Here is a 536911-nt window from a genome sequence, read left to right on the forward strand (position 1 = left end):
TACAGAAGGAATCCGTTCTCACGCACTTCTAATCCTTTGACCGCAACTCCTCGGCAAACAAGGCTTGACGCAGCAACAGACTGGGAGCAACCTGGCCCTCACCAAGAGGGATGGAACAATGATTTGAGGACTTGCAGAGAAGGCCACAAGGCGACCAAACCATATGGCCAAAATGATTGGAAACGATAAATGAGTCCACGTAAAGATCCACTGCGGGAGAAGGAGTCTGGGGAAAATGTAACTGTCCATGTGCCATGTACCCCAGAATGGTAGCCCTGCAGACGAAGTTTGCTGCTATGACGAGGATTACAGTATACTGTAGATGTCGCTCGTTGCCCGCTTCCGGCATAGATACAAGAACACCTTGGAACGGGTTGGAAGGGCGCGGGCGCGGGCGCGGGCGTCGCTATCGTTTGACGTATCGTCGTGTAAGCGGGGAGATTGCCAGCAAACCAGAAAAGCGATTGCCAAACGCAACTATAAGGGGGCCCGGGGAGGGCGGGATGAGGTAAGGCTTGTTGTCTAGGCACCCGTCCTTCAAGGGCTCTCCCTGGCGACATGACACTTGTCAGTTTTCCCATGGGGATTCCAGGTTCAAGTGAGTTGATAAGGCGAACGAACGTCGATCCGATTGACACCGATTTGCTGACCGGCGGTTGGATTCCTTTTCGCACCAATCCGATGTGAGTGAGGCAGGTATGATAATTATTCGATATTAATATCAACACAAGTGTGTAGACATTCGGTGAGGTTGCCGACATCGTGTTTTATTGGGGGTAAGGGGGGACACGTTCCCGGATCCCGACGGGTGTGTAGATGGATCAATCAAACATGACAGGATGGATGGCTGGCCAGGCCCGTCACAAGAAGCAGCAAGGCCAAGTAACAAAGGAAAACCCCCCACGAGCTGACAGAAGGATTCTCGAAGCCAATGATGGGAATCATTGCAGGGGTGTCATTCTCAGCTCCGGTTTTATTGCTTTCGTGCTCGCAGGACTCCTAACTCCGATTTGTTCTTCATGTTGGCGCCTGGCGCTGGAACGCAACGATTAATTGATACAACCTGCTGCCTGCCCGCTGCATAGCATTGCAATTTTCTTGTTTACGTGTAACTCCATACTTGCAGACTTTGACCAAACCCAAACGACGAGTCGAAATGAGAGGAATGCGAGACGGCAGCGACGGCCGCCTGCCTCTGCCCGCCTAGCCGCCCTCCCTCTTTGTTTTGTGGTGTGATCGTGATGTTGGTATGATGGCGTATCTGGCATCCCCTATCATGCATTGAGTTTCCCACTTTCACTCTGTCCTTATCGATATTTCTCGTTTCTCACCTTCCTCCCCCACGCTGGCCACGGACACATTCCCGAATGCAGCAGACGGAGACTTAAGATCGGACCGGTCGACAAGACCGACACACCACGTCCAGGATGAGGAGGTGATAGTCACAGATAAAGACTCGTAAGGGGGAAGGAAAGAGAAGACAGGATAGAACCTTGATTTGGGACATGCCAGCACGCTGGCACGCCTACACGCCTTCTAGAGCTGCCCCCTTGCAAGGGCCCCCAGTGCAAACCTTAGGTAACTGCCCCTGCCTGTGCCTGGCGCCTCCACATTGTCTCGTTACTATTGTGGGGGAACATGGAGTCGCTCCACTCTGCGAGTCTGGGGTCGGGGGAAGCGCGGGAAAGCCGAACTGTGTTTCCAGATCAGCTCTTTTGGCCGTCCCCAACAACAAGGTTGAAACCCCATTCCTTTTATTTGCGAATGGCTAACGGATATTCCTGGGAGGCATTGTGATATTGAAACCTGTCTAGGGGCTATGTCGACCAACGAACAACAGCACATGCGGTCTCCAAGCGGTGACTGGATGTTGGGTGATATGCGCAAGAAACGTGATGGGTGATGTGGGTGGACGCCCTGATAGTAGCATTGGGAAACTAGCAAACTAACTGGACCTCAATTCAACCCTTCTGTGGCCTCAGCTGGCGCGTTTGGTCGCTAGTTACTGATCAACGATTCCGAGACCAGCATTACGAGTTCCTTGGTAGCACCGACGGAATCTAACAGAGCCCATCTACAACTAACACACCACTTAGGCTAAACTTGTGTCATCTCGCCTCCGTCCAAAGCATAGGCGGCACAGAAGGCGGAGGCCCAGGTACGTAACGTAGGGTATGGGATCGCACAGTATGAGCTTGTTCCTGTCAATTTGGTTGCGATTTGACGATTTTGTCCCAAGGCTAGCAGAGTTACTGCAGAGCATAAGCATACCATACACCAGACATTTTGATGCACACACTTTCCCACTCGACGAGTCTAGCCTGGATTCCTCCGCGCGATCCCAGGCGTGCCACGACCCGATTACTGCCCCCAGCGTCCCTTTTCCCTCCCTCCGACCATAGACAGCCCGAGTCTGGACAGTACGAAGAGGAATCCTGACCCCCAAACCTGGGGCCAAAGGGAAAAGAATGGGATGTGGAATGCCATGCCGATGACTGCATTGTGTTTGTGCGTCCAGCCATGTCAGTCATTGCCATCCATGAATGTACCGTCGCCTCAAGCCGTTGCACGGTTGGTACTTTCGTCCTCCCTCCAGGGCCTTATCATGCCTTACATATTACGTGTACGGAGAAATCCAACGCTGGGTCTCGATGGATGATGGTTCAAATACTTAAATACCGACTCACTTCCGCATCTCGCAGGCGCGCTCCCCAAGTTCGCTTTCCAAAGCAAAGAGGATGAATGATATTTGCTCCCCACACATCTCGCCCTGTTAAAAGTAGCACGTATTTCCCCAGACTTACTGGTTACACACACCCATCTTTGCGACACCCTGACATTGTCGCCTACGCTTGCCCATCATACACACACCCAACGGACTCTGCACGTTTTTGGGTCATTCTGCTCTTGAGAACCAAAAACACACCCAGACACAATCGGCTTTCTGTACCACCTCAGCCAAGCCGGTTTGGTTTTATCAACTTGGGTACATACATATCCCCAGTACAATTGTCAAGTACCAACCGCGTTGCTGTCCGGTGTCTCCAACCAAGTACTGGTCGCCACAAACATTTCCGGATTCCCAAGCACTAGCAAGTAGTAGCAGCGAGAAGTGACTTACACACACCCACCGCTCTTTCCACGCGCATACACGCAGATACATTCACTCATAAAGACCGAGACACGTCGTCCGCCCAGAAAGTTGTCTGTCTTGCCCATACCAAGACCAGAAATTTTATTTCGACCTCGCTTGGTCCATTCGCGAAAAACTGCATTTGATTCTCTTCCACACATCCACAACTTGACCATCCCCCCATCATCTCAACACCAAAAGGGTAGCTCAATACCACCACTCCTCATATCGCCTCAAGGCTGTTGCCATCATCCATCAATATCATATCTTATTGCACTTGCAATACACTCTTTCATCGGACTCGTTGGACTTTTAGGAGAAACCAGAAACAGTGAGTACAACCCTGTTGGATCTCACCAACTGACCTAGTAGCCACCGTTTCTATACAAGCACCTATCATGGCCAAGCCCCCGTAATTCCATAGCACAAACCTCACCAATATAGAAGCTCACATTTTGCAACAGAACCAGCATTATGCCTAGCCAAATCGCAGCGCCAGTTCCCGTCACGCCCCAGCGCAAGTCTATACGCTTGGTCACGTCAGATGAGCTGTTCGCCAGCTTGAATGCTACGTTGGCCTCGAGTGACAACAAGCCTGCAACACCCGTCCGCACGATCAAGGAGCGAGACTGGGACGTCCCTGCACCTCCCCCTCCCAGCCCTGTCAGCTTCCATACAGACCACTGGCGACACTCGATCCGCCATTGATCGATTGCGCGGTCCTCTTTTTACGGAGTCCCACTCGAGTCGCTTGGAGGCTTCATCACTTCATCAGCATTGTCAGCATGCCTTTGTATTGGTAGCGAGTTTCGCTCAAGGTCTTTTCTTTTTTTTTTTTTTCTCTTCAGGCGTTTTATGGTGCGCAATAACACATATTTTGGAGGGGCCAGGATTTTCGGTCTACACACACAAAGCTAGGCGTCGGTGTTCTTGTCATGGACGATAAGAATGAAAAGGGATAATGGAAATGGTATTAATGGGGGTATCCACGGGCAGAACATAGCGTCTGGGGGCGGGTAGGCGCAAGTCCTTTACCCCATTATTTGACTGTATGATGATGATTATTGTACGAAAGCTGCCTTTGGAAGCAAGTGATATTAGCAAAAAGCCCAAGGGGCGTAATGTGATAACAACCTCTAGAAGTTTGCTCGTGGTTTTTGGTGACAGATCTTGTACATGATGCTATACAGGGGAGAGGTGGTTCTTCATTTTGGGTTGCTCGGCAGCAACAACTAGCCGTGGACCGTGTCGCTGAAACGACGATAGTGAGAGGGCCCGCATACGATGCTGTCCTGTTTCCTACTGACTACTGACATCAAACTACAGACAGACTTTTTCCTTCAACATTCACGACATACATTCCTTTTAATCCTCGGAAGCGTGGGGGAACACAGTCTTTTGAACCTCAGCACCCGGCAGACGAACGTCAAGGTACGTGCCATTGCATGAGAAGAAAACCCACTGCTCATATTGGCTGGTCTGGCGGACATATGTGCAAGCCCATCTACATACAGCAGTCCCGTTCTTTAATCCATTTTGCTGCAGGATCCTGCATAAAGGTCTAGGCGAAAAAGGAGCCTCAAAAAAACTCCCAATTTGGATGGGTCGAGCTGTCCACAAGTCTTGGCAACAGGCAAGTCGCGACTTTTGCACCAAATTACCGGGCCGGGCCTTGGTGGTTTGGCTGTCTGATTGGCTGATTGGCTTCGGGCCTCCCACTTTACGCGTCCCTGTCACGCCCACGGGCCCGCTTTACGCGTCTCCGGGTCTTGCATCGCGACTTATACACGCTCCTTATTCCTGCCGTGTTGCAACCCCACTCACTTGTTCAGCTCCTACTTTACTTTGATTGTTCCAGACCATTGTCATTGGCGCCTCTAAGCTTCCTTTTCTCCCATCATACCTTCTGTGTTGGATATCTTGACAAACTTCTTGTCTCGCAACTGTCTGTCTACTTCAGATCTATACACATACCACTTGCACCTTCTCGTACCGTACTGAGCTACACACTACACACATACCACAATGCCTGCCGATGTAAAGCGCCAACCGGCGTCCACCAGATCCAGGGCCACGCCTGCCTTGAAGTCGACCACTGCCAACATCAGCAACTTCACCCGCACCACCAAGAATGCCGGAAGCAACGACGTCAAGAAGAACATCACAGCCGCAGTCAAGCCTGCAGTCAAACTAGCGGCGCTCACACCCAACTCGCGTAAACGCAAAGTCGTCGCTCCCACGGACGATGACGATTCTTCAGCCGACGAGAGAACCCCAACCAAGAAGGTCTCGCTCACCCCAGCACCATTGAAGTCGGTGGAGACGCCGCAAAAGCGTGGACGCGGTCGTCCTACTAAGAAGGCACGCGCTACACCTGCTTCACCCAAATCTAGACCTACACCACTCAAGCGCGCCAGAAGCCCGAGCGTCTCCGATTCGGACACTGCTTCATCCATCAACACGGACAAGCTCTTCAAGAGACTTCGTCTAGAGTCTTCGCCTTTGCGCGCCTCGTCACCCCTCACTGCGGATACCTCTGCCACCGAGTCCGACTTTGAGCCATCATCTTCAGATCGCCGTCTCCCGAGCGAGATCCTCAGCTTAATCAACCTGTACAGCTCTTTTCTGAAGACTCTCACCTTCCACTTCGCGCACAATGGCACCAATGTCCCCGTCGATCTGCGCAGCTTGTGTCCCAACGTCGCCCGGGCATGGGGCAAGAAGGCGGTTACGGAAAACGACATTCGCATCTGTCTCGGTGTTCAGAACTTGACGACCAGCCTCTTGACACTCTCTGATTACGGACGCGGCAAAATCTGTCTAGAAGTTGATGCCAACAAACTTCCCGGCGGCCATTTGAACGAGAAGCTACTCAACCACGACTACCACAACAAGATGCAGCAGCTTTGGTGCCGCTTCTCCGCCAATGGGGACCGGGACACCGTCCGCTTCACCAACAGCCTGCCCAAGGCCCCAATCACCATCTGCGGCTCGGTCGCCAAGGCCGCGCCCGTCCTGGCCAAGGGACAAAAGCGACTCGAGGAGCTGAAGCAGGGGATCGCACTCAAGCGGCAGGAGAAGGAAGCCAAACCCGCCGTCGCCGCTGCGGCCGCCAACGCCCTCACCAATCCGGACGGGACCAAGATGAGCCTGCTGGACCGCATCCGCCACAAGCAGCTGGCCAAGGCGTCGCTGCCGGCCGACCTGTCGCCTGCGGAGCTGGCCCGCCGCGCCGCCCTGCACCGCGTTGCCGAGGTCACGTCGCTGCTCGGCATGTTGAGCCGCGCGAGCGCCGGCGGGGCCCAGGGCCGCATCTCCTTCCCTATGCCGGCCGTGCTCGAGAAGCTGAAAGACTCGTTCCGCATGGGCATCTCGCGCGAGGAGGGCGCCGTCTGCATCCGCATCCTGGCGCAGGAGGTCGCGCCCGAGTGGATCCGCGTCGTCACCATCGGGGAGCGCGAGAACGTTGTCATGGAGGCCAGCCGCCAGCTGAGCAAGGTCGAGGCAGAGAAGCGGGTGCAGACTATCATTGCGAAGCTGTAAAAAGGGGTAGCTTGCGGGCTGTACTGTACCATATGGGACGAAGTCGACAGGATGGGCGAGTGGATGGATGAAAGGAGAACTTGGAGGAAGAGATGTACTGATTGGGGGCTTGGAATTTACTGTTGGCTGTTTTTGAAAGCCGGTTCTTATTGTGGCATTCGCGAGGCGCCTGGATACCATGGGGACTACCCTCTGTTTGATTAGCATCGCGGACGACATTCCCAACACGATTGGACGAGTCATATGTTGAAGACCCGTATTTGAACATACATAATAATGATCACACACAATTCACTTAGTATTTGCACGCAATATGCCAGTGACGCCATGTCTATTTTCTCTGAAAGACTAGAACGTAGTAGACCCGGGAAGCACTTCACGTTCCCAAAATCTACATCATAACAAATGTAGCAGAAAAGCTACGCCAGAAGTCCTGAGGACCCATCATTCTGGTGGTCTCCGCTGCAGGACTGATTTTTTTGTCTTTGCCCTCCTCTATTGAGCTTGCGTGTTTCCTCTCGCACACTCTCTAGCAGCGCCTTTCATACATTTCCTATCTAATTAGGTGGCAGGCTTAAGCCTTCTTCTTGAACAGAGGCTCGCCGATGTTGGAGCCGCGGAGCTTGACCTTGAGGACGCGCTCCATGGCGCCCAAGACCTTCTGGTCCGGGGCGGCGGTGCCGCGCTCGAATTCGGCGACGATGGTCGGCGTGGTGTTGCAGCGCGTCGCGAGGTCCTTCTGGGTCATCTTGGGCTCCTGCGCCTGCCGCGCCTGGGAGATGACGGTGCCGACATCCTTGCCGATCGTCGTGGGCTTGATGATGTCGTCGCTGCGATCCACCTTGGTCAGGCGCTGGCCTTCAACACCGGGCTTGGTGGCCTGCATGATGATTGGAATAAATTAGCAAGGGAACTCTCTCTATGTATCGCCATACCACGGTTTCGACCAAGGCGAAAATCGGCCTAGGAGGGGTTTTGGGAAAGGCCTATGCGGCATAGGGCAGTCTGTGGTTGAGGGCGATGATCATTTGCAGACGTCGCTGACCCGACCATCGATGGATAGCCCACACCCCACATTTTGCCCCTCCTGCGGGCGTCATACACCACCATACGTGCGATGCAAGAGGCTGTCGTGGGCCGGGTTCTTGGATGTGCAAACTTACAGCATTGCCAGCACCGAACTTCTTCTCGGTGTTGATGGAGCCGCCAGCTCGTCGGGCAGCGTTCAGGGCGGCGTTGCCACGGACCACGGTCTCGCGCTGGCTGGCACCGGAGTTCGCCCTGCTACCAATCTTGGTGACTTGATCCCAGTCAGACATGTTGGCGGTGTGTGTATGGGTGTGTGTGTGTGAAGGTGGACAGGTGATTATCGCTGTTTGGGTCTTCGAGGGTCGATTTGTATCGGGGATTTGTTGTTGTCGCGTGATGAGGTTGGTGGTGATGATGGTATGTAAAAGTAGATGACAACTTTCTTTGGGCTGGACGGAAGTGGAAGTCGATGGAATTGGCGCCTTTATGACGGTGTGAAGTGGGCTGGGTCGCTGGCTGCTGGAAGGGGTCCAGGTCAGGTCCCAAGTGCATGTCCCTCTTTTTGCTTGGCTTGCCTTCGCCGGGCTGACTCAATCAATCCTCGAGTCTTTCGGCCTAAAAGCGACAAGTGAGGGTGCAAGGCTGCTTATTGCCGACGGGACTAATGTGAGGCTAAGCAACCACAGAGGGTGTGGCGTATTTCAATCAGTCAGATTGGAAACAGCCGATGCGACCAGAGGCGACACATGCATTCGCCGCGTTTAACGGAACGCCAGACCTGTTGAGCTTTCTTAATTCTGTTATTCGTGATTTCTACCTGCATGCGGCCATGGAATGATTTGATGACAACGTCTGGATCTACTTCTTCTTATTTGCTTGGTAGGGTAGTCAAGGACAGAGTCAAGAGTCTTGGCGGCGGATGGACATCCTGTCGGGTATGCCGTGGCATACCCTTTTTCTGAAATGCGTCGCCGCATCGGGCATATACATGGGATATGAGGGTCTGCAAGATTTCCTCCTTCTTTCAATACTTGCGCTTAAGAGGTATCGTGGAGCGATACTGGAGTTTCTGGCTCGTTACATCAGCCAAGCACTATTGCTCAAGCTGGGTGTGACCGTACTGGTTGCGTATCTGGTTATCCAAGGTGCAAGGGCTTTCCTTGGCATCAAGCAGCAACCCTCTGGATGGGACGGGCCAACCACGCCTCTGCTGATTCCATGCCGGACTACGCATTCTCGCTTCTTCCCAAAGAAGCATTCTTTTGCTAATTCGTACCTCATGATCGGGTTTCCTGTGGGCTGGGAAGGTGTCGCTGGCGGCATGATCTCAACAGGCTCCCAGAAAAGGGGCTGGTATCAAGTTGATGCAGCAGACTATCTCGAAAGGGGAAATGGCCATCTCGGTCTACGAGGGAAGCTAGACGTCTACTTGACCTCTCAAGTAAGAAAGAGCCCCATATACCTACCTACCAAAGGTCCTGGCTAACAAAGCAGGGTATCAAACCAGCAGACTATCCGTATGCCTATCTAGTCACCGCCGCCAAGTTCATGGGGTATCAGTTCAACCCTGTCTCTTTTTGGTATCTGTACTCGGCAGAGAAAGATCTGACGGCAATGGTCCTTGAAGTCAATAACACATTTGGCGAAAGACACATGTATTTCGTGACTGCCGATGATGCCTCCAACTCGTTGGAGGATGCCATTGCTGCATCAGAGGCCTCCAGTGAATATGACACTGGAAAGGGAGGTATTCCGCGGGCTAATCTCAAGCTGCAGCAGAGAGCCATCCCCAAAGATTTCCATGTCTCCCCTTTCAACTCGAGGAAGGGCGCTTACTCTCTGATCGCACATGACCCTTTTTGTCCGTTCCTGGAAGGGAGTGGGAAAGTCAACAACACCATCACCTTGAACTCGTCGAAAGAGCACGCCAAAATGGTGGCCCGGGTCTTCTCGGAAGGAGACCCGATAAATCCCACAGTAATGACTAGCTGGCAAAAGGTCAAGTTCCTGGCATCATGGTGGTGGGTTGGCTTTGTGACTTTCCCACGTATTGTGAAAGAAGCCGGCGTCCTCTTCTTTCAACGGAAGCTACATGTCTGGTATCGCCCAGAGCCTCGGAAGCAGAGTATGGCGCGCAAAGCAGATGAAACCGAGACCGGGCTTGAGGAGTTATTCAGAAAGTACTTGCGATACCTTGTACAGCAATGTCCCGCCCCTATGACTGTCCATTATGTTCCCAGCGGCATAGCAGATGCGGGTGCTGAAACAATTACCAACACCGACGACCCTGAAACTTCCGGAGGTCAACAACAGACCATGGAGTTCAAGGTCCTGACGCCCCTATTTTATACGAGATTCGTCTACTATGCCCACGATCTCGAGGCCCTATTCTGCGAACTGAACGATAACTGTACCATCTGGGTGTCCCGGCCCGACTTGCTCCCTAAGCTCCTGTTCAAGAAGCCGTCTCCGCCTTTGGACCTGCAGAACGTGTTCGAATATGGCCAATTCAAGCTGATCCAGCGCTTGCGGCAAAGACCCGAAAGGATCGAACAGCCAATGACCTCGGCGCAGACTCCCAGCCAGCCAGCCACTCATTCGAAACAAGATATTCGAGACTTCAGACCATCGGCCATGGATGGGTTTGTCATGTCTGCATTGGAGCCACGGGCAAGGCGGCAGTACCGTTCACTGGTGCTCAAGCGATTCGTCGCGGATAGACTAGCCCTCGGAGACGTGTCATTACTATGGTTGGAGCTATTGGTTTTGAAAGCATGCATGGCTTGGGTAGTGACTAGGTGAGAGGCATACTGCGCAAGTACGGATATTGCACGCCTCAATCGGTTTCATCGACATGAATACTTGCAAACAACAGCCCTACCTAGGAGCTTAAGTATCTCGAGCATCATCATCGAAACGGATGGTGGTTCACTCCTCAATTGTCTGTGTGGCAAGAAGATAGTCGGGCTCCTACACTTGACGTTTTCTTCTGCCCGGGTCAAACTGTATGCAACCACTGGTGCAAGCCTTATGAGTGACTTAGTATATAACAATAATGGATTTGGCAACATGGACTTCAGAGAAATTATCGACCTCCATTTCATTCTCGATGACCCCTGGTATTATGACTTGATATCGATATCGGCTTTGGTGGTTTGTTCTCCCGCGTCTAGACAAGCAAGTGTGCAAACATATAATAACGGCATATCACGACATGTCAATCTTTCAGCTGCGCCAGACTTTGAATGCCTACTTAACCATATCACACCTAAACTCCAATATCTATGAAGACACAGAAGCATTCCTTAACTACCAAAATAGACCCTTTTTCTCTTGACCGGGTCGGTACAGCTTAGCGGTAGTATTTTTATGTGTAGTACACCTAAAGGCAAGAGGGTTTAACTCTCTTTGCGGTCACTTCTTTAAGTCTGTCAGTGGTTCCTTTTTTTAATACCAACTATACTCCCGTCCAATGCTAAAACACCTTTCTCAACCTCATAGACGCCAACCTCCTCCCTTCTACGACAAAGGTTGGCTAAGAGTGGAAAGCCACAGTCTTGGCCAGGTGTTTTAGAATTGCATAACACTGGACCTCCTAAAATGAGAGTTATGTGATCTACATTTCTGGGCCCTCACCTACTAGCTTCTAGTACCTACTGTAGATAGATATAGATATAGATGTGCTGGGCACAGAGAGAAAGTATATACATAGGGGATGAAGGATCGTCAACCTTACGTACACTATTATATGACAGAGCGCGCCAAGCACCTACACAAACCATTGAATATGTGACTCGCGCTTTTGAGGCACTATGCTTACCCCCTAAAACGATTCTTGGGTGTAAAACATGTGCTCGTTGTTTTTGTCGCCAGAATAAACTAACAAGGTAGGATAATCGCTGGTATTTTCCATTATACAATATTTCTATCTCATAGCAGTAGTATGCTTTTGTCTAAAGTTCATCACGCTCATGTCCCTCATCGGGTATCGGCTTCTCGGGCCGGCCGCTGTCTTTGTGCAGGTCCACGCCGATCTTGCCTCGCCACTTCTCCCACGTGGCCCAGAAATCCTTCTCCATACCGCTCTCTAGTTGGTCGGGCAAGACCACCACGTATTCGACAAAGAGCTTGCCGAACTCGGTCTCATGGTAGACCGAATCTCCGTCCTCGTGCCAGAGCGGCATGCCCTCTCCCTCCACGGTGTCCACCTGCCCTGGTTGCACGACCTGGCCGCGCTTGCGCCCGAGCCGCACGATATGACCATCCAGATGCGTGACGTTTCGGGTCCAATCACCCATCCAAGCTTCCCGTAATGATAGTACTTCGCGCCAGAACAGATCGTTGCCTCGTCGCCGGAAGAAGACGCCATCCACATGTTCGGGGTTATCGAGTTCCAGGTCGGGTTCTTTCTCCGTCAGGGTGACCACGAGATCGCCGGCCACATAGTCGGGGCTGGCATCGGCCTCGTTTTCGTAGACAATCTTGGAGTCGCGGGCGGCACCGCGTTCGATTTTGATAGAGACGGTCGTGGGCTTGCGCAGGACGCGGTTGCCGCTGCAGACGGGGCACTTGTGCTTGATGGTCTTGCCGCGGCCGCCGCAGGCGTCGCACTGGGTCTGGATCTGCTGGAACATGCCGGGGGCGAGCTGATGCTTAATGATGCGGATGCCGTGGCCGCCGCAGTGGGGGCAGACATCTACGACGCCGTCCTGGGAGCCGCTGCCATCACACTCCTCGCAGATCTGCTGCTTGTCCCACTGGAACTCGGTGTCGCGGCCGTTGTAGAAATCACGCAGGGACACGCCGACCTTAACTTCGACGCTGTGCCCGCGCGGCTGGCCCCGCTGGTAATGGCCGCCGCCGCCGAAGAAGCGGCTGAACAGGTCGAAGGGGTCGTGGTGGTGGCCGCCGCCCTGCTGCCGCTGCTTCAGGCCCTCGTGGCCGTACTGGTCGTAGATCTTGCGCGACTCGGCATCGATGAGAGCCTCGTAGGCCTCAGATACCTCGACAAACTTGTCATGGGCGGTATCGTCATTACTAAGAAGAAACAAGCGCAAGGTCAGTTGGCGCGCACGGCCAAGACAGGATAAACGGGTTCGCTGCATGCATGTAGACTTACGGGTTCTTGTCGGGGTGGTACTTCTTGCTGAGTTGGCGATAGGCAGACTTGATCTGCTTGTCGTTGGCTTGTTTGTTAATGCCGAGAATCTTGTAGTAGTCCTCGGCGCAGAGAGCCAGCTGCACGAAGGCGAACAGGAGCAGCCAGGCTGCCCCATGCAATAACATGATGGTTGGCGGCACTGGGCCACGAGCTGTGGATGTAAGTAAGAAAGAAAGCAATAGCCGAGCTGTCGCAATACGAGTGCAGCAATAAAACCAAGTTGGAAGGTCGATTGCTTGGTGCCTCTTCCCTGGGGGCAGAAGTAGAAATGCAATGGGAAGAAGTTCTTTGTCTGTTTGAACGAGCGTGGTTATGGATTCGCTTTCAACAACAGCTGGAACGTTGACGAGTGCCACCGTGTTACTTCGATCCAAAGTACGTACAGAAGCTACAAGTGTTCATTCAATGGACCCCGGACTTGACAGCTACGCTACGAATTGGGAAATTTACTGATAAGATAACCTGGGTGGAAGGTGGTCCCTTGCGTGCTGCTCTTGGCATGCATCGGATGCAGCACCGGGACTTCCATAACAAAACGTTGTACCTTTTGGTGAGTCTACATCTCGTCGTGAGTATTGGCGATGCATTCTCTCCCGCATTTGTTCAACATAGAATGACTGTTTGATGCCTATATTCCTATATCCAGCCTGGTTCCCACGTCTTATAAAGTGGGCTGAGTTGAAGTGGACTAAGCTGCATCTTCGATAAGTCGGGGTCCACTGTTAATGCTTGCCCGTTGCTATTGCTGTTGCTGCCTCCAAACTGATAGGTATTGAGACGTCACAACCTTGACAACTACACAATCGACGCCTACCTCAGTATCAATATGAGCAAAAGATACGCGTTCGTCCCCATGGACGATGAAGAGGTAGGGCCTCAGAAGGTTGCTGCCAAGAAGAAAAGCAGACATCACCGTGATGACCGGGACAAACGGCGAGACCACGACCAAGAACGACACTCCCGTCCTTCAAGACACGACCGCAGCCGATCCCCGAGGAATTCCCGCACCAGCAAATCCAAGAGCATACGGCGGCGCGATAATGATGCAGACGCGGATGATCGTTGGGGTGACGAAGAGCCTGCGTCTGACGACGGAGCCGCGGGCGAAGAACCCGAGTTCCAGGAGTCTGCATCGAAGCGAGTCAAGATAAGCCACGATGATCGCGATGATGACGACGCCGACCTCTCCGACACTGCTCGCGATCGAAAAGAGGCAGAAGAATTCGCAAAGCGTCTCAAGGCCAAAGATGACGGCAAATCAAAGGTTGTCGAGGACAGGACATCCAAAGCCATGGAAGAACGCCGTCGCATCGCAGAGGATGCCGCAGCCAGGCAAGCCGCCATGCCTGATCTTCGTGAGCGTTCGCGCCAGGATTACTTGAAGAAGCGCGAGGCAGAGCGACTTGCGCTTTTGCGCAAGCAGGTCGCGGACGAGCAGGCCGAGCTGCGGAGTGGCGCACGACTTTCCGACAAAGAGAGAGCCGAGTTTGCGAAGAACCTGGAAGTTCTCAGCCTGGCAGAGCAGAGGTTGAAGATCGACGACCACCGCGATGGCTATTACATGCCCGAGGACTACATCACGGAGAAGGGCAAGATCGACCGTAAAAAAAGAGGAGGCCCTCTACAAGCGCTATGTCGACAAGGACGAGTACGGCCAGGAGAAGTTTGTGACCGAGCACGAGGAATGGGAGCGGGAACAAACCCAGAAGGCCAAGTCGCAGATCAACCGCGCCGAGAGGCAATACGAAGGCGATTACTCGCTCGTTATGGACGAAGAGCAGTATATCAACTGGAGCCTGGATTCAACTATGGCCGGGGAGGGCAAGCAGTTGACCAAGGAACAACAGTTCCTAGATGCTCAGATCGATGCAGCAGAGAAGAAGGCGCTTTCTATCCAGGAGACCCGGAAAAGCCTGCCCATAGCTGCTTACCGTGATGAGTTTATCGCCGCCATCAACGAGTATCAGATTCTTGTCATTGTTGGTGAGACGGGAAGTGGAAAGACGACACAATTGCCGCAATACTTACACGAGGCTGGTTTCACTAAAGATGGCAAGAAGGTGGGCTGCACACAGCCACGTCGTGTGGCAGCCATGAGTGTTGCTGCCCGTGTCGCCGAAGAGATGGGTTCCAAAGTTGGTAACGAGGTCGGGTACTCGATCCGTTTTGAGGACAACACAAGCGACAAGACTATTCTGAAGTACATGACGGATGGTATGTTACTTCGTGAGTTCATGACAGAGCCGGATTTGGCAGGCTATTCCGCACTGATGATCGACGAGGCCCACGAGCGTACCGTACACACGGACATTCTCCTGGCATTGGTGAAGGATCTCTCACGAGAGCGACCAGATCTCAAGCTCCTCATCTCCTCGGCCACCATGAACGCAGAGAAATTCGCTAAATACTTTGATGATGCTCCCATTTTCAACATTCCCGGAAGACGATACCCGGTAGATATCTACTACACCCCGGCGCCCGAGGCGAATTACCTGGCTGCGGCTATTACGACTGTTTTCCAAATCCACACCACCCAGGGCAAAGGTGACATCCTTGTGTTCCTCACTGGCCAGGACGAGATCGATGCGGCCGAACAAGAACTGACAGAAACGGCCCGGAAACTTGGTAATCGCGTCAAAGAACTCGTCGTGTGTCCCATCTATGCAAACCTTCCTTCCGAACTGCAGGCTAAAATCTTTGAACCTACCCCTGATGGCGCGCGCAAAGTGGTCTTGGCCACCAATATCGCTGAGACCAGTTTGACCATTGATGGCATTGTGTATGTGATCGATCCCGGTTACGTGAAGGAGAACGTATTCAACCCGACTACAGGCATGTCTAACCTAGTTGTCGTGCCGTGCTCGCGAGCTTCGGCGAACCAGCGCAGTGGTCGCGCCGGCCGTGTTGGTCCAGGCAAGTGTTTCCGCCTCTACACCAAATACGCATACATGAACGAAATGGACGAGTCAACCACTCCTGAAATCCAACGGACAAACCTGAACAGCATTGTGCTACTCTTGAAATCCCTTGGCATCAATCAGCTATTGGAGTTTGAGTTCATGGATCCGCCACCAACAGAATCTTTGATCGGGGCCTTGAATCAGCTATTCGCCCTTCAAGCGCTCAACCACAAGGGTGAGCTCACGAAAGTTGGGCGCCAGATGGCAGAGTTTCCTACGGAACCAATGTTGGCAAAGGCTGTCTTAGCCGCCGACAAATTCGGTTGTGTGGAAGAGGTATTGTCTGTTGTGGCGATGCTAAGCGAGGCCTCGGCACTGTTTTTCAGGCCCAAGGACAAGAAAATCCACGCCGACAGCGCCCGGAATCGGTTTACTGTCAAGGAAGGCGGCGACCATCTTACCCTGCTCAACATTTGGAACCAATGGGTCGACAGTGACTTCTCGCCCATCTGGTCTCGCGAGAACTTCTTGCAGCAGCGGTCACTAACCCGAGCCCGTGACGTTCGTGACCAGTTGTCGAAGCTCTGTGAGCGAGTCGAAGTTGCTCCCTCAACTTGCGGTGCCGCCAATATTGATCCCATCAAGAAGGCGCTCACGGCTGGCTTCTTCCCCAACGCGGCACGATTGCAGCGAAGCGGGGATGCTTATCGGACCGTCAAAAACAACACGACCGTTTTCATCCATCCCAGCTCCGTCCTCATGGGGTCGGATCCACCCGAGAAAATGGTCATTTATTTCGAATTGGTCCAGACCACCAAGGAATACATGCGATCATGTCTGCCCATCAAGCCACAATGGTTGAACGAAGTGGCGCCTCACTTCCACAAGAAGAAGGACGTCGAGGAGTTGGAACAACGCAAGATGCCCAAGCAACGGCAATGAAGCATAGTAGTGTAGTGTCGAGGAGGATTTTCTATAGAGACTGAAATTGTCCTATACCGAGCTTTCGTCTTGAGACCAGCTGACTGTCGCGAGATTACTACTTCCTAATCAAGACTTATCCGGAACCCCATCGCGAAATTCTGCACGAGATATGCTGTTGCCTAGTTTCCACGCCGCACCCTTGCGGTGCAGACTAGTACATGTTTGGCTAACTGACCGCTTCAAAGACGGGATTAAGTCCCGTTCACGGACAACACATCATGGGTTGGGTTTGTGGGGATTACTGGATTGAGGTTAAAGAAGCAATACAAATCGACCGCTCACGCCATTGACGTCCGAGATCGATTCTTATTAATAACCTGTGCCCGTCCTCTTCCTCTGGTTCATGCGGCAGCTCATCGTTTGTGACTTACACCACCGATAACTCGAGACAACACTATATAAACCTCGGAAGCTTTTCCCTATCTACATTCAGCCAACACACAATGAGAACCACAACCCTGGCTTCGACCGCCCTCGCGGCGCGTTCCATCCTCGCCTTGCAGCCCGTCGCCCGCGCCTCGGGCAGCGGCGACAACAGCGGCTACATCCAGAAGGTGTGCAACCCGCCGGCGCCCAAGGGCGGCTTCGCCTCGGGCCAGGTGCCCCCTGCATCTCCATCGACAGCATCGCGCTCGCATGCCAGCCCAACGGCACGTCCCCGCTGGCGCTCGAGGCCCACGCCCAGTGCATGTGCGGCGGCTCCTACTTCGCCGACTACCTGGGCTGCCAGAAGTGCCTGCTGCTGCACGGCGCCCGCTCCGAGCGCGACGACGCCTACTGGGGCTCGGTCCTGGCCGTCGCCTCGACCGCCCTCTGCTCGGGCACCCCGACCGCGGCCTTCCCCAAGATCTTCGAGTCGGCCGGCGCCGCCGTCGTCGGGCCCACGACCGGCGGCACGGCGTCGAGCGACGCCAAGAGCGGCGAGACGGCCGTCAGCCTCTACTACACGGCCAAGGGCGCCCAGGGGCCCGGGCCCATCACGGGGAGCGCGACGGGCGCTACGGCTACGGGCGCGGCGAAGCCCAAGGAGACGGGCGGCTCGGGATCCACGACGGCGGCGGGAGGAGCGGCCAAGACGACAGCAAGTGGTGGCGGATCGGGTGCGGCCAACACGGAAGGCGGCGACTCGACCTCGACGACCACCACCGGCCCCTCCACTACGTCCTCGGGTAACGGGGCGGCACCCACCGGCGTGGCGGGTGCTAAGGGTCTGCTGATGGCGATGGCGGGCGGTGCGCTGGTGGCTGCTATGTAATACAGAGATGATGGTGATGGTCGCACTTGGTGCATAATTATTTTCATGAGACATATGAGACGAGGATAGCGATATGATATACTTACGCGTCCATTAATGAAGCTAGTCCAACGAGGTTATAAGAGAGTACCATGCCATGCAGTACAAGCACCGTTACCATGTCACTCACTATAGAACCTGGTCGTTGCTTTCAAAGTTGGTTGACTTTCGTGGTATTTTATTCTCTCGTAAGCGAGCTAACTGCGTTTTTCGCAGTCCTCCCACCTTTTGCCAACTCCTTCACCCATCAACGCCGCTTCTTGGGAGGAAGCATGTTCGAACCTCCAGTAACCCTCTAATTCCATAGGTATATATCAAACGAGAAATTGTTGGTTTTGGTTTACTCGGGCATGTGCTGGAAGGGCTTCTCCAGGTGCTCCTGGCAGAAAGGCAGCTTGGAGACGGACCAGATCTCGGTGTCCTAAATAGTTGCAAGTATTAGCCATTGCTGCGGGCAGGAGGCTCGTGAAGGAAGAGGAATAACAACTTACGGGCTTGAGCTTCTTCTTGTCCTCGACGCTGAGGGTGCCGCCCTTGAGGGCGATGATCGGGGGGCGCGGCCTCGGGGTCGTGGGCGATGGGGCTGCCGCACTCGGGGCAGAAGACGCGGTGGACGGCCTGGCCGGAGCTGCCCTTGCCGGCGAAGGACTTGGTGGTGCCCTCGATCTTGAGCTTGTCCTTGGGCACGACGACGACGAGCGAGTAGGTGCTGCCGGACTGGCGCTGGCAGTCGTCGCAGTGGTCGTAGCCCACGATCAGGGGCTCGGCGTCGACCGTGTACTTGACGGCGCCGCAGAGGCAGTGTCCGGAGAGACCCATGGTGTGTGGTTTGTTTGGTTTTGTTTGGGGGTGACAGATGGGATGAGGGAGTGGGTGGTTGTGAGATGTAACAAGACCAAAGAGATGAGTTGTGACGAGGATATTGGGATATTATATATAGCCAGTCGTACGTTCGAAGGAGGAGAAGGCGAAGAAGAAGAAGAAGAGGGCTGCTGCACGTTTATCTTGCGCTCGGGATGTAGCATCTGCATCTGCCACTTAAACAGCAGCTATCCAGCTGTCGTAGGTGGCAGGTGGGGGAGAGAAGGGCCTCGCTCGCCCTGTTATGACATCTGTTCGGCCCCAAACATGCATATCAGCCCCCGGTTTCTGCCCGGTAAGTGGATGGCGGCAACTCAATGAAACGCTATATTTGGAGTATTTGGAATTTGGCCTGGCCCAGCCCGGCCCGTTTCTTTCTCTTTCCTTCTTGTCTTGGATCCTTGGGGGCCCAAGACAGAACAGCGTGGCATGCAGCAGTCGCAGAATGGAAATGGAGCTGTCGGCATCTCTACCACTAGACGCATGCCTTCGGCGGCTGAGATCACGCCTCCCTGCTCCCCCCTCGTCGAGCAGTGCGAGGTCCCTCAATGACGATGGTGGGGGCGCTGATAGCGGGGTAGCAGTGGTTGGCAGTGGCTACTAATAGCAGTGACGCCAATAATAGCCCCGAACAAGCTACGTAAGACGGCAGCTTTGAAACAACTTGACAGCTCAAGCTTCCCTCTCTTCTGGTTCCATGGGCCGGGTCCCTCGTCCCATCAGCATTCTAACCGATTGCTAGCAGGTCTATCCGGCAGGTTTGCCGGGCTTCAATTGGAGGGGCTCTTCGATCAGGGTCTTCTTGCCAAGGAGTCCTGGGGGATCTTTGGCTTATCCATCCTGATGCGACTGCAGGAATTATTTGTCATTGAATCCTACATACATGATATTCGTAAGCCCGGTCTCCCGCCTGCCCAGCCGACTGGCCAACCGACTGGCCAGCCGAACCGTTCGAAGGTTCGATCTCTGTCTCTAGGACGCTTTGAGTTTAGCACATCCGAACAAGTGGTGGGTAGCGCTGCGAAACATGCAGGTGCATGCGGATTGCCTAACCTCATCCTGCCCATGCTGTGGGAGGGAGGAGCCGGACTCCGTATACTCCATTCTGCGTCACCGTGGGCTGCATGCAGAGTATTTGGAATTGCGGTGCCCGCGGCACTCGTCAGCTTACCTACATGAAGGCTGGCAATCCTGCTGGGTCGTCGAATATGATATGTTGAGGAGGGTTGGCATATCAACTCGGGAAAAGAGTCGGTGAGCCATCGCAGAGGTAGAGTGCGCCAACTTCAACCCCAAATCATAGCATAATGAATGCTTGGCAAGAATATCTCCTCGCTAGGCTCGTCTAACTACTCAATTTTCGACTGTCCAAGACCCGGGAGCTCGAGAGCCACATGTTATAGTGCCTTTTACACATCGCAAGAGCTCCGCGAAGCGTGAACCCTCGGCTTCTTGGCAATGAGTCTGCGACGAGAATAGAATGCAGCATTTATCGCGTCTTGTGCGATGGTACTACCTTCAGTGGCACAAGAAAGCTTCATCCTGGCCGTCCCGGCCGGCTCATATGATCATGGAATCATACTGCGACAAAACCCAACAAGCACCCCCTTTTGGGTTGTTTTGAGACAGCAAGCGTGGTTCCGACAGCAAGTGCAGTCATATCGTCGTCGTTAAACGTTGACTCGCTCGCCAGTCTCACCCATCCCATTTCTCATGGAAACCAAGGGAGCGAGCTATAGTTGCGCTTCAGATCGCGTCCGTATTCTTCGCCCGGCCCTTGGCTTTCGCCTTGTGCTCATGGGGCTTCTTCCAAATGCGAACCACGAACTGGCTGTCTAGATGACCTCGTACTGTACTCCAGTAACGACCTTCTGGACTGGTACTAATGAGTGCGCCGCATAACAGATCAATGGTTGAAGAGATGCTTGACTTACACTGATCCTTTTACCATTTCACGACGATTAAGGCTTGCTTATACGTGAGTTTCGGCGATAATGTCATACACATATTGGATCACGTCACGGGGTCCGCAAACCCGATAACGGAGCCGAATGCCAAGATCGGGCCAAAACTTGAGGGGCTGCCGTCCAACTTAACCATTCAACAACGGCGTGAGGGCTGCGAGCTTTCCACAGCCTACCTTGACACGTAAGGATATTTGATAGCAGATAGAAGATCCGATCCTTCAGCGGGCCTAAGGATACTGCTAGCTATCATAGGGAAGTGGGGCCGGAAGGAAGCCGGTGAACTATGTGAAATCGGCTACGCCTTGTAGGAGACAAGCAAAGACATATATTTTGAACCATCTTGAGCAGAGAGGCCACAAAGATTATTCACTTGAGATACCGCCGGGGCCAAGTTCGGACATAAGACCAAATACAACAGCCATCATGACAGGAGATGCAAAGCTCTGTTCTGCTGCTGAGCCTGAGCTGGTCCAAGGCATGGCTCACCAGAACCCCTCAGAGGAGACTGACCAGGGCAAAGAGACCACGAGACTGGCCACGAGGTTGCAGCACCTGTCCCTATCGGCGCAGACCATCCACGCCGATGATTTTCTGAACTCGCACCAGGCCGTCGCACCGCCTATGCATGTGTCGACTACTTTCCGCTACAGCGATAACCCAGAAGAGCTCTCCCCGTGGCACAATCCCAATGTACGCACATGATAAAGATATGCCGAACGCCAATCAGTGCTAACACCAGTTCCATAGCCTGCCAATGTCCACGACTCGCACGTGTACTCGCGCGAGAGCGCCCCTAACTCGGCTCGCATGGAGGCCATCTTGACTTCGATCCTGCGGGGGCCGGCGCTGACGTACTCGTCTGGGCTCGCGGCCTTTCACGCCATGCTGGTGTACCTGAACCCGAAACGCATCGCCATCGGGGGCGGTTACCACGGCTGCCACGGCGTCATTGCGCTCCTCGCCAAGCTCACCGGGCTCAAGCAGGTGGACCTGGACTGCGACGACTCGGAGCTGGGGCCGGGAGACGTGCTGCACGTCGAGACGCCGCTCAACCCCTTCGGCACGTCGCGCAACCTGGCCTTCTACGCCGAGAAGGCCCGCCGCGTCGGCGCCTACCTGACAGTCGACGCCACCTTCGCCCCGCCGCCGCTGCAGGACCCCTTCGCCTTCGGCGCCGACCTCGTCATGCACTCGGGCACCAAGTACTTCGGCGGCCACAGCGACATGCTCTGCGGCGTAGTCGCCGTGGCGCCGCGGCACGCCGCCAAGATGTCGCAGCCGCTCAAGGAGGAGCGCCTGGTGCTCGGCTCCAACCTCGGCAACTTCGAGGGCTGGCTCGGGATCCGCAGCCTGCGCACGCTCGAGGTGCGCGTCCAGAAGCAGGCGCGCGACGCCGAGCGGCTGGTGGCGTGGCTCGCGGCCGAGGCCGGCAAGAAGGAAAGCGTCGTCAGCAAGGTCGTGGCCGAGGTCACGCACTCGAGTCTGCAGACCGAGGATCTCGAGGGCGGCGACGCCAGCTGGCTGCGCAGGCAGATGCCCAACGGGTTCAACCCGGTCTTCGCCTTCCTCACCCACGACGAGGTCCAGGCCAAGACCCTGCCCAGCAAGCTGCAGCTGTTTCACCACGCCACCAGCCTCGGCGGCGTCGAGAGCTTGATCGAGTGGCGGCACATGTCGGACTCGATGTGCAGCACGCGGCTGCTGCGCGTCAGTGTCGGGCTCGAGGGGTGGGAGGACTTGAAGGCCGATCTGGAGCAGGCGTTTGAGGAACTGGCCAAGGGCAAATAGAGATGAGATGAGCGATGACTTCAAGTGTAGAAGAACATATTTCCCAGTGTAGTAACATAACAACCGGCTGGCTCACAAAAGATTGCACACTGGAGCAAGGGGTTATGTCTCATTTTCCCACACAGGCTGTGAACAGTGCAACCTATGCACTTATTGCTGGGAAACGCTAGACGGAGTGGACATTATGTTTAATGCGAATGGTATAAAGGTATGCACATGTCTAGAATTCCCAGGCCACAGGATGCCGATATCCTATTACTACAACATTGTTGTTAAATGTGAAAAACTCCCATATCTATGATTTCTATGCTCTCACTCAGGCCCGGTCGCCGGTCTGTCAACGCGGTTGAGTCGTGTAGTAGTAGTGAACCCTTGACGCCAAACCAAATCACCATTCATCAGTGTATGTACCAAGAGAACTAACTTCACAATATCCAAACTTCGCCACGCCTATATGAAGTGGCGCCGAGGTATATATGTATATATGCTCTTCAGCTATGGCCGGTCTTCTTCAGCAGTTCCGTCACGCTGACGACCTGGTATCCTCGCGCCTTCATCTCCTTGAGCACGGTGCGCAGCATGGGCGGGGTCCAGGGGCGGCGGTCGTGGCAGATGATGATGGCGCCGGGGCGCAGCATGCTCAGGATGTGGCGGGCGTTGACGGCCGGGTAGGGGATCTGGGGGTCGTGCGGGTAGATGCTGCCGAGGACCAGGCGGTAGCCCAGCCGGTCGACGAGCCGCCGCATCCGGTCGCTGAAGAAGCCCGAGCCGGGCCGGAAGTACTGCGGCGGCGGCGTGCTGCTGCCGGCCTCGACGTACGCGGCGCGGATCTTGTCCCGCACCGTCTCGATCTGCGACGTCAGCTCCGCGTCGCTCAGCGCCCGCGACGGCTCGTCGTGCATCGCGTGGTTGCCCAGCTCGTGCCCGCCGCGCACGGCGTCGGCGAGGATCTCCTCGCGGCCCGAGACCTGGCCGCCGATGGTGAAGAAGGTGGCGTGGGCGTCGTAGGCCTTGAGGACGCTGAGGATCTCGGCCGTGTGCTCCGAGGGCGCGTCGTCGATGGTCAGCCCCACGATCTTGTTGTGCTTGGGGTCGGCCACGTCCACCTCCCACAGCACGTCGGGCCAGCGCCGCGCGAAGTACCGGATCAGCAGCCGCGGCGGCTTGTAGATGACGTAGAAGGGCACGACCAGCACCAGCAGGATCACCACCAGCGCCACCAGCGTCGTCATCCTGCGCCGCCGCGCCCGTCGCCGCAGTTTCGGCGGCAGGCGGAAGACTGCGGGGAGGCGCACCATCTAGCGCGGGCTCGGCGGACTAGGCAGGCCGGATAGGGAACGGAGTCGGTCGGGAATCGAAGCGAGGCGTAAAGGGGGGAGGAGGAGAGAGGGCGGGGGACTAGGGTTGGTCACATTCGCATCGCTCAGCGCCAAGGGCGTTACTCCCCGTCTTTGGCTTGTCCTGGTCGTTTCCTTTCTCTCTCTTTCTCTCTTCTTCGCTGGGGTGTGCGCCCTTGGTGGAAATGGAAACGATCGGAATAGTCGGCTGGCTGCCGTTTGTGCCGGTGCGAAAGGAGGGTGTCGTAGTAGCTGTGGTTCGCTGCCGCCTGCTACATAACCATAACGCAACTATGCAGAAAAAGTTTGTCCTCGTTTCTGGTCTTGGCGTTTGGCGTTTGATAGCTACGAAGGTTTGAATGCGTGATGGATGTTCCCACTTGCTGTCCCCCTGACCATCAATGCATGAAAGAGGCTGAGAGAGGCTCTGGTTGCCGGAGGGTAGAGGGGAGCTAAAATTAGGCTATTGGGCGTAACAGCGTCGCAGCGAGCAAGCACTGACTGCTCGGCAGCACCTACGCAAATCGCCTTTTTTAGTGGGTGAGGGACACACCAACGGGCGGGACAGCGCCGTTTCCTGGACACAATCCTTACCCGCGACGCGTCAGAGCTAAATTGGACCATCCCATCTCGTCATGTTAAAGATAGAATATAAATCGACGTTTTATCCGCATTCGATCTGTTTATCATGCGAGCCGGGGATACGACAAACATATTGATCAAGGTATCGTATTAAGTGTCGGGGCAGCTTCAGTGCGCAGTGCGGCGTGCGCTGGTCCACGGTTTCTGCATGCACCCCCTCTCGATCTGCTGACCGAAGGTTCGAAGTGAAGATGCAGCGATGCAGCACGGCAGCAGACCGCTATATTCCCCTTTTACATAATTCGCTCGGTGCAATGCACTGCAATAGGTAAGAGCCTCGTGGCCTGCCGCTGCCACCCCTGGGCCCCCCGTTTACCGTCAATTGCGGCTAAAGTTGGACAGGCCAGCCACACAGCTAACCACATGCACTACACCATGGCGTTCGCTGGGAAATATTGCGTGCGCGTACTGGAGCGAGGCGCCTTGCTTTAGCCCGATTTTGTGCACGTAATGCCCGATGAGGCACCGTAGAGATCATACGGCGGATATCCAACAGCCGAAGAAGCCAAAATGGCTCACGGATTTGGGTTGGCGAAACGATGCCCATAGATCAGATCGGATCGTCAACGTCATCATCATGGCACGACGCGGCGGACGGACGGTCCGCGCAAACTGCGGGGGGGGAGGCCATCCGCACAACTGACCCTCTTCCGAGCTCGGCGCAAACTCGGTGCAAATCATAAAATAACGAGGCGGGGATGAATTGCCGCAGCATGTATGTAGCAACTTTCCAAAGTACAACAATCCTTTTGATCGTATATATTCGGCATTTGACCGAGACGTAAGCTGTAAGCCAGCAACCTTGTCTAGAACGGTGGTACTTTTGAGGTTCGGCTATTTGTTTGTGTGGAGATCATACTCCCATCATACTCCACCTTGTTATTGGTGAACATGGCTCCTCAAGGCGTCGCAATCATCGGGGGAGGTATCTTCGTGAAAGAAGAGCATCTGGTATGTGGTAGCTTAGCGCAGAACGAACATGGGCATTGTCGCTAACTAGTTGTTCTAGCCTGCCGTATTGGCTTGTCCTCAACTCTCTCTGAAGGCCATCTGGAGTCGATCTATCAAATCGGCCCAGGAGACCGCAAAACTTATCCCCGGAGATGCCTCCACCTCAGTGGACCTCTATTCCTCGGACTCTGGGGAAGGCAAGTCCTTCGATGATGTCCTGAAACGCCCCGATATCACCGGGCTGATCATGGCCCTGCCCATCACGGAGCAGCCGGCGTACATCGAGAAGGCTCTGGCAGCCGGCAAGCACGTTCTCGCCGAGAAGCCCATTGCCAAAGACGTCGAGACTGCCAAGCAACTTATCGCAAAGGCCCAGAAGATAGCGGCAGAGACCAAGGCGACCCTCTCAATAGCCGAGAACTTCCGCTTCGTCCAGGGTTATTCCTACGGCGCGGAGCAGGTCAAGCAGCTTGGCAAAGTGACCGGCTTCGTCGTGAGGATTAGCTGGAGCATGCAGACTGACAACAAATATCTCAACACGGCATGGCGTGCCAAGCCTGAGTATCAGGGAGGCATGCTCCTCGATGCTGGTGTTCATTTCACGTCGGCGCTCAGGAAATTGCTGGGCCCGGAGAATGCAGTTGACAGCGTGATTGCGCAGACATCTCTGATTCAGAGCTACCTGCCTCCGGTCGACTCGATCAATGCGATTCTCAAGACAAAGTCCAACGTTGTCGGCTCCTTCATCTTCTCGGTGGGGACAACGCTGAGCGCGTTCGACTTCCTGATCGCCTGCGAGAATGGTAGTGTTCAAGCTGAGGGAAGCAGAGTTGTGACTACTCGGGGCGCCGGGCAGAACGCAACTAAGGAGGAGAAAACGTTCGAGAAGTCGAATGGCGTGAAAGAGGAGGTCAGCGCTTGGGCCGAGTCCATGGCGTCTGGTACCCCGAACCCACAGCAGGCACCGGAGATGGCGCTTGCAGATCTAGAACTGCTCGAGGGCATGTTGACGAGTGGAGACAAGGATGGTGCGCGCCAGAAACTGGAGTTGCAGCATCACGTCTAAGAAGCTCCTCCAGAACAGAAAGTTGAATTCAATGGATATCGGTGGCACAATGCCTAGAGTTTGCTGGTTTCACCCGTGGTGACGAGAAGTTTTTGAAGTCCTTGTCGTAGTTCGTCATTCATCCCGTTGGCGTTTGGCCGTAAAGTAGCCCGATCCACAAAGACATGGACGAATTCGCCGACGGCCTTGACTCCATCCACGTTCTTCTCGAAGAGGCCAACTTCGTAAGTCACGCTGGACTTGCCCAGCTTGTTCACGCGCAGACACAGCTCGGCAACCTTGGGGAAAGATATGGCTGAGAAGTAGTCGCAGTGCGTGTGTGCCATCAGTGGGTGCTGCGCTGACGTTGGCGGTTGCAGTCCACAATGCTCCATAAGATAGGTATTGATGACTGAGTCAAACCTTCAGGGGTGTGTTTGTTAGTGCCCGGCGACGGCCACTGGGTTGCTGGGAAAGCTAGCAGCCTTACAGGAAATTGTAAACCGAGTTGTTCATGTGATCGTACATGTCGTTGTCGGCCCTGTCATTCTGTGTGAGCAACATGATGTATGCGGTTCCTGCCTGGATGGGGCTTCTCTACCATCGTGTTCGGTATTCTAGCAGGTAGGGGTAATCCTCCCTTGTCCGCTGCTTGAGTTGATTTGAGGTTGACATTTTGGTGGAGGGTGATTTTACATAAAACCGAGAATCACTTTGCTCGCGTGGATAGAATGGATTTCAGATGTATTGAGGGTGTCAAGCGAATAACCCAAGTTGAATGGCTATCGCTCGAATGAGCCGAGGCATGTTATTTGTTGGAGAGATGTTGGAAGCTTCAGATGGCAACAGCTGCCAGTCGCTATGGACTTCCGTCGCTTAGTGTACCAGGTACCGTTTAAGGCTTCATTCTGCCGTAAGCGCCCGCCAAAAATGAGAGAGCCTCAAGTATCAATATCTGTGACTCTTAGCAGTGGATTCCGTTGTATTCATGGAATCAGCAGCATCAGCCCTTATTCGGACACTAACAATTCCAACCAGTCGCCTCAGTCAAATTCTGCGTCTAAGAATGGCATCACTTGGGACGGATGCGCCCCCGGTGCCAGGGCCTGCTGCTGCTGGTCCGCCACCAGCTGTCGATGCGGCTCCGGATGCGGCCTCAGTCGTGAAGAAGAAGAAAAACAAACCCAGGATGACAGGCAAGCAAATGGAGCTTCTAGGTCCTATGTTGGACTGCGAAGTGTGGCCACGTCCCTATTATATTGAAGATGGCCTGCGCCGTTTGGCTCCCTATAATTACACCTACAACACCTGGTGCAAGGAACGATGGAGGGGACGACAGCTTCTAGAAGTCTTTGACAGTGAGTTTCGGGATCGTCCACTGGCGTATTACAAAGCTGCTATGGAGTCCGGGAAGATTCTCGTAAACGGAAAGCCTGCGATGCCAGACCACGTTTTGAAGAACGGTGACCTGGTTTCCCACAAAATACACCGTCATGAACCGCCCGTCACAGGAGAACCAATCGGTATCATCTACGAAGATGATGATATGATCGTCATCAACAAACCTTCGGGTATTCCCGTCCACCCAGCAGGAAGATACAATTTTAATTCGGTTGTTGAGATCATGAAGGAAGATCGCGGCCGGGATTGGCTTGCGTATCCTTGCAATCGACTGGACAGGCTCACCAGCGGCATCATGTTCGTGGCCAAAAGTGCCACCGACGCTGAACGCCTAGGCGCTCAGATTCGGGAAAGAAGCGTCCGCAAAGAGTATATCGCCAGAGTTATTGGTGACTTTCCTGACGGTGAGGTCGTCTGCGATCAGCCGATTCTTCAGATATCGCCCAAGCTGGGTCTCAACCGCGTGAGGGCAAGTGGAAAGGAGGCGCGAACTGTGTTCAAGAAGCTTGCATACTACCCACCGGAGGTGTCGTCTCCTGACGCCACAGTCGATGCAAACCAGCCTCCTTCGGGCACCGAAGGCGACGGGGGCAAGCCATGGTTGAACAAAGAAGGTTATTCGATTGTGCGATGCCTCCCGGTGACTGGAAGAACTCACCAGCTTCGAGTTCATCTTCAGCACCTGGGCCACCCCATTCAGAACGACCCAATTTACGCAAACCAGCGTGTATGGGGTATCAGTCTGGGCCGCGACGACCCCGACGCCAAAGAGAACACAGACGACGACATATTAACTCGTCTAAATCGCATGGGCAAGGAAGAGGTCGCCGATGCAGTAGCCTACCACGACGAAATGGTAGATGAGTACAACAGAAGGAAGGCCGAGAAAATGTCCGGTGAACTTTGCGAGGTTTGTGATACTCCTCTATACACCGACCCTGGCGAACAGGAGCTTTGTCTATGGCTTCACAGCCTTCGGTATGAAGATGCAGGAGGCGCTTGGAAGTATGTCAGCCCGCTTCCCAAATGGGCTCTACCACCGGCAGGAACAAGCGGCCCGACGGAGGTTGGGAGCATCGATGCCCTCGTCGAGGCAGTGAAAGATGACCCCCAGATGGTTTGAGAAATCATCCTCGATGTTTACAGACAAGGATGGCAGCTATGGTTCGCCATTGGGCCGCTCTCTCCTCCGTGACTCTTGGCCAACCCGGATCTTGGATTTACCAGATAAGCTCGGCCAATGAGGACAAAGACAGATACCGCAAGCATTTCCAATAGGACATATAGCCCAATCTGCCGCTGGAAAGCATTGTCAGCGGGCATACACCTTCTACCACTCTACTACAACTTATTACCAACGTGACCGATTATCAGCCAACTAAATCTGGGCCAAGCACGGATGGAATCTGGCGCACGGTATAAAGTTTTTCGATGCAGATTTCGAAGGCGCGAAGAACAAGTTCGGGCGTGCCGCTGGTGGCTTTGCCACTCACGACAAGTTTGCGGGCACCAAAGTTTATTGCCGTAGTCCACAACGGCGACGTTGGCCAAGACGCCACGTGCAGTTTCAAGAATTGACGCTGCAGCGAAGTCATGCTGACGATAACCAAATCCATCGATCATCCAAAGGTGTAACTCGCGTCAGTATGGTACTTGGGAGGACTGGACCTCTGATGGCGTTTGTTGGCCAAAAACGTGTTCGTCCAGGGATGCTGCCTTTCCGTCTGCGGGACATGCGTCAGCCGAGTACACCGTCTTTTGTTTTCCTCTCGCAAGCGATGTCGTACAGCGTCGACGGCTTATTGTGAGACATGCATCTGTCAGATATACCTCTCAGGAGCGTTCTTGGAGGTCTAGCTAGCACTTGCATTTGCATGCTCAAGGCCGATTTGAATGCAGATATGGCCAGATAGAAGAAAATCACGCGGCATTGGACCTTGGGATAGCAGAAAATAATGCACATGAACTCGAAAGGCTACAGTGTTGAACGTTTCCACAGCTCCGCAGAACAGCAGACCAGCAGACCCAAAAAGCCGGCCATTGACTGTGTGCCGCGGGCGACAAGGTGACGGATCGTGAAACGTGGCTAACATGTTTCTCTTGACGAAGCTCGAGCGTAGGAGTTACAGTGAGGGCGGCGGCCATCTCATCAGACTTCACGACGAGTGACGCAGTAGAGCAGGCAGCGGGGGTCTCTGGGCTCCCTTAGCAGTGCTCCGTACGTGTACGTGCAACGTCCTTGATGAGAGCATCCGCCTGTGATCATTCGCAGCTCACGGATCAGGGGTCTCTCCCGTCGATTCTTGGTGTGGGGTTACCAGCAAGGCACGTCCAAACGCCGACTCCACTAATAAGTACGTGTGTTGCAGCTACGCTGTGAGCAGCAGCAGCAGAAACAACTGGTGGTGGTGTTGTCGAAACGTAGCAGGACCCTCGCTAGACCGACGCCCTGGGCAGTATTTCTCTCAAGTCACTCCCACTCCCACTCCCACAGATCTCACGTCTCCGTCGGCCGGGATGGTTGAGCTGCAGACATAATATCATATTTTTTTCCCTCCCACCCCGGCACTTCCCAGCCCCGCCACCCCTCGGAGGAACCAGCAGCAGCCAGAAAGAGAGGCAGCGAGGCAGAGACAGGAGTGGAGACAATCGGGGGCCCCAAACCTGGCCTAAGAACACTAGCGTGAACTCTATTTGCGCAGCCTACCCAAGCCCACCAAGCCCACCAAGCCTACCCCAAGGCACTGGAAAAGCAAGGCACCCCTGCCTACGAGCCAAGCTGCTTTAAGCTAAGGAGAAGTGGGAAAGAACTCTCTGTTCTGCACAGGTCGAGCCAGTCAAGGTCTGCATGGCGGGCGGATGGAGAAGGAGAAAACTCGGCGGTATCTTGTACCAGACACGCCTGCCAACAGTACAACTGCACCTGCTCACCTTTGCCCGGCGATACGGCTCGGCAGAGGGCAGCCAGGTGTAGCATCGATGCCCGTGCCAGACAAAGAGGAGAACGGTGGCAGTGAGAGAGCCAGTTATGCCATGAGAGAGGGCCCTGGGTACGTGTAGGGTGCTGCTTGCTTGCTTGCATGAGCTTGTCTCCCCCAGGCCCTCTCCCTCGATCCCACTCCTGGCACTGGCATATCGGATTCACCACAGCAGCCCAAGTACCTCAGTCGCAGAATGTTTGGATCGATACCTAATGGAGTTCTGCCTATGATAAGAACGGTTACTTCCATGGATAATCGATGCAGCCATGCTCGTCAGTCCAAAGAGGCGACCTGCTCGACAACCACTAACCCACCCCCCAAGTACCGTAGGGGTATGGGTACGTGTACTGGGGGACGAGGGCCTTTCACTTGCTCTCGAAGTGCCCTCTCCCATAGCACCATCCACGGCTCCACACCAGGGCGACTATCCATCATGACCCCCTCCCATCGCCTGCGAATGGCATAGCCTGGCATGTGGCAGCAAGTCTCTTCATGCAGCCGTGCTTTCTTTAGCCTACCAGCCTAGATGGTGTAGTGTGGGTACAGTCTTCCGTCGCGAGTGCCATCAACCCTGTACAGACCCAGCGTCACTAACACACACCCTGGCCTGCCTTGATGACACCCCATCTACGTGAGATATACATTTATAAATGTCCTGCCATGACGCCAGTCCAGCAACCCTTGGCCCTCCTTGTCCACACCTCATCATCAACATCTACGATTCTGTAAACAGGTATGGCTGATGCTACTTCGTACAACTCCAGGAGTTCTTCACCACTCTCCCCCGACAAGATGACCAAGTCAGACTCCTCCAAGTCTACCAAGCGCAAGGGTAAGCATGGCCTCGTCGACCACAACTCCCCACTGGCCTATCATCCTCCTAACACGACTTCATCAGGCACTAGGAGTGTCTCTACCTTGACACCTGCTCAGCTCGCCCGGAAACGAGCCAACGACCGGGAAGCACAGCGTGCCATCCGCGCACGCACGAAGGAGCACATCGAGAACCTCGAACGGGAGATCGAGGAGCTGCGGAGCTCACACAGCCGCGATGAGACCGTCCGGAACCTGCTGAGGCGGAACAAGGCTCTCGAGGACGAACTGCATCGCACAAGGGAAAGCATGGGAATCACCAGCGGTGGCCCACGCAGCATGTATCCATCAGGTATGATGGTTTCGAAGGGTGTTTACGCGACTCGGTCTCACCATGACGCAGCGTACCATAGCCCAAGCTCACGATCTTCGCCCATGGCGCAGGGCTCCTCCGACTACCCCAGTGTCCATGACATCCCCCCGTACGACAGCATGGGCAGCTCTGGCGAACCGTGGTCGTCCACCGTCTCCTGCACCGTTCCTTCTACCGTCTCCAGTCCTTCCTCTTCCGGCGCCACCGACGAACTCGGAAGCGCCTACTTCCCCACCAGCGCTCCGACTTCTCTCCTCGACAGGTCCGGCATTCCGTCCAGCATGAACTCGCCGACGGCTTCTTGCCTGAACGGCAAGATGGGCTACGATGATATGAAATCAGGTGAGTTTGCACCCTTTGGCTTTCTGCGATGATGTGAGGGACTGAAGGTCTAATTAAAGTCAGATCTCGGCTGCACCCAAATCAATGTCCTCCCCATGCCGCCGGCGTACCACCAGCCTCCGCCGTGGAACATGTACCCCATGTACTACCAAGGCTCCCCGGCTCTGTAGAGAGCTCCCGGCACGACAGTTTGCATCACTGGGAAATCCCAGTTTCTGTTGCACCACCTACCACCCACAGCGATGCACTCTTGAGCGGCTACATCCAGGATTGTCGGCGCCTGGTCAACCTAGCCGGCGGTCAACCACACCCAGAAATCATTTACGGACCCACCTGTCCCAACGTTCGTCCCCTTGTCGAAGCTCACTGGAGCGTCGAATCGAACATGGGACTTGGCCGGAACCCTCCTCATCCTTCTCCCCCGAATCCATTAGTCGATCTACTGAGTGCCTTCCTCGACAAGAATGGCCTGCTACGGGTGCTCGAGCGAGTGGGCTCCTTCGTGTTGTGCCAAAGGATGGTAGCATGGCTGATATACCCAGCCCAGGAAACCCACGCCAGACTAGGGTTTCTTGCGCCGCGCCCAAGCCAGCAGAACATTGCACACAGCCAGTGGATCGACTTCTTGTTTTGGGGACCGCTGAGAGACGTTGTGCTACACAGACAGGAGTACGCCACGGAGGAATTCATTCAGCTTTATTGTACAAACTTGCGTTTACTGAATTGGCACGGGGGAGTAGCCCAGGCGTTTATCACGGATCATTCCAACGGCGCACTGTATCTTACGGACGCATTCGTCCATCACGCCTTGGAAATCAGGAATTGGGCATTAGGCGAGGCTTTTGCCAGGCGTTACCCGGAACTCAGAGAAATGGTGGCGATGGAGCCCAGGGACTTTTAGGTCCTCTAGACGGCATTGGCGCAAAAGGGGATTCAGTCATGTTTTGGTGTTATTGTTTTGTTTTCTTCTCTCTCCCCTTTTGGTTGTTTTTTCTTCTCTTTTTTATGGCTTTACACATTAGGCGGAACGGGCAGCGTTGCAACTGGCCCTTGGAATCGGGAGGCGCTAGCCCACGGGCATTTTGATACCACGGGGTATTACGGCGTTGCGGATGATGTTTTATTGACTCTCATATCAAAAAGTGGGATGGCTGCGACAACTATCCATCACCAAACCAGGGGGTGTTACGGGACCATGATACTCAAAAGAGATAACTTTGCTTGGCATCTATTTTCCTTTCTCGACGCTGTTTTGATACAAGTCTTTTTCAATATAGATAGAAAGCCATGAATGTAATAAACCTGATTTCACACATGATCTCTTCTTCTCGATTTGGGTGAAGTAAGCCAGCTTTGTCCACGAAGGCGGGGATTACTTTGTTTGGTCGCCGATTGGCAGCCCACAGCAAATGCTTAGTTGCAACAGACCACAGAGCCCGTTGACAAGAGATGTCCCCATAAGGCGACGACAACGACTCGTAGAATCTGGAGAAGCTGTGTAGCTAGCCCTCGGAAGCAAACGCATGATCCGTGCCAACAGCAAGCTGAGTCATGGATGGCATTTCCAGCAATGTCTGCTGCCCAGGAAGTCACCAAGCTCCCCAGAAGCCAGTCAAGTGCAATTGGAAAGTGGGAATGCCGTTGGACCTCAAACGAGCGCCCGGTCTGGCCACGTACATGAGAGAGGAGACATGAGAGATTGCGTTCATTTTGCTGGCCAGAGACACAGAAACGGAGCCACTGCCGCGGACGAATCTTGATCTCGACCGGGAGCACACCTACCCGTTTCAGCCAATGCGAGATGGTCAAGGTAGCGGAAACGGAATTCTCCATTCATGATCAAATTATTACATATGGAGTCTGGACAATGGAGAATGGACATGTCTCCAGTTCACGTTCACCAGGAGGCCCGCTTCTGCGAGGAAAACAACACTTAGAGGTATGGATCGTATTAGTTAGTGGTGGGCCAACCAGCGACCTCCCCCTGGTAGTCTCATTAGCTAAGAGGTGCAACCCAGGAAAACAATGGGCTGGCTGGCTATGATATGATACTACGACTATGTGCGTACGTGCTACGGGCAGGCTGCTGATGGTATACGACTGCCCTATCTTACGCGCTAGAGGTGCAACGGCCACAACCGGCCGAGACGGACCAGACATGGCTGAAAGGCCCCGTTCGAGATCCATTATCGGCTCGAATCTCCCTCCCCCAGCGCGCTGTCTGTTCACAAGCTTACACTCGAGCCCAGCGCTTGCGGACTGGGGAGCAACTGCCGCAAGCAATGGTCCGACGGTCTTTGGAAGACGAGACCCGTCCGTCGGGCTGTCTATAGACTTATTAGCTAATCGCGTCGGATGTGGCTTGTATCACGTTGCAGCCTGCATGCGAGAAAAGCAGCTGCCAAGAAGGACTCGACCGTCAGCGAAAGGGCCCGGTGGTTGGCTAGACAGACGCTCTGCTTTGCCTACTGCACTACCTTACGACAGCTATTCCTCTACATAGCATAGCATCCCATTACTATTACATACACAACCATGGTGGGTTCTCGGTCTGCCTTGCCTACCCGCTTTCCATCATGCCGCCCACCTTTCTTCACTTAGGCAATAAACGAGGAGGGGGAAGACGGCGCACATACACGCGCGCACGCACGCACACACACACACACCCGCATATGACGACCGGCTCTCGCTAAGCAGCAATGCCGAGTGCCAATGCATCGCACCAGAAGGGATCGTCGTAGAAAGTTCAGAGAGGCAGACAGACCCAGCTCGCCAGCTTCGTATACATAGTTCGTAGGCCTGGAGGGCGGATAAACCACGGCCATGCACGGAGTGACACGACGACCCCTTGCGTGTTCCAGGGGACCCGGGTATTTGCGCGGACACGGCTCAGGCTGGTGGTTGACTAAACCGGCTATACCTTGCCGTAGATCATCGATGGCCTTGGAAGATCTACCACTAGCGAGCCATTACGCTGCCATATGCATGCAGAAAGATTGGTAGAGCCCCACAGCGAGCCACGGGCAAGGTACAAGGGGAAGCGAGAGACGAGCCCTACTGGCAGCTGGGAAGTCGTCGCACTCGCTCTGCCTCGCCCAGATTGAAAACAATTTACGGCCCTCGCAACGGGTCCCCGCCGACTGAAAACACCCTGCCCTGTCCTGGGCCCGATGCCCGCCCTGCAACTGCAACGCAACGCCCTGCAAAGCCCTGCAGGGCGGTGAATCTCCATGAGACGACCGACTCTTTCGATTCTCGCACGAGAGAGATATGGGGGCACCGAAATATCGGAGCTATTGCGGTCAAGGCTAGCCAAGCATGCCACTGCCACCCCAACGAAGCTCCTCCACCCCTCCTCCCTCATACATTCGACCAACTAGCAGCGTTGTCTTGCGTGGAAAACAAGACCGGAAGCCTAGAGCTAAGGCGAGACTACCGCGGCCAAGGGCGCATGGGATCGAGAATCAATTGCAATCGAACAGAAGACTCGGAAAGAACAGCGAGAGAAGAAGATGAGAAAGACGTTTGTGGAGATGCACCCTCGCTACCGTCCGTACCCAGACGAGACCCTGCCCCAACTAACAATTTAGGCGAGCTGCCACTTGGAAGCACTGCTGCAGCAGCGCTACCAGGATCAACGACGCAACGGCTGCGTACCGACTTGAGCAGCAGCACCCCCCCCACACCCCTCTCTTTCGTCAATGCGCCGTCGGTCCATCTGGAGATACCACAGTGGCAGCAGATGGACGGATGGAGTTGTACGAGGGCATGTGGTTTGAAACAGGGTGCTATGCCCTTGGCTGAACTTTAAAGTCGCTGGTCTTTGTGTCGTGATGCCCACGCACACTCTTCTCCTCGACCACGATACAGCTCGACACTCGACACTCGACACTCGACACTCTCGACACTCTTACGCCTCGTACGTCATTCTGCCAGGCGTCGACCTGGTTTCGATGCCCGCCTGTCCCCTTCTCTGCAACATTCTCCTCAACAGAGTTCGCGCCGTCTTCGCTTGAGAAGGTCCTTCCCCGCGTTCGAGAAGAAATCCCGCACCCTCCTTCGAGCCTCGTGCAGCAGTCCTGGGCGAGCCAGTCTGTGCACGTTGTGTCTGCCACAACACGTGGCTTGGCTTGGTCGGAGCCGGTAGCCATGTCGAGAGCCTGACACCACGCCTGCAGTCCAATGGCCGAGTTAGACGCAACGGAAACCCAATGAGACTCCCCTTTGACTTGGATATCGAACCTGCCCCGCAGCGAGTGCCTGCTTACTACGTAGAGGAGATACAAACCTACGGCTTTTTCACACTGTCGAAATTTCCGCATTGAGTAGTTGAGAGTTACCCGTGGTTACATTAGGGCGAGAGAATGCCCATGCAAAAACGCAGGGCCCAGGGGTCACGATCTCCAGGTGGTACCACGACGTTTGGGACCCCCTGAGAAACATCAGCCTCCTTTTTCAACTAGCAACGGGGATACAGAGCCGACAAACAGAAGACACACACACACCCACACCACATAGGCGGGGAGACGGCATTGCTTTGTTTTTGTTTTTGCTTTTATGCTTTAGTCGTCGGTGACGGGCTCAAAATAGTACGGATGTCAGCTTCCCGGGTGGCTGGACGCGAGACGGGGCTCCCGTCAACGCCCAAACAAGCCACAGCAAACGCCATCCCCCCTACTGACTAGAGCTAACAGGCATGTTCGCCAATCCGGCGGCGCGGATATGAAAGCACAACATTGTGGCAGGTGGCGTTCGGGATCGTCCCGATGAGCTACCGGCTTTCTCTCCGACGCTCGTCGGGAGCTTCTCGTAGTTGTGGCATGGGGTGAACAGTACATCAATCCCACCATATCGGTTAAAGGGACATCACTGCGCACATGCTACGTATGTCTGCAGGCTGGTCTTAAATTCCTGCGCGCTCTTGTACTTCACCATCGGTTTCTACATAAGCGTCCTCCGAGATACACGCCTCGTATGACAGTCGACCAGACGGAAACATCTCCGGTCCCCAAGGCCCGCGCTCATTCACAAGTAGAGCCTCTACACTACCACCCTTGCTTAATCTGGATATTTGATTTTCCCTGGGGCCCAGGGCTCAGAGGACGGGAGACCAAAGCAGATATGCTTCTTTTCCTACCTTCCTGTTTGAGAAAGCGTATAGACCCGCTCCCCCGTCCAATTTCAGCATCCCGAAAACGCATCTAGGGTTAAGACACAGCGTATCCAAGGCCATTCATCAATTTGATGTTTGAGAGCATTGCGCAGGTAATGGGCTGACCCTTCTAGTGTCTAGCTGTGGCTTTACTCGAAATGGAATATGCAAGCCAATTATGATACAGAAAAACAAATACCAGCTGTCGAACGAAGACGCCGAAGAAAAAGCAACGGAAGCGACATGAACGGCGTTCTTTCGCTAACGCTTGTGTTGCGGAGTCGGCTGCATCCCGCTTTCGGGTCTGATTCTCTACATAGCACATGATCACGATCTCAGCAAATGACGGCACCACGCCATCGCCCACAGCATATGCGTCTTGTTATTTGTTGCAGTATACAGCCTGGCGACCGACAGCGGGGACTCCTTAATAAACTTGCAACCAGCGCGCAGTGCAAACCTGAAGTGTGAAAACTTAAATACGGTCTGTGTATTTTCATCGCGTACAGATAACGACAAAATAGCATCACATTAGGAACAAAACCACGTGCGACGGGCAGATCCATATACGGATTGGGCACGGTCCCGCGTCTGATGTCCTAACAGGGCAATCCGTTAGTATACGCCTCATGCCGGGATTACGCACAGCGGTTGCAACCAAGACAAGGGGAAGGGAAATTAGTCAGGTAGGCCTGTCGACTTCCGAGCAGGGGATCGGTGGGAAAGAGCAAGGATATCAGAAAGAACCCTGTCTCTTTTCCTACCTGGATACACGTCTCTCTTCTCCGCAAGGCCGAATTCCCCTCCCACCTGTCTGCCCCTGACGAGCGAGAGCCAACAGCGTGCCACAGTGGTCTAACGGAACGAGGAGAAAGATGCACAGTGACGCATCGCCAAACCTTAAAACCCCGAAGACGGCTTACTGTACCCTGTGACGGTCATCATCGGCGTGGGCTTCTCTCGTGTTACCTACTGTTGAACGACGATGTCTCGGTCCCGTTATCTGTGATCGGATCGGGGTGAGTGACAGCATGGTATGTTTGGGGATATGCGTAATCTTTCGTTGTCGATCGTCGAGCCACCATCAAGGTGGACATTTCCCCAACATATACCCACTGCCTTGGCCTGATAACAACATGCCTTGGTTTTTTGAAGGATGTCCTGCCAAAAAGAAAACCCAATCACTGAACGTTACCCAATCTACACTAACTGGCACATCCTTTCTTTCACGAGCCACTCTGCGTTGCCGCCGAAGTCGCAACCAGCGGCAATGTCGGCGATGGAAATTATACGACGTACGCGCAACTCGTCGCACTTCCGCCGCTAGTAGTGCGTTTTCCGACTGCAGCATAGCTGTAGCATAGCTGAGCTGCATGCTGCTTTCTTTTTCTTCTTTGCCCCCTTCTAGGGCAGCATCTAGAGGATTTGTGATGCCGATCGATGGCTGGTCGCCTCCCGCGTCGCCCAATCGTTATCAGAAGCTTCTATCGATGATTCTAAAACCCTTCCAAAGCAGTGACTAAAGAAGCTAACGCTCTCTAGACCGGAACTAGAAACTTTCTAGAAGTCTTCTAGCGCCAATATATCTCTCTTGGTGGTGTGCCGGGCCGCGTGGAAATCCGAGCCGCCGAGTCATGAACGGCGCCGCTGGTCCTGCAAGCGGTGGCGGTGACGGTGGTGGTGGTGTGGGTGTCACCCCGTACGGCCAATCGGCTCCGTCATCGTAAGGAGGGCCGGCCTGGGCGAGCTACTTTTCTTTGGCAGATAGGCTTCCGACAGGATACGATGTGATTGCCATCAGTATGCCTAATGCTTGCTATCGACGTGCTTCTACGGCTAGAATCTAGCTTCTACCACTAGGGATCGGCCCATCCATTTCCATCTCATCCTTGGATGGCGGAAGCGACTGATGATGGAGTGATCGCTATTGCCCAAAGTTCAAGATCACAGGCGGCGCGCGAACCACGTGCGTGACATCGCATCAAGGTTTGCGCCGCTGCGAAAGCGTTGCAAAAGTGCTGATATGTCTCCCAAAGTACATGTACGAGTCCTCTCATGGAGCAGTACATACTTGGGATTCTCAATAGCTGCTGCTCGAGGGCCCTTGTTGCGGCGCGAGCGTCGTGCTTGAGACACGGCAATAAGCACACTAGAAGAATTTCCTATGATACGCATGGCCTGTGCTATATTATCGAGTTCAAAGTTGACTATCAACGGGGTTATTTTTCACAACAGACTGCTTCTTTTCACTCTGATAGCGCGACTGCGGTGTGGGCATAGGAGCGCCTTCTACTAGCTCATCGCTTTCCCCTCGCCACCTCGTGGCGAGCTACCACATCATGCGTGGCCTTCCCGCGCTCTGTGATATCACCATGGTCTGATTCCTATCTCAAATTCATCACATCATATCACCATAAACCACTGCTACTCAGTATCATGACTGCAATTATCATGCTGAAGCGGCGAATGGACCATACCACTCTGCCATACCATCGCTGTGTCAACCTTGCTGATGCCACATAACTGCTTCCAAGGCATAGTGAAGTCTCTAATCCCAACCTCGAAAGCTTACCTTGCCTTCTGCTGCACGCATCGCTACGGCCTTGGAGGCTTCATGGGACGATGATGCTGTAGGGGTTTTCTGTAACTTTCTACTTGTTCGGCTAGCTGATAATCCCATGCGGCGCGAATCATTCAGGAGCCACCGGGACCTGTTGCTGAGCTGGCTCTTTGAGATATCGTCTTGCATCTCATGACGAGCAAAGCTTGGCGGTGTGCCTATGCGCAACAGCCTGGGATGAACTCTCTCCGACTTTCCAGAGGTGTCTGCTTTGAGCCTATTCACCTCGTCGTCGGCTGTTAGACCGGCTTGCGAGTTGAGTACTGCGCCGCGCGCACGACCGATGGTAAACAAGGCTTGTGCATCAGACTCTACTATCTTGCCAGCGCTCCCATGCATTCTGGGGGGCACCAGGTGATCGTGCTCCCCAAGACCTCTGGGGTTTCAAATGTGAACGCTAGCCATGGTTGGTATGCGTACGGAAACACGGTACGACAACGAGCAGGCTGCAATCATAAGTTTTGGTTTATATTGACCAAGGAGAGGGGGTAGAGAGAGGGGTATCTCCAAATCCTCCCCAACTCACAGGCTCACCCCAGCTCAGAGCGTCACTCTGGTCGTCTGGAATGGCCATTGGCGCGCACACCCTGTACCCCTCAGGCGAATTTGACTTCATCGCATGAAACTCTGTTCCAACGGTGACATCGTTTGGTCAATATGAGAGAGTTCATACGAACAAATAACAGAGCAGAGTTCTCATCCCGGAACCTACTCCGCATTCCAGAACGAGCGAAGAAGAAAACTAAGTGTCGGGACGAGATCAAGGGTCCAAAGCTTGGGTCTTTAGGTTCACAACTCACCCGATTATCTCAATCATCTGACGTACATGTTTGGACTTGCTATCGTTTTCCTGCGTACTATATCGTGGTAGTAAGCTGTCAGGCGCGCAGACAGACATGCACACACGTAGGCTATCTGGGACGACTGCCATTGCGATATTGATAGATTTCCAGGCTGCCCCATAGGTGATAGGGTTCTCTTCTGTATCATGGGCCGATCTAGATTGATGTCTTCGATGATTTGCCCCAGGGATCTGAGGACGGCTAAGGTGCCAGTCGTTCCTGGGCCCGCAATCTCTATACGTTGGGTCTCGTTCGTGGTGGACCACCAGCAAACCTCTTTTGAATTGCTGAAGACGCCCACGGCCGTGCTCCTGCAGAGGGATTATCAAGAGGCAACGAGTCATAGGTAGTACGATGTTGCTGCTGCCTCCTGTCTGATTGGGTAGCCGGATTCTTCTTCTCGTCGGGGCGACTGACGCCCATACCAACCTATGCCTGTATCCCAGCATATTTGTCGGTACATCGACGATGATATGATAGGGGTCGTAAACCATGTTCTACCCTGCCTCATCTTCCTGATCGAAAACGACATCGCCGACGCCGCAATTAACGCGGAAGCTCTTAGTGCTTCCGTCTCAGCTTGGTCTTTGTTGCCCGATGACCCCCATCACGCGGGCATGATTTCCTCATGCCCGACTGCGAGCTTCACATAGATGGACGGGCCAGATAGAGGTCGCTGTTCCAGAACTTACTCGAGCACTCCAGGCTCGAAAGCCCCGGGGCAGCGAGAGTGATGCCGATTATCACATGTCTGCAAAGAGGAAGGAGAAGAATGAGGAAGCTGGTAGGTAGTGTGCGCGAATTTCTTCTGTTCGGGGCGGGGAATGCCTTCGTTTCTTTCTGCCATGTCTCTCCCCTGCCCTGTCTTCTCGGTGTCGTTTCGAAACCAAAGCACTTGAACAATGAAGCGAAGTAAGACGGCGCGCGTCAGCAAACGGACGTCAAGCGGCCCAACAACACACGGGCCAGCATGGGAAGAAATACCGCAAAACCTAAGTCATGGGGGTTTCTTCTTGTCGCCTTCCCAGTCAAGGAGACGATGTCGGAGACAAAACAGTACACCTGCATACACATGCATACACCTGCCTACCTACTTACTCAAGCATCTGTTGACCTGCCCAAACCAGATAAGGTAAGCTCTACGTAGTACAAGGAAGAGACCTACCTACCTACCTACACACCTACCTGCGGGCGAGGGTTTTGCTGCTGGCGTGTGGTGGACCTTACGCGCACGTATGTCGCCAACTGCCACAGAAATGCTTATCTTATTACTGTGATGCCACTCACCCCTGGCTCTGTGGAATGACAACGAGCCAAGCCCCTCTGCCGGATGCAAGAAGGGAATGGAAGAAAATGACGCGTCCCAAGCCCCGGATCAAGGGGAACTGGCATGATCCGTGACCCGGCCACCTCTCCTCGGGACTTTTTGTCCGCCGAAGAGGCTATCTATCGGGTTGGGTTTGGTTTGTTTTGGGCTTGGCTGCTGCTTCCCATGTCCCACCACTGACACCAGCAATACGGCCGGCCGGCCACTCGATGATAATGTTGTTGTTGTTGTTCTCCACGCAAGCCTGCCTAGCAATGTATGTTCGCGGCACAATATGTTTCCGACGGTGCCTCTGTCGGCCGAAAGTGCCCACGGGGCAAGACCCTGCCATGGCCCCGAGAGAGTGCGTTTCCCGTGGCACGGATCAGCATGCTTGTACGTACAGGGCAGGCAAGGTGGGCAATAACGAAAAGAAAAGTGGCTGCGGAGTATCATCAATAGTAAACAAAGGGCGACCATCCACCCCGTCAACGTCCCGACCCCCCACACTAGAGTGAAGAAGGAGAGGGAGAGAGACAAAAAACTCTGCTTCCTCAAATGGTAAAGACTGGAAACGAGAGCTACGCTTCGTGCTCATGGATGAGGGGGGTACGTTGTTGCAGCCAGCTCACCACTCACTGGCACTATCACCATTACTGCTGCTGCTATTACTACTGCAGCCACTGCTACCAATGTTGCTGCCGCCACTGGCACTGTTACTGCTCATCTCCCCCTGTGAGATGCTTGCTTAGCCTCTTCTGGTCACTTGCGCAGCCGGCCGGCCCCGGTCCTTCCGCGGGACCTGGCGCGATGTCATGCTATGCTATACATACATACCCTGACGACGTGTGATAGCCTCAAGGGGGTTGACACTTATGTATGATCATAATGAATTGAGTTTACTGTCGTAGATGCTAGCTTACTAGGATACTCTGCATGAAAATCATCTTTGGAGTGCGGAAAGGGGTAAGGGGGCTGTACAAAGCCCCTCCTGCGCAAAGGGATGCTCGATGCATGTGTCCAAAGCTACGAAGGGGGGAGAGATATGGGGTCGCTGGATTGTTCCTGATTAAGGAGGGACGACGCGGCAGTAGATTTGGCGATGTGCCATATACGGTGGAAGCCCCCCTAGGATGACTGACTGGAGGGTGATGACAGGCGGTTAGCAGCTGTATAGGAAGGAGCTTCTCGTGTGATTTGACTCGTGGTTGAACGACGTGGCTCACGAAGAGGTGGCTCTTTCCCTTCGCAAGGTAGGCTTGAGTTAAGTTTCTCGGCTTGTAGGCACATCCCGTGGCTCTGTAACTTTCTAGATGGATGGCCTTGTCAATCGCTATCTATTGGTGTCTTACGGTATAACGGCAGGATCACAGCGGGAAAACACCGTCCAAGATGAGTTGTAAACGAGCACCTGTCAAGGCGAACTCGCTTTGCAACACTAAACCATCTCGTCATTCATGTTTCCCGCTCTCATGAGACTGAGCGCTGGGACTTGCCCCTATCCCGCAGCGCTCGAATGTTGACATAGCAAGTGGTTCGAGCCTCTTAGACACGAAGAAACATCGTTTCCTTCTGTCAGTGCCTTGTGTGTTACAGTGGCAGACAGATGCAAACGTTCACATACGATGAAATTGTGTGGCATACACCGATACCTCCCCCCTTGCCTCATCCACCTGTATTGCTGCAAGGTTCCTGTGACAGAAAGCAGAGCACATCCGTTCTGAGTATGTAGTTGATCTTATTATTGCACTGTAGAACTCCATGGGTATCACCAACACCAGCCGATCCTTTTAATCACCTGTTCTTTATAAAGAAATTCTTATCAAACGGCACAGGCCTCTCCTGGGGCGGCGTAGGCGCGGGATACTCCTGATCGGCGCACTCGGCCTCACAACCAACCTGTTTGCCGATGGGTGCGGAGAAACGGAAGTCGGCCATGCCGCGAACCCAGCGGTCGTCGGCAATCTTGGTGTTCTGCTGGTTGCCTGAATGCCCGTCATATATGTTAGGAAACCCATATGCTTCTCAGGGGAAAGGATGACTTGCCCTTGGCGTTGCCAATGTTCCGGCTGCAAACCCGCGCAACGTATCCGTACACATCGAGCTTCTTGGTCGATTCCCAGACCCTGTGACACTTGTTGTCGTTGCCTTGCCACTTGCAGCCACTGTTGGTCTGTTGATGATCACCAGGGGCGAGGCATATACTGGTCGACTTGGCCTGCTTGTTGCGGGTGAAGCTGACTTGCCTGCCCTCAACCACAAAGTCGGTTTCCAAAGCACTCCAGTCCAGCCCCTGACCGGGTTCCGCGTGTGCGCGAGGCAATCCGGAGTCCCAGCACTAACAGTCGTGTTGACCCAATCGGTGTAGCTGACTTGCGTCTCGGCAAGCCAATACTCGGTCCTATCGTTTCCGTCAGATCCCCTTCATTTCTTCAAAGCCCTACCCGGCATTGTACTCACCGGCACTGGAACTTGGCCTCCCCTTCGCCCCACGCATCCAAGCATGGCGCGTCCAGTCCTTGGACCGTCGGCACTTGCGCCCCCTCTGCGTACTGATACCGAGACTTGACGTCAAGGACGAAACTGGGATCCTTGTCGCAGTCCGGTATCTCGTCTGGAAACTTCACGATGCCGCCGGCCTGCTGCCTCGTCTCCATCTGCTCGCCTGAGTGGCGCTTGTACAGTTCCGTAATCGAGTTTCGCACCGCATGCTTGGGTGTGATCTCTTTGGACGAGTGATCTAGAGAGGGACGCCCCGCCGCCAAAGGTAGAAGGGCAATCAATATGGAATGAGGACGTCGCATCTCGCCGTCCAAGATACATGTGGCAGGAGCGGGCGTGCTTCGGAGGTTTGTGATTAGACTGGATGACCAATGTAGAGAGAATAGTAACAACCTTCCATGATTGAATGACGATGTTAGTTATGTACATTGGTTTAAGTCCAAACGCGCCGTCTTAGCCGTCCTGCGATGTCGTGCCACCAGTTAGGTGATAGTGGCTGTGTAAAGGATGCCGGGCCCGAACGGGGGCGACTAGCGATACGGGAACCGAGTAGACCTATATATAAACCATAGTCGCACAGAAAACATGGTGCCCTCACGTAATCCGGAGCAGCAATCGGTTCCGGGGTATTCGGTGGTCATGATACAACTGGCTATCGATGGAATCCTCAACGTTAGAGCAATTAGTTATGGCTAGTTCACAGTAACACCATGTCAGCATTTACGGAGACAGCCCGAGTCCTGGAGTTTCTGCCTGTCAGATTGTGCGGCACAGCAACTTACACGGCACAGCAAAACCCTTGGCCTTGCTAACCTTGCCGGCCCCCAAATCATCTTCTCCAACAAAACATTCGATAAGGAGCGCCAAGTTCCCGCATTCGATTCTAATTATAGCCGATGTGCCACAAGGAAAGCATGGGCGGGTTTCCAGTAGACGCCCTGCTTGTATAAGTGAAGACCACGCGAACCGCCTTCGTCCGCCCGGCCATCTCTCGTGTTATACATAGTTTACATTCCTACAAGCGCCGCTTCTCATACTCGAGAATCTCCGGGATCGACGCCTCGAGCGACGCGGCCCGCGGTTGCCACCCAAGTCCATCCCGCAGCCGCACCGCGCGTCCCCGCGAGTTCCAGCCCCAGCTGACGGCCTCGAACCCGGCCACGGCGAGCGCCTGGTCCTTGTCGAGGCGGCGGTCCTCGGGCCTGGCAGGCAAGAGCCCCATGTCGAACGCCTCGGCCGCCATGGCCCGCGCCAGCTCGCCCCAGACGTGCTCGCCGCTCTCGACGAGGTAGTAGCCCCGAGCCCCCCACAGCTCCCGGGCGTCTTCTCCGCCGCCGCCGCCGAGCGAGACGACCGCCTGCTCGACCAGCAGCCGGAACGCCTCGCTGAGGTCCGCGACGTGGACGTGGTTCCAGCGCGCCCGCCCCGCGCCGACGACGGGCGCGTAGCCCCCCGGAGCACGAGGCGGGCGAGCTCGTAGGCCTGGCGGCCGCGCGTGGCGACGGGGCCGCGGCCGGTGCCGTAGATGGTGGGCGGGCAGACGATGGCGGTTCTGATGGCGTTTGACGCCCCCGCCTCGAGGACGACCTTGTCGACGTTGCGGTGGAAGGCGCCGTCGGGCAGCGAGGTCAGCTCGGCGACGCCGGCGTCGTCGTCGGCAAACTCCTTGTCGTCGTGCTCGCCCAGCCTTCCCGCCTCCGAGTCGCGGTACGTGAGGATGCCGGTGCCCCCCGTGTGCAGCCAGAAGCCCGGGCGCGAGCCGGAGTGGCCCTCGGCCAGGCCCGCGGCGATGGCCCGGGCTGCGGCTTCGTGGTCGGAGGCCTCGGCGGTGTCTGGGGTAATGCCCCGATCAGCTCACCGGAAGAAATAAGCAACCTACGCCCATGATGTGTACACTTACGAAGCACAATATCGGCCTTGGCAGCCTGCTCCCGGAGAAGCTCGGAATCATCCAGGTCCCCAAGGACGATGTCGGCGTCTGGGTACTGGGCCTTGACCTTGTCGGCTTTCTCTTGCGTCCGGATAAGCAGACTAAACTCAAATTCCGGGTGCGCTTGACTCAAGACGGACAAGGCATCGCCGCCGATGTAGCCCGTAGCGCCGGTGCTTCGCGGGAGCGGGTGTTATTTAGTATTAGTCCTTGCTAGTGGGAAGCACCTGTATCTACTCACAGGAATATCTTGACCGCCATTTTTGGTACGTCGTAAGTCGATTGGGTTTCAGATGCATCTAAAGTCTTGTAGGATATGCATAGACTCTGGATTCACATGATATATACATGCAGAGCATGCCCCATGTTCATGACGACATCGAACCCGAACGGATCAATAGCTAAAGCACTCGGAAGAACACTTACCCGCCAGCCAGCAAGCATGGCAATAGACCACGACGCATACATGGGATTAGAGCCTGGAGCATAGTTTGTTTGACCTCTTAATACTATTTCATTACTATGGAGCTAAAGATACCGGCTCAGCTTTTCCGAGAGCCATTAACGTCCCCTTGTTTCTCCATGTCACGCGCGACCTAGATGTCCGTATATAAACTGCTACATAGACCAGCAAGAACAACGTGTCGCGAAATATTGCTCGACAACCAATTTTGTACGCCGTCGCTAAATCAACCCATATGATTATAGACAAGAGACGGAAAACCCTCCCCTTCCGTCATAGCATCACGCACCTCCGTCGTATCCTCGGGTTTCTCTCTCTCTTCCTCTCATCCTTCGATCTTTCACCCCCGTCACGCTGGTTGCCGCTCCAAGCTCTATATGATGTATACAAAAAAAGAAGATTCGTTACGTCTGTCGTTATGAGGGGGAACGATGAGATGTCGAAGAGCTGGCGCTGGCTCGTCTAATTGCCTCCACCACCTCCGCTGAGCTCCCTAGCAAGTCGAGACGTTGATCAGACGACGGGTCGACCCGGCTGATGCTGTGCTGGTGAACATGGCCGTAACTAGTAGGCCTTTCGTCTCCGCTATCACCGCTCTGTCCAGGGGAGGGGAACTGACTGTTCATGTCGTCGGTCGCTCCGAGGGAAGAGCCGGAAAGGCGCTTGTTATGCGAATTGGTTCGATCGAATGGAAGCCGCGCCGAAGTAGTCCCCGAAGCCCCGTCGGGGAATGTGGGCGAGGGTCCAGCTTCCGCAGGTGGCACTAGATTAACCAGAGGATTCTTGATGAAGTCCACACCGGAGTTGCGCTTCGAGCTTTTCCTAGGCACGTCTGGTAGAGGTTCCAGCTCGACTCCGCGAGCGGTTCTCCTTGATGTTTGTCGACTAGTCTTTACAGTCTTCGCAGAGTTTAGCCGACTGGGCACCTTAAATGACTCGCCCGCATCAAGATCCGGCAAAAGAGGTGGGCCTTCTGCGAGCTTTGTTGTCCCGATGTCCCGTTCCTCTTCGTCGTCGGCCTGTGACTCCTCACCCTCATCGTCCAGGAGATCTCTCTTCTTGCCTCTTTTAACTCGCGGGGATGAATCTTCATCGTCGCTCTCAATAGGGCCGTTGCGTAGCACACCCATAGCAACAGGAATGCCTTCCGGGGACCCTCGTCAGCAAATTCGCCACCGCGTGCCTTCATTGCTGGCGGCATCCTGGCGCTTCGGACCACTTCGAATCCTTTACCCTTCTCCTTGGTCTTTCCGCCGAAAAGGCCCTTCAACCAGCCCGTCGCGGTGGAAACAGGACTCGTCGGATCTGCAGGCCCAGTTCCCAGCTTCCTTCCTGGCCCGTCTGAGTTCAGGGCCGGTCCTCGTACCCCGTAGTAGAAGTCGACTTCCCGAGTTGAATAATCCGCCCTAGGGGCAAAGACCGGCGTATAGGCTTGTGGCGGCGCTGGCGTTTGCCCTCTTGTTGGCGAGTTATCCGCATCCGGGAGATCCGGGAACGAGGCCCCGGCCTTGCTCATGCGTTTGTCTGCGAGATCTATGCTCCCAACGGATTGGCGACTGCGGTGATAAGGGGGTGTTCCTCCTATATCCTCGCTGTTTTGGCGCCGGGCCCGTGGCGCACGATAGTATGGATCGGCGGTTGGCTGCGGACGAGTTGCTTGCCCAGGCGACGGCAGAAAGGAAAAGGTACTAACTTCTCCTGGCGTGCCCGGGGGAAAGCTACTACCCCCCATTGGTAGCGAGTAAGCATCGATGCTGCGACCGTCTAGGACGCTGGAGCTCCGCTGTTGCTGATGCAACATTATGCCCATACTACCCGCAGACTCGCTCCGCACACGGCCATAGCCCCTCTTGGAAGCTGGCACAGTATCCAGCATTGCCGTCGTACTCAGCTGACTTTGGCGAGAGGTAGCCCCGCGCCTTGAGATACGCCTTTGAAGCTGACGAGCTCCAAAGATCCTGGATAAACCTCCTCTCGTCTGGCCCCGCGAATCATCTCCCCCAGCACCACACATGCGGGCTACAACTTCGATGATGGTCTGCAAAGCATTGAGGAAGAAGCCAAAAACGAGGACTGCGCCGTGAATCAAGAGAATCACATATCCGATCCACCCTTTGGGCCCTTCGAGCACACCCATAGTAGGCGAAAAGGCGACCATGAGAATAACGGTGACGAATCGCAATGCTGAGAACCCGGTGTGATAGGCGTTCATCGATGTTGGCGAATGGAATGGGCGGAATGCGTGCAGGGTCAGCATCTGGACAACCTCGCAAGCCGCGAGTATGACAAGCTGGGCGATGCCAGACGCTTGGACCGCCCCAAGTGCGATACCCCTGAGGAAAGTCAGAAGCACCGGGATCAGCGCAAAGGCAGCCGCTTCGTCCGAATAAGTATTGTACAGTGGCCCGTAGAGCAAGACGGTGGCCAGATCGTCGAACAAATGCGATCGAGGTCTTGTCGAGGCGATCAAATATATGAGCCAGGCCGCAAAGCCCACAATGAGGGCTATAGTCACCACAGCCAAAGCCACGAGGTAAACCGAAGATCGCGATGCGACAACCAGTTGAAAGAGGGACAAAGTGACTATAGGCAGCAAAAAGTAGCTGAAGACCAGTCGGATTACATTACCCATGGAGAAGGGCATGTTCTTGGCACGCAGGTCCTCTTCGGGGTTCTGCCGAACAAGACGGAGAACCCAGCGGAAAAAGAAGCCGAGCTGGATGGCGGAGAGGAGAATCGCGAATATTACCAGCAGCCAAACCATCATCCCAGCCCAAATGTCTTCGACCTGGCTCATCCCTACCAAGCGGGTGACGTTCTCCAGCCCATAAACACTGCTGCTGCCGTCATAAACACTGGTTATGTTCTGTGTGACATACACGCCATCCACTATATTCTTCCACGGTTCGGCTCCGGATACAAAGCTTTGGTTGAACATAAGAGCAGACCATGCTCCATTGCTGACCACTGGTTGGTAGTAGCCCGGGTAACTCAGGGATAAACCACCCGTCAGTACAATAAATTGGATGTACTGGAGGCAGTCACCGAATCCCGGGGTCACTAGTCTAAGTAAGTCGGGATGTCTGCCGTAATTCGTCGTCCAGTGGAATACGTCGCTTGTTCCCCAGGGACTGAACACGCCGGCAAAAACGGTTGCCACACCAACTAGGAGCAAAACGAAGACCGGGAGGAATCGAAGGAACCAGGAAATCCCCCAAGACTGGGAGTGACGACGCTGGATATGCAACCGATGGACGTGGCTCTGGCGTCTCCATTCCATATTATCAGGGTTGGTGCAAACGACGTGAAGGCGTAAGGCGACGAGAAATCATTCGACAGTTCGAGATACGGTAGTCCCTGGTAACCACTAAAGTAAAGTCAGCCTCTCGGGTACAACATGTATAGGGGATATGACCCAAGGAATCTTGCCCCTGTCTATTCTTCGACATACGTGATATTATTGAAGACTGGACCCAGGGGACACTGTCCATCCCTGGTACTATTGCAGAAATTGGACAATGTCTTATAAGGTTCGTAGCTCAAGACGTCGACTTTGCTGAAGAGGGTGGTGGCCTTTCCAGCGGGTCCATCTGGTTGGTTTTGGATCTTGCCGTTCAGAACGCTCGTGTTTCCCTTCCACTGGTTGGTGTCGTTCCAGGGAGGCAGGGTGGTGTTACCGACCGTGCCGGTCACGTTGCCATAGACTCTGACTCGGAGGTTGTGCAACGGATTCTCGAGGTCGAAAACGGCATCGAGATAAAGAGGAACCCATTGGAGTTGGGCATGGTCGGCGTTATTGCTAGCGATGTAGTTGCTCGGCAGGCAATTGTCGAATGGGAGCAGAACGGCCGATGCAGGTTGGACGGAGAGCAACGCGAGCAGCAACAGGAGGGCGAAGTGGCAGGCGGCCGGCAAGGAGGTTCGATATCGTATGGGCATATGCCGCTGGGGTCCATATCGATGCATGGTGGCATGGCGGTTGCTCTCGGTCGCGTCGTGTGCCCAAGCTAGGGCATCGTCGTTTCCGGGCGGCCTCGTACTCATAGCGACCGGCAGGTAATTATTCTCTGGTTCGTCATCATCACAACAGCGGCCTTCTCTAGAGTGACAGCGAGGACTGGGACCTCGCATATTCTCTTCGCCCAAAAGCCGTAGGACAAGAATTTCGGATCTTTTCCCAGATACCAACAACGGGAAATAGGAATGCTGAGACGTCTACAGCCGCATCGTGTTGAATACCCAATACACGTTTGTTCGACGGAGCTGCCAGAATACCAATTAACCTAACGGGGCGGCGAGTCTGAAACAGCTTGGGTCGGCTTGATCCGGGGTAAAAGGAGCAGAATATTAAGCGGGAGAATGCGGGTAGGGCAGCCCGGCGAGTAAGTAGTAAGTAAATAGGGCCAGTAAATGTAAATAGTATGACAAAGGGAAGTCGAAGAAGTTCGGATCTGCACAGCCCAAAGAATGATCTCAACAAGAATGATGCTAAGATAAGAAAGGGTGAAAAGTAATCGCGGTACGGGCTGTCAGTCGTACCAGTAGGAATTGGACCGGGCAACGAACGGGCTGGGCAGTGCGCGCTGCGCTCGCTGGCTTGGGATGCGCTGGGTTGCGTTGCGTTGCGGCGTGGAGACTGGGGGGGCAGTGTTCCTTACAATGGGGACCTGGAGGGGAGAGGGACGAGGGAAGCGAAGCGAAGAAGCGGGCCACACAGACAGACCAGACAGGCTCTGGCCCAGAAGAAGAAATATATATATATCGAATGCAAATGCTGCCCGGGAGACCCTTATTCATCAATCTGTCGCGTGCGTCCTGCCTGACTAGCAAACGTAGGGCCGGGACGTGTTATTTTGATTGATGCTTTTTGTATTTTGAATTCTTGCCCTTCCCTTCTGTCTGGGCCAAGCCGCACCTTAAGGGATGGTTTTGACGTGAAGCTAAAGCAGGTGCAGTTCACTTGTCGACGCGACCCTCTAGGCTGTATGAGCTAAAGTAGAGGCAGCCGGCATGAGCCAGGAGAAGGTTTGCAGCGAGCGGTAGGGCGAGATCAGACGAAACGAACGATTGATGAAGAAGAAGAGAGAAGATGGGACGTTTCTGGTTGGCAACAAACGAGAGACTCAGTCAAACATTGACCAGACATGCAAAAAAAAATAGGCAGGCTCGAGGCCGCTGCTATTTGCTATGCCGCAGCACAGCGCTGTACTAAGATCGTAGCAGACGACTTGTCTCAACTCAAGCCGAGAGGCCATTTATGCGCTAATGCGCCATGGTTTAAACGGCCAGCTGGAACGGTTGGCTCCCCAGACGTGCCCTCATGCGTGGTGTGTGGTATCAACTGTGAACGGCCGAAGCGGGCCAATGGGCACACGCGGTACAAAGACGACGCCTGTCCGGCACACTTTGTGGTGATTTCTTCATTCCCCCATCGCCCATTCATTCTCCTTGCCTCTCCCTCGTCGCCGTAGCATCTCCAAGTCTGGTTGACCATCGGGTAGCTTACCGTGGTTTTGGACTGTTGCTCTCAATTTGAGCGGACCCTATAATACGTTTGGTAATTCACATTCCCACTCCTGACGTCAGTTGGCGCTTCCATATTGGATCTTGAAACTTGATTCACCATCTTTCACTGGAAGAGACTGTGAAGGGGGGTAATGTACGCGTGGTGTTCCGTTCGAAGGAGTACTGCGAGTGAGATTGACGGCGACAGCGACAAGGCCCTTGTGGTGCTTCCATGGGCTTTTCGTGTATTAGACCTAGGGGGAGGTTGCTGACTGATAGCCAGATATCAGCCATCAGTTAACCCGCCAACGTACCGAGTACTCGGCCATACTACGTATGCCCACTTGGGAGAATGGACTCGAGTTTCACAAAGTGTATAGGCGAGCAGGCGAGAGTTGTCTTTTGATCTGCCGGCGCTGCAGCTGAGTATTTGATATGTTTCATCGCCGTGGAACCCTGATGTACGGATGCATGTATGTATGTGTTATGTGTAAACACATTCGTCCAACCACTTGGCAGCAGCCAGCTCAGAAGCCATGCTCCACTTCCCACTTAGGGTATCTCGAGATGCTCTTTGAGAGGTCAACCAACAACTCGTGGCTCGCCGGTGTTTTCGTCGTACGGGGCACACACACAGCGGGCCGCGTGCACTCAGATCCCATCTGAGACAGCACAAGGCAGATAAGACAAGAGAGTCCTTGTTCTTCTCTTCTCTCTAGCAGACATCCTACGCCCCAAGTGCTTGTTGTGTGGTCGGAATATCGTATTTCTTTCATCGGCCTGCTTGACAGTTGCTATCTTAAGTACCCGGGCGTTGCATCATTGGGGAAGAAGCCAGTCCAGTCAGCGCTAAGTGCTGGCGTGGACTGGGCCCGTGTAACCACAGCTTGACAGCGCGCTGTCAGCCTTCAGTCGCCAACAGCCAGCCTGTGGCTTCGTAAAAGCTAGACGATTGAACGATGCCGAGTGCTAATCAGTTAACAATGTTCATAAGAAGTTCATAAGATCAGCTCGTATAGCTTTATGGAAACCCACCCCCTCCCCGGACAAAATGCTCAACGTAGCATGTTCTGGTAGAAATCCGTACTTAACCCAGCCAGTCATAACGCGATGCAGCTGTTGTGCCGCAGACTGTGGAATAATTCCCGGAGCATTTCACGCCAACACCAATACGAGCAGGAAAGCTGTGGCGCATCGAGATCGACGTCCAGGTTCGGGCTGGGGCAACTTGGGAAGCACAAAACACTTGAATGTGGTAAGGTGACATGCGAGTTCTTGGGAGTAGAGCTTCGCTTGCTTATCAGAGCAACATATTGACAAGCGACGTGAAACAAAATACAGCACAGCACCCTTCTCTTCCCCAGCAGTCCAGCACGCAATCGTAGAAGCCCTCACTGCTCTGTCTGTTGCTCCGCAGACGAACTAACGAACTAATATGATTACCAATCGTACCACAAACCAAGACACAAAGTGATACCAATGAACAAGTAGAAAAGTCACACGGTGCGACCCTTCTAACCCCGGTGCACCAAGGCCGTCCTTCCCACGCTCGACATTACCCTGAATATACTAGGATGTGCTGTCGAGACGAGAAGAATTGATGGAGGGAAATCAGATCCCACCCTTAGTGCCGTTAAACATATATATATGTAAATAGAATCTGGCCAGCACGGTTCGTATTCGATGCTTCCTAATAACGGCCTATGTGGGCCTGTGGGATTGACAACGAATATAGTGTCCGACAGATTGACAGCTATACGGGATCCACGGAATGCGTTTCCTGGGAGCTCTGTCCTCCGCCCGGACCTCGCTCGACTTCTTCCACGACGACTTCTGGATACCGAGTCCACGGTAAGTGTTCTCGACTCTTCGAGAGAAACTCCCATATGGGGCGAGTCTACGTTTGGGTCAATGTACTTACATGTTCGTGAGGGGTGGGCAGTGCCTTTGACTCATGCTTTTATCCCTTTAAGTGACTTATCCCTCATTGCAATTGAGTCTAAGCTACAGAGCCCTCCAAGTACACGAAGATATGTAGCACTCTCAAGTGTATTGATTTAGTGTGGCCCAGATGATAGAGCACAGTGGCACCACACTATGTAAGCTACGAATATGCTAGCTTTCAGCTGTATCAAGCTCATATACAAGCAAATCAGACCCCTTCATCGAATCAAACCTTGTGTAATATAACATGAATGCTGGCCTCGCCAGAACCCTAGCACGAGTGCTATAACTGCCACTTATGGGGTCTCGGTGCCTTTTCCCTTCAATGATGTCGTCAATTGACTCTCAATGCGAGTTCGTCCGCCGGTGACCTGCTCATTCCACTTCGATAGCAGATGATCGAGTCGTTGTTCAACCCTGTGACCTTCGCCCGTACCCATATCCAGTGCCGACGCAACACCGCCATCGTCGACATACCCATCAAATCGAGCAACTAGGACTACGCTACTTCGTAGCAGCTGAACTTCCACTGATAGTTGGAATGATAGATTGTAGGTCGCATCATTGTCCTGAATGCTCTCGAATGGCATGTAACAGCTCTTCACCCGTTTGAGTCCTCTTCGCGGTGCCTTACTGCTTCCTTCGGCTGCTACGGATTTCTGATATCTCAAAAGATAGGCACGGGGGTCTCCAGTTGGAATAGACGTTATGATAGGCTCCGGGCCCTCAACTGCTGGTTGATCTTGAGTTGTCAATAGGGCTCTTGCGTTGTGTGACCCAAAACCTTTACAATCTTGCCTCTGGAACACAGAACCTACGGGAGCATCGGAGACCCGTGTGGCGCGAAAGTTCAATGCTTCAATTTCGCCTGCTGCGCAATCTTCTCTCGGAATATTTGCACCCCCTTGAAGTTATCAAGTGGCTGTGTGACAATTCATCGGCTACAGTATGCCCCTGGCCATGACGGTTAGAAACAAAGCGGTCAAGATTTGTCTGCCTGTTGGAGATATCCAACAAAGGGTTTGATTTGCTTGGATCGTCCTGATATCTTGAACGATAAGATGAAGCCCGCTCTTGCTGATCTCTCTGTACAGACGAAGGTGGTGTCCAGGGTGGTTGCGCCCGGCGGCGCAAAACAGTATCGTGTGTCTGGGGCTTCGGGGCAGTTTGATGGGCCGATACTAATGGGCTCGACATTGGACTGGCATATGGCTGCTTGAAAGGCCTTGTTGGTGAACTGAGTTGACCCAATGGCAAGTTGAGGTCTCTTGGTGCTGCACTATAATGATGCAGAATATCTGGCTCAGGGGTAAGACAAAGACTGGCGTCCTCTTCGATCTCTCCATACCCAGAGAGACCATCTTTGCGACCGTTCTTGTTCATTCTGGCAATCGACCAAGGATCCAGAGGTCTGTCTGGGTCCATTGAGGACACATCGTTGCGGGCTATATCACCAACCAAGCTATGTTTCTGGGTTGGAAGTGGATGCCTCGTCTGGGTTTTGCGTTTCTTGCGCCCGTCAGTATGTTCGCTGAGATCTGTCGACATGTCTCCTGTCCAGCCGCGACCAGAAAGTGGAAGCTCGGCCCCAGAGGTACCGGAGCGCTCGCCTGGAGCCGATTGTTCTTCTCGACTGCGTAATGTGCTTGCAGTAATGAAGCTGGGTAGCGCGGGTGTGCCTGGCTTATTCCCCTTGTGATTTGGTTCATCATCGTCGATCTGTCCTCCCGTGCTGCAATTTAAGGCATCGTGGGTTGTATCTTGGACTGAAGTTGCCGGCCCAGGAACTCCTGTTATCGATGTTCTTTCAGGGAGCTGTCTACCGCTGATTGTTCTCGCTGAAGTTTCCAGATCAAGCGAGGGTTGGGCGTTTACTTCCTGGCCATTTCCGGTAAGTAAACCTGGTGGACCAACTTCCATTTCGGTAGAGCGAACTTTCTCTGGTACGTCGTTCGTGGGTGTCTTGAGAGGCCTCGCCGCCGCCTGCCCATAAACCTCGGCACAGAACATTGCAAACTGGCTAACCAAAGAGTCTTCATCCGAAAAAAGGACTTCGTCTTTTGACGGCTCAATATTGGCATCATAACTGCCTGGTGGGCATGTGATGTTGAGGCATATGAAGACATCCTCAATGGATGTTCCTTGATTGGCCATACCCAAGGAGCTGCTCACATATTGCTAATATGTTGATAGTAGCTTCTTCATAGTACCTCTGGTGGCCTTCAAGGGACGGCGGTCGACTGAGAAGTAGCGACCTTTTGGCAGAAGGTGTACTTGCGGGTCAGACTTGACTACAATTGCCTCGAGCCTGAACGAAGGCTGCGCCGAGCTAGCCTGATGCGTGGGCGTGTCATTGATGTAGCTTTTCTCCATGCATTGAGACAAGGCTGCCGCGCCATAGACCTGAAGTACTGCTTCTTGAAGTCCAGCAGTTGGTCTTGGGGCATACGACCAATTGAGGCGAGGCTGCTTCAGAACCTTGAATTGAAATCGCAGCTGCGGTCTTGCCATGGCATACGATCGGATGAGTTTTTTGAGGCCATCCAGAGAATTCGACGCTTCTTTGATGGCCACTTGCTCCCGAACAGGCGTCTCGTTGTACAGCCCAGTGACAATGACGGTAGTTCCAATAGGGGCGGATGCAGGATGGTGTGTCAATACGCCGCCGGTCTTTGGGTGAAGCTGGAGGGAAGCCGCTACAGGATCGGAAGAGGTTTTTGTGATGACACAAACCTTGGCTATGGCATTGGCGCTGGCCAGGGCTTCTCCACGGAAGCCAAGCGAAGTGTTTGCTCGAACACTCAGCTCTTCGAAGGTCTTCAACTTGCTTGTGTGACCACGACGGCCCAAGGAGTCGTAATCGTCCGGATAGATTCCGACGCCATTATCGTGAACCTCTATCTTGTCTACTGTGTTGGATGAGATAAGGATCTCAACTGATCTTGCCTGGGCATCGATAGCGTTGTCCAAGAGTTCTTTGACCAGGTTGACCGGGGATGCGATATTGAGGTGACCAGCCAGCCGCTTGGCCACCGAGTCCGGTAGGGCGGCAATGGGCATGATTGCCACACGGTCCGAGTACCGTGTTACGAAGGTGCAACGAAGTGATATGGACCGGAACAGAGGCACAGAGACACAAAAGGGACTAGAATGGGGTATAACTGGTATTTTCGGGGGTGTCTCTACATGTTGAGACAACTTCAAGATTCTGTCATAACAGGGAGAATACTTTTTCTTCATCAAGTTGAAAGACCTTACCCATCTTTGCAGCATGGGGAGGAAGGCACTTACAAGAAGTGGTGTGCGCTTTCCCTTCGAGGTATATTTTAGTAGAAGGCTAAAGGTAGGTCACCTGTAAGTGGGCTGTACCAAAACGTACTTGCCCAGCTGAGCTGTGCTAAGTCGTGAAACAAACAAACCCCTGCCAATCAGCAACCTTGCAGGGGCTTTCGTCATCTCTGGGGCAGCTACGATTGGGAAATGCCCCTCCCTCAGTTGATTGCTCAATGCATGGCCCGGCCAGACTGACCTGAACCTTCACCTCACTCTTCCGTTTGCGACACAGCCAGAAAAGAAACACGTCGTCTTATTGTCTCTTGTGAATCCGAGACCATTTGATTTCTCCTCCAGTGCATTCGTTCATTCTCTTACCCATCTTGTATCGTCTCCCGACATTAAACTACAACCTCGAAACCATGGCGAGCTCTCTGAAGGGACCGACCCCGCAGCAACACGATGGCAGCGCCCTGCGCATCGGTATCGTCCACGCCCGCTGGAATTCCACCATCATTGAGCCCCTCCTCAAGGGCACCAAGGACAAGCTGTTGGCCTGTGGAGTGAAGGAGGCCAATATTGTGGTCGAGTCGGTCCCGGGCTCTTGGGAGCTGCCTATTGCCGTCAAGTCGTGAGTGCAATTGAGTGCGACAGGATTCGCCGATTCCTAGGGGGAGAGACTCGTCTCCCGCTGGGAAGTCCAGACTTGGCTGAGTGACTGAGCTAACCTGACCGACAATACCACTTCAGCCTCTTCTCCGCTTCCCAAGTCCAAGCCAGCTCGGCCGGCGGCGGTTCCGCCGGCGATCTCCTTGCCTCCTCGACGACAGACCTGACGGCCCTCTCCTCCGCAGCTACGGCTTCGGCCCCCTTTGACGCTATCATCGCCATCGGCGTCCTGATCAAGGGCGAGACGATGCACTTCGAGTACATCTCCGACGCCGTATCCCACGGCCTGATGCGCACGCAGCTCGACCTCGGCATCCCCGTCATCTTCGGCGTCCTGACGGTCCTCAGCGACGACCAGGCCAAGGCGCGCGCCGGCTTGCTCTCGGGCAGCCACAACCACGGTGAGGACTGGGGCCTGGCCGCCGTTGAGCTCGGCGTCAAGCGAGGTGCCTGGGCTCAGGGCAAGATGAATTAAAAAGAAAAAGGAAAAAAGACATCTGTAATCTGAATACAATACTAGATATTTGATCATGGCACATGTAGGCCGCGAGTCAATATTGGAATATAACAATCAAAACGGGATTACCGGCGTTCGAATAATATGAGACTTGGCCAAGCCAACTGTGCTGTTTGAGATGGCCCCAATCAGGATCATAATCGAGTCGATGATACTCAGCATTGAATATGCAACACAGACACTAGTACGAAGTAAACATTATGCAGATATAGCATTGTAAAAGATCATGGAGACGGCTCTGCTTTGCCTCGTCGTTTGAGTCATCAATTGGTGGTTCGAGTCTAAGCAGGCTATCTCACGGTAAAACGTCTTTGCTAGGTGTGTCCTTGACAGTGGACTGCCCAGCCAAGTGATCCCAAGGTTTACCATTAGGGTCACACGCATCACGGTGCAATCATCAGGGACTAGACTAGTCAGAAAGGCATATTGAGGGCAGATCTGGTATGTGTTGTATTAAATTAGCTTGTATGTAGGCCGAGCAACTTCTAACACATATGAATCGTGTATCCGCACGACATTGTGGTAAAATCGCTCTTCGCTCCATCCATTCCCATCCATCCATCCATTCATCTCGTAAATGTTTTTCGTGTTTGTATGTGTGGTGGACTTTCTTTCTCCCACCCTCACAACACACAAACGCACAGCTCCTCGCCCACCGCTCTCTCCCCGTCATATTTTTTTGTTGTAGCTTATATCCAGTGTTCGAAAAAGGAGGGGAAAATGAATAATGCCGCCACGCCAGCGCCTGATAATGTTGCTCCTTCCAAGTTGCCCGAGCCAGGAGAGCTCGTGTTATCCTACTTACAATGTACAGACTCACACATCCCAAGTTCGATAATAATCCAAATGTCGTCTAAATTCCTCGAGACATATGGGTTTGGCTCCATCGATATCCAAAAGAAAGAAAAGAAGCCATGCATGACCCAACAAAAATCTAACCAGGACTTTTCCCCTCGTTATGCTTTGCCGAACCAAGATGCATTATTCGAGAGTGTCGCAAAATGACGAAAGGGACTCGTTGTTAATGCCAAGATATAATGACCACAGCAACACACGTTTAGCTGATCAGAGATCCGAGTTCGCTGCCGTAGGACTTCTTCGCCTTCCATATGTTCTTCTTCGCCTCGCGCTTTGCTCTAAGTTCCTCCCAGCCCTTCTCTTCGTCGTCGTCTTCGTCTTCGTTCGCTACTTTGGTCTCGCCAGAGAGCTTGGAGAGGGTGGGAAGAGCGCCAGACATGGTCTGGGTCCTTGACTGCACATCCAAAGGCATCATACTGGAGACCGGCCGGTAACGGCCAGGGAGACCAATGTTGCTTCGCTCAGAGGGGGCAATCGAAGGTGCATAACCAGCGCCCTGGATTCGGATTGATGGTGTGTATCCTGCATTAGGTGGCTGGATCCACGAAGATGAACTTGGCTGGACCATGCTCATGGTTCGCATAGCGGCATCTCCCCTCACAGAGCCCATGTTGTTGTTGTTGGCCATTCCCATTCCGTTGCCCATGCCCATACCCATGCCCAGGCTGCCATTGCCCATTTGAAGCGGATCGCCTAAGAAATTGGGTCGGTTCATATCCGACATGGACCCAATCGACTGATTTGGCATGTGACTCATAGGACGAGGAGGTCCTTGACCGGGCATTTGGCCAGGCATTTGCATATTCATATGCATAGGTGTCTGGCTTGTGTTCTGGCCGGTCATCATCTGCATGAACTGCATCTGCATCTGCATAAACTGCGTCATCTGTTGCGTCATCTGGAGCTGGGCTTGGTCGCCGGGTGTCGTCTGCATTTGCTGGGGATACATCATCTGAGGCGGGATGCCTGCGACTGGGTCGAAACCTCCTGGCATGCCATAGTTCATTGGCATTTGCATGTTCGAGGGAAGCGCGTTCTTCCCATCGATCGCCGGGCTTCCCCGTCTCAAAGCCCTTTGCCTTTCCTCGTTGGCAATAACGCCGACCAATCCGCCAACTGGCGCAGCTCGGTTCTGCTGGGCAGGCGCACCTCCGCCAAGAGCAAATGACTCTCGGGGAGGCTGGTTGATGAGCCCGGCACCCAGGAACGGATCTTGGGGCAGCTTGCGGGCGAAGGCCGGAAGAGGGCCACCGGGTCGAGGACCGTTGTCTCCGGAAACAGAGCCTGGACCGACAGTAAAAGACGGCGCCATAGATGCCCGGAGGTTGGGGTTGGAGCCGACCGTGCTCAATCTGATTGGGGGCCGGTTCTTGTTGGGGAAGCCATGTGCGGCCAAGATGCCGAGCGGAACATCTTCATCCTCGGAGGCGTCAGAGGGAGGCGAGTTTGAGCCGCTTGGACCCGGCGTGAGGTTCAAGGGCAGGTTGGGTGTGCTCATTGACATGGAGAGACTTGGTCGCGAAGCGGCCATACCAGGCTGTTCTCCAGTTACCTTCATCATCTGTTGTCGGTAGACCGTCATATGAGCCTCCTGCTTGCGTCGCTGCTTCGCCATTTCCTTCGTTTTCTCGGCATCATCCTCCTCATCCTCGTAGTTGTCCTCCTCTTCATCGCTGGAGACATCCTTGCTACCAGAAGCGGTCTGTTGCCGGACCTTGTCTCGTTGGTATTTTTCAAACTCAGCAGGAGTCATGACCTTGTTCTGCGGCGGCCCGTTTCCTCTGTTAGACGCGTGACCGTTAGACCTAGAACCACGCCCGAATGAGCTCTCAAACATGTTTTCTTCGCCATCGAGCCTCGCGGGCCTCGTGTATGTTTCCCGAAGGGTGCCCAAGGTGTCTTCGTTCTCCCTGCCATTGGAACGTCCACCCGATGAACGAGCTAAATAACTCGTGGCAGCCAACGAGTCTTTCAACAATGCAACATCCTCATCCTCCTCCGGTGGCGATGGCCTTGATGTCAACGAGGGATTGACGCGATGTCTCGGAACGGGAGGCGGCGTGTTCTCGTCTGCCGGAGGTGATAAGATCCCTCGTGGTGACGCAAGTCCTCTGGGTGAACCGAGAAGGCCATCATTTGAGGTCTGGCTGTTCCAGGATTTGGGTGGGGCCTCTACTGCAGAGATTCGATCAAGATGCAGTGGCGATGGCTGGTTAGAACGATTGCCTGTCAAGTTTCGCGAGCCCAATGGTGTCCGTCCCGGATCCTCTTTCACGGTTGCCACGCTGGCGCGCTTGTTGAAAGCTGAGAGCATGTTGCTCAAATCACCTCCCAAATCGAGTTGAAAATCTCGGTCACCCAGCTGGGGCGGCGTCGCTGTAGTGACGGTTGAGCCAGTTTGTGCTCGCGACCTATTTCCTGGAGTTTGCGGATCATAACCGTCAGGGAGTGAGGGAACAGGTTCGTCTGCAGGAATAGTGGGCAGGCTGTTCTTCTTAGAGCCGCCGAAGGAGAATGTCCTCCCAGCTTGTTTCAGAAACCCACCCCCTGAAGACTTTTGCGGTACGTGCCCAGGGCCGTCATGCACTGACTTCCGTGGTAAACTCCTCCCATCCTCCATTGTGGCTGTGAAATCAGTCGACGATGGGGCCGTCGAGGCATTGCTATGACGTGAGCTGTTGTCAGAAGTTGTTTTGATTGTCGTAGAACTTCCACTGCCGCTTCAATTGATTAGCCCTCTGAACCAGAAAGTCTCAGACACATCCTCGCCGTGCGATCAGGTAAGAATGCGGACCTAGATGGCATGCCCATGTTGCAGACAGCCACTGTCAAGAACAGCACTCCATAATTTTTTATAGTGCCTTCTCCAGTATTGCTGCATGAACTCCACGCCATCTGTGCAGGGAGCAGACAACCCTGATCGCTCGTGGGATTGCTACTTACCGATTCGACTTCATGTTGGCGAAGATGTTATCGTCTGTTGTGACCTCGGACAGCGTCGTTTTCGGAACTCCTCCGGTCGCCTTCATTAATCTTACTCCACCGTCGAACGACTTGCCACCTGCAGCTCCTACTTCGGTACGCTCGAGGACACGGAATGAAGACTCTACCGGCGCATCGTGATCTTCAGTGACTTGCGATTTCCGCCGAAAATTGACTGGGAATCTAGGCATATAGGCGAGAGTACGAGGGCGTCAATGAGATCACTGCACGCCCACAGAGCGTCGATCGGGTACCGAGATAGTGTAAGCAATTGGCGGGCGCGCAAGAGAGTATCGATGTTCCTCTCTATAATTGACAGGGTATCGCGGGCAGCTGCATGATGGGAGAATCTCAAATTAGCTGATGTTCGTAATGTCAAAGCAGACCAATGCGGCGCTCTCTGTGTCTCTCTCCAATCTTTGCTCTGTCGAGGCCGCGTTGTCGGAAACAACCAAACCACCCCCGAAGGCGCGTCAGAGGGAAACGATAGGTTTTAGATCGGGGGTGACAGAAAGCGGTTTGGCAACGCGTGTGGAAACAGAGTACGACTAATGTCTGTTTCATTGGACGGAGCCCGCGCAAGAACATCCTTTGCGAAGCAATCGGGCCAGTGCCAGGAAACTCAAATCAATTTAGGCGAGACATTGACACCGAGACTGGGTGAAGAGGCTTCCTTCCCCAATAACCGGAACTCGCATGGGGCGATTTCACAAGAGCGTCGAGAAACGCGAGTATGCGAAATGGGATCCTTTCGAACTTACATTGCAGCTGAAAAGGGGGCGACGGCTGATCGGGCGACGGAAAGCCAAATGTGAATCCGTAGATATTAAGTATAGGTTGGTTGATTGGAGATGCAGTATTCGAGTATATTCGTCGAGAAAATGGAACGATTTGAAATGGGCGGACGGAACAGTTGGACCACAAACGAACGTGGCCGTGCGAAATTCGACGAGACAAGACAAGCTGGGCCGAGAGTGAGGGATTGTTTGTAAGGGAAAAGCCGACGACTGGGAAGGCGATGCTTTTCTGGCAACGAAGCACGCTGGGAGAGGGAGGGTCACAACCGTAGAGGCTCCAAATAGCCAACAACAAGACTCTGGAGGACAGAGGACGATCTTCTAGAAAGAAAGATGGATAAGGTGGAAAGGGGATGGAAACAGGTCTTGATGACGGCGAGTGAGGCAAGGATGCATGTTATTTTTTTTCTTCTGTCCCTTTCCCTCTGGCACACCCATCCCAGTCTGGGCCGATGGACGCTGCCCAGCTAGCTGAGTTAGGTACTCTATTTTTATTAAGTCGGTGGAGTGGCAGCGAGACGCAGCATCTGCCCAGCCCACTAGTTTTCCATAATATCTTTGTATCTCAAGCAGCACCCACAGCTACACCAAGCATGGTGCTTGTGTGCTTGGCTTTGGCTTCTGCTTCGTCGTTTTTTCCCCCTTCGCTTCGTGTTGTTCCTTTGGGCCTGCCAATGCAAAACCAAGGGTCCATCTGCGCGGTCGGAATGAACCAAACGGCCAGGCTAGTTAGTCTTCGCCTGCCTGCCTGCCACCTGCTTGGACGTGACTTTTCCCGAGCAGCAGCGCCATCCCATTAGATCCGCGGTAGATCATGAATGTATGCGAATCTGTGATGTAGGTGGATGGCTGGGCCTGGGCTTTACGCATTTCCTACCGTAGGTATATCTGCAATCAGCGTGCGTATATGTCGCACTCCGTACCAGATATCCTCCCTAGGCGCGGTAAGCACCTTTTCGTTGGGGCTGGCTCGTGGCGGGCTTAATGTCGAACCATTCCCATGCCTGACTCCTCCTCCTCTCCTCCCGCCTGGGTACCTCACCTGCTCACAAACCCTCACCTGCCATCTGGAGGAGCCAGTCACGACACCGCACCGATTTGCAAGACAAGACAGGCGCCTCCCGTTGCTCTTTGCTCGTTGCTCGTTGCCTGCTGGGTGGAGTGGTGTTGTGAGTGAGGAGACTAGACAGTACATACGGGCCAGGGTTGCTGAGCAGGGGACGCGCAGGGACAGGGAGTGGGTGCGCGGTTGGGGTTCGTGTCTCTGCCCGAGGTACATAACATCTACTCTAGACATCACATCACACATCTCGAGTCTCCAGTCTGGCCTGCTTCCCCTCCTCCCTTACCTGCATTAGTCCAGCGCATTAGGGGTAATGTTTTCTGTGAATTTCTCGAGATACAGCTGCTGGAACATACCGAATCTACGCTGCCAACCTTCCTCATTACCTACAGCGTGAATCCCGCCTCCGCTCTCCCAGGCTACCCTCCCTTCAGCAGGTACCACTGCACCTAAAAAACCCATCCCAGGGGATTCAGAAGGGATCAAGGTGAAATTTGGGTAACATTGGGTCAGACAGTGGCTCCCAGGCACGGGTCACTTGGACCAAGTTTTTTCTCGTACGGAAGTGGTAAGCTGAGCCTTGATTTCCGACCACGCACCTCGACCCCATCGGCCTTTATGCGCTACGCTCTCCGCCATCAGGTCTACGAGGTCTTGGCGCGCAAGCCAGCTTGGGCCATTGACCTGATCTGATCCATCCAGCCAGCAGCTTTGTATGTACATGTAGGTTACTGACGAAGGTTTTCTTTCGATGGCAGAGCGACCGCGGAATGAGAGGGGAGGAAAGAAAGAAAGAACTGCCTTTCCGCCCCGTTTGCCTCTATACATACACGTAGCTTTTCGCCTACATGCTATATAACCGAAACAATCGGCATGCAGTGGGTGAAGTCGGGTGCCAAGGAGCACAAGACTTGGGAATACCGACAGATGCAGTTTCGCTGGCTTGCTCTTGCGGTGTTCATTTCCGGTATTGGAGAGCTATCTCTCCAATTTCCCATCTATTGGCGGGCGGTTGGCGATCCGAGGAGTCTTTGGCGCAACGACTATTGTGCAAATGACCTAGAGTTGTCAACTGCAGTTAGAGATCATGTACGGAGTACTGTAGCCAATAGATAGCCCAGTACTGTAGCACGCCTCTTGGTGGCAGAACGGCTCGGCGATGGCGCCAGAGAGCCACTTTGATATGCAAACTTCCATCTTTGCTCTGCCAACCACCCCTCAATCGGTTTTAGACAGCAGGTGCTTGCGAGCTGTTGTTCTCATTGGACTTGATCGCCACGGGGTATGTAAGCGTCACGAGCGATTCGTAATGTCAGGGGAAGCTTTGTCGTAAGCATACTGTTGCTACTGCTACTACTATCCTGCACGTCTTGTCTTGTCGGAGGCTGCTGCATCTTCTGGAGCCGGGCCTATAGCAGTTCACCCAGCAGCCCAGATAACGAATTAGGTTTGCCCATGGGTGCAACCGTCAGCGGATACTGCAGTGGTACCTGAGACTTCGGATTGATGTGCAAGTGGCTTCTCAACCCCGTGTCTATCATCTTGACTTATTAGTTGCATCGAATAGGCATTTGATAGTGCTGGAAAACGTACGTCTTCTACTACTACTGCTGCTACTCTATTTGCGTATTACCCGTAAATTTCAAGGTTCGGTAGAGAGTCTCACGTTCATTCTCTGATTTATGAACTCACTGCATGCGACAACCAACGGTCAACCCCGTAGATGACTCGCATACTTATTAGGGTTAGCTTTGCTGTTCACTGGGAATTTGTGATCCCGTCTCGGGTCATACCTTATTGGATTCCGCCGCGGTCTCTCTTTGGTGGAAAGTCGTACAGCACCAACAACAACGCTCCGCTGGGTTTCGTGAGGAGACATCAAAAGACTCGGGCATGCATACGCCGCACTCAGTATCGCCAGTTGATATGGGAATCGCGACTTGTCCGCTCCAATGAATCGACCCCATGTAGGCGGTATGCTGACATACCTCAGTATACATGGCGTAAGGTTGTATTAGAGATGCGGGTGGATACAGATATATACATGGCATCCGTAGTCTTGGATCGAGGAGGCTCAAAAGCCTGGCACATTCCGGAGTCCTGCCCGTGGCTTGGCGGGGACTTGAAGGATATTGCAACGGTAAAACCTGATCGATCGTTGTAGTAGGCACCACTATTGTCCGCACCGCTCTTGGCTCCCATATTCAATCCCAATGCAGCTTTCGGAGAGTGATGAAAAGCAGTACCTTGATATACTTGTCCTATTCACAGGGGGATCCCCGGCTGACCGCACCTTGGCCTTGGAAGCTACCGAGAGTCCGAACCCTATGCACAACTCTGTCAAGCACCACATAGGTAATATGCAAGTCGCTCAAACAAACCGTTGCCGCAATAGGAACCAACCAAGCTAACATAAAGTACTTTTTGTGCGACCTGCAGCCACCCGCATATCTTCAGTAGCGGCCTTCCTTGCCTAACACCTCTGGCCGGTTGATTTCTGGCCTGACGAACCATAGCCGCGTGACTAAACTCCCTCGATCGAAACCATGGACAATTTGAAACATACCCATTTTCGTTTTCCTTTGTTTCTTCTTGCTGCATATGTCCATCGCTGCCCGTAACATGGGCCTCAAGAGGCGCAGTAAACCGAGGTGAGTGAGTGGCTCTCCGAGCTGCTGTAAGTGCGGACATAGGGGCCCTTTAACTCATTCCCCCGTTTTTACCGCTAGCTAGGTAGAGTTAAATCCTGCCATGATTCCCTGCACTGTGCACAGGAGATCATTCTCGTATTCTGTCCTAAGTTATCTCGCGCGAATCTAGAATCGTATCAGGAGAGAAGAAGGAAATCCCAAAAGAAAGGCGGGCACGCGTCAACTAGTCCAGTCCAACCAAACACCACATACATATGTATGTATGCATGAAATGTGCTTTGCTTTTCCGACGAGCACGCACCGCATCGGCACTACCTGGCCAAAGACACTTGACTTGAGCCTTGAGACCCATTGCTTGTATGGCTTTCCTCATATTCGCATGCGGGTTGCATCGAATTTCTGGACTTGGTGCCCAAGTGAGGCCTGCCCATACCCGTGAACGATACTACAGCGTTTACGCACTAACTCAGGGGCACGACTTCCGAACAAGGCAAGCTCCCAGAGAGCTTCCCCATCGAGTCATGCCATCCCAAGGTCTGAGCGTGGCCGGGAGCCCGGAGACGAGATCTAAAATTCTACGGTTCCCCCGTCGCCCGTTGTACCTGGCGGGATAAAATAAGCGTCACTTCAACTTTAAACCAGGACACATGCGATTGTTGACTATGCAATCCAGCAGTCATTGGCCATACACTCCCGAGCGACGAGCCAGTCGGAATAACGGATTCATGAATGAATCAGGAACAAGAATAAGCGAACCAGGCGCAACCCTGGCCACTCGCTATGTCAGCACTCTTAACACTCCGACATAGATACAAGCACGCATGTAGGGCTACATCGCCTACTTCCTGGATGCTACCGGGCAGTGACCGGGCAAGCCGGAGATTATCACCCATCAAGCTATGGTCCCTTCTTAGTTGCGGTTCAGCAATACCGAGATGTGTTGCAGTGCTAAATACTTGTGCCGGCCTTTTCTTTTATTCAGTGCAATCCTCCTCAAAGATCGACAGCACTACTATCCACGTGCGCCTCGAGACGGAGAGAAGCTTCAAACGAAGACAGTTCCGCCGCCATATGCCTGCGAGCTTGGGTCTCAACGTACGAACTTTCCGCTGCCAGGGCTTAAATCATGCTTTCATCGCCCTGTGCCTTGTTAATGCCGTTGGGTCCACGGCGGCGATGATGTGCAGACAAGAGCCTTTCCACGCAGATCATACGGACGCATTACACAATTGTACTCCTGGAACTTGCTGCGGCTGAAATCATGACATCAAACTGGGGAGCTACAAGCACGCCGCGCTTCCACTATAACGATCAACATACGCGGCTGTCTTGCAGGCGACGCGTCAAATTGTGGAACAGGACGAGATCATCTGGACCATAGCAGATGTTGCATAATGACTGTAATGGCAGGCTTTTTCGACCCGCCAGATTGGCTACACGCTGATCAGCTCGTACCAAGTTAGTTGCTTGTTTGACTGGACTACGGAGTACCGCCTTGACGTGTTCTGCATCGATGGACAAGTCAGTCTATCTTCAACGCGAAGGCGGCTGATGTCATGGTCAAGCTCCGACGGCAATCAGAGCCAACAAGGAACGGGACGCCGCTGGTAGCCAAGACCGAATATTGAAGGTTCAGTCAGCTCCATGATGACAGATTTTGTAGTTGTTGTTGATTAACATGACAGTTTTGGTGGTTCGTGGTTCACTCCATATCGGCGGCCCAGTATCCAGCCAATGGTCGTCGCTGCTCAGTCATAGGGACTTTTCGCTAGAAAATGCGAAGTGGACGTCAATGCAATTGCGACTTACGGAGCACTACCTACACTACCCCGCGTCTTCTGCCCGCGTCTTTTCCTTATCCTTATCGGCCAAAAAGTGAAAGGATACTGAATTCCATTCACCAAGCAACACATCCTCCTTCCAGCTGAGAAGCAGAGACGGTCTGTCGCTACAATCGTCGCCATGGCCACTCCCGCGCGCATCTCTGTCCTTTGCTCGGGCAATGGGTCCAACCTACAGGCCCTGATTGACGCGTGTGACAGCAAACAAATACCTGGGAAGATCGTGAAAGTCACAGTGAACAAAAAGAACGCCTTTGCCACCACGAGGGCAGAGAAGGCGGGGATCCCGACTGACTACTTCAACCTCATTAAAGATGGCTTCCAGGTCCTAGGAGAGAAGGACGCCGCCAAGATCAAGGAGGCAAGATCGAAATACGACGACGCTCTTGCCCAACGGATCTTGAAGGACAAGCCCGAGCTGGTAGTCTTAGCTGGCTGGATGCACATCTTCTCCGAAGCCTTCTTGCGCCCCTTAAAGAAGGTCGGGATCTCAGTAATCAACCTGCACCCGGGTAAGTCACATCGTGATCTTGTCGCAAGCCGGACTCTAACATTGCTCAGCTCTGCCAGGCAAATACGACGGCGCTGGCGCAATCGAGCGTGCCTACGAAGATTTCAAGGCCGGCAAACTCGAGAACAACACGACCGGTCTGATGATCCACGAAGTGATCGAGCAGGTCGACCGGGGCGACACAATCCTACAGAAACCCGTCAAGATTGAGGAAGGAGATACTCTAGAGGATCTGACCAAGCGAATTCATGGTCACGAGCACGAACTCATTGTCCAAGCGACAGCGCTGAAGTCGCAAGAAATCGTGGATAGCAGGCAATTCCAACCGTGAGCGCAGAACACGGCAGCTCGTATACGATAAAGTACAAACAAATGGGCTCGTTTTGATTGCGAAGATTCCCCGAACGAAGTCGTGAGGGAACGGCGCCAAGGGCGAGCGGGCATAAGAGCTCCATAACCCATCTGCCCGATATCGATTATATATATCCGACAAGAAAATCTCGCAGCAGCGAGGTTGTGACTCCATTCAGCTGCAGCCTCCTCATCTTTACCCCTCTCTTGAAGGAAGGCGTGGGGGCCCAAGCACATTAAAAATGTGCGACGGGCGGCTATGGTTACTATATAGCCATTTGCGTGACATTTGCATGAGTTTCTACAAGTGGCGGGAAGGCTTGCAGGCGACCCTTGGCATCTCGGCTCTCGGTCTTTTGGCAATGGGGGGGATTTGACCGAGAATTCTAATAATATGCCTCACGATTTGACGCTCGGTCAGGCCAATCGAGCCATTTTGATCAACGTCTAGTCCACTGTTGAAACATTGCACGGCGACATCTGCACGACCTTGGCCCACTGGTGGCCGTAAATCGCGGCAGTTAATATCGCAGATCACCGCGTTTCGGTTTCGAACAGCGCTGAGTGCTGCAGCAGGTTGACCCCGCCCGAGTTGTCAGCCCATTGCCTCCAAGCCCCTAGCTAAGCACGGGCAGTCCGGATGTTTCTCTGGCCGTCTAATCCTGCATGTTGTTTCTGGTGTCGTGCAGATGGTCATAAATGAGCTGTCGTCGAGCAGACGGTGGGCGCGGGACTGAGTCGTGTTTGCCTGTGTTTGCTTGGAGGCCTGGCCAGAGCCTGCCTATTGCAGCATCCATACTCACCGACCGGCATGTGGTATACCCTCACACTAGGTGCTACATACACAGCTAGCATGCCTCCTGCTCGATATCAAACACCTGAATGGACAGGCCCTCAATTTTAAGCTCGCCTTGGCTGGACCACCCACGCCGGAATCCCCCACTCGATATGCAGCGTTAGGCAGGGGTCGGTTGCCTTTGGCTAGCTGCTCACGGGGCTAACGAGAGGGATCGAGGCTAGACTTGCGGACTACGTAGCGATCATCCTAAATCTGCCTAAATCTGTGACCTCCAGCCACTCGGAATGGAGGCCTGCTGCAACACTCTCTAACCCTTTGGCTCTGCTTGCACTGATCGTCATGGAGATTGAAACAATCCAGGGTCCTGCACAGAGCTGGGCACTGCGCGAAAAAATGGCGCCGAGTCGAGGATCACGACAGGTGCAGTTGCATTCTTCCCTGCACTGCTAACGTAGCAGCGTAGCTCCAGCTCCCTCCCTCCTTCCAGCAACTGGTGCCGATGTGTGTGATTTGATTTTTGATTAATTCCGTCCTCCAAACCGGACGACAAGCAGAGAAGAGTGGGAACAGCACTGACTGCCGAGTTCTCTTAATTATTGAACGAAGTAATACCCTCAGTTTTCCAAAATTTCCAAGATTTCTCCGAAACTCAAATCTGATCTACTATTGTTCTTTTTTTGAGGACCAAAAGTCGCCGATTCAATTGAGGCACGAAAGTTCTTGGCACGACTGCTGTGCTGAAAGTTGACGCGCAAAACAAGAAAAAAAAGGAAAGAAACGTCGTTCCTGTTCCGACTTACACGTCGAACACGACACGAACACTTCAGACCAATCAATCCGACTGTCTCACCCGGGGCGCAACCATCATCAAGATGTCGTCTTACGAGAACACACCACTGCTGGGTAGTCCTCCCAAGGACCGAGCGACCGCAGCCTTTAGGAAAGGCAACTTTTTGCTCGGCGACGAGGGCCCGCCGCCTCTCTCCCCCACGGCCAAGGCACGCTCGCGCACCTCATCCGCAACAATCGCTCGCAAAACTCCCTGCATTATGGCTCGACGTGGCGCCCCAGCGGCGCAGGATACGACCAACCCGCCGATCTCGAAGCCGGCACCGACTCGGAGTCCGAGCCGACGCGTCGGTCCTTCTCCGAGGAGCGCCGCCTCTCCCACATCCTCAACAGCGACCAGGTGCGCAGCATGCGCCTGATCGGCAGCTCGAACCCGCGCTACAACTGGCGCCGGTACTGGAAGACGGAGGAGCAGCTGGCTGAGATGAAGACAAAGCCGATCCGCGAATACTACGAGCGGACAAACTACCTGATCCAGCAATACATGTACATCGACAGGCTCCTCGACAGCAGCCTGCCTCACGACCTCCTCAACGAGTACAACACCCTCCCTCCCAGCCACTTCCAGGGCCTCGAGGTCCCCGACACCATCAGCGAAGAGCCCAGCAGCACAGATGCCAGCAGCAAGTCCCCGAGCGCCAATGGCCATGTGACACCGTCGGTCATGGGCAGCAGCGACTCGGCGGCAGCCAGTAAAAGGTCAAGCGCACCCCTCGCGATATCTATCGCCAAGGTCGCGCTGCCGATCCGGCACAAGCTGTGGAGGATGAGGAGGGAGAGGTCTGGGATGAAACCCTAGGCCCCAAGCCCGAGATCCCCTGGCTCGAGGACGACGACGATGTCGACTCGGGAGACCGGATCGTCTCCCTTGCCATCTACGTCAACTTTGCCGCCAACGCCATCCTGTTGGCCGGTAAGATTGCCGTCATCATGTCGGTGCCTTCCATGTCCGTCCTGGCCAGTTTGGTCGACGCCGTACTGGACTTCCTGTCGACCGTCATCGTCTGGACGACGACGTGGCTCATCAGCCGCCAAGACCAGTACAAGTACCCCGTAGGCCGTCGGCGGTTGGAGCCCTTGGGCGTGTTGGTGTTCTCTATCATTATGATCACGGCCTTCACCCAGGTCGCCCTCGAGTCGAGCAACCGCCTCATGGGCACCAACCGCGAGGTCATCGAGCTCACCTTGCCGTCCCTCATCATCATGTCCCTCACCGTCGTCATCAAGGGCCTGTGCTGGCTCTGGTGCCGCCTGGTCAACAACTCGAGTGTGCAGGCCCTCGCGGCCGACGCCATGACCGACGTCATCTTCAACATGGGCTCCATCCTCTTCCCCATTGCGGGCTTCTTCGCCCACATCTGGTGGCTCGACGCCCTCGGCGGTCTCGTGCTGTCGCTGGTTGTCATCTTCAACTGGTCGCAGACGTCGCTCGAGCACATCAAGAACCTGTCGGGCTTCAGCGCCACGGCCGACCAGCGCAACGTCCTGCTGTACCTGACGATGCGCTTCGCCAAGACCATCAAGCAGATCCAGGGCCTCCAGGCCTACCACGCCGGCGACAAGCTCAACGTCGAGGTCGACATCGTCCTGGACCACTCCACCCCGCTCAAGGACAGCCACGACCTCAGCGAGTCCCTCAGCTACGTCCTCGAGAGTGTCCCCATCGTCGACCGCGCCTTTGTCCATACCGACTACGCCAGCTGGAACTTGCCTACCCACATGGCGCAGCAGACCACATAATGTTGATATATGTGTATATATACATATACTTTCGCAAGTAGCTAAGCTGGTTCGGCTTCAGTTACTTTCTTTATACGTTAGCAGCATGCCAAGAGCCAAAGGGGAGTTCCCTATGGGTTCGTAGCATTGAGCATTATAGAGCATGTTTGCTTCTTGTACTATGCATAGCAAAAAGGAGGGAGAGAGAAAAAGAAGGAGTAGGAGGACAGCAAAAGCATCGTTGTATGCTTACTACTATTCGAAGGAGGCATTCTGTGTGTGGCGTTTGACCTAATTTGCTAAATTGTTTCCGCTTGTCGCTTTCTTCGTTGCATTGGTCTGCGATGTTGCATTTACCTGAGCGAACCGGCATTTCTTTGTTGTCATTTTCATAGTCTTGGATCGACGAGGTGGAAGGTTGGACAGGAAGGATAGAAAACAGGTTCAGGTAGTCAATAGGATGACGGTGTATCTGGCAAAATGAAATTAAACCATCTACCATATTACGTTCGTCCGTTTTCACTCGTGAATAGATAAAAAGTCACGACGTCCTACAATACTGACTCGTTCCTCTAAAGGTTATAGCCACGTACACAGAAATAAAGTTGGGGATACTGGGATACGGAGGGTCCCTCAGCCTGTTAGTTAGGCTCGGTGAGATGCTTTGCATTAGCTGCATGTTATATAAAGTATTACAACTATCAAGGGAGTCAGTCTCACTAAGATCAAACTACCTGACCCGGGTGATAACTCTCACACCCGTCCCCTAAGCGTTAATTTTCGAAATAAATAAACCTCCCACCCCCAATCTCCCCGTGTCCATGGGCCCCTCTAGTAAGGAATACCGTTGGTCATGAGCTGGAACTGGTCATAAACACCCGTCGACCAGCTGCCGGCACTGCGGCGGACGAGGTCGCGCACAAAGTCGGCCGCCTCGCGCTCGTTCTTCTCGAGGACGAAGCGCTCCTTGAAGTGGACGACACTCTCGGGCTTGAAGCACGGCAGGCCGCTGTCCATCATGAGCAGGACGATCTGGCTGAGCTTCTCGGCGTAGGGGCGGGCGGCCAGGAAGGACTTGACGCAGAGCTCCTCGAACCACTTGAACGACTGGTGGTCCGTGGAGCCGCCCATGACGGCCAGCATCTCGCTCGTGAGCTTGAAGGGCGCCCGCTCGAACTTGACGCCGCCGGGCGCGATGTCGAAGCAGAACCCGAAGTCGATGTGCAGGATGTGGCCCGCCGCGTCGATCATGATGTTGCCGTTGTGCCGGTCCTTGAACTGCAGCAGGAATGAGATGATGGAGTAGGCCGCCATGCTCTTGACGAAGTTGTTTCGCGCCGCCTGGAAGCGCAGGCTGTCCTCGTTGCCGTACTTGCTGACGAAGTAGTCGTAAAGCCCGTTGACGGCCTCACGACCCAGCATGTCACGCGAGACGGAGTTGGGCAGAACATCGATGACACCACAACCAGGAGCGGTAGCCGTGACGCGGTAGGGGAACACGTAGACATCTAGGCCCACGCTGTGGAAGATGCCCCTGAAGGCGGCAATCATCTGTAGTGCCAGAACATCTTGACGGCAGTCATCACCGACCTTGAAAATGGCAGATTGCCAGGTCTCGATGGTGTTCTCGTTCGACATGAGACCAGTATTGCTCACACCTTGAATGACTTCCTCGGTGTCTTCAACATCGTTCGTCTTGGGTTTCTTGATGCGGAAAGTCGCCATGAATGGTGCCTTGGCATGGGATTGCAGGGGCTTTCCAGACTTTCGGTCGATACCGATGACGACGCCGTCGGGGTTACTGGGTAAGTATACACCGACTTCGACCTTGATCGCGCGGAGTTCTTCTTCGATCTTCTGCTTCTTCGCATCCTTCGACGACTTGATCAGCGGCTTCAGCTTGCCTGAGATTCCGGTGACCTCTGCAAAGAAACCGAATTCTTTCTCATAGAATGCCTTATCCTCGGGCGAGAAACTGTCGATCATCTTGTTCATAACCAGGTCAAGGGCCGGCTTGATCTCATCAGGTACAGTTCCATCGTCATCCTTGTATGAGTTGGCCTTCATGTTCCAGATAATCTGATGAGCAAATAGCTGGGAGAACTGTGCAGTCTCAATGATATAACGCTCCACGTAACCAAGGGCATCATATCGAAGTGCTTGCACAATCTGTGGAACATAGAAGAAGGTCACATCTACAGGATGGTCCTCCAATGCCCGCATGGCATACTGAAGGAGGAATGGGTGATTCCGATACGCAGGGAGGAAGTAGGTAACAGATGTGACTGGGTTGGCCGGTGCCCAGTACAGGAGGTACTTGAGCTGGGATCGGATGTCGTTGGGCAAGTCTCCTCCTAGAAGGATTGGAAGCGCTTCAGGCTCATGAATGGCCTTTTCCGTGAAGTTCAAAAGAAGCCAGCGAACCTCGTTTCGTACACTTGCAAATGAATACCGGTTAACCAACTCGATGGCAAGCGAGGGACTCTCCGCCCACGCTGTGCGGACCAATGGCTGCAGTGTCAACTGTACGGTGTGATTAGTTGGCTGCACTTCAGAGATGTGAAGGGAACGAGACTTACTTCAGCTGCCTTTTGGCCATAACTTGTCATGAGATCGGTCTTGGGCACGCGCACGTCGCTGACGGGGTGCACCCAAACATTCAAGCGTGCCTGTTCACTCTCCAACAAGAGATGGAACAGCTGCTCCTTTGATGCCAGCCCCTTATAGGAGCCCACAGAGTGAGCTGCGATGTATCCCACGCCCTTCATGGCCGCCATCACATCTGAGATGAGTTGGATTTCCGTCTTGAGCAGCAGGGTGTTGCTGCCGAACGACCATTTAGGAGAGTGGGTGAACCAGTTGAGGCCAGCAGACAAGATCTTGTCCTTGAGACGCCATTGCGTCAGGTTCGAAATACCCGTGCAAGCCTTCAGAACGCGCAGACTGAACAGAACAATGTTCAAATTGAGTTCCCGTGCCATGGGATGGGACACAGACATCTTCATCGCATCCAAGGTAAGGTCGAGCATGCGTAGGAAGATTCTCTGAGTATCGGGGCTGCCCAGTCGCGTGGCGTTGAAGTGGCTGCTGAAGAACTGAACCAGACGCGCATGGGGCGCAAGAAGATTATGAACCATGTGGCGGCGTTTCCTAAGGGCTTCATTGTCACTAGGAGCAAACTCTTCCCTCAGGAAGAACGGATCCGGGTGCCTATCTGGGTCAGTATATAGCAGGGTGATCAGGTGAGGGAAACGTACATGAGGGCAGGGTTAAAGAGTCCAAGCCGGTTGTGAATGGTAAACTCCCATTGCTGGGCAATCTCCGCGAGCAAACGAGACTCCATTCTAGGGTTCTCATTCATCACACCCAGCCAAAGCGAAACGCCCAGGTTGATCGAATCCTTACTGAATATGGTGAACGGAAGGCTGACTAGGTAGTGTGCTACAGCGCTCTCATCTTTCACGGTGCGGCACAGCAGCGCAGCAGCACGTCGCAAGATGTCGCGGATTTCGCTGACATGGGTATTCTTCCTCGTTGCCAGGCGGGATTCAAGGTGTGCCAATGCGTTGATGGCACTGGCGGTCTCGTGAGGTGGTGCCTTAATAAACGAGGCCCTTCGGCCAAGTGGCATAGCGTTCAGGAGATCCATGCCACGGTCCGGCAATGCTTCGCCATATCTGTACTCCTGCCGAGTTGTGTATTGGGCGATGAAGTCAGAAGTCGTGTTGATTGTGGTGTCACCAACTGGGTTCAGAGACGTCAATCGTTGGTCTGTTGGGGGAATAGACGACCCGATCTGCATGGCAAAGGTACGCCCAAGGGACATGTGACCGAAGGCAAGCTCATCGTCGAACTCCGACAAATACGTCTGCAAAAGGCCCTTAACATCTGCAGGAGCAAGGTTCATCGCACTATGCACCCAAGCCTTTGCCTTTGTGTCCAGTCTGTTCAGGGTGTACTTGCGGAACGTGTAGTCGTCCGACAGCTCAACCGTGACATTGCCAAGCTTGGACGTAAATATAGAGCGCGGTTCGTAGAGGTCAGTTTCGGCTTCTAGACAACTGGTCCACATCAGAGACATCAGTTCCAAGAGTGCGAAAAGCGAGGATCGCTGGCAGAGAGCTGACGGGACTTCGCGAACGATCTTATCGGCACAAGCAAATGCAGCTTGCTGAACTCGCTGAATGCGGTGGCAGCACCCACAAAATACAACGGCCAATTGCGAAGCCGCATATTGCGCAGAAAACGTTGACAGCTTGCCCTCGATAGTTTTGCTAAGATATTTCTCCATGATCGCAGTTGTGACTCCCTCCATGACGCTGCTGACCTCTGTCCTGTGCATACTTGGCTCGAGGAAGTAAGAGAGTGCTTTTGTGCAGTCGCCTGATTCAGCACGTAGACTCTCAACCAGATAGGCAGCCTGGAGGAAGATGACTTTCCTATAGCTCAACCCTTTAATCTCAGCTGCTTTGGTTGGAATCAGCTCCGTCAATGCCTTCTTCTGTCTGGCCTCCCTTTCGGACGTGTTGGCCCTCCGCAGGACCGTGTTGAGCTCGATGTCGCTCTCGTTTTGTTCACCTCGTTGCTCTGCCACCAATGGGGGCGAGTGAATCGCCAAGAGGCGTAGCTCGTTGATGTACTTCTTGCCCCGATCAGAGGCTGGGTTGAAGCCATGAACGACAATGTTGAACCACGCATCACGAATCATGGAGTGGCCGTCGTCATCAGTGTTTTGGACAGCCGCAAAGTCGTTTGTGGACAGCAGGATAGAGAGCGGCTGAAGTAGCTGGGCTATTTCGCGAGCAGAAAACTCGATATCAGATTCCTTCGTGCGGCTAGAGTGCTGCACATCACCCTTGGAAACGAGCTCTTCCAACATGGACGTCAGATAGATATCGAATAGCGGTGAGCCTAACTTGACGTTGGCGGATATGTGATTGCGTGCTTTCATCACCGCAACGAGGATTGAATCCATTTCGTCATCGAGGGCAGAACGACATATCTTCGAATAAAGTCTGAGCAGGGAGCGAAACTCGAGCTGGCCGCCGCTAAGTGACAACATGGCGGCTCCCATGATTATCTGCGAGTCTACCGACTGGTTTATCTTTGTCAACTTTTGAAGGAGCATCGCCTGAGCGAGAGCGATGATCTTCTCATCATTGCACTTGCTTGCTATCCCGCAAATGGCTTGAACAATGTTAGCGTACACAGCAGACGTGTCTTCACCCTCCTGCAACGCAAGTGAGATCGAGCTCCCGTTCGATTGCCGGCCCCCTTGATAAATGCCGTTGGAGATTGTTGCAGAGTCGGGGCTCAGCTCGTTGGAGAACCCACTGGCGACGGCTTGATCAGAAGTAGGGCTCAGGACGTTCCCAAGAGTATAGAGCGTGGTAATGACGGCATCGTGAGAAAGCATCTGTAGAACAAAGGCAAGGCAGGTGGACGCCGTAGCTACAATGTCGCCTTGAGGCACTGTCTGGACGATGAAACGGGGAAGAAGCCTGCTGACTTTTGAGGCGTAGCTCGAGTCCAACCGGCATATGACAGCCATGCATTTGAGAACCGTGGAGGCCAAGGTGTTATCGAGCATCTGGATGGGGTCGAGGAGGGACTCTTCTAGCCAACCCATTAGGATTTCTGGATCTGCGGCATCCTCATTAAGCATGCTGCAATTCAAGAAACTGATCATAGCCGAGGCTTTGACGGCATAGGCAAGCTTCTGCTGAGACATAGACCCCATGGAAACAAAATCGGCACCTTGCTCAAGCCTCTCCATTTCTTCACTGGCAATGGTGGCATAAGTCTCGAGGGAGCGAAAATCCGCATCGGGGCTCGTGTTTCCTGCTCTAAGCAAGCCATCTTTAGACATGAACAGGTCAAGGATGTGAGCACTCCTCAACACTTTCGCCTCGGTGCTTAGCAGAGATGTGGCAGAAACCAAAAGCCACATAAAGCTACGCTGCAGCAGATCGGCACTCAGCGGCCGGCCTTTCGCCGCGTAGTGCTTCAAGTACCTCTTCCATTCCTTGGCACTACGGTCCGAGGCGTGAGCATTTCGGATGCTGGAAAAGGCCCCCTCGACAGCGGTCAAAAAGTCATCAGTCAGCAGATCACGCACTCGCTGAATCAAGGCCAATCTCCCGCCAGTCCTCCAGAAGTCGGTCTGGGCTGAGGCAGCATCAAGGAAGCCTATGAGCGCGATAGCAATAGTAGCTGTTCGAATAGCATCGTCGACGTTTTGCTCCCCATCTTCGTCTGGCTCTGCTGGGACAACACTGTTGACGGCCGATTTCATGGCGGCAAGGAACGCCCATACATTATCGGAGACGGACTCATGCAAATCGTCATATTTTCCCCCGAGAGAAAGCAGAGCTGCTGTCAAATGCGATGATAGGGCTTCTATGGGCGAAGGCTCGACTCGGCGGAAGAAGGGCGAAGGTTGGAAGGATTGCGAATGCGACTCGAGCATATACGGGATCAGCTGGGACACGAGCTTCTGGGCGCTTTGGCTGGTATGAACCAAGGGGGCGGCTTTGCATAAGGCGATGAGCACCTCGAATTCTCGAATGGTCTAGAAGTACAGTTAGAATCAATGCAAACTCAGAAGACTCGGCAAGGCAGGTAGGTAGGTACCATAGGAACTCGGGAGAGCGAGTGGCCGCGAGAGCCGCCGTTGACCTCCCTACCACGAGCATGGCCATTTGTTGCTCTGCAAAGACGATCGAGATCGGACTTGTCGAAAGAAGTGGCAGAACTGGTGGCAGAGAGAAGCGCGATCTTCTGCAACGCCTGTTGGCGAATGTCGCGAATCATCTTGGAAGGACCGCAGTAAATAGGGGTCCAGGGACGACGAGAAAGACGACGGAAAAGACAGTTTGAACAAAAGAACAATTGTGATTATTATTAAGGGGAAATTACGATAAGATGGATTCGAATTTGCCTGTGTTGCAGCTGTACTCTTGCGACAGAACAGCGCACAGCAGGACTGGAAGTTGTGGTTGCGAACAGGAGCCGAGAATCAGCAAACCAGCGAATATTATTCAAGGTGAGGCGATGATGCACTGCTGCAGGTGCGGTCTGCAATGTGCTTGGGCGCTACTGGCCAGATCCAGCACTTGAGATCCATCGGGGTGGTTAGGGGGTTTAGGGGGATCCCTGGAGTTGAGGTACGTATTCGAGTATGAGTACGTACGAAGATGCTTAGTCATTCTCCTCCCTCCAGCCAAACAGGCTGACAGGGTAGCTGAAGCTCCAAGCTCTTTAGCTTGGGGGGGAACGGGGGAGCTGGCCTGATAGACTGATAGAGGGACAAGGCTGCAATTAGCTTGACGCGGCAACCACTGACTGACCGCATTGCATTGCAACGGGCATCAACTCCAGGCCATCAACCCAGCTGCATCATCATCATCACCACCACCACGAACCCGCCCAAATCCCACATTGTTGCACTCGTCAACAAACGACGTCGATTCCCACGTTTACGGGTCTCCAGCCACCACCTTCATCTCCGTTTCTTCCGCAGACCCCCGAGAACCCAAGTCATTCAAGATGGCTATGTTCAGTCAGAACCCGGTCCTCGATGGCCCCAACTACTCGTTTGCGGAGGCGCCACAAGTCCGCGCTGATGGCTTCCGGGAACACCGTTTCAACCCGTACGTCCAAATGCTGCATGAACCGCTGCTTCTTATTGAGGGGGGTACAACGACGTTGCCTGGGGCTAACATGATCCTTGTTGCACAGCTATACCGATAACGGTGGTACCACTGTGGCTATTGCTGGCGACGGTTTCGCCATGATGGCCGGCGACACCCGATCAACGTCCGGCTACTCCATCAACACGCGCTTCGCCCCCAAGGTGTTCAAGATCGGCGGCTCGACGTCGTCGCAGGAGGACGCCAACATCCTGCTGTCCGTGGTCGGCTTCGCGGCCGACGGCGAGGCCCTCAAGGAGCGCCTCGACGCCATCTGCAAGATGTACCGCTACCGCCACGGCAAGCCCATGACGGTCAACGCCTGCGCCAAGCGCCTCTCCACCATCCTCTACCAGAAGCGCTTCTTCCCGTACTACGTCTACGCCATCCTCGGCGGCCTCGACGAGGAGAACAAGGGCGCCGTCTACAGCTACGACCCCGTCGGCAGCTATGAGCGCGAGCAGTGCCGCGCCGGCGGTGCCGCCGCCAGTCTCATCATGCCCTTCCTCGACAACCAGGTCAACTTCAAGAACCAGTACATCCCCGGCAGCGGTGTCGGACACGCTCTGCAGGAGCGGGAGCGCACCCCGCTGCCGAGAAGCGACGTGGAGGTGTTAGTGAAGGATGCGTTTGACTCGGCAGTCGAGCGTCATATCGAAGTCGGTGATGCGCTACAAGTCATGATCATCACGAAGGACGGTATCGAGGAGAAGATCCTGCCCCTGAAGAAGGATTAAATGGGCTGAAGTTACGTGAGATGTGAACTTGTATATTACGTTAGAAGAGGCGTTAACTGCATGATGATTCTCTTCAAAGACTTGACGGATGACTCCGAGTCTATGTCAATGCAAAGATCACTGGCGACTGTGGATCGTCTCAAGTACCGCATTCTCTCTCCATTTTGTGTGTTCGTAATGCTTGTGTATTCTAGCAACTGGGAAATTCTGAAACATTAGGAGTATTTCTTGCTCCTGAAGACAGGTAGGTGAATGCCACTGAAGAGCAGCAGATTACACCACCTGTACAAGCCTGGCTCAAATTGGTTATATCAAGGTAAGCGTATGTATGTACTGATATATCATTGAGGTGGTTATCGGTGATGGCTCTCATGCCATTATCATATTCAATAGTCGATACGGAACCCGTGGACCGGCCTGGTAGCTAAGTAGTACCATGCTCGCAGGACAGAGATACGTAAGCTCTTCAATGAGTACGCAATATGACCCGGATTGAAAGAAGCAAGAGGGTATTGAGCGGTGATGTCATTAGAGAAACTTAGTCCCAGCCATTTGTGTCACTCCATATGAAATAGACGACCGATTACTGCATCGCGAAGTCAGAACGTTGTATGCTTTAAGAATACCCGTAGTGCCAAGCGGTCTAGAGCCCAAGATATTCGCATCTGGTGATATATATGACTGTAAGCACGAAGCAATTACTACGCATGCCCGCCGAGGATGGTACAAAGTCTGTATTTAAGGAGGTACGAGATGGTGGTAGCGAGTCGATGGATAGGGGCGGATAGACAAGCACACCCACGCAGACTCGTTCAGACAGGGAGTTGACTAGAGTTGTCTTACTTCATTGATCTCTATCTTCACTGAGTTCAACCGAGCTCCATCATTATAGACATCTATAGGATGAGCTACTTAGGGCTTTTGACATGGCTGGCTCAATGTTGGAGGCAAGCTCAATTTCTACCGAACCTGCACGTTGTTTTCAAATATCAGACCTTCGGTAGGACATCGTGTCTGCTCTAGCCAGGTTGTAAGACTCTGCTTGCAATGGTAATGAGTTCGCGTTCGTCAATGGGGTATATTAAATCGTATTATGTACACCACATTGTAGTATGGGAGTGGCTGATACGATTATCATACATCTGGCAGTCCAACCACGCCGTTGCGCTCATCGATCTTTTCGTTCATCCGCTTTTCGTACTTCACCTCCCATTCGCGTAGCTGGCCGAGTTCTCGCACCTTGCAGTTGTACTCATGCCGCTTGAGGAAAGCCTCGCGGAGTCACTTGGGTGGCAGCATCCAAAGTAATGGAATACAATACTACGACAGTTAAATATTCCTTGTCGTGTGGTTAGAACACCGTTGGAGCCACCATTCTATCTGGATCTAACCACTATTCCTTCTTGTCCTTATGATATCCGAGCTTTTAGTCGGGAAGGTGGTGCCTCTAATAGGAGGTCGTCGTTAGATTCCCAGTAGCCGTTGAGTCACATTCTGTTATGGAGTTAATTCCTTCTCACGTGGGTGATGGTAGCAAGCTTGGTCTGGCAAATGCAGTGGGTTATCATGTTTAACCATGATGCGGTGACGACAATTATGTTATTCATTTCGATGTACCGAGACTGATAGTTGTGGTTTCTACATATGTGCTATCACCGACTAAAGTTACCCATGGCTACAGCGTTGGTCGCCTGGCTACTTATTGCCAAAGCATGCAAGGAAAGGGGTGTCAGATAAGAAGCAACAATAGCGAACTGTGAGATTCGTGCCACTCTGGGAGGCTTCTGCACGTGGTCGAAAGCATTACATTGTAGAACAGCAAGGCCAATTGCTTCATATTGATCCAGGGTGCCTGGTGAGATTTCCGCGGCGAAGTGAGGCAGTCACTCTGTTAGTCGGATCTACCACTGCCAGCAAAAGCACCGGTAGATGAAGGAGATTGGCTAAAGAACAAGGTACTTGCTATTCGGGGGGAATCTTGCAAGGAACCCAACCGCGTTTGCCGCATATCTATGCCAAACCCTCGACCAGCCACTCCAACATCCCTCCATGGGAAGGGTGAGCTGGGTATGGGTTTGGCACCGTTCGGTTCTTCAATATCCCTGGGGTGGCCCATTAGGTAACGAGCAACGCCGTCGACTACTCTGAGGGGTTATACTACCCCCATCGAGCGGTGTAGCCGTCGACTTCCCCTCCCCGTCGACAGCCCACGTCTTGCAAACTCTTTCCAGCCCGCATAACGTGGTGTGAGAATTGGTGTGTACGCGCGTGCCGTCTTTACCCGCCGCTTCCATAACACAAGCAACTTCACAGTAAGTCAGATGAAGCATCCATCCTTGTTTGGCCGACATAGTGGTTGATAGCAAGCACCGTAATCTCGGTGGTAATCTTGAGAAGACCGGCTTCGTATCCAATGCGGACATTTTGCGCAATAAGCGAGGTTGTTATACCTCAGAACAGGCGATGGCGTACTCACAGGCCTATCGTTGTTTCTGTCAGCCATTGCTAATCTACGTAATGGCCCAATGGCCGACGATGATGGGGCAAACGAAGCACTCCTGCCGCCTGTACCCTAAGGAAGACACATGGAAGTTTTGCCCCTCCATTCATTTCTCTTGCATAAAGGAATGTCGGGCCACAGGAGAGCTTGCTCCACGAAGCTTGTCTCACTACTGTGAACGGCGGGGAGATAGGGCCGCCTAAAGGGCCTAGATCGCAGCTGAGCGGTGGGCGGAAGACAGAGAACCCGGGGCACGTCTTACCAGGCGTCATTTTAGAGGCAGCCCTTCAACACTTGCCGTTGTGGCGCTTGACTTGGGGGCTGTTTGAACCGGCAAACGTTGCGACTTGCTATCATCACTCTTGAGATGCAGAACTAGCCGGGTGGTCGCTAACTGCGTAGGGTGGTGGCCCGGGGTGTGAGTGGTTTTCCAGGAACCGCATGTGTAAGCTCGCCGTGGATCCAGAGCCAGTAGATAGCTTAGAAGATGGCCTGGACTCGGAAGTATTTCAACCTTGGTTGCATACACACCTAGTTAGCTGACCCTCCCTATACCAGCAGCCCTATTACCTACGCGGCACTGCTCCTAAGTCACCACGAGATCGTGATTCGTGATTCGTAACGTGCTGGAAACCGGCCAGTTTACATGTGCATATTAATGTCTCAGTGCCGGAGCTGTGTTAGTGCACGTAAGGGGAGGAGTCAAGTGACGTATAGTGCTCCCCTAACTCGGCAAAAACTATCGAGCTGGCATCTCTCGAGAGTATGCAATTGCCATACTATCCCACTGAATTGGGAAACGGTTAGCTGCCCGCGCTGGCGGTGTGCTAGCTTCTAATCCGGTTCGGAGGATCGTGATCTCCTAAGTAGTGGTAGCATACGCTGTCGTAGCTCGCTTTTTCGGTAGCATATCCGAGTTTCTCAGACTATGGTGTTGTAAAATAACATCTACCATCTCGTAGTATGTTACAAATTTGGGTCGAACGGGTGATCGCGTGTTTGTGACCCTTTCTGGGAGCTGGTAGGCTTTTGCTGCGCGCGAAGACGATACTGTAAGTTTGAACGAACAAGCTACCCATTCTAAATGTAGCGGTTTCGCAACAGGCCCGCCCTGAATGGATTGCTAAGTGTTATTCCTCCATGATCAACGGCCGATCTTGAAGACGTGTGAACAGCCGGCCACGGATACCGAGTGTTGCAATATCCGAAGGGGCATGGATAATCCAGAATATTCTTCTGGCTGGCCCACGAAACGGCACACTGCTTACGGTCTTCGGCTACCCCTTCTGCTTGTGGTCTTCGGTACAGACATCTAACATGTGGCATGCAAACCCATGGTGATCCTCATGAAGTAAGGATTGACGCTGGAGATGCCAAAAATATAATTGCCCATAGGGGTTGTGCTTGGTTCATCGGCCAATGGAGATCATTACGGTTATGAGTGATTGCAAGAATGGTGACCGGAAATTTTCTTCGGGGCCAACCGAAATTGAGTTTTCGACGATTGGCTTTCTATGGCACATGATTGGACTTTCGGATTTCTGAGAATCTGCACAGCTATCAACTATTGCCATCGTGGCCTTGTGCAAGCGCCGAAAGACTTGCCATTCCTAGTGAAGTAGGCGGATCTTAATGGCAAGCTAGAGTAGGATTGACCCAGACTCCTGGATTCATCAGCAACTGGCGTGTTCTACTAGAAAGCGTTGGTGAGAGTAGTTCTGCAGTTCCACTTCCTGACTGCAGACTGCTGCACATATCTTAAGCTCTCTTGTTAGATTTGGTGCTTAGGCTAGGCAGGATAAGACACAATAGTACCAGAGACACCGCTCAAGATACTTTGTGTTCAAAGTGACTTGGTCAAAGGTCGGGCTCAGATGTCTTCATGATCTCCCAGAACACAGCAGTATTTTGTGTCAAGATGTCCCACAGCGGAGTGATTAGTGTACTTAGCCGCTTGGCCTAGGACCGCCGGAGCGGATACAGATCGTACCATGGAGGCAACGGCCAGGAAGTGGCTGATGACCTGACTCCAGCGCTCGCGCTTTCAAACGCTAAGTTTAAGGTCGAGGTGACGGCATCTGCGGGTTGGGCCCCCATCCAAAACAACATGTAGTTTGTCGTAGATGTTGACCAGACAGCGTCAACGCCACTACCTAGGGTATATGCGCCAAACGGTGCATACCCAATGAATTTGAAGTATTTTCGAGAATGGCCGGGCTTACGTGAGTATCAGTTCAGGTACAGCTCGCTCGGGGTGGTCGAGGGCGACCGCCGTTCTGGACTTTGAGCCTTTCAACGAGGGTGGCAGGCGGGCAGAAGAGGCGGGGGCGCAACTCCAGCCACGCTCCTATGCGCACTAAACGAACATGGAATCGCCGGAAGTGCGTTGCAAAGTGCAGACTGTACATTGTTTGGGCAGTAGTAAAGGAACATGCGATATCCCACAGATTGTACGTACCACTTGGTGCTGGGGGGTAATTCTCAACAACAGAATTGCTCGTGGGCCGGCAGCCCAGCAGCCCAGCAGAAACAAGCATGCACTCGCCACATTGAATACAAGCATCAGGCATGGTGCTGGAATGGTGGTCATATGGAAACAAGAACGAACCATGCTGCCATGCTGCCTACTGCTAGGCTGTCAGCTGTCGACCAAAAGCCGGTTGCCGCTCGGCGCCCAGCAGAAATCAGTCGGTAGATCAGAAGGTAGACGGCTTGACGGTGTCCTAAATTCGTTGATTGACAGGGGCTACGGTATGCCGGCATGGACTTCGTATCGAAAGGTAGCCAGTTAGCGGGGCGCCCTGCCGGGTTTCTGACTTCGTTTGTGTGCCCTGTGGAAGATCGGCATGAGATAGATACTGCTTTGGGAAGCATTCCAACACATAAAGGTGGCGAACATGTATGTTGGCTCGTTGGATCCGCGAACGCCAGATGCCGCAGGTGCGGGCTAGAGTGGTTGAGGCTGAGTGACATGACTAGCTAGCAGCCCGGCGCGGGGGGAAATCCAATGAACAGAGGATGAGGAAAAACCGGCCGAGGCCGATGTTCAAACGGAGCCCGGCCCATACCAAAAAGGTGATCGACATTGATCTTGACCAAATCAGTCCGTGTAGATTGGCCACCCGCCATAGCGCGACCGCCCGCTGCAGGTGCTCAAGGTGGCAGGGCGCATTTTTCGCCTTCTTCCACACCGAGGCAACTGGCAACGTGCAATGCCGAAGGTGGAAAGGGTCTGAGGGTGAGTAGCATGGTCGTAGCATGCCGGTTACTTCTCATGATAATGGATATTGGGTGGAAATAGGGTTTCCAGTATCATTTCCGATACTTGATCTCAAGTGAAAGCACTTGCTCGAAAGCTGGTCAACTTGGCACTTGGCGTGTCCTTGCTAACGGAGAATTGTCAAAAACACTAGCCCGGAGAGAAACCTCCGTGCCGATCTTCACATCTCACTAGTGCATAAAAATCATGTAGTGTAGAATTTGTTCAATTCAACTCTTGTACTTCGTTGAACAGCCCGACAGCTGAACGACACCCATACATAAACTAGGCCACCAAGTTGGGGAGACTGTTTAGTTGATAGCAGGAATAAAAAAACCCCATGCCCGACGTTCAACACATACCATTTTCGGTCGGTACAGGTATGATGTACGTCAAGACGCATTGCATTCTCTCTGCAGATTGAGTGCTGAGACAGCGACATAGCAGATACAAGACATACTGTGCTAACCACCACCTACTACTGATCATCCAGGTACCAACTTTTGGAGACTAGACGCTCGTCTAGTGGAAGTGTAGGTCACGCCACGCCACAGTTGTAGTCGGATTTGGCTGGATGGGATGCGGGATTGCACAATCTCTATCTCTGATACTGGAATTCAATGCGCCCTTCCCACTTCCCTGTGGCCCGAAATGCCATCAGCCACAAAACAGGCTAGTTCCCAAGCCAAGCCATGATGCGGTCCAGCCTAGGTCCAGCCCAGTTTGAGCTTCATGGTTGACTGACTCGCTGCCCTCACTGACTAGAAAAAGTCAGAACCAAGAAGCCACCAGAAAAAGAAGTGAAAAGCAATTTCTCGGTGGCGAGGTAATGAATCAGTCCGGGTATTCGGGGATAGCCAACTTGGTAAAAGTGGTTTTGGGGGCTTACACCGTCGCTATCTCCACGAATTACTGGCCGTGGCTGGCTAGGCTGGTCCCGAGAGAGCTTGAAGTCCCCTAATAAGGGACAAACTACTCTGTACCCTACGTACGCTGACTCGTCACTGGCCACTGCCCCCACGTTGAACAGCAACGTTAGTGGCAAGTGGGATGCCTTCTTCTAGCTGTGCAATGCTAAGAATGGGTGATCAGAGTGCTCGGTTCCAAGATATCAAGATATCGTAAAATGAAGATTGGCAACACCGACGTGAACAGTGGCCAGGCTTCCTGGCTCGGTGACCAGTGCCAGTCGCATATTTTTTTCTCCGTCAATGGTTTTGAGTGGTCTCCACCTCATAAAAGGTTGCTTGTTGGGATAATGCAGCCTTCTCCAATTATTGCAAAGAGCGACGAATAGTTACGACATGTTGGCCGGCCAAGGGTCCGGCTGCTACATAGGCCACAGGCATGATGATGACAGTGTGATACTGCCGGCCATGTACGTATCGGTGGTGTACGTACCGTCCTGTACGGGCAGCTGCATGGGTTCTGTCTGCCCAGGTGGTAAAAAGCAGGGAGCTTTCCCAGTCTTGCAGCGCGAACAAGGTGAGCTGTGGTGCAGTTGACGCCACTGTCCACCGTCTTGCGTCCTCCGTCCTCCGTCCACCGCCCCAAGGTTTTCTCCCTCTCATTTAGCCGAACTACCGTCGACATCATAGTTGCCCACCTTGACACGGTCCGCTGCACGACAAGGGCAGGGATCTGACACCATTCCATCGTCGCTCTTTTGTGTGGAGATGGGAAACCACCGTCTTTCCTATTTCCAAATTCCCAGGCCACACAACAATCCCATTGCGGCTGATACCGAAAGTTGGCCTCTCCATTTCATCATTCTTAGTAATGGCCTAGGTATTGCATGTTACCGTTACTGTGTCCATGGGTTTTGCGCCACCCTGCGACTAGGAATGGCTTTCTTGATGGATGGGGACAGAGATCAAGAATCGTAAGACAGAGAAAAACCACTTTGGTCATTTGGACCGAGGGGAAATGTGCTGGGGTGTCGGCGAAGACATGCACTGGCAGGGTCAGATCAGATGTCTATGTGCGAGGTCTGGACCGGTCCGCCAGTTCTCTCCATCTGCCTTTCTCTGTCTCTTTCTTCCTCTCCCTGTCTCCGTGCAAAACCAAGCAATTGATAACAGACCACGGCGAATCCGTGGCGGGCTTGAGTGGCCGAGGTGACGGACACAGCCATCTCTTCTTTCAGCAACTTATTTCCAACGGCTGGTCTAGATTAGACGACAAGCGTCTTCCCTCGGCGGGCGGGCGCTCCCAAGGAACCCAAAGAGCATGGCGCAAGGTCAAACTCAACAACACAAAGTAAAGTAGCCCAACGGCGGGTTATCTGCGTACCTATAACACTCCCTCGCTACCGTGCAAGGTAGCGACAGATGACAACTGCCATATATTTCTTTTCTCGTCCTACCTAATGACGAATTCGGGCTCCAGTCCCATGCCCAGTGGGCGGAGGCAGACAGTGCGGGTTCGTGACTAGCCTCAACAGATATTACAGCTTTGCCCTGTTTCACTCGCATATCTGACGCCAAGTGAGATTGACATTATTCCCCCGGTCGCTGGCCGAGTCCAGAACGTTTGCGGCTAAGTGCTTCCTGCACCTTGGAGGGTACCTGTTCAGAGGTACTTGCTTACTCTACATATTGGGTCTCCTTCGTGGGACCTTCTGGGACCCCCTAGAGAAACCCCCTTCCCAGGATAGGCCGGTGGCGAAAAGAAGGAAAACACATCCCCGGTCTTCACGAATGCCATCCATACTCCGCCAAAACAGACAGATTCCCTTTTCTCGTCGTCCCCAATCATGTCCCCGTGGTATGGTGTCTGTGGACGCCCAATCGGCTACGTTGGCTGCCGAGCAAGGGGTTTGGATATCCTTCCCATTGTCCCTTTTCCATGATTGTCATCATATTGGGCACATCTTGTACGAGTACCCTGGCAAGGCGGAAGGTGGGCGGGCCCGGACTGGCAGCTGGACAGACTTACATACTCAACCTGTTCCCACAATCGCATGGCTCTTCTTCCATCGTCTCATCTCCTGGAGACCCAGCTAACTATGTACATACATGTCTCCATAACCCATGTATGTACGTGCTTTACATGTGCCCGTAGCCCGAGACGGCTTTAAGACCCCCAACCTACCACTCCCGTTTATTAGCCACCCGCACCGTCGCGAGTCGTCATCTTCCCTGCATGTATAAGTGACACTTCATATCGAGAGGGACTACGAGAAGGGCAAAGATTGCCGTTACACTCTATCGAACATCCCTGCTCCTCTTGCCATCTGCAACCGACAGCCCCAGAAGACCCTAATTTAGCCACACCACTCACCTCCCATCTTCTATCAATATTTTTTATTTTTCGGTTTTGCGATACAGACTCCCGGGTCTGCCTGCTACTAGAGCTCCAAGCGACTCTCAAGGACCCCCGTCCTCTGGCTTTCTTTGGTCTGTCACCATTGCAGTGTTCCTGCAGCCCGCACATCCCACCTGCACTCAGCCTCACCAGACCCGACGATCCTGTCGTCTTGACGACCTATCAGTACTCTTGTCACTCATCAGCACCCGTAATCGTTCGACTCTGATCCCATTCTTCTCGGTATCTTGGCGACTCCTTAAGTCGTTATATCCTCTGGGATTCGGTTCACTTACCCTGGTGAAAGGTCACCTCTGCCCGTGGATTGGACAACGACAAAATCAGGATCACCCGCATTCAGTCCCTTCAGAGCTTCGCTTAGAGGTACAGTATATGTTCCTGTCTGATACTGCGCCAAATCGCTTGCTGTGGCTCAGTTTTCTGTGTCGCTGTGGAGGGTTACCTGACATTAGTCTAGCTCCCGTCTTGTTGTGTTGGACTCTCGTCAGTTCCGGCTCCCGATAGAGAGACCGCAGCGCAAAAGCGCTACCCTTTCTTAAAAGAATAGAGCCTCCCAGCACGATACTGCTGTTATAATCGCATTGCGCCGGCGCTGCTTCCCAATCGCTTACGCATCACTCTCGTTTCCACTGCTTCGCACCGTCCCTTTCGTCTGCCATTACACAGCTCCAATGGGTGATGCTCTACCCACTGTAAGCTCGTCCAACGACCTCACTCATCCCGAGGCTCTCGGCGGCACTTATCAGGGTTCACTACCGATCGACGACCAGGGAAACCCGAATGGGTCCCATTTAGGATACCATCCCCAGCAACATTTCGATCCTTCCCACAATGCTTTCTCGGCCCAGTTCGATATGACGACACAGCCGCAAGTCAATGGGCGGGCAGGCCCATACAATATGGGTGCTATGGCGAACGCGTTGCCGCAGAACAACTATCGGACGACTTACACCCAAGGCGCACAGCCACGTTACAACACTGGCGGTCCGCCTCCCGGTGTTGCTCATCCCATGCCCCAGATGGCCCAGTATGGTGGCCATTCGGCCGTCAACCCTATCGTTGGACAACAATATTACATGCCTCATCATGCCCAAGTTCAGCAGTACTATAGCCATCAACTCGCGCCTTCCCCGCAGGCTTCAAACATGTCAAACATGTCGCATAGGCACAATATGGCGTATTACCCGAATCAAGTTATGATGAATCCAGCGCCACAGCAACTTTCAGGGGGCTACTACTATAACCAACCGGGAGCGTACGCTGGTCAGAACCAGGCTGTTCCTGGGCAAATGATGCCTGGACAGTTCATGACTTCCGCTCCCCGCGGGGCTTCCCCTTCTGGACCTCAGGACCAACCAGGGCCAATGCCGATTCTGGGCAACACAGATGGTCGGTGACACAGAGCTATTCTTTCACCTCATTAAGATATATGACTGACACTCTCCAGAAGCGTCACGCAATCGTTCCAATGTCGTCCGTGGCCCACCCCGTAAACCACGGCAAAGCGGTCAGTATATATCCCAATAATTCGCAATGGCATACTCATTTCTTCGCAGGAAATGCTATCTGGGTTGGAAATTTGCCGCCACAGACTGATTTGATGAGCTTGGTTCACCATGTGTGTCAAGAAGCAAGCGGCCTCGAGTCGTTGTTTCTGATATCTAAGAGTAACTGCGCCTTTGCAAACTTCAAGGATGAACAGAGCTGTATTACGGCACAACAGAAGCTTCACGACTCCAAGTTCCAATCAGTACGACTGGTCAGCAGATTGCGCAAGAGCACTGTTGAGGGCACTGCCGGCCAAACAGCACCTACAGGTCCTGCTGCTACTTCTCCACGTGTGCAGGTTGCCCCTGTCGAAGCCCCAGATGTCGAGGTCTCAGATGACCAACCGGAGCCCAGCACCGAGTCGTACACCACATCCGAGAAAATACCCGAGGAGCATAAGGAAGGACAGGCTGTCGATGGTGCGGCACAAAAAGACAAGTTTTTTATACTGAAGAGTTTGACAGTCGAAGATCTGGAATTAAGTGTGCGGAACGGAGTTTGGGCCACACAGTCACACAACGAAGAGGCGCTTAATGGTGCTTATAAGGTTTGGAAAACGATCTGTTACGCTTTCTGACCTCATGCTGACTACTATGCTACAGTCGGTTGATAATGTTTACTTGGTTTTCTCTGCCAATAAATCCGGGGAGTATTTTGGCTATGCCAAGATGACATCGCCTATAAACAACGACCCGGCCGCTGCCATCGAGTTTGCGCCCAAGGCTCAAACGGCCACAGACTCTGACTTACCGAAAGCCATCCCGACCGAAGCGACCGAGAACTGCCCCCGAGGAAACATCATTGACGACTCGGCCAGGGGAACAATCTTTTGGGAAATCGAGAGAGATGAAGCCGATACTCCGCCGGAAACCAAGTCCGAGGTGGACGACTCGGCGAGTGTACACGACGGTCAGGATAGCGAGGGAGGCTCCAAGGCATGGGGAAAGCCTTTCAAACTTGAGTGGCTGTCATCGTCGAGGTTACCGTTCTACCGCACCCGTGGGCTACGGAATCCCTGTAATTCCAATCGGGAGGTCAAGATTGCACGGGACGGAACGGAACTGGAGCCGTCAGTAGGTCGAAGACTTATTGGCCTGTTCAACCGTGTCCAGTCTCCTGTGCCGCCGCCCATGGCAATGGGGATGCGCCATGGGATGCCTCAGGGGATGCCCCAGGGGATGCCCCAAGGGATGACGATGGGGATGACGATGGCCCCCGGTTACCCACCCCCGATGCGAGCTCCATATGCCCATTAATGGGGAACGGAACGGCGGAAAATCACGGATGATGCGATCAAACGGTGTGACGTATTACGATTGACATGGTATCCCCAGCGCGAGCGAGCCTCGGTTGTTATGCAGGACATAGCGAACCCAACTTAACTGTATACAGAAATCATAGTACGCCGGCGAGACGCTGTCGTAATTCCACTTATCGGCGTGAGAGTCTTACCTTACCTACCCCCAGCCGCGATTATATCGGATAATCAAAAGAGAGATTCAAGAGTTCAAGATCACCCACTCACTCACTGTCCGTCTTTGGGCTCCCCACAACCCCTGTCGGTCCGGATAGCCTTGAATGTGGCGACGGTCAGGCGAGCTAGCATCGATACCCAATCTGCCAAACTTCCGGTAACTTCGTCAGGATTGCCTGCCGGCCACCTGCCCAGCACAGGCAGTTGGAGGCCTGTACCATGTAAAGTGATGGCGCTTATGCTTTCCCTGCCTGGCTGAATCAATATGCGCCCCACAGCCAAATTTGACCTACATTTGTGTGTACAAGACAGAACACCAGATGCGCCCTCTGCATGCGCGTGCGGGGGGCTGTCACGATGGCGGCAGCACCACGTCATCGATCCGTGGGTTGCGGACGCTGCTTGCTAGCTTGCTTCCGAATCCTCGAGGACCGGCAGGTCGCATCGCATAATGCCGAATCCTCGGGGAAACTGCGTACAGGTCACGCAATGTTAACAACCTCAAAAGGACTCAGGTGTCCAGAAGTATAGTTACTCGCAGAGCGAGCAAGCAGCGCGCAACGCACGCCCGGTAAAAAGGAAGTTGATGTGTGGGCTGGTTGTACCGGGGAGCTGCATGCGCCAATCAATTATGGGGCCTGTGATCCCTTTGTCTTTGCGTGCAATTCACGATCGGAGAATTGATGGGATTCCATCCGCCAAAGCAGACGGCGAGATAGATATTGGGAGGGGGGAAAAAGCAAAAAGAGCATGTAGGTAACACATGATGACGTCCGCCAAGACTGAAACGGACAGCAGGAATCGAGCAAACAAACCCCTGACTATCGGATTTTGGAATCCCATCCACCGTCTTCCATCTCTATGTTACCGTCGGGCAGCAGTTGGAGAGACAATCCGACATCATCTGGAGGCGTGCTTGATAGGCCAGCGGGTAGCTAGTAGGTACAAGCATGGGCGGGCTACTGCATGACATGTCGTCTGAATTGTTACTGTAATATCATCGAGGACGGCTATGATCTCATATCATGGCCAAAATACCAACCTCATCCCATCTTTCCCCAGCCCCATGCATTGTGTTAGTAGTACCTGATGCTGGAATCAGGCGATTGTGCAGTACGCCGTGCTGCAAGTACACAGAACAGGGCACGCATCTAGGCATTCCACATATTGGCATGCGATCAGATTTGTGTTCGCGCATGTCGCCATAAACCCACGATGCAAATCAGTATCGAGAAAGATAGCCATGTGAAGAGCTGAGTATCTCGTCTAAGCATGTGCAGTCTGTACGGAGTACGGAATAAGATCTAGCTAGATGCATGGCGAACACTCTTTACCTAGCGTACCTCGATTATTGAATAGCCAGTATGCGGGTACTGAGCTTGAGCACGGGCCTTTCGGCAGCGAACCCCATGATTCCAATGCGCCTCGGTATCTGCATAGAACTTTGCCGTCTTGGTAATAATTCTGGATGATTCCAGGGGTTGCCAGCAACTTCGAGCAACCTCCATCTGCCGGCATCGTCAGGCTCATTGTCGTCGCCTGATTGCAAATCTCCAATCTGCAAACGTGACAAACAGGCAACGACCAGTATGTTGTAGAAGAATCCATAGCGTATTTAGTAATTGATAGACGGTTCCAGATGATCCACGATGGAAGCTTCTCACATCTACCTGACAATTGAGGAAGTCGCCTTTGAACGTAATTTCCGTGTATAAATAAAGCAGCGAACTCCGTGATAGCTTCACTTTCTTTTTTCTCTCCATCATCAGAACACACACAACCAACAATAGCACATTCAAATCATATGCGACCTGCAGCAAAATCAATCAAGTCAACAATTCCTCGCAACATCTCCAACATCACCAAAATCGTCTCTACTTCCAATCCACACACCACACGCAGCAACATGTCTCTGTTCGGCCCCCGCTTCTACTCGGCCCCCGAGCCCAACTTCTCGGGTCTCTTCCGCCTGATCGACGACTTTGACAAGTACTCGTCGCAGAACGGCCCCGAGGGCTCTGCCTCGCGCCACGGCCGCCACCACATCCCGACCTTCACGCCCAAGTTCGACCTGCGGGAGACGGACGCAGCCTACGAGCTGCACGGCGAGCTGCCCGGCATCGAGAAGCAGAACGTGCACATCGAGTTCACCGACCCGCAGACCATCGTGATCCGCGGCAAGGTCGAGCGCACCCACACCGAAGGCAACCCCCCGCCGGCCTGCTCGAGGGTAACAACAACAACATGAGCGGCGCCATCACCGAGAGCGGTGAGAAGAATGGCTCTACCGACATCGAGGCTCGCCGCAACTCCCACCAGCCCACCGTCGAGGATGAGCCTGAGCCTGGCAGCCCTGGCAGCAGCGCCCAGCCCACCCCGGCCACCACCGTCGCCCAAACAGTCAAGTCGGAGCAGCAGCAGCCGCAGAAGCCGTCCGGCCCCAAGACCAAGTACTGGGTCTCGGAGCGCAGCATCGGCGAGTTCTCGCGCACCTTCAACTTCCCTACCCGCGTCGAGACGGACGAGGTCAAGGCCTCTCTTGACAACGGAGTCTTGGCCGTCACCGTTCCCAAGGCCAAGAAGCACGAGAGCCGCCGCATCACTATCATCTAAACTGGATCTGAGAGGAGCTATTCGTCATCAACCACCGCCACCACATCGTCATTGTACACTGTTTCTTCACCGCGCTCCTTTCACCCCGGTTTTCATCACGACCACTTCACCGAGTCTACCTGTAGTGAAAGATGAGCCTTCCATCTTTCCATTGGGTACACTCCTCACGACACGACGCACACGCTTCCCAAGTCATTCTATAGCTTGATGAGTCTTTTTCGTTGGCGTTTGAATTTCCTTCATAATCATCATTTGCACAAGGAGTTACATGGGGAGGAATTCGGTCTTTCTCAGCAGTGGCCCTGCTTTAATTCAAAGAACATTTGATCTTGTACAGTAGAAGTTAAATAAAAACAAATCATCAAAACACAGGTTTACTAGTTCTTTCTATGTGAATCCCGTGAAAATGAACTCCCATTGTTGTCGGATGCCGAAGTGAATGTACATCTAAACCACGAACTTACTCCGTTGGTGTAAGACCTCACAACAAACAGCACAGCTCAGCAAAGGTGCTTTATGGATGTAGCCTACTAGATTGGCCTTGATCTATCAAATGACTGGTAGAGGTATGCTTGTAGACCATCATAACATTATTCGAAAGTGACTTTATGTTTTCAATCTCGAGATGGTAGGCTCTCAATACTAACTCAGGGGCTAATTGTACGTTGCACTCGCGACACGACTTTTGAATTGTGTGACCAGGCTTTCGAACAAAGTCATCATTTCATTTTTCGTCTCTTTTTCACGATATTTGACGTACTGTTTATTATGAAAAGAAAAGAAGGGAAGGTCTAAGATGGACTTCCGCCGTCGTCCCAACAGGTCTTAGAGCTAGGGGGCAACCTTCCATTCTGACTGGACAGGGCAATTACTTGGAGGAGCGAATGGTCAGGTACCTACCTAAATAGATCCGTTGATCATGATGACTGCATTTTCCTATCAATCAGTCCCGAGCTACCTTGGCATCACTTTACTTACCTAAGCCCACGTGCGAGAAGATCCCAATGGTGAGGCAATGAACAACTCGTCGCTCATTCTCCTCCTGGCCCCCTATCCACCATCTGTATTCTTGTTATTTCATTTCTCCAATCGAGGTTAGATGCCATGGACCCTCGTGTTATCGTTTTGCGTGAATCGAGTTTCGCTCCCTCGTTCTCCTCGAACGGCTCCCGTATTTCATCAACCCCCACCCAGCCCGCCACGCCTGCATACTCGCTCAACGGCTGGATTGTATCCTCTTCTTTCTCGTGCTCGGAATTTCTGTCTCCCTTCTCTTCCTCTTCTTCTTCCTCTGCTTGAAAATTTGTCAACGCGGCCAGGCGGTCAACGCGGATAACCGTCATCGGACCGCTGCACCGCGCGATAGGGCTGGGCACCGGCTGGAAGCACTGCCCAGAGACCGCCACGCGCGCATCGCGAGCCTCCATATCCTTCTTTTCGCGCAATCTACAGTCTCTCTCAGACCCAATGACAAAGCTGGGTCTGGTCTGGTCGCTGGAAATATCACTGTGGGGTATCAACAACACGGGAGACGACGACCAAGGATGTATTTCCACCACGTCGTCTTCTTCCTGCTCCTCTTCCCTCGGCAGGAAGTGCGAATGCACAGACAGGGAATCCGTTATGTCTTCATCTATCACCACCCCTTCTAGACAGTGTATGACCACGGGTGGCTCTGCGGGCTCGACTCGTCTATGTGGAACATCATCTCGTTGCGGCAGAAGGGCAGGATGTAGGCACAGTCGCGTGGGCTCTGCCACCACGCCGTCCAGAGTATCTTCCAGGGCGGGGTGTAAGTGTAGAGACGGTCGCGCCTCATAAACGGCCTGTCTCTCCTGTGGAAACGCCATGGTCGAGCTGAGATCAAGTGGTATGGCTATTTTCTCTTCCCGGTGATGAGTAACAGGGCAAGTCACAGGCAATCCTCTTTCTATTTTAAGTATGGAACGAAGAAGTTTATAGAGCCCTGGTGAATAGCCTTGATGAGAATGCGCTCGAAGACTCTAAGCCGCATCTTATTAGGCCTACCTACCTCGACTTATATATGATACGTAACTCTTCAGATGCTTGTCTTATATAAGACTATTATTTCACAAAGATTTCACACGAAGAATGCGGACAAAGACGATATTGTGCCTCAGAAAAACTGATACAAGTCCATTGAGCTATATGACGCTTTGTCTTATGATGATGTTGCTGCCTCTCAAGGCGTTGATGCTACACTACTCGTCCGACGCAGCCATCGCAGCAACAATGTCTAAATCATGCCACCCTTAACACCATGCTTTCGCAGACTGCCTATCGTGGCCAACTCGTCAACTCGCTTTTAATCGTTTGCTCGTATTAAGGAGTTGGGGTATCGCGTGGCACCGTTAGTACGGTCCGACATATGCAGTCCATTAAAAAAATCAAATACCAACACTCCCTGCCGGATCTGGAGCAACGTCTCCTTCACATCTCTCTCACGCATCTTCTCCGTGTCTACTTCCACACATCACATGTTCTTAGATCATGTAGGCAAAGGCGGCGACAGCCAGAGCGGCGACACCGTTGCCAATGTAAGAGACAGCGGACAGGGACATGCCGGCGCTCTTGCCAGCATCCTTGGAGGGCTGGGGCGTCTGGGAGGCAGACGAGGAACCGGAGCCGCCGGTGGAGGTGGGGCTGGGGCCTGCGCTGCTGCTCTTAGCAGTACCAGAACCGCCGGCCTCCTTCTTGGAGGGGTCCTTGGTGCCGCAGTTCTTCTGGATGGTGTTGGTGCAGTTGTCCTGGCCAGTCTTGCTGCCGACGTTGGCGAGGTTGCACACCCGGTAGGCCTCGTTGCAAGTGAACTAAAGAGGGGGAAGTAGAGTTAGTATGCGTTACGGAGCAGCGGTCAGACTTGAGAAGGACATACCGAGTCGATGGTGCCGGTGTATTGAGAGAGCTTGGGGTCTGAGCCATCAGCGCACTCGCAGACGTAGTTCAGAGTTGTCTGTAGAGGGAATTAGTTTGGTAGTCCGCATTGGGAGGATTCATCGCTACATACGAAGTCGCAGGTGCTCGTTGAAGAAGGGGCGCAAACTTGATCGCAGGTGTTCTGCTGAGCCTGGCACCAGCCGTCTGCACAAGGTAGGTTAGCTTTGCCTGTCTGGTCTAGGGTCGCAAGCCACATCTAGCGGGACAAAAACATACTGCGCGTGCCAACCTCGATCTGGTTGACGTCGATCATGGAGGTCCAGTTGGAGGTGGTCGCAGAGACGACAGTCAGCGCGGACAGCGCGACGAGGGCAACGTTTTGGGAGAACATGGTTGCGGTGGTGGGTTTTGGTCTGCAGATAAGAGTAGAAATTATGTTAGTCGCAAATTGTCCGGGCCAGCCAGAGCTGAGGATGTTTTCTTGGAGGCGTGTGTTTGGGGTACTGACTGTTTGAGGATTGGTTGATGATTAATATTAATATGTTGGGCCGGCCGTCTGCACTTCGCTGGGAAGGAGTAATTGACTTTTGGAGGTGGATTGGGATTGGTGGTGATCAGGATCTCAGATACAATCACTAAAATGCTAACGAGTAACCGGAAGAGAATTTGGAAGGGGGAGGGCAGGATGGATGTATAAAAAAGAGAGGGCACAACAGACTCTCACACACAAACCCGTGCCTAGGCGAAGGCGAGGACGAGCGAGGACGAGGATGAGACCTGAGATGGGGAAAATGCTGGACTGATCCCGGTCAACGATCGTGACAGCAACCTCTGGATCCCTGCAACAATACGGCCTAAATCGAGCTAGCGACACAAGGGTGCCCCCCATGTCCAGCCCATGTCCTGCCCATGTCCCATGACAGAAGTGGCTGGAGAGAGCAGAGAAAAGGCTAGCGCGCCAAGCAATACGAGCTTCCTGGCAGAGACATATCAACGCAACGAGCCAATCGAACCTCGTCGTTTGCTGCAAAGCAGCGCAGGGGGAGAGCTTCTCTTCTCCAAACTCCAGACACACCTACATACTGCTACAGCCAGCGGCCAGCCTGCCAGTGTCAGGTACATACATAGCAACCACACAACCAACCACCACGCATCATCATCATCATTGATGATTCTTTCCAAGGTTCCCCGTCTGTGGCGCTCAACCCCCTAGCTTTTGGAAACAAACGGCACGTTTGGACCGACTGCTAAAGTCCGGGCAACGCTTGCGACCAATAGCGTGCGCATGGTGCTTTCCAGAGGCAGAGCGGTGCCGACATTCCCATCTTCCCACCCGAAAGGATTGCCATCATCCCATAAAAACAGCACACACCCCAACACCGTTGATCATTGCTTGTTTCGAGAAGGACGGCCGACTGGGATTTCTCTATCTCCATCGTGGCGTGGTAGCACCATTGATTACATAACTACCTTCAGACAGCCAGAGCATTGTGTAACGTTGGGGCTTTCGGCGGTCGCGGGAGGTCATGCGGACGACCTGCACTACCATGTACAACAACCTGCTGAAAGCACTCGGCACACTCAAATCGCGAATGCCAAGTTTCCCGCCTCGCCATGTCGCATGAGCGAGAGGGAAAGAGAGAAAGAGAGCCGATAGGGCCGGACCAATTGCATCCCATGCTTTCCCAACCTTCGTGTTGGGGTTAAGGTTGGTGCCTCTGCCCGCTCACCACCCATCAACCTTGAAATGTACAAGTAGGCCGACTTTGGAGGTCCCGTCGGGTCGAGAAAGTTTACCTGGAGTTATCTGTCTCATCAGGGTAACAACTGCCTCGGTCTCGCTCGTAGCAAATGCCACATCAATTTCCCTGGGGGTCCACGCCTCATTTCAACGGTCGGCTGGACCGGCAAGACTCTGGGAGATATTATCACGATCCCACTGCAAAGAATGGCGGGGACATCGGCCAGTCGGGCTTGATGTTTTGGGCGTGCAGGCTTGTGATAAGTGATGGTACCTCACCAGCCACACTCCACCGAAAACCCACCCCAGAAACTCCACCCGTCGCTAGTGCCTCTAGTGCCTGATCTGCAAAACTACTGCTTTGGGTTGTTCAGTCCGGCGGTAAAAGTCATTGGTCATGGCCAGTCGAGTCTTGCAAACCAGCACCCCATGTTCCTTCATCTCTCAACCTGCGACTCTTTCTCACGCATCTGAAACAAGTCGCCGGCCCTTTGGCCTTTTGCCTATGCGCGCGCCCTTGTTTGCGTCGTTTTCTCCCTCAGATCTGTCACTTGGGTTTTTCGGTCGGCCCTGTTGAGGATCACCAAGTTAATGGGCGCGTCGGGGAGCGGGATAAATGGCATCATGGATCATGCCTAGCTCCCAACTCGAAAGCCTCTGCCGAACGCCAGCGTGCGAACGGGCCAGTTGAAGATAGCCCAAGTGGACCGTTCGGCCAGAGTTCTGACGTCTTGCAAGTCCAAAAGAAGAAGGCGAAGAAGAAGAAAAGAAAACTCCGGGATGCCACGGGCTTCCGACCTAGCTTGAACGCCAATCGATACGGCCTTGTTTGAGCCAACTGCCACCCCCAGCCCCTGGCTAGAGCAGGTTGTCGAACTCATCTCGGCGATGTCTTGACTGCCCAATCGATATGTCCTTCCTATACTCCGTAAATAGAAAAATAAAATACAGTTTGCTACCAATTTATGCTATCTTTTGGTCAATCTATTGAAGACTAAGAATCTTGATGTCTGCAGCACGTGGGGTTGTGGCCCGCGGGTGTATCCAGGTCAACCTTAGCTCGCCTTGTAGGCCACCAATGATGCTGCATGCTTGTCGCTTGTCTATCTCGATGTCTCTCTCCCGGAGGCATGCATTACTAATCTCGGCTAGCAAACTTATACGACTGTTGGCAACCTCCTCCTCTGCGCCCCTTTGGAAAACTCAAGCTGAACACGAACGGTTTTTGCTTTTCAGGCGGATTTGTTGCAGATGAGAGGTATCCGCCAGAGACTCCACGACTCGCCCCCGTTTACACTCGTAAACAGAGCATCCGAGCATAGCAATACCATTCATGTCGGATTCCAAGTGGTGCCAAGCCCCTATTGAGATGGTTCCCGCCATGCTGTGGAACTGATAGGCATTGATCAGTATGGGGTAGGTTCGGTGGGAAGCAGCGCCGAAGAATGGCTAATGGGCAGCAAATGGTGGAACGATATTTCTGTGTGTATTTCTTCCATCGAACATGGTGTCGGGCGCCACATTTCGTACAGCCGACCAGCACGACAGCGGAGTTCTATTATTGATAGCCCACCTGCCTGCTCTATGGCCGTACGGGCAAGGCGATTGGCGAGTCGGGCGGTGTCGGCCACTCCCTGATTGTATCGATATTTGGGCCTCACTCCGGCTCCCAGGCCTCGACTAAATATCCCGTTACGAGCTTGGTGGAATATCCTCCTGGCCAATTTATCCAGCATACATTATGTCGGCTTGTGCTGGGTGCACTTGGCCCTCGGAGAGAGAGTCGCCGCGCACCATGTGGTGTCCGGCCAATTGTGGAGCGCTTCCCTCCTGTCCAATGTCACTGCTTCATGTTAATTGGCCTCTTCGCCCACAAGGAAAGGGCGAAAGGGAGGGGCAGTTGACTGACAGCCGCCTTTCCAGCGCATCGTGGAAGGGTTCTGAGTAGAACTTTCTTGACCCTGCTATTTCCATATGGCTTGGCCGCTGTTAACGTCCGGTCTAGGGCGTCCGTGAAGCACTGAGAACCCCTGATTGGAGGATTCTGTTGACCGATTCTCCGTCCAGACCCGTCCGCTCGGCGCAGCCTCACAATTCCAGAGTCGTTTAAGAACAGCTTTGCGCCGTCCGCATCTTGGAGTCAAGACCTCTACCGCGATATCGAACAAGTATCCTACCAGCTTGCGCAGTCATGTTGCTCTTCAACACTCTTTTGGCGCTTTGCGCACCGGCCGTGTCATTGGCGCTGACTTACAAGGGGGTGGACTGGTCGTCGGTCGCTGTCGAGGAAAAGTCGGGCATCCAGTACAAGACGAGCAGTGGCGCTGCACAGCCGCTCGAGAAGATACTGGCCGCCAACGGTGTCAACATTGTCCGGCAGCGAGTCTGGGTCAATCCCAGCGACGGCAACTACAACCTCAACTACAACCTGGCCTTGGCAAAGCGCGCGCGGGCCGCAGGTATGGAGGTCTATATCGATCTGCACTTCAGCGACACGTGGGCCGATCCCGCCAACCAGAGGATCCCTGCTGGCTGGCCGACCAATGCCGACGATCTCGCCTGGAGGGTCTACAATTATACGCTGGACGTGAGCAACCAGTTCGCGTCGGCGGGTATCGCCCCCAAGATCATGTCCATCGGCAACGAGATCACGGCTGGGACGCTCTTCCCGACCGGAAGCACGTCCAACTTCTACAACCTGGCCCGGATCCTCCACTCGGCATCGGCGGGAATCAAGGACAGCCGATTGTCAACCAAGCCTCGCATCATGATCCACTTGGACAACGGTTGGAAGTGGGATACCCAGAAATGGTGGTACGAGAGTGTGCTGAAGCAGGGCCCCCTCACAACTGCCGATTTTGACATGATGGGTGTCTCCTATTACCCCTTCTAGTAAGTTTGATTGCTGGGAGAGCCTCAAGGGACTTTGTGTCTCGGGCTTCGCGCCAGCGGGCCTTCGAGTTTCCCTCATCGAGAGTTACCACGCTAACAATGCCATTCCAGCAACTCGGCTGCCACGTTGTCAAGTCTCAAGTCCAGCTTGGCTAACATGGCCAACACGTGGGGCAAGGAGATTGTTGTCGCGGAAACCAACTGGCCGACATCGTGCCCTTCTCCAAAGTACGCCTTCCCTAGCGACCTGAAGAGCATTCCCTTCTCCGCCGACGGCCAGAAGACCTTCATCAAGCAGGTCGCCGCCGCAGTCTCGGGGGTCAAGAATGGAGTCGGTCTTTTCTACTGGGAGCCGGCTTGGGTGGACAATGCCGGCCTGGGGTCCTCGTGCGCTTCCAACACCATGTTTGCCTGGCCAGGGACGGCCCTCTCGAGCCTGTCTGTCTTCTCGACTATCTAGTCGGTAGCAGCAGCATCGATCACTGCAGTGATAACGTGGCAATATCAACGCCCCATCGCAATTTAAGAATACCGCAAACAGCTTGTGCCACCCTTCCTAGCGTGATCTTTGTCCCTGCCTCGAATGTGCGCCTTTGTCCAAAACCCCTACAGTCGGATGGGCGCCATGGCGGCCAATTGTCTTACCCGCCAAAGAGGGATGCCGTCACTAAAGTAACTTGTGAAATTCCAGTAGCCAAGATTTGCCGCTTTCTCCAGGACAATGGAGTGGCCCTCTTTCTTTGCCATAGCCCATTAGCAGGAAGTTGCCTTTGACTTGCGCGATGTGTGCGGTATCAATGGCTCCTCAGCCTCCCCCTCCCCTGTAATGACTTCTAATTATGCAACCCTTTTCAACTACGCGATCAGTCGCCAGGCAAAGAGCGCCGACTCATCTTTGCTAGAAACCTCCTTGATGTTTCCTCTCTTCCACGCGACCAGACACTTGCTCACGGTAGTAGAAACCTCTTACCCCTGACGATGCCCGGCATCGGTAGCCTGGTCAGGCCAACCATGAACATACGACCCGCAACCGTCGCATCGACCTCGGCGAGCGACATGTCCACGTCGCCGGGGCCGACGCCGGAGACGACACCACCACCGCTGCGGGTGCTGCTGGCTTCGGCTTCGGAATCTTTCGTCATGGGCGTAGACACGTGCGGTTTTACTTCGGGGAGCACATGTAAGAGAAGAACCCGTCCTAACTGTCCCCCATCGTCACAGTGTCCGCGAGTACCCGCTAACCCCGCCAACACGACAATACAGTAACATGCTCCGCGGGCTATTGCACGAATATAGGAGATCACCGCGGCTGCTGCACGGGTGCCCCGACGGCCTGCAGCTCGAGTATCTGGACAACGTGTCGGGGGTTTACCGAGGGCGTCGGGTACTGTGGTGCGCATACCCTGTGCTGGTAAGTTTGACCTGCCCCCAGGTGAATTTGGGACTGGGCATTCATGGCGCGGACACCAGATAGACTGACTGATCTATTTGTGCGCGACCTGTTGTAGTAGCGCAGCCGCATTACCGGCATGCGTAACATATTATTTCACCACGGACCGCAACCCGGGCGTCACTTTCACCAACGTCGGATGCGGCACGAGCGCCATGTACGGCCAGATGTACCCATTCCCTCCCGAGCTGATGCCGACGACCTCAGCCGACGACCACGCCTCCGCGACGGAGTTGGCGGTGAACCCCATCGACACGTCGGGAAGCAGCGCCGACAAGTCCCAGACAAGCCCCACGGGCGCCATCGTCGGCGCCATCGCCGGCGGCGTCCTGTTCCTCGCGCTGGCGCTCGCGGCGTTCTTCCTCCTGACGAAGCGACGGCGCCGACTGCAGGAGCAGCAGCAGATCACGAAAGAGCTCATCTCGGGCCCGACGGGCCACCACGCCCCCATCGCCCCCACCGCCGCGCCCGAGAAGAAGGGCAGCAGCCTGCGCACGCGGCTCCGCCTCTCCACGATCCCCGAGCAGCACAGCCCGCTGCCCAAGTCGCCGCTGCTCTCGCGCTACAAGTCGTCGCGGCGCAGCTACGGGCCCGACTGGCCGCTGGGGTCCGCGGACCCGCTCGAGTCGCACCCCGTGCTGCCCGGCATCGCCTCGGTCGCCACTCCCGACGACACCGCCGTGGACCTCGAGAAGCGGCTCAGCGAGCCTCGCGGAACCCCTGTCCCGCCGCAGCTGCAGATCCCGGCGATCCCGGCGACGCGCCTCTCGCCCGCGCCGCCCCCCAAGTCGCCTAGCAACGCCTCGCCGCGACAGCTGCAGGTCACGCCGAGCGCCTCTTCTGCGGACATCGGGCTGCTCCAGTCGCCCCGGCTCAGTTTCGCGCCGCCTGCATCGCCCATCGACGCGGCTTTCAACGCCGAGGTCGCCAGGCGCGTGAGCCTTATCGACGGTGCCGGGGCTGCTTCCGTCACCACTATCACGGGCAACAACAACAGCAACAGGAACAGCTCGAACCCGCGGCGAGAGAGCAAAAATATCCGAATCTCGACGAAGCCGCCGCCTAGAAACAGCGTTTACCAGCAGCGACAAGACCAATCGGTGTCGCCCCTCTCGAGGAGTCCCGAGCGGAGAGGCAGTGGCAGTGGCAGCAGCAGTACAGGTGTGGTGGCGGACCCGAAGCGACTCAGTCTCGTTTCGGAGCCGAGCATTCGCGACTCTCGATTCTACGGGGCGGCGGACGACCTGGTGAGCCCCGTCTCGCCCGAAGACGAGGAAGGGCTGGATGGGGAGCGCGGAGGTGGAGGAACGGATTCGGGGCAGGTGAGTCCTGCTACCATCAGTCCGATGGAGAGCAGGCGGGGAAGCTTGGACGAATGATGATGCTGTTTCAGGTTGATGCTATTATCAGCACACATTGGGGCGGTGTTGGGACTTGTACGATGAACGGGATGTTGTGTTACGCTTGGGAACCATGTACAAACAGAGACAGGCAAGGCGAACGATACCTGGGGTCGGCGTTCGGGGAGTCTTAATTGCGAACAAAACCAAACAAAAGCCAACGCGTACGTCCTTGGCAATTTGAGTTACTTTAATCAAGATTATTTCAACCAAGCTTACAAGATTCTATGAGAACGAATGCGTATCCTACATGACCAGGAGATCGAGGTGAGCAACCTAATTGATATGGTGCACCAAAAGGTACGCCCCTTTCAAGCCCCTACAGCAGCAGGCATGGCCGCCGCGTGCTGGACATCGTTCACCAAGGCGTTGACCTTGCCACCCAAACCTCCGTTGCTGGACTCCCTAGCCTCTCCCTCCCCCGTATGCTCCCGGTTCCAGTCGAGCACCTGCTGGCAAACCCCCTCCAGCGTCGTGTAGACGCCCCGGTACCCCAGCCCACCCTCGGCGACCGGCTTCTGCGCCGCCGCGTCGGTCGCCGGCGTGTGCGTCGCCACGGAGAAGGTGGCGGGCTGCAGCAGGGCGATCTGGCCGCGGGGCCGGACCCAGCCGAACAGGCCAGGGAGCTGGCGGGCCAGCGTGTCGCATAACTCGATGACGTAGGCCAGGAGCAGCATGGGCACGGGCTGCAGCATCTGGACCTCGGAGGGCGTGACGGCGAGGGTCATGCAGACGTTGTAGATGTCGCGGAACGCGGGCGGCGGGTTCGGGTCCGTGATGCAGAAGGGCCGGCCCGCGCAGCCGGGCATGTCGTTGCCCTGCTCGTCGCCGTGGTCGAGCAGCGCCGCCTCGAACAGGAGGTGGCCGATGGAGACGTGGGTCGCGTGCACGAGGTTCTGGATGATGTTGGGCGTCCAGCTGGGGCACGACGTGCCGGAGCGCAGGCACAGCCCCACGAGCTGGTCGCCGACGCTGCTGCCGTAGATGCCGTTGGCGGGGCGGATGGCGCCGGTGCGGAACGTGGGGGTGTTGGCGCCGCAGACGAGGCGCTCGGCGACGGCCTTGGCGTGCGCGTAGTTGCCAAAGTACTCGTCGTGCGGCCGCAGCGGCTGGTCGAAGTCGGCCTCGTCCAGCGCCTGAACGTAGTTCCGCGGCCACCGCTGCCAGGGCCACATCGAGAGGTACCCCACGGGCCGGATCCCCGTCGACGCCGACGACGTCGCGACCAAGACCGAGGCGCCCGCGCGCCGCGCCGCCTCCAGCACGTGGCGCGTCCCGCCGACGTTGACGCGCGCGACGCGGTCGTACGTGGCCTCGGCGCGCTCGTTGGGCACGATCATGGCCGCCGTGTGGAAGACGGTCAAGCCGCTCTTAGAGTCACCACGAGGCCACGGCTTGGCGAAGGCGGCGTCGACGGACGCGGCGTCGGTGATGTCGGCCTGGACGAAGTCGACGCGGCTCGCGGGGCCCGAGAGCATGTCCGGGCGGGCCGGGGCGCGGAAGTCGACGTTGCGGATGGACTCGGGGGCTGGCCGCGCTCCAGCAGGTGCAGGATGAGCTGGCCGCCGACGCCGCCCGAGCCGCCGACCACGACATAGCGGCGGCCCGGACGGGCGGGCGGCAGGTGCGCGGCCCAGCACAGGGGCTCCCGCTCGAGGCGCGCATACGTGGCGCGGATCTCCTGCTCGGTCCAGCGGTGCGGCGAGAGGGCCAGCACCTCGGGCGGCGTTGCGGTCAGGGCGCGGTTCAGCTTCCAGAGGTACAGCACGGCCAAGACGAGAACGACGGACGCCGCGGACGCCAGGAGGTGGGCTTTTAACCACTCCATTCTCGGGGCGTTTTTCAATTGTTCACCACCGACGTGCTGCTTGCGATGGAAGTGGGATTGGGACACAGCCTGTTTGGTTACGTTCCAGCGATGGTGCAGTCAATCTGTTTATCAGTTGGAGACCCTTTTGAACAGGTTACCACAACCCCTCCCCCTTTGCCAGTTGCATGTCGAACATGAGTTTTTAACACGATCCTCTCACGGACTAGAAGCGGTCGGACACGATGACGAACCTAGCGTCGGGCCACTGGTCATAGCACTTATGGAGCTCGCCGGCCACTAGCAAGATCGAGTATAGTCAGCACGACTCGCCCAATCTTACATCCGAAGAGCTTGCCTCTCTTTTCTTCTCTTGCGAAAAACAGACTTTGCTTACTGCTACTTACGCCGTATTGAGACTGGCTTAGCTAACCCAATCCAGATGCGCTCGTCACTTAAACCCTGGCCAGCCCCTATCCTATTACTCGGCGTAGCCCATGGAACAGCTTCTTGCATCAGTTTAACAAATAACAAGGTCACCCCTGGCTAGCCAATCAGGACACAGCCACTTGCTGAATAGGGAAACACAGGTTCTTTGATAATGGCACACAAGACACCTAACAAGGGCCTTGTTGCGTTACAGCCCGAGCGGTATATTCAAACCCTCTTTGTCCAAGCTGAGACAACATGACCACACGCATTACTATAAACAGTGATTTGCTACCAATCCAAGAGACCAGCATTGCTCAGCCAACCTTATTCACCGATTAACCAGCTTCATAACACCGAGCCATTGGTCGAGAAAGCAGGATGCAAAGCGAAGTTGAAGACCATTCCCCTGGGAAGGGTACGCCTGATCTGCCAGTACCAAAGCCATTGAGCTATGGCGTGGAAATTGAAGGCCTTGTCCACTATATCATCGAGGATGAGAAGGATCCCCTGGGCCACATTGAGGGTCTTCCGGAACCTATACGAGTACCTGATAGCTCAGATCCCGATATCGACGATGGCTTCATTATAGACTACGTTGGAGACCATTGTCGCGAGATGATGCTGAAAACATTGAAAGACCACAATTTTCCTGTTGAGGGAATGAAAATTACATGTGGGAAACCTAGGTCTACCGAGGACTATGTCGCCCATGAACGCATCAAAGACGCGAGTAATTGGGTCATAAAAACGGATAGTAGCGTACATGGGCCGGACAACACCGAATGCAAATTCATCGATTTTGAGCTCAACACTTCTGTCGAGTCCGATTCGCCCGAGTCGCTTAAGGTGCTACAATTCGCCCTAAACTGTCTTCTTCAAAGATATCGTCTACTGGTCAATGATAGTTGCGGCTTGCACGTCCACGTCGGCAACGAAGCCGCGATGTTCTCGCTGAACAACCTGAAACGCATCTCTGCCCTCTGTTGGTCGGCCGAGAATCTAGTCCATACAATACATCCAACATGGAGACAGCTGAACAACTTCTGCATACCGCTGCGGACAGCCTCCAAGCTAGGCAGAGGAGTTAAAAACCCCTTTTTAGCGCATAATGACAGCCACAACCCGCAAACCAGCCGCTACACTGGCGGAGATGTTCGGTTTGGAGAACGTGACACCCTGTGGAGAGAAACACACTCGCACGATGACACTGTTCGAAGCTACCTCAAGTCGAGAGAGTTGAAGAATGACTTCGCGCCTTGGCTGGACGACGAGGCACCCTTCGATATCCAGGAAAACTCGGCGAAGTATAAGGCCTTCGCAGATAGATTTGAGGGGCCAAAACAAGATAAGCCTCCCATCCCCTCCTATGCTTTCACGATCCCTGATGAGCTGTCAGGGTCTTCGCCGGTTTCTTCCGCCCCGAGTTCGCGGCCTGACAGTCCAGAGACTTCTCGCAACGGTGACCAGGAGTCCCTGGAGCCACAAGTCATGCTTACACAGCAGCAGCTCGCAAGCAGGGTCGCCCCTTTGCCAAAAGACCGGAATTTCAAGCCGTTGGCTACGAGGCGGTTCACCACCCGCCCTCGTTGTATGGGGTCCGAAGTCACCGATGAAGACACCGAGAAATGGCGCCAGATGCTCACCCATGGCGAAAACTACGTAGACATGACCATGCGGAAGCCCGCCCACCTTCTCGACGGCGTCGTCCGCCTCTTGGAAGCCGAGACCTCTTGTGAGATTGCGGCCTTGTTGGTAACGGATCGGTTGTATTCGAAAACCAACTACTACTTTGGCATGTATGACTGCGCCGTAGGGAATTTACTCGAACGGCATACCGTCGAATTCCGTCAAGCCGAGTCGAGCCTAGACCCGGCCTGGGTCACGACGTGGGTTAAGATCTGCATAGGAATGATCAAGTTTGCTATCAACGCCCCGGCCGACGTCTTCATGCAGGTCGTCACCAACTGCGACCTCGCGGAGAGAGACCGGGGCTCTTATGACGTCGTCGATCTGCTTGGCGACATGGGTTTATTTGCCGAAGCCAACGCTGTCGCTGAGAGGATGTGGCAGAACCGTGAGGAATGGTGCCTAGTTTATAACGACGATGAAGGAAACCCTGACGATGAAGGAGGAGGCTCCGATGAAGACCATCCTTCCAATCCGGGAAACAGCGGTGGCGGTGACGGTGGCGGTAGTGGGGGGTGATGGTTCTGACCCGGGTGATGACTCCGGCTCACCAGGTGGCAACAACCCTGAACCGGAAGACAACAATGATAACTCCGGTCCCGATAATAATAACACAAATGACACCGAGCCACGGGATCCCAAGCAGGAGAGTGAAAACCCCGAGGACGAGGAGCCCAGCCAAGAGAACCCCGAGACAGGCGTTGATCAGCCAGATGAAACCGAAACAGAGAAACCTGAACCGATTCCTGACCCAGCTTCTGCACCAGCTCCTGATCCGGCTCCTGACCCGGTTCAGGAAGGGAATACTGAAGGTGGTAAGCTAGGCGTACCCGAAACTGGTGAGCCTCCTGATGTCCCAGACCCTGGAAGCGAAGATAACAGTGACTCTAGTGAGAAAAGCATCGATGAGATTGACAAAATCGATGGTCTTCATGAGATCGACGGTGATTCTGACGATACCGCAAAGGCAAACGCCACCGCCTCCACCGACCCCCAAGAGCCATCCACTCCCACAGAGCCGCCAAGAATCCCATCGACAGTATTTCCCATTCAACCCCCGGTTCGCCCGGCGTCGGTGACAGGAGGCGATGTGGGATTTGGGCTCCATAAAAACCCAAGTTTCTTCCAGCCGAGGCCGAACAGTAGAGGCCCCAGCCAGCCAGATGAGGGCAAGCAAGGGGGAAATACCGGGGAAGAAGAGGGAACCCAACCCCCTAACAATGATGGAAGCGGTAAGGCGAACCCAACGGGAAATGTGCAAGGTGAGTTAGATTAGACGGGAAGATAGAGAACCACGGAATAGGTAAGTGACGCTTGAGTGTACGTGTACTTTCTTAAAGTGATTTACCCCGACTTGTGAGTATATAGTAAGTGTTAGAGTTTATCACGCAATGGTAGGCCGTAGACGGCCGGGGGAACGGAATATCCTCTTGTTGTCCGGCTAACTTGGGCGGCACCCTCGAAAGTGTTACTGAAACATCAATATTCGTTTGTTGGGTTCACTGTAAGCGGAAATGTCAAGACTTTCATCCACTGATCTCCCTCACCCAACCCACGTTCGTTACGTTCCAAGCCGGGAGGTGCCGGCGTTCATCCAATCCTCTGGTGACGCAACAAGCAGGCAATATCACAACATCGCGCCAATTTCCTGGGCTGCATTTCGGTCCGTTGTCCAGAGAGCCAACACAGGACACAGGGGTTCCAATAAAAAAGTCAAAGTGGTTGCCAAGTCGCCAAGACCCTCTCTCGGCTGTTCTGGCGGCATCGGCCAAGGGGCTATGAATTGCGTGCTTAAGTCGATGGGTCTCGCCCAGCGCCAGCCAAGGCTGTGGCCCAAAACAATATCAGGACATGGCGGTGCAACCTCATCAGCCCAGACCTCGTGTCTCATCCGGATAGCGGGTATTGAAGCAGAGAGTGAAGAGCGACAATACAGTATGTAGGTTATAGTTAAAAGTTTGATGTTCCCATGTTCCTGTCTTGTGTGTCTACTCCGGTTCGTGAAACATCGATAGAAGACTTTTTCTCCAGGCTACACAGCTCTTTGACATAATAAAGGCTTGCGAGGAAAGACAGGATGGTTGAACCCAAGTCAACCGAGATGGACACGCATTCTATCCCTGACGACGAGGATGAGCTCCCAAATCGAGTGGTGGACTGGTCCCCTGAGGAGGAGAAAAAGGCCAAACGAAAGTGAGTATATCGCCCTTGTGCGATGTCTTGAACTTGATAAACTTACCAGGTGTTTCCAGACTCGACTCACTTATCATGCCTATTCTCACTCTCGGGTTCTTTTGCTTGCGTAAGTCGGCTGATTACTGCTCTCCATTCCCAAACATGCCTCCAGTGTCACCCTATATGCAAAACTATACTCTTTCTAATATTTTCATATTACCCCTGAAACAGAACTCGATCGTGGCAACATGGCCAACGCCATAACCGACCGTTTCATGGAAGACGTGGGTATCGACCAGGACCAGTTCAACGTGGGCCAGCAGATGCTGTCCCTTGGCATCGTGCTGACAGAGATACCATCCAACATGATCCTGTACCGAGTGGGCCCGGGCCGGTGGCTCACGCTGCAGCTCTTCCTCTTCGGCCTGGTCAGCACGCTCCAGTCCTTCCAGCGGGGCTACGGCGCCTTCATCGCGACGCGGCTGCTGCTGGGCGTGACCGAGTCGGGCTTCATCCCGGGCGGGCTCTACACGCTGTCGACGTGGTACACGCGGTCCGAGACGGCCAAGCGCGTCATGGTCTTCTACTTCGGCAACCAGATCGGCCAGGCCTCGGCCAAGCTGCTGGCCTACGGCATCCTGCACATGCGCGGCGTCGGCGGCCAGCCCGGCTGGTTCTGGCTGTTCGCGCTTATGGGCTCCTTCACCGTCCTCAGCGGCTTCGTCTTCGGCTTCTGTCTGCCCGACTCCTTCCAGAACCCCCACAGCACCTTCCTGCCCAAGGTCGCCTGGTTCACGCCGCGCGAGCTGCACATCCTCCAGACGAGGGTGTTACTTGACGACCCCATGAAGGGCAAGAAGAAGTCACGCATCGGGAAGGATGCCTTCAAGCGCGCGGTGAGTTCCTAAGGATAGATTTTAAACCCATGCTTTCTGGACATTTAAGTGTATGTGAGACTAACATTACGCAGTTCACTGACTGGAGATGCTGGGCCCATTTCCTTATCACTCTCTGCAACAACGGCCCACAGCGTGCCTTTGATACCTACGCCCCGTCCATCGTCACGAGTTTTGGCTTCGGAAATCTCGTCAGCAATGCCATGGCGGCTGTCGGTCTGTTTCTACAGGTTCCGGTATCCTTCGCCTTTAGTTGGGTTTCTGATCACTTGTAAGTCGATCTCTGAAGGCCTTCCTTCCCCTTTTCCATACAGGCACATGACTATTCTATCCGTTGCCCCTCTTTCTCCTTGATTGGATAGCCTGCTAACAAAGCGTCCTGGGACCTGCAATTTATAGTAATCTGCGAGGCGAAACAGTGATGCTTGGCTTCTTCTGCCACCTTCTTGGCTATGTCTTCAACCGGGCCTTCACCGATGTCAACCTCCGTGGCGTGCGTTACTTCGGCGTAGTTTGGACGCAGGTGTTCGGCACCTTTTCCCACCCCCTGAATATCGCATGGTTGTCTCTTGCTTGCAAAGACTCAGAGCAAAGGGCACTAGCAATGGCTGGGTAAGTGTGACCGAACCCTTTTTTGTGCTCTTTCTCTTCTTCTCTTTCCCCCGTCAGGATTCGAAAGGGGCGCAACCTGTCAAAATACAATTCGCTAACCCCAATATGCACCCAATGACAGTGTCATCATGGGTGCCAATATCGCGGGCATCTACGGCGCGCAGATATTCCGCAAAGACGACAGACCGCTGTACCGACGTGGCTTCAGCGTGGCCATCGCCGTACTCTGCGTCGGCTTCGTCATCGCCCTGGGTCGATGGCTTGACGACAAGCGGACGCAACGCCAAAGGAAAAAGGAAAAGCATCAACTAGAGGCCACTTCGACAAGTTCTGCAGACTCGAACACCGAGGTTGGGGCCAAAGAGGGCTCTCCAGTGGAGCTTAAGTCGAGTGCTATTGACCCCTTACAATAAGGTCTTCACTCCAGACAGGCTCGTTCGGCGGGCTATGTCGCCATACAGTAAGTAGCTTGACGCCCCAGCGGCTGTGACGAAGCAGCTGACAAGATTGTGGAGCACACTATGACTCTTGAGTTAAGGGTCAGTTGTGCATAAGTAGAATATTGTAGGAGCATCAGGTTTGGCAGAGTTCTTTGCGATCTTATATTTGACAAATACCATCATCTGCAGGTAACCGAGAGTCTTTCCACTTGACTTGTGCCTGCCTTTAGCCTAATATTAGATGAATATCTTCTAGATCGTGATTTTCCCAGCTCGTTTTCTCGACGTATCCAACACCTCTGCGGTACGCGATTCCATTAAGCCACTCAATCCAAAGAACGCCATATGACTCGTCATACTGTGGGTTCCAAACTATCCCGTGATAGCCTCTCTCCTGCTTAACCATTTTCTGTAGACAGATAGCGACAAGCTCTACAGTACGATTATTATCCAGATGAGTGGCCTGAAAGGCGGCCATATGCTCATCAGATGGTAGTTGGAGATATCCGCAGCACCCGTGGGTTTTTCCCACTACAGATACTTGAGCTGTGAAAGTGTCCCAGACACTTTCGGGTTCCGAAAGCTTCTCGGCATTAAACCACCCACGTTTTGTGTCGCAAGATATAAAGGGGTGTTGAGGTGGTATCTTCGATTTCGAATCTTCACTGATGTCTTGTGTGGCGAATGGGCGCCAAAATAGTCTCTCAGGCAGACTCGGGTGCTTGTATACATAATCTCCAAGCACATAGAACGGTTTGCGTTCATAGTCTGGACGGATATGCTTCGATTTATCGAATTGTTCCTTTACCCATCCCTTTGCGAGCAAGCCTTCCATAAACTTTCCATCATGGTCCAAGAAGGTGGAATGAATTGTATGCTTTATGCTTGAAGTGGGCGTCTCCTGGCTGTACCATTGTGTGATGCATTCCGTGATGAATAGATTCAATGGCCCATCTAACTCTTCGCCGTACTCTGTGTGGGCGAAAATGGGCCCCTTCCAACCTAGCCACGACCAAGACGGTAATTGGGATCCCTGGAGAATTGCATGGTCCTTTCCTGAATGAATACGTCTTTGAAGTGGCAGAGCGTTCGCTGCACTCCACATCAATGCGGAATCGAAACATGTTTCTGCAAGACCATAGATAAAGCCGCCCTCGAAGGAGCGGCTTATTATCGAAAGCAAGCCGCTTATACCAGCTAAGGCGTCTTCTGGAAAGCTGAGATTCCTCTCGTTGTACTCCATAGTAAGTTCAATGAGTTCATCAAAATCAGGCTTTCCTAAGAGCATTTGAGGAAACCTCTTCATTCTGGTGTTATTATGGGAGACGTAGTCAACACCATACATATCCTCGTGGCACGTTGTAGATGAGCAGCTCCAATGAAACTGGTTGTTGCCAATGATAAGTCGTCTTTTAGAGAGCAAATACTCTTGGAACGTCCAGGCCCGAGCGAAATAGGGACTGCAACCATTATCATGAAAGAGTCGAGGAACCCGTCTGATGACTACCTGGTTGCTTTTCCCTAGTGGGAATTTCAGTACTGAAAGCTCCCGAGGATCGGATGTTCCCTTCAACCCTGGTATCCCATGGTCGGCATCTCCATCGATAGAAACTATGGTAAGTTTGGCGGAGGAATAAATGGCACCCATTAGTTGCAGCTGTGCTCTCGTCTGTTCCCCGTTGTCTTGGACGATGCATAAAGCATCAGCCCATAGATATCGTTCCCCCATAATGCGGGCTAGCCCGATAGCGTGTTTTAGTGTTGGCGAGACACGATCGGCGAACTGAGGTTTCAGCAAAGCTCCTGGCTCTTGAAGTTCGCCTAGAATGCTAAGCTCACTTTGCAGGCATGCCGTATTGCCCCATCTATAGCTCAGTGCGACATAGCCATAGTTTTGGACGCCATCCCCAGCAATTATGCAGTTGTTGGTGACATCGATGAGCCAGGCTGGCGAGGTCTCGGCAAGCTTGAGAGGATTTTCGCAGAGGTGTTGGTGCTCTGTGAGGCATTCACACATCCATTCTTTGAGCAGATCTGTATCAACCCAATTTGGATCCAGGATACGTCCGAGCCCAGGCGTTCGTGGTATGGGCGACGCATCGACCAAGAGTAACGGATTGTCTAACATCTTGCTCCAAAGGCTGTCATGGAGCACTCCTGGTGTCGAGACGGTGGGCCCCAAGGAAATGTAATCGCGTGCGCGATAGTTGTGAATTGATAGTTTGGTATGTGGAAGTGGTGTCCCAGAAATGGCAAATTGCGACACAATAAACTGTAACAAAGAGTCATGACCTAGACAAGGATTTTTGAGAATGTCGTCCACTTCTCCGAGATCGGTAGTAGAAAGATAGTCGTGGACATCGTCGTGGCTAAGCGCTGCCCTGATGCCCAGACAAACACTGCATTCCAGTTCAGAGCTAGATAGCTCGGACTGAGCTGGGGGCTGTGGATTTCCATTTCAATCTTGAGCGTGCCAAAAAAGTAAGAAAATAAAACCAATACTAAGAAGTTGTATCGAATAATACAAAAGGGTAGAATCGAAGCGCGGAGGTTGACTCAAGTCGCTGTTCGGACTTGTTGTGAAAATGACCTGGTGCGGAGGCTGCAAAAGCACAAGAACTTTTGAGAAGCAAGGTGATCAACTCGTACGGGGAACCTCCTTGCTGCGCTGGCCGTCACGGTCTCTGGAAAGCGAAGGCTCTCGCGATTCTTATGTGATGGACAAGTACCCGAATGGAACTTGCAGGTGGAATTGTGCTGGACCTAGGTCGGGGAGTAGGATTACTACAGAGCCATTTCAATTATTGGAAGAAATAATAGCAGAAAGAGGGGTAAAACAAATACGAGGCGAGAAGGGGACGGATTGAACGCTGCAGACCACAGCTATCAGCCCCTATGAGGTCCCAAAGGAGAGGTGGTGCCAAAAAGGGCAACCCGCCTATTGCCTATTGTTTACCATCTGTAAGCAGTCGTTGATTGAGGTTTTGTGGAACTGGCTGGGCTTGGCATTAGGTAGTGTTGTTCAGTGGCAAGATATTCTCGATAGGACTACAGTCGCACTTTCGTCAATTGCCGTCTTCGTCGTAGAACGCCGAATAAGTTTCAATCAAGAGTCGAGAGGATTCCCTTGGCCACGAGGATGAGCGAAGCGGATGCGTTGCAGTAGTCAATGAGACGTAGCGAAGTGTCAGGAAGACTATTAGGACGGCGGCGAGGAAGATGTTGCATAATTTATATCAAACCGTTGGTTGGGTTGAATTCTTCAGTGATGATGCTTGAGCTTGCGGACGACTTTCTTGCAGTAGCACCTCACGTGCAGCTTGAGGTAATGCATCTCAATCTCGAAGTGGCCGGCTCTCTGGAGTTTTGGCAGATCCGAAACGGAGACGTAGCGGTCGAGCTTGCATCCCTCCTCGCAAGGGCGTGCCATCGTGGAGGTCGAATAATGGAAGGCCGACGACAAGGGTTGGCAGGCGATGCGGAAGCAGCGGCGGTAGTGGAAGCAGTGGTCGTAAGCAAGTACTGACTGGCCGAGGGAACGATAGAACAGCTTTAGTTTTATTGACAAGGTCAACTGAAATGATTTGGAAAGAGCATGATTCTCGTTTTCTTGTTCGGCAAGTTTTGTGTCTCCAAGGTGGTTTCGTGGTTTCCAAGTTTCCAAATGCTCGCTCTCCTGAGCGTCGTGCTGGAATTACAAGGTTTCTTATGTGAGTATGCATCGTGACATCGGAGACAGCTTACAGCAGCTGTCAATGACGAGCCCTAAATTTAGAGTTGAGTTGACAGCAGAGCTGATGCGGTAGAAACAGGGTGACACTCCAAAACATAAGCTTAACTTTGACCCTGCATGTCTCATTGGAAGCTCCTCTCCCTCCCCTTGAGCATATATCATGAGATCTTCAAAGGCTAACATAATCGATAAAGCAAAGTCACACGCGCAGAATAGCGCGTCAACCCTCGCCAGATGATTCGCAGCTGGCCCGCAAGCAGAAACCACTGGCATCGGCTGCCGCACTTGATCTTTTTTCTATTCTTGGTCACCAGTGCTGATTATCGAGACAAACCTCCTGCCTCCTGTCATCCGGCCAACAGAAAGTTGCTTTCCAGCAGGTGCTACTAGTCTGTGGACGATATTGAACAACAAGTCCCCAACACAAGTCAAATGCCGTCGGTGGTTGAGCTCGAATACGCCGGCTTTAGTCAGACAATGCAGGAGAATGTATGAGACGGGCTCTTTCGTTTCCCGAAACTGGCAATTTCGTTGACTGGGCGCCGTCGCATTCGGACCCGGGTGGAAGCTGACCCATCTGCCATCTTAGGCGTGCAGGGAAGTGGACAGGCTAGCATATAAATTCCGAACCAGGGCTCCGTTATGGGATCCATACCCAACAATAAATATGTTGATGGCCCTAAGGATCGTTCCCGAGGGAAGGAGTGGGACTGTCGCCTTTGAAATGCATGTGATGGAAGAAGATGCTATCCTCCCTTGATTATGTTAATAATATATTGCCCGTGTCGCGAATCCGAAGTAGAGTAGATAGAGTAAATGTTCCAGGTTCTGCCGTCACGATTGCACAAACCGCACCCCGCATGATCCATCCGTAAGGTTCAGTGATCCAATCCACCGGGACGCACCGCTCGCTTCACACCCGCTAGCCTGTCATAGCCTGTCATAGCCTGTCACGCAGCCTGTCACACAAGATGGGTCACGGAACCACCACCACCAACAGCCCCTTCCCAGGCTTCACCAAGATATCCGACCAAATCTACATCCACCATCCCGACCAACACGACAAGAACGCCGATCACGATGAGCTGCACCCCGACAAGGTCATCATCTTCGGCTGGGGCGACGGCCGTCCCCGCAACGTCTCCAAGTACATCGAGGGCTACCGGGCGCTGTACCCGCGGGCCACCGTCGTCGCCGTGCTAGCCACGACCTTCAAAGCGGCCTACCAGCCGCTGCACGAGCGCACCGAGGGCATGATGCCCGTCGTCGACGCCGCCTTCCCCGCGAGGCAGCAGCGGCCGCCGCGCGTGCTGCTCCACGCCATGTCCAACGCCGGCGGCATCAACCTGGCCTCCACCCTCAACGCCCACCTGGCGCGCCACGGCACCCCGCTCCCGCACCGCGTCATGGTGCTGGACTCGGTGCCCGGCGGCGTCGTCTTCCACCGGCAGGTGGGGCGCTGGTCGCGGGCCATGGCCATCGGGATGCGCCGGTCGCTGCCGCGCTGGGTGCCGCAGGCGGTGCTGCAGGCTGCGTTCTGGGTGTTCCTGTGGGCGCACAAGTTCTGGGAGTTCGTGCTGCGGCGACACCACGCCGGCGCCTGGAGCCGCGAGGCTGTCAACCGCCACGAGATGGTCCCCGTGCCACCCAGGGACGACAGCAGGACGGCCGAGGATCAGCATGCGCCGAGGCGGCTGTACTTGTACTCCAAGGAAGATGATATCATCGGGTGGGAAGACATCGAGGAACACGCTGAGCACGCTAGTAAGCTGGGTTACCATGCCGACACTGAGATGTTTGAGGGGTCTGGCCATGTCGATCATATGAGACACCACCCGCAGAAATACTGGGAGAGTATAGCAAGGACTTGGAGGAGGGCTCATGGTGCTGCTTGATCGGGCCGAATTGCTTGAACTTTCCTTTTAGACACCTGTGGACAGCTTTGAGATAACCCATAGTGATAGCAAGGGCATGAGTCTTACTGCTCAACATGACATAAACATCCCAATAGTCGTCCGTGTTTGGTAGTGGTCCCCGTAGCCTGTCATATAGTTCATAAGGCACGGCAGCAAGTAGTCAGATTGCCCAGTATCGTCGAAACGCATAATACCTACCCCCCATGCGTACAACTCGTAACCGTATAAATCATCATCCCAAACGCATCCACATCAACCAGCCAGCGATCAACCCTATCCCGCCTCCGCGCCATCCCCACCTCATCGAGCCCCGGTGGCACCGCCCAGAGCTCGTCGATCCGCAGCCCACCGTCCTCGGACCACTGCGCCAAGTCGGCGTCGTACCGCGCCTCCCACTCCCGCCGAGTGCCCGCCGTCCACAGCGCCCCGCACGCGGGCGCCGGAAGCCCGCGCAGCTCGGTTCCCAGGAACGTCGGCAGCCCCTCGTGCCGCGAGAGCACGTTGTCGAAGAGATAGAGCACGTACAGCGTCCGTCGCTTCGCCTCGGCGACGAGCCAGGCCTCCCAGCGGGGACGGTCCGCCGCGGCGCGGCCGACGAGGCCTTGGCGCGACGCGGTGCCGGCTAGGTCTTGCAGGCTCATCATGGCCTGACGGAGGACGGACAGAGATAGCTTCTCGCCTTCGCCGTCGCATTGGTACAGGTGGAAGAACAGGATCATGGTGTAGATGATGTGCGCTTGGAACGTCGCTAAAAGGTCGATGTCGGCAACGGCAGGCAGCGTCGCTTGCTCGCCGATCTTGGCCATTTCCTTCTGCAGAATCTCGGCGGCGAGACTGTTATCGCTGCTGGGGTGCGACTTGTCGCACATGCGGGCGATTCTCAAGCAATTCACAAGTGCTGGACTGGGCACTGGCACCTGCAGCTGCGATGCATGAACGAAAGGGGGTGGTTTTGTTCCACTGATCACGCCGTTGGCATACGATTTGAGCACCCGATAGATCAGATTGGATATCCGGGGGTGGTAGTCCTTGGTGACCTGCCCCGGAACGGGGACATAGGGATGGAGCCATCTCGTGGTAATGTCATCGGCGTTGATCGGGCAGACAAGGTCCAGACAGCTGAAGTCGAGCTGGTCGCGTGCCTCTTCCCTGTCACCCTCATTGCCCCCAACAGCAGGCGTAGCGGCAGCGTCTAAGGGGAGCGCAGCTGGGGCGATCTGGTCATCATCAATTGTGCGGCGGGCACGGCGCTGCGATGACCGGGAAGCCGGGGTTGGGGCATCGACGGGGTAGGTGCAAGTGAGACCACGAAGTGTGCACCGGGAGCAGCCCGCCGCATTGTTGTCGCATTTGGCTTTGGCGCTTGAACACTGGTAGCAAGCCTTTTGCCTAGTGACAGAATATCTCATATTGCAGATGGCATGCTAAATTGTGTTGATACCAGTGGAAAAGTTACCTGTGCTTGCTTCGGCTCTTGGATTGGCAGGAGATACCTGGAGATTCCCCTAAACCCCGCCACTAATGACAGCCACGACCAGGCAAAACACACACATGCACTCATGACTGTACACAAAGAGAAACACTAGAGATGATGTTATAATTATGCAGCTCCCTCGCATGTCGCTTGCTGCCCTCATACCTCTCAATCAATTGGGATCAATCAATGTACGAAGTTATTCATCTTCCACGAATCCACCCGATACTTCAGAGCCGACCTGCCCCCAAGCCTTTGGCCCGAGAAAGTCCCATTAAACCCGACATACTTCCCGGTACCCGGCGGCAAATCCTTAACCGCCGTCCCCCACGTCGTGCTCTCGTTCCTCCCGAGGGTAAGCACGAGCTCCTTGCCCTCGAGGAAGAAGCTGTGGTCAATCCAGTTCTTCGTGTACGGTTCGCCGTTCAGCGTGGCGGACTGGATGTAGATGGCCCCGTAGTTGGGGTCGAAGTTCACGTTGCGTATCGTCGCCGTTTTCCCCGTCGTCGGGTGCGTCAGGTTGACCGACTCGAAAAAGGGGGCGTGATGAGGTACACGTTCTGTCCGGGATTGGGGAACAGCCCCATCATCGAGAATGCCACGAACGAGCCCATGGCGCCAGAATCGTCATTTCCGGGTAGACCTCCCGGCGTCGGGTTGAACTGACGCGGGATGTAGAAATGAGACCGAGCCGCACTCTTTCCTGGTCGGCCAGCGTAATGGTATTGAAAAACGGTCAGGAACGAGGGTTCCTAAGTTAAGAGTCATGTCAGTTTGTCACTAAAGCTAATTTTTAAGAAGTACAGTTCGGTAAGAACAATATGGCGGCGGTGCTTGCTTACGTTTCCAATGTTGGTGATATTCTGGTCATGCAGATAATCCAACCGCCTGACGAACTCATTAGGTCCCCCGTAGATGGTTATCAGATCTCCTTGGTTTTGCGGGACGAAGCTAGCAGGAAATTGGTTAAAAGAGATGTCACAGCTTCAAGCGTTTTCAGGACAGTCGACTTACAATCCGTACTCCCAAGTGCTGTCCTCGAACGTCTCTCGCCCGGTGTTCTGCAAAGAGCAAGCTACACCGGAAGTGTCGATGTTGGAACAAGTCAATGGATCCTGCGAGGCCCACGTCTGATTGAGATACTTGGCTTGGAAGAAACCCTTGAAGCCAGTATTAGGCCCGGATGGAAGGAAGCTGGTCTGTTCAGGATAGAATACGTTCTTCCAATTCTCGCTGGAAGCAAGATATTTCTCTTGGTCGGCCGTGTTGTTCATAGCCTGTAACGAATTAGCAATCTGGCGTAAATTCGGGGTAGAAAGTCATAGAAAATCATAACAGTTCTTACATTTGCCATCAGGGAGATGCAAAAGTCATTGTATGAATACTCGAGAGTACGGGAAATTGATCTCGTCATGGTACCAAATCCTTTGTAGTCCAAGTCCTGCACTGCGGGAAGAAGTCAGCTTCTAGTCAGGATGAACCGCACGTCTAGGCACTGTAGAGTCTGAGAGGTTCGAGAAGCACCTGCACGAGCTTACCTGGGATATATCCAAGCGCTTTCCAGCTGTCAAGTCCACCTCGGCCATGGGTTGCCCAGTCGTAAGGTTCCACTTCGGCATCCTTTACTACCGCCTGATAGCCTACGTTCCAGTCGATACCGTCCGAGATGCCCTTTAAGTACGCATCTACGAGAACGTTGTCTGCGTTGGAGCCACCCTATGTTACACAGTAAGTATTGGTACCTCATATATAGCGAATGCGAACCTACCTGAGTGTATCCCCTGCACAGGGACATCTTGCAATCGGGCAGCCACCCCTCGTGTCTGTATGTATCGATCAACGAGCGAATCATCTGGGCTACAGCGACAGGATCGAGGATGACCAAGAATGGAATCTGAGATCGGAAGCTGTCCCATAGGCTGCAGTACATTGTTAGTCAACCTCTTGGCATGGTATCGCATTCCCACTAACCAGTAGAAAGAGTCGAAGTAGGGCTCAGAACTCTTATACATGGGATTCTCCCCTGTGTAGTTCTGCGGGTTCACCATGGTGCGGTAGATGCCGCTATAGAAATTGGTGATAAGATCTTGTTGAACGCCGCCACCAGTTGATACGGTGATTGGGCTCAGCTTCGCTCTCCATGCATCCTTAGCGGCCTTGGTTACAGTGTCAAAATTGAAGTCCGGGATCTCGGCTTCGGCATTGGCGCAGGCTTGCTCAGTGCTGATGAAGCTGACTCCCGTTCGTGCAAGAATAGGGCTGCTCGCATCGCGGAATCGAACAAATGCTCCTCCTGGCAGCGGATAGCCGTTGATGGACCGCGATATCGTGAGATCTTTCGCTTCCGTGGTTGCACGGCTGTTGACGAAGATGCCGTTGTCCTGGATGGCCGGGCCGGAGAAGTCGGTGCAGAAATAGGCCTGGTACGTTCCAATTCCAAAACTGGGGTTGAATCTGGCGCCACCGGAGATTCGCCCGGTCTGCGCATCTACGGAGACGGTGCCATTGTCCTGCCTGGTGTTGGAAAGGTCAGACAGGTCCTGCATCACGAAAGGGTATGTTCCATTTGCGCCTGTCCCGTTTGGGAGGGTGAAGCGGAAGAGAGCGGTATGCTGAGTTGTCGTCATTTCGGCTTGGACACCCATGTCCAGGAGAATGGAAAAATACCCAGGCTGGGCTTTGACATTCTCAGGCTTGAAGGCGCCGTGCTTGACCCTCGTCTTCTGAGGAAAGTCGCAGCGGTTTATGTCATCGCCTGGGCAAGACGGATAGACGAAGAAAGGGAAGTTGCCGAGACTTGGCTGGCCACCTGTTCCCGAGTCGTGCAGCACCTATCAAATCTCAGTGTTAGTATGACTCTTCCGAGAAATCTACCACATATTTCAGGAGTTATTATAAGCAACTCTACGAGGAGCTGCGCACTCATCCCTCCAATAATACACTTAAATAACGAAGAACTGGGCTTGAAAGTCGCCTACCGAAAAGCCTTGCACCGGGCTGTCGTCGAGGGTGAAGCCACCCTGGTTGGAGCTGGAGTTGGTATCGGCCACGGCCTTAGCCATGCCGTATGGCAGCGATGCACCGGGAAAGACATTGCCCCCATTGATACTGCCGATGAGGACATCGACGTACTGGAGGGGATCAAAGCCATCGGCTCTGGCGGCGTTGGTATCTCCCAAGGCACCAACGGCCAAACACACCAGCACAGGGGCCCAGCGAGTCGCCATAGTAAACTCAATAACCTTGCTCTTCCTCAAGTGAACGAGACTGGTTGACTGCTTGGTTCGAGATCTCCTAAGGACCCTTCAACGATGGCCCAAACCGCTCCTGCTCAAAGTCACGGAGCAACGAGGTGATGGGAAAATAAGTACTCGGTAGTTGGCTGTAGCACGCCTGTCTTTGCGGCAGAACCCCTGGGCAGCGGCTTCCTCGTCGCGAGTCCTTTGTTGACAGTTGACTAGAAGAACCAGCGAACGCCCGAACTCTATATGCAGATCTGCAGTAGTCAAGATTGACGAAGCCCATTTCCAACTCAGGTGACGGGAACCTCCAGTCGGATGCGCGTGGGAGGAGCGTGGTACGACCCGAGAGGGGGGTCGCCTGCACCAGGAAATTAGGGAATGAGACATTGCTGCCCGCGAGAGGCGGAAGCTCGGCCTGGACACATGCGCCAACCTCCTGTCTGGCATGACGGCGACGGTGGGAGTGGCAGGGTCATGCAGAACTAGGAACCGATGGTGGGAGATAGCGTGACTGCGACGCCGTTATGCAGCTGCCGCTGGGCTTTCGATCGGAGTGGCAGCTCCCTCGCATCGCTATCATCAGTCAAGCACCATGGCGATCCTGTGCATCAAATCTCCAGTGCATCCGACACTAATATAGAGGAGGGGTAGCATTGGTTCCCTTTTGAAATGCAGCTACCCTTGACTCGATATTGAAAGCTTCCCTTGTTTTCAATACTCGATTAGGAAGGAGCTTCGGGTTGGGGTAGCATTGAAGTATTGGGTGCTCGATCTTGCTTTTTCTCATCTCTTTTGAATTTGGTCTTTACTCGCCGATCAATACGGGGGAAAGTGGCATATACATGGGATATCAGTGAAGTGGGAGTGGGAAACGCGCTACCGCGACGGACAAACATCCAGGGGTCGATACACCAGAACCGCAGAGACGCGCAAAAGTCAAATATATAACGTAGAAATTCGATGGTGCGTCCTATATATTTGGCGCGTCCTTGGCTTCCACTTACCTCGTATCTTGAGTTCAAGTCTCCATGCGCTTCAGGGTCGTTTGGAAACGCCGCGGAACGATGGTGTCTGTCGCCTCGAATGGTTTATCATCCTTCACCATATCCGCGATCGCCTTGCCCAGCAACAAAATCTGGGTCATGCCGGCGCCGTTGAACGCTGCAATGACCCATTGGTTCTCGCGCTGCGGTACTTTGCCGATATGCGGCATCCCGTCTTTCGTGGATGCCATTACTGCAGGCGGACCCTGGTTAGTAAGCCCATATGATCTACCAACCCCATGAAATGCTAGGGTGGCAGGCTCGGGAAGAATATGGTCAAACTTACTTCCGGTCCAGACCTTATCCAGCTTCGTTCCGCTGTTCTCCCAGCCCCGGAAGACCCGCTGCATGTATCCCTCGAAATAGGCCGCCTCCAGCACGGGGCCTATGAGTGCCGAGTCGTCAATGTTATCTTGCCAGAGCTCCCCGGGCTGCTGAAAAAGCCATCGGCCACCGCCCACGACAATGCCACCGTCGGGCCTTGGATTCAGGTAGTCTACAGTCGGTGATGCCGGATACTTCAGGCCGTATTCGATGTTGTACGTATGGCTAAGATGAGGGAACACTGGATCGGCACCCTTCGGGAGTGTGAGATGGGAAGCTGTGCCCCTGTACGGATTGATGACGCCTGTACATCGTCAGCACAGCCAGGCCTTCATTTTGGCACATAAGCTCTCGCAGATTTATACAACGTACCTCGATATTGAGGCAACAGCCCAGCTGTATACGCATTCGTAGCAAAGACGGCCTTCTTTGCCCGGATCGATCCCCGCTCAGTATGAATGATCGTGCCCGACCTACCCTCTTCCAAGGCTTCAACGGACAACACCGGCGTTTCAGTCTGCAGGTTGAGATGCGGGTTCCTCTCCATCGCCTTCTCCAGCAGCTGCGTAACGAGCTTGTACGGCCACAGCGAGCAAGCCGGCCCACTGAAGGCCGCCTTGGCGCCCCTGACCGACGTGACGCGCTCCGCGAACTTCTCACCGACGAAGTCGTGCTCTCGGGTCCACTTGTACCCCTTTCGCAGGCACTCGCTCCACTTGGCCTCCATCGCCTGGGCCTCGTCGGCGTGGAGGAAGACGTCGTAGCTCCGCCGCAGCTCGAACTCGCAGTCGAGCTGCTCCGTCTCCACGAGCTCCTTGAGCGCGTCGATCTGCGCCCGGACCAGGGCCGCGAAGTCGTCGGCGGCTTCCAGGCCGTGCTCCTGGATGATGGACATGATGGACGCCGTCTTCAGCTTCACGTGGCCGCCGTTCCGGCCCGTGGCCCCCGAGCAGACCTGGCGCGCTTCCAACAGCACGATAGACGGCGGGCCTTCGGTGGTCTCCACGTCTGAGGTGGAGAGGTGGTAGGCCACGGAAACGCCAGAGAACCCGGCCCCGATGATCGCGATGTCGCAGGTTGCGGGGAGCTGCTCGGTGGAGCGGTGCGAGTCTAGACGATGCGGCTCCGAGCGCCAGTACGACAGTGTCGGGCTTGCTACAGGTAGCAAGTGGTTTTCATGGGGTTTGGCAGCCATGCTTCTTCTCTTTGCGCAACGGTGATTCCTGAAACGGACGGGTGTCTATTATGCGTACGAGGACTAAGTAGGTACCGTATTCGAAACTTTGCTGGTTGCTGGTGAAGACTTTTTGCTGGCCATTATCTCACACGCATGGCAGGCCTCATATAACTATCCTGTAATCAAGTCCTTCCCAACGGACCCTAAACCGAAGGCTGCTTCTTGTGCAGCTTGCTTACTTACCATGCGATTGGTCAATATGTCCAAATCGTCGTCATCGCTACTACTCACTATAAGTGCTTGGCTGACAAAAAAGCGTCGCGTACATGATTACTACTCAAATAAACGTATGCGCATCTTCTTGGAGAGAGGCGAGCAGGTGGGTAGGTAGGGAGACATGCTCATCTCATAAAGAAAGGGATCATTGCGCTATCTGGGCTGGCGACGACTTTCTGTATCACGACGGATGGACTCGACACCCCCGCACTCTTTTCCCGGCGGGTGGTCAATCGGAGCTGACGCCGCAGGTGACGCCAGGCGACGACGTCCCATGAAGCAGTTGACTCATTCTCACAGACACGCAATCACCCAAGAATCGTAATGTTTCTCGGCCCGGATGAGATTGCATCTGCAGGTATTATCTGTCCATCCATTTACCGCTGAACCCACCCCCGCCAATGCCCCGCCGACTTGGACCAGAAAATAAGTGGCAGTACTAGAGCTACTGGCAACTGCAAGTATGTAAGCAAGCACACATATGTATATGACTGCTCGTCGCGGGCCTTCGTCAGTTATTTCCTCAGTGCGGGTGCGGCCGCTTCCACAGCTGTCAGTCCCCGGAAATGCGAAATCACCGCCAGCCTAGGTCGTAAAAGTGGCTCCGAATTTCGGATCGGTGAGAGTTCCGACCGCTTTGGAGCAGGCAGAAGGCAGGTGATAACCAGTAGCAGCGGCCAAGCCCAGCAAAAGCCGAGGGCAGGGAAGAAAACAACAAATGCCACCAATTGGCTGCGTCTCGCACATAAACGAGAAACAAGCTTTATGCAGAAGGCGTCGAACGAATGAGACGCTGGCGATTTGGTTATCTGCAGATGTTTATCTAGTACGACTCCAAGTTCGTCAACAGACTGACTGACAAAGACAGAAACAGTCAGCGATCTATGATTAGATCTGATGCTTGCGATAAGGGAAGAGAGCAAACACTTGAGATTCTCTCTGGGCATGGAGTTGCCATTACGCGAGTACGGATAGAGCAGGTCCAGTCAGTAAGTGCCTAGTAGGCTAGAACATCGGTGCCTTCAGAATAAACACATCGGCTTTGCTGGTTGATTAATATGTTCTGCATGCATCCAGTGGCTTTCCCATTGGGCCTTCAGACACTATTACTCGATGGAAACTGCGTGGAGTCGTATCGCCTCAGTCTCTCGAGTTTCTATCGAGCAATCGTTTGGCGATAAGATACCGCATTGGGCCAAAGGCCATGCAATGCAGGATGGATCCCCTTTGTTAGTCCTTCCGATGCAGGTGTGAGGCGCGCTATCGAAAGACAAAATACCGAAACACCGGTAGAAGGACTAGAACAGACAAACAAGCAATCCCGGGGCAGTGACCGTTGCATCGTATCGCGATCCCTGGTCTTCACGTTTTTCTGGTCTCTCAATTCGAGTCAAGTAGTTGGAAACATACCAGAGTCAAAGTCGGCGAAGACCGAATCCACAGACCCGATAAGAATGTTAACCAGCGCAACGGTCTAGCTCTCTGTCCACTAGCCAATCATAGCGCCTCGATAGGCGTGAGACTACTGAAAGCAGCAGATTCAGGGTCCGAGACTTTGCCTTATCTCTCGCGCCCAGCTGCACAACAGAAGAGCCTAAGAGCCCACACACCACAGCATTGCCTTCTCAGGCCTTCCCGCCCTTTGTAGATAACCTCGCCTGGCTCCATTATGCGACCCCACCACTAAAAAAAAGATGTGGTCTGGCTGGGCTTTGTGCTTATCGCCTTGCCGAGGGGCGGCGGCGGGCAGCGGGCGGCGTCGGAAGTCGCTCTCGCTCGTGCAAGAGCGGTGGACACCCAGACATGCGACGTTTGAGTCCATGGCGCTCCCCTTCGTCTTACCTTGGGACTCTCTCGGCAAGCGACCCTGCCTATCTCACCCAAGTTGATTCTTGAATACCTTCCTTTTCCCCCTCTCCCTCTCTCCTCCTCCTCGTCTCGTAGACTCTTGCCTCATACCACGCTATCGTGACTTGTCCTTTCTTCCTCCATGTCATTCCTGAGACCACGATAACACCACTGCCTTTCCTTACAAGCCCTGCCTTCTTTGTCCTCCACTCCTGCTATTCTTTGTTCTAGCCGCAGGAACGGGACGCATAGCCAATCTCTTATCTCCAGCAGCCACCATCACCGCTGCGCGATAAGCCATTGCTGCTTGGATTTCCCGTTGTCGTATCCGTCGCTACACTTGTCCACATTCAGTTCCCGCTGCTGTACCCCGGGTTTTCTTATCGAGGCCCCAGTCACCCACACTACACCACACCGTTGTAACTATCATCCCACATAGAAACACTACCATGGGGTCCATTGCATATACTGTTCCCGAGGTGGCGGAGCCCCCTCACGGTCCTCGTTTCTACCCGGGCCGTCCTGACCCTCCCGGACGAGAGCCTCGTGCTGACCCCGGCCTCCATCTCCATCTCTCCGGAGTCCGGCAAGATCGTGGCCATCGTCCCGGCCGTCCTGCCCCAGTCGTCATTCCCTTCATCGGCCACCTACCTCAACTACGGTTCCAAGCTCCTGATTCCCGGCCTGGTCGACGCCCACGTGCATCTTAACGAGCCGGGCCGGACCGAGTGGGAAGGTTTCAACACCGGCACGCGCGCCGCCGCTTCCGGTGGCGTCACGACCGTGATTGACATGCCGCTCAACGCGATCCCGCCCACCACCACCGTGGCTGGCTTCAAGGAGAAGCTCGCCGCCAGCCAGGGGCAGTGCTGGGTCGATGTTGGCTTCTACGGCGGTGTCATTCCCGGCAACGCTGACGAGCTTCTACCACTGGTAGAGGCCGGAGTGCGTGGATTCAAAGGCTTCTTGATCGAGTCTGGTGTATGTGAATAATCAAGGCGAGAAAAAAAGAGGAATATCTTACTAATCCGCGCGCACAGGTTGACGAGTTCCCCGCCATTTCGTCCAACGACATCGCACTCGCCATGAAGACGCTAAACGGCACGCCCACCACGCTCATGTTCCACGCCGAGATGATCCCGCCCATCGCCGACTCGGTCGGCGACGCTGTGCAGGCGTCGGAGCCGCCGGCCGCGCCGCACGGCGACCTGGCGACGTACCAGACGTTCCTGGAGTCGCGGCCGCCCGTGTTCGAGACGTGCGCCATCGACGAGATCGTGTCGCTGGCGCCGCTGGCGCCCCAGCTGCATCTGCACATCGTGCACCTGTCGGCGACGCAGGCCATCCCCATCCTGCAGGCCGCGCGCCGCGCCGGCGTCAACATCACGGCCGAGACGTGTTTCCACTACCTGGGCCTCGCCGCCGAGGAGGTCGCCAAGGGCGACTGCCGCTACAAATGCTGCCCGCCCATCCGCGAGCAACTGAACCAGGATGGCCTCTGGACCGAGCTCCAGGCCGGGCCGGATTCCGTCATCCGCACCGTCGTCTCGGACCACTCGCCCTGCACCCCCGAGCTCAAGCTCCTGCCGTCGCACCTCCAGACCGCCGTCGAGCCCGCAGACATGCACCACGTCGACTCGGGCGTCGACATGACGGCCGACGACCAAACAACCGCGAAGGCGGCGCAGGCGCAGGGCGACTTCTTCGCGGCCTGGGGCGGCATCTCCTCGGTGGGCCTGGGCCTGCCGATCCTGCACAGCGCGGCGCTCCGGCGCGCCGAGCAGTCGCTGCCGGCGCCCGACGTGGTCGACATCGTGCGGCTCTGCAGCGCGGCGACGGCCAAGCAGGTCGGGCTGGCGCACCGCAAGGGCGCGCTGCGGGTGGGCCACGACGCCGACGTGTGCGTCTTCGACGAGGCCGAGGAGTGGGTGCTGCAGAGCCACGGCATGCACTGGAAGAACCGCTGCTCGCCCTGGGAGGGCCACGCGTTCCGCGGCCGCGTCAAGGAGACGTGGCTGCGCGGGCGCAAGGTCTACGAGCACGGCGCCGGCAACCTCGGGTTCGTCGGGGGAAGCCGGTGGGCGAGGCTATTGTGGAGCGGCGGACGTCTTAGAAGAAGAAGAAGAGAGAGCTATCTGTTTTTCTTTTTCTCTATTTTTGTCCCGACCGATGACCACGATCACACCATCTTGGGTGACGACGGGCAAAGCGTGTGTCAGGCGCGGGGTAAAAGAAGACGCTGCACCGCACCGAAGAGAGGGTTCACTGTAACGTAGATTACCGGTGTGGCGGGAGACGTTTTCCTTTTTCCTATTTTGAGAAATCATGGCGGCGGGGGGATATTGCATGAAGCTACGAAATGCACGAGGAGTTCTTCTGGTTTCAGTCGTTCGAGCGAGCTGGGCATTGTTAGAGGCGTTTTACTCGGGCTTGTTTGGTCTTCATCAAGTAGTTGCGAGCATTTACGAATGAATTGAAGAAATTGAATTAGGTATATTGATGTGTTGCATCTGTGTCTCCCAACATCACTGGCTAATCACTGGCCAACAGAGATTACAGATACAATGCCACGGTCTGACGGTGCGAAAAGGCGTGAAGTAAAGAAATGGTGATTTATCAGAATGAAGCTCCCCCAAATGTTACCAGTAATATTGAGGATAGTGGGGGTACGGGATGACATAGCCTGCGCAATTGGTTGCAGGGACGGAATACGGACCAAAATCTGTTGATGATACTCGTCGATTCACATGCTGCTGCTGCTGTGATGCATGCATACGTCGCACTCGATAACCGGCTGGGCATTTCAGGTGGGTGATGTCGAAGCGAGACGTAGCACTTGGGCAATACCAGGACAGCGAGGCCAGCCTAGTATTATGAAGCATCATAAAAAAGACCCTCCTGTTTATGTCTCCATCTGATACGAGCATCCAGAAGATGCCGGAGAAACACACAAGTCATGTCCCGTAGGTCATTTTCCATTTCTGTGTCGTGCCTCTAACCGAGCTCTTAGCCCCGACCACTCACGAGATTCCCCAGAGGGTAGAGGGTTAAGCGAGCTACATGCTTTTCTTGCTTAGGGCGGTCGGGACATGCCCACTAATAGCCACGTACCCAGCGCCCCCATCAAATACCACAGTCGTATCAGATTTTCTAGAATAGAGGCGCCAGAAGAGAGAGGCTCGTCGACCACATTGGCTAAACGAGATCCGATAGAGCGATAGCCTGGAGCCAAGAGCCCTGAAGCGTCACGGTCCGCTGTTGCGCCTGGCTGGGCATTCGCTGTCGTCAATCGCGGACCCGGGTCTCTCGTCCGCATGAACAAACGGAGATTCAACTGAAACGCGGTTACAGGCGCAGAGGAATGAATGAATGACTCGAGTCAGCAGCGGCATCCAGACATCAGATGGTAGAGGATAGTGCATGCAAGGCAAGCAAGCGAGCTGTCTCCTGCCAGGGCCTTTTGCTTCACATGCATCGCATCGCCGTGATGCTCGGTAACCTGGAGGGAGCATGGATTCACCGCTGCTCGAGAACCGGTTCTGAACCGGAGTCGCTTAACCCAAGCAAGCTGCCCCCCGTAAGGCAGACCGAGACTGACAGGCTGGTGGGACATGGTGAGCACGTGGCCCTATATGCGCCGTTACGTCTGGACTGTCCTCAATAGCAAGGTATCCGTTGCCATGCTAAGTGTGGTTAAGAAGATGAATCCAGTCCGTCAGAAGGGAACGAACGAGCATGGCTCCAATGTGTGTGTCTCTCCAGTCGCTCAACTTCATCGCCATGTTTGCCAGGAGTTCGGAATCAAGTGTGATTCAAGTACCTAATCGGTCTTCAAGATATACGGCTCATTCTAGGATCTCCAATCGACAACGGCAGGGCCGAGATGTTGGCTCCTCCCTCACAGTCTCCTTTCAGCCTTCGAAGCCCGATAAAAACAGAAATGCCCCATCCCGCCGCCAGCTATCCCCCCCCAAAGCCGTTAGCTAGCGTCTTTTGCGCAGGCCCTCCCCTCGCTCAGAACTCGCTAACCGACGCGACACTTACTGGATTAGGCCTGGTATTCAGGGCCCCGACTAATGAATTGAGGGTCGACACCCCTTCCCCCGCAGACCTAACTTCCTTGTGCAGAAAGTAATGTTGTTGATATGAGAATTCTGCACAGAGCAGACCACAGCAGATGAGGAAGCGCACTTGGCCCATCAGCGTGCAGCCAATATTGATTGCATTTCCTACGATGCAGCTGATAGGTTTTTTGTAACTGTATGTAGCGCAATGGATGAGTACCAGCATACACAAGAGTTGAGGTCATCAATGTCGTCGTCGGTTAGCCCACCGGAAACCCCAGCTTGTCGGATGCACTTCTGGGATGGGATTGCGTACAGACGGCTAGCGAGCTATATGAAACGGAGGAATAATGAGCGCCCGCCCAGTAGAACCCTTCTAGACCATGTCACACTCGTTTACGTGAGCAATGCCCTATAAAATGAGACCTATCGTTTGTAGCGCAATCATCCTGGGACCCTGCAGCCTCGCTTGCGCACGGAACGTTTCGTTTCCGAGGCCAGGGTCTTGCATTCTTCTCTTGACCTCTCTTCAGCAGCAGCTAATTAGTTTGCTAGCCAGTGCCAGTCTGCCAAAGGCACTCGATGATGTCTGGTAGCGCTTTCCGGCCCAGCTGAATTTAACATTCCGCCTGGCCCAATTAGCTGCGTATATTGCCTCTTTTCGTGTTCGCTAACCCTTTGACATCTCCAAGTCGCAAGCCGCCTGTCTGAAGTGTCTTCGCTTACGTGGGATCTGTTTTACCCGCGGTCAGTAGCAGACGCTGCCGTTTGCCAGCAAAGGATGGAATTCGCGACAGACATGGGGTGAGGAGGGGCGGCAGGACTGCATCTATATGGATTGGATGATGAGAATAGATTATCTCATCTTTGGGGTTTAGTCCTTGGGGGTCTGGAGTGCAGCCGAGGCAAGGGACAGAACAGATCCCAATGCCCTTCACACGCAAAGCCCCTCACTCATAAAAATCTAGCATGTATCCCTCTTGGGGGTCATTCATCTACATGCTCTATTGATCTCACTTTCGGGACTGTCACGTCGGTTCAGTCGCCGACCACTATCAAACAAACACTCTTTGGTGCCTCGCTTGGAGACACTCGGCAAGCAGCCGAGGAGGGGCCAACCAGGCTATTTCTCCCGCCAGTCGCCAGTCTCTAGGGGGCAACCCACTTCAACGGCGCCGCCCACTCTTACACTCGATAAACCCCAGCAAGGTACGTGGTATCGAGATCCATACATAAGTCCGCAAGACTATTCCCTTCATCTACCCGGCCCTGCACATGTATGGGTCTCGTCGACCGTAATAGTCTCCCTTTTTCCCGAACCCTAGAACACTGGACATGGTATATGCGTCTATAGAAGGATAGGAATCCACACGTGCGGACGCATATGACCCCGAAGGTCCCAGGCTCGCCTAGTTATTGTCCTGGCTATTTATCCTATTATTTCATCTTCATGTAAAGACGAAACAGGCTCCGGAAGTATGAGGTGATCGCAAGTTTGGAGAACCATTAGCCGGTCATCATCGCGCTTTTCCTATATGGAGACCATCCGTAGGACCTGCTAGACGTCTAAGAATCCTCGCACCGGCCCTATTAAACATACCGGACCAGGCATTGGCGCCAATGACCACCACAACTGCCGGATCGAGCCCGCAACGGCACGGAGTCACGGACGACGTTGACGTCGAGAAGATCGAGCGCGCGAGCTCCGTCTCGACCACGATGGATGCCCCAACACCCGAAGGCCAGCCGCGGCGGTCGTCGCTAGGCGTGGCGAACCACCTCTCTCTGGACGATGTCGAGCCCATGGACGTACAAATCCGAAACCTCACAGTTACCGTCGATACCTCGCCGTCGATTATGGACCCCGGTACCTACCCCGAGTTGTTTGGCGGCCTACTTGGTAAATCCACAGGCTCAGCACCTACAACGAAAACACTTCTACACTCCGTCGATGCTTCCTTCCAGCCAGGGAGCCTGACCGCCATACTCGGAGGCAGTGGTTCTGGAAAGACGACACTGCTCAACACCGTGGCCGAGCGCATGTTCAGCTCGCGGCTCTCCCAGACGGGGCGTATCACCTTCAACGACGCGGTCGGCGTACACTCGGCCCGGCATGCGTACGTGATGCAGCAGGACGTGCTGCTCCCGACGCTGACGGTGCGGGAAACCCTCCGCTACTCGGCTAACCTGCGCCTGCCGCCGCCGACGACCGAGGAGGAGCGGATGCGGATCGTGGAGGAGGTGATCCTGGAGCTGGGCCTGAAGGACTGCGCCGACACGCGCATCGGCAACAGCCAGCACCGGGGCTGCAGCGGCGGCGAGAAGCGCCGGACCAGCATCGGCGTGCAGCTGCTCGCGAACCCCTCGATCCTGTTCCTGGACGAGCCCACGACGGGGCTGGACGCCACCAGCGCCTATCAGCTGGTGCGCACCCTGAAGACCCTGGCGAAGAAGGGCCGCACCATCATCACCACCATCCACCAGCCGCGCTCCGAGATCTGGGACCTGTTCGACAACCTCGTCATCCTGTCGCGCGGCAGCCCCGTCTTCTCGGGCCCCATGCACGAGTGCGTGCCCTGGTTCGCCCAGATGGGCTTCGACCTGCCCCCGTTCGTCAACCCGGCCGAATTTACCGTCGACATTGCAGCCGTCGACAACCGGACCCCAGAGCTTGAGGAGGAGTCGACGGCGCGGATCACAAGGCTAAAGGAGGCGTGGGCGGGAGAGGTCTCGAATAAGTTCAAATCAGAAGCCACCACCACAGAAGATTCGGTATCGAATTCCAAACGGCCGAAACCGCAGCAGCACGCCAGCTTCCTGCGCCAAGTACGAGTCCTCACCGACAGGACGCTGAAAGTCACTCTCCGCGACCCCATGGGTATCACCGGGTCCCTCCTCGAAGCCATTCTCATGGCCATCATCACCGGCTATATCTTCTACGACCTACCGCGGGACCAACCGGGCATCCGGTCCCGGCAGGGCGCCCTGTACACGTCGGTCGGGCTGCAGGGCTACCTGTTCCTCATGTTCGAGACGTACCGGCTGACGCTTGACGTGCCGACGTTCGACCGCGAGCACAGCGAGGGCTGCGTCACGGCCCTGCCTTTCATCTTGTCCCGCCGCATCGCCCGCTTCTTCACCGAGGACGTCCCCGTGCCCTTCCTGTACAGCGTCATCTACTACTTCATGGTCGGCTTCGACCGCGAGGTCGGCAAGTTCTTCACCTTCTTTTCCATCGTGCTCCTCAACCACTATATCGCCGTGACGCTGGCCATGACCTCGGTTGCCGCCTCTCGGAACTTTCCGGGCGCCAGTCTGATCGGAAATCTGACCTACACGCTGCAGAGCATGGCGTGCGGCTACTTTGTACAGAGCAATACGATACCGGTGTACGTGCGGTGGCTCAAGTACGTCACCTACACTGTAAGTACCAAGCCTCATCCATCATGGCAATAGTGCATCTGTGCACATAAGCAGGACTCTGTAGTATGGAAACTGACACTCTTGAATTAGTATTACGCTTTCGGTGCACTTTGCGCCAACGAATTCCAGGGCAACTTTTACGACTGTCCACTTGAAGAAGGGGAGAACAACCCTGCTTGTCTACAATACACGGGACAATACGTCATGGACAACCTCGGATTCCCACGAAACTGGCTGGCACGGCCCATCATCGTCATGCTGGGCTTCGTCGGGCTCTTCTGCGTCACGTGCTGGATCGGGCTCGCGCTGCTAAAGGTCGAGATGACGATCGCGCGGGCGCGGCCCTCGGACACGGACCTGTCGGCGGGCAAGGAGAAGATGAACGCCCGGTCGATCCAGGAGGTCCGCGCCATCGACGTCGGCCTGGACGGCTTCGCGCTGGGCCTGGACAAGCGGACCGTGTGGGGCCGCCGGCTCCCCACCAAGACCATCCTCAACCCCGTCACGGCCACCTTCCAGGCCGGCACCCTCAACATCGTCATGGGGCCCTCGGGCTCCGGCAAGACGAGCCTGCTGAACGCCATGGCGCAGCGCCTCCAGAGCTCCGCCGGCACCCGCTACCGCCCCGCGGGCCGCCTCACGTTCAACGGCGCGCTGCCGTCCGAGGCCGTGATCCGGTCCGTGGTGTCGTACGTGTGCCAGGACGACGACGCGCTGCTGCCGTCGCTGACGGTGCGGGAGACGCTGCGGTTCGCCGCGGGCCTGCGGCTGCCGTCGTTTATGAGCAAGAAGGAAAAGCACGACCGCGCCGAGGAGGTGCTGCTCAAGATGGGCCTCAAGGATTGCGCCGACAACCTGGTGGGCAGCGACCTGGTCAAGGGCATCTCGGGCGGCGAGAAGCGCCGCGTCAGCATCGCGGTGCAGATCCTCACGGACCCGCGCGTGCTGCTACTCGACGAGCCGACGTCCGGGCTCGACGCCTTCACCGCCAGCAGCATCCTCGAGGTGCTCCACGGCCTGGCCCGCGAGGGTCGCACTCTGATCCTCACCATCCACCAGGCCCGCTCCGACCTCTTCAAGCACTTCGGCAACGTGCTCCTTCTCGCCCGCGGCGGCTCGCCGGCGTACGCGGGGCCCGCCGGCGAGATGCTGGACTACTTCGGTGGGCTGGGGTACCAGTGCCCGCACCACACGAATCCGGCGGACTACGCGCTGGATTTGATTACGATCGACCTGCAAGAGGGACAGCGGGAGGCAGAAAGTCGCGAGAAGGTCAAGAAGCTCATCCAGAGCTGGGAAGATGCCAGTGCGAACGCTCAATCTGTGCCCCGGCTGGCGAATATAGCCGAGGCGGATGAACAGAAAGGTGAAAAGGCGGCCATGGCGGGCAGCGAGAACCCCGAGAGCCAAAAAGCAGAAAATGCGACGATAGAAAACGAAACGGCCACAGCAATTGTCGCTGCCCCAGCCCGCAAGTCCTTCCACAAGGAGACCCTCTCGACGCCCGCCGAGCTCGGCGCCCTGGCCCACAAGCGCGCCAGCTTCGCGGCGGCCTTCCCGATCCTGCTGCACCGGGCCTTCATCAACTTCCGGCGGCAGCCGCCGCTGCTACTGGCGCGGACGATGCAGGTGATCGGCTTGGCGGTGATTTTGGCGCTGTTCTTCGCGCCGCTGCACCACGACTACCCGAGCATCCAGAACCGGGTCGGGTTCGTGCAGGAGGTCGGCGCCTTCTACTTCGTGGGCATGCTGCAGAACGTCGCCGCCTACCCCGCCGAGCGCGAGGTCTTCTACCGCGAGGACGACGACGCCGTCTACGGCGTCGAGGCCTTCCTGGCCACCTACACCGTCCTCGAGGTCCCGCTCGAGATCGTCTCCAGCCTCGTCTTTGGCGTGCTGGCCGACCTGGCCGTCGGGTTCCCGCGCACCGTCGAGATGTACTTCGTGTGCGTGTTCGCGGCCTTCGCCATCGTCAACTGCGGCGAGTCGCTGGGCATCGTGTTCAACACGCTGTTCAACCACACGGGCTTCGCCGTGCAGATCATCAGCGTGTTGCTGAGCGTCGCGCAGATCATGGCGGGCATCATGTCCATCGACATGCCGGCCCTCTTCCAGGCCTTCAACTACCTGAGCCCCATCCGTTACGCGACGCGCGCCCTGGCCGTGTACAGTTTGAAGGGCGTCGAGTTCACGTGCGACGAGACGCAGCGGCAGCCCGGCTCGGGGCGGTGCAACATCTCCACCGGCGACGAGGTGCTGGATCTGTACAAGCTCAACGTCGACGGGGTCGTAAACATTGCGTGTCTCGCTGGGGTTGTGGTGGCGTATCGCCTCGTTGCATGGGCGCTGTTGCGGGTAGAGCGGACAAGGTGGAAGAGCGTGGTAGAGAAGCGAAGGGCAGCCATCAAGGCTTGATAAGATGCATTTATTCATTCATTTATTTATCCATTGTTGGGCGTACCGGTTGGCAAGCGAATTGTTTTACGAGGGATTGCATGAGGAACGAAAGAAGAGAATGGTTAGCCATCTCGTGTGACAGGCATATTTGGCGCAGCTGTTTGTATATCTTTATGACCAATGGTCTTATATGGCCTTTTAAATAGCTTAATCATCTTGCATCCATTTGTAGCTGGTTCATGATTGGCAATTTCACTCTTCAACCGTATTCTTCGTAACATGATGGATTGAAAACCTTTATTGGGGGTATAATATTGTGTTATTTCCTTTCGTAATCCTCATGAGCTAAGCTTTTCCGCAAAGCTTTATATACGTTGTACATTCATTATAATATTTCTTTACAGACCAATCGACTTGAGGATAGCCTCGCCGACGCCCTTGGCGCTGGCGGGGTTCTGGCCGGTGATGAGCTTGCCGCCGTCGACGCTGAGGACGAGGGGTCCCCAGGCGGCGTCAGCCTTCTTGTAGTTGCCGCCGACCTGCTTGATCTTGTCCTCGAGCATGAAGGGCATCCACTTGGTCATCTGGGCCTGGTCCTCCTCCTCGTTGGAGAAGCCGGTGGCCTCCTTGCCCTTGAGCAGCGGGGTGCCGTCGGGCAGGGTGACGTTGGTGAAGACGGCGGGGCCGTGGCAGACGGCGGCGACGGGCTTGCCGGCCGCGACGAACTCCTGGATCAGCGCGATGCTGTCGGCGTCGGTCGCCAGGTCGAACATGGGGCCGTGGCCGCCCGGGTAGAACAGGGCGTCGAACTCGGCGGCGCGGCCCTTGAAGGTCGACAGCTTCTGCGTGTTCTTCCACACGTCCGACTTGTTGTTGAGGAACTGCACCGACTCGTCGTCGCCCTCGAAGGCCTTGACCGAGGCCGGGTCGAGGGGCGCCTCGCCGCCCTTGGGGGAGGCCATGACGATCTCGGTCTTGGCGGCCAGGACGTTGTAGGGGTGGGCAAGCTCAGGCTGTTGGTGGCACACGCGCATGGTCAGTACATTTGTATGTTTCGTGATGGCGGGGGATGAGGGGGAGGGGAATGGCTTCAAAGCTTCAAGGCCTGAAGTGCTCGGAATGTGAACGTACCAGGTACCATCCCGTGGGAGCGTTGGCGGCCTCGATGCGGCCGAAAGAGGTGAGAACGACGAGAACCTTGGGAGCCATTGTAAATGTAGTTGTTGAGTATGTTATGTTGGTGATTGTTGGAGTAGATGGGTTTGGGTATATGAAGATAGATCGAAGCAGGAACAACAGCAAACAAGTGGGAAGCGGGGGCCTCTATATACTTCACCGTTTACCTCTCTTCTCCTGTTTTTGATGCTACCTTGCATTTACTCAATGCAATATTTCTTCGCTCCAAAACTGGTAGATGACAGCCGCATGCTTGGCAGTGATGTGCCAGCTACGCCATATCGCCGATGATCTTTCTCTCGCATGACAAAACAGGCTGCGCATAGACAGCATAGGCCACAAGAAACAACATCGCTACGGCAGGTCCCGCAGTAGTAAGTATACTTGCTTACGTGGTTGGTGTATGGTATAAAGTGAAAGATCCAGACTCCAGGCGCCAGGCTTGCAGGTGGAAAGAGCTCCCACCCTACCGCGCAAAACAACCCTCCAAAACAGCCACCAGTAAGATCGTCCAATTGGTCGACCCCGCTAGACGTCATCTAGAAGCTTGAGGTCCGCAGTCGTCCGCACCACCCGACGTTACCTAAGCTTGCATCACTAACGCCGAAACATGACTCGTGCAAACCCGGAAGCGAATTGGCAATCAATTGCATAGACGAGGGTATCATCCGTCAAAAGCTTAACACCGAGCAGCTGAGCACCAGAAGAAAGACGCCATGGTTTCGCTCGCTCACGAAATGGGCACGTCTCATCCAACGTAGCAGAAAGAGCAAGACGGCTCTGGGGCTGCTTGACCGTCGGTCTTGCCGAAGAACTCAGACTACCTCACCGCAGGAGTGCAAGTCTGGTTTAGTACATGTCTGCCAATTGATATGGAGACTTATCTGGGAGGAGAATGAGAAGGAAAACTTTCGGGGATCCTGCGAAGTTCAATTGATAATAGGAGAAACAACGATGCTGGCTATCCACAATCCACGAGTATTGGAATGGTAAATGATGTGTCTCCTGCTCATTTGCCTTTTTCAACCCGCATTTCCTAGCTGCTATATAGCAGATGCTACAGCTAAAAGAATCTGGGTACAAGAGCCTCCCAGCATGTATATTCCCTCCCCTTTCCCACCAGCCCAGCTCAGGGGCGTTTCCGCCTTGCTTCTAGGTGCGCCGTTTAGCGACCAGTTCAGAGAACCAACCGCAGAACGTGCGAAAGAGCTCCTCAGAAGTTCTCCGATTGTGCCTAGCCTGCCGGACAAGCATCTCGTCTGACTGGGCCGGGTCTGCCTGGTCGGCTGTGTCTGCTCTCTCACGAGGAAGGTCTCTCTTGTCACAAGCCGGGCACTCTTCCAATTTCAAGTGCCATAAGCCGTCTCTCTCACAGTATGTTTGGTGCACCGCGCAGCCTCCATTACGGAGTCTGCAGGCCTTGCCCGGAAACCTACGCCCGGGGCAGTGATGCTTGCGACGTGGCATGATTGTTCACGGGGTTTTCTAGAATTGCTCGAACGTATGGTTGGTATGTGTTGCTCGATGGTATAGTGCGGATATAGCCTCCTACTCTGGTCCCTTTCCTCTCACACATTTATACTCTCAGCAGCACACTTGAGAAACTCATGCCATCAATTCTATATGATGACTATTTCCTATTCCATCAGGGGTACCGACGTGGCAGTGAGGATTTCTTTGCTATGCCGGCGCGCCACGCTCCTAAGTATGAGTTGGCTATCGAGGCAGAGCAGGTTTCATTCGTTGAGCGAACAGGAATGGGAGATTTGAATATCAAAATGTCTCACTAGAGTTGCAGCTCTTTGCGGCAACCCAGCGGATCGTAGCATAACGCAGCTTGAGTCATCATCGCGATAATGAAATATTCGACAGCAAACCAGAATGGTAGTTGGCCAACACAGGGGGGATCCGCTGCTAAGCAGGAGCAGAATGAACCAAGTGTAGTTCTCGGCACTATACTTCGGCTGGACCTCAACGTGTAGCCGATCGACTGCGTGGTAATATATCGTGAGGAAAAGGTACTCGATACCGTTTCCGTGAATGTTGCAGGTCTTTCCAGCCAAAGTGAGGTCGGCAGGTGGTTCCTATAGGCTACATCCAAATTGAGCTATGGCGAGAACCTCATTGGGTTGACACTGATTTCCTGCTGTTGGTATCCCAACTTAAGAAAGCCAGCTGGGGTATGCTGAATTGGAGTATCTGCACATCCCTGATGGCTGGTCCCGGTGACCATGCTAATCTCAGCCCATAAGTGCTTCAGGAAGCCACAAGGCGCCAAAAAAGATAGCAATCATAAGACACACAGTGTCAGTACCTCTGGCATTACCTTCATATGCCCCATATTCCCTATGAACCGGCCGCCTATGCAACCCTTCACCTAGATGATGTAGGTCGAGGATGGCGGATATGCATGTGGACCGGAGAACACAATCAACCAGGACTTGGCGCTATATTGGACCAGTGATCCTAAGTGGAGTGGTGCTTGATAAATCGGGTATTGCCTCGAAGGAGGGCACTTGATAGTACGATGTTAGAATAACTTCTTTATCAAGTCGTGGGCACAACACGCTTCCGCAGCTCCTGGTTCTGCTCGGCATTTCGGGTCTCATCTTCCTCGGTGGGCGGTATCAAGACCGGCTCATACCCCTCCTTAGGCTCGTCTTCACCCACAACCCAGGTCTTGACGATCGACCTAACCTCCTTCTTCATGTTCTGCTTCTTGTCGCCCTGCTCCATGCGCCATTGGTATGCGATATACACGGCGACCTCGCAGACGGCGACCACGATGCTGCCGCCCAGCGTGAGGAACAACCGCGCAGAGGTGCTCCACCACTTGCCGGCGATCCACAGCGCTGCGGCGCATCCGGCGATGCTGATGAGGAAGTTGATTATGAGCGTGACCTGCTGCTGGATCTCCGCCTGGGATATGGTCTCCTCGCCCAGGTCCGAGGCCTGATGTGGCCGGTTGGCGGCCGCGAAGGATTCCACCAGACTTAGCGGCGGTGCGTTCGGGAACCGCTGGGCGAAGGTCTCGCGAATCGGTCCGTTCTTCAGCATGCGTTCGTAGGATCGTTCCTCTTCGTCGCGGCGCAATCGTTCCATCAGGGCCCTGTATTGGGGAGTCTGAAAAGCAAGGGTGATGTTAGCGTTTGTGATTCACGGCAGATGAACTGAAGTGGTGTTTGCAGGGCGGATGGGTATTACGCACTGGCTCTGGTTTCGGGGGAGGTGGTGGGATATAGACGTTGGCGCCCCGAAGAAGCCCTTCCAGACTGTATTGTGATTGGCCCTGGCTTTGCAGCTGCTTCCATAAATCGATGATTTGGCCATGAGATATGGGCTTTCCAACGGTTGCTTCGGCGAGTGAAGGCTCACTAGAGACAGCTGTAGTGGCTGCCTGTTCGGGTGCTTCTTGGGGAGTACTGTCGCGGATCGTCTGGGCGCCCTCGGATTCCTGGAGTATCTCTACTGCCTCCACAATGGAGGATGTCATCGTAAGGAGCACCATTTTAGCGATGTGGCCCCAAATTCAGTGATAGAGCAATCGCCATAGGACCTCAAATATGTTGGCTGATTGATCTCGAAGCTTGAATTGGATGGTACCTGCAGCTTCAGCCGCATACCTGATGACAGCACCAAGAAGAAGAAGCCCCCTGCCATTTGGCCTGGCAGGCTGGCCAGGGTAAGCTTTAGCCACAAGTCGGGGCAATTGGCCCCGCCATTGGAGGTCCCACACCCGTCGTACCGGCGGAACCAAGCGAATCATTCAGTGGCCAGGGCCTCTAGGCCTAGAATGAGGGACCCATGAATTTTTTCGATATCATATGCTGCCCGCCGTTGCGACACGATGATTTAGTTGTAATACGATCCTACCCTTCCGCCACCGTACCGCCCGAGTCAACGTCCGACTTCGAACTGTTCCCGCCAATGCTGCCAGAAGAGGAACACATTTACATTTTCTAGGACCAAACCCTTTGCCTTTGCCGGCAAGCCCAATACCCGCCATGCAGCTGCGTCATGGAGCTTCGCTGCTCCTCAAAAGCCGCGCCGCCAGCCGGCCCTCCGTCTTCACACCCTGTTCCGGCTGCTTCAGAGCCGCCTCGTTAGATCTGAGGTTACGGAGGCAACGGGTCGCCGCCTACCACCACACCCCGCGACGGGACTCGGCATGGGCCGCCGCCGTGCAGGTCGCCGGGAACATGGTGACCAACGCCGTGACGAAGGCCACCAAGGGCGAGATGGCCATTGACCCTTTGCGGCTCGTCGCCAAGGAGATGAAGTTCCTGACCGGCAACATCCGGTCATTACTAGGATCCGGACATCCCTCGCTGGACCGGGCCGCCAAATACTACACCCAGGCCGAGGGCAAGCACATGCGCCCCATGATCGTCCTCCTCATGTCGAGAGCCACCGCCCTGTGCCCCAAGACGTCCGAGACTCAATCCGCCACCGAGATCCAAATCAACTCTGCCTTGTCGCCGCTCAACGTCCTGAACGACACCAACCCTTCGAACCCCCTCACGACCGGCTTCTCTTCGCTACCAGAGTCCACCGAGAGCGACATCCTGCCGGCCCAGAGGCGGCTCGCCGAGATCACCGAGCTGATCCACACGGCGTCGCTGCTACATGACGACGTCATTGACCACTCGGTCGCACGCCGGGGGTCACCCTCGGCGAACCTCGAATTCGGTAACAAGATGGCGGTGCTGGCGGGCGACTTCCTGCTGGGCCGGGCATCAGTGGCGCTGGCGCGGTTGCGCAACCCGGAGGTGGTGGAGCTGCTGGCGACGGTGATTGCGAACCTGGTGGAGGGGGAGTTCATGCAGCTCAAGAATACGAAGCGCGACGAGCGCAACCCCAAGTGGTCGCAGGACGCCCTGACGTACTACCTAGAGAAGACGTACCTCAAGACGGCGAGCCTTATCTCCAAGTCGTGCCGTGCCGCCGCCCTGCTGGGCCGCGGCGACGCCACCACCGTCGAGGCCGCCTACGCCTACGGCAAGAACCTCGGCCTGGCCTTCCAGCTCGTCGACGACCTGCTCGACTACACCCGCAGCGAGAAGGAGCTCGGCAAGCCGGCCGGCGCCGACCTGGAGCTGGGGCTGGCCACGGCGCCGCTGCTGTTCGCGTGGAAGACGAACCCGGAGCTCGGGGCGTTGGTGGGGAGGAAGTTCGAGCAGGAAGGCGATGTGACACGGGTAAGCTACTACTGCTTTTTCCCCTCCCTCCTTCGTGTGGAGGGGCGCGCGATCACGTATCGGAACTAACAATTTTCCCTCTTTCCCTGCTATCTAGGCACGCGACATTGTCCAGAAATCGGACGGAATTGAGCAGACTCGTGCGCTCGCCGAGGACTACTGCACACAGGCCATCGCGGCGCTGGATACGTTCCCTGACAGCGAAGCCAAGAACGGACTGATTGAGATGGCCATGAAGACGCTACAGCGCAAGAAGTAAAAATAAAAACCTCTGTATTACTACTACTACTACTACTACTATCACCAGCATTACAGCCTGTACTATTACCTAAGACACCAGCGTCTGGAACTTCCGTCTTCCTGGTTAGAGAGGGGGCATGTTTGTTGTGTAAATCATAGGAAGGGAAGAAAAAAGTCGCGCCCTTTCCGCACATTGATGTGGGATGTTCTGGATACGACTTGACATCTTATGAATGGAGCCAATAAAGGAGGCGAGGAGCAGGCGCATTGGCAGACGGACAGGGTAATTCTGTACCACTCTATTCATGTACCACAAAACGAACGGCTTATGAGAGCGAGAGGCACAGGGAAGACAAAAAGAAGCATATGCATATACATATAGACTGTTCTAGTAGGACACGCCAGACACATCTTGCTCAATTTACGACATTGAAAGAAGAAGATTAAAATTTCTTAGGTTGCTATGTTCCTCAATACATGAAAATCTGCTCTCTGTGGTACACCAGATCCTATCCCTTCTAGTTGCATAAATGTGGGAATGGGTGATGAGTATATGGTGTACTGACACAAGCGGCGTGGAAACTACAATACCGACCAAGCTCTCTCCGAATATCAATAGTCTTGGCAGTAGAGTGATAATAAGGGGCTCTGTTGTATTACGGGTTAGTCGGATGTGCTTCGAATAGCGGTTTTGGTGCGAGTCACTCCTTCGACATTGACCTCAGGGGTAAGCGGGGAGAAAGAAACTCACCAGAGCAGTGACTTGGCAGCATAACTTCACACCAGGGCACTTGTCTAATTGGTCATCACCTGGATTGTTGAGTTCTGATATTAGCCATTTTCCTCTTTTTTCATCCAGATGTTCACTCACAGACAAGCCCGTTCACATCGTTGGGGTTCAGCTGGTACCCGTACACGCCCGCCAGGAAGACGATGAGCGGCTGGTCGCCCGCCAGCGCGCCGCGGCAGCACTGCAGCTCGCCCCCGTTGACGGCGGCGCACTGGGGCGAGGGCCGTGGCGTCCAGAGGAGCTTGGGCGGGGGCGTGTTTCCGAGGTTTCCCAGCAGGGTCTTGGTCGCGTCCGTGAGGCCCGAAAGCAGGCCGGGCTCGGGGTGGGGGTGCGGAGTGGCTTGGGCTAGGTAGGGGAGAATGGAGGCGATCAGGGGGAAGATGGTGGTGGGATACATCTTGAGAGTCTCTGGTAGTGGTTGGGTAGGTATAGATGGTTAGGGATTCTTTGACCTTGTAATATGAAGGGGGGGGTCGAAGGAAGAGGATGTCGTCCGTTGCAAATGTTCTCTCGTGATATCCTGAGTGAGTCCGTGGTATATATCGTATTCACTCGGGAGGCCTACAACCAACAATCCAGCTGGGAATAAACTAGCCATTACAACTTTTCTTCTTCATTGCAATAAACATCTATGGATTTCGGCGAGCTGCCAACCTGCTACGGGCGTGTCAGTTTGGTCCGTCGGCTATTCGGCCGACGCTAGAAGGGCGCCAAATCCTATGGCGCCCCCTTCTAGTTCGTCAGAGTCGTGAATGACGACGTCGGATTTCCAAGCGAGGTCGCCGTTTCCTGCGCCTGATTGGCAGGTACACAGCAGATGTGAACGAAAAAAGAAAACACCACCGTTACCTATTGTATTCGTTCGATAGACTCCATGATGATATGATACAACTTCCCGCGCTGGCCAGGCACTGTCTCAGCTCCGCGCCGGCACCCGTGGGAAGTAGAGCCGACTTAGTCTTTTTTGGAGTTCGTGGCGGTACCAATATTCGGCAACAATTATCATCCCACCACCTTCTTCGGGTTACGTGGTTATTGTGTGAAATACGAGAGGTGAGTATCCAGCTCATGTTCACATGCTCATCTCAGCTCTTATCATGTCAAGTGATGATTTGTTGATCTCAGGCATAAATGATTATTCCACCAGGGACGGAGGACGTTGAGGGAGCCAATCGGGCCATGATTGGTAGCTCCGAAAACTTCATGATGCGACAAGTCACATACCAATGCCATGCCCATCTTCATAACACGGACAGAGCATCATGTATTCGTGGTATGGCCGTCCCCTGGCGGCAAGGACACGGGAAATTCGACCAGTTCTCAGCACGCAGCCGCCTTCATCATCGACATTGGCTGGGCGATTCAATTCTCCGCTGCAAAACAGCGTACGTGCAGACGGGCAGGCATGTATGTCTTGCGGCAGGTTGACTGACCAGCCAATACAGCCTGACTGACTGCCAGGCCGGTGCGGCTGGAGTAGCAATCTCTCGGCCGCTTGTGCTGAGACCCGAACCGTTGATGCTGTATGCATTGATGGGACTGGTGCCTAAATGCCGTACTGTATGTACTTGAAGATCCCCCCACTGGAGCGGTACTAGCGAGACTTTGTGGTTTGCCTTATCACGATGGGATGAATTGGCAGGCAGCCTTCGTCTGAACCTAACCTTTCTTTTCTGTCAAAAATAGACGGACAGAGTGGCCTAGATCATTCAAGCTCGCCCTCGGCTCAGTGTCAAGATGTTGAAGACCGAGTGCGTAAATTGCCCGTCAAATAGTTCAAGAGAATTTTCTTTTCCTTCTTCTCCCGATTACTAATCCGCCGAAGAGTAGTGTTCTCGACTTGTACATCCAGCATACGACGTGTGGAAAGGGTTCTTTGACTCAGGGTGAGATTTCTAGAGACAGTAATCACCCGCCATCTACATGTATCCCTGTTGTAGATCAGTTCGTCAATCATTCCCCTGGATCCTCGGGTCGCGAACGACCTCCCCGGAGACGAGTCCGACTTTGATATCTCGTGCATCTACAGTGCTGATATTCAGCCACGGGGCGCCGAGGCTTGCCGGTTTTGGTATGCTGGTTTTTCAGGGGAGGCTTTTTGCTTTCCGCCGTGGCTGGATGATGTTAGGATCGATCGCCTCGGCAGACGGGACAAGATCCGCCATGCAATGCAAGTCAGTCCAAGGGACGAGGCTCGCACTAGCCATTGATACCGATTCATGCTTTCACGCTAAGATCAGGTACTCGCTCGGCCGATTCTTTCTCCAAGCAAGCCACTGCCAACGTCTGTGTGAGCACACAAGGACCAGTGTCCGTCCGCTGAACATTTGGACATGTCAATCTGATATGTGACCAGGCCTCGATATGTCCGGCATGGCTGACAATCATGCATAGAGTTCAGTAGATCTCTGCAGGCACTCTATCGAAGCCTCCCCACCGTTCGTGTAGCTGAAGTCGGGATGACGATGCTCTCATTACAGCAAGCGGGCCGCTCTCAACCCCAAAGCCCACATAACGAACGCCCTAAGGAAATTTCAAAGTATTTCACGGGCACCTTCATTACAATACGGGAGTCATGGCCAGAAGGACGAAAATGGCGGACTTATCCGTTTCTCGACATATATGCATCGTACTTTCCATCTGTCGTGAAGCAGTCTGGGGCCCGTGACCAGCGTGAAGTCCACTGACCTTCCTGTCACGTCATTGTGTAGTGTACACGATAACCGCCCACCTCACCAACACTGTTATATGCAGCAAGCGAAATGCCCCAGCACATCACTGCATATTCACGTATAGCCTATCAAGCATGCCAGAAGCAGCCTTTACGTGGATACACCCGTTCACCACCTAGGAACTAATGAAGCCGATCTTATTCCGCATCGATAAACATATGATCAGTCAGATCATCAGCATCACACTCGGCCGTTCCCTAACATAACGCCCTTAGCCATCCGGCCGTTCGTAGTAGCACATCATCCAGTCCTGAACCATTGCGGCCACTGACTATCATTATAAGGGCTCGACTACCTCGTTGCTAGACGAAACGACAGCCTATTATATTTACATCGGTTCCTGTTTCTATGATCTGTTACCTGGAGCCTGAATTACCTGGGATCGCCTCTGTTCCGTGCTTTCATTACTTTCGAGCCCGTTATTACCGCCATTGAATTCGTCAAACAACTTGTTACTGGCGTATTCACACCCCCTTATTGCATTCACTCTTCACAAAGGAGTATTTATTCTTGCTCTTCTCTTGCTCTCGGCTCAGTTTTCTCGTCACCATCAACCACTCACTCTCAGCTCTCTTCCACACAAATTTAGGACAGGAATAGTAACGGGTAGCCATGCTTTCCTTAGCACTAGTTGCGGTGGCCATACCTCTCATTGTCTTGGCCAACCTTGTGCGTCGCCTCTTCTCCAAAGCTTCGCTGCCGCCGAGCCTGCCATGGGTCGGGACAGGCCCCCACAGCGGCCCGCTAGGTCGTGCCCGGGCGAACCTAAAGAGCTTCTTCAGCCTTAAGAGCATGCTTGATGAGGGCTACTACAAGGTATTTTACCACTGCTACCAGCTCGTCTGGGTTCTTACACTTCCTTTCCTTCCAAGACCAAACTCACTGACAACTCATTGCTAGTATTCGAGAAACCACAAAGCCTACGTATTGCCCTATTTCCTCAACGGATTCCAGGTTGTGCTCCCTCGGTCTCAGCTAGACTGGCTGCTTGCGCAGCCGGATTCAGTGCTGAACCAAGAAGAAGTCAACCGTCAGTTCCTCGAGTCTGACTACACCTTTCCCCATCCCAGCTTCGTCAAGGACCCCGTTCATCCCGAGATCATCCGCCATGAGCTCACCAAGAAGCTCAACACCTTCTCCGATGACGTCGTCGACGAGATGGAACAGGCTCTCGTTGACAGCTGGGGCACCAACACCGATGATTGGGTCGAGGTGAACGTGTACCAGACCCTGCTGCACATCGTCGCGCGATTGTCGACCCGTGTCTTTGTCGGCCTGCCCCTGTGTCGTGACGCCGACTTCTTGGAGGCGTGTCAGTCCTTTAACCGGAACGTCGCGCTTTCGGCGGCTTTCTTAAACCTCCTCCCTGGCTTTCTCAAACCGTAAGTGGCACATGCTCTCTCATATGAACCATGAACCGTGAAACATAAATGAATCGACCCAACGTTAATCGGATTAACTGCGTCATAGGCTGTTTGCGCCACTCGTGGCCGGTGCCGACTACCTTCGCTATAAGAAGTGCTCTAGGTACATCCTACCGACTATAAAAGAGCGGTTGGAGATCCTGAAGAACAAGGAGAAGCTGCCAGTGTTTGACACCAGCCCCCCCTGTGAGTTGTTGCCATCAACCCCATATTTGCATCACTCAACCCCGGCCGTCATTCACTAACACGGGGACCGACTCTATAGAGTGACTACATCCAATGGGCCATCGACCACGCGGTGCAGAAGGGCGGCCTCGAGTCTAGAGAGCTCGAGTCGCGCGTCATCGCGACCCGCTTCGCCATCCTCTGCTTCGCCGCCATTCAGTCCTCGGTTATCACGCTGACCAACGCCGTGTTCGACATCGCCTCGTCGCCCGCCTGCGCCGACTCGCTCGACACCATGCGCCACGAGGTCCTGGCCGAGACTTCCGCGGCCACTGCCACTCCGTTGTGGTCGAGAGCCATGATGACCCGCCTGACCCACGTGGACTCGGCCCTGCGCGAGAGCCTCCGCTTGAACGGCTTCATCGAACGGGGCATCATGAAGATGGTCGTGGCGCCCGGGGGCCTTACGCTGCCGGACGGCTCGCACGTGCCGCGGGGCACCAAGGTCGGCATCTCGGGCTGGAGCGTGCACCACGACAACGACATCTACACCGAGGCGACGACGTACGATGCGTTCCGGTTCGCGAAAGGATCCGCCTCTTCTGGCAGTGGAGGTAAGCCGCAGGCTTTGATCAACACGAGTGACAACTTCATGGGGTTTAGCCATGGGTCGCATGCTTGGTGAGTTGTCCATTCATCATTCTTAACCTATGTAACACTGGAGCGACATATGGTCTTGTGTGTTCTCGTGGCTAATCAGATCTGCAGCCCCGGGAGATTCTTCGCAGCGAACCAGATGAAGATTGCTTTGGGCCATATCGCGCTTCGGTACGAGATCGAGCCGATTCCTGTACGGCCGACCAATAGATGGTTCTTTGGGCATATTGCGCCGCCCCTTGGAGAGACGCTGAGGGTGAGGCGGAGAAGGTCATGATTGGGAGCTACTATTGCCGCAGGTGACTAGATAGTAACGGCATTGAATCTGGACCATAGCATCGGAACCCATTAGATTAGAAAGATAAGTACGATCTGGCCCACGAAGAGTGTCACCAATATATCATTATACGCCCTAATTCTACTAGTTGCAAAGGGGTTGGGAGTTTGTTTTCATCCGTTCCATTACAGCCAACGAGTTTCGACTTGTAAGTACAATCACGGAGACTCGCATTGAAGACTCAAGGCTACTCCAAAGCCGATGAAATAAGACGCGCTCAATCTCGTTGGTCACGTCGCACAATTTTGTTGGTTTCGGCGCCAAGGCTACCCCCCTTTACCATCACGCTGGGCGAGCCAAGGGAGATGCAGCGAAACGGGACTCAACTCATGACAGTAAGGTTATGCCAACACACGAAGAGGGAAACGACTATGCATTTAGTCTTAAGGCTGATTGAATTTCAACACAGTTGAGTTGTGTTGATATTGCCAGTCAAGTGAAGTCGGTGAGGGGCTATAGTTAACTGAGAGAGCCCTAGAGATATGCTATCTTCGAGATACGCGCATGGCCGGGCAGGTGAATGCAATCAAAGTGGTCGCTTCGCTTCGCAAATGAGTCCATGGCTCCCGCTGCCCGCTGCAGTAGCCTCTAGATCCGATTAGTTCACTTACCCTCAGGAATCCAATACCCTGGACAGAGCGTTCCGAGGGGTCGGGACGCAGGGGCAAGAGGCCCAGGCAGTACGCATGAGTGTATAGGAGAAGATGCGTTATCACGCAATGCACTCATGCAAGTCTACTGCCGAGTCTTCTTGCTAATGAGTCTATCTACCAGGGGGTCGTGCCTCCTTACATGAACCTCCTTTCCTCGGGAGATTCGACAAAGTAGCCAACAGTCAACCAACAGCTGGATCAAACGCATAAAATGCAGACGAGTCTTCACCTTCGAGGCACGAATATCTCGGATCCTTCACTCTATTCAAGGCTCATTGCTTCAGTCACTCGTTCACATATTCCCACTTTTGTCGCTCACTTAAGTCAATCGTTACCTTCAGGTTACGCATCACATTCATTTATATAAGCAACTCATCAGACCATCACAATGCGCGCTTCGCTTCTGTTCGCTACCGCCGCTGCCTTCTTGGCCCAGGTCCAAGCCCAGGCCAAGGCCCCGAGCAAGGCCGTCGCCAGCTTCTACCACAACGAGGGCAGCTGCGACGACGCCGACCTTGGCGCCGAGGTCACCATGTTCGACAGCGGCAACGCCACGGTGCGCGCCGACGCCAGGGCCTTCTACACCATCTCGTACGCCAAGTCCGATCCCGCCTGCACCGTCGAGTACGTTGTAGACTGGACCCGCATGAAGTGGAACTCGAACCAGAAGCGTGACGAGGCTGTTAGCAGTCTCGCCAACGTCGCCGTCGACATGAAGGATCTCCACGTCATCACGTGGGGGAAACAACAACCACCACCACTGAGCCTGTCCATCCCATTGCCCGTCGCCAAGGAGGAGGCGCCAAAGTCATCGTCAAGACCTGCACGAGCGTCGCGTACAAAGATGAGGGCATTCTGGCTATCCAGGGCATCGAGGTCACTGGGTGTTAAGGGTTCTTTCTCTTTCTTACTTGAGCATCTCTGGGCTGATATTGTTGGAGTGGGGAGTAGGAGGAGTAGTAATGGGGTCTTGGTCTCTTCTAATGATTCGTTTTGGAAGCTGAAGGCTGGAATCACGGCAAGGGGGAAGTCAGTTGATGCCTGGTTGGAGACAGCCACGGAGATATGGTTCTGTTACCGAGATTCCACGTAGTAATTAATAATGTGATTTACTTGAGATGAATCGACCGTATTGGCTTTTAACAGGCTGGGTTTCTTACAGTGCATGTATCTGGGTATTCCATGGGTTACAGTGTCCTCCACAGCAGGTACGTTGGCGTCGGTCTTGTGTAGCGGCGAAACCCATGTAAAGTAAGGCCACTGTCGTAGGTGATGCAGGGCCAGAACTGGGGTTACCGCGGGGTTTAGACTCCATAACATGTCCTGCAGTGGGTGTGGCAGGGAACAATTTAGCGGGGGTTAGCCGCCTGCAGGTTCACTTAACGCGTGACGCACCAATGCTGGGCTGAAATTGGTGGAACCGTGATCTTTCAAGCCTCGTTCATCAAGTTACGCTCTCGTAAACTGGCTGCTCTTCCGCGGGAGCAGGAAACAAGACATTGGTGTTTCATTGTCTCGTCACTAACGCGGTGTCATGGCCTCTCTAGCTCGCCGCTGGTACACCCGGGATAACAATGCCTTACCTACCGTGTGCCCTTATTGCGATCGCTAGAGAGCCTGGTTGACGCATGGCTTCTCAGCAGTGCCTCTTCTCTGGAAAGCTGCGCCTTGCACTTCCCGCGCATAAGCAACTGCAGTGCGACGCCAGAAGAGTACATGCTTGGTATTTTTGATAGGGGAGCCTTGGACGACACCCAGGCAGCCTGCCTTACTATTGGCTTCTCAGTGACGTCCGACTTCTCTGCCGAGCCTCTGTTCTTGCGCCCTTCACTATGCCACGTAGGACGGTGGCTTACTCCCTGCATGAAGCTGCAAGCTTTTCTGTCAGCCAGACTGAGAGTTCGACCACCTTCCCGAGTGTGGCAATGTTACGACCAAACCCAGCTCATCCAGCCTACGACGCTTGGGTAGTTATCCCTTTGCCGAATCTGGAATGCATCGGTTGAAACAACCTCGTCCTCTGCCTTGACATCTTGTCCGAATCGCGACGCAATGTCGGATCCAAACCACTATACAGTGGGTTGGATATGCGCAGTCGAGACTGAATTTGTTGCCGCGCAGGAGTTACTCGACGAAGAACACCCTGGATTGATTTCGCAAGACTCAAACGACAACAACATCTACGCGCTCGGTCGAATTGGGCAGCATAACATCGTCGTCGCCTGCTTATACCAGGGGAGCTATGGTCTTGTTAGTGCAGCAAATGTCGCGAGAGACATGTTACGAACCTTTACAAATGTGAGGTTTGGGCTGATGGTAGGAATCGGCGGTGGTGTTCCGACGAAGCAGGACATCCGTCTTGGCGACATTGTGGTTAGTTCGCTCGGCAACGAGAACGGCGCCGTATTCCAGTACGATTTTGGCCAGACCGTCCAGAACAGGGCTTTCCGACCGACAGGACACCTGGATGCCCCGCCATTGCTTCTCCAGGCGGCTGTGCAGAACCTGAAAGTCGAACATCGAAGACGTGGCAATCAGATTGCCAAAGCAGTCGACGCCGCACTGAAGAGAAACCCCCGATTGCAAGATGAATATCAACGGCCAGACCCTACCACTGATAGACTCTACAAGAGCACATTCATCCATACTGGGCCATCTCACCAGACTTGTGCCTCTATCTGTGGCAATGATGAGTCAACCCTCATCGTTCGAGATGCGCGGAAAGAGTACGATGACAATCCCAAGGTTCATTACGGGCTTATTGCATCGGCAAATCAGCTAATGAAGGATGCTACAATACGAGATCGCCTGGCCGAAGAGAAGGGCGTGCTGTGTTTCGAGATGGAGGCGGCAGGACTGATGAACCAATTCAAGTGTCTTGTCGTCCGAGGCATATGCGACTATTCCGACTCGCATAAGAACGACGCCTGGCAAGGGTACGCAGCCACGGCGGCAGCGGCGTACACGAAACAGCTTCTGAATAAAATTCCACCAACCAAGGTAGCAGACCAGAGGAAGCTTAGCGAGCTTCTTACGGATGGTTAGTACAGCTCAGTTCGTTATACTTTCACGAAGGAGGCCTTGGAATATAATGAAAACTACATTATTCCACCCACAGCCGACTCTTCATATAGATTAATGAGTCTAATGTTCCATTAGTTTCTACTACAGTTTCCATGACAAATGAGAATGTCATGCATAACAAGTCCGTTCTGGATCGGAAGGAGGATCGGGAGATTCTCGACTGGCTTACCCCTCTCGACTACGGGTCGCAACATTCCGACTACCTCAGGAGGCGACAATCTGGTACAGGACAATGGCTTCTGGATTCTGACGAATATCAAACGTGGCTTGGTACTCGACAACAGACTTTGTTCTGTCCAGGCATGCCCGGAGCAGGAAAGACGATTCTCGCCTCTACCGTGATCAACGATCTTGAACACAGATTCCGGGACGACAATAGATTGGCTATTGCCTATGTGTACTGCAATTATAAGCGGAAGGATGAGCAGAAGATTGAAGACTTGATGGCAAGCCTCCTAAAACAGTTCGCTCAGGTCGGATCCTTTCCATCCGCCGCTATTAAAAAAGCTCCACGGTCAACATGCCCACAAGCGAACAAGACCTACGCTTGATGGAATATCGAAAGCACTTCGCTCCATTATACCCGAGTACTTGAGGGTGTTTGTTGTGGTTGACGCCCTGGACGAATGTCAAATGTCAGACAATTGCCGAGCCCGGTTCCTATCTACGCTGCTCGATTTGCAGGCCCAAAGCAAGATCAATATCCTTGCGACGTCGAGATCAATCCCTGATATCGACGAGAAGTTCAAAGACAGTCCTCGCCTCGAAGTACGTGCTAGTGACATCGATATCCGCAGATACGTGAAAGGGCATATTTCGGAGCTTAGAGCAATTGATACCGAGAATGGCGACTTTGAAGATGAAATCGTTTCAAGAATTACTGAAGCTGTGGATGGAATGTAAGTGCTAAGAATGATATTGAAGAACCCGCTAACTCTAGTAGGTTTCTACTGGCTCAACTATACCTTGAGTCACTCAAAGAGAAAGATACAAGAAAGGCCATCCGGAAAGCTTTGGATGGAATGACTTCCAAAACTCCCAGCGACGCTCTTTACAGTACTGCCTATGAAGGCGCAATGCATCGCATTGAAAGCCAGCTGCCAGGCCAGGTGCGCCGTGCAAAGCAAGTCCTGGCATGGATTATCTGCGCTAAGCGACCGCTCCATAAACTCGAGTTGCAACATGCACTGGCAGTCAAGCTTGATGAGCCGGCGCTTGATCCAGAGAACTGCCCCCAAATCGGCCATCTGGTATCCATATGTGCGGGACTGGTCACAGTGGATGAGCAGAGCGGGATCATCCGGTTAGTGCACTACACAACCCAAGACTATTTTGATTCAACAAAAGCACGGTGGTTTCCGGATGCCGAGCTAGAGATCACGGCTATTTGCACGAATTACCTATCGTTTGATAGTTTTGCCGCCGGCCATTGCGAGACGGATGAAGATGTCGAAAAGCGGCTCGCAGGGCATCACCTATATGATTATGCCGCTCACTACTGGGGTCTCCATGCCCGTGCCGCCAACGCAAACGACCTAGTGCTGTCATTTTTATCGAAATCAGAACAGGTCGACACAGTATGTCAGGTACTATTCGCAGATATATACGGCTACCGGTACAAGAGAATGCGCTACGGCCATGAAGGATACAGCCAAAGGTTCCAGCGGGGATCGGCATTGCATTTGGCAGCATATTTCGGTTTAGAACGGGCGGTGCAAATATTAGGAGATTGCCACAATGTTAACGTGAAAGATAGTTCCGGGGAAAGCTCTCTACACCTAGCCTCTGCTAGAGGACATCTCGAGGTAGTCAAGCTGTTGGTCGAGAAACATGCAGATGTTAAGGCCCTGGATAATGGCGGTTGGACGCCGCTGCATAAAGCCTCCCGAAATGGCCGTCTCGAGGTAGCTAAGTTGTTAATCGAGGAGGGAGCGAATATTGATACCGTTACTAAAGACGGACAGACGCCGCTGTACAATGCCTGTGTACATGGCTCTCTCAAGGTAGTAAAGTTACTAATTGAGAAAGGCGCAAATCTCCAGGTCGCGAATAAACTCGGATGGACGCCGCTACACACGACCTTTATGTATGGCCATCTCGAGGTGGTCAAGTTACTAATTAAGAAGGGCGCAGATGTCCTAGTAGCAGACAACACAGGGGAAATGCCGTTGCACAAGGCCTCCAAAAATGGCAATCTCGGGGTGACGAAGCTGCTGATCGAGAAGGGCGCAGATGTCCAGGCCACAGACAACAAAGGGGAAACGCCATTGCACAAGGCCTCCAGAAATTGCCATATTGAGGCGGCGAAGCTGCTGATCGAGAAGGGCGCAGATTTCCAGGCCACTAACAACAGCGGATGCACACCATTATATATAGCTTCTGCTCACGGCTATCTTGATATGGCGAAGCTGCTGATCGAGAAGGGCGCAGATTTCCAGGCCGTTAACAATGACGGATGGACACTATTATATATGGCTTGTCATTACGGCTATCTCGATATGGTGAAGCTGCTGATCGAGAAGGGCGCAGACTGCGGATGCACACTATTAAATGTGGCTTCTGCTCAGGGCCATCTCGATATAGCGAAGCTGCTGATCGAGAAGGGCGCAGACTGTCAGGCCGCCTATAACGGATGTACACCATTGGATTTAGCTTCTTATCAAGGCAACCTCGATATAGCGAAGCTGCTGATCGAGAAGGGCGCAGACTGTCAGGCCGCCTATAACGGATGTACACCATTGGATATAGCTTCTTATCAAGGCAACCTCGATATAGCGAAGCTGCTAATCAACAATGGCGCGGATACCAATGCCACAATCAATTCCCCATGGTCACCTCTTTATACAGCTTCACTCAACGGCAACCTCGAAGTAGTCAAGCTACTGCTCCAGCACGGGGCCGACAGCACAGTACCCGCTCGAAGCGGGGAATCGCCGCTGAATGCTTCATTACGTCTCGGACTTATTGATATCTCCCGGGCACTTCTCAATAAGGTTGACGTGAGCACCGAAAGCTGTCGAGAGGACAGTTTCAGACGCTCGCTCCTTTTCTATGCAGTACAAGCGGGTCTGGAAGCCTTCAATCTCATACACTATGCAGAATTGGATATAAACAAGAGGGACCACTATGGCTCTACGTTGCTATCCGTAGCGGTCCGCTATGGTCACGAGGAGTTGGCGAATCAACTCCTCTCGATCCCAGATGTCGATTGTACCTTGAAGGACAACTTTGGCCGAAGCGCGCTCTGGTGGGCTCGTAAGCAGGGCTATGTTGGTATCGCAGAACGCATACTTGAACATGCCAGGGACGGAAACCAGAGTATTGCTGCAAACGAGGTGGGATTAGGCGAGCCTGCGATCTTCGATAACTATCATTCTTATTGCGATGTGTGTTTCGCTACTCGACCGGAAAACTATTATCATTGCACAGATTGTTGTGGTGGCGATCTAGTAATCTGTCTGGAGTGCAAACAGCTTGGGGCGCATTGTCTAGTTGAAACACATACCTTGTTATACCGGAAGAGGAATTGGAAATGATTTGCGGTTGCTCGAACATTACGACGTAACTCAAATCCTTAGCAACATGAAGCCGGTAAAATCGAATCTAACGCATCTGACGCTGGACTGCGGCATCTCGCACCTGTCTCCGCAACACGGGTGGACGTGCGAAACGGTGGCGAACCTCGAAGTGGTGTTGAGCGCGTCTCTGACGTACAAAACGGCGACGCTCGGCACCACGGCCGAGGAGTTCGTGCGACTCAGCGTGGTCGTTGAATACGACGAGCACGCTTCGGTCCTCCTGTCATTTGCGCACGTCGGCGTTATGTCAATGGCTGTCATCGCCGCCACTCTGCTCTACACAAGGGCCGCAGAGGACCCGCCGGTCTACCGAAACATGATGAATATCCTGTACCTCGAGGCCGCGGCGGGCTTAGATAGCACGTCTGTCCTGTCGGTTGAGACGGGCGCCATGGTGCCCAAGGGGGTGGGCTCTCTCTACCACACCCACACCCTCATCCAGACCGAGGTCGTGCTCCACGCCGTGCACACCGCCTGGGAGGCCGCGCCCGCCATCACCAAATGTCACCGGGACCATTTGGGCTATTTCCTTCGCCTCGCTTCCGCCTTCCTTCTATGTGCACCATGTGGACGCATACACGCTCGTCCTCATAAATCGCGACGGCGCCGCGCTACTCGTGTTGATATTGGACATCCGATGGAGCGACGCGGCTGACGACGAGGTAGTTGTCTCCACTACCAAGTCCGTCAAGGACAAGGTGAGTATAATACATTATTATCCACCGAGCTGGAATCATTCCGTAATGTTCAAGACTGACCTCCTTATCACCCCTTGGACCGAAACGAAGACAGGAGCTCTGGGGGCATACGACCCCTTCACCTACCTCAACTATGCAGACCCCGATCAAGCTCCAACAGCCACCTACGGTGAAGAGTCTGCGATGGTTGAGGTCGACCCGTGACCGTGTGGATCCCATTGGGATGTTCACGAAGCAAGTGCCCGGGGGTCACAAGATCGCCAATGCATGACACGAATGGATCGCTGCCGACGTCTAGTACTACCCATGGTATAGATTCAATTGAAACCATAAGTCTTTTACACATACAATTAAATGGGTTACAGGAATAGCTATAACTATACGAATGAAAGAGCAATTACTCAAGGCGAGGAAGCCATTGTCATGACTACTATTGCGATTCCTGCCTCAGATCCACAATCCTGGGGCTCTGCCCTGGCTGGACTGCTGCGTCGCTCTTTTGATTCTCGCAAATATCCACCGTTTATCGAGTAGCGGAATGTGGCGAAACGGAAATCAGTCTAGGAGGAGACGTTATTTCGTTTCGGCTTGGTTGTGACCTTCTATTCATTGAGAGTTCTAACATGCCCCTGGTCGTTGCGACATGCGTCTCCCCGTAATACCTACCGCCCTAGCGGCGTTACTTCCACAATGCCTTGCGTATCCTCTTCAGGCCTTTTTTACATTATATGGCGTTTCGAATGATGCCACACTTTCGGTCGGGCTTGGACTTTTGTCCCCTGGCCTCCCGCCGTGGTGGCAGTACTTCATTGCAGTGTAGACAACAACCTAACGTGACCTCTTATATATAAGCGCAGGCTGGCTTGAAACTATCAAAACATTTCGGGCATGAACGAGTCGCTGGACACATCGAACGTGAAGGTAGATCAATTTCAGTATTGAACAACAACCGCTCAGGCTGGCCGACGGTACTATGACTTCGCCACCGTTCCTCCTTCCGATCCGAGTATAGAACAAAGACGACGAGACATAGAGATGATTGATGCATCCATTAGTGTACACTAGCCGAAATCACACATAAACGTACGCCTGGGAAACTAGGAGAAGGTCTCGTGCCACGTTTTTGCTTCGAACAACACTTTATATCCCAGAAAAGAGAACACGACTACTTTATTCATATTTCTCGGATGACTTGACCATTAATGACCCTACCAGCATAGGAACTTGTGAGTACCTAATTATAGAGTCTCCAATCTCTTATAGACTCCTGTCACATCTTGGGTGACAAGTCGCGTAGAATATGGCCCGTACCGACGAGGGTGAGCCTGCGGCTTGTATTCCCCAGCAGAGAGGCTCGCACAACAAAGTCCTTGTGGCGATGGCTGGACATCAGCTGAACCGGGAAACATGAGGTTGGGGTGGGCTGAGTGTGTTCTCGACGCTCGCGAAGTTCAGCTCCGTCTTATGAGGACGCTGTGTTGCATGGCAATGTGCAACGCTACGCCAGCGTGGCTCTCTACGTGAGACATGTCTTTTGGTGGTCAGATATACCAACTTCAATATCGCTTTCAAGGCCATGAATAAAATCCTTCCCTGCACTAATCTAATTATAGCATCAGGGAACTTCTGCCCTCATTGTATAAGAGGGTCAGCTCATGCATTTGCCATTGCTAGACATGGCCGTGTAAAAGCTTACGCCGGATGAAGCAGGCCTTCAGTATAAATGAACGAACATCAGCCAACTATCGCGTCAAAGGTAAAGATATCAAGCAGTCCAACAGCACCCCTCCAACATGAATGCCCCCTCGAAGTCGCCGATTGGACTATCCGTTGCGTACCAGCAGATCGAAGATGGGCAACCCCCACGTCGAAGGCGCAGATTCTACCAAGGCTGGAATCTGGAGATCTTTGCAGCCTTTGTCAGTTTCGGTTGCATAGCCGCCATCGTCAGCGTCCTTTACCGAATGCAAGGTCAACCACTAGAGAGATGGACATTCCCGACGAACTTGAACTCTACCATAGCCGCCTTCGTTACAGTCGCCAAGTCGACCTCCATGCTGATTGTAGCATCTTGCCTAAGTCAGCGGAAGTGGTTGCACTTTAAGGAGAAGCCATCACCACTACATGACCTGGACGTTTTCGATGAAGCTAGTCGTGGTCCGTTGGGCTCATTGAAACTCATTTGGCGCCTGCGTTCGCCAATCAACTTGGCCATCTTCGGCGCCCTCATCACTATTCTGGCTCTCACGGTAGACGCCTTTGCTCAACAGATCGTCAAAATCGAAATTCAAGAACAGCTCTCGCCCGAAAACCCGGGATCCTTTTGGATGACAAACATATACAATGGAGGAGCTGTCGTCCAGAATGAAGCTTCTTTCCCCACGCAGGTCGAGCGTATGTTTGATCTCATCTCTTTTACACTAAATAGTCTCCTTTCTAACAGTTCAAAAACAGCTTCCACAGTCGACGTCGCAATGGAACGTGCGATTTTCCGCGGCATATTTGATACTACTTCGACGATGGCTTTCACATGTTCGACCAACTGTACCTGGGAGAATCGTGACTTCATCAGCCTCGGTGTTCAAAGTGATTGCGTCAACGTGACATCTGATACTCTGGATACCAAACAATATATCGAAGATCCAGTCGAAACCGGATCCTACCCTAACGTATCATCCTGGTTCGGCTCCAGCGTTGTTATGACCACCCCAAGCAACTTAAAGGTGCATTACAATTATTCAGATGAACGATATACACTAGTCGAGGTTGTAGGAAAGCCGTTGTACTATCACAGCTACAAGTTGCCGGGCGGAATGGAGCCACTCCAAACTAATATAGAAGGACCCTACTCACCCAGGTTCGCGCTTATTGGTATCCTGCGCACGATCAACATGGCACCGATATCTTTAAGACCAGTGAATGCTGAAGACGAACCGAAATACGCGCCAACTTATCAGCAACTAGGCACGAACGTCACAGAGATATTTGAATGCAGCCTCAAATTCGTTGCACACAGATACTCCGGCATAAAATCCGTTGGAAGAGATCTCATTGTTGGCAAAACTGATATCATCCCCCTGAACACGGGAGAATACCACGGGCCCGATGTCTTCCTTCAACATGAAACATATTTTGCGACCTTCAACACCTCAGGTAATGAGTCCTTTCATATTTCTCTTCCCGACTTAGGCGCCCTTGACTTGCTTTTTACCGGGCCCCATTTCAGTGGTGGTACTTTCAATGGCTACAGAGCGCCACCTGCTTCTGGGCTAGGCATTCTACTTAAGGACGCCAACATTACAGCTACATTTGAGCAGGTAGCTCGCAGCATGACGCACCAACTTCACTCGGAATTCAACACAGGCAGCCAAAAGCAGGAAGGCAAGAGGCGCGAGCAGTTCATAATCGTGCGCGTGGTCTGGATCTGGCTCTCAGCACCCGTATTAGTTCATGTGGTCGCGGTGCTGTTTTTGCTGCGCACCATCTTACACTCAAGCAAAAGTGGCACTGAGCTATGGAAATCATCGGCCGTGGCTCTCTTATACCATGAGATTGTCACAGGTCATAGGGCGGATCGAGAGCAAACATTCCACACTCCTGTGCAGGATGTCAAGCAGCTAGCGGAATTAGCGACTCGTGTGACGTTATATAAAAAGTAGAGCCCGTACATAGCGCGGACAGGGTTTCATTTTAAGAACTAGGCTTCGCAATCTTGGTATACTACGATTGTTATATTCTTAGTTTTGAAAACCAAAGAACTGTGCAGTTCTCTCATTTGTTACCTTGGGGGTAGGAACAGAGACCAAAAGCAGAAATGATTGTGATTACACTGTCTCCAGTCCCTTGGTACACAAGTTGCATCGAATGATAGTACTAGCACCACTACAAAAACTGTGCAGGACCTTTCTTATAATTTAAAAATGAGGAAAATTCTCTCTGGTAGAACATGTTCTAAAAAGAATGAAAAATAAATGGCAAAACATACAACACCGAGGATTCCCAGATCGTCACCGACTCTAGTACTAATTCGGCTCTCTGCTGCTTATATATGGGAGAGCGGACGGGATCCCTAGTATTCAGCAGGATGTGGTCGTATGTGAAAGAAGTGTTTCCTGAACTTCTATATATCACACAAGCAAACTGCTGTCTGCCGGACCGGGATCGTGGTGGTGTATTTCGGCAGTTGCGATGATTTGATTTTTACCCCTTTTCTGGGTCACCAAGATCATTAGCAATCTTATTCCACTTGCCAGCGCTTCATATGGAGCTTTGTTACATTGATTACTTGACTGGACCGGTGTAGCCTAGCGGTGTATTAATATAATTATTCTTAAAGGTAAGACGGTTCAATTCCTCCGCGATCAACACATACAGCAGTAACAAGGGCAAGGCCACTGAGTCCGATGAGCGACAACTCAATGTTTCAGAGGTATCTTTGGCCAAGAGTTACGCATGCTTTTTTTTAGGTATATTCAGAGCTGATAGTACAGTACAACCAGAGATCTCTTCCTCCAACACGAATCCACCACCTGTCAAGTTTTTCAAGTCTCTTTAAGCGGGCGCGCAGCGTCTGGCTGCACCCGTTTGGCTGTCCCGGTCAAGAAATGGCACAGAGTAGCAGCTCTAAGTTTACGATACAATAGCTTCCTTACATACTGTGTTCTGTCTATCTCCTGGTTGACTGCAGCCACCTGACGTTCGCTGTGGGAGCGCCGTTGCGGTCAGCCACGCCAGAACTATGACCCTCCGAGCTTGATATGGATATCGTAGGTTTGGAAGTGGGTGATATATTGACGAACCTCCCACTTTTCTGGCCACTGTCGCTTTTATGGTAATGACTTTTCGCCCAGTATCCCGGACGCGGAGCCGATGCCTCGTATCCCCTCGCATGGTGATGAACCACTACAGGACTCCGGCCTCTATGGCTATAATCAGGACTCTTGTAAGTAGCTGAGCCTGAACCTGAGCTTGAGCTTTCAGAAGCTGAGCTTGAACCGCGGGTGCTTTCTTCAGAATCCTCTTGAGGGTTGCTTGGGTATTTGGGGTTGTCAGATGAGGTCCAGAACCATGAAGATATAACTAAAACAGCATTGCGCAGTCTTCGCCTGTGCAGCACCAACAGCGCAGAGAGCGGAATCGTCGGAAGAAGGTGAAATAGGGAACCTCCGTTGTTTGATAGAGTACGCAGGCTGTTTCGCTCATCGTACATCTTTCGATCCTCCCTTTCGAAAAGCCTCTTCCAGAGAGTCCGGTCAAAGTTGGGGGGTGCTTCTAGCTGCATTCCTTTAGCCTTTTCGCAGGCAGCCAAAGTCCAGTTATGCTTCACGACGAGTCAGATATCTGAGTAGCTGGTTGGTGCGAAGAATTGATTAGTAGATGCGTGTACTCACAGTCTCGCATGTCTCGAAGAAATCCTTGCGAGCGGTCCACTCGGCAATCAATTCGGCCTTGCGTCCGTCGGTGGCTGCCGAGATAGTAGGCCACATGGATATAGCAGTGATAAAGAGAGCCAACACCGTGGCCGTCCCCAGAATTATCTCTCCTCTGCGGCCACAGGACTTCCCGAGAGCACCGCATGCTCTGGTTAACCTGCCTGGCTGAGTGGCGACAGTGGCGGGGGCAGGGCCACCACTGGCAATTGGCTGTTGGGCTGGGGCTGACGGAGTCGAGGATTGGTCCAGGTGCGGTGGTGATCGGGGGGTATCTTGCAATTCGTGTGATTCTGTCTGCCTGGGGCTTTCTGTCACCATGGTGGTCTTTGATGCCAGAGAATCACTTTCGGGGCATATGTCAAGTGTGGAAAGAAGGAATGATGGATGCATTTTTGGTAAGAATATCGAGTTGAATCAATTAGTAGGCTATCGGCATCTACAAAATTGTTGATCCGCGTACTCCTACTGGTTGCCGAAGTGCAGAGTACAGAGGCTCTGCCAGTCGTCAGGCTCTCAGGCAGACTGGAGCCACAGTGCCCAGTCTGGACAGCGGGCAGTGCATGCGAATAAGCAAACATATATGTACTGGATGGCTATCGCCAGCAGCGCCACCCGTATCACAAGGGTGCTCTACAGGGTTGGAACTGAGCCTATCTGCTTCCTTCCTCTTATTATGATGGATGGTGATTGCGAGCCAGCCAGATTATCCTTTGAAGATAAGACAAGGCAAGACTATGACGATGAGAAAACTATTCTTTATTAAGAGGGCTTCATAAGCTCGATACGTTAATTAAGAAGACAACCCCGCCATCTCCCCGAGAAGCCCTCTGTCTTATACATGGCGTTGGCCCGCCGTTTAACCCACTCAGCGCAGCTGATTTCCTCATAACGCTTCTTCTCGCCCTCAGCGACGCAGCTGTCCAACACGCCGCAGCTCTCATTCCAGTTGAACCCGACAAAGAAGGGCATGCTGACGCGTTCGCGCCCGCTCCAGTTTTGGGCCCGATGCACCGTGCTAATGTAGCGATCATTGGTAATGCGCTGGAGATAGTCCGCAATATTGACGACCTTAGTGAAGAGTTGGTCAGTTTTAGTGTGTGTGAGTGTGTGTGTGTTGAGATGATTCCGAACGGACTTACCAATGTGCCCTCGATGGGCTTCGCATTGATCCATTGCCCTTGTCGGTTGAGGACCTGCAGACCCCCGTTGTCGTCTTGCCACAGGATGGTGAACAGTTGGAAGTCGGTATGCGATCCGATGGAGACCTCCTGCTCCGACTGGGCCCGCCCCACCGCTGCGTCGCCCGCAGGCTTGGGGATGGGCGGATAGTAGTTCATGGCCAATACGGCGTCCGGATATGTCACCTTGTCGTCGAAGAAGTGCTCATCCAGCTCCAGGGCCAACGCGAAAGCTCGGATCAGGGCGCGCGCCAGCCCCAGGCAGGCGCGCCAGTACTCGACCACAGCGGCTCTGAACTGCGGCAGGTTCGCCGTGGCTTCCCAAGGGAAGTCCTCAGGCGCCAGGTGGGCGGCGGCCTCGGGCGGGATTTGGGTCACGTCCGCGACGGCCGGGTCGAAGCGCGGGTCGTAAGCCCACGAGAAGCTCTCGCGCACGTCGACGGACTCGAAGGGGTTGATACGCTGCGAGGCCGCGGGCTTGTAGCCGTTGAAGCGGCGCGACTGGTCAATGCTGGCCCGCATCTTCACATCTACGGGCTGGCGGAAGAAGTCGAGCACCGCCGCATGCGCCGCCGCCGTGGTCGGCGCGGGGATCCGGTGCCCCGAAATGTAGAAGAAGCCCGTGTTGGTCGCCGCATCGCGGATCTGGCGAGCTACCGCCTGCCGGTCGGTGAGCGAGGACTCGGTGCAGAGGCTCGATACGTCGATGACGGGGATCTCGGACGGTTCGGCATCGCGGAGCGGGGTTTGCAGCACGGTGCGGGCTACAGGCCCGTTTCCAGACGAGATCAGGAGCTGGGTGGTAGGGACATCGCCTGTAGCCATGTTTGACGTGCTCGACTAGATGACTGTTGGGGGTTGTATACTACAATCGTGCCCGGGTTACGTAGAAAAGACACCTAAGTGATGCTCGTGATACACAGAGCATGCCTTCATCAGTCTGCAGATTTCGCACCGATTCAGAGCTCTGATTCATTCACTTGCTCCGTCAAACCATGACAGCGAGATGCAGTGCAACTGCACCGCGTTATTGCCGATTCGATTGAGTCAAGCCAGGCGTCGGACCAAGCCGACGGCAAGTCTATCCCGCCTTTATCAGGGCTATGGATCCCCTACAGCACAACCCCGCCTGCCCGCTTGTCCCCCAGATTACACTAACGCCCACTAACGCCCACTAATGCCGACCAAATCTCTAGCGAAGACCCTTCTGGTCTTGAATCCACGACTTCTGTAACAGCAGCCGTTTGACATTCCATCCCATCCAACTGCTGCACGTTGCTGCTCTTCTTGCCGTGTTCGGTCCGCAATTCCAAGACTCGTACCAGCACCACCCAGACGCACATCCCGCAAACAAACCCCAAGCTGGCCTTGAACCCCTTAGCGAACTCAGGGGCATCGGTGACTGGGTACAGGAATTGCTGCATCACGGCCGACACGGCACCTCCCCACGAGTTCATGATAGCGAGCGTCAGGGCGCGCACCTGGCTGTCCCCCGCCGTCAGTAGGTTGGCCCAGCTGTAGAAGATGGGCGACAGCGGGCCGTCGAGTCCTGCGAACATGTACGCGACGACGCGCAGGCCAAGCGGGATCTGCCACACAACGAGACAGATTGTGCCGAACAGCAGGATCGCAATGTTGAGAACCACAGCAGCCATACGCCGGCCCGTTGCGTCCACATAGACGTTGAGCAGCAACACCATGACAATGTTCCAGCCGTTGATCGCGGTCGGGATGTTGTTCACCTCGTACAGGCTCCAGCTGTGCTCGGGGTCGTTCTTCAGGTACAGCTGCATCACCGTGTTGGCGACCTTGCCGACTGTTGTATTCCAAAACCTGTCGGACGGAAACGCGTAAGCACTGCTCAAGTCGAGAAATGAGATCACTTACATCCACAAGATTGTCAGGACGTAAAGCTGCCATGATTTCACACTCCTCAGGAACAGGTCCCATGTGAAGTTCGACGTCTCCTCCCGGCCATCCTCCACTAGCCGTTCTATGCAGCGAGCCTTGTCCTCGGCGCTCAGATAAAAGGCCTTGGTGCTGTAGGGTGTGTCTGGGAAGAAGATGACGCCGTAAGCGGCGATGACAATCGTGATGATGCCATCAATTATAAAGACCCTAGTGGAATGAGTTATCGTACGTGCTCATTATGAGGTCTAACCAAGGGCGTAGAAGATTTGCTTACCACCTCCACGCTGATATTCCATTCTTACCGTCCAGGCTGGCCAAAACTGCGCTTTGGAGGTAGCCTGATATCATAGTGCCAACGTATGCGGCGCAGGCAAATATAGCGGTGCGCTTCCCCAGCTCCGTTCTTTTATACCAAGACCCAAGGACATATTGGATTCCGACGAAGCACGAGCCCTCGAGGAAGCCAATAATGAACCTGATAGGGTATAGCTAACGACAGACATCCCTTAGCACCAGGTTATTTGACTAGCAGCACCGCGTCATCGACCTACCTGGTTTACATTAGTGATCGCATACGTCCCAATAGTCAGTATGCCCCAGACGAGCTCCAGCCCCGGCAGCAGGACGCGCGGCGGGATCCAGGTCAGCAGCAGGTTGGCCGGGATGGGCCCAAGGATCTGGCCGACGGCGAAGCACGTCTGCGCGAGGTTGAACTCGGTACCCAACATGGCCAGGTCCTCGCGCATGCCGCTGACGTAGGCGTTGCTCAGGTTCGACTGGTCGAGCCATTTGGTGAAGTACGCCAGGCAGCCGTACGTTAGGATGAAGAAGTCGATCTTGAACAACAGCTTCTTCTCGGTGCTCGGGGTGCCCCGGGGGTGCCAGAGGAAGAAGTCGGGCTTGTCTTGGCCATACGAGGAGGCGAAGATGTTCTTGGCGTTGTAGAACAGTGAGAGAGACATGTTGTGACAATGCCGAAAGTGCGTCCGGTGGACTACTCCCAGTGGCAGTCACACGATGGGTTTTGTGGATATCTCACGGCCAGCCAGGAGGACAACCAATAGTCATTTAGCTGGTGCGCGGAAGATCAACAAGAATATTGTAGATCGAACAACTGTATGTCTACTATGGGAGCTGGGAGATATTACTATGTGCAGGTCCACTTCAGTAAGGGCCTCCAATGTGTTCGTCCAGATCCTGGGCTCTCTCGCCATACGGGCAGCCCAGTCAATCAACAAATCCCTGGCCCAGTATTCTATTGCCGGAGGGTATCTGTTACATCCCCCCTCTCGTGGGTATGCCTATCGAGGCCAAGGATGTTAATCAGATAGGGGAATCCCGTCGGCCATCATTGCGACGCTAACAGTACCCGGCTATCTCGTGTAGTGTCCCCCGAGGGGCGGGGATTGCGGGGAACCCTCCGGCATTGGGAGGCTCTCCATCCAGAATAACATCGTGCAGTATATTGACGTGCGAAACAGGACCCAGAGCAATAATAAATGAAGATTGAAAATCCTGACTTCATAAGAAGACATGAAAATCTGAATAGCAATGGCAACTGTTCTCGATCCAGTCTCGTCAGCCCAACCTCCGGCCATGCCCGGCCATGTAAGTCAAACAACGAGCATAGCTACCAATCTCAAATGCATACAGGGACAATTGACTAAGAAAAGACATACACTAGGATAAAGAATATGTTTACTTCCATTCCGGATCCGAAGCGACGTATCGCGAGGTCTCAAACAAAACCCTCCTCGTCCTTCACCTCGATTCCAACCGTGGATCTGGCAGATCTAGACAGCGGGTCCCTCGAGGCGCGACAACGCATCGCCCGCGAGATCAGGGACGCGTGCCGCCAATGTGGCTTCTTCTATGTCAAGAACCACGGCGTGCCCGAAGACTTGACCCAGAAGACCTTTGTACTGCTCCGGCGCTTCTTCGCCCTCGACGACGTTGTCAAGATGGAGGCTCACGTGCAGAAGAACCCGGCTATCCGGGGGTATGAGCCCATGTTGGAGACGAACTTGGACCCGCGAACGAAAGGAGGTCGGTTCCTCTGCCAGAACCCCCTTTCTTCAAGCACCCATCTAACCCATATGCTCTGCAGATATTAAGGAAGCCTTCACCATGGGCGACTGCTATCTAGAGCCCGAACAAGACTACACAGGCAAGACGGGGCAGCCAGGCCCGCCACCGCACGTTACGCGGCCGCAGAATATTTGGCCTTCCGCGGCCCCCCTGGTGGCGCGAGGGGCTGTACGCCTACTACGCACACGTCTTGCCCTTGGCTTTGAAGCTCGTGCGCGTCTTCGCCCTGGGGTTCGGCCTGGACGAGAATGCCTTCGAGTCCATGTTCCGCTTTCCCATTACCGGCATGCGGCTGTTGCACTACCCCCCGACGCCTACGTCATCTACTGAGGAACATGTGGGACTAGGTGCCCACTCCGACTTCTCTTGTAAGATCTCTCGCATGGGTATTTTCAATTTTGTCCCTCTCGTGGTGAATTCATGCCGGGGGTTGAATATAAGTCTCACCTGGCACTTGTGAACTGACCGAGCGATTGACACAGGGCTCACCCTAGTCCTCCAAGACGAAGTCCCCGCCCTCGAGGTGCTGAATCAAGCCGGCCACTGGGTTGACGCCCCGCCCGCGCCCGGCACCTTCGTGTGCAACGTGGGTCAGTACCTGGAGCGGCAGAGCAATGGCCAATACCCGGCGACGGTGCACCGCGTGCGGAACAAAACGGGGCGGGAGCGGTACTCCTTGCCGTTCTTTTTGACCCCGGGGCCTGAGGTCGATCTCGAAGTGCTGCCGTGCTGTTATGACAATGGTGATGCTGGTGATAATAGCCAGAAGAACCCGAGGAATTATGATAATATCAACGTGGGGGACTTGTATATCCGCCGCGTCTTGCCGGCGCGCACGAAACATCCTACCAGTATCAAATATCGGGATGTACCGCAGGAGGAGTGGAGCTACGATATGCTTCTTTCATGATGCTCTAGTCAGATCGCGAACGGCGAGGATCAATTCACGAGCAATAGCAAAGGGAGTGCGCATAAGTACGATATTCAATGATTACGAATTCCAGTCGGATCCAAGTGAAAGAGCGATGACATGTAGCATAGTTTAAACACTAGTAGCGACCCCTTTCTTCGACTAGCCTAATCTCAACATATCGCTCCATCACAACCGCACTTGTCCACTTGCCGACAATGTCCTAGCCGCACTGAGGCGCGGATTCGTGTATTTGACCGTAGCCGAGACGCTGGGGTTCGAGTTGCCCGTGACGCTGTAGGTAGCGAGCACGAACTTGTTAGCCGGGATGGTAGTCGGCACGTCGACAGGCTTGAGGGTGCCGCCGCCATTGCCGGCCGAGACCTGGAACGAAGCGCCCGTGTAGTCGACGTCGTCGAAGTTGCTGACGTTGACGGCGAGGAGACGGCCGCCGTTACCCGAGGTCGACCCCAGCGAAACCCACCCGTCGGCCAAGCGCGCGTCGTTGGTGACGGGGCGGCCGGCGCGGCGGCCCGGCAGCACGCCCGAGCGGTACGCGTTCTTCTGGGCCTCGGCCGAGGTCTTGGAGATGTCCGAGACGATGTAGTTACGCAGGTAGGTGTCGCCCTGGGTGCCGGAGCCGTTCGGCTTGCCGTCGAGGCCCTGGCCGGCCTTGCCGTAGTTGTCGATGAGGGTGTTGTTGCCCGTGTGCATGGGCCCGTTGCGGTTGGCGACGTACCAGCCCTGGTTGCCGAAGAAGATGTTGTTGAGCTGGATATAGCTGTTGGACCCCTCGTCGTTGTACAGGCCCCAGTACCCGGAGTCGTAGACGTAGTTGTTGGTCACGTACGTCGACGGGCTCGTCGACAGCGTGTATACCCCACCCAGGTCCGTGTGGCTCTGCCCATAGCTGTGTACCAGGTTGCCGTCGATGACGTTGTTCTTGAGCGTCGTCGGTGTAGTGTATTTGGGCTGGTACTTGTACAGGCCCCGGTTCACGTACTCCTGGCTGCCGCCGGCGTCGTTGGAGCCCCACCCGTAGCCGTGGCAGATGCCTGAGTAGGGCGTGGTGTAGATGTCATTGTGCGACACGGTCGAGTACTGGGGGTAAGACAGGAAGATGGGCACCGTGGAGCTGAAAAGGGCCGAGTTGTTGGTGAAGATGTTGCCCGAGATGTTGATGCGCGTGACGGTCTGACGCTCGTTGGACGGGTGGTGCGCCTCGGCTTGGATGCCACCCACGCTGATGCTGTTGCCCATGACCTGCGTGAAGTACCCGTCGGTAATGGAAACATCGCTGGCACCAAGACCGACCTTGGACAAATGGGCGTTGGGATCGTTGCCGACTCCGATGCCGCCGTTTCCGATCTCGGTGAAGCTGCACCCTGTCAAGTTCACCTTGGTCGCGGCACTAATCTGGAAGGCGCTGGGCATCTGCCACCAAAAGGGGCGAGTCGCTTCGTGTTCAGGGTAGGTCTTGTCTTCGCCAATGTAGCCGCCCGTTTGTTGGTCAGCGAATCCAAATTTGCCTGGCCGGAGCCAAGTTGAATGGGAGAAGGTGAGCCCCTGAAACGTGATATCGTGCGCTGGATCGCTGTAGGAGCCGCCGATTGAGACTAAGACCTCCTGCACCCCAAGATACGTGTCCAGCTTGCTCAAGTCCTCCCCGCCGAGGGGCTTGTAGTAGACCTTACCCGCCTGGGAATCCAAGTAGAACTGGCCGCCCTCCACCAAGAGGGCCAGCGCGTTCTGCACCCAAACCCCGAAGTCGGCAAAGGGGCTGGAGACAGTATCCCAGCCGATGATCTGGTTCGACCAGCTGTTCTGCTTCATGACGAGCTCGCGGTTGCCGACGGAGACGATGGGGGCGTAGCGATCAGTGAAGGACGAGATGAAGCGGACCTCGGCGCCGGCGAGGCCCTGGGTGTTCATGAGCCAGTCGTAGCTGCCCGAGGTCCACTTCATCGACGTCTTGGTGTAGCTGAAGTCCTTGCGGTTGGCAATCTTGCGGCGCGCATAGTTGGCCGCCTTGCCGCCCACGAACAGATTGCGAGACTGCGTCCCCGCGGGGACCGAGGCCGAGTAGATGCCGTTGTTCCCCGCGGTCCAGCCCGTCACCTTCAGGCCGCCCGAGATGATGGATCCTTTCTCGCCGAGCCAGTTGACCTTGTGGCCATCCTTGCCCGAGTCGGCGCTCGTGAAGTTGAGGGGTCCAGTCAGAGTGTAGGTCCCGGCCGCGACGTGCACGGTGATGTCTTCGCTCAGGGACTTGCCAAGCTCCGCACGAACGGCCTCCTTGGCCTTGGCGACGGTCTTGAAGGCTTGGCTGGCTGAGGTCCCTCCATTGCTGTCAGAGCCGTCCGGGGACAGGTAGAGGTCCGTGGCAAGTGCGATGCTGGCCAGGAGAGACCCGGTAAGAATGGTGAACTTCATCTTGATTGATCCAAGGTCCAGTCAACGTCTTAGCCTATGATTGGCGAACTTGCATAAAGCATGTAAGTCTACACACAGCGGCTTGCTTAGATTTATAGATGACCACTTGGGCTATGCCAGATCGCTTGTGGAAAGATGTAGCCCGTCGTGGGCGCATTGCCTCCGGAGCGATGCGGCGGGGCCCTGTTGAACTTTCCGGTATGCCATCCTTTCCGCAGTAGCGGGAGGAACATCATCATACCAACCCATCCCCGCACGGAGCGAGATCTTGACTACGGTTATAAGGCAATCGGCCCAATAAGAAACCACCAATCCGGAGAATTCCCCGAAGAAGCTCTCGTTGCAGCGATGTAACATAAGAGACAGTAGGGGGCACACCATGCGCGGCACGTAATTGTGTCTGGGAGATGAGTAGCGCATCACCCGACTTGAATGCGCGAGTTGATTTGAGCGGCAGCAACCCCACCGGTCCTGCGGGTAATATGGGCGGGAGAGATCGATCCTAAGCGAAGCGGCTCGCGATTGGAGGTTTCGATGCTTTCGTCAAATGGGAGGCCAAAAACTAGCAACCTAAGCCCAGGGTTCAAGAGAGGCGACTTGCATGGGTATGACAGTGCTCGCGCTCGTCCCTTGCTGTCCAACTGAAGCATATCCGTGTTGCGACAGCAATCCATACGAAGAAGGCCGTGGCGACCTCGAGGTCTTGGGACGATGAGGTGGTTTGGCTTCAACAGGAAGCTGCGATGCTCGAATGAACAAGCAGTTGGGCAGCAGAAATATAAACCCCGCACGCACGGGAGTTACTGAATCATGTCGCCATCTGAACTTTTGAAACTCTGCTTCCTGAAGACGCTCGGCGAGATGCGTGAGGGAACTTGGGGGTCAAAGGTCCTGACTTCTTCATTCACACTTTCATCGTCTACTCTTAACAATCCCCGCAAGCACAAATGGCATCAAACGATGTTCGAAGACTACCACTGGGAGATTTACTTGCCAGTTATCGAAAATATAAAGACGACACCAACACAGTGTCAGCATGGCTCGCCGAGAACGCCCTCAAATGCGGCTTCGACATCAAGCATGGTGTAAAGCCTGTCCCTCAGCCCGCTGTCACCGCCAAGGTAGGGGGAGGTGGTCGATTGAAGGGGAAGGATCGCAAGAAAGCCAAAGAGGCGGCGGCCGAGTTTTCTTCAGTCTCTTCCCTTCCAACTGGACCTCAGTACATCATATCGGTCTCTCAATTCTTACCCATGGCCCAAGCCATCGCCACACACAAGCCCAAGATCAAAGTGCCCCTGGTGCTCAATCGGCTCTTTCATCGTGTCATCAAGGCTCGACGCTCCTTTGCTAAGTGGTATGCCGAGGTGGGCAAGACTGAACACGCAACCAGCAATGAGCGACACACACATTTTATCGATGTTCTCCAGGCAACTTGGGAGGTTCTTGTTCCCATTGAGCAAGCACGCAAGGCCACTGAACCAGACAGGAAAGACGTTAAGAGCGAAAGTGGTTTCCTGGGATCCTTAGAGAATCGGTTCGCGACTCTCCATGTCGAAAACCCAAATGACACTTCATCTAGCCATCATACCACACCCAAACCCTCGTCCGCCGACGACGAAGACTACAGATTGCCCACCAACATCAAGGTCAAAGTTCAGAGAGATGATGATGAAGTTGAGAACGACTTCTTCCTCGCTATATATACTTTCCTGAACGAGCTTAGCAGCGCCAGGCAGTGGATCCGCCATACTTGGGAAGGTATCGCCGTGGGTGATACCCGAATTCCTCAAGCAGCTTTACAAAGCAACTTGGCGATCCAGTTGGTGCGCCGAGCAGAGTTCGGTCTCGAGAACTCCATCGAGCGTCCCAAGAGATTTCCCATCTCGGTGTATCCGTCATGGACCCTCCCTTTGATCTTCTTGTATCACAAAGCTGGCTTTTTAGACCCTGCAAAGATCCGCGAGCTTCCCTCGTCAAGCCGATTAGAGAACATCACTAAGCCAGGCTTCATGGTCGCTGGTAATGGTGAGATCTGGGGTAAATGGGGTGACTTCTGTTTTGCCCAATTGTTTCGATTATTCCACCCTCTTGCTTACTCTTTTGATTCCACACCGGGGCAAGCTGCACTGGAGCTGGTTCTTGATGACTTCACTGATGCGGAGGGCAATAACTTGTTGGTGACCTTTCTTCGAATCCTGGCGGTTGCTACTAGCGCCAATATAGGCGTGGCAGAGGATGAAGTGACACGAGGCATCCGTGTGATGGCTTCCCAGACTACCGCTGTACCAATCTGGGCAGTATTCGGGTTCCAATGCCTTTTAGACATCAACACCGCTCTATGGGGACATAAGTATACATCACCAGGCTGCGTCCTAGTGGAACTCAAACGGCATGTCATCATGGCCGTCAAGGATCTTACACAGACGGACGTGTGGAGCATCAAGCCACCGCTCGGGTTTGCGCCCTCTTACACCAAGGACTTGACTTGGATAATTCGCTTGGCTGAGGATCAGGCACTGAAAGGTGGATTGACCGACGAGGCCCGTAAAGGGTCAATGGGCCTTCTTCCTGCCCTTCAAGAGGACCCCGATTTTTTCTGAGATACAACCCTATCCGATGTGGGCTCATACTCTACAATCTGCGATTCCAGATCTACAGTCGAGTGTTGGCCATAGACCATGGGTTGGTTACATTCTTGCCCATGATCCATCTCTACAAGATGTGCCAGCTCGTGTACCCGGACATGCCAGCCTGGCCCGACATGGAGTTTTTGCTTCTGCACCAGAATGTGAATCGTCTCTTCTTCGGCGGCTTGCCGACCTCTTTAAGAGAGTCAACATCCAAATACAGCCTGGCAATAGGGATGGCGGCGCAAATTCTCCCCACAATGAGGAGTACAGTCAAACCGATATTCCCGAGATACCACAAAATGAAGTACGCCGAGAATGAGTGTCCGATAGGCATCATTCTCGATAGTTCCCTTAAGAGGGTGTGTCGAGGATGATGATATGGTGCTATTGGAGCTCTTACGATGGCTGAACGACCCTCAGAGATTAGACTCTATTGACTCTCTTATTGATCGAATATCGGGAGATGATGGCCCGGAGGAATTGGGTCTGTCATCAAAACTCGCAAACTCGAAGAAGGAGATACACGAGAATACAACCTTCCCTCATGCTGGCATCGCTGAGACCGCCAACTTTTTGGATCTCTTCCTTGAGAGTGAACGCGATGTTCTTGGCTTTGACTGGATCGGGTTCATGTGCACTGTCAACGAAATGGCCACGCTCGTGCTGCCCATTTTGTGCTAGCACTATCCCCCGACAGCTTAGCAGATGCGCGGTTCTCCGAGTCTGTGTGGGAGCCAATGCTCGACGTCGAGATTGTTGTTGAGAAACAAGCTAGACGCCGGGAATGCGACCCAGTATCGCTCTCTGAGATTGTGCCGCTCGCGCTGAAAGAGATCTACGATGCGCTGCAGGCCAAGGGCATGTCTAGCTCGGTCAAGCATAAAAGGGACGTCAAAACCCCGGATGGAAAGAAGCAAGAGGCCGTTTGGTACACGATGGACCGCGGCATCGCAGACTTGATCCGCCGCCACGGGCCCTCTAATATGTCGTTCCTCGCGACTTCGGAACAGTCTTTTCAGGGCCGCTTCTATAAGAATTGGCCGCCAGAGAAGCTCGAACGCAGCTTTGTCATTTTGAAGTCCCGCGCGGCAAACGACCGGGCCAAGGAAGAAGAGGGGCGAGACAAGGAATGGGATGAGTATGAACCCCCAGAGAGCGGAGGACCAGCATGGTTCCTAGGTCCCTTATGAGCTTGACGGGGAGAGACTCATGCGCGAGATCTTCTGCAACTTTGGACAAAGTGTTGGGAAGAATCTGGCCAAATCCAGCCCGGATTCAATGTGAGAGCATTTACGGAAGATGTTGGACGTCTTCAGCGAGATCTGCAGGATCACCTCTGCTCCCGAACTCTGAAAGCGATACCGCAACCAGCTGGGGGAGGTGAGGTGGGAAATGTCGAATGAATGTATTATGATTTTGGCACCGGCTAGCTTTGTTTCATTCACTTGTCAAGGTCAGGAAGTGATAGAGGATGCGTAAAGCTTGATTTGGGCGATACGGATGCTTCAAGACTATCGATTACTACTATTTAGGGCGTAGGACTACTTCCGTATAAGTCGAGATCTGAAAAACTTATTCCAATTGATTCAGCCCCATGCTTTCGGGCGGGTAAGCGGGAGGACGAGAGGGTTTTCCGTCCATTTGATCTTTGACAAAAGAGGCCACATCCTTGTGACTTCATGGGGACACCCACGATTACCGACCCGTTTCTCGGCATGAGTCCAGTCTTATTGCTTTCAATCCAGAATGAAACACCGTACCATGCGACTGGAATTGAACGAGCCTGGCGGTGTACAGTTCGCCTTTCCGACGCGGCGCTTCCTTCTCCCTCTTCCCCAGTCCCTGGCTATCTTGCGATTTGCCTCGGCGCGTTCTGAGACGAGAACACGAACATATGGTACTCGGTATAACATCGTAAACCGCCATCTTCATGGAACTTATCATCAAGTTGTTGTGTGGCATTGGCTTCTTGGGCCTCTCGGCTTCTGTGTTCCATGGGGCGGTGTCTTTGAGTTCCAGGAAGGCAAACACCGAGAGCACATGTACTTGGTACATAGTCACGGCAGAAGGTGAGAAGTTCCGTCTGGCCTCTGCTCGTTCGTGGCACATGAACCCGTCTCGTTTTTCGGAGCCTTCGAGGAAAGATACTCGGCGGACCTACGAAAGGGTGTGGGTGGTCCTTGGCGGCTTATTATTGTGTCGCTGGATATATATATCTGCCTCTCAAGTTGCTCCTAGCTCGGTCGGTTGTTGTCGTCTGCCATCCATGCTGTGTCGCGGGGTCATCCTTTCGGGAGCATCAACGAAAACATCTCGGTGATGGCTATGGGAACTCTTGGGGGCTTTTGGTCGTATCGTACGGTGGCGGCTTCGAGTTCACCCCTGGTGCCAACATCTGGCGCGCTGCCGCCGGGTAGCTCAGCAAGCCCATCGTCCGGTCGAGAAGTAGCCTCAAGTTCGCGTATGTTGCCCAACGAAGCTGAGCCGGGCAGGTCGGTGGCCTTCACATTGACGATGGTGTCAGCCGCCCCCTGGAGGATTTCCATCTGCTTTTGGCTGGGATCCCGCAAACCTCCCTCATTGTCTCCCCACGTTAACGGTCGGGGCTCTATTGATCGCATGGGACTGTGTTCATTATCTTTGGCCCCCGGCATCTCGCTTGATGAGTCGCTCTGCATGGCCTCGTCGTTCAAGGCCGCCCGCTTCTTCTTGCGATGGATATGCCGGCGGATGAAGAAAGCTCCGACACAAATCATGGCGACAAAGGCGACGGATCCCACTACACTGCCGACGATATGACCGGTGGTTATGTCTAGCGATGGGTATGCGTGTTAATAATGCAAGCGGAAGAGGGTGAGAGGAGAATGACGGATACTGACAGTGTCGTACATTGGGGTCACGGATGTCTCGCCGGGTTATGTACATATCTGGTTGTCTCGCTGCTGCGGCCTCGGCAGTTGGTGTCGATTGCTTTCCTCTCAAACCCAGACACGCAAGTATAAAGACGTTCGAAAAACTGGAGGAACAAACAAATACGAGATTCACATGGCAAGAGCGGCGGGTACTGACATCATGAACCAAAACGCGAGAGTCGGTGGCTTCTTATCTCTATTTCTCCTTTCTCGCCATGAGGCCGCCGCCCCATTGATCGCAGGCTAGAATGATGGCATTTAAGATTTGGTATTCTAGCTGCAGCCGGTTTCTGGGTGATCTTTGTCGGTTCCGGGCCTAGCGAAACCGCCGGTACGGGAGAGATCAACTCTAAAACACGCGCTATCTCAAGCCCGACGTGCGGACGTTGCCTACACAGCCACGCCGCAAGCCAGCAAAACAGCACCCAGACGGCAAGAATTGGGATGAGAGCTCGGGGGGCCTTGGTTTACTTCGAGATGGCGTCCTGGGAAATCGGGTCAGTAGCTGGATTCGGCAAATCAAGATCATCAAGATCGGCCCATGGAAAATATGCTTTAGCGGGCAGACCTAGACGACAAGCTCGGCATTGGCATTGGGAGCCGCCAACCGCTTTGGTGTTCACTGTCACGACTTTCCCTCGACGACCCAATGGACTTGTCCCTCTACCTCAATGGGCAAACGCAATTTCCTCTTTTCGACAGTTGAAGTTGAACAGAGTTTGGATCTAGTCGCAAGAGGCCGTGAGCCCTTCGGATGCCAATTGCTGCCCCAACAGTTGCCAGAGACACTCCACCCTTCAACGTCATGGTTCCCGAGGTTCCGAGTTGCTGGGCTGCTTTTCAGACATGGGAATTGGGGCCGTCCCCAGCTTCAAGGGGAGTCGAGATTCATCTGATGAACATCAGACCGCTGGTCGGTCCAAACTCCAGAGCCCTTCACCGTCGACCCGGGTTTCTCGAGATGACGTAGTGGGGTTTGGTGCATAAGGGGGACGCTGCTCTAGAAGGAAAAGCACAGGCTGTATGCGCTGCATATCTTTCTTTCACCGATTGATCCCCCCAGCAAGCCATCTAACTTACATCCCTCTAGCCACTAGCTGCCCGTCTAGCATCTACGCTACAGCCCATTTGCAGCCCACCATCTGTGCTTTCATGTCTGTCTTGCTTGCTTCCTGCCTGCTTTCATGGGCTCGGCGGCAAGTAACGAAGCACAGGCACAAGCACAAGCACAAGCACAGCACGGGCATGGGCATGGGCTGCTGCATGCTGGCGGGGCCCAGACAAACAAACGAACCATAGACCAAAGCACGAGAGAGAGCCAAGAGCTCAACACAAAACGTGGGGGCTGCCACAAACGTCTTCCTCCTCCTCCCAAAGGTTGGCTTCGAAGGAAGGCGAGAAGCAAATGCAGATCCGGGTTTCTTTGATTGGCTGGCTATTTCGTCCGTTCAGGGTCCCCTCGACAAATCCAGCCGTTCATCGTTCATGCAACCACTTTCCGCTTGCCGAAGTCTTGTTTTCAGGCAGATGATGGTTTGTTTGTTTGTTTGTTTCTGTCCGTCGTATCCCGGGCATAAACGTTGAAAGAATCAATAAAGCAAAAGCCAAGGCAAGCAGGCAAGCTGCTTGAGGGATGAATAAACCAATGTGAAGGGAAATGCGCGATAAAGCTATGTTCCTTGCATCGGCAGGGGGGTTCAGTCTTTGTGAGCGCTTGTCCTGCCTGTGCAGCTTGTGATAGTGGAGGGGCAGGGTGGCATATGGGGGAACTATTTCGACCAGCCATCGTGTCGCTGCATGGCTCTACCTGACTTTTCGCTGGCGCTAGAGCACTGCAAGCCCACATATTCTGCATATCAGGTCGGGAAAAGTATCGTCGGATTGCCCGTACCACTCCCACCGCTCTTCTCATTCGGCGACGAGCCTTTCCCCATTCACCTAGATTTGCTACGAATCTTTCATGCAATGCAGATGGATGGGTAGCCGGGCAAGTGCTGAGCAGAGGGCGCGGGCACGCTGAGAAAATTTTATACTCGTACGTGAGGAAGTGAGGCCAACGAGTAAGAAGCTGCCACATCCGGAGCTGCCATCACCACAGCCCTCGCCAACATCCCATCACCCCTCATCCACAGCTTCACAGCTTCACACCTCAAAATCCCCAGGCGTCACTCTGACGGGGCAGCCAAACCTACCGCCACTCTGCCGCGAGAGCCAACTGGCAGTCAGTTAGATTCAATACAAAAACATTCACTCAGGCCCTGTCACGCACTGTCAAGGTCCAGCCAAGCCCGTCACTTCGCCCAGCTTCCCCTCCATTGGAAAGTCATCCCTCACTAGGTCGCGTTGGTTCCTCTAAAAAAAGTCCCCCTCCACTGCACGGTCCCTCATTTTATCACTACAGCGACCCAGTTATCGGGGGCAGGGAAGCATTTTTTTTCTGCTTTGCATTGCTCGCCCGGGATAGAGCTACCTAAAAGTAATAAACTGGAAGGTAGTCGATTGCCTTCGCTTCACAAACAGCTCGAGGTCTTCTTCACCTACTTTTCCCTCTCACCTCTTTCCGACATTACCCCAATCCCCCCAGAATCGCCGAAGGAAGGGATTTGTCTTAGATCCCTCGTCTTTTCATCGTTGCATCATCTTCCTGTTTGAAGTTGCTGCTGCTTCCTCTCTTTTTTTACCCCTCCAACGCAATTTCCAGTAGTTGCACCCCACACAGCAGTGCCATACAATGGGTAACGTGCTCTCCAGTTTCGCCAAGGGTGGCCTGACCGAGCAGGAGAAGGCCGCTCTTCTGAAGGGCATCACCGAACGCGACGAGGCCATCAATGCCCGCAAGAAGGCCCTGACCGCCAAGGAGGACGAGTGCGAGACTCTTTCCGAGCAGATTGAGTCTTTACAAAAGAAGATCGAGACTCTCGAGTCCGAGAGCAAAGCCCAGATTGAGAAGCTTCAGTCCGAGCTGAACAACACGAGCTCCAGCACCGACGAGCAGACCCGGGATGCCGAGGAGGCCGCCACTTCCCGCGCCCAGGAGCTGGTCACCACCAAGGCCCAGATCGCCGAGCTCGAGGAGAAGCTGAGCACCCTTGAGTCGGCCAAGCAGACCGCCACCGCCGAGCTCGAGGCCACCAAGCAGGAACTCGCTGATGCCAAGGAGCAGCGTCTTTCGCTCGAGGCTTCTCTGAACGAGGAGCTCAACACCGTGAACCAGAAGTTCGCCGCTTCCGAGGAGAAGTACCAGACCCTCCAGCAGGAGAACAGCAAACTCGCCGACCAGCTCGCATCCTTAACGGCTACTTTGGAGGAGCAGAAGAAGAGCGTCGCCGAGTCTCAAGAGAAGATTGCCTCCCTGCAGGGAGCCACCGATGAGACATCCAAGCAATCCGAGGAGGCTTTGGCTTCGGCCAAGAAGGACCTCGCCGAGGCCCAGGAGAAGCTCAACAGCTTGCAAGAGGCACACGACCAGCTGAAGTCCGACTCCGACGCTGCCCAGAAGGCAGTCGAGGAGTGGCAGCATAAGCACGAGGCTCTCGCCAGTGACGTCGAGGCTGCCAAGAAGGAGGCCGCTGACGCCAACGACAAGACCAAGACTCTGGAGGAGGACCTCGAGAAGCTCCGCGCCGACCTGGCCAAGTACCAGAAAGACCTTGAGTCGTCCGAGGCCGCCCACGAGACCGCCAAGGCCGAGCTCGAGAAGGTCAAGGCCGAGGCTGCCGAGTCTCAAAGCAAGTCTGCCGCTACTGAGGGCGAGACCGAGACCCTGCGAAAGCAGCTCGAGGATCTCCAGAAGCGCTCCGAGGAGTCTCAAAGCGAAGTAGCTAAGGCCAAGGAGGAGTTAGCCTCCGCCGAGGCTGACCACGATGCGGAACTCGAGAAGTTCAAGACTGCCGCTAGGAGCAAGATCGAGTCTACTCAAGAGGAGCTGGAGACCCTGCAAGAATCTCTTGATGCCAAGACTGCCGAGCTTCAGAAGCTGGTAGACGAGGCCAAGAGCGAGGCTGCCGAGACCAAGGAGAAGTTGGCAGCAGCTGAGACGGTAAGCACACGTGACTTCTATCTATACTTAGCATTTACTAACTTTGTTTCTAGGAGAAGGAGTCCATTCAGGCTAAGATTGCCGAGCTTGAGTCGGAGGCTTCTAAGGTTACTGATCTCGAGGCTCAGCTCTCCAAGCTTCAGTCCGAGACCTCGAACCAGGGCGAGGCCCAGTCTGCCCTCAACAGCAAACTGCAGGAATCCGAGTCGGCTCTGGAGAAGCTCGAGGCCGAGAAGAAGGCTATCGAGTCCAAGATTTCCGAGCTCGAGTCGGAGAGCTCAAGCAAGGACGAGGCCCAGTCTGCTCTCAGCGCCAAGCTCAAGGAGGCGGAATCGACCCTCGAGAAGCTTGAGGCTGAGAAGAAGACTGCTGAGTCCAAGGTTTCCGAGCTCGAATCTGAGGTGGAGGAGAAGAAGGCCCTTCAAGCTAAGGTTTCCGGGCTTGAGTCGGAAGTCGAGGAAAAGAACGCCCTTCAAGCCAAGGTTTCCGGGCTTGAGTCGGAAGTCGAGGAGAAGAACGCCCTTCAAGCCAAGGTTTCCGGGCTTGAGTCGGAAGTTGAGGAGAAGAAAGCGCTTGAGGCCAAGATTGCTGAGCTCGAGTCCAAGGGTGATGCTGCTTCTGAACTGGAGGCTAAGCTGAAGGAGGCCGAGGCCAGCTTGGAGCAGGCCGCTGCTGAGAAGGAGTCCGCTCTTCAGAAGGCCGCCGCCGAGCACAAGGAGGCCCTCGCCCAGGCTGAGTCTGAGAAGGCAGAGGCTGCCGCCAAGGCCCAGGCCGCCGAGAAGGAGGCTGCTGAGCAAAAAGAGGCCGTCGAGAAGCTCGAGGCGGAGAAGAAGGAGGCCGTCGAGAAGGCCTACGCGGAGAAGAAGGATGTCGTCATGAAGGCGGTTGCCAGCCAAAAGGCTGCTGCCGAGTCCAAGTCGGCGCTGGAGAAGGCCGAGGCGGAGAAAAAGGAGGCTCTGGAGAAGATCGAGAGCCTGAACAACGAGCTCAAGGCCCTCAAGGAGATCAAGAGCCAGGCCGCGCCCGCCACAGTTGAGGCTACGGCTTAATGATGACACGACCGACGAACTTAATGACTCTCCTCCTTCCCCCTCATCTTATACCCACTCTCACACTCCCTCACAGTCACTCACTCACATCTACCACCACCACCACCACTACCACCCACGTACGACGAGATGAATACGCATCATGAAAATGTGCATGGAAGAATTGGTCTAAGCAATTGGTTTCTTGGTTTTGCGCTTCGTTTTTTTACTTTTATGATGAGGGAACGGTTCTTGTCAGGTTGTGTTTTTCTGCTGTACTTTTTTACCTTTAATGTTTGTCGTCCTGTCATGGTCTATACCCATCGGAGTAAAGCCGAAAAAGCACATCGTATTTTGCCGATAAATGAGGATCCTCAATTTCCCACTTCACCTACATGATGACTCTGAATCTGCTACCGTTTTGCAATATATATGACCTCGATAATAACGAAGTAGTCTGTTAACGTACCACCTAGAAATTGTTGTAGTCATTACAAGTTCTTCGTGTAAGGTCTCTGCTACCATGGAATCAATCCCGAGCCCGTGTACCCACGTCCTGTAGACACCAGACTGTATATCCCCATCTATCTCACAGTGCTTTTCTGTCTCAAGCCTACTGATCCAGGACAAGCTCCGTTGCCAGCAACGAAGACTTGACGGGGGAAGAGCCCGACTGCCTTGGCCGCCGGATACGATCTAGGCAAGCGTACTGACATATACGAGCGTAGGATCTCCCCAGTGCCTTGTGTACAGTAAAACCTCGACTCGATGGCACCTTTGCTCTGGGGAGAGCAAACGTGGGCGCCGTATCACGTGGCACATGGCGTCCCGAGACATTCTGGCATCATACCGTGGCCGGCTGTGGTCAGCCCTGTATCCCTCTTTGTACGACAGGAATAGGCAGCTACCTAGATCAAATACCGAGACATCCAAATGGTGCAATAAGGGTCGAGGAAGGACTCTAACTGAGCTCCCTAGACCAGCGCGTCATAGCCATAATTAACAAGCTTCCAAGTCGTTTGCCAAACAGCTAAGAAGGGGCTGTTCAGGTGCTACTTATACCAAATACTGCTACGAAGCAACGACTAGGATCTGCCAGGAACGCACGCTACCCAAGTAGCAGATCCAGCCATGATCAACATGTGATTCGAACATCCCAGCAGAGATCTGGTTCAGAAAGGGGGCAGAACATGGCGCTTTCCCAGGTCCCCCTCCCCAAAACCCACCAGCGGCATCGTGCATATGCATATGCGTTGGGCGGGAAGCCCACAGCAGCACGGAAGCGGCATCGAGTTTTTTCTGTCATACGGGTGCACCAAGCAGCGACCAAGCCAAGCCAAGTGCAACAGCTGCAACCGTGCCTCGACATGCTTAAAGGCAGCCAGCCACTGGGGAAAAGTTGGCTGACACGGGCTTGTAAGAGGTGCTAAAGGAAGTCCTTGGTTTCTCGGGGAATGACAACCGAGGGTTGCTAGCGCCTCCTGCAGGCCTGCCAGCCACCACTAACAAAACAGCTTCTGGCGTCTTCAACCCCACTGGAAACCGCCCATTGACCGGCTTGCCCTGCCAACCCACCCCAACCTCCAGACTTTCTTATTTTCCCATCGCATCATTGCGTCGATGCCCTTCGATACGTGGTGAGACTGATAGGACCCTTGCTACCCTTGCTTGGATCCAATCTCACTCATGCCCCCACTGGACCTTTTTTCTTGATCTGACAGCTGGTAGTGGTTGCAAGTGCTGAGGTAGGTTCCGTCCAAGTTCTCCAAGAGCTTGGGCGCGCGCCGTCCGACCCGTATGACGATGATGCCTCACGAATGTCGGTGGCTGGCATCTGGAGTAGGTCACCCTGTTTTCCATGGCCCGTCGTCCAATCTCCATCCACCGTGGTCTTTTAATAGACTCGGATGGACTCGATAAGCCCTTTCTCTTTCCATTTTCGTTTTTTGTACTCCCCAATTGCTTGACAAACCTCATCGTTTTCTCGCATCTCTCCATACACCTACATACAAGCTGTGTTGATCCAAGGGACACCACCATCTTGTCGTGTACGGTAGACTCTGGTGTACATACACGCCTCCCCCCTCCAATTGCTTTTTCGCAGAAACGTGCTGGTTCTGCAGACAGAGCAATCTTTAGGGGCTGCCATTTATTTATTCTTTTGTATCTATTCGACTTGTTCTTGGACATATCACTTTCCGCCAGCATGTTCTTCACAGCACAAAGGGCAGCAGCAGTACTTACTGCTGCTACTGCTCTGCTTACCAGCCAAGCGACAGCTCAGACATGGTCGGCCTGCAATCCTAGCCAGCAAAGTAAGTTGTCACAATATCCTTCCGCGAATGCACCCACAGACCCCGAGTGCTGACAGCTTTGTCTCAGCTTGCAAACCCAACCCGGCGCTGGGCATGAAAATCAACGTGGATTTCACACAGGGTGCAGTCGATGCATTTGTGCCATCCGGCGGCAACCCTACCTACGACTCGCAAGGCGCCAAATTCACTGTGGCGAAATCCGGCGACGCGCCTCAATTGACCTCGATCTTCTACATCATGTTCGGCCGCGTCGAGTTCTACATGAAGGCCGCCCCCGGCGCCGGTATCGTGTCCTCGATGGTGCTGCAGTCCGACAACCTCGACGAGATCGATATGGAGTGGCTGGGCTCGGACGACTACGAGGTGCAGACCAACTACTTCGGCAAGGGCATTACAGGCTCCTACAACCGCGGCCAGTTCAACCCGGCTAAGAACAATCAGGCCGAGTTCATCAAGTACGTGGTGGACTGGGACCCCAACCGCATCGTCTGGACGGTTGGGAGCACCGTCGTGCGTCAGATGAAGTACGACGAGGCGGAACCCGGTCAATATCCCCAGTCACCCATGCAGATCAAGTTCGGCGCCTGGGCCGGCGGCGACCCCATCAACCCCCAGGGCACCGTGGGCTGGGCGCGCGGCCCGACCGACTTCTCCAAGGGCCCCTTCAGCATGTACGTCCGGAGCATCTCGGTCACCGACTACAGCACCGGCAAGGCGTACAAGTACGGCGACACCTCAGGCAAGTGGGAGACCATCATATCCGAGGGTGGCAAGGTGTACGGCAACCAGGGAGGCGCAGGTGCCCTAACCACCAACGCCGTCGCCGCCGCCCCCACGGGCGGCTCGCCCACGGTACCGGCCGGTGGTATCGGTAAGGCCTCGAGCACCCCCGTCTACACTGGCTCCTACGACGTGCCCGATGGCTGGAGAATGACGCCCTCGGGTAAAGTCATACCTAACGGGTCGGCTGCGCTGAGCCCTAACTTTTCCTTCGTTTTCGCTACCGTCCTCGGTGCTGCTACCCTTGCCCTCAACTCTATGGGGTGGTAGTTGGGAGCTCTTTTGCGGCATATAACAATTAAAGCTTTGGGACGACCACGGTGGAACTATTCAGATGCATTTACTAGCGGGATATGGAGTCATGGGGCTTGGGATTGGAATTTACTCGTCAAAAGACTTGGACGAATGGAACGACACGATGCTACGATACGATAGACAGGAAAAAGCATATAGACTACCGCCTCTCAATGGGCAGAGTGTTAAAGTATTGGATGAGCATTGGATCGAAGCGGACAACATTGGAGTGCATCACTAGATAATATAATATGAAGATCTTTCCTGACAGAGACACACTCATGGCTGCCCAACCCTGCAAAGGCTTATACCTCCATGCCGGCGTCGGAATCGTGACTGGCTTGCATATCCCTGGTGGGGTTTCCATCCAATGGCAGACCTCAATTGCGGCGATCGAGGCTCTCGTCCAAGCCATCTTACGCCCTTTACCCCAGGTTTGGTTGTCATCGTCAGCTACGGCCATGGGAATGGGTGATAGCCGGCCAAGCCGGGTGTCCTAGAAAACTGGCTAGGGCCGCTTAGCAGCGGATGCCCCGCCAATCCAGGGATCTCCCTCGAGCCTCGAGCGCTTGCCCGATACCGTTATCGCATTCCGCGTTCAAGTACGGGGTGGGTAAGGTTGGTCTGCCTGCAGTCCCCCGCCACATGCGATTGGGCAGAGACCGGGATGCTCGTTGGACGACGTCGACCCCGCGACCGCCTCGCGCCTTTAGACCAGCGCAGCCAGCCATGGTTTCTGCCCAGTAGGGATTTGGTAATGAATACATGATCGGCTTGCTCTTTTCGCGTCACCCGGAGGTCTCAGGTCTCTCAGGTCGGGTCAGATAAGCTGTGCGTGCATAGAATCGGGTCGGGTACTATTTCCCTGTTTAGAGTTCCAGTCCAGTCCAGTGTTTTTTGCATATCTTGCTCAAGTCGGGGTTCTTATTATTATATCAAGGGAGGGCCCAGCCATGACCCTCGTCCGTTCTCGGGTTCGTCATTCCAGCTGGACACCGCCACTGACACCGCCAATTCCTATATCAACCCTCTCGCCGCCAACAACAACCACATCCATAACATTGGCATCAGCTGTCGTCACCACTGCCTACGCCGCCGCCGCCGCCACACACTCGAGACGATCGTCTACTGCTGCTGCTTCTGTGGGCGGGACCTCGACGACGAGACAGACTGCTGCTGCTACCCGACGGCGTTTCTCGACGCATTCGGGGAATATGAGCCCGAGTAATGTGGGTGGGCACGGCCTGGTCGCCGAGGATGCTCACGTCGGCAAGCAGGCGCCGGAGCCTCTCACGCTCGCGGGGATAAGAGCCCGTCGAGCCAAGGCCGACAAGCTGGATGCGCCGACGGCGTCCTACTCGGACAGTGACATGTTTAAGGCTCCCGTGAGTGATGATGTACCCTCATTGGCAGATATTTCGGGCCGATTAGTCATATATACAAGCTTACATTTCCATTATAGCAATCATCAGACAAGCCCAAGGCAAAACGATGGGACCGTAAGTTGCCTTTCCATATTTCCCTTTTAACTGAAGCGTGGTCTTAATCAGATGGTACAGACCTTTTGAGTACCGAGTCCGCCGCGCGGAGACCCTGCGTGCTCAAGCAGGCCGCCAAGCACCTTAAGAAGCCCGGCCTCGTCTCGCTGGGCGGCGGCCTGCCGTCGGCGGAGAACTTCCCCTTCGAGTCGCTCAGCATGCAGGTGCCGACGCCGGCGGGGCGGTTCAGCCACACCAGCGACCTGAAGCAGGTGACGATCGGCAAGCACGACGTGCGCGACGCCGACGGGGTCCTGGACCTGTCCATCGCACTCAACTACGGGCAGTCGATCGGGTCCGCGCAGCTGCTGCGCTGGGTCACGGAGCACACGGAGCTCGCGCACGCCCCGCCCTACGCCGACTGGCGCTGCGCCCTGACGGTCGGCAGCACGGGCAGCCTCGAGGCGGCGTACCGTATGTTCGGCGACCGCACACGCGGCGACGGCATCCTCACCGAGGAGTACAGCTTCAGCACGGCGCTCGAGACGGCCGCGCCGCTAGGCCTGCGCGTGTTTGGGGTGGCCATGGACGAGCAGGGTCTGTTGCCATCCGCCATGGACGAGCTCTTGTCCAACTGGGACCCGGAGGCCCGCGGTGGCGCCCGCAGACCGCGCGTGTTGTACACGGTACCCTCGGGCCAGAACCCCACGGGCGCGACGCAGAGCGAGCAGAGGCGGCGCGAGGTCTACAAGGTCTGCCAGAAGCACGATGTCTTCATCTTTGAGGACGAGCCGTACTACTTCTTGCAGATGCAGCCGTATCAGCCGGGAGGCAGTAGTGCTAACAACGGGGCTGCGGCAACAACGACGGCACGAGCGCCTCAAGAGATATCGTCATCATCGACGACATCGACATTGAGCATAACCCCCAACGGCGCCTCCCCCGCCAGCCCCGACTCCGACGACGACGTGGAGGCCTTCCTGCGCAGCCTGATCCCCAGCATGCTCAGCATGGACACGGACGGCCGGGTGATGCGGCACGACTCGTTCAGCAAGGTCGTGGTGCCCGGGTCGCGCGTCGGCTGGGTCACGGCCAGCGAGCAGGTCATCGAGCGCTACATCCGCCACGCCGAGTGCTGCAGCCAGGGGCCCTCGGGCTTTTCCCAGGCCGTCCTCTACAAGCTCCTCGACGAGGAGTGGGGCCACGCCAACTACCTGCGCTGGCTCATGCACCTGCGCGACGAGTACAGCGGCCGCCGCGACGCCATCCTGCGCGCCTGCGAGCGGTTCCTGCCGAGCGACGTGGTTTCGTGGACACCGCCGGCGGCGGGCATGTTTGTGAGTTCCGCTTTCCTTTTGTTGACGGAGAAAGATACTAACCATCTACGCCTGTATAGTTGTGGCTCAAGGTCGACCACACGCGCCACCCGCACGCGGCCACCAAGACGCTGCTGCAGCTCGAGGAGGAGATCTTCGACTCGTGCATCGAAAAGGGCGTCCTGGCTTGCCGCGGGTCCTGGTTCCGCGCCGAGCACGACAAGCCCCTCTCCGGGCTGTTCTTCCGCACAACGTACGCGGCCGCCTCCGAGGAGCAGATGGCGGTGGCTATCGAGCGGTTCGGGTCCGCGGTGCGGGGGAGCTTTGGGATTTGATTGGTTGCCCTGAAGGGGATGACATTGGATGGGCAGATATGGGGTTTCTGGAAATGGCCATTAAGGGGGTTTGGATACTGAGTTCGTGCGTGATTGGACATCGTGTGTGGATATATCTATAGCCATAATACGAAAAACATATAGAGCCGGCATTTGGCAACTGGTATCGATCGCGTTCGCTTGCATTGTACTAGAAGCCGGGCGTAGGGGCAGTCCGGGTGGTGTGGAGTTATGCTGGGCTATATTCATCTTGAACCCAATCATAGTGCTTGGTCGCCGCCATCCTCAAGAATTTGACTTTTGTGAAGTCTAAGGGAAATGGCCCCTCGCTGATTGGATGCACCATGCTAAGCCGCAATCAGGATGTATGGCTCGTAAGCAGCTCTTTGCAGTGACGTCTCATGACAGTCGGCGCCACCCAGGTTGACGGGCATTCCTGAGCCGTGATTTAGACTCGGGCAACTGGCCTGACAGGAAACTGTTATCCTTTAACCCAAGTCGAACAATCGGTGGATGAGCCATGCGAAATGTTCGGAGAAACGATGCCTTGGTCTCATCGTCATGGATTGGTTGGGCTATCGTGGTACGGTGATGGGGGTTTCAGGGTTCTTCGAGGCTTCAGTTTCACTCGCGGTCAAATTAAGCTATGTACTTATGCTGTACTATGGTAGCTGGCACGTATTTTCCCCGAAAACCCATTGGTCAAGGGGGCGAGTCTGTGTAGGGTTACTCAAGGAGTGTTGGTGCCCAAGTCAATGGGGCTTTTTTGTCCAAGACATTCTACTACGACGTTGAAAATGCCGAGAATATTCACGGCGGCCCATCTCTTCTAACTCATACTCGCTCACTCGCTCTGGTTCCCTTCCCCACCTCTACGGTACTCTCACAGATAGCTTGTACGTCTTGCCCGCCTCGATCCCCGTGAACCGAGCCTCCGGCAAGACCGAGCCTTCGTGCTCGACCGTGACCTCCCGGACGTCAGAGTCCCGACGGATATCGACGTCGAAGACGGCGCCACGGAATCTACGCTCGACCCGGACGTGATCCCAGTGCGAGGGCAGCTGCGGGCGGATACGCAAGCCGCGGGGATCGCCGCGCAAGCCGCAGAGACCCTCGATGAAGCACCGGTACACCCACGACACGGTGCCCGTGTTAAACAGCTGACTCGACCGCCCCGCCGTGCGCGGCAGCTCCCGCCACCCGCCGCGGTAGTAGTTGGGGATGTAGACGGGCAGCTGGCCGCGCTGGCGGTAGTCGGCCTCGTCGGGGCCGGGGATCATCTGGCGGAGGTAGCGGTAGGCCCTGTCGGCGATCTCCGCCTTCTCATTTTCGTCGCCATCGTCGAGGCTCCGCTCGCCCAGCGCGTACAGACTGTAGATGTAGAAGACGGCCGCGTGGTTGTACACGGACCCGTTCTCGCCCTGGCCCGGGTACTTCTGCGTCACGCGCCCGACGTCCTCGCGCATGGCCGTGTACGGCGGCGCGAACATGACGAGCCCGTACGGCGTGCCCAGCTGCGCCTCGACCTGCTCCATCAGCGAGCGCCGCTGCTCGCGCGTCGCCGCCGCCCCGCCCAGCAGCGCCCACGCCTGCGGGTTGAGCCAGAGCCGGCCCTCCCGGTCGCCCTTCACGCCGAACGTCACCCCGTCGTCCGTGATGCCCCGCGCGAACCACGCGCCGTCCCAGAAGTGCGCGTTGGCCGCCCTGTTCACGTCGGCGGCGCCCTCGCGATACGTCTTTTCCAGGCCCGGGCGGTGCTGCGCGCACACGTCGGCCCACAGGTTCAGCGCGTACCCCGTCGCCACCGTCAGCCAGCCCGACACCCCCTTCCCCTTCCAGCCCGCCATATTCATCGGGTCGCACCAGTCGCCCTGCGCGATGTAGTGCAGCCCCCGCTCGTCGCGCGCGGCGTCCGACAGCAGCCAGTCCATGGCGCGCGAGAAGCGCTCGAAGGCCGTGTACGTGTCGCCGTGGCCGTCGCGGATGGGCTCGTCCAGCAGCGCCCAGTCGCCCGTCTCGGCCAGGTATATTTCGAGGGCCACGGGCAGCCAGACGCAGTGGTCCGTGTGGGGCACCTGGTTGATGTATTTCAGCTCCGCGCCCTCGACCAGGATGATGCCGTCGGGCATGGCCCCTGACTTCTCCTGCTGCGACAGCGCCGTCACAAAGGCCTGCCGCGCCACCGACGGCTTGATGTAACTCATGCCCATGTTGTCCTGCATGTAGTTGCGCGTCTGCGGGTCCGTCGTTAGCCGGTTCACGTCACCGTGGTAGTACGACTGTCGCGGCAGCCAGTGGTTGACGAGATTGTCGAGCTGCGCGTCGGGCGTCGAGAGGCGCAGGCATCCGCTGCCCGCCTCGATATAGGCGGCATACTCGGCCGCCGTCTTGGCGAACCCTTCGGCACTCAAGTACTTTGCCTTCATGGCCCGGATCTCGGCGTCGTCGAGCGCGGGGCCGAACAGGAACCGGTACTCCTTTTGCTCGTCCGCGCCCAGCTCCACGCCGCGGTACTGCACCGCGGCCGCGGGCGTCTCGTACAAGGCGTCGCCCTTCTTGAGCTCCGGCTCTCGTAGCGCGCTGGGGTCGTGCAGGCCTCCCTCGCCCTCGAAGGCCTCCTGCATGGCCTCCCAGGCGTCGGGCGCCGTCTCGCACAGGAAGTACGTCTTGTCCTTGAGCAGCTTGTTCTTGAAGTAGTCGGGCGCCTTCTGGTAGGGCGTGATGCTCGTGCCCACGATGCCGGCCAGGTCCTCGCGGTAGACGGCGCCCTGGTTCATCCACGACATGTAGCCGATGGTGAAGTAGGGATAGACACTGACCCGATGGGGCCTTCCTGACGTGTTGATCACGCGCACGCTCCAGAGCTCGGCGACGTCGTCCGTCGGGATCACCAGCGTCATCTCGACGCGGATCCCGCGGTACTCGGCCTTCCACGTTAGGTCCGCCTTCCCCACCGAGAAGACGTAGCTGTCCAATGGCGCGCGCACGGGCTCGTACGGCGCCGAGAATAGATCGCCCGTCTCTTCATCCTTCACGTAGACGAAACGGCCCGGGTGGTGCGCGTAGTAGGCCTGCTCGGGCTGCATGAATGTCTTGGCCTCGAGATTGGGCGCGTGCGCGTACTTGGCCGGCTCCGGCTGCATGAATTGGGCCACGGCGTAGCCCCGGCACGTCATTTGGATCATCATCCGCTGGTTCCACAGGAAGCCGCCCGCCTTGGGCAGCGCCGTCGGACTGTGCAGCTCGTACCGGCTCCCGTCCTCGGTCGGGCCTAGCAGAGGGGGTGCCATGGTTGTGGCTTTTGATGTTAGTGTTAACGGGGATCCGCTCTCCGGGCGATGTCTTGTCTAGTTTCGATGAGGGTGTTCTTGATGATTAGCAGTGACTGGCCCAGGTCAATTATGCCCTTTATCACGGACAACTTGGATTCTCAGAGGCGGAATGTGTAAGAGTAAGAAAAAAGGGGGATTATGAGAAGCGTGAATTGATCGAATGTGTCGAACCTCTTCTCGTGACTTTCGAAGTCAGACTTCAGGCTAAAGGGCCAACGGCCCGGTTGACCGGCTGGGTCATTCCGCACCTTGGGAGTCGAATTGGCATCACGATCCCTTTTTGGTGGAGCTGCTTGTCAAGACTCACCACGTCGCAGCTTTCTTGAAGGAATCAACTATCATCGTATAAATCCGAAAAGTTACCCCAACTATGGCGACATAGCCACTATCATGTTCCCATATGATTTTCATTCTAGAAAGGAGCAATGGCAGCAAGCTTTCCGTTGCCGAACTGATCTTGCCGCGCATGCCAAGACCACCAAAGGCACTGCCTGCATGCTTGGCACTGCAAACAGGAGGCTCGGGGTCGGGGATCCTCCCCGAGACAAACATTCGGCAGTCTGACACCCAGACTCGGCAAAATCATGTCTCTCTTTAAAATCACGCTGATTAATGCCATTTGCGGGCGTTCTTGTTGAGGTTGATGATGCGTGTGTGTTATGACATGGTGGCTCGAGTTTGACGCTTTACCTGAGACTCATCTTCTTTAAGTTGGCTCAATCGACCTGGCTTTTCCAATCAGCACCAATGACGTTGGGGACAGAAGACCTCCGCAGGAAGCCTTGGGCTTATAGGTTGGGAAATCCTGTCCGCAAATGACCTGGATATCCGAACCAGAAAGCTTTTGACAGAGGGCATTCAGAGGGGTTGCCAAGCACGGGACGCATGTCAAGTGAGGCTTTCGTTAACGTCTAATAAAGTATACGAGACTGCAAGCAAGGCGCAATTACTTCTCGGGTAGGTAGTGAGTAATATAATTATATTCGATGCCACTCTCCTTATCGGGAATGAGTAGAAACTACCTACTCTAGATACATATAGACTTTCAATTTTATTATTATAGTATTATGTTATTAGCTTTCCTAAGAGCTTAGTGTATAAAAATATCATACGTTAATAAATTAGAGAAAAGAAATACTGATGACTTAAACTCTTAAAACGTAGGTATATAAAGGTATACTATCTTACGGTCGCCCACCATTTGCGAAATTTACTATATATGCTTACCCACCACTTATTCCGAGGTGAGTAGGCAGTACTGAGATGTGCAGGGCGCCTGGCAATGCTTACAGCTGCACGTGTCTTATGAACGAGTTGCTACCCTGTCTGATGACGGGCGGGGTCAGCAATATGATTGGGCTGTGCGTAACAGCACGCAGCCGCCAATTGCTGACAACATTTGATCATCAAACATAGACATTCACGACAACAGAAAATCGCACACCTTCTCAAAGTCCTCTGTCCTCCTGCGCATTACTTGCGAGCCTCTCTGCCTCGAAAATCTCTGGAATCTCGGAGGGCCAAGAGCCCAAGCAGCCAAGGCGCTATGGATCCCTTGAGCGTGCTGTCCTTGGTCTGTAACGTTTTCGACCTGGTCGAACGTGGTTACAAGACTGGGAAAATAATCAAGAATATTCACGAAGATGCCAACGGGCAGCAGGATAACCATGTCCGGATTGAACTCCATGTTGCAGACATGGAACAAATTAGGAACGAACTGGTTAATAGTGGTGAGAAGATAGCGCAGACCGATCTGGATCGACGTCTTGAAGAAGTGCTTGAGAGAAGCCACGTGGCTATCAAGGCATTGCGAATCATCCTCGAAGATTGCAAAGCTCGAAAGCCCGGAAGCCTCCGTCATAGTACGAAAGCAGCCTTCAAGTCGATATTCAAGGCGAGCAGCATTCAGGCGCAGTTGGAGAAGCTCAAGGAGTGCAGAGACACTTTGCAAATGATTTTAGTGACGAACACCAGGTGCGTTTTCCAGTTGTCGGAAGGCTAAGTCTCTCGAACCCATGCTTCAGTGCTGCATATATACTGATGAACGTAAAACAGCAAACAGGTCGGAGCAATTGTTCAGATCCTGGAAAAGTCCGGCTCTGACTCTCAACATATACAAAACGATCTCCAAACTATCAAAAATCAGTTTGAGCAAGATTCGGGGAAGGACTTGGTTCTCATTTTTGATAAGTTGAAAATCGCGACTGGCGAGGCCATCTTTCGCTTCAATACCAACAGAATCCTTCGAATCTTGAACGTACGGAACTCTCGGTACGATGAGGTGCTTGATGCCTCACCATTCACATACCAATGGATATATGATGATCATGGACAACCTGAAGGGTCTTCGGGCCAGTTAGAAATGCCCGAGGAAATGATCCGGGCAAAGGACAATATTCAATCGTGGTTAAGCACTGGCAGCGGTATCCTCCACATTGCTGGGAAGCCTGGCGCGGGAAAGTCGACGCTCATGAAGTTTATTACGAAGCACGAACAAACAAGGGCACTTCTCCACAGATGGACGGGCTCTGAATCGTTGGTGGTGGTCAAGTTCTTCTTTTGGAAGCGTGGGGATTGGCGACAGAATACCCTTCGAGGCTTGAAACAGAGTATTGTGGCGCAAATACTCGAAGCTGTCCCTGAACTTTCACGAGATCTGTTTCCCCGCCAATATCAGACCAAGCTCAGCATTGACCTACTGGAGGATCTCGACATTGGTACTGAAGACATGTCAGCAGCCTTTGATAGGTTGCTTGGGTTTCAACGCCACAGAAGCCTCGCTCCTTACAAGATTTGCCTCTTCCTTGATGGTCTGGACGAATTTGAGGAGGCAGCCGAGAACATCAACCACTCGGATCTGGCCAGACAGATGATGGGCTGGATAGAAGCCTCTAACGGTCAGGTCAAAGCCTGTGTTTCGAGCCGACAGCTTCCAGCTTTTGAAAGCATCCACGCTGTACACCGAATCAGGTTGCAGGATATTACATTCAGAGACATGCTGAATCATATCAATGGCACGTTGATGGACGACATATCTTTCCAACATCTTTAAAAAAAAAGCCAACACGGATGTGAATCGATGATGAAACAGCTCGCCAACCGTGCTGATGGTGTTTTCCTCTGGGTTTCTCTGGTCATCAAATCTATTCAACGTGGGCTGAGCAACCACGACCCCCTGGAGAAACTTCAGGCCAGGATACTAGAAACTCCGAGAGCGTTGGAGGGACTCTTTGAACGAATACTCCACGAAATCGACCAAGACCATTACCGCAAGGAGGTTTATATCCTCTTGGCCATCGTCCTTGCCGAGGAGCCAAGGAACGATTACCTCAAACTCAGGACATATGATACCGCTTTTGTCTCTCTGTTTGCAGCCGGTTGCCTTTTCATAGCAATGGACTCTGGGCTGACTCTCAACCAAACCTTTCAGAGGGCCATTGCGGGGCCATACCAGTCTGAAGAATATGATAGCGAGTTCTTAACCGTCGCAGAGACCCAGGTATCAGGTCGCTGCTTAGGTTTGCTTGAAGTTGCAGACTACGGACAATTGGGTAGGACTGTAGAATTTCTGCATAGGTCTATTCCCGAATATCTGGAACGACATACAGAACGGCAATTGACTGCGCTCGGAATCAGCAGAGATCACATTTTAAACGTCATGGCATGGATGGTATCTAGAGATGCCCATAGACTTATGTACACTTCCTTCCCCAACTGTTACAGTTCTTGAGTCTTATAACTAACTACGTTCTCCATTATAGGCATGGCGAATATTTAAGCTTGGAAGAGTGGCCATTTTCACCCCAATACAGCGAATTCTCGGAGCGTATGATGTTTCTAATTCGTTGGACAAAGCTTGCAACTTCCATACGTCACAAGAGGCTTGACGATATCTTTTCACAACTTCTTTGGTCCATCGACCTTGGAACTATGAACAACGCTCCATGCTGGGACTTGCAGCAGATGATATCTATCAAACAGGATAAGCTAGGATCTTTTCCAAGAGCTCTGATGATCGCTTGCCGTTACGGACTGGACCAGTATGTTGAATGGACTCGGGTCCATAATCAACTGGGGTGCGTCAGCCAAGTGTATCACAACCTTCTTCTTCATAACACTCTTGACGGTGTTCTTCGAGGGGTTTCAGGTTGCCAAGAGGTTGTTGAAATTCTCTTGGAGAGCGGCATTGCGTCAAGGCACATATCAGTTAAAGTTGGGGCCTCATCATTCGAAAGTCTATGGCTCTGTCTTCTAGGAGTTTGGGTAGAAGGTACAGATGCGGTCATACTTCGAAGATATGCCGAGTCGCCGCCCCTGCCGTCGAAGGTCTGGCCATTGATTGCAGCCTTCCTCAATCACGGTATACGCCCAGCCTGTTTCCTCGTCTGGATGTTGGACAAAGACAAAGCCAAAAGGGAAGAGCTACATCGCATGTTGCGGGGAGGCAGCAAAGACGATCGCATCAATCTTGGTCATTTTAGACTCGATAATGGGGTACAACGGGAATGGTGTGGATTCAGATGGAGGTCCGAAGCGATACTGTCTACAAGGGCTAAGTGCTTCTTGGCAGACCTCTTGAGCAAACACGAGGAGACCCAAGAGTCCGGATTGGAGCCCTCGATCACTATCACATGTAAGGATGTACTGGAAAGCATCTTTCCTACGGAGATGGAACACTTATCACCGCAGCCCCGTGAGAGATCCCGCGAAAGAAAGTCTCCAGAAAAGACACCCGAGTTTCCCAGGCCTGCTCCTGCTTGTGGCGGACTATCACCTCGTAAGTTCATTCAAACCACCGTAAACTCACTTATACACTACCCTCACCATTTACTCGCGTGCCTATGACATAAGCTGACCTGCAATGAAGGTTTAGTAGTGCTCAGTATTATCATGGTCGTTGGAGCGCTATTTCTTGCACGTCTCCTGTGCTCCTATTGAACCGCCTCTTTGCCTGGAGTAGTTCAAGAAACTGGATGACTGGCTCAGGAAGTAAGGACGGGCACTTATGTGGGTGAGGACTCACCAATGATACTCTTTGCTATACTTGGGCAGAACGATTGGTAATAATTTGTTAAAGAATACACCAAATCAAACCAATCATCACTTCGCAACGTCGGTTTATCTAAAGCAGTCATTTCCCAAAGGACACTCCTGCAAGGAGTTTTCTTCATAGTCTCGTCTCTGGAACATGACGTGTCTGGATTATTCTTGGAGACACTTAAGCTATAAGACCAAACTATAGCCCCTGAGAGAGGTCACCCGAAGCGATCTCTACCATCCATGAATCTTGCCTCAAGCCCATCTCAGTACGCAGGTAGCGCGCACCCGAGGTTCAGAAATTAAATCCCATGTACTAGATAAGAAGAGATCTAACTAGCTGAAGATTACCAGTCCGAAGATTTCCAATCATTTCCCTGCCTCTCTTCATCACTCAATCATGCCGCACTAGTACCGTGACCGACCCCGCGACCTCGTAGTCTATCTCTCATCCACCTGTCATACTTCAGCCACCCTTGGGGTTGTTGCTTCTCCGATGCCCCGGTGTGTTGTTCCGTGTCAGTGAAGAATATCCCTTTCAAGTTTTCTGGTATTCCCTCTTGGGCATCGTATTCGTCTACGACCGACCCAGTCTGTACACCGAACGCTCTCTTGAATGGGGACGATTTTGCCGCATGACCAATTGTAATCGCGGCATCTCTTATGAGTTCCCCCCATACTCCACGATAGCTGCCCTTTTTGCGTCGGCGTCTTACTCCATACAGGAGCCCCAAAGCTGCCAAATATGTAGCCACCGATACGACAGTTGTGGTAACGGCGAACTGAGTCGTCTGGCCAGGCACCTCGAAGTCAAACATATCTATGCCGTAGAGAGTCTGAGTAGACACCCAATAGTCAGTTACGATCCACATCACGATGGCGTATAAGGGATTGTCTCACCGCCATAAACCCCAAAGGGAGGTAAAGCACTGTCATGACGGTAAATACCAGTATATACTCATTAATGTGTGTTCCTTTGGTCGCCTCCCGTACTGATGTGGCGTTGAAGAGCTATATTGTGTCAGTGGCAGTCAAGAAAACGGATCGAACCAACTCCTATTATTATGGTTATGTTGACACTTACTGCTTCACGCAAACTGTAAACCTCCTCTCTTTTCTTCTCTATCCTTTTCAGCAGATCGCCTTGATACTTGTTGGCCACTCCAAGTACTTCTTGCCATCGGGTCTCGATCAATGCATAAGCATCTTTGTGCTTCCAGTTCATACGGCTGCAGGCTCGCAGGCGCAAGCCGTCTAGATCCGCCGTTGCCTCCGTAATCCAATCTGAAGCGATTCGAAGGAGTTCAATGACGAAGAAGTACGTCTCAGATTGTTCGAACTTGCTGTCGGACATCGACTCGAACATCAAACGTGTCCTAGTTGTGGGATCAAATATGTCTTCGAGCTACGAAGGGTTAGCGGGACTGTAACTCTTGTGATAAGCTTTATGGGGTCAAGACTTACCTGTACCTTCAATTCGGCATCTATCGCATTCATAGTTCTCTCCCATTCTGTGTTCCAGAACTCGAAGCAGTCCAAAAGTGCCTCCTGGAAGAGGGCAATTCCCCTATACCACCTGCGTGTCATGACCTCGTCAGGGCTAATATTCTTGTAAATATCTCGGCCATGCACCTCCCAGTCTGCCAGACAGAAGAGTCTAAACACGGGCGGATCTCGATCGATAGTGGTCGTCATCATCAGCCCAGCCCTCTTTTCTGTCAGCTCCAAGAGTCGAACAAACCCCTGGCTCGTCTTCATCGTGCCCGTTCTCTCCAAACCTCCAGTGACACGGGACATTTGTAGCCCAACCGAATCCACGGGCCTTGGATTTGATCGATTGTTGCTGTGAAGCGGGGAGAAAACCCGCATCATATGCTTCAAGTGGCAGAGTGCTAAGCGCGTCACCTGGTCAGAGTCGTTCGGTGAAATCCATTGCGGGTAGGATAGGATCCTATCACGAGATGGATATGGCTCATTCACCCGCTGTGCCACCTTCCAAGAACATACGAAAACAAGGATGAATTCCCACACTTCCTGGAGGTTCACCAATGTAGGGCCTCCCGGGGCTTGGACACCCATGAACTCCATCACCATACCAATTTGTTGGAATTGGAAGATGTTGTGACCATTGAATCGAACCGGCACGGGCTCGAGCCGCCTTGCATACTCGAAATCATCAGCATTGCCGCCTATGATCTTCGCATACGGCCAAAAGCGGGCGACAATTCCCTTGTGCCAATTCTGCATGATATATGCAGCCACGTCCGAGTCCAATTGGTCTGAATCTGAGTAGGGCTGAGCAAACTTGAGTCGTATCGAGTTTCCACCACGCCTCAATGACAAACATGGCTGGAGGTTTCTTTCCCTGCTTTCGAGTTGTTCGCGCATAGTTCGAAGGTCCTCGAGGTATCTTCGCAGTTTGTCTGGCCTTCCCATTACGGCGTAATCCCATCTCTTTTCCAATGTAACCAGTACGCTGATGTGAGTCTCGTAACGCCCTCGCCAGAGAAAATCCCAAGACTGGTCAGCCACATCGAACGTTTCTATTGAAGAGGATCCGGCGCCCATTATGCCAAGTATTATGATCTTGGATAGCTTGTCATCCTCGTCGGTGCTTGTAAACAGGTCCACGGCTTTGTCGATAAACGGGACAGCGTTCCAGGTTGCACAGCTCTCGTCATCTGTCTTCCGTGGCTTGGGGTTCCTGATAACTTCTTTTCCCCCTCGGCCGCTTTTCTCCGTTTCCTTATGCGCCCCTTCTTATCCAAGAGATTCTGACTTGACGCAACCGCTTCGAGAAGCTCAATCTGACGCTTGCCATTGTCATGTATCGCTTGAAGTACCTCGAGCATATCTTGCTCGATGTCTCTTTTCTTTGTCTTTGAGCTGCTGCTAGAAGCTTTATCACGTGCCGGCGATTGACAGTCTGCACCTGATGTCGTTGGGTCGTCTGAGACGTCTTCGGGGCCATCATACATCAGGGCTGGATGGCGGGCCGGCTGAGCAACATATCTTGGCATGGCATAGGTCCATATATTTTGCTGATTGGAGACTCAGGAAGAGGTGCGGGAGGCACGAGAAGATGATTGGAGAAGTTGGAAAAGAGACCTGCCAGACGTGATGGAACAGATATGATCAGCTGGACTTTTGCGGAGATGCACCTACAGGGATGAGGGGTCATGGCTTACTACGAAATGAGGCCTCTGAAAAGAGGCTAGCTGCTGCCCCTGCATGTTGGTCGTATGCATGCCCAAGCCACAAATATGCAGGCTGACAATAGAAGAAGGTCTGCCAACTCGCAACTGATTTTCGACGTTCCAGTCTCAATTACGAGAAGCCTGCAGTGTCAAACCCACGAGGCCCCTCTTCATGAACATCAGAGCAGCTACCCTCCCCAGCGGCCACCGAGATCCACACGGCATCTACATACTGTTGACAGAAGGCGGGAAACAGAAAAGCTCATACCACGGCCCATGATCCGCCGCTTCGATGACCAGGCTGCCAACAGTCGTATATAGCCCATCATTCAGCGGCCCCCGACATATTCCCGTCCCTCCGTCCCCGCCGCCCCCGGGAGGCGCCGCCAGCAGCTGCGCCCGCCCGAGCGGCCGACGGCTGAGGTGGTCGTACAGCGCGGGCAGGGACGAGGCCTCGACGAGCTGCCAGTCCATCGACAGCTCGGGCACGCTCCGGTCGTGCACGCTCGTGTGGCGGCACCAGGAGGACAGGCCGCGCAGCCGGTAGTCGGAGCGCTCGGCCTCGCCCACGATGGCGACGATGCGCGTTGCGTCGTCGTACGCGTGAAGCTTGGGGTTGAGGAGGTACCTCGCCTCTCTATCCCGCGCCTCGGTAAACTCTTGGAACTTCTCCAGGACGGCGCTGTCGACGTGGATGAAGTAGTCCTGCCAGACCTGGCCGAAGCGCTCTTCGCGCGGGGGTGGCCGTTTCGTTTTCTCTTTTGTCTTCTTACCCTCGTCATCTTGTCCATCTTGATCTTCATCTTGATCTTCTTTCTTTTCTTTTGGTGGTGATGTCGGTTTTGGTGATGCAAATCGCTTTTTTCTTTGGTTCGCTAGTTCCGTACACTTTGGTTCCTCTTCTGCCTCCTTCTCTCGGGCCGGTGGTCTTTCCTCGATATGGTTGATCTTTCTCTTCTTTGAGGTGCGTTCGTTGCCGTCAGGTAGATGGGGCTCAGAGTCGAGGTACTCCCGGATCTTCTGCTTGTGATATTGGCGAACTTGTGCTGTAGTATAGCCCTCGATGTTGCTGTCCTTTATGACGACGAACTTAAAAGCATTCCTGATCACCGTATTCTTGGTCTTCTTGGGGGCCTTCTTTTTCTTCTTCTCATCATCAGGGTCGTCGGTCTCTTTCTTGTCAGAGACGGGCCCGGAGTTTTGGAGGGGGTTGATGTTGAATTCAATGGCGCTCTGTAGGTGTTTCAAATATTCTTTGCAGAGTATTTTGTTGCTATAGTCGGTGAGGTAGATTGTAAACCCCCATTTCTTCGATGTACTCTTATTGGCCTTGTTGCGGGCGAGCTCGTCCCAGAGGTGCTTTAGTTCTCCCATGGTGGACTCGGAAACACCTTTTGGGCGCAACTCATAAACAATAATGGGACAAAATTAATGTCACGCACAATGGGGTTATTGTACTTATTGTTTCAGGTTTCTCCGGTAGGACATGAGTTTCACACAGTTAATGTCATTCCCAATGTGCTGGAAAGGATGTCTAGTTAGAGCTGTTGTTGTGATTGGTTGCTACCAATAGTATAAGAAACTCTAATTGGAGTCTACCCAATATATCAAAAGGGTACTGCTCACAGTTACAGAAAACCACAGAATATCTTAACCTCCGAACAGCAGCCAATGTAAATTCCTTGGTTATGAACCCTAAACTTTGAAAGAGCCGCAGCTAAACATCCGCAAACCCCTTACAAGACCCATCGTTTGTGAGTCAAGCGCACCAAGCGTCGCTGTAACTATATCAGGTGCCATATAGAAAGACGGCACGAGGACCAAACGCTGCCAAACTGGGCTTACTGTGATGTATTCATGCTGCTTTTAATGCTAGCTATCCACCTCTGCATTTCAATTGCAATTCAAAGGATCTTGTCACTTACACGCTGAGCCCCTGGCTATTGTTATCGTATCAGAGGCCGTGATTTTAGATGGATAGAAAGGTATAAATAAGCAGGAGATGTAAAGTACCCACCTGTATTTCCAGAAGATTTACTTTTTCCAGGGCAAGTTCTTTGGTGAACGAACGTTGATAGTCGTCATGAAAGTTCGAGTTGGGACAATGAGACCAATTAGGATAGGGGCTGCAAAAAACCACCTTGTCTTTGGGCAGCCTTAAAAACGATACCGCTTAATACCGACCACACGGTAAGCCAGCCGATGGGCATTGATTCGTCCGTAGCCAAGTTCAGCTTTGTTGGAGAACCCCATCTTAGCCGTTCGAGGCAGGTGCATGCATGATGCCAAAATTAATATGCATGGGATCAGCCACCCCGACGTCAACAGCACCCTACCTGATTGCTTGTTCAGCCCAGCTCCTTCTCTTATCAGTCCTCAGGTGTGTGTCCTCCTTATCATGTTGTGACAACCCTTATCCCTGCCGGCAACTCGACCAGGCAAATGACAAAACAACGGCAGTGGTCCGACGTGCCGATCTGCGCATTTGATATTCTTGGCGCGCTAGGCCGCAAGTCTCCAACGCCCAGCCCGCAGCAACCTTAACGGGAGGCTCGGGTCGCCATTGGCTGCCGGGGACGACCCAGCAAGCCAGGTTCAAATGGCAAGTGGCTAGCTGGACCACCACCCTCGGCCTCCCTTGAGAGACTAACGAAAACCATCGACGCCCAAGATTAATACACCGGCAGACTTAGACACGGGACTCGCATTGTGTTCGCATAAGAAACGAGTTCGCGCATCCACAGCATCATTGCTAGTTCCGAACGGCGCGCTCTTGCCTTTGATATCATGAGCTCGCCACTGGAAAGTTCCCTTTTTGTTCCATTAATCATCAGACTTACAACTCGTTCTTGGATCCTAGTCCCCAAAGCTTGACACAGTCGAGGAACAAGAGGGGACCTCTGATCCCATCGATCCATCATGGCCTCCTTCATAGAATCCTCGCTACGCCTACTATTCAGGCGCAAGCCGCGGCAGGGCGAGTTGCGACCAGACGTAGAGAGCGCGGCAACTACAGCAGCACCGGCCCCGGCCCCATCGACAACTTCGGCCCCGTTGTCATCCACCGTAGGAGCCAACTCGTCAGCCCAGCACCTACACACGCGGAGTTTCGGCGGCGGAAACGGGAACGACGGCGGCCATCACCACCAGGGCGTCGTGATCCCCAGCGACGACCCGCTCACCATGTTCCGCCTGATGCTGGGCATCACGGACGCGCCGAGGCTGGGCTTCGCGGAGAAGAACCCCATAGGCACGCGGCCCGCCTCCAACATCGGCATCTACGCGCGCGTGGTGCATTCGGAGCAGAAATCCAAAGACAGCTTCAAGGTCAGCGACCCGGACTGTGCCTTTGTCTCGCTGCAGAAACTGACTCGAATGTGTGTTTCTTTCCGGGACTAGGTCTTCTCGACTGTCATCAACGCCTGCTACTTCCTGCAGATCATCGTCGCCGCTTCCTTGACAGCGATGGGCGCCGCTGGGTCGAGTAGCCACGCTGTCACCGCGTTCGGTGCGATCAACACCATCATAGCGGGTTTCCTCACCTTCCTCAAGGGATCTGGTCTCCCAGCCCGACTCAAGTATTATGGCAATGAGGTTCGTGGCTCCGTGAAATTACCGCCCTGGCAAAGTCCGTTCCAGGGCCGATATCTGCTTCATAAAACTGACCAGTCCGGGTTTTGTGGCTTGTCTCCAGTGGAAGAAGATCCGCGAGTATATCGAGCAGCGCGAACGCGACTTCTCGCGCGAGGGCTGCATGCTGGACGTGCACCAGGTGGTGAGCACCATCGAGAAGATGTACACGCACATCAAGGAGGAGATCGAGGTCAACACCCCTGACGGCTACACGTCCGTCACCAACTCGCGGCGGTTCGAGCAAGACAACGTGGGCAAGATCGGCGGCTTCGACATGTCCAAGCTCGAAGGGATCGCCAGCAAACTGACGGGCCTGGACGGCACTATCAAGAGCCTGAAGGAACGTGTAGAGGTCAGTACTCACTGTTGTGAATCACCTAAGCTTCCGACGGTTAGATGATACTAATGCGACTTTCGTGGTGTGCAGGGTCGCGCTCATGGAGTGACAGAAAACATCCACGAACATGAGAAACAGATTGAGGAAGACATGCGCGGCTTTGAAAAGGCGATTGTGAAAGACGTGGAAGATCATAGAGACAAAGTAGAGCACGAGGTCAGAGAGCGCCAAGCTCAGGTAGTGCAGGTAGTGGACGAGGGTTTGCACGCGCTGGCTCCGAGCCATGAGCATCGTCGCAAGGAAGGCGGCGATGGTGCGCCATAGAGCTGTCTATAGTTATGAGCTGCTTGGGCCTACAGGGCTAGGACGAGAAAGGAGGAGCCCACGAGTCGATATGGGAGTTGCGTACTTTATGAAGCCATTGTACCCATCGCTGTGACCCCTAAGAATCCTAGCAGAGAAGATTCTATGAAATCAGTAACATCCCATCAAAATGTGAAGGTTGGATTACGTTGCGGTTGATCATCAGCGAATACAGAGGTAAAAAATCAAATCGGCGAAAAAAAGGATCATCCAGAAAAGGGGTTGAAGAAGTGACCGCAGGAGTAGTTGGACCCTCTTGCCTTTAAGTACAATGCTAATGATACTACCGCTAGGCTACACCGGCCCGGTCAAAGAAAGAGCAGTCAATTTAGAGATATGAAGCCCCGAGGCAGCTTTCCTGAGTTGAGTTTGGGTGAAGGAGTATTCAAGGTTTGATGGTGCCACGGTTCGTGGGAAGGCAGACCACGGGGCAGTTCCTGTATTCATCGTCCGCTGCAAGTTTTGGAGGGTACTGGTGACAAAGAACAAGACGTGATCGGGAAGATGCAGCTGGTGCAATACCAACGATGCATATTGGTATGCTGCATTGGTTGGCGCCTGTCCGAAGAGCAGCGCTCGTTGTCGGCACTTACCTGGGAATGTCGATCATCAAAATTCCCCTAAAACTATGCACAGGGATCGGGCTTGGGGGAGGCATCCTTAAATGCGCGAAATGTCCAAAACGGAGCGCCCGCCAATGGTGCCTAGGCCAAACAAATCGGAAGTCTGGAATCAGATTCCGTAGACTATTGAGTGCAAACACCAGAGCCGTGCCATGTATCCATGCTGGTTGTTGGACAGGGTGTTCTGGCCATATGAGGTGGACGGACCCACGACCAATTTCATATGTAGTAGTACCAGTGTTGCGCTGTTGTGGGCAGCTGTATTGCCATGCAGTTGTCGCGACTCTTATACATCAATCCAAGTAGGATGAGCATTTTGGGTGTTTCGTGGCGAATATCCAGCTTCACCTCTCCTGCGCCAGCCAGAGCTCTTGTCAATGTGCGACAAGCCCGAAACATCAGGACATGTCGCAGACGTAGACACTGGATGGTTATCCAGCCCGTAAAACACGTAAAGATGCGATGAACCTTCCCTACGCAGGAGCATTTCTCGCAAGCGGGGTTCCGGATGCCCTATGAAAAAGGCGAAAACAGTATATTCCCTCTCCTTAATTATCACGTGGTGAGTACTTCCATTCCCTTCAGCCTCATAAGAATAAAGCAAGTCGTCTCAACTTCTGGGGAATAGCCTGTTGGGACGGAACATAGCTCATATATCGATTATCGTGAGGCTGCGGCGAACCTATCGACTGGTTCATCCATAGACAGGCCTCACTTGTCAAGCCCGTGGGCATGGTTAGCTAATTTGGTAGTGTTAAAATGATCTGTAATTGGCCTGGTCAATAACGTAGTGTGGATGCGTTACAAGCAGGAGTCCGCGAGCTGTGCATTGATAACGAATAGGGTCAATCCATGCATCCAGTTCCAGCCAGCCATGATGGTGGTTGTTGGATGCCGATATCTTGACCACCACCTGACACCTTGCCGCGTCCCAAGAGGTGGGGAGTTGGACATGACATCAAGAGGCGCCACCACCATCGCAGTCACGCTGGGGAGACCGTCAGCTAGCATGTGCAGTTGCGCGGTGCGATTTGGCTACGAGCGATATGGCGGTTTCGGTTTCGCAGAAGTCGCGATTGGGTTGCTGATGTCAAATGGGAGGACCCACGTTGAGCATTGATTGGCTTCCGATTTTAGAAACGTTGTAGTAGCCGACGTTTGGGTTGGGGAAGGCTTGGAGGGGAGCATGGAGGAAGGGAAAAAGAAGATGTGAGATCTGCAGGGTTCCTGGCCTGGTCCGTCCAGGAACGCGTACTGTATAAGTCAGGCGGTGACGGCGCGCAACGGGCGGCGACAACCTCGAGACGTGCACATTTTGCCTCTTGCCCACACTGTGACTGAAACGAACTAACCTTTCGGACGGCGGCACGCAGGCGGGCAGACGATAAGGCATAAGGTCAGTTGATCAGCCATACGTACACCCTTCCTCCATCCATCCCCATCCATCCTATTGATCGTTGACCACTGGCCACGGGGCTATTCTCATCCCCCCTCCTTCCTGTTGTCCGTCGTCTTCTCGAAAGGCCGCGAAGAAAAAAAGGGTGAGTTAGAGTGTTGGTGAGGGCTTGGCAACCACGAAACACCCCCAGTCCTATTGAAGCCTAAGCTTTTACGTGTACTGCTGCACTGTCTGGTAGCGCACTGGCAGTATTGATTTAGGGGGCCACTCTTCCACTTCACCCACTGGAGAGGGAAAGGATTGATGCTGCTTATCGAGGGGCAGGCGCTAACGTCACATCTTCTTTCAAGTATCTCCGCTATCCGCGAGTCGAGCTGTCAACCCTGCCTTTTTCCCCTTCCTTTGCGAAAGAATCAAAGGCGACGACAACGACTTTGATTGCATCAAATAACCCTTCTACGTCAAACGGCCGCCAGTATATTTCTGTATTATACTGTTAGACCCCGGGTGTCGTGTCTTGCCTTGTCGATCAGCCGCAGAATCCAAGTCACCAAATCCCATCCACTCTGCTGGATTCACCGTCATGGCGTCCACAACAGCAGCGCCCGAAACTCTCAACGAGGACATTCCTCAGAATGACAGCGGAAAGCTGAGGACTTTTATCGGCATTTTGAGAAGGTGAGCTTGCTTCCCGCTTTCTGCTTCAACCCTACCGTCCTCCCTACACTGGCGCATCTGCGCATGTCCATCACGAAAGCCTTCACCGCCAAGCACCCTTACGCAGGCCAACAATATTGCGCGGGGCTGCGGAGCCGATGACGGACACGACTTGAAAACCGCCGCCCAACAACATGATACTGCTCATGCACTGCGCCATGTCGCCATGGTGAACGATACAACTCTGTCGGATCTGAGTCTAACGCATCCCGATTTCGCAGATTTATCGGTGTCGCCGATCTGGCAGCTGTCCGATTTTCCCTCCCGTCCCAACTTCTCGAGCCCAGACCGAACCTCGAGTACTGGACATATCTCGACGTCCCCAATGCCTTTGCCGCCATCGGCACCGCCGACGAGCCCGTCGATCGCATGCTGGAGGTGTTGCGCTTCTGGTTCACTAAGGATTTAAAATACGTCAAGGGAAAGCCCTGCAAACCATACAACTCATGTCTCGGCGAGTTCTTCAGATGTACTTGGGATCCCGAGAACAATGCGCCCCCAATCAACTCTCCCTCGGCGAAGGCTGCCGGTAACATAAGCAGCGCATCGTCCGTCAAGTCGGGCAAGGGCGTCATCTCGTCTGCCGCCTCCACAGTCTCCGTTCCTCCCATGTCAGAGAACCCGACTTCGGGCACAACACGCGTTGCCTACCTGACGGAGCAGACTTCGCACCACCCGCCCGTCAGTGCTTTTTACATCAGCTGTCCCGAGAAGGGCGTCCACGCACGAGGATACGATCAGATCTCAGCCAAGTTCACTGGTACCACAATCAAGGTGGCCCCTGGCGAGCACAACCTGGGCATCTTTATCACCCTCGAGAAACGCGACAACGAGACCTACCAGCTTACACACCCTGCGGCGCATCTTGGTGGCATTCTCCGCGGCTCGCTCAGCGTCAGCGTTGGCGAGGCGGCTTTCGTCACATGCCCCAAGACCAAGATCAAGGTGATCCTGCAATATCTCGAGGACGGCTGGCTTGGTCGGGCCCAGAACAAGGTCGAGGGAGTTATCTTCAGGTATGACCCTGAGAAGGATGACAAGACTCGGATCAAGGATGTACCGGATAAGGATGTTTTGGTGAGACTGTCTGGAAATTGGAAAGAGAAGATCGTGTTCACGCATGGCCCCAAGCCAGTGGTACGTACCCTATTCATATTCGCTGGCTCATTTGGCTCCCTAATCACTAACTTTCCTTCCAGGACTCGCACCCGCCGGAGAAGCAGACAGTCATCATTGATTTGAACCCGCTTGAAATTGCGCCCAAGACCCTGCCGCCAATGGATAAGCAGGCGGAGAACGAGTCATTGACCATGTGGGATGGAGTAACCCAAGCCATCCACTCCAAGCAGTTTTCCAAGGCGACGACGGTCAAGCAGGAGCTCGAGGAGAAGCAGCGAGAGAAGGCGAGGGAGCGGGAGAAGAACAACGTGACGTGGCAGCCAGTCTTCTTCAGCCAGGTCACGGATAAGGGCGGCAAGCCCGAGCTGAGCGAGAAGGGCCGACAGCTGCTCGAGAGGATACACAAGGGCGACTGGAGCCTCGAGGGTATCTCGTAGCCAAGTCTCGTTGTTTGAGTTGAGTGGTACGGTAAGCAAAGAACCCACATAGTGCATGGATACTGGACTAGAAGCGCTTTTCAGAACAGACAGAGAACTCACGTAGATGAGGGATTACTTAGAGACGGGTCAGGGTTCTGGATGGCATACACACAGAGACGCACACGCAACACAACGAAGAAACGTAACCTACCTACCACCTCCATCGAGCCGCACGCACACAAACAGACACACCCAAGGCATGGCGATCCTTTCGTTTTATTTGGCATTGCTTCTCTTTTCTCTTTTGGGGTCTCGATTGAGAGGGACTTCTGGTCATTTGCATCTGATTTACTGTGGCTGGCCGGTAGCTGGTAACAGGTTGAGCTGGTTGGGCGGCGTTTGATGTAATTTTTCGTCAGGCATATAGAGATAGGGGTACGTGGTCCATAGTTGGTCAGAGCCCGAAACACAAGGACACTGTTTGTTGGATATAATCACTCAAACCACAGCTCTGTCACTGTCTGTGTGTGTGTGTGGCGGTGGTGGTGGTGGTGCCCGGTGTCCCGAGGGGAAGAGAAGGAGAGAGAAGTAAAGGGGGTTATCAAGTCATTATGAGATATCGAGACTCGCCCTTGGCCGTAGGTAATAATATTACTTATCCTCGAAATTGTATATATATTTACTTAACTGTACTGGAAGACGTGTGGTTCCTCTTGGTGTGAATGCTACGTTGTGGGCTCCCCCTATTCTTGTCAATGAGTATGGGTTCATACTCTCGTCCGTACTCATAGGCCCATAACTAATATCAAGGATATTCCAGTGGCCAGAAGGTACATATACCTAGTATCGGGGCTTTATACGGCTGTCCTGGGCTTTGAATGATAGAAAGATCAAAACGTATGTTCCCCTATCTTATGGTACTTCAGTAAGTTCATAAGCAGTGGAGATGCAAATGATGTTGAATTATCACCTTGCTATCGGGATACACTTCTATACCTTGCCATTAAGAGTCGGGGTCAAGTTGACGTGGGAGTGTTGCTTGTCTCAATCTGCATCTTATCTCAACCACTCTTGGCAATAGCAAGAGGAAGATGGTGTGGCAAGGCGAAACAATGTTTCGCCACCTTCCTACCCGAGCAGGTGAAATAACAATAGCTATATCTACAGTAAGGGAGACGCTTTCAAACCCCAGTGACGAATGGTATGGTGGGTTTACATTTCTGTGCTTTCGAATTATATTGTGAGCCAGTGCTGTATCAGGGCGGAAAAGACTGAGCAAAAAAAGGGGGATATATGCTCTCACCTTGAGATCTCTTCAAGACGGAGCACGAGGTGGATATGCTTGCATATTTGCATGTCTAAAGATAGTTATATGGTATCTTCGCCACAGTCGATGATTCCATATATCGAAGCCGTCTGGGACTATAATTCGCTAGCAGATGAGTGAGTAAGAACCTTGGGGCGGCAATGCAAACCGATATAGGCGGTCAAAGTCTAGCTCAAAGCCAGGACAGTGGTTATACATATTGATTTTGCACATGAGTATATTCATCATCATGTAACTCAGATACGGAGTGCAACGCAAGATAAGCTACCTCATTATCGCATCACGGATTACCTCAGGTTTGGAGGCCAAATGTAAAAGGGGTCAAGGGCCATGTGAAAAGGAGCACCATGTTACCCATTCGAAAAGGAACAAGTACTTGCATTGGAAGCAAACCGCAAGCGCGCTCTCGAGTGTGTTGTCACAGGTTGACAGAGGCTCCTGGAATACGCAAGCTACCCGTGTTTAGTCGAATAGGGGTAACTTGTACATTCCTGGTCTCACAAAAAGATTTAACGAGCAGGAGTTGCCTTCAGCTTCAATACCACTAACGAACTACTCAAGCTCTTCCTATCACTCGCAACATCATAGATCCATTTATTGTACCGGTCTTTTGGTAGCCATAGTCGTCTAAGTTGCATATTTATATCGATGACTCTTTATTAACCAGCTCCTTTGCTTTGTTGGCAGAAACGTGAATTTTATACAAGGCCATAGACACCCTCGTGTACATTATAAGCAAATGGTAAGTATGGCGGTCATCAAAAGTTTCCAAACTGCTGCTATCGAAGATCATGCTCAGAATACTCCCATTCTCTTTCAAGAGATCGAGCTGGAGTTAATGTGTAATTCCTCAATAGCAGTATGTACCTATCTCAAACGCTTCGTGTTATAGAGGAGCTTGTAAAAATGAAGCTTATTGGGAGATGAAGATAAGAAAGGGGATGATAAGCCAGTAAAAGATACTCACCCTCTTGACTTAGTAGGAAGGGTTGTACTATACTTAATCAAACGTCACTAAATAACTAAACACAATCAACTTAAGAGCCTATATACCTTATCCATAGAGACAAGTGAGCCATGTGAGATAGGACGAACAGCAATTTCAGGCAATTCCAGCACCTGCCGGTTTACCCCTTTCCAGAGCTATCTGCTCTGTCAGGCCGTCAACAGTCTTGAGACTTACACTGCATAGTCTCGGCGGAGCTCCAATTTCGTCTTGCTGGGCTATGCGCCCCTCCCAAGGCTGCGCTGGGAAACCAAGCAAACTAATGACAAGGCATCAAGACCAAATATCGATAGTTCGTCCAGCTTGCAAGCTGCGTTCCATATTTTCGTAATTCCAGAGCTCGTTGTCGACCATTCAAGACCGAATCGAGGGCGAAAACGCCTGGGCATCTGTTGAACGGAGTACAGGCTCAAGAATCGCTTCGGCTGTGTCAGACGAAGGCCGGAGGGGACTAGTACCTGGTAAAAGGGGAAGTAGAAGCCAAATTCTCTTCCGACGAAGACACCCCTGCGCAAAGGCCGTGCAGACCCCGCGAGCTTCACGATGAACGGAATTACCCAACATCACTGTCGACGTGGGGAATAGGTATTTCCGCCTGTAAAGGGTGACCACGTATTTCCTCATCGCTACAGGCTCTCCGAAGCCGGAGCCCGCGGAAACGACGCTTCAACAACCCAAGATCTTTTCTCCGACTCCCTAGCAGTGCTCATCGGCCCGTATGTCCAAGATAATCATCGCCTTTCCATGTATTTTCTTGCGCGTTTCTCATGCTCAATGCATGCAGGTTCCAGCGGTTTGTCATCGCCTTGGTCGTCGGCGCTGTCCTCGGCACCGGATATTGTGCTTCCCGTTGCCAACCGAGTACATGCCGCCGTGGGGGAATAGAGTTCGAGTCAGACGCGGGACTGAGACACGAAGGAAAGAAAGCGGCTCCATCAATAGCTCTGCGTTGCTATGATACCACGCACCATACCAGCTGGAAATGAGCCATCGTGAGGTTTTTGTTGCGGTCTGCTGGCGCTGCAACGTGAAGCCTGGTTTGGCATCATGCTATTCCCAGGCAGTCACCTTGCGCACACCGGGAGCTAGAGAATCCTCTAACGAATAGTCTCGCGCCACGAGATTGCGGTATTTCGGTGAGCGGAGCAGCGTGGTGGTGGTGGTCGCCCTCGGTTGTGACGCACCCAGACGTCGGTTGGCCAAGGTTGTATCCCATCTGTAAGTGAAGCCTCGAGTGTCGCTACCAAACAAGGAATGGGTAGCATCTGCTCTGGGGAAGAGGAGTCATGGGAAGACTAGGTAGAGCGCGCTTGTCAAGTATGCAAGCGCTGCAGCCAATGAGAGGAAATTGGGCTTTCCTTTTTGGCCGGTGCCCCGTTTTCCGGTGATGCGGGCTTCCCCCGACGTTCTTCACATCGATCTCGCGAATTTCCACATTCGGGATTTGCTTGGGTGGTGCTTCTGAACCCTGATACGATCATGCAGAAGAAGCAGCTTTCTAGAATACAACGATGTTCCAGCAGTAGAAGAAATGGAGAACGAGATCTATTCAGCTACGTTCACCCCCTTTCCGCAACCAAACACTCGCCGCCCTTGGCATTAAGTAGTCCGTCCACATGAGATATATTTCTGGAAGGTTTGGACCCTTCGATAAATCCTTCTTAGCGTCAACACCATCTTACAGAACGGGAAAAGAAATAATTGGTCGTGGAGAAGCCCCTCCAGACCTTGGGCGTTCCATGTGACGATAATATCCTGTCTGAGAGTGAATTGATGTTACACCCCATCCGCCTGTCACTCGGTATGAACATGCGGCATGATACAGTATGATCCGGAATGACGCTATGTCGTCATGTTCGAGCTGTAACTCTATGTTGTTTGGATAACTACTGGTAAACCACCATCTATGGTGTATATGCAGTGGATGGGCTGCGACGAGTAGTTCATCTCGAAGGACAATAAGCGAGCACCCTGATGAAGCACTGCCATGTGGAGTTGATGAAGGTAAATTGCTCGGGCATCTATAGACGCCCAAGGAAGCAAGTTGGCGCCGACCAAGCTGTGAATGCCGACGGTCATCGCCGCAACGACCCAGAGAAGCATTAGCGCCGACAAACATCAAGATGTCTCACTGGTCGACTGGAACAACGAGCATGAGTAGCATGAGGACGATATCCCTTCCTGATACCCCTCAAGTGTGTTTCAATCTCCTCGTTGCAACGCTCTGTTTCCTGGCATCAAGCGCCATGCTACGCCGTCCCGCCTCTCCCCTCGCCTTAGGGTGAGCGGAGAAAGACTATGCGACTCCGTTACCATCGGGCCCTCTCGGTAAACGGCCTGCCTCCAACCCCAAGCGAAAATACCTAATCGCGCCATTTCGTATGGGGACCGACGATCATCCTCCTACTTTTGGGGGTCGGTGCTAGCTGCCAACTTCATATACGGCGATTTGGCGCCAGCTACCTACACGAGATGGCTGACGACTCCTCGACCTGAAGCACTTCTCCATCGGACCAGGATACCGAATACCGATGCCGATCACTGTCTTGACTCGGCGAAGACACCGATAGGCTACTGGAACCTTGGAAGGAATGCTACTTCGACGGGTCCAACGGTATAGAACATGGGGCCGGGCTGGCATGTATGTAAGACTGTATATGCATGTATGTAAGACTGTATATGCATGTATGTAGCTGACCACCAAGTGGAGGAGGGGTGTGATGATAAAACGTATGTCGCTATGTATGGTATCCTATACCTATTCACTTACATGCCGAAGCGGCACTTGCCTTGACTCGGGTCGTATTCACCGCTGTCTATTTACCTTTAACCGCGACCTATGGCTTTCTTCCATTCCGCGACGGAGATCCAGTGATCTACAGTTGCAGTGACAGGTCGCAGGAACGGAGGATTAGATTGGAAACGGAATAAAAATATCGAACACGAGCTCGATGGCGATAAATGTTCCCTGATAAACGCGGGGATCTGCACTCGAATGCCGGGCGCGCGTGACTCGACGCATTAAACGGTCGGTAAGCGTTGGCATTGACGGAACGTACATGCATTTGCTAACTATAGCACCAAGCAGAATCGCCACTCCGCAAATCCGACAGACTATTCCGTGGCAGCGCTTGGTAATGGCAGCCGTACATAGAGGTGGCATGTAAGGTAATAAGGGTCCAAGGGGTCCTCTGGATCCTTGCTGCAAGCCCTTGAAAATGGAAAGGGGGGGTTCGTAGGCTGTGTTGAAATTGTGTGAGAGTGTCAGTGTGTGTGTGTGTGTCGTGTGCAATGCTGCATATGCGGCGCTACACACCCAGAAACGGGGTCGAAAATAGAAAAATTGACGGAATTCCTGCAATTGCATACGTCAGTCGGGGTCGGGGTGAGCAATTAGGACTTGCGTAATATCTGGGGCGTGTCTGTTTTGCCTGGAGCATCGGGCGTAGCGCGGCGCTGATCTCTGCCACTTGTTCGGTTTTATTTTCCGAATCTAGATATTTGCATTGCGATGGAAATACAATCCTGGCTGGGGTTTTGAACAACCGGAGCCGACGGTCGGTCGGGCTTGGCCCAATAATGGGTTTGCAAGGTGGCAGAGTGCGCGACAAAGAGAGATGATAGGCAGAACATCTTGACTCGTCGAGCGGCCGTCAGGGTCGCAATGCGTACGGGATGGTGTGCCTTCCAGATGGCTTCGAGAAGGCTTCGGCCAGGATTTGGGACCGGACGAAGATTCAATAGATTCATGCTTGGACCCTTCATTGGAGGGGAGGGACCCTGAGATTTTTCGGCGCGGGTCAGTCAATTGGGTTTTAGGCTTGGGTTGTTCCCGGGAGCGGATATGGTGAAGAAAGGGGAAGGGATCGGCGTCCGGAGAGGCTGTGTCGTGGGTGTCGTTGCTTGGTCGTGGCATTATGATGTAATGTCCGGTACAATCCTACCTGCCAGCCGCCGAACACGAACAATTTTGCGTTTCGTAGGCTCACCGTCGCCGTCCAACAATGTCCACTCGAGTGGCAAATCTGGTAACGTGAGAGCATTAATACTGCAGCAACCGGTCACATAAGTGACGGGGTTCAGGCGTCGGTCGGCGTTGGTGGTTGGCGGGCGGCTCAGAGACGCGCCGGCGTGCTGCGATCCGTAGCGCGCGGACCCGCCTGAAACATTAAGGTGACGGAAACCAGAATATCTACCGAAACATCGTACCAGGCGTCGTCAGCAGGGGGCCGGTCACCCCGTCGACCCAGAACCCAGGATAGATGAAACTGAAGGTTTGCCAAGCATAACTCTATATACCGATTCGATAGAGAATGACGAGCTTTGGTCGCGTGTTGCGCCGCGGGGTGAAGGGGAAGGGAGCAGCAGCTCGTGGGTAAGTAAGTAAGTTCGCCCTTGCATTCGGAAGCCACGAGAACTCGGCATGCGAGGTGCATACCCCCGTTGGTCAACAATGCAGCAGCGCCTCTTAGTCAGTGGTTGTCAATACTCAATAAAAATCGCTAAAAGTCTTGTCACGGTATACAGCGTCGCAATTGTGACGCAGATGGGGTCAATAAAGGCACCCAACATGGTATGAACCCGAGATAGTGTCATGTGGGCAGTCAGACAAGCAGATACACGTTCACACTGATACCCGGTGAATCACTAATCGGCGCATGGATAATCGGAAGGCATACTCACCATCCCCCCACAAACAGGCACAATCAGCAATAAGCATCAGCCACAAGGTTGTCGGTCAGTGCAAGCCCTGCCCATGGCCTTGGAAGGGAAGCCCTTTCCTGAAGCCGCCATGCAACCCTACGATGCAAGTATTCAATACTTCGCAAGTAGTAGCCCGACTGAGAATGGATGCCGGAGTGGGCGCCCGACCGACTACTACGCTCTAAGTTTTCGCGGTAACTAGCGCAACGGTCATTGGTCAGCTATGCGGTGCACGGTTGTGCCAGGAGGGGGCAGCGACGACGACGACGACGACAACGACGCCGACATGTACCTATTGCCGGACGTGTGAATATGAACCGGGCTATCGCCGAAGGTTCCAGGGACGATACCCTTGTGCGGCTGTCACTGCCACCTTTTTTCAGGAACAGGAAAGGTCGAGATTGCCCGTGTGTAGCAGTCGAAAAACCACCCCGTAGGGGACCTGCCACGCTGCAGCGCTGAGCCATGGTTCTTCGAAACTGTAGCCTCATCGACAAGACCAGATGTCTCATCAGACTCTCTCGCAAAGTGGGTTTGCCCAGCTTGACAGCCCCTGTGTGTGGGTTGGGTGTTTTACAGCAAAGGAAAAACCAGCTTTCCGGGAAGGCCCTGCACCCGATGTAGACGACGATAAACGTCTGTCATAGATCGTTAATTCTCAGTCAAATCGTACCGACTTGGCGTCCACATGTAAGTGAGTGCTCTCGGCTTTACGATGAATAGGGCGAAGGATGCCGTCGCCGGGGTCTGCACATGCAGCTTATCACGGCCGTTATTGACAATCTCGGGGCATCGAGCATGCTTAGTCCCCCCGATGAGGGGACCAATGGCGATTTCACGACACACTAACGAAGCTGCGAAGTTACCTGCGGTGCGGACGGCGGTCCCATAGATCTTTCAGGGGGCGTGCTTACCATCTCAGGTGGCATTCTGGCGTGGCATAATCGGTGTGATCTCCCCTAAGTTTTCGGCTGAAAAAAGTTGGCAGGTAGTCCCAGTCAGCCTTAAGAGGTTGCATTGAGGAGCCTTGGCGCTCAATGTGTACAGTCGGCGCGACAGGCTGAAAATTTCGACAGTGAGGAGTGCTGTCCTCTCTTGGGGAGTAAGATGCTGTGCTGTGTTGAATCTGTACTGTGCTGACTGGCCGCCGATGTGAATGCGCAACTCGGTAAAGCACATCCATGCGGGTAGAGAAATTGTTCTCAGCCAGAGGAGAGACACAGGTAGGTACTTTTTTACAGGGCGGTATGGCTGGAGCCGTCGCCGCGCACACCCATGGTTGAATCTTCCCCGTGTGGGTTCGGGTGGTATTGGCAGAAGCAATGGCCTTCGCTGGACGGGGGTCTGTGAGCAGGATGTCTGCAACATGTCGACCACCCCGGAAGCAGGTCAGTTTTATCGGCCGATATGTGATACCATTTGTTGCAGTGAGGTGAGCCTGTGGTAGTCAGCAGCAGCCTCAGTCGGCGTGTCCTTATCATTCAGAACGGCCGTATGTAGTTGCAATGTAGAAAAGTCAAGAGCTGCATCGGATCGCACAATCCGCCGTCTGTCTGTACAGAAGCAGATTAGGTCTGCATAATCAGAGAGCCACTTTCTCTTTCCTCTCTAGCAGGCGGCTGGGATCGCACACGTGGACGAGAGAAGCATGAGGGTCCTTTCCCATGTGGCCGGTCTTGGCTGTGGCTGGGGGGTAGGGGGAGGGAGATTGGAGCGCGAGGAGAGGAGAGCTCACCAAGATAGCAAATGGCTGTCATCCGTGGCATGTAGCGCCATTTCGAACGCACATGACCGACGTTAGTGCCGTCAGTTTCAGACGACGATGCCAGTCTCATGGAGTCCTGTTGACAATTCCATTGGGTACGACTGTGTGGTAGGCGTTTGTTTCATGTCGAGCCCGACAAATGCATACTGCAGTTGCCAGCCTGCCACGTAGTGTGACCCCGCCGATTCGTGCAGGCCACAGTACCCAATCGCCAAGCACCACTACGCTGTACGGCACTACAGCCTTCAGCACGCACTGGACACTGAGTGCTTGGGAGCCTGGGAGCCTGGGGGCCTGGGGGCCTGGGTCGAGGCCAACACAGACCTAGCATCTAGGCAGCCAGGCAGCTCAACTCAACAGCGCTGCTGTGTTAGTCGAATTGCCGGTAGTTGCTAGTGCGTGTTCCGTGCTCGGAGATGGATGCTTCTTTTTTCCATCGAGCAAATAGTGCAGACCATATATTCCAACACAATGGGTGTGTCGGCGAACTCCATGCCTAAAGCGCGATGCACTGCATAGATATCTGGGCAGTTGTCGATCATTGCAACTTCTGACTCGCGATACCCATGGCAGCTGCGCGTGCAATTCCAAGAATGACATCATCCGCGCAAAGCAGTGGAGGCCAACCAGAAAACCGCACGGCAAGAGCCGCGATATTCAAAACTTCATCCGCGCAACACCTTCTTCAGCACACCGACAGCAATACATATCTGACGCTATTCCACCTTCATCTCCTCCTTGCAGAGACGATTCAATACCTGTACCTTGCTTACTCAAAAGAAAATTCTGCCCTGTGGAGAGGATATAAGGTACTTTTCAGTGTCAGCCCCATTAGATACAGATAGGGTACGACGGCAGCTGGTTGCGACCAGGGAAGGAGCGGGATCCGGGCTCTGCAAGTTCTTCCGGCTTTTGCGATACCCTTTTCGGCCTCGACGAAGAGTCATCCCGGAACGTGGGTGCCGGTGCTGGATTTACTGACGCGTACAGAAGCGCACCGCATCCATGTCTAGTCGTCCTATTCCCAGGCGAGCTCGCGATGACCAGGGTTGGGTATGGTTTGAGGAGTTCGACTGTCATTATTATTAAAGGATCAATTGTGCTCCTGTCGAAATCCACCCCATACTCTGATGCGATAGGCGAAAAACACGTAGGAGGGCAGATCGTCCAGGCGTATTGCTCCTTAATACCATTCAACGCGATTCCATTTTCGAGATGATTGACAATGCATAAGAGGCCCTTATTCTTTTCTCTCCCAATCAATGCACGGGGGTGAGGTTAGGCGGGTAGGTACGCGACAGCCAGCCAGCCTTGTCCGGCTGGGGGTACATGGGGCGTGCGGCTGTGTCGTTCGTCTCGAAGGCGATGCGACGAAACAACGTTGAAGCTTCACGATACGGGGTATGCTCGTCAAACCGAGTCAGTCTCGCGCATACAGTGACGAGCAGTACCGAAATGACGTACGACGGTAGTGAATGACTGGGAATGTAGCTGTCGTTAAGACAACCCGTCCCTCCGGATCTATTATGGGAACCTTATCCTGACTTGAGTTTCAGACGGTATGACGCAGATTGGCTTTTCTTCTTGGCGTTGTTTACTGGTGATAGGGCTACGCAGTAAATGGCTTGTCTATCTGGAGTAGCACAACTGCTCTCGTCGCATAACCACGCCTACGAGCAGGAGCCTGTGACCTCTCGCAGGCCGAGGCCGGGCGATCGGTAGATCGAACCTGCCTGTAAACATGTATGTATACATATGGCATGATTATGTTAGACCGTCTCCGCTGGAGAGCGAGTGCAAAGGCTTCGTGCGCCCCCGCCGTGTGCAAAAATTAGTGGCAGAGAACTAGGACTACTGCTCTTGTCACTTATGCCGGCAGTGGATGTGGTGCACTCGGCAGTCAATGGGCACTGGGGTGAGATGCATTGACGCTCGACCTGCAAGTGGCCAGTCGCGCATGGAGACCTGGTAGTTGCGTGGCTGTAGCAACACTGATAAGTCCGAGTTAGGGCTCGGTATTCTCACAATAGTCGACCCAATCGGCCCAGAAGGGCTCCAGCATCGGGGGCCGTGGTGGTCCATGAGCTCTCGAGGTGACTCTAACTGACGATCATTTCGGTAGGTTTGCGGAATGCGACGATAATTTCCGTGCTCTCTCGGTCGAAGATATATATATTGAATGTTGTTTTCCCCCTCGCCGCGCCCGCTTGGCCCGTTAGTCCGTCCGCGTCTGCATCTATAATGCACGGGGATTGGTTTGCCCTATATTTTCTGATATAGCCCACCACGGCTCTGGTGTCCGCTAGCACGATGGAATTACTCGGCTGTCAACCGGGTTTGGGGCATTGTTTACTGGCCCCGGTCGGATATTGGGAGGATTTCCATAACGAGTTCATTAATTGTTTTTTTCTGAATGTTTGTCGTCCGACCCCAGAACGATGGTGGACGGGCAAATTCCCGAATTGGTGTTTTGGTTCCTGGCGTGGTTGCAATGAGCTGATTGCCAATTGACTGTTGATTGTTAATCCGACTCGAGGGGTCTGTCGGCTCCGCGGTTCAATTCATTTTGCGACCGCGCCGTGCTTTCCCGCGTCCATGCTGGCTGCCATCTGGGTTGAGTGGCTGATTGATTACTACTACATGTTGGTTGATGATCTTCCTTCGTCACTAGCCACAAAGTCTGGGTTTTTATTGAGTGATTGTGGTTGGATTGGTGTTCCTGCCACAACGTTGCGGTAGATCGCTGGATCTGAATGATCAACGATCACTCACCTGAGATGCAGATAAAAATAACAAAGCCGACATGACTAGAGCCGATCTGTGCATACAGCTTTTTCGGCTCCCAGAATCCATCATATTTTGGTCCAACTTGATCTGGACGACATCTCTTCTCTGCCGCGCAATCTAGATTATGATATTCACATTTTGGTTTGGGATTCGCAGACTGGTAATTTGACAGCATTGCGCCGGGTTCTCTGTGTTTTGGGTCGCTCCGTCTCTCGGCCTGGAGGTACCTCTCCAGAGAAAAATCAAATAAAAACGGTCGTGACTTTCCCTACCACCCTGCCCCTCCTCTTCTTCCGCCCCCTGTATTCGCAGCCCGCAGCCCGCAGCCCGCAGTTCCAATATTTTGTACCAGCTGGCCGCGCCGCCAAGCTACGAAAGTCGCTAGGGTCAACTCCAATTTCGTCGCCAGGTCGAGTCCAAAACGGTCTTATTCATCGCGCTGCATGCTTTCTCCCAGAAAAACACGCTATACCCACGTGCCGGGCTCCCTCTTGAGATTAGACATCGTCCGACAGTTTAACGGCGGTAAGGCTAAGTGGCCACTAAAAAGTCTCATCCAGAGATCCAGACAGCAGGAACCGGCGTCCCCCCACCCAATCAACACGAAGCCAGCTACAATCTTTTCGCGGCAGAATAACAAAGGCTGTTGACGAGGGTCTCGATGATGGAATCGCATGCGGCTCAATCTTAAACCTACCTGGTGACCCGAACCCTAGTCCAGGCCCAGGCTCGTCTCATCCCATATGGAAGAACCTCAGGGAGCCCATCGCTTGTTGCCTACTAGCACCCCGCGTAGCGCCGCATCCATTGCATAGAGTGACTCGACCCGGTAATCGCGGCGATGAATGTTCAGATGGCAGCTTCTGCTTGACTATGACGTAACGAAGAGCGCCGAAAGGTAGCGATCCCCAAAGGCCTGATTCGGCAGACATGGTCGAGGCTGGAGGAGAATTCCGTCGAACGGGGTCAGGCCCGGAGTGCGTTCCCCCGGCGCCAGAGCACAATATCTCACGATAGTGGCAAAACCCCTGCCCGCTCTTGCATTGTCGGTGCTGGGATACGGCAGAGCTTGACCCCAGATTTGCCTAGCCCCCCTTCTCAGCTATGGGCAAGGCATACTTTTTGACATTTCCCTGCTGCCGAGCAAGTCAGTTTTCAGCAAATGACATCTGTAGGTAGCAACCGCGGAAGTGCCATCGGCCTCTTGAAGGAAGATCCTTTCGTCGGCCCGTTTTAATGTGTGCCGTGATGCGACACTGCGAGTCATGGACCTCGTCGCCGGCTAGCAAATACGGCCTCAAGCTCGAGAGGCTGAGCATGGAGGTGGTAGCGAACAGGTGCACGGCGTGCGATAATTTACCATTTGTCCCCTTTGAAAGGGGGAGGCACGCGCTGCACTCCAGATTAGTAGGCGAGCTACTCTCTTAGTAATGGCATGCTCAGACTTTGGTAAAAGTAAAAGGGGTCAACCCGCCGTTTTGTGCCGTGCTAGTCCGAGAGGGTTGGTTAACCGCCCAGCAGGAGGCACGAAAGACAATTCGCAGAACCCGCCCACGCCGTCCAATGATGATGCGATCCAGTTACGGGGCGGAAAACAGACACATACATCACATAACCATCCAAGATCAGATATGACGTATATGCCAACATACGTATGACTTACAATCATGGCAAAATGGCTATTGTGCAAGTCGCGGTGAGAAGAAACACGCTCACTCTTCCCTCCCTGATCGGCTCGATCCGACGTCTCGACTATGCGAGATATCCAGGGAGTCCTAGCTAGCCGCCCCCTTCTTCCCAGGCTGGCCATTTTGACGTCGGGCCCAGGGCATCGTTATGGCTTCAACGCCCGAGTAGGCAGGGATGCGGAGGAGGGGACAAAGGTCATATTCGTCAACAAGCAGGTAAACAACGATTCGTGCGCAGACATGGGACATTTCTGTCCCTTCGCCATGTGTATGTACAGTAATCCCTTCTGTCGACATGGCAATGTCGGCTATGGTGAAATTTCGTCGCTAGCAAGAGTGCATCGAACAGCCTAAGTGCGCCGGATGCCGCCACGAGCATGCATGCCCTGGCGTGACCCAGGCCGGCCATTGGGCGGTGGCGCCCTTGCACTCAAGGTCACCACTTCATCTTGCGGCTAGGCGGCACCGCGTCGGTATAGAGCAACAGCAGCTAGTCTGTTCGTGGTGAATGACTTGACACTTGGCACCGCTCTTTCTCACTTATCGGTGTCGTCGTCGTCTTTCTCTGCTATGCCAGTGCTCCCGGCCAATCTACGTATACTGTGCCGCCACATGCCATGAATGACCAAACCGGCATGTGTGCCAGTATGATGTAGCCACTGGTATGGATATGAACTCCGAGTTGCTACCCCATTCATTCGCATCGGCATAGGAGATAACGAGAACGGGATTCTTGCCTTCGGCGCAATCAAGTGAAAAAAAAACAGTAAGTCGGTCCAGACCAGCCAACAACGGAGGGTGAAAATGAGAAAGCCGATGCCCGATGCCGCACCCACTCTTGCGACCCATAATACCTATCGTTATTCACTGTGTATATGTATGTGTGAGTGTGTTATAATACCATAATAGGCCGGGAGAGAAGCTATATCAAACCGCCTCGATGTTTTTGATCCTACAGTGAATGAGTGTACTACTACCAAGGGCAAACGGCAGCGACTACGCCCTTAGGTTTCCTAGGCCGAGATGCCAAGAAATGTCGCACACACACCATCAACGACGGAGAAAGAGGGGGGCCAGTTCAGCGGAAATGGATGTTGTGTTCTCGGAGGACAGTGGACAGGGGCCCAGTTGAGGGTAAATAAAGAGGGGCATAGTTGTAACATCCATGCCCATGGAAATAGAGGGTCTAGGGTACTAAAGGATTAAGGCAGGACCGGTACGTACCTGCTTGCTGCTGGTCGCTGTTTCCTCCTCTCACTGCACACTCGGTCGGGACCAGAAAGCAGACAAGTAGGTACGTACTCGGGGTTTGTATGTATGTATGTAAGTAGTCCTGTACTTTTCACCTTCTTTGCGCGTTGCGCTTGGAGGCCCTACGTCTTTCATTGCCGGGGCCGACGGCCGGACGGGCGATGAATGGAGGGATGGGATGATGGAATGGAAAGAATTTCATGGATTGGTCAATCGATCAATCTGTCTTGCCTTGTCTGTTTGTATATGCTTGGTGGAAGGTGGCCAGCTTCCAGGCGTGGGATGGGATGGTAGTGGTTAGGTCGAATGCCCACCACCCACCACTTCTGCCACCACTGCCTCAACTGCTGGAAGCAGCAATTGCCTTTAGTACTACTCCCAAGGTGAACAAACAGTATGGGAACTGGAACCCCATGATCCATGCCGTGAACGAACAACGCTTTGCGCCAGCTCATGCGCGCACTTTTTTCTTCTTTTTTTCTTCTTCCTATCTTTCTGTTCTCGTCCCCATGGACGCGTATCAGCTCCTCTTCGGCTGGACTTCACCATGTACAGGAACCCTGTACCTTCTACAACTTTGGTCAACTCGTCTACAAGTACACCCCCACCCTGCATTTTTAGATCCACCCCCTTAGGTTCTCGGCGAAGTACCTGTCTACATGTTACTTTCGTCCCTCCTCTGAGCTTACCTGCCTTATCCTTACATGTCCCCCCCAGTCAGTAGCTGGGCGGATAGATGAGGTCAAGTCGAGTTACTACTGTCGCTGCTGGTATTGTCCACCCAAGATGACAGAAGACCACTCTGCCACTTCTCACACGCACCGCACATCAGCTACTCCATACTACTTACTACCCAACTACCTACGTACATACAAAGAAGAGAGTCTCTGCTCAACTCGACTGGGTAGCTCCCCACCCGGGCGGTATCATCTTATGTGAAGAGCGTACCCACCCTTCAACCCATCGGGGACTCTTAGTGTGCTATATACATTGGCCCTTCATCTAAGCACCCTCTGCCTAACTGCCTACCCTCTACTCATATAATCTTTTTGCTCTTGCGTTTTACCGCTTGTTTCCCAAGAGGGCTCTAATATCTTCCATTCCTCTCTTGACGCAAGCCGACCTGTGCCGTTCTTACTGGCATCACTCTGTCTCTCGCTTGCATCATTAGTCTTGGATACCATATGTCTATGCCGCATCAAACCACAACACCACAATCGTTTTTCCACGACATCGACATCAACAGCTACAACTACAACTACTATTACTACCACCACCTCCACCGTCAAGCTTACTATTGTACAGCCAGCCGCCGTCTCCTCCCTCCCCCACCTACCACCACCACCACCACCTTCGTCCAGCCTGCAGCCTCCAGCAACGACTTAATCACCTACTACCGTTGCCTACCACGGAGGGATTTATTTGAACTTGGTTGAGACCTACCATATCGCAAACTTCCACAGCATCGGCTACTGTCTTGTTAAGACCCTTCGGTTTCGCTGTCCGTAGACAGTGTAATAGCAACCCCCGATGTTTCGACAAAGGTGAGCACTCTTATTTTGACTCTGGAGGGGGGCACAAGCCACAAATACACTGGCGAACTGGCACCACCACCACCCTCTTTGGACTGGCGAAGGTCCGAACCAGCAAGGGCATGGCGCTGTCTGGTTTTGTGGTTTGCGCCGCCCAACTTAAATCGTTGTCGCTTCAACGGCGCGGCCATCGTTTTTCCTAGTAATGGGGAATGTGCATACTGACTCCTTTTTGCGCGGAACACAGAACCAGTTCGCAGAAGCCTGGCGATGACCTGCTCGCCAACTTCCGACAGCAATTTCCTGAGGTGTCAGTGCCGGGCCAGGCTAGCACAGCAGCGCCAGCGCAAACCACAACTGCGCCTTCCTTGCCTGGCGGCATCCATCATGTAGACGGGTATGTTCTTCCAAAATCTCTTCCACTGGCCCAAATCTCTCCTTGCTATGGCGCTCCTCGTCGTCGCGGGTTGTGGTCGTGTTCGCCAATGCCTGTCGCATTTTGTGTGAGGCGGTGCAGGCACCACCCACGATGCGCGCGACGTGGGGTACTTGGGGCTTTCGGCCGACGATGCATGCACTTTGCGATTGAATGCTGCGCTCCAAATCGGCACAAAAGCTCGAGTCGCCAGAGACAAGCACGTTTCGCAACTGCAGAACTAGAACTTGTCGTCTCATATCTAGATGCTGTATCTCAACAGCTTTAGATTTTGCGATGCATTTTGTAGTTTGGGCTGGTGTTTTCCCTCAATCTTCAACCGAAACTAACTTCAAGTCCCGTTTTGTAGCCACGCTTTAGCACATGAAGCCTTCCGAGACCAAGATCCGACGCCGCGGGCGACTGCTGAACAATGGAGATTCACACCGTCGCTGCTGGATCCTAGCTCATTCTCATTCGCTGCCTTCGCGAACCAACCGCCTGGCTATTACACCCCGACACCCGGCGGCACCAACACCATATACCATCCCCAGGCCGGTGACTTGCACACACCTACCCTTGGCCTGGGGATGGGTCTGGGAACTCCCTTGTCCTTGCCCACAAGCGAAGGCGGCATGCACTCTGGTGCCGGGCCCATGATGGACATGAGCCACTTCCACCATGGCATTCAACCGCATCAGTTCCAACCCTACAACCCGTTCATCCAACCAGCGCCAGCGCAGTCCTCGTTTGCACCTTCCTCGTTCGTGCACCAGGACACCGGATACGAGACCATGGACCACGATGGATCTCCTCTCGAATCCGACAACGCTAAGGAGCGTATGGGCTCCTTGGACGCAAACTTCCACTCTCAATCTCCCCCTATGATGGGTTTCCAGCCAAGACATTTTGGCATGCCCATGTCACATGCGCTTCCAGCGTCTGCTGAGAAGTTCCGATTCCACGCCACTCTTAATGCGCCTACCGCCATGATCAAACATGCCGATGAGATCCCCGTTACATACCTTAATAAGGGACAAGCCTACTCGCTATCGGTAGCGGACACCGCCTCGGCCCTTCCCATTGTTCCCGGCACGCGATACAGGACGTTTGTGCGCATCTCGTTCGAAGACGAACAACAACGCCAAAAGCCTGGGGTGTGTTGGAGTCTCTGGAAGGAGGGACGCGGCACTAATGAAGCCCATCAACGCGGCGGCAAACTGCAGGCAGTAGAGTACGTCGAGGCGGGCCAACCGGCAGAAGGAGATGACAAACGCACCAGGGTGGAGCTTGACACGGCTTCTTTCGACGGTTTCTCTGTCGTCTGGACACCGGGCATCAACGGCACTGCCGAGTGCAACGTCGCTGTTCGCTTCAATTTCCTTTCGACCGACTTCAGCCACTCTAAGGGAGTGAAAGGTATTCCCGTCCGTCTTTGCGCCAAGACAGTGATGTTGGGACCCGATGGATCATCGCCAACGTCTGATGCCGATAAGGAAATCTGCTTCTGCAAAGTAAAGCTGTTCCGCGACCACGGTGCGGAGCGGAAGCTTTCGAACGATGTTGCCCATGTCAAGAAGAGCATTGATAAGATGAAGCAGCAGATTGCGCAGGCCGAGAGCGGTATGAAGGATTTCGGTAAGAGGAAGCGTGGCGGTGCATCTCAAACGAAGACACAAGATAGCCAGCGCCCAGGCAAGGCCCCGAAGCACAAGAGGACATGGTCCATGTCATCCGCGAGCTCAGCAGGCGGTGGAGGTGGCGGTCGACCACCACTTGAGGAAGATCTCCACTTCAAGCTTCAGACATTGCAGGATATGTTCACCAGCACCCGGCCGGTCAGTGTTCTCTACCTACGCGGAGAGGAATCAGATGATCCGGATCTGCACCCAGTGACTCTGGCCGGCGAGCCAACAGATCTTACCAAGGTCGAGTCCAAGGATAGCTGGCAGATGAGAAGTGGAAGAAGCTCTGCCGCCGCCTCGCTACTCGTGTCGCCCTCGCCGAGCTCCATGTCACTCCACTCACAGGCTTCTGTCGCCGGCGGTCCTGCACCATGGAACGACTTCCAAGGCACCGGATCTCGATCGCCTGGGAGACGCTTGTCCGACCAGCCTACCAAGGTTGGCAAGGTGGACGAATCTGGAAACCTCAGCGGTTGGATCGAGGCCTTGGGAGTGGACCCGACTTACAAAGCACCCCCGGAGCGACAGGTCAAGCCTGTCGCTTGCTTCTACGTGGCCCGGAACGACGCATCGACAGCCAACCAAAAGAAGCTTCACCGAGCAGTGTATCTATCGAAGAGGACGCTGGAGGACTTCGTTGGCCGGGTCGCCGCGAAGTGGGACTTTGATGCCAACAAGGTGGTTCGCATCGTCCACGTCTTGGGCAGCGGATTGTCAATCGAAGTCGACGACGACGTCATTCGCGAAATGTCCGAGGGGCAAGATATGGTCCTGGAAGTTGCTGAAGTTGAATCCAACGTTCCCCAGCCGAAACGGGAGTGGGAGATGGCGGTCGACAGTGCCGAAGAAGGCGAGACGTTGTCGGCGCACAGCGTATTACGCACGACACAAGGCTACGAACTACGACTTACATTCTAATTCTCGGCGGCGGCGACACGACGACATATAGACATATTTGGGGAAACCTCGCATTACGGCAAGGATATACTTTGCTCGGGTGGGCATATAAAAGGATTGCACACGATGACGCAAGCGGTGGGTGTTTTTTGCTTTGACAGCATCGGGCGTTGAGGGCTTTTTCTAAAGATACCACTCCCTATCATGGGCAGCTTTTTCGATACGCTTCTTTGTTACAGCCAGCTTTCCGGCTATCCTTATTGGGTTACTATTAGAATGAAGTGGTTATTGGATGGAGATGAACGCTGCCGCGACACTCCTTGGAGCACATACCCCCCAGCCTGCATGGGATGAAGGCATTTCGACTGGACGCCCACGCCGACCGACCCCGGAGAGCATGCACGCAAGTTGGGCTCTACTACGAGTAGGATTTGATACATACGGACCCTATGCTGGGTTAGATTATCTACTTCGGTACCAATATTTTACTATATTATTTTAACACCATAACAACTGTTCCAGTATTTTTCTTGCTACGTGATGATGTGACGGCAATGGGTAGCTAGGATGAGGGCGGCATATGATGGGCATGAGAATTGCCCCTGCAGCCCTGTCATTTCTGCAGCCGTCGCCTGGACAGGGCGATTTGATCAGCCCATCCAACATCCGGGGAAATAACGTGGTACTGTAGAAGCATGACGGGCTAACAGCCTAGAAACCTTCGTCCTCGCTACGACAACAATTGGTCAATTGCGTGGGATGCATGGGGTTTGGGCGGCGTGTGTAGGGGAATAACGCTAATTTTACGGGTTTATTACCCGAGCCGCCCAACTGCTGACTCGTTCCAGGTCGCAGGGCCGGAGATGAGAGACAGCGAGCCTTGGGCAGCCAGCAGCACAAGCAAGCAAGGCAATATCAAATATCATCATCAACCCGTCTGCTATGATGGAATGGAAAGGAGCAAGCAGCACGACACAACATCTCCGTGGTAATCTCGGTTCTAAGCTGGCGTCATCATGCCTTCTGATCAGTCAGTTCCCCTTCGGAAATGGCAAGGGACCTCAATCACATCGGTCGCTTTATTACTTGCACATGCCGCTATATGGCTATCAATCAATGGCGGGACCGTGCAGCCGTCAAGATGCATCGCCTAATGTGGTGATGTTCTGGCGGCCTGGTCCGATGGCCCCCGTCCGTCTAACAAGGAGGGGGGGGTAGGTACCGTACAAACACTGTACATAGCTGCCGGCGCGATCCGCGTTCGGAGAAGGCGACGATGGAGATGTCGTTGTGATCGAGATATTTGGAGGGCATCGAGGGTCTTTTTATTTTTCTACCGCTTGATGTGGATGGGGTTTGGGTGTGGGCATGGAGTCTTGCTAATAGACCAGCGCGACCCCTTCAAACGTCCCCAATCAGAGCTGGCTGGAGTGGAAGCCCTCTGTGCGTGCAATCGCCCAAATTGGCATATGTAGAATTATTAGGTTGCCCGGTCCGGTAACAGGGGTCTAGGGGGGTTGTTTGGCTTTGGTTTTGGGGGGGAAAGAGAGTTTACATGCAGTGGAATTGGTTGGATTACCCACGTTACTGTTACCGGTTAGGCGCTCGTTGGCGGGAGAGACCACTAATTCCTTACTAAGAGGCCTAGAAAGAACAACGCAAGCCCCCCGAAGAAAAGGAAAAGTGGCTGACCACCTAAGCAACCTCTGCTATCGACATGACATGGCGTTATTGCAGCAGGGCCAGCGTGCGTGGCAGGCAATCAAGGCTACACGACAGCACCTATCAATCTGACAATACGAAACGGAAGATCAACTGTGGTGTGTCGTGCAAGCCATTCGGCCGTCTTTTCGTTGTGGCGTTGGCGCCACGGCGCTCTCCCCATGAATGAGAACCGCCGTTTTACTGAGCATACATCATACCTCATCAACGCAGCTATTGGGTCGTGCTACCATAATTACAACCTTTCTCATATGTATCGTATCGACAGTCGCACTTTCTCTCTCCCCTTGCGCCCGGAAGTTATCCGTCCGCTTAGAATGCACCCTGGGTATGTAATGCTACGGCTGTTGCTGTTATGTTATCGCATGGAGGACGAGATATAGGTCTACATACGGTACTCACTCAGCTGACCTACCTCATCTCTCCACCCAGCGCCTGCGGGAATCCTGCGAGTGGATGAATGTGGTGATATGAAACTTCAAACATTCGAAATCTCGACTCATCTTAGATACATACATATGGATGTTCTCTATTGGCACCCCACCCTTACCACGTCGACGAAACCGCACTTCTATGATTCCATTTGGATCAGGTAATCAACCAAACGTTATTCTAGTCCGCATACGAAACGGAACAGAGAGCCACAGACAGCACAGGGTTGTTTTTGGAAATCACGCATGAACCGTAAGAAGTCGAAGACGAAAAGAAAAGAATAAGACCACCAACCCGGTCCAACTACGCAAATAAGGGTTGTTTCACACCTTTTGGCCCTGTCGTTGACCAGGGTGGAAAGGCCTAGACGGCTGGGCGGCTTGTAAGTAAACCGCGCAACCCAGAGTGCCGCATCCGCACTCATCTCTCTGCTCTCTGTCTACGGACGCATCGGCACAGAGAGGGGAGGAGAAGGAGAAGACAGTGTGACCCAAGAGGGGGTGAAGAAATAAGGAAACCGACAACTCACCAGCGTCACAGCCCTTGAACTCAATACCCATGTGACCCGATTCGAGGTGGTATTCTCCTTGTCAGATTTGCTTCAAATCGACCGACAATGTTACCACGGCTTCGTTTCTACCCAGAGTCCCTGCAGCGCAATGGTCTATCTGGTTCTAGGTCACACACTAAGAGGCCCTACAAGCAGAAACACATGTTTTCGCTTTGTTATTCTCACACCACAAGTACTGTCTAATCAACCACAACCCCGGTTACCCCGCTGTGCCCAAGGAACATCATCCTCGTCCCATCGCGATATCTCTCGAGCTCTCCCCCTACGAACGTAACTCTCGCAGCGAAGCTCTTCCTCATTCGCGAGACTGGCCCGGTGCCGTCCGGCCGAGAAACGCGCCCAAGAATGGTGCAGGAGGAAGGGACGGGGCACGGGGATTGGTGGACGGCGGGAAATGAGAGACTGGAGATGGCCACAGAAAACAATGGTCAAGCCACAGCTCCTGCACGCACAGCGATCGATCCCATTCCCACGGCTCCTCATTCGCTGGCTCGGGGCCCGACTGCACCGCCTCCCTTCTAGAGCCGTCTGCCGTCCGCGTGTGGCAAAGTGGCTTGCGCGTCTCTGCATTGGTGTTGCTGCCCGCTCTGCTGCCACAACGGACTGGCACAGCACAGATGTGGCTAAACGGCACCGGCACGCTTCTCGACCAGTCGATTCGGGAGGTTTACGTAGCAGCACTACGATGGCACAACTCCAAATCCGTCCTCGAAGGACCAAGTAGAAACGGCTGAAAAATACTTCCGTCTCAGACCTCAAGTCCTCGATACTTCGCGCCCCATGCTCGGGATACTTGGTGTGGCTGAGCACCCCGTCCGCTGTTGCAGTTACAGCTGCTGCTGCAGGATAGGTGAGCTTTTGCCTGCAGGGACTCTAGATGGTCTACCATTGATACGATATTTCCCTCTTCCCCATGAATGGCGAGAGGTGTGTGCGGTGTGACCTACCTAGCTGTCCGTGGATTCTACCACTATGAGCAGCCGCCCGCAGGCTAGATACCATAGTACGGTGCGGTCTATAGTAGTACACCGGTGCACACGATAGCCTGACGCCCACGGCGACTTCTGCGCGACTACTGCTGGTGGCGCGTACCGGTCTTCCCGCCCTCCCTCGGTTTACTCATTTCACTCAGTCTTCTAATCTTCTAGGGGTAGGCGTTGCGAGGTTCTGCCAGCTAGTGCCCGAAGGTGAGGAACCGCGAAGTGGGCAAGCAACAGTCAACAGTCGCTAGGGCGTTCACTAGACGCTCTGCTCAGGCCCATCAGTTCCCAGCGCTATCCCAACGGCGACGTGCTGGGCCGGCGGTAGTGTCCCAAGCCGTCGTCTTTTCGCTCTTGCCGGCGTCAGCCCTCTTCTCCGCCAGCTAACTAACTAACTAGCTAACTAACACAACGGACGATTGACACCGGTGCATGTGCATCTCCAGTTGTTTGGTACATTGCGCACGCTGCGGTATGTGTTCTATTTCCGTCTCTATCAGAAACCCCTTTGTGCGGTGCAGACGCATTGGGTATATGGGAAGCTGCAGCCGAGTGGCCGTTTTTCCCTACTTGGGACTGCCATCGAGTCATGCCATATTGACTCAATGCACAATGATATAAGTGTATTCGAGCTTGACGACCCCATGCGGAGTTCAATCTGGTTTGGGAAGTGCATTTGCCAATGGTTGATGCACACGCATGCAGTGAGTGATAAGGTTTTCAGAATGCTTCAACAGTTCACCAGGAGATGCAATGGATTGGCTGTAGGGGGTTGTTGCTCCAGACACTAAATCACTACTCATGGCTCGGTGAAGGCTGTATTGTATGTGTGCTGTGGTAGTGGCTTTTTGCAGTACGAGGTCCCCTAATTCCATGCGCGCTGGAGAGCGGCACGAAATTAACGGGCAGGCTGGTGCAGTAGCAGCAATTGCAGCAGTCCAGTGGTAGGTCGTCGAAGGGGTCACTGCAATTAGCCCTTGGCGCTGCAGCTAGCTATTGCATAGCAGATAGGCCACTGCTGGAGAGCTGGAGGGAGCGCGACAGGTGCTGCCACTGCTGCTGATTGGGGTCCGTTACAGCGCGTCCGTAGCAGCTTAGGTCCCTTACTGCCTGCATCATGCAAGCGTGACGCGCTGCAGCAGCCGGTCATGGGGGTGTGTAGCGGGCAATCTTGCTTAGTGCCTGCCCGCCCAAAAGCGAAAATCACCGACTAAGGGACCGAAAGTACTGGTACTTGGGCCAAAGCAGTAGCAGGGGTTCTTTTCCCTTATTATGTAGTGTCACTCGCCACAACTACTGCCGTTCCCTAGCATCGCACGCACTCGGGAGGCTTGACCCCTCCGGAGCGTGCGGTCGCGAGATGGGGACCCCCGCGTCTTGGGCCCCGATGTGGAAGACATCGGTGCCGATCAGTCGGCGCACCTCACGCATTGAGCGAGGCGTACAGTCGCTGTTCCCCTTCGCTGGGCTCTGGTGCGCTCTAGGCTCGCTAGGCTTCTAGGTGCTGAGTGCTAGACGATAGGGGGCATATTGCGCTGGCGAGTGAAATCCCCTACACAGCACAGAGCGGCCAGACGAGGCGCAGTCATGCGGCCGCTTGCAGCACGACTGTCGGGCCCGTGGTTTCAAACAGATTCGCCTCCATGATGATACCCAGCAGCACGGCACCGACGACGTCGATATCGACAGACGACACAGTCCGGTCTAGAACGTCCAGAGTGAGGCCTCCTCCTCCCCCTTTGACTGACAGATGCGCTGGCGTCGACAAGGCCTACGTCGACACTGAGTCACCGGGCGGACGGGTTTGGGGGTCGAAACCCAATCACGACCGGAAACGCGGCTGTCTGGTCAGCTGGGCCGGGAATGGTGTTGCGTGCGTGTGTTTGTGCGACGGGGACGGGGGCGGTACGCTTCTCTCTGCTTGGACAACAACACGCGACATTGGGTTTTCCCGGCTGCACGCACTACGCAACTGCGAAACCTTACCTTGACGTTTATTAGATTGTGGCTATTCTCTCTCTCTTTCTCTCGTACGCGAGCCACACATTACACTCGCCACTCTCTGCTTGTCGTTGCTTTGTCCCCGTTCTGTGTTGTGCTCTCGTCCAATGGCAGGCAGTGGGACGACAGCTTTATCAGTCAGTTCAGTACGACGCTCAGGGTCTCGGGTAGGTCACCACCACTCCCCTTCGCCACAGATGCAACGACGGGGCGGCGGCGGGCAGCAGACCCAGTGCCACACTTTTACCACCACGCCCCGGGTAGGGTCGAGGTTGGAGATGGCTGAAAGTACCTCGTCCCGGTCGGGACGTACAGTCTATATTTGGGATGATTTGACGCAATCGCTGGGATGTGCGTTTACTAGCCACACGAGCGCGGGGGATGTTGTACACAGAGTGTCGTCAGAAGCGAGGCTTGAACGTCGGGCAGAGGTGACAAGGTGAGAGGTTGGAAGAGGATCTTTGCTGGATGAGGATATCACGATTCGCCACGGAGGGGAAGACGGAAAGCCACGGAAAGCCACAGTGACTTCCGGGGGACGGCAAACGAGGCGGCGATGGCCAATGAAGGGCCGGAATCCCCGTCGAGATTGCCGGATGCGGCAACCTCGAGGTCATCCGCCACATCTGGCCCATGTAGATCGGTTAGGGGGCAGTCTCGGCTCTCTCTCTCTGTGTCTGAGACGGCCTAGCTAAAACTCTACGGTAAACTTTGGAGACGGAGCGATGCTACACCACTACTGTAGGCAATCGACAGAATTGTGGCTAAGCAAAAAGCCGCCGAAAGCAAGGCTTACCTTCTTCCCCAATGAGAGACGAGCACCGACCCGGACTGCACATCCAGACATCGAAGCTTCGCTTGGAGATAGTACCCATCCATAGATCCTGCACCAGCGAGAGACTGACCACTGGCCGGATAGTCGGCCAGAAAAAGATCGCCGTCCTGTCCGACGTAGATGCCGTCAGGCATGATGGGTAGATGAGTCAAATATTATGCAAGCACGGAATTATGCATCTTGTTCAGCCATTGGGGAGATTGGGGATTGGGGATTGGGGAGAAAAAAGCCACTCTTGCCCACGAGCCACTTGTTGGGAGGGGTGGGAAAAAAGGAAGCGGAAAGAAAGAGGAGGTGGTGATCGGCGCCCACCAGTGACGCAAGAATGGCGGTGCGGCATGTGGGTGTGGTTCAGCGCCGCGGGATCGGCATTCGCGATGCCCGCTTTCGGGTGACTGACGCCTCTTCATGAGGCGTTCGGCATGGTCTAGCCGTGCCTGGTGTGAAGGGAGGGGTGTTTTTTCATCGAATGAAAGGGAGAGAAGTTAGCAGATCTGCCCCGACGAATGACCTGCGCCGAAACACTACAGTACGGCAGATGCCGAACAATAATCTCGCAGTACTATTTTCAGCTCTCTTCGAACTGTCTGCGTACGTACACATCGCCTATGGATCATCGGTCATATGTACGTACAGTCCACGATACGCCTTCGAAGACATGCTCAAGTACCGTTGGGGTGGAGTGGATCTAGATGCGCGTGCTTCTGTGCGTGCTGCGTGTGTGTCTTTGCTGGAGATGGAAACCATTAGTCATGCCGACGTGGATGCGCTCTGTTCGGTGTTTCACTGATATTGGTTTCTCCTCACTCTAATTTTCACCTCTTTCCTTTTCAGTCCTCTGCGTGTGTGCGTGCTGTCAATTGCGTGTCAGTCGTTGCTTTTGTCGGTACCTGGATCTGATATAGACACGCTCTCTCCGCTTCTGCAAGTAAGGCGAAGGAGAATAAAAACCGTGACGTCATGTGGATGACCCGGCGCTTGTGGGAAGTGGGGGGCCGGAGGTGTGTCGGTCGGTGTCAGGGATGTCCAAAGTGGTGAACTGCCAATTCATCAACTCGCTTCTACGGTGTGTACCTACTAGTAATGTCAGCAACACGCAAGGTTCGTCAGAGTTGATTGGGGAGATCGCTGTCGCTGTGGAAAGCCAGTGTACCTTCTGATGGGCCAGTCTGGCCATGCTACGTTGTAGTCGCGAAGGGTGATCTGCTTTTCGACGTTGCAGTCGTAAAATGATGCGAGCGGATCATGCCACCGTAGATCGTATCTGTTTATAGAAACAACTTTTCTTGAACGTCAAGATTGTGTAAGCTCTTGGTAGCAAAAATGGAAAGTGGCATTCCCGCAAACGGTAGGGGCAGACGAGACTCTCCAGGACTAAGATAAGCAAAAGGGGTAATACGACTCCACTACTTCATTATGGCGCTCTTGGTGATATTGAACGTGCAGCTGATAGCTATTGCCTTTAGAGAGGATATAGAGGTCAATGGGTCAATCACGGGTCGTATCACTCGGATGGAATCAATTAATCAAGGTCGTGTACGCAGTGAGCGAATTGTTTAGGGACATTGTGTCTTAGAGCCAGGTGTTGTTAGCCATGCAGTCGTTGGTATGGATCATGAAAGCAGTACACGCCATAGGCCATGGCTAGAATGACACTGAAGTGGCGACCAGTTAACCTGCAGTCTCGCCTATATTCCTGGGTCGTCGGTGTTGGACTGTGAATCGAGCGAGTATTGCATTACTGGTAGTTGGCTTCACCGTGACGCTGGACGTTCATGCCTACTAGTGCACTAGTAAACAGGTGTGCGCCTAGGGATGACAAAACCATCTACTTGGGCAGCTTGCTGCATATCTTCAGTTAGCCTCAACAGAGGGTAGTGGTGTGTTAGCTGCGGCAGCTGCTCCGCACCCAAGCCAGGCCCATGGGGTTCAGACGGAACCTTGGTACCGGCTAAGGGGGCTGTCCCGGAAATAATCTACAAGCTTAGATGTACCGATATGACTTCTAGACCATTCTCATCAGACTCACGACGGATGCGAGCAGGTGGGCTGCAACGCGAAGCACGTCCAGTGGGAGGTCACCAGCTGGCTGGCCCGTTTGCTATGGGCATATGAACCGGGACGATGGTAGGAGTGGATGGTGTGGCGACGTCGCAACGTAGAGGTCTTGCATTGAAATCAAACTGCAAAGACGGAAACATTGGACTCAAGGTTGGTGGTGGCCCCTGAAATTTACGAGCTACCCCTATTTGAGATCGAGGACCCCGTGAAATAGGGGTAGCTCGTAAATTTCAGGGGTATCTCATTCCTTCTTAGAAGGTTGACGGAGATTGAGAATCGATGCTCAATGGGGGATGCCATCCCTAGCTATGTTGTAGTAATGAGTCCACATACGACTCAATCTTCGTGCGTTTCCGAAGTCCATCTCCTTGTGATGCAGGAGGTCCGTTCCATTGGAAATGGACTGGGATCTTGCCGGTTAAGGTATCGATATTGTTAAGCTCCATCAGTGATGTGTGGTTTTCCCCTGTTCCACCAAGGCTTCTGCCAGCATCCTCCTCCTCCTCTGCTGTCAGCAGCAGCCTGTTCTTGGAAAGGATCAGAGGTATCAAGCTGTCCTTCCAGACGGGCTGGATTCGTCGCCGAGACCGACCCTTGACTGTGACAAATGCGAGTAGTGCTGCAGTCACGATGGTAAGACCGGCCGGCAGGGTCAGCCACGGCAGCTGGGCCGAGTTGCACGATACCGTTTGCCACGCACGACCGCTCGCAACATCTGGTTCGAGAGACCGACTGCCAGGTGCTGTTGATGTATTGGCGCCGTAGGTCAGACCGATAGCGCGCCGACACCGAGTAGGCGAAATTGCGAAAGGAATCCTCGGTCAGCTGGATGATAGGCGAACTATCGTTGGGCTCCATGTCTCGGACGGCGTTGTACAGGTTTAGATTCCATGCCATTGTCGAACTAAGCTTGCCGGCGCAATCGGCTCGCTTACCAAACGAGCAGGTGCTATTGAATGAAGTGGGTTCTGCGCATGGCCTCGCTGAAGGATCTGCGGTGTCGATACATGCATGCGTTGGGCCCCCGTTTTCTGGCATCTCACACAGGGACAATGGCGTCGTGCTTGGTGCTGTGGATATGTTGCTCTTCTCCCCGTAAGATAAAATGATTCTGCTGCCCATGGACGAACTGTCGACCCTCGAAATGAGCGTAGTAGTATCAAAACATCGGTGGCAGAGAGCAATGGTAGAGTGCGACACGCCCCCGTCCCCGCCTCCGCCCTCGACCGGATCGCCATCCGGGAACGTACAGCTGCCTGTCGTACAGTTGGTTTGGATGCGGGTTTCGGGTGTAGTGGCGTTGGTCCGACAGGACTAGATCATGAGTTCCATCAAGAGCGAAGATAAGGCCGCCACGAACATGGGGACATTTCCTTTGGCTGCCAAAGGAATCACACGAAGAGCTCCCCAAGGCCCACGGCTGACATTGTCAATCTCTTGGATGTCTTTCAGGGAACGGACTGTGTCGCCGCCAACCCAGTCCCACTTAGACTGGGAGATGACAGAGGTGATTGGGACGAGAAGAAAGACCCGAAATACGGTCGCAAGCAGAGACTGCAGAGTGGTTAGATTGATTAGGAATCTCCATTTAGCTGTAGCCTGGTCGTCGTACCGGGTGATGAGAATGAATACGGCAATAAGAGAGCCGGTAGCTAGGCACAGAGAAAGACCTTCCCATTTCCAGTAGCGAAAAACGTGATGATGGGGCTGGGGCCGTGCCAGCAGCTCGTCGTCAGGGTGAGCATTGATGTGGCCTAGAAATTCGTCAGATCTGCCGGATTGATACATCGAGCTCATAGGGTATTCATTATGCCGTCCGAAGAACTCGGAAGTACTTTGACTGCTGGCCGAAGCTTGAGGGTGAACCTTGAGCATTTCCATCTCGGTAAAGGAAGGTTGTTTGTGTAAGCGGCATTATTAGTGTTGGCCAAAGGTCAGGGGGAGGCATAATATAAACAGTCAATGAAAAGAGATTCATGTCTGGCCTCACTGCTGGGTGGCAAGTAAGCATACATTTAGTGAATGTCCTAGACAGTGGGTAACGACAAGCTAGCATACTTATTTATCTCCGCTAAGTGTCCAAAGCTAGCCTGTTACAATCAAAGGTCTCCGGAGTGGCTGCTCGTGCTATATGTATTATTAGATGCTGCAAGATCCAGGGCTCGGCCAATAGAACCTTTAGATTCTGCGCCATAATACTGCACAATCAGTATCACTGGGGCATTTTATATCGTAATGTAAGCAAGTCATACTAGATAAGCGAATGTGAATGTATAACTATTTGTCTTGCGGAAAGTCCAAATGAATACATGACCCCCATGTTCCAAAATTGACCCTCATTCAGAAGTGAGACGGTAAAGACGAAAGTTATGTCTGTAAGGTCTGATAACAGCACCAATATACTGACCAGAAGCAAAAGAACAGCAAAGAATTGGAAAGCCGACAAAAGCTAAAGGAGTGTGTATAGGAAAGGCAGGGAAAGTGATTATCTCGGATCATCAGCCTCCCTGCGAGGAAACCCAGACTCTCTAGGTGCACTGGAACGGAATGACTGCTCAGGGGTCTGTGGAAGCCGTTCCGACCCGGCCGCATACCTCTCGGCTCCTCGCACGTACGGGTCGGGCGCCGGTACGAACCGTTCCTGCGGTGCCGATGGTGTTGCGTAAGGATCTTGCGCTGGAATGTACCGAGGTCTCTGTTCGGGGTATTGTTCGTAACGCTGCTCCGGATAGTACTGTTGCTGTTGATGCGTGTGCGGCGGCGGCGGCGGTTGCTGATGTTGGTAATACGATGACGACGACGACGGGGACGGGTGTGCCTCTCTGAACCCATACCCGTACGCAGCTTGCGGTTGAAGTCCAGAACCGGGAGGGGCTTGCGGCGGCGACATTTCCACTGGCGGTCTTGGATCGGCCATCTTGAGCCGCGAATTCAAGGCATTTGGAGCCTTGTGGAAGCCGAACCCATCGTAGCGCCAAAGATTCTCGCGGGCCCTTCGGGCGAAGTCGGCGCCGTACACTTGCTTCAGGTAGTTCAAGAACTCCTTGTACGTGTCGGCCACGGTCTCGAACCACTTCTTGCCCAGCACCACGGTCTGGCCGTGATCTGTCTCGTCCAAGAGATCATCATCCGTGCCTAAGGCCTCGAGCTCGGCCAGCGCAAGGGCGGACTGAAACGCGTTTCGGATCTGGCGGCCGTTCCACTGCCCCTCTTTGTTGTTGTCAAAGTAGTCAAGAGCAAACTGGGTGATCTCGGATTCTTTGATCTCGAGTTTCCTATTGTTCTTTTCGTACCGTAATTTGATTCTTTCCCAGTTCTTCTCAAAAATCTGCAGGGTCGCCTCTCGTTTCAAGGGTGGATAATACAGACTGATGTGTATACGCGATGTAAATGCTTCCTGTGACAGAAGTGAGTATCATTCTTGATTCAGACTAGGAAATGCTTTATCGGGGTTTTCACGCCGCCAACAGGCATCCAGCCTAACGCGTCCCGGCCATGCTCTTGGCATAAACCTCTGGACCAGGGAATAGTGCATAGGTAGCAAGAGTCGGAATATGCTTACATCGAAAACACCAACGCGATTTGTGGTTAGGAAGAGAATCCCTGAATAGTACTCCATCATTCGAAGGAAGACTATTTAACATTAGTGAGTCAGGCAGTGAGAATTGTTCAGCCCGATAACGTACCTGCAACGAGACTGTTTCTTACGAAGTCCTCTCTGTTTCTTTCTCCCAAGAACACGTCCGCCTCGTCAATCAAAAAGAATACAGTCCCATCGACTGGCTAGGTTGAAATTTTGCTCGAGGGCTTCCTCTACGTCTCGTGCCGTTGTGCCCAGGTCACCTACATAGTATCAGCATGAAAAAGAACAGAGTACAGGGACGTCCTTACCACTTGTTATCTGAAACAATGGTCTCCGGAAAGCATCGGCAACGCATTCTGCGAGAATCCCCTGTCAATAATGGTTTTTGATTGTTGACTGGGCATTCTTACCAGCGGTCGACGTCTTGCCAACACCCGGTACACCATGCAAGAGCATAATCAAGCCTCTACCTATATTGACCTGTCAGTAAAACACGAATCCACTGTCGGAAAGAAGGTTGTAGTTTGCCTTTTCCGCGGACAACATCTGTTTTGTCCCTGTTTGCCGATGCTGACCTCCTGTCGCGTAGGTGCTGTCTAATCATAGACTTGACCATGTTTCCATGCCCAGGAGGTAGTACAAGTTGATCAAAGCCCTCTCCATCACCAAGGATGGCAACCTCGGACATGCTGGTCAAATCCAATTGATCTAGAAATTTGCATGTCAGAAAGAAGGTTGGATCAAAAGAAAGGAACATTCAGAGATACATACGCCATTTCCGATTGCGGAGAACGAACCCAAATACCCGGAAAGACATGATCAAGAAGTCATCATCTGTCAATGTAGCACGATCGTTGATGTCTTTGAAGGCAGTCGGGATAATGCCAACCGATGGCGCCGCTGGGGTTGCTTCCTTCATCTGCTCAACAAAGTAGTCTTTCATTCTCTCGATCTCGGCGTGTTCATCCACGTGAACCCAATCGTCACTACAGCATTCCGGTATGCATGAGACATTCCGCAGTTTCAGTGCCTTTTGGTAGTGGGGGATCCATTCGTCCTCAGGGCTGTCGCTGCGGAAGTTCGGCTTGTAGTCTGATGCCCTCCTTAGCAGCCATTCATCTGTAGCATTCCTGATAATTGGCGTCCAATTTGGAAAGCGAACAAAGGCTTCGCCAAAGTCGATCACCACCTGGCTATCAATATCGTCTCGTGTTTCCAGAGTTAGCCCGGTATAGTGCATGTGTTTGATGCTGGCCACTTTCAGGAACATTTTGCCCCGCAAGACTAGCTTCTCGCGAAGTCCACGGTCTTTCGAATGTCGTAACGGGTATATCGGAAGTGATCTCACATCCATCTTGCCTTGAAATCGCAAAAACGCCGATACATGAGAAACCGGTCCTATCATGGTGCCATCAAAGTCCACGTGGATATAATGCACAAAAACCGGGGCTTCTTCAAACTTCGCTTCGGTCTCGTCTTTCCAGAACTCTAGGTCTTTGCCATCGCGAGTCTTGGCCTTGTGGGGCTCGGTTGTCACTCTTGTAACTCGATATGCCTGCCTCAAGTTATCACCTATGACAAGGTCTCCGGGATTAAAGAGCAAGGCGAGGTCGGAAAATGCAACTGATACACATCGATCACTTGACAGGTATGCCTGCTTTTTCTTGATGTAGTTGTCAATGAAGGACAAGAGACAGCGCATATCCTGTAAGCCAGATAATGCATGTTTGATCTTAGTATCTGGTTGTGGAGAATCGTCATCTGTGCCGGCTTCGGTTGGAACTGTCGAGTTTCCTTTAGATAAAGAGTTAGCGAGGAGAGAGGCAAAGTTAGCTACTTCAGACGTCAGCCTACCCTCTACAATGTCCTCCTGTTGACTTGCCCAGTTCCGGAACTCTTGTTCGTAGTAGATCAAAGCCACAAACGGCCGAAACAGCAAGACGGACGAAGGTAGAGCCTCTTCGATGATCTCCGAGAATGCTTTGAGGACGGTTGGAGAGTTTATCCGTATTCTTTCGGGTAGTGGGTCTTCGCCTGGTTCGGAAGGACCCGGGTTCGGTTGCTGCTCTGGTACGACTTGATGCATTGCGGCACTGGTCGCTGCACCTCCCTGAGGTTTGATGCTGGGTCTTTGCCGCACCTTTCTGTTAGGCTTCAACTTGATGCGGGGCTCACCAACAAGAACATCGACGGCGTAGAATTTCGTTTTGCGAAATAGCTCTTTATCGCTGCCAGCTTCTTGGAACCCTTCCCATTCAACACAGTTGAGATCTGGAATGCACAGACTAGGGTCGCCGGGCCGGTTCGAGTACCTTTTGGTGGAATCTTCGCGATGCCTGAAACCGGAGATAGGAGGTTTCTTTTCTTGAACCCTCGAACGTGGTCGTGGTCTGGTCCTATCGCCAGTGTCCGTTTCACTGCCTTCCATCTCAGTACTGTCGTCGTCCGAATAAATAAACTCACGTGGACGATCATGTTGCTGGCGAAGGGTGGCTCCGGTGGGATCGAAGTTGTCATTTCGGTGTTGCTGCCTCTGAGCATGTTCGGCCTCACTACCACGTAGTGATTTCAGGTATAGGCGGAATTCGTGGGCAGTGTTCATTGCCTCCTTGAAATGCTCGTCATCGATGGTGATTGTTCCTTTCTCGATGCTTTTTTCCTGATTGGCCGGTGCCGCAGCCAATGCTATGGCGGTCTTGAAGCAGCGGTTCATCTCGTGGCCGTTCCAGTCGATTTGCGTCTCGGGGGAATGCAGTAAATCCCTGGCGTTTCGAGTCAAGACGAGTGTCTCGTATTCACGCTGGAATTTGGTTTCTAGCATGTCCCATACCCTACTGCGTCTGGCGTCGTCAAAATGATCGATGTGAACGGCCAAATCGACGAGAGAATCGATGCGGCCATTTAAAGTACCAATCTTATTGGTTGTCAAGAACAAAAGGCAACCAAACGAAGCCATGGCCTGTTTTAATGCTATTAAATAAGTCAGATTATTGTCGATTGAGGTGAGTGCTGTATTACTTGCCAACAAAGTTCATTCCGTCCCACCTTCCAGCGTCGAAGACTTGGTCGCAATTGTCGATGAATAATATAGCATTCCATTTTTCAGCCCGAGCAAACCAATTAAACATTTCAACTGGGGTCCTATTACCAGTGCGAATGAAATGTCTACCGAGGTCCAGCAGAGGCCGACGAGTTCTCATTGAGATGGATTCTACCAGTGTCAGCTGTGATCTATCAAATACACGGGGAGGTCAAGTGTCTCAGGTTACCAATTGTGTAAGTCTTTCCAGCACCAGGAGGACCTGCAAGGTGTGAGCAACAACAATCATGATGGGCATTTACCATCATACACACCATGAAGAAGAATAGCTGTACCATTGCCCTTCCCTTTTGATAAGTTCGGAGGACCTTGAAAATTGACCAGTTCATTGATCATAGAAAGTTTACGACTGCCGAGGATTGGGTCTGGGTTGTGGCTGGGGAAATCCAGAGGCCTAATGTTGCTGACATGGACCATACCTGAATGAAAGTCAGTCATGACGTGAATAGTGGAAAATGAAGAATATACGAGGACCCACAGAAGAAATAGGTTGTCAGTTCGTAGGCAGCCAAGCATGGCGACATGATCATGAGCTGCTCCATTGTCGGCCTTTTATCTGAGTTCACTTTCTTCTCGATTAAACCCAAAGGAGAGCCTGGAAGGTGATCGCCGGGTGATTGATTCCAATCGAACCTCCAATTGTGTATTATATCTTCTTTTATTAGTGTCCCTTCCGTTTGATAGCCCGAGACAATAATAGGCCCTGACACCTGTGATTTGTTGGTTAGTTATCATTGGTTCGCACGAAACGTCGGAGGCAGACTCACGTGTTTTTGATCCTTGTTCAAGCTTTTGCCATCATGGTACGCATACCGTGGGCCCTCCCAGATGAGTCGGCAGGTATTTCGACCTCTTTCAGCGAACTCCCGCCTCCTAACACCCATGTCTTGTGCATCATGAAACTCGACGGGATGGATGGGCAAGTGTGTGACGAGCTGCTCTCCATCATATCGATCAATGTCGACCGTTCCCTTTGCGATCCGAAACTCATCCGAATTCCAATAAATCTGAAGGATGAAGAATTCGACTACCCAGTACGGTTCATCAAAATCATCAGATGAGTCTGGAAAAACCTTGGTGCATTCCCCTATTAAGCACCCAAGCCATTCGCCATCCCATTTAGTGTATGCTAATGAGTAAGGCTTCATCAACACCCATACGTCATCAAACCTAACCGTGGGCTGCTCCGATTCTGACCTGTTCCTGGCTGCAACATATCGTCGGTTGAACAGTGGCCGCAGAAATTGCAACAAGACTTCGAGGTGCTTCATATTGATGGGATCCTTCTCAGACTCCCTCAGCTGTTCAAGATCATCCATTTGATGCATTAAGCAGGCGTAGGGCTCTTGTATAACCAGTGTCTTTCCTGATAGGATTTGTCTGTAAACGTGCTTGTTAGCAGTGGCCTGTCTCAAATGGAATAAAAGTTTCATTGCTTACCCAGGGTAGTATTTCACTACATCTCTGATGATCTGTGAGAGAGCCGCCGAATGAACTATCATATGGTGGCTGTTGACATTGTTGGTCGATTGTTCCAGCATCCCTGAGGGGTTTTCGGCAGTGCCAGTAGCTGCTCCCGACTCTTTGACGTTGACGACAGTAACGACCTCGATGATTGGGTTAGGTCCTCTTCTGGAGTCATCTATCTGCAGGTGAGATGGGGCATTCTGCGAGTAGCTCAGGATCGGGTGCTCGGAGAGCGCAGTCTCCAGTTCTGTGTTGAAGCATTTTGTCGTGAACTGGATATCCACGGGCTCAGGCTGCTCCATTGTTGACGACACCTCCTTAAAGGGAGATGCCAAAACGTAGCTTTACCCACAAGATGAAGGATATAGGCAACGATTTGAGTTTCTGGTGTATCCCTTCGAAACAGTTGGAGGCTGAGAACGCAGAGTCAACAAAGGGAGGAAAGGGGAAGTGCTGGGGCTTGCTGATAATCAATTGTACACCCAAAAGAGGGGTAAGCGTCTGATGGATGGTCGAAAAGTCAGAAGAATCAAGATAAACCAATCATTAAATGTTCCGTGGCAGCTCTGCTGCAGGAAATCTCTGCAGGCATTTTGGGGGCCAAGATCAGGCTGAGTGCCACCCCAGATGCTTCCCATATCCCAAACATCGACCCCGCCGTATCAATTCCTTTGCTCCTGTCGCTTCAAATGAAAGGCCAAACTACTGGCGTGGCATCGCATTCGATACATTCTTCGCAGGTCGCGCCCCGAACAAATAGTATCGAGCCAAGCTTCCAAAAAGCCTGGGGGGCTTTGGGGATAACTCTGCAGACTACGTATTGGCTCTAGCCATACGACAAGAGTGCTTACGTGAGCGTAAGAAAGCTGATGAGAAGGTCGCAATCTCGATATTTCAATCTCCACGTAGGTCCTTCCCTTACATTACCTTCCAAAGAATTGATCCCCGAATCATTTTTGTTGATTCGGCAGCCCTGGAACTTGACATTGGCCGTTTGGAAATGTCGTCTACTCCAAGAATTGATACGCCAGCGGGTACGGTTAGATTGATGGACAACGAGTCAAAAGGTCTGCTTCTTCCCGAAGGTGTGCAGCCAGGGAGCTCCTCGGTAAGCAGGGCCAAAACGTTCACTGAGGTTATGGTCGAGTTCAAAATAAAATACCCAGTAGAGCCCGAAGCACGAGTCCAGAAAGAATGCAGCATTCGTTCCAAGACGAGCTGGGAAGAGGTGCTGGAGGTATTGGAAGCTTCAGCTGCAGCATACACCAGGAATACGGGGTTGAAAGGGGCATTCAAGAAAACAAAGGAGTTCATCGAGAGTAAGGCAGACACTGTGGAAAGAGTCACGAAAGTTATACCAGATGTCGACTACGCGAAGCCGATTCTCGGGACTTTAACCTTCCTGCTTCAAGTATGTTAATACCCTGACACTTAATTGCTTGACACAAGTTGACCCAAGATGGCAACAGGCATTCCAGCAAACTAGTAAGGTCCGGGAGGAAGTCAAGGCTGGAATTGAGAAGTTGAAGAGGAAATTCGGCCTTGTGGAAGACTACATCGCGATGTACTCCACAAAGGAAAAGGTCGTGGATGCAGTGACGACTCTCCACGTCACGATACTCAAGGCGATCGAAGATGTCATCGGGTACTACACGCGACACATAAGTGGGTATCAATTTTATCCGCCCATGTTAGAATATTAATGTTTTGCTAATATCAAGTTAATAGTCATAAAGGGGTTGAGCGCATTGTGGGATGGGAAGAACTACGAGAAATCCCTCCTTCAATGCTTGGAAAACATCAGCAAGGATGGCAACGAGCTCATCCACGAAGCCAATACTGCTCATAAGCAAGAGACACATGAGATTGCCGGGAATGTCAATAAACGTGAGTATGAAACTCTGGAAATCTTCGATCTAGTCACCTAACACAGGCCCAAGTCGAACACTGGTATAAAAGCGCCAACGACGGTATTTCAAACATAATCAACGAGCACGTACGGCGAGTGGAGGCCAGGCTTGAGCGAGAAGAGTCCAGGCGCGAGAAGGAGAAAGCCAGATATGAGGAAGATAGGCGGTTTTTCCAGCGTCAAATTGAACGGCAACAGGGTGAGGTTCCCATTGAGTCCGCAGCCTACTCACTACTGACGAAATATAGCCGAGAACAAGGAGCTGAAACAGCTCTTCTACCGCGCCACCACACCGGAGCCAGCAGCTCTCCCGGCACCCACTGTCGTCACACAGCACGACATGCTCGATTTCCTCATCTCCACAGACATAGAGACGGCCGATATTGATTACATCTTGTCCCAACGCGAGCTCATCATCCCAGGGGGCCACGATCGCACCGAGCAGATCATGAAGTCTACTCAGCTTCGGGAGTGGCTAGTCCAAGATGACTCGAAAGAGCTTCTTATACACGGCAACTCAGAACCCGAGCCCATCTCGCCCGTTTCCTTCTTCTGTGCCCTGCTGATGCGGAACCTGCGAGGCGTGGAGCAATTCAGATCCATTGCCTTCTTCTGCGGCTGTCATCCGTACGAGGACTTCGGCGGAGCCCGTCCGATGATCATGAGCCTGCTCGCCCAACTGCTGCAGCAACAAAGCTTCGACTTGGGCTTCATCGACCACGAGCTGGCCTACCGGATGGATGACGGGGATATCGGAGCCTTTTGCTTCGTCTTCAGGCAGCTCGTGCATCAGGTGAAGAACACGGAGAGCGTGTTCTGCGTGATCGACGGCATCAACTTCTACGAGGGCTTTGACGAGGAGTCGCTGCAAGAGACTGCTTATGTGCTCTGTTCTCTGCTCGATCTAACCAGGGAGAGGGGAGTCATCTTCAAGATCCTCGTGACCAGCCCATCGATCACCGTGGACACGCGATTGGCCATCGAGGATGAAGACTATCTTGCCCTGCCTCAGCGGGATGCGAATGCGCTCGGGTACAGTGACTTACGGTTCGAAAGACAGTGGCGGGAAGGTTTCGGGGCGGAGAGTGAAGGGTAGAAGTTTATCCAGGCAGGCCACCACTAGTCGACGTTGTAGCAAATTATTGTAGGCATGGAACGGGGGAAGAATTTATGCCGCCAAGTACATGTTACGATAACCTCACAGCTAGCTCTCCAGAAAGAGGGAATGCCTTGGAATAGCTGGATTGAGATCAAGGCCTATCACTTTAGAGCCTGTCGATACAGACACAGATGATGCATGGGTTTCGGAGACGTAGCGGGGCATGCGACATCCGCAATGATGGTCGACTCGGCCGAATGGCATGGGGCAGTTGCATTTTCGTGGAAACTGAGACGAGTTTAGACTTTAGTTTCCACGAGAATGCAACTGGAAAAAAAGATTAGATAATGCCGGAGGTCATATATCGTCTCTGGTATGATGCATATCCCTGTCGACAATTCTCGTGAGTCATGTTCGGGAGATGGTTCCGCGAAAAGTTGGCTGTCGTTGGCCCGGATTCCAAATGATACGCTGTATCGAAGTTCAAGTTGGCAGACGATCGGGACAGACTCTCATTTGAGCAATCTGTTTCTCCTTACCGCCAACATGTTTCTTCCTGGAGACGGTCCACTGCCTGTCGCTGCATGCATATTAACCTGGGTCCTGGTGTGGTATCGGCTGCAACGACTATGTGCCAACGCCCACGGCAGTGTGCACATCTGTGGAGTCCCCTTCTTCAGCACAGAATTTGTTGCATTTCTGGCACGGCCTCGGAGAAATTAGGGCTCCAGCGGCAGTGCGACGGTCTCGTGACCAGGAGCGACGGTCCCGATAAAGCACGGAGACTCGGGCGATAGAAGGCAATACGTGTACGCGAGCTCAGTTAAGCAATTGGAGAAGATCCGGATCTGTGTTGCAATTGCAACCATTCCACAGGTTCTATGCAGCGTGGCAGCTAAATCGAAAGTGAGCTGTCAAAGCAGCGACTGCAATTGGAAATGCAGGCCGATGCATCCCCCCAAGAGACCTATCAAAAGCACGCAGGGTTCGGGCGGCAGCTCAATTGCCAATGGAGATGCTGCCATGGGCCGGGGTTCGGGGCTGAATCCGCAGTTGCAGGGGTTTGCATTGTCCACATCCTTTTTTTCTCCTTCCGTCCACAGGCCTGGCTGGCTGCCAAGATAGGTACGACGACAAACGCACCGCTAAGCGATGGAACCATTACGGCATCTTCTGCGACCTCAATTTACACGCCCGCTACGCTATTCGTGACCCAGTCGGAGACAGCCCCTCATCTGGTCATCGAGGTCTCGAGACAGACATGCCGAGGCAGCTGAGAAAGGAACTCAAACAAAGGGAAACAAGCCAAGGGCGAATGCTTCCGTGTGATGTGATAAGATATCTGCTGAAGGATCGCATCCCTGTGGCTGCAATTTCTGGATATCTGGGGCAAGCCGGGGAATTTGCATGTTGCCATAGCATCGGATTTCTCCCGTCGTCGCATGGAGGATGGAGACATGACGAAGCGAAGATGGCCCGTGACGGGTATCCGGCGAGACACCATGCCCCTTCATAAGCCTGTCGTAAATGCACGTCGATGACTAGCCCCCCTTTGCCTCTCGCTCACTCGCGCGCTGTCCGCTATAAGATCCATCGCGGTGTCCGCCGGGGAGCAGTTTGCTTCAACCACCGCCGTCTTCCGCAGGCTGATCAGTGTATATATCCGTCGAACCAGGTCCTCCCCAGATCTGCCGTATCGACTGTCATTCCTTTACCACTCCGCTCTTCAGCAATCCTATCCCTTCTCCCCCTCCCCCTCTTTCCCACCATGGCTTCCAAGGTCCTGCTGGGCCTGCTCGCCACCGCAGGGGCCGCCCTTGCCGCCAACACGTGCGACACGGTCAAGGACACGACCAGCATCCAGGTCAACAAGCGCTTCTCCATCGACTACACCAACGAGCAGCAGGAGTACTGGTCCGCCGCCTGCACCAACGCGCTCAAGCCCTCGTGCATCCTCTTCCCCAAGAGCCCCGCCGAGGTCCAGGCCGTCGTGTCCATCCTGAACACCAACAACGAGACCTTCGCCGTCAAGTCGGGCGGCCACAACCCCAACAACTACTTCGCCAGCGTCGACGGGGGCCCCCTCATCTCCACCAAGCACCTCAACGAGGTCATCTTCGACAAGGAGACCGAGACCGTGCGCGTCGGGCCCGGCAACCGCTGGGAGGACGTCGCTAAGAAGCTCGACGGGACCGGCTACTCCGCCGTCGGGGGCCGCATCGGCAATGTCGGCGTCGGCGGTTATCTCCTCGGAGGTAAGTAATTATTGATCGAATGATCAGATTTCCACACGACTAAACGATATGTATCATCTTGCTAACTGAGTGACACGACAGGCGGTCTTAGCTTCATGAGCACCGAGTACGGGTGGGCCGCCAACAGCGTGGTCTCGTACGAGCTGGTGCTGGCCAACTCGACCATGATCACGGTCACGGCCGCGAGCCACCCGGACATCTACCGGGCGCTGCAGGGAGCGGCAACGCCTTCGGCATCGTGACGGCGTACGTGCTCAAGACGTACCCGCAGGGCGACGTGTGGGGCGGCCACTACACCTTCAGCGCGACCGACGAGAACAACAAGAAGCTGCTGGCGGCGGTGCGCGACTTCACCGAGTACTACCCGGACGAGAAGGCGGGCGTGATCCTGACGGCCGAGACGACCGTCGGCGGCCTGCTCGACATCTGGATCCTGTTTGTGTACTACAACGGGCCCGAGCCGCCGGCCGGCGTCTTCAGCAACTTCACCGACGTCGGCCCCCTGCTCAAGGACGTCAAGACGCAGAGCTACGCCAAGCTGCTCACGGGCAACAACTGGGCCGTGCTGCGCGGCAGCGTCTACACCATCGGCACCGAGACGACGCCGCTGCCGAGCCAGGAGCACGGCGCCGAGATCATGGGGTCCTACCTCGAGTCGTGGCGCAACGTCAGCTCGGGCGTGCTGCCCGTAACGGGCCTGATCGCGAGCGTGGCGTTCCAGCCCATGCCGAAGCGGCTGGCGGCCAAGGCGCGCTCGATGGGCGGCGACCTGCTCGACCTGGACGACGCCGTCGACCGCATCATCTTCGAGTACGACTACAGCTACTGGATCCCGTCTGACACGGAGAAGGTCGACCGCGCCATGCAGGACACGTACACCGGCCTCGCCACCCGCGTCGCCGGCTTCCAGGGCGAGGGCAAGCTGCCCGCCGACGCTTACTTGCCCCTCTTCATGAACGACGGCTACTTCCGCCAGGACTACTTCGGCCGCCTCCGGCCCGAGAACGCCGCCTTGGCCCGCCGCGTGCGCGACGAGCTGGATCCCCAGGGACTGTGGGCCACCCGCACGGGCGGGTTCAAGATGTGAGCAGGGGAGGAATGGGAAGCGGCTCGGAATACCACTACACAACTAGCATCGAACCACGCAGTAGAAACTTTACATAATACCTAGTCGTAATTTTCAATTGATAGACAATGAGCCAGATGAAGTTTGCATCTACTATCCGCTTCTAGCTCCAATCTAGTCTGCATGTCTTGCAGCACGGCCCGGCAAACTTTGCTCGTCCCATCCTATCGCCTGTTCTTGAGCAGTCTAGCTCAACATTTAGACTTTCAGATGGATGCATGTAGAGATGGCAAGTGTTTAAAATGACTGTAATTGAACTGACTGGGTTGTTTTTGATTCGATTGGCCCAAGAACCTCAAACAGCCCCTTTGTCCGCTTTCGCATTCTTGGCGACTTATTTGCTAGATCTGCTGTGACAACTTCATGGATCGCCTTTGTAACAAATAATTTAGACTTCACATTGAATAATATTTTGATCCATTCAAGCAGGATGGATGGGTTATATTTGTCTTGTTGCTATGTCATCATTGTGCCCCTGAAGCCATATCCAGACACCCGCAAAATGGTCAAACATGACTTACGATGGTGACTGATGGCAAATATTGAAATGGTTAAGGCAACTAAATGCGATCAGTGTCATATGCTGTGATGACTCACAGAGTATCACAAGTTATATAAAGACTTCAGCTGCTGGTCACTATTATCGTGTTCCTACAACATTCAAATCAAGGCTCCAAGTCAGATGCTGGTATAGATAACGGTATTGTTTAGATATATTAGCATGTAGGCTATGATACAATAAACTTAGCTACTTACGTCTATACGTAAAGTCTTTACTATATAGCTCGAGATATTAGTATCACTTCCTTGAATTCCCGTGCTATCCTACACAGCTACTTCAATTTGTAAGGAGCTTCAAAAGATATTGGGCTTTGATAACGTCCACGAGCCGTAAACGAAGCCTCTGTCACGGATCCAAATAGGTGGTTCGTGCGGGTGATCTATGCACCCCCACCAAATATTCAGATTATTATAGATAGGTGCGAGGGAACCTTCCTCCTGCTCTCTAGCGTAACAACGCATGTTATACCACACCCTTACAGCCTCGGGCCTCGCGTGCCTATCTCGTAAGTTGTCTTCTATTTTGAACCCCTTTTCTTAGGTCTTGCCTATGTCCTCCGCAAATTGGCTGTATAAGTGAGTTCATCACTTCGGGAGATCGCATACACTAACTCTAGAAATACCCTCTCACCTGATGACTACACCAATGTCTTCTCCATGTTATCACGCTAACCATCGTATCTCGTATCTAGCTTTCCAGCACATGGAGCATGCACTCTCGACGGGCAGCCGCCGGCATATCCGCCGCCGGTGGATAGTCGCGACATTTTCGGGGTGCTATCCCTCCCCACGCCCTCTTCCAGAGCAGAGCCCTCATGATGAACAGACTGCGCTGTCAGTTGCTACTGCACACCCGCCGCAGCACTCGGTCGCTTGATAGCATAGCAGATCCGCGGCCAAGGTCTCTTACCAACGGGTGCATATGGGTCCAAGGGCCCGACGCCATGAAATAAGAAGGCTACATTGGTCTCGGCCAGGTAGGTTCTAATGGCGAACTATTCCCCTAGTAGTCGCTACATCTATTCTTTACACCATATCCGCAGTCATACCATTATGGGCAAGAATGCATAAATTGCACCAATTCTCATGTTATTCTTGCCTACAGATACCCGAGTTAAGTAAGGGAAGGGACTTAATAATAAGGCTGTAGGAGGAAGCGCCAACATACTCTAGAGACATCTCCCGTTACCTGAGACAGCGCAAGGGAGGCCAGCACCCGCAGCAAACACTTTGGTGTCTTGGAAGACATCTATCATAGCAAAATAATATGCGAAATGCATAAGTCTTGAGGAACATGCTGCGGCCCGTTTTGACGACACACTACTCGGCAATCACATACGACGCAAGAATCAGTCTTCTTCCCCTAGCTACAGCGATGATGTCCGACAATGGAGGATACCTCAACACCAGAACAATCACGACTCGCGACAATCGCTCTTCCATTGAATACCCTCGTAGATACTTTAACATTCAATTTTGTGATTATATTCACTTCTGCTCTTTCTATATAAAAAGATCTCTTTCACCTAACTTCTCGGACTTTCCTTTTTTTCTACATCCATCGACAGCTCATCGCCATAAGAATCCACTCTAATCGGCTATTATTTAGCGAAGGCTCTCCTATAAACGTAAGATCATTGCCTTATATCAATGTATCCAAACATAATACTAACTTCTTTCGAACAGATGGATTCGTTCTACGCAATCGAAGCACACCGCACGAAGCTGCAGAAGACCATGGGATTTAGCGATCTCCAAACCGTCAACACATGGATCGACAGTGCCGGAGTCAAGCCATTCAAAGACGAGTTTATCCGTGACTACCTGGTAAATCATCAGACAGATCCTGATGCGGACTACCAGAAGGTTACAAACCTCCTTGGGGTAAACCAACTCATGAAATTTACCTCGTACGGTAATTCGACCTCCCTGGACAAGACCGGCTGGTCCAAAGAGAAACACTGGGTGCGATTCGTCTCCCAGATGGGGCTGTACGCCAAGGAACACCTCACTGCGTGGAAAGCACCGCGGGAGGATGACATGGAGATGTGGTTTTGGCACGGGTATGAGGTCGTTCGGTTTCTGAAGGCTGAATATGCCAATGACCATGCGATGGAAAATGGAGCTTGAAGGTCATGCTACATTTCATTACACAGCACGAGATCTTGGAACTAGTCAGGGTATTACGGTAGAAATGTGATAGAAGATGATTACAACATCACTTCATCACAGACACCTCACAGCAGAATATGATATTAAGTCAACACCATAGCTAGACTCAATATTAATACCCGATATGGCCAAAAATAACTTCAAACCATGACATCTTATAACTTGTGAGCATCAACCAACTCATGAGCTTCTTTTTCCTACAGCAATACACGCAACACCCATACACCAGACCGGGTGGCCCGCTAAAAAAGTATTGGGTGTGTATGATTCCGCAAATGGGCTCACATGCCAAGAGCCACGATACTACTGCCTGGAAGGCACCTCGAACCGAAGAGATGGAAATCTGGTTTTGGCATAGATATGAAGTGGTCCGGTTTCTCAAGGCCGATTACCACAACGATCGCCAGTTGGAGAGCAACGGTGGAAACTGATGGAGTAAATCATGAATAATAAGGACTTCTGCGCACCAATGTCTCAACGTGAAAGTATCATATCCTTATTCAACTCTACAGTACTCTAAATCCATCATGTCTGACAGCTTAGGATGACTTATTCGCAAAACGCTCCACAAAGATCTTGAAGGCCCGTTTCACCGCGGTCTTCTTCCAGTCCGCGGCACCGCCATGATCACCCCCGCTCTTATCTTTCCGCTTCTTGTTCGCCCGGTCCAATCCATGGACCACCACGCTCGTGACCAGCTCCTCCAGGTACTCGACGAGCAGCCTCTCCAGCAGCCCCTCCCGCAGCTCCTTCACGAGCCGGTCCAGCAGCGCCCCCTGGATCAGGTCGCCCAGCTCGTCCGCAAGCTTCTCCACTTCGGTCATGGTGGGGCCCTTGGCCCCGTGGCCGAACACGCCCTGCAGGATATCTTGGAGGCCCGTGTGGAAGGGCGATTTGTTGTCATTATCCCGGTCCGGCGCCGCGGCCGACGCAGGTCCCGCCGCCGCGGGGGCTCTGGTTGCTGGAGAGGGGCTGAGGTGGTGGTTCCCTGTTCTGCTGGTGCTGGTGCTTTCACGGCGCTGATGGCGGCGCGGACGGCGGCGACGCCTGCTGTGGCTGCTGTGGGGTGGACGTGTTGAGGACGACGCTGACACGGAATCGCTGTGGTTATGTTTGATGGGTGGTTGGACGACGATCGCGGGAATGGTGCGGGGTGAAGGGGGGTTGCGGGTGAGGCGATACGTGGTGTGGCGATGTTGGAACAGGTGCTGGCACTGGTACTGGCGATACCAATGGGGAGGATTGGTGTCCAGTTTGTTGCTGTTGGGGCGGCGGCGGAGATGGCGATTCGCGCTGGATCGTGGGGATAGCAGCAGCACCTCCTCGACGGTGAGCCGAAGCTGATACGACTGACGATGGCGGCGACACAGCGCCATGATTCTGTTGTTGGTGCCGGGTGCTTGAGTGGCGAGTCTTATGAGAGGTTCGATGATGGTGGTGATGATGCTGCTTTTGCTGAGACTCACTACTACTACCAGCAGCTGCGTGTCCTTTCTCGGGGGTTGTCCCCATCGCGGTTTCGTTTGCTCGGATATCGATGTATGGCGATCTCTTCTTTGCCGTTCTGGCAGACTCTCGCGACGCCGAGAGAGAGGTGGTGTCGGATGGGGCACGACGTGGAGGCGCACCGCCGCGCACCTTGGGCAAGACGATGCTGTCATGTGACGACTGCATCGTTGCACTGCGATGTGGCACAAGAGGCGGACGGTTGGATTCGAGGTCGTGACCGGCCACCGTGACGCAATCACGGTCACGCAAGCCCTTTGACTGGGTGGGCTTATTGGAAGAAAGTGTCACAATGGCTGTGGTGGTAGCGGTGGTTGTGCTGTGGTGACCTTGTGGTTTGTTGGAAGGTGGAAGGATGACTGAGACTTACATGCTTTGCTTTGCTTTGTTCTTTCCAGGTTTTTTGTGTTGTTGTGGTATGAAATGTGCAATGCCATTCTGCTTCACGCTGATGGTTTGATAGTTTACTCGCTACTAGTGACATATCTCTCGCTTTCTATTTCTCAATACTTCGAACCTGGGTTACCCCACGAGATGATGTTGACATGAATCCTTTTAACACCCATTAGCTCCACCCGTATCCAATATCTATCAAGGTGAACCAATCAGGCAACCGTCGAGATGTACACAGCGTTAATAACGTATTGTTTAGGAATCTTTACCGAAAGCCCTCAGAATAGCCCGACTCACCACGGGATACGACATGATTCTATCGTGCAGCCCGTACTTAGTGATGTGTTCCCGAAGAACACCAGATGAAGACCGGGATTCGACTGCCCAACCCCCGTCCCCTAGTTCGACGCGAGCATCCGCCTTCTCTTTCTCAAGCTCCGAAAACGTCACAGGTGACGGCCTTGTTGCATTTGCGCCATACCAGTACAGCATATCGCTGTGTACCCAAGGGATGTCGTAATCGTCCTGGGCGTGGATCATGGTCACATCGTACTTTGGCCCATCTCCCGGTATCCTCTGGCACAACCTCAGAAAGTCTGCTAGCCGTTCCTTGGACGGCCATTTGCTTTGGATAAACGAATTGAGCCAAGTCAGCAGCCAAGGAAAGCGCGCCACCGGCCCGAGCAGGGGAACCGTCTTCGCGACGCGGTAGGTCGCCGTGAGCGTCGCCACGTCGGCGAAGGGGGCCACCAGGACGATTCCCGAGAACAGCACCGGACTCTTCTCGTCACGGGTCGCCATGGTCTGCGCCAAAGAGATGCACACGGCCGTGCCGAGCGACTGGCCGAACAAGACGATGCGCGACGATGGGATCCCGGCTTCGTTCACAGCCCAGTCGGCTAGAGTCTGGGCATCTAGTAGCAAACCATCTTCCGAAGGAGAGCCTGTGCTGGTGCCGAACCCGCGGTAGTCAATGGCCACGGTGTGTATCTTGTCGGGCGCCGCGGCCGACATGGCCCGGTAGCTTTGAGGACGCCAGCCCGAGCCCAAGGTGCCGCCCGCACCGTGGAAGTACAGCACAAGCAGGGCCTCCGGGTCGTCCCGTAGCAGCTGAAAACTCCACCGCTGGGTGACATCGGGAGCCAGCGCCGACGACGGCTCTCGGACCAGCTGGTCCTCGTGCTGTTGGTACACGCCCAGCGGGAGGATGTGCCAGGCGTGGAGGGTCTCGCCGTCCGGTGTCTGGAGGTGGAAGGGCGTGGCCTGGTTACGGAGGAAACCCCATTGCTCTGGGATGTTGAGGTCGAGGGAGCCGGTCTGGGTGAGGCTGTGGAGGTAGATGACGTGGTTTTGGAAATAGGGGATGGTGAGCAAGGCGACAAAGGCGGCGTACAGCAGGGTTGGCGCAGCGACGGCATAGGCTACCGACCTGAGGGGCGAATGAAGGAACATGATTCCACACTGGAGATGGGTGAGTTTGGGTCAAACGGATACTCAAGTAGTCAATTATACGCGAGTTCAACAAAAACAGAACAATGGAAGGCTGGTATGAGTATGTAGGAGGTTGTTTATGAACCCGACCAATTGGATCCACTAGAGAAGATACTTCAGGGGGCAAGGGCGCTAAAAACCCGAGTGCACTAGGGACCGGTGCAGGCCCCACAGCACCTGGCTTCGATGCAACGGGCACTAAACCTAGATCCTGCTCACTGTGGCATTTCAAGGAGAGTCTTTATTTACTTAGTGGATTCATCTCGTTGGGTGCAAATGTGCCTTGCCATGGCTATTTTGTCTTTGCCATTGCTTTGACTTGACCATTGCTATTGCTGTTCGTAGATCATCGAGAGTCCCAGCTCTGGCTATTGGTCCTAGAAGAGAGATCCAACGACCGCATGCCACCATTTCATCAACGGGGAATCGTCATACCCCATATGCCGCATATACATTGACCACCGACCATGTGCATTCCTCTCGTCGGTCCATCTCGAATAGCTTCAGCGTCTGCCACTGCCATTGCGCCAGTACGCCTTATTCACCGCCACTGAACACCTGAGGCTTGATATCCTGCAATAGGAGGCCAAAAGAAAAACTTAACCTCCAGTTGCTGCGATGGCTTTTAACGAAAAAATATGTTCCAATGAAGTCTTGTTGTGGACGTATCGAGGGCGGGTGTTTCGAGGTCTCCAACGTTTCTTCGATCATACTCCTTGATTTGCTCAAAGAAGATCTCATACGCGCGATGTCCCCAGGGAACGAAGCATAAAGCGTCATACTCAGGATTTAAGTATATGACGGCCTTCATGGGTCCATCAGCATCCAGTTTCCCCTCTCTTAAACGGGGCATATGATAGCGATAGAACCGCAACGCTTCGAATCTCGCCTCGCGGTTGACACCCAACAGATTACTGTACAAATGCGTGGTGCCTGATAACAAATATTGATAGTACAGTCCGTCGGATCCCTTCCCGCCGGCTGGGTTCTCTAAGTCACCCAAGCACAAGTCACAGTATACCCTTATCTTCCGATACCGCTTCAATGGATGACGCCAAATTTCCAGGCGAATCTCGACAGGAAAGCGGGAAAACTGTGGAAACTCGGCATCGGGCGACAAGTCGCCAGGATGCGACATGCTGTCAACGGCTTGGTGAGTGGGCGATGTCATGTTTGGGTCGGCCCTGGAATACTCCTGAACGACGATGCTGTTCTACCCAGGCGAGACGGAGGTGAGGTGGAGGTTGAATGGATGACCGAAGTGATGTTTGCGAGGGATCTTGAGAACTGGAAGTGTAGATTATATAAATCTCAAGTTTGAAACCTCAGGCGCGAAGTTAGAGGTCCAGATATCTAAGCCAGGCTTCTGTATTAAGTTCTCCTGAGAAGTCAAGGGGTCGGAGGTTCAGGCATAAAAGCCAGATTGTAATAACGTATAATCCCCAGGCACTTATTCACGGCCATGACCTTCCGTTCTTAGCCGGCCTTTGTTGTAGAAGATATCTGGTCTGTTTAAAGGAGAGAAGGTGGGTCAGCTTCGACAATAGGTTAAGTATAAACGTAGGCGTAGCCCTCACCAACATTTGAAAACCAGAACGGAGGTCCAAAGAACCGTGATGCTGCTCGTCGTGCTACACTACACATGCAAGTTCACGAAGGTTGTTGTCTTAGGTGCCTCATTTCTCTCGCCTTTGGCTGATCCGGTGACCAGCTTCATTTACACTTCAGTTTACGGCTCATAGCAAAACAAACATATAGCCAAGGGAACCCACAAAGGGGGGACAAGTCTGGCTGGTAAGCTCGTGATATTGTCTTTGATGGGAGTGATGATGAGCTTTCATATGTTAGATCAGTTCTGAGACAACATAATGCTTTGTCTAGGATGAGGATGTGCAGGTCGACGAAAGGGATGGCCATCCCCAGTTCACAATTTCATGGAAGAATGCCAAATTTACACGTACTCAAGGGCGGCAGCGGCTTATCCAAATCTATATATGCATCGATATAAAACAGCAACGGCAATATAAGCTGAAGCGATGGTTCCCAGTCTGGCATCGGTCTGAGAACCCATGAGCCCGGTATTAGAATAAAAAAGATTGTTTAAAAAAAGACAAAAAGTTGCGGCTGAGGATCGAACTGCATGCCTCTAGGGTGTCCTGAGTGAAAGCCATCACCGCTACCTAGAGGGTTTGCATCGGAATCCAAAGCCACGTTTGAAATCAGGTTGGCGCCTCCTGAAGTCAGATCTTGGAGGGAAAACAGGTTACTTTAGTATTTAAGGGTAGGTCCCTGTCCCTAACTGTGATTGTTGCCGGGCAGGTTTGGGGTTTCGGCGGTGGTGGTTCCCCCGGGGGCACACCTGGAGGCCCGGGGCACGCCTGGAGGCCCGGGGATGCTCGCAGCTCGCAGCAGCTACCTGGTACAGCGGAGGGCAACGAACGCACCACCCGTGCCCGCCATCGCCCTCTGGATATCAGACCTTCTCGCCTTTCGACACAGCTTGGCAATACGCCGTACTAGAGGGGGCCTTACCTGACTCAGCTTCATCGGCAGGGAGGGACACACGGACAGGAGAACGCGGCTCACCATGGGCGTGAGTTTCCCACCCCCTCGAGGAAGGAGACCCTGTGCCGTCTACTCGAAGGTGGAGCGCGTCTGCCGGGAACAACGTTCATCCCCCTCCTCTTGAGAAAAGACGGGCCCCGACCCCATCTTTGCGGCCATCAGCCGGTGCTATAAGGGAGGCAGGCCGACCTCGAGAGAACATCAGTAGCACTAATAACAATTACACCGCTATCTGATGCCACATCGTCTGCTATTGCTATCAAGGCCAATCTAGATCACGAGTGGACGAGATATGCTGGTGCAACTGCAAGAGAGACGCTGCCAACGGCCGGCGGGCCCGGGTCTACAGACAGACACGGTAATACTGATTCGCCCGGGGTAAAAGACCAGACTTCCCTATGAAGCAAAAGTCGTCGTCAGGCTCGTTTGTCATATAGACATGGATAGACCAGGAATGGAACGCGCGCGTGTGTGCGTCAGCATGTACACCCCATAATGCCAAATGCAATCAATTTCCTTCCAATCAGATGCCCCGACCCGGTGGTCACAATTCGGGACCAATTCACACTGCAGGACGCATGTAAGACCAGAGATGATCATTCCCGCAATTGTCGCGCTCTAACACACGCACAGCTGGACAGCTGCTCGCTCACCCCCTTGCCGCGATAGCTTGCGTATATCTTGCGTCGCACCCCGAAGGCGGGAGGAGCCTCACGGCACGGAAATGATTCATAATGATGGGATGTCATACTGGCGCAGGCTTCTTCTTTCTCGCCTTTGCAGGAGAGGGGAATTGGTAGTGCGCTGCAATTCCGCAGTCCTCCGTCACTATGTGCCCAACCCCAGACCCTCTTCCACCACCAAATTTCCTCCTCACTTACACGCGCACTCACCAGCAAAACACCAAAGTCTAGCCAACAAAACATCCCCACGGCCAAGAACATGGGGGAAAACACAGCTCGATGGAAGCGACTTCCGAGAGCTAACAAGATGATCCATCTACTATGCAGCCCATGAACCTATCATTAATCTCCTTTTCACTGCTGCCTAGAGGGAGGTTCCGCCTGGCCGGCGCGCGCGCAGCCCGAGGATGCCGACTAACGGGCCAGCGATGGGCCTACGCGAAACCTTATTCTCGGGACCCCTGCCAAGAAAATGGCCCCCGGGGACCCAGCCAGCTCCGAGAAGGGGGTCTATAATAAGTACGCCCGCACTTCTACTGTTGCACTCCGGGTCTTGGCTTCTACTTCTCTTTTTTCTCTGGCCATTTTTGCCGTCAAATGTGACGCAGTGACATACTTACACCCGATCCTTCGTTCGAGTCACGACTGACAATTCACAATCACGACCTCATTCGGCCGTACACCATGACTGACTCGAATTCCACGAAAGGGCCTCTTCACACCACGCCGGCGCTTCAGACTTTCTCTTGGCTTCGACTTAGGCGGCGCACATGAATGATATCTAGAACATATGTCACGAAAGCAATTGAGCAAGCATTTGTTTGAAAGTGGTGTATTTGCCATTGGTATCATTTGCGTGGTAACGCTATCATCGACATATCTTATGTGGTTGATCCAACAGGATTGATGTTGAGTCCAATCAGGATGACGGGGACCGTTACAATTCAGGTATCGTGCCCCCATCCATCCCGCCTCGCCTCTTCTCGTCTTTTGCTAATCAGGTGTCGTATATGATTAAGACTTATAAGCCATACTGTCGTAATCCATTCATGGCTGCGAACAGCACAATCCAATCGCCCGATTCGGAGCTCGGTAACGTAACTACTCCCCTCACCCTATACATAGTTTCGGGCCAACCGCCGTCTATCCAATCCAGAGGTCGATGTATGCCTCGATAGGAAGAAGAAAAAGATTGAAACAAAAAAGGATAACGCCGCGCTTAATGCTGATCCAAAATGCTAATGCCGTATTACGATGGGAATAGTGAAGATGATTCGAAGCCATGATCATCGTATCGATACACCGTTCAATTGGCTGACCGGTGAACCTGGGTTGCTTTGGTTTCGGGGATTTGTGCTGCTGAAGGAGGATTCCCCGCTGCGACGATCATCCGTGGGAGAGGCCGGGCCCGAATCGCTTCCGATCACGGTCGAGCTGTAGGCAGAGCCGCTGCTCAAGGACCACTCGTCGCTATCGCCGGTATCACGTCTCTCCAACAGGCCCAGGCCGTATCCGTACTCTTCATCGGCCGCCTTCTTCATTTCGCCAACCTCGACGAAGTCATAATCCCAGCGGTGCGCCTTCTCCATCTGCTGGTGGGGCAACCATCGGGTACGGGCAGTGAAGTAAATAGCCGCGGCCGCCAGACTTCCACCGACGAGATCGACGGCATAATGATGGCTCAGGTACATGGTCGCCCACCAGAGCCAGCAGACGTAGAAGATGAAGAAGGGTCGGAATCGCGGGAAGCAGTGGCTCATAAAGAGCGCCTCGAGGGTGGCGTCGGCCGCGTGCAGACTCGGGAATGCACCGAAAGGCACGGGTGCCGTCGAAAAGCTGGTCGTGTACATGTCGACACCGAAAAGCGCATCAATGCGAGCGAGACCGGCGGGCGATCCTGGCATTCCGTAGTGCGCCGGAGCCAGGCCGTACTTGTTCTCATACCAGGGCGGCGTGCAAGGGAACACGATAGCCATGGTCACACCGAAAATGCTCAGCCATCCGAACGACTTGGCGAAGACGGGGAGAGTCTTGGGCGCGGCAAAGAGGAATATTAAGATTGAGCAGACGAGCGGGTTGGCGAAGTGCCCGATGCCGTACGGGATCCACGCGAAAAGATCGAGGACCGGGTGAGTGTGGGCGGACAGGATGTTGGACAGGTTGGCGCCGTACAACACGTTTTCGAGGGCGGGTAACACCTTGACCCAAATGTGCGGTCGAACTTCAGTTGGGATAAATCTGGTGGGGGAGGTTCTGTCAGTTGGTTGCAAGGTGGGCACGGGTGACGCAATTGAGGCTAGTTGGGTTCATTGCCAAATTGCGTTCCTCATCGTCAAAAACAGGGCCGACCGGGGTGTGACATACCGACTGGAGAAAAAGTACAGCAAATACGTCCAAATGGGCCAGGAGGGCAGGAAGAATTGCCTGGTCGCCGGCATGAACAAAAGCAGGGCATAGCCCAGGAAGGCGGCCGTCTTGATCAGTGGCGCGTGCACGCCAATGATGAACAGCGAAGCGGTACACAAGCTGGCGAGGAAGATGTACTGCAGGTCGAACCAACTCCACTTATGCCTCCGGAGCGCACGAACGGATTGCGAAACGGAGAATGACGTCTGCAACGCGGCCACGTTCTCTTGCGCCGGGAAGCGGGCCTTGGCCTTGGAATTGCTTCGTTTCCGACCTTGCCTAATGGCGGCCACGGGGTTGAGGGCGGCGAGGTCCAGAGGGACGGGCCACTTGAAGTGCAGTTTGCTGGGCGACTGCATGGCGAAGGTCTTGCTCGCTCAGTTATGTTGTGTTTCTGTTGTCGCTCGCGACTTTTTTATTTATCGTGGACCGACTCGACCCAGCCTACGTAATCGAACAACCAACCAAAGAGGCGCCGGGTAGCTCAGGTGGCTTGCGGGTGCTGAGCTGTCGGATCGATCGGCAGAATCCTCCGCGGAAGCGAAGGGAAGCAAGAGGTGTTGAAGAGGATCCTCGGGAATAGAGCCTCCAAAAAGAGATACCGTGATGCAGGGCAAGAAATAGAGAGGTTCAAGAAAGCAAGAAGGGTTGCAGATATTGGGAATAGCAAGGCTTTACATATTCAGAATGGAGGTGGATGGGGTGGCACTGGTGGGTTGGCAAAAGAAGCAGCGCAGCAGCAACAGAAGCATGCGCAATGGAACCCAGTATGCCCAGGGCCCCATAAGCGGATCGATTGGATGCTGGGTAGCAGGGATGGGGGTGGGTGGTGGATGGATGTGGATGTGGATGTGGAAGTGGAATAAAAAAATCCCATCATCGAGCAAACCAAACTGAAGACCCCAGCAGCCCAAGAGCCGTCAATGACAACTTGAAGAACGACCCTACCAGCCAAGCAGCCTAACCCGCCCCTCGCTCGCTGCTCGCCCTTGTTGAGTCAGTTGCTTGGCCAGCTTCCAGACAAACAGCTCATTCGCCCTTCCCTATGCACTCATCATTGTTCGTAAATCCAAGACCTGTTAATCTGGCAATCTGGGTAGGTGTTGACCTCCGTCACTGCCTTCCTTCTAGGCATGCAGCGCGACAAACAACCCTATCAGATCCCCCCGTCCCAACTGTGAATCAATTCCTGACCCCTCATCCTCGTGACTATGTACTTACTACATACCTTAATCGTCTCGCCTTCCCGCTGCATGTGCAGAGCTTAAAAGGTAAACCCCGAAGTCCGAGGCAAGGTAAGCCAGCTTCTCCGGTCTCCAGCTTTCTCTGACTGCGAGAGCCTGTCTGTAACCAAATAATCAACACTCTCCGTGCGACCCGTATTTGGATCGTGTTATTCATTATTCATAATCCCCGACGGCAGAGAGCTGGACAGACGTTCCCGCCCAATCCCTTCGACTTGTAACTTGCAGGCGCGCTGACCAGACGCTGACATGGTCTTGGCCCCTCCTTCCACCACCCAAGAACCTTTAAAATCCTTAGCCGCCTCGTCCAGGATCGGGTTTCGGCACCACGAACGGGCTGCGAGGGAAGAACCACTTTGCCCATTGACCGTTGTTTTAGCGAATAGCAGCGGTCGGTACGTACTTCCTCACGCAGCTTGCAGCCAAGCAGCACACCTCAAAGGGATAATCGCGTATCAATCCGATGCTGCTGTGCGACACTGCCACCCACAATTAGGAAAGACGTGAACAGATAGCAGAGTCTGAGACAATCTAGACATCTATGTATCTGCAAGCTGCACACCACTGGAAGCATGTTCGTGAGCCCATCCACCAGGTACCATCTCAGCACCAGACAGTCTTAGCCCCAACTCTTTTGATCTTTTGAGGACACGAGAAGGGTCCTAGCCTGGCAAGAGGCTTGGAGTTCGTCATCGTCAGATCCACCTCAAGCCTGAACATCCAAGCCCGGCAAGCGCTGCCAATGCTGACGAGCTGGCGCCTGCACAAAGTCAACGGGGTTCGGATTCAAGTGGCATACCGATATCCTTCATTGCAGGGATGGAACTAGACGGCTTTTGCATAAAACAGAACCCGAACTTAACGGAACCCGACTCACAAAATCCGGCACTACCTATCACCAGATAACATAGCGGGAGATCTCTGGGCGGTCACCCGCACCTGGATGGCGGGAAACGCTTATCAGCTTACAGCGACTAGTCCGGTCGCAAACAGGCGTGGGCAGAACGACTGAGGTCACAGGTTGAGGGCAGGCATCGTGCATCTTCGCTCAACGTTCAAGGGAGCGAGAGATAAGGAAGAGTTGGGGGAGCAAGCAAGCGAGCAGCGAGCAGCGAGCTCCATGCCAGATAGACTCGAGTGCTTGTGTGTATCTGCCCTACCAAGCTACTACATAACTAAGCTGCATCCATCCTGCACCAATCACCAACCAACGACGACCCTAGGTTTTTTGGCTGGCCGGCTGCATTCCCACCTCGTCTGATCTGCAGACCGGAAATGCACGGGGTTCCCGCAGATTCAAGGAACGACAGAACGGGATTGTATTGCTTGATTGCCAGCTGCTTGATGATCAATTACCGGTTGAAATGGGCGTTGCACCTTGCCGGACTCCACACAGCATGCCATAATCGTTCGAACAGCTCTTCACAAGTCACAGCCTGTTCCGAGGTGCAGGCGGGCTGCAACTCGCCCTTCAAGCTGCTGAAACAAAATGGGCATTACTCGCGAACACTGAATGTCGCGTGCGCTCGCTCGCTGTTGGGCGGCTCCTCTTTCTCTCCAGCTCCCAACTCCAGGATCCATCTGCCAAGAGGCGATGGTTGGGTCGCAAAGTCCGGCTGATCCGGTCAGCCTTGGCATTGAATCGGAACAGAACCATCTATCGGTTGGTTTGTCAGAATTCTTTCCTTGGCCTTCTCTCCATGCGAGCTAACGGGATGATGAGTGCACCCGGGACACCGCATTGTAAGCATGTCCGGAGCTGTACTACGACCTGTTTCCCATTCCACCGTCCGGCGGCCAGCCATGTGAAAAAGCGTGAGTGTGCTTCTAGGCAAGTCTCGGATAGATTCCCCAACTGCCAGCGCGTGCTACACGGGAATTGGTAGTTGGGCGACAGGCTCCTCGCCTTGATACCACCTCCAATGCGGATGGGTGCAGCCCACATAATACCGCCCATCGCAATGCCTGCCAGCCTCGCGACCGGGCAGGAATCGATGGAATCGAGCAATCGGCCATCGGAGTAGCACTATTGATTTGCTTTCCCATTTGTTTTTCCGCCATTGTTGAGCATTACGCTCGGAGGTTCGGCAGGCGATTTAAGATTGAGAATCTTGGCACAATCTCTCTGCCATGTTCATAATACCAACGGCAGTGCTGTTCATTATGCTCTCTCTCCCTATCTAGCTATCGAAGCGGGCCCCTCCCTCTATGGTATCTTTGTATGGATCGCCCTAATGGCTGCCGAGGCCATAGCAGCAACATAGCAGCACGGGCGATGCGGGCTCGGGTAAACCGCCCACCAAGGCGATGGAGCTATCGGAGATGACAGGCCTGCTCAACTAGGGAAATTGATCGTGTGTTGTTCTTTTCCTCGAAACCCGGGGGAGGCCTTTTCGGCCTCTCTTTTCAGGTCCGCGTGAGTGGCCCGCCGCCGTCGCGGCTCTGGTTCGCGGTCGCTGAGTCGCTTGCAGAAATTTTCTGCTTGCCAACCAAAAAAGAAAGCGACTAGTGAATAGTTTGGCCGGTATTCCCATTTACCTTATTCACGTGTGTACAGAGCCATGTACTCACTTGACTCGGGAGCTGATTAGAGTGTGTTTGTGTCGCTGTGTTGTTTTGCTTTTATCAACTCACACAAAACTATCATGGGTTTTACAGCAGCAACCTTGATGAGGTGTTCACATGTGCGACCAGATGTCGCCCCCTAAAGCTACACAACACCATCTGCAGTTCATGCGACAACACTTTTGTGGGCATCCACCTAGAAAGATGGTGAACGTATGGGTCTCAGTCTCAAGCCCACCTCTACTGACACTTCTCCTTTTTCTCGAAGCATTTTCGCATTGTCTTTTAGTATAGAGAGAAATGCGTCTCGGCGCTTCGTGATTGGGTCGGCCGGTCCCCTAGCATTGATGAGGCTCTACCGAACAAGCTCGTGGCATCCCGCCGCCCCAATTCTGCACGCTAAGGCAAATCGTCGACCAGGAATCACCGTCGGGTTTTTTGTTCTATTTGTTCTGTTCGCTGTTCAACCACTCACGATGGTCCATAAAACATGTCTCGTTTAGGGAAGAGGAGGGAGGACCTGCGCTGCAGCGCTAGAACAAGCACACACACACTAGACGACAAACGGCTACCGTACCGGCGTATCACCTTCAACTTTATTGAGCCCAACCTTCGTTGACGTCAGTGGCCTGTTCTCTTTTCCATGCAATCGCCCATCGTGTTTTCAAGCACAGCGCATCGCATTGCAGTCTAACGCGGCTAGTCGTTTGAATAAGAAGAAGGTTGGTCTTATGACAATATTGATGTTTCGTCTTGGCATTAGCAATAGCTTCTTCAACGGGCTTGTTGATGAGTCAACGTTGGCCGGCGCAACGGTGTGAGTGTTTATTCGATGACCGCTTCTCCCACCCCGACTCACCGCCGCGCTGCGCGCATGTGACCTCGAACGGTACCGTCCTGTTTTTGTGGCTTGAGAATGCCGAATGCCCCTCCAAGATCTGTATCAGCCGCATCACCCGATTACGTACTGTCAAGCTGATATGGGCTGAGTTGAAGAGTCGTCCCTGTCCGTCCAAGTTTTAATTTGAAATCAATTGACCATGACCGTCAGGACGTTTGACGTACAGATATTGCCAAAGCATGTCGGACTCCTGGGAATAGTGACTTATGATCCAGTCGAGCACGGATTTTGCGCAAGAAAACTACGATTGCTCATGGACTTTCTTGGGACGGCAGTACGTACTTTGAACCCACATAGATCGTGAGCACCGGAGTGCCGGTCGGTCGGTCGGGATGGATCCACCTTTACCTAAGACCAAGCAGACATCTATCGGAGGAAGATTACTTTACCTCATGGTGACGTACTCGCCAAAAATGTTATATTCGCATCGCTCTTCTCTCGCTATCGCATTTCGAGTTATCATCGCATTGGTGATTTCTCCTCGTCATGAAAAGACCAGTCGGCTGAGTGAGGCCTCACTGCCAGTCTAAGCCGTCGCCACGTAGCATCGGACGACGAGGTTGATTCGTCTCCATGCCAAAACGCCTTGCCGTGGGCATCCCAGGTTACACAGCATTGCGGAAACGCTCATTTTCATGTGACTGATCAAGTGGTTGCATTTAGCGAGGCTTTTTGCACGCCATTGATAAGGAACATAGCACTCTGCCTTGGATGAGGGATTTGCTTGCCCATGTGACCACCACGACAAGTTCAAAAGAGCGAGGTTATTTTTCATAAATCCTAGCTGTTGAGCTTAAGATAATCTGGATTATTAGTATCCATAATTTGAATCTGAATATCGATCACAGAGAATCAATAGTCCAATGGAAGCGCTTGCGGACTCCGAATTTCGACACCTGATCCTCTTGCCGGGAAATCGCAATGATCCTCTGTGCTGCGATCTCCGCACGAGTACGCCCGCTCAGTACTTGCCATACGAAGCGCTTTCCTACGTCTGGGGGACAGTACAGATACTTTCGAGATCGAAGTAGCTGGCAAGCCACTCACAATCACGAAGAGTTTAGAGATCATCCTCTTGCGTCTTCGTTCGTCCTCTCACTCACGAGCATTGTGGGTTGATCAGATGTGCATCGATCAGACCAATGAGACAGAGAAAAGCGCCCAGGTACAGAAAATGCGCTCGATTTACTCCAACTGCACCCGTGCTCTTGTGTGGTTGGGAGAGATTGATGACCAAATACGCCGAGAAGAGGCAGAAAATGCGTTCACTTTTCTCGAGTACGTGGCAGCAAACTTTGTTAATACATCGGAAGGTCTGAGACGGCCGATCCCTCAACGCCCCAAGTTTATGGAATCCATGGAGTCATTCAAGGCTGCTATGAGGGCCCTCAATACGATTGGTGTCAATCAATGTAGCTGGTGGCACCGAGTATGGACTGTACAAGAAGCTATACTGCCCAGTGATCTCATATTCGTCTGGGGACCTTTTTCGTTATCATGGGATGCTATCTGTCCTGCCATCTCAAACAAGGGCTCTATAGAGGCACTCAATTTCATGACCCAGGAAGAGTACACAACCGCTATAGGTATAGGGGGTGTGCATCGTTTGTTAACACATTTGGCCTGGGTAAAATGCGCAAAGAAGGGCCTTACACCAATGAGAAGCTCAATTCTATGGCGGAATCGAGCTGCGACAGATCCACGCGACAGCGTCTACGCTTTGACAGGCTTACATACTGCCAATACTTTGCCAAGAAGCAGCAAATGCGATTACTCGTTGGACATGAACCAAGTATTCGTCAACTTTACGCTCGATCTCATTTACAGCGGCAAGCACGCCAAATCTGGAGATCTGTGCCCCCTCATACTTGATCCTTGGCAAGAGGATACCGAGGGTACCCCGGCACTGCCTCGTTGGACCGTGGACATGCGTTCAAGCCCAGCCTACGACACCAATCCATGGCGATCATATCGCCACTACCGCTTTTACAAAGCTAATAAAGGGCTACCTATTACTGATCGACCAGAATATACTGGTGAAAGCCTACGAGTTCCTGGCGTTCTTGTCGACGCGGTGGAGGTCTTGGGCGATGGATACGTTTGCCGTGGGGACAACGCATCGCTATTCCCAAGCCCTCGAGAAACGATAATATCTTGGTGGAAACTATACAGCCACAAAAAGAACCAGCATCTTCCGTTTGACCTTTCTGATATTCCGCCTACGAGCTGCGGGGTATATGGTGAATTTTGCAGCCTTTTACTGGGGGATCTACTCTACTTTTCTAAGATAGAGCGCTGGTTGCGGACTAATATCGAGGAGATGCGGAAAGTTGTATGCTACCTGCGTACCGGCGAAGGCGACTTGACGCGGGAACAACTTGGCCTCCAACTCAAGAACAGGCGGTTCTTTATCACTAGAGAGGGGCTCATTGGGCTGGGGCACCTGGAGACCACACCAGGCGACGAGGTCTGGGTTCTCAACCATGGCCGTGTGCCATTTACTTTACGCGCAAGAGGAAGCCCGACTACTCCCTCCGAAAAGAAGGGCGAGGACTACATTTTCGTCGGCCATTGTTACGTGCAAGGGATTATGCACGGACTAGCGGCCGACGGGGAACGAGATGTTACGGATCTTGAACAGCGTATACTGTGCTTGTATTAAGTTCAGCCAGTATCTTTTCTCGCATCATTCCATTTATATAGTTTATAATATACCCCGTGTTGCTATCTTTTCGTAATGATGTTGAGAGTCTATTATACTTGCTCGGTGAAGACCAGTTCCGTCCAACAGCGGGCCCTCGATATGAGTTGGGAGATTTAATAAATGTCACTGTGCTTTCTTTATTTCCATTAAAAGTAGTGTATTGTTCGACACATGAGCCCGAATTGGATGCTTCTTGCGCAACAAAGGAGGACAGAGCTTTGAGTTATTCCATGATTACCTACGCATGCGGTCCACTTTGGCTTTCCCCTTTATCCCTGGCGCTTACCCCGTATTGTCTAATCACGGCGAACAGGGGGTGGAATAAAGACAGTTGAACTGTGAAAGGGGGGGCGGCATCGCAGGCTCGGAACGGTTCGGCAGCCAGCTGTCCCTCGCCATTTCAAACTGTCCATAATAGAATTATTACAGATCTCATATCCCGTTGTCGATATAGGTATATCCTATTGTTAGTGATCATCAGCGGTATATCAACTTTTTATTATCAATCTACTCTATCTATATACATTTCTAGCACCGTTGGGACACGCGAGTATCAAGTACCATCAAATATGTCTAATAGAATCGGAAGGAGGGAGTTGAATAATCTAGGGATCGAAACGGATGATGAGGGCCGACCCACCCTAGAAGAACAGTTGCGACGCAATGCCATAAGCCAAACTGCCGGTGTAATACGTCCTAGACCGCCTGCCCCTGGCCCTCCTGCTCCGGCGCCGGGTCTTTTGAATAACCTACCTATAGTTTGGAGGATACCCCTGAGGTATGGGTGGAAACTACAAAGTATTGGGACCATGATACCCTCCTCAACGCAGTACTTGCAGAGCCGTTGATATTCCACTCGATTCGTTTCTCGATTCTGGTGGGGGATGGCCGTTACCAAAGACTCTGGGAGGCTCGCGACAACCGCAGAGCTCCCGTGGAGCGCTTTCCCCTTCTGTGGGCAGCGGTGAACCGATCCCTTCCGTTCTGGGCGGTACAGGCGCTGGTGATTTCATACAGAGCCAACAATCTTTTCCTTAACGCAGCCTGGTCTCGGAGACCGAGAAGGTTCATAGCTCCTCGCGACATTGTCGGTAACCGTCTGCAAAGCACCATGGCCATCCAAGCCTTCGCGGACATCCGACCAGATCTCGTGCGGCTGCTCCTTCGCGCCGGCGCGGCCGCGGCGGCCGCTGGGAGGAGCATCGCAACGCAGATGGATCTGATCTGGGCACAGAACCCAGAACGTACTATGACCCGGCGAAGGCTCGCCGCCTTCGAAGATTGCGTGATCTACGTGGTCGCGAACGGCCACGCACCGGACATAATAGTAAACTCGCCGCAACTCATGGTCCCCTTGGCTAGGAGCATTCTGAACGAGTCGGCAGGCAGAGGACTGGTCCGCCTGTTCGGCGCATGCATGAACGAGGTGGACCAAAGCGGTCAGTTGGTCGGGTGGCTGCTTGACCAGTACGACGTCACGATCCAGCGTATATTCGACCAGCCGCAACCCCGGCGTCAAACCTTGCCTATCATCCAACGCCTGTACCAGTCTCTCTCGTTCCTGGAGGCCAGATACGACCTGAATGATCGAAACACCCTCGGCCATCTGCGCGGCTTGCGACCCGATCGCCACCCATCGACAGCGAGAGCAGCCATTCTTTTCGGGGCGTTGTCACAAGCAGAGCCGGCCAACCAGGTCACCAACTGGCTTTTGAACCTAGCACCTTTGGGGAGAGATCGATGTGCGTCGCTTGGAAACATGCACCCCTTTACGTATCTATTCCATCCCCGGAACGGGAAACGATGGGACCGACGAGTGACGAGGGCTGGATACGAGCGCGATCTCGACATGTTGATCAACTCGGGCCTCATGGCCGTCCAGTCGCCAATCGACAGCAACCCTTCCCCCATAGCTCGAGCGGAGGGTACCCAACCCTTACGTATGGGAGAAGACGCCGTGGCTGTTCTATATTGGCAGAACAGCCTGCGCAACTGGTCGATGCCGCTCTCGTACGCGCTGAACCACTGGCTCGCTGTAGAGTCACCCAACCAAGTCCCGAGGGAGCGGTCGGCCGGCCTGCACGCGGCTTTCTACCTATTGAGCCGCGGCACGAACCCGAGGCAGGTCGATCTGGCAGTCCAGATCGGCATGGCGAATGAATGGAATTTGCGACAGGCTCAGAATAACGTTGGCCCGGGTGTTAACGTTCGACCATTGGCGCTGCCCGCTGCGGCACGGGGAATGACTTCGCTGGACGTCTGTACTGGGCCTGGTGAAGCCATCATGAATTACACTAATAACGGTTGGCGGAGAGTCATGGTACCCTTGTATTTTGTCTCTTATCGAACAAATGTGCTCCCAGTAGCTGGCAACATCATGTTTATTTAGAGATGACCGATATTAGGGGCGGTTGCTTTCCACGTCCTTCTGGGTGAGCCTTTCGTTTTCTATCTGGGAAGGAAACATCCCGTTATGTACACCACCTGTCCTATATTATCTGTAGTTCAAATAGCATATTCTTAATACGTTTTGTAGCCGTTTATCTGGATTTCGTCGTTTCTACCGTAAACCAGTATCGATCGGACCATGGTACTCAAGAGTAGGCGTCGCACGTGTAAGTGATAGAAGGTCTTATTACATATTAAAGCCAGGAAGCCTATATAGCAGACGTTTCCTTTCCATGAGATCGAAGCTTCCTTCCGGACGCCAGGGGCTGAGTAGCTTTCCTTTCCTCTGCCTGTTTCTCATTCTCTCTCTTTGCAAAACTTTCAAAGCACTCAAGATCATATTTAACGTCCTCTTCAATCTGTCTCTTTGACCAGAGCTTCAGCGACAAGTTGATATGAGGTGAGGTAATGGCGAGGCTAAAGTCAAATAGTCGGCCACCACGGTAGTTATCTTCTCGAATGTCCATGTTGTACACCCCCAACTCGTTCAGCTGTTTCAGGTTCGACCTCATGGTGTCCAATTTCTTTCTTCCGCAAGTTGACTTGAACGGGATGTAATCCTTGACTATGGCCCTCAACTTTTCTTGTCCGTGTTCCGCTTGGCGATGCCAGTCATCGATTTTGAACAGCTCGCGTATCTTTTTTCCCACACACTCTAGCAGAAGAGAATAGCCATGGCATCTAACTGCAAGCCTGTGGTCCTTCTTCTCCTGTACCAGGAGCCCGAAGGCCCGGCACTCGGCGTAGAACGGATCCAAATGGTAGCGCACGACTTTGTCTGTCAGAAGTTTTTCACCACCGGGAACAAAGGGTCGTAGATCCTCGAGCTTGAAGAAGTTAAACTGATTCGTGTTAGCAAGCTGCATATAGTTTGTTTCACCCCATGGAGAACTGACAACCTTCAAGGCGAATCGACTCCCGCCTATCTTGATCTGGAAAACTCGACTGTGGGGTATGTTTGCAGAACTGCTATGCCGCTGGCTTTTGTTCTTTATTTCCTCCTCGGTTGGGCCCGGCAGTCGTTCCTCAGCTGTGCTCAGCAGCTTCACAAATTCGATGTCCCTTGGGTCGCCCTGGAATCGAGGCAATTTGGGACCTCTGATATCCGGGATTGGTTCTGCCATTGTAGTTAGGTGTAATCTTGTGATGATCCTGCTGTATCCTGACCCACTGGGTATGATACATCGTATATAGGAAGTCTGGCCGGCTTCCTGCTTACGGAGGGGCGGGGAAACATCTACCGGCAGATGAAGCGGGGAATATTGGCACACTCGACCCATGGGGATGTGACCACAACGCCCAGCACTCTGGGACCTTCCATATTCAGGCTGATTCATGCGACTTTGTACCAACTGCATACTTGGCCTCGCCGCCATTGGGTGCTATCATGCTGTGGCTTCTGAGTCGCGATTTCACTCGACACTTAGTTTCGGTGAAGAAAGGTTGGCTACTGTCCGAAAGTCACGACTGGAATCTCTGCTGAGTATTTAAGATTTGGATGGTTTGCAGCACCAGAGCTTTTCAAATCCGTAATCTGAGGATCAAGACCTCAACAGCTTCCAGGGGGTTCTGAGGCCAACCATTGACACACAAGTCGACTTGTTCAGCCTATATGGCGACCTCCTTTTTGAGTTACCTTCGGCTTCCGAATCCAGCAGCCAGCTCCAGCGAATGCAAATCCGGGAGTAGTACATTAGGATCGCAGCAATACAGACCTGATGAAGTGAAGCCCTGGGAAGATCTAACACTGGAGAACCTTGAAAAGACCTTCAAAGATGTCTTAGAGCACCAGATGGATGAACCCAGGATCCGAAATGCGAGGGAAATATCACCCGAGAGATTGATTTTGTACGAGGAGGGCTCTGTCAGGACACTTGCGGAGCATTGGAACGAGTAGGTGGTACAGCATGCCTTGCGTGGGACACAGCAACTACTCCACCGGAAGTTGCCCGAGGGTCCGTTTGACGATGGCCATATCTACTTCAGGCAGAACCACGGGCAGGGACACATTCCCAACCAAGACGGCCAACACCAAAAGCCTGACTGGTGTGTTTACCAGAAGAAGGATGAGCAGAGCACAAAGCCTTGCCCGAATCTTCTCCCCGGAGATATCAAGCCGGCCAAGAAATGGAAGTCGGAGTGGATCACATCCTCCGACCCGACTATGAGGAGGAAGGCGTATTTGGTGCTCAACCAGATCACGAAGTACATGTACCTTGGGGGTAGGAGATACGGCTTTATTCTAAGCGAAGAAGAACTTGTTGCTGTGCGACTTTCCATGTTCACCCGAGACCCCGAAGAAAATCTGGAACTGGCCAATGATGGCTCGGCGGCGGCGGCGCACATGTTGGATTCGCTCCAGGATCTGGAAGGGGGGCCAGAAGAGGACTTTGCGGATGCGCAGAGACGACAAGGCAGATTCCTCGAGTATTGTGGCATTCCTTGGAGAGCCTGTGGAGACGATAGCTTCACGGTCAACCTGACTCTGTGGTGGCTCACGGTACTTGCCGTACAGGACGCCAGGATCAAATCGGCTGGCAACTACACATCCCTGGGCTCACTGATTCGAGGAAAAAGTCCATCATGGGATTTACCCGTAGCTGAACCTGAGGCCATCCCAGACCTATCACCTAATGGTGATACGCCAGGCGGAATAGACTCCAGAAGTAAACAGGCCGATGATGTGTCCACAGAAACCCCGAAAGTGAAGAGACGCCGTTATCCGAGGAGAAGACCGGAGCTCTTTTCCAAAATCAGTACACTACCAGCCACTCAGGTGGGCACCAAAGCCACGAAGAAGAGAAGCCAGGATCCCGTACAATCGTTCACCTCTACCGTATCATCTCAATCTACCAAACGCCAACGTCGCCGGGCTTCTGCGGCATACTTGAATACCTCATCCTTTGATCAAAGCTCACAAGCTGCTGATGACTACGTTTCATCGTTTCCGGTTTCATCGTTTCCAACAACATAGCTTCTTGCTGGGCGATGCATCGTCGCGCTTCTCGACAACTTTCCTAGAATTCAGGTGTATCTTAACTCTTCCATAGTTACATCCAAAACCCCATACCTGGTCTTTGGAATCCTTACTTGATCTCAAAACCGAAGACATACGGCAGGCTAAGGAAGGTTTTAAAGAATACATTCCTTTACTAGTGAAATATTTCACTAAGAAATCCTTGATCACTACACTAGACAAGATAAGCTAAAGACGGATAGGGACGAATAATGAAGGAAATACAAGGATATAATTTTGTAGCAAATAAACCACTTATAGATATAAAGTGAGATATATGGGCTAAATATCTCTAATACGAAAGGATTGATTGTCAGCTAGTGTGACTAACAAAAGCTCGATGCTCGATACTCACTTATAGAAAGAAATAGTTTAACTAAATGTATAAACTAAGTTAGGCATTTTTCTTTATCTTCTGTAATCGACATGTCATTCTTGTGTTTCAAAACGGGCGGGAGCAGAATAGGGGTAACCCCTTTTTGTTAACGACATCCGCATGCGGTTACAAGTCTTGAACGCCAGTCTTTATCGCCTACTATAGCAGCCCAGGCTACCTCGTCTCTCTCTTATTAGCATTGAGACCGTACCTAGTAAGTGAATAAATCAATATAAGAGGCCACGATATTACCACTGAACATAACAGTTCCGTCCAGCTACCTCTCAAAATACCCCGTTACTACGATGTCCAAACAGCAAGGAATAGCGATGATTAATGTGTCCAAGATCATTTGCAGCTGCTAGGCCCTTCAAGTATCAGGGCCAGCGATTGGTACGAGGTATAAGTAATTAAGGCGGAAACTAGAGAAGCACGGTGCTGCATTACTAGAAGATGGCGGATGAATGACTAAGACACGACACCACGACGAGGATAGCTTGAAGGGTAAAATAAATGGGGGTGGACGATACTTTATCATAGGATACGGGATGTCGCTTTACCTTCAAATGTATATGCTGTTCACATTCAATCACCATGCGTTAAGATATTAGACAGCTGCCAAATGAATTATTGAACTATCCAGCAATAAATAATCTAGACCCCTTGTAACCTAGGAAAACCTCTGACGGTGACAAACCTAGGCGAGAGTGGAATGGGGGTTTGGTGAGATACTAAGCAGTGAAAGCAATTCAACCAGCGACATAGGAATGATGTAAGGGAGTAACCACAATACGACTGGTGAAGGCTGACAACATAATGGATCCGATATCGATAACTTCCGCTACCTGCACAAGGAAATACATCTTGAAATAGACATGAGTCGGGTCCAAAAAGATGAAGAAAGTGGCGGGAAAAGAGTGTGAGAAGGAGAGAAGAAGATGAAGGAATGATGTAAAGAAACCCAGTATCCCCCATGCCTGTGTCGCCGCACAAAACAAACCAGCATGCTTGGCAGGTCTTCCAACAGTCAATACACTGGATACCGACTGCCTTGCACTTTTCTATTCTCGGTCATAGCCCCTAGGGTAAGTTGCACGCTGCTCTTTTGAAAGACGGCGGCGGCATTCTGTGCGATGAGTAGTAAGCGACGCTAGGCGGAGTCTCTTGTGACATCCAGGCAATCCGCACGGGAACTTCTTCCGGGGTTCCACAGCCGGCGACTCCTCCTCAGCTTCAGGGTGTTTCTCTTTCCGGTGCTTCTGTAGAGCCTTGCGGCTGAAGTATCCCTTCTTCTCTCTTTTGTCGCACGAAGGTAGGTTGCAGGGGAACGGAGACCACTCATGGACATCTTTCATGTGCTTGGTGTAATCGGCTTGCTTGATGAAAGGTTTATTCTCTTCTTGGAATTGAAGAGGCTGAGCTCCGAAACTAGCATCCCGATAGTATGTGCATGATTCGAAGTGGCAGACAGGAATGATGTTCGTGATGACTTGACGAGTAGGGAACTTTGCCTCCAATTCTGCATCCGAATAATGATGTTTATGACTCAAATGCTGCTTGAGGTGATCCTTTCTTTGAAAGGCCTTGGAGCAATCAGTCTCTTCGCATGAAAACCCAGGAAGTTTCTGAAAATTGCCAATGTGTCGTTGAAGTGTGTATAAAGTGACGAACTCTTGTGCACATCCACATCTGAAAGGGGATTCGTTGGCAACCCAATGGGCTTTAGTGTGAAAGCGCTGGTGTTGTTGAAAAGAATCGATGCTGACAAAGCTTTTGGAGCAGCGGTCTAATGCACAGCGCAAGTCCTGCAAGGGAGATGGTGAGCTTGACCGGAACACATCCTGGTCATCAGTGGTCGACTGTTGTTTCTCCTGGCCATCAAAAGCAGCCATCTCTGACTGGTCGGATGCCCCACTGTTCTGTTCAAATACATTGGTCCCGATTAGGTAGCCATAGTTTGACGCAGCTGGGGCTTTTGGCAAGGCATCGTTGAGGCTGATACCACCCAAATCGCAAGGAGGGAAAAATACAGACAACGAACTGTAGTATTGTGAGAAAGCACTAGTACCTCATGAGCAAGCTGCCACTCACCAGTCCATGTCGACAAGCGGGTCAGGGGTAGGCCGGAAGGAGGGCTCGGAGCCAATAGACCCCCACTGTGGCTGCAGATAGCTGCATGATGATGATGATGATGATGATGATGAACAAGAATTTATGTGTTGATCAATAGGAACCCACCTTTGCACCCTATGAGTTAGCAACACAAAAAAAAAAAGCCTCACGGATTCCATAGGGTGGATTGGAATGATGAGGGGTCAGCCGCTTGATCCCCAACGGTGGTCATAGGGCCCGGCATCTCTGGTAGGTAGCCTGAGCGTTCGGGAACATATTCGGGTAGAGGCTCATCGAGAGCGCTCGAGAAGTCGAAGAAGGCACTCCAATCTTCCTGGTCTCCGTTCGGCACGTATGACGAGCAGCTTGAGAACTGGCTGTTGTCCATGACGGACGGGCGCGTTCTGCTGCAAAGTGAGTGGGTGGTAAATGTTCGCAGTGACGCAGGGGCGGATGTGCTTTTGGAATCGGTGCGAAGATATGATGTGAAGGAGAAGATGGATGAAGAAAGGAGAGAACACTGTTGAGAAGCATCAAGCGAGAAGACTGAAGCAGGAATGGTAGGGTGCTTGAGATGAGCCTTGCTTGACCAGGACCTGGCCAGGCGCGGTGTCACAATGCAGCAATCGAGAGACATGGCTTTCCTCCTTTGCCTGAATAGGGGGAGGGTTTCCGATTCTCCACTCTTTTTACTGACCTCCTATCCAACCACTTTGTCGACAGCACCAAAAGAATCTGGAAGCAGGCAATGGTTGCCTCGCCCAGTGGTGCCAATGGATCGCCATGCACGCCTACGTGCAGCTGGTGCATAATGTCCTTTCATTACCTGACGTGCAAGGGCTTGCAGCGGTCCACGTAGGCTATCTTGCGAGGACATGGACGGAAGATTGAGAGAATAGTGTTTGGACAGGTCATTCCGTCAATCGTAGAAACTGATCTCTTTCCCGAAGGGCGAAGTAGCTAAAGGAGCTCTACCCAGGAATATATGCAGTATGCAAGTACACCAGAATGGAGTCTTGTTCTAAGCCCCCATATGAGTCCCGCATGCGACAAACGCAGTACAACTCGTCTGCTTCTCAACCATGAAGAATCGGTACGCAATCTCGCTATTGTAACATCCATGCCTCCCATGTACGCCATACATATGTAAAGTACACCAGTGAGATAGGCAATCTAATCGCGCGCAAAATGAATAGTGGGTGGCAAGAATGTTTCCATTTGATATAGCAAGCGTCGGCGGTGATCGCATTTCGCAACTGAAGCTCTCTCTCCTTTTCCCACATGATCCAGAAAAATCGCCCACCGTTTGCTTGGCGCGGGTATATAGGAAGATGCGCCCTTCTCTTTGACTGTCATGCCATGTATGCATGCATGGCCTGTCCCACTTAGGACAGTACATCTTCAAACAACGAAACCATTGGTCCTCATCAATGGCCGGTGGTATACATCATTCCTGGCTCGGTCCGTTGTGATAGAGAGCCGCAGGTACAGCGTTCCGAGATGTGTCCCTTTCGTTTCCTTCCCAGGGGCTGCCCTTGATGAATGTCTTCTGTCTCTTTACACGCTAACCCAAGCAACCGAGAAACACATCATCGCCTGCTGCTGGCGTGACCGGCACTCCAAAGCCCCTTGGACGTCTCCACGACCTTGTTGGCAACCGTACCCGGCCGCAAACTCGCCGGGATTCCACCCGAAGCCGCCCCCGTCCCGCCCATCTCCGTGTCCCCATCGGCCTTGCTCCCGTACCCCGAGTCCGTCATGCTCACGCCGCTGTCCATCTTGTTCTGCGCCGGCTTGGGCTGGTTGGCCGAGCTGAGGGCGGGCGCGCCGCGGCTGGGCTCGTTGCTGCGGGAGCCGTCCATCATCTGGGCCTGCATCTGGCCCTCGCGCAGCTTGTTGATGGCGCGGACCGTGTCGATGGCGGCGTGCAGGGTGCGGCGGGCGTTGAAGTTCTTCTTGACCGTAGGCAGCAGGTTCTGGCCCTTGTCGCCGTCGGGCGACAGGTGGAAGCCCGCGACGAAGGCGTGGCTGAGCGCCTCGTGCGCCGTCATGCGCCGGTTCGGGTCCACCGTCAGGCACCGCCGGATGAAGTCCTTGGCGTGCTCGCTGACCCCGCGCCAGTACTCGGTCGGCTGGAAGCTGTAGTCGGCGTTGAGGATCGCCTGCATCTCCTCGAAGTCGCTGTCCCGGTCGAAGGGGTGTACCCGCACAGCAGGAAGTACGTGATGACGCCCATCGCCCACACATCCACCGGCTTGCCGTGGCCCGTCTTCTTGAAGATCTCGGGCGCCATATAGCCCGGCGTGCCGCACGTCGTCGTCAGCACGTGGAACTGCTCCTCGTCCATGATGCGCGAAAGGCCGAAATCCGCGATCAGCAGCTCCGCGTTGTCCTCGGGCGTGCGGAACAGCAGGTTCTCGGGCTTCAGGTCTCGGTGCACAATACCGTGGTCGTGCAGGTAGGCGACGGCGGAAAGAGTGGCGCGGATCAGGTCGGCTGCGTCGGATTCGTAGTAGGAGCCTTTCCGGCAGATGCGGTCGAAAAGCTCACCGCCTAGCGCCAGATCCGTCACCAGATACAGGTTGTTCATCGTCTCGAAGTAGTCGACTAGTGTTAGGATGTTCTGGTGTCCCATGGACACCTTCTTGAGCACGGCGATTTCGTTACGAACCTGCAGCGGGTGGGGTTTATCGAGTCAGCTTGCTGATGCATACATGGTTGTTGGTCGCGGAATAGCCGTCTACCGCTGGCCATGGGCGTAGGAGGAATCAACGTACCATATGTTCGCGACCGGCCATCAACCGCTTGTTGATGACCTTGGCGGCATAGTATCGCCCGGTATCGATGTGTACGCACTCCTTCACGACCGAGTAGGAACCGGCCCCTAACGTCTTTCCGACCTTGTACCTACAAGGCTGTATCTGGGGGTTCGGTTTGCCGCCGACGCCATTGTTCTGGAGCTCTGGAGTTGTGTTCATTTTGGCGAACCGAACTTGGGATGAAAAAAAGGATCGCGGGTGTGGTCGGTCGAGTCAAGGCTCGAGAAGGTCCTTTTTGGATGCGCGGGCGAATGGGGGGTCCGTCAGCAAAAAGGTGGTGCGGGATGTCGGTGTGATGTAGTAAGTTTCGGAGGTCCCGTCGAAAACGTGCGACGGGTGACAGGGACGGACAAGAGGAGAGGGCCTTGCAGGTTTCGGATGAATTGGGCGCCTCGGCCGACAGTACTCTTTCGAAAAGACCGAATGAATGCGATCAAGGGTATTTCGCTAGACGATACGACGTGGTGCGAAGAAGCTGAGTGCTTTAATCGAATGACCCGAGGGAGGAGATATCCAAAATGAGGGGCGAGGGTCCAGAACCTGACGTAGCACGTAGCACGGGTAAGGCACAATACGCAGTTGCTGCTGAATGATCGCTAATGTGCACTCGGCATTGGTCCGTCGATAGATCCTAGCGATGCGACGGCAGGTTGTACCGAAGTGGTTCTTGTTTTGTTTTTGTTATTTCGAGTAGTATATCAGATGGAAATAGACATCTACGAGATACTATAACGGTCGGGTGCTAACTAAGGAGGACGGAATATTAAGGACCTGCAGATCTCACACGGGGTCTTTTGGCATGTCTTGTAGGTTTGCTCGGGTTTGCTTGGCCAGTAGGGAAAAGAAAACAGCTGCAGCATCGAAACATTTGATCTCCAGTTATGTATGTATCATCCCCTCCCCCCTCATGCGTCTTCATTGAGAAATTTCAGGGACACCCCTCTTTTCCAGTCAGGTCCAAGAAAGAGAGACAGAGACAGAGATAGAGAGCGAAGAGCCGACAGAACCGGCATGGGGCCGCAACAACATCAGCAGCTAGCATGACCCTTTCGAACCCTGGGTGCTCCCCGTTTCAGCCCAATTGCCAGCCAATCTAGGCCTGGCCAGCTGGCCAGCCCGACGTTTCCCCTAGTGGGGCAGGCCAGACCCAGCTAGCGCCCGCCATGGCAATTGGCAGGCAATGGCATTTAGTGGTGGTTTCGTGGGGAAAACGGGTTGATCCATTGAGGGAGATGCTGAGAACTCAGTAGCCAAGGATGTCGTCAATCTTTCATTCTGTTATTTGTTATATATGAACTATACGAATACATAATTGTTGGCCGCTTGTGGTTTTTATCGCCGTACAGGTATACACGCACCGACTGTCCCTGTCGCAATCTGAGCAATGGAGCGAATGCTTGTCTGTGAGCTGACATCTTCAGTCACTATTTGACGCCTTCCTTGAAGCTTTCTTGTTGCTCAACTGCTTCTTATCGCCTAGCCTTTTGGCATTAAACTTTCTCTCGCTATTGAATAGGCTGTAAGTCCTGGTGCGAACTCAAAAGAAAACAGGGAGAAATGATTGTCTTCCTTCCCTAGTTAGGGCAGGGGACATGGCACTCACAGTGCTTCGTGTTTCTTGAGCTTCTTTTCGCTCGTTTCGCCCGGGACGTGCTCGCGGTACAACTTCTTCAATTCCTCAAAGAATTTATTGTGGTTCTCTTCCGCGTTGGCCGACCGGTTTCTATGCGTCTGGGCCTGGAAGCTGATGGTGTCGGACCTGTGGTTGTAGTGATTGGAAGCACGCAGACCCTTGAGCATCAGCTTGGGGAAGTTATTTTTGGCCAGCTTCTCGAGCGACCAGAACGTCGTCGCTTTCGATTCCGTTCTTGAAATTCTGGTATCAGAAGGTCCATCTCAACGGGAACAAAGGAAGAGAGCCACGTACGTATTTACATGCTGTCCTCCGGGGCCGCTCGAGCGAGAGAAGCTGGAGTCACCTTTCGGCACGCTACTCAAGCGGAAGGAGGCATACCAGCTCCTGGCTTCTTCTAAGTCATCCTGGTCAAAGACCGCATCGGAAGCATTCTTTTGATACGGACGATACGACACCCTGCCGGCAAGGCTGAGCGAGAAACCTGGCCGTGGCAGAAGACGTAGAGATCGCTGGAACATGGCTGTTGACGCGCTCTGCAGGTGGAGTACAATTCCCTATCTCTCTAAGCCGGGTCTTATAGGTTCCCCATGTCCCTCAGGCCCTAAAAAGCACAATGATCGTGGGCTGAATACCAATGCTGATCAAACAACGGATAAATGGGAGGAACAGTTTGTTATTGCCTCTATGAGCACACATATGTGATGATGTGATTGATCTATGGTGGTTTGGCATTGGATGGATGTCTATTACCGGCAATAAGGACCTTTGGGTCGGTAGAAGTTCGGCCGAGGCGCTTTTTGGCTGTCAGTGTCAGTCAGGCTGGCTGACAGGCATTCTTATCTCGCCCATGCTCGCTAATCAGTGTCGTCAATTGACAGGGTTCGATTGGCCCAAGGTCAGGTCGGTGACGGATCTGAACCCAGCCCATCCTCGCATGTGAGGAATGTACGGCGCGAGTCTGTAAGAAAATTCCTCGACTGTTCGAATGCAGCCTTACGGTAGTAAACTTTACATCCGTTTGCTTTTCTTTCCACTCCATCACCACTCTCCTCCTCCTCCACCTCCTCTTTATCTCCTCCGGCCGTTTCTTGTCTGAGACCACCGAGATCCCCTTCAATCGCAGGGTGCACCGCTGTTTTCTTCCAGTCGCAAACCCAAGCTAAAGCTTACGTCACGTCACACAGCTCGGAAGCCAGCCGTTGTGCGCACCGTTCGTTCCCCCCACACATCAACTATATTTTCTTCAGTCTCCAGAGCTGTCCCGCATTCCCTTGCCAGCATCAATATCTGTCCATATCTCAGACAGCGAAGGCCAATTTACCTTGCACAAGTCCCTGCATTCTGGAAAACTTTAATCCAGAAGTTCACTGCTTCGGAGAACAGAGAGGGAGACAAACTTCAATAAGGGTCCTTTGCATGACTGGAGTAAATTGATACCTACTACCATCTGCCGGCACGTCTCCATCCACCGCGTTTTTTCACGAGTGCAGTCAGTCAGTAGCGGAACCTGAATCATCGACAATCCCGTGTGATTGTGCTCTCGCAATCAACCAAACCCCATTCCTCCTTGCCACTCCAGTATATCAAATCCATCACCAGCAGCAATACCCACACAAGACACGCACACGACCGCCTGTCAGATACCCGAGCTTCCCAGTAACGGCCAGTGATTTTCTCGGGTTTCTCTCTCCTCTGCGACCTTCCCCTCCCCCAATCCAGCATTTCTACCTGCCAATCCCATTTGATCCAAAAATTCCCAACCCCACCGCGGGGTCCTGACCACCAACCAAACTCTCTCCCGCGCAACTTTCCACTGTCGGAGCTTTGCGCCCAGAGTGACCTTGACCTGCTGCCAGCCAAACAGTGATGATAGCTTCGACCTCCATTCTTCGGATATCACCTGCGCGCCATTGACGCTTGCGCAAGTAGACCCGCTCGGTATCTCCAATTGTTGCGATTGTTCACAAGATTCTCGACCCTGTCTTCGAATTGACTCCATTTTCGACACACCAACCGAGCCCACTTACTACTACTTTGTGCCTTCGACACTGGAGAAAAAAAAACATTGCCATACTATAGCCAGAACCACGCTCTGCCCATTTCCGATTCCCACCTGATTCTCCTGCCTTCTAGACTTGATGACCGAACATCATCAGTTACAGCCCGAGGTGGTTGCTTCTGCTGATTTGGAGCCCTGCTCGCCGAAGCCCATCAATCTCTCTTCGCCTGCCACCGTCCCAGCCCTCCAAAACCAGGTCGACGCCTACTATACCATGTCGCAGCATCCCGCAGCCGACTCTCTGAGTGCGGCTGCGGCTCTGGCTGCACACGGGTCTGTGGCCAACCATATAGACCACATCCAGTCGTTCCAGGCTGTGTCTCCAATCCAACTGAACGGCGACGGGGCGCATGGGGTCGCAGAAGCCACGTCTGGGGGCGAGCAAGAAGACAATGAGCAGAAAGCCTACCAGAGTGGGATGGCAGATACAGATGGAGACGATTATGCGAAGGCATTCGACTCGCCAGCCGCCGAGGTCGCCGATGGTCCTGAAGATGATATATCACAGGGTAACGCATCCACTACTAGCGTCGCCGATGCGAAGGTTCCCACCATCACCGAGCCCTCGTCTGATGCCGTACCCTCTACCGAAATCAAATCTCCCGCCGAACACCCCGCGCAGCCAACCGAGCCCAGTCTACAGGCTTATCTAGAACGTCTCCAAGCTCAAGGCGACCAGTCTCATACAGACTCGCCCAGCCAGACCGATGCCGAGAGCCTCCCCCCAAACCCGTAGAGGCCGATCCCAAATCAGCGCAGAATGCGCCAGGTGCTACTCAACCTGACGATCCCATTGATATTCAAGCACTGGTGGATACTATCACGGCCAGGGCAACTGCGTCGGATGCCAATCAAGCAACCAGCCCAGCCAAGCCAGATGATTCACAAACGGGCGCAAAGTCTCAGCATCTACAAGCACAAGCACCCGCACAAACATCATCTTTGCCTCCCAGACCCCCCGTATCTCAACAGCCAACGTCAGCCTCCTTGCATGCTGAAGAAGCCAAGCGGTTTCCTCATGCTACCAATGTCCCAGGGACCTTTCCCGTGCCACCCTCCACGGGTATGTCATATTCTTACGGTACTGATGTGAACTATCCACCACCTCCCACCATGAATTCCACGGCCAATCCTGCCATGCCCATTACCCCATACAGCAATGCCCCAGGTGTTACCAATAACATACACCCCTCCGAACCGCAGCAGCAGCAGACATACGAGATATTCTTACAAGAAGAGCGCAAGTATGTCTCTGAGGCGAAATGGGATAGATTCCCCGAGGGATCGAGATTGTTCATCGGTAAGCATCCAACTCCCTCTTTTCCCCAAGACCCCTGCTCATCCTGGTTTAGGTAACCTGTCTAGTGAAAGGGTCTCCAAACGCGAAGTCTTCGACATATTCTCGCGCTTCGGTCGCATGGCCCAAATATCACTGAAGCAAGCTTACGGCTTCGTGCAGTATCACGACGTTGCTGAAGGAAAAGCAGCGACGGAGAACCTTCAAGGGGTTGAAGTCGGCGGTCGCAAAATTAGTAAGTGGGCCTATGACCTGAGGTTACGTCTCGATGCTAATCACGATGTTACAGATCTTGAGCCGACTCGTGCCCAGGGAAAGAAGGAGAACGACAGTGATCGGCAACGCGGAAACCGGGGCAAAGGTAACAATGCCAACGATCGCGGACGTGCCGATGGGCGTCGCAGGGATGACTACCGCCCTCGCTCCCCGTCTCCTGCTCGCGCCAACCATTTCAGACAAGGTTCGTTCGGACGAGACCGAACTAGCTGGGGAGATTCTTCCTCGTATGGTGGTCGCAGCCGGGGCCGCTCACGATCGCCAGCAACCTACGGCGGTGGGGGTTACAGACGACGTAGTCCTAGTCCGCACTACCGAGGCCCACCCACAACCGAAGCCGACCTCGACATTCCTCGAAGATATGCCGGCGATGTACCGGACGTCCAATTGCTGCTGCTGCAGGAGGTGGATCGAGATTTCGTCACCTGGGTGCAGCGTTCATTCGTCGATCGTGGCCTGAAGGTTGATGTTATGTTCCTCAACCCTCGGTTCCCCCGCGACCTCGTGATCCAACGTCAAATAGTGGAAGGTGTCCATGGCGTCTCGGAGCTAGACTACCGAGCTCAGTCGATAGCTAAGATCCCGCTCCAGGTCTTCGATAGATCCGGCGGACGTCACAATGCCCGTTTCGATCAGTATCAGGACTTGGACCCCGCCATCGCTGCCGAACTAGTGGCCCGTGCCAAATCTCTTGCTCAGGTCCCATCGCCGGCAAGCTATGGGGGTCCTTATGCTCAAGCACCCTATGCGCCCGCTCCTCACCAGCCCGTTCATGGTTATCCAGGACAGCAACCGCTTGCGCACCCCGGCTTGGCAGGTCTCGGCAACCTCGATAACGCCACTCTGCAAAAAGTCTTGGCTGCCATGCAGCCTACAACACAGAGCGCGATACCTGGTCAGCAACCCATGATGCCCAGCGCCGGAGTCGACGTTAACTCCATACTCGGCGCCTTGGGAGGCAGTGGCGCCGCCCCACCACCCATGCCCCAACATGCTCCGCAGCACCAGCATGCCGCTAGCTATCCGCCCGTGCCGTACGGCAACATCCCCCTCCGCACCCTTCGCATGCAGGCGGCGGCGAAAACGCCCAGCATGTACAAAACATTATGGCCCAGCTGTCTAGGTACCGGCAGTGATAGATGTTTCGTACCTGATCGTTTGCCAACCCAATAGTGTCATTTTTTCACATTCCTAACCTCCAGCACATCTTTTCCAAGTTGGGATTCTGCATAGCTCTCGCCCAACATCTGGTAATAGGCAGGCGGGCAGGCATTGAATGGTTATTCAGAACGACGAGTAGCGTATCGTGGCTTCTAGCGGGTGGATTGAAGGAAGAAGCGACGAAGTCTTCCATCTATTGATTGAGTTGCATTTTCAGGTTGTTTGGCGTTTTGAGCTCTCGACAGAGAAGAGGGGAGCTCGATTCTGTTCTTTCAGGGTTGTGTAAATTCCCATATGAATACCCCGGTCCATTAGATCCAGACCAATAAGTAGATGCATCATTTCAATTTCCAAAAGATATCCTACCATTGACAGGTCGACGTCCCATTGCCCAGTGCCGTCATGTTAATTGATCATCAGGGAGGCGCAAGGGCGCGGAACATCTCAGGCGGGCCAACAACACGCCGTATTACGCCGGCAGACTACGCCGTATTCTGGAATCCGGAATACGGCTATGGCGCGCGTTGATCATCCCGGTTCAGCATGAGTATCCCACTTCAGCAATGGAGGATCAGCCAGAACATGCGATGCCCCGGTCCCGGAAAGGGTCCCCGTTGCGCCATACCATGCGTGACGTGCGATAAAGGAGCAGGCACCCGGTTCCTATACACTGCAAGGGGGACTGTCAAACGTTGCCTCGATGTCATTTACTTCATAGCCCCTCCACGACATCCACATAGGTTCGTCGGTGTGCTTTATTTGAGTGTTCCCCTACTCTATCATTTCGCCGAATTGCCTGCCTCTGGACGTTTCCATGCTAGCTTTCCTTTCATTTCCAACTCGCTTCTTGTTGGATCGTTACCATTGTACTAGTCGCACAGCATGAGACCGACACAGATACTGCACGACGAGCCCCCGGTGGGCAAGTACGGCAAGTGAGTTGTGGTTCAACTTGTCACGCATCTGCAACTAACGACCGAGGACATTGGTTACTGACGAGGGCTGTCGCCAGATACTTGAACAAAGCCACTTGGGGGAATTTAGGTAGGCATGCTGTCTTCCCCTTTTCCAACCACAAATGAATCAGGCCACCACATTTGACGATGTGTGCTGTTTCTTTCGCCCATCCACTCCATTTCTACCAACCCATCCCTATCTCTGAGTACTTACTAGATCCGACCACCCACAGGCGTCGCAACCCCCGAACGCGGCATCATCACCTACGCGCTCTCCTCGAACCGCCAGAACCTCTTCGCGGGCGCCGGGCACGCCGCCGTCTTCAACACCTGGCGCCGCTTCGCCGGCCAGGTCCTGTTCTGGGCGCCGCCGCTGGTCGCGGCTTGGTATGCGATGGAGTGGGCTAACAAGAGGTGAGCGTTTCTTTTCTCCCTGGGGGAGAGAGTTGTCACTGCGTGGAATGAGTGAACTGACCGAGGATGGTTTGCAGAAATGCGTATTTGAACTCTAAAAAGGGACGGGCGGAGGCGCACAAGGAGGAGTGACAGCCTGTTCATGTTCGAAATATACATAGGTATGACGACTCCGTGGCTTCTTGATAACAAACACGATCAACACTCTCGAGTACTTGGCATTGCTATGATTCTCTGCTGGGCAGTGATGAAGAAGCGACTAGCGAATCGATTGGGGAGCTAAATAAGGACGAGGTTGAAGAAGCAACAAGCCCTACAACTCGACGGTTATTGGGGCCCGGACTCTGCCCCAGTGTCTTTTCCCTCCGGCCCCTGCGCGTGACCCCTCAACTTCCTCACGTCTGGACCAACGCTCCCTATTGTCTCCTCTGCCATCTTCGTACTCATCTTCAGAGTACAGATTCACCGCCCCCTTACGCTCCATGGTGAAGTACGGCGCGTCTTCGGCTGCGACGTCGACTCCGCGACGCCGAGCCGCACGGGGCGACCCAATCAGCGTGCTTGTTGGTCCAGACGTAAGGGGTGTCCATATCCTGAAAACCCCCGGTCTTCCCAAAGGCCCCGGTAGCGGATCAGAATGAGAAGACACGCCAAGCTACTATCACACTTGTTAAGTCCATGATGGCTAACGTCAAATGAAAATAATAGTAATAAATATACTACAATAAAATGCTAAAAGCAACAGCTATTTGGGACATATACTTCGTGTGTTACCTATTTCTCTCCTTCTCCCCTTATTTGCCCCCCAAGATGTCCTCGGACGCCTTTTCGCTGGCCATGTAGACCGCGATGACGGGGAACGCGCCCGGGATGCGGGGAACACGCTGGCATCGACGACACGCAGCCCGCTCACGCCACGCACGCGGAACTTGGAGTCGAGGACAGCGCTCTTGTCAGCATCCGCCCCAATGGCGCACGTCGACGTGACGTGGTGACCGAACATCTGGTTGCGGATGAACTCCTCATCGGACTTGCCGGCACTATCATTGCAGCGGCCGTCGGCCTTGTTGATGTCCTTGCAAGGGGGTCCAGTAATGTCGATAGGTCCCGCGCCGCCGGTCGAGTTGTCCGGCACGTTCAAGAAGGCGCGCCGGCCCCAGGCGACGACGTCCTGCAGGGCGCCGAGGTCGGTCTCGGCGCCGTCGGTGAAGTAGCGGAAGTTGATGTCGGGCATGTCGGTGGGGTCGGCGGAGCGCAGCTTGACGGTGCCGGCGCGGTTCTGCGGGTGCATCTTGACGGCGTGCATGCCCCAGGTGTTGGGCGGGTCGACGAGGTTCTGCCCCGGCGTCGCGGGCCAGAAGCCGCGGAACGTGAAGGGCCCCGCGAAGATGAGGGCGTCGCGCTCGCCGTCGGGCGAGTGCGCCGTCTTGAGCATGAAGGCGTTGCTGTTGGGGCCCGCGCGCGTGTAGGGCCCCTTGCCCTGCAGGAACAGCGCGTAGCACGGGTCCGCGGCGTCGCCCTTGAAGGTGCACACGGGGTCGGGGCTCTGGCCCTCGGGCGTCGCGAACGTGAAGTTCTCCTTCGACAGGCCGAAGATGCCGATCTCCTCGTTGTCCTGCATGTTGGTGCCGACGCCCGGCAGGTCGGCGACGACGGGGATGCCCAGCTTGGACAGGTCCGCCGCGGCGCCGATGCCGCTCAGCATCAGCAGCTGCGGCGTGTTGAAGGCCCCGCCGGCCAGGATCACCTCCTTCTTGGCGCAGACCTGCTTGGGCGCGGGCTTCTTGCCGCTGCCGTCGTGGCGCAGGTCGCCCTGGTACGCGCTCTTGCCGTCGAGGTACTCGATGCCGACGGCGCGGGGCGTCTTCTGGCCGGGCCCCGGCGGGCCGGGCTGGAAGAGGACCTTGGACGCGAGGGCGTTGAGCTTGAGGTCCAGCGGGTGGCCCTCGCGCATCGTGTCGAGGATGCGGTTGCGGGCGCTGTAGCGGCCCCAGGTGGCGTTGACGTGGAAGGGCAGGGCGAAGGTACCCGTGGTGGTGTCGCGCTTGGGGTCGAGCGCGTTGACGTCGGCCGTCAGCAGCTCGGGCAGCTTGGCCGGGTCCTGGCCCATCTCCTGGACCATGCCCGTCAGGATGTCGCGGGCCTGGGCCGACGCGAGGTACTGGTTGCCGTCGCCGATGGTGACGTCGAGGTAGCCGTCCTTGCCGTGGCCGGGCGTGCCCGCGGGGAGGTACGTGTTGTGCTCCAGCTTCTCGAACAGCGAGCGCATGTGCGCGGAGCTCCACGTGTCGTCGCCTGTCAGCTCCTTGATGTGGTCCCAGTCGCTGTCACCCGGCAGGTGCACGCCGCCCGCGTTGATAATGGAGGAGCCGCCCAGCGTCGCGCCGCGCGGGTACTGCACGCCCAGGACCACGGAGCCCTCGGGCTCGGTGCCGCCGGGGCCGACGAACATGTCGCCGTTGGGCTTCTTCCAGACCAGGTGGTCGTTCTTCAGCTCCTTCGCCTGGTCGTCGTAATGCTTGACGAAGAAGCTCCTGTAGGAATGCTGTCAGCAGGTCGTATCTTTGGTGAGGTGGTTTACAACGTGCTTGGTGGGTTAGGGCAAAGGGGTACGGACCAGTGGAGGCTTTCTTTGATGCCAGTGCTCTTGAAGAAGGAAGCGACGTTGGTGTCCGGGTCGGCACTCTCATCATCACCAGCCTCAACCAAAAGAGTCTTGTGGCCAGCGCGAGCCAGGTTGGCCGCGAGGGGGCCACCACCGGGGCCGCTACCGACGACGACGTAGTCATACTCTGCCGTTTCCGGGCGGCATGTCTCGCCGGGGCCTGGGGCTCGGGGACCTTGAGGACCTGGAGGGGGAGGAAGAGCTGTTGTCGCGCTTGCGGCTGCCAGAAGCAAGCCACATAGGCTTGGGAAGGATTGGCCTCGCATGATGTGAAAACGAATGTGCTTGGAGAAAACTGGTCAGTCCAATAGTTGCGCGTGGATCAGCCAAAAGCAAATCGGACGAAGACGACAGGCGCATGCAGGCTTCTTAAAGAGCTCTCTAGGTTGCTTCCAGCTGCAGCCATGAAGGGCCTCATGCCCGCGCCGTCGTCTGGGCGTGCCATGGCGGCGGAGATGAGTTCGCCTGGAAAGAGACATGCCGCATCTGCCGACCCAGCATCGTGCATCGTTGGTGCCGGGCTTGGCAATAGCCGGGAAATGAAGACAGCAAGCCCTGGATTCTGCCTTGGAGCTGAATGCACATACGATGCGCTATACAACGTGGAGGGTTGCAGTTGAGCCGAAGTGGTTAAACTCTGTATGCAGGTACGCAATCATGTCCGAGAAGGGGTGCTTCGTCCCGGGCAGTGGGGACGCGAAGGGACGACTTGGCGCGGTTCCCCCAGTTCGCGCAACGATGATTTGATTTTCCCAAGGGAACCACCTGTTCATGGGAATCATGGGAACACGGCTTGCCATCCGGGCCTGGCTCCCGGTCTCCCCAGAACCCTGGTGTAGGCCATGGGCAATAAACATGGCACCCGCTAGCGGACTAGCTGTGACCCAGATGTGGACACCCCTCCGATTTCCCCTCGATACGGATCGCTGCGAGGGCCTTAAAAAGAGGGAGGTCCGCGATGAATGTAACCCTACACACACGGTGTCTGTCTGGGTCTGGCAAGATTTCCGTGTGCCTCTGCAGCGGCCTGTGAAATAACAAGATCATCTTTGGCAATATATGATGTTCTTTTGACCAATTGACGCCGGATGTACAGACTCATTCAAGCAGCTGGCAAAGAAGCCGGCGTCCATTGTGGCTCTCACAATCCACCCAATCCGAGACCATGGTCTCCCCAAGAAGTGGATCGCCATTCAAAGACTGCCGGCAACCGCAGACCCTCCGCGAAACACACTGGCCCATCCCTCTATCGGGCCTGTTCCTCTTCGCCGGACCGGCGCCGCTGGTATCAGGTGCTGGTCCATGAGGTGTTCGTCCTACATTCCTACAATATGCACACATGGTTAGGTAAAACGTGGGCAGGCGATTCAGGCATCTCCTAGCCGCATCCAGGCAGAGGCACCACTTGGGGCTCATGCAGAGGCTTGCGCTCATTCCAATGTGCCGACGGCAGATGGGAGCGGCAGCTTGATGCTAGCAACTCTTTTGCGACTAGTCACGATATGGACCCCGAACCCACGATTTGTGGCTCTTGACTTAGACGAACCGTCCAACCTAATTTCCATCGCAACTTCGTCACACCAGCTATCTTAATTAGTACCCACGAGCTTAGACAACCTTAACCCAACCTCAAACCACCGAGACGGTCAAGGGGCTACATCCCGGCGTTCCCTACGAATGTTGCTATCAAGAAAAACAAGAGGCACGTGGCGAATTTCCCTTCGATCAGCTTTCGTTACCACATTAGATTCCCGAACCAGATTTGATGGCACGTTCTCTAGGCGTCTCTGGTGGTGACCATGCTGCCATTCGCTCAGATCCCTGGGCAATACCGTGGCGCGCGGGGCGACATTGCTACCCTCAACTGACACCAGCCTCCGCCTCAGTTGCAGCCTCCATCATGTGTCACACACAGATCAAGAACGGGAACTGTCCGCCCCAAGATCGAGGCTTTGGCTCACCATCTGCTTAATTTGGACGTAACTAAAGGTATCCCACCACAAGAATCTGCCTCCGTCCATGAAATACAGCAAGAGGACAGATCGCCGCCGAAATGCGCCATGTACCAAAAAGAACATGACCGCTTGAGGAACAACATAAACGCGCTGGTGGCTCTGGTCAAGAGAGGAGCGGGCCCGAGCGATGGCCTCGATTCCAGGGTTGCACCTATACATCCGGTCATGACTACTTGCCTCACTGTAGATACGTCGAGGCAGGTGCAGCTCCGAACTTGGCCCTAGTTCAAGCGTGCGTCTTCTCTAGAACGTTGGGCTCATACCTTGAAATTGAACCGAAGAGTAAAGAAGAAAAGTCTTCTCTAGAACATAAGTCAAGAACCGACTTTATCCCCTTTTGCAGACATGCGAGGCGTATTATGGTAAGAGAAGAATAAAGCCTCTGATCGCGTCATCGTAGCCCTGCTGCGCCGGGACATGCGGTGCTACCCTGCCATATACGTCAGTGTTTGGCACCTCCCGGCTCCCCGACCCCATGCTTAATGCAGACATATGTGGGCGATTCGTCTAGAGGAAATCCTCATAGTTCTGCCTGTTCTCAATTCGGCCGAGGTGCCCAGGCTCAGTGAAGGAGAAATACAATTATGAAGTCATGCCATAGCTCACAGGGAGATGGGTACGCACTACAGCCAATTGAAGCATCCAAATAGCTTGATGAGGGACATCTCCAACAGCCGTCACGGGGCGTATCAATGGGCCTCACAAGGCATTGCTGAGTCTTTCCTGCGTGTCAGACCAGGCAAAACCAACCCAATTGTCCTCAAAACTATGGGTTATCATGCCTGACCAAAGCCCAGCTGGTGCTCTAGGGGAGGCATGATTGGAGAAGGCGAGATTGAGGCCCAATGTTTTCATTAAAAATTGGCCTCACTTGGCGCAGCTGGGCGCGTCGGGCGAAATTCTTATGCTGAGGGCTTTTAGGTAATTGGCTGGTAAACTGCCCGCAGAAATAGGCCTCACACCATTCCACGCGCAATGAATCATAGACACATTGGTGTACACACAATGGCAGGTGGTGCACAATATCACAGTCAGAGACACAATAGGCTAGGCATTATCGTTGAGGCCTAGTTCCTGCATTTTTCATTTTGCCTCGCATGGGTACATGGGAACATGTCCGAAACGCAGAGCCTCATGTTTCCGGGGGTTTTATAGAGCGGTCAACCCCCCGATCGATACATGGAAACGAGTGTTGACGGCAGAGCCTCAATTTTTTGGGTTCCCGAAATCCGCACACGCGAATGTAAGCTATTGCGAAGTTGAGGTGGTAAGATACTCCCTCCCTCTCGAATTCCCACTGGCCCTAAATCATCATGTTGCTCTAACAGATAATTTTCAAGTTTACTGAGTATATTCTCATTGAATATTCAAGATGGGAGGCTCCGGCTAGACCGTCCAATCAGTAATCTTCTAGTTGGTAAAATCTTCTTTCTTGCCCTCGTCAACTACATTCGAAGGAAGATTGGCCCACAGACCATGTCGGTGCACTCCCAGGAAACATTCATATCTACCTCAAGTCCAATACAAGGTATGTTCAGCATTCATTATATTAGACCAAACTAAATACACAAAGCTAATCATTTATTAGTAAGAAAGATCATAACGAAATTATCGACTAATAGCTAGCCGTCCAGCCAGTCTTCAATTCAGGCAGCTGGAAGTTATAATAAGAAAACCGAAATATTGGCTCTTCTATGGTAGAATTCCAAGGAAGAAACGCGATGTCCTCGACACACAGCCGATGAACTCCTTTAAAGAGACTGCGTCCACATTGTGCCCTGTTCAGTCTTGGGCGGCCGACCGGCCGACCGTCTTCCCACCTTACACTTGTCAATGTGGATAATATGTTCATCCTTGTCCCATATGCTCTTCCCGCAGTGGCACAAGAAAGGAGAATTGAGATGCCATTTTGATGACTTGCAGGTATCAAGGTGACGCTTGTGGTTCGACTTGCGAGCACCACAGGCTGTCTTCTTGCACCGACATTGATACCAGCCCTCCTTTTTCTCCCCGGGATCAGGCTTCTCATGGGCCTCGACAATGTGACGGCGAAGATCCTTCCCATAGCGCGTCTGTCGGGGGCAATAAGGGAAAGGGCATGCTTTCATACCAGCCAGAGATCTGTACGCGGGATGTTAAATTCATGTTTCAAGAGTCCACTACGGCATTGACTTACGAGCCTGAGGCTGCGGACGATGTAGTATCAGGAGATCCGGTCGAGCTCTGAGAGATACAGCTATTTCCTGGTACAAGATCAACAACGTTGGGAACGGCAACCCCCGCGGTGAAACCATCGTAGCCACCATTTGCTGGTTGTGCCCACTGATCTTGTAGCAAAGATGGAAATTGAAACTCGTGTGAAATTTGTGAAGATGCAGTATTCGCTGAGAACGTATTGACGAATGGATTGTTGGTGAGGCCATCGACGGATGGGCTGTTGGTAAAAACCCACATCTTCGATGTGGGTAAAGTATTGAGGAACTGAAACACCGAAGTCCATCATCCCCGACTGGTCCGTGGAGCTTCCACTGCTGAACGGGGAAAGGGGGACCCAAATGCCTTCCGAGTCGTCCCAATACCTATATGTTGAGTCGAATGCCGGTTGTTCCATCTTGAAAAGTGACTACTTGAGCTAAAGGGGCTATTTAAAGAACAAGTCGTTTTCAACGATTCAATTATAGTGAAGATTGAGCCTTGCGGGAGGAGCCAGCCTCTTCTTATTCATTCAGAGAATAAACCAAGAGAATAAAAGCATATCCATAGAATCAACAAGATAGGACAGCACGAGATCCAGTAATTAAGTCGATTGAGAGGGTTGAATCATCAGCCCAAACATGTAATGGGACTCAGGCCTCGATTTTACCAAGATAAGGCGCATTTCAAGAACATCTCAGGCGCATAGGCGCATTTCGAGAAGGGACTCAAGGAAAACCCGTGGAAGTTGGAATTTCTTGAGGCTCAGAAGGCGGGCTGATGATGGAAGGGTACCATCCCCTGATAGAGGGATGCTCCCGAATGCGCACCAGTCAGCTGTGCGAGGAACATGATCTATCCAATGACGGTATTCATTCAGTTAATGTTTGCGGCTCTCGCTTGTGTATGGGAAGGCTGTAAGGAAATGGGGCTGAGGGAACAACTAGAGCCGCATCACGCAACGATCTAGCGTACAGATCTATTGTGCTATATTCCCAGTGTCTAAAACTAAGTACTCAATAGGATAAATGCGTCTGCTTTGAACGGCTCTATATATGTAAACATAGATAGGTGCAAACTGTATTAGGCTATCACTAACGGTGGATTTCTGACCCTGTACTGAGCGCGAGAGGTACAGATACAGTTTTATTGATGATGTAAGGCTGTTGTCCTTGTTATGGCAAGGCGAAGTTCAAGCACATTTCAAATGGTCTCAAAACGGTCGTGCTCGCCAAAGTTTCTTGAGGCTCCGGATACAGATATTGCAAATTTCAAATGTCCATCAAGAGGTGGCATCGGCATCAGCGACGGCTACCTCCAGACCTTTTCCTTCCCATCACTGCGAGTTTTCATCCAATTGCTGTTGGAGAAAGAACATAAAATCGGCATATTACGTTGCAGACGTAGACTTGAGGGAGTGTAGAAAGCGGTAAATGTGGCTCCCTAGCAATGAAGCCGGCGCGCTGTTCGGCTTTGATTTCTCAAAGGTGAGTGACAAGTACGGCATTGAAGCTGTGGAGCCGGACGAAAGAGAGTGAAGAGGTTAATTCAGAGGCAAGTCGAGCCAATGCAAGATGAATGGCAGGTAAAATTGTATTGATAGACCGCAACGGAACATTTCCCTGCTATAGTTAGAAACTATTGAGACTCGCACATTGTAGCATTTCATGGAGCGTCCTAAATTGACAATCGGCCATACTGATTCCCAGGTCTCTAGGTGCACTATTCCCATTGAACTCGTCCTGGCCCCCGGGTGGACCAGAGTTCGAATACTAATTGCCTATACAACAAACTCGCAAATAACGGGAGTGAGGATGGGAATGGGGAAGCCCCCGTTCCAGTCCGGAGCCCATGATCCACCATCTTCGTTTCGTTTCTGTTGGGTTGATGTCTTCACATTGAACCGAAAAGAAGAAAAGAATGGCTCACCATCTTCTTGATACGCACGGCTTTGGCATAGACGAGATCCAAGTCGAGTCGCTCTGAACACTTGGTTCTGCGCATAAAAGACAGCTACAATGGAATCGGCGTTGAACTGCACCGGATACCGCAAGAACATGACTGAAGCGGTGACTTTGCTCAAAAGGAAAGATGATCCTGACGCACACGGCCATGGATTCGCGCCCCCGATAAGTGTCGGCCTTAAAGACGCTATTTAAAGCAAGAACGAACTCGAATTCAGTACTAGTCTAGGTAATCCTCAAGGGCGATGCGGACTCTGTGAAGAAATTTATATCAAGTATGTTGTCTACTCGTATGAAGTGAAGAAAGTGATAGACGATAGCGAGGAGTTTTTAAGCTTACGAGCGAGGAGATGCAGGCCTTGTTTGGGTCTTCATTGCATACGGGCAGATGATCTGCGCCCGACACCGCCCTCTAGGGTATCATCAGGCCCCCCTTCCATATGACAATCCTCGATGGCTCGCGAATGCCGCTGAATAAGGGGCTGGGCACATCAAAAGGCAATGCTATTGATGTGCACAGCCATTTGAACAACCCGAAATATGTGTCGGCGGGCTAGGTGCCTCATGCATGACCCTCCAGAGCCATTCGCACCTCGTTCGCATTTTCGCTCATGCAACGGGCAAGGTAATAGTAGCACTGGTAGCACTGAAGGCAGACTCTCGCTGCCAAGCGTAGAACCTGCTGTGCTTTACGACAGTAAGACGTGGCCATATGCGCCGCCCTTGGACACACCGTCAGATGCATGCTGACATTCCAAAAGCCAGTGGCTTGGTTTTGCCGAGTACGCCTGTTCAGCGCTTACAGCGTCATTGGTTGCAGGGACTCGGGCGAACGACTCCAACAAAAGCAAGTCATGTCATACTAATGTTCTCAACACAGCAGATGATAACCAGCCGCGAGCCAGCCGAAAGGACCGAGAGGTCGGTGATCCCTCTCGGGCAGCTCTTGAGGCCAATTAATCCTGAGGCCCATTGAACCCTCGTCGCGGCCAGCTCCAAGAGCCATAGAATTTCCATCATGTGGTGAATAATTGGCCTTGGGCGTCTGAATGATTGAGCCTGACCAGAGTCGTATTCAGGCAAGCCATTGAGGCCCAATGATTGTTCCGAAGCCATGGCCGCACTCGTCACCGGGTCTCGTCGGATCTTTGAGGCCAATAAATGCATCAGGCTATCGGATATGGACCCCAAGTCAGCTTGCGGTATTCGTAAACGAAAAGGGCCTCACGATCAAACAACATCGAATCAAGTGAGCGCACTGGTGCGCGAATAACGTGGCCCGCATATCATTTCTTCGGTTCGAGGCGCGAATTATGAGGCCGGATTCAATATTTGATGCAGCAAGGCATATCCAGTTCGGGCAGTGCAGGTTACCCATGACTCACTCATGGGCTGGTCAGCATTGTCATATGCCAGTTTTCCTTTCAGATGGTATGTAGTATATAAATCCATCTCTGCGCCGAAGAGAGGGACAGAGCCATCCTCAAGTTTATCATGGTCACCACCAGTGACGACTTTACCACCTCAACCTCATCTACTCCCAGTTTCATCTACTACCTCAACCCAACTCGACTTGGCGCGAAACGTTCATAGAACCCACACGACCCCCAAGTACATCCAAACGACGACGCACTTGTTCCTACTGTTTTCACCTACCACATACACGTCTTGTTGTTACATCTCTCTGTCATAGCCTGGGTAGGGGTGATTTATTTCCTGAGCCCAGTAATTGCTGCACTACATGCTTAATTGGTACTTTCCTTCCACAAATTACCGTCGATCTTATGCTTCACAATAATGGCTTTGTTATACCAGATCAAATACACTTTGTTAGCCAGGATATAATAATTATGATTAGAAGAGTGAAAAACATAATTCCTTCACACCTAACTGAAGTATATGAAAGAAGACGAATAAGAAGGAAATCATCAGAACTGAAACCTGCAACCTGAATTGACAGATTCAATTCATCTTTGGACGGCCAACTCGGTTTCTTCCAATCTTGCACCCTTCGATATGCGCGCAGTGCTGGTCCTTGTCTTCACGTGTTTCCCCACACTGACAAGTGAAGAATTCAAGACGCCATGTCTCAGGCTGGCATTTCTCCAGATGCCGGGTCTGGTTCTTTTTACGATAGTGGCATGCAGTGATGCCACAACGACAAAGATACCAGCCGATCTTGGTTTCCCAAGGAGCGGGTTTCTCATGTTTCTCGACAACATGACGCTGAAGATCTTTGAGGGTAGTCTTCACTTGGCCGCAGTGATGACAGGAATGTGCCCCTTCTGGTGGTCTTAAATAGCATTAGGCCACGGCCAATTAACAAGCACAAGGAGAGGGGAACGTACGAAGCCGAGGTACTGTTACTACTGGGCGACGATGACCCGTTAGTTGAGTTGTCCCAGGCTGGCAATTGCAGTTCGTTGGTTGATGCAGTTATGACGGTGTCAGGAACATGGGTTTCTGCGTGTGAGCTCCCGTAGAGACTGTTTGTTGCTGGCAGCGGGTACCAAGCGTGTTGCCCTGTAGGCACAGAGAAACTTGGATCTGTTACCAAGGGTGGTGCACTGAGGAGTGTAGGGTTGATGAAGTTGGTGCTCTGAAGCCTACAGCTATAAAAGTTTGGGACCTGGGGACTCGAGGTAGGCAGCTGGGCGTAATAGGGGAACATAAACTGCTCGTCTGTCCATATCGATTGTCCCCTGAAGCATTCGGCCCCAAGTGAAGAAAATGGAGGCCCTCCTTCATCTTGGCGGTAGGTAGAGTCAGCCGCAAAGTTAGACCACTGTACGTTTGATGCCATGGTATCTGATTACACGTGCCTGAAATCTTGTGTCCAAGGGGTTGAAGGACTAGGGGAGGTTGGATATTTGTATCGGCATGATGACCAGGTCTGTGAACTTGCACAATACATGCAGACAAAAGAGAATCAGCAAAGCTACAACACCATCACAGGACCAGAGCACGGTGCATATCGAGCTGGCTGAGGTCTTGGTAGCACCTACGTGCTTGGCTGTCAAGGCGAAATCTGAGATGAGGCATAATTTGGGAATAGGCCTATCCCCCTCCCTGAACGCAATGAACAGCGACAGAAAGTGGCCTATTTGCCCTCACTGACACCCCATCTCACCACGAAGGTGGTCTGCGGCAGGCAGGCAGGCCTGGAGCGGACTATTCAACAACGAACATTTCCTCAGCCCACTCGCTCCGCCCACTCACAATATGTAGGTTGTAGGGTATGTGTGTATGGCCTGGGTATGGCGAGGCTGCCGACATAATGAAGCGTTTAACCCAGGCATCTAGTCGCGTTTGTTGGGTAGACTGACCCTATCGATCGTTTGGTGAAGCATTGGATCATACGGAAGCGCGTTACTCCTTACCGTCAACTTGGTTAGGCCCCAGCGTCTAGGCGTCTAGGCGTCTGTTGGGAAACTAGTGATGGGACAGAAACGCGCTACACTCCATCTTGTTAGACCAGATACGTACTGTAGAACCTGTGTCGCGTATCAAAACCAATGAGTTCGGAGCGTAACAAGTCACCGCAAGATGGAAAGATTCGTTGTTGGAGGCGCAGCTGGATGCATGCCTTGATGCGGCTCGCAATGGGTTTTTACGAGTGCCACTAGCATTGCTCCAGCACTCAGTTGAGCACAGATTAAAGCAGTATGTGAATAATGCTTGGAGCAAGAAAGAAAGAAAGAAAGGCTCGATATGTAACATAATAACATAAATCTAATCTTGTGCCTCGAACCGATGTGTAGTGCCACAGCATTATGCCGAGGGGCATTTTTGCACTCGCGCAAATGAAGCGCCGCATGATTGCACCCGAAATTGCAAGTCGTCAGTGATGCTGATTTTCCAGGTATGGCGAAGTGCGCTAAGGGGAACTAAAAGGCCCTAAAATAGTTTCACGTTACAAGAAACAGCGGAATACAACGTGGACCGTTCAGACAGTTGGAAGTGGATTGGCCAATTCGCGATTGAGTTGCAACCGAAGCGGCTCAAAGCGGGCATCGCCAATGTCATATTGCTGGCGTTCAAGCGACGAGCCTGGTGACTGGGTTAGGCTGGTTGGAAAAGGTTGGAGAGCACCACCACAACTTTATAAGGTTAAAGTTGTGGCTGGCTGTCTGGGGAGTGTGAGCTTAGCATACGGCTACGAAACCGAACATTTCAACTGCCAACCTTCTAACCCCGACATGCTGACATGCCGACTAGAAGCGTCGTTGGAGACGTTGCTGAAGACGCTCAGCTAAGGTGCATGTAATCCGTAGTGCAAAGTCAATGAGTAAGGGCCAGCGCAAGCGCGACTCAAAATACCAAAAACTCAACGCTGCTAGACGAGCCAGAGACGAGCCGGCCCCCAGCCCGTCGCCCACAATACGAGCTGAGGAAGCAAGAGAATCCGGTTCGAGAATGCTCAATGATGAAGGGGATGACGAGCCACACGGGGCAGATGGATTCTGATGGGGCCCAGCGTCCAGCCCCGAAAAATTTCGCAATCCACCCACGCTCAACGGGCAGAAAACGGGCTCGCTCTAACGACCAAGCGACTCAAATGAAACACGAAGCTACTGATCGAGACTGCATCGAGGACAAAAGCAGAAACAACCATCCGGAGCGATGACATGTGGCTGAACGGGCTTAAGATGGGGATGACGCAACAGGTGAGAAAGTGCCAGTCCACCCCTGAGAAAAGCCTACAGTCACAGACCGCTAGGACCAATAGCTGCCCTCTTACAGTGGGCTTCTTGCGTGTCGTGCTGGCGTAGCGCACGCTGCTTCTTTCCGGGGCCACACCGGGGGCCTGAAGGACCAACGGCCGACACGGCACTAGCACTGTTTTTGGCACCACCTCCAGCAGAACTCCAGAACATGTCACTGGAAAATGATGTAACCTGGTCCCACCCGACCATCTCGATCGCCCGCTACGGGAACAACCACTCCCTCCCCTGCTCCCCTCATCTCCCTTGCATGCCCTTGGCGCTCCTAAGACTCGACCCAAGCATGCAGTCGAGTGTGCCAAAATCAAGATTTTGATCCCGGCAGGCCGTCAACAATAGCGATCCCACAGACCTATCCGATAATGGGCTGTGACGTCTCCATCTGCTCCGTGACGCTACGTGACGCCACGGGTGTAAGCTCCCCCACCACTCTCAGCTCTGGACCGCCCGTGGCTTGCTTTGGCATTAACCGGTTTTTTTCAGACGACGAAGGAGGCTTATAAGAAAGGTCCGGGTGCTCGCTGTTTGTAAGTCCAGAAGAACAGTTCAGTATCTCACACTTCGAAGACATCAACTCCTCTCTATCACCATCGTCGAGAGTCAACATATACACACACAACACACTTAAACGACATCTTCTATCACACACCACATCAACATGTCTTCCTCCGAAGCCGAGCAGAAGAAGGCCCCTCAGGTGGCCACCGCCTCCGACGAGTCTGAGCAGGAACAGGAACAGTCGCAGCAGGAAGAGCAGGAAAAGCAAGTCGCCGCCCCCCGCAAGCGCCGCGGCCGCCGCCAGCCTCGCCGCAAGGCGCCTGTCCAGGAGGAGTCCGAGGAAGACGACGACGACGACGACAACCAGATGCAGCAATTCCAGCAGCAGCAGATGATGCAGCAACAGATGCAGCAACAACAACAGATGCAGCAGCAACAGGGCGGCGGTGGTGGCGGCAAGAGCGACACCCTGAAGCTTCGCCTGGACCTTAACCTCGAGGTCGAGGTCACCCTCAAGGCCCGCATCCACGGTGATCTTACCCTCGCACTACTGTCAGTAATCCCCATCTCCATCCCCCAACATGGATCTTATTTCCTATCCTTGAATCAAACAAGTTGACCATTGGTACTAACTACGTAGACAGTGATGGTGCTTAAACAACTTTACTACACCACCACTTACACAATCATAAACCAACACAAGCACTCCCGTGTGCCCCTGGCCTATAATGTTAGGCCGATGCCGATTCGATCAACGGCCTCGGCCCCCAGTCTTTTGTGGACAACCACGAGTTGCTTGGTCCTCGGAAAGAATAATTACATGGACCTGAACGCGAGTCACGACACACCTCTCTTCACCTTATCTGCGCGGTGTTAGTGAGCTTAAGGGGTTGATTGGCTTGCAGAAGTTTTTCACTTATGACTTATGATACCTTATTCGATGCTAGGAAAGCATCCCTCTTCACTGTATATACCAAATCTTGTAATACTAGCTAAGCGACATGGCATGACACAGAAACAATCATACTTGATTCATACAGCAACATGGTTCCTGACACTCGTGAAATGCGCCGAAGAGGAAGTGTCATCGCAAAAATATGATGGTGATCGACGATCATGGCACTGATCTGGTATTGATTCTTCAGATGAAAGCACGCATGAAACATGACCGACGACTACCCAATCGGACAATCCATAGCGAAAGCCTAATGACGGAGCGTAAGGTCCATCCAGTAAGCAGCAAACCTACCTGCTCAGTCACCAACCAACCAACCACCAACCTCCCAGCAACCTCGACCAACTCAGATTACCTAAGAATAGTCGCAATTCTCGGGTGTCCCGGCATGCCCAACCAGCGTATTGTCGACGCGCAATCGGGCTGTTTCGCACACATTGAAGGTCGCAGTGTTGGTGGAGATGGGCAGGTTGGGTTATGACGTGCGAAAAACTGGTGAACGGACCGAATTTCTGGAGGTGAAAGGAGGAGAGGCAGAGAGGCACAGCAATAGGAAAAACGCAAAATCCGAAACCATTTGCTGGAAAAACTGGCGACGATGAGAATTAGATAAATATTGGGCTTTCCCTCTCTTTTTTCCATCCCCTTTTGCCCATTCTATGAGCGGTGTTGTGTCTCGCTGTATGAGGGGCCCGCGGCTCTCACTACACGAGGTGATCGACATTGCGGTGACGAAGGGCCAAGCTGACATTGAGATGGGGCGCTCGTGTGGCTGGCTTCGGCATTTTGGATGGGCTGGGCAGTGAGAGAGACTAACCCCAAACATTCACTACCCCCGTGTTTGCTGGTGAGTCGTTGAAATGCCATTTTATTATATCTACTTTTTCTTCTAGTTGAGTGAGACAAACCCGAATGATGAAGGATATTTCGCGGCCTACTTTTCATACAGTTCTTCGAATGATGAGCCGTGCAGATTCCCCCCACTGACAATTGGGATCACACTGTCTGTCTGGAATACAAACTGAACAGCACTATTCTCAGCACGAAAAACTAATGCGATCGAGACTGATCCAGGTTCGTAAGTCCGTGCTGGCTTATTCCCTTTCCTCGCGACGATACCGGGCGCCGAATGAACGTTTGTGAGGGTGAGTTGTGGTGAATGTCAGACGAAAGTCCGTCGGTGATAAGCGACGATGGAAGAGCGGGGCGGACAGAGAGCGCTGCCGACGACTGATTGATTACTCACGGACAGTTCCTGCCCCTCACTCGCCCACGAACGGCAATTGGGGTCTGTCTTGGACGTTGATCGGCCGCTAGCAACGATGTGTGACTTGCTCAGCTCCTTACTTTGACGACTTTACATATATAAAGTATAGTATAATTGTTACTGCCATTATCTCAAATACTCCTCAACCTTAATTTCCCGGCCTGAAAGATGTCTCCCACTGAAAAGGTTTCCACGGACAAGGCGCCGAAGCCTCTGCCCCAATTCTCGCAGGCCGTCAAGTACAATGGCATGGTCTACTGCTCCGGCAGCATTGGCTTCGACCCGGCTACGTTTACTCTGGTTGAGGGAGGCGTAAAGAACGAAACTGTAAGACATTCTCCATGACAAGTCGACCGGAAAACCCCCGATAAACTGATCTGACCGTATGTGCTGCAACATGTATAGAGACGAGCACTGCAAAACCTCGCTGCCGTTCTGGAAGCCGCGGGCAGTAGCTTCGAGAACGTGCTCAAGGTCAACATCTTCCTGACGACCATGGAAAACTTTGCGGCCATGAACGAGGTATACGACGAGTTCTTCCAGCAGAACGTGAAGCCTGTGAGTCATGCCCTAATCGGACAAGTTGCGCATTTAGATGCATGAGGGTTTACTGACATTCCGATTCTCGTCCAAAGTGCCGCACCTGCGTTGCTGTGTACCAGCTGCCTTTCCAGGCCTCGGTTGAGATTGAGTGCACTGCGTTTTTAAACACGGTTCCTAAACTGTAGATAGACTAGGACACCTTCTCAATAAACAGCATGAACTTTGTGGATATTATGCACCGTCTATTGAGTACCCGACAGCATTCCTTGTGATTGTAACTCTGTCACTTGTGGTTTCACAGCGCTATGCCCAGACTTTCAGTAGCGGGGTCGGGCCGCCTAAGACATTTTCCCCGGACCAGAATCCCCTGGAGAAAAAAAGGCCATGTGGGCGCTGGAAGCTTGGACCATTTTTATGTCCTGACGTCGATGACCAGTCCATAATCACAATTCTTCGCCCGACTTGACAACCCTGCAAACTTTCCGAGATCATCGCATCTTCTTGCCATTGCACAACATTGTCACCTCCGGAACAGAGACCACACCCATGCTCGTCTCATAGCAACCGCCCTTTCACCAACATGAACCAACAAACGGGACTGCGCTTGATGCGCGCCCAGCATTCGCTCCTTAGGAACTGCCGATCGTCGCAATGCGGACCCAAGCAAACCCACCAAGCGGTTACTGCCGCCATCCTGTCGTCACGGCGCCATGCCTCGAATAGCACCGCCGCCTCGGCGGCCGCAGCTGCCAAGACCTCCAAACCCGAGACCGAAGCCGTCATCACGCCACTCGACGCCTCAACCGTCTCGACCCCGAAAGCCAAGACCTTCGACCCGGACGTCGACATCTCCGCGACCCTCAACCCGCCCGCCAGCACGCGGCCGCCGCCCCTCGACCTGCCCACGCGCGAGCCGGACGCCTCGATGTTCAGCTACTACTACAAGCTGGGCAAGGCGTACATGGCCTTCTACAAGACGGGCCTGAAGGCCATCTACACGAACCGAAAGCTGCTGTCCGAGGTGAACCACGTGTTCCAGGGCCCGCCCGGCCTCGCCAAGCAGCCCGCCGGCTCGTCCCCCATCGCGCCCACGCGCGCCGCCGTGCTGCTGCGCGAGCGCACGTCGCACGACCTGGCGCGCCTGCCCGTCTTCGGCGTCCTGGTGCTGGTGGCGGGCGAGTTCACGCCGCTCCTCGTGCTGCTGTTCCCGACGCTGACGCCGCTCACGTGCCGCATCCCCAAGCAGACCGCCAAGTTGCGCGAGAAGGCCCAGCGTCGCCGCGAGGCCTCGCTGTGGAACCTGCGGCACGTCGCGGCCGACGACGCGGCTGGCATTGCGCGCGTCGCCCCCGGGCACGTGGCGCGCTCGCTGAACCTGGGACTGGCGCTGTGGGACAAGATGGGCGTCGACCTGCCGTTCGTCCAGACGCGGGTGCAGCGCGCGGTGCGCCGGATCGTGGCGGACGATTTCCGGATACGGGATGGTGGGGGCGTGGGGGGCCTTGTGGACGAGGAGGTCGTCATGGCTTGTGAGGACCGGGCTATGGATGTTGCGGCGCATGACCTCAAGTCGCTGAGGAAGAAGCTCGCCAAGTGGATTGGGAGACGACGGCGAAGGACGAGGCCGCGGGTGAGGCCGCTGTTCAGAAGATCCTGCTCCGCAGGGAGAACTAGCATGCATTACGTGGTGTTCTCTAGGAGTTGTAGGCAGCATATCCGGAAGGGGCAAAATGAGTGGTGTCACATCGTGTACATAAGTTGAGGGATGAACTACAGTTTCACTCTCGTGTAGAATAGATCAAAAGCAGCTCACTCCTAGACCTGGGTCTTGTATACTAGAGAATCAGATACATAATCCGCCACCCCGGTTAGATGTCATCAATGTGAGTTTGGGTAGAAGCAACACGGCGTACAAGTTCTCTCTATCACTAGGTGTGTGATATGGTCCTATAAGAGACTGATCTACTCGGCCATATAGTACATCTTGCTTCCCTCTTAACCGTTATTTTCTTACTATTCAAGAGAGGGAGGGGGAAGTGGCTAGGGAGGTCATATAATTAATGATAAGGTTAGTGATAAGGGAGACGGCGATCTGTTCAAAAAGAGTTTTCAGGCCATTGGGTATATTAGCCACTTGGTTGTGTGCGTTAATTTAAAGAGTCAAATTTATATGGTTTCGTTTCTGTTGGGATCATAACTTGACATTGAACTGAAGAGCAAAAAAGAAAAGAAAAAGGGAGACGGTGATGAGGTTAGCAACGGCGGAAGGGGAGCGGTGATGAGGTTGAAGATAAGGTTCTCGGCCCCTTTGAAGGACTAGATTGGATGTATAGATTTAGTTACTGTATGTGCTATGCGGTTGAGACGATTGGGCTTTAAATCCAGCTTGTTCAAGACATCGTCAACCGTTCGAGTGAGTTGTTGTCGGCTTATGCGTGTGAAGACTTGAGATGTGAGGTCACAGAAGAGGATGGTATAAACATGGACTGAAAAATGAGTGTCGTACTTAAACTGGGTGCCGTCAAGACTCTCAAGTTGGATGAGTAGAGAAACCTCTACATAAGAATCTGTCTGACCATGCACAGAAAGACAGACCAGCTAAGCTGTTGGGAGAAATGATGATATCAACTTGGTTTTTTTGGGTGTCATCGTTTCTCCTGATGGACGGACATGAAGCATGAAGCAAAAAAGGAGAGGGAGCAAAAAAAGGAGCAGGTGTTAGCTTGACACGATCATACAATTTCGTAGAAAAACCTTGGGAGTGGTGAGATTGTTAAGAAGCTTCAGAGTTTTTACCCAAGTGGTTGGTGCTATTCGAGATCACGCGGAGTACAATACATGAAATCAGAAAGACCTTAGCCCAGAACTGGCTCGAACACAGGACCGCAGCGCACTATAAGGTTTTTCGAAACGTTTGTGTATGACCGCTTGACCAGTCCGTTGTTAGGGGACCCTTTTATCATTAGGATATATGAATGCCACTATGGGTGGTGGCTCGATTGTTGGCTTGTCCGAGAGGCAATTAGTCTTCAGCTGTGTGTGCCTGGCAGCTGCCACATCTAAGGGTTTCACTTTTTGGGCTGTGTGTGCCCAGGCAGCTGCCACACCTGAGGGATTCACTTTCGCGGCCTGCCTCAAGGGTTCAAATCGTGGAAGCGTGGGAAAGTGGCATTGATTGGGCTGGACAGGGTGTATCTTTCTTCAACGGCCCTTGAAACGAATAAACCGCAGGTTACTATTTTTTGTCCTGGTGAGCACGAACACAGAAAGAAGAAGAAAATCAAATATCAGGTGTTTACCGCTGGGGTGTTTATCATACAACATCTCAGAGAACTCTTAATGTAGCTTTATTATTACTTAGGTAGCTAGTGTTGATATGGGACTTATGGATTATGAGCAACGCGTTGGTTGAAGAGGGAAAGAAAAAAAGCTATGAGATGTGAATATATATGTATATGAACAGGCGAGGCACGTGACTGCCATTTCCAACAGCTAGAGCCTGTTCAGCTCGACTATGTACCACATATTATGTATGTCGAAATTGATCCTGAAAAAGTGACACATAAATTGTCACTTGTCGCTTGTTCAACAGAGGGAGGGGGTCGGCGATGGGGAAGGCGACGAGGTTAGCGATAGAGACATTGGTGGCTGTATTATGTTCTATGTGGTCGAGCCGGTCAGGCCCTTGGTTGGTTCTGCATGAAACTGCGAAGACCTTGGCCCAGAACTGTTCTGTACCCAAGCCCACAAGGGAACCCCAGGAGTTAATTAAATCAACATGTTTCTATTGGATTGATGCCTTGACATTGAACCGAAAAGAAAGAATTGTATCAGCATCTAAATTGAAGATTGAAGCACCCCTTATTCTTGAGTACGACCAAGTGACCAGTTTGATGTCGGGGGAAAGTGTCTCAATTTGGGCACTTGACTACAACTCCTCCTTTCCTACATGGTTGTTGGCGACTGAATTGTTAGCTGGCCCAATTGAATTGACCCTAGATGTTCCTTGAATGAATGATGGCTTCTCTCCTGATGAATCTAAATAAAAAAGAGAGAGATAGCAAAAAAAAAAAGAACAAAAAATAACAGGTCTGTTGGTGGTGTTGGCCATACAACATCATAGGAGCCTTGGCGAGACGCGTGAGTTTGAGATGTGGTGAGCTTGGAAGAATTACCCGGGTAGTTGGTGCTATCCGAAATCACGCGGTGTGCAATGCGTGAAATCAGAAAGACCTTGGCCCAGCACCCGCTCGAACCCAAGACCTCAACTGTTGCCAGGAGTTCAATTGAGTATGACCAACTGACCAGTTGACCTGTTTGTTAGGGACTCTTGTTTCATTAGGATATATAAGCACCGTTCCATTTCCTACTTCGTTTGGTCGATGAGTCCATTGCTGGCTGGCCCAGCTGCGCGTCAAGTGCCAGAGGCAATCAGGGTTCGGCTGTGCCCGGGCGGCTGTCGAACCTTCCTGCTGAAACCAAATCGTAGGAGCGTGGGAAAAGGGCATTGGGCTGGGAAGTCCTTTTCCCTTCCAATGAACTCGATGCTCGGTAACGGACAGGAACAAGAATGCTGAAGAACTCGCCGCAAGCTGTCGCAGTCTCGATATCGCCAGAGGCTGCGTGGAACCTCAGTTCGGGGAAGGAATGGGATTTCGATTTCACCAGCACACGTTTTGTGTGTTTGGAGAGATAAGTCTCTTCCCACAGGTATGTGCCGTCTCAAAGGAGCCCTCGGCCAATCACACACCAATGGGAAAGAAGCGTGTTGCTGCGTTGACCAGTTGTTGTCTCTAGGGTCTCCGGGGCACCGACGGACGTCGTTGGCTCTGGGGAGCCTGTGAAACGTGAAACATGAAACACCCGGCGAAGAACGCCGCGATTTTCCTGTGTTCAGGCCCGAATGTTTCGCCGCAATACCCGAACGTTGCGTGCTTCTGAAAACCGCTTAAGCGGCAGTACCTCCGCCCGGAAAGGAATCTCGAACCCCCGCAGTCACCGTGCCATTCTCCCCAGCATGGAGAAAACGCACAGGCTCAATCGCCCCGCGATTCTAGATGTGAGTGAAGAATGCGCATGGAATGAACTGCCCTGGAGTCGGCCCTTTGCGATCGGCGAAGTCGTACCTGAACTCTGTCAGATGACGCCGGAGAGAGGCTAACCCCCGGATTCTGGGTCCAGAAAACCATCCACACTCCCCAGGTGGTGGTGGAATTCGCTGCGGGTTAGCCCTGCCGTTAGCTGTCATCTCGGCGGAGCTTCGGCGGTATTCTTGAAGTTGGGTGACTGCTGTGGGATGCTGTGGCTCTCCCATCTGGCGTTGCGCCAGTTCACCTGACGGTAATTCAATGGCAAAGCAGGCTCTAAGTGACGGTTTGAATGGCCGTCATGGTCAGCAGCGACGCATTCCCCGATATTTACGCTGGACCAGCAGCATTCGACGAACGTGCAAGCCGAGGTTGACATGCCCCTCCTCCATTTTCCATTTCTCATCGCAGAAGTTCGTCGGTCGTCAGCGGAGTCCCAAAGCGGAGCCCAGTTTCCTCGCCGGCAGCTTCCGATGGCAGCCCCAAGCGAGAGACCTTTAGGCGACAGCATCCGTGGAGTGTAGGACGGGGCAAATGGGCCAGTTCCGCTCACTTGGGAGGATAAGCCGTCAATTGTCGGGAAGATGCATTTTGACAGCGCGAAAACCGCGGGAGAGACACGCTATTTTCTAAAGAAGTCTCGGAAACCCGGACGCCCACGACTGGACTGGACTCGACCTCTGTGTACCATAGCTTACCATCAACTCTCTGGTGCGTCGCATTCCCTTGCTGCATTCACGGAAACATTCTGTCCGCAGGCAATTCGCATCCCGACATATCGTTTCTCGAACGGGACAGCCATACATATTCAATGTTGCCAACGAGTTTGATAAGATCGAAGGTCCGGGGACCCCATAGTGCCTGTATCATCAAATGAGGACTGTGGAGTAAATAATGTTGTGCGGGAGGTCGCGGGGAAGATCGCTTTTTCTGGAATCTGTTGTCGGTCGACCGAGAACAAGAAGGTCATGGGATGCGCGGATTGCGCCGGCTGGGTTGCGGACGGATTAGGGCAGTCCAATCCAACAGCGCGATCAGCTGCCGGCGGTCAAAACAATGCCACCTCTACCTGCCAGATTTGGTGTATTGCCACTGCCTATGACTCTCAACGCTCACGGCCTGCATGACCCGAGGTCTTGGTGAATTCCATGAGATTCATTGATTCCACTGCGAGATTAAAAGATAGATTCTCAGATGTTGGGCTGCCCATGTGGCATGTGTTTTCTTCCGGTCAACGCTACCTCGGACACTTAATGACAGGTCATTACAGTTGTTCTACGAGGGGACCAGGTTCTGGTGGTCTTGGTAGAGAGGCTTGGGAGGATAAGAATCAGACCACTTTCAGTGGGCCGGCATGCGACGCAGCTGGGCTGTCAAGACGGATTGAGCGACAAACAAGCAAATCATCTGCATGTCTCGCGGGCGAGCTGAATCCCTTCGAACGGATAGCAGGCCGGAGCACAGAAGGCCGGCGCAGAGCATATGCAGCTGCCAGACTGATGCACCATCGTGGGTTGTATTTCAAGAAAACCAGACGTCGAAAGAGCCCGGAGAGATGGAGATGTGTGTGGAGTGGCATGGAGAAGCGTGGGGGGAGGGGGAAGGGGGGCTAGCCCGGGGGAGTCTGGATCAACCGCCAATGCAACGCAGAGCTACCGGATGCTCGGGGCGGATTGGGATTTCTGGCGGGGCAAAAGCTGAACAGCCCATGACGTCCCCCCTTTAGACCTGTCAAACCTTTTTTGACGTCGTCCCATCCCGGCCGTCGCATCAGACCACATCGGCTTCCAGGCCAACATGCAGTCGGGACCACATTGGTCATGGCCAAGATGTGCCTCCTCCAATGCCGGGTAAAGGCAGGGTGATGCGACGCTCATTGGACGCTGACTAACATGCCATCTTGACAGCTTTGCCTGCAGCAGAGGCGAGGGAGAAACTTGGCTTGCAGACCAAGCCCGTGTCGACGGGCAAGACTCTCTATGGCTATGGCTACGCCGCACCGCATCTTCTTGGCCCGCCGGCTTGGGCCGCCTCGGTTGCGCGTACGGCTACGTGAGAACGTTGCGTTGGGATACGAAAGAAACAGGCATGAAGTTTCCTGGATAGGCATGTCTAACAGGTGATCAACTGCTGCTGCAACATTGCGCTGTCCTGCCAAAGGTTAACGTGCGCCAACGCCATGCATTGCTACCCACCTGTATAAATACGCCTTGGTATCTTATATGCGCACATACGTCAACATTGAATCAGCGACACATTACCTAGTTGTTCAACACCACATCATTACCAAACTCACCTCTGTCTCACAACCTAGACACCCATATATACACACGGAGCCTCCTGGCGAAGTGTGACAGCACGTTCCCTCCAGTCATCACACCCCTCTCTTGAGTCTGATTTGCCCCAACTCTTCAACCCAGAGCCCGCAATGGAGTGCGACAAGGCGACCGTCGAGAAGATCCAGCCCTATGGCGTGGCCCGATCGACCGTTGAGGGGAAGCCCCTGTCCAAGGAGGAGATCAAGCAGTACGATGACTTCTTCAAGGCCAGCTTGTATCTCTGCCTGGGCATGATCTACCTCATCGACAACCCCATGCTCAATGAACCTCTGAAGAAAGAACACATCAAGAGCCGTCAGCTCGGCCACTTCGGTTCGGCCCCCGGCCAGATCTTCACCTGGATGCACATGAACCGCTTGATCAAGAAGTACGATCTCGATGCCTTCTTCGTGTCAGGCCCCGGCCACGGCGCCCCTGCTGTGCTCAGCCAGTCATACCTGGAGGGAGTGTACTCGGAAGTATACCCCGACATGTCTGAGGACATTGAGGGCATGCAGCGATTCTTCAAGCAATTCTCCTTCCCCGGCGGCATTGGTTCTCACGCCACCCCAGAGACCCCCGGTTCCATTCACGAGGGTGGCGAGTTGGGCTATGCTGTTTCGCACGCCTTTGGTGCTGTCTTTGACAACCCAGATCTGATCGCCTTGACCATGGTGGGCGATGGTGAGTCCGAGACCGGACCACTGGCCACCAGCTGGCACAGCAACAAGTTCCTGAACCCTATCACCGACGGCGCTGTCCTCCCTGTGCTGCACCTGAACGGGTACAAGATCAACAACCCCACCTTACTGGCACGTATCCCCCATGAGGAAATCGAGCAGCTTTTCTTGGGCTACGGCTGGACCCCTTACTTCGTCGAGGGTTCCGACCTCGAGTCGATGCACCAAGCCATGGCGGCGACAATGGAGCGCTGCGTCGAGGAGATCAGGGGCTACCAGAAGAAGGCCCGCGACTCCGGAAAGCCCTTCCGTCCACGATGGCCCATGATCATCCTGCGAACGCCCAAGGGCTGGACTGGCCCGCGCAAGGTCAACGACAAGTTCCTCGAGGGCTACTGGCGCGCCCACCAGGTCCCCATCACGGGCGTCAAGACCAGCCCCAAGGACCTGAAGACGCTGGAGGACTGGATGCGGTCCTACGAGCCCGAACGCATCTTCGGCAAAGACGCCAAGATCTCGGACGAGCTCCTGAGCCTCTGCCCCAAGGGCAACCGCCGCATGAGCGCCAACCCCGTCGGCAACGGCGGCGCGCTCAAGAAGCCGCTGAAGATGCCCAACTTCCGCGACTACGCGATCGACGTGCCCGAGCCGGGTGCCACCAACGCGGCCAGCATGTCCAACTTTGGCGTCTTCCTGAGGGACATCGTCAAGAAGAACCCCACCAACTTCCGACTGTACGGGCCCGACGAGACCGAGTCCAACAAGCTCGGCGACGTCTACCAGGCCGGCAAGAAGGTCTGGCTGGGCGAGTACTTCGAAGAGGACAATGACGGCGGCAACTTGTCGCCCACCGGTCGTGTCATGGAGATGCTCTCGGAACACACCGTCGAGGGATGGATGGAGGGCTACGTTCTCAGTGGCCGCCATGGCCTGCTCAACAGCTATGAGCCGTTCATCCACATCATTGACTCTATGGTCAACCAGGTAAGCATCACTGCCACTCATGACTACACTAGCAATTGAGGGACATAACTGACAAAGAAATTCCACAGCACTGCAAATGGATCGAGAAGTGTCTCGAAGTCGAGTGGCGTGTCAAGGTGGCATCACTCAACATCTTGTTGACGGCCGTCGTCTGGCGCCAAGATCACAATGGCTTCACACACCAGGATCCCGGTTTCCTGGATGTCGTTGCTAACAAGAGTCCCGAGGTAGTTCGCATCTACCTGCCTCCCGATGGAAACTGTCTCTTGTCAAGTAAGTTTATTCCCCTTGACCTGATTCTTCTTCATACTGACCTGTTTCTCAAGCCATGGACCACTGCCTGCGCTCAACCAACTACGTCAACGTCATCGTGGCCGACAAGCAGAACCACATCCAGTTCCTGACCATGGACGAGGCCGTCATCCACTGCACCAAGGGCATCAGCATTTGGTCGCAGTACAGCACGGACCTGGGCCAGGAGCCCGACCTAGTCATGGCAAGCTGCGGTGACATCTCGACCAACGAGTCGCTGGCGGCCATCGACCTGCTGCTGCAGAACTTCCCCGACCTCAAGATCCGCTGCGTCAACTGCGTGGACCTGTTCAAGCTCATCAGCCACGTGGACCACCCGCACGGCATGACGGACGCCGAGTGGGTGTCCATGTTCACGGCGGACAAGCCCATCATCTTCAACTTCCACAGCTACCCGTGGCTGGTACACCGCCTGACATACAAGCGGCCCGGCAACGCCAACATCCACGTGCGGGGGTACCAGGAGAAGGGCAACATCGACACGCCGCTGGAGCTGGCGATCCGCAATAAGACGGACCGGTTCAGCCTCGCCATGGACGCCATCGACCGCATGCCGCACCTCGGAAACCGCGGCTCCACGGCCCGAGAGCGCCTGCACTCGGCCCAGATCTCGGCCGCCACCGAGGCCTTCAAGTTCGGCGTCGACCCGGACTTCCTCAGCAACTGGACCTGGCCCCAGGACCTCATCGAGCGCAACCGCAAGGCTATGGGGCACTTGAGTTGAAGCACCCCCACCACTGATCGGGGTCGCGGTCGGTTGAATGAGCCGGGTATGCTCGCGATCGTTTGGCGCGTTGATGTTTGATATGATTCATGTTCTCTCCATTCGTTTCTAGAGATAAGTATAAAGACGTGTCAGTGTGCGGACTTTGGTTCATTATGGATAAAGGGTATGCGGTTTCTATAGTGTGATATAACGAATAAATATGGATTAAGACTTACTTTGATGGGCGCTTCATCTCTTCATATCGAACCAGTGTTCCTTCTTTGGAGAGAAGCACAAGCCACCGACACACAAACAAGTTCAGGAATCCAGCAGGAACCGGTGGCTCCCCACCTAGCGGAGGGCGCAAAGATCTATATATGCCCGCCCATTCATTCCCCCATTCCCGCTCGTCATGCGAGGGCGGAGATGATTCGGGCCCTCAATATAGGCAGAATGCCGAACATGGACGCGAGACGCGCGCTGCACGGTGCCCAACATGGTGAACATGCCACTACCCCCCCACTCATTCATCCCAATATCTGCACGGGTCACAATCCGAATGGGTAACGGATGCCACACGCGAGGCTCCATTCCCTTCCCAGATCTGCAAAACAAGCGTTCCGTCCCGCTCGCTTCTGCATGGACGGGCCAGCCTCGGCGACATCCCACCCATCCACACTTGCCTTGATCTGTACTTCTCTTGTGCGGACTTGCTGAATTGAGATGATGTCTGTTGGTTCGGTGGGATGCAAGTGAGGCTCCTTCCGGGGGAGCCTGCCGTTCTGTATTGAATCCAGGGTGGTGCTGTCGTTGTATCTACTGGACTGCATGCTGGGTTCACTGCATGATATCACATTTATGCACGCCACCGCGTCCAACGATTGGATATTGTCGCAGCTATCATGTGTAGCCCATGCAGGTTCGATGAAACCCCGGAATCATCCCAGAGTCGCCGGGAATTGGATATAGACACAGACAATTCGTACCTGGAAAGGGGAAACGAGCGAAGTCGCTTAACTACGGTAGTCCTCTTGCATGGCATCCCGTACTTGATGCCCCTCTTATGCCCTTAATTGGTGCCCTCCATCTTGAGAGCCGCCTAGCCTGGAGCTCTGGAGATCGTTGTAGAGACCGTCCAGTCTTCTCTCAATCAAGTGAGTGTGTCGGAATTCAGTCCAAATAATCGGCCTCGTTCCGCCTCTCCCCCCCCAGGGGCAGCGGATAGAGATATATATATAAAAGGCACGCTGTCTACAGACTTATCTTCATGGCATGTGGTTGATACTATTAGTAAAATCGGTCCAGGGGTATAGAATACCCCTTTCGTTGTGTCACGTGACAGCATCGTACAGGCCACTGGCCCATCGTACGTATGTGGCCATGGCTCTGCCTCAGTCTATATAGAACACACACGAAAAGGGAAGAATGACGAGGATCAAAAGAACTTCCGATTGAATTTGCATATGGAGTCCTACCCTGCATGTTAGGGTTGAGGGCGCTGGCCAGTGAGTGACTATTCTAACGACATATTGTGCATTGATTTGTGGTACTCGAAGAGGGAGATCCCGCCCGATTCGTTGACGCTGTCTTTTCGACCACTGGCAGTTAGCTTCTGCAGTTGCTGCTATGCGGCGTTTCTGCCTGATCCGCAGTGACAAATGCACGATCCACAATGAGCAAAGGTGAGGGGCTCAGGTTTCCCCATTTCTCGGGATTCAGTGCTCAACACACTTCCAATCTCCCTTTCGCATTGGACTCAATCCAAGAATAGATTCATCACAACCATCATTCCTGCCATGGCCGACCCGGTCTCTCTGGCTGCCTCTATTGCTGGGCTTATTTCGCTCGGTTTGCAAGTCACGAGCGGTATCTCGAACTACATTGATGCTGTCAACTGCCGGGACCAGGAGCTACGCGATGTCAGGCAACAAAATGACCTCCTGAAACAAACACTTGTCATCATCGAGACGACTTCTAGTAGACTAGAAAGATGGTCTCCGGAAATAACAAGCGTCGTGAAACAGAGTGTAGAGGCCAACAAGGATAGCCTCAATGCACTGGAAAGTTTCGTCGCTCAGAATCTGGCAGGCGTCGATGTTGGCACCTGGAGGTCTCAACTAGGCAAACTGCACTATGCATTCGATCGCCCAAAGCTCCAGCAGCTGTGTAACCGAGTGAGCCGAACACAGTCAGGACTCCAGTTGGCCATTGATGGATTGGGATTATTTACAGTAGCGGCTACTCATGGCTCAGCAATGGAGGTTGCAGACCGGATCCTTCAGTTGCAGAATAGGATCGACAACCATTCCCAAGCGACGATTACCCAGGTATTTACGAGCACAGGAAGCCTGTCCGAGCAACTTGGTAAAGTTGGAAACACATCGCAGTCATCATTTGACGTCCAGCAAGGATACCTTGAACGCATAGAGGAACAAAATTCGAATCTCTTGGACAAAGCAGCTATCACGGAGAAAGAATTCCAATCACTGAAGGCACTTCTCATAGCCAATCGGCTAAACAACCTAACGGAAACTATGGTACGTTAACTATCGATCCAAAATTATGGTGACTAATATTTGCGTGTTTCAGACGTCTCAGGCGAGCCCATCCGCCTCTTTGACCGGTGGACCAACAATGCGAACAGAAGTTTCGCATTCATCAACCTCGATGGAAGTTATGTGGTCAGCCATCAATTGTGGTAGCCCATGCATATGTAAGAAGCGAAAGACTATACACAGGAAGCATTGGCAATTTGGCTCGCTATATCTGTATAGCCAGCTGACAAGCTACCATTCGCCGCACTGTCCTTTGGCGAAGAAGACGTTTCCCAGCTCGAAGAAAGAACATGGATTGAGATACACTGGCTTGGCACAAGCTGTCAAAGCTACAATCGGCGTCTCTTTCTATAAGTACTACGGGGCTGGAAAGTCGAGCATCGGTCCAAATTTTACATACTATCCGACTGTTAACAGGGAAAAAGACCCGGCTTTCCGGGTCATCGATTTGCTATTCTTGTTCAATTGCAAGCGCATTGACGGTCTGAACATCACTGAGAACGTGATCAAACTCTGCCATCAGAAAGCAATAGGAGCCATCGCACGAATATTGGCCAGCGGAACTACATCACCCCTTGTAGTGAATGTTTCCAATGAATCCCTAATGCACGCATTGTTCTTTGCATACAAGTAAGATTTCACTCGATACAACTCCCTTTATGAATTAGTCCAAGCTAACTAGAAAGTTGTATCCCAATACCTCTAAGGCCTTCACTGCTGAAAGAGGCTGTGCAGATTATGACCTTCTATGGTGTACCACTCATGTCATACGACAATTTAGGAGGGTAAGCAGTCTTAGTTACTGTTTGATGATAAATCCTTCGGCTCATTAATGAATAGGGCACCTGGAGTTCATTTGGTATCCCCAGAGAATTCGCAACTCGGAACATATCGCCAACATAGCATTTATCGCCGATATGGCGGACTGGACAGTCTCGCGATAATCGCTAAAAGCCAAGATGGAGTTATGCCATTAACATTAGACGTTGAAAGAGGTATAAAAACGTTTACACCGGAGGAATACTTGCTCTGTTGCAAGGATATAGCGCTTTCACCACCTCTAGCCGAGGGTATGTATTGTTTATTAGCCAGGTTTGTATTCCAGCTAACGCTCTATAGCATGCGGTTGTGGACCACTCAGTCTGGCGATCCTTGCGAACGACACACAGCTTGCCCAGAAACTTATAAGGAAGTTTCCAGGCATAATAAACGAACGTAACGCATTTGGCCATACCCCTCTACACTTGGCAGCATTACAAAACGTGTTGCCACGCTTCCCTTTCGTTCTTCAAGCTATGAAATCAGGTGGTCTTTTACAACGAAGAGACAGCCGGCATGAAACCGCACTTATCACCGCTCTGCGGATGACAGGGGAGCACTGTTCCATGTCGAATCGATTCCCCGAATGCACCCAATGCAGCTGTTCCGATACTTTGGCCATGCTTCTGGGGGCTGTCCAAGTCGTAACCATTAAAGACCTGAGTCATGATGTAGATCGTTGTACAATTTCTACACGGGGGTGGAGGCTTTTCATCAGTGAGTTGAGAGCTTCGCGACAAAGACTCAAGGAACTAGCTTCTCGCCACATTTGGGCGGTGCAGGAATACTCGGACTATCTATGTTCAGACCAAACCCTGGACTTGCACGCCCAAGCAGTGTACAAGGGTCTCATCAGCCACGGGATCGAGGTGCCTGTGGAAGCCATACCAGTCGACGGGTACAGCGCTGGCGACTGCAGAACTGTTTACCAAATCCTGCACAATCCTCAGGTTCGGCTTTGTGAGCTGCTTTTCAATCTAGGCTTTCAGGATGTTGATAATGACACGCAGCATGGCTCTCCGCCATTGTGTAACGCCACCAACCCGGATTACATCAACTGGCTTTTAGACCGGGGCGCCGACTTGAAGCGAAGAATCCAGTCCTGCGGAGATGAGCAATCGCAAGCACGTGGTATCTCTACTGCACATTACGTGCTTTACAACTTGTTCCAGGATTCGTTCGACCAGATGATTGAGGGGGACATGGTTCCATCAAACCATTACCATGGCTTCGTTGAAGTTCTAATCAAGGCGCTTCCTGTCAGCTTGGCTGACTCCTGCGTGTGTGCATGCTCCACAGATGGCTGCACGCCGTTTCTATACATGATGCATAAGATGGCCCGTGATGGACACAGATTTATAGAGGAGTCTGTGCGCTTGGATTTCAGGAGGGCCTTCGAAGGCATATCCACGGACAACCTTGCCTCGTTGTATCTCGCAGCCATGAGGGCCGAAGCTTTCATTGCCCTTGGTATCACTCACACCTGCTGCAAGGAGCATGGAATCAGTAATGCACTACAGGCCTATCCGATGATAGATAGAGATGAGATTGACGAAATCCAGGAGGAAGAGTCAAGACTCATCGAGGTTCTTGATGATATGGTGGACGAGTTCCAGGCCAGAATCGCACATATTTCGCATGACTTGGAAGCATTAGAAGCATGTTGGAAGGATTTCTGGACCTGCCGTATGCCACAAATTTTGGGCGAGCTCGAAGGCGGTCAACTCACAGCGAGCGAAAGGCTAAGTGCGGAGCAGATCGGTGTGGTGTGGGAAAGTCAGAGTGAAAGCGATGAAGTTCCTGGGGACTCAGAAGAGATCCTGGGCAACCCACATCCTGAGGGTACGGTGGACTGGTTTGATTACGAACTGAAATCAATCGTGGGAGATATCTAGGCGGGAAGTTGGCACGTCGCATTTGCGAGTAATCAAGGGTCAAATACGGGTAATACCCTGACAGTACTTACTCTACCCTATCGTAAGTCGGCTGTTCATGATCATCATTGTCTCTTAACATCATGACCGTTCTCACCACATCTCCCAGGGTTCCGGTGCTTGTTGTCTTGCCACAGAAGCAGTACACGATATTGGTATCCAAAAACGGAAGGGGCAGAGGGCGAGGCTTGAGGAAGGAGGGGCTCATCCTGCAGATGGTTATCCCTGTTGTGTTAGCATGGAGATGTAGAATTAGTCCACATGATCGTCCTCGCCCCCTTTCGACTCGGTGGTTCAGCTAACAGGCACCGCACACGAGATTCCAATTGGTATATATACTGTCATATTGAATCTAATGAACACATACTACCACATCCTGCTGAATACTAGGGATCCCGTCCGCTCTCCCATATATAAGCAGCAGAGAGCCGAATTAGTACTAGGGTCGGTGACGACCTGGGAATCCTCGGTGTTGTATGTTTTTGTCTTTTTGCTGATCTCTGATTTTGTTCTCATTTTGGTGGGTGTCGAGGCGGTTCTTTTTTGCGATGTTAAAAGACGTCTTGTACTACTGAGCGTCAGCATGATATACGTGGACGTCGGTTTGGATAGCACCAAGTTCATAGAAGTTTGGCGCCGTCTTGATGATGGATGGCTATGTCGTTTGGCTGGCAGGGTGTTCGTGCCTTTGATTTACCATAGGAGACCTGTTCTGATATGTTATAGTATCTTGATGGGGGCTGAGGTACTGGAGCTTCCCATCTGGTTTCAGTGGCGACATTATCATAACATTGGTTACCTTGGTACAGCCAGTGACACCACCGCTGACAGCGCCGGAGTTCGAGATGTCTTGAAACACCTAGGTACAGCTACCGTGACTCATGATTATACTCAAAGTCAGGGTAAGATGACAGACAAGTGTTGCCTTTAATACGTACTTGTGATCTTGGTCTAAGATGAGACGGCAGTGACTCAAACCAGACATATCATGATACTTCGGGTGACGAGGTGTGGTGTGAAAGCGAGACCGAGCTATATGGAGCTTCACCTTCGGGGCAATTTCGAAGCCAACCAATAACTCAGAGATGTTGGTCCCTGTATATTGCCCACAGTAGGCGTAGGCATCTCCACTTCGACCCATTCGATCACCCACTCCTCGAACCACATACTCTTCAATGGACGATGACGGCCTGTTGAATGACAACACGATACGTCCTGTTAACAACCTGTCGGTCACCGGCCGAGTCGCCGTTATGACCGCCACCACGAGACAGGGTCGCGGTTTTTTTCAGGATTTGCCAAACGAGATACTCATCCAGATTTTACCGCGTCTGACGAACCTGACAGACCTAGGAAGTGTCCTCCATGCCTCCCCAACCGTCTATCGCATCTTCGACACCTACGCCATTGAGATCACGCAGGCTATCTTGGAGTCCGGTTACGTATACAAGAGATGGGGGAAATGTCGCCGCTTGTACAAGTGTGGCGACACGACCCCGCGTATCCGGTGCTTCATCTTGTTCATTATCTTGCTGCACTCGTCTCGGCTACCTGCCACAAACCTAGCCGACCTTCATGAGATAGTATGAAACCTCTTCTATATTCACTCCGGCAGTCAGATATTTCAGGACCATCCGATTTACCGCGGCAAGCCGGAACCCCCAGGCGGCAAAAAGCACGGCTTCGATCCAGTCCCTATCCCGATCGACACTCCGTCAGTCGTCATCCGTAGCGTCATAGCGACCGCCCGGCGCATGACTTGGCTCGCTTTGGACTGCCTCCAGCTCCACTTGGCCCGCTTCCGGCAGGTCCAACCGGCTCACCCTGTCGAGACCAAGAAGGCGTTCCAGAAGCGGCCCGAGGCCAAAAGGAAGAACTACATGCTGGAGCCTGGAACGCCAACCCTCCGCTTCTATGGCCGAAAGTGCGTGATCTCGGCCCGCCGACACGAGACGAGGTGAACAGTGTCAGCTATGAGCTCTGGCTGCCCCATTTATACGATGATGTCAAGACCGCCGCCACCCATTCAGGGCTCGGCTGGCCTGCCGAGGACGTCGAAGCCCTCAACTCCGATGGTCGGAACGGCTTGCCGTGGCGCAGACACGACTCTCGGTCACAAGTGCTGAACTACCTGCAGGAAACGCATGGGCAGTCATCACCCGCGTCCGTGCGGATACCTTGGGAGAGGCTGCAGACGCGGCAGCGAGAGGGCCCCGCGCCTGCAATGCGCGACCGGGCCATCGGTGTGGCGAGGGGCATCTACCGCAAGTCGAACGCGCTCGCGCTCGGCGACTTCGCGTCGTACGAGCGCCTAGATTTCGGCTTCTGGTGCTTCGAAAGGATGTGGCTGGCTGGTTTCCTCACTCGCGTGATCATTGCGAGTACGCTACTTTCAAGTACCACTGTGCTTGGTTAAGTGTCCTTGGGCCGGAGGATGTCGCGAAAGTGGAGGAGAAGAGGCGGGCCGCGGCGGAACAAGAAAGAAAGAAGGATAAACTGAGCAAATCAGGATGGTGGATCAACCAACTGTACCTCCTTCTATGACTACATGTACAACCTAGCCGTTGTGGCCTTTGCGACTCGCTCCATCTCCTTCAAGCTTTTCAAACTAGAATTGCCATTAGCATCTCCTAGTGCAGACAAGTCCGCCTTCAACCCGTCGAGCACCATAGGCAAAGGCGAAGATTTCCAACCTGCCCCAGCCGTCCCCTTTGGCCCCTTTGGCCCCTCTGTCGCCAGTATAATGACCGCAAAGAAGAACACCGTCGTCAAAGTCACCACCGCACTTGGAAAGGCTAACCACGACCACCTTACCTTGATGCACGTCTTCTGCTCGAACACTTTTCCAACCACAGGCTGTGCAGCAGGTAAGGACCCGGGCTCCCCGTACCTGCGAATTCTCTGGGTAATGCCCTCGGCTATACTGTTGAAGGTACGATTAATGCTGCTGAAGCTGGCATATGAGTCATTGAATATGGCGCGGATTTGAGGTGGCCCATTGGAAGGACCAATGTCGCCGTTGAGGTATATTTCAAGATATTCCTGAATGGAATCCACGGCGTCCGATCCCATAGAATAGATACAATCTGCGGGAATAATGTCTAGTGGTAGGTCGGTTTCGTTAAGGAGAGGACCCGGAATTTCGATGTTAGGGCCTGGATCGCCTACATGGGTTGGTATAGAGGCTTTGCCGTCGCTGAGCCCGGTTAATTTAGTGCAAAGGATCAATGCCGGAGCGTCTCACCTCGCGTTCACCCTCACATTCCAAGGAATGACTACATCATCCTTCCCTACGCGAAAGCCCGCCCCTTGCAACCGAGAAACTGCTTCGAGCCCAGCGCATGTTATATCAGCAGCCAGAAACGTTATATTACCATCTTGGGAGTACCCCCTGAACATTTCCTGCGAGTGGACCGACTCTTCCTGTAAGTGACCATTCTCAATATCCGCCCTGTAGGTCTTGACACATGGATCAATCTTGCAGCGAGCCGCCCCAGCACCGCCGAAACCAACACACCCCCAATCAGTGCAGCCAGTGATGTCGGGGTATCCAGATTGGTTGTGTGGGCGCATCGTCATTACATAGTGGTGGTCCTCCCGCCAATTCGCCACAGCGCCAGGGACCGCCTGGGATGCCTGGATGACTTCGATCCATTCATCTGTCAGATTCATCACGAACCAAGAGTCAAACATGGGAAATGAAGGTTGGGCCGTAGCGTACACGCCAGATGGAAGCGTTGTGTTGACCCAAAAAGTCTGATCAGTCTGTATTGTAACCGTCACGTTGGTGAAAGTGAGTTTGCTACTCATATCTTCGCATGTAGCACAGAAGCCGAGTGTTGAGAATAATTGATCGAAAGTGCAATTGCCCGTAGCACAGACGAACGGTGTCTTGACATCAGTAGGGTTATAAAGGCCCTGATCGATAAAGCTCAGTACGGGGGCCGCAGGGGGCAATGAGAACGCGACTGTGTAACTGCCGACTTCGCTGTACATTGTCGAGCGCGGCAGTGTGGCGTTCGCCTCGGTGCTAGCTTGCTTGCAGTCGTAATAGTGGAGGAGCTGCTGCGTAAAGGGGTCCAGCGCCAAGACTAAGATAGCCAGAGCCGCTCCGAGCGAAGCAACCGGGTGCATCCTTCTTAGGGCGATGAGAAGTTTGAGACAGCCCCAAGGCCCACGGCTGGCGTTATCGAACACAACGAGATCGTGCAGAGGTTTGTCGTTCCGGAACCACTTCCACTTCGAGTCGCTGATGCCTTCTGCTAGAATAAAGGCGGCACAAGCCTTCAGAATTGTGCTCAGAATCGAGACGACTGTGTTGATAGATACATGGAACGGCAAATTGGGCAGTGGCATGTCTCGGTTGGGATAAAGAACACCAACCATGGCGCCGAGCATTCCTATCATTAGAACGCAGCTGAGGATTTCCCCCACCACTGAATCCACATAGCGGGAAGTGGCGGCGAATCTTTGGACTTGACGACGCCGTCTTGGGGTCCAATATCGGTTGTCTGCGAACCCGCTGTCATGGAAGCTCCATCTTGATGTTGCGACGTTGATGCTCGCGGGGTCGTGGATCTCGTTGAAATCTGTTCGACCGGCTCCTCCTCCGTAAACAGCCTTTCGGCCTCTGGATTTGTTATGGCCGCTTTGTTATGTTCCATAGTTACTAGGTTGCCACAAGGCCATAACAAATAGTAAGTTCTGCTGTGGGAATGAGATGAAAAGAATGAGCACACGGGGCATACACAGACACGGCTATATGTAAACACAAGAGGAACATCCTTCCCACTATCATCATAGCTGCTGTAGCACAGGCTGAGCAAGGCATATATGCATTGGCAATTTGTTGGTGAAACATATCATCTCTACCCCTTCCATGCCCTCGTCAGCATCGGTTGAAAGCGCAGGGCACAAGTATCTGGCGACTTCCTATGCTTGGCTGGATCTGACACATTCCATTTCAGCTGAGGAACTCGAGTAGGCAGTCCTGTATATGATGCGCCACAGCATCGTAACGCAAGTGATAGTCATGTCTTGCCGGTCGTCAGCAAATCAGATAACCGAGTGTGTAACTATCCTCAGATACCCGTATACTCGTGCGACCACACCACGGGAACGTGCCAGAGCCCGCTCGAATACGAAGATGGAATTCGTTAAGAATTAAGCACTCCGTGGTCGTCGAAATCAGCTACCTTTCCACCCTTCCGGTTCGTCCAATCTCCGCCCTGGATAAGCACCACCCAATGGTCAGTCATAATCATCCAGGACGTGTATGTACTACAAAGCCAAACTCAGGGGGCCAACTTACAGAACCGAGGGCACGTTGACAAGCCAAAAGCTCGTCGTACAGGGTTTGACCTAGCCAGTCCCCCTTGACTTTGGTCAGCGACTTTTCCACCTCATACGTCTTGGCTCCCGTGACGTAGAGCGCCTCTCCGTTGATTTCGCTTGAGAGGGCATGTAGGAAGGTGTCCGCAACGTCTCCGGGTTCGTTGGTGGGAAGCCCCATGGCTTCATACAAGCCAATGATTCCTTCAACCATTGTCGTTCCTTGGCCATATTAGTCCACGTGAGTTAAGAGAAATCCACGTTGGACTGTTGCGGGAAGTCACTCACGAGTCGAGTTGGGTAACACTACGTTAACGCGGATGCCCTCGGTTTCGAGGAGGTACTCCTTGGTACTCCGGAACAGGCCCATGATGCCTTGCTTGGTGGCGCTGTACTGAAATAGGCCGGGGAACTCGCCGAGACTGGCGACGGACCCCACAAGTACGATACACGCATCCGTCTGGGAGCCGCTGCCACCATGGTCACGGTGGCGGGCCAGGCTCTTGCGGAGGTAATGCACAGCGACGCGCGTGAAGAACACGCTCCCCTTGAGATTGACGTCCATGACCAAGGTGGGCGGGGCCTCCTCGATGACAGCATCATCGTCATCGGTGTCGCCGCCGCCTGTGGCGAACAGCTGGCCAATCTCCACCAGCCCGGCGTTCGAAATGGCGTAGTCAATGCGACCATAGAGCCGCCAGGCCTCCTTGAAGAGGTTTAAGACTTCGGCGTAGCTGGTGACGTCGGTGCGGACAAAGGTGACATGTTTCGAAGCGGGTGCTTCTTCCGGCTCCTTGATGTCGCCAAAGACAACTTTGGCGCCGAGGTCTACTATTTGTGATCAGCCATAGATGGGGAGTCTGCATCCATCTACTCGCTCCTCGACTGTCAAGACTTACCGGCTAGCTTCGTGACTACGGCCGCACCAATACCAGTCGTGGCACCTACAGTCAGGATAACAGGAGTCAGTTGGCCATTATGAAGTGGCTTTCAATGCGAGTGGTGTGGCACGGGGGTCATACCAGTGATTACCACCACCTTACTCCCAAGTTTCAAGAAATCTTCTTTGTTGATTTGAACTAGCGACATCTTGTAATCTGTTGATAATCCCCACAGCATGCTAGTATCTTGCAAGGCACTTTATTGATTTTTATTTGGTCACAACCCCTTATTCAGCAACTCAGGCCACTTACCCCTCAAACGTTACGTTACAATCGGCGATGCTCATTACCAGGTTTGGACCCAGTAAGCTGACCACCCCCCTCACTGACACCCCCTCCTCGCTAACAGGCCATTTTTGGTATAATCTTACCTAAATATTTTAAAATATAACTTAAAATTAAAATTAAATAAAATAGCTATAAACATTATTTCTATTAAATAAAATTAAGTATAAAATTAAAATAATTTATATTTTAAGAAATGAAATTAATAAAAATAATAAAATATATTTAATATAAGAGTTTCTTTAATTTTGTAATTAGTTTAATATAATACTATAAGTCGGACTTAAGTAATTTAGGTCGGAAAATAGCCTTTCCCTATGTTACTGAAAGGGGGGTAGTCAGCTTATAAGGGGGCGGGCACAGCGGCGACCCACAGAACGGGATTCGAACGGATGGTTTGCACGGCAATCCATATTGAGAGAATACCTGAGTACAGGGATTTGAAAGCCGAGGACAGTCAGGCCCAGACCTTGGTTTGGCATCCGTCCGCCTGTCCCCTACCAACCTTGAGGGACTATAACTTTTAAATTTGTGCACGTATATAAACTATTATACACAATGGCTTCAAAAACGATATATCTGCGCCCTATAATGCGTCTCTCAAGTCTGTCGGGGTATACAATCATACGACTAGAAATACAGACTTGATGTAAGCTCGTGATCTTCGTCATGTGCGGGAAAAAGACCAGGCCCTATTCTGCCGGGACAGCAGTCTCTGCTGGTAGGGTTCCGAAAAAGGATTCCGTCTCCGGGGCTGCTTCAATTAAGGCTTGCCTGGTTTCAGTCCAAACACGTCTTCTTAGCTCCAATCCAAGCTCCCTATCAATAAATAGGTTAGCTGACATTTCATATCACGAGGAACCAATATGTGAGGTGGAGAAGGGGAGAGCGAAGTTGTCAAACTTACCGGTCCATGTATCCAGGATATCTGTATTATCACATGCTCGGTCAGTAAGTATCCTTTTGTTTCATACAAGCAGCTCAAACTGGTGAAGTCGCAGCCTCCTCTTCGGAGGGCGGGGGGGAAGCCACAAAGCAAGATGATGTGAAACAGAAAAAGGGGCTTACGGTGCGACGTCATAGTCAATCAAAAGCTTCCCATGCGACCCCTCAATGGGCAAACAAGAGTTCACAATGACGCGAGCGCTCATCTCGAGGGGCCGGCCAAAGCACCAGAGGAAGATCCTGGAAGGTAGGTTGGAATCGGTGAGCGGCGAGAGGCAGGCGCCCGGGTCCGGTGCGTGGATCTGGACCTTGGCGTCGCCGCTGCCCTGGGGTATACGGGCACAGAGCTCCCGGACCCAGCACAGGTTAATGATCTTAGTGAGGCCATACCGGAAGCCTTGCATCTCATCCACCAGATCGGACCGGCTGAACCGGCCTAGATAGGACTCCTCGGGCGACGACGGCAGCTTTACGGCGCGCGCGCTCGACCGAATCGACAGGCTGCTGATGCTGCTCAGCACGACGGGCGGCCGGCCGCTATCGGCGTCGGCGAGGATCCGGGGCAGGATTAGGACGAAGAGTAGCGCAGTGGAGAGGTGCTGGAGCTGTAGGGCTGATAGGCGGAGAGGGCGAGTGACATTGGTTAGCCAATTGGGATCAGGGGTTAAGGGATGGCGCTTTTATTTACTTTCTTCCCAGCCGTCTTTGGTTATCTTGGTTTCGGTTTGAACCGCGGCCGTTCCCATGACGATGGCGTCGATACGGCCATGCTCGTTAATAGTCGTCGCCAACCGCTTCACACTGTCAAATGACAGGAAGTCGACTTCCCACACCTTGATGTCGAGCTGGGGCCGGGTCTTTCGCAGGCGATCCGCCAGCGCCTCCCCTTTCTTGACGTTGCGCACGCCGAAGATGAGGGTCGCGGGTTGAAGGTCGGCGAGGATGCGCGCGGCCTCGCCCAGTATCGCGCCCGTAGCGCCAATGAGGAGCACGGTCTTTTTCTCGAAGTCTGTTGCCGCGGGAGGTGCCAGTTTCGCCTTGGATTGGCGGCGCCAGGCGCATACTGGGGCGACCTCGGACAGGGGTACTTTCTCTGCTGACATGGTTATTTGAAGATATCGTGAGTACCGATGGAAGACTTGACGTACGCGAGAGGAAAGCCTCGCTTCTTTAATGTAATCAGACAGCTTACTGTTTGACCGCCTGACAGGGTACCACGTATCATTTGGCCCCGCCGTCTCGTATATTAGCATGTACACGACGGATTTGGGTTTCTCCACCGTGAGATTGGTTGTGCCGAGGGTGCCGGGATGGCCTTGCAAAGTGTCCTGAACGGCACTAAATGCGATGGCCATCTTTCTTGTTCGAGAACTTATCGTGTTTAAGGTTGTGTCAAGTCAGGATAACATAAAGTCAATGTTGGGCTAAAATCTCCTCTTCTCCAACCCGGCCATTTCCACCCTTGTCTAGTTGGGTACGCGGGAATTGCTGCTCTGCACATTCCGGGGAAGGTGGAGCGACATGTCGTTTACGTAAACGGAGACACCGTTTACATCGGTGCAACCGTTTCCCTCTACATTACGTCTTTCCAGCTCGTATCAGCATCGTGGTAATGACCTCGCAATCTCTAAAGAACACCACCGTGCTCGTCACCGGCGCCGCCGGTGGTTTGGGCAAGGCCATCGCAACTGCATACTTCGACGCCGGCGCCAACGTCGCCATCTGCGACATTAACGAGGCCCGCCTTGAGCAGACCCGGGCGCAGTTCGATTTCAAGGCGACGGGCCGCTTCCTCGCCCTGAAGACCGACGTCACCTCGGAAGAAGCCGTGGAGCGCCTCGTCTCCGAGACGGTGGCGAGGTTCGGGCGCCTCGACATCCTCGTCAACAACGCGGGCATGATGGACGGATTCGACCCCGTCGGCGACCTCAGCAAGGCCAACTGGGACAGGGTGCTGGACGTCAACCTGACGGGCTCGTTCCTGTGCATGCGGGCCGCCGTGCGCGCGTTCCAGGCCCAGCCCAAGGCGTCCGAGTCGGAGCCCTTCCGCGGCCTGGTACTCCAGATCGGCAGCAACGCGTCGACCATGGGCCTGCAGAGCGGCGCCGCGTACACCGTGTCCAAGCACGGCGTCGCGGCGCTCGTCAAGAACACGGCGGGGTTCTACGGCGATCAGGGCATCTACGCCGTGGCGCTGTTGCTGGGCGGCATGCACACCAACATTGCGGAGGGCGTCGCGGCGTTGGGGGATTCAATCAGGAGGCGTACGCCAGGTCATCGGCGGCCAATTCGGGGGCCGACGATATGATCGATACGGCGGATGTGGCCAAGTACTGCGTCTTCCTTTCCGATAGGAAGATCGCTGCTGGCGTCAATGGCAGCTCGATTACCTTCAACAAGAATTGGCCAAAGCAGTAATACGTCAGCAGATAGTTGAATATGGTATCGTGGGTTGGTGCGCTTCAGTGGCCTCGAGATTAATTCCTCTCCAAAAGTTGGCTCTTGATATTGCGTGCGCATGCCTTCATACCAGGCTACAAGCACCGAAGAAGTTGAGTATGAGATGGGTGCCTATCAACATGTTGTTACAAGGTTGCCTGCCATCTAGCTCAATGCTACTGTTCTCTGGGTGCTTTGTCACCAGATGTCGCGTGCTGTAATCTTTCCAGTTACTCTCAACTACAAACAGTTTTTTTTTCTTCTTTTTTCTCTCTGCTCTTCCCTGATTCATCCACTCGTTATTGCAACTCGCCCAACTCGGCAATAGTCACCCCTCCCCAAACTGGCAAGACAGATAGCACAGTCTTCGACGAAGTGCCGCTCGGGGCCTCTCTGTCGCAGACCTCAAGTAGCGCATGTATGTGGGCGTACATGCAAACCAGCCCAACTCAGTTGGCCGGCTGCTTCCTCTACACACTATTTGCTGCCGCGGATGCTACGACCCGGAGCGGAGCTGGAGACCAGCCTCAGAAAGCAACAAAAATGGATTCTGGAGCGAACCAACAATATCGATGCGTGTGATGAAGATGGCATCCGCCCGCTGCATCTAGCCTCCATGGTGTCCGAGTCTATGGTCCAGGCGCTTCTTGCCCGGGGGCCGATCCGGCGGGGGCTACGTTCGAGGGTGTAAGGCCACTGCATCTAGCCGCCCGCGCATGACAAAGCAACATCATTGGCAACCTGCTAGAGGCCCTTTCTCATGCTGGGACAGTCTCGCGTCAAGTCGATGCAAGAGATGAGCATGGGCGTACGCCGCTGCACCACGCATGCCGCTCCGGCCGAAGGGAGACAGTGGAACTTCTGCTGGCCGCAGGCGCGGACCCCACCGTGCAGGATAAGCAGGGCACAACGCCTCTGGACGCGTGCACCGAGTTCGAAGAGGAGCAGATGCTCTGGTCCGACTACCGAAAGCCCGACCTGGATGATTTGGACGGGTTGATGTTCACGGTCATCCCCCATGGCTAGGCACACAACGCGGTTGGGGGGTTCATGATGCACGATCCGCTACGACTGTGGGTTGCCCCAGGAAGGAAGTACATGTTACGTCGAAGAAAATATACAGTCCTTGAACGGATTCTCAGAAAGCTGTCGTTAGAATCGTGCGCTTCATATGATAACCCTGCATGCTTGGCACATCTGACAGGGCAGATGCGGCTCAGCGATTGGCGGATTGCCCGTTACGCCTGCTCGTTTCGTATAACATGAGCCGAGATGTACCGTCCCCACAATGCCGAGCATTGCAGTACAAAATTGCAACAAAACCAGCTTCCCTCTTTATCATCATGAAAACGTCGTCTTACCAAACGTCGCAATCATGCATGCGCTACTAATCACGGCGCTTGGTGGCGTCCTTGCCTGGTGCGCCTTCATCGTCTCGTATCGAATCTATCTCTCCCCTCTACGCCACGTACCCGGCCCAGGTCCCGCCGCCGTCACCCGCTTTTGGTATGTCGGGCGCTTGCTCAAGGGGAAAATCAATCTCGACATACTGGCTGCCCATGATCGATACGGTACGCAGGCCCGCTCATGCTTCACAATCGCATTTTCCATGGTTCACTAATCGCTCATTGTCGAGTCATCAGGCCATTTCGTTCGCATCGCCCCGAACGAAGTAAGCGTCGGCCACCCAGACGGCCCCAAGAAGATACTGCTTGCGCCCCTCCACAAGGCCGAGTGGTACAAGATTGCTACATTTCCCGTAGGTGCTGTTCCCCAAATGACGCGATATCTATCCAGCTGTTGATATAGGCCTGGTCGCGCAGGATGCGAGGTTCAACAACACTTTCGCCGAGACCAACCCCAAGACCAAGACGGAGATGACAAGACGCATGGCGCCGGGGTTCACCCTGAGCAACCTTCTGCAGTCGGAGCAGGCTATTGATTCCAACATCGGCCTTCTGCTGGACTGGCTGGACCGCTTTGCCGAGAGCGAGGACCCCATCTTGCTGGGCGACTACGTGCGCTACGCCACGAACGACATCGTCGGAGACGTGCTCTTCTCCCGCCCGTTCGGCTTCCTCAAGAAGGGTACCGACATAGCCGGCACCCTAGCCAATGCCGAGGTACAGATTGCCTACGTCTCCGTCATGGGCTTCTTTCGCTGGGCGCACGTGCTGCTCTTGGCCAACCCGATCATGACATGGCTCGGCATGTAAGTTGTTAACCACACACCGTCACCCCCCGGTGACAAACGTCGTCCCCATCAGATCCAACTCCGCGTTGCTGACGCAAGAGCCCACGTATTACTCAGTGTCCCGTGGGGCCACATCCTCAACACGGCCAAGAGAGCCCTCGAGGACCGCCAGAAGAACCCGGACGGCCGCTACGACGTGTCGGCGCACTGGTTCCGCGCGCTGGCCGAGAGCGAGAAGGCGGGCGGGCGCCACCCGCCCATGCAGCGCCACGAGATCGACTCGGCGGCCTTCAACGCCATCTCGGCCGCCACCGACACCGTGGCCGCGACTGTGCAAGCGTTCGTGTACTACGTGATGCGAACGCCCGGGGTGCGGGCCCGCTTGCTGGCCGAGATGGTCGAGGCCGGGCTGTGCAGCGAGGGCGGGGATCGCGTCGTTTCGTACGCGGACGCGCAGGGGTTGCGGTTCTTGCAGGCGTGCATCAAGGAGTCGCTGCGCTTGTTTGGGCCGGTTACTAGTACGTGTGGAGATTGAGTTTCTGGTATCTGTGGTGCGTGAGCTTTGTGCTAACAACGGGACAGTGGGATTTCCCCGAGTGGCACCGGCAGGAGGCATCACGATCGGCGAGCAAACGTTTCCCGAGGGCACGACGCTCTCGGTGCACCCGTGGGTCATACACCTGTCAAAGGAGATCTGGCAAGTGAACCCCTCCCATTGTGCAACTGCGAGTCGACGGACTAATAATTCGTCCAACAGGGGCGAAGATGCCCGAGAGTTCGTCCCCGACCGCTGGCTGGGCGACGACGCGGTCCGGCTCGAGAAGCATTTCATCCCGTTCAGCCTGGGGTACGGGTCCTGTCCCGGCCAAAACCTGGGGCGGATCGAGCTGTCCAAGATCTGCGCGACGCTACTGCGCAACTACGACTTCTTCCAGGTCAACCCGGAGCAGCACATGCGGTACGAGGCCTATTTCGGATTGACTGCACACATCCCACCGTGTTACGTGAAGAAGCAGAAGCAGAGTCTTTGAGGCCGCGTGTTTGGCGTTCGTGGCACGGAGGACACTTCGGGACAAAAGCGTAAAAGAACTCGGCGAATTTATTGCCATCGTACGGAAGTAACAGTGCCATTTGAGACAGGGTCAATCTAAACACGTGCCCGGTATTCTTCGAGGTCGCCCTCAGCCAGCGAAATCGCTAGATCCATAACCGCCCTGACGTCTCCCAAATTCTCGGGAACCGTTTCCTTCCATTCGTTGTAGGTTTTGATGTTTGCCCCCAGTCTCGGAATTTCCATCTTTGCCCACGCCCGGCTCCCGCTGTCTTCGTCACTCGGCTGGCGGTGTGCAGAAGGTGCAGCAGCCAGTTCGCCGACATCCTTGCCCGGAAACTCGCGTTCCACATTGGCCCTGGCGGCTTCGAGCGCCCTGTCGACGATCTGGGCCTCCTCGAGCGACCGCTGGAGTGGGTCGCCCTCTTCCTTGACCTGTTCCGCCGCACGACGCCGCAGCAGATCGATATCGAAGGCGTCGCCGTCGAACTGGTCGGGCCAGCCGTGACGGTCGTACAGCTCCGCGGCAGAAGTTGCGGTCTGGTCGCCCTCGTCCTCGTAGGGGTCGACGCCCAGATACTCTGCCAGGTTTGGGCGGAACCCCTGGTTGATGTCTTGCAGCACGTCGGCGGCGCCGCGGGCCGGTAGGTGGCTGATGACTTGAGGCCCCGACAGCCCATCACGGCGCCATGGGTTTCGCAATGCAGTTTCTCTGGGATCATCCATATGCGATCCTCTCAGGCATCATAAATCATCGCCACCTTCTGGGGCCCGCCCACGGTCGTGAGCGGCGTGTACCAGGGCCGCATGTATTTATGACCGTCGCGATACATAGAGGGGTCGTCGTCGAACGTTGTTTGGAGGCCGAAGGGATCACGGCTCCCTTGCACTTCGGTCTTGTCGAGGTAGTAGAACCAGTACCCACCCACGAAGGAGTCCGTCCGCCCCGCCTCGGCCTCATCGATTCACGGGAGGATGCTGTACTGGTAGATGACGGCCGGGTCTAGCCTCAGGGACTGATGATGTAGCGTCAGGCGGGTGAGGTCGTGCGGGCCCGGCTTGATGGCGGCCACGTTGATGCAGCGCATCTCAGCCCGGGTCTGGTAGATCTCCAGCATCAGGTCAGCTACGCGCTGCAGCTGCGCCTTCGTTTCTGCTGACGGACCTTCCATTTTCTTTTTTCCATTGATACTTTGACGTTGGTGTGTACATAATTTTGCAAGCTAATGGTAGGATCAGACATCTTGTCTATGTATATACGCAACCAGGTTGGCGAACACGGAGCAATGTAGGCCGCACATCCCAGTGGATAGCTACGCATGCAGCCAACACGTTGATAGCAACCATGTAGATCATTTGTGCAGGGATCTCCCACCAAGCTTCTCGCTGTCCTCTGCGACGAGCGTCGGGCATTTCTGTGACGTGAAATATCGACATGATATGTTACCTTTTGAGTCAGGCTGTTCCAGAGCGGCAGCATAAGTCAATTGGCTTGGAATTGTTGTTCGGATTGTCTTGTCCGCCTAAAGCATTGTCATCAGGCCTCCATGGTAATTCATTGACTAGCTGCAGCTTTTATCGGCGGTGCTTGTCCGATTATATAAACCGGGGCCGCCTACTTTATGTGTGCGGGGTAGTCAGCGTGAGGTAGAAGTGCACGAATCCCATACGTTTCCAATTTCAAGCCTAGAGGGCATTTTATGCTAGCTAGAAGGCATTTGAGAATCATCACGGCATGGCAGACCCGTTGTCGATTGCCTCCGGGGTAGCTGGGCTCGTTAGTCTGACGGTTCAGGCCACCCAGCTTACCTGCAAGTACGTCGCTGAAGTCAGCCATGCCGGAGAGGTGGTTCTACAGTGCTTACGCTCGCTGTCGCTCCTGCGCGACGTCTTGGCAAGGATTGAGGAGAGCTCGGCAGATGGGGAGCTCGCGTCAATCCTCATGAGAAAATCACGGTGGGTCCCGATCCCGTATGAAGACGTGAAGCGATGCGAGCAGAGCATCGAAAAGGTGCGAGGGCGACTTGCCGCCCTGTTTCACGAAGATGGCAAAATCAAAAAGCGGCATGCACTTACGTGGCCGTTTAAAAACACCGAGTCCACCGATCTGATCAAGCAGCTGCAAGAGTTCCGGGACATGTTCGCCGCCGTCGCTGTCGCCGACTCGCTCGACGTGTCCGTCAAGTCGCATCAGGTAGCCGTCGACACCAGGAGCGCCGTGCGGGACATCAAGGACGATATGATAAGCGGCAAACGTGACCTCGCCACCCGCGCTCTTATCGACTGGATCTTTCCCGACAACATGGAGACCTGGCGGCTTGGGGGCGACAAGGAGCCACACCAAGGAACCGGGAGCTGGTTCTTTGACTCGACTGAACACCTAGACTGGATTGAGTCTGGAGGTACTAAAAGAGGGGTTCTATGGTGTAAAGGAGCGCCTGGCAGTGGGAAGAGCGTCCTGATGTCGCAGGCAATATCGCATATCCAGAACCAACTACCGCAGACTTCGGGTTCGCCAGCGGCAATTGTACTTTCCCACTTCTGCGATCACCGGGACTCCCGCACGCAGTCCCCCGACGTCATCATCCGCCATCTCATGCGACAAGCCGCTCTTCAGAGCGACGCGGTACTGGACAACCTCCAAACATGCGCAGAATATCAAGACGCAAAGAGAAGCGGTCGCAGTCTACGTCTCGCGGAACTCTCGCGCATCTTCGTGGACAACTGTCTCTCAGCCGACCCACGCTTCTTGATCGTGCTGGACGGGCTCGACGAGTGCGCCGAGGACCTCGATGGCTTAGAAGCCAGGCATGAGGTCCTTCAGCTTATCACTAAGGCTGCATCTCTTGGTATACGAGTTCTCACGGCGAGTCGCGACATTGCCGATATCCGTGCAGAGCTTAGTGACTGCTGCTCCGAGCTGAAGGTTCGGGCGCCAGACGCAGATTTGAGGGCCTATGTTACGAGCCGACTCTACGGAATCGAGAAGCGCGTCCCCCAGGCCAAAAGGTTTAAGGACGCCATTGTTGATAAGGTTATAAGGGATGCAGATGGGATGTGAGTTCGGCCGAGGGTTCGGGCTTGTAGAAGCGCCTCCTGGTTTACTGACTTTACTATCTAGATTCCTACTGGCCCGCCTTATGATGGACATTCTCGCCCCGTCTAGCATCAACAATGTCCGCCAGATCAAGAAGTTTCTCGGCGAAGGCTCCTGTGACCTGAACAAAATGTATCGAGAAACATTGGATCGTATCATGTCCAATAATGCGATAAGTGCTGAACTGGCACAAAAGGCGCTTCTGTGGCTATGCTACGCACAGCGTCCTCTACGTGAAGCGGAGATCCAGCATGCGCTGGCGACGGAGATGGGGGACGAAGACTTCGACCCCGATGGAATAACGCCTGGTGAGCTGCTACAGGCTAGCTGCATGGGCATCGTCATCTGCGACGCCGAAGGCATCTACAGTCTGTTCCACCAGACAGCGTACGACTTCTTCCGCAGCAGCCCCGAGCTAGGCCCTGCCGCGGCGCACTTGCTTATTTCCCAAACGTGTCTATGCTACCTATCGTTCGCCACCATGCGGGAGCAAGGCCCCTGCCAAGATCTCAAGGCCCTTGAGGAGCGGAGGGAACGTCTCAGTCTGCTCGACTATGCCGCCAAGCACTGGTCCGACCACGCGCGACAGGTCGAGGGCGACGTCGTCGACTCAGTTGTGGCTTTCATCACTGATAACGTGCTTCGTGAGTGCTTGGGCCAGGCTTTTTACCACCGCAAGAGAGACGACTGGGAGTTAAAGCAGATGATGTTTGACTCATTGCCAACAGGCTCTACGGCTCTTCAGACCGCCTGTGGTCGAGGCCTGCCTATTACGGCAAAGCGGCTACTCACCGAAGACCAGAATGCACAGAGCGTGGCACAAGCCGATAACCAAGGGTGGACGCCCTTGATCAGTGCTTCTTCCTATGGGCACGGAAAGATAGTTGATCTTCTACTTGCCCATACAGCTGCCGTCGGTATCTCAGGTGAAGATACTGCGCAAGCTAGGGAGGAAGGTGGCATGAAAAGCCCTGACGTAGTAGGTCTCGATAAAGCCGACAATGCTGGTTGGACCCCTCTTTTCTGGGCTATCGTGAAAGGCCACGAGCATGTGGCCGAACAGCTGCTGGCTGCAGGTGCCTGCGCCAGTTTGAAAGACAAGAGTAACTGGACGCCCATTGACTGGGCATCTTTCCGTGCTGACCGGTCGCTCGTCACGCTCCTCTTGCAATACACCTCTCTACCCCGAGAGAAGACCCCTCGAAGCTTCTATTCTCGTTCGGGCGTGTATCGCCCTCGGGAATTTTCGCCCATTTTCCTAGCGGCTGCAGCTGGAGATGATCAAACGGTCGAGACGCTCTTGCAGCACGGAAATAGCGCCCAAGAGGGCTCGGGGGAAGCTGCTCGGTCAATGTACAACGTTATAAGCAAAGCCGAGCGTTTTTACAAACATTGTGACGTATACACTTACGTGTCGATGCCCTCGGTGTTGTTGACTAAGAAATTCGCCATCCGGCTGTTCGAATCGGCTATTCGGTCCGACCAGCCAGCCATTGTGAAGATGCTGGTCGAGCTCGGTTCCACGCTTGGTGCGGTAGAAGGCGAGCAGAAAAACCGCAGTGCCCTTCATATAGCTGCCTGCTGTGGAAAGACGAGGATTTGCGAGTACCTCCTCTCCAAGGGGGCCGACGCATCGTTACAAGACAAAGATGGGAACACGCCGCTGGATCTGGCCATCTCAGTGGCGGCCATTCCGTGCATCAAACTGTTTCTCGAGTGCCTCGACTCCGGTTCCAAGGAAATATCGCGTCTGATAGAAATGGGTAGTGCGCCGGCCGTATTCGCTTTTGGATGGTATTCGAAAATCAAACGTCGAAGCTACCGCCGTAGAAACTCGGATGCCACGGTGCGAGATCAACTGAACCCACATGTGCGGCCAGATTCTCAGTACATGTTGGAAGCCTCAAGGACCTTGATTCAAAACACCTTGGCAGATAATCCACAAACCAACGACTGCGATAGCGAGTGCGAACAGGAAGGGGCTATTATTGAAGTCCTGCAGGCCCTCCTTGATCATGGCTGCGACGTAAATTGCGTCGAGCAAGACAAAAAGCAAACAGCGCTGCACTACGCCTGTATGCTTTCCAAGCCCAAAGTGGTCTCGTTCCTCCTCGAAAACGGTGCCGATGTCGGAATTACTGGAGAGTATGGGGGAAGCTGCCTGTACTTGGCGTGCGACACCGGCACCGTCTCGCTCGAAGTAGTGCGGACTCTAGTACAGAGCGGCGTCGACGTCAATGCCTGCAACCGCTGGCATAGGTCGCCCCTGCTTGAGGCGTGCAAGAATGCATCTGCAGAGATCGTCCGGTTTCTGACCGCAAGCGGCGCTCATGTCAACACGTACGACAACCTGGAGCGGCACCCCCTCCACATGGCCTGCAGCAGAAGCCCAACCGACCCGGAGACCCGCGACGACACCCTGGAACTCATCGAGCACATCCTCGAGCTTTCGGGGCCTGAAATCCTATCTAGGAGCTGCGAATCATACAACTTTGAAGGAGTTTCCAACGCCAAACCCACTGTGCTCAACTACGCTATTCAGGCCGAGAATTGGGCCGTCGTCGACTTCCTCCGCGCGCGCGGCGCCACGGCCCTAGACACCAGTCTCGTCTCCGCGGGCCTGCTGGGCTGCGTGGCCGACGCCCGGGGCGCCACGTTCCGCCGCCTCGTCGACGACTTCGGCGCCGACGCCGCCGACGCGGACCGCCGGAAACCGCTCGTCGCGCACTGCGTCCGGGCGTACCACCGGGAGCGGCGCGCGGCCAGCGACGGCTTTGCAGACAATGTCGCGGCGCTCCTGGAGGCGGGGGCCGACATCAACGCCGGCGGCAGCAGCAACGAAAACAGCGTCGAGAGGGGGGCTATACGGCGCTGCGCCAGGCCTGCGAAGACGGCATGGACGTCGAGTTTGTGCGGGTCCTGCTGGCGCACGGCGCGGACCCGGCCAGGACGCAGGGCTGGCGGTGTAGTGCCACGGAGATGCTTGCGGAGGCTATGACGTCGCTTCCAGAACACACTATTTAAGAATGAATTTCAGCCAATAGAATTGGTCACATAATGTTTGTCCTGTCTGCCTTATGCATTGTCATCAAGCCTCCATGGTAGTTCATTGGATAACTCTGGATGGTGTCTCATTCTCAGCATGCGGCTGAGCCGCTAGCTGCAGCTTCCATGGGCGGTACTCTCCCTGTCATATAAGCCGGGCGAACCACAATCACCTATCGGAAGCGATGGTGGCTTCTTGTGATACCGCACCAGCGGCTAGTTGGGCAAACATGGAAGCCCAACACTTTACCCCGCGTGCCCTGGCCACTGGTGAGGCAACGTCAGAGATAGGACAAAAAGGGCGACAGAGGACGGATCAATCAAGCTGGGCATCTATCCCCGAAATCTAGTCCCCCTCTCACCCAACCCCTAAGTTGCCTTGCCTGACTACCAAACGCAAACCCAGTTTTGCAATGCGGGACCAATGGCCGAGGCCCTAGGAATTACTGCAGCGAGCCTCCAGATCGCGGAGCTGTTCGCCAAAGCTGCCATCCGGGGCTACAAGTTGATCAAGCAACTTCAAGACGCACCAGAGGAGATTCGTCGCAAAACACAGTGCCTCGAAGACTTCCGCAGCCTGTGCAACTCCTGTCGAGACGGCATATTGAAAGCCTACCAACAAATACAGGCCACCAACGCCCGGGTCGAAGATATTGCTCGCATAAGTGAACTCCTCGATAGAGCTGGAGCCACTCTCAGGTCGCTCGAGACAATCCTCTCAAAGCTCGGGACTCAGGGGTCAGACACACGAGCTAAGCGTTGGGTGAAAGCCGCCAAGACGAGAGTGAGAAATGGCGATATCTCAGAACACCTTAACGAGCTGGGCCGGATAACGAACCTGATCCAGGCCTTCTTCGGCCAGCTTGGCTGGATGATAGCTATCAACCACAGGTTCGCACCCGTTTAATCTATTTCTAGTTGGCAATTTGGTATAACTTACATGAAAACTGTCCAACAGCAGCAAGACGCAAGATGGCTTCACTGGGCTTAATAACAGCCTCAACCTAATCCAGAACGAGCTTTCGTTGTTGAAGCAACGGCAGGATAGAGCCAATCAAGAGCAGATTTCTGTTGTTGGTGCGATCAACCTCTCACTTACGCAGGTGATTGAAGGGAATTCCAACATCAGCAGCAACATCAATGATGGATTCGCCGATACCCAATCCTCAATGGGTACCATTGGAGGCATGGTTCAAGATCGCTTTGATAAACTGACGACACTCATCGACTCAAGATTTGATAGGCTTGAGACTAATGAGCACCCTGGAAATCCAGTATGCATTCCCCGTTCCAAGTTTCGCTCCTCCAGATTGGTACAGCCCGAGACTGAGTTTGAATGGGTTTTAGCTAATCAATGGATTATCGCAGCCTCAGCTAGTTCAACTCGATCCGTCAAACACTACGCAGCCAATCATCGCGCGCGCCTCTTTCACGCCATTCGCCTCAAGACTCTGCCCCTGCCACCGCATTCCTGTTACCCAGATATACATGGTCGTGGGCTCAGTCGTCATTTTCAAACGTATCCTAGGCTCCCATCGGCCGGGATGTGAATATTTCAACAAGGGTACGAAAGCTAGAACACGGGAATGGTTTACTTTTGCCTTGGACGATGCTTACGGTCGGACCTGGACATCGGCTCTCATTCGACTGGTTTGCACTGGCGCCAGTTCATTCCTGTAATATCTTACTTGTAGAAGAGTTGTAAGCGATGGCAAATGGGAGGGACCTGGGTTTGCACGATTACACGAGGCAGACAACAGAATTAAGATTATCCTGAATGACCACCGAGTCAGACACGAAGGCAAACAAGCTATTTACCAAAAACCAGCCCTGATGTCATCCGGCATACCACCTTTGCGAAAGGTTCTTTCGAAGCTGCGTACGGACCTAAGGGAGGATTTCAATTCTACTCGTGACTGGGAAGGGGTTCAGACTCGGGATGGCGAGACATTACTGCACGTAAGTTTACAGCTAATTTCTTCAAACGCTTTGGACTAAGTGAGTGATACAGGCTTTGGTTTCCATCATAATATTCCTACCAGAAAATGTACAGAACGAGTTCGTCGACTTGTTTGACTCTATTTTACAACTTCTCATTGAGGGCGGTACACCAGTAGACGGAATGTATGGGTAGGTCAAGCAGCCGATTCACCTTTAAATAGGTAAAAGTTCTAACATACACATTGCATAATTAGGGACGAGGGAGTATACCATACAGCCATCTCTATGCTCACAGATGACATACTTGCTTCTGATCGCAGCCAAGTATATTGTCAGACTATAAAGCTTTTGTCAAAGTATCATGTCCCACTGCTTCCGACTTCCACATGGAAGAAGGGTTATGATGACGCACTACATCCAAGGAAAGCTACCAAACTTCTCCAAAATATTCCGGAATTTGCAGTCGGTAAATGATGCGCCTCAACCCACTTACAAGATTATAATTAACATCGATTGCAGAGTATGGTTGTTCCCGAATTTGCGTGGCTATCATTGCTAGAGACAAAGATGAGGTTAAACGCCTGATCGATTCTGGCGATAACATTGACACCCCAACTGGTACAATATCGCCCTTGACCTTTGCTCTCCATTGGACAGATGGACTGAACATGCTGGTGGAGGCAGGGGCAAATACTTCTCAAGCTACCAGGGCTGCCCTTGACTTTGGCATGATTGGTTGCTTTGAGCGACTTCTCGCCACCGATCAATTTCTTTTCGAACCCAACGAGCTATCATACTCTAGAGGAAAGAAAACACTAAACGAGCTTTGGCCGATGACCATCCGCAGGCCATGGGAGAAGATGAGGTCGATTCTAGAGGATCACGTTATTACATACGAAGGTTTTGTTTCTTTGGTCTGCAAAAGGGTCGTGGCAGCAAGGGCGAAGCTTATGGAGGCAGCCAGAATGCACTTCTCCAAATCCCAATTGGAAGACCTCGGATGGAAGGACAGTCACTTCCGTGACGACCTTATTGACTCAGTTGCACTTGCGACCTACTCGAAGCTCAGAGCTAAAGGGATGGTACTTGACATGAGTCTTTGGCCGGGAACCTTACGAACCGTCTACCATCGAGATTATTCGTCAGTGGAGGCCGCAGAATTCTTTTGGGCGTCAGGGTTCCGTGAAACAGACGAGCTGGACGACCACAATATGACGCCGCTGCTTAAAACAACGATTATCGGTTACTTCCCATTGATCCTCTGGTATCTTGACCATGGTGCTAATACCATGGTCTTCACCAGTTTCAAGGGATGTACATTCGTCCACGCACTTGCCGATCAAATTGGCGCATTACGGCAAATATCAACCCAACGACATTTTCCTGAGCTTCCATCAATCTTGGAAAAGGCTGGCTCGATCCTTAACACCCGGCCCAGGGACCATTGTCGTTGTTCCTGCTCACCCGAAGGCTGCTCGCCTATTAACTGGCTTGTCACGTATGGAAACTCCTATGATGACCATTCGTACTTGCACGTATACAAAGCCCGTTTAAGTTTACACAAACTTTTAAGGATGCATTTTGAGGGAAGAAGGGATTTATTTGACAAGTGGCATCGACGCTGTCCAGAGGTCCTCGGAGGGGCGGCCAATTTCACTGACTTTTGTAAGGCAGAGATATTTGGACGCCTTGGGTTACAACATACGTGTTGTACACACCGTCCCAAACTAAACCATAAAGGTGAACCATTCCAAGACCCTAAAGGTAGTTCATTCGAAAAGCCAAGTGCTCGACCGGAAGATAGAGTTCTTGCGACGAAATTAGAGGGTATCATGTCCCTTTACCAGGACCTCGCAACGAACTATATCAACAACCACGAAGAGTTTTGGGAGGTGTGGTGGAAGGTGATCGAGGGGTTTGTCCCTGAGGGTCTGGCCTACCCATGGGATAGAGTCCGGTTAGTCGAATCCTATCACGCACCAATCCTGACAGACAGTTTGGAGAATGTACTACAGCAGGTTCGGAGACATATTGTTCGATCGATGGAGATGGAGGCCGAGAACAAGAATGAAACACTGGAATGGCTGTTTGAGCGTGTTGAGTTAAGCATCTGATTCCAGGGGTTAATAGAATACGGTTAATCATGTTCATCGGAAGGCGATGTGTGAATCATAACAATTAGCTTATTGCAGTCGGTTTGGATTTCATCTGTAGTATTTCAATCACTAGTAATTCATGATACTATTGCATACCATCAAATTCCGGTTCTCAGTATATGACTTCCCATCTTCCTAGGCGGAACCCTATCCTGGAACATGCGATCAATCTCATCAAAGGTCCGCCCCTTGAGCTCCGGGACATAGAACCAGCTCCACACCGTGGCCAGGGCGCCCAGTCCCCCAAATATGAAGCCGACTTTCCCCTTGAGGTTGCCCTCGTCCGGGTTGACCATGTAGGGAATAGCGAAGTTCATGATGATACCCATGATGGCCTGCGTGGCCGTCGCGAGCGCCATGGTCGGCGCCCGCAGCCGCGTGCTGCTCGTCTCGCCCAGCACGGCGAAGGCCATAGCCCCCAGCGTCGCAAAGTAGACGAAAGCCCACACCACGGTCAGGCCCGACTGCACCCACTTGGCGGCGGCGGTGGGGACCACGTCCAGGATGCCAATGAGGAGCAGGATGGTGACGAGCGATACCATGCCCAGGAGGAAGATGCTGCGCCGGCCGAAGCGGTTCACCACGAACCAGCTGAGGAAGTTGCCAAAGACACCGCACGCGGTGACGCCGACTCCCAGGTCGAAGCTGCGCGATGTCTCGAGTCCCGCGAGCTGGAAGAAGTAGGTCGAGAACCCCAGGATGAAAACGATGCCGACGAGGTGCTGGCACACGAAGACGCCCATGCTGATGAAAGTGCGCAGGCGGTCAGTCCCCTTGAAGCACTGACGGATGCCGCCCTGCTCAGACTGCGAGGCCGACTCCTCGGCGATGGTGCGCTCGAGCACGGCGAGCTTGGCGTCGATGTCGACGCCGTTCCCGGTGCCGTAGAGGGCGGCGACGGCCTTGCGCGCATCGTCGCGGCGGCCCTGGCGGAGTAGGAACCAGGGGGTGTCAGGGGCGAAGGGCAGGCCACACAGCAGGAAGACGCAGAAGAAGAGCTGGCAGGCGAAGGGTCCGCGGTAGGCCCAGCGGTCGGGCCGCTCGCCGAAGGCCTTGATGACGGCGTTGGACAGCAGCTGGCCGACGGCGATGCCGAGGTTGACGCCGGCGGTGGTGATGCCGCGCAGCACGACGGGCGAGATCTCGGATGTCACCATGGGCGCCAGGGTCAGGTAGAAGCCCAGGCCGAAGCCCAGGATCAGCTTGGAGACCACGAAGGCCGCGTTGGCCGACGAGAACATCTCGCCGAAGATGCCGCCCGTCGCCAGGACCAGGCCCGCGAGCAGCGCGCGCTTCCGCCCGACGCGGTCCGCCAGCCACGAGCACAGGAAGCAGCCGAAGAACTGCCCCACGCTGCTGACGGTGTTGAAGGCGATCTGCCAGTTGGCGGGCAGCACGGCCTTGCCCTCGAATATGTAGCCGAAGTCGCGTCGGAAAGACTCTACCGAGAGCGCGGCACCGTTGATCTGAGCGTCGAACCCCCTGTTGTGTGTTAGCTCTCTTGTGCTTGCATGTGTTCCGAAGGACTTTCGACATACGACGGCAAGGGGTTGGGTTAGGGGTTTAAGGGGCTACTATCGCTTACCAGCCAACGGATGCCATGGCCCAGAAGAAACACCACCACACCAGCCTTGGGTGGTTACGGATGACATCGCGGACAGTCAAGTCGTGTTCGAGTTCGTGGTCGGCGGCGATCTGGTCTTTCTTGCTGTCGACTTGCTCTACTCCGGCCACGTAGGGTATCTGGCTATCGCTCTTGACCTTCTCCATTGTTTTCAATGCCGATGTGCAGATTTCAGTGGATTGTCATTAGCAAGTATGAAGTAATTGGGGTCTGGGGTATCACAGCTTTCAATGCTGGGTGAGTGGAGTCGCACGCATGTCGTCTCTCTCCCCACGGGGATGTCAGGACTTTATAGAAACGTCACGCTCAGCCGAGATATGGACTTGCCGGCATATCAACCGATATACAGATCAGGATCTGGTGTCATTAACCGGGCGTCGGGTTGAACCCGCTGCGTTTATGGTGAGACATCGAACAACGAGTTCTAGAATGAGACCTCTAGATCCCATGCTGCCAAGTCTCTCCAGGCCAATAGGGCATGAAACTCATGACCGATACTCCGCAGTGGATCTCGTCAACCACAGCGCATCCAACGGGGAGGCGGGATTCTTCACGGACGCCCCTTAGCACTCCCACTATTCAAATTGGATATTATCACCTGTTGATCACCCCAGGTTTCTGAGAAGCTGGGGAAACTGGGGAGGCGCAGCGTAAACTCTTACGAGCGACACTCCCCGACAACTTTCCACGACCCCCAAGGCCGCAACCATCCCGATTTCCACTTCGCTTCACATACCCCAGGTTGTCGATGCAATTGCTTTTTCACTCTAAAGAAACCCCTGGTTACTTTCGAATCCACCTTGTAGACCAGACCACATGGCCGACACCAATGAAAGGCCACGAAAACGTCCCGCTGCTAGGGGAAACGCATTCTATCCCCGCAAACGGGCCAACACAGCGTACGTAGACCCCCCATGAGAATCCGGGACAAGGCTCGTGTATCTTGGATGTGGTGCCAGATGCCGCCGCGATTTACGCTCGCTTACCAAGAATGGCCAAGATAGTTGCCAGGTCTGTCGCGCCCGCAAGACCAAGTGCGACAATGCGAAGCCAAGCTGCTCCTATTGTCTCAGCGTCGGCGCAAGCTGCATACAGTCTCCATTTGACCTGTCCAGCTTCGACCCGGCTAGTCTGAGGATCCTGGAGCGCTTGGATGAGCTGGAACATCTGCTCAGGGAGAAGGACGAAGTCGCCAAATGCAATAGGTCTGGCACGCCCACAGAGCATGCTGAATTGGACCACCACACGTCGCCAACCCACCATGTCCTGCCTGATGCTGGCCGTGATGAGCGGGTGCACATCAATCATGCCATGCAAGACTATGAAGCAAACTCATCGACGCCTGGCATCCGTGTTCCTCCCCCTGAGAAGTGTGCTCCCAGAGCGTCTGGAGCAAATTCTCGAGTGGACTTCAACCTCGGAGATTCCCGGGACTCCTTTCACCAGCACGGCTTCACCCTCCAACCCCTGCCAGTCGTCGCCGGGCACTGGCACCACCCTCGGATCACTGTCAGGGTTAGCAGAGTTGGAGCCGCACGGCGTGAACGAGCTGCTGGACCGCTTCTTCATGCACGTCCACTGCAAGAACCCGATCCTCGACGAGACCGAGACGCGGCGATTGGCGAGGCGGGCGTTCCTGGAGGGTCTGGATTGGTCGCCCGCGTCTTGCCTCGCCATGCTCATCTGCGCGCTCGGCTGCATCTCCACGCCCATGGGGCCCAGTCACGAGACGGCGCCGGGGTCCCAGGCCTACCGCGACTCGGGCGCTTTCTTCCAAGCGGCCCAGAAGCGCATGGGCCCCTTGATGCTGCAACCCTCCATCATGGGCACCCAGTGCCTGTTCTTGTCGGGCGTCTACCTCATGTCCATATTCCGCCCGCGCCAGGCCTGGCGTTACTTCTGCCAGGCTTTGGCGGCGTGTCAGGACTTCTCCTTCCTGGCCAAGAATGCACGGTTGATAAATCAGGATACGGCGGCAGGGGTCGCCGAGGTATCAGCCGACGATGTGCTGGAGCAGGCTGTGTACTGGTCTGCCTGGAAGTCGGAGCGAGAGGTGCGGCAGGAGCTGTCTCTGCCTGACTTCCCTACCAGCTCCGGCACGCATTATCCCACCTTCTTCCCCACCCCACCTCCGCCGTCAGTGGGCACACCCGATGGATTTACTGATCCGGTTGACCTACGCGCCCGAGGGTCTTGGCTGTTCTACCTCTCCGAGATATCATTACGGCGGTTGAACAGCCGGCTCTGCAGCGAGATTTCCACCCTACATCAGCAGTATACCGCTCATTCGCCGGCAAGCAGTACTACTACTGCTACCCCTGACGCTGGCACGGGTCATTTTCTGCAGGTGCTGGCAGGCATGATCCCCGAGTACGAGAGCCAAGCACAGCAATGGGCCGATAGTCTTCCCAGTGAACTGTCAATCAGACACGAAGCCACCCAGAGGGAGGACCACGCGGAACACATATGCCGCACAATCCTCAGGGGTCACTTGTATAATCTATGGGAGCTAATTTACTGGCCCTTCGTCATGGCTGCTGTCGAACTACTGGCCATGGGGAAGCCCCAGCACGCCCACCCGTCCTTTGTCAGGGACATCTGCCAGCGCGGGCTCGAAGCCCACGTCCGCCGGCTGCACATCAACCAGCCGGTGTTCCTGCACCGACACCACGGCACGTGGTTCATGATGCGGTGCTGCACTCGCAGCGCCTTTGTTCTTGCCACGGCGGCGAGGCACGGGGCGCACATGCCGGCGGGGTGGTTGGAGGCTGTGAAAAATACACTGGAGATGCTGGACTACTGGTCCGCTGAGGTACCCGACGTTGGAGGGTGGGCAGCAGCAGTTGAGAGACAGCTTGCGAGAGTTGCAGTTAGCCATTGATAGGCGTGGTAATTAATGAATGGAATGAACTTCATGACATTATTTCACGACTATACAGAGCAAAGCATTAATTGTATCTGTTCATGCGTTGCCTCAGGTCCGTCTTCTCCACCCCCACTCAGCAGTAAACTACTGGGGGTGTCGATGCTCGTACTAGAGCTCAGGCGCCAAGGTTTAGTTGCTCTCCATACTTTGGCTAGCCTGCGAGAGCCCCGAACTAGGGTGGGGAAGTCGTCGGGGAGTGTCGCTCGTAAGAACATGACTTTCCTATTGTCAATTGACACATGCTCCGTCGCCAAGATCGGCAACATACCAAACACCATGAGATTCGGCAACCCCAGTTTTCAGTACCCCCCATTGGCTCTCTGGAATAGGCCCTTGACCTACTTAAGGAGTCTTCTATTCTGGTGAACTGGTAGGAGATAGTACGGCTCTACATCGACCAAGGCCCCCTTCACACGGATCACACATCAACCCCCCAAAATGAGCAAACCACAGAACCCCTCGTGCTCAATGCTGCGGGTGAGCGGCAGCGACATCGTTGATGCTGAGGGCAACAAGATCATCCTGAAGGGCGCCGGCCTCGGCGGGTTCCTGAACATGGAGAACTTCATCACAGGCTACTCCGGCCACGAGTTCGAGCACCGCGCCCAACTGGCCGAGGTGCTGGGCAAAGAAGACGCCCAGTTCTACTTTGACCGGCTGATCCACCACTTCTTCACCGATGAGGACGCCGCCTTCTACGCCTCGCTGGGGCTCAACTGCATCCGCATCCCCTTCAACTACCGGCACTTCATCGACGACCTGCAGCCCGACGTGCTGAAGCCCGAAGGCTTCGCGCTCCTCGACCGCTGCGTCGAGATCTGCGCGCGCCACAACATCTACGTGGCGCTGGACCTGCACGCGGCGCCGGGCGGCCAGAACCAGGACTGGCACAGCGACTCGGGCATCAGCCGGGCCATGTTCTGGGAGTTTAAGGACCACCAGGACCGCGCCGTGGCGCTGTGGGAGAAGATCGCGGCCCACTACAAGGGCAACCCGGTCATCGCGGGCTACAACCCGCTCAACGAGCCGGCGGACCCGACGCCGGACGCGCAGGGCCACCACGGCGCGCGGCTGGTGGCGTGGTACGCGCGCGCCGAGCAGGCGATCCGCGCCATCGACCCGGACCACATCCTGTTCATCGACGGCAACACGTACGCCATGGACTTCCGCGCCTTCCCGGACAAGCCCCTGCCCAACGCCGTCTACGCCATGCACGACTACAGCCCCATGGGCTTCCCCACGGCGACGCAGCAGTACGAGGGCACCGCCGAGCAGAAGGCCAAGCTGCGCGCCAGCTTCGAGCGCAAGGTGCAGTTCATGCGCGGCCACGGCGTGCCCATCTGGAACGGCGAGTTCGGGCCCGTGTACGCGGACGCGCGCACCATGGCCGGGGGCGCCGCGGAGGCCGACGAGGTCAACACGAAGCGCCTCGAGCTGCTGCGCGAGCAGCTCGCCATCTACGCCGAGACGGGCATCAGCTGGTCCATCTGGCTGTACAAGGACATCGGCTACCAGGGCATGGTGTACGCGGACCCGGCGTCGGCGTACATGCGGCTGATCGCGCCGTTCGTGGCCAAGAAGGAGAGGCTGGGCGTCGACTTCTGGGGCATCGTCGACAAGAGCGGCGTCGGCTCCGTCTACGACCCGTTCGTCAAGGCCTTCAAGGACATGGTCGATCCCCGCTTCCACGACAAGAAGTACCCCAAGATCTGGACCCTCGAGCGCCAGGTCGAGCGCGTCGTGCGCGAGTGTCTGCTGAGCGAGTACCTCGGCTGGGAGCTCGCGGAGCTCTTCCGTGGCAAGACCCGGGATCAGCTGGAGGAGCTCGCCGAGAGCTTTGCGCTGCGGAATTGTAAGCAGCGCGAGGGGCTGAATGAGATTTTGCGGAAGGATGTTTTGGGGCAGATTTCTCATGCTTCGTGATACCATAGTTATGATTAAATGAATAAGACATAGTTGTTAAAAATCTGGTTTGGCATTGGATTATCTATGTCGCTCAACCCCCGGAAATCTTGTCATTTTCGATGTCGAGCTGTGAACCCAACTCGACCCCTAGGAATGGTATCTTGGCCCGTTATTCACAACACTATCACGAACGATCATATCGATGAATCAGCATTGTTTACACTTTCATTGTTGTCTAAATAGGCTATCTGATGGAACTCGTTTTCGCGGTTGATTTGAATCATGTACACGAGAACGCTTTTTGGCCTTTGTCCTCTAACCCACCGGCTGCAACCATCCAACTTACGGACAATGGCCAACATTATACCACTATTAGACAATCGCTGCCAACCTGTCAACTGACAAAGACTTCTACATACTGTAAGGACCGCGTCCCTGCAACCTGGGCTTGCAGATTGCATGCATGTCTCGGAATCGACACCCATTCCCTAGAGACGAGCACCGCAACGACCCCCTGTGCTTGAGAAACCGCCCAACCCCAAGACAATATGTCCCGCCCCGCGTCTCCAGCCGGCGCCCCACCGAGCACTCGCCCCCAACCATTCTCCCTCCACGACCTCAGCGACCCGGAGATCGTCCTTACGTCCCCCCTCTCGCCGCCACTGCCCATCCCGCCCCCGCCCTCCAGGAGCTACACCGACGAGCTGAGCAAGAAATCCGTCCCCGTGGACGCGACGCCCGTCATCCGCCTCCTGGCCCCGACGTCCGAAGCCACGTCGCCCCGGATCCTGCTCCGCCCCCGCCGGGCCGGGTTCGTCGATGAAGACGACGAGGAGCCGTTCCCGAGCTTCTTCCACCCGTCGCTGCCGGCAGGTAGGTTCGATGGCAGTGACAGCGGTGCTTCGGCAGGGCTGCCGGATCCGGTGCCTTGGACAGACGAGCTGACGCGACAGCGCCGACCGCGGCAGCCGAGTTACGCGCAGAGCGTGTGGGAGGAAGACACTTCGTCCTCGTCGTCTTCTTCCTCGTCGGCGATGTCGTCCGATGATGATACGGGAGAGGTCACGCAACGCGCTACTGTTCTTGCGGATGGCGATGCGGAGCAGATGGCGACGACGAGGAAGGTTGAGACCAGGGCGGAGGCAAAGGACGGTGTGGAGGGTGAAGGTGATGCTAAGTCCGGATCTTCCGCGGCACAGGACATCACTACGTTTCGCTTCCCAGGCGCGACGGCTTAGTGTAAACCTCGCCAGAAGTTCTCATCGGAACAACGTATCTTCGCACAGCGCATCGCATGGGAGTCAGTGAGAGCCGGCAGAGCAGTTGCAGCAAACCAACAGAGATAATTATCCAATGTACACAAAGTTATTCCCAGCGACCGACCACTTTTGTCAGTGCGTGTTGGATGTAGTCACGTTCAATATGCCCCCTTTTCCATCTTTGGTACAGGCAATCATCCCAGTATTGATTACGTAGGTAGATGCCCCTTCGATCCTGCTGTCACTGCCATTTATTGGACGTTTATGACATCCGTTCTCCGGATTACCTAAGCGAACCACTGGAAGGCGCCGGGTACCTTGCTTAAAGAAGCGGGACTTTATTGGTCTTGGCGCATGCGTCACTTGAGCAGGTTGTGGCATCATGATTGGCTGATGGCCCCTAAGCAACCAGTTGCCAGCCAGACAAGCCAGACCGACCAGCGAGTAGCTTTTGGTAGCCAGGGCAAGGTGTGGCTAGTGATTTGGTCATTTGTCCGAATCGGGTAGCACCAAGGAGCCAAACACGGCAAGGGCCAGTGGAGGCCGCGCAATCCGTCCCAGCAACAGGCAAGCTATCGCAGAGTGCAATCGGGCATCCAAAAGGGATCTGGAGTGCAAGCAGGATGCTTCAAATGTGGCAGAGGAGTTGATGAATGCGATAGACCTCAAGTTACGCTGTCTGTCAATAGAGTAATGCGAATGCTGTGATGTTCTTCACAAGCAGGTGCAGCCCGCAGGCAGGCAATTACCCCGGGTTCCCCACTGTTGGTCGCTGGTTGCTGTGGTGGCGTAGCGTCGCAGCTGCCTTCGAGGCTAGGCTTATCTTTCGGATCGGCGTAGCTCGCATGAAACGCCCCCCAGTTTGCCAGTGGTAGCACCTTCCTCCAAGTCGTCATACCTAAAGCTCCCTCTCTTCCCTCCCTCCTACAAACCACTCCATCCTTCTCCCATCAACATCCATCCTCATTTGGGAAATCAGCATTAGCATCCGTCTTTTTTCGAGTCCATCATCAAACCCGAGCCACCCATCATGAAGGGAGCTCTGCTGACGGCAGCTGCGCTGCTCGGCTCGGCTGACGCCGCAGTCCACAAGATGAAGCTCCAGAAGATCCCTCTCGCGGACCAGCTGGTAAGTGGCAGCCATCGCCAAAACGCGTCGCGAACACACGCTAATTGATTCACGATGAACAGGAGTCCATCCCCATCGACATGCAGGTCCGAGGACTCGGCCAGAAGTACATGGGCGGCCGGCCTGAGAGCCACGCCGAGGCCATGTTCAAGGACAGCACCATGCACACCATGGACAAGAACCACCCCGTCCCCATCAGCAACTTCATGAACGCTCAGTGTACGTATCCAACATCTACTCTCTGACACGCCATGACTCGCGCGCTGACTCTTAATCCCTCGGCCATCCAGACTTCTCCGACATCACCATCGGCACTCCCCCTCAAGAGTTCAAGGTCATCCTCGACACCGGCAGCTCCAACCTCTGGGTTCCTTCCCAGCAGTGCGGCAGCATCGCCTGCTACCTCCACTCCAAATACGACTCGTCCTCTTCGTCCACGTACAAGAAGAACGGCACCGAGTTCGAGATTAGATACGGTTCCGGCAGCCTGAGCGGCTTTGTCTCCCAGGACACCATGACCATCGGCGACTTGGCCATCAAGCACCAAGATTTCGCCGAGGCCACCAGCGAGCCCGGTCTTGCCTTTGCCTTCGGCCGTTTCGACGGTATCCTGGGTATGGGCTTTGACAGGCTGTCTGTCAACGGCATCGTCCCTCCCTTCTACCAGATGATCAACCAGGGTTTGATTGACGAGCCCGTTTTCGCCTTCTACCTCTCCAGCAACAACGGCGAGGACGACTCCGAGGTCGTTTTCGGTGGTGTTGACGAGGACCACTACACTGGCAAGATCACCGAGATCCCCCTCCGCCGCAAGGCTTACTGGGAGGTTGACCTTGACTCCATCTCTTTCGGCAAGGAGACCGCCGAGCTCGAGAACACTGGCGTCATTCTGGACACCGGTACTTCTCTGATTGCCCTCCCCACCGATATGGCTGATCTGCTCAACAAGGAGATCGGCGCCAAGAAGGGCTTCAACGGCCAATACACCGTTGACTGCTCTGCCCGTGATTCTCTGCCCGACATCACTTTCACTCTCAGCGGCCACGATTTCGCCATCAGCGCCAACGACTACATCCTGGAGGTGCAGGGCAGCTGTATCTCGACATTCATGGGAATGGATTTCCCTGCTCCTGTCGGTCCCCTGGCCATCCTTGGTGATGCCTTCCTCCGAAAGTGGTACTCCATCTACGACCTTGGAAAGGGCACTGTTGGCCTGGCCAAGGCTAAATAAGCACACTGATCACTGTGTGCCTATTATCATGGGAGAAGGGGGGCAAGGAAGTAATGAGCACCTGCGCTGGTAATAAGCACTGCTGTGCTCGAGGTTTACTGTATGTGGATACGAGCCCAACAACTTGTTGTTTATTGCGTCATTGAAATTGGTAATTCTGTAAACTACAGTATAGCATAGGAAACTACTTCGTTCTTCCCCTACTACTCTATGGTGCCCAAATTTGTTGTCAAAGCGTGTGAATGGTGATGTTACATGACATTCAATCACATAAGAGACAGCAAGTATGTCTATTTTGTCAATGCTGTTGTCGGCGGTCGCATTTTACCTGCAGACCCAACATTGCTTTGGTTCGTGCTGGCTACGCTCACTCTGCTGACCACTCGAAAAACACCGACACGTAAAACAGTCAAGGCCTAACACTTATAAGATACAATCTCGCATTGTTAGTGTGGACTTTCCATCCATTGCTATATTTTTACTACTCTTTCCTACTAACTATGAGACTATAGGTCTTGCTACGCCAGTATCAGACATCACTTAACTGGGACGTCATTTACCTGGAAATACCTAGCTTGGCCCGTTTACCCACTATCTGAGTAACCATGTCGATGATCAAATACTAGGAGTCTCACAACATGCCTGACGCCTCGGCAATTTGACCGGCGACTAGCGAAAGCCGTGGGTGACGCGGCTCATCAGGGAATCCCTGCACAATTTCCGACACAGCCAGGCGAGCATCGGTGGCGGCATCGGCCGGCCCATGGTAGCTCCAGGTCGTAATGACCAACTGCGGCGCATCGTCGGCGCGGTAGCGGGCTTCGGCCTGCATGTCGGTGCTGCAACGTGTGCAGGCCACCATGGGGCCCACGACGGGCGCCCGGGGGCCTACCACGAAAGGAAAGCCCGGATGCAGGTAGAAAGGCTCGTAAGGCTCGTGAGGCTTTTCTAGGGCGTAATTGGGAAGCTCGAGCGAGCCCTTGGGCTCCCGGTCCTCCTCGGCCTTGTCCAGGTTGAAATCGGGGGTAGCACAGGCCGCAGGGACACCGGGCCCAGCGGCAGTGGTCGGACATTTCGAGGTATTTAACGTCGACCCCGTCCTCCTTGGACCAGTCGTGCAGGTCGATGACCCATCGTTTCCGGTAAAACACGCCCTGCTTGTTGGCGTTGACCTTACATTCAATGCCACACGACAGGGGGTCAAGAAAGAGGTTGACCGAATCCACGCGCGTCACCACCTTGTCCGCTTCCGGGAACCAGGACGTGCCCATGCCCAGCCGTTCGTACTTGGCCAGGCCGTACAGGGCGGGCTGCATCTTGCCGTCGTGGACGGCGGCGTTCGGCGCAGGCCGGCATTTGAGCTCGGGGCCGTCGCGGGACGGGAGGGAGGCCTGCGGCGCGTGCAGGCTCTGGCACTCGAAACAGGGCACGAGGAGGGGGTCCGCGTCCCGCTCCAGCCGCTGCAGGAACTCCCACGCGGCCTCGGGGTCCTTCCACACGTCGTCGACCATCCGGGCGCCGCCGATGAAACGCATCCGCTCGCTGGCCGAGGCCAGAACGGCGCGGTCGACGGGGCCGGCGTGGTGGAAGACGAGCTGGATGAGCTCGGTGGGCAGCTGTTCGAGATCGAAGCCGGAGGGGGGTTTCCGGAAGATGCCATGATGAAAAAAATAAGGCGAGATAAGTCTGTAAGGTCTGTTTGCTTGGGTAATTGGTGAGTATTAATAAGCAAGGGTGAGTCTGGATATGCTGAGAAGATGGAGAGTATGGTATAAACTGGGAGCAGGTGTAAGACGTCCCTTTTATACTGTGACGATAGGAATTATATAATGGAATTGTTTAAAACCGACAAGTTTGTGTAATAACAGTTACTCTCTTAATGAACAAAAGATTACTCAATAAACATGAGGAGCCTTTAAGACTGTTGAATCCTTTCTTCTCTGTTTAGATTCACTATTCATTTACTTACAGGTCCGGTTCGCACAAAGAGTTAGAGGACGACAATGCGACGAAGATACTGACATCAAACCACTGATAAGGATACTCCTAAGGGGCGAATTGGTTCATTTAATATTGATTATCAGTCCCTCCTGCGTTCCCCTGACAGCAGGTCTACATTGCCGGCCTGGTAAGTCTGTTTTGCTCTACTCAGGGGTAAGTATCGGCTTACTGGTTTCTAGTGCCATAGGTAGCTTTGAAATTGGCAAAAACCCGTGATTGTTACTAAATAAAGGGATGGTATTTGTTGAGATGGTGTGTTCTAATGCGACTTCATACCCCAGAGGTACGCCCAAGGAAGAGGTCACACTTGACCCGAAACCATCGCCATGGACCCAATTCGAAGCTAAGATTTCCGACGCCTTCATCAAAAGGCAACCGAAGAGGGTGAACACGCCGACGAAGATGACCGCCTGTTGTGGGAAGGCGTCAGTAATAAATTTCGACGTATAGAGATTAATCCGCCCTTACCCCGAGTCATCACGCGAGACATTGAGAATGAAGACGGAATCAAGATCCGAACATAAGAGATATTTAGCCAATACAAGCGCCAAATGGGACGGGGAATTCTGTTGGTGACTGGTGAGATGATAACCAACATGGTCCGACGCCATTCAAGCTCATTTTTTACTAGGCATGTCAAGGCATACCATGTTCTAGGCTCGTATGCAAAACCAATACCTATTCTAACCACCAACGGAGTCACCCCCGGCAACCTTCCTGCAATCTTCCAGCTGCCACAACTACGCCTCGACCTCACCAGTTTTCACAATGTCTCCGTTCTACTCCACCAATAATACAAGAATCACGTACGATGCACCCCCATCCTCACAAAGCGCATCTGAGTAACGTTGCCCAACGTAAATACACCTCGAGACGCATATCGGGCTATGTATGCAAACACAATCACCGTCAAAGGCTGAGCAAGCGAGCAGCAACTAGAGTTGCTAATCAGAAATACTGTGGTTTTCCAGATAGCCAAGCAGTGTCAACGGCGGCCAGGCAGGAGCTGTTGAATACATGATAAAGAGTTCACCTGTGACACCTACCAGACCCCTTCTAAATACGAGTTGATTATTGATTGATTGGTTGGTTGATTATCATGTTTTGCGTCTGTGTCTATGCTATGGATAGGCCTCATCAAGGAGACGAAGACGCGTCTGCTATTAACCACTCTGTGGCCGTTGACCGGATCTTGGTGTGGTTGCCCCGGCCGGCTCCCATCCCTCCATCTGATTGAGACATGTCATGGCGGTAACTCTTGTTTGGTGATTCGACACCTACATTCCCGCTTCTTCATTGTTGTTCGTCTCAACCTCCCTCCCTCCTCCTCCTTTCCTCCTAGAGCCTCGGAGCTCTCGTCGCTCTCGTTGTACGTGCAAAATGACGTTATGTGACGCCGTTCTTACTGAATACAAGTTCAGAGTCTGAACAACTTGAAAAGTTATAAACGTATACCAATCACGGGATCAGAGCTCTATCGAAGTCAGCATGGTACGTTTTTACTCTACCTTAACCTGTTTACTTACCTTAGCCTACATATCCGTCCTTCAAAGCATCCCCTACAATACTACACCGTTGGCTGTCCTACTAGAGGCTAGTCCCGTTTGAGTTTCGAGAACTTACGCTGTCATGCCGGACATCGCACGAAGCCCGCCGATACGGACATTCATCCGACCTTGATCAGAATCAAAAGGGTAGATAAGGTTGGACAGCGCATCCTGTATCCAGTCCGGGCTATCGCCTCGGCCGAGGTGCATCCAGCTGCTCATGACCAACTCGGGCCCGTCTTCCAGAAACCTTATAGTGGTCTCATAGTCGGTACTGCAATACGGGCAGCAAATGGAGGGGCCCTGGACCGGTTTCAAGGGGCCTTTCGCCTGGAGGAAGTGGCTGGTCCAGAGCATACGCTCCCCCCGTGAAGTTGTTCGCCCTCGCATACGGGTCGTTCCACGCGTCCCAATCGTCGAGGCGGATGAGGAACACCGGGCCAATCAGGGTGGTGCCGTCGTCGGCCGGGAAGTCCTGCAAGACAATGGTGAAGCGCGGGCCCATGTCGCCGCACTTGCACGTCAGCCACTTGTACATCCACTCGTGCCGCGGCGTGGCTGCGTCGAAGGTGGCGCCGCTCGCGCCCATCCAGTCCTTCAGGGGCACCACGTGCGTCTGCCGGAACCAGACGCCGTACTTGTTCAGGTTGACCTTGTTGCGCACGCGGACCGTCAGCGGCCGCGCGGGCCGCGCGACGCCCTTGGTGCGGATCGTGATGGCGTGGTCGTACTCCTCCTCCTGGTCGGCCTCGGTCATGAACGACGTGTCCAGGCCCAGCCGCCGGTACTTGGCCAGGCCGTACAGCGCCGGCACCAGCCGCACGAAGTACAGCGTCCGCCGCTCCTTGGCGCTGAGGCTGAGGAACACGTCGCCCGTGAAGGGCGCCAGGGCGCCGGCGGTGCGGCACTTGTACGTCTCGTCCGCGCCGGGCTCCGCGTAGGAACGGAGGCAGGCTTGGGGCAGGTGCAGGGTGAGACAGTCGCGGCACGGCACCAGCCGCGGGTTGGCGTCCTGCTCCACGCGCTTCAGGAAGGCCCAGGCGAGGTCGGGATCGGCCCAGATCTTGTCCCAGCTTATGCCGCTGAGGCTTACCAGGTCCCTGCACGTCGCTGACAACGCGGCCTCGTTCAGTGGGGTGGAAAAACTGAAAATCGCTCGTACTAGCTCCGGGGAAGGTCCATGAACTGAAAGAATGTGGTTGGGGTTGGCTGCTTGCCGTTGCCACTGCCATTGCCGTTACCATTTGTGCCGGACATATTGACTTATTAACTTGTGTGAAACGAGATGGGTTTGTGTATTTGTTGGAAAGGTAGGCAGAAGGGGGTTGTGCTTGTTGTCGTTTTTTTCTCTCTTTTTCTGTTCGATATCAAGCTGTCGAGTGGGTGTGCTTGTCTTGGGAGTATTAGAATCTGGAAAAGGCCAACCCGGTTCATTATGTACTGACGAGAAATAGGCTTTCAACAGCGGTGTGTTTGTTTAACAATGGTGTTGTTCGGACATTGTTACGTGAACTTTGGTCAACGACAAAGACGAACAAGAACAAATGCAGAGTTTATAAATTGAGCAGAGACTTGTAGCCGGCAATGCTGACTTGTGCAGAGAACGGACAAGGAGTCTTACTTGACCGTTACTTACACGTTCCAACAGCCGGCGTGATTGGCATCGCCCGGGCGATACCAATTTGTGTGACCCGGCGTGCAATCGGGATATCCACTTGACACCGGGGTCCCCGCCATCTGATATGGTGAACTTCATCCAACTTTTGCATTATATATATGTATCAACCTTCCCCATCTCATTCGATGATTGCATCGTCGTCCAGAATGGTCACGTGATGCAGCCCAGTCAAGTCAAGAAAAGGGGAACGGCTAGGCTGGAAATGCGCTAGCAGCCCAAGCAGCCGATCCATCCGGACACTGTCAGGTTTCGCCAGGGGGACCCCAGTCTTGGCCCCATAGCAGGCCTTAATTCCTTAATTCCACCCGCTAGCCCTGCAGCTAGGCCTGACAAAAGTCTTCAGCTGAACGAACGAATGGAGAATGAGTAGAAGATTGCTTGCTTGTCGCAAGTTGCGTTCTCATTAGGTATCTTGTTGATCGAAACAATTGCTTTTCATGATGTTTCGTCATGTTCGTAGTAATTAACCCTATTAAATTATGGCATCCCGTGTTGATTATGGCGCGTCGCCGTACGGGGGCGGCGGGTTCTGCTGCGTCAATCGGTTCGCACCCAGTGACTTCCTCCTCCTCGTCACGCTGCCGTCGGTCCCACCACCGAATGCTGATTTCTCGTCCGTAGCAGCCTCCTCGCCTTGACTTGTAGTGCTCGTAGTATACGCCTCGGTTTCCTTTTCTAGTCGCTGCTGTCGCTGTTGCTGTAGTATTCGGGCCGACGCTGGCGTGCTGCCCTCGAGCTCCGCCGCGAATGAAGTCGACGGCAGTTCCTGCACCTCTTCCCGCGTCTCGAGCTCCAGCCACGGCCGCGTGTTGGCGTCGACCTCGTGTATCGTCGATCCCAGGCGATCGTCCATTTCGTTACCGCCCGGCGTCAGCGGGGACACGATCATTTCCGTCCCGGGCCGCGAGAAGGGCGCCCTGGGCTGACGCGTAAATATGGCGGTCGGCTCCGTGGGCGAGGACTCGGAGTGCTGCTGGTCCCGGAAATGCGACTCGGACAGGTCGGGCGTCGAGGCCAGCTGGCGGTGGATCGTTTGCTGCTTCCAGAAGTGCCGGCGCCAGAAGAGCCAGGCGACTACACCCAGCAGCAGCGCGATCAGGAACACGGCGATGCAGATGGCGATGACGATGTTGAGCGGCAGCCGCGGCGGCCCGTCGTCTCCGGGATCCGGCGTCGACGTGGCCGTGGGCCCGTTGAAGGTCGAGCCCGGCACCGTCGGGTCCGTTTCGAACTTGCTCAGATCCGAGCTCTGCCAGCGCACCTGGATGGCGTAGACCATGTTGCGCGAGGTGTGGGTGACGCGGTCCTCGACGAAGGTGCGCGAGCTGGCGCCGGCCGAGATGCACTTGCGGTAGGGCATGTCGGGAAACGTTTGCGGGCCGGTGTAGCAGGTGTAGCTGGTCGGGCAGCAGATCTGCCCCGTCTCGCCCGCGAGCAGGGGGCCCCCGAAGAGCTGCTTGCCGTTGTCCGTCGACGGCAGCGACGTCGGGTACGCGCAGCCCGCCGTGTAGCCCATGGGGCAGATGCCGGGCGAGTACATGCCCGCGCGGTTGCCGAAGTACTGCATGAAGTTGGGCGGCATGCAGATGGACGACGACAGCGGCGGCGTGGCCAGGTCCGTCCAGCGGCCCGGCTCGCAGAACTCGGGCGTGTGGAAGACGGTCGTGAGCGGGCCGGCGCCGCGCTCCGTCGTCGTGGGGGCGTCGCCGGGGTCGGTGGTCGTCGTCATGGCGGCGGCCATGGTGGTGGTGGTCGTGGTTGGGTTTGTTGGGGACCGGATGGGTATGTATATAAAGATATTGTTGAATATGGAGCAAGTAGGGAGATTCTCTCTGATGATCGGTGTGCCGTAAGGCGGATTATTCCGCGATGTGGACCATGCAGAGGCTCGATTCGACACGGATTATCGATTGGAGATCGGACTGCGAGATCCCATGCATGGCAGGGCCAGGCTGAGACGAAATGGGAACCCGCTGGGGGAGGGAGTAAAAAAGAAGGGGGACAGAAAGGGAGGTGTAGCGAGTTGGGTGGGAATGCGTCAATTCACAGTAGTCGAAGCTGATGATCAATGCAATGCAAGTAAAAATTGCTTGCCTGCTAGCCTGCACAGCCGCTAGCCATGACAGCACATATTGTGGGCGTAGGCTTTAGGCTTGTAGGCAAAGCGACACGGAGGATTTAAGGGGTTGAGGCGAGGAATGAGGCTCCAGCTGCTGGGACCCCCTGCCGGCACTAGTCACGAACTACCCGGGAAGGCCAATGGAAGTGCCCGAGCAGATGCTGAAACCATGTCGAAGCCCACCCGCCCGTCCAAGGGGATGCCGACGCCGACCAAAAGGACCCCTTCCACATTGTGCATTATCCACCGAGCCATCGTTTCCTCTTGCGTCAAAAAGCCGACTGCCAATGCTGGCTGCGAGGGAGTCGCATCTCTCTTCCTTCTGGCTGCCAGGTCCGAACCGGGACAGGATTGATTCGCTCATTACTTGATTGGTATTCATGCTTTTTCTATAGTCATTCGCTCACTCATTCCCTACGTCATTCCCTATCACAACGATTAACAAGGTCCATCCTCCACCTTCTCGACCGTTTTTTTTGTCTTTCTTTGTCCCTTTAGTCTTTTTAGTCTTTCAGCACTAGCCCTTTTTTAATCATGTACTTTCCTAAAACGACGTGGACGCGCCTGTTTTTAGCGGTTGCCGTCGTGCAATGTGTCTCGGCAGTCCTTCTCGAAACGTACGTCTTCATCCGCGTGCATCACGTGACTCTCCTTTCCACATCGTCATACCTCGCCGACCTTCCTCCATTCCCAATCCCGCTCTATCCGTGACTAACACCAAGATCGGCAGCTATGTCCTGCTCACCGTGGAGGACAACCTGGCCCCCGAGGCCTACCAGGTGACGGCGGGCCACACGGTGCCCATGTACGCGTCGCTGTTCCTCTTCGGCTTCGTCTACGAGCTGCTGCTGTTCTGGGACTCGCTGCGCCTGACCAGCATGATCCAGGTCGTCGGCCTGTGCATCTACAACCTACTGCTCACCGTCTACGCCATCTTCCAGCCCCGTCAGATCCACGACGCCCTGGGCCGCCTCGAGGTCTCATTCGCCATGGGCGAGCGCCCCATCCTGGACCCGGACAGCCACGTCTGGCAGGACATCAAGCCCGCCCTCATCGCCCTCATCGGTGTGCTCGCCGTCTGCACCGCCGCCATGTGCTTCATCGCCTACCGGCTCCACGCCGAGTTTGCCTGGTTGGTGTACAAGGTCATCCATGCCGACATCGGCATGAGGCGTCGTGTATTTACCCTCGAAGTAAGTGCACGCTGTCGATTTTGTCCTGTTTCTGTGCGTATGTGCTCATCGAGGTTTTACAGATCAACGTGGCCCTCATCAAGTTCAACTTCTTCTTCATGCTCGGCTTCCTCATCCAGAACATCGTCAAGATGTCCGACCCGAGTGATCCGGAGTTTGGCATGACCATCGGCGGCACTGCTTTCGTCCAATTCGTGGCGGTGGCCGGCGTCTTGTTCGCGAGGAGCGAAAACAAGATCGGCACAGCAGTGGTCCTCGTAAGTTTTCCTCTGGGGTTGACCCTCCCCCGCATTACCAAACTTCTCCTCGGGCCAAAGGCAGCTAACTCCGTTCAAGTTTATCGACTTTGGAGGCGTTCTGTACCTCGTGTACAAGCTGATCAAGCTACTGAAGGAGCCCGACGCCTACATGCTCACCATCTTCGACTGCATCACGCTCTTCATGCTGACCTGCACCATCTTTACTACCATCCTCTGCTTCTTCAACTACGACAAGGGCCTCAAGACGTACGGCCAGGCCAAGAACAAGGACCTCCACTCGCGGAACCCGAGCGAGAACCCCATCCTGCTGCAACACACCGCTTATGGTGTTCGTCCGTTTTTGCCGCACAGGATGACGATCGACTAAGTAAACGCTTACTCCCGTCTCGCATGGAGTGGCAATGCGATTTTTGAATCATCCAGGGACTTGCCGTACGCAATGGACAGCGTGACTTCAGGGGGAGGAATCCAGGATGTTTGCCATTAATGGGCAGAAATATATATGTATATACATGGTTAGATACCCCGTTTTATTAGTTACATAGCGTCGGCGAATCTGTTTTACCCACCCTTGATGTCCTTAACATCTTCTTATACATCCTCGGCAAAACCTGCTATTTACCGTGAAAGACTAAAAAACTGGCCACGGCGATCTTTGTTGTCTAACACTACAAGGCTGGCACGACATTGGCTAAGCAGGCGCAGTTTACAAGTGCAGTTTATAGTCGCAATCCTGGGGAAACCAGCCGTCCTTGGCACTTGGGGGCGGGCTGAACACCTCTCCCCAGCAAAAAAAGGGTGGTCAGCAATAGCAGGCCACCAACCAGCTTCGAATAAGCCTTCGGAGATTGTGTGTCTAGCCAAGGCTCGTGCATAGGGCGGAATTCTTTAACGCCCACTTGGACCGTTTTCGAGGTAATCTGTCCCACCATCCTCGCCTATGAAAGGCATTTTGGCGCCCAGTTGATACATTACGAGCTGTTGAGCAACCCACCACTTTGGGCTGACTGCTTGAGAACAAGTGGCTGAGCCTCAAGGCTTCTTCCTTCGTGATTAAGGTTGATTTTACTGAGAATTTCCAATCTAACCTCCTCAGAACGTATGCTTTCATTTACACAACCATTTCATGACTTCTGAATAATTTCCTTGCCTCATTACTTCACCCTCTGATTGCGTACTTTTACGAAGAAACATTCTGATAACTCTCTTGCTTTGTTCATCTCTTACAGCCGTCATGGACCCGATTTCCGTTTTCCAGGTGGTGGGCGCTGCTGTCTCTTTGAGCGAAGTTGTCGTCAAGAGCCTCATGAAGCTGAACTCGATCAGAACCAGGTATCACAAATGCCCTTTGCTACTCTCAACCATGATCGGTCAATTATACACTGTGCAGTCGGCTCTAGATCAGTTATCTGCCTGGAACAGTCCAGAACCGGCTCAGGGTCCACGATATCAGCAGCTAGGCATGCAGATCGGCAATTCGCTTGACAGCTTCAGCACGCTAGTCTGGGCGCTTCACCAACAGCTGGGCCGCTTCGAGGCCAAAAGATCGGAGGATTTGAATACTAAACAGAAGCTCAAGTTTCTCTGGAATGAGAAAGACATGTCGGAGTACTCAATCCTATTGGATCGGCAGGTTAACGCACTCAATCTCTTATTACAAGCTTTAGAATGGTAAGCTCACGCAATTTGTTGTTTTTAGAAGATATGATCGCTGACTGGTGCCCTAGCTCATCCTGGTCGCAGCAAGATGCATTGGTGTCCCAGCCCGATAACCAAGAGGTGCTGAGATTCGCTAAGGACTGCTCATCTTCCATTGTTGGCCTTGACAGCGACTCGCTAAGCATAATCTCCGAGGGCACTGAGCTTATTAGCATCAACTTCGATTTTGATGCTGTTGTTCTTGGATCCAGGGTATACCAACTGGCCGAGAGATCCCATCTAAGACAAGCTATCAGAGGACTTAAAATCGGGCCACTGAAGACTGCCTTCACAAAGCGCGGACCCTCCTCTCCCGATTCTGTTTCCAATATCTTGTCAACCAAAGACAACGATAACGAGTCTCAATACTCTGTCCTGCCAGTGCCAAAAACCGTTTACTGGCAACTTCGATCAACGTTTACAAGTCAGCGGAGGAAGGGCACGCAAATACCGAGAATGGACACCGGAAACCTTACTCCATTGGAACCAGTTCCTGGCGTCCAACGAGTGGTAATTGCTGGAATCTCGGAAAGTGGGAAGTCCGCACTGCATAGATCTATGCTTCTCGATCGAGAGGAGTTTTCGGATAGATTTCGAGCGTTACTTACCGACGTCATTCGGGATAACCTTATAGAGGGCACACGAAAAATATTGGGACACATGCAACGCTCGGACATACCGTTCAATAACGATTTCCTCGAGTCATACGCATTCAATGTTATTACAGTGGAGGATGTGTGGCTCATCCAATCTCTTTGGGAGAACGCTGGATTCCTGGAGGCGTATCGTCAGAGATCCGCGTACCATCTGAACGAAGGCTATGCCTACTTCGTCCATCACGTAAAACGGATAATGGATTCAGGGTACTTACCTTCCGACCAAGACTTGATTCATGCCAGCGTCAGGACCATCGGTACGCAAGAAACGAGATTCAGATATAAAGATATCACATACGCTGTGATTGACACTGGGGGGAGCTCGTTCCGAGAGGAAGAAATGGATACATGTCATGAAGCACCCCGATACAGTGATATTCACAGTAGACGTTACCTGTTACGCTAAGACTTTGGTCGAAGACGGAGTCAGCAACCAGTTGCAAGAAGGATTAAAAGCATGGGAGTCTTTTCTCGAAAGCCCTGAACTCAGCAGCTCTAACTTAATCCTCATTTTTACAAAGGTAGACCTGTTGGGGGAATGGTTTCGCATTGCTACCCCAGAATGGTTCATTCAAAGTCATGAACAGGAACGGCATGCCCCTGAAGAGGAAGATTATGTTGTACCAGAGGAGGAATTTATGCAACAACTCGAGCGGCGCTTCATGGAAGTCATAGAGTCGGCGACTCACCGCCGCCGCGTGCGTGTCCTTCGCAGCAGCCTTTTGAATGTGGCCGTTTGCAACCCGGGACGAGAAATATTCAAAGTGCTAGAAGAGCTGAGGCACCAAGGCACTGTCTAGAGCGACCACAGCTGAAACTCTCTCGACGAGCATATAAAGTAATGTACATAGAATTAAGCTTTTGAAATTCTTGGTATCCCATTGCATATTTTCGGCTATATGTACTGTTTACTGTAATAGACTTGGAACCGGCCGTGGTGAGACAGTGGCCTCATACGACGACATGAACCGCAGCAGCACCTCTTCGCCGTCCGCCCTGGCCATCAAGCAAAGCCCAAACGGCCGCCCGTTATATCGGAGCTGGCCTAGAGGAACGTGACCCAGGGGGTATCCTGGTAGGTCAGCTATATATACTTTTGGGTGATCGTTGAGAAAATCATGGCGGCTCACCGGCTGCGGCAGCGTATATGCAAAAGGCAGAGTCGACGGGGGCGGCAATGAGGTTGATGTTTTGCTCCTCGTAGATTTCGTCGAGGATTCGTCTCGTTTTGGCTCGGAGTTTGTCCCCGAGAATCTTGATTTCCCTGGCCGGCTCGTTCATCTCTAGAGCTTTTATGAGATCGTTCTGCTCCGTATGGGCTATATAGATTGGGAAAGAATGTGAGACCTGCTCTGACTATATATGCTTCACGTCTGACGGAACTCACGTGGTGGCATTGCCGTTTCGGCGTGGTCTTTGTTCAGCTGAATCAGGTCTTCAAGAGACGTGACAAGACATTCGTCGAATGCATCGATGAAGTTGGGAAGGCCAATGTGCTTGAATTCCCAGTCTGAGTGTACAAGTCAATTTTTGGGGTCCGTAATAAATTGGGAAAGTGAAACCTACAAGCGATCGGCATGATGGCGTCTTGTCCATCAACTGCAAGCACAGAGCAGTCTTGAAGCTCGATGGGATACTTGATTGTACACCCGTCTTCTTGCAGGACTGAAACCATAGCCTCGTAGTCATCCACCTACTTTTGGTCAGTATCGTCGAACCACTGGAAGGCTCAGGGGAGCTTCTAAGTTTACCATCTGTTCTAAGGTCCCTTCTTCCTGCTTGCATATCTCGGGAGCCAGCTTCCAGATCTTAGGATCTACGAAGCTCACGGCGAGACTTTCCCACTTGCCCCTAGACATAAGAGCACCGGTCTGAAGCGAGCGATCAAGTATGATCTCTAGGATGCTGATCAGGTCCGCGGGAGATTTCGCCATGGGGCCATACCTGTCGAAAAACTCCGTCATCCGGTACATCCTAGACGTGTCCTGCCGGCCCGTGGTGGGCTTGATGGCATAGAGTGCTGCTCGCGATGACGGCGTCATGATCGATCCGATGGTTTCCGTGCCTACCGCTAGGGGACTGAAGCCGGCGGCGACGGCGACGGCCGAGCCGGTAGAGGAGCCGCCTGGAGACTGGATGATGTTTCGTTACTCAGAGTCATATCGGTACGATATCCTCAATGCCTACCGAGTGACCAAGAATGGTCTCCCCCGTCTTTGATGGCGCCTACATATGGAGACAGTGTTTGTCCGGCCACGGCAGAACGTCCAGGCGAGGTCATCATCTTCATGCCACAGAACTCCTGGGCAATGCCGTCAACAACACTTCAGCGAAAACAAGTTTCCAGCCCTAGGCATGATTTACCGTCATGTTCGTCTTCCCTAGTATGATCAAACCGGCATCCATCAACTTCTGCGCAAGGCCCGAGTTCTTGGTGGCCTTGGCCCCTGAAAAGCCCACGCCCCGGCTGTGGTCGACATGCCCAGCTCGTGCGACGTTACAAAGCAGTCCTACCATGTGCAGTCAGCTCCCTCCTGTGTTGATAGACTCCACGAAGACTAAAGGCTCACCTTCAACACTATGGGAATCCCATGCAAAGGACCCCTGCAGCGATGGGCCCGACGTTCCTCGTCAAGGGCCGCTGCTTGGTCCAATAACCTGTCTCGTGGTGCGACGGATATGAATGCATTGAGTACATGATTGTGTCGCTCAATCTGCAGCAGGTATCTTTCAACAATCTGGACGCTCGTTATAGCTCCCTCTTGCAGGAGCTGCTGTAGAGTTGTGGCTGTCGTAGTCAGGGGGTCGAAGGTCATTTTGCAACGTGGGATCATACCACTCAGACTATGGTTAGGGAGGGGGAGGATTGCGAAGTTGGAAAGGCACAGGAAACACTGTAGAACCGAAATTATATCTCGCTAGAATCTCGCTGCCTGGATCCTTATGCATGTGGCAGTTGGTGCTCTTATCGGGCTTACACAACCAACTTGGGGTTACTGGCAAGGGTTGAGATTGTTACCAGTCGGCTTACCAAAATGATACCTGGGGAGAACGGCCCCTTGCAGCATCTGCTACAGTGGAGTCTGGTTAGCCTGCAGCGTGGCTTGTCGTGTTCTGGTCGTGTTCTGGTCGTGCCGCCTGGCGGTGAGTGTTGCTGCGAGTTGTCCATGTCCACTAACGGGAAGGCGAAGCTAAGCCGGCGCCAGACCAATCCACCCACTGCACAGAAGCCTGCACCGAAGCTTTAGGCTTCCCTTGTGAGATTAGTGCTAAGATGAGGTCACTGGCCCCGCTGCCCGCTTGCGCTGGGGATGGGGGTGGGTTCGGCGTTAAACAAGCCTTTTTAGAAGACGAAGTGCTTACTTGAAGATACCGTAGAAATATGTATGAGCATGGCTTCATTGAGAATTATTGAGAAAATACCAAAGTCCTCATTTCGGCAAATCGGCTGGCCTTCCCTGTGACAGGTCTAGTGGTCTGTGCAGGGGACCGTCCCAGCAGGTTGCGTCTGCTGCAGGTTGCCTTGCCAGGTTCGCTTTGTCTGCAAATCGTTTTTCTGCCCGCCCGACCAAGCAAGCAACTTCTTTCGCGTCAACTTCCCGCGTTTGGCCTCCTTACCCAGCCAGACAGACAGCTAGACAGTTCGCGAACCAAATTCCGGAACAGGTGCACACCGCATGCCTTCCCCAATCGATGTCTGATTCAGTGTGAGACATCTGGCCAGCAGCAGCAGCAGCAGCCCTACGCGACGTCATCAATTGGCCATGGCCCAATACATGGCCCACCCGGATCATTCCCCAACTGCGCCGCCGACCGGCGCCCCTCGACACGGGGGAAGTACAGCAACTGGCATCTCACTGGCTTCACCTTCTACAATGGGGACCCCATGCTGTCCAACCGCGATGTCTTCAAATTCCTCCAGAAACCCAGCTTCTTGCCCCATCACAAGTCGCGCGGCGATGTCGACAGCTACCTACGCTTCGAGACCAACTTGCGCATACTCTTCGAGGCCGTCGTCTTCTTCGATGACTTCTGGGGCCTGCGCGGCTTCTGGTACAAGATCCGCGACCTTCTCAGGCTCGCCTCCGTCAGCTCCGATACCCTCGAGGAAACCGTCAAGCTCTACTGCGAAGGTCGACGGGATTGCAGGAAGAAACTTTCCAGTGTCGGCGGAGGGAAGCCCCTCTGCCGGATTGCCGAGTTGGCCGACATAGTCAACGGCCTACGCCAGGGCGAGCACGCTCCCATCACGCAGACCGAATGGGATCGACGGCTCAACAAATGGAGGTCCAAGCTGGGCTGGATCCTGAACGATCAGGGCGTGCACAACCAGCAGTTCAACAATGGCACTTGTGCCCCGGAGCTTCTCGAGCATACTTCGCCCAACTTCATCCCCACCTCCCCGCGCGCCGACACACAGAGACGAGTGCGCTTCGACCTCCGACAACCGTTCAGCCCCCCGCGACGCCCGTCCCTCGAAGAGCCCAGGCGGCCGAGAGATGACGAAGTACCCCAGGCCCAGGCGGCCAGGAATGTCCCTCCCAAGCCGCCAGCGCCTCAGTCGCCTCCCAAGCTACCACAGCGTCCACTGCGTTCGACAGAGCAGGCATATGCACCAGGAGATGATACAACTACAAACGGCAGCTGCGAAAAGCTACCCAATTCGACACCTGCGAAACCACCTAACCACGTTCAGTCTCTAGACGAATTGGTCTTAACATATAAAGGCAGTCCTGCCTCCACCGAAAACTCACGTAAACGATCTCGAGACGAACTCCCGGAAGAAGCAGATACGGCCAACAAACGGATAGCTACCGGCCCAACTGGCGAATCCCCGCGACTTGCTCGCACGACTGTCCTGGCCCCGATCGTGACTGGACTAGGGACCCCTTGCGAAGACATCGACTCCGGAATCGCAGTGACCTCTCCCCAGCCCCTGACGCCTCAGCAGGCGAATGAGAAACCGGCTGATCTACAGGCGAACGAGGACGTGACCATGGATATCACTGAAGTAGTGGAATCACGCGAGAAGCCACAGGTAGAGGCGGAAGCCCCTGCCGATCAATTGGAACATGATGATACCAGTGAGGCTGCTATGGCTGGAACCCCTGATAGGACCATAAGCCCCGCCGCGGGATCAGAGTCACTATTCGTCGAGAAGTCAGAATTCCAAGAGGAAGAGGAAGCAGGAGCTTCTCAGTCAGTGGTCGCCATGAAGGAGCTTCTTTATAGTCTGGAGCAGCGTCAAGTCCAGCTCGAGAAGCTCGAAGCCTCCGTAGACTCGCAGAAGGAGCAGTTGGAACAGTGGGCACTCGATCGGAAGCGCCTCGCTGAGCTGGAAGCGCAAATGCAAGACCGCGCCAACGATACGAGTCGGATACGGAGCCTCCAGAAAGTGACCGAGGCGCATGGAGATATTCTGAAGCATCAATCGTCGAACAGCCGCCGCCTCGAAGATAAATTGGTAGAGAAACTAACCGAGGCCCAGGTGGCCATGGACATGCACAAAAAGGACGAGGAGATTGCGCGAGCCGCCACGACCAAACTTACCCGGACGTTGCAGGCGGAGCTGAAGACCAAGTATACCGCCGACGAAGAGTTCTTCCGAATTACACATGGCCATATCGAGGAGACCAAGAAACGGCTCAACGATGAGAAAGCTAACAGCGGGAATCGGTATCTATCATTGAACAAACGATGTGACGGAATACACCAGGAAATCCGCGATGCGGAGAAGCGCTTGCAGAACCAGTTGGAGCAGCACTCCAACGACTGCAAGGCGCAGCGCGCGGAGACTGACAAGTCGTCTACGGAGGACACTGCTATGAAAGTCCAGGTCGCCGAACTGCAGAAACAGCTTGGCGAACGCGCAAAGACGGACGAGACTACGGAGGCGCGGCTGGCGGATCTATGGAGACAGCTTGGTGAACGCGCAAAGGTGGACAGGTCTACGGAGGAGACTGTCATCAAGGACGAGGTGGTCGAACTGCAAAAGCAGCTTGGCGAACGCGTGAAGGCCGATGAGGCTACCGAGAAGCGGCTGGCAGATCTGCAGAGGCAGCTCGGCCAAGTGCAAGAGGAGCTACGAGCCCGTGAGACGATTACGCCGCAAGTGCTACAAGCGCCGCCTCCGCCAGTACCTCCGGCTGCTTCTTCGTTTAGCAACTGTCTCGACCCGGGCTCGTTAGCCAGACTGGATGACGGCACGTTTCTCGACGCGATGTACTTCGAGATGGCGAAGCTCCGCACGGCCATGCGGACCCGGATCCACGCCATGGACGCTCAGGGGGTGCCGGACGAGGACAATGCCAAGCTCGCAGTCTCGGATATCTCGTTCGAGCTGGGGCGCGTGCTGGATGTGGCGCGGAAGCGCATCAATAAGCTATGAGGCATATCACAAGGCCTAATTGCTGCATGATCGGCTTTGCTTGCCTATGGGCGAGCTGGTCTATAGCGGATGTGCACAGACAGACCATTGATAACCAGCGTAACTCTAAATCAAGATATGGACTATCGGGTTGGACGCCCAAGATCGACACATGCTGTGTTGCCTAAACTTCTTTCGGGTGACATTCGTGTGCCGTCCCATCATTGGGTCAGTGCAGCTAATGATGAGAGCAATATCGTGAGGGGTGCGGTTTCGCTGTTGCTTACTCATACGCGCATACGAGACCGCATCTCCATCCTCAGGCTCATCGCATACACATCTTGGCTTCTTGTTGTGATTGATTGATTACGGGCGCACCATGTCTCCAACAATGCCTTCGTTTCCGGCAGAGATCTGGTTCCTCATACGTGACATTCTCATGATACCATGGAGAGACCGCCACACTCTAGCTCATCTTTGTCGAGCTTGCAAGGCCCTACGAGTCTTTGCTGGGCCTGCCTTGTATAACGAGTGTGGTTCATTTTTGCGTCCGTCAAACGAGAACGGGGTCATAGGTTCCATTTGCTTTTACCGCACCATGCTGGAGTCGCCGCGCCTGGCCGCGCTGTTGAAGGTCTTTGGGACGAATCTTTGCCACGATATAGTCGGCAGCGACGCGGATGGTGAACTCAGACAAATTGCCAGAGAATCGGAGAAGGAAGCCGGGGAAATTGCAAGACTTGTCCGGCAGACGGTCGTGGACCGCTTTCGCTATCCCTACGACGTTAGCCTTGTGATGAACAGGGAATGGGGGCCGTTGCCGCTGGTGGGACTGCTCCCTTTCCTGCTGCCGAATCTGCGAGAGATCACATTCTACCGATCAATGTATGACGCGACGTTCCGTGCGGTCCGTCGGTTGCACGAGTGTGGGTGTCTCCCGCCCTTGCCCGCACTCACTACCCTGACAGTGGAACGACGCATCAACCTGCCACCGGAGCCGACGCTCGAGGTGCTGCGGCTGCGGAGGTTCCACCCGGCGCTGGCGGCGGACCTGCGGCGGCTGGCGCGGGCCGTGGGCGTCGAGGCGCGGTTCTCCCGGCTCCGCGTCGTGTGCGTCGGCGTCGCGGGCGAGGACGAGGAGGACCCCGCCGAGGAGGCCAGACCGGATGGCATCTCCCGGCGTCGCTGGGAGTCGGCATGTCCCCCGCACCCTCGGCTCCCGGCGGCGACCAAGGCGGACATTGAGGAGCTCTTCGGGCGGGCGTGCGTCAGGGTTGTGTTCCAGCCGGATAGGAAGTGGCGTAAGTTTAGGGATGGGGGAGAGAGGCCGATTGATTGAATGGACATTTCATGCATCCTTTCACCAGCTCTCCCGCTCTCCTGTCATATGGTGTTACGGCCGGCGCAAAGTCTGGTCGGGCTGCTATCGATTCGACCCCGTGTCATGACGTCTGGTTACGTTTAGAATAGTTTGTTTTGCACATTGCGAACCGAGGAACTGATAAACTCAATAGGCGAGAAATTGCCTATTCAACTTTGATATATCACCAGCCCAAGTACATTGCCCACGTGACGATGACTACAGGTACATACTACCTATGAAGTCTTCCTGCATGCATGAAGAAGAAGGAAGGGGGGGTCGTGCTGAAACAATAGCAGATCGAGGCCCTGTGAAACACGGGTGTTGAATCGCGAGACTTTCCGGGTGATTGGCGTTGCCTGCCTTGCCCGCCTAAGCAGACGCGACTGTGCAGGTTTCCGCATGCATAAACAACCGATAAACGACATATATCAAACGATGGCTGCCCCATTTTGACAATCGATAGCACCACTCTCTCGCTTCTGCTTTACACACCTCCCAGTCGAAGAAGAAGAAGAAGAGCAAAATAACGGACAAGCTTGCGAGACCCCAAAAAGAACATCATCATGTCGTGTAAGCAACCCCAAGCAAGCTCCCGTCCCCGTTTCCCGTCTCCCGTTCCCGTTGCTGCACCCCGCCATCCCGGCCACTGGAGCTCATCCCACTAAACCCCCCTGCCATGCGCCCTGCCACCCCGCATCTCCAGCTCGGATATCGTCGTCAGGAACGACATACCTGGACGCAAGATGGAAAAGAGAAAAAGAGAAAGAGACCCTTCAAAAAATACTGACCCGTATACCATAACCCAGTCCTCCAAGGCGGCTTCACCATCCTCAACAAAACCCCCTCCCCCCGCGCCTGACGAAACCCGCCGCCCTCGCCGCCCTGCACAACCACGACCAGTTCCTGTCGGCGGACCCGCACCTGACGTCCTACAAGCGCCTCTCCGCGCCCGGCGAGGTGTCGGGGGACTACGCCTCGTACCAAGTCCCGGCCTCCATCGTGCCCATCGCCGCCGCCGACGGGGACCAGGTCAAGGTCTACGAGGTCCACGACCACGTCCCCAACCCCGTCTGGTCCAGCGACGTCACCAGCGTCGAGGAGTTCGTCGACTGCGCCGACGGCGTCTGGGTCCGCGTGCGCAGCCCGCTGGGCATCGTGCTCGAGACGACCTGGTTCATCTGCGAGATCGATCCCCCAGGAACAAGAACGGCACAGCAGAAGAAGAAGAAGAAGAAGCGACACTGGAGCTCGTGCAGACCTGCGAGTGTCGCTGCAACCGTCTGCTGGCCTCGATATGCAAGGGCCAGATCGAGAAGGGCTGGCGCGAGGTGCACCAGAAGCTGATCCAGGGCATGCTGGGCGACGGCTCTGGTGGCGACAAGGACGGCAAGACGGCGGGTGGCGGCGCGGCGGCGGCGGCAGTGGCTGCGCCTACGGCTACGGTCGCGGCGTAGATTTATGCTATGTACGTATATACATCTAAGTGAATACAAATATAACTCAACAAGTCGGAATGATTTCTATTGTCATCACCCACAGTCAACCATGTTAGTCAGAACACATGTTACTATTCAACGTATTTTTTTGTCATTAATATTTATCTATTTGATAAAACGTGAGCCGCCGCCAAGGTGGATTGTTGATTGGTGACGATGTTTGTTGGATGCAGTTACCGCCTATTCCTGGGTATCTCAAATGCAAATTTTGCCAACCTTTGGGGCCTCTTCTTTCTTTCTTCGTCTACGCATAGCAAAAAAACCAAAATCCAACGATTTCTCTCCTTCGCTTCCTCTCTCTCTCCCTAAATGCCAACACCCATGAAAAGGTGTCCAGGGGAAAGGTCGGCGGCTTTCATACAAATAAGACAAAGTTTATCCTGGACCGAGGCAACCGACCGGTCCTACGGATCAATCACCACAAGATTATCGTGGTGCTGCGGCTGTTGCTGCGGCGGCCCTGGGCGATGGACCTGCTGCTGACTGCGAGCTCGATTCATGACTTGCGGCGGCATCTTCAGGTTCATCGGCGGCCCGTTGTTGCCATTTTTCATCATCATGGGTGTCTGCTGGTTCGGGTGCTGGTTTTTCATCGCCGCGCCCTTCGCAACATGGGCCGCGGGGTTAGGAGGCTGCTGCCTAACAGCCTTGGGCGACGGCATCTTCTTGGACGCCTCGCGGATGGCCTGGTCTATAGCCTGGAGCAGGGACGCGATCGTGTCGTCCGTCAAGCACGAGGCGCTCGTCGTGAATCCTTGCCAGCACTTCTCGCTGCTGGGCTCCCACACCTTCCGCAACGCCTTCCCGAACTCGTCATCTTGAGCCGGTGACGCCGCCAGGGGCTCGGGGACCCGTGTTATCCACCAACGCGGTTCGTTACTCCGACTTTGTTTGGTCTGGAGTTTAGCCCGGATCCCGACTTGCCGGGATGGTAGCCTCTTATCCGGCCCACCAGGGAACGTGTAGCGGACATTGAAACAGTCGACTGCTGAAGTGAACACCTCTGCACGACCTTGGTGTTTCGCTTCCAGGGGTATCCACGCGTCCACAATGTCGTCGAGTGCCTTGACGATCGGCAAGGTAAGGGCAAGATACAGGGGTATCTTGGCGAATCCCAGATTGGAGTTGAGCACCTGGGTGAAACTATCCAACGCCCGTAGATGGGGGTTGCCCTTCTCCAACACCAGGGCGATCTTATCCTTTCGAAGATCCAGCGTCGCCTTCCAACGGTGCAAGCTGGCTTGGGCCTGCACGCCGGCCTTGCGACCAATAGCATCGCTGTAGCTGAACACAACCTGGGAAAGCGTGATGCTCTCGCACTTGATGTCCTTGTCGCTCTTACGGATCGCATCGATGCAATCGACAAGTCTCTCGATGGCCTGGAGTCGATGCGCTAAGCTTTCAAAAATGGTGGTGCCGACATGGGCACCGAGTCGAAGGGCGAATACGCCGAGACGTGGGTTAAACGCCACGTCGCGTTCCACATGGCCTTTGAGTAGACTGAATTTGGCGCGGTCCGACACCTTAAAACGAGCCTCTACCATGGTATCTAGGTGCTGCGGCTGTTCCGAGTTGTCGTCACCAGGTTGCTGTCCTGATTGGCCGGGGGTGCCTCCTGTCACAGTCGGCCTCGTGCGGCGCCGGCGGCTCCTATTCCCGGCGCCCTTGAATTCGATGTAAACGAAGTCCTCGGCCCATGATGAGATCCGGCTGCTCCCCGTAGACCGTCCCAACTTAATTATCTCGGATAACTTGACTACTACAGCCGGTATCCGGACATTCGGCGGCAAAGAACGAGTCCCCAGGTTGCCAACAAGATGCTTAACCCTGCGGCCGTGTAAAGTTTTTAGGTCAATAACATGGGATATCAGCGCCGCGCTGAAGAGGGTCAGGTTGTGGAAGAAGTTGTCGGAGAAGTCTGGCAGGCCAGGAGTGAGCGGCAATTGGGTGTAGGTCGATAGTTTGGCCCCCGAATTGAGAGTCGCACTTTGCGTCCTGTGTCCTGTTAGTGGGTAATCTGGAGTGCAATACCATCCCTTGTCAACAACTTACGTTTCAATCAACCACCATCTATCGCCACTCGGGCTCAGGCTTAACATGACGAACCAATCCGCGGGCCAACCGCGCCTGGTGAGCCACAAAGTCTGGAATTCCCGGGGTTTGCAGAATAGGTTTGACTTCTTCCGGCCGCAGCGGCCCCCGGCACAAGTTCCAATTCAAACTCTTTCCACGTCGGCCGATCTCCTTCATAACGTAAGTGCACCTGAGAGCCTCGAGGGCCGCAAGCCCGTCTTCGGATGGGTCTTTAGCTGCGTTCAGGCGTCCTTCCGAGTTGATAATGCTAGGCAGCGGCGGGGACAGGCAGAACAAGCCGGTCGTCGGGACAATATGAAGAGAGACGGAATCGCGTGAGACGAGCTGCATCTTGAGTGCCATTTGGGCGGGCTCGGGAGTTGATATGTGCAAGGACAACGCCGCCTCCTTCCGCATGTAACGGCCCTTGGTCTGCAGCTTTTTATACATGCTCGAAAGAATATGCTCTGTATGCCTCGCAATCACCTGCTTCAGTAGTGACTCGGCTGAAATCTCGGCGTCGTTCAAGTCGAGCGGGACATCCTTGATCTCTTTGCCATCCTTGAACCACCGTAAGCTGATGTAGCTGGTCTGGCTCGGGTGGGCGACCACTCCTGTGCGCTTGCCGCTGTGAACTCCCAAAATAATCCAGCTCTTCGGTGCGTTGGGCGCTAAACGGTTGGTCCAGTACTGGATGGACATGGCTCGGTTGAGTCGTTCCACCTTGAGAGTGTCGACCCAGAGACCTCTTTGCATCTCGAATGCTTGTCTGGTGAACTCGGTGACCTTGTGTGTCAACACGAACTCGTGCAAGAAGTCGTAGCATCCTTGCAGGCCATCCTTCTCGAGAACTTCGTTGACCCTAGCTTCCATGAACATGTACAACGTGTCGGTTAGCTTCACGGGAGCTGGGCTACAGCTGAAGCGGAAGTCCAGGAACCAGAACTGCTTGTCGAAATCTTCGTCGGCAATGGTGAGATCCACCTCGAACTCCCCGGTACTTTGAACGTCACACGGCCCGAATCGATGCTGTAGTCGCGGAAGTGGTACGGAATTCTGTCGTGGTCCTCAACGTTTAGGCGGATGGACAGCAGGGTGTTCAGTTCCTCGATCCATTGCATCTGCTCCTCGGCGGTCATGGCCGGAGGAGGGACGTAGTTGAAGTCGGGCAGCCACGGCGCTTCTCCGGTGGCAAGTACCTGCAGGGCGGTTTGGAGATCGGGATTCGGAAGTCGGGCGCCCACCAGGTCGCGCTTGAGGTCGATTAATGTTTCCAGTGTGACATTGTAGCAATTGCTGTATTCCCTGAGATGGGCCATCAGATCAATCAGCTTGCTAACGTCGCCAACTTTCCTGCTCCATGATGTGATGACAAGAGCCTTCACCCATTTTCCATGGGTCTCCTGGATGAATTCGATTAGGCCTTTTTTCTTGATTCTACTCTCCTCGACAGTGTCGTCGACTAAAGCACCGGAATTCCCATTTAGAACAGCGGCGGGAGGCATATTCATCTTGGATAGCTGCAAGATATGGGCCTGGAGCTGGTTATGCGTCATCTGGGCCAGTCGCGACAGGAGAAGTCCCAAGGGGACAAAGCCCTCAGTAATGTGTCGAATCTCATCGGGGAGGTCGTTCATGCGCCATGACGACGAAGCGCCGTTTGCCAAGTTGGTTGCAGCAGCCGGTGCGGTCGCCGCGCTATTCGATCGATCCATGCGTGCAATGTCGCCATTCAAAGTGGCGCCGGGGTTTTTATCGTGATTTTTTGAGATGCCATTCTGTAAACCGTTCTCCATGGTGAAGAACACCAGGCATCAACTATGTCTCTATTCCCCCTACCGCCGCAAGGCGTCTTGGCCAGGAAGACGCCAGCCGAGATTAGGATTGTTGTTGACCAAGGACTTGCGATTGTGGTTTGGCGGTGGTGGACTGGTTCATTCGACGCTGATTGTGTTTGGTCGTAGATGACCTGGCGCAAAGAATCCGGGGTGTCAACAGTCGAGTCGCAGAAAGCGCAGCACTAGCAAGATTGAGACGGGGATTGAAAGCCGGTGGAAAGAGGTGGCTGGTCGCGAGAGAGGGCAATCGAGTAATTGGAGTGACGTCGGATCGTGTGTTGATGTGGTAATGTCGTTGTTGGGTAAGCAATCGAGAGAACAATGAGGTCCTGGTTGGCTCCCAAAGGGCGAAGTCAATCGAAGAATTCAAGGCAGGCGGGCAGGATTTGCGGCATGGCAGAAAAGTCCAAGTCCAGGTCCAAATAGAAAATGGCGCGAGATATTTTGGTACAGGGTGCAAAGTGGCACGTAGCATGCAGGTGTTGCTCGTTCTGGGGGTTCGGATGATGAGACGCGATCGATGATGGATGGACAGCCGGGAAAATCCAAAAGGTCAAAGGGCGACTGTGGGTAGGAATGCGGTCCAGGCGAGGGAAAGCGGCCGAAGGAAGCTAAGGCCGGCCAGAAGCAGAGAAGGCAGGCTGAACGTGTTGGAACATGATTCTTCGTTAGGCCAGCCCCACATTGCTCGGCATCCCCAGCCCCCTCTTATCTGCTATCCGTTGCTGATGTGGCTGATGGCGGCACGCAAGCCACAAGATGCCTCTGGGCTGGAATGCGCTGAGATCAGCTTGAGCTGATTGATCTGCACTCTACCATGTGACAATCAATCACCCAACACTGCTTGCACAACAATCGCCATTCAATCACACACAGCATTCATTGGCTTAAGCGTATGGCACGGAAGCGACACTATTCGAGTTCGGATTTGAATTGTAATTGCATTTGATCGTAATATGTAACAGCACTGTTGCGCGTGAACGCTTCTATCGTAGGGGTATAATTCTATCTTCTCTCTGTTGATTCGGGGGGCGGCCGCTTCCGTTTCTTCAACTGTTGTAGCGCTGTCCCCACCCAAGAACGGCGGCCACCCCTCTGATGCCATGGAAACCCTGAACGCCATTGGACCCCTGAAAAAACAAACCGCCAACCACCACCCAAGCAAAATCCGCCCCTCTATCCTTAATCCCATAAAAGCATTCTTATCCCTTCTGTAACAATCTGGTGCGACATATATATCATGGCATTCCACATGGGAATCCATGAGCTTCGTCCAGTGACTGAACGCTGCATGTCGTCGCATAACGTAGAGTGGCCGCGCATCGTGTAAACCGTCTATCTTGACAAACGCCATATATAACAGTAGGCGCTGAACACCGCCCACCCAAAGTTGTGCCAGGCAATCCGGCTCTTTCTGGGCCGATTGAAGAAACCGGCATCCCGGGGTCCTTATTGTACATTTTCCCTGCCCGCTGGGAGAGTCCGGAGAAGTTCCACGGTCGCTGGCGAGGACACACAAAGCCAGCAATGGCGGTGGAGAGAAGGAAAGAGACAATACACGGCATGCGCGCCAACGAGACTCCACTCAAGTGACATCTGAGTCTCGATAGTGTCTGGAACACCATTTTTACGGCTATAATCGCCGTTGTTCGCCTCCACGGTCCGCCGCTTCGAGGTCGGTGTTGAAGACCAGCGACAGCTCTCCATCCGACATCTCGTCAGATGGCAATGAAATGTCCGATTGGGAGCCGACCGATGACGACCACTCCAGGCCACTGCCCATCCCCGCAAGCACGTTGCTGTCTGCTATGGACAGTTGGGAACTTCCTGAGGGGTGGACTGAGAGGGATCCGAAGCCATTGGGCAGCGGAGGCTCACGGTGCGCTAGGACTCCGATACGAAACCCGTCATACTCCACGGCAGAGATGCTGACCAGGGCCAGGAACCATGGGATCCGGAGGAGTACGAAGTCCAACGTCGCTCCCGTGAATGGATAGCACATCATGACAGCGAAGAGCACAATTATCACCGGAACAAACAGATTTCTGTGGCCAGGTTCAGTTCACCAACATCATGGAGATCAGCGGGGATAGTAGTACTGTCTTACCTGATGATTTGCTTTCCAAACAGTGCCAAGTAAGCAGAATATGATATTGAGAAGATGACCAACACCCTTCACCCAGTTAGCCAATGTTCTCAGTCCGAAAAATGAGGCCTCACATACGCCCAGAAGTACACTCGCCCTTCCTCCAAGAAAACAGGAGCGAGAGCTGAGACGCCCATCCCACTCCAACAAAGAACCTTGCACATATCTCTTATTGCATCTTGCTGAGGCTGTTGCAGTTCGCCACGCACTTCGAAGGGATCAGGTATCGACATAATTTGACTTCAGTGTTTCCGTGTTTTGGCCGACCGCGTCTCGCGACCTTGTATATAGTATAAATAAGAAAGCAAGGCAGTGTAGTATGTAATAAGGTTAAGACATATGCTAGATTCCAGACGAAGGGAGAACATGTCGGGGTAACATAAGATATTGGGAAAGGCTTACATCCCCCGAGGGAGCTAATCGGGGGAGAAGGCGAGTTTCAGGGGGGCTTCTACCCCACATGACTTGCTGCAGACATGCATGCTGCCCAAGGCACTCAAGCTACGTACGGTCCAGTCGCTCTCGATGGATGGCTCTGGGGAAGCGCGGTGACTCCTTCACCTCAGCGGGAGGTCGTGAACTTTATGCGTCGCTGCCCAACCCGGCCGTCCATACGAACGGGGCTGGTCCCTCGTATGGATATGAAGCATGCCACGAGTTGTTGTACTTCGCATATGTGTTTTTGCCTGACTTTTGCCTGCTTGTCCTTGAGCCTCATGCGGACCACGCGAACCGTCAGCATCGGTAGGATACCGCTGCTGATTGGCCACACACCCCTGTAAGCCACACAGCCTCGTAGTCTGCCTAGACGCGGGGTCAGAACGCCCAGCTGTGGTGTGAAATGCGTCACTCGGTCATGGATCGCAAGGCTTTCCGCTGTTGACGTGGGCATGGTTGTGATCACACGACGCCCGACGTCCTGTTGTACCTTCACCGGTGGGTTTATCAGATGTCTGACGCGTTGGCTGGTACTATCAGTCTCCGAGTGGGCGCCCGACGAGGTCTGCCCTGTAGCCAGCCCCCTTTATGGATATCAGACGCAAGGTGGCTTTACCATCACGTCAGTTTGTTGTGGGGGCTGAATTTGATCACCTCTGTGTGTCGACTACTCATGTGATTTCCGAAGTTGGTGGGTATAAACAAGAAGACTCGGCTCAAGTTTATGTTAACATGTTCACCTTCACCGTCTGCTTTTCCAATACACGTGCCAATGTTCGCGTCGTTAGTCTGCTTCCCGTCTTCCAATGTACGCATATCGATGCCGTTCCAGCCAGAGGACCGAGGGGCGGCGGCCCCAGTACGGCGAATCGCGAGCTGGGGGGTTGTGGAAGTTGCGGAGATCATCACCGGGGGGATTTGCTGCGTGGTCACCACTTGCTACACCATACACAAGGAGCAAAACGGTGGCATTGATGTTCGTCAAGTCTCTTCCAAACTCTTGAAGCCACCCTTCTTGTTGTTAGGTCAACTGATGATGGAATGCACTCACCACCAGCCGCCCGTCCGGATCGGAAACGACGACCTGATACAGCGAACGACATTGTTCATCACTCATCCCGACCCCGGTACCGTGCTCGGGGCGTGCTTGTTGATGGGATGTAGTCTGTCACTGTTCATGCAGCAGCGGCAAGAGAAGGACCGATACCAGAGTCTAGTGTTTCTAGTCGTGATAACATGGGCTGTTATATTGGGGAAGAGATTGGGAACCAGCGCCAATATGGTGGCACTGAGCCTGGTTCCCTGGGCTCTTTGCTTGGGTATGCTCCTGAGCTTTGTTGGACATGCTCTCGCTCGAGGGCTGTCAGGAAGGACCAAGCGCGTGGATGGACATCGTGACAAATTGTTTCAACCAGAAAAGAGCTGATGGTCTTCGGCTTTTTGGTTCAGATGGATGATTGGTACAGGCCGTGGGCTTCCTAGAGAAGCCATCACCGTCTAAACGGACGCTTATGATACATGACGACATTTTCACGTTGAAAGAAATAAACACCCACTCATTTACAACGAATAATTAATTTCAGTCTTGATATTAATTATGGGCAGGGTACTATGTACCATGTAGGTTTCGTCTGTCGCCAAACTAAAAGTATCGGTTAAGCAAGACTCTTGAGAATGTTACAGTAGTGCCTGCGTACCGACATTTGGGAGTGCCTTGAGCATACTAGACACTGCACAAATGGTATTACAGGGATGGACAAGATTCAGGGGAGAATATCTGTCTTTGTCTGAATTCACTTTGCTATTGTCAAATCGTTCTGCAAGCAGAACACAGACAAAGGGCGACCGAGCCAGCCGCTACAACCAGTTCACCACAAAGAAAGAGCATTCTATTGTTCCCCCATTCCACAGCAGCGCAGCCCAAATGGGGTTGCCAGCAACCGCGAATTACTGTGGGATTCGCATGGTGCAGTTTATCTTCCAGTGTGCTGCTCGTTGATGTGATAGTCATTTGTCTCTCACCATACTCGCGGCACGCATCGTATGTCGCGTCGTACGGAGTCACATATCCGCCCCCCTAGAGTGCCAGCATATCGCAATCGATTCAGGGTCCCTACGAAGTAATTGGAAAAAATGTCTGGAGGCCAAGATCCCCTCCCTCCTGGAGGCCACAATCCACCCTCTCCGGTGGTACAGGGCGATGATACCGTTACATTTAGCAACTTATACAGGATCCCTTCGAGACTCTTAAAGATGTCACTTGGGGGTGAGGATCCCGACCCTCTGACGAAGAAGACCGATGATGGGATGGACGTCGATGACCCAGATGACGACCAGGTGGCCGGTGCGGTGTCCGATAAGGGAGAACTTTCCCCTTACAACAGCTCGGGCATGAACGACCCCCCCAAGACCCCTACTGCGTCCGGCGGTGATAATACCGTGGCATCTGCCTCTGCGGGGAGTCCGATGGACATCAGCGAGGTGGAGGACCGCGTGGCAGACGTCAAGAACTACTTCACCAACTCCGGCATGGAGTTCCGCAAGATGATCGCCGACGGAAACCACGGCGGCACCATGCTCTTCGACAAGCCCATGGCGGACGGCGAGATGAAGAGCCTCGTGGTCAAGTACGCGCTCGAGACCGACGACGACGCGATGAGCAACAACGACGAGGACTTGTCGAACGAGATGTATTGGCTCGAGCGACTGCAGTATGCGGAACATATCATCCAGATCGACCCGGAGTATTCATCCCTATGGGACGATGGGCAGACTGGACCCGGCAAGCTGCTGAGGCGGCCCGTAATCGTGATGGAGTACATGCAGCACGGCACATTGTACACACTGAAAAAGCGATTCAGGAACAGCGGTATTCGGGTCCCTGACCGGATGGCATGGTATTTTATGCTGTGTTGTAAGTGATTTCTCCTTGTTATAGTGCCCACAATACCTGCGCGAAAGGGGACAATGCACCCCGCCTCGAACATGAAAGCTGACGGACGGGGATCTCTTCCTTTCCCCCTGAACAAACAGTGGTCCGCGCTTGCGTAGCTATGGGCTACCGGGAACAATTCGCCGTCGTGGAAAAAACCAAAAGAGAGAAAATCCCGCGGCCAGCCGAAGGCGAGACAAAGCCGAGGCCGCCGAGTACGCTCTCGCAGCATTCGATGAAGGGGCTCAACGTGCTTATCGGCGGACTGACGCCCGGCGACCCAGAGCACGGCCTGCTCCCTATCCTCAAGCTCATCGACTTCGGACGCGGCGAGGAGATCGACCCCAAAGAAGACCCGTCCTATGGCGATCAGATAGGGGTTTCCTCCAATCTTGACGGAGTGGCCTTCGTAAGTCCGATCGAACCCGTGAAAAAACTCGCTTGAGAGTCTCGCAAGAACGGGATAGCTGACGAGAGAGGCCGTGATTGCTCGGCTTCACACCTCTATAGATAATAAGCGACCTGTTGTGTGATGCCAAGGTATACCAGGGCGAGCGGAGTGTATGGCGGATCAAAGATAACGATGTCTATGAAGACCGTAACATCAGGACGGATGCAGACAGGGCGGTGTTGGAAGACGAACTGATCGACCGGCGTCTCCGAGATACGCTCGCGTTCTTCCGCGCCAGCGGTGCCAGGCAATTACCTCCCTTAGAAGACGCCCTCGAGCTGTGTCGCTACGGGATCAAAAACATCAACAAGTCGACGAATCCCATCGACTCGGACGCTTCCATCCAGCGCCTGGTTCAGAACCTCATATTCGACGCCGACTTTGACTATCTGGAGTTTGAGTACGACTTTGAAGACACGGCGTTTACGGAGGCGGAGAACAGGGCCATAGAGGCGGAAAGGGAGAAGCAGAGGCTGGAGGAGGAGAAGGCAAAGGCAAAGGGTCCGCCCGAAGATGAGCTTGATGAGGACGAAATAGCATAATGATAGATTTAGGCATCTTAGCGACTATTGCATGATCCACTGGTAATCCGGAGGATACGTTCTTCTCGTATTATCTTGCATAATTGGGCGGGAAGTTTGAAGTTGGTTCGAACACCTATGTACGCTGACATAACTAGTTTCATCGGGTTGTAATAGACAAGTAGAGCTACAAGAGTCTCATTCAGGTACTCAATGGAGAGTGAAATAATGTCTGCTAGGTACCTAGTTCTTCCCTGCAGTACCCTATCTCTCAACAAGTTGTGAACGATCGACAGAACTTCGATCGATCGAAACGGCACTCGAGAAACATTCATTCACTGTCATCTGATGCCACAGATGGGGAGCTAGGCTCCGGCCCAGGTGAACAGTCCTCAGTAGTAGTGGCATGGTCTTTGAAGTATTGCACGTACTCTAGCCATCTCGGAGACCTGGACTTGAAATCCTCCTTCCTGAGTTTAAGCCGGTCACGCAACTCCTCTGCTCCCTTGTAAGCTTCAGGTGCTACTCGACGGTCGATCATCCAGGAGGTTCCTTCGACCTTATCCTCGACGAAGATGCCGTTAGCTTCGACGAGGAGCCCTCTGTGGTGGGCGTGCTCCAGCATATATGAGCGGCGCTCGTCGTCGGTGGTGAGTTCTCCGTAAGCGCGCCCTTCGTCCGTGTCCTTTACGATAGCGTATGTCTTGTAGTCGCCGTTCTCGTCTGGGTGGTCCCTATCGATATAGGAGTAGTGCGGCAGCTCAGTAGGGTCGTCTGCATTGGCAGCCTTCATTTGCTGCGCCAGCAGCTGTCTGGTACTTTCACTCATGTTTGCTGCCATTGGTCGGGTGAGGGTGTGGGAAGACAATTGTAGGTGGGTTTGAGATTCGAAGTCGGATTTCTAAGGATTGGTCAAGTCAAGACGAGAAGGTCAATACGAGAGGGCAGCCATGGACAGCTGAGGGCAGAGGTTCAAATGCCATGAATGCCATGTCAGGTGACATTACGTCACACTTGGTGATGTAAGTAGGTAACCGAAAATAGCACTGCCAATAAGCGCTCGGTGAGCCCAGACTGAAACAGGTGAAGATGTTCAAACAACTGTGGCGCAGAGCGTAAGCGCCAGGGCACTCCATTTCTCAAACAGCACAGGAAGGATTAGAATGACATGACTGTAAGCTGACCAGAACACTATCTTATGTAATTTCCCTTTTATGTCAATCATCGACAGTTATCAACCTACGTGTCGTGGCTCATCCTGCCTTATCATGGGATGCTCTAATCCTGTCCCCCAGAAAACCCCAAATGTGCTCTCCCGAACTTCCCGATGCCGGATCCTGCGTATTATCAGTGCTAGTCTTCAAGGAGTGTTGCGTCATAAGTTATACGGCGAAGGAGAGGACGGCGGCACAGAACGGCACGTTGGGTGTCTCCAGGAAAAGATACTGTCGCTTGATTTAGCATATTGCATCACTTCAAGCTGTGATGCCTGCTTGGGATGAACTTGGGGATTGAGAGAGTAAGATCGAGATCAACAAAACCTCATTGGGATCAGGCAACAAACACTCCCCGCCGAGGGTAGTGCCTCAGTCTATGAGTATAAGAAGGGTCGCTCGATGAACATTGATATCGAATTCAGAAGACCAACAACTTCAATTATCAAACACAAAACACAATCATCCCATATTAAACTCCATCAACCATCAAATTCAAAATGCATTTCAACAACGTCGTCATCTCCGCTGCCTCGCTCCTGCTTGCCTCCACCGCGGTCGAGGGAGCCTGGAACGTGAAGCTGTACTCGCACCAAAAGTGCCGCCTCGGCTCGGGCTACACCTGCACCGGCCTCAACGAGGGCGGGAAGTGCTACAAGTCGGGCGAGAAGTGGAAGTCGGCCAAGATCGACAAGAACGATTCCGGCGACACCCTCAAGCTCTACGAGGACAAAGACTGCGAGGGTGCGCCGGTGGCCCAGAGTGCCGACTGCCCCAGCGTCGACAAGAAGGTAGTCCAGTGCGCCAAGCCGTTCGTCGTCGTCAACCCGCCCAGCGGCAGCGGCAGCGGCAGCGGCAAGAGCGGCAAAGGAGGCAAGGGCGGCAAGGGGGGCAAGGGCAGCAAGCGCGACGAACCAGCCCCCCGAGCCACACATGGTCGAGGCCGACACCGCCTTCCTCGAGGAGGACGGCGTCACCTACCTGCTCAAGCGCAATACTTCTGAGGGCCATGCCTACGAGGAGCTTGAGGATCTAGAGGCCCGTATGGAACACATCAAGTTGTGGGGAGAGCGACAGGTCGACGAGTAGGATGGAACCAAAGGCTCCGTGGGAGGCTGTCAACTGATGAAGTTGTCGAGCAGCCTCAGGAGAGATTTCTTTTTGATCCAGTCCATCTTTACTGTATTCATTGATGTCAAACTGGCTCTGGATACTTATGATGGCATAAAATTGGGTAGACATTCGTTATGTAACTAGATTTCAACACTGCAGATTTAAACATTTACATCCCTTGTCCTTTTCCGGTTCGATGTCAAGCTGTCAACCAAACAGAAATGAAACCTTGTGATTATGACTTTCAAAATGTTAAACACTCACATGGAGTTGGCTTCTCTGGATTATTCCACTTGTTAAAGGAAAGTGTGAATGGCTATGTAAAATGTATTCATAACTTAGGTACTTGCCGGTTAGTAGCATCACTCCTCTGGCTAACCTTGCCCATTTGCCAACCAGGCTTATTAGAATTGCAGCCCTCACATATAGGCCAGGGACGATAGGCAACTGTCAATATGGTATGTCACAAGCTTCAGGGGTATCGCCTCCAGCCAGCAGTAGCTAAGGATTCGTATATCCAGAACTTACCAACGGCATTGCTCATTGCACGGGTAAGTACCCCAACAACGATACCCCATGTATTCCAGCCGTTCGTCACTCACGTCTGGTCGTTCATACGCTTCATCGAAGAGGTCCTTCACGACCCCAAATCCATCCTCCATGTACATCCCCCGCTTGTCCGCCGAGAATGGGTTCGCGCCGTCGCTGTGAAGGAAATTATCCACGTTGACCCATATAGCTCGGCCCTCCATGTAATAGGGCAGGTTGTCGCCGACTGTCAAGCTCACATCTTGCCAAGGCAGCTCGTCACGAATCCGCTCGAGCAAATGCCCAAAGGTCTCCTCCACGATGTATCGACAGTCATAACTGTAGGTTGCCCAGAGTTCCTGGTCGAATCTGAGGAAGCTCAACTCGACGGTCTGGAGCAGCGCGTGTGGCAGATCGGCCAAAGTCCTCATCAGATCGTCTTCGCGGACAAAGAACCCCGATAGGCCGAAGTGGCGTAAGCAAGACATGTTGGCTCGCGTGAAAATGGTGCTCAAAGAAGGAGGGGACACCGCTTCTACTTCTACGTAGCCCGCGGCGGTAGCCACGTCGGTTCGGATACTGAGGGACTTCAGCTGGGCAGCCGAGAGCGCACGCGCGAGATGGCCACTGGTGAACGCCGGCCAGCCAATCTGATTCTGGCCACCGGTCATAAGGTCGAGGTGGAGCCTCTGGAAGGAGGGGCGGGTGATGATGGTGATGAAATCGGCCAGGGCGCAGCACGGCTTTTCGAACATCCGGACATTCAGCCCGCTCGAAACCTTGAAGGCATCAACTCGCAGCTCGGTCAGGTCGTACGGATAGCGGGCGAGGATGGAAGTCACGGCACGGAATCCCTGCCAATCGTTGCCATTCGGATACGAGAAATTATCACCAGCGTCCTCCCACTCATCGAGCTCAAGCACCATATCCTTGGACGTAGGCCAGCCTCGCGGGATGGGGTAGACGAAGCCCGGCGGAAAGGCGCGGATCGTGGGCGTCTTGAAGAGCGGGAAGAACAAGCGGCCGTGTGCGGCGGGCGTGACGGTGACGGAGCGAACGTTAGGGAACCGGCGCAGCCTCCAGGCGTCTTCCAACGCGCGTTTGTGCGCGTCTGACTGGAGCACCTCGCGCTGTTGTTGAAACAGCTGTTGGTAGTAGACCCAGCACTCGGAAATGGGGAGAAGCGGGATCTTCGTCCACTCCGCGGCCTCCATACGCAGTGTTTCGGAACTCGACGTGATTTCCCATAGGCTTTCTCCGCAATCGCGGCTGAACCACTTGGGAGCGTCCTTGTAATCCGCTGCGTCGTCCTCATCTCCGACAAACCAACCTGTTTCCTGGAGAAGCGCGTCATCCCAGATGATCTCGACGACCTGCCGGCGAAGGACGTCGTGGGCCGCGATGGCGCTGAACACGTCCACGTCGCGGGGATTGGCCGAGATGAAGACGCGATCGAGACGTAGCGGCACCACTTCTTTGAAGTGGGAGCATGTCAGTCGAAGGTTTTTGATGTCGCGGTCAGTAAGCTGACTGCAGATGTCGTTCAGAATCTCGTTTGGAAGGCTTAACCAGTGGTGTGGTATGGTAGGCAACGACATTCCGGCCACCGATGTTGTTGTGACGGCAAATTTTGCAGGTAAATATCACCTGACTACGGACTGGTTCAGCAAGCAGATATCGTGAGCAACGTGGGTCCAAACTTTGCGGCACGGGCAATCCGGTATATCCACTCCGTTGTGTATATACAGAGGGGCACTAAACGATTCCTGGTCCGTCCAATACGGCATGGGCAGGTGAAAGCGTTCAAGATCTATACATTACTCCAGCCAGTCCCTCTTTAGCAATTATCCCACCTGCAGCCCAGATGATCTCGGTTGCTTAATGTTTGGTGACATCCTCCTGCTCCTTTCTTAATTTTATATCTGGAGCGACTTTCCCGACTAAGTTGGGTTTCACAAACACAGTACGATCTGAAGTTCAGGGGGAATTCTTTAGTCATTATAGAGAAAAGGGGCTAATATCACTAGAGAAGTGTGAAGGCTTGCAAGTCGACAGTGAAGAGAAATCAAGGGGGTTTAAGCCGGACAGTCCGTTTGTGTCACAAATGCTGTGCATCTCGATATATGACCATGATTCTTACCACCATGAGCAGGCTGACTGGACCCCACAGATCTTGCCTTACAGGCCGCATTCGTAAGCACGATCTGCAAGTATATGGCCAAAATAGGACGTTGTACATTTGCAATAGCCTTACACGTAAGCAGGATCAATCAGTGGCAGCCCCCAAATCCCACAGAGACGCAGTCAGCAACTGCAGTATTAGCCGGAATGCATGCAGATCTCTAGGAGACAGCACCGCGCGAGGGTCACCACCGCATGTACGAATTAAGTATTCTCACTTGAAGTACCGGCATACCATATACTGCTCCACCCCCAGAAAAACCAATAAGTATCAAAAAGAATCCATTGGGTGTGTAGCACCAGGGGGTTAATTGTAACCCTTCAGCGCGTCTTGGTGTCACTACTCAGTCCTAAGACTCAGTTAGCCTTTCTAGCTGTTTGGCATTTGTAGTGGAATTATGGACTTCTGTGTTGCTCAAGAAAGAGCCTAACTAGATGACACAATTGAGCTTGACAGCCCCAATCTCACTACTTTGGCTGTAGTATTGATATATTTCAAACATAGGTAGATAAGAGGATAAATCCTCCAGTGCCGCCTCCGGGTTTTCCGTACGAAGTCTCGATTTGCACCTGTTCGACTCCAATGCTCTCTCCTCAGTCCTCTTGGACACGCATCTCATCGCTTTCCTCAACCCTCAACAGTAGTCATCATCTACTTGATCACCATGGCATCCCAGGTTCCCACTTCAGAACAGCTAAAAGCGCTACCACCAGGCTATATGGCCGAGGATATCGGTTACCGGCTTACAAACACCGCCATCGCCTTTCTAGTGCTGGTTCACGTGATATACATCTCCCACATCGTATCGAGAGCGGCATGCGCCGAGCGCAACCACTGGGAAATATGGACATTGTATCCACTATCATATCTGTCGGTCGTGGGCTTGTCTATCACAGGTGTCCGTGAGTTATGTTTTCCGCTTTCTGTTCTCTTGTCCTTTCTTCTTTCGGTTCAATGCCAGGCTGTCAACCAACAAAGTTCCTCTCCTCGCGCCATTGCTTGCAGGAAGCAGCATTAGCCGTGAGAAAAGACTTATATACACTGACGTGCACCGGCTAACCGTCAGTCTTTGTGACTGCCTGACGCATAGTTATGGTCAAGATCGGGGGGTTGGCCGTCATATGTCCTATCTGCTCTCCAAAGAACCGGCCAAGATCGTCCCGAGTTTCCAGTTGCAGACGGCGATGGAGCTGCTGTACATGACGGGCGTAACGTTTCCCAAAGTCTGCATCCTGCTACTGTACCTGCGTATCTTCGCCGATCGCAAGGTCCGAATCGCCACGTGGGCTGTCATGGCCATAGTAGTGAGCAACTTCGTGTTCACAGGCATGATCACCACCTTTGTAGTCTGTCAGCCCTTCGCTTTCAAGTGGGACAAAACCATCCCCGGCGGCCATTGCGCAGACATCATGGCGTTGTACACGTACATTGGCGTTCCCAACATCGTTACCGACGTGGCGATTGCTATCCTGCCCTTATCCACCCTCTGGAAACTGCAAATGAACAAAAAGCGCAAGTTTGGTCTGTTCGTCACGTTCATGGCAGGAAGTCTGTATGTCAATTATCCACACCCTCATTGATCTGATGGCAGAGGTGGCTGATCGTCGTCGCCACAGGGGTCTTATCGCTGCACTAGTCAGGTTTGCTGAATTTTACGAGATCCCTTTGATGACAGACTTGACTTATTATGGCGTGGAAACCATGATCTACACTATCGTCGAACCCAGCGCCTACTTTATCTGCTCTTGCCTACCAGGTACCCGCCCCTTGGTTCGACACATCTACAGAAGCTACAGTTCTGCTACTATCTTCTCTTGGAAGTCGGACAAGAGAAGTTCTGCATCAAGAAGTGACAACTCACAGAGCTTCGCTTTAGGAAACCCTGTGGGCAATCACACGGTGTTTGTATCCACGCCTAAAGCAAATGGTAGTTCTGGTGTTGAAAGCTCCCGAGCCGGATTCATCCGACTCGAAGAGACGGTTGATGTACAATCTACACCCGGACGTAATGAGCAAGGTGAAATGGTCTGAATCGAAAAGATATCATCTTCGTTCGAAACTTCTTGGTAGTTTGGGAATCCGGCGTATTTGGTTGCAGCTTATCTAAGGCATCTTTCTTTCTTGTCAGATGAAATGGATTTTGCAAAGGTCGTTCACAATACAGTTGCATTTCGCCACATAATACGCTACAGTTTGGTCTGGCTACTATTCCTTCCCTCTTTGAACTTTCTGCCGGCCTCGAGAACCAGTATGACCTGGCGCGATGTGCACAGAATCTCCATGTTCTTGTTGTGGACCGTAAGATCAATATCCATTCTCCCACCGAGCAGCATCTTGGCCGTGGTACGCATGAAGACGAACTGCAAACCCACTGCTGGAAGCCTGCTCTTGAACTCTACGTCCAAGGTAACCGTCTGGTTGAACGTGGTTGCTTTCATGGCGTCGGCGAGCGTGTTCGTCAGCGGAGCCGGCACGCCCGGGTTCTCTTCAGCCCACCGGCGTGCCTTGTCTTGAAAGGCATGCGCATCGTAGAGTTCGCCGTTGCGCAGGAGCGTGTCGGACATGCTGGGGATGAGATCGGTCATGAAGGCCAGCGTCGTGCTGTCGATGCGCTCGTCGCCCTCGAAGCCGTTCCAGGCGTCGCAGATGCCGTCGACGGGGAAGCCCTCGCGCGGGTCCAGGACCAGTATGCGCCCCGTGAAGGGAATCACCTCGCCTGAGTAGGTGGCAGGCACCCAATTCGGGTCAGGCTGATGTTGGAGCACGCGCTCAAAGTCGGGCTTGGGCGGTGGCGGCGGCAGCAGAGTCCAACCTGTTGGCACCGTGGGGCCTAGGTGGCGGTCGAAGTTGGTCGAGGTGACCAACGCGACTGCCTTGATCTCGGCCTTTTGCCTTAGTTCAACCTGGAACGTGCTGGCGACGGCACCGGTTTTCAATGCTTTGACAGTGATTGTGCTGTCACACTGCTCGCAAGCTCGAAGGAACTCGACGTGCAGGTTGGGCTTGAAGGTGGCTCTCGGCGGCATGGTGGATGATGGCGACAACGCATCCGCCGTGGAGGGTGTTGCCAACAGACCATTCAGCATTCCATGAAGCAGTGTAAGTGTTACCCCCTAAAGGTTGGAGATTGATTTGCTTTCTGAGGATGCTCGTCATTGTGTATTTCGAGCAAAAGTACTTCAAGGTGTGTGGCGAATGGTTGAGTGTTTGGAGAACGTGAAACGAATGTATATTTGCAATTGAAATAGACTGAGATCCCCGCCCTCTAGCCCTCTTTCTGCCGAGGTAGGTTTCCAGGCAGTGATGCAAGGGATGGATGGTTATGCCGTTTTTCCGACGCACGCACATCCCTCATCAAGTGATGGTAGGATTCTGTTGTAGCTTTGAAGCTATGGCTACATGTAAGTTGTATTCGCAATAGATCACAGAATCCTTGACATTGAACCGAAGAGTAAAAAAGAAAGTAAAGAAATGAAAACTTCACAGAATAAGACCAACAGGAATACTCATCCTCATGGCTACCGTTTCGAAATTAGCGGTACATCAGTAAGAAGGCCACGAAAAGCCTAATTATGCTTTTGGCATAGAGAAGGGGAGCTTGCGGTAACAGTCTAAAGATTCAGATACATCAAGAAAACGCAAGTGAGCTATCCGTATCCAGCTGTCATGAGAAGCTTCCAAATTCAGTGCAAATCAGGACCATAAGCCTGAATTTACTGTCTATTCTTCCACCAGTTCTGACACCCCAGGATCACTACGCCGTGGCGTATATTGAACCCCTTTTCTGCCGTCAGGCTGGCATCCTCTATCGTCGCCTTCTCCGACTTAGGCAGCAAAGCCGTCAAGACCTCCAAAGAACTCCAACCCCGTGTTGGGACCATTTGCTGGCTTAGACATGTTCAACTCTTTAATGCAGTCCTGACACGCCACATGCCCATTCTCTCCAGCGAGATCCATGGCTCTGTCGCAGATCTCGTCGCTGAACCCGACGCCGCTGACCCTCCACAGATACTGAATCATCTCCAGTCGGCCATGCTCAGCAGCACCCTCCAGTGGCCATCTCCCCAGAACAGGCGGCGGCTGGTGGAGGTCGGCCCCGTGCTCGAGAAGCTCGCTCGCGATATTACAGTTTCCACTGATAGCAGCCAGCTGCAGGGCAGTTCCCCCACCTCGACGGGCGGGGTCAGCGTTGATGTCTACGTTATAGGAGAGCAGTAGCTTGACGATATCGAGACAGCCTAGTTCGGACGCCAGTTGCAGCGGTGTCCTTTGGACTCCGAGTATTGCTTGCCTGTTGGCATCGGCGTGATGTTCGAGGAGAAGTTCGACCATATCGATACTCCTCACTTCAATGGCCCACAGGAGAGGTGTTACGCTGCCATCCCTATGTCTAGGCACATCTAGTTGTCGAGAAATGGCGTTCGGGTCACACCCAGCTTCGAGTAGCTTTCTTGAAGCCGCAAAACCATGGCTGTGCCCTTCGGTGCACTCTAGAATCGCGGTTCCTAAGGCGGTGGCCCATTTAAGGGATGGTAAATAATTGAGATCGAGTCTCTCTGTCTCGATGAGAAAGTCGAGTAATGGTAGACCGCTGGCGCCTTTTTTATTATATGTTGCAGTAGAGTGGCTCCCCATGCGCCAGAGCCGTAGCTCTCGTTTGATAACTGGTCAAGGATTGGGATCGCTGATTGTGAAACCTTTCGAAATAAAAACTCAAACAATCCCTGACTTGTGTCAGCTGCTGTAAACAAAACCTCAAGGCTTCCCGGATTTGCTCCGCAGTTGAGCATCTCTCGAACCATCGCCCAATCATTTCTTCGTACTGCAAAATTTAGGCGTGCTGTGGAAAGAGAGTAGCGCAATGGCTTTTGTTTCAGTAGATATCGGATAGTCCCAGTATCGCAGTTTTCTGCAACATCTTTGAGTTCGTCCATCGACATGTACAAGGCGGTGGGGAACATTTCAAACGCTTTATTCATAAGAGACCGGTCGCCCAAACGGATCAATTCACACAAAGTCGGATGCCCAGTTGAAAATCGAAAGAATCTACCGATATCGGTAGTACCAAAGTCCAAAATGGTATTGACCAAACTGTGATTGCGTTGACGGATAGCAGCCTTGATAGGCGACTTTACGGCGCTGAAAGAGGTGCTGACTTCCGCACCTGCTTTTAACAGCATGTAAGAAATATCCTCATAGCCACCCTCAATCGCGTGAGTGAGTGGTTTAGTTAGCGCGTGAGGCTGGGGGTGCCGATTGAGTCCCAGGAGCCTGCTAACGTATTGAGAATTACCCGTCAGCACCGCAGCGTCAATGGCTAATTCGAAGTGATAGCCTTGATGAAGGCAGCCCAGTGAGCCTCCTTCCTCGCAGATTTGAATAAGATTGGCATCTTTAGATCGGATGGCTTCAGCTAGTAGAGTGGTCGTTTCCCCGTAGACTTTCGCTTCGCAATCGAATGATGGACTGTGCTCGGAGAGTATCAGTTCAGCCAACTCTTTGTGGCGGCCTCGGATTGCGCCACATAATACGTCAATCACGGGGTGAGCGTGATGGTGCAAAAGCGTTTGAACAAGTCGAGAGTGGCCTTTGACCGCACATGCAACCAATGCTTCGTGAAAACATTGAGCAAATTGGACGCGGCATCTTCCTTGATGTATCTCGTTGCATTTCTGCTGGGCCTTGAAGAGAGCTTTGGACATTTGCTTTTCGTCTAGCCTCGACGAGATGGTGCACAGATCCCTGCGTATGAAATTCTCATGGTCTTGGTCCAACACGCTGAGCACGAGCTCAAGGACTATATCACCAGCATGTACATGTTTTATAACATATATCATAGCATTGTGTGTAATCCGAGCGCCGGCATCGAGAAGCTGGGAAATGACACTTCTGGCCTCCGGTGTCATTATGGTATCTGCCATGATATTGTAAGCCAGAAGGGAGAGCGGTCCATCTCCCGAACCCTGCTGAAGGGTCTTATTTGCGTCGGCACTGTTTGCCAAAAGAACCCGGACCATATTCGCGTCTTCTCGTAGGCTGGCTCTCTCTAATGGAGTGAAGCGATCTCCGTTGTAACAGATCATGGTGTCGACGTCAAAACTCTTCAAATCCAACAGCTGTTGGGCGACTTCTGCGTCTCCAGACTCGACGCACAACTTGAAGAGCCCCACAGCTATCGCTTTGACGTAGTTACCTGGGATCCACTTTAATTGCATTACCAACGCGCCAATGTTCTTATACTGACTGAGGAACCCTAGCACGCGAGTAAAGTCAATCATTTCCAAGCCGGCAAATCCGTTTGATAAGGAGAATAGTAACAGTCGATGTATCTTGACATCGAAACTTGCGAGGGCTCCCGTGGTGTTCAGATCTTCGCCTGGAAGCAGAGACATGAATGGCTGCAGAAGGCCTTGGAGATAATGATGGTTTGCGAGGTTTATGTTACTCAGGTTGAATGGGGAATATTGCGATGCTGCAATACAAGAGAGGAACTGTATTGTAGGGCTCTGGAGCAAGTGATTCTGCCCAAGATGTAAGTTCTGCAGGTTAATGCCTAAAAGAGTTAAGTATGTAGTGCAGTGTATGGACGAACAGGGGACATACCAATAGTTTCTAGTAATCGTTTCTCAAATTGACGGAAGCCTAGATTGTCGAGTAACTGAGTCGGCGTCTTTGGGGCGCCGTCAGCGGCGGTAAATATCGGATAACCATTCGACGTCAATTCGGATAGCTTTGGTGAGAAAGTCATTTGTGTAATAAGCGAAGATGAAGCCACAAGGTCAAAGCTCGCTGCTGGCGGTATGGGTGTTCCCTTGGGGCTTGGCAAAAGGAATGCTAGTGCATCGAAGTCTAACTGGTCCAGGCCAGGTATGTTATCGTCAAAAACGTTTTCCAGGGCAGCAGGTTCACTCAATGGAGCAGGAAGGATAAGACAATTCGTTGCAGTGGAATTCTCCGCCGAGGAAACATGGCCGTTCCGCAACTCATCGGCCGGCGGCGTAACCCAACCTCCATTAGCACCGAGTATTTGAAAGGAGACTGCACGTGGTAGTTGGCCAGGTATGCCTTTCATATCAGTCAGATTTGTTTGCTCACAAAAGGGGTTCGATTATTGTACCAGACTCTGTGCAACCTTGTCGACAATATCGATAACGGTTCTTTGTGATCCGTCTCTTGGAAACCAGGATGTCGGAAATGAGAAGTCTGACCCTTCGTTCTCCGTGTCGGGAAACAAGTCTATCATATGACGCTACGGTTGTTCTCCATTCGCCCTGCTTCAAATTCTTGCGAACGTCCCATTCTATTAAGTGTTGCTCGTACTGTGCCTTACTATTGGAATGTATCGGGTTAGCGACGTATTGACATGCTGTGGGCAGTGGTTCAATGCTACTTGAAAGTAACAGAGACAATCGACAGGCGCGTCATGGTGAATGGGTCGCTATATGATATCACTCACGAAGCAGTGAAGCCTCGGCGCTTCATTTCCTTTACCACAGTGGCCAGCGAGTTCTCGGCATTCAAAGCCAAGATCTGGGTTTTGTGATTGCGCCATTCCGTCGGAGAAGGCATTGTCACAACGAATAGGTTTATAAACACGCTATCCTAAGAAACAACAGGTGGCGGATGTGTTCGCGACAAGACTGGGCAAAGGGTGCGTACACAAGTTTTGTTTGTCGAGTATTCGATGCGTTGAGTACCATCTACGGAAAGGTTTATAGAAAGAAACGAAAAGGGGAAAATATAGTGTCCTAATCCAGAGGCGGGATAGGAGCTATGCAGCCGGGCTTTGGCACTGCCCAAGATGAAATCGCCCTGTCCAAATCCTGAAAATGCCAATAGGCAGCTTGTCATACTTGGGCCTCAACATGAGTGGCCGGGTTTTGTCATGGCTTATGTACCATGCAGAACTAAGCCCGGTACTCTAACACCACCCCCCAAATACATTCGATCAGATGTAAGCCTCATTTTCCAACCCGTTTACCGGTGGTCGTGGTTTATGCAACCCACCTCGATACATATCTCTGGACCGGAATCTACCTGGCTGTCTAGTTGCCTCCAGTTGCCTAAACATAAACTGTCTGCCTTACCCTCACACGTCATTTTTTAACAGGCGGCTTGGTTCGCACAGCTGCATGCAGCTCACTCCATGTGCGATAGCCGAAATACGCGATGGTAATTATCGCTCAACCGGAAGTGATCCTAGCCCCTCTTTCGGTGGCGCACAGCTGCTGTCACACTTGGGTTCAATGGCATATTTTCGAGGCTGTGGCAACACAAATCGGGTTACGCCTGAAGCGTGGTTTCTTGGACTCAACTCGATTGAGGACCTTTAGGGGTCTACAAATAGGACTTCGCGCTCATTGCATATTTCGAGAAGGGCCTTTCTGCTAAAGGAAACCTTAAAGGGGTTCTTAGGAAGTTCAATATCTGGAAGAAACTTGTGTATGCTCGTTATTAGGCTTCCTAGATTTGCGTTGTTGCTGTTTGCTTCTGATGCTGAGCTGTGGAAAGTTCATTTATAGGGGTCAATTGGGGCCGGCCAACTGGGAACTGCCAACTGACTGGAAGCCAGAGTCAGAAACTAGCATCCTTTTCAACTTTGTATACATCAAAAACTCCATCGGTGAGTACAGACGTTGCGGACTGATGATGGAGGATTCTTTTCGTAGTGACAAGGTGATGTCCAATTTAAGGTAATAACGTTTTCTTATCAAGAATTAGCCTCTCGGGCATTCCATTACTCATTCAGACCGCGTGAACTCTAATGTCGCTCGGATGCGACCGCAGAGCCTCAGTCGAGCGTACTCGTCAGTGCGATACCTGACGAAGTCCATTAGTTGACTTGCACTTCACCGCACTGGCGACCACGCAGTAACGAACCCAGGTGCAGCCATTACTTCGGTCGACATGCATCGTGACGACAGTTCCTCGTGCAGAGGCAGAGTCAAAAACTCGCAATCATCCCATCATTGTATGTGGCCACCTGCGTACTACTGTAGCCGAAGAACTTTGATAACGCACACAGCTGACAGGCCGTCAAGTCTGTGCCTTGATGTGCCGCCTTGGATTGCCTTGCTTGAATTCAGTAAAATATTCCGATGGACATTCGTGGTTCTCTATATAGTTAATGCCTCGCTAGACTTGGCTGTCCGTCGTTTTCTAGATCGTCCCATGTTCACCACTCTTTCTTAAACAAAGTTTCAAGACGCCATCACATCCTGACTAAGCGAGCCGATTCGAGATCAAAGATCGTAATTGTCTCAGCCAACAAGGCACTTTTAAGACCTGAGTTGAAAAACAGCGTTCTCTTGAATATACATTTCGCCATCTCAGATCGTCACAAAACACATCATGGGCCGCCACTCGAGTCACAGCAGCAGCCATTCCAGCCGCAGCTCATCCAACAACGGGGCATGCGACACCGCCACCCCCCGCCGCCGAGGCCTACTACCGCGACCGGCGCGAGGACGACCTGGTGCGCCGCTTCAACCGCGAAGCCCGCTGCTCCACCCAGCCCACCCGCTACATCGTCAACGACGGCAGCCTGGTGATCAACGAGAGCCTGCTGCACGACAGCAACACGCTCATCTACAACCGGCGCGGGTCGAGCATGTGGGTGCGGCCCGACAGCTGCTGCTGCGACGGGTCGCCGTCGTGTCGCTGCGGCTGTCGCGGCCGCGGGTGCTGCAGAGGTGGCGGGGGTCGAGGTGGCCACCGTCCCCCCGGCCGCGGCGGCAGCGGCTGTTACTGCACTACGACGAGAATAACGACGTGCAGCTATACGGAGATCTGCCGCATCTGTGTGCGTCGACGGGCGTCGCATGGGGGGTACTGTCGCGAGTGCGCGGAGCGGAGATGCATACCCCCTTGGTATCTGAGGGAGCCGAGGGAGCCTATACGTCCTTTACTCGAGGGGCCACCTTCCGAGAGGCTTTTGGGTTATCGTTGATTTCTGACTGATATTCACTTTCTTCGTGTGATGTGCTTCAACTTGGGCTGGGGTGTTGTGGCGTTTCTGGCTGTGGTGTATCTATCCTTTCACCAACATAACAAGGTTCTTCAACCATAGGCTTGCATCGGATACGGCGAAGTAGCTAGCATTATACCAACGAAAACACTTTCAATATCAGAACAGGCTACTATTTTTTTCCACGGCTACTTCATGCCAAATGGTCTCGACAGATCTGCTGCTACAACACTAGACAGGATGATCCCCTGCTGCTGCTGGCGTCAATGGCTAATTCCATGAGATTCATTCTCCCACAAATGGATCTTGGGCATCATGACCCCTGGATTCCATACGGCAGGGATGGTCAGCCAGTCGCATTAGCGTGCCAAGATCTAGATCGGTCAGCTAGTTGCGCAAGCGCGCCTTCGCGCCAAGATCAGGGGCAATATGGCAACTGCAGTTGCTGCTCACATTCCCTGGTCCTGTAGCAAGGCCTTCTCCCAATCGCCCAAGACTGTTGGCTAAGAAAAAATCCTCCACCAGTTTCTTTCCAAGCGATTGGCTGAGTTCTTTGGCTTGGAGTTGCATATACATTGCGTCCTTGGCGGTGCGCACTGGAGACAATGTCCTCCATGTGCATGTTCCCCCAGTGCATGGCCCTCGGCTACATCACATTACGCCGTTTTCAGTGTCAAATTACAAATCAGGGGTACCACAGGTCTCCGAATGGGGGTAATTTATATATATAGGGTGATGGTGTCCAGGCCAGAGAAACGAATCCAACATAGAAAACAAATCACAAGAGGCAAACTGCAAATATGGCGAAGAAACTCATCACCGTTCTTGGGGTTACTGGAACGCAGGTATGTTTCACCCACCCCAAAGCTTTGCGTCATGTCCAGGCCCCTATACCTAACATCCGATCTAGGGAGGCTCCGTTGCCAACCGCTTCCTCGCCCACGCCGACTGGCGAGTCCGCGGACTGACCCGCAACCCAGCCTCAGCCAAAGCAAAGTCCTGGGCGTCGCGAGGGGTCGAGATCGTCAAGGGCGACCACGACGACATAGACTCGCTCAAGGCCGCGTTCCAGGGCGCCCACGCCATCTTCGCCGTTACCGATTGGGCCGCCAACTACGCTCGAGTCAGCGAGGACAAGGCGCTGCAGGATGAAGCGCGAGACAAGGGGAGGTCCCTCGAGGAGTACGCAGGCGACCTGGAGACGGCGCAGGGCATCAACATAACCAAGGCGGCTTCTGATCCCAGCGTCCTGCTGACCCTCGAGAGGTTCGTCTTTTCGACGCTGGCCGCGGTGCAGAAGATCAGCGGCGGCAAGTACAAACATGCATACGAATTCGACTCCAAGGCTACCGCTGAGGAATACATGCGCGAAGAGCTCCCTGCGATCAGCGACCGACTGAGCACAGTCACTATGGGCATCTTCCAGGAAACTTGGAAGGACATCCCGGCATTCCGGCCACACCGAAAGCCGGACGGCACGTTCGAGTACGTGCGCCTGGCAGTTGCTGGCTCCCATGAAGCCAACCCCGAGGTGGTGGCTTCGAAGGACACGGGCGCCTTTGTCGAGGCTTTGATTCTCCACCATCCGGCCGGCACAGGTGTCCTGGGCGCCAGCGAGATCATCACAAAGCCAGATTACGCCGCGCTCTGGGGCCGTACGATGGGGGTGCAGGCGGCGGTGAGAGACGTCTCGGAAGAGGAGTATGTGAAGTACATCCCCGAAGGCATGGAGACCACCCTACTCGATGATCTTAGGTTCTTCGCAGAGTACGGATACGCGGGCGGAAACCCCAAGGTCAAGACTCCGGAGGAGCTGGGGATCAAGACGACTACTTTGGAGGAGTTCTTCAAGGGTGAGGATTGGAGTGCAGTGTTGAAAGGCGAGATCTAGGAGGCGTCTGTTTGACTGTTATAACATAACGATACTATCGAGTCATATTCAATGTTTATTCTGCTTATCTAATCAGACAGTTCTTCAATCCAATTCGGGTTTGCAATCGGTCTCTCGCCTCTTTGGTTCCGCCAGTAGTTGGTAGAAGTAATGATCTCGGGGCAGTCGCTGATCAGCCATCCCCACCTTTGCAGGAAGGGGAGGCTTATCTCCCAACTTTGAGGGTCCCACGGCTCTCCCCAGACCACCAGCCCGGCCCATTCACTCCTGCTCCCACCCGACTCCATGATGTCGTCGTACAGCCGCTGCTCGTCCTCTGGCGGCATGATAGCGTTGGCTAACAACAAGTTGTCCCGCAGCTTGGGGAAGGGGAACAGGTCCAGCCACGGGTGGTGCCTCGTGCTCAGCTGCATGCTCGTGGGTATCAGACTACTGGGCGTGGCGGAACTCGGCGTCTGCTCGTTGGTCCCGAACGGGGAGAGGACTTCGCAGATGAGCCAGTCGAAGCCGAAGCCCAGCGCCCTGGCGTTCCGGGTGAAGCCGTTGATGGTGTTGAGTTGTATGAGCCTCAGGCGGTGGTCGGCACACGGGTCGCCTGCCATGAAGCTCAGCAAAGCCTGTTCTGCGAAGCGTTCGAGCATTGCTCGCTTCTGCCCTACGTCCTCCTTGGTGCAGTAGCTGAATGTCGTTATCAGACTGTCAATGGTGGACCCCATCAAAGCATCTGACCTCGGACTTGGTGTGGAGGCGGCATCCGAGCAGTCGCTAGGATAGTCACTCCGTCTTTTCCTCTGCCTTGCTACTATTGGTTAGCCATCTGTGTTGATTCCAGTTATATTTCGGGTTTCGCTTACAAACTCGCTTGTTCAGCCTGTTTTGGAGTTTCTTCCGCTCTTTCTGATTGGTGATGCCCGCCCAGTCTTCTCCGCGGTGTCGAATATGCAGTTCATGCGGCATGCGTTGCAGCTCGACATGCTGGCCGCACTGGGCGTTAGCGAGACTCTGAGCAGGCGCCATGATCATGATGGCTGTGATGGTGAGGGTGATGTAGCAGGGATAGAGGTAATGCAGACAAAGAGGATTGATGTAAGACTCATGGCGGCGGCAATGGCACTAATGCACCTGGCTGACATGTTGTCTGCACTTGGATCTTTTGGGAGTTCCAAGAGCTTGGCTTGGCTTGGCTAACATCGGTTGCTTACTAAAGCATCGTTGCGGCACATGCCCAGCAGTACGACGATATCCGCCTGGCTGTTAGTCCTGGATTGTTGTATATCTAACAAATACGTAATACATAGGTTTCTGTGTAAAACTTCATGTACAATGCTTTTTCCAAGTTGACAGGAAGCCGGGTGACGCATAATCGAATGAACACTGATGAACTTCGTGTTGAGCAGGATCTCCGTGCTCTCTTCTGCTACGCAACTTCAATAGCAATGATGAATTCCACCGCAGCACCGTTAGTATACAGCGGTTGCGGAGTCGGTGGCCATGTTGATATAATTAAAAAAAAAACCTGGTCCGGTCCTTGTTGCTGCTGCTGTTGCTGCCGTTGCTGCCACTACTGCCATTGCTGTTATTGCCGCTAGAGGTGAACCCTCTTGCATCTCGATGTCCCGTGGGATAACAGCTTTGAACACACTGCATAATTGCCTTGGCTGGGGTTCTGCTAATGGAAAGGGGGTATTAGGGGGGAAGGTGATGATGTCGCATTGGCAGCTAGCAGCAGAAGGCAAGTAGGGGGATAGGTTGAGCAGATAGATTACAATAAGGTGCTACCTTCCAGCTGCCGGGGTCGTGCTGAAGCTTGCCACGAAGCATACGACTGTGGACGACACTGCTCTGTCAACTCGTAAGTGGTCTGTCGGGGTGCTATTCCATCGCAGCTAATGCATTGAAACTCGCCGAACAGCTTAAAACCGACATCAGTGTAGCTAAGCTGCTGCGCTTACGTACCGTGGACTGTTGGACGCAGAGTGGATAACTTGTAGGATGAAATGCGGTGGTAAATGATGTTGCGCAAGACAATGTCCCACAAGGGACGCAGCCTGGCCCGCTTCCCGTGCGGGTGGGATCTCATCGTTGGGTGTTGGCCTGGGGTATTGGTGCTTCTGCGGCCGCCTCCGCATTGGTGGTCAAGGTCAGCTGTTGGGCAACACCCAATACCAGTCGTCATGATGCATTTTCGGTCTGCACGATGATGCCTGTGCCTAATCACCATGAATGAATTGCTGCAAATAAGCAATGCCGCTATCCTCGGCTGTCGGTTGCCAAGCCCCCGTCAGCGATGCTTGTCTCAACGCCATCTAGTGGGGGTGGTCAGCGAAGGGTCAGTGGAAGTCGCTGTCAAAACGGGTGCCGACGAGGGGCTAAACAGGTAGGGACTAGGCTTGCCAGCTTGTGCCAGGTAGTGCGTCAGAGCCTCCAATCGCTCCAGTCTTTGACGTCTCATTTCCTGCGCTTATCTTAGCCCAAGTTCGTGATTCCGAGGCCCTTTGCATCCCGGCCGATCTACGTTATATGTGGGCGATACCCATCCCACGATGGATGCGCCATTATTGGTCGCGTGCAGAGTTTTCCCCCTCGAGCACTGTCGCATTGCAACGTCCGCAGCGCAGCAACGGGCAGCAGCCAGCTCTCAGACGCAGATGCTGGCAAGCTGATAGGAAGATGAAGACGGCGATAAGAAGAAAAAACACAGAGAGACCCTGCAGTCCTCCACACCCCATCCCACTGTTTATCACACCACAGCCACTGTGTCAGCGAAGATGCCGAGTCCGGGTTTTCATTCCCACGCTACATATATCCATAATGTCGCCTCTCTTGCAAGCCTTTCCTCCGTCAATGGCCTAGCCACTCCAAGTTTTCGACACTTGACCGTGTCGTGCGTGTCCAAGTTTATCTTCGCCTAGCATTGCTACTTCCGGAGTTTTTCGTTTTGATTTGATTTGAACTACCACTAGAGATCTGCATTGCATACCAACAAAATGCTGGGAAAGCAGGAAAAGATGCAGCAGCCGATGTCTGAGGCGCCCGACAGCGGCAGCGGCAGCCACGACGACGCCACCTTGTCGGCGCTCGCCAAGGTCGAGACGCGCGATGCCACGCATCCCATCCACTGGAGCCGCTGGAAGAAGTGGTGCATCATTGCCGTGTACTGCGCCCTGCAGACCTTCATCGCCATGACCACCACCACCTTCGTGGCCGCCGAGTTCCTCGTCCAGGAGAAGTACGGCGGCTCCACGCAGGTCGTCGCCCTGGGCCAGTCCATGTTCATCGTGGGAACGGCCGTCGGGCCTGCCTTCCTGGGCCCTCTCTCGTATGTCTTCACCTGCCATTGATTGCACAAGCATAGGTAATGCACATGCACGCGAGCACATCTAGGGGCACCATCATGGGATAGGTCGGCAGCCGCCGTGCAACATGTGTGTGTGCATGCTTACTGTCTATGTGCAAACCCCCTATCTCTGCCGGGAACGCAGCTCCCTTAACAAATTCTTCTGCTTGCAGTGACATTGGCGGTCGCAAATGGGTCTACGTGGCGTCCATCGCCGTCTACGCCCTCCTGAACATCGGCACGGCCATGGCCCTCAACCTGCCCATGCTGATCATCTTCCAATTCCTCGCCGGCGCCGCCGGCAGTACCGGCCTCTCCAACGTGGCCGGTACCATCGCCGATCTCTTCGGCGACATGGACGGCGCGGGCCAGCCGATGGCGCTGTTCGTTATGAGCGCCAACTACGGCCCGAGTATCGGCTCCCCGATCGGAGAGCTGATTGCCTCCAACCCCAACATGGGGCTGCCCTGGATCTTCTGGATCAAGTAAGTTCTCCCGCATCGAACCACCTGCCCCGCCCCCGCCGTCGAGCCCCTGAGTCGGGCTAGCAGCAGGCGTGGTATGGCAGCCAGTACTAATAACCACGAAGCGTCATTATTGGCGGCGCCTTCTCCCTCATCATGTGCTTCGTCCCGGAGACCCTACCGCGGGTCGTCATCGCCAAGGCCCTCAAGAAACACGAGCTGACCCTCCCGCCCTCCGAGGTGGCCATCGTCGAGGAGAAGGTCAACGTGTTCCGCGAGATGCGCTTCGTCACGTCCATGGCGTTCCGCATCATGCTGACGGAGCCCATCGTCGTGTTTTTGGGCATCTACAACGGCTTCGCGTACGGGCTGCTGTTTCTGTATTTGGACGGCGTCTTCGACGTCTTCGTCGTCAACAACGGCTTGTCCATCCTCCACGCCGACCTGACCTACCTCAACTTCGTCGTCGCCGTCACCCTCATGTTCTGCTTCGTGCCCGTGCAGACCTGGTTCTACCGGCGCGACCGGCAGCGCAACGGCGGCGTCGGCCGCCCCGAGGCGCGCTTCCTGACGTCGCTCGTGGGCGTCTGGGGCTTCCCCATATCGCTGCTCTGGTTCGCCTTCACGTGTGACGGCGAGACGTCCTACTGGTCGCCCGTCATCGCCGGCGGCGTCCTCGGCTTCTTCGACCCCCTGCTCTGGCTCAGCATGCTCAACTACATCGCCGACACCTACACCAACCTCGCCGCCTCGGCCATCGCGGCCTTCCTGATCCCGTCCTTCGCCCTCGCGGCCGGCTGCTGCCATATCGGTAAGTCTTCGAGAGAGACCAAGACGCTATTCCCACCTCCCCCTTTCCACCCCCCCAGCCCCCTGGCGCATGTCCTAAATTACTTCTAGGTATCATCATGTTCGCCAACCTCGGCCCCAAGTGGGCCATGGCCATCCTCGGCTTCGTCTCTTTCGGCCTCGTCGCTTTGGTCTACGTTCTCTACTTCTTTGGCGCCCGGATACGAGGAATGTCGAAATTGGCCAAGAAATAAAGAAGACCAGCCCACATAAGGTAATGATTGATTATAGAATGCTTAGAAAAAAAAAGCCTTTTGCTAGGTCTTGTATAGTAGATATTTTGGAATAGACCACAGTAGATTTGATACCCTGGTATAAATCAATCCCATTCATCGTGCCTTATGCTGTCTCGCGTGAAGTGTCTGTCGATTAGTGGTGAGTCTTAGTTCATGCGGCGTGGAAGGCTTGGCATCGAGGCGGCATTGGAGAAGGGGAACACGGCATTCTTGTGTCATCTCGACATCAGCCAGTTCTGCCACGAATTCTACCTTGAAAAGAAACTTTGGCATGAACGAAGCGTGGCCTTCGTCGCAAAACATAGCATTGGTCCGCAGTGTATCGTCGCATGGCTGCGTTTGAGTTGAAGTGGGTGTCGGACACTTCTTCCAGATCCAGAATCGCGATAAACAGGTTTAAGCCGTTATCGATCAGGCATATTCTCAATGGGATTTAAGCGCAATGAGTCATCACGACGGTTGCACATAGCGGCCAAGGTATATATGCCGACAGGATCTGCGTCAAGGGTGCTGCACCTGTAGATCCTGCCGGAGACCCTTTCCGGCGGCGGCTGCGGCGGCAACGGCACGCCGCGAACTCCGGATAATTCAGAGCCGCTAGGTACCCCGGTGCAACTCTTGACTCGAGTCATATCGAAGGCTCAAGATATTTTACCAGGGTTCGGAATCTGTAACTTGTCAATTGGGGCCCCGAACAGGACATGATGGCAGATTGAGAAATCTTCAGCGACAATTGTGACGTCAGTAGTGGCTGACAAGAGCTGACGCCACGAATACTGCCCGCACTGCCACAAGAATAGACGAAAGGATCCGATAGCGAAAGCGAGCCAACTTTCCATCCTGCCGGAACAGCTAGTCCGCGCGGCGCTGAGCTGGTCTTTGTGGTAACATAAAAAGCGATCGTAGCCAAGCCCGTTTCATCTGATTTTTCTTTTGGTTTTCCCCACTCTCATTCGACACACCTGAGACTTTCCGAGATAGCGAGTCAATATTTCCCTACTTACCGCCAAGGACATTACATCATCGGTCGGCCTTGGAAAAAAGAAAAGCTGAAAACGAGGCGACCCCACCCCCTGAGCGAAAAGAGACGCGGAACAAGGAGCAGAGATAGCCTACTAGCTAATGTCTAATTCCGAATACTATGGCGGGGGCGGTGGAGGTGGTGGTCAGCCCTACGGCGGCGGCGCCGGCAGCGGCGGCTACGGCCAGCAGCAGCAGTACCCAGGCCAGGGCCAAGGTCCTTCACCGCCTTACCCACCGCAGAATCAATACGCTGCACCACCGCCTCCGGCTGGGCAGTACGGTGCATCTCCGCCGCCACAGTACGGGGCCCCTCACGGCTACCCGGGCGGCGGCGGCGCCCACCAGCAGCAGCAGCAACCGCCGTATGCACAGCAGCCTCACCCCCGCGCAGCAGCAGCATCAGCAGGGCGGTTGGGGTGGTGGGCAGCAGCCCCCTCATCATCAGCAGCAGCAGCAGTATCCACCCAGCAGCGGTGGCCGACCTGATGCATATCCCCCGAGCCATTCCTCGGGGTATTACGGCGGCCAGCAGCAGCAGCAGCAACAACCCCCTCATCACAATCAGGGCGGGGGATATTACCAACAGCAGCAGCAGCAGCCACCGCAGCAAGGCGGTGCCTACTACGGCCAGGCGGGCGCGCAGCAGCGTTGGGACCCCAATTCCGCACCGCCCCCTGGCCACCCAGGCCCCTATCCTCCCACGGGGGCCAGCGATAAGGGTCTGATGGGTGCTGTGGGTGGTGGGGCCCTCGGCGCTTTTGCCGGCCACCAGGCTGGCCACGGTTTCCTGGGTGCAGTGGGGGCGCCGTCGCCGGCTCCAAGCTCGAGGATCACTTTGGCGGCGGGAAGGACAAGAAGAAGAAGAAGAAGGACAAAAAGGACAAGAAGGACAAAAAGACAAGAAGGACAAGAAGTCCAAGAAGAGTCACAAGAAGAAGGGCAGCGGCAGCAGCAGCTCTTCGAGCTCGTCGAGCGATTCTGATTGAGCCTGGTCAAACTCGCTTGGAGTTTGATTTCTTTGTTTCATTCGCGCCCTGCGTGGAGATGGTCGTATTTGTTCGCGAACGCGCGAAAATGCGGAGTGGTGCCACGATCTATGGGGTTTCTCATCTCGCAGGTTGGAATTGCCTAGAATTCGTCGATATTGTGGGTGAAATGTATACAGTGTGTCCAGGCTCCTTTTGCGGAGAGCAGCAGCAGCAAGCAAGCGAAGTTGGTGGTTCCGTCGCAGGTTGCATCCGATCCATTCGCGCGAGAGTGCGCCAGCGCAGCAAATATCGGTCAGATGATCTATCCTTAATCTACTTAACCAACTCGCCCAACACACGATCCCCCCTCTGGAGTATGCACGCCGCACGCGGAGAAGAAGAATCTGTGCGCCTCGTGACGGCCTGTATCGTGCTACACCGCGGCACCGCGCCGCCGCGGTCGTTCGATCTGCGTAGTGATCGTGTAGGGAAAGATCGGTCTGGATGCCCGTCTGCTGCATCCCGGATGGGGCAGAGCCTCAGTTCTGTCCTATGCGACGGCACGTATAGGTCGCCGACCACCTCTCGCACCGACTGATGATGGTTCGTTTCGGAATGCCGGCCGCCAGTTTGCTGCATGCACGCAGGGCAGTCACGAGGGCGGGAAAAACGAGGAGAAGCACGAGGAGTCAATGCATCTGCGCGGCACGGTGGACGGGCTGCAACAAGTAAATTGACGCAAAATGCACTGTCCATGGGGGATTCTGGGTCGTCGTGTGGTGACTCCGCAAAAGGCCAGCGCTTCCCACGCCTCACTTTCGGGCTGGCTGCATGGAGTAGGTTGGGGAATTCCAGGAGAAGTCAATAGCACATATCGTGGGGTCCCTTCGAGGGAGACGAAAAAAAGGGGAAGCCCGCGACTCGGACGGCTCTGGTCGAGTGCCGTGTAGCCAGCGCGCATCCCCCATCCAACCATCCGCACACATCCCACTCCTGCCTGATCGGACGAGCGAGTTGCGGCCTTGCAGCACAATTTCCGGATTGGAAACAATGCCACCTGAATTCTCGAATGTTCCTATTAGAAGGGTCGGTATGGAATCCGCAGTTTATGGGCTTGGCATAAGCTGGAATGCCAAATGCACAGTTGTGTTACCCAGTAGAAAGGATGGAGATCTGGGTGTTGTTGTATTCAGTATGCACAAGAGTCAGGACTGTGCAGGTGCCCAAAGCGGCAATCGCTGGCGGCCGTTCCTGGATCTAATCCCTACTACTGATACACGGACTAATACACAAGTCCATAACGGCAAATCGGAGTTTGGCATAGGGGCTCCGATGGGAAAGCCAGAAAGTGACAAGAAACGCAATGACGACATGGCCGCTCGAGTCAGGTTGAAACTAGCAACAACACGGCAGCCAAGGACGCCGGCAGTAACAGAAAGCTGAGGCGTGCGGGCGTGCATAGTGGTAGTGCTGGTACAGTATGCATTCTATTGATTAGGTGCTATTCTAGGCGTCGCCCGGAAGCACCGGGCGTACCTTGCAAAATTGGCCGAGAGGTGCAAGTGTCCGCCTAAGAGGGACGTCATGGTTGGCTGTGGATCGCCGGCCGAATTTCGACTTTTCATGCCGAGAATAACGCCGCCCACCTTTTCTGGGCTGGATGGCCGCCACCGAGGCATTTGGCTGCGGGCGCGAAAGTGTCGACGGCTTCACGCTCGAAATGCGCAGTTGTCGACGCCAGAATTGGCCTTTTCGACACGACAATGGCCTGCTGCGACGGGCTGGGCGCGGCGATGCAGCGGTCGAGGTGGTGGTGGCATGCAGGTCTATCAGTGGATAGGGAGACATCGCGGCGGCTTCACGGCGATATGGTGGAACTGAGCCGGCCCCACCCAGTAACAACAACAAAAATCAAGTGAGCTTCCAGATGTTCGCTGGATGGGGCGAGCGATGTCATCGAGAGACGCCGTGTCTGACTAGCTGTCGACATTTGGGCAGGAAAATCCGAGAAATAAGAACTGGCTTATCGCCTTCTCGATTCTCCTGTCCCGGAACTCGATACTTGCGATAGTACAGTTGACGGCTTATAGCAAGTTCACTGGTGTTGTTGTTGTTGTTTGTGCCACCAGCGTCGTCCCTTCTCCTGGTCTCGTCTTTAACCATCACACCCACACCCACCACAAGACAAGACAAAAACACACACACACACACACACAGACACACCACCCATATCATGTCGTCCTACCTGCCTTCGTTCTCGCAGCCGGCGTCGCGGAGGAATTCCTTCGCCGCGTCGCGCGCCAACTCGTACGTCCGCTCGCGCCCGGGCTCCCCCAACGGCTCGCGCCCCCATACCCTGGTGGCGTCGAGGAGGAACTCGGCCTCGCGGCCCGCGTCCCTCCGCGGCGACACGACGACCGAGAAGGACGAGGACACGGACCTCGAGGGCCAGACGCCGGCGCTCGAGCTGCCCAAGAACGAAAAGGGCGAGCTCCTGGTCGGCCGCGTCGTCGGCGGCAAGTTCGACACGCCCGAGGCCGAGCAGGTCGACGACGACTTCGGCCCCGTCAAGAAGGTCGACTGCGACATGCCCCTCACCCTGACCGAGGTCGTCAACGAGAACGGCAAGGAGTACATCGTGCTCAACTTCGCCACCGGCGACAAGCAGAACCCCTTCAACTGGAACCCCTGGTACAAGCGCAGCATCTCGACCATCCTCAACCTCATGACCCTCTTTATCGGTTTGGCCACCACCGCCTACTCGTCCGGTATCGGCAGCATGTGCAAGGAGTTCGGCGTCTCTGAATTCATGGGCCAGCTGGGTCTCTTCACCTTCAACATCGCCTGCGCCATCGCGCCCATGGTGCTCGCGCCCTTCTGCGAGCTGACGGGCCGCAAGGTCGTCTACGCCGGCGCCTTCCTGTGCTTCTCGCTCCTCTTCATCGGATTGGCGCTCGCCAAGAACATCGCCACCATCATCGGCCTGCGTCTGCTGCTCGGTCTCTTCGGCTGCGTCGGCACCATCCTCGTCGGCGGCACCTTCGACGACATGTACGAGCCCCGCCACCGCGGCCGCCCCATGGCCATGTTCAGCTTCGTCGCCATCTTCGGCACCGTCTCGGCCCCCATCTACGCCGGCTTCATCGACCAGGCCATCGGCTGGCGCTGGATCGAGGGCATCCAGGGCATCGCCAACATCCCCCTGCTGATCCTCATCTTCTTCTACTTCCCCGAGACCCGCGGCGGCGTCGAGCTGCACAGACGCGCCAAGGTCCTCCGCAAGGCCACCGGCGACGAGCGCTACGTCTCCGAGGGCGACATCCTCACGCCCTCGCTGCAGTCCATGCTCAAGGCCTCGTCGGTCAAGGCCATCCACATGCTGGTCACCGAGCCCGTCGTCTTCGCCTTCGGCTTCTGGATCGCCTTCTGCTGGGCCGTCGCCTTCATGTTCCTGTCCGTCATCCCCATCACGTTCCAGGAGAAGCGCGGCTGGAACGAGGGCGTCGCCGGCCTGCCCTACATCTCGCTCGCCATCGGCACCACGCTGGGCTGGGCCGCCCACCACCTGCAGATGCGCAAGTACAACCGCCTCACCGACGACCCCAGCATCAAGGTGACGCCCGAGGCGCGCCTGTACGGCGCCATGTACGGCGCCATCTTCCTGCCCATCGGCCTGTTCATCTACTCCTTCACCCAGTACGCGCAGCTGTCGTGGGTCGGCCCCGCCATCGGCCTGGCCCCCATCGCCTTCGGCATCTTCTTCGTCTTCGAGTCGACCTACAGCTACACGGCCGACTGCTACGGCGAGTCTTCGTCGTCGGCCATCGCCGCGCAGGGCTTCCTGCGTAACACGCTGGGCGCCGTCACCCCGCTGTTCGCCAGCGCCTTCTTCCACAACGTCGGCTCCCAGTACGCCGGCCTCATCCTCGCCCTCTTCGGCACCGTCCTGAGCACGATCCCCTTCGTCATGTTCAAGTACGGCCACCAGCTCCGCAAGAGAAGCAAGCTGGCCAAGGAGTAAATAAAGCAGCTGGCACGACCAAAAACCCCTGATGAACAACAAAGTGAAAGAAAAAAAACCTTAGGGAGAGGGAAAACCCCAAACAAAAAACAAACAGCATGATGAGACAACATCATGAACGACTTTCGGACTGCATTTGCATTGCATCTTGTGGCGTATTTTCCGGCATCATAGCATTTAATCGATTATAGCTTTTGTATAATTTCATACCCGACAACATGTATATACACACTTTCTGCTGGGTACTTAGCCTGATCACCGGGGACAACGGTTTCTCGAACCATGCATATTAATGAGAATCTCGTGATATCCCCTCCCTAATATTTGAATTCCTTCGCTTGTCTATCATCAATGTGAAATGTTTAAACATCCCACCTATTGCTTCTACTTCTGTCTAGTTTAACTTCAGGAGTCACAACACCCTCTTTTTGTTATCCCATATTGTAGCAGAACATGGGATTTTGGAAGTTCTGCTGTGTGATAGCGTCCGCTAAATGGAATGGGAAATTGCAGTTGAGATGATCGTCACTTCTAGTTTAGTGTTCTCATCCTTCAGTTCGAAGAGCTCCAAGCTTGAACCACCGAGTCTGAGGTGTCCAGCGACGTGGCAGTGGCCCGGGTTGTTCTTTCAGCACTTGGGGGCAGCCGGTAAAATGAGCCGCCGCCGCAGGAGACCAGAGGGGTTGATGTTCCTCTAACCCCTGAATTGGCTGCTGTGACTACGGGGTAGGACCGCTTCCCCAAGGCGAGCTCCACCTGGCGCATGATCCGGTCGGTGGCATCGTGGAGATGGTAGTCGGTAATTTGTACGGGCCCAGGTGGATGTCGGGGTCACCGGCGGCGGAAGCGGGACCATGGACAGCGTATAGGGGGCGGGCGACGCTATCCCAGCGCTGTGTCCACCAACGACTTCGCGTCTGGAAGGGTGTATTTACCATAATGTACCATTTGTGTTCGAAACAAATAGGCCAGGACCCGGAGGTGGGCAGTAGATTGAATAAATACCAAAACTCCCTTTTCATCTAAGGAGACATCTCTTTAGCAATATGCTGAGAATCGCCGTGAGCTGTCTTATTATATCCGAATTAGGGGCTTGTAACTTAGGAGTGCGAATCATGATCTCAGGATAGGCCAGTAGGGCCCAAGAGTGAGTAGTATCACACTAGGTCTGTGGTACATGACTGGATCCCACTGCTTAACCCTTAATTCTTCGGGTAGTTGACCGAATCGGCTTCCTTCCTCTGAGCCGGGTTCCCTTGCCTGTATCGGTTTCCCTCACTTGGTTATAGCTCGGAATGCAGCTCAAGTGGAAATTTACACTATCTCCGACGCACACATACACTACAGAAGAACGAACCGAAGGCTAAAATAAGCCATATCGATTACCGGGCTCTGCATGTAGTTCTATGTTACTTCGCAGATAGGAAGTGATGGCGTACTAGCTCTAGAAAAGGGAAGTTGATAGCAAAAGAAAATGGCCTTCTGCCTCTCCATTTATACAAAACTGTCACCAGCGCGATAATATTTGAATGTATAGCTCAAGCGCTTGATGTGGTGTGGCGCAGTGTCCAGGATCTGTTCAAGTCCATTGCTATGGCTGTTATAGATCGACACACCCTCACTACATACACTACTCCAGGTGCAGACCAACCTATCATTTTGCCATAGTTCTCAGTAGCTGCTGGCTACTTGCTTCCAAGCTAGAATAAGCCGGCATCTGCCATTCGTGGAGATTGTCACCTGTGAACCAACCTAGCCTGTCGAGGTGCAAGAAGGCCGCTGCCCGGGCAGCTAGCTGCAGCAGACGAATTCCCCAACTCGTCTGTGGAAACGATGCGCCAAGGCCAGCTTCGTTCGCTTTCTGCGCGATCGTGATGAGCGGACGGAGCGTCGTCTCGTAGTTTGCCGTGCCCTGGAGAATTGCCCGGTGCACCGTCTCCCCTTCGATAGCAACGTGGCGATCTCGCCCGCCATTACGTAGGCTGCCGCCATCGCCACCGAAGTGCCCATGCCGTTTAGCGTGGACGCGTAAGCGGCGTCACCCAGCAGCGCTACCCTGCCCTGGGACCAGCCTCCTTCGGGTAGCTTGACGAAGTTGACAGGCCCTGCGTACAGATCTTCGGATTCGGGACTGTGCAACAGGCCGTCGCAGAACCTGTCCGCTTTCCAACCGCGGCCGCGTAAAATGCCATCCCACGCTTTCCTGAGGGCAACCTTGTCGCGAGACTCATAGGCTGCCTCTAAGGACGGGTGGTCCCCGTAGATCATCATGTATGCCCGGAGAAAGTCCGGGTGGTCCTTTCGACTCATCAAAAGGACGCGTTCCGGTAAGAAGCAGGCAGTCCATCGACTGGTGTCGTCTGGCTGCGCCGGGATGCTGAAGTAGGCGAAGTGTGTGTGTTGCGATACCAGCGACTCGGCAAACTTGGGACCCATCATGATTTTGCGGGTCTGAGAATACACGCCATCGGCACCGACGACGAGGTCAAAGTCTTCTTGATGACCGTCTGAGAAGCTGACGTGGACCTTTCCGGCTGGGTCTGCCACGTCATCTTGGGTGAAGCTCTTGATCGACTTGTTGAACCAGCACCGCACATTTTCGTTCTCTTTAGTGGAGTTGTAAAGCACTTGTACCAGGTCGCCTCTCATGATCTCATACTCGGATGAGAAGCCCTGTCTCGAGCTGGATTGAGGATCGGAAGGAAAATAGGCTATCGTCTGGCCCTTTGCGTTGACGAGCTGCGTTCCAGGCTCTTTAGTGACGACCGATTTCACGGCCTCTTTGATGCCCATATTTTCTAAAAGCGAAACAGCTGGGCCTCGAAGGTCGATCTGTTGACCACTCGCCCGCAAACCGGGGAAGCGTTCGGTCACTGTGACACCCGCTCCCATGCGTGCGAGCCAGAAGGCCAGTGATGCTCCGCCTACGCCGCAGCCACTGATCAGGACCTTCATGCTCGACATTTCGTATAAAAAAGAAAAAAGACGTAGTGGAGCTTGGTTTGGGTTTCGGCGGAGGTAGTTTCGGTAACGTTAAGAAAATGTATCTATAGATAGGAACTTGTACGAGAAGATATTTAGCCAGCTGGGTAGCCGCTGGCTATAGTTATAAATTCATCTTTCGGCGCGGAGGACCGTGACAAGCTTCCAGACTGCTACGCGCTTTAGTGTCGGGTTGCCGCTTGACTCGGAAACCTGAATTCGCCCGTGTTCCCATGCGGAGCACGCAATCTTCGTTCCCATGAATACGTCAAAGAGTCATATTTTATAAGGTTTCATTTCTGTTGGGTTGAAGCCTCCACATTGCACCGAAAAGAAGAAAATAATGAATATGTCTTGTTGGGCCGGGTTCCGTGAGCCCGGGTCGGCCGAACCTAATATATCCAAGATGACCTATCTCAAAACCAATGTATTCCACAAAAGAAAACCCGATCTCGGACATAGACATCCCCGAAGTTTTATCGGCCGACTAGGAGTGGGGGCGGGACTCGGGGGGCTCGGGAAGTAGGGTTAAAGGAGAGGCCCGTTCCGAATGCTAAACGCGGCAGTTGAGGTCGTCCTCGGCATTAAGCAAGACGGGCCTGCTTGATAGAGGTCGATTGTCAGCGAATGGAAAGGCATCCACTGAGTGTTGATCTTGTCACATCGCACAGTAGCCCCGGCTATAAACTCGTGTTCTCGCCTTTGTTTATTATTGTTCATCTAATCACCATCATACCGCACCACACTGTTTCCATAATCAGCAACGTCTCGATACGGCACCCCAGGAACCAGTACACCAACGATGGCCGTCAACGGAGTCAAGATCGTATTCGGCACCGGATCCGACTCCCACGTCTTCGATGATGTTCCAGGTTGGCTGGACATTCTCGACGAGCTCAGCATCAAGAACATTGACACTGCCGAGGCATACGACACCTGGGAGGAGCAGCTGGGCCTCGCAGGTGCCGCTTCCAGGGGGTTCATCTTGGACACCAAGATATTGTCGGGTATGAACCCGAGCCCAGCCACCAAGGATCTCGTCATCAAGTCTGGCAAGGAGAGTCTTAGGAAACTTAAGACGGAAAGCGTAAGTGATATATCACAAGACTTGGGCAATTTCGCTCCCTAAGCTAATCGGGCAGGTTGATGTCTATTATATTCATTCCCCCGATCGAAGAGTCTCATGGCGGGAGACCCTCAGTGGCCTCGACGAGCTCTACAAGCAAGGTGCCTTCAAGCGTCTAGGTTTGTCCAACTTCCTTGGTCGAGAGGTCGATGAGATCGTCCAAGTCGCCAAGGACAACGGGTTCGTTGTGCCCTCTGTATACCAGGGCAACTACTCGGCTATTGCCCGCCGCACCGAAGAGGAACTCTTCCCTGTCCTACGCAAACACAACATGGCATTCTACGCATACAGCCCCCTTGCTGGTAGCTTCCTCGCTAAATCCGAGGGCTCGTTGTTTGCCCCTAACAGCCGGTTTGCCCAGACAGACTTCACTGGCGCTTTGTACAATGGCATGTATAACAAGCCTAGTTATATCAGCGCCCTCACCGTCTGGGGGAAGATCTCTGAAAGTGAGGGCATTTCGCGCGCAGAGCTTGCGTACCGGTGGATTGTATACCACTCTAAGTTGCAGGCAGAACTTGGTGATGCCGTCATTGTGGGTGCGCGCAAGCAGCAGCAGCTAAGGGACGCTATGGCAGCAATCAAAAAGGGGCCTTTGAGCGATGGAGCCGTCGAGGGAATTGAGGCTATATGGGCCACTGTCAAGGATGATGCTGCACTTGATAACATGGAAGTTGCGAGCACGATTGCAGACAAGCTGCAGAAGGGCTCGGGACAAGCATGAGTGTTGCGAGAAATCCCTAACAACCAAGTCAGCGGCAGGATATATCTGAGCACCGGAGTGCTGTTCCCATGGTAGATTCCTTCGCCTCTTTTGGCAATTTGTTACTATTCACTTGCTCGATCCCAGCTTTGTATCTACCTTCTGCTGCTCCCTGTGATGCCACAATGGCAGCATATTTACTTCAAGTGTCTGCACAGGCCGTTGCAGGGGCTACGTCTAAATAATCAAAATGTTCTCAGCGTCAAATTAAATATAGATATCATGAGCCTTGTCAATCACAAATACCTTAGCAGCTAGAACCAGGCAACTGTTCCATATTCCCTCGCTCATTGAACATTAATCTCCTTTAGCAGGTGCCAAATTCTGTGGAGATCTAATTCGTGATAGTCGTCTACCTTGGTAGGAAATAATACATCTTGCAAGTATCATTGCATACACGGTATCTTCTAAACAATGACGAGTCTACAAGCATGCCTTGAGAAATATCAACAGCAAGATATGGAGGCTGAACGCATGTGAGACCAACTGTCATATTTATAAGGTTTCGTTTCTGTTGGTTTGACAGCTTGACATCGAGCCGAAAAAGAACAAGGAAATGCACCACATGGGCCTCGTTGGTGTCCAAACGACTGCTTTGACCTCCCTTTTGACTCACTGGTCAGCATCCAGCATTATAAGTCCCTATTTGGGATTGCTGACTAAACTCATCCCAGAAAAGAGAAAATGCATGCATGTCGGCACAAATAGATCTCGGAGAATATCTGCGGGCTGGCCATCAGGAGAAGCAAGTGTATGGGCATGATGCAGATACACATTGACGCGTGCTGTTCGAATGCAACACTGGAGCTCGGAACCAGACTCGGATTGCCGCTGCGTCCCGACTGTGACGCTGAAAACCCGGTTGATTGACAACCAAAACAGCCTGGGATATGGATGGCATTTTCGCGATGGTAGGCAGGAACAACACATCAGACACCAAGACTGCTGTCGACTATTGAATGCCCACTTATGCCTGAGGAGTGTAGTCTAGAATATGGAGAAGTGAAGGCTGATATCGGATTATTGGGCATCGATTTTGACTTGCATAGAACTTATGGTCTTGTTCATTGAAGCCCCTTTCCCTTTTCTTTTCAAGCGCAGTGGGGTCAATCAGGTGTCCCTGGCAACAACTGGCGGCCCACCTGGACGGGTATCTGTAGGGGACCTTGATGCCCGAATTAGGTGCTGCTAGCAGGGAACAGCAGACCTGAGCCAACCGGAAAAGAGGACCGAGCGGTGCGTCATTGCGCTGGCGAATTAAACGCCATCAAGTGCATCCATCGTATCGTGTGTGTTTTCGTCCCTCCCCTTTGTTGTTATGCGCTTTTGTTGTATTCGATTGGTGTAAGGAAGGAACTTGCTTGTAGAAACAGGTAGATACTGGGCCTCGAACAAGTACAAAGGTGGCAACTCGCCGGGCGCGATTCCGAGCAAATCAAAATGGCAGCCGAATGCGTTCATCTGATCATTTTCGTAGTTGGGGGGTCAGTCGCGTATCAGGTTGTAGAAATTTTGCCGCAATCCAATCTGATGGACCCGAGCAGCTGAACAGGTAGCCAGGCTTCATAATAGATCACAGGCAGTACTCTGTACTTCAAATTATTATGGTCATGGATGTCACATAGCCAAGGAAGCCAGGTGGAAATACTGAAAATCAAAGTGTTATTGTTATTATGGTTATCGTTGGCCAGCAAGCTCCAGGGCGTCAATTGATGATTGCTGGCAAGTGCAGCCGCGGGAGGTCTGGGCTGGTGGGTTTTGTTTTAGCACACCCGGCAGGCTCGTAGGGAGAGGCTAGGTTAGGAGGGTGAGAAGTGATTTGCATGTACCTGCACCTGCACCTGCACCTGTACTGCACTTCCAATTCCAACCACTGAATTGCTGCTACTTTTGCTCCATATTGATCCGATCATCTCAATCTTCAATTCAGTCCGAATCGAGCATGAATTTGTGACCTTGGCAACAGCGCATACCAGCATATTCACCCTTCCCGAATGGAAGCCGACGAGAAGAGGCCTTCGGAGGCGCGTTCTTCCACGCGCCAAGTTGCCGCCCCTGGTAGCTCGGATGGCCGACAAATGTCCCCCAGCCAAAACGACTTCGACCACCCAGACGACGACGACCATGACACTGCGACTGAACTACCCCCTGCTGCCACCCCCGTGACCGCGCAACCGGCACATGCCTTCACCAAGGAGAACATACCGCTGCTGCATCCGCCGTCGCAACACCACCTCCAGCCCGACAGCAGCTACAGCTACGTCGAGCGCAGCATGGCCGACGATCACCATCTGGATTCCATGGCCGAGGAGGAACAGGTCCGCGCGCAGCTTCAAGATGTCGAAGAGAGTTTCATTCCTCCGATATCCCCCATCCAGGTCACCGGCCCCGAACCCGGCATTGACGACACCTTCGTTTTCGACGCCGTCAAATCCACCAGCTCGCGCAGGGGCTACCAAGCTCAACAAGACTACAATGACCCCACGTCCGCGTTGCCGACCGAGACTGCAGAGTCCACAACACCAATAAAGAACGAAGGAAACGGCCACCGAGACTCGAGAGTGTCGCGGTCACATGCAGATACATCGGCGGCGGCCAATGAGAGCCAGCACCGTGACGACTCGCAGCTACCCACCAGCACTACGCCCACGTCACCCCCCAACCACGCCCAATCCTCTGCCCAACCCGATATCTCCATCACCGGCTCGACGAATCCAGCCAATGACACCTTCACCGCTCACGATGCTGACCCCGATAACTCCACCGCGGCACTCGAGACCATGTCCTCCCCCGCCGCCAACGCCGCTGCTCGCTCCGCATCTCGCTCCACGTCGAGGCTTGCCGGGGAAAGACAGCCGACCCCACAAGACGATCCAGACTTTTCTTCAAGGGACAGCTCGCACCTGGGCATTCCTCGCCCGGACGAGTCGAGCGCGGGCGGCGCGGCGCTTCTACGCCAGTCCACCTCTACCTCGGGGGTTGATCAGTCCAAGTCCGCCGACAATTCTATAGATTCGACAGGGAGCGCTTCGAACCAAGGTTCTCTTCGCTTCGGCACTCGGCCGCGGTTTCTGGTCAGTAGGAATGCCAGCCAGCGGTCCTCCACCTCTTCCAATCTCGACACCATCGATAACGAGAGCAACGAAAGCGACGTGACGGTCGGGCTTGGTGTAGACTACGCCATCCAGTCTGGTGGCGCCATACCGTCCTACGGCATGCAGCGAAGCATGAGTAACATGCTTGCGCGCTCCATTAGTATGGGCAGCATGGCTTCCGGCATCGAGGACCTGGACCCGGTCAGAGGGCTCGAACCTCTGGAGCCTTTGGAAGAAGTCGAAAGGCCCCCAGCGGAGAACCGCCCAAGTCTCCGTTCCCGAGGGAAAACGACGATGCACTCAGCACCCCCAAGGCTAAAAAGAAGGGCCCATTATTGGCACCTACAGACACGGTCATTGCTCGGCATGTGCGCAACGTCGAAGTTCCCGAGTCACTAGCTCGCGAGTACAAGACACAAGGGGGCCTCGAGACCCCCAAAGTCAACAAACCCTTCCGCAAGGTTTCCGACTACACCCCAGCCCCGGGCACTACTGCCAAGAATGGGAGGAACCTGACGTTGAAGGAGCAATCGAGCACTATTGAGCGGCTGTCTAAAGAAAATTTTGACCTCAAGCTGAAAGTCATGTTCCTGTCTGATCGGCTGGATAAGCTTTCCGAGTCAGGCGTTAAGGAGATGATTTCGGAAAACGTCGAGCTCAAGACGTCCCTGGCCGTCATTCAACGCGACAACAAAGTCCTTCGGAAGAAGAATAAGGACCTCGACAAGCGGTTGCGCGATCGAGATGACGAAGCGGACCGGCCCAGCACCGCCCGAAGCGGCTACTCCTCGGATGGCCGCACTACACCTGGATTTGATCAGGAGGCCCAGGAGAGGGAGGAAGAGCTCCTTTACCTACGGGAGCGCGTCGAGGAATACGTCACCGAGATAGAGCATCTGAAGAGCGAGAACATGGCTTCACAAGCGGAGAAGAGGAAGCTGGCCGAGGTAGTCAAGGCCATGGGCGACAAGGCTGGCGAAAGAGTTGGCGACAGCCTGGGCCGCCAGGAAGAGGCTGATGTCTACAAAGACTTGCTCGAACAGGAAACGGCAAGACGGGAACAGACAGACGACGACAACAGGAGGCTGCGGGACGAAATCTTCCGCCTCAAGCAGGAAGTCAACGTCGCCAATGGCGTGTCCAGTACCACCCCAGGTGGTATGCATCACACTACGAACATCTACAACATCACACGAAAGGGGCGGCCTCAATCTCCGTCGCGGTCTCGGCCTGTATCTGGCCTGTCTGGAGAACTGGATCAGACCAGCTCTCAGGCTACGACGCTCGTTGATGAGCTGCGACGGGAGACTGACCAACTGCGCCACGAGAACGCCGAGTTACGTCGCGAAGTGGGTGCCCAGACTTCGATGTTGACATCTCGAAACCGGGAGAAGGAGAGACTTTATCAGGAAATCGAAGACCTCAAGCTTGCGTCGCGACGTGGGGGCCCTGCGCCATCTACCATCGACACACTGCTGGATCGATCAGCATCTCGTGCCGGCGCCCATGAGAGGTCCCAGTCGCGAGGTAGCGCCCGGACGAGACTTACGATGGCCGTGGAAGATCCGGAGCGGGAAGAGTTGGAGAACAAGCTTGCCGAGCAACGGGACAAGCTCAACGAGATCAAGATGCAAAACCAAGAACTCCAGCGCGAGCTGGATACTTGCATGCAGGATTTTGAGACGGCTGTCGAAGCCAAGCAACAGGCGGAAGAATCTGCTCTGGGTCTCCAACAAGAGCTCGACAATACCCTCAACGACTTAATGGCGATACAGACGGAGCGTGACCAAGCCCTCCAAGATCAATCCGACCTAGAAGGGGAGTTCAACGCGCTCCAGAACGAAGCCCAGGAAGAGATCAATGCGCTCGAGGGCGAAGCAGACCTGAAAGACCAGGAAATCAATCGACTACAGGTGGAGGTGCAGGATCGCACAGAGAACTTCGAGGCTCTCCAGGAAGAGATGCGCAAGATGAGCGAGGCCATCATTCGGTTGGAGGACGAGCAAGAAAAGAAGATCCGTCGCATAGAACAACTCGAAGCCGAACTGGCTGAAGCCAATCGCGAGGGCGAAGAACTGGAGACCAAACTTTTGGAGTCCAACGAGAAAGCCAACCGGCTCGGAGTTCAGCAGGAATCTAGCCAAGGCGAAATTGCATTCCTGCGCGAGGAGCAAGAAGCCGACAAGATCCGCATTGGCGATCTAGAGGCTGCGCTGGCGGGCGTCGAGCAAAACCTACGCGATGAACGCGAACGAGTCAAGGAGCTGGATCAGAGACTGACCAAGGAGCGTCGACAGCACGAGCTCATCTCTTCGCGCGAAAAGGAAGAGGTGCAACACTTTGTCAACGAGCTTAACAAGGAGTTGACGGCATCCAAGGATGAGTCCCGGAAACTACGCAAGAACCTGCACAGCCGAGAAGTTGAGGCTACCGAATGGAAAGAGAGGCTCATGGAGCTCGAGAACAACCTGCGTGAGGCTCTTGGCGATCTCAACGGAACTCGGTCCAGCCTGCTCAAATCTATTGGGACGCTGCAGCGCGAACTGGAGAACACGGTTCACGAGTTGGACAGCGCCAAGGCCGCTATGCTGGAGAAGGACCGTCTCATCAAGCAGCGCGACGGCCTCTTGGAGTCACACGGGCTTGAAAGCCGGAAGCTGGCGGATATGCTCGAAAAGGAGCGACAGGCCCACCGCAACACCAAAAACGCCTTTGAGACGTTCCAGCGGACAAACTCGCACGTTTCGCGCACCGTCAACAACCAGGATGGTCGCATCCAGGAGCTGGAGAGCGCCCACGCCAACGACAAGAAGAAGATTGCCCAGCTCGAGACGTCGTTCCGGGACCAGCTTACGGAGCGCAACAACCTACTGCTCATCCTGTGGACGAGGCTCTCGAGCCTTTGCGGTTCTGACTGGGCACACAACAACAGTCTCATCAACGGGCGGGCCCTACCTAGCCTCGAGGCCGTTTCTACTATGCTGCCCGGTTTTAGCAAAAACCTTCTTGCTGCGGTCAAGATGATTGAGAGCCTCCTGGGCAACTGCCACAGTCGCATCAAGGTCGTCCAGAATGACCTCTGGAAGGAGTACCAATCGCTAGAGAACAATCTGGATATCCGTATCAAGAAGCTGGATCGCCTGGAGACGATAGTGCGCAATGGCGTGATCAATGGGGACTTCAACAATGCGGCCAAATACAGCCAACTCGAAGCAGCCTACCGGGCCCTTAAGATCGAGAACGCCACGTTGCAGCGAGCCAACGACGCCAAGACGCGTGCCGTGAGTGGCTACTTCGACCAGCCCACCAACGGCCGTCGCGGCAGCGGAGTCGGCCTGGACGACGAGGCTGGAAGCCCCAGCCCCAACGTACCCACCGGGCCTATCCGCAAGACCAGTGGTATTCCTAGGAGCAAGACCACTACGCACCTCGAGACGGCGAGCTCGGCCAGCAGCAGCAAGTCGCGGAACAGCACCATGACGCGCAGCGTCTCCAACAACCTGGCGGCGCCCGAGTTCGAGCAGCAGCAGCAACAGCAGCCGCCGCGGTCCGGGTCCAGGCTGTCCAACCAAGGCGACATAGCGACGCCCGGCAGCATCAGCCGCGGGATGCTCGGGGGCGAGGCGGCGCCGCAGCAGGACAACAAGTGGATGTTCCGGCTGCGGGAGCTGGAGCACAAGCTGAAGCAGGAGCGCGAGGCCCGTAACCTGGACCGCGCGGCGGCGCGGCAGCGCATCGCCGAGGGCGAGCGGCAGAAGGACGATCTAATGGCGGAGCTGATCAAGGTCAGGAGGAAGGGGGCGAGTAGTAGGTGCTTCGTCTCGTCCGGTCCGCGACGCGCAGGGTGTTGCCTCTGCTTCGTCGGCAGCCGGCCAGGGCCACAAGGTCGTGGAGGAGGCTGCGACGGCGACGGCAAGAGAGGGAGAATGAATGGATTTGTATTTGTAACTGCTGCTTACTTCGAGCCCGTAGTAGGTGGGGGGGATAGGTGTTTTTACCTAATACGTCTTTACTGTATGCTACTTTGCGGGAGGGGGGAAGGGGGCGTTTTGGTGGGCGGGAGGGAAGGGATTGATGGTTATCTATCCATCAGCATAGCATCACTTTTTTATTTCCGTGTCTCGTCAGGGAGGCTTACGGAAATTCAAAGGCAATTCGGCGTTGCGCTGGCGAATCAGGGAGAATGGTTATACCATGAATAACTAACTTGGGGGTTTCTTCTGCTTTTGCCTATCTTCCTTTTGTTATTGAGTAGTGTCTAGGGTCTGTTTGTCTCTAACCAATCAATGGGAAGTCCATTCCCGACTTCAATGACTTGCTACTTCTTTCTACACAGTCATGAGTCCTTGACGATGAGTGGGTTGACATGGTATGCAACATTTGACGTATGCTATGGAAATAGATTTCGCCATGAATCCTCCACGTGCAAGGGAGCTGTCGTGATGCCAGCAATTGGGGCGCATGCGGCACATGGCATGGGGCTTAGAAGAAAGTAGCTTAGACTAAGAGCAAGGGGCCAGGGCAACAGCCAGGGGTCGGCCGTATTTTGCGCGTATTAGTGCTGGTCTAAATATACGTACTTAACAGGCCATGTCCTCCTACCAGTCTGCTATTGGATGAAAACAAATCTTTCTAACGTTCGCTTCCGGAGGAGACGAAGGCCTGCATGCATCTCATCGAACGTCTGTCAGCAAGCTGTGTTTCAGGCCAGGGCCACCAAAGCCTTCGGCAGCAAGTCCAAACCCCATGTGGCGTCCGAGTCATGAATCGAATCTCGCGCTCCTCCGCCCAGGGCTTGGCGCCCTTTCAGCCCTGCCAAATCATCGTGGCCGGACTTCTCGTCTCCATTGACGACCCATATCCGATTTGGGGGCGGGGACCTATGGAGAGTCTAGTGAGATTGTCCTGGCCGATCGTAAGCACTAGATAATTGGTGTTGCTTCTTGTGGTACTGCCACCACCACCAATGGATGGACACTCAAGCACTAAAGCACCTATGGACGGGGGTTTCTCGACCGGGGGTGGACGGCAGGTTGGAAGCCTCTGATTGCTTTTTTCCCTCCTAGCTTACTCCTCCTTCTTGTGCACGCTCTTCTCTTCTCATTTACCCTCTCGTCGATCTCCAATGAATAAGTCTTTCTCGTGGTGCTCTTGCTGCCGCGGAGCCGAAAGTGCGTCATCATGAGCAACGGCCACACCCACCCATACGACGCAGCGCCGCCGACCGCGTACCACAACAACTACAATTACCATGAGCAGCCGGGCTTGGAGGTGGACTCGCGCGCCGACGACACGGCGAAGCAGGTCGTGGCCGACGGCGGCTACTACCACCCGGACGAGCGGCACGCGTCGCCAGGCTTGCAGGCGGCGCCCGTATTAGCAGCAGACCACAAATACGAGGGAGGAGGAGCAGGCGGAGGCGGAGGAGAAGTACGAGAAGTCGGAGGATCGCCTGACGCTGGCGGTGCGCAGTACTCGACCGACCCCGAGGCGGTCGCCACGCCAGCCAAGACGAGCCGGCGGCGCTTATGGATCATCCTGGGCGCCCTCGCGGCCGTCATCGTCGTCGTCGGCGCCGTGGTGGGCGGCGTAGTCGGCAGCCGCGCCGCCCAGTCTCCCAGCAGCAGCGGCAGCTCGGCGGATAAGGAGGGGGCGAATACGGGTAATGGCGGCAGCAACGACACGACGCCGGCGACGGCGCCGCTGAAGAACATCCGGCCCGGGTCGCGGCTTGCCGTGACGGGCTGGCGCGAGGGCGCCGGCTACCACGTCCGCCTCTTCTACCAGGGCCCCGACCAGCAGCTGCGCTACTCGACCTACTCGAGCACCGACCCGGCGTGGAACGGGCAGCCCACGCTGCTGGACCAGATGGAGCACAAGCCGGGGGTCAACGCGTCGTTGGCGGCGGCGACGTCGGTGGAGTCCAAGGACATCGTAGGTTTTTTCTTCTTCTTCAAAATCTTCTTTTTCTTTTGGGTTCTCGCGCCGACTACTACTTGCGATTACGAGATGATGATGATGATGATGACTAACGGTGGTGCCACGGCAGACCGGCGAGATCAAGCTCATCTACGTCGACGACTCGACGGCCATCCGCATGCAGATCTTCCCGCAGGGCGGCAAGCCCGCGGGCAAGCGCGGCGCCCTCAACGACTACCCGCAGCTGGCGGCGCCGGGGTCGCGGCTGGGCGCGTACTGGCCGTTTGTGCTGTCGCAGGACGTCGGCGGCAAGCTGCGGTGGTCGCGGTACTGGGGCGGGGCCGCGGGGCACCCCTTCTGGGAGAGCGGCACCGACGCCATCGGCATCAACGGCGCCTCCGGCACGGGGCTCGTCGTGCTCCCCGCGGCGTCCCGCTACCTCGACGCGGGCGGCATCGTCTATCGCCGCGCCGACGGCAAGGTGAACAACTACCTCGCCGACCGCAAGGGCAACACCACGGGGTTCGCCTGGGCTAATGGTATGTCCTCCATCCTTCTCGCTGCTTCTTTCGCTGCTGTACATGTGTTGTATTCCTCCAGCTTTACTGACGTTTTGCTTTCTCTCTCCCCCATCAGGCGACCTCTCCAGCAACGAGATCCCAGCAAACTCGCCCCTCGCCGCCTTCACGGTGGCGCGTTCGGGCGCCGCCGGCATGGACCCGCAGAACCTCGTCAACACGTACATCCTGTACGTGGGGCCCAAGGGCGCCATCAACATGCTGTGGCAGGACGACAACGCCGGGTGGCAGGGGCCGCGCACGTTCCCGGGGGCCTTTGACGGGGCCGACGCGGGCACCGACCTCACCTGCCTGACGCCCGCGGCCTGGGACGGCACCGGCGTCCGCATTGAGAGCACGTACGACATGGCTCGGTGCTACTTCCAGGCCGGCAACGGGCGTGTGCGCGAGGTGCAGTTTGATGGGTCGAATTGGAAGGATCTGGGGTACTTGCCCATCGACTGATTATTGATGATTCGGGCAAGAGGGAGAATGATGAATTTAATCGAGGATGAGAAAGAGAGGCGGCAACGAAAAGCGGCACATTTGAACTAAGCATCTGTGTATATTGACTGGATGTTTGGATGCCATGTATACATATAGCGTATTGCTTTCAAAATACCCAAATTACAAGTTAATTGCATATCAACTCGGAATGCCATGTCGGATTCGTTATACCCAGTGCAGCCTTGATGCATCGCGGCCTCAGCCTTCTTTGATCCAACCTAATGGTGTTTCTTCAGCCTATGTTGTCTGAAATGCAAGGCTGAAAGAGCGTCTGAATCATGGCCTGATCTCCTATGGCTAAGATCAAAGCTGTAAAAATACAGTCACCTACTCATAATACCATTGTTGTTTAGCCATACTGCAGTCCCGGTACCAAGTTGCCCGGTCATCTCTTTGACCAGCCAATTAATAACTCAGAGTCAAAGATTATGGATATAAGTAAAGTCTAGGAAATCCTCAGAGACAACGGTAACCAGGGGAAACTACTGGCTGGAAAATTTCTATATAAACATTATGACCGCTGGTCAGAGTTCAAGTCTTTTCATCAGGACTCAGAGGACCTGGAAGAACGCATGGCCAAGTACGACATTGTGCATCGCTGGTATCAGAAGCCTGATTGGTCATCTTGGTCCGTCACCATCCGCGGCGAACCTCTCAAGATACTGGACGAAGTTATGGGTGATCATCCGGACATCGACACAACTTGGGGTGTACTCGACCTTGATAGTCCTTACCAGCCGATTCGTGATCGACGGGAGGACCTCGAGAACTATCGCGCCACCGTCAAGGATCCAAAGCGCTGCGAGATCGCCACACTGCTCACCACCTTCTTTAATACCGCCATATCTGCCAGCCCCATGAGCGAGTTCGACTCCCTTGTCCCTTATGATGAATTGAAAGACGCCTTCAAACCAGGCGATATCGTAGTCATGGTCTCTGCCGGTGTCACGTCTGCACACTACTTGAGAGAATTCTATCGGGCACCCAACAAAGTTGAGTGGATTGCTGTTATCGAATGCATCGACTGGAACGGGAGCTTCTTTGGCTTCAGATCGTCGCGGGTGGAGGTCCCCTTCTACAAGGGACAGGAACCGATCACTTCCCTTCCCATATGTCCCATCAAATGCTGCAAAGACCGCGGATCTCTCGAGGACCGCCTTGTTGCCCGCGGTCGCAAATTTGAGGCGCTGCGATGGACTTATGACTCCAGATCACAGCGCGGGACTGGCTCCAATAGGTGGTGGCAAGCCAGTAAGTCGTAAATTCTTGGGTGTCTGCTGCTCTTTATTTTCATTCCCTATTCTTCAGATTTTACTAATTATCATGTGCAGGTTCGTGGAAGAGTTGTGGTGGATGCTCATGCATTTTACGAGTTCCAGGGGTTGAGCAAACCAGACGGAAGACGAATCGACCAAGGGCAATCTGGCTCAACATTCGGACACTATCTAAGAAACGCAGGAAGCTATGCCGATGGTGCTGATAGAGGCAAACCTCAACATTCTTTCCCGGATGTCAAGATGCAGCACCATGAACTGGATCAACCCCCGATGACCAAGGAACAATGCATGGTGACCCATACTCATGTCAAGGGCATGGATCTGACCACACGAGAGTGGGGCGAGTATCCCTTTTCCTATACGATGATCAACTCCCTCCCTTCATAGAAGACTTGCTTACCTTCAGGCTTCCCATACTGTAGGGGTATTCTACGTGGAAGACTTGACCGACATCGAGTGGCGGTCCAATGTCGCTGATCTAATGGTTATCCCGAACGCCTACAAAGAGCTGATCACGAGCGCCATCCGAAGCGAGAACATACCTGACGTCGACATCGACGAGGTTCCCAGCAAAGACCACAGCCTGCTCCTCTTTGCGTTTGGTCCACCCGGCTTCGGCAAGACTATGTACATCGAGGCCTTCGCCGAGGAGCGCCGTGTGCCACTCTACACCCTGACCGCCGGCGAGCTGGGCTCGGATCCAGGTACGGTACAGAAGGCGCTGGATATGGCATGCAAGTGTTGCGCCCTATGGAACGCGGTCATGGTCTTGGACCGAGCCGACGTGTTCCTGGCAGACCAGAAGCCTCGGGAGCTGCAACGAAACGAGCTGGTATCAAGTGAGTCATTGGCTACTCACGAAATGAAAGAAACCACCGAAAAAGAAAGCATCTGCTAACCAAAAACCAATGCGCGAACAGTCCTCCTGCGCAAGCTGGACGACCACCAGGGCATCGTGTTCCTAACTACGAACCGAAAGTACAGCATCGACGAGGCCATCCAGTCACGCGTCGACATCATACTGCAGTTCCCATCACTAGGCCTCGAGCCACGGTGTAGGGTCTGGCGCAGCACGATCACGGCCAATGGGGATCGGGACCGGTTCGATGTGGATGTGGCCAATTACCTGGAGGAGATTGCGGCCGTGAACATGAGCATCCGTGAGATCAAGAACATAGTCAAGAGGGCCCTTATGAGCAAGACCGGGCTCCAGACGAAGGTGACGGGCCTCGATCTGTTACGGCTGGTTGAAACGCGCTTCTGGGCGCAAGATTATTGGGCTCAGTCGGTAATGCCTCAGCCCGCTATGCCTCAGCAGGTAATGCCCCAGCAAATAATAGCTCAAGACGGAATAGCTCGCCCGGCAATGGCTCAGCCGGCAATGGGCCAGCCAGCTATACAGGATATAGCCCAGCAGGCTTTGGCCCAGCCGGCTTTGAAGAAGAAGAAGTAGATGATGGGTGGGCTGCTGCTTTCTGATTTGACTGAGATGCGCAGGGGGCTTTGTTTGAGCGTTGCATAGCAATCATGAAGCGATGATGCCGGGACCATGGCCCTAGATTTGATAGATGAATAGACCAAGCTTGATTTTCGTGGTGCAAACACCAAAGCCTAGATGAGTCTCGGTGGTTCATCGGCTCCGAGACCCAGTTGGATCCAGGAACAGCTGAACAGGTTCCTTGATGATGTGCGTTTGTATGTAATCGCTTGCGAATGGCCCACGCAGATTTGATGTCATGGAGGCACCCACCAGATGGGGAGATCGGCCGATCGGTATATCGCTTGGCGAAGAAGAAGAAAGAGGAAGGGAATCTGGGAATGCAGCTTCGCGTTTTCTTTCTTCCTAGCTTATGGTGGAGAATATGAGTTAAGAGACGATGCTTCTAAAGATTTCTTCCGCTTCGGCTTGTCGATCTCCCTCTCCACGACGGCGCGGTGGCGACGTAAGAAGAGCCCTCTTTCTCCACCGCCGTGGCTGAAAGACGGGTACTCTGGTCCTCTGGGGGTCACAGGCACCAGGCACGGGCTTGAATCTGTTCCTGTTCCTGGCCGGGAATGTCGGAGCGCTGTTCGAAGTCAGAACTTCATACCTGCTGCCTGCCTGCCTAGCTAAGTCTCGCGAGTTAAGAGAGGCTAGTTTCAATACGAGAAACACCACAATCATGATGAATGATGACAACTGCCAAAAGCTCCTCTCCAATGACCGAATCCCTAGCAGAAGAGAATGGCCTCGAAAAGGAAACCGTTTCCGAGCTAAGCGGTAGTTGTCGAAAGCTAGCAACGGCGGGCGGGATGCGCAGCCGGTGAATCGGAATCGAGGGGCAAGAGGGACTAGACGCGAATCAACCCCGCGCAACCCTGCAACGGGTTTCCTTCTCTCAACAACCATCGGCCATGCTACTTCTTGCACTGCCACTGCTGATGCTGCTTGCACGTAACCGACCACCTGGTTCAGCGGTGCATCTAGCTCTGCAGGTGCATGGGCAGGACGGATGCATGATGTCGCATTTACATTCTTCTCGTCGCTGGGGAAATCAGATGGCAGGTGCAGATATGGGATGCACGGGAAAACTTTGAAGCAGAGAGGAGAGAGGTTCATGGACAGTCATGAGCTTGCTCTTCGCCTCTGTCACTGTCATCATTCTTCCAAGTGTTCTGCAGAAGGAAACCTTGACAGTTGTCATCACATGGAGCCGAGGATCAACCCGACAGGCGGGCACCCACAATATGCGAACATCGCAATGTGCGGGATTGGAATGCCGAATGCAAGTTGGCACGACCTGGCTCGAATCCGGTTTTTGCTGTTTAGTTCGGGCCCGGAGTGCTGGGCTCAGTCTACGGGTACTTTGATTTCCGTTCCAGCAATCGGAGGGTTTACGCGTCGTTATTTTTGGCATACCGCCATTGGGACAATCAGGTTCGAGTGGCCGTGCTAACAGCTTACAAGCAACAGTATTTTCCGATTCGATCCCAACGGGCGCCGTTCGTCGTTGGTGACGTTGACTTGTGTTTCTGCACCCGCTAACCTTGATGGTCGCGAGACGTTCTTCTCGGGTCTGGCCAGCAGCCAGTCACAGCCTGCCATGCCCAAACCATAAACCTCACGTCTGCCATGCAGCTCCCAGCCATGGTGATTCTACAATGAGCTCAGACTGCGAGTCAGAACACTGTCAGAATCTCTCCACCAGGTCGAGCTGCGAAAGAAACCCCTCGATTCCATCAGAATAGTGGAAACCCGCACGCTACTCGGACGACTATGTCGACGGGCCCAGTTGCCAGTCTTCTCCCATCAACGGCGCCGCGGCGTGGATTGCCTCTCATTGGTCGAGGCCCCAAGGCACCAGGGGAAACATAGCGTTGCTGTTACGTTCTGTAAACTCGAGTTCCTGATGCCTCAACCCCGAGTGACCTAGGTCTTTTCTCATGGCACTATCTACACCACGTCAACCGCCCCTATGCGGCTGAGAAGCTCCTCCTCCCGCCGACACCCGGGGATGAGATGTGACGTTTTCGATGACACAATGCTCGAGATCGAAGCAGGCAGGTGATGGGCCGTACGTACACCCACTGGCACGCGCTGCCCATACGATGACAGTCGCGAGACGACGAGTATATCAGGCAGCCTCTCGCCGCCCCTAAATCGCATAACTCTTCTCGTATCATCCTCAATCATCAACAGGGTGTTTGAACCAAAGTAGAAGACGAAGAAGAAATCACACTCGCTTGTGTCTTCCCCCACTCATCTTTCGTTACAACAATCACCACTTTTTTCTCTTCCTCCGTCTAGTTTGGTCAAGAACGCCTTCCTTCGCCACTCCCCTTCGCAGTAATGCCGGGCAACTTCCTGAGACTCGCCGCGCTGGCGGGCGGCGCCAACGCCCTCGCCATGCGGCCCGCCACCGACGGCGGGGGCTGCGAGCTGACCATGAGCACCTCCGGCGGCGGCGGCGGCGGCTACCCCGTCGGCCAGCACGGCAGCGGCCAGACCAAGGCGGGCCCCAACATGTCGCCGGCCAGCTTCAAGATGGACGGCAACGGCGCCCTGACCGACGCGCAGGGCCGCGGCTGCTGGTGGACGCCGCCCACCAACGTGCTGCAGTGCGACGTGGGCCAGCCGCCGCAGGGCGGCTTCAAGGTCGGCTGCGACGGCAGCGTCACCTACCAGGGCGCCGGCACCTTCTACCAGTGCGTCATCCCCGGCGACAAGGGCAACGCCGTCAACATCTACAGCAAGCCCGGCCAGGGCCAGGACTGCAAGGAGATCAAGCTGAGCGCCAGCGGCGCCGGCTGCAAGCCCGCCAGCTGCGGCAACACCGGCTCTGCGCCGCCTCCGAGCTACCCCGTCCAGACGCCTCCGGCCTCCAAGCCCCCGGGATACCCTCAGTCTCCTCCTGGTTCTGCGCCTCCGGGCACGACTGTGACTGTTCCTGGTTCGGCACCTCCCCCAACACTGTCACTGTTCCTGGTTCGGCACCTCCCCCAACACTGTCACTGTCCCTGGTTCAGCACCCCCTCCCAACACTGTCACGGTCCCCGGCTCTGCTCCTCCAGGTAGCACTGTGACTGTTCCAGGCTCCGCACCCCTGCACCCCCAGGCCAGACGGTCACCGTCCCCGGTTCCGCACCTCCCGCGCCGCCTCCCCAGACTGTCTACAAGACGGTCCCTGGCTCCGCGCCGCCGGCACCTCCAGCACCCCTGCTCAGACAGTGACCGTGCCCGGTTCTGCGCCTCCCGCGCCTCCTGGTCAGACTGTCTACAAGACGGTCCCTGGCTCTGCACCTCCGGCACCACCTGCACCCCCAGCTCAGACTGTCACGGTTCCTGGATCCTGCCCTCCGGCTCCCCCAGCACCACCGGCCATGACTGTCACAGTTCCTGGCTCGGCTCCTCCTGCTCCTCCTGCTCAGACTGTCACAGCCCCCCCGGTTCCTGCCCTCCGGCTCCGACCGTCACAGCCCCTGGCCAGTGCCCCCCGCCCAAGACCGTGACTGTCCCCGGCCCAGCCCCTCCCGCCCAGACAGTCACCGTCCCCGGCTCCGCCCCTCCCGCGCCGCCAGCCCAGACCGTCTACATGACGGTCCCCGGCTCCGCGCCCCCGGCCCCTCCGGCCCAGACCGTGACAGCGCCCGGCTCCTGCCCCCCCGGTAACACCGTCACGGTTCCCGGCGCCGCGCCTCCCCGGCCACCGTGACCGGCCAGTGCCCCACGCCCCCCGCCTGCTCAGACCGTCACCGTCACCAGCTGCGCCCCTGGAGGCGGCAACGGTGGACCGACCACCACCCCTGGCGGTGGCAACGGCGGAAACACCTCGCCCGGCGGCCCGGGCGGTGGCTACCCTACCGGCCCTGGCCCCCAGGGACCTTCCCCGACTGCCCCTGCTGTCCCTGAGAGCGACTGCCCCGCTGAGACTCCCGGCACTGGTGCCCCTCCTGCTCCCACTGGGCCTCCTGCTGGTACTCCCCCTACCGGCCCCCTGCTGGCACTCCTCCTACCGGTCCCCCTGCCGGCACCCCCCTACAGGCCCCCTGGTGGCTCCCCGCCCGCTGGCTCTCCTCCTGCCCAGTCTCCTCCCGCTCAGCCTACCACGTTGAAGCCCGTCCCATCGACTCCTGCTGGCGGCTACCCTACTCAGCCCACTGGCGGCAACGGCAACGGCGGAAACACCCCCGGTAACGGCAACGGTGGCAAGACACCTGGCAATGGTAACGGCGGTAACACACCTGGCCAGGGAGGCAATGGTGGCGGCAACGGCGGCAGCGGCGGTCCCCCCAAGGGCTCAGTCAACATCCCCAGCTCGTGCCCCGGCGGCGTGCGCAACGCCGGCGAGCTGACGACGCCCAACCTGATCATCCCGGTCGACAGCACGCAGCCGTCGAAGAAGGCGGGCACCAGCTTCAACGGGCAAGTCTCGTCGAGCATCTCGTCCGTGTTCAACTTCGACATCCCGGCCTCCCTCAAGGGCAAGATGTGCACGGTCAAGTTCCTGTTCCCCACCAAGGACACGCTCGAGACGTCCAGCTTCAGCTTCAGCGGGTCGGGCGGCCTGGACTTCAGCAAGCTGAGCAAGGGCGTGGACCAGTCGACCTCGTTCGCCAGCCTGCCCTCCGGGTCTTCGCTCGGCTCCCAGACCGTCAAGCCCGGCAACGCCTACACCGTCGGGTCGTTCCCGTGCCCCGCGGGCGACGCCGTGGCCATCAAGATGTCGGGCAGCGGCAGCACCAGCCTGACTTTCTTCGAGGACTACAAACCCCTGCCCCATGGGGCTGTTCATCACGACTTCTTAAGCGGAGGCTTTCCTCGGAGATGAGCCACTTTCCTACGAATGAACAAACTAGCTAATCGGAGTCTCAAGCATCGTTACAGTATGATGAGGCTTGCAGAGACAGCGAAATGAGAAGGAATGACGTGAGAGATATATGTATGAATTTGCTTTTCTTTTTCTTTTGTACAAGTACCCCACCTACGCGGCCACTTTGGACCCTTTTGTTTGAAAGGGGTGGCTTGCTGCACACTCTACCTACCTAAATTGATAATGGTAATGTCATGGTTTCGGAAAGGAAAATGGGCCAGGTCTCTCAGTTTTGGGATGGGATCCTGGAAGGATAATTCAGTTCTATAGGGATGTTTGAATAATATATTCGGTTCCTTTGTAAATGATCTCCCGTATATTGCTAAATGCCCAGATGATTCTCACATTCATATTCGAGATTACACCAACGCTGTGCAAGTCAGTACTAATATTCGCAGGGCTTCCCATACTTGCAACGTAGCAAAAGTACCATTTATGACCAGTGAAGAGGAATACCCAAATGAACTTTGAAGTAAGCATGGTTTGTGATTATATAAAGCGTTCTGGAGATTCGCTTTGAGTCAGCAGAGAATACTGGGAAGACCAGTGAGTGCTGTTGAGAGAAAGGTACTATTGAGCCGAGTTCTTCTTACGCTACAGCTGTGCTGTGCAAGGCATCCATCTATAATGCTTAGGTTCCCAATATCGCCACAACAGCATGCATGCTTGGCTGGATGTGTTTCCTCTTACCATGCATGTGTGCAGCCTCATGTTCCAGTCCAGAGCCTTCTTGCCAGCCAATATACCTGCGCTTTGCTTAACTCTGTCTCATCTCCGTATACCATAGAGAAAGGCGCAAGACAACAAGCTACGGGTGTAATGGCGGAGTGGGCAGAGAGACCAGCAGCAACACTATGCGCGACAAGACCCCCCTGCCTTTGAACCATCGTCTGTTATACATGCCCAGCAGCCGGGCATCAGGTTTGCGCAAGAGCCGTATGCGTGCCGGGCTGTGTCTTCGTGTGCGTATGTAGTTATTCCCCCTTGTACGTTCCAGTAACAGTGAACCAACCCATCTCTTCAGCTCCTCTTTCTCGTCCACGTACTTTGTTGCTGCTGCTGCTGTCTTGAAGTCGGTGGCGGCGGCGGCGGGTCGTCGATGGCCGCTTCGTCGGTCGGGCGCCCGCGCGCCTGGTTGCCGATCTCCTCGACGAAGTACTTGACGAAGCCGGCGCGCCTCGGCTGCACGCCCTGCTCCTCGGTGGCCTCGCCCGGCCGCAGGGGCTCCTCGCCGCCCGGGTGCGGGCCGTTCTGGCGCTCGTCGAGGACGCGGTGGACGCGGCGGACGCCGGCGTGGAAGGAGGGGGATCGCAGGAGCTGTGGCGCATTTGGTTAGTCGTTCTGTTCGGTCGCAGACATTTCGGGAGATTGAAAGAGGCGGGATGGACTGACGCGCTCGACCATTCCGTCCTGTGTTCCCGATTGTTTGTCAGGTTAGCGCTGTGTCGCCTGAAGACTCGGTGGATACGGGGGGACTTACCACTGGTACCGTGAATGCTGCAGCGAGCTAATTCCAACGCCCTGCCATCTTGGCTGATCGGATCGCCCGGGGTGTGTTTGTGTGTTTGGCGACTTTACATTGACTCGAAGGGTCTGGGAAGAAGGGAAAGACTCGAAAATATCAGGCACTGAGGTGTTATGCTGGCGTGGGAGAATGATTGAATTGGAATTGCCCCAATCGAATGAAGAACGAATCCATGACGCGGGGCACCTGCTGTCGCCTGGCCTGCCGCCGCCACAGCTCTCTCTCCCCCTAAATATTTGCTCCCTAAAGTCCTAATGACTAGGCCACTCTATTGCTGCACTCAAAATGTTGTACTTTTCATAGACAGGGATTCAAACAAACCATAGGTAATCTATCACTTAGACCGGTATGAAATGTGTATGTAGCGTATCTATGTACTCGATTTACTTTCCATCTAATCGTATCAAATCATATCACACATCAATCACTATATACATGCGCCCGACGCAGCTGCAGTCCTGTCATTGCTGCGGTGCAGTAAAGGACCAAGTGTGCTGCTGCCAATCGAACCAATTGGACGAGGCCCCGAAATCCAGGCTCCCCTCGATGGCGGCATCGACAGCGTCCAGATCGAAGGATGGGTCCAGGTGCTCGAAGACGTTATCATCATACAGCATCCCCGCCGACGGTGGCGCCACTGCTGCTGTCGCCGCCGACGACAACACCGTCGGCCCTGTTGTTGCTGTTAGGTTCTCGTTAGCTACTTCATTGACATCACCACCATCTTTCCTGCCATTATCTCCAACGTCATCGTGATTGGCCACAGCGGCGTCCGCCGTAGCACTGGCAGAAGCCGTGGCAGTAGCCGCAGCCTTGTCCATCTCCTGCAACACCTGCTCCGCCATGCCCGCCATGGTGCGCGCCGTCCAGGACGTGCCCCCCGCCCCGAGCCGCGGGTCGTCGCGGAGCAGCGCCGCCGCCGCCACGAAGGCCCGACGGCCCCGCGCCCGGAAGAGGGGGACCTGGCTGTGTCGCATCTTGAGGTACGCCACCCCCAGGGCCAGCGACACGGCATAAGGGAGGAGCGGCGTGCACGACAACTTCAGAGCCGGCGGCGGCGGCGGCTGCTGCTGCTGGTGGACGCTACCACTGCTACCCTGGGGGTGGCGGAACTCGCTGCCCCCGACGATGTCGGTGATGCGGTCGGCCGAGTGCGAACGTCGCCCGTTGATGGCGCTGTGCGGGAAGAGGCCGTGGCCCTCGGCCGAGGAGGGCTTGCAGGACAGGATGGCGACGGAGTGGTAGAATACTTCCAGTGTAGCTGTGTGTGCGTGGTGCACCAATGTGCACATGGAAAATTAGCCCGCATAATGAGTAGTCTAAAGAAGTACCGCACTATAATTTGATCGGGTGAACTTACCCAACAAGCCACTCGGCACCTCGGTGGCGCCCGCGTCGATGATCATGGTCTCGAGGATGGGCAGGTCGAGCATGACGGGCTCCTGCTCCAGCTCCTCGTCGGCGCCGGCCGTCTTGACGGGGCGGTAGATGTCGATGACGCGGTCGAGCAGGCGGGCGATGGCCATGAACAGCCGGAACGCGGGCGGCAGCTGCTGGCCGACCTTGTCCATGTCCCAGCCGATGTCGCGCTCGTGCAAGATACAAGCGCGGCCGTAGAAGGCCGCCGTCAAACGGTCGAGGGCCCAGACGCAGCAGTAGACGGTGCGGACCTCGTCGACGTAGTGGGCCGCCTGGCCCGGGCCCTGGCCCTCGGCCGCGTCGTCGTCGGAGACGGCGCCGATGTGGTGGCCCAGCGTCTGCAGGTGGTGCGACGCGCGCGTGAACAGCAGCGCCGGCAGGTCCGCCTCGTCCGGGCTGCACGGCCGCACGTACAGCGACAGCACCAGCAGCAGCCGCACCAGCAGCATGCGGTCCGTCACCAGGCCCGCGTCCAGCGCCGCGTGCACCGCCGACGTCAGGTGCGCCCGGAACTCGTGCGGGCCCAGCAGGGGGCCGCCCGCGCCCGCGCCCAGCCGCAGGTGCGCCCGCGCCTCCGGGTCCGCCGCCGCCGCGAGGCTGGCCACCTGCCGCACCAGGATCGCCGCGGTGGCGTCGGCGGGCGCCGCGTCGCGCTGCAGCAGCGAGCTGATGGCGGGGAACAGCGGGTCGAGCCGCTGCAGATACACCCGCTTCAGGACGGACCACTCGGGCGCCGGCGGCACGCACGACAGGCAGTGCGTCCGCACGTGGGCGACGACCAGGTCGTGGAGCGTCCGGCCGGTCCCGGACCGCAGCGCGCTGGCGACGGACGGAGAGGAGAAGGAGGAGGAGGAGGAAGAGAAACCCGTGGTCGGCCTCGCGCCCTCGCCGTGGAGAGACGACTGCTTGGCGTGCCAGACGCCGACCCCACCGCGGACCGAGAGGTCGCGGTTGGAGTGGGGGCTGGTGGCCTCGATCAGGAAATGCTCGGGGTTCAGGTCGCCGACGAAGCGGGAAGGGCGGCGCTCCAGGTCCGGCGGCGACGGCAGGGAGGACCGCCCCGACGACGACCTGGCGATGGCGGCGGTGGCGGCGGTCGTGGCGGCCCTTGGCAGCACTGGCGGCGAGGCGGCCGCCGCGTGCTGCTGCTGCCGCGGAGTAGCTGTTTTCGGATCCTCGCTCTGCGGCTCATGGGTGCAGCGCTTCTGTAGGGCGGACGGGAAACGACTCAGTGCCTGCGCTCTGCCGAAGTATACGGGTGGGAACCAACCTTGCGCCTCCGACATGCCACGCAGGCCTGGGCGACCTGCTTCCGCTTCAGTGGGAGGCCGCTCGGGTCGGAGTCGACGAATTTGACCACACCGACGGGGCGATCAGCCCCCGGGTAGCCTTGGCCCGAGTTTGTACTACCCATTCAAGACCGTGTAATCGTTCGGATTGCGGGATTGGGTGGGAAAAAAGAAGCAAACATATGACAATCCTTGGCGCGATCTGGACCCTGGTTTCTGTGTAGGTGCCAAGTGGCTTGCAGTGCTAGTAAGTCAACAAGAGTCCAAAGTACTCGGTAATCATTCGCGATGTCTCGGAACCAATACCGGGTTCTCAGTACCTTCTTTACCTGGTGGCGGGACGCTTTGCCGAGCCCACTCACTGGCGAAGAATGGAATGGGGACTTTTTCATCTCGCTTTCGTGATTATTTTTCGGGGCGCGTTCTGGGGGGTCGGCCGGAGTAGCCCAAAGCAGCAACCCCGCCCTCTTTGCATCTCTCTCGCTCTTTTTCATTAGCCTTTCCCGCCTGAATGTAGCACACAAGTGTAACATGGCCATCGTAGTGACGACATCATAGCGATGCGATCCCGCGCGCGCGACATTTACCCCGCCAATGGGTCCTGGGCAGATCAAGCTACCGAGATGTCGTGTTGCAGCGCGAGGAAGAAATTCCTGATCAGCGGGCGCGAACTATATGGCGGCGTTTCCATGTTCTGAGACTCCGGCCGAAGCTTGTGTGTGTGTGTGCGACTTACACGAGGGAGACAGCCGCGCTTACTTAGTAAAAAGGCGTAGATAAGAAACCCGGGTATTGGCACCTCTGATTTCTGTTCGCTCACTTGTGAGACCAAGTCCATACACACTCTCGCATACATATATATGACTACAAGATGCAGCGAGCACTTCGCAAGCTACCGACTGTCGTCGCCCCTCGGGCGCGGACGATAGCCATGTCGGCCACGCAGACCCAGACCCAGACCCCCACGCCATCCCCTCCTCCCAGTAAACGCGAAGGTGACATATCCGACTCGTTCGTCTCTCTGTCCAATACCCAAAGACCTCCCTTGCCCGCACGTTTTCTTGATTTGAAGCGGTCTCTGGTCCAAGGCCGCGAGGACGCCGTCATCGCCAGCTGGGACCGGTTGTTGCGACGGCTGCGGACCGAAAACGACTTGGTAGCGGCCAAGGGGCCGGGCATCGTCCCCGTGCTGCAGTTTGACCATCTCGAGGACCAGCTCCCTGTTTTTCAGGATGAGCTCAAGAAGCGTGGCGTGGCTGTTGTAAAGGGGGTGATTCCCCGCGACGAGGCGCGCGCGTATAAGAGCGAGATTGAGGAGTATGTAAGGCAAAACCCATCTACCAGAGGTACGTATCTATCCCTATTCATCGCCACCTTGAGTCATTCGTCTCGTGTAATATGCTCAGCTTCCTTTTCGCCATTGCTTGCTGACATACGGAAACCAAAAAGCATTCCCGCCGGAAGACCCCCAGGTATACGAGCTGTACTGGTCCAGCCCGCAAGTCAAAGTGCGTTCGCACCCCAACTTCCTGCGCGCCCAGACGCTGCTGATGCAGCACCTGTGGCACGCCGACTCCACCCCCGACGCGCTCGTCTCGACGTCGCAGCCGCTGGCGTACGCGGACCGGCTGCGCATCCGGCAGCCGGGCGACGCGCGGTTCGCGCTGGGCCCGCACATGGACGGCGGCAGCGTGGAGCGGTGGGAGCGGCACGGGTACGGGCGCGGCGGCGGCGGTGGCGTGTACGAGCCCGTCTTCGCGGGGCGGTGGGAGGACTACGACCCCTGGGACGCGGGCGCGCGCGTCGGCGCCGTCTGCGACAACTACGGCGGCCTCGGCGCCTGCTCCATGTTCCGCATGTTCCAGGGCTGGCTCAGCATGAGCCGCACGGCGCCCCGCGAGGGCACCCTCATGGTCAGCCCGCTGCTGCGGCTGGCGACGGCCTACCTGCTGCTCCGCCCGTTCTTCGAGCCCGTCGGCGAGAAATCGGACAGCCGCGCGTTCCTCGAGGGGGACAATTGGCGTTTCTGCGCAGGCGATTCTATGACTAGCGTCCTGCAGGGGGCCGAGCCGGGGTTCGGGCAGGAGCTGAGTGCCGCGCTGCATCCGCATCTCGACCTGGACCGGACCATGGTGCACATGCCGCCGGTGGAGCCCGGCGACTTCGTGGTCTGGCACTGCGACAGTAAGTTTTTCTCTTCTCTTCCCCAGACGTTCCACATGTGCAAGATTTGGAGTGACTAACTTGTGGAAAACTGCAGCCATCCATGCCGTGGACAAGGTGCACACCGGCACTTCCGACTCCAGCGTGCTCTACATCCCGATTTGCCCAGTCACCGAACAAAACGCCAAGTACCTTGCCCGACAGCGCCAAGCCTTCCTCGACGGCACACCCGGGCCCGACTTCCCTGGTGGTGCGGGCGAGAGCAAACATGTTAACAGGCCGACCGTCGACTTCCTCCGCCGGTACTCGGGCGTCGAAGGGCTACGGGCCATGGGGTTGGAGAAGCTTACATCCCATCCCCACGATCCAATCGGAGCCCAGAACGTCACAGAGCAAGCAAATCAGATATTGGGATTGTGAATGTTTTTCAATTGATCGAGTGGGCTGAAGTAAACTGTTTTAAATGTTCTCATTGACCCGAGTTTCCATCTTGCACCATTTCCTAGTCTTCTATGATTACCGCGTCAGGAGTGAACCAGAAGAGTGTCTTTTTGTTCTTGTTGTTTTCCCCACCCTCTTCCTCTGAAGACGACGACGATACTAGTTGTTCTTGTCCCGTCGCCGCAGTCGTTGCTGCTACTACAAGTTCAACGACTCGTCCAAAAAGCTTTTAGGCTTAAGCTCCTAAGCCTTGGTCATCTTCTTCATGAACTCGGCCATGTAGTCCCGCTTGCCGAGGGGGACGCCGGCGCCGCGGAGCAGGGCGTAGAGCATGTTGAGGTGGAAGTAGCCGGTGGGGATGGGGTAGCCGCTGACGTAGTCGAGGGCGGACGACTTGTACTCCTCGGGGCCGAACTTGCAGGGCACCTCGGTCTGCTCGCGGCCGTCGACCTGGGCGCGGTCGACCTTGGCGAGCTCCGCCAGCTGCGCGTCCAGCAGGCCCTGCAGCTCCGCCAGCGTGTACTCCTGGTTGATCGGGGTGTCGACGGGGGCGGCGTTGGCCACGCGCTCCACCAGCTTGCGGCCCGTCATGACGATGATCAGGATCTGCATGTTAAGCGGCAGCATGTCGTCGGCGATCTTGAGCTTCAGCAGCTCGGCCGTGTCCTTGCCCTGCGACTTGAAGTGCTCCTCGCCCTTCTTGAGGATGGACACGGCCGTCTTGGTGATGTCCGTGTAGACGGGGATGCTGATGTCGTAGAGGGAAGACATGGTGGGCGGTGGTTGATGATGTCTGTTGTGTGGTGGTGGTGGTGTCTTGGTGGAAGAGTGAAGATGATGGGGGGATTGGAATGGATGGTTGTTGCTTGGTGATGTGGTCTAGAGGTCAGGAATGTTGAGGCGGGATGTGTCTTCCTTTAAGTATCTCTATCTCTGCAATAGCGACACGTCTGCTCCTTCTTCCACCCATCTCTCAGAATCCCATAGAAGAACGTCATATCCGTAGCGGCTGTAGTTGCTTTTCCGTACATTGACATTGTCAACCCCGCCAATCCCCACCAAGATCTGTAGCGGCTAGGGGTTCAATCAGTTCAATCAGCAACAATCGTTGAGCAACAATCGGTTGAACTAGCTTTCACCGCCTCCACTTAACACGTAGGCTATACGGGGAGGCATCTTGCCGTTGCGCGCGTCGTTTCATCGCTGTTGGATTTCTAAGCAGCCGCAATTTCACATGGTGAGACTAGCTGACAAATGCCAGGTGCGGTGCTAGGAGCACAAGGAAAACGCGGAACACGACATGAAAGCACGATGGCATCTCTTGTTGCTCAAGTGTGTATGTTAGGAGCAATCTAATGGAAAGCATGCAAAGTGACAACATTTGTATAGGAAATGGCAACATCACGGCGGGACCTGCCACTGCCATAAGTTGCGTGATGTATCAAATCCAACAGAGCCAGCAGAGCCAATATCATCAAGCACCTATTTTCTCTCTCTCGGCAGACGTTCCGCGTGGCCCTTGGATTATTGGTTGGATGAATTGTTTGATATGTAATTGAAAGCACTATGTTTGACATCGTAAGGGCGCGTCCGACCCGTGCCGCTTGTAAGAACCCCCCGCCATTAGCGGGCCACTAGCAGAGCCCGCCTGGATTCATCTGGATTACCAAGCAACAACACGTCGAACGACGCTGACAAGCACCACCGTGGTTGTCATTCGAAAGGCTTCGTACACGTATCCTTTCCCACGGTGAATTATTCATCGAACGCCGGCGTGCCGAGCGGTCCTCTTGTTGAGTCTGTACAGCCTCCATCGGTACCAATCAAACCACGACAGCAGGATCAGCAATGTCGCGTCAATAAGCGACGGAATCAGAACCGGTGCAATGGTATCCGGGAGACCATGAAAGAAGTCTCGCTGAAAAACACGGTGGTCAGAATGGACTCATCTCCTTTTCTTCTTTTGGTTCTATCTCAGCATAGAAGCCTCGCGTCTGTCACGGACGACATGATCGACACCTGTTCAGCATGAGAAGCAATGCAAGCCTCGTCACAGTTAGACAGGCTTGAGCGCAATGGGTCATTCCCTCTGGCTAAACCCAACAATACCCTCGCCACTTTTCAGTATCTTGATCTCAGGATATTGGGACAGGGCCGTCGTGAGGCCAGCGCCAGCATGACCATATCCTCCTGTTGTGTCTGGCTTGCAACCCGCTGGCTAACTTGGTCATGCAACTGCTAAGCTTGTATCAGCCAGCAAGACTTGATGCGGGCAGACAACGACGCGGAGAGAGGAAACGCAGCAGCGGACAATCTGGATGCGGATGCTGGTCTGCTCGAGGTAGGAGCTGGCCCAGCAAGCCCATAAGCCTCGAATGATTTCAAGTCGGTTCAAGTCGTCGCTGGCATTGGTTTCGTCGTCTTCGTATATCTCACTGCGGAGACGAATGTCTCCCCGAAGTCGCCGCGACCCATTTCTGCAACAACTCGATGTGAACCCCATGGTACCCCAAGGAGAAGAAGTCCTGGATCACTGATGGCAAGTGGCCCTACAAGAGGATTAGCTGCTCTTACGACTGTATACCTACTACGTCTGCGACAATGTGAGTTGTCATTTCCTTGCTCTTACGCAGAGGGAAACTAGATCCTTGTGGGTTTTCATCGTTTCTACTGGCTTGACGCAGCATGGATCGAAAGCAAGGCAACAGGATGAAACGAAAAGGCTCTGCAACGGTGCAGTTGGCAGTCAAGGAGTGTCTTCTTGATATTAACCCTGTCTTGTCTGTCCGATCCTAGTTGGCGATGAATAGATGGCCGTCTTATATCGATTCCTAGATTCTCGGACATGGGATGTTGGACGTATGTCAAGCTTTAGCCGATCTTCGGCCCCCTTAACAAGCTTCACAAGAATGACGTTCGATCTATTCAGTTCCTACATCATCGATGGCTCCAGCAATAAGCCAATAAGGTGGAGAGCCAGGATGGGCGTGCGTCTTGGTGTGCATACCAAAGGCTTAACCCCGTGTATCCAGCTTGGCACATTTCTCGGCGAATTCTTGGCCCATTCTTTTAGCGTCTATTGATGCCGCTCATCTTGGCATATCTTCGTCCATACCACCACACCTCTTTTCAAGGCCATATCTTGGGCGTCTTCCGACCTCAGCCTTATCATTTTTTCATGGTGTTGCGCGTAGCCGGACTTGGCACATATGGTCGGGGCGAGACTGCCTGTGGGTGCTTCGACGGAGCCTCCCTGACGTCGCCGGTTATCCGGCAAGCAGCAGCGATGAAAGGGATCGTGACGGACTTATAAAGAGACACGAGTCTGCAATTATTCATGTTGCGGCTCTTACCTTAGACGTTCAAAGGCACCCCTGTCCAGTAGAAATCGAATTGCTGCGCCCAGGAATATTAGCCACATGTTGCTCTCATCTTCGCTCGACCTTGCGTAGACCAACTCGACACCACGACCTTGCTAGACAGAGATAAGCATGGGCAAGGACCAAGGCGGTTCGCCTGAACATGTGTCGGGCCAATCCAACGAGCCCCTTTCGCGGCCGGCGCACGCGCTAAGCTGGCAAAAGGTGGCCGAGGAGCTCGGAACCAATGTGCTCGACGGACTCTCGGCGGCCGAGGCCGAGTCGCGGCAGACGCGGATCGGCCCCCAATGAGCTGGGCGACGCCGAGGGCGTGCAGCCGATGAAGATCGTCATCGCGCAGATCGCCAACGCCATGACGCTGGTGCTCATCCTGGCCATGGCCGTCAGCTTCGGCATCGGGTCCTGGATCGAGGGCGGCGTCATCGCCGCCGTCGTCCTGCTCAACGTCGTCGTCGGCTTCTTCCAGGAGTACTCGGCCGAGAAGACCATGGACTCGCTGCGCTCCCTCAGCTCCCCCACCGCCACCGTCGTCCGCGCCGGCACCGCCCAGGTCGTCCCTTCGGCACAGATCGTGCCCGGCGATATTGTCGAGGTCAAGATGGGGGATACCCTTCCGGCTGACATCCGGTAAGCACACACACACAGCTACACTACACCAGTTACCTGATCGTCTCCATTCCACAATAATAACTCGTAAGGATTCACACGAAATAATCCACTAACATGAATTGGGATAGACTTGTGGAAGCCAAGAACTTCGAGACCGACGAGGCCCTCCTTACGGGCGAGTCGCTGCCCGTACGGAAGTCTCAGAACCAGGTCTTCGACGACACGACGGGCCCGGGCGACCGGCTGAACATCGCGTACAGCAGCTCGGCCGTGACCAAAGGCCGGGCGCGGGGCGTCGTGTTCGCGACGGGCACGTGCACCGAGATCGGGGCCATCGCGTCGGCGCTGAACCAGAAGGAGTCCAAGGTGCGGCCGGTCAAGAACCGGCGCGCCGACAAGGGCGGGCACGCGCACCCGGGGCGCTACCTCGAGGCCTACACGCTGACGCTGGGCGACGTGGTCGGCCGCTTCCTGGGCGTCAACGTCGGCACGCCGCTGCAGCGCAAGCTCAGCAAGCTCGCCATGCTGCTGTTCGCCATCGCCGTCGTCTGCGCCATCATCGTGCTCGCCGCCAACCGCTTCGTCGCCCGCCAGGAGGTCATCATCTACGCCGTCGCCACCGGCTTGTCCATGATCCCCGCCAGCTTGGTCGTCGTGCTCACCATCACCATGGCCGCCGGGACCAAGCGCATGGTGCAGCGCCACGTCGTGGTGCGCAACCTCAAGTCGCTCGAGGCCCTCGGCGCCGTGACCGACATCTGCAGCGACAAGACGGGCACGCTGACCCAGGGCAAGATGGTCGCGCGCGCGGCTTGGGTGCCGAGCATGGGAACGTACACGGTCGACACCTCGGACGATCCGTTCAACCCGACCGTCGGCACCATCTCCTTTGACTCGCACAAGCCCACCGAGATGGACCTCAAGAACTCCAGGGAGGGCTCCTCCGCCTCGGCCAGTGACCCGGCGCAGCTCCTGCAAGACAGCGCCGCCCAGCAACACCTTCTGCAAGACTTCCTGTCGGTCGCCGCGCTGGCCAACCTCGCCACGGTCCACGAAAGCGAGGGCACCTGGCACGCGCGCGGCGACCCCACCGAGATCGCCATCCAGGTCTTCGCCAACCGCTTCTCGCAGAACCGGCGGGACCTCGTCGGGGACAGCGACGCCGACGACGCCGCGAAGAAAGCGTGGACCGACGTCGTGGAGCTGCCGTTCGACAGCGACGTGAAGCGCATGAGCGTCATCATGAAGGAGAACGGCACCGGCAAGCACTGGGTCTTCACCAAGGGCGCCGTGGAGCGCGTCATCGAGGCCTGCGTCAGCTACTCGGGCAACAACAACAACGACAGCGGCGCCGCTGCCGCCTCTTCCTGCGAGATGACGGCCGCGTTCCGCGAGGAGATCCTGCGCAACATGGAGGTGTTCGCGAGCATGGGCCTGCGCGTCCTGGCGCTGGCCAGCCGCGAGGTGGCCGACGGCGAGGACGGCCTGCTGCGCCCCAGCGGCGACAACAACGAGGTCGAGCGCGCGGCGGTCGAGAAGAACCTGGTGTTCCGCGGCCTGGTGGGGCTGTACGACCCGCCGCGCGCCGAGTCGGCGCCGGCGGTGCGCAGCTGCCACGAGGCCGGCATCGCCGTGCACATGCTGACGGGCGACCACCCGGAGACGGCCAAGGCCATCGCCATCGAGGTGGGGATCCTGCCGTCCCGCACCGGGCAGCTGAGCGCCGACGTCGCCGCCGCCATGGTCATGACGGCCGGGCAGTTCGACGCCCTCTCCGACGACGAGATCGACGAGCTGCCGGTGCTGCCGCTCGTCATTGCGCGCTGTGCGCCGAGCACCAAGGTCCGGATGATCGAGGCGCTGCATCGACGCGGGCGGTTCTGTGCTATGGTAAGTCGCCTGCTTCTCTTCTCCCTCCCGCATTTATTTCTTTGCCTCCCTTCATGGATGCACATGACTAATACATCTCCAGACCGGCGATGGTGTCAACGACTCCCCCTCCCTCCGACGTGCCGACGTGGGCATTGCCATGGGCCAGGCGGGGTCTGACGTGGCCAAGGACGCATCCGACATTGTGCTCATGGACGACAACTTCGCCTCGATCGTCTCGGCCATCGAGGAGGGCCGCCGCATCTTCGACAACATCCAAAAGTTCGTGCTGCACGTCCTGGCGGAGAATATCGCGCAGGCCGGCACGCTGCTGGTCGGTCTGGTCTTCAAGGACTCGACGGGCATCTCGGTGTTCCCGCTGGCGCCCGTGCAGATCATCTGGGTCATCATGGTGACGTCGGGCATGCCCGACATGGGCCTGGGGTTCGAGCGGGCGGTGCCGGGCATCATGCAGCGGCCCCCACAGAGCCTCAAGGTGGGCATCTTCACGCTCGAGTTCCTCGTCGACATGGTGGTGTACGGGCTGTGGATCGCGGCGCTCTGCCTGGCGACCTTCTCGCTGGTCGTGTTCGGGTTCGGGGCGGGCGACCTGGGCGAGAACTGCAACGACAGCTACACGGCGGCGTGCGACACGGTGTTCCGGGCGCGCGCCACGACGTTCGCGACGCTGACGTGGTTCGCGCTGTTCCTGGCGTGGGAGATGATCGACATGCGGCGGTCCTTCTTCCGCATGCAGCCGGGCAGCACCAAGTACTTCACGCAGTGGGCGGTCGACATCTGGCGCAACAAGTTCCTGTTCTGGGCCATCATGCTCGGCTTCGTCACCATGTTCCCCGCGCTGTACATCCCCGTGCTGAACCACGCCGTCTTCAAGCACACGGGCATCACCTGGGAGTGGGGCATCGTCTTCATCGCCGCCATCCTCTTCTTCGCCGGCGTCGAGGGCTGGAAGTGGGCCAAGCGTGTCTACTTCCGCCGCGCGGCCAAGAAGTCCCAGGGCGCCGACTGGAAGGACATGGACATCGAGGAGCGCGTCTTTGGCGAGTATCTTACGAACACTAGCAGCGGCAGCAACACACCGGGTGCCGATGTGGAAAAGGCTCAAAGCCCTCCTGCCAACGGCCAATAATAAAGTGGTATAGAGAGAAGCATAGCGGAGAGGTCACAACTGTGGTTGGGCACCCAGCAAGCAATAGAGAATATGATGATACGGCGGTACTGGATATAAACGGCCGGCTACTAAGTACCAGGTCAGGGTGAAGTTGAAAAGGAATCAACCACGTACGAAGATCACATATATGAATTAGTATTACACATGGAAACCAATACCCTCAAACTTTCAATATTTAAATCCCTCTCACAATGTTGTACATTACTTGCTTCCCTTGACAGTCAAGTGTTGATGCCTCGGGAGGGCTGGCAAATTGGATGCCATCATGGCCCGTGGACGTATTAGGTGTGACAAGTCTCTCTACTGCTCTCCCCCTAAGAGTTGATACAACCCCCCACAAATGGATGTACATTGTCTTGCATATGTACATATATGGAGTACAGCTTCGTTAGCCAATCACTGAGCGTTAAGCCGGATGTTCGGCCGTAAGGATCAGAGCGAGCGCCACACATTTGCCCAGAAATCTCGTAAGTCCGGTCATCCGGAGAGAGCCAATCAAATGACACGCAGCCGGTAACGCGGAAAGCAAGCACCAGATGCTCGTTCACTGATCTACTAAGACCGAGTTTGAGTTTCCCGATGCCTGGCAGCCTGGCCTGACAGCAAAGTCGCCTAACCAGTAGCGACAATGATCACGGTAAGAAAATAACGCAACTGAACATACATATATATCCAGCAAGACGCCATCCCTAGATCTCTCCCTCTCTCTCTTTCCCAGTCAATAGAAAATATGACATCGTAGAGAAAAAACACTGGTGACTGATACTGCATACATGATTTCCGACGTCTGACCTCATCATGGGAGCGACTCACGCCCCCGGGCGCTATGGGCTTAGGCGGCGGCAGGTGGGGTGGCCAAGCCGCTACTACCGATGGCAACCTCTCCCTTCTGTTACTGATGCAATGTGATGATTCTGTTCTGCCAGCCGCAAGGGTACGTGACCCAGCAGCTGCTAATCTGTCTGTCTGATTCCATCCCTCCCATTCTCGATGCTGGCTCAGCAGCATCCGCATAGTCATGGCAGCGCAGAACATCTCTGTCGCAGGCGCAAGGCTGGGCGGCGGCGGTGGTGCAAGCGGTGCGCTGCCGCACAGAGGCGTCGCCCGCAAACGCCGACGAACCACCAAGGCCTGTGACGACTGCCGCCGGAAAAAGATCAAATGCGACGGCAAGCGGCCGTGTTCCAGCTGTGCCGACTTCAACTCCGGTAATTGGGCTTTCGACCCTCCCAACTAGCCACCACCCCGCTGACCCTTGCACCTCTGCCAGAATGCCTGTACACCCGTGTGTCGCAGCGAGAAGGGGGAGCCCGGCCCGTCTCCAAGTGTGGACGAGCTGAAGGAAAGACTCCAGGTAGCCGAGACCCTCCTCCGTAGATTCCTGCCGGACGTAGATCTCAGCAGTCTAGCCGCTACCACACCAGGTTCCCAAGAGGGAAGGTCGCCCGCACAGCCCGGCACCGCGCCGGACTCTGGCGCCTCGTCCGTGGCCGTCGCCACGCCCGCCGCGTCCGATGCGTCGCAGGAGAATCGAGGGCGCTTCATCCCCCTCTTGGAGCACGCCAACCAATTGGACCGCACCGACACCGGCGAGTACAACTTCCATGGCATGTCGTCGGGCGCCGCCTTCTTGAACCGCATCACCCAATACTTGCCGGGGCTTCCGCGCTACGATTCCAGGATGCCTTTCCTGCCCCAACCCCCGAGGCCTTTGTCCTTCGACCAAACGGAGCGTCCGGCGCACATGAGGAGCCCCTGGTCGCCGCTGGTTAGTCAGGGGGATCTCGCGACTGCCTCTTCGACAGCTCGCGCACGACCTCTGCGAGTACGCGTTCAGCCGGGCGTCCTGTCTCCTGAGGGTCGTCCATGTCCCGTCTTTCTGGGAGGCCTTCGACAAGCTGTACGAGGAGCGCCCGCAGAGATACACGCTGGAGCAGCAAAGGTTTGTTGGTCTGCTGTTCTCGGCCATGGCTTTAGGGTCTATGTATGACGTCGACGAAAATGATCCCACGAACCCTGACCATTATGCCGTTGCGATTGAACGAGGGTAGGTCAATATGTGCTCTTGTCCATTCATCCAAAAACACCTAACACCTGAGACTACCACCAGATACCATTATTACTCGTCGGCGCGGCACTCTCTCCAAGACATCACCGAGTGCTGCGACATGACGACGCTGCAAGCGCTGGGCTTCACCATCCAGTTCCTGCAAGCCACGGGCAACCTGAACGGCTGCCACACCTTCGTCGGCATCGCGCTGCGCTCGGCGCTGCGCATGGGGCTGCACCGGCACCTGCCGCACACGTCGCTAACGCCCATCGAGGATGAGACGCGGCGGCGGCTCTTCCACACGATCCGCTCCATGGACATCTACCTGTCGACGACGCTGGGGCTGCCGCTGCTGCTGCAGGACAAGGACATCGACCAGCGCTGGCCGACCGAGGTCGACGACGAGCACATCACGGCGGGCGGCATCCGCCTGCTGCTCCCCGGCACGCCCTCGTACCTCGAGGCCTTCAACGCCCACGCCCGCCTGATGCAGATCCTCGCCAAGGTCGTCGAGTACGTCTACCCCCCACCGGCACCGACAAGGGGCCGCGCGACGTCATGTACCTGATCAGCGTCGCCAAGATCAAGGAGATCGAGCAGGAGCTGCACGACTGGCAGGGACAGCTTTCGCCGACCTGGCGCGCGGGGCCGCAGGAGGTGCTGCAGATCACTCGGTACGTAACCCCCACGCCCCTTTTTCTAATGAGATCCCCCGAACCTGCCGTGTTTGCTGTGCCGTTGAATGCTACTGTTCTGCAAGCTCGTAGTACTTTGGTTGTATGATAAGTATACCACATGGGGCCGGAGCAGCAAGTAGGGTACACTCCGTGAAAGATGCTTGTGCTTAACGGTACGTTCAGCGAAAGCAAGCGTACTCGGGTGCAAGGGGATCTTTGTAAACAAAACAGAGGGATAATGCAGTGGCTGACAGCGCGCAATATCCAGAGTGAGGGTGCTCCTGCGCTTTGCCTACGCCCACGTGCAGATGATGCTCTACCGTCCGTTCCTCCAATACTACTCCCGCCGGGCCGCGCCACCCGCCGAGCCCGCCGACGAGCGGTACCTGGCGCTGGCGACGGCGGGCATCAACGTGTGCCGCAACATCATCCACATCGGCCTGGAGATCCGGAAGCAGGCCGTCCTGATCGGGCCCTACTGGTTCATCACGTACACGCAGTTCTTCGCCGTCCTGAGCCTGCTCCTGTACGTCGTCAACAACCCGAACCAGCCGGGCGCCTTTGACCTGTTCGCCGACGCCAAGCTGGGCAAGGACTGCATCTCGAGTCTGACCCAGAGGAGCCTCGCGGCGGATCGGGTCACGGTGGCTCTGAACGTGAGTGAGCCTTGTTGTTGGCGGCGAAACGCAAGGCTAGATAGACTGACCTTTTCCATAGTCGATATTCGACCATCTGCCCGTCCGTTTCCGGCCAGCAGAGTTCTCCACCGCCCGAGCGAATCCGTACGAAGGGGCATCGAGCGGCGAAAGCCCGCACAACCGGTTCGTCCACGGCTATGTGCCGCGACCAATGACCGCCGCCGCCGCCGCCGTCGCCACCATGTCTCCTCGAAGGCCGTGGTCCGTCGACGAAGAAACCATGCCCTCGGCGTCTCGAGCCGACGTGGACCCCCTGCGCAGCCGCCATCGCACCCGCTGCAGCAGACGGCGGCGGGTTGCGAGCCGGCGCTCTCGGGCCACTACCAGCCCTCGACCAACCCGATGGACTTCCTGCTGGACGACCCGTTCGAGTACCCCATACTCCCGGGCGTGAGCCTCGCCGACGATGGGTTCGGCAGCCTCCCCAGATGACTTGCAGCTGCCGCTCTACGATGCGCAGATGGATATAGAAGGGCAGTTTCTGGACTTTCAAGACATGTAGGGGGGCTGGCAGTGGCTGGGGACACCGTGTGTTAAAACCGACACGAGTGGCTCTGCGGTTTAAGGAGAACAACACAAGTAAGCATTGTACTAATCCACGACCGGGTCCCAGCATGCGACACCACCGGAGCAGTCAAAATTATGTTCATAAATAATATTGATCTCCGGTACATTTCAATTTTCCGTGGGCCACAGATTCTGTGTTGCCAAGGAAGTCGCTTTGCACAACCCCTTTCCCCTACGTGATCAAGTTGGCTGCACGATTCACCAAAGCAAAGCAATGATGTGGCAGAAGAGGATCATTACAAATTAACCTACAAATTGGAAATTAAACAACAACGGCCTGGTACTTATCGCCACAATTTGCGAGGTCAGGGGCCGAGAGAGAAACAGATTCAGGGGCTGAATGGCCGGAAGGTTCAGGGTTCCCCGCATCAGGGCTCACGAACGATCCCGTCAGCTCAGCTCTCTCTTTCACAAGCGCAGCCGGTGTCGCGACCAAACCAATTTTCCGGCCCACACCAACATTTCCTGGGTATAAATACCCCCTTTTCCAGAGGGATTCTTCTCTCCTGGTTAATCTTACCAAACGGCTCACTAGTTCAATTCCGTATTGCGATTCTTAGATACCCTCCCCTTTTACTACTTTGACCAACCTCTTGTTCCAAGATGACTTCTCCCAACGACACTGTCTACTTGGTGACCGGCGCGAATAGGGGCATCGGCCTCGGCCTCGTCAAAGCCCTCCTAGCGCGCCCCGACACCACCGTCATCGCCACCGTCCGCGACGCCGCGACCGCCGCCGCGCTGCGCGACGAACTGGCCCCCCTCTCGACCGTCGCGGCCGGCGAAGCGACGCGGGCCCACGTCGCCGTGCTCGACCTGTCGACGGCGCCGACGGCCGCCCAAGTCCTCGCCGCCCTGCCGCCGGCCGCCGCCGTCCCCCGCGTCGACGTGCTCGTCAACAACGCGGGGCGCATGGCGCCCATGGTCCCGATCGCCGCGGCGGCGGCGGCGGACCTGCGCGCCGCGTTCGAGACCAACGCCATCGCGCCCCTGGCCGTGTTCCAGGCGCTGCAGCCGCGCATGGCTTCGAACAACCCCGAAAGCAGCCGCCCAAGGTCGTCATGGTCAGCTCCACCGTCGGCGGCATCGCGGACCAGGAGGCGCCCGGCGGCGCGTATGGGGCCAGCAAGGCAGCGCTCAACTGGATCACGCGGGCCCTGCACGTCGAGAACGCGGCCGCCGGGCTCGTCGCCGTCGCGCTGCACCCGGGCTGGGTGCAGACGCGCGCCGGGGCGCACGCGGCGGAGGCGTGGGGGTACCAGGGGGAGCTGCCGGAGACGGTGGAGGGGTGCGTCAAGGGGATGTTGGAGGTGATTGACGGGGCGACGCGGGAGAACGTGTCCGGGAGGTTTGTCACGTACAAGGGGAAAGAGTTGGCTTGGTGAGAGAGACGGTATTGCGATTTGGGGCCGGGTAGTGTTGTTTTCCAGCTTACCCCTGAACGGCCTGTGACAATCGGTAGTGCTTTGCTCTTTCCCGCGTTTTTCTTTGAGTGGGAGCAGTAGTCAATCATGAGTTTTGGATTTTGATTATCCCGGACAAATGTCCTGGAATATGAGTGACGGTACTGGCTTTGCCATTGTTCCCCTCATCTTGGTTGCTTACCCCTGAATTACCAGCTGGACCACCCAAATTGACACGCAAAATGATTGAATGAGGGGTAACAAGCAACACTTTGGCGCTACCCTCACCAAAAACTGGTCAAACTGCCACGTCAGTTACTCTGATGAACAATCATCTTCCGGCTTGGAGTTTTTCTCATCACACTGCGAATAATAACCTCACTGCCTACTTAGTGTCTTAGCGAGCAAAAAGTGGTTCGCGAGTGTGGCTGGTGGCTTTCTTCTCTCTCATCGGAAACAGCCGTGCAGACGTAGACCCACGCTGAGGAAGGTTGACGTCGCCGGTGGGGTGTTTGTCTTCTGAGACTTGAGACTTGAAAGCAACCGGCCCTTCCCAAAACCTTCGCGCCCATCTCCTGACGTCGACTCATTTTCTCTTAATCTCGAAACTCAAAATTTCATTATCAAAACATCCCGCAGGTTGTTATTTCCACAGAAACATCACCCGCACATCAGTTCTTTTGAACCCCTCACCCCCCACTACGAGCAGCACAGCACCGCAAAGAAAATGAGCGAGACGACCAAGCTGCTCGACTTCCTCCAGCAGAGGATCCCCGCGGACGACGCCCCCCACAAGCAGCTGTGCACCGCGGTCCTGCCGGCCCTGGTCGACGCCGTCGCCGACATCTCGCGGGTCCTGCGGGCCTCGTCGGCCGTGTCGCAAGTCGGCACCGCCAACGCCTTCGGCGACGACCAGCTCAACGTCGACGTGTCGAGCGAGGAGGCCGTGCGCCGCGCCCTCGACGGCTGCGCCGCCGTCGTCACCGCCAGCAGCGAGGAGGACCCCGTCGAGAAGCCCACGGGGTGCCGTCCGGAGTGGCCGCCCGCGCCGGACTCCCAGGAGGAGCTCTACTCGGTCGCCTTCGACCCCCTCGACGGCAGCTCCATCATCGCCCCCAACTGGTCCGTCGGCACCATCCTCGGCGTCTGGCGCGGCCCCTCGGCCCTCCACCAGGACCCCCAGACGCGCCAGGTCGCCGCCGTCCTGGGCGTCTACGGCCCGCGCACGACCGCCGTGGTCGCGCTGCGCATCCCGGGCACGCCGCCGCTGTGCTTCGAGGTCGCCGTGGGCGAGGCGGGCGCCGCGGACTCGGTTGTGGTCCGACCCGACGTGAAGCTCGCCGCCGCGCCCTTCAAGACGCGGTACTTCGCGCCGGCGAACCTGCGGGCCGCGGCCGAGGACGCGCGCTACATGGCGCTGGTGACGCACTGCATCCAGAACAAGTACACGCTGCGCTACAGCGGCGGGCTGGTGCCCGACGTGGTGCACGCGCTGGTCAAGGGCCACGGCGTCTACGTCTCGCCCGTCACGGCGGCCAGCAAGGCCAAGCTGCGCCGGCTGTACGAGCTGTTCCCGCTCGCCCTCGTCGTCGAGTGCGCGGGCGGCAGGGCCGTGGACCCGGCGACGGGCGCCGACATCCTGGCGCACCCGTCCAAGGACACGGACGAGCGGGCGGGGCTCGTGTGCGGCACGGCGGAAGAGGTGGATTTTGTGATAAAGTCGCTGCTGGGTTGATTGATACCATAGCTCAAATGCAAAAGAGAAGGAGATGAGCGACGGGTTCGTGATGTTTTCATGTTTATGAATTGCCAACTTATTGTAATCGAAGCATCGAATGATAAGTTTCACCGGCCAAGAGAAACGAATAAAGGAGCCAGCGTCCCAACAGTAAATTTATAAGCCGCACATGTCCTTCCCCAAACATCCCTCCAATCAGCCAACTACGCATAACCAACTAACGGATCTCCCGCCCTTAGTGCAGAGGCGTCAGAGAAACTGTATCCAAGCGCACACTGCACAACGACGGCTCCAGGATGTACTCGAACGTGACCCGCACCGAGTCGGCAGCCGGCGTGTAATCCACCTGATTCGCCGTCCAGCTCCCGGCGCTGTCCGCACCGTGGTCCGTCGCATCCACCGTCCGGAGAGGCTCGTCGTTAACTATGACCCCCACGAACCCGCAGCGCGGGTCGCTGAACCGCAGCCAAAACGTCAGCCGGTACGGCACATTCCGCATCACGGCGACGGCCGTCGACGCCCCGGTCCGGCCGCGCTATCCGTCACGCAATACGCGACCGACGACGGGTCGGGCGCCTCCGCCGTCCAGGGCGCCAGCCCGCACTCGAAGTCGCCGTTGGGCAGCACGTTGCCTGACGTCGGGCTCGGACCTGGGCAAAGCGTCGACGTGGGGGTCGGGGCGCGCTGGCGCAGGCGGACAGGTAGTGGGCTGGCGTCGTGCCGCAGGCGGAGACGGCACGCGTGGGGTGGTTGGTCGCGGTGATGCCCGATGTGATGATGGTCTGGCAGTAGGCCGAGGCTGTGGAGAGGGCGGCTGGGCTGGCGCACGGGAACAGTGCGCGGTAGCAGCTGTGTGGGAGAACTAGGTACAGGAACATTCATGCACAGCTTTGGGGGGAGGGTTCGGGGCGATGCGTGCTGCACTCACTTATCCGCGTTGCAGGCTGCTTCAGCTACTCCCAGTGCGCCGATGGAGCAGGCGAGGATCAGCCCCCGGCGGCATGCTGTGCTAAGACCGAGAGTCGACTTCATATTGTGTACACAGGGACAATGAAACGGTTTTCGCGAGCGGTTCAACGAGGTGCGTTGACGCTCATATCTGTAGACATTGTATCGTGTAGAGAGTTTATATACCTAGGCTTCAGTGCAGGCTGGGCAACACATTTGTCGGGGTCTTTTCTATTGTTAAGCCACCTCAGCTACAGCCAATTAGCCCAAGCAAGCCATAGGCTTGGGGCTATAAACGCATGATTGGTTATCTGTATTAAAATTAGTCGCTACACACGGAAGCCATACCGAATACCTCTTGCTCCAGAAATGTGGTTGTGCTGAGCTTTGGCTGCTGATGTGTTTGCAGAGGAGCCGAATAACTAGTCTAGCGAACACCAGCACGTGGCTTGTAAACTCGCCTAGAGCGTCGCATAAGTAACAATGGCCTTTCTGGCGACAATAGTTCCATTACTGCGGCCGTCGTGCTTTAGTTGATAGAAGGCGCTCAAGCTGCCCAACTAGTTAGAAGGGCGGCGCATGGACCGAAGCCGCAGCTGAAGGGCTATTGGCGGCTTGCATCACATTACTGACCGCAGAGGCTGAAGCGACAGAACTATAGAACGGGTTTCTCCAGCCGTGTCTAAACGCAGGACGTGGGAATAATCGAGATGGTTGATTCGCCTCTATGGATATGAACCAAGGTACATGAACTCCGTCTACCGAAACGCCATAAAAGTCTAGAAACAACTACATGCTAGTTCCATCATGAAGGAAACTCCCAAGCAAATACTGCATGCTAATAGGCACTTATAACGTGCACCCTCAGGAAGCCAACGCCCCCGTCTGGCGCGCCACATCGAGCATCTGGTCGACAAGGGGGTTGACGTCGGTGGACTTGAGGGGCACGCGGTGGCCGCCGGGCCACTCGAGGACGCGGGCCGAGTCGGCGCTGCAGTACTTGTCGAGAAGCTCGCGGTGCAGGGGGCAGGCCCGGGTCGAGGGTGCCGTGGACGTGGATGGTGGGCAGGCGCAGGACGTGGTCCTCGTTGACCAGGTCCATGAGGTCCGGCGGGCCCTTGAGCGCGATCTCGGCGCAGTCGCCCAGCATCGACGAGTGAAAGACGTCCGGGTCCAGCGACACGATGGGCGCGCGCCCGGCCATCAGCACGGCGAACCGGAAGTCGGTCGTGTTCGCGTGATCGTCTTTCGTCCCCAGCTTGGCGCGGCGGATCTGCTGGCGGTACAGCAGGCTCGCGGCCAGCTTGGCGCCCTGGCTGAAGCCGAGCAGGCCGACCCAGGGGCCCGAGGCGACGTCGTCGTCGTCGTCCATGGCCTTGCGGACGGCGGCGTCGAGGGCGGCGCGCGCCGCGGGCTCCTCGACCTCGGGGTGCTCGGGCAGCCAGCGCAGCCAGCGCTTGAAGGGCCCGTAGTCGGCGTAGACGGAGACGACGTCCGGGCCCGGCTTGGACGCGTAGGGCGCCTCGGCGTACACGAGCCGGAAGTAGGGCTCCAGCTTCAGCGACACCTGCCGGCACTGCGCCCGGAAGATGACGGCGTTGGTGCCGCCGCCGTGCAGGCAGAGGATGCGCGGCAGGTGGCGCGTCTTGGCGAGGTACTCGGGGGTCTCCATCGTGGTGTGCGTGGATGACGAGTATTTATAGAAGGGGTGGTGACACCGACAGGCCAGGAAACTCTCTTGCTCCCTTATCGTTCTCTTCTATGCGTGTGTAACAAAGGGAGCAAATACGCAATAGGAAAAAGCAAGATATATTTTAAGGTGCAAAAGCAACAAGAAAAGTCACCAGAGTTCCGAAGCTTCCTCCAGGGCGAGCTGAAGAACAATTCAATGAATGGCCTTTGGTCGTAGTTGGCGAAGTGAGGAAACCCGAGTCAGTGACAGTTGCAGGCGGGCAAAGACATGGGACTTGCCGGACTTCACCACTTGGGCACGTGTTCGGGGGTTTCGGTGGCTTTCCAGCCCGAGCCCAATTGGAAGGGGAGGAGCTGGGAAGGATTGGCCGACCCCCATGCGGATGCAGCGACTACAAGTCGTGAGGAGGCAGGTAAGCAACTCTGTCTCAAAGGAGTGTCACGTCAGCGAGCTGATGTGAGATGGTCCTTTTGGCGGACGGGACGGGCGGGCTCGACTCCGACAACTCCTTCTTGGCACGCATGTTCGGAGTATTTTATACTTCTCCTAACACCAGTCCCAGCATACACCAGTATTGGTCAGGTGGTTTCTTTTTGTCTCACCTCGCACAGCTAGTAGATCAATGTCTTTCACTAGACAATCATCGGCCCGGGCCGTAGTAGATGCTGGAGGGGTCAGTCGACAGCAGAATGGCAGCGCTTGCGTTTAAGCTTTTGCTACGATCGATGTCGTTAGCTGCGACTTCGGAAGCCATGTGAATGCTAGGCGTTGTAAACTGCCTGCTTTGCAGCAAGAAGGGCAATTGGGGCGACGGAAGCGCTATGCACACGCACCCTCGTCAGCCCGATCAGCTGCTACCTCAACATAGTTCTCTTCACCCGCATCGGCCTCGGTAATAACACCAACATCCTATGCCAGCAAAAGGCTGGCTCACGAAGACGCTCTGGCTAGCATTCTTTTTCTTTGGGCGTGTTCATTTTCTATAGCAACATATACTCCATATACCTTCAGAATGTGAATACGAGTCATCCAACGGTTTCAAGTCAGCACTCAATCGCTCATTGATGCTCCCCCTCTTCAGGATCGCTCTCCAAATCAACTTCTTCCTCCTCACTGCCACTCTCGAAGCCATCTTCTCCCTCTTCGTCACTACTATCGAAGTCTTCCGCTTCTTCCTCCATCAGACGACTAAGGCTCTCACGGTTGAATAAAGGCGGCACAATGCTGCCGTTAGTGGACGAGTCGACGTAGAGCCGCGACGTCTCCGACGCCAGGTCGCTCACCGTGGACCCCGCATCCAGCAAGTCGCCGGGCCTTAGGAGGCTGGGGATGCTAGAGCGGTCGTTGGAGTCGTGCCGCCGGCGCGAGGGCATGCGCTCGTCCAGCGTGCGCTTGGCGTCCTTGCGGACGTGCTCGGTGATGCGCTCCAGCAGCTGGCGGTGCGTGCGCGCCTCGGCGGCGCCCCTGGCTGGGGTAGACGTCGGGCAGGCGCCAGTGCAGGTAGAGGTTCTGGTGCGTGGGGCGCACCTGCATGCCGTCCCCGCGCTCGAAGAAGTAGTACGCGCACAGCCGGCACGTCGGCTTGCTGCTGCCGATGTACTTGTACCTGCTCCAGAACTGGCTGGACCGGGAGTAGTCGTCGCGGATCAAGGCCGCGTGGACCTGGACCTCGGCGTGCACAAACGGCTTGAACTTCTTCTTCTTGACCTGCCCCTTGACCTCGTCGTCCAGGCCAATGCCACTCAATTTGGCCACTTGCTCCAGGTACGGCTCGGGGTCTTCGTCATCCCACAACATGCCGCGTACGATAGCGGCGGCGCTCAGTTCACGATGTATCATGGGGTTCCGCGCCTTCTCGCTGCATGGGATGGCGACGACATGGAACCCCTGGAACAATTGCGGCCAGCGCTCGTTGGCCGCTATGATGACTTCGGCCGCTTGACGGTAGGAAAGCAGGCGCCCGGAGGTAGTGACGCAGTTCTTGCCATGCTTCCAAGCTTGTCATGGTATCATCGGAATGCTCCAATAAGGATTCGTCGATCCTAGTGCCCTTATTGGTGCCGATGGCCCTGAGGAGGGTGTCGCAATCACTGAGGACTTTATTTATCTCTTCGTTTCAGCCTTCATTCACCGTAGCTAGGTATGAAGCGGCATCGATATAAACTTACATTTGTCTTTTTCATTGTCGGTCCCCAGTTCCATCGGGAAAGAAGCTTTGTTCTGAAGCGTCTTCAACTCATGTTCCAGCTCTAGTACTATCCTGCAGTTAGCCACCGCTCGCGACGCTTGGGTTGTGATTCGGCACATACTAGACTGGGTCTCTTCCCGCTTGCCACAATCATCAATGCAGGTACCCAAATATCGTCTCAAGTTGATCAAATACGCCTGGATGCGAGGGAGGTTGAAGAGGATGATGCGACCCAGCACCTTCTTGAACAAGGGCTTGGGGTTCAGCTCGAGCGGGTTATCGTGCACGAAACCCAAGAGCCTCTTCAAGAAGGTCTGGGCTTCGCCGAGCTCCTCCTTCGTCCGGAGGTTGGAGGCGATCACGTAGATGGGACGCCGGTTGCTCTGCAAGATGGTGAGGGCGGTGACGGTCCGGCCGCCCCGCTCCTTGTCGAGGATCTGGGCAAGCTTGTTCGTGAAGCACTTGTGGGCCTCGAACGAGGCGAGCATCGAGTCGGTGGGAATGCCGAGCGACTCGCCCGCGCCGTCACGATGTCCCCTCATGACTCTGTTCATAGCATCTTCGAGTACAAGAGGCTGGTAGAGAAGCTCCAAGACAGCCGGGTCATCGCGAATGGGCTCTTCCATTGTGTTCGCCACTTGAAGACGGTAACCTCGTCAGTATTGTAGGCATGAATGCACTGTATATGTTTTCTATCGTCGATGACTACTCACTTCTTGGAAGTTGTATCACAGTTTTTCTGGGAGAGATTCGTGGAGATGTTGGATGGAATAGAGATAACTCAGCTTTGTCATGGTCATAATCGGATTTCTAACACCTTCATAGCCCCTACTTATGTATGCGAATACGCAAATAGGAGCCATCGACTTACAGCGGTCGACCAATTGAATAGCTGCATGCGGGAGGCCTACCAGATAACGGCTTGGGGAAATGTAAAAACCCCGCTCCCGGCCTGGTGCCAAATCCGACGTCAAGTATGGCAGCCGGATGATGTCCATAGATGCCGTGATTGAGTGTGAATGTGCCAACACACAGATTCCAGTGCGTGATAGCGAAACTCTAGCCACTGATGATAGCCAGTCTATGCGGGTTGGATCCCGGCCTACATGGGGAGCTATCCCTGTGCTGATTTGATCAGTTTGTCTTTGATTCTGGACTTCTTGACGAATAACAAAATACATATCGATCCCGTCTCGCGTCATAGATACGATCATGTACAGGAAAGATTGTTTTGGTATCGATGGGGCAGCCATTCCATCATTGGAAGGACATGAGAAAGCTGGTCGCTCGTAGCTGGTCCATGTCTGCCGAGTGTTTGGGTGCATCACTGCTTGATACGGTACAGAGGTACATACAAGTTCAGCATTCGGGTTCAATTGGATCCTTGATGTCCAATGACATGTCAACAAAGAGCTGCTCCTAACTCGTGAGTTTCTCAATGTTGACAACTTCACAAACGGCACCCATTTCGCTCCGCTTCCGGACTGAGCCCGGAGTGATCAATAAGCATACATCATCCACAAGCCCCGCCTAATGTTTTGCCGTATTTGCGGGTATCCAGTCCCTGCACCGTCGGAGTTGGTATCCGGGGGCCACGGGGCCCGCTGCAGTGACAGCGTCGCGACTGGTGCAGATGCAAGGGCTTGTGAGGAAGGGGATCCCAAACAGCTGAATTGGCTCGCGCAGGCCGTGGTGCTCAGCGAGGCCGCCGGGGAGATCCAGAAGGACAAGGCGACGACGAGGACTGGGGCAAGCCGCCATACCACATCGCGCTGCACGCGGCCTGTCTCGACATCGTCGAGACGGTGATGCGGACGTCCAGACGCCACCGCTGCTACGTGCGGTCGATCGGCGCGCTTTGGGACGTCTTGAGCGCGAGGTGGCCAGCCCTGCGACGGAGGCTTTTCGTAGACGGTTTTTCAACCTACCCGTGGGACTTCAAGATCAAATTGTCTTGCTCTTGGGCTCCGACGGCGACTTGCGCCCGGATTGCACACGACTGCTGCCGTTAGAAACTTGGTGCGACATGCTGCTCGGGAAGCGACAAAAGGAGGGTTGCCGCTACTACTGTGACTTGGTGACGCCCACCGGCTTGCGCAATCGGAGGAGAATCTGGCAGATTGTGGAAGTGCTCACAGGCAGTAAAGTCGGAACGAGCCGTAGTACATGTCCAATAGTAGTATTACTCACGACGTAAGAATCTCGGAGGTTCACTCGGAGCAGCGGAAAACCCTGTCACGGCAACGTCTGATGGTCATGTGTTCTTGGGTTTGGTCAATTGGTCGTGGATAGATATTTATTACATTTCGGAGCTGCGACTTCGCAGACGATCGTCGCGCCGACAGCTGTTTTGACGCCTACTCCAAATCAATTGTAGTTGGAGTACTACGTATGATTATCTCCAACTTCAGCTCCTCAGCCTGCCGCCACCGATGACTGTTGGTTGCGGCAATGGAAGCCCGCTGCCCCGCCAAAATACTGTTTCACATTGGCAGTGAACGGCCGGCTAGTGAACCCGACTTCGCTGCTGTTGACGTTATTTTCTGCCCGTCGTTACGACCAGCCTGGAGCTAAACCCCTCTGCCCCTCCAACCCTACAGGGGAGGGAAAAGTCGCCCAGACCATTGGCCCGACCCGTTGACCGTAAACGACCACCACCTCACCTTTGCATCTTAGACGTTAATAATCGTAGTGTAGTCAGTCCCTTAACGCCTATCTAATTCCCCTAGCCTCTTTCCTCCCCGAAAGAATTGTTATCGCGATAGTGAAGCGGGTACCGTATATGCAAATAAATCTTTCGCCATGTCCAGCATGTTCGCGACTGTCAGCCGTATCGTCGGAGGTCAGGAAGGTCGAACTGAGACACACGCACACCCCCCCTTCTTTATTCGCGCATCCATGCCGGACATGAACGCCGCCGCTTAGCAAGCAAAAGGACCCCCTACTTCCCGCGTCAAGATCTGTTCAGCCCTGCTGGGACAGAACCCTTCTCTGCCGTCTTTTCGCCCCCAGTGATACGCTCTTATCGCGGATTTCTGGAGCACCATCTCCACGTTTCCCTCCTCCACCGGCGCTTTGGACGTGGAATCCGGGGGCTACGGCATTAGGTGAAACTACTCAGGAAAACCCATACGGGCCCCTTCAGGAGTTCGAGGACCCTTAAGAGATCGAGGATTGATTTTTCTTCCTTCTTTTTCCAATCGAGTTGGGGCATACTGTTGCTCTATATTAATTTCCAAATCCGTTATCCCAAAAGTCCCGAGTTGGATTTCATCCTGGTTTTTGGCCATGGCGTCTCCAATCACGTCCGACTCGAAAATTGAGGCGCAACGCGACGGCGCCGATGTCGCCACCTCCGTCGTCCCGCCCGCCTACGAGGAAACGCCCAGCTACAGCACCGCCGACGAGAAGAGGCTCGTCGCGAAGCTGGACCGGCGCATCGTGCCCCTGGTCATGCTGTCCTACACCCTCAGCTTCTTAGACAGGTAGGCTTTCACCGGGAATCGCGCCACGCCGCGCGCAACTCTTGCATTAGTGTCCGCGACTACCAAGATGACTAACCTGCATTTTCCCTGGCAGAGTCAACATCGGCAACGCCCGCCTCTACGGGCTGGAGGAGGACATCGGCCTGACGGGCAACCAGTACCAGATCGCCGTGTCGATCCTGTTCGTGACGTACCTGCTGTTCGAGGTGCCGAGCAACCTGGTGCTCAAGCCCTTCTCGCCGTCGCGCTGGCTGGCCTTCATCATCACGGCGTGGGGCGTGGTGGCGACGCTGACGGGGCTGGTGCGCGGCTTCGGGTCGCTGGTGGCGTGCCGGCTGATCCTGGGCGCGCTCGAGGCGGGGCTGTTCCCGGGGCTCAACGTGTACCTGACCTTCTTCTACACCAAGCACGAGCTGGCCCTGCGCGTCGGCTACCTGTTCGTGTCGGCCGCCATCGCGGGCGCCTTCGGCGGGCTCCTCGCCTACGGCATCGGCCACATGCAGGGCGTCGCGGGGCTCGGCGGCTGGCGCTGGATCATGATCCTCGAGGGCATCCCCAGCGTGCTGCTGGGCGTGGTGATCCTGTGGTTCCTGCCCAACGACGCCGAGAGCGCGTCGTTCCTGACGGCCGACGAGAAGAAGCTCATGGCGGCGCGGCTGACGCGCGGCTACGGCAACACGGCGTCGGCGCAGCGGTACAGCACGCGCGACATGGTGGCCGCGTTCCGCGACTGGAAGGTCTGGCTGTTCTGCCTCGCGCAGTTCGGCGTCGACACCATGCTCTACGGCTTCTCGACCTTCCTGCCCACCATCGTCAAGGGGCTCGGGGCCTGGTCCGCCGCCGAGGTCCAGCTGCTCACCGTCCCGTGCTACGCCCTCGGCGCCGTCGCCTACATGGCGGTGGCGTGGTACTCGGACCGCGTGCAGCGCCGCGCCGTGTTCATTGTTATATTCGGCTGCATCAGTGTCATCGGCTACGGCATCCTGGTGTCCAATTCGACGTCGGGGGTGCACTACTTTGGGTATGCGACCACAACCTTCCCCTTTTATTGCAGGTCTAGCTAACGCTCCAGCCAGCTGTTTTGTGGTCGCCATGGGCCTCTATGTCGTCGTGGGCTTGCCCCTGGCTTGGGTAAGTAGTGCCGAATGCATTGCATGCATGCATGCATGCGCCCCAATGTGATTGCCCGTATAATGCTAATGGCGAGGAATCGATTGATTAGCTGCCCAACAACTTGCCCCGCTACGGCAAACGCACCACGGCGTGCGGGTTGAACCTCACGGTAGGCAACATGTCTGGCATCATGGCGCCCTTCATCTAGTACGTATTCTTCTTCTACTCCACCAAGATCAACGCTTGTTGCTGTTTGTTTTCTTCGGCTGACGTTTCTCTCTTCCCTCTCCCGCAGCCTCACCGCCGAAGGCCCGCGGTATGTCCGCGGCAACGCCGTGTCGCTCAGCATGGTGGGCATGGCCGTCTGCATCTATGCCTTTCTCTGGTTCTGGCTCCGGCGGCAGAACAAGCGGCGCGAGGCCGGGCTGGTCGCGCCCGAGCACCAGAACCTCTCGGAGCAGGAGCTGGCCGAACTCGGGGACGAGAGCCCGCACTACCGTTACACCTACTAGGTGGGTTGTTGGTAGCTAACAGGCTCGGGTAGATAGAATACAGTAGAACTTAGATGATTTGATTTCGAGTGTTTTTTTTTCGGAAAAGTATTACTGGGGAGGGGATAAACAAACTTTAATGTGTGGGCGGGCGGGTTTACAATTACTACTAAATGAGAGTCATCATCATCCCATGGCAATGGGACGGGATGGGATGGGATTCGGCCACTGCTTACTGCGCTACTACAGGGCAGAAAGAGGAAACTGCTGCGCAGCTATCTGTTCTCGGCAGACTGGGTAGCATTTGAACATTACTCGAACAGCGAATTCAAGGTGCTGATTACCTATCGCAAGATGATCATCAAGAACAAGAGCATGGGCCCCTTTCACCGCTTGCTTGTGGCCTTTTGGTGATCCTTGACCCTTGCGCACAACGTTGACGCTAGGAGCGGCGTTGGGGCCGGTTGGGGGTGCAACGGTCAAATTTATTAACCAAGGTTTGCGACAGAGCTGGCACCGGCTGGGGATCCCGGATCCGAACGGGGGTCGCCTTTCTGGAACTGGATGGAGAATACTACATTGCCAGTTTCATTAGTCGTGGAACGGGAGACGAAAACAAGAAGAGGAGAGGAGACAGGGCGGCCTGTCCTCGCGGGCTGGCGGGTGCTTCATTCGTTGGTAACGGATTGCATGGGAATAGAAATGCTGGTAATCTGCACGACCGGGAGAAGTCACCCCCTTGCCAGAAGCCCTGCCACCCCCGTCTGAACCACAGCACTGGGAGAGAACAGAAGATTAGCGGATTTTCCTTTCCCTACCGCGGTCCACCACCACTGCACCACTGGGAAAGTCACGAAACGAACACCTCGCAGGACTGCTTCTACATAGTGAAAACACAGGAATCTGATACGACAGAAGCCGGCTCGATAGAGGTGTCCTATGTCAGAGCAGAGAAGGGGCTTTGATAAGGAGGAAATAGGGCTCGTAGGATATGCCGTCAACAGGAGATTTAATGCGGCTGATTGGCCCGGCGTTGCGCCGTCTACCCCAGTTGCAGGTACTTAGTAGTGGGCTCGTAACGGTCGACGTTCCCCACTGGCTGTCTCGTACGAATGTGAATGATCCATCACCATCACATCAGCGTTACTAAGGACATGATGCCCCCGTAGGCATCCATACAGAGCAGTAAAAGATTTCCAGTAAAACGCGGGTTTGGCGACATAATCGTACGTGGATGTGCAGTTGATGGGTATCGATCTGCGCAGCATATTCCCCCATCAGGTGCAAATTGCCGACAATACGATGGCCTAGGCCTCAGCAATGACCGTCGTCACTTGGGGTTGCTGCATTCCCTTCTCCCCTTCTCCCCTTCTTCATCTCTGCCTTATCCAGTCTGCGAAGTCCTGGGCCGGTCGTCGCCCGACCAAGTGGTTAGGGTCCCTACGCGCGTGCAGGGTCTCCAAAAAAAGACGGCGTTACGTTGGAGAGGATGCTTCCTTATGTACATCATCGAGCATGGGTGACGGCTCGGCTCGGACAAGTGTGTGAAAGAGGGAAGGGCGGACCCGGCAAATACCGGTACGCTTCAATGTCACTTTTGGTTTCACCTTGGGGATCCTCATTACTGCTAGTAACCCTGGGCCGTCGTCTTGTCTGTCTGTTCGCCACCCACGATGCTATCCATTTCATCTCTCACATATATCTACATTTACATCGGTTCCTCGTAGGATTCCGCTGCTGGGTATCGCTTCTTTTCACGTACATATTAACTTCCTGATTATCTCATGATTTCGTCATTTAGACGGAAAACGACGACGACAACAACGGCGACCGCACACTCAGCTATTCGCGACTGATCTACTTACAACCCCCACTAAGGCCTTCGTCCCGCCCATCCACCACATCAACCCCGGGTAAAAGCAAAACCTTCTTTTTTTCTTTTTCCCTCCCGCCCAACATGCCGCCCATCGCAGTCGCCCTGGACGTCGATGAGTTCCAGGGCAAGAGCATGGTGCCGTGGTTCAGCTACCGCGTCAGCATGCCGCGGCGGCCGATGCCGGGGCTGGCGGACGAGGCGCGCCGCGCGCAGACGCCGCGGCTGGTGCTGCGGCCGTTCGTCGCGGCGGACCTGGACGCCTTCCACGAGCTGCGGTCGCGCCCCGAGACGCAGCGGCACTCGCTGACGCGGGGGCGGGCGTCGCGCGACCGGGAGGAGTCGCGGGCGCGCCTCGACGCGCTGCTCGCCGACGACGGCCAGCGCCACTGGTACGTCGGCGCCTTCCTCGCGGCGACGGGCGAGCTGGTCGGCGAGGCCGGGCTGCCCGACTGCGTGACGCTGGCGCGGTCGGGCTGGCCCGAGGCCGAGGTGCTGCTGAAGCCCGAGCACTGGCGGCAGGGGGTACGGGGCCGAGATCGTGCGGGGCTGGCTCGACTCGTGGTGGGCGCTGCCGCGCGAGATCCGCCGGCACCAGCTGTTCCCGCTGTCGACGGGCTGGATCGAGCCCGGGGAGGAGCTCGTAGACGGCGTCGGCTTCGGCTGGGAGGATACCAACGAGCCGGCCGCCGCCTTCTTCCCCGAGGTGCTGGGCCGCCGCACCGACGCCGTCTACGCCGAGGGCTTCTTCGAGGAGCTCGACCAGCGCGACGGGCGCGAGCAGCAGGTCCTCCGCTGGCGGTTCATCATCACGAACAACCCGCACGGCCTCGACGAGTACAGGGTGGCAGATACCCCGGAGGAGGCGGAAGAATCAGAATGAAAAGAATGAAGCGAGGAAAGTTGAGAGAAAGAGAGGAAATCACCCAGGCCGGTGCGTGAAAAGCAAGGAAACCCAATCAAGTACGGCTCACGAAGGATCAGGGAGAGCTCCGGATGTCTTATATCCAGGAAGCCGGGAGAGTGTGTTGTGATGCGATATAATAATGTGTAATGGGGAGAAATTGGCCAAACGATACCGTAAAGGCCCTGGTTTCTGGCAGCTTCCCTCTTGGACGCGGCCTATCCCATCCCCCTACTCTGCAAGTCTGCCTGGATGGCAGCGCCGCTTGGTGCGCCAGCGGAAGTGTTGACGACAGAGGCTGTGATAAGCTCACAGCTTCTGCATCAAGTCAGTTGAAAATGACGAACAGTGTCATACCACTTGGCGTCAATCAAATGTACAATGGAATACATGAACGCCACCGCCTTTCAAACCGTCGACGTGAAATTAAAATCAGTATTCGCTCAAGAGAAGTAAACACCAACAGTCCTCTTCATGGACTGCATGCCTAATGCGGCAGCTTCTCCAAACGGGAATGCGCATCCTGGTCATTCACCCGCCCACCGCGGGGACCGGGATGCCGGAAAGCCTTACAGCCCCGTGGGGTAAGCGAAGATCCCCCTGAGCGGTCTCTAGGTCCCTCCCCCACAATCCGGTCTACGGGCGAATATAATAGGCATGAGAAGCTTGGTGGAACGACATAGCCTAGTGGAGCTGGTCACTAGATCAAGGCACGGTCAGACTAGCCAGCACATATCCACACCAGCTTCCAGACATTGGCAGCCATGTCCGACAAGATCGCCGAGCTCGAAGCGCGGGTAGTAGCCGCCGAGCGACTGGCCCAGAGGGTGAGTGTTTCCATCCCCAACCCGCCGACGATGGCTTGACTATCGCATGCCTGAAGTACAAGCCATCAACGTCGTCATCATCGAGATGTCCTTCCCACCTTATGATTATTGGTTTTTTTGTCTAAGAATATTTCGGGCCCCTCCCCCCAGGCCTACGACCGAGGCGCGGTCGAGAACGTCTTCAGCCGGTACATGCACCTGCACAACGTGTTCGAGGACGAGCAGATCAAGCCGCTGTGGGTGGCGCGCGGCACGCCCGGGATCCGCGCCCAGTACACCAACGTGGGCGTCTACACCGACTACGACTCGGTCATGGCGTACCACACGGGGCGGCCGCGGCCCGCGGGCAAGCTCATCCTGCACCAGACGACGACGCCGGCCGTCGAGGTCGCCGCCGACGGCGCCACGGCCAAGGGCTTCTGGCTCATGGCCGGGCTCGAGTCGGGCCTGGCGGACCTGGGGAAGGTCGGCGGCGCCATGCCCGAGGACTTGTACGAGCCGCCGGAGAAGAATGTGCAGGGGAAGCGGGTGTAAGTCCCACACTCTTTCGGTCTTTCTTGAAGCGCTTACTACTCGTCGGAATCTCGACGCTGACTTCGAAGGGAGGGACTAGATGGGCTCACTGGGTGTGGTGCCAATACGCGCTCGACTTTCTCAAGCAGGACGGCGAGTGGAAGATCTGGCATTTCCGATGTCTCGAGGTCTCGCGTGCCCCTTTCAGCGAGAACTGGATCACCTTTGCCGACAAGAATCAAGTCGCGTTTGAAAAGGTACTTCTAGAGCTTTGAGAGTTCCCTGAACATGATGACAATTGGCTGACGTATATTTCTTTAGGATCTTGCGTACTTTGGCGACGACGGCAAAGCTGTCTTTATGCCGACGCCCGACAAGCCAGCCACCAAGGTTAGTTAATGTTCTACTGTTGTGATCTCATTTACACACGGCAGATGCAAGGGGCTTGACTAACACAGAAACCCGAAAACTAGAAAGCCGACATTTACGGCCCGAACCGAGTCCGCAAACTTGACGTGCCTCTTCCCGTCCCCTACAAGACGTTTAGCGAGACCGAGGAATATTGAGCTTGGTGGGCGCGATATGATCACGGAGATGGTTAGGGATTGCAACAATCGTCAGCAACAGTCAAAGTTCTGCAGGACCCATTCACCTCTTGAGTAGTATAGAGCACGTTGCCTGCTGGTGCGCAATATGCTGGAAAACCGTGTTATGCAGAACCCAAATTGAATCACCTGTCGAAATGGTGAAGACCAAGTCCATCACACTGAGAGTGTTCTTGTTTGGCAGACCTTGCCATCTGCAGGGACTCCGCAATAGCACTAAAATGACTAGAGGAAGACCCCTGGCCGACGAACGTCATTGCTGGGCCTCGGCCCAAATACCCGCCCCGGCATTTTAGCAACACTGTACATTGCATGCACTCAAAGTCACCACATCTTGCGAGAGCTTCGTATTTACCTAACTTGATACAGGGTCTGACGTTTATCATCTTTATTTTTGTAGCCGGCTCATCTACTTCGCGCTTTGCTGCGTACGTCTACCACCATGGTGGCCGACGCGAGCAACAGGACGTCCCCGCTGATCTCGCTCCTGGCCGGCGGCACCGCAGGGGGCGTGGAGGCCTTCTGCACGTATCCGTTCGAATTCGCCAAGACGCGCGTGCAATTGTACGGTCATGGCGGTGTGAGGAACCCGTTTCGCGTCGTGGGCAACGTGATCAAGCAGGAAGGCTTGCCGGCACTCTACAAAGGCTGCTCGACCATGATCGTGGTACGTACCTGCACTTACACCCATCGACACGCACTTCGGAGCCCCTCACCGGAGGCGTCACGAGCCGTTATCGCCTAGAAGCAACCCCGTGCACACTCCTTTTTTCTTTTGGGAGATGCCCATGCGGTACACCGACTGACACGCCCGGCAGGGTTCCATAGGCAAAGACGCCGTCCGCTTCGTGGCCTTCGACGGCATCCGCAAGGTGTTCGAGGATCCCGAAACGCACACGCTGGGCCCCGCGCAGTCCATCGCGGCGGGCATGGCGACGGGCGTGGTGGCGTCGACGGCCGTCGTGACGCCGACGGAGCGCCTCAAGACGGCCCTCATCGACGACGCCCGGACGGCGCGCCGCTTCCGCTCGCCCTGGCACTGCGTGGCGTCGCTCGCCCGCGAGCACGGCGTCCGCCGCGCCCTCTACGCCGGCTACGTCACCACCACCCTCAAGCAGATCGGCACCACGGGCTTCCGGCTGGGGTCCTACAGCATCCTCAAGGACTGGGAGCGGCGGTCGCCCTGGTTCCGGGACCCCGGCGAGGGTCGCCGACGCCGACACGTGGTGGACGTCGACGGCCCGGTCATGAGTTTCGCCAACGGCGCCCTCGCGGGCACCGTCACGACCCTCGCCACGCAGCCCTTTGACACGGTCAAGACCAAGGTCCAGCAGGCCCGCGCCGTGGGCGGCACCCTCGACGCGGCGCGCGCCATCGTCGCCGAGGACGGCGTGTTCAGGGGGTTCTGGCGCGGCACCGTCATGCGCCTGGGGCGGACCGTCATGGCCGGCGGCATCCTGTTCACGACGAATGAGCAGGCGGTCAAGGTGCTGAGGCTGATGCTGGGGCAATGATGATCGGGTTGATGCCCCCCATCCCGTTGATTTGTACAGCGATAGACCACGAATCGTGGATAGATTTGATGAATATGACAGGCATGGTTAATGAGGAAGTTACATCTTCAATGCCTCGGGGATCCGTCGGCTTCCATAGGTGTGAGACCCTGTTCGCCTTAAGCCGCACATATGGCCAACCCATTATCGGGGAATTGCTGGCCTCTGATCTCTCGGAGCTGGTATCGTGGTTGATCTCGCAACCGTCGGACTTCGTCAAAATTGGCGGCCTTCTCAACCCTCCATCCCACGTAGTCCCTAAGCTCTGGTCAACAACTTTTGGGGTCTCCTTTTCTCAAGACCATCGCTCCGGTGAGCATCGACGAGGACATCGTGTCCGCGGGAAGATGCTGCATTGTCAGGGTTTGGACCACTCTGCATCTTGCTCGAAAATAGTACAACAAGTAATCCTGCTTTCGCAGAGACCAAACCGAGGAGTAAATAAAGCCCGAGTGGCTATCTATAACGACAGTGAACCAGAAGGCTTTTGCCCTTTTGATGGGGAAAGGGGGCGGGGCCATGACAGCAGACGAGATTATTCTACGTCGCCTGGGTCTTTCCGCCACGAGCAAGCTGGCCAAACGTGACAGCTTCGTGTTGAGCTGACAACATGACAAAGAATCGGGCGTCGATGACGAGAAACATGGGCATAGCCTCGCGAAGTGTTCGCATGCACTTGCTGGAACTGCCGATCTCCCGGCGCGGTCTGTAGTCGATCTCTGCAAAGGAAAAAAACCTCACCGCCATCCCCGCAACACTATCGACCCTGGATCCTCCTTAGGTACAGTAGCATCCCCCAGGAAAGTATGCTCAGGCCCAGTCCTCACAAGGAGGCAGTTTTCCAATGTGATGTTTACTGCTAGGTTGGCAAGACATCTGCACCATGCGTATTCAAGTAATCAATGGCAGCAAAACAGCGGGCTTCTGTTACCTTGGTCTTCCCAATCGCTCACAAGATATATCGACCATTATCTGGATTCCCACTCTGGCTGGACGCAGTACCAACGAGACCATTGCTGAGAGTTGTAGTAATGGTTGGGCGAAGGGCATTTGGTTTCGAGAACTTTTGAGGCAATATCTAAACGTTTCCCCAGAGTTCGAATTGGACACGTGAACGGTAATGCCGTCAATATGCGGTATGGTGTTTATCCTCCACAACGTGGCATATGTAGGTGGCCAACAAAGAACCATCTTAATTGGATGTCGGCTGATCCGTGTAGGCAGACTCGTCCCTGTCGTGCCACAAAGGATCGCGCTACCCCGCGGGCCCGAAGACTAGCCAGCCAAGTCCGTACCATCCAAGCGAGCAGACGAATGCCCGGACGAAGGAAGCGTAATAGATATGTACCTACCGCCTTCTTTGCTCTCGGGGAACAATTTCCCATTTCGATTTTGGAACAGCCCTCCAGTTCAATCCCCTCCTGTCGTGCGTTGATTCGCATTGAGTGGTTTCAGGTCTGCCGCACACGGTGGTGTGTTGCGTTGCTGGAGAGCCTTGAGCACACGACCACCGCTGTGGCTATGGGCGAAGGGCGAGTTGAATTGCCGTGTACATGGGCGGGCATGTAGGGGTAACTATGGGGCCCTACTGGGTTTTTAGTGGACGGGGCGCCCGGATCGCAGACTTAGTGGAATCTGGGGTCCGGGGGAGGAGCCCAGGCCTGGGCCACTCAGATCGCACGCATTCGCCCTCTTGCAGATTGGGTGAGATGAGATGGCATGGTTTGTCAGATGATGCGTGAGGGGAAGTTGGCAAAGCAGCATAAGGCATGTAGCAGCGACACAATATGTACGGTAGAGCAAGGCAAGGGGGCCACACACACCCCCTTCGGCTCAGGTGCAGCATGGATTGTACAGACGAAAGGAGCGAGAGAGCAAGAAGCCAAGGCACACAGGCAGGCAGGACGGTGGGAGGAGTAACCAGTGAGTCGCAGTAATACGTAGCAGGGCGCGCCTGCGTGCATAATGGATGGTAACATGGCCACCACGGTTCGCCCGTTTAATAATCCCAACGTGTTCCGACCTCCAAATCCTGACTCTGTTTCCCCTCTCTCTCTTCCTCTCTTCTCTTTCTCTTTCTCTCGCTCTGCTTGTTCGTCTTTTTGAATATCGCCAATTGTGCATCAATTGTTCTCGGAAAAGAGAGTCCCTCTGCGACCAAGCAAATTGGGAGGAGGCTTGAAGTTAGCGACGCCGCTTGTTGACGCCTTCCCAACTTTATGGATGGATCGAGCCTATGGAACGCCCAGCAAGCATCAATCTAAACTCCGAGGAACCTTTTCGACCGGACATCTGCGTGAGAGACAGACAGCATTTCTGTTTCCCCTCGCACTCTCGATCGTTGTGCATGGTGCATGCACAACAGGCATCAATTCCATACTCTCGTCCCCAGGCTTCGAGGACCACTTGAGAGCGTCGTTTGAGAATGACAGGCAGCGAGTTTCCACGGCCCCCAAATGAGGGGAACAGTTGACAGACAGACGCCCGTCTGCTCCCTGGCAATTGGCACCAAGAGCGACTCATTCGGCCTTTCGGGCACGGGGCACACAGTGGACGTGAGGGATGGTGTCTCTCAACCCTCGTCAACCAGAAGTAGGATCGGATTTCCTAGATTCCGTTTGTCATGCGCGTGTCGGCGTCTCGAACCACTCATCGTTACCACCGTCTTCCATATCACTCATTTGCCATTTCTCGTCGCTGCTGCTAGGCAGTTGTTCGTTGCTGCCCTGGCTCGAAGGTGTATCCTGGATACAACGGTTTTGCTATGCGTGGTGTATATGCACTGATCCAAGTGGATGTATGGATGGGTTGACTGTTTCTCACTTGGGTTTTCGTTTCACTTGAAACCCTTTTCCGAGTAAACTTGTTCACTCTCACTCGAAGGTCAACGGCGCGCACTTGCAATCTGCCGTTCGTGCCAAGGGTGCGAAATGGCTAGAATCGTTTCACGATGTCATAGTGGTGGTGATGGTGTTGAAGGGAAGCCAGTGAGGTCTGACCGAAAGCATCTCTTTCATGTCGATTGCCTTTGTGTCTTTGTTCTTCGTCATGTTGCTGCTTGCTGGGCTTCGTTATTCGTTCTCGATGTCCGCGAGCGTGGGTGGGGCCGCCACCCGAATTGTCGAATGCCCGTTGCTATTTCCTTGCAATTCGCTCATCCAAGGTTTGACATTTTGTCAAGGGAAGTTGGGGCTCATAGTCCATCAGCCGAGTCCAAAAGGCGTTGTGGTTTCCTGGAACCGTCCAAGTTGACCTAGGGGACGGGAGGTCGAGATTCGTGTCCGATTTTGCAGTCGCAGTTGGAAAACAGCATGCACAGAAACACACACGAAGAGAGTGAGTGCCAGGGGCAGGGAAATCCAGCGAACTTAATAGTCCCGATTGCCGTGTGGATCAGCAAGAGTCATCGTGACCTGATCTCCCGCACGAGACCAACCCACCCAGATTCCTACCAGAAAGCGGGCCTACGCTACTTACATCTGACTTACATACGTTACATACCGTACGATTGGACTCCCTCGGCCATTCTTTTTAGGTCTGTCTCACAACAAGCAAGGAGAAAGAAGGAAGGAAGGACGAAGGTTCTCGCTATCATAAGATCGTCAGTCCACGGCGATGGACAAGTTACAGCAGACGAGAACCGATATCCACACGTTGCGATCCCCCGATACGTGATTGGGTTTGGATGGATGAACGCAGCCGGCGGAGCGGAGTTAAGTGGACCATCCATCGACTGAGAGCCAGCGACCTTGCGCCAGTGAGACTTTGCGGAGAGGGCAAAAGCAAAAACGAGAGACGATGGGAAGGGCGGCAAGGGGGAAGAGTGAGTGAGAAAAGCTCAGAGCACCAAACGAGCCAAGATGGCAGAGACAAGGCCCCAAAGCCGGGGAAAGTGGACATGGACATGGCGGCCATCCACACACAAGCGTGTGTGTGTGTGTGTGTGTGCATCGAAGACATCACCCGAAGAGACCATCCACAAACCCAGTGCCAGAACCCAGTGCATCCTAGCGGAAATCCAAGGTGTCGCTGGTGGTGCGTGCCTTGGATTTTCTGGGCTTGGGACTTCTCCAGAAGCCAGAAGACCGAGGATAACGAGACACTTGGGTGGGGCTCGTCGGGAAAAAATCAAAAAGCCCTCACCAAATCGGGTCCCCCCGTCTGTTCCGCCAGTGTGAGACACGGTGAGGAAGCCATCGTGAAGACGTAAGGGCCGTTGACATGTCAGTCGAAATGTCAATTGCATGTCATGGATTGGTCTGGAGCTCCAATTGGCATATGCAAGTGTTCCTGCGATGGTGTTGTTTGCCAATTGAAGTCAATTGAATCAGTCCCAAGCTCAATTCGAGTCAATTGGCCTGTGACCTCATGATTATCATTTTCTTATCAGCAGTGGTCGAAGTCATCACAATTGCACGTTCACGGCCATCGCGTCGCGTCAGATTCGAACAAAGAAAAGTGGTGAAATTGCTTGATCCGCATCCAAGAAGTCGAGGAGGGTGGGTGATTCAGGGAAAGATTGGTTGTATTTTACAGGTCCCGCAGATGACTTTTTGACAGAATATCCCCATCTCCAGCCACTTGTCTACAAATGATCTCAATGCTATGCAAGTCTACCCGCCGAAAAATGCCCTTTGTCTATTCCCCAGGACATATCTACCACTATTAGTCTATGCTGGTTGGTGTTCCCTTCAGTTGACACACGGCAAGCAAGCACGTATGCGGCCATGGGAAGGCGACATCATGTCGTCTACATGGGGCAGTAGTAGCAGCATTGCCTCAAGATCGCTCTTCACACGACGCTTATCAGACTCGTTGTGTGGGTCCAGCCTCCAAGATTGGAGAATGCGTTTAGGTCTGTTGGGGGGATGTTGGGTTAGCAATGGATTTGAGAGAATTCGTTCGAGATTGGGATATCCCGAATCGGCGGGGTCAGTCAATGGACGACAGGTGAGTACGTACGAACTTGGCCATGAGGGCAACCATGAGATCGAAAAGACCGATGGCCTCGACGAAGGCGAAACCCAGAATGGCGTAAGAGAAGAGCTGGCCACGGAGAGCAGGGTTGCGGGCGACGGAGTTAAGGAGGGCAGCGAAGACGAGACCGATACCGATACCAGCACCGGTCAGACCGATGGCGGCGGAACCCATACCCAAGTTCTTGGAGACCTCGACCATGGCCTGGGCGATCTCCGAAGAGTAGGCGCGGCGGGTCTGGAAAGCCTGGCGGGTGGTGGCGTTGACGATCTTAGAAGCCTGCTGGCGCTTGACGGTCTGGAAAGCGTTGCCTGTTCGGTCGGGAAAACAATCAGATGGTTAGCCAATTGGTCGACGGCGGACGGCACGGGGGCCATTGAGGCCATTGCCGATGGAAGCAGAGCTCTTTTCCCATTGCTCGAAGCTTGGGAGCCGAGTTGGCAATGGCAGTTCAATGGCATCGAGCTTCGCGGCGGGAATAAAAATTTTCACGTACTGGTCATGGTGCGCTTGGCGGCAGCGGCAGGGACCTGGACTCGCATGGCAGGCCGGGCGACCTTGGAGCCCATGGAGGAGGCGAGGCGGGAAGCAGCAACACGAACGGAGGCCATTGTGATGGATTTGGGTTGAGAGGAGATGGTGGTGGTGGTGATGCGGGATGGGTAGCTTGGAGATGGATAGGAAGGGAAGATTGGATCTGGAGACAAAGAGCTTCTTGACTGGTGTGGGAAGAAAGGAAAGGAAGGGGAGCTCCAGAAAGAACAGGTGGACGGAGGAACAGCTGAGCCGAAGGGGGGACCCAGTTAGCAGCTGGTGAGTTGAGTGAGTGTGTTAGGTGTGTGTGTGGGAGAGAGAGACAATCAGAGAGGTACTACTGCTTTTGCTTGCATTCAATGGGCGGGCTTCTGCTGTAGCGGTAGCGGGTAGTGGGAAAATCGGGGATCTCGCACTGGGCTGCTGCTTGACTGGGTGCCGGCTGGGCGAAGGGCGATGATCGGGCTGGCTGGCAAAAACGCAGAAGCAGAGGCTAAACCGGCCCCAAAAAGAGACATTATCATCTCGGCCTCCACAATCAACTCAGTAACGGGTGGACCGGGCCTCGATCCAAGCTTCCAACAAGCAGAAAATTTGCTTGAAGCTGCCCAAACAAGACAAGGCTGACAGAAATTTCGCTTGAGTCGTTACACACGAGGCAGGCCAAGGTCCTCGGGACAACCCGGGTCACACTTATTCAGAGCAGAGCAGAGCAGTAAGGCCTTGCCTTGGCTGTCGTGCAAATACATGATCTGTTTCCAACCCCGGATACCCCGAGTGTACACAACAATGTCACGGCCTTCGTGCATGACATGATGATTACCTCATCTGCCATCGCCCAGCCGAGAGAAAAGCGAAACAAGGACGAGAAGAAGTCAACAAGCTAGAGATAAATATCAATTGATGCGAGAGACTTCTACACGCCCATCTCGACTTGACTTGAGTTGCTGGGCTCGCCAGAATGAGCGATTTCCTGGGTTTCCTGGATGATGCAAGAGGGCATAAGGCCCGAGGGAGAAAGAGGTGAGACAGGGGGGCAAGCCAGTGACCCCCACTGGGCGGTACCCACTCGGGTCGACGAGCGTCAACATTTCGGGCACGTGGTGGAGATTTCCCAGCAAAGTCGGTGACGAGCCGAATTGCTATATAAGTAGGGGACGTGGCCTGCCATTTCGCCAGAGGTTTCGCTCTGCCGGGCGAAGCAGGAAGGCGATGACGAGACGCTGGGCTTTCGCTTGAAAACTCCCAGTCCGTACGGACGATTGCGAGATGCCATTCACTCACTACCGTACACCACAATGGAAGGGGACCCGAGATGTCGTCGACCTCACATCGAATTCCTACCTACGTCGACCGTTTCCACCCGGTTTCGAAACTTTGCGGGATAGACCATGCCCGCGAAAGTGCGAAAGCCGTTGCATACCAGCCATGAGGGAATAAGAGAGAGATACCGCTGAAGGACTGCAACGTCGGGACGGTCGAGAGCGATGCCATCGATTCATTTTTCGTCGAGATAAGGACCAGGAACTGAACCCAGCAAATGAGCTCGCTCTGCTGACATGGGGGGCGCACCCGATGCCGAAGAGTTTTCGGCCAGTCAAACCCCATGAATCATGACGGCACTGCTGCCATGCAGGGTTGGAGCATCCCAATCTGTGCTGGCACAACGCCAAGGGGGCAACCTGCATGCCATGCAGCGTGCAGGCGGTCAGAGCCTCAAAACAGCCGCTCTTTCGGGTAGCCGGGTGAAGTGAAGATTTGGTCAAGGTGAAGTATGCGCATTTGCAGTCGTGACGGGATTTTCACCGCAAACTTGGCGAGCGCGAATGCGGATTCCACGACATGCGATATCACATATGACATTTTGGGCGTAAACTTTTCCTTGGCATGCTCAGCATTGCCAGTACGAGACATGGTAATCTAATGCTGCATTGCTTTTCTGGCCGGGGATTGCTGGGTGGCTGACGGCGAAAATTTGGACAAACTTTTTGTGAGGTCGCTCTGTATTTCGAGACCTGAGGTGGTACGTGCACTACTGCTTTCTTGCCAGTCGCGGCTGAAATCGGGTCGGTGGTTGCAAGGCTTGCTTACCCGAGATTTGGTTTGCATCGTTCCGCCGTCTTGGTTCTTGTGATGAGAAAGTTGTACGAAAAATGACCGGCTCCTTTGCTTGGCTACATGTCAGCAATCTATCTTGAATCGCCTTATCTTCTCAATCCTAATGCATAGCAGAGCAAGCAAGTACCGCCTTTGGATTTCCTGTCTCGATACACTGTGTTGAAGTAAGCTTGGATCGGGAGCTACCCCTGCAAGTTGGGCTTCTCGAAATGCGGGAAGCTGCCCTGGAGCTAGCTAGGCTCTTAAGGCTGGCTGACTGCTGGGCACGACAGAAACGAAATAGCCATCACTGTCGACTCAAAGCCAAACCTGCCTCTGCCGCAGATTCGAACAGCTTCCGACAACGGTCCGCTCATCCAAGCGTGACCAGGCATTTCTGCTCTCGAACAACGATGCGCCGCATTTCGACGTGCAACGAGTCGACCATGCCAGGCCCAACCCTTTCCGACCCGTCGTGACCTACATACCATCTACCACCGCGGTGCCAATTGCTTTGGCACACCCGGACAAAAGACAACTCGAGACGACCAACATGTGCGCTTCGCCCTGAAAACGATACCGAGGGCATTCGAATACACGGATCGGGACGGTGCGGCTTAGCCCATCTACAAGAGATCGGATGTCGAGCCTTGCAGACTTTCCTGGACAATCACATGCATGTGTCATTTGGTAGAGCCCTGCCAAGCCAGGCACCAGGTAGGTGTAGAATAGAGAGTGGCAAACCGGCTCGAGTCAGGAATGCCTTCGGCCGGGCCGAGAGCGCACGTCGATGACTTGAACCATGCTTGTCTTTGCTTGCGCTGTAGACCTCATTGATGATCGTAAAGAGATGCGTAGTCTTTGTCTCTCAACCATTGTTGCTTCGTTTCCTTTTCCGGGGCGAGTATTCGTTCCGAGCGAGCGGGTGTTTTCGGCATGTACGGGATGGATCTCGGCCATCAATCTTTGCCTGATGATGTATGCCACTTTCTAGGTCTACCACCTTACTAACAGGTACGATCAGTGACTTGGGGAAGGCAGTGTGCTTTCGAGCTCACTACAACCTTGGCAAAATAGATACTTCGCCTTACAGATCGCAGTTTGCAGTTAAGGGGACGAGAGCCCCTTCCGCGCCGTTTGTATGATCAAGGCGGAAGTTCGCAAGCTCTTCCCTTACCCGGTCGACCCTGATCCGTCTTAAGCCAGTATTAGGAGTCACTACCGTTTTCCCTCGAGCAGCGTCTACATTCCATACATAGGACCGACGGTGATCCTCTTGGAAGAGGCCGGCCGGCAGCAGGATCCGATAACACAGCAACAACAGCTTTTTTTTTTTGTATTCATTCACTTATTTACTTATGCAGCTTCTCAGGCTCATAAAACTTTCATCATTTTTTACATCTTTTTCTTCGAAACAGGTGCCAGCTAGATACGCTTATGGCTGGAAACAAAGAAACACTAAACCAACTCCTAGAACTAGTATGGTTTTATCAACACTCTTTATAACTGTCCGGCTTCATCACCGGAAAATCCCTGGTCGGTCCACGAACTGTACGAACCGTCCGAACCGTCCGCCTCGTCATCCCCGTCATCCCCTTCGGAGGGGTCCGGGGAGGGGTTTCCGCCGGAGGAGTTGGCACGTGGGGCACCGGCGAGACGTCACAAAAGCACAGTTCGCCAGTCTTTTGGAAGAAATCCTGGCCGTAGTCCACGGTGAGCTCCTCGCCGGCGGCGATGTCGCGCAGCGCCCGGAAGGCGACGATGCGGCGGCCGCCGACGACGATGGACTCGGCGACGAGGTTGGCGCGGCAATGGTGGTTGATGAAGCGCGTCTCGTTGCCCCACTTCTCGGCGTCGATGTTGAAGTGGTCGTTGCAGTTGTAGACGTAGTTGCTGTCGGCGGCGTCGTTGAGGGCGTCGTCGGGCCCCTCGAGCGGCACGAGCTCGCCGACGTACTCGCCGACGTGCTGGCCCGCCGACAGGCCCTCGGGCAGGTGCTCCCGCAGGAACAGGCCCTGGCCCGGGATCCGGCTCTCGGGCGGCATGGTGCGCACCTCGCACAGGTTCTGGAGCCGCCCCATGGCGCCGTCGGCCTCGTACCACCGGTTCAGGCACGCCTGGCCGCAGATGGGGCCCTCCGGGTTCCGCCCGCATACGATGCACTCCATCTGCTCCGTGCCGTAGTCGAGGACGGCGTTGAGGACTTGGGGTCGCGTGTACCCGTTGGCGTTGGTGAAGTACCTCTGGAAGTGCTGGAGCCTCGCTGCCTCGTGGTAGGGGGCGCGCATCGGGTTCTCTCGTAGCATCTTCCTCCAGGTCGGCTTGTTGACGCGATACTCACTGGTCCGCCATGCTGGGAGCGCGACCACTGTGCCGAAGTTGTTGCGGAATCTCGCTCTGGTCTGTTCGTCACCTGGGAAGCTACAGGTTGGCGCCATCGTGAAGTAAGAATGGCTAGAATTTGGGTAAAAGCTGCGACTTACAGACTCTTTTATCTCTTCTTTTGGGTATCTGCTGGAAGGATAGGTATGCGGTCAAATGCTAACTTGAAGCTGCGTGGCCAGAAGATTGTCCAGACCCTAGACGACGGTCCCCTAAGGATTTTTATATCCGTTGGTTCACCTTGAACATTCAAGCTGATGTGCCAAGTCCTCTGATGACCACAAAGGAAATCTCAGCGGTTGTTACCCATTGTTGAGAATCAATGTCTTTCACTTTCGCGGGACGGCACTCTCCCTAACAATTGTAACCTCTCGAGAGGCCAGCTATTGTTTTATGTCCTTTGTGACCACTGATTACAATGTCATTGTTACTTTGCACTCGTAAAAACGCTGTTGCCAGGATCGGGTAGAGTGTCGAGCAATACTCAGCCAAGTGAACCTATGTACCCTATTGTATGATTCGAGTGCTGCCCAAGTTGGGACTGTAGGGATGAATGCATAGTGTATTCCACCTTACCGTTTTCAAGATCCTGACGTACTGGCCCCTAAAGGGAGTCAGATCTGACAGACCTCCGACAAGTACGCACTACCTTCCCCTTTTGACAGCACTCATGAACCCCCCCGTCGCATAGTATAGCAAAGGTAACCATTCTACTGCACAGAAGATTTCCCATTATGGTCAATTAGCCCGGGTCATTAACGAAGGCCAAGCGCATGGGACCGTATAATGGTGCATTTATGCAGCACGCCCTCGACGTTTCCATCTACCCTCCATTCCACGACTTCCTCGATCGCACGATAGCACTAGGCCTTCCAATATTCGTGATATTGAAGTCGCATTTCGAGAGCTATATGAATCATTCTCGCCATTGGCACCTGGCTCAACAGACGACTTCGAAAGGTTCATGCTCCTGAAACCTTACAAGACGATCTACTCGTAGAGGTTCTTGATGGCTTCCATGGCCTCAGCCAAGAGCACCTGTAGTCAGAACTTAGTAGAATCTCGAGCATATAAATTGGTGATATGTACCCGCTGACATCATTGTCATCTGCCTGCGTCCGGCTCGACTTTACAGGATCGCCTCGTTGTCCAGGTCCGGACTTGGGCTGATACCAAAGAGATCCACAAGCGATGACTAAATCACCGTCATTCTAAATCATAGAAGAACCGCCAGGAGCTCTCTCTCGGCTATCGTCGAATGCGCATTTTATCCTTTGCGTACTTGAGGGGATGACCTCGTCCCCATCAGGCCGTCTGCTGGTTGATTTTGGTCATCTTAGACTATGCCCATTCCTCTCATTTCTTATCCTCGCTCATCCCGTCTACCTTGTAGCGGTTGAGTGTATGGCGCATGGTATGCCACCTATTATCCCGCGTCTTTATTACATCGGCTCTGTACCAATTAGGTGAACTGGAATAGATAGTATATCGCATATTTCATAATTTATTAAAAAGCCACTGTGGTCGTCTTATCTGCTCAGCGATTTCTTAGGTTATCTTCAATCGCAGGATGGGATATCTGTAGCTTAGCTGAACCCCTTCAAGCTTAAACGACATGTCTCTACTGAGATGCCACACCGCCATCGAATCCTAAGTGAACCTGTTACCACAAGTTGCGAACCTAATCTATAGAAAACCATTGACTACATCTTCCGTGAACCTAAAACTAGAGTGAATCGTTATTCTTCTGTATAACGAATACAACCTATCCTTCAGATTCCGTAGATGGACGGAACCCCAGAAACAAAATCACAGCCCCCATCGTCGCCGTCATCCAATTCCTCAGGAAGCCCACCCCGACCAGTCAAGTCAGGAGAGGGACCACTACAGGAACATAACAAGACTCCTGCCTCATCTCCGGGAATTAGAGCCTGGTAGATGTATCGGAGTCACAGGTAAGGACGAGGGCGTGCCAATTCACCTATTAAAAGGAGCCAAGTGGTGGCGGTCCGGACTTGCAGAAAACAACCAAATAGGAACTACACAATCCAATTCATTAGCACCGGAGAGGAATCCATTAACTCCAGCCCAAGCTCTACAGCGGTTCGAAGAGCAATCGAGGACAGCAAGCCTGAAGAGCTGCCGTAGGTGTGGCATCCATGGTGTGTAGTGGCTATAGTGGTGGTGGCAACGAGGGAAATGTTGGTTGTTATAATTTGCTAAGTATTACATATATTCTGAATTGTTTTCTTCCTTATCCTTTTATTGAGATAAGCATGTTCTGAATGCTTTCTTTATTCATTTACACGAGAATTGCCAGAATCACCAAGCGATCTCCACCAATATCTTCCAATCACCGATCCATCGTCCTGTTCGGAGATCTGTCTCTACTGACACGCTCGGCAGGATGCCGCCTTCTTTATTCCCCATCTTCCTCTCCTTCTTGGTTTGCTCGTCTCCAACCTCCACGCTTCGATTGTGTCAACTTCTCGTATGGAAATCTTAACTGATCTGCTAAACGTTTTATAACGATCCCTCGGGGCTCATGCGCCTAATATCGCTGAGCCTTTATCCCAGTGAATGCATTCTTTCCCTTCACCGGTATATACCAGCCACAACCGCCATGGCCATTCCGTAGAGCCCAGCGCATATGTAGAAGTCCCGTGTTGCGTGCACCCCTATGACCCTCTCGTGTATCAATCCCCATAACACTCCCACGGACACCAGTAGAACTACCGTCATGCGACCAAAGTAACCTAGAACATGCGTCTCAATGTTAGCTCTCCTGCGTTCATCTGACGGAAAGCAGTGTCTGGTCTCTCAAAACTCTCTCACCAGGCTAGCCCCGCCGAAAAGAATACCGCCTAATGATTTATCATCTCAAAGCGCGGATACGCAGAAAGACCCCGCAAGAAGAAGGGGTAAGGCTGAGGGTAAAACTCAAGGAGCTAGGCTTACCGGGAACGATACCAAACGCCATAATGGGCGCAATAACAGCCACCGCCATGGCGAGGCTGAGCGATATGACGGGCGCATCGTCGTCCTCCCCGCCCTCGTCACCTTCTTCATCATAAGTGGACCCCTCGTAGGAATCTTCCCGCAGAGATGAGCGCGACACAGGTGAGTACTGGCGCCGCGGGACGTGCAGTCGTCGTGCTCCGTCCACATGGTGCTGCAGATACCCGCCGTTAGCCGCCTCGTCCTCGTCGGCCAAGCAGACGAGGTCGTCCGTCGCGTCCAGGAAGCGCGTCTCGTGCTCGTCAATCGGGGCGTGCGCCGCGAGGTAGCCCTGGTACTCGCGGACGTCGGCCAGGGCGGGCTTGGGCATCTTCCGTGTCGTCTGGAAGGAGCCTAGCACGTGATCTGCATTGTTTAGTTAGATAGAACAAAAGGCTGTGGGTCGCTATACGTACTGTACTGCTCCAGCTTGAACCCGATCTTCCCGAGTATGTCGGTCTTGTGCCACTGCAGCTCCCCCGCCGTCTGCGAGTCGGCGCGTCGCGACGCGGGCAGGATGCCGTTCTGCAGCCGGCGGTTCTGCGTGTCGGCCGCGTCGAGGCGGTGCAGCTGCTCCTCGAGCTCGCAGAGCTCGTCCTGCAGGTGCAGCAGGAGCCGGTGGTTCAGCGGCTCGAAGCGCCGATAGATGGGCTTGAGCGGCAGGTCCGCCGGCTCGGCGGCCGCGCCCGACGACGTAGATGGCGCGGCGCTGAGGCGCGACGCCAGCAGCTCGTAGCCGCTCAGGGGCAGCTTCTCCGCCCGCGGCAGGTGCTTGGCGTGGTGGTGGTGCCCGAACTTGGACGCCCGCGGCGTCAGCAGGCTCGGCGACACGTGCGGCAGGTTCGCGTTGCCGCGCGGCATCTCGGGCGTGCCGTAGCTCATCTGCCGCCTCGGTCGGGACGACGAGGACGGCGCCCCCACGGTCCGGCCCTGCTTGGGCGTCTTGGGACTGACCTCCGGGCTCGTGTGGTGGTCCGTGTCGTTGTCGTCCCCGTTGCCGCCACTGGCACTGCTCCGGATGCTCGACGTGCTGCTGCCCACCGACGACACCGTCGAGCGCCGCCCTCGTGGCGGGTCGTCCTCGGCGTTGAGGTGGTGGTGGCTGCTGAAAGGCAGCGCGTCCGTGTCCTCTACGAGGAACCGCAACGCCTCCGGCCGGGATGCGGGCGCTTTCTTGCTGGGCCGCTCATTGGGCGACGGGATGGTGGGACTGTCTCTTCGCGCGAAGGAAGCCTGGGTGACGGTGGAGTTGCTCCCGCTCGAGTCGCTGCTCTCGTCGGTGGCGTTGCTCAGGTCCGACAGGCTCTTCCGAGCCTTGGTTTGGGCTACGCTGTTCTCCAGCGGCATGGGCAAAGCGAGTTCCAGGCGCCGGTCCCAGGCGCGAGCCTCCTCCCTCGCCGAGCTGAAGTCGCTTGAATCCATGATGAAGGCGTTTAAAACGCAGACTTTGCCTGCTTGCACAGACCCCTTTTTGTTGGGATCACTGTCGGATAATCTTTGTGTATTAGTAGTAGTAGATTTGCGTGCTGACGAAGAGTTCCAGTCTGCCGATTTGATGCGTCGCGTATTAGATGGTTCACAGCCATCAGTAGCTGCGGTGGAAGTAGTGTAGCGACGTGTCGTCGCCAAAAGAGAACCGAGGCGCCTGCGCACAGTCTCGTCGAGGTGGTTAGAAACTAAGGTGGCGGAAGCCTTGTGTCTCGGAGCCGGCATCCGAACCTTTCCAGACGACGGGAGGGTATCTTTCTCGGGCGTGGGCGGTGGTGGGAGGGATCCTCCTTTTAGTCCTTGGACCCCCAGATCGGTTGAGACAAGTCTGTGTCCGTGTAAGGCTGGTAGAGACATTGAGTTGGGGTGTTTGTAAGATATTCAAGAGGTAAATTGGAGCGTACCTGCTGTGTTCGAATCTGCTCCCCTTCAATGTTTGTAAACAAAAAGGTAATCTCGTGAATTAAGATGATGGAAGATGAGTAGAAACGACTCTGGGAGAAGACACTGAAAAGACGAATTACGAATGAGACGAACGACTCGATCGCACGAGATCCTTGCGACACAAATGCAAGATAAGTATGTCAAGTTGATCCAGGACTACGACGCTCATCGGCGGATAGCAGCGATGCCATGTGACGCAGACCGGTAACACTGAGAGATCCCCATGGTTGAGTTTCGACTACCGACGACGAAGGTCATGGGTGAGCCTTGAAGACGGATGTTGGGGGAAAAGTATTGGAATCTGGAATGCTGCGCGGGTATGCCAATACGAGTGTCGCATGCCGCCTGGCAGGATGGGATGACATATGTTGGAGAGAGGCAACCAGCAACCAGCAACCTTGCTTGCACACACCCACACACCCACAGACACACACACCTCGACTAAGTAATGGGCCATGTGTCAGCGCGGGTTGGTGGTGTTTCAGATGCGCCCAGGCTAGGGAAACTTTGGACAATCCCTCTTCGCTCTGTCACGAGGCCTTGCAATTGATATCTGTCCACAAGCATGCATCCTGGTTGGTGAGAAGTTGGATGTTGAGTGTGTATATGATCCTCCACGGCCACCACGTCCAAATCGCTTTCACCCGGCCACTTGGTTCAGCACCTTGTTCAGTGGGCCATGCGCCTAAAATTAGCAGGTGCCTCTTAGAAGCCCCTCCCTGGCAGAGTCCCATTAGTGGGGGGTGCGATAGCTGCAATTTTCCGGAACTAAACACCTGGAACTCCGAGGCTCCTCCAATCCAATCCAATCCAATCCAACCCGATCCCATGTCACGTCACCTCGCCGGCGCTGGCCTTGATTTGAGCGGCAATTGATTTCGACTCGAGTCTTCGGCCTCCCACCATGTCCCGTGTGCCGACTGCTGCCCTCAGCAAGTATCTGCTGCAGGGCCAGGTCTCGCGACAAGGCTGCTTGCGCCTCACCCGCTCCCACCTATCCGCCCGAGCTCTGGCGCTGCGACCAGCCATTGTCTCCCACTGCCGAAGTCTGCACACCCAACAAGCAGCCCCCGAAGCCTCTTTGCCGTCGAGCCCTGCCCCTCCTCCCAGCCACGTGCCGTTGCGGAAGCAGCTGAAGGACGAGGCCAAGAAAGCAAAGGCCGCCGCCGGCGGCAAAAAGAAGAAGAATGCCAGCAACCAGGTCGTGCCCGGCTGGGAGCTGACGGTCGGCATCGAGATCCACGCCCAGCTCAACACGGCCAAGAAGCTCTTCTCCGAAGCCACGACCTCCTTCAACGACGAGTCCAACAGCCACGTCGCCTACTTCGACCTCGCCACCCCGGGCAGCCAGCCCCATTTCCAGAAGGAGACCCTCATCCCCGCCCTCCGCGCTGCCCTCGCCCTCAACTGCGACGTCCAGCCCGTCAGCCGCTTCGACCGCAAACACTACTTCTACTGGGACCAGCCGGCGGGCTACCAGATCACCCAGTACTACGAGCCCTTTGCGCGGGAAGGGAGGGTTGTCCTGCAGCCCCGCGATGGCATTGCGGCCGAGGACGGCGACGGCATCGCCGTCCGCATCCAGCAGGTGCAGATGGAGCAAGACACGGCCAAGACCATGGCCCAGCCCGGCGAGACACACTGGATCGACTTCAACCGCACCGGCGTCCCGCTGATCGAGATCATCACACGCCCCGACATCCACCACCCCGCCACCGCGGCCGCCCTCGTGCGCAAGGTCCAGATCCTGCTGAGCGCCGTCGACGCCTGCGTCTCGGGCATGGAAGCGGGCGGCCTGCGCGCCGACGTCAACGTCTCGGTGCGGCGAACCGCCGACGGCCCGGACGCCCCGCTGGGCACGCGCACCGAGATCAAGAACCTGAGCAGCTTCAAGGCGGTCGAGGACGCCATCATCGCGGAGCGCGACCGGCAGATCGCCGTGCTGGAGGCCGGCGGCGCCGTCGAGGGCGAGACGCGCGGCTGGGCTATCGGCTCGACCGAGACGCGGCGCCTGCGCGGCAAGGAGGGCGAGGTCGACTACCGCTACATGCCCGACCCGGACCTGCTGCCCGTCGTCATCGGCGACGACCTCGTCTCGCACCTCCGCGACACCATGGGCCAGCTCCCCGACGCCGAGGTCGACGAGCTCGTCGACGTCTTTGGGCTGACGGCCAAGGACGCCCTGTCCCTCGTCGGTCTCGACGGCGGGGCCCGCGTCGAGTACTTCTGGCGCGTCGTGGAGGCGCTGCAGGCGAAGCTGGGCGGGGGCGCCGGCACCATCGCGGAGCACCCGGGCTGCTTCCAGCTGGCCGCCAACTGGATCCTGCACGAGCTGGGCCGGCTGACGTCGAACCCGCACGACGAGTCGGCGCAGGACCTCGGGCTCACGGCGGACGGACAGTGCCAGAGAGTACCCGTGGAATCCCTCGCCGACATCCTCGCGTTTTTGTACCAGCGCCGCATCACGGCCAAGGTGGCCAAGGAGCTGCTCTGGGTCGTCTACCGCGGCACCGTGCCGGCGCAGTACGCGAGCGTGGCCGACGCCGTCGAGACGGAGAGCATGTGGTTCCGCGAGCTGGCCGAGCACGAGTACGCCGCGCTCGCCGACCAGGCGGTCGAGGGCCAGGAGGGAATCGTGGCCCAGTTTGCCGGCTACAAAAAGTACCCCGAGGGCAAGCTAATGTTTTTGGTGGGACGCATGATCCGGCTCGGTGCCGAGGAGCGCATCGATCCCAAGAATGCGGAGAGCGTTATGCGCAGGCTGCTGGAGGAGAAGTACGTGCCGGGTTTGAAACGGGCATGAGTCTGCGGCTTGGGAAACTGTGTTGTATTCTAAATCAAGACCCCTAAAGAAAACTCGAAAAGAAGCATTTCGAAAGAAAATTCAAAAGATCACTACTTGTCATCCTGAGTCCATTTTCCGCGTCCCTGTGTCCCTCCCGATCCCAATAGCTTTCCCCATCACCAGCGCTTAATCCTTCTGAGGTTGCTGCCAACAGCTATACCATCCATCGCATCTATTACAGCTGCTATTCGTCCTCGGGCTGCGGCGCCTTGCTCTACGCGCAGCAACCCCTGCAGTTGGGCGTCACGACCCCGGCGACGCGGCACTCGACGTAACACGCGTACCGCTGGCAGTTCGGGATGGCCGGGATGGACACGGGGTCCAACAAGGGGTCGAAAGTGTCGGCCAGAGCCCTGTCGGCTAGGGGCGGCGCTTCGGTGGGTGCTGGGACCGAGGGAGTAGAAGAAGGAGTTACGGAGGTTTTGAGGGTGGAAGGGGCGGGGCCGGTGGTGGCGATGGCGCTGTTTGAAGTATTGGCATCTTGTCAAGTCAAGCAGGAAAGGGGCTAGATCAGGCAGGCGGACTCACTAGATCGCGGTGCCGAGGAAGGCTGGGATCAGGACCAAGGGGCTCAACATTTTGAACTTGAGGGTTTTATGGTTGTCGGTTTGGGTGTTACGGGCGATATGTTATTGAGATTGGTTGTCAATGCTGGTGATGTGATTTCTGGATGATTTGGCAGCTTGAGTCATTGCGATGTCCCTGGCTTATATGGACTTTACATTTCACCACCTCGAAGAGAAACTGTCTTGATCACTCTAGTATTACATCACTCTGCTACTACACATCACAATGTCAGGTGGTTGGTGTTTCCGAATACATTGGAGGAGGTCATCTGATGCATATGTCTTTTTGCCATCCGATGGCATGCTGAGAAAAAAGAAAAGGAGTATCTATCAGAAGATGTTGATCGATCCCTTGCCCACTACAGCATTTATTAATAGAAATCGCCTTGTGACCTCATCGGTGCTTTCTTTAGCTTGGTTTATGGAATGTAGTATCCAGAACCCGAAGAGTGCTATGTAGCATGCTCTTCACACATATTGCGTGATTGCTTGCCATCCGCCTGTCTGCCGGAGCCCCGCACCCGCCTTCCCAACACTTGCGTCCAAACATTCCAACGTGCGGCGGTGCTGCGATTCCTCACCCTGACTCACATTGACAAACCAGCTAACTAACTACATGACTACTTGCTGTTCGCACCAACCTCTCTAGATCCCTGGATTGCCCTGCTGTCGCATGTAGACAGTACAGATTCTGGCATCTTTCTTTCTTTCCCCTCGACAGCACCACCATGACCCCAACGCCCCTGCTCGACCACGTCGTCATCCTCGTGCCCCACGCCTTCCTAGTCTCCCCGCCCCCTGGCTTGCCGCCGCCTTCGTCCTGGTCCCCGGCGGCAAGCACAGCGACGGCGTGACCGAGAACGCCCTGGTCTACTTCGCCGACGGCTCCTACCTCGAGCTCCTCGCCTTCGCGGACGACGAGCGCGGCCGCGCGGGGCGGCCGGGGCACCGCTGGGGCGCGCAGACGGAGGGGGCCGTGATCGACTGGGCCCTGACACTGCGTGCGCCTCCCGCTCCCGACAACCCCGACCAGCAGGAGGACGAGAACGAGGACGTCCCGGAGTCGGCGCGCGCAGGGTTCCGCGCGATCCAGCAAGGCGTCCGGGACACCAGCCGCGGCGCCCTCGAGTACCGCGACCTGCTGCCGGGCGGCCGCCACAGGCCCGACGGCGCGGTGCTGAGGTGGGCCACCTCGGCCGCGGCGCGGAAGACGGCCACCGGGCAGCTGCAGCCGGTGGAGCCCGGCGTGCTGCCGTTCTGGTGTCTGGACGCGACGCCGCGGGGGCGGCGGGTGCCGCGCTGGGGCCACGGCAAGCGGACGGGGTGGGAGCACGCGTCGGGCGCCGTGGGCGTGGCGGTGCTGCAAGTCACGCCGCCGAGCGCGCTGGAGACTCCGACTGGCCGCGGCGGCGGCGACGAGTCTGATCTGCGCAAGGTCTACGACGTCCTGTTCGACGGAAAGATGGACGAGGAGGGGGGTCGCTGGGCCGTCGAGGTGTTCGAGGCTCGCCACGAGCCGGGGGAGGTGCGCTTGGGCGAGAGGGGCCGCGACGGGGACGGGACGGAGAAGCTGTCGCTTGCGCTCTTCACGACGTCGCGGGAGTTTGCGGGGAGGACGGTTGGCGGGCCCGTCACGGACAAGGTTCGGCTCGAGTTTGAATTCGTGTTTGCGAGCTGCGGATACGGCATATGGTCTGATTGACGATTTTGATATTTATTGTATTTTTTTTTTCTCGCTATGAAAACATGGGCTTTGGGTATATACTTGTATAAACATGATATGTTCAGTGTGACTGACTGACACCTCCTTGTCCAGAAATGGGTATTATCTTCTTCTTCTTCCTCTTCGACTCAGCAGCCAAAGCTATTTCGTCGCACCGCACCGCACCGCACTGCATCGTATCGAGCCCCTACTTCAGGTGGCCATCGTCTTATCTGGACTCATGTGTTCTGTCTCCGTCATAATGCACACCCCATGTCGTCGTGTTCGTCTCATGCGTTCCCCAATCGTGTCTGGAATATTCATACACAACGCCTCTTTTTCTGAGATCTGTCGCTTATGGCAGCTCACTCGGCGTCTGATTGGTGTTGTTACTATTGTTATTGTTGCTGTTGTTGATGTTGTTGTGGTTGTTGTTATGGTTATGGCTGCCAATCCCCGCCTGCTGCCCGTCCAATTGAGCGATGGCTGGCGGCGGCTGTGGTGACGCGCTGGGTGTGTACAGCTCCGACGGCTGTTGTTGGTGTTCTTGTTTGGGCTGCAGATGCTGGTAGTTGTAATTGGGATATTGTGAATGTCGTTGTTGCTGCTGCTGCTGTGGACCGTTCTGAATTGGCGTGGCGTAGAAAGCCTCCATCCTTTTCCGGCGCCGTTGCACGTGGCGCCTCCACAACCAGACGGCGACGACGCATCCCACGACGCTCAGGACGACCAGCACGACGATGACGACGATCCAGACCGTGGCGATGGTCCCCGCCGTCTTCTCGACGTTGTCTTTGAATGCCATTGTGTATGTGCGTGTAGGTTTGTATTGAATACGTGGATCTTACGTGACTGTCCAAAATACACGAGTATGTAGTAGAAGTTGCTGCGCCGAAAACCGTACGCAGGAGATTGATGATGCAAGTTTGGTGCACGACGTACGCATTCGGAAAGACGCAGGGTGAGATTGAGTAAAGGTACTGGGAAAGGAGAGGAACCAACAGCGATTTTGCCAAAAGAGCGAGATTCGGGGGAATCGCTTTTGTTTAAGGCACATACTACAGACATCATTGCCAATCGCTGGGTGGTGTGGTGTGGTTTCGCCGGCCGCTGCGCTGCGCCGCAATGTCGCTCTGTCGATCTTGCCCAGGAACGACGTTGGATTCGTCGTATTCCCATGGGTGAAGGACACAAGAAGCCCAGCGGAAGGCGGCAGCCAGCAAAGCCAGCGCCGCTACGCCTTGCGGCACAGTAAGCCTAAGCAGCCCAGCCAAGGAAAAAAGACGGTCGAGAGGCGAGAGTACACAAACACAGCCAATGATGCAGCTGGGTTGAACAGCTGAATGGGTTTCAGCAGTGGAAAAGCTGCAGATCGATCCGGCCCCCGCCTGGCCGCCTGGGATCCGCCTCAGCGGTTATGTACAACGGCGTTGGGCTGTTTCTGTCTCCCCAGTAGAGGCAGCTAGCTAAACCGTCACTCATTAATCTATCTACACGCTCGTAAATCCATAACTTCATCATAGTAAGATGACATGAGCCGCAAGTCCTGCTCTGCTGCCCGGCCCATTTTCTTTTTCTCCCGTTTCATCATCAACCCTTGATCAATCACACCTCATCCCCGTCCTTGAGAATGGGCACCATCATCCACTCGACGTCGACGCGCTCGTCGGTCCCGTTGAGTCGGGCGCAGACCATGCGGCCCTGCACGGCGACGCGGCCGCCGAGGCAGGTGCCGAGCCCCGTCGCGACGAGGGCCTCGAGGTGGGTCTGGCCGAGCACGACGGGCCCGCCGCGGACGCGGACGTCGAGCCTGCAGTTGTCGCGGCGCGCCACCTCGTTGAACCTGTCCTTCGGCAGGTACGCCGTCGGCAGGAACGCGTCCGCCACCTTGCGCAGGCTGGCCTGGATCTCCCGGCACCCCCGCGGCCAGTCCGAGGGGAACAGCGGCGCGTTGGCCGAGTGGCCCAGCGCCATGGGCACCGCGCCGTGCTGCGCGTCGGTGCACGAGCTCGGCTCGGTGAAGCCGGGGTGCGGCGTCGGGGTTGGGCTCTGGACGGGGGCGAGGCATCGTTAGCGGCGGCTGCTGCGTCATGACTGGTGTTATAGGGTTCGGGACTTACTTCAGATGGTGATGTAGATGAGATGACGGAAACGTGCGTCGTGGTCGACGTGGCTTTTTGCGTGACTTCGGGACCGAAATGGTCCGTCGCCCGTCTTGCTAGAACTGACAGCATGACATATGATAATACGTAGACGGTGGGCAGCAACATTATGGTTGTATAGGTAGTTTGGTAAGTTGAGTCATTTGCGACGAAAGATCGTTGCACAGGCGCCACGTCTTCTCCCTTCTCTTCTATGGGCACAAATATATTGCTATTACTGAAACCTTATCTATCGCTGAACTACAGGGGCAGATCGAGTCATAATGGGACTTGTTTGCTTGGTTGGTGTTTTCTCTTTCTTCGCCAAAAAGCACTTGTTTGCAGGTTGGTCAAAAGAGAGGCATGGATGACTTGGGTCACTGCCAGACTGACCCCTGGATGGACCCTTGCATCGACAAAGAAGGCCTGAAAACCAGTCGATTTCCTCTTCAGGCCATCCTGCATGCACTAAGAGGCTTCACAGCCAATCAGACCGCACGATTGCAGCGACCCCTCAGTAGCTCCCGACACCGAGATGTGAAACATCACGATGTTGAATGGTTTTTGCTTTTTCATCTTGAGATTGTATTGTTTTGATTCAAACGTAATAAGGGGGTATAATGCTCCAAGGACATTGTATGTAGGACGAAGCGAAAAGGTTGTGGTGTAAAACACAGACAGCAACCCCCGCAACAAAGGTATCATCAATTCCATCCCGGAAAACGCCAAAAGCCAAACCCTCCTTCCATTCGTTCCCTCCCAGGTCGAATACCCTTCCCGAACCCCTGAGGACCACCAGCTACAACATCGTCGCATTCGAAGCATAATTGCTTGATGTGCGAGTAGCTTGCTACTTCTCGTTTCTGCGCTCATCGAGGCAGATGCACATGGCGACGATGATGGCCAGGTCCACGTTGGGCGCGACGGTGACGTGGTACGTCTGTTGGCCGCCCAGCAGCTCGCGCGCGTTGAGGAACTGGCGGTCGATGACGGCCACCACCTGGCCCGTCGCCTCGTCGGTGATGGAGGCCTTGCGGTCGAAGAAGTCGCCCTTCATGTAGAGGCTCTCGCCGCGGCCGCTTTCGCCCGTGAAGGTGGCTACGGACTTGGAGGATCCGACTGTGGGGGGTTCACGTTAGCTATTTAACTCGTTCTCTATTACATTACACAAGAGGAAAGACTTACAGCTGAACTTGCCCTCGACCTGCAAAATCTCGCGCTCGCTCGGGTCCTCGGCGTAGTACGTCGCGTGCAGCCGGAGGTGGCGCTTCCGGATGGTGAACAGGGCGTTGCCGGCCATGTCCATGACCATCTTCCTCCCGGACAGCGAAAAGGCGTTGCCCTGGACCTTGAAGATGGGGCGGCCGTCGAGCGTCTTGATGTCGAAGCTGTCGCCCGATAGCGACATGATCTTCTCTTTCAATACCAGCGTCTCGGACTGCGTCGCGTAGTACGGCTTGGAAGAGGCCGAGGGGCCGGGGAAACGGGGGGTAGTTGTTGGGCCATGGTGGGTGTAGTTTGTGTGTGTTGGCTTTCGTGGTGATTCTCGAAGGATTTGCGGTTGGAGTGTGTGAGTTGTGATTGGAATGACGAGAAATCAAGAAGGTATTCTGACGTGAGGGATCGCTTTAGGTATATATAAACAACTTCGGACCTAAATCTTACACTTCTCAATACACCATCTCCAGCCCAACAACGATCGTCGCCAATGCAGCAAGAGCTGACAGCGCCGGCGACCTTTTGTGCGGGGAGCTAGGGGGACGTTGGAGACGTAGCGTAGCGCTAAATGGCTGCGGCGTGCGGCGTGGGCGGCGTGGGCGGCGCAATATTGGGCGGCCGGTGGCTGTGTGTAAGTAAGCAGCACTGCATGCTGGCCACTAGTTACTGGCCATGACGCCATAATTGGCGAAGGCGCGAGGGAAGGATTTCCACGCAATCACATATCATATGCTTTTCTTTGCCTCGTTTAAGGCACCTGTATTCTGGGCCAATGATACAGACCGGACTACCTCGCTCGGAGATACTGGCGAGGCCTGCCGTGAAGCTTCTACTGAACATTCAAATTTGCAACGCCCATGCATATTATGAGTAACCACTCTGGATATGGCCATGAGAGAGTCGTATAAGGCAATGGGTTTTGGAAAATGATAGGAACTAACCGAAATGAGTGCCTGCCGTTGTGAAAACATGGCTGCTGCAGCTATGATATCACGGCATTTCGCTTCGGTAACCAATGACACATACAGCCCATCTGCTGACGTTCATCCAGGGGGTCGATCCGACACACGCAAGATGTCAATTACCCCTCATTCTCGAATTATGCGGCCATCATGATGGGAGAAGAAGCCCATCTCACAGTCATCCAATTCGTCTTTTCCCAATGACTGGCCACTCCATCCCCGACCCGGCCTCGGTCGAGGAGAACGGCCGGACGTACACGGGCTACTACCGCGAGGGGCGGTACCTGCTGCCCAACGACGGCGCCGAGCAGGACCGGCTGGACCTGCAGCACCAGGTGTGGCGCCTGCTGCTGGACGACGCGCTGCATCTGGCGCCGCTCGATTGGGGGGCGGCCGGCGATGATGCCAGAAACGTATTGGACATCGGCACGGGGACGGGCATCTGGCCCATCGAGTTCTCCGAGGCGAACCCGGGCGCGCGCGTCGTCGGGACCGACCTGAGCCTGATCCAGCCGCCGCCCGACGCGGTGCCGCCCAATTGCAGCTTCGTGCGCGAGGACAGCGAGGAGGACGAGTGGGTGCACGAAGTCGAGTTCGACTACATCCACATGCGAGCCATGTAAGAAACAATACCCATTTGAACATCATTTCGTTTCTAGGGCCACCATTTTCTGCTTCTTCTCATTCATTGCCCGTCTTCTGGCCTGATGTTGTTGAACCACCAACCAACCCTTACCTTCAGGCTCAGCTGCTTCACGGACCATAGGTCTGTCATCAACAAGATCTACGACAACCTCCGCCCCGGCGGCTGGTTCGAGTCCCAAGACTTCTCCTTCGACCTCGTCGCCGCCGACGCCGCGACCGAGGCGGTGCTGGCTGGCTCCTCGATCCGGCTGTGGCAGCAGCGCATGTTCGAGGGCATGAGAACGTTGGGGCGAGACCTACGCGTTGCTAGGCACTACGCGCAATGGTAAGTATTATCAGTCTTTCCCAAGCCCGCCATCTCTCTCTCTCTCTCTCTTGCTTTTCCGAATAAAAGACGAGACGAGACGCGCGAGATTCCCGTCGAAGGTCTCGGCTTACAACAGGCGGCTTGATGGAAACCAGGTTGAGCGACGCGGGATTCGTCGACGTCGAGCAAAGGTATGTCACGTATACCAATAGTGATTGTACTCTCACGACCGTTATTGACGCAATGAACCCTAGACTGTTGCTTTGTCCCCTCAACCCCTGGCCCCGCGATCCCAAGGACCAGGAGATCGGGCTCTACTTCGAGACCGACATCGTCGAGTCCCTCGAGGGCATGAGCGCCAAGGTCCTGCCGCGCGCGGGCATGTCGGCCGAGGAGATCCAGGCGCTGGTGTTGCGCGTCGAGCAGGATGTCCGGAACCAGGAGATGCATGCTTACACGCCGGTGTACGTGATATACGGGCGCAAGCCGTTGGAAGGGAAGGCCGGGACTGAGGATAATAATTAGATAGAATAATTGTATCCTAATCTTAGAACTCATACATCGTTCTGGAGTACATACACTGGTGGCCTACTCGCTTTTGTCCCCTTGGTAAGTTTCTTCCATCTATTAGGTATTTACTATATACTCTATCATCGTAATAGCATTAGAGGCCGTGATTCTCTGCAACTCCATCACTGGACGGCGGTGGCGCACCAAGCCCCCCCTAGATCTTGATGCTCCCCGTCAACCGAATATCCCGACTGCTAGCCCCCACGTAGACGCCGTACTCCCCCGGCTGGAGATCCCACTGCTGTCCCACGACGTCCCAGACGCTGAGGTCGCGTCGCGTAAGTTCCAAGGTGACGATCCCCTCCTCCCCGGGCGCCAGCGGCACCTTCTCGAACCCGCGCAGCTGCCGGGGCGGGCCGCCGGGGATGCCCAGGTACAGCTGCGCGGCCTCGGCGCCGTCCGCGTCGCCGACGTTGGCGACGGTGAACTGCACCGCGGCGACGACGTCCCAGAACCCGGCGGCCGTGGTGGCCGACGGCCCCGTGCGCAGCGCCTTCGGGTCCGTCTTGACGACCAGGTCCGAGTAGTCGAAGCGCGTGTAGCTCAGCCCGAAGCCGAACTCGAAGCGCGGCGCGATGCCGGCGCGGTCGAAGTGGCGGTAGTCGACGTAGACGCCCTCGGAGAAGTCGCACTGCAGGTCGCGGTCCGCGTCGGTCGCGGGGCGGCACGGCGCGTAGGCGGCGCCGTAGTCGCTCTCGTTGCGCGCCAGCGTGTAGGGCAGCTTGCCCGAGAAGGCGGCGGCGCCGTAGAGCAGCTGCACGAGCGCGAGGCCGCTGTCCTGGCCGGGCAGGTGGGCAACGACGGCGGCCGTGACGTTGGGGTGCTCGATCCAGCGGTCGACGAGGCGCACGCCGGCCGCGTGCACGACGACGACGGTGCGGGGGCAGCGCGCCGCGACGTGCAGCACCAGGCCGTCGCTGAAGTCGTCGTGCACGCCGTCGCGGTCCCAGCCCTCGGTCGCGATCGCGTTGATGAAGACCAGGCACGCGTCCGAGGCCGGGTTCACGTCGGGCTCGCCCGAGTCCAGGTCCCAGTTCACCCAGGTGCCGTCCACGGAGGCGCGGTGTTGGATGGCGCTTAGGGGCTGGATGGGAAGAGTCCAGGTCAGCAGGTGTAAAAAGAGAAAGAAAGAAAATGTAAACATCCAGGTTAAAAGACGTCCCCATAGGTATGTCATGGCAAGGAACTTACATCAAGCATATACGCAGGCCCGTTAGCCCCAGCCCGGCCACCCGTCACGATGGTCCCCCCTCTGGCCGCCTGGTCGAAGTGCGCCGGGGTGCCGAGTACGGCTTGCGCCATCTCGGGCGAGGAGGTGTAGCCGAGGTTGAAGAGGGTGTCAGTGTTCTTGGTGCGCGGGACCGTCGCGTCGTAGCCGAAGACGGACAGCATGGCGGGGTTCTCGGCGAAGGGCAGCGTCTTCTTTTCGTTCTTGAGCAGCACGTGCCCGGCCACGGCCCCTCCAGGATGACGGGGCGCGACTTAAGGTCTCGCGCGTCGACCTGCTCGTGCGGCAGGCTCAGGTTCTGCATGCCGAACCCGGGCTTGGGGAAGTTGTCGCCGTCTTGGTGGACGAGGTACCACGCGGCGAGGATTCTGGTGTGGGGAGTCAGCTCTCATCGTACGACATGCACAGCGCCACTGGGAATCTCTCTCGTCGTCGTACCTGGTCGCCATGTCGGTAACCCGCTCCTCGGGCACAGTCCCGTTGTTCACCGCGTCCGTGAGGTTCTGGCCAAACGAGCCGCCGGCGGGCATGACCATGTCGAGGCCGTTGTTGGCCGAAGTCAGGGAGTGCTGGGCGGACCAGTCGAGCAACACAAACCCCTCGAAGCCCAGCTCGGTCTTGAGAAGGCCGTTGAGCAGCTTGCTGTTGTCGCACGAGTACGTGTTGTTGACGCGCTGGTACGAGCACATGACCGAGGCGGCGCCCGCGCGCACGCCGTCGACGAACGGCCACAGGTAGAACTCATGCAGCGTCTTGTCGTCGATGTTGGCCGACACGGCCTCGGCCCCGAAGTACGGCCGCCGGTTCGTCTCCTGCTCGTTGCCGATCAGGTGCTTGAGGTTCGCGATGACCCCGGCTTCCTGATGGCCCACGATGGTCTCCGCGTTCAGCTGGCCTGAGAGGTACGGGTCCACCGAGAAGCCTTCCCAGTTCCGGCCCCCAAGCGGGGACCGGCCCAGGGGGCCTGCGTTGGGTCCCAGAAGCACGTTCACTGTCGCGTCGAAGTCGGTCAGTCAGCAAGCCCCGGCTATCTAGGCATGGTTTCCACTAATGGTGTGTATACGTACCTCCTTTGGCTTTGAACTCCTTGCCCATGTAGTACGCCCTCTGGTGCGTCAGGTTCTTGTCCCAGCTGGCGCCTGCATGTATGGCGGACGGAAAGGAGCTGACGAAGTCGGTGGCGCGAACGCCGTTGCCGGCGTCGTGGAGGCACATGCCCGGCCAACCGAGTCGGGGCACGGTGCCGGTGTTGCCGGCGCAGACATTGTCTTTGGTGGCGAAACCACGGGTGATGTTGACTTTTTCCTCTAGGGTCATGGAACCCACGAGCTCGCGGGCCTTTTCATAGGCGCCAGCCCATAGCCCGGATCCTTTCCCAGACGCTGCATTTCGTGAATGTATTAGCGTCCGTCGGAGTTCCAGCGGATATGGGTTGAGTAGAAGTACAGAAAATAATAAGAGCTCACTCACGGGAAGGATGCACTAGTGGGGATTGTGCAGTACTAGCAGCAGCGACGACGGTTGGCTGGCTGCAGAGAACAGCCACCGCCGCCGCGACGAGGAGATTGTTGCCAGGAAGAAACCACATTATCCGATTGAGAGAGGCTAATTGGCCTGTGGAACGCCCCCTTTTCCCCAAAGACAAGTGTTGAATATGAGGTGTGGGTGATCGCCGAAAAGCCTCAGCCAGCCAGCCGTGCAGCCCGGTCTGTATTTATGTTTTCTCGGCAGCCCTGCACGCGGAAGCTGACGTGCGGGGGGGAGGGAGGGGATTCGCTGGGTTTGCCCGTATAACGTATAAGAACATCAATCGAAGAAGCCGGGGAAAACAGGCCACCTTGACCGCCTGGGGACCCATGGAAACAGACCCGATGGATGATCAAATGGGATCGTCTGCCGGGGATGGATGGCCCTAGGGGAAATGTTCGTCACAACATTTTGCTGCAGCGGGGGACTCGGGCCAAGAATCCGACTCCCCGTACTCTCTCTCCATCAAAAACCATTCGGTCGGGGCCACTCTGCGGTCGGCACGGCATTTCACTAATCTCTGGCGTGAACAATGGCCAAACAACTAACCTACGAACTAGTTACTATGTATGGATGCCATGGCTGTGAAAGGATGTGCAGGCTACGGAGTAATACTATTCGGACGGACAGTTTCGTCGGGATCAACTGAGGCTTCCAGATCTTGCCCCGGGCGCTCCCAAATCCAATGCCGGATCTGTGCCGTCGGTGTACATGCAGTAGCCTGCTTGGCGGGCAGTCACCAAGTCACGAGGACACAACAAGCGGGCAGCCTACGTCACACGGATTTGCGAGGTTTGGCCGAGAAACAGGCAACGCTCACGGCATCGCACCACTCACCCTCCAATCGAGGTTCTGATTACGGATCGCTATTTGTACGGGTTATCCTCCGCGAACGTGGGCTCCCACATCCCCCGCGCCTCCCGGATCTGCAGCTGCAGCCCGCGGAGGAGGCCGTACATGGTGCGCAGCGTGGGCATGGGCACGCCGCGCGCCGCGCCCTCGCGCAGGGGCTCGCCGACGATGTTCTCGATCTCCATGAGGTTGCCCTTCTCGACGTCCTGGCACATGCTGGGCTTGAAGGCCGTGTCGGTGGGGTCGACGCGCACGACCTTGTCGGGCAGGTCCTCGCCCAGGGGGTAGCCCGCGGCCGCGGCCGCGGCGATGATCTCGCGCATGATGGGCTTCACCAGCTCGTCGATGACGTGCACGCTCGCCCGCATCCGCGCCGTGTCCGTCCGCAGCACCGCCGCCACCGTGTTGAAGCTCGCGTTGTACACGAGCTTGCGCCACCGCGCGCGCTGCGCGTCGGGCTCGTACCGCACGTCGAGCCGCCCGCACGCGCCGTACGCGGCCATGTACCGCCGCGCCGCGGCCACGGCCGCCTCGGACGGCGGCGCCCCCGGGGCCGCGGCGAAGGGGCTGATGTACTGCACGTCCTCGTCGTCGTGCAGGATCTCCCCGTGCGCCGTCTCCGTCGCCGCGATCAGCGAGATGCTGCTCAGGATGGCGTTGTCGGGGAAGCGCGCGAGCAGCGGCTTCTCGATGTTCAGGCCGTTTTGCGACAGCACGATGGCCGTGTGGCCCGGCGTCACGGCGGGGGCGATGAGATCGGCCACGGTGGGAGGGACGTCGGGGATGTTTTTGGTGGTGACGAGGACGAAGTCAAATGGGGTCTGCAGCTCCTCCTGAGCGAGATCTGGTATCGTTTTGCGAACTGTGGGATGGGTGAGCATGAGCATGTCTGTCTACCTTCGTGTCTACCTTCGTAGCTGGACTTCACTTACTGTACGATGGACGCCATCCTTTGATATCGTGGCCGTGTTCGATCGAGTCGATTTTGAATCCTTTGTCGGCCACGGCATCGTAATTGGAGCGCAGAACGGCTGTCACTTCGGCTTTGCCCCCGATCTCCAGGGCATAGGCTGCCATGGCTCCCACCCCACCAACCCCGACAATCAGAACTCGCGCTTTTCCCTCCGTCATGTTGGTCGACATGCAAAGTGTTCGGTGAGTATTCCAAAGCTATATGTGAGCCAATTGACTGAAAACTCCTTGATGAGATTTTGCATCTGCATGAGACGTGGCTAAAGGTCGCCCAAAGTCCCCTGGCATTTGCAGTTTACAGTTGATAAGCGCTGAACCATCGGAGCACTGTCGGATGGTTGCGGGCCAATTGGTGGAGGTCGTTTCTTGTTTCCCCAACTTCCACTTCAATGGCCATTCATACCTCGGATGCATTGCTACTGAGCTGCTTATCGTCCACACCTTACTAGGTATAATTGATCAATTGATGGGCCGCACAGTATCTATCGAATGTCCTTGGCATTCGTCTATAGTAAGAACCGGTAGTAACCGACATCCACCCTGTACTCTCTAGTCTCCGACAACGGCATGCCCAGAACGAGACCCCCCCATGTCTAAGCAGCCCGCGACGTCCGCTCAGTTCTTCCACTTGGCGGCGAAGCACTGAGACACGATGTACGTATCCGAGTTCCCGTTGGGCGTCTCGACCAGCTCGTAAGAGGACCCGAAACCGCCGGCGGCCCACGATGTCCAGCCGAGGTACACGTCGCTGTTGGCACTGTTGTTGAAGGTGGTCAGTCAATACGTACTGCAAAGGCATCTCGCGCACACATAGTGAAGTAGGTATAGGATGAAGGAAGCTTACTTGATGTAGTCCAGCTGCTGGCAGATGACGGTCCCGCAGCTCGCCACGTTGCCGCCGCCCGTCTCGCTGAGGAAGGCCTGGCGCCGATTCGAGCGCAGCCACGTGGCCAAGGGCGCGAAGGCGCCGTCGATGTTGTTGGTGGTGCACTCGACGTGGGTGCCGCTGTTGTCCGAGTCCGAGTACTTGTGCACGTCGAAAACCAAGCCCGTCGTCGACCCGTCCGGGTTCTTGACCTTGAGCAGCTCCGGCCCGGACCCGTTGCTGATGAAGTTGGCCGCCGACGTGTAGTCGGTCCCCGGCAGCAGGATCATCTGCGACGTCGCCCCCGCCGCCCGGATCGCCGTCACCACCTTCTGCACCGTCTGCGCCCAGGTGCCGATGGTCAGGTCGTGCGGCTCGTTCATGACGCCGAAGACGATCTTGCCCTGGGACTTGTACTTGGTGGCGAGGGCCGTCCACAGCGCCACGAACTGGTCGTCGGCGGGGCCGCCCTGCCCGATGACGGCGCCGTTGAAGCGCGCGTAGTTGTGGATGTCGATGATGCAGTACGTGCCGAGGCCCAGACAGCCCTGGACGAAGGCGTCGTAGCGCGCCAGGTTGTTGGCGTTGAGGTTGCCGCTCGGGCTGCCGTTGGTCAGGTACTGCCAGCCCACGGGCAGCCGGAAGATGTTGAACTTGTCGTCGTTGACGAAGTGCCGCATCTGCTGCACCCCGCTCGACGACTGGTCCGCGATGGCGCTGAGGTCCTGCGTGCCCGACGTCACCATGCCGAAGTCGAAGCCCGCGATGTTGACGCCGGCGTACTTGACCTTGCCGCCGGGCGCCGAGGTCGGGTTGCCGCCGGGCGCAGTTGTGGTCGGAGCTATTGATGGTAAGTCAGAGTTCGCTAGGTTTATTAGTGGTTATAGGGCGGGGATAATACGGACATCCACCACCACCCGAGCCACCTGGGACGCACTGCGAGTAGTATTCGTTCACCTTGGAACATGTGTACCCCGACACACAGGTTGTCGCGCCCGACCAGTTGATGCCGCCACCTATTAGATACACATTAATACTTGATGCGAGAGGCGTCGATCCGGCTCGAGCTTACATTGACCATAGGCAGCTTGCTGGGCGAATGCTTGGCCCACTAGGCCGGCTGCCAGGAAGGCACCCAGACCTGCGTTGATACCCATGTTGAAAAGACTTGGGAGCTTCTTGACGTCAATAAGACGAGCCAATGATTGTGTCCAGGTAATGCTTGAATAACCTTCGTATGGAGCTTGATCTGGAAAGGCGATCTCCGTTCCTTCTTATACGAGGCTTATTTGATGAATCATGTTGGCGGCACAATACCAGCAAGCCGGAAGGGGAAACATCCGCCTGCGTGACCATGCTCTCGCATCGTGCGGCAGACGGTTCCGCGACGCTAGTCGTTTCTCGGCACCAAACGTTCGTGAATCGTGGGCGCGAATGAGCTTATTCCGACCTACTGCATGCGACGTCTGCTCCGTTGGCCTGGAAGGGCAGGTGCCGTGGGCTGTGATTGGCGGAATATCGTAGTACGTATTTCAGGGGCTAGGCCGCCCCCCACCAGTCGCTCCCGATGGGCTCTACCGATGCCCCCCATGTTGTAGGCAGTCTAGGGTGCTTCCGCACTAGATTCGGGATACAGAGCCGCATTTGCCAGTACGTTTAGCCATCCAGTCTGCCCTAGGACCTGGCCGGATCTTTCCATCTTTTTGCTCGTCCCTGTCTCTGACTAGTTAGGTCAGATCACGGTGCATTATAGTACATAGCGTCAGCCTTTGTCAAGATTACCATGGTACACCCCTTTCCATAATTATTATGGCGTGACTGGTCAGGCAATATGGAAGTATAACACTCTCTATATAAATTCGGGGAATATATAGCTAACCCTCACAGTTCCAGGGATCACTTCACTTTCTACTCATACATACATTCGTTCGACAATGAAGAATTCTCTAGCATTGGATCTGCCGGTTATCACTTTCCGTCTTTCCTTGTTGACTTATCTGTTGTCAGATCTCAAGTGGCAGACTTGACTTTACCCTCTCAGTTTAGATGGAGCTGTTGGCCCAAAAGAAACGACTGAATCATGTCTTCGAGATTATTAAACATAGTGAAACTTTATGGAGGTAGCACCGCTGCTTGAACTTCTACCAGCGTTTGAACTTCTATGTAGGTCGCGAGGTATAGAAATATGAATGTTGTTCCATGTTACTATCTGCAATCCAGTGTTATTGACAAGCCATCCCGCTCCATCCTGGTCTCATACTCCTATCTCGGGTCAATGGCCAACGATATGGATGATATCAAAGCTCGGAGTTTATGCTTGGAATCTCATGAAACCATGAATCCTTTCATGGATCTTGTTACGTTTCTCATATTTTTCGTCGGTTCCAACTAGTTGGCCAGGTCCTGTAAAGAACAGCAGGGAATCGACGAAGGCGGTGTTTTAAGCATGGCTAATTATCCTTTTCTCATTGATACATGTATTGGTACCGCGGTCAGCTCTTGTAAGTTTCGGGTACCTAAGCGTGCCCAGAAGCAGAGAACAGGTAGTTTACTTCAGTATATGCACTGCATTTTGGTCGGGCGACCTATAGGCAAGTATTTGGGCCAAAGAGCCGCAGGCATAGCGGCACATAATAGGAGGCCGCCAAACATCGTTTAGTTCTACCTGGGACCTGCCATCCTCGTCCGCAACATCGTGCGCCAACTGCCAAAACCCATTTACTGTGCAGCTGGGGGCAATTATCTCCACATGCTCTGGCGACGCGAAGACAGTATAGCGTCTCGCCGAGGCGTGGACATGGCGCGAGCTAGCCCGCTGTGTATACTGACGCAGGGATTCGCGAGGGTTGAAGATAGGGGAATCTTCTTGGGAGGATTTTACCGAGGCGAGGGCGAGGAGCTGGAAATCGATTGTCAAGAGCCTAGAAAACTTCTAAACCGTGCGGGAAGAGTCCCATAGAGGCGGAAAAGGGGGAGCAGTCGCAGCTTCCTTTATTGTATTTATTTAATAACTTTAAAACCCTATATTTAATTACAAGATATCCATTTTTGATACTTGAATTCAAATTTATAAAGGTATAAAAAAGTATAGTTTTCAGGGGTTTTAGCTGGTGTATTGAGCGGGTGGTGTATTGAGCGGGTGGTGTATTGAGCGGGTGGTGTATTGAGCGGGTGGTGTATTGAGCGGGTGGTGTACTGACTGGGTGGTTGATTGCTTGGAAGGCAGCATCAGCTAAGGCAGCCAGCCCATTCGCGGCTGTAACTGGTTACCAACACAACACCATGTTGCACTTTACTCACACAACGTCCCCTCACCACAGCCCCAGGTATCATGAAAATACAAAAGCACTATTTCCACTCCATTTGACCAAGAGTAGCTACATGGAATAAGACAATATCCAACCGGTTGACATTATGCGCCCATTTCCCACGAGAAGGTGGATTGGTAATGAGGGCCCTTCGAGAGATGCTACTCCGTACGGTCAAGCACCCAATGCCTGGGATCATCGCGTTTCCATGCTCGAAGCCCGCATCTACGCTGCCGCCATCCACAGTCCATTCGAGGCCGCCAGCAACAGCAACAATACCACCATCGCCGTGCCTGGGAGCCCCACTACGACGAGCACCAACACCGAGGGCGGCGGCGGCCCCGAGAACGCCGTACTACCCGGGCTGGGCGACCTGGACTTCTTACCCATCGAGGTTCTCATGATGGTGCTGGAGCAATGCACCCTGCGGACGCTGCTCCGGGTGCTACGGATCAACCGCAGGGCGAACGCCATGGTGCACTGCCTGCGCGACCTCGACTCGGTGGCCGACACCATCCGGGGCAACAAGGCGCGCGCCTGTGGGCCTTACCTCATGACCTGGGCCACGCTGATGCGCAGCAAGACGTTCCAGGGCCTGCGCCAGCTCATGCTCAGCAAGACCTGCGACAAGTGCGGCGACAAGGGCGCCAGGCTGCGGGTGGCCAAGGTCAAGGTCCTGTGCGACAAGTGCTAGTAGCCGAAAAAGGGTCTGCTGTTAATGGGGGAGTAGCATTGAATTGAGGCTATGGGTTTTTATGTCTGATTGGCCATGTTCAAACTGATGTTAGCTTTATGAAGACGTTACTTATCGATAAGCGAGTTGATGGTAGCGGGGCATATTTCTGAATGGATTGAACGGTCGGGCCGCCACAGCGCCGGTCCGTCTGTCTTGTTCGCCAGGGTCTTCTTCAGAACTAATAAATTAGTGGATTTGGCGAGGTGCACGGACTATCGGCGCCTGTCAATGTCAATGGCCCATAGGCAGGCAAACAACAATTTTTCAACCCAGGGAAGCTACGATTAGTGACCCGATACGTGCCCCTCCAGAAGCTGTCCTTCACCTCCATATCCCAACCAACTTCAGCCTGGTTCGGTCCCAACATCACGACCCCGACTGCCCTCCCCCGATTCGTTGTTCTTGTCCAACTGCACGACTCTTCTCTTTCCCCTCAACACCCAAACTGATACTTAATCATGTCGTTCGGCGGGCAAACCCCGACCATCGTCGTCCTGAGAGAAGGTAAGAGAGAACCCCTCCTCCCCCTACTACGAGGCTGTGCATCACTTGCTCCCTTCCGGGCAAGCCACAATATGCAACATGTCTGACACTCTCTCTTGACTAGGCACCGACTCGTCGCAGGGTAAAGGCCAGATCGTTTCCAACATCAATGCTTGCTTAGCGGTCCAGTCTACCATCAAGTCCACCCTGGGTCCCTATGGAGGTGATCTGTTGATGGTCGACGAGAATGGCCGCCAAACTATCACCAACGATGGCGCGACCGTCATGAAGCTCCTCGACATCGTCCACCCCGCCGCCCGTATCCTCGTCGACATTGCCCGCTCACAAGATGCCGAAGTTGGCGACGGAACCACATCAGTCGTCGTCCTGGCCGGCGAGATGCTCAAGGAGATCAAGGAGCACGTTGAGCAAGGAGTCAGCTCTCAGATCATCATCAAGGGCCTGCGGAGGGCCTCTACCATGGCCGTCAACAAGATCAAGGAGATTGCCGTCCGGACCGACGAGGCCAACAAGCGGGACACCCTCGTCAAGCTCGCCGGCACCGCCATGACCAGCAAGCTGATCAAGCGCAACACCGACTTCTTCACTCAGATGGTCGTCGACGCCGTCCTGTCCCTCGACCAAGATGACCTCGACGAGAAGCTCATCGGCATCAAGAAGATCCCCGGTGGCTCCCTGACCGACTCCCTCTTCATCAACGGCGTCGCCTTCAAGAAGACCTTCTCCTACGCCGGTTTCGAGCAACAGCCCAAGTCCTTCGAGAAGCCCAAGATCTGCTGTCTGAACGTCGAGCTGGAGCTGAAGGCCGAGAAGGACAATGCCGAGGTCCGGGTCGAGCAGGTGTCGGAATACCAAGCCATTGTGGATGCTGAGTGGCAGATCATCTACAAGAAGCTCGAGGCCATCTACAAGACCGGCGCCAAGGTGGTGCTGTCCAAATTGCCCATTGGTGATTTGGCTACGCAGTACTTTGCCGATCGCGACGTCTTCTGCGCCGGCCGTGTTGCTGCCGGAGATATGGAGCGTGTTGTGCAAGCGGCCGGTGCCACTGTTCAGTCTACGTGCTCCGACATCCAAGCGCACCACCTCGGAACTTGCGGCAAGTTCGAGGAGCGCCAAATTGGTGGTGAGCGCTTCAACTTCTTCGAGGACTGCCCCGAGGCCAAGACCTGCACGCTGGTCCTGCGTGGAGGTGCCGAGCAGTTCATTGCCGAGGTCGAGCGTTCGCTTCACGACGCTATCATGATTGTGAAGCGTGCCATCAAGAACCACATGATCGTTGGTGGCGGTGGCGCTGTGGAGATGGAGGTATCGGCCTACCTGCACGGTTTCGCCGACCAGAAGGTGTCGCACAAGCAACAAGCCATCATCAAGTCGTTCGCCAAGGCGCTCGAGGTCATCCCGCGACAGCTGTGCGACAACGCCGGTTTCGACGCCACCGATATCTTGAACAAGCTGCGCGTGGAACACCGCAAGGGCTCGACGTGGGCGGGTGTGGACTTCCAGAACGAGGGTGTGACGGACACGATGGAGCGCTTTGTGTGGGAGCCGGCGCTGGTCAAGATCAACGCCCTCCAGGCCGCGACGGAGGCCAGCTGTCTGATCCTGGGCGTGGACGAGACCATCCGGAACGAGGAGAGCCAACAACCACAGCAGCCCGGCAAGCCTCTGCCGCCGGGAGCTGCGCAAAGGGGCTCTCCGCGGACGCGGACGTGGCATGCCCCGTCGCTAAGATGTTAAAAGGCTTTGGATCGAGCTGCTTAAAGGGGTTCATAGGAGACATGGTCAACCAAACGACACATCACCCACCCATATCCGGTGTCTTCACGGGGCTCAGTACAATGTATAGATCGTTTCTCACAGGACACGGATATAGATGTTCGGCGTCGGTCTGGAAAATGTATTGAAATCTGAGATTTTTGGGCCCACTGCCATGACGCCCAGGTGTTTTGACCATGCCAACTGCTGCTGGCTGTTATGTAGACCCATACCAATGAAGCATAGTACCCAAGTGCGTACATCAAATACTTCTTAATCGACTATTAGAGAATCTGATTTGCCATTGTCTGCCCATCACCTTGTTTTGAATGTGGTTTCCGGGCTTCCATGTTGGCTGTGCTAGATTCACATTTTGCCCCTTACTGGGAGGTGATGATGCCGTAGCCTATAAAACGAATGGACGAATTTTACTAGGCTGGACTTGGTGTAGCGGTTGGAGTACATGATTTTGTCGGTTATTATACATCACGAGAACCCCTTATGTGCGTGCTCGATGCCTGACAGGTCGCTGCTTCGGGTGATGGGTTTAGTAACGTTGGTTTAGCAGTGCCATCAATACTCAGTCACCCGCCTAACGGATCGAGATGCAAAGTTGCTACCAACATATCGTGGTGTTCAGATTACTGATGTCGTGGTTTACTCTATTTCAGGGAATTGGGAAGGGTCAATGTAAAGTAAGTTTTTGGATTACCGAGGTCAAATCACCAATCATTCAGCGCAGCCACAGAAGAAAGAATAGGGGCGGTTAGGCCATGTTGTAGGAAGGCAGCGGATTTTTTCATTCCATCAGGCTACCAGGTCAGTCGCCGAATATGTGCGAGATCTTTGCACTCCTCCATATCAGTGTATGTGTGCGTATCTACGTATGAATGTTCGGGTCTCGGTTCCTTCTCCCCACAGCAGCAGGAAGTGTTCCATGCCAACCTGGACACCATCCATCCATGACCACCACCACCATAGCCCCCAAGAGTCAGCCTTTTCCATTTTCAGAGCTAGCTTTTTACTCCCGCGAGTACCTCAATAAGAGAAAGTATCGGCAGTATACCTAGAGCAACAAACGCTCTAGGCGGTGTAGCAGCGCCAGGTCTTGAAGGCGGCGGGGTTGTCGTAGGTGCCTTTGACGTAGCGGGTGGCCAGGCCGGTGCAGCCAGAGTCCCTAGAGTTGCGTGGCACCATGGTCAGCAAGCCCACCAAACAAGACATAAAGTCATCGAGTAGGAGAGGAAGGGTGAAAAAAACTTACTTGTAGGTCCAGCAGTCGAAGCCAGAAAAGGTCTTGACGGACTTGATCTGAGCGCCACCGGCGGCAGCGATGTCCTCTACAGAATAAGAAGAAGAAGGTTCGAGTCAGTTCCGTGTCTGTCAAAGGTCAAGAGATAGGGAGGGTTTGTCCACGTACGGCAGACTTGGACGTTGCCGTCGTCGGACTTCTGGTGGCACGAGCCGCTCAGGCCGGTGCCGTCGCAGTACTCGAACATCCAGGCGGAGCGGGCCTCGACGGGGGCGGCGGCGGCGGGCTGGCCGACGGGCGAGGCGGTGGCGCCGAGGGCCAGGGAGAGGAGGCCGACGGCGGCGGTGGAGAGGATGGTGGAGAACTGCATCTTGGCGGTTGGTGATGTATGGAAAGAAGGGATTGGTTGATTGCTTGAAGCAGAGATTGTTGGTTGGTTGGGTGTGAGAGGGTTGAGAGTTGGTGGTTGGCGGAAAGGAGGAAACAGAAACTGGGGCTGGAAGAAAGGCCGAATTTATATCATCTAGGAAGAGATGAATGCAACAGGATGCTGTGAATACAGCAGTAACAGGCTGTTTGACGCAGTCAATTGTTGTCACAATAGGTGAATACAGAGGCCCCCTAAGCCAAGAACCATGCTTATGCACAGGTGAATACAGCCACTACTTACAGAAACATGACACTCATGTTCTCACTGTACACCATATCCTCACAGCATACGCATCCTAAGGTGGTTTAAGATGCAAAGGGTGGAAGAGACAATGCTGCCATACGGAATCATGTAGACATACATACTGACAATACAATATGCCATGTCGATACATCAATGGCAATCTCTGTCTTTGTATGGCCTTCCAACAAGGAGTCGAGGCGTTACAAAGCACATCTACAATGCCGCCATCTTTGTCATGGAAAAATATGACTCCAAATTGCAGGGAGGAGGCATGGCCTCCTATTCAGACATGAACAAGCCTCCAGCAAGCCATCACCGACTGAACACAAAAACGAATGCTAATGTCATTATATATCACAAACCATGCATAATTTCAGTTTTTCCGTCGACAGCGAACAGGGAATAACTTGCCAGGATGCAGGAACTTTTCTTTCTCGCCTGATGCAGACCAAATTAATATTGTCGTTGAGTTTCTAGAAAGAGAAGTCTGGATAACGACCAAATGAGGCAGAATATTTTCAGGGGCATCCCGAGAAGATATCCAGGAAGAAGACATCCCAGTCGCTTTCTCGGGGTTCATCGTAAGACTTGTACCAGTTAAGCAACCCGACCACGTCCTCAAAGAATTCCTCGCCGTATTGCCCGAGACTAGCAACGTAACGCCACGACCACTTCCGCTCCTCCCCACCGTCTCGCGGCCGGCTGTACGCAACGTAGCAAGATGCCTCGTTCCCCTTCTCGCCACATGCCCACCCACCAGCAATCTCATACTCCTCCTCGAATATGAACGCCACCTCGGCAATCTCAGCAGGCGTCCTGACCCGACCTGCGGCAATCTCTTCCATCCCGTCACTCGTCAGTCCGGCATCGGAACGCCAACCCTCCAGGAACACGACGGTCTCGTTGTGCTCGCGGTACCTATACCACCCGTTGCCCTCCAGGCTGTCCACATGCTGGAGCACGACGGCCAGGTCGGCGGGGAACTCCCACGCAGCCACCAGCTCCGACTGGCAGCGCTCGTTCAGGCCCCGCAGCACGCCCCGCGTGTAAGCGGCCCGCATCTCGTCACGCCAGGCGGTATCATGGCATGCAGCGGCGCCGTCTAGGGCCAGCTGCGGCGCCAGGGACTTCCAGTGCGTCAGCACGTCGGTCGGACAGGTGATAGGCGGGATGACATCATTCTCGCCGACGACACACAAGACGGCTTCCAGGAGACATTCCCGAATCTCGTCTTCAGTGAAATCGTCTGGGTCGTCGGGCTCTGCTGCCTCAATCTTTGGAATCAGGTCGGAAAGGGCATGATAGGTGAGACTGCCAATATGCTCTCGATATGATGCGAGAGCGGCGAGGATTTCGGGCTCGGATGGAGACATTGTAATCAAAATGTCGATCTGAAGGTTATTGGAGGTGATAGACATGATGCACCCTGTCTTTTGCCAAAAGGAATTGTCTTGATGAATCAGCGGAATGAAACCCAGGAAACCAGCGCTGGTCGTGCCATGTATATAATACAGACAGGGGGGAGAGTTGGCTTAGCACGCCAGTGGTATTAGGCAGCAGGGCCTACCCCTCTTACATTTAGCAACAGTGAGAGTGTATAACCTATGTACTGTAATCGAGAAAGCGCTATCGCACCTCCCGGGTTTAGCCCCCCTTCCCGATTGGGTATAGCGCGGTTATATACCCCTATTTCTATCTAAATATATATATAAAACTATTATCCTATAAAGTCCCCTTTATATATATTTAACTTCTTTCTTTTTTTCCTTTATTATAAAATTTATTATGATATTTATTATACTTATTTATAATTATAAATCTAACTTATCTTTTTTAATTTTATTTATATTTTAATTTAAATAAATACTATTATTATTATTATTTACTTTCTATATTATATATTAATCTTTATATAAATTATATTAAAAATAATATTCTCTTTATTATTATTTTTAATTTATTTTAGAGATTTATTATTAATAAATTATTTATAATTATAAAAGCTTCCTTTATTTTTTAAAGGTTATTTCTATTTTAATAACATTTAATTATTTAAAGTTATATTAATATCGTTATTACATTATTACTTTCTTTTTAAATATATAACGTTCTAGGATTTATCTCTTTTAATTATTTATATATAATAACGAAACTATATTAATATTATAACTATATTATTAATTTTTATTTTAAATATAAAAGGTTTTATTCTTATCTTATATTTAAAGGTTAATATAATTACTTTAGCTTTAAATATAAAATATTTTATAACTTATTTCTTTTATTTATTTCCCTTTATTTAACGATACTACGTTAAAATTATATTTAATTATATAGCTTTAAATAAGAGGATATTTTATTATTATTTTATTTCTAAATAAAAATTATTATTATTATATTATAATAGTTATATAACTACATTAATTTTAAATATAAAATATTCTAAGATTTAATTCTTCTAATTATTTATATATAATAACGAAACTATATTAATACTATAATTATATTATTAATCTTTATTCTAAATAAAGAAGGTTATATTCTTATTTTATTTTTAAAAGATAAATTAATTACTTTAATTTCGGATAAAGGGCATTCCATTTTACTCTTAACTAATTAATTATTAAATATTAATAAGTTATATATAGTATTATAACTAATTTATAATTAATTTAATTCTATTTATTTCTTTATATATATTTATTAAAAGTAATTAGCTAAAACTAGGAATAATATATATAACTAATATCTCTAGTATATACTTTATTAGCTTATTAATTATTATACTATACTCTTAATTATTAAAGTTAATATTAAAGTATATTTAGATTAATATAAAATCTTAGTAGATTATAAGTTTAGAGCTATAATAAAAGATTATTAATAAAAATATATAATATAAGAACTTATTAATTATTCTATATATAAATATCTATTATTTAAGTTAAATCCCCTTTTCTTTATAATATCTTAAGTATATTAAACTTTAAGTTTAAAATCCTTTATATACTTTATTTAAAAAGCTATAATTATATTATATTCTTTTTATAAGTAATTATATTATATTTTCTAACCTTTAATATATTATTTCTTAAACTTAATAAAACTTTTTATAAAGGAAAGTTAAATAATAATAATATATATATAACTAGTAATTATAAAGTAAATCTCATATTAACATTAATTATTAGGTTTTTAATAAAGTTAAAAGTATTATTTAATAATAGAAAAGAAGCCTATTCTTAAAACTCGATTTTATTTATTAAAGATAATAAATTTCGAAATTCTATAGTAATTCCGCTTTAGAGAAGTAGTAGTAATTATTAAATAAAAGTACTTATTAATTTTAAATAAAATATAAGTTTAAATCTTTTACTTACCCTTTTTACTTTAGGTTAATTTATTACTTAATTATAAAGTCCGGAAAGTATTTCTTTTATTAATATACCTTTAATTAAATTATATTACTTGATTATTTCTAAAGTATAATTATTAAAAGTAGAATTAAAAACCCTTTTTATTATTAAAAGCTTTACTTCTATAAATTCTTTATTCTATAAGATTTTAAAAGAAAACTTTAAAAATTTACTTTATATAAAGGTAGTTATATAATACTAAAAGGTATAAGAAGTATTAATATAGAGTATTCTTTATTTATTTTAAAATAAAGATAATTAATTCTTAAAGGGTTTTATTATTATTATTAACAGTGCTTAATTAATAAATAGAAAGATATCGAGTTCCTTTAAAGTCCTTAATAAAAGTATAATTAATCCTATATTAAAAACCTAGTTAAATTCTATTAATAATACTAATTTATAAAACTTAATAATTATTAATATAAAATATAAAACTTAAAAAGAACTATCTATATTAAATAATAATAACCTTTTTAATCCTTATAATAAGGTAAGTAATAATTATATAAATTCTTAAAACTATATAATAATAGCGGAAATACTACTTACTTATAAGTATTAATGGATTAATTAATTTTAATAATTAAGTTTATTAATAAGCTAACCCCTTTATTATAATAACCCTATTAAATAATTAATTAAAACATTATTAATACTTTATCTAATATCTTTAAATATTATCTCTCTTTTTAATATTATATTTTATAAAGAAATATTATTTTTAATAATATTTTAAAATATATAATAATAAATAGATAATAAATATATTAACTTTAATTTACTTTAGATAAATCTTAAAGTATAATATATTACCTCTAATATATTTCTAATCCTAAAGCTTTAATTAAGTAATATAATTAAATTAGAAAGTTATAAAAGCTATAATACTTATCCAATAAGAATAATAAAAGTATATATTAATTTTATAAAATATTTCTTTAAGAATATTAATTAATTTTAAGAAATTAAATCCATTATTATTAAAGAGGTTAATTATTTAATAATATATTAAAGCTTAAGTTATTATATTATATTCCTCTTTAAGTAAATAAATAAGACTTATAATTAGATCCCTTAAAAGGATATTAATAAAAATATAATTTATAACTTTAAAATAAGTTATAACGATATCTATAAAGGTATAAAGGTTTTAAATACCTATATAAAAGGGGTAATAAAGTAATATAAACTATATTAAGAAGGTTATTTTATTAAAGAAGATAGTTAGGTATATAAGAAATTAATTAATAAATAACTATTATAAAAGGAGATATAATTTAAAATAATAAAGGATTTATAACTTAGATAATAATTACTTAATATATAATATCTAAACTCTTTCCTTATCTATAAATGTATATAATTATATTTCTATTATTTTATTCTTAATATAATAATTCCTTTACCTTTTTAATTTATTACTTACTTTATATACTTTTAATAAAGGGTATAATTTAATATAATATTCTTATTAATAATAGCTTTATTTAAGTATCACTAATACTTCTATTAATTATCTATTAAATATTACCTAAATTAATAATATAGCTTATATTCTTAATTATTATTTAGTTTATTATTACTTTTATTATATATATATTATATTAATTAATATATATATATAATCTATTCCTCTTAATACTTAGTTAAATACCTTTATTTATAAATATAAAGGGTAGTAAAGGTATCTATAACGTTATATTAACTTTATATTAAAGTATTTATTATAGTTATATATTATTATTTATATTAGATAGTAGAGATTTATAAATAAATTATTATTATCCTATTCTTAATTTAAAAAATTATAATTTAAGAATTATAATCTAGGAATTAGGATCTAGGAATTAGAATGTATAAATTATAACTTAAATAAAATTTATTTAATATTCTTAGAAGCTTCTTAATTATAAAAGTCTAAAGTATTATAGGGTATTTATAATATATATAAATAATATTATTTAAATATTAATTATTATAAAATAAAACTTTTATAAAGCTTTATTAAAAATAATAAGGTAAAGGTTAGGAAATTATAAGATTTAACTAGTATATATATTTAATATATATATTAAATGTTATAATAATAAAGTATTAAATGTTAATATATATTCTATTAATGCTACTTATTTTAAATAATTTATTAATAATAATAATAAGTTAATTAATAAAAGGTTATAATTAATTATATAAATTACTTTATATTATTATTAATATAGAATTAGTAATATTATTAGGAATTCTATATAATATATATTATTATAAAATAAGATTTTAAGTTAGTTAAAGATTATAATAATATAAATAAAGATAAGCTCGGGTTTAATAAGGATAGTTATTAATATATTTATTAGTAATTAAATAATATATAAAGGCTTAATATATATTAATAATAAATAACTACTTTATAAAAGATTACTTATTTAATTTAAGAAAGTATAATATAATTTAATTAATTAATTAAAAAAATAAACCTTATTAAAGCGATATTTAATATATAAAGGTAAATACTTTAATAACTTAAAGCACTATCCTTTAATTTAAATTAAATATAATATTTATTTCTTTTTTTATAAATAGAACCATTCTATTTTAATAAAATAATTAAATACTTTTTTAATTTCTTTTTAATAAAATAGCTTATAATATATTATTATACTTTCTACTTTATATGTTAATATTAATATTTTGTTTTAAAAAGTAACTTTATTATTTCTTAATTTCCTTTAAATAAAGTAGTTTATAATATATTATTAAAATAATTGTTTTATATATATATATTAATACCGTTATTAAAAAATAAAATAATTTATAATATATTATTATAATAACTACTTTATATATATATATTAGTAACTTTATTAAAAAATAATTAAATAACCTCTTAAGTTCTTTTTTATAAAACGATTTTAAATATATTATTATATTTATTACCTTTTATATAAATATCGGTACTTTTATTAAGAAATAATTAAATAACTTATTAAAATTTTTAATATAAAGTAATTTATAATATATTATTAAATTAGTTATTTTATATATTAATATTAATACCTTTTTTTAAAGAATAATTAAATAAATTTTTAACTTTTTTAAAATAAAGTTAAAATAATTTATAATATATTATTAACGTAATCGCTTTATATATAAATATTAATACCTTTCTTTAAAAATAAATAAATAATTTCTTAATTTCTTTAAAATAAAATTAAAGAAAGTTATAATATATTATTTAAGTAGCTACTTTATATATTAATATTAATACCTTTCTTAAATAATAATTAAATAATTTATAATATATTATTAAAATAATTACTTTATATATAAATATCAATACTTTTCTTTAAAAATAATTAAATAACTTTTTAACTTTTCTTTTATAAAGTAATTTATAATATATTATTATATTAATTACGTTTTATATTAATTTTAATATCCTTTTTTAAAAGTAATTAAATAACCTTTTAAATTCTTTTTTATAAAGTAATTTATAATATATTATTATAGTTATTATTTTATATATTAATAATATATATTTTTATAATAATTCTTAAGAAGTTTAGAAACGTATTTAATATTAAATTATAAATAAGTTTTATATCTACTTTATCTTTTAATATTAATCCCTCCATTAAATTAATAATAATAATAAATTATTTCTATCTTTAAAATTAGTTATTTAACTTTTATAATTATTATTTAATACTAGTTATTAATAAAATATTTAAAGAATAAAGGGAATTTTCTTTATCCTTTAATTCTTTATTCTTATTAAGTATTATATTTTAAAATAAAACTCTTTTTATATAAATAAAAATATAATTTAATATATAACTTAAAAAGGAGTTATTTTTTATTAAGCTTTTTATATATTATATATTTATTAATATAGTATTTATTTGTTATAGATTAAATTAATAATAAGTTTAAAGTTAATTATAACTAGTTATAAGCAGCTCGAGTCTTAATATTAAATCTAATATTTATAACCTCTTTTATTAAAATAAAAAGTTATTAATTAATAAATAGATAAATTATATAAACTTAGCTTTATTTATTTATATTTTAATTAAGCCTTTAAATATAATAGTACTTTAATATTATATTAAATTAATAATAAAAGGAATTATTTTAATTATAATAATAAAAGGTTTTTAAAGTTTAAATAATTATTAATTAAGTAGAACCTATTAAAGTATAAGAATAATCTCGATTATATTAATAATTTCATTATTTAGGATTTTATTAAATATCTTCTTAAGGTTATTAAGTATGCTTTTTAATATGTTTTATATTATTTTAATATACTTTTCGTTATATACTTTATTAAGAAGGGATATAATAATAATAATTTATAAGAAACCTTTATTAGCTTTATTTTTAATCTTAGTTCTTATTTTAATATTTTATATTTTAAGTTTCTCTCTAAAATAATTAATACGATTATTTTAATAACTTAGGTACGTTTTTATTATTAATTTAAGGATTTTCTTTATTTAAATATTTAAATAATAATAGGTTAAAAGATATATTTATATTAAATAGCGATTTTAAGAAATATTAATATTTAATAATTTTAGAATTTTAATTATATTATAGACCTTAGACTTATTATATTCATTTAATATATTAATAAGAAAGAGGAAGGGCTATAATTATAAGTATTAAATAACTAAATATATAAATTCCTTTAATTTAAATAAATATTATTATTAATCCCTTTCTTAATTTATCCTTTATTTCTTATAAAAGGAAAGTAAGAAATATTAATATAATATATTATTATTTTAAAATAATTAATATATATTTAATTATAATATATTAAAGGATATCCTTTTAAATATCTTAGTTTAAGCACTAAAAAAGAAAGTTGTAATAAATTAATTATAGAAAAAGTTAATTTAATAATATAAATAATATAATTTATTATTAAATGGATTATATTATTTAATAAACTATTCGTTTTACTTCTTTATACTTTTATATAAATTAATTTAATTATAATGCTTTAAATTAATTAAAATTACTTATTATCTATTTTATTACTTAATTCTATATCCTTTTTATATATTTATATATTATAACTTATCTCGTTATATCTATTATAACACTTACTACTTATTATATATTACTTTAATAAATTCCTATTTTTATTTTTAATAAATATTAAATACTTCCTTTTTACTTTTTTATTTTATAATTATTAAAATTCCCTAATAATAAAGGTTCCTTTAAGTTAAATTTACCTTTTCTTAATCTCTTAATACTTTAAAAGAATTAAATTAATTATTTCTAATATATATACCTATTTATATAAATTTATAACCTTATACATTACTATCTTAATATACTTAAATAATTTATTTATAATATTTAAAATTAATATTAAAGAATTTCTTTAATAACTAATAATCTTACTTTTAATAAAAGTAAAATACTTTATTATTTATTAAAGGTTAAATAATATCTTAAAGTTATAATTATTAAATAACCTCGGATATAATAGATTAAGTATAAGTATCTAAAGATATATATCTAGTTTATTAATTATTTTATTTAAATTATAAAGTATTAAATTAAATGTATTAAATCTAAATTTAGTATTATTTTCTTTAAAAATAATAAAATATATAACTTTAAAGGTAATTAAAAACTCGAGCTTTATAATATAATTTATTAAAGCTTTTATAAATAGCTTAATTTCTTCTAAATATATATACTTTAATAATAAATAAAGTATAATATCTAATATTTAGAGTAGGTAAAATAAATAAAGAGGTATATTAAATATAATTATATTATTATCTTTATAATGTAACTTAAATTTAACTGAAATATAGCTTTTATAATTATTTAAAACTAAGAGGTAATAATAACTTTATATTTATATTTTAATATATTTATTAAAATATTTAATTTAGTTTAAGCCCGTTTTATTATTAGTTTAATTATTAGTTTAATTATTAGAAATCGGTTTAATTACTTAGTTATTTAATAAGTTAGTTTTATATAATTAGTTTATAAAATAATATTAACTTTAAAGGATTATAAATAATAAAATATATTAATTTTATAAATTAATATATTTTATTATTATTAATTATTCTTAATTAATAAATTAAATTATCTTTACCTTTTTAAATCAATTAATATATATTATAATAAATATTAAATTAATAATGCCTATTATAAAGCTAGTTTTATTAAAATTCTATTTATCTTTATTTATAATATTATATTTAACCTTTATATTTATAATTAATTTAAAAAATTAGAAATAACTTTTAAATTTTTATAGAAAGCCCTTTAATAATTATATTTCTAATTTATTTTAATTTTTAAATCTAGATTATAATTATTAAAGTACTTAATTTAATATTTATTAATATATTTATTATTACGTAATCTTATAAAAAATTAATTATCTTTTCTATATTAACGATTTTAAGAGGTATTCTTTAAATATTTAAGTTAATTATATATTTATATAATACCTCCTTTGAAATTAATATTAATTTGTATTATAGATATCGAAATTCACATTATAAAGTTTAGTTATAAATTTAATAATATAAAGTAATATATAAGATATTATATACCTTTATAATAACTCTTTTATTTAATAGAATTATTAAATTTTATATTGTTTAAATTATTAAAATAAATCGATTTTCTTTAAATTTATTAAGTATTATAATTATAGAGCTATTATATATTAAAGTTTAAATAAGTTAGAAAATTAAAAAAGTAATCTATTAAATAATATAGTTTATTTAATAATAAATGATATTATCAAAATTATTAATTTAAACTTACTTTTTAATAAAAGATTAAATATTATAATTATAAAGATAAAATAAATTAAAGTTTAATAAAGAAAGTTAATTAAATTAATAATTAATAAAGTAATATAATTGATTTAATAATAAACTATATTATATTTAATAAGAAAATACTATTTATTAAATAAAAGTTAAAATTTATTATTTTTATTATATATATTTAATTTATTAATATAATAATATTACTTTTAAAGCTTTTTTAAGAGTAATAGCTTAAAATAAAGATAAATTATAATTATATAATATTATAATTACTTATTTAAGCTTAATAGTTATAAAAGATCCTAATAAGCTACCGGCCCTTTCTATATATATTAGTAACTTTATAAAATATTTTTAATTATAATAAAGATAATTTATTTAATTATCTTACTTAGAGAGTGCTTTCCTAGTTATAAGTAAGTATAGAGACTAGAAATAATATCTACTTTAAAGGTAAGCTTACTAACTTTATAAGTATTAATTATAGTCTTTAGGATTTTTAAAATTAAATTATAGAAGTATAGAAGTATACTTTATACTTAATAGCTTAAATAAGTTTAAAAAGGTAATCTATAAATATATCTAACTATATACTAGTCTTATATTAGTAAAGATCCGGAATACCTATATTATATATTTTTAAAACATAAAAAAGGGATATACCTATTTATTAAAGATAAACCTCTTCTATAAACGCTAGTATTTATTTAATAAGCTGATATACCGCTTCCCGGGTTAGGAGCTACTCGTTATACCGCACGGTGCTATCCTTAAATTCTTCTCAGATATTATATTTTATAACGAAACTCTTGAGATCCCAGGAATTAATATAGACGACCAGGAGGTTTATAAGTTGGGCTCCGTCTAGCTTATGTATATTTACGACCTGGTAGTTAAAAGAAAGATGACAAGTACTGTTCAGACAATATACTTTATAGTGCTTAAGCATCTAGCGCCAGACTCATTAGTAGCAATGAACGAGTGTTATAAAGGAGTAGGGATAGTGAAAATCATATTTCCAGACATAAAGCAAATGGAGGACTGAAAAAATAAGGTACTGCACCCGTTTGTTACTAAGGAGAATGTGATAACACTTAAATTAGTGTTCGGGTTGTTAGTCGTGGTATTATTTTTCTCGTGTCAAAATATAATAACTTCAAAATGTTAGGCTCGTACTTGATCCACGCGCGATAGTTCTTCGGATTATATCTAAGCTCAAAGTCCTCTTCTCTTCTCGACATCCCGGAGATATGCCAAGATCCTCCTAGCAAGTATCTGCCTAGGTCCTTCTTGATCATCGTCACTCAACGCATGCGACGCACCCGGCACGACCCCGCTGTGTTCAACATCCCAGATAGGATACTTGCCTTTGTGTTCCAAGGCGTCCCTCCATCGCCGGAGATTACGCTCCTGGTCCACCCAAGCAGGCACCGACTGGTCCCTCCCCCGAAGGTGCCACCATCAGCTTGTACCGCAGCAGTCCGCGCCCTGCAACCGCACCAAAGGTGGCCGCGAGCTGCTCGTCAGATAGGTCGGAACTGAAGAGGTCATCCGGCCCCGGCTGCTGCGGGCTGTTTGGACTTGCAAGGCTCAGGAACCGCCGGGCGCCGACAGGCGTCTGGTTGCCGAGGCCGAGCCGAGACGTCAGAGCGATCGGAAGCACGGCGAACTGCGTCTCGCTGCCGGGAGACGCGAGGGCTTCGGTGGCCAGCTTGACCAGTGTGTCGTAGGCTTCGCGGCACTCGCCTGCGGTGTGGTCTCCGAGGCCGTCTTCTAGTACAGACTGAATGGCTTCTCGGTCAGAGACGGGCGCTTGCATGATGGCGCCGTCCAGCACGCAGCGGTTTTCATGGCAAAGCCCCGAGTCAAACCCTCGCAGGGGACCCGGATGAGGGTTGGGCCGGTGCAGGTAGTGCAAGATGCATTGGCTTCCGGTCGAGTGACCCATGAGGACAAGCTTACCGCCCTCCCCGAACCGACTTGCCTTGTAGTTCTGTATGTAGCGCAGGCATTGCGCGATCTCCTCCGTGTCCCGGTCTAGGTCTGAGAGGCCCCAGCCTTGGTAGGAAGAGGTGAGGACAAGGGTGAAGAAGGACCATGCGGTGGGCTGCAGGGCGCTTATGATGTCGGCGGTGTAGGACGTCGTGGCTAGGCCGTCACTCAGACCGCCGACGAAGAGAACACTATGCGGTTGAGAGGCCGCTTGGGAGGTGTACTCGAATGTGACAAGAGTTTCTGTCTGAAGATCGACAAGTCAAGGGTTGTCAGTTCAGTGGCGAAGAACATCCCCAATCGCTTGTTACATTAGGGTGACTTACATAGTGATGCAAAATGCCGGGTAGCCCCCTTTTGGCCCAGCTCATCGGGTTCATAGTAGAGAGGTATGAGAGGCGTATTCGAAGGTTGTCATCTGGTCTTAAGGAAACTTCCGTACTTGACGGGTCGTGCATGTTATCTAATACTGAACATCTCATGGGAAAGGCATATTCTTTCACTATTCACTATGGAAGAGAAATCCGGGACCATCTGGCACTCCCACTTGGGTCCCAGAGATGGCCAGACCTCCTAATCAGATTGATGTATCCACTCATGATCTTATCAGATGATCAGCCCCATACCTGCTCCACCACACTATACACGATACGGCGTGAAATACGGCGCCCGTTCATCTAGCTTCGGGGATCACGTAATGGAATGGGTAGCACGGCGGATCTGATAAGATATTTTTCGGTTCCCGGCCTCAAACATGTCCCAGCTGAACCTCATGGGGATCCAGCGGGTCGGTCCCGTCAGCACTATTGGGGGCTAGCCGCCCATTACTCGGCGGTTCTTCCCACTGGAGGTTTTCATTCTCATCTAGTGTCGTTTGATATCGTAAGTTGGCATCATAGTCGAGGCCCAAGTTATTAAGCGCAGCGGCTCTCCGGCAAAGGTTCCAGTTGTGTGTCCTTTCTGTTTCTTTGCTGCAGCTCATCCTTTGATTCCACCCTGCTTGAGCCATCTTGTAACATTTGCCATGGACAAGATCGAGGAAACCAGGCCGTCGCCTAACGGCTCGCAAGGTCCTGTTTCTACCGCCGACGACGAAAAGCCCGAACCGGAACTGCCATCTGAGGATGCTCAGCAGGGTGTTCACGATGTGGAAGCCGTGACTTTGAGTTGGTCACGAGGCACCCTCATTGCCGTGTTTTTAAAGTACGTTTCTTCCGCCGCGGCTCCAAGCTGGCAGCGTCATGCCAGGGACAGCAAGCTAATGTATCGCTCCTTGTATATTGCAGCATCTGGTGTCTCTACTTGACCAACGCATTCCAAAGCTCCATCCTGTCCAACCTCGTGGCGTATGCGACGAGCGACTTCGAGTCCCATTCTCTTATCAACGTCATTCAAGTCGTCGCTTCTGCCATGACGGCGGCTGTCTACGTCCCGCTCGCCAAGATTCTAGACATATGGGGGACGCGCCGAGGGTAAGGAGGACAGCCCTTCGAGACAGGTACATCTATACCAGGCTATGAATCATCTGCTGACCAGCCATAAACAGGCTTCGCCATCATGGCCGTCTTCGCGACTCTGGGTCTGGTCCTCATGGCCGTAAGCCACGATCTGCCCACATTCTGCGCTGCATATGTACGATTACCCCGATCCTGACACCAAGGTACATCTTTGGGCTATACAGCGAACTGAAAACTGACTGGCTCTGGCTGCCCAGGTCTTCTACACCCTCGGATTCGGTGGTATGACATACTGCGTCGACGTCATCACCGCCGACGCGTCCAAGCTGAGGAACCGGGGTCTTGCGTACGCCTTTACCTCGTCCCCCTACATCATCACGGCCTTTGCGGGCTCCAAGGCTTCCGAGGCCTTCTACAACGATGTCTCGTGGCGATGGGGCTTTGGCTGCTTCGCTATCGTCTTTCCCGTCGTCGCTGCTCCGCTATTCTTCATCCTCAAAACCAACCTGCGTAAGGCTAGGGCTCAGGGAAATGTCGTTAAGGCCTCTAGCCAACGGACTCTTGTACAGGCGATTTGGCACTATACTGTTGAATTTGACGGTAAGTTTCTTGAGATTATAGAAGGAAAGCACAAGGGCAAAACGGTTGGCTAACTCGAGACACTCAGCCCTTGGCGTGGTACTCTTCTCCGTTGGGCTCGTCGTCTTTCTCCTACCCTTTAACATCGCCGACGCTGCGCCCCAGGGTTGGAGGTCCGGCTACATCATCGCCATGCTCGTGGTGGGCTTCTCGATGCTGTTCGTCTTCGTCCTGTGGGAGACCTTCCTGGCGCCCGCGCCTATACTGAATATCGGCCTGATTAAGAACCGCACGGTTATCGGCGCCTGCCTGCTGGACGCCACGTACCAGATTTCGTACTACTGCTGGTCCAATTACTACCCGTCATTCCTGCAGGTGGTTAACGGCTTGAGCATCGCCGAAGCCGGGTACATCAGCCACACCTTTGACGTTGTATCAGGCGTGCTGCTGCTGATTGTTGGATACCTGATCCGCCGGACCGGCCGCTTTAAGTGGCTTCTTTACATCGCTGTGCCGTTATACATCTTAGCGCAGGGCCTAATGATTTACTTCCGGCGACCTAACCAGTCGGTCGGGTTCCTGGTTATGTGCCAGATCTTCATCTCTATCGGCGGCAGCGTCTTTATCATTATCGAGCAGCTGGCTATCCTAGCCACTGTGGACCACCAGCACGTCGCCGCTGTCCTGGCTTTGCTCAACGTCGTCGGTACCGTAGGCGGCGCTATGGGCGCGACTATCTCAGGAGCTATTTGGACTAACATCTTCCCCGGCGCGCTGGCCCGGTTCTTGCCGCCCGCGGATCTGGCGAGTCTTGATGCAATTTATGAGGACCTTCCGACCCAGCTGAGCTACGCCCTTGGGAGCGACACGCGTGTCGCAATTCAGGAGGCGTACGGATATACCCAGACCCGGATGCTCGCAGCGGGCACGGGGGTTATAGGATTGGCTTTGATCTGGATGTTGTTAATACGCAATATCGATCTCACCAAGGTGCCACAGGTCAAAGGGATGGTATTCTAAGGAGTACGTATGGGAGACTATTACGTGTCCATGGCTGGGTATACATTGATGTAACCAGTAGTTATTCTTGCTAAGCGTTCTTAGCTATTAGCGTAACGGGGGACTGCACTATTATACCATTGTATGTTGGGCAATCACTCCCACTAGGGATACTCTACGGGCCCTTATTTACCGAATGGCCAAATGAGCTGGACGCAGAATTGTAGGAATGCTACCGTGACTATCACTTGGCTTGGTCGTTCATTCCAAGTGCTTGCATGGCCGCCCGGTCCGAAACTGCTGCAGGAGCGCGCTGATGTGGTGATGCATAGTGGGGGGCTGCAGGTAATATGATATTGTAAACGTAACTATGACGACGCCATTTAAACTAGAAGATCACTCATTAGTTTAAGATAGAGAGCTGATCTTCTCTGCTTTCGGGATCTTCATTAACATAATTCATTTGTCGCACTCCTTGAGCAGCTAGCATGGTGTCCATAGAGATCTCCAACTTTAACCCGACAATCCCTAAAGAAGAGGTCGAACGGCTATGGCGTAAATTAAAAGACACGCGTCTGCCCGAGACGGCCGTTGTATCTAACGCCGGCGATAATTATGGGCTGCCTCTAGCTTGGGTTTATAAGCTCTTTACTAGATGGCGGGATAACTTCGACTAGGACGTAGCTTAATATTGTATTATAATAAGTTTATCTATATTCCCTAGATACGAATCCCAAAAATGGAATGAAACCTCTAGCTCCTTACAATCTTATAGTTGCTTAATCGAACTCAAGCCAGGACTAGCTACTCGCCTTGGTCTTGTTAACGTAAAGCAATTTATATGTATACATGGGAAATTATATAAAAGTGCACCGCCGGAGTATTATCCTGTAGTAGAGTTCGGTATCGTATTCACAGGCTCGGGGCCGTCTCCGCCGTCGTCGCCACCGCCTGCGCCTTCGGTTTCCCCATCGCTGCCTGCAGGCGGTGTTTCTTGCTCCGGCTTGTTGGGTTCCGGTTGGTTCGTCCCCGGTTGGTTCGTTTCCGGCTTGTTGGGGTCGGGCTGGTTTGTCCCTGGTTGGTTCGTCTCCGGCTTGGTGGGCTCAGGCTTCCCTGGCTCTGGCGTTTCTACCTCGGGGTCGTCGTTCTCAGGCTGGCTAGAGCCCGGAAGGTTGATATCGGGAAAGTTGATGTCGGGAAAGTTGACGTCAGGCAGGTTGATGGTTGGCATGTTGACGTTGGGAAGATTTGGATTAGGCTGGCCTCCTCCGGTTTGACCTTCTCCAGTCTCGCCCTCTCCAGTCTCACCGCCTCCGGTCTCTCCCTCTCCTGTCTCGCCCTCTCCGGTCTCGCCTTCCTCGGTTTGGCCCTCCTCGGTTTGGCCATTCTCGGGATCGGCTTGGCCTGTGGACTCAGGAGCTGCAGAAGACGTTGCGGACGCACTCGCGGTTGCAGAAAATGACATGGATTGGCTGAAGCTCTGTGTCGCAGACGACATACTAGCGCTTGAGCTTTGGGTTGCAGACGGCATGCCGGTTTGAATGGAAAGTTGAGCCTCGTCACCACTGTAGTTATTGATCGTGTCAGTGATCACCATCCGATAGAACAGAGAAATATCTCATTAGCTTTGCTCACCTTGCAGGGGGGTCTCCACGGGCCAGCTAGGGTAGACGTTCTCAGGCGTCCTCAGCTGCGGCTCCCAGACCCAGCCGCCGGGTCCGACGATCAGGGGGAGGGATGTCGAGGTGGGCTTGCCGTCGACAGTGAGGCTCATGACGGTGTTGGTGGCGAGGGGGCCCTGGAGCGTCGCAAACGCGGGGTTCTGCGTCGCCTTGAATACGCCTACCACGCCATCGCGGGTCATGGTGGTCATAGAGGGCTGGGCTGACTCGCCCTCAGCTGCAACTTGTCTCAAAGCCATCAAGTGAGGAGTGGGAGCCGGCCCCCTGTGGAACTGGTCTTTATACAGAGGTGTTGCGGTCGCACCGTACAGCATGGCAGCCAGGGGAGGGCGAATACGCCCTTCATCGTGTAAGGGAGATGCATTATGTGTGGCAGACAATACGAACTAATGAGTGTGGTGAAAGTTTGGAAAGTCTCTTCGCCTGCGATACAAAAGAATGTCGCTATACTCGTGGAAAACGTCTAACGTAGTTGACTGGAGCAAATCCCATTTAACCATTGTTAGGAGTACTGCGACTCAAATAAGAACCTAGTTTTCAAGCTCCCATCCAAGTTTCATTACACGATGGAGATCACCAGTCCATCACCCATGCCATTTGCATCGTGTAAGGATGCTTACCATCAACTTACTCCAGTGAAGGATGGAAATTAGGGACTGGGGCCATCTTTGTTCATATATCAGGGTCGGGGCTTTGTTTCCCATTTACTTGAGTTCCACCGGAGCAATTTCCAGAAGACGCTCCGTACTATTTTCAGCTCACGAGAGATCCTCGTTCAGAAGTCGTTCGTTCCGGGCAGGGATCCGAGGTTTTAAGGTGGCAACAGGTGAGGTATTATGTCATCAGGAACCGAGATATCTAACTGCAGGAGGCGATCCTAATTATGGAGAAAACCTGCTCCTTAGTCGGGGGCTGTTGCGGCGCTCACTCGATGTTGGTTCATTGTCGCGCAGCAAAGCCACGATTCCTGCTCGGAATAATCGTGAGTGGGTCACGTTGCATTGGCCTTGGCAATCAGCGAATGCAGAAATAGAGGGCCGAATTGCTTAAAGAGGTCAAGTGTAATCGGGCTCATCCTGCTTGGCACTCCCAAAATAGCTGCTCATCATTCCAGAACCACCGAGATGAAGACTCGACATTAGGATATGTACTATGCGGATTCCATTGCACGTCTGGGGCGATATGCTTCTTCCTTTTCTCCCGAAGCTGCCGTCGATTGCGACCGGGCCGAGTGTGGACATATGACATCTCGAATGAGCCCCCTCGCGAATGTGACAACCAACATCCAACCACATTGAATAAGGGGCGGTGTCATGAGGTTGAAACCCAACAGGTCAATGGATAGAAGACATACTTGTTATGTTGTATTTCCAGTGCTTCGTAGATGACCCGAGCAGGAGTTGGCGGGTGGCAAAAGGATCGCAGTTCTTCCGCTCTCTTGAGGTCGAAATAGCTACGTCCAACAAAGAGTAAAACGCTGATCTAGCTTTGGGCGGTTGACATACTATAAGAAACATTGTGTCAATTGAGGATGAGATTCCCATACTGGCATCATGTTCTTTGCATGCGTCTCTCCTTTCAATTACTATTCGTTTGTTTGATATTCTAGTGAGCTTTTGATTGAAATCCTTTTGGCCAAGAAGTGCCGTTTCACCCCCTTTCAGATGGAAAGATGAGATTTTCAATGATCTCAGTCCTCCTGCCTCTCGGCGCCATGGTTCCTATGGCTTTTGGCGACTCACAAATAGGCTCGGGTCTCAGTCTACTTGGGGCTCGTGCCGTAGCACCAAATCACCAGCCCGATAGTGTAACTCTCAAGGCGTACGAGAAGTCTGGCAACTGCTTCAGCTACGAAGGGACCGCCAACAGAGATAAAGAGCTTGCGCCTTGCAAGGTATATTGTGCGAAGACGAAGGGTAACGATGCAACTGGATACGGTGTAGGTCCTCCATCTGCCCCTTTTTGTGAGATGAGCCGTACTTCTGACACTTCCGTCTGCTACTCAGTGTCTCGGTCCGGGTGACGCGGCCGGTATACTGCACGACGACGACGGCAACGACTTCCGTCCTGGCAAATGCCAATGCGACTTCGAACTAGCCGAGATCATAACCGACATCGTCGCCAAGGGCCTGTCCCAGCTGGACTCGCTCCTCTGCCACATGCTGATCGAGACCTTCAAGACCATTGCCGACGTCGGCCTCATGTTCGTGCCGGGCGGGGCAGCAGTGAAGGGGGTCTCCACGACGCTGAAGTACGCCAAGTCGGCCTTCGAGAACGGCATGAGCGCTCTGAACTTCTTCGACGGCTGGGTGGGCGACGTCTGCGGGAACCCGCAGTGGGACTTCTCGCTTGAGGGCATGTTCATGGACGCCGTCAACGCCCCCGACTCCATGATGGGGTCCGACTTCAGCATCGGCTGTGTCCGCAAGTCCAAGTCCAAGTGCAAGAAGCGCGATCCCAAGCCCGACCCCAAGGGTAAAACGGACATTCACCGGGGCACGGGTGGCGGGAACAAGCCTGGAGATAACAAAGGCCCCAACAACAACAAGAACACGCAGCAGCCTGCTCAACCGACCAAGCCTACCACCATGCGAACCCAAACGAGGCCCATATCAACCAAGAAGAAATCTGATGATCACCCTGAGACCGATCAACCGCCACCCCCTCCACCCACCACAGCGAACGGCCCGAAGCGCACCAAGACGCAAGACAAGCCTAAAGATCCCAACCCAACCAAGTTCTGGCCAACCAAGTATAAATGCAAAGACAACCCGTAAGTCTTCAAGGCAACGAAACTCCCTGAGCCGAAAACCGAAAAACAAAATAAACCCCAGGGACTAACAACTTCGCAGGAACAAAGTGGCACCTGATACGATGAAATGCTTCTGTGAGAACAAGATTGGATTCACGTACACGAGGCCCGATTGGGCAGGGAAGAAGACTTGCGCGGAAATTGTTGACGTACCGAAGAGGTAGGCGTCTGTGGAATTCTGAACACGAGATATAACGAAGCTATGAGTGGGAAAATGAATCAAACTACCTTGACCAGCAAATGTGTATCATCCGAAACAGAACTAAAGGCGGGCCGAGTTTGACTTAGCCCACCAACAGCACAAGGCGTCATTGCTGCGAATCATGATAGTCTATTTTATTGTCACGTAGTTCTATCAATCACTCTACCAAACCACATTCACGGTGCTATATAGAATAGGAACGACATTGGAGTAAAGAGTGTATTAGATTTTAACGAACTAAAACCTCCACAGCTAAGACTCAATGTTGAATTGGTCTAGGGCGGGGGTTTGAAAACCAGATTACCAATCAAGCAGTGCAACTCATTGCATGGTACAACTTATGCTAGCCCAAAGTCCAGCTACCTTTGTTGCCGGTCTCGTCAATTGCCTCAATAGTTGACTCGGAGACCCCTCCTCCTATATGTTTGTTAGGTCACTTCAGCAAATGAAGATCCTAGGAAACGTACCAGTGATAGTCAACCCAATACTATCCGGGAAAGCTACTTCCTGAGAAGCCTTGAAGGTTCTTGGTGCCTGTTTACCATCTTTGTAATGGACAACAATCTTGGTGGATTTTCCGGTGAGTGGAGTTTTGTAGGGCCCATAAGGAATTTCCCTAGCGTGCTCAAATCCCAGGTCGATGTACGCAACGGCAGCGGACACCAGTGATTTGATGTAATTATCGGTAAAGATTACAGAAGACATTGTATAAATGCAGTATCGTGGGTCTGTGGAATAAATTGGTCTTTGTCGGGTATTCTTTGAGCTTTCAGAGGTCAGACCGAGCTAGGTATTTATATCCATTGTTTGTCAATTTCCTTGACTCACTATTATAGCTATGAAATGTCATCTTACAATGTTATGAAGAATGATCCTTGACAGGCTCCTTATGCCACTGTCTTGGAGTTTGCTCTCAACCTTTTCAAGTCACAACCTTCGTGATACAATCTCCTCCGCACTTATCAGACCAGTCTTACTGGCAGCAACGATCCCTGAAGAGTGTCTTCTGGTGGAGTGTCATTCACGTCCCTGGAAGTGTCGGCTATCGCAAGGATGTTGGATTCACTGCATCTATCCCGTAGTGTCAGTTACCGAATTTAATGATGTTCAATGTCATGGTGAGTTCAAATGCAGTCCGCAACGCTAATGGTCTTTCTTTGAGCCTAAGGCCTGAAGACCGGTGTGAAT

The 536911-nt window shown here is 53.7% G+C and overlaps 182 protein-coding genes across 182 annotated transcripts; 102 read left to right on the forward strand and 80 right to left on the reverse strand.

Annotated features, from left to right (window-relative positions):
* Positions 1–3607: 3607 nt before the first annotated feature.
* Positions 3608–3841, forward strand: PG998_002547 (uncharacterized protein; the record flags this gene model as incomplete). Its single annotated transcript, XM_066869365.1, has 1 exon — positions 3608–3841. One exon carries the CDS (start codon positions 3608–3610, stop codon positions 3839–3841), a length of 234 nt encoding a protein of 77 aa, XP_066737780.1.
* A 1317-nt stretch (positions 3842–5158) lies between these two features.
* On the forward strand, positions 5159–6676 carry PG998_002548 (uncharacterized protein; the record flags this gene model as incomplete). Its single annotated transcript, XM_066869366.1, has 1 exon — positions 5159–6676. The coding sequence occupies one exon, from the start codon at positions 5159–5161 to the stop codon at positions 6674–6676; it is 1518 nt and encodes a 505-aa protein (XP_066737781.1).
* Positions 6677–7250: 574 nt separating this feature from the next.
* Positions 7251–7995, reverse strand: PG998_002549 (multi protein-bridging factor 1; the record flags this gene model as incomplete). The annotated part of the gene is made up of 2 exons (XM_066869367.1): positions 7251–7556; positions 7840–7995. The coding sequence occupies 2 exons, from the start codon at positions 7993–7995 to the stop codon at positions 7251–7253; spliced, it is 462 nt and encodes a 153-aa protein (XP_066737782.1).
* A 647-nt stretch (positions 7996–8642) lies between these two features.
* PG998_002550 (uncharacterized protein) lies at positions 8643–10507 on the forward strand (the record flags this gene model as incomplete). The annotated part of the gene is made up of 2 exons (XM_066869368.1): positions 8643–9146; positions 9200–10507. 2 exons carry the CDS (start codon positions 8643–8645, stop codon positions 10505–10507), a joined length of 1812 nt encoding a protein of 603 aa, XP_066737783.1.
* A 1151-nt stretch (positions 10508–11658) lies between these two features.
* On the reverse strand, positions 11659–12991 carry PG998_002551 (DnaJ-related protein SCJ1; the record flags this gene model as incomplete). The annotated part of the gene is made up of 2 exons (XM_066869369.1): positions 11659–12742; positions 12825–12991. The coding sequence occupies 2 exons, from the start codon at positions 12989–12991 to the stop codon at positions 11659–11661; spliced, it is 1251 nt and encodes a 416-aa protein (XP_066737784.1).
* A 701-nt stretch (positions 12992–13692) lies between these two features.
* PG998_002552 (helicase associated domain-containing protein) lies at positions 13693–16708 on the forward strand (the record flags this gene model as incomplete). Its single annotated transcript, XM_066869370.1, is given in 2 exon segments — positions 13693–14467; positions 14478–16708. 2 exon segments carry the CDS (start codon positions 13693–13695, stop codon positions 16706–16708), a joined length of 3006 nt encoding a protein of 1001 aa, XP_066737785.1.
* A 485-nt stretch (positions 16709–17193) lies between these two features.
* PG998_002553 (uncharacterized protein) lies at positions 17194–18005 on the forward strand (the record flags this gene model as incomplete). The annotated part of the gene is made up of 2 exons (XM_066869371.1): positions 17194–17349; positions 17394–18005. The coding sequence occupies 2 exons, from the start codon at positions 17194–17196 to the stop codon at positions 18003–18005; spliced, it is 768 nt and encodes a 255-aa protein (XP_066737786.1).
* Positions 18006–18384: 379 nt separating this feature from the next.
* On the reverse strand, positions 18385–18863 carry PG998_002554 (uncharacterized protein; the record flags this gene model as incomplete). Its single annotated transcript, XM_066869372.1, has 3 exons — positions 18385–18465; positions 18536–18605; positions 18637–18863. The coding sequence occupies 3 exons, from the start codon at positions 18861–18863 to the stop codon at positions 18385–18387; spliced, it is 378 nt and encodes a 125-aa protein (XP_066737787.1).
* A 2432-nt stretch (positions 18864–21295) lies between these two features.
* Positions 21296–22660, forward strand: PG998_002555 (Cys/Met metabolism PLP-dependent enzyme; the record flags this gene model as incomplete). Its single annotated transcript, XM_066869373.1, has 2 exons — positions 21296–21562; positions 21620–22660. 2 exons carry the CDS (start codon positions 21296–21298, stop codon positions 22658–22660), a joined length of 1308 nt encoding a protein of 435 aa, XP_066737788.1.
* A 491-nt stretch (positions 22661–23151) lies between these two features.
* PG998_002556 (uncharacterized protein) lies at positions 23152–23958 on the reverse strand (the record flags this gene model as incomplete). The annotated part of the gene is made up of 1 exon (XM_066869374.1): positions 23152–23958. The coding sequence occupies one exon, from the start codon at positions 23956–23958 to the stop codon at positions 23152–23154; it is 807 nt and encodes a 268-aa protein (XP_066737789.1).
* A 1572-nt stretch (positions 23959–25530) lies between these two features.
* On the forward strand, positions 25531–26656 carry PG998_002557 (uncharacterized protein; the record flags this gene model as incomplete). Its single annotated transcript, XM_066869375.1, has 2 exons — positions 25531–25590; positions 25649–26656. The coding sequence occupies 2 exons, from the start codon at positions 25531–25533 to the stop codon at positions 26654–26656; spliced, it is 1068 nt and encodes a 355-aa protein (XP_066737790.1).
* A 53-nt stretch (positions 26657–26709) lies between these two features.
* PG998_002558 (uncharacterized protein) lies at positions 26710–27310 on the reverse strand (the record flags this gene model as incomplete). The annotated part of the gene is made up of 3 exons (XM_066869376.1): positions 26710–27058; positions 27126–27176; positions 27237–27310. The coding sequence occupies 3 exons, from the start codon at positions 27308–27310 to the stop codon at positions 26710–26712; spliced, it is 474 nt and encodes a 157-aa protein (XP_066737791.1).
* A 391-nt stretch (positions 27311–27701) lies between these two features.
* Positions 27702–29159, forward strand: PG998_002559 (uncharacterized protein; the record flags this gene model as incomplete). Its single annotated transcript, XM_066869377.1, has 1 exon — positions 27702–29159. One exon carries the CDS (start codon positions 27702–27704, stop codon positions 29157–29159), a length of 1458 nt encoding a protein of 485 aa, XP_066737792.1.
* Positions 29160–31767: 2608 nt separating this feature from the next.
* On the forward strand, positions 31768–33446 carry PG998_002560 (uncharacterized protein; the record flags this gene model as incomplete). The annotated part of the gene is made up of 3 exons (XM_066869378.1): positions 31768–31849; positions 31916–32545; positions 32605–33446. Exons 1-3 carry the CDS (start codon positions 31810–31812, stop codon positions 33444–33446), a joined length of 1512 nt encoding a protein of 503 aa, XP_066737793.1. The 5' UTR covers positions 31768–31809.
* Positions 33447–35080: 1634 nt separating this feature from the next.
* On the forward strand, positions 35081–36561 carry PG998_002561 (uncharacterized protein; the record flags this gene model as incomplete). The annotated part of the gene is made up of 3 exons (XM_066869379.1): positions 35081–35094; positions 35537–36303; positions 36359–36561. The coding sequence occupies 3 exons, from the start codon at positions 35081–35083 to the stop codon at positions 36559–36561; spliced, it is 984 nt and encodes a 327-aa protein (XP_066737794.1).
* Positions 36562–39641: 3080 nt separating this feature from the next.
* On the reverse strand, positions 39642–40656 carry PG998_002562 (uncharacterized protein; the record flags this gene model as incomplete). The annotated part of the gene is made up of 4 exons (XM_066869380.1): positions 39642–39693; positions 39769–39880; positions 40175–40220; positions 40270–40656. 4 exons carry the CDS (start codon positions 40654–40656, stop codon positions 39642–39644), a joined length of 597 nt encoding a protein of 198 aa, XP_066737795.1.
* Positions 40657–44470: 3814 nt separating this feature from the next.
* Positions 44471–45269, reverse strand: PG998_002563 (uncharacterized protein; the record flags this gene model as incomplete). Its single annotated transcript, XM_066869381.1, has 2 exons — positions 44471–44711; positions 44926–45269. 2 exons carry the CDS (start codon positions 45267–45269, stop codon positions 44471–44473), a joined length of 585 nt encoding a protein of 194 aa, XP_066737796.1.
* Positions 45270–45982: 713 nt separating this feature from the next.
* On the reverse strand, positions 45983–47158 carry PG998_002564 (nucleoside-diphosphate-sugar epimerase; the record flags this gene model as incomplete). Its single annotated transcript, XM_066869382.1, has 4 exons — positions 45983–46352; positions 46373–46799; positions 46868–47073; positions 47139–47158. 4 exons carry the CDS (start codon positions 47156–47158, stop codon positions 45983–45985), a joined length of 1023 nt encoding a protein of 340 aa, XP_066737797.1.
* A 618-nt stretch (positions 47159–47776) lies between these two features.
* PG998_002565 (uncharacterized protein) lies at positions 47777–51404 on the reverse strand (the record flags this gene model as incomplete). Its single annotated transcript, XM_066869383.1, has 4 exons — positions 47777–48504; positions 48594–50420; positions 50609–50727; positions 50812–51404. The coding sequence occupies 4 exons, from the start codon at positions 51402–51404 to the stop codon at positions 47777–47779; spliced, it is 3267 nt and encodes a 1088-aa protein (XP_066737798.1).
* A 5583-nt stretch (positions 51405–56987) lies between these two features.
* Positions 56988–57869, reverse strand: PG998_002566 (ATPase of HSP90 chaperone/DNA topoisomerase II/histidine kinase; the record flags this gene model as incomplete). The annotated part of the gene is made up of 1 exon (XM_066869384.1): positions 56988–57869. One exon carries the CDS (start codon positions 57867–57869, stop codon positions 56988–56990), a length of 882 nt encoding a protein of 293 aa, XP_066737799.1.
* A 635-nt stretch (positions 57870–58504) lies between these two features.
* On the forward strand, positions 58505–59226 carry PG998_002567 (6-7-dimethyl-8-ribityllumazine synthase; the record flags this gene model as incomplete). Its single annotated transcript, XM_066869385.1, has 2 exons — positions 58505–58713; positions 58833–59226. The coding sequence occupies 2 exons, from the start codon at positions 58505–58507 to the stop codon at positions 59224–59226; spliced, it is 603 nt and encodes a 200-aa protein (XP_066737800.1).
* A 1099-nt stretch (positions 59227–60325) lies between these two features.
* PG998_002568 (uncharacterized protein) lies at positions 60326–63299 on the reverse strand (the record flags this gene model as incomplete). Its single annotated transcript, XM_066869386.1, has 2 exons — positions 60326–62801; positions 63070–63299. The coding sequence occupies 2 exons, from the start codon at positions 63297–63299 to the stop codon at positions 60326–60328; spliced, it is 2706 nt and encodes a 901-aa protein (XP_066737801.1).
* A 6282-nt stretch (positions 63300–69581) lies between these two features.
* On the forward strand, positions 69582–70302 carry PG998_002569 (phosphoribosylglycinamide formyltransferase protein; the record flags this gene model as incomplete). Its single annotated transcript, XM_066869387.1, has 2 exons — positions 69582–69972; positions 70022–70302. 2 exons carry the CDS (start codon positions 69582–69584, stop codon positions 70300–70302), a joined length of 672 nt encoding a protein of 223 aa, XP_066737802.1.
* Positions 70303–71993: 1691 nt separating this feature from the next.
* Positions 71994–73710, forward strand: PG998_002570 (uncharacterized protein; the record flags this gene model as incomplete). The annotated part of the gene is made up of 3 exons (XM_066869388.1): positions 71994–72024; positions 72090–72662; positions 72728–73710. The coding sequence occupies 3 exons, from the start codon at positions 71994–71996 to the stop codon at positions 73708–73710; spliced, it is 1587 nt and encodes a 528-aa protein (XP_066737803.1).
* Positions 73711–74520: 810 nt separating this feature from the next.
* Positions 74521–80502, reverse strand: PG998_002571 (Phosphatidylinositol 3; the record flags this gene model as incomplete). Its single annotated transcript, XM_066869389.1, has 4 exons — positions 74521–76212; positions 76269–76899; positions 76947–80260; positions 80323–80502. 4 exons carry the CDS (start codon positions 80500–80502, stop codon positions 74521–74523), a joined length of 5817 nt encoding a protein of 1938 aa, XP_066737804.1.
* A 735-nt stretch (positions 80503–81237) lies between these two features.
* PG998_002572 (proteasome A-type and B-type) lies at positions 81238–82117 on the forward strand (the record flags this gene model as incomplete). The annotated part of the gene is made up of 2 exons (XM_066869390.1): positions 81238–81341; positions 81430–82117. 2 exons carry the CDS (start codon positions 81238–81240, stop codon positions 82115–82117), a joined length of 792 nt encoding a protein of 263 aa, XP_066737805.1.
* A 9757-nt stretch (positions 82118–91874) lies between these two features.
* PG998_002573 (uncharacterized protein) lies at positions 91875–94007 on the forward strand (the record flags this gene model as incomplete). The annotated part of the gene is made up of 4 exons (XM_066869391.1): positions 91875–92592; positions 92651–92710; positions 92760–93298; positions 93354–94007. 4 exons carry the CDS (start codon positions 91875–91877, stop codon positions 94005–94007), a joined length of 1971 nt encoding a protein of 656 aa, XP_066737806.1.
* A 1867-nt stretch (positions 94008–95874) lies between these two features.
* On the forward strand, positions 95875–96838 carry PG998_002574 (heat shock protein 30; the record flags this gene model as incomplete). The annotated part of the gene is made up of 3 exons (XM_066869392.1): positions 95875–95923; positions 96016–96455; positions 96524–96838. The coding sequence occupies 3 exons, from the start codon at positions 95875–95877 to the stop codon at positions 96836–96838; spliced, it is 804 nt and encodes a 267-aa protein (XP_066737807.1).
* A 1031-nt stretch (positions 96839–97869) lies between these two features.
* On the reverse strand, positions 97870–98688 carry PG998_002575 (uncharacterized protein; the record flags this gene model as incomplete). The annotated part of the gene is made up of 1 exon (XM_066869393.1): positions 97870–98688. One exon carries the CDS (start codon positions 98686–98688, stop codon positions 97870–97872), a length of 819 nt encoding a protein of 272 aa, XP_066737808.1.
* A 654-nt stretch (positions 98689–99342) lies between these two features.
* PG998_002576 (uncharacterized protein) lies at positions 99343–100127 on the reverse strand (the record flags this gene model as incomplete). Its single annotated transcript, XM_066869394.1, has 4 exons — positions 99343–99669; positions 99735–99812; positions 99867–99940; positions 100013–100127. 4 exons carry the CDS (start codon positions 100125–100127, stop codon positions 99343–99345), a joined length of 594 nt encoding a protein of 197 aa, XP_066737809.1.
* A 3541-nt stretch (positions 100128–103668) lies between these two features.
* PG998_002577 (uncharacterized protein) lies at positions 103669–104829 on the forward strand (the record flags this gene model as incomplete). The annotated part of the gene is made up of 2 exons (XM_066869395.1): positions 103669–104369; positions 104481–104829. The coding sequence occupies 2 exons, from the start codon at positions 103669–103671 to the stop codon at positions 104827–104829; spliced, it is 1050 nt and encodes a 349-aa protein (XP_066737810.1).
* Positions 104830–105380: 551 nt separating this feature from the next.
* On the forward strand, positions 105381–107198 carry PG998_002578 (uncharacterized protein; the record flags this gene model as incomplete). Its single annotated transcript, XM_066869396.1, has 3 exons — positions 105381–105549; positions 105633–105780; positions 105878–107198. The coding sequence occupies 3 exons, from the start codon at positions 105381–105383 to the stop codon at positions 107196–107198; spliced, it is 1638 nt and encodes a 545-aa protein (XP_066737811.1).
* A 332-nt stretch (positions 107199–107530) lies between these two features.
* PG998_002579 (3-beta hydroxysteroid dehydrogenase/isomerase family) lies at positions 107531–109047 on the reverse strand (the record flags this gene model as incomplete). Its single annotated transcript, XM_066869397.1, has 2 exons — positions 107531–108677; positions 108728–109047. 2 exons carry the CDS (start codon positions 109045–109047, stop codon positions 107531–107533), a joined length of 1467 nt encoding a protein of 488 aa, XP_066737812.1.
* A 789-nt stretch (positions 109048–109836) lies between these two features.
* On the forward strand, positions 109837–111663 carry PG998_002580 (uncharacterized protein; the record flags this gene model as incomplete). Its single annotated transcript, XM_066869398.1, has 1 exon — positions 109837–111663. One exon carries the CDS (start codon positions 109837–109839, stop codon positions 111661–111663), a length of 1827 nt encoding a protein of 608 aa, XP_066737813.1.
* A 1558-nt stretch (positions 111664–113221) lies between these two features.
* On the forward strand, positions 113222–115240 carry PG998_002581 (uncharacterized protein; the record flags this gene model as incomplete). The annotated part of the gene is made up of 6 exons (XM_066869399.1): positions 113222–113337; positions 113397–113446; positions 113551–114215; positions 114290–114486; positions 114615–114827; positions 114949–115240. 6 exons carry the CDS (start codon positions 113222–113224, stop codon positions 115238–115240), a joined length of 1533 nt encoding a protein of 510 aa, XP_066737814.1.
* Positions 115241–115493: 253 nt separating this feature from the next.
* PG998_002582 (uncharacterized protein) lies at positions 115494–117395 on the reverse strand (the record flags this gene model as incomplete). Its single annotated transcript, XM_066869400.1, has 1 exon — positions 115494–117395. The coding sequence occupies one exon, from the start codon at positions 117393–117395 to the stop codon at positions 115494–115496; it is 1902 nt and encodes a 633-aa protein (XP_066737815.1).
* Positions 117396–119971: 2576 nt separating this feature from the next.
* PG998_002583 (uncharacterized protein) lies at positions 119972–120895 on the forward strand (the record flags this gene model as incomplete). The annotated part of the gene is made up of 1 exon (XM_066869401.1): positions 119972–120895. One exon carries the CDS (start codon positions 119972–119974, stop codon positions 120893–120895), a length of 924 nt encoding a protein of 307 aa, XP_066737816.1.
* A 215-nt stretch (positions 120896–121110) lies between these two features.
* On the reverse strand, positions 121111–122325 carry PG998_002584 (uncharacterized protein; the record flags this gene model as incomplete). The annotated part of the gene is made up of 1 exon (XM_066869402.1): positions 121111–122325. The coding sequence occupies one exon, from the start codon at positions 122323–122325 to the stop codon at positions 121111–121113; it is 1215 nt and encodes a 404-aa protein (XP_066737817.1).
* A 356-nt stretch (positions 122326–122681) lies between these two features.
* PG998_002585 (alpha-1-2-mannosidase subfamily) lies at positions 122682–125915 on the reverse strand (the record flags this gene model as incomplete). The annotated part of the gene is made up of 10 exons (XM_066869403.1): positions 122682–122950; positions 123058–123142; positions 123233–123341; positions 123405–123667; positions 123736–123836; positions 123929–124106; positions 124159–124309; positions 124362–125221; positions 125369–125657; positions 125713–125915. Coding segments are annotated over 10 exons (2508 nt in total), but the record flags the coding sequence as incomplete, so codon positions are not given.
* A 735-nt stretch (positions 125916–126650) lies between these two features.
* PG998_002586 (FAD dependent oxidoreductase) lies at positions 126651–128194 on the reverse strand (the record flags this gene model as incomplete). Its single annotated transcript, XM_066869404.1, has 2 exons — positions 126651–127303; positions 127372–128194. 2 exons carry the CDS (start codon positions 128192–128194, stop codon positions 126651–126653), a joined length of 1476 nt encoding a protein of 491 aa, XP_066737819.1.
* A 2555-nt stretch (positions 128195–130749) lies between these two features.
* Positions 130750–132576, forward strand: PG998_002587 (Allantoinase; the record flags this gene model as incomplete). Its single annotated transcript, XM_066869405.1, has 3 exons — positions 130750–130754; positions 130780–131281; positions 131341–132576. The coding sequence occupies 3 exons, from the start codon at positions 130750–130752 to the stop codon at positions 132574–132576; spliced, it is 1743 nt and encodes a 580-aa protein (XP_066737820.1).
* Positions 132577–135984: 3408 nt separating this feature from the next.
* Positions 135985–140202, forward strand: PG998_002588 (ABC transporter; the record flags this gene model as incomplete). The annotated part of the gene is made up of 2 exons (XM_066869406.1): positions 135985–137787; positions 137878–140202. The coding sequence occupies 2 exons, from the start codon at positions 135985–135987 to the stop codon at positions 140200–140202; spliced, it is 4128 nt and encodes a 1375-aa protein (XP_066737821.1).
* A 380-nt stretch (positions 140203–140582) lies between these two features.
* Positions 140583–141393, reverse strand: PG998_002589 (ThiJ/PfpI family protein; the record flags this gene model as incomplete). The annotated part of the gene is made up of 2 exons (XM_066869407.1): positions 140583–141197; positions 141316–141393. 2 exons carry the CDS (start codon positions 141391–141393, stop codon positions 140583–140585), a joined length of 693 nt encoding a protein of 230 aa, XP_066737822.1.
* Positions 141394–143907: 2514 nt separating this feature from the next.
* PG998_002590 (uncharacterized protein) lies at positions 143908–144868 on the reverse strand (the record flags this gene model as incomplete). Its single annotated transcript, XM_066869408.1, has 2 exons — positions 143908–144483; positions 144569–144868. 2 exons carry the CDS (start codon positions 144866–144868, stop codon positions 143908–143910), a joined length of 876 nt encoding a protein of 291 aa, XP_066737823.1.
* Positions 144869–145364: 496 nt separating this feature from the next.
* On the forward strand, positions 145365–146817 carry PG998_002591 (uncharacterized protein; the record flags this gene model as incomplete). The annotated part of the gene is made up of 2 exons (XM_066869409.1): positions 145365–146558; positions 146656–146817. The coding sequence occupies 2 exons, from the start codon at positions 145365–145367 to the stop codon at positions 146815–146817; spliced, it is 1356 nt and encodes a 451-aa protein (XP_066737824.1).
* Positions 146818–147410: 593 nt separating this feature from the next.
* Positions 147411–147985, reverse strand: PG998_002592 (uncharacterized protein; the record flags this gene model as incomplete). The annotated part of the gene is made up of 3 exons (XM_066869410.1): positions 147411–147446; positions 147550–147608; positions 147670–147985. 3 exons carry the CDS (start codon positions 147983–147985, stop codon positions 147411–147413), a joined length of 411 nt encoding a protein of 136 aa, XP_066737825.1.
* A 2947-nt stretch (positions 147986–150932) lies between these two features.
* Positions 150933–152843, forward strand: PG998_002593 (uncharacterized protein; the record flags this gene model as incomplete). The annotated part of the gene is made up of 5 exons (XM_066869411.1): positions 150933–151166; positions 151221–151702; positions 151791–151908; positions 152010–152590; positions 152678–152843. 5 exons carry the CDS (start codon positions 150933–150935, stop codon positions 152841–152843), a joined length of 1581 nt encoding a protein of 526 aa, XP_066737826.1.
* Positions 152844–153944: 1101 nt separating this feature from the next.
* On the forward strand, positions 153945–154649 carry PG998_002594 (uncharacterized protein; the record flags this gene model as incomplete). The annotated part of the gene is made up of 1 exon (XM_066869412.1): positions 153945–154649. One exon carries the CDS (start codon positions 153945–153947, stop codon positions 154647–154649), a length of 705 nt encoding a protein of 234 aa, XP_066737827.1.
* A 959-nt stretch (positions 154650–155608) lies between these two features.
* PG998_002595 (uncharacterized protein) lies at positions 155609–160176 on the forward strand (the record flags this gene model as incomplete). Its single annotated transcript, XM_066869413.1, has 4 exons — positions 155609–156596; positions 156728–157037; positions 157105–157539; positions 157584–160176. 4 exons carry the CDS (start codon positions 155609–155611, stop codon positions 160174–160176), a joined length of 4326 nt encoding a protein of 1441 aa, XP_066737828.1.
* Positions 160177–160222: 46 nt separating this feature from the next.
* Positions 160223–160873, forward strand: PG998_002596 (uncharacterized protein; the record flags this gene model as incomplete). The annotated part of the gene is made up of 1 exon (XM_066869414.1): positions 160223–160873. One exon carries the CDS (start codon positions 160223–160225, stop codon positions 160871–160873), a length of 651 nt encoding a protein of 216 aa, XP_066737829.1.
* Positions 160874–162709: 1836 nt separating this feature from the next.
* On the forward strand, positions 162710–164575 carry PG998_002597 (uncharacterized protein; the record flags this gene model as incomplete). The annotated part of the gene is made up of 1 exon (XM_066869415.1): positions 162710–164575. One exon carries the CDS (start codon positions 162710–162712, stop codon positions 164573–164575), a length of 1866 nt encoding a protein of 621 aa, XP_066737830.1.
* A 1389-nt stretch (positions 164576–165964) lies between these two features.
* Positions 165965–166738, reverse strand: PG998_002598 (uncharacterized protein; the record flags this gene model as incomplete). Its single annotated transcript, XM_066869416.1, has 3 exons — positions 165965–165995; positions 166037–166236; positions 166307–166738. 3 exons carry the CDS (start codon positions 166736–166738, stop codon positions 165965–165967), a joined length of 663 nt encoding a protein of 220 aa, XP_066737831.1.
* A 396-nt stretch (positions 166739–167134) lies between these two features.
* PG998_002599 (uncharacterized protein) lies at positions 167135–168351 on the reverse strand (the record flags this gene model as incomplete). The annotated part of the gene is made up of 2 exons (XM_066869417.1): positions 167135–167416; positions 167488–168351. 2 exons carry the CDS (start codon positions 168349–168351, stop codon positions 167135–167137), a joined length of 1146 nt encoding a protein of 381 aa, XP_066737832.1.
* A 329-nt stretch (positions 168352–168680) lies between these two features.
* PG998_002600 (pantothenate transporter liz1) lies at positions 168681–170399 on the reverse strand (the record flags this gene model as incomplete). Its single annotated transcript, XM_066869418.1, has 3 exons — positions 168681–169359; positions 169414–169644; positions 170014–170399. The coding sequence occupies 3 exons, from the start codon at positions 170397–170399 to the stop codon at positions 168681–168683; spliced, it is 1296 nt and encodes a 431-aa protein (XP_066737833.1).
* A 732-nt stretch (positions 170400–171131) lies between these two features.
* Positions 171132–172435, forward strand: PG998_002601 (uncharacterized protein; the record flags this gene model as incomplete). Its single annotated transcript, XM_066869419.1, has 4 exons — positions 171132–171483; positions 171545–171678; positions 171734–171893; positions 172008–172435. The coding sequence occupies 4 exons, from the start codon at positions 171132–171134 to the stop codon at positions 172433–172435; spliced, it is 1074 nt and encodes a 357-aa protein (XP_066737834.1).
* Positions 172436–172624: 189 nt separating this feature from the next.
* PG998_002602 (uncharacterized protein) lies at positions 172625–174868 on the reverse strand (the record flags this gene model as incomplete). The annotated part of the gene is made up of 1 exon (XM_066869420.1): positions 172625–174868. One exon carries the CDS (start codon positions 174866–174868, stop codon positions 172625–172627), a length of 2244 nt encoding a protein of 747 aa, XP_066737835.1.
* A 947-nt stretch (positions 174869–175815) lies between these two features.
* On the forward strand, positions 175816–177468 carry PG998_002603 (uncharacterized protein; the record flags this gene model as incomplete). Its single annotated transcript, XM_066869421.1, has 1 exon — positions 175816–177468. The coding sequence occupies one exon, from the start codon at positions 175816–175818 to the stop codon at positions 177466–177468; it is 1653 nt and encodes a 550-aa protein (XP_066737836.1).
* A 16-nt stretch (positions 177469–177484) lies between these two features.
* Positions 177485–178688, forward strand: PG998_002604 (uncharacterized protein; the record flags this gene model as incomplete). The annotated part of the gene is made up of 3 exons (XM_066869422.1): positions 177485–177802; positions 177919–178124; positions 178196–178688. 3 exons carry the CDS (start codon positions 177485–177487, stop codon positions 178686–178688), a joined length of 1017 nt encoding a protein of 338 aa, XP_066737837.1.
* A 1092-nt stretch (positions 178689–179780) lies between these two features.
* On the reverse strand, positions 179781–180254 carry PG998_002605 (uncharacterized protein; the record flags this gene model as incomplete). The annotated part of the gene is made up of 1 exon (XM_066869423.1): positions 179781–180254. The coding sequence occupies one exon, from the start codon at positions 180252–180254 to the stop codon at positions 179781–179783; it is 474 nt and encodes a 157-aa protein (XP_066737838.1).
* Positions 180255–183141: 2887 nt separating this feature from the next.
* Positions 183142–185498, forward strand: PG998_002606 (uncharacterized protein; the record flags this gene model as incomplete). Its single annotated transcript, XM_066869424.1, has 2 exons — positions 183142–184449; positions 184503–185498. 2 exons carry the CDS (start codon positions 183142–183144, stop codon positions 185496–185498), a joined length of 2304 nt encoding a protein of 767 aa, XP_066737839.1.
* Positions 185499–187683: 2185 nt separating this feature from the next.
* On the forward strand, positions 187684–188842 carry PG998_002607 (extracellular glycosidase; the record flags this gene model as incomplete). Its single annotated transcript, XM_066869425.1, has 2 exons — positions 187684–187792; positions 187860–188842. The coding sequence occupies 2 exons, from the start codon at positions 187684–187686 to the stop codon at positions 188840–188842; spliced, it is 1092 nt and encodes a 363-aa protein (XP_066737840.1).
* A 1238-nt stretch (positions 188843–190080) lies between these two features.
* PG998_002608 (pyridoxal phosphate-dependent transferase) lies at positions 190081–191995 on the forward strand (the record flags this gene model as incomplete). Its single annotated transcript, XM_066869426.1, has 3 exons — positions 190081–190251; positions 190443–191681; positions 191741–191995. 3 exons carry the CDS (start codon positions 190081–190083, stop codon positions 191993–191995), a joined length of 1665 nt encoding a protein of 554 aa, XP_066737841.1.
* An 872-nt stretch (positions 191996–192867) lies between these two features.
* Positions 192868–195285, reverse strand: PG998_002609 (Six-hairpin glycosidase; the record flags this gene model as incomplete). Its single annotated transcript, XM_066869427.1, has 1 exon — positions 192868–195285. One exon carries the CDS (start codon positions 195283–195285, stop codon positions 192868–192870), a length of 2418 nt encoding a protein of 805 aa, XP_066737842.1.
* Positions 195286–196677: 1392 nt separating this feature from the next.
* On the forward strand, positions 196678–198947 carry PG998_002610 (uncharacterized protein; the record flags this gene model as incomplete). Its single annotated transcript, XM_066869428.1, has 5 exons — positions 196678–196688; positions 196744–197301; positions 197383–198283; positions 198419–198845; positions 198904–198947. 5 exons carry the CDS (start codon positions 196678–196680, stop codon positions 198945–198947), a joined length of 1941 nt encoding a protein of 646 aa, XP_066737843.1.
* A 2272-nt stretch (positions 198948–201219) lies between these two features.
* Positions 201220–202122, reverse strand: PG998_002611 (uncharacterized protein; the record flags this gene model as incomplete). The annotated part of the gene is made up of 3 exons (XM_066869429.1): positions 201220–201375; positions 201449–201769; positions 201829–202122. 3 exons carry the CDS (start codon positions 202120–202122, stop codon positions 201220–201222), a joined length of 771 nt encoding a protein of 256 aa, XP_066737844.1.
* Positions 202123–203786: 1664 nt separating this feature from the next.
* Positions 203787–204935, reverse strand: PG998_002612 (uncharacterized protein; the record flags this gene model as incomplete). The annotated part of the gene is made up of 1 exon (XM_066869430.1): positions 203787–204935. The coding sequence occupies one exon, from the start codon at positions 204933–204935 to the stop codon at positions 203787–203789; it is 1149 nt and encodes a 382-aa protein (XP_066737845.1).
* A 1545-nt stretch (positions 204936–206480) lies between these two features.
* PG998_002613 (uncharacterized protein) lies at positions 206481–207855 on the forward strand (the record flags this gene model as incomplete). Its single annotated transcript, XM_066869431.1, has 4 exons — positions 206481–206888; positions 206961–207155; positions 207256–207546; positions 207622–207855. The coding sequence occupies 4 exons, from the start codon at positions 206481–206483 to the stop codon at positions 207853–207855; spliced, it is 1128 nt and encodes a 375-aa protein (XP_066737846.1).
* A 2644-nt stretch (positions 207856–210499) lies between these two features.
* PG998_002614 (oxysterol binding protein) lies at positions 210500–212189 on the forward strand (the record flags this gene model as incomplete). The annotated part of the gene is made up of 3 exons (XM_066869432.1): positions 210500–210594; positions 210855–211770; positions 211833–212189. The coding sequence occupies 3 exons, from the start codon at positions 210500–210502 to the stop codon at positions 212187–212189; spliced, it is 1368 nt and encodes a 455-aa protein (XP_066737847.1).
* A 7670-nt stretch (positions 212190–219859) lies between these two features.
* Positions 219860–220137, reverse strand: PG998_002615 (uncharacterized protein; the record flags this gene model as incomplete). Its single annotated transcript, XM_066869433.1, has 2 exons — positions 219860–220102; positions 220123–220137. 2 exons carry the CDS (start codon positions 220135–220137, stop codon positions 219860–219862), a joined length of 258 nt encoding a protein of 85 aa, XP_066737848.1.
* An 8092-nt stretch (positions 220138–228229) lies between these two features.
* On the forward strand, positions 228230–231249 carry PG998_002616 (uncharacterized protein; the record flags this gene model as incomplete). Its single annotated transcript, XM_066869434.1, has 3 exons — positions 228230–228243; positions 228479–228628; positions 229017–231249. 3 exons carry the CDS (start codon positions 228230–228232, stop codon positions 231247–231249), a joined length of 2397 nt encoding a protein of 798 aa, XP_066737849.1.
* Positions 231250–237411: 6162 nt separating this feature from the next.
* On the reverse strand, positions 237412–237903 carry PG998_002617 (uncharacterized protein; the record flags this gene model as incomplete). The annotated part of the gene is made up of 3 exons (XM_066869435.1): positions 237412–237560; positions 237645–237673; positions 237731–237903. 3 exons carry the CDS (start codon positions 237901–237903, stop codon positions 237412–237414), a joined length of 351 nt encoding a protein of 116 aa, XP_066737850.1.
* Positions 237904–240265: 2362 nt separating this feature from the next.
* On the reverse strand, positions 240266–241711 carry PG998_002618 (uncharacterized protein; the record flags this gene model as incomplete). The annotated part of the gene is made up of 2 exons (XM_066869436.1): positions 240266–241082; positions 241191–241711. The coding sequence occupies 2 exons, from the start codon at positions 241709–241711 to the stop codon at positions 240266–240268; spliced, it is 1338 nt and encodes a 445-aa protein (XP_066737851.1).
* A 604-nt stretch (positions 241712–242315) lies between these two features.
* Positions 242316–248282, reverse strand: PG998_002619 (uncharacterized protein; the record flags this gene model as incomplete). The annotated part of the gene is made up of 9 exons (XM_066869437.1): positions 242316–243227; positions 243393–243463; positions 243894–244121; positions 244185–246383; positions 246683–246715; positions 246768–246932; positions 246992–247223; positions 247281–247893; positions 247954–248282. 9 exons carry the CDS (start codon positions 248280–248282, stop codon positions 242316–242318), a joined length of 4782 nt encoding a protein of 1593 aa, XP_066737852.1.
* Positions 248283–249028: 746 nt separating this feature from the next.
* PG998_002620 (uncharacterized protein) lies at positions 249029–250985 on the forward strand (the record flags this gene model as incomplete). The annotated part of the gene is made up of 4 exons (XM_066869438.1): positions 249029–249395; positions 249430–249645; positions 249709–249867; positions 250138–250985. The coding sequence occupies 4 exons, from the start codon at positions 249029–249031 to the stop codon at positions 250983–250985; spliced, it is 1590 nt and encodes a 529-aa protein (XP_066737853.1).
* Positions 250986–252756: 1771 nt separating this feature from the next.
* On the forward strand, positions 252757–254330 carry PG998_002621 (FAD binding domain-containing protein; the record flags this gene model as incomplete). Its single annotated transcript, XM_066869439.1, is given in 3 exon segments — positions 252757–253243; positions 253325–253416; positions 253431–254330. 3 exon segments carry the CDS (start codon positions 252757–252759, stop codon positions 254328–254330), a joined length of 1479 nt encoding a protein of 492 aa, XP_066737854.1.
* Positions 254331–256616: 2286 nt separating this feature from the next.
* On the forward strand, positions 256617–257060 carry PG998_002622 (uncharacterized protein; the record flags this gene model as incomplete). The annotated part of the gene is made up of 1 exon (XM_066869440.1): positions 256617–257060. One exon carries the CDS (start codon positions 256617–256619, stop codon positions 257058–257060), a length of 444 nt encoding a protein of 147 aa, XP_066737855.1.
* A 581-nt stretch (positions 257061–257641) lies between these two features.
* PG998_002623 (uncharacterized protein) lies at positions 257642–258478 on the reverse strand (the record flags this gene model as incomplete). The annotated part of the gene is made up of 1 exon (XM_066869441.1): positions 257642–258478. One exon carries the CDS (start codon positions 258476–258478, stop codon positions 257642–257644), a length of 837 nt encoding a protein of 278 aa, XP_066737856.1.
* A 778-nt stretch (positions 258479–259256) lies between these two features.
* PG998_002624 (abhydrolase domain-containing protein 12B) lies at positions 259257–260453 on the reverse strand (the record flags this gene model as incomplete). The annotated part of the gene is made up of 1 exon (XM_066869442.1): positions 259257–260453. The coding sequence occupies one exon, from the start codon at positions 260451–260453 to the stop codon at positions 259257–259259; it is 1197 nt and encodes a 398-aa protein (XP_066737857.1).
* A 4573-nt stretch (positions 260454–265026) lies between these two features.
* Positions 265027–266505, reverse strand: PG998_002625 (uncharacterized protein; the record flags this gene model as incomplete). The annotated part of the gene is made up of 2 exons (XM_066869443.1): positions 265027–265993; positions 266105–266505. The coding sequence occupies 2 exons, from the start codon at positions 266503–266505 to the stop codon at positions 265027–265029; spliced, it is 1368 nt and encodes a 455-aa protein (XP_066737858.1).
* Positions 266506–271719: 5214 nt separating this feature from the next.
* On the forward strand, positions 271720–273518 carry PG998_002626 (heterokaryon incompatibility protein; the record flags this gene model as incomplete). The annotated part of the gene is made up of 2 exons (XM_066869444.1): positions 271720–271807; positions 271867–273518. 2 exons carry the CDS (start codon positions 271720–271722, stop codon positions 273516–273518), a joined length of 1740 nt encoding a protein of 579 aa, XP_066737859.1.
* A 1153-nt stretch (positions 273519–274671) lies between these two features.
* Positions 274672–275949, forward strand: PG998_002627 (uncharacterized protein; the record flags this gene model as incomplete). Its single annotated transcript, XM_066869445.1, has 1 exon — positions 274672–275949. The coding sequence occupies one exon, from the start codon at positions 274672–274674 to the stop codon at positions 275947–275949; it is 1278 nt and encodes a 425-aa protein (XP_066737860.1).
* A 268-nt stretch (positions 275950–276217) lies between these two features.
* PG998_002628 (uncharacterized protein) lies at positions 276218–277132 on the reverse strand (the record flags this gene model as incomplete). The annotated part of the gene is made up of 2 exons (XM_066869446.1): positions 276218–276850; positions 276905–277132. The coding sequence occupies 2 exons, from the start codon at positions 277130–277132 to the stop codon at positions 276218–276220; spliced, it is 861 nt and encodes a 286-aa protein (XP_066737861.1).
* Positions 277133–277620: 488 nt separating this feature from the next.
* On the forward strand, positions 277621–278982 carry PG998_002629 (uncharacterized protein; the record flags this gene model as incomplete). The annotated part of the gene is made up of 2 exons (XM_066869447.1): positions 277621–277901; positions 277995–278982. 2 exons carry the CDS (start codon positions 277621–277623, stop codon positions 278980–278982), a joined length of 1269 nt encoding a protein of 422 aa, XP_066737862.1.
* A 1479-nt stretch (positions 278983–280461) lies between these two features.
* Positions 280462–282322, reverse strand: PG998_002630 (uncharacterized protein; the record flags this gene model as incomplete). Its single annotated transcript, XM_066869448.1, has 4 exons — positions 280462–281440; positions 281492–281572; positions 281683–282165; positions 282210–282322. The coding sequence occupies 4 exons, from the start codon at positions 282320–282322 to the stop codon at positions 280462–280464; spliced, it is 1656 nt and encodes a 551-aa protein (XP_066737863.1).
* A 779-nt stretch (positions 282323–283101) lies between these two features.
* Positions 283102–284490, reverse strand: PG998_002631 (calcium calmodulin-dependent protein kinase type i protein; the record flags this gene model as incomplete). Its single annotated transcript, XM_066869449.1, has 3 exons — positions 283102–283693; positions 283717–284183; positions 284290–284490. 3 exons carry the CDS (start codon positions 284488–284490, stop codon positions 283102–283104), a joined length of 1260 nt encoding a protein of 419 aa, XP_066737864.1.
* A 1440-nt stretch (positions 284491–285930) lies between these two features.
* PG998_002632 (uncharacterized protein) lies at positions 285931–286485 on the reverse strand (the record flags this gene model as incomplete). Its single annotated transcript, XM_066869450.1, has 2 exons — positions 285931–286198; positions 286259–286485. 2 exons carry the CDS (start codon positions 286483–286485, stop codon positions 285931–285933), a joined length of 495 nt encoding a protein of 164 aa, XP_066737865.1.
* Positions 286486–288105: 1620 nt separating this feature from the next.
* Positions 288106–290772, forward strand: PG998_002633 (Nucleotide-binding- alpha-beta plait; the record flags this gene model as incomplete). Its single annotated transcript, XM_066869451.1, is given in 4 exon segments — positions 288106–288704; positions 288716–289326; positions 289379–289558; positions 289613–290772. The coding sequence occupies 4 exon segments, from the start codon at positions 288106–288108 to the stop codon at positions 290770–290772; spliced, it is 2550 nt and encodes an 849-aa protein (XP_066737866.1).
* An 870-nt stretch (positions 290773–291642) lies between these two features.
* Positions 291643–292134, forward strand: PG998_002634 (ubiquinol-cytochrome-c oxidoreductase complex iii subunit 11kd protein of the family protein; the record flags this gene model as incomplete). Its single annotated transcript, XM_066869452.1, has 2 exons — positions 291643–291678; positions 291934–292134. The coding sequence occupies 2 exons, from the start codon at positions 291643–291645 to the stop codon at positions 292132–292134; spliced, it is 237 nt and encodes a 78-aa protein (XP_066737867.1).
* A 790-nt stretch (positions 292135–292924) lies between these two features.
* PG998_002635 (Choline dehydrogenase) lies at positions 292925–295061 on the reverse strand (the record flags this gene model as incomplete). The annotated part of the gene is made up of 3 exons (XM_066869453.1): positions 292925–293014; positions 293053–294664; positions 294748–295061. The coding sequence occupies 3 exons, from the start codon at positions 295059–295061 to the stop codon at positions 292925–292927; spliced, it is 2016 nt and encodes a 671-aa protein (XP_066737868.1).
* Positions 295062–298561: 3500 nt separating this feature from the next.
* Positions 298562–299421, reverse strand: PG998_002636 (uncharacterized protein; the record flags this gene model as incomplete). Its single annotated transcript, XM_066869454.1, has 3 exons — positions 298562–298931; positions 298987–299132; positions 299263–299421. The coding sequence occupies 3 exons, from the start codon at positions 299419–299421 to the stop codon at positions 298562–298564; spliced, it is 675 nt and encodes a 224-aa protein (XP_066737869.1).
* Positions 299422–306349: 6928 nt separating this feature from the next.
* Positions 306350–306846, forward strand: PG998_002637 (uncharacterized protein; the record flags this gene model as incomplete). Its single annotated transcript, XM_066869455.1, has 2 exons — positions 306350–306741; positions 306834–306846. 2 exons carry the CDS (start codon positions 306350–306352, stop codon positions 306844–306846), a joined length of 405 nt encoding a protein of 134 aa, XP_066737870.1.
* A 1733-nt stretch (positions 306847–308579) lies between these two features.
* PG998_002638 (YjgF-like protein) lies at positions 308580–310628 on the forward strand (the record flags this gene model as incomplete). Its single annotated transcript, XM_066869456.1, has 4 exons — positions 308580–308738; positions 308817–308969; positions 309490–310483; positions 310525–310628. 4 exons carry the CDS (start codon positions 308580–308582, stop codon positions 310626–310628), a joined length of 1410 nt encoding a protein of 469 aa, XP_066737871.1.
* Positions 310629–316469: 5841 nt separating this feature from the next.
* On the forward strand, positions 316470–319059 carry PG998_002639 (XFP N-terminal domain-containing protein; the record flags this gene model as incomplete). Its single annotated transcript, XM_066869457.1, has 3 exons — positions 316470–318023; positions 318092–318296; positions 318350–319059. The coding sequence occupies 3 exons, from the start codon at positions 316470–316472 to the stop codon at positions 319057–319059; spliced, it is 2469 nt and encodes an 822-aa protein (XP_066737872.1).
* Positions 319060–320837: 1778 nt separating this feature from the next.
* Positions 320838–324310, forward strand: PG998_002640 (uncharacterized protein; the record flags this gene model as incomplete). Its single annotated transcript, XM_066869458.1, has 5 exons — positions 320838–321578; positions 321631–321722; positions 321816–322226; positions 322437–322666; positions 322716–324310. The coding sequence occupies 5 exons, from the start codon at positions 320838–320840 to the stop codon at positions 324308–324310; spliced, it is 3069 nt and encodes a 1022-aa protein (XP_066737873.1).
* Positions 324311–325524: 1214 nt separating this feature from the next.
* PG998_002641 (uncharacterized protein) lies at positions 325525–326765 on the forward strand (the record flags this gene model as incomplete). Its single annotated transcript, XM_066869459.1, has 3 exons — positions 325525–325932; positions 325969–326273; positions 326315–326765. 3 exons carry the CDS (start codon positions 325525–325527, stop codon positions 326763–326765), a joined length of 1164 nt encoding a protein of 387 aa, XP_066737874.1.
* Positions 326766–326893: 128 nt separating this feature from the next.
* PG998_002642 (uncharacterized protein) lies at positions 326894–328936 on the reverse strand (the record flags this gene model as incomplete). Its single annotated transcript, XM_066869460.1, has 2 exons — positions 326894–327545; positions 327594–328936. Coding segments are annotated over 2 exons (1995 nt in total), but the record flags the coding sequence as incomplete, so codon positions are not given.
* Positions 328937–329505: 569 nt separating this feature from the next.
* PG998_002643 (uncharacterized protein) lies at positions 329506–330769 on the reverse strand (the record flags this gene model as incomplete). Its single annotated transcript, XM_066869461.1, has 5 exons — positions 329506–329577; positions 329661–329902; positions 329969–330508; positions 330580–330624; positions 330703–330769. The coding sequence occupies 5 exons, from the start codon at positions 330767–330769 to the stop codon at positions 329506–329508; spliced, it is 966 nt and encodes a 321-aa protein (XP_066737876.1).
* An 829-nt stretch (positions 330770–331598) lies between these two features.
* Positions 331599–332954, reverse strand: PG998_002644 (short-chain dehydrogenases/reductase; the record flags this gene model as incomplete). Its single annotated transcript, XM_066869462.1, has 4 exons — positions 331599–331725; positions 331814–331834; positions 331975–332464; positions 332540–332954. 4 exons carry the CDS (start codon positions 332952–332954, stop codon positions 331599–331601), a joined length of 1053 nt encoding a protein of 350 aa, XP_066737877.1.
* A 509-nt stretch (positions 332955–333463) lies between these two features.
* Positions 333464–334269, forward strand: PG998_002645 (uncharacterized protein; the record flags this gene model as incomplete). Its single annotated transcript, XM_066869463.1, has 2 exons — positions 333464–334084; positions 334111–334269. The coding sequence occupies 2 exons, from the start codon at positions 333464–333466 to the stop codon at positions 334267–334269; spliced, it is 780 nt and encodes a 259-aa protein (XP_066737878.1).
* A 637-nt stretch (positions 334270–334906) lies between these two features.
* On the forward strand, positions 334907–335316 carry PG998_002646 (uncharacterized protein; the record flags this gene model as incomplete). The annotated part of the gene is made up of 2 exons (XM_066869464.1): positions 334907–334977; positions 335016–335316. The coding sequence occupies 2 exons, from the start codon at positions 334907–334909 to the stop codon at positions 335314–335316; spliced, it is 372 nt and encodes a 123-aa protein (XP_066737879.1).
* A 349-nt stretch (positions 335317–335665) lies between these two features.
* On the forward strand, positions 335666–337515 carry PG998_002647 (uncharacterized protein; the record flags this gene model as incomplete). Its single annotated transcript, XM_066869465.1, has 5 exons — positions 335666–335861; positions 335934–336049; positions 336114–336502; positions 336602–337002; positions 337067–337515. The coding sequence occupies 5 exons, from the start codon at positions 335666–335668 to the stop codon at positions 337513–337515; spliced, it is 1551 nt and encodes a 516-aa protein (XP_066737880.1).
* Positions 337516–337631: 116 nt separating this feature from the next.
* PG998_002648 (uncharacterized protein) lies at positions 337632–338261 on the reverse strand (the record flags this gene model as incomplete). Its single annotated transcript, XM_066869466.1, has 1 exon — positions 337632–338261. One exon carries the CDS (start codon positions 338259–338261, stop codon positions 337632–337634), a length of 630 nt encoding a protein of 209 aa, XP_066737881.1.
* Positions 338262–338500: 239 nt separating this feature from the next.
* On the reverse strand, positions 338501–338707 carry PG998_002649 (uncharacterized protein; the record flags this gene model as incomplete). Its single annotated transcript, XM_066869467.1, has 1 exon — positions 338501–338707. One exon carries the CDS (start codon positions 338705–338707, stop codon positions 338501–338503), a length of 207 nt encoding a protein of 68 aa, XP_066737882.1.
* Positions 338708–339270: 563 nt separating this feature from the next.
* Positions 339271–343630, forward strand: PG998_002650 (uncharacterized protein; the record flags this gene model as incomplete). Its single annotated transcript, XM_066869468.1, has 2 exons — positions 339271–340592; positions 340657–343630. The coding sequence occupies 2 exons, from the start codon at positions 339271–339273 to the stop codon at positions 343628–343630; spliced, it is 4296 nt and encodes a 1431-aa protein (XP_066737883.1).
* A 471-nt stretch (positions 343631–344101) lies between these two features.
* Positions 344102–344584, forward strand: PG998_002651 (uncharacterized protein; the record flags this gene model as incomplete). The annotated part of the gene is made up of 1 exon (XM_066869469.1): positions 344102–344584. The coding sequence occupies one exon, from the start codon at positions 344102–344104 to the stop codon at positions 344582–344584; it is 483 nt and encodes a 160-aa protein (XP_066737884.1).
* A 2866-nt stretch (positions 344585–347450) lies between these two features.
* On the forward strand, positions 347451–347732 carry PG998_002652 (uncharacterized protein; the record flags this gene model as incomplete). Its single annotated transcript, XM_066869470.1, has 2 exons — positions 347451–347575; positions 347615–347732. 2 exons carry the CDS (start codon positions 347451–347453, stop codon positions 347730–347732), a joined length of 243 nt encoding a protein of 80 aa, XP_066737885.1.
* Positions 347733–347872: 140 nt separating this feature from the next.
* Positions 347873–349544, reverse strand: PG998_002653 (uncharacterized protein; the record flags this gene model as incomplete). Its single annotated transcript, XM_066869471.1, has 2 exons — positions 347873–349256; positions 349360–349544. The coding sequence occupies 2 exons, from the start codon at positions 349542–349544 to the stop codon at positions 347873–347875; spliced, it is 1569 nt and encodes a 522-aa protein (XP_066737886.1).
* A 670-nt stretch (positions 349545–350214) lies between these two features.
* Positions 350215–352279, forward strand: PG998_002654 (uncharacterized protein; the record flags this gene model as incomplete). The annotated part of the gene is made up of 3 exons (XM_066869472.1): positions 350215–350297; positions 350358–350768; positions 350845–352279. The coding sequence occupies 3 exons, from the start codon at positions 350215–350217 to the stop codon at positions 352277–352279; spliced, it is 1929 nt and encodes a 642-aa protein (XP_066737887.1).
* Positions 352280–352762: 483 nt separating this feature from the next.
* PG998_002655 (beta-xylosidase) lies at positions 352763–354247 on the forward strand (the record flags this gene model as incomplete). Its single annotated transcript, XM_066869473.1, has 1 exon — positions 352763–354247. The coding sequence occupies one exon, from the start codon at positions 352763–352765 to the stop codon at positions 354245–354247; it is 1485 nt and encodes a 494-aa protein (XP_066737888.1).
* Positions 354248–354777: 530 nt separating this feature from the next.
* Positions 354778–355467, forward strand: PG998_002656 (uncharacterized protein; the record flags this gene model as incomplete). Its single annotated transcript, XM_066869474.1, has 1 exon — positions 354778–355467. One exon carries the CDS (start codon positions 354778–354780, stop codon positions 355465–355467), a length of 690 nt encoding a protein of 229 aa, XP_066737889.1.
* A 1051-nt stretch (positions 355468–356518) lies between these two features.
* On the forward strand, positions 356519–357848 carry PG998_002657 (Asp-domain-containing protein; the record flags this gene model as incomplete). Its single annotated transcript, XM_066869475.1, has 3 exons — positions 356519–356617; positions 356680–356836; positions 356908–357848. 3 exons carry the CDS (start codon positions 356519–356521, stop codon positions 357846–357848), a joined length of 1197 nt encoding a protein of 398 aa, XP_066737890.1.
* An 860-nt stretch (positions 357849–358708) lies between these two features.
* On the forward strand, positions 358709–359883 carry PG998_002658 (uncharacterized protein; the record flags this gene model as incomplete). Its single annotated transcript, XM_066869476.1, has 3 exons — positions 358709–358764; positions 358816–359541; positions 359820–359883. The coding sequence occupies 3 exons, from the start codon at positions 358709–358711 to the stop codon at positions 359881–359883; spliced, it is 846 nt and encodes a 281-aa protein (XP_066737891.1).
* Positions 359884–361688: 1805 nt separating this feature from the next.
* PG998_002659 (uncharacterized protein) lies at positions 361689–362510 on the forward strand (the record flags this gene model as incomplete). The annotated part of the gene is made up of 1 exon (XM_066869477.1): positions 361689–362510. One exon carries the CDS (start codon positions 361689–361691, stop codon positions 362508–362510), a length of 822 nt encoding a protein of 273 aa, XP_066737892.1.
* A 1060-nt stretch (positions 362511–363570) lies between these two features.
* PG998_002660 (uncharacterized protein) lies at positions 363571–364815 on the reverse strand (the record flags this gene model as incomplete). Its single annotated transcript, XM_066869478.1, has 1 exon — positions 363571–364815. The coding sequence occupies one exon, from the start codon at positions 364813–364815 to the stop codon at positions 363571–363573; it is 1245 nt and encodes a 414-aa protein (XP_066737893.1).
* A 912-nt stretch (positions 364816–365727) lies between these two features.
* On the forward strand, positions 365728–367013 carry PG998_002661 (uncharacterized protein; the record flags this gene model as incomplete). Its single annotated transcript, XM_066869479.1, has 4 exons — positions 365728–365810; positions 365924–366386; positions 366449–366643; positions 366723–367013. The coding sequence occupies 4 exons, from the start codon at positions 365728–365730 to the stop codon at positions 367011–367013; spliced, it is 1032 nt and encodes a 343-aa protein (XP_066737894.1).
* An 867-nt stretch (positions 367014–367880) lies between these two features.
* PG998_002662 (Guanine nucleotide-binding protein subunit alpha) lies at positions 367881–369800 on the forward strand (the record flags this gene model as incomplete). Its single annotated transcript, XM_066869480.1, is given in 3 exon segments — positions 367881–368317; positions 368374–369371; positions 369385–369800. The coding sequence occupies 3 exon segments, from the start codon at positions 367881–367883 to the stop codon at positions 369798–369800; spliced, it is 1851 nt and encodes a 616-aa protein (XP_066737895.1).
* A 108-nt stretch (positions 369801–369908) lies between these two features.
* Positions 369909–371816, reverse strand: PG998_002663 (Amidase signature domain protein; the record flags this gene model as incomplete). Its single annotated transcript, XM_066869481.1, has 8 exons — positions 369909–370072; positions 370131–370319; positions 370388–370510; positions 370567–370693; positions 370752–371125; positions 371188–371302; positions 371365–371510; positions 371624–371816. 8 exons carry the CDS (start codon positions 371814–371816, stop codon positions 369909–369911), a joined length of 1431 nt encoding a protein of 476 aa, XP_066737896.1.
* Positions 371817–372035: 219 nt separating this feature from the next.
* PG998_002664 (uncharacterized protein) lies at positions 372036–375388 on the forward strand (the record flags this gene model as incomplete). Its single annotated transcript, XM_066869482.1, has 2 exons — positions 372036–372144; positions 372486–375388. The coding sequence occupies 2 exons, from the start codon at positions 372036–372038 to the stop codon at positions 375386–375388; spliced, it is 3012 nt and encodes a 1003-aa protein (XP_066737897.1).
* Positions 375389–375965: 577 nt separating this feature from the next.
* PG998_002665 (uncharacterized protein) lies at positions 375966–376832 on the forward strand (the record flags this gene model as incomplete). Its single annotated transcript, XM_066869483.1, has 2 exons — positions 375966–376668; positions 376735–376832. The coding sequence occupies 2 exons, from the start codon at positions 375966–375968 to the stop codon at positions 376830–376832; spliced, it is 801 nt and encodes a 266-aa protein (XP_066737898.1).
* Positions 376833–377293: 461 nt separating this feature from the next.
* Positions 377294–378184, forward strand: PG998_002666 (uncharacterized protein; the record flags this gene model as incomplete). The annotated part of the gene is made up of 3 exons (XM_066869484.1): positions 377294–377298; positions 377537–377902; positions 377929–378184. 3 exons carry the CDS (start codon positions 377294–377296, stop codon positions 378182–378184), a joined length of 627 nt encoding a protein of 208 aa, XP_066737899.1.
* A 446-nt stretch (positions 378185–378630) lies between these two features.
* On the reverse strand, positions 378631–382095 carry PG998_002667 (Mediator complex subunit MED14; the record flags this gene model as incomplete). Its single annotated transcript, XM_066869485.1, has 3 exons — positions 378631–380221; positions 380307–381299; positions 381350–382095. 3 exons carry the CDS (start codon positions 382093–382095, stop codon positions 378631–378633), a joined length of 3330 nt encoding a protein of 1109 aa, XP_066737900.1.
* A 1675-nt stretch (positions 382096–383770) lies between these two features.
* On the reverse strand, positions 383771–384139 carry PG998_002668 (uncharacterized protein; the record flags this gene model as incomplete). Its single annotated transcript, XM_066869486.1, has 1 exon — positions 383771–384139. The coding sequence occupies one exon, from the start codon at positions 384137–384139 to the stop codon at positions 383771–383773; it is 369 nt and encodes a 122-aa protein (XP_066737901.1).
* Positions 384140–386974: 2835 nt separating this feature from the next.
* PG998_002669 (uncharacterized protein) lies at positions 386975–388646 on the forward strand (the record flags this gene model as incomplete). Its single annotated transcript, XM_066869487.1, has 3 exons — positions 386975–387635; positions 387773–388062; positions 388164–388646. 3 exons carry the CDS (start codon positions 386975–386977, stop codon positions 388644–388646), a joined length of 1434 nt encoding a protein of 477 aa, XP_066737902.1.
* Positions 388647–388956: 310 nt separating this feature from the next.
* PG998_002670 (uncharacterized protein) lies at positions 388957–389454 on the reverse strand (the record flags this gene model as incomplete). Its single annotated transcript, XM_066869488.1, has 1 exon — positions 388957–389454. One exon carries the CDS (start codon positions 389452–389454, stop codon positions 388957–388959), a length of 498 nt encoding a protein of 165 aa, XP_066737903.1.
* An 885-nt stretch (positions 389455–390339) lies between these two features.
* PG998_002671 (uncharacterized protein) lies at positions 390340–390843 on the forward strand (the record flags this gene model as incomplete). Its single annotated transcript, XM_066869489.1, has 1 exon — positions 390340–390843. The coding sequence occupies one exon, from the start codon at positions 390340–390342 to the stop codon at positions 390841–390843; it is 504 nt and encodes a 167-aa protein (XP_066737904.1).
* Positions 390844–391476: 633 nt separating this feature from the next.
* On the reverse strand, positions 391477–393078 carry PG998_002672 (uncharacterized protein; the record flags this gene model as incomplete). The annotated part of the gene is made up of 1 exon (XM_066869490.1): positions 391477–393078. The coding sequence occupies one exon, from the start codon at positions 393076–393078 to the stop codon at positions 391477–391479; it is 1602 nt and encodes a 533-aa protein (XP_066737905.1).
* Positions 393079–394326: 1248 nt separating this feature from the next.
* PG998_002673 (uncharacterized protein) lies at positions 394327–395693 on the forward strand (the record flags this gene model as incomplete). The annotated part of the gene is made up of 3 exons (XM_066869491.1): positions 394327–394564; positions 394764–395214; positions 395279–395693. The coding sequence occupies 3 exons, from the start codon at positions 394327–394329 to the stop codon at positions 395691–395693; spliced, it is 1104 nt and encodes a 367-aa protein (XP_066737906.1).
* Positions 395694–395848: 155 nt separating this feature from the next.
* Positions 395849–396688, reverse strand: PG998_002674 (uncharacterized protein; the record flags this gene model as incomplete). The annotated part of the gene is made up of 1 exon (XM_066869492.1): positions 395849–396688. One exon carries the CDS (start codon positions 396686–396688, stop codon positions 395849–395851), a length of 840 nt encoding a protein of 279 aa, XP_066737907.1.
* Positions 396689–397487: 799 nt separating this feature from the next.
* On the reverse strand, positions 397488–400054 carry PG998_002675 (uncharacterized protein; the record flags this gene model as incomplete). Its single annotated transcript, XM_066869493.1, has 2 exons — positions 397488–398326; positions 398392–400054. 2 exons carry the CDS (start codon positions 400052–400054, stop codon positions 397488–397490), a joined length of 2502 nt encoding a protein of 833 aa, XP_066737908.1.
* A 2257-nt stretch (positions 400055–402311) lies between these two features.
* PG998_002676 (uncharacterized protein) lies at positions 402312–403611 on the forward strand (the record flags this gene model as incomplete). The annotated part of the gene is made up of 2 exons (XM_066869494.1): positions 402312–402355; positions 402996–403611. 2 exons carry the CDS (start codon positions 402312–402314, stop codon positions 403609–403611), a joined length of 660 nt encoding a protein of 219 aa, XP_066737909.1.
* An 818-nt stretch (positions 403612–404429) lies between these two features.
* PG998_002677 (nitrogen metabolic regulation nmr) lies at positions 404430–405520 on the forward strand (the record flags this gene model as incomplete). Its single annotated transcript, XM_066869495.1, has 2 exons — positions 404430–404474; positions 404540–405520. 2 exons carry the CDS (start codon positions 404430–404432, stop codon positions 405518–405520), a joined length of 1026 nt encoding a protein of 341 aa, XP_066737910.1.
* Positions 405521–405588: 68 nt separating this feature from the next.
* Positions 405589–406543, reverse strand: PG998_002678 (uncharacterized protein; the record flags this gene model as incomplete). The annotated part of the gene is made up of 2 exons (XM_066869496.1): positions 405589–406319; positions 406375–406543. The coding sequence occupies 2 exons, from the start codon at positions 406541–406543 to the stop codon at positions 405589–405591; spliced, it is 900 nt and encodes a 299-aa protein (XP_066737911.1).
* A 1964-nt stretch (positions 406544–408507) lies between these two features.
* Positions 408508–410364, forward strand: PG998_002679 (uncharacterized protein; the record flags this gene model as incomplete). The annotated part of the gene is made up of 4 exons (XM_066869497.1): positions 408508–408839; positions 409031–409342; positions 409447–410132; positions 410222–410364. 4 exons carry the CDS (start codon positions 408508–408510, stop codon positions 410362–410364), a joined length of 1473 nt encoding a protein of 490 aa, XP_066737912.1.
* A 1164-nt stretch (positions 410365–411528) lies between these two features.
* Positions 411529–413134, forward strand: PG998_002680 (uncharacterized protein; the record flags this gene model as incomplete). Its single annotated transcript, XM_066869498.1, has 4 exons — positions 411529–411791; positions 412227–412546; positions 412604–412803; positions 412886–413134. 4 exons carry the CDS (start codon positions 411529–411531, stop codon positions 413132–413134), a joined length of 1032 nt encoding a protein of 343 aa, XP_066737913.1.
* Positions 413135–414630: 1496 nt separating this feature from the next.
* PG998_002681 (uncharacterized protein) lies at positions 414631–416418 on the forward strand (the record flags this gene model as incomplete). Its single annotated transcript, XM_066869499.1, has 1 exon — positions 414631–416418. The coding sequence occupies one exon, from the start codon at positions 414631–414633 to the stop codon at positions 416416–416418; it is 1788 nt and encodes a 595-aa protein (XP_066737914.1).
* A 1654-nt stretch (positions 416419–418072) lies between these two features.
* On the reverse strand, positions 418073–419382 carry PG998_002682 (uncharacterized protein; the record flags this gene model as incomplete). The annotated part of the gene is made up of 2 exons (XM_066869500.1): positions 418073–418354; positions 418396–419382. 2 exons carry the CDS (start codon positions 419380–419382, stop codon positions 418073–418075), a joined length of 1269 nt encoding a protein of 422 aa, XP_066737915.1.
* An 820-nt stretch (positions 419383–420202) lies between these two features.
* On the forward strand, positions 420203–421250 carry PG998_002683 (aldehyde reductase (GliO); the record flags this gene model as incomplete). The annotated part of the gene is made up of 2 exons (XM_066869501.1): positions 420203–420487; positions 420543–421250. 2 exons carry the CDS (start codon positions 420203–420205, stop codon positions 421248–421250), a joined length of 993 nt encoding a protein of 330 aa, XP_066737916.1.
* Positions 421251–423283: 2033 nt separating this feature from the next.
* Positions 423284–428314, forward strand: PG998_002684 (uncharacterized protein; the record flags this gene model as incomplete). Its single annotated transcript, XM_066869502.1, has 3 exons — positions 423284–424585; positions 424630–428191; positions 428253–428314. 3 exons carry the CDS (start codon positions 423284–423286, stop codon positions 428312–428314), a joined length of 4926 nt encoding a protein of 1641 aa, XP_066737917.1.
* A 1251-nt stretch (positions 428315–429565) lies between these two features.
* On the forward strand, positions 429566–431325 carry PG998_002685 (uncharacterized protein; the record flags this gene model as incomplete). Its single annotated transcript, XM_066869503.1, has 3 exons — positions 429566–430318; positions 430434–430842; positions 430940–431325. The coding sequence occupies 3 exons, from the start codon at positions 429566–429568 to the stop codon at positions 431323–431325; spliced, it is 1548 nt and encodes a 515-aa protein (XP_066737918.1).
* A 614-nt stretch (positions 431326–431939) lies between these two features.
* PG998_002686 (P-loop containing nucleoside triphosphate hydrolase protein) lies at positions 431940–434097 on the forward strand (the record flags this gene model as incomplete). Its single annotated transcript, XM_066869504.1, has 3 exons — positions 431940–432618; positions 433067–433483; positions 433565–434097. 3 exons carry the CDS (start codon positions 431940–431942, stop codon positions 434095–434097), a joined length of 1629 nt encoding a protein of 542 aa, XP_066737919.1.
* A 2376-nt stretch (positions 434098–436473) lies between these two features.
* Positions 436474–438952, forward strand: PG998_002687 (uncharacterized protein; the record flags this gene model as incomplete). Its single annotated transcript, XM_066869505.1, has 2 exons — positions 436474–436986; positions 438473–438952. The coding sequence occupies 2 exons, from the start codon at positions 436474–436476 to the stop codon at positions 438950–438952; spliced, it is 993 nt and encodes a 330-aa protein (XP_066737920.1).
* A 1062-nt stretch (positions 438953–440014) lies between these two features.
* PG998_002688 (uncharacterized protein) lies at positions 440015–440398 on the reverse strand (the record flags this gene model as incomplete). Its single annotated transcript, XM_066869506.1, has 2 exons — positions 440015–440311; positions 440387–440398. 2 exons carry the CDS (start codon positions 440396–440398, stop codon positions 440015–440017), a joined length of 309 nt encoding a protein of 102 aa, XP_066737921.1.
* A 582-nt stretch (positions 440399–440980) lies between these two features.
* PG998_002689 (uncharacterized protein) lies at positions 440981–443352 on the reverse strand (the record flags this gene model as incomplete). Its single annotated transcript, XM_066869507.1, has 3 exons — positions 440981–441780; positions 441880–443143; positions 443209–443352. 3 exons carry the CDS (start codon positions 443350–443352, stop codon positions 440981–440983), a joined length of 2208 nt encoding a protein of 735 aa, XP_066737922.1.
* A 746-nt stretch (positions 443353–444098) lies between these two features.
* Positions 444099–445810, forward strand: PG998_002690 (uncharacterized protein; the record flags this gene model as incomplete). The annotated part of the gene is made up of 3 exons (XM_066869508.1): positions 444099–444573; positions 444677–445411; positions 445488–445810. The coding sequence occupies 3 exons, from the start codon at positions 444099–444101 to the stop codon at positions 445808–445810; spliced, it is 1533 nt and encodes a 510-aa protein (XP_066737923.1).
* A 264-nt stretch (positions 445811–446074) lies between these two features.
* On the reverse strand, positions 446075–446602 carry PG998_002691 (helix-turn-helix-domain containing protein type; the record flags this gene model as incomplete). The annotated part of the gene is made up of 1 exon (XM_066869509.1): positions 446075–446602. The coding sequence occupies one exon, from the start codon at positions 446600–446602 to the stop codon at positions 446075–446077; it is 528 nt and encodes a 175-aa protein (XP_066737924.1).
* A 2835-nt stretch (positions 446603–449437) lies between these two features.
* Positions 449438–452839, forward strand: PG998_002692 (potassium/sodium efflux P-type ATPase; the record flags this gene model as incomplete). The annotated part of the gene is made up of 3 exons (XM_066869510.1): positions 449438–449838; positions 449949–451710; positions 451793–452839. The coding sequence occupies 3 exons, from the start codon at positions 449438–449440 to the stop codon at positions 452837–452839; spliced, it is 3210 nt and encodes a 1069-aa protein (XP_066737925.1).
* A 1060-nt stretch (positions 452840–453899) lies between these two features.
* Positions 453900–456738, forward strand: PG998_002693 (fungal-specific transcription factor domain-containing protein; the record flags this gene model as incomplete). The annotated part of the gene is made up of 7 exons (XM_066869511.1): positions 453900–454089; positions 454152–454235; positions 454291–454649; positions 454687–454928; positions 454992–455444; positions 455504–455605; positions 455877–456738. The coding sequence occupies 7 exons, from the start codon at positions 453900–453902 to the stop codon at positions 456736–456738; spliced, it is 2292 nt and encodes a 763-aa protein (XP_066737926.1).
* A 738-nt stretch (positions 456739–457476) lies between these two features.
* PG998_002694 (uncharacterized protein) lies at positions 457477–458258 on the forward strand (the record flags this gene model as incomplete). Its single annotated transcript, XM_066869512.1, has 2 exons — positions 457477–457869; positions 457920–458258. 2 exons carry the CDS (start codon positions 457477–457479, stop codon positions 458256–458258), a joined length of 732 nt encoding a protein of 243 aa, XP_066737927.1.
* A 745-nt stretch (positions 458259–459003) lies between these two features.
* Positions 459004–460011, forward strand: PG998_002695 (uncharacterized protein; the record flags this gene model as incomplete). The annotated part of the gene is made up of 1 exon (XM_066869513.1): positions 459004–460011. One exon carries the CDS (start codon positions 459004–459006, stop codon positions 460009–460011), a length of 1008 nt encoding a protein of 335 aa, XP_066737928.1.
* A 428-nt stretch (positions 460012–460439) lies between these two features.
* PG998_002696 (uncharacterized protein) lies at positions 460440–460880 on the forward strand (the record flags this gene model as incomplete). Its single annotated transcript, XM_066869514.1, has 1 exon — positions 460440–460880. The coding sequence occupies one exon, from the start codon at positions 460440–460442 to the stop codon at positions 460878–460880; it is 441 nt and encodes a 146-aa protein (XP_066737929.1).
* A 946-nt stretch (positions 460881–461826) lies between these two features.
* PG998_002697 (uncharacterized protein) lies at positions 461827–462634 on the reverse strand (the record flags this gene model as incomplete). The annotated part of the gene is made up of 2 exons (XM_066869515.1): positions 461827–461961; positions 462017–462634. 2 exons carry the CDS (start codon positions 462632–462634, stop codon positions 461827–461829), a joined length of 753 nt encoding a protein of 250 aa, XP_066737930.1.
* Positions 462635–463713: 1079 nt separating this feature from the next.
* On the reverse strand, positions 463714–465469 carry PG998_002698 (uncharacterized protein; the record flags this gene model as incomplete). The annotated part of the gene is made up of 4 exons (XM_066869516.1): positions 463714–464088; positions 464135–464652; positions 464824–464910; positions 464965–465469. 4 exons carry the CDS (start codon positions 465467–465469, stop codon positions 463714–463716), a joined length of 1485 nt encoding a protein of 494 aa, XP_066737931.1.
* Positions 465470–468131: 2662 nt separating this feature from the next.
* PG998_002699 (uncharacterized protein) lies at positions 468132–468332 on the forward strand (the record flags this gene model as incomplete). The annotated part of the gene is made up of 1 exon (XM_066869517.1): positions 468132–468332. The coding sequence occupies one exon, from the start codon at positions 468132–468134 to the stop codon at positions 468330–468332; it is 201 nt and encodes a 66-aa protein (XP_066737932.1).
* A 1088-nt stretch (positions 468333–469420) lies between these two features.
* PG998_002700 (uncharacterized protein) lies at positions 469421–469953 on the forward strand (the record flags this gene model as incomplete). The annotated part of the gene is made up of 3 exons (XM_066869518.1): positions 469421–469459; positions 469551–469648; positions 469737–469953. The coding sequence occupies 3 exons, from the start codon at positions 469421–469423 to the stop codon at positions 469951–469953; spliced, it is 354 nt and encodes a 117-aa protein (XP_066737933.1).
* A 1936-nt stretch (positions 469954–471889) lies between these two features.
* On the forward strand, positions 471890–472688 carry PG998_002701 (uncharacterized protein; the record flags this gene model as incomplete). Its single annotated transcript, XM_066869519.1, is given in 2 exon segments — positions 471890–472330; positions 472344–472688. 2 exon segments carry the CDS (start codon positions 471890–471892, stop codon positions 472686–472688), a joined length of 786 nt encoding a protein of 261 aa, XP_066737934.1.
* A 785-nt stretch (positions 472689–473473) lies between these two features.
* Positions 473474–474615, forward strand: PG998_002702 (uncharacterized protein; the record flags this gene model as incomplete). The annotated part of the gene is made up of 5 exons (XM_066869520.1): positions 473474–473536; positions 473687–474066; positions 474150–474306; positions 474371–474439; positions 474523–474615. 5 exons carry the CDS (start codon positions 473474–473476, stop codon positions 474613–474615), a joined length of 762 nt encoding a protein of 253 aa, XP_066737935.1.
* A 481-nt stretch (positions 474616–475096) lies between these two features.
* Positions 475097–476168, forward strand: PG998_002703 (uncharacterized protein; the record flags this gene model as incomplete). Its single annotated transcript, XM_066869521.1, has 2 exons — positions 475097–475321; positions 475473–476168. The coding sequence occupies 2 exons, from the start codon at positions 475097–475099 to the stop codon at positions 476166–476168; spliced, it is 921 nt and encodes a 306-aa protein (XP_066737936.1).
* A 579-nt stretch (positions 476169–476747) lies between these two features.
* Positions 476748–476954, reverse strand: PG998_002704 (uncharacterized protein; the record flags this gene model as incomplete). The annotated part of the gene is made up of 1 exon (XM_066869522.1): positions 476748–476954. The coding sequence occupies one exon, from the start codon at positions 476952–476954 to the stop codon at positions 476748–476750; it is 207 nt and encodes a 68-aa protein (XP_066737937.1).
* A 3996-nt stretch (positions 476955–480950) lies between these two features.
* PG998_002705 (ATP synthase protein 9) lies at positions 480951–481862 on the reverse strand. Its single transcript, XM_066869523.1, has 3 exons — positions 481681–481862; positions 481170–481495; positions 480951–481064 (listed from the first exon to the last, which is right to left on the reverse strand). The coding sequence occupies exons 1-3, from the start codon at positions 481793–481795 to the stop codon at positions 481059–481061; spliced, it is 447 nt and encodes a 148-aa protein (XP_066737938.1). The 5' UTR covers positions 481796–481862; the 3' UTR covers positions 480951–481058.
* A 3443-nt stretch (positions 481863–485305) lies between these two features.
* On the reverse strand, positions 485306–486253 carry PG998_002706 (uncharacterized protein; the record flags this gene model as incomplete). The annotated part of the gene is made up of 1 exon (XM_066869524.1): positions 485306–486253. The coding sequence occupies one exon, from the start codon at positions 486251–486253 to the stop codon at positions 485306–485308; it is 948 nt and encodes a 315-aa protein (XP_066737939.1).
* A 2539-nt stretch (positions 486254–488792) lies between these two features.
* On the reverse strand, positions 488793–490616 carry PG998_002707 (uncharacterized protein; the record flags this gene model as incomplete). Its single annotated transcript, XM_066869525.1, has 3 exons — positions 488793–488992; positions 489156–489560; positions 489611–490616. 3 exons carry the CDS (start codon positions 490614–490616, stop codon positions 488793–488795), a joined length of 1611 nt encoding a protein of 536 aa, XP_066737940.1.
* Positions 490617–492030: 1414 nt separating this feature from the next.
* On the forward strand, positions 492031–493929 carry PG998_002708 (PET112 family protein; the record flags this gene model as incomplete). Its single annotated transcript, XM_066869526.1, has 1 exon — positions 492031–493929. One exon carries the CDS (start codon positions 492031–492033, stop codon positions 493927–493929), a length of 1899 nt encoding a protein of 632 aa, XP_066737941.1.
* Positions 493930–494185: 256 nt separating this feature from the next.
* PG998_002709 (uncharacterized protein) lies at positions 494186–494549 on the reverse strand (the record flags this gene model as incomplete). Its single annotated transcript, XM_066869527.1, has 2 exons — positions 494186–494432; positions 494500–494549. 2 exons carry the CDS (start codon positions 494547–494549, stop codon positions 494186–494188), a joined length of 297 nt encoding a protein of 98 aa, XP_066737942.1.
* A 449-nt stretch (positions 494550–494998) lies between these two features.
* Positions 494999–496239, forward strand: PG998_002710 (glyoxalase; the record flags this gene model as incomplete). The annotated part of the gene is made up of 2 exons (XM_066869528.1): positions 494999–495018; positions 495324–496239. The coding sequence occupies 2 exons, from the start codon at positions 494999–495001 to the stop codon at positions 496237–496239; spliced, it is 936 nt and encodes a 311-aa protein (XP_066737943.1).
* Positions 496240–496594: 355 nt separating this feature from the next.
* PG998_002711 (uncharacterized protein) lies at positions 496595–497044 on the reverse strand (the record flags this gene model as incomplete). Its single annotated transcript, XM_066869529.1, has 1 exon — positions 496595–497044. One exon carries the CDS (start codon positions 497042–497044, stop codon positions 496595–496597), a length of 450 nt encoding a protein of 149 aa, XP_066737944.1.
* An 800-nt stretch (positions 497045–497844) lies between these two features.
* On the reverse strand, positions 497845–498509 carry PG998_002712 (uncharacterized protein; the record flags this gene model as incomplete). The annotated part of the gene is made up of 2 exons (XM_066869530.1): positions 497845–498288; positions 498360–498509. The coding sequence occupies 2 exons, from the start codon at positions 498507–498509 to the stop codon at positions 497845–497847; spliced, it is 594 nt and encodes a 197-aa protein (XP_066737945.1).
* Positions 498510–499230: 721 nt separating this feature from the next.
* On the reverse strand, positions 499231–499788 carry PG998_002713 (uncharacterized protein; the record flags this gene model as incomplete). The annotated part of the gene is made up of 2 exons (XM_066869531.1): positions 499231–499499; positions 499566–499788. The coding sequence occupies 2 exons, from the start codon at positions 499786–499788 to the stop codon at positions 499231–499233; spliced, it is 492 nt and encodes a 163-aa protein (XP_066737946.1).
* Positions 499789–500760: 972 nt separating this feature from the next.
* Positions 500761–501183, forward strand: PG998_002714 (S-adenosyl-L-methionine-dependent methyltransferase; the record flags this gene model as incomplete). Its single annotated transcript, XM_066869532.1, has 1 exon — positions 500761–501183. One exon carries the CDS (start codon positions 500761–500763, stop codon positions 501181–501183), a length of 423 nt encoding a protein of 140 aa, XP_066737947.1.
* An 84-nt stretch (positions 501184–501267) lies between these two features.
* Positions 501268–502037, forward strand: PG998_002715 (S-adenosyl-L-methionine-dependent methyltransferase; the record flags this gene model as incomplete). Its single annotated transcript, XM_066869533.1, has 3 exons — positions 501268–501530; positions 501668–501703; positions 501767–502037. 3 exons carry the CDS (start codon positions 501268–501270, stop codon positions 502035–502037), a joined length of 570 nt encoding a protein of 189 aa, XP_066737948.1.
* A 199-nt stretch (positions 502038–502236) lies between these two features.
* Positions 502237–504898, reverse strand: PG998_002716 (beta-glucosidase; the record flags this gene model as incomplete). Its single annotated transcript, XM_066869534.1, has 6 exons — positions 502237–503166; positions 503274–503504; positions 503555–503678; positions 503749–504301; positions 504378–504692; positions 504781–504898. The coding sequence occupies 6 exons, from the start codon at positions 504896–504898 to the stop codon at positions 502237–502239; spliced, it is 2271 nt and encodes a 756-aa protein (XP_066737949.1).
* Positions 504899–505703: 805 nt separating this feature from the next.
* On the reverse strand, positions 505704–506820 carry PG998_002717 (uncharacterized protein; the record flags this gene model as incomplete). The annotated part of the gene is made up of 2 exons (XM_066869535.1): positions 505704–506551; positions 506622–506820. 2 exons carry the CDS (start codon positions 506818–506820, stop codon positions 505704–505706), a joined length of 1047 nt encoding a protein of 348 aa, XP_066737950.1.
* A 456-nt stretch (positions 506821–507276) lies between these two features.
* Positions 507277–508683, reverse strand: PG998_002718 (glycoside hydrolase family 5 protein; the record flags this gene model as incomplete). Its single annotated transcript, XM_066869536.1, has 4 exons — positions 507277–507418; positions 507506–508367; positions 508432–508542; positions 508599–508683. The coding sequence occupies 4 exons, from the start codon at positions 508681–508683 to the stop codon at positions 507277–507279; spliced, it is 1200 nt and encodes a 399-aa protein (XP_066737951.1).
* A 2257-nt stretch (positions 508684–510940) lies between these two features.
* PG998_002719 (uncharacterized protein) lies at positions 510941–511528 on the forward strand (the record flags this gene model as incomplete). The annotated part of the gene is made up of 1 exon (XM_066869537.1): positions 510941–511528. One exon carries the CDS (start codon positions 510941–510943, stop codon positions 511526–511528), a length of 588 nt encoding a protein of 195 aa, XP_066737952.1.
* A 500-nt stretch (positions 511529–512028) lies between these two features.
* PG998_002720 (T-complex protein 1) lies at positions 512029–513814 on the forward strand (the record flags this gene model as incomplete). The annotated part of the gene is made up of 2 exons (XM_066869538.1): positions 512029–512074; positions 512178–513814. The coding sequence occupies 2 exons, from the start codon at positions 512029–512031 to the stop codon at positions 513812–513814; spliced, it is 1683 nt and encodes a 560-aa protein (XP_066737953.1).
* Positions 513815–514915: 1101 nt separating this feature from the next.
* Positions 514916–515454, reverse strand: PG998_002721 (uncharacterized protein; the record flags this gene model as incomplete). Its single annotated transcript, XM_066869539.1, has 3 exons — positions 514916–515009; positions 515097–515172; positions 515253–515454. 3 exons carry the CDS (start codon positions 515452–515454, stop codon positions 514916–514918), a joined length of 372 nt encoding a protein of 123 aa, XP_066737954.1.
* Positions 515455–516275: 821 nt separating this feature from the next.
* On the reverse strand, positions 516276–517175 carry PG998_002722 (uncharacterized protein; the record flags this gene model as incomplete). The annotated part of the gene is made up of 1 exon (XM_066869540.1): positions 516276–517175. The coding sequence occupies one exon, from the start codon at positions 517173–517175 to the stop codon at positions 516276–516278; it is 900 nt and encodes a 299-aa protein (XP_066737955.1).
* Positions 517176–527402: 10227 nt separating this feature from the next.
* Positions 527403–528372, reverse strand: PG998_002723 (siderophore biosynthesis lipase/esterase; the record flags this gene model as incomplete). Its single annotated transcript, XM_066869541.1, has 2 exons — positions 527403–528239; positions 528319–528372. The coding sequence occupies 2 exons, from the start codon at positions 528370–528372 to the stop codon at positions 527403–527405; spliced, it is 891 nt and encodes a 296-aa protein (XP_066737956.1).
* A 644-nt stretch (positions 528373–529016) lies between these two features.
* PG998_002724 (major facilitator superfamily domain-containing protein) lies at positions 529017–529468 on the forward strand (the record flags this gene model as incomplete). The annotated part of the gene is made up of 2 exons (XM_066869542.1): positions 529017–529195; positions 529279–529468. The coding sequence occupies 2 exons, from the start codon at positions 529017–529019 to the stop codon at positions 529466–529468; spliced, it is 369 nt and encodes a 122-aa protein (XP_066737957.1).
* Positions 529469–529549: 81 nt separating this feature from the next.
* Positions 529550–531048, forward strand: PG998_002725 (uncharacterized protein; the record flags this gene model as incomplete). Its single annotated transcript, XM_066869543.1, has 3 exons — positions 529550–529624; positions 529707–530049; positions 530117–531048. 3 exons carry the CDS (start codon positions 529550–529552, stop codon positions 531046–531048), a joined length of 1350 nt encoding a protein of 449 aa, XP_066737958.1.
* An 862-nt stretch (positions 531049–531910) lies between these two features.
* Positions 531911–533023, reverse strand: PG998_002726 (uncharacterized protein; the record flags this gene model as incomplete). The annotated part of the gene is made up of 2 exons (XM_066869544.1): positions 531911–532446; positions 532663–533023. The coding sequence occupies 2 exons, from the start codon at positions 533021–533023 to the stop codon at positions 531911–531913; spliced, it is 897 nt and encodes a 298-aa protein (XP_066737959.1).
* Positions 533024–534423: 1400 nt separating this feature from the next.
* On the forward strand, positions 534424–535486 carry PG998_002727 (uncharacterized protein; the record flags this gene model as incomplete). Its single annotated transcript, XM_066869545.1, has 2 exons — positions 534424–534648; positions 534716–535486. 2 exons carry the CDS (start codon positions 534424–534426, stop codon positions 535484–535486), a joined length of 996 nt encoding a protein of 331 aa, XP_066737960.1.
* Positions 535487–536066: 580 nt separating this feature from the next.
* PG998_002728 (uncharacterized protein) lies at positions 536067–536428 on the reverse strand (the record flags this gene model as incomplete). The annotated part of the gene is made up of 2 exons (XM_066869546.1): positions 536067–536140; positions 536191–536428. The coding sequence occupies 2 exons, from the start codon at positions 536426–536428 to the stop codon at positions 536067–536069; spliced, it is 312 nt and encodes a 103-aa protein (XP_066737961.1).
* Between the last annotated feature and the right edge of the window lie 483 nt (positions 536429–536911).

This window comes from Apiospora kogelbergensis (assembly GCF_038363985.1).
Source record: "Apiospora kogelbergensis strain CBS 113332 chromosome Unknown utg000001l_segment0_segment0, whole genome shotgun sequence".
NCBI lineage: Eukaryota > Fungi > Ascomycota > Sordariomycetes > Amphisphaeriales > Apiosporaceae > Apiospora > Apiospora kogelbergensis.

Bases quoted from the DNA above. Each gene is read 5' to 3' on its own strand.
- PG998_002705 (XM_066869523.1), bottom strand. From the start codon at position 481,795: ATGGCCTCCGTTCGTGTTGCTGCTTCCCGCCTCGCCTCCTCCATGGGC. The intron at 481,496-481,680 runs GTACGTGAAAAT...CCGACCGAACAG, and splicing joins CGCCAAGCGCACCATGACCA to GCAACGCTTTCCAGACCGTC.